This window comes from Rhamphochromis longiceps, linkage group LG17 (genome assembly GCF_057381845.1).
Source record: "Rhamphochromis longiceps isolate RC_006_pf linkage group LG17, R_longiceps_female_GT1.1, whole genome shotgun sequence".
NCBI classification, from domain to species: domain Eukaryota; kingdom Metazoa; phylum Chordata; class Actinopteri; order Cichliformes; family Cichlidae; genus Rhamphochromis; species Rhamphochromis longiceps.
In genome coordinates, this window is record NC_140573.1 from 8,408,053 (window position 1) to 8,922,098 (window position 514,046).

At 40.6% G+C, this 514,046-nt stretch overlaps 13 protein-coding genes across 19 annotated transcripts; 7 read left to right on the top strand and 6 right to left on the bottom strand.

Annotated features, from left to right (window-relative positions):
• The first annotated feature begins 4,031 nt into the window (after positions 1–4,031).
• cfap144 (cilia and flagella associated protein 144) lies at positions 4,032–8,185 on the top strand. 2 transcript variants are annotated; one of them, XM_085386858.1, is made up of 5 exons: positions 4,032–5,657; positions 6,744–6,851; positions 7,200–7,259; positions 7,371–7,474; positions 8,049–8,185. In XM_085386858.1, the coding sequence occupies exons 1-5, from the start codon at positions 5,552–5,554 to the stop codon at positions 8,142–8,144; spliced, it is 474 nt and encodes a 157-aa protein (XP_085242984.1). In that variant the 5' UTR covers positions 4,032–5,551; the 3' UTR covers positions 8,145–8,185. The 2 variants fall into 2 exon arrangements, with proteins under 2 accessions (XP_085242984.1, XP_085242983.1); XM_085386857.1 differs by lacking the exon at positions 4,032–5,657 and having other exon boundaries at positions 5,754–6,851.
• On the bottom strand, positions 7,825–11,402 carry ebna1bp2 (EBNA1 binding protein 2). The gene is made up of 9 exons (XM_085386856.1): positions 11,192–11,402; positions 10,840–10,923; positions 10,483–10,655; positions 9,982–10,105; positions 9,678–9,767; positions 9,491–9,566; positions 9,282–9,372; positions 9,002–9,164; positions 7,825–8,910 (listed from the first exon to the last, which is right to left on the bottom strand). Exons 1-9 carry the CDS (start codon positions 11,285–11,287, stop codon positions 8,863–8,865), a joined length of 945 nt encoding a protein of 314 aa, XP_085242982.1. The 5' UTR covers positions 11,288–11,402; the 3' UTR covers positions 7,825–8,862.
• A 34,180-nt stretch (positions 11,403–45,582) lies between these two features.
• Positions 45,583–58,758, top strand: tmem125a (transmembrane protein 125a). The gene is made up of 3 exons (XM_085386650.1): positions 45,583–45,815; positions 51,941–53,397; positions 56,470–58,758. The coding sequence occupies exon 3, from the start codon at positions 56,931–56,933 to the stop codon at positions 57,627–57,629; it is 699 nt and encodes a 232-aa protein (XP_085242776.1). The 5' UTR covers positions 45,583–45,815; positions 51,941–53,397; positions 56,470–56,930; the 3' UTR covers positions 57,630–58,758.
• Positions 58,759–63,391: 4,633 nt separating this feature from the next.
• On the bottom strand, positions 63,392–102,399 carry ap1m3 (adaptor related protein complex 1 subunit mu 3). Its single transcript, XM_085386861.1, has 12 exons — positions 102,195–102,399; positions 91,539–91,695; positions 90,861–90,928; positions 90,041–90,171; positions 81,049–81,196; positions 79,311–79,437; positions 75,506–75,648; positions 74,423–74,494; positions 73,981–74,139; positions 68,211–68,336; positions 67,575–67,650; positions 63,392–64,934 (listed from the first exon to the last, which is right to left on the bottom strand). The coding sequence occupies exons 1-12, from the start codon at positions 102,234–102,236 to the stop codon at positions 64,912–64,914; spliced, it is 1,272 nt and encodes a 423-aa protein (XP_085242987.1). The 5' UTR covers positions 102,237–102,399; the 3' UTR covers positions 63,392–64,911.
• Positions 102,400–103,217: 818 nt separating this feature from the next.
• On the bottom strand, positions 103,218–112,121 carry lg17h1orf210 (linkage group 17 C1orf210 homolog). The gene is made up of 4 exons (XM_085387487.1): positions 111,975–112,121; positions 106,197–106,732; positions 105,807–105,992; positions 103,218–104,828 (listed from the first exon to the last, which is right to left on the bottom strand). The coding sequence occupies exons 2-4, from the start codon at positions 106,243–106,245 to the stop codon at positions 104,626–104,628; spliced, it is 438 nt and encodes a 145-aa protein (XP_085243613.1). The 5' UTR covers positions 106,246–106,732; positions 111,975–112,121; the 3' UTR covers positions 103,218–104,625.
• Positions 112,122–127,115: 14,994 nt separating this feature from the next.
• tie1 (tyrosine kinase with immunoglobulin-like and EGF-like domains 1) lies at positions 127,116–151,289 on the top strand. Of its 2 annotated transcripts, XM_085386460.1 has the most exons (24): positions 127,116–127,427; positions 128,367–128,663; positions 128,824–128,931; positions 129,028–129,183; positions 129,769–129,900; positions 131,485–131,625; positions 131,758–131,886; positions 132,348–132,493; positions 135,120–135,264; positions 135,346–135,510; positions 136,055–136,195; positions 139,012–139,314; positions 139,728–140,018; positions 140,332–140,528; positions 140,611–140,757; positions 140,844–140,907; positions 141,065–141,175; positions 143,477–143,667; positions 143,917–144,030; positions 144,754–144,824; positions 145,841–145,881; positions 148,681–148,777; positions 148,879–148,978; positions 149,162–151,288. In XM_085386460.1, the coding sequence occupies exons 1-24, from the start codon at positions 127,364–127,366 to the stop codon at positions 149,231–149,233; spliced, it is 3,423 nt and encodes a 1,140-aa protein (XP_085242586.1). In that variant the 5' UTR covers positions 127,116–127,363; the 3' UTR covers positions 149,234–151,288. The 2 variants fall into 2 exon arrangements, with proteins under 2 accessions (XP_085242586.1, XP_085242587.1); XM_085386461.1 differs by lacking the exon at positions 139,012–139,314 and having other exon boundaries at positions 149,162–151,289.
• Positions 151,290–156,093: 4,804 nt separating this feature from the next.
• mpl (MPL proto-oncogene, thrombopoietin receptor) lies at positions 156,094–162,217 on the top strand. The gene is made up of 12 exons (XM_085387395.1): positions 156,094–156,253; positions 156,509–156,626; positions 156,962–157,131; positions 157,593–157,744; positions 158,617–158,752; positions 158,844–158,955; positions 159,187–159,356; positions 159,797–159,939; positions 160,304–160,484; positions 160,720–160,801; positions 160,965–161,052; positions 161,730–162,217. Exons 1-12 carry the CDS (start codon positions 156,160–156,162, stop codon positions 162,186–162,188), a joined length of 1,905 nt encoding a protein of 634 aa, XP_085243521.1. The 5' UTR covers positions 156,094–156,159; the 3' UTR covers positions 162,189–162,217.
• A 4,394-nt stretch (positions 162,218–166,611) lies between these two features.
• ddah1 (dimethylarginine dimethylaminohydrolase 1) lies at positions 166,612–249,210 on the bottom strand. 4 transcript variants are annotated; one of them, XM_085387622.1, is made up of 8 exons: positions 249,059–249,210; positions 247,085–247,197; positions 246,002–246,328; positions 191,800–191,899; positions 184,843–184,916; positions 178,072–178,191; positions 172,604–172,747; positions 166,612–167,470 (listed from the first exon to the last, which is right to left on the bottom strand). In XM_085387622.1, the coding sequence occupies exons 3-8, from the start codon at positions 246,293–246,295 to the stop codon at positions 167,354–167,356; spliced, it is 849 nt and encodes a 282-aa protein (XP_085243748.1). In that variant the 5' UTR covers positions 246,296–246,328; positions 247,085–247,197; positions 249,059–249,210; the 3' UTR covers positions 166,612–167,353. The 4 variants fall into 4 exon arrangements, with proteins under 4 accessions (XP_085243748.1, XP_085243747.1, XP_085243749.1 ...); XM_085387621.1 differs by having other exon boundaries at positions 247,070–247,197; XM_085387623.1 differs by lacking the exons at positions 247,085–247,197; positions 249,059–249,210 and adding an exon at positions 246,465–247,004.
• Positions 249,211–257,245: 8,035 nt separating this feature from the next.
• Positions 257,246–260,214, top strand: ccn1 (cellular communication network factor 1). Its single transcript, XM_085386962.1, has 5 exons — positions 257,246–257,570; positions 257,770–258,004; positions 258,343–258,687; positions 258,799–259,004; positions 259,127–260,214. The coding sequence occupies exons 1-5, from the start codon at positions 257,523–257,525 to the stop codon at positions 259,427–259,429; spliced, it is 1,137 nt and encodes a 378-aa protein (XP_085243088.1). The 5' UTR covers positions 257,246–257,522; the 3' UTR covers positions 259,430–260,214.
• A 12,222-nt stretch (positions 260,215–272,436) lies between these two features.
• Positions 272,437–321,559, bottom strand: znhit6 (zinc finger HIT-type containing 6). Of its 2 annotated transcripts, none has more exons than XM_085387359.1 (10): positions 321,374–321,559; positions 320,885–320,950; positions 318,095–318,201; positions 317,900–317,985; positions 308,194–308,297; positions 289,871–289,939; positions 289,604–289,684; positions 285,294–285,374; positions 275,851–275,975; positions 272,437–273,344 (listed from the first exon to the last, which is right to left on the bottom strand). In XM_085387359.1, exons 1-10 carry the CDS (start codon positions 321,487–321,489, stop codon positions 273,127–273,129), a joined length of 1,053 nt encoding a protein of 350 aa, XP_085243485.1. In that variant the 5' UTR covers positions 321,490–321,559; the 3' UTR covers positions 272,437–273,126. The 2 variants fall into 2 exon arrangements, with proteins under 2 accessions (XP_085243485.1, XP_085243484.1); XM_085387358.1 differs by having other exon boundaries at positions 272,437–273,377.
• A 2,550-nt stretch (positions 321,560–324,109) lies between these two features.
• Positions 324,110–412,328, bottom strand: col24a1 (collagen type XXIV alpha 1). The gene is made up of 60 exons (XM_085387357.1): positions 411,781–412,328; positions 404,699–404,766; positions 397,146–398,524; positions 391,418–391,471; positions 389,200–389,253; positions 384,324–384,377; positions 381,906–381,959; positions 379,100–379,144; positions 378,517–378,570; positions 378,298–378,342; positions 376,885–376,938; positions 376,282–376,326; positions 375,396–375,449; positions 375,061–375,105; positions 366,877–366,930; positions 366,728–366,772; positions 366,325–366,378; positions 366,091–366,144; positions 364,975–365,028; positions 362,444–362,497; positions 362,305–362,358; positions 360,522–360,566; positions 358,677–358,730; positions 358,143–358,187; positions 353,262–353,315; positions 352,236–352,289; positions 350,852–350,905; positions 350,251–350,304; positions 349,084–349,137; positions 348,937–348,981; positions 348,171–348,215; positions 345,377–345,430; positions 344,642–344,695; positions 344,474–344,527; positions 344,256–344,309; positions 342,994–343,047; positions 342,508–342,615; positions 341,993–342,046; positions 341,701–341,808; positions 341,183–341,236; positions 340,607–340,660; positions 340,409–340,465; positions 339,615–339,668; positions 338,962–339,015; positions 338,339–338,392; positions 337,144–337,197; positions 336,349–336,456; positions 334,071–334,178; positions 333,842–333,949; positions 331,547–331,600; positions 331,374–331,436; positions 331,077–331,130; positions 330,851–330,886; positions 329,913–329,948; positions 328,161–328,187; positions 327,284–327,349; positions 327,009–327,177; positions 326,819–326,928; positions 325,625–325,855; positions 324,110–325,265 (listed from the first exon to the last, which is right to left on the bottom strand). Exons 1-60 carry the CDS (start codon positions 411,831–411,833, stop codon positions 325,119–325,121), a joined length of 5,169 nt encoding a protein of 1,722 aa, XP_085243483.1. The 5' UTR covers positions 411,834–412,328; the 3' UTR covers positions 324,110–325,118.
• Positions 412,329–441,862: 29,534 nt separating this feature from the next.
• Positions 441,863–448,198, top strand: lg17h1orf52 (linkage group 17 C1orf52 homolog). Its single transcript, XM_085387215.1, has 3 exons — positions 441,863–442,280; positions 445,621–445,831; positions 446,500–448,198. Exons 1-3 carry the CDS (start codon positions 441,984–441,986, stop codon positions 446,652–446,654), a joined length of 663 nt encoding a protein of 220 aa, XP_085243341.1. The 5' UTR covers positions 441,863–441,983; the 3' UTR covers positions 446,655–448,198.
• A 10,553-nt stretch (positions 448,199–458,751) lies between these two features.
• Positions 458,752–506,346, top strand: syde2 (synapse defective 1, Rho GTPase, homolog 2 (C. elegans)). Its single transcript, XM_085385810.1, has 8 exons — positions 458,752–461,014; positions 469,717–470,018; positions 470,374–470,770; positions 480,907–482,042; positions 487,914–488,040; positions 498,454–498,635; positions 499,315–499,546; positions 503,741–506,346. The coding sequence occupies exons 1-8, from the start codon at positions 458,971–458,973 to the stop codon at positions 504,451–504,453; spliced, it is 5,133 nt and encodes a 1,710-aa protein (XP_085241936.1). The 5' UTR covers positions 458,752–458,970; the 3' UTR covers positions 504,454–506,346.
• The last annotated feature ends 7,700 nt before the right edge of the window (positions 506,347–514,046 follow it).

Here is a 514,046-nt window from a genome sequence, read left to right on the forward strand (position 1 = left end):
GAGCTACAGTTAAGTCTAGCCTAATGTTTACGGCACTAATCTCTGCTGTTGTCTGTCCTACCTGAGAAAGTTTTCTTTTCTAAGACAAAACAGGAGATTACAGACAAGAGCAATGGTGACACAGAGCAACCATCTGATGAGAAGACAGCTTTCCCACGACCATGATGTCTCCAGTTAGCCCCGCACACCTACATGACTATCAAAACAAACTGGAAAGCGCAGGCATGTAAGTGTGTGTTTATCTATGTGGAAGAAAATGAGCTCAGCTATCACCTTTTGTTTCCAGAGCAAGGTGGACAGACAGTCGCAGAGGGGAGGTGAACGTGAGCGTGCTGCTGCGTAAAGGTGCCCCGTGTCTCCAAACATGGCTTGTTTAAAATAGAGAATAAAAATCTATAATCAGATAAGCAAACAACCACAGTCCCACTGCAGGGATGGAAAAAAAGAAAATGAGAGATAAACCTGTGATAAATTATTATCATAGTACGTGAGGAGACAAAGGGGTGACATGAGTGGGATTTTATCTGCTGTTAGATTAGTGTTCTGCTTGACGGGCAGCCACAGATGGAGCAGGCAAGGGGGTCCAAAGGCAAACCACAAAACCACTTTCTCACGATCTTGACTAGACACATTTGTTGAGCTTCTTGTGTCCCCCCCATAAAACTCCTCGGAGCTTTGTTGTAAAAGAAACTTAAATTAACATTTGAATTTTTACAATATCCCTAGGAATTAATCTAAATGTATACCAAACATGCAATGTGCTTATCTTAGCTTTGGCAGGTTACCGCACTCCTTAATCATTCACTCACCACTGGTTATACTGGTGTATTTTCATTGAAAGCAGCTCTTTAAAATTCCATTCTGCTATGTATTTGAGCAACAGAAAATCAATTTCCATTTTTATTAAGTGGTGCTTGATTTAAAAAAAAGAAAGAAAGAAGAAGAAGCACTGATTCCTTTGAATTTCAGTCACAGAAACTCCATACAAAGGTCACCAGCTAGCAGGATGAGGCAAGTGGGGGTGGGAGGGAATACGGGGGGAATTTCATTAAGGTTAAAACCTCAGCAAACACTTCCTCCTCTTGAAAAATATCAGCACCTTTCATTAGCCATCATACATGTTAGAGGGGATTAGATGAAGTGTGACGAGACACAGTGTGTACCTCTCATTTGTTTTATGTTGGAGGGGTGGTTGGGAAAATGGCTGAATAATACATGACATGGTGTTTTTAATTAGCAGGGAGTGGAGGGCACTTGCTAATTAAAATAGAGTCTTATTATGAAAGGTCAGGGGATCGCGTTGGGGCCTGGGAGTTTGTTTAAAAGGAATCAAGTGATCTCCGAGATAAATGCAGGCTCCTGAATGAAGCCAGTCACATTCCAGTTGAAACTGAGTGTCATTCTGTGTGCTTGTCTTATCTTTTTTCACTGTCTGCAAGATCATTTGTAGATCATTTGTAGATCATTTGGGCAAATTAAGCTGAGATTTCCTTCATGAAAGGAGGTTTTGACGGCTTGATCGACGAAGCTCCAACAAAAATATCTCATCGCGTTTGCTGTTACTCTTTGAATATATTTTCAAATTGATGGTGTGGTGTTGTTCAGACCTACTGTCTTCTCATTTTCTCCAAATTGTATTGTTATCTGAACTGCGCACACAGAATAGTTGATGAGCGGACAGAAATGCGCCTCTGCTGTAAACCAGCTAGTAAAGTCACTGTTTGCTTTCCTTCTAAAACAGATGAGGGAGAATAGGCAGCATTCCACTGATGATGAAAAGTCATCTGATACATTATTAATTTTAATATTTAAAACTAAAAAATGGAAATTGTCTCACAAGAAATGAGTCGGCTGAATTCATGGTTTGATGGAAAGCAGTGAACATTAAATTTGAACCCAAAAAGCTGATCCTGTTCCTTCGGTCATAGCGTTGCCTAAAATCATTGTTAGTCAGCGGTGCTGGTTTCTCTCATTATGCAAATGACGAGGTGATGAAACGTTTCTCCCACTGCTGCATCCAGGTGAATAGAATAAACTTTCTGTGATTTTCTTACCTGGATGATCGATCATGCATCGAGAGATAAATTTACTTACTGTTCAAATTTTGTGTAATTTGGAAACTGTATAAAAGATACTGGAGTAAAAATTATGATAAATATCGTTGAGAAAGAGTAACACCTTTAACATTGCTAGTTGCTTACTGTTCATTTCTGTTACCTTGTTTAGATTACTGTTTAAAAGTCTGGGGCAACACATTCAAAAGTTCAAGTCAATCATTATGGAAACTTCTAAAAACAGAGCAGTCAGAATGGTTCATCCTGCAGGATTTAGAGCAGGGGTGGCCAACTCCAGGCCTTGAGGGCCGGTGTCCCTGCAGGTTTTAGATGTGTCCTTGAACCAACACAGCTGATTTAAATGGCTAAATTAGCTCCTCAACATGTCCTGAAGTTCTCCAGAGGCCTGGTAACGAACTAATCATGTGATTCAAGTGTGTTGACCCAAGGTGAGATCTAAACCCTCGAGGCCTGGAATTACCCACCCCTGATTTAGAGTCTGCAATTACATTCTATTTTTTTGAAGTTCGTGCACCTCATAAAATAAAACTGCATATAATATGCTACCAGGAAATCTGCAGAGGATGCTTTTTGACAGAGATGGGGACAGTAACACAGGGGAAAGTTAAACTTCAAGTGTCTTAATTGACAAACAATATAATGTAATATAGATAGTTAATTTCCATTTGTGGAGTAAAACTGTGGAACAGTTTTCCAGCAGGACTACAGCAATTCCATCCATCCATCCATCCATCCATCCATCCATCCATCCATTCTCTTGCACTCTTGCAGTTAGCCAATTCCACTAACTGCAAAAACTAACATTAGAAAGAAAAAAATAACAAATTAAATTATGAATTAGCACAGGAACCTGGACCCATGACTAAACGATGACTGCTAAAAACTACAGTCATTGCCAAAGCAACACAATGATTTAATTTATTATAAAAATAGCACCAAATTTGCTAATAGTCCATTTTATTTACACAGACAGCACATAGACACTGTGACATCAACCAGTGGTTCATGAAGTGCCACTGGTAAACCACCTTGTGTTTAAAGACCAGATGCGGCAGTAAGAGGTGGATCTGACTGAGAATGAAAGAGGAGCATTTCCATGTGCCAGTGTACATGAGGTTGTCATCTCTATATTTTGGCCAAATTAGATGTTCAAAAAAAAGTTAAGAGACAAACATAAAAAAAAAGATAAGAATTTACCTGATAACCATCTGGACGCTGGCAAAAGAATGTTTTAAACGCCACAATTTTAAAATTGTGTTCACGAGGCAGGCTGACAAAGCAGCATGGCAGGATAATACTTTCATCACAGTTCACATCACTTTGTTTCATCATTAATATCTCTTCTAAACCATATTAAAGCCAAACAAAATGATCCCTTCCCGCTGACACTCAGGGACAAAAGAGATTAGATCCACATTCCTAACATGAATTAGTTAACATAAATGGCATAAAATGATTCCTTTCTACCTGCATGCCACACGGGGAGAATGGGAAAGAGTTGTCATATTTGATTAAATCACACACCATCTGTAGTACCTTCCTTTGGCAAGTAGAGTTTGAACAAACTCACAAACTGGCCTTTGACTGTTCTCTGCCTGAGGAGCTCAGTGGCTGCTTTGATGATAACGTGGTCCGACACTGTGACAGGAGCCAGGGAACGAGGCTTGACACCGCAAGCCCTCCCATCCTCCGTTATACATATTGCTCACTCTTCCTCGCGCACGTACACAGAAACCACAGGGGACTTGTCACCCACCCACGCTGAAATCTACCGCCCTGCTGTTCCACATTTTGAGTTATTACCTGTTTCTATTATATCGTTCACACAGTGCCAATAAAGCATGAATCGAGTTATGAGACGGGAACCAAGAGCTGAACATTTCAGCCTTTATTAAGCTGTCTGTTAGTGCAAGAGGAAGCGTCCGCGCACGTACATACACAGAGTTAAAGTTCCCACAATCAACACAGACAGAAACGGGAGAGCATAAAAGCACAGTGATCGCTTCAGAGATGAGCAGATGGGACGGTGTGAAGAGAGAAAGAGCTGGAGGAAGAGGAAGGTGAAGAGGGGAACTCAAATGAAACAGGAAATTAAATAAGATATCCTAATGTGAGGAGACAATTGGTAAGAAGTCATCAGACAACGTAGGCCACAGCAGCCTTGAAAGTTTATCAGTGCCTTCACAGGAATCACACAACCATAAGTACTATTTAATAAATGTGAAAGGGTCGTTATTCATGTGTGAATTGTAACACCACAGAGTGCAGGGACAGTCAAAGGCGGTACAAGGAAATGTGAAAAATGCCACTACACTTTTTTTTGGTTTTTAAACACACTGCGCTTGTCACTGGGTAATTTCTCTTCTTTGTCATTCCAGTTGCATTCTTACAAATTTGTTTCCAGTTAGTGTGACACGCTTAAGGCCAATAAACCTTCACAAACATATTTGTGCAGTCGTCGGCTTGTGCGTGCTCGGCAAAAACGTGTCAACATGTTTGTCTTTGTGTGCGTAACTCAGAAAGTCCTGGTGAGTGAACCGAGCAAAATGCCTGAACAGTCAGCTGTCGCCCCAACAGAACATGTACAAACTAAGATCACACTGTAAACAGGGGTGGCTATATTTTCTCAGTGTGGACATGCAATGTAAGTGATTCACTTTCATGTTTGTCTCGTCACAAAATAGTCCAGTTTGCACTTAGAGGCTTAGAGACCTTTAGTGAGATTTTCTAGAGATTACCTCCTAAAGTTTGGAGGTGTTTGATGGGCATTTTCTTTAAACTATTCCCACAAAACTTCATCGGTTGTCAAGCAACACAGGGTGTAGTGTGGCATTGCAAAACAGAGTGATAGACTGTTATCCTGTTTACATCTGTGGTCAGAAGTTTTTTCTTTGTGTTTTGCCTAGAAGTCCAGCATCCAGGAGTCATGCTGGAGACTGGTGTTTTGTACATGCCATTTAATGACGTTATCAGCTGAGGACCTGTCAGGTGTCAACACTTCCTCCTTGCCCAGGTTTGCCTTCCATTTCCATTCCTAGAGCTAGTATGCAGAATTCTGTAAAGGGAGTAGTACGTTCCTTCTTCAGTTTTCTTGAATTTTATTTAAATCTGGAGCACCAGGGCTGGTGGCAGACACTCAGCTAGCAGATTTTATTTCTACGTTTTCAGTGAAGAATTTCCCATTTGTAGCAAACACAGCCTTGAAGGCCTAATAAATGGGCCGCTGTACGCCTACATTGATTTTCCAGCATTTGTCAATAACCATTTCCAGTATTTGAGATTCAATGAATGCCATTTTCATTCAAAAAAGAGTGTTTTTTTCCCCCCTGTGGAATACAACAATATTTCTAAACTGATGTGTTTTGCTATTCACTCAGAGCTCTTTCTCCACGTTTTGATGGGTGTGTTTGTTACAGGCAAACATTTTCAGCATGGTTTAGTGGTTTGGATGAAATCCAGTGTAAACTGGACTTCCCATGCCCTTGCATCAGAAGAAGGGCATAAGAAGCATCCTGGCTCATAGCCAAAGGATGTGCAGGATTTTGATCAGCCTCCACCTTTCCCGAAGGCATCAAGTCACAGGTATTTTCTGTAACTTTGATGATTAATGATTGATAGTGAAAAAAACTGTTTGTTTTTATTCAATATTTAATATTCAATATTTAATTAAATATTAACCTCTTAAGCCCCAAGCCTAACTGATCAATACATGGCTAAAAGACTCAAATGTGTTGGGGTTCTTATATTTCTTTTAAATGGAAGGTTTTATCTCTTTGCAGTATTCATTAGGAGGATCTATTCAAAAGTGATGTTGAATAGCAATTGCACACTGCAAACGCTAATGATTTAGACTGCATAGAGTTCAGCCTGACAGAATCCAGCCAAAGCAAAGCATCTTAAAAATTTCACATTAAAATGTACTACAAAAGTGAGAAATATTTATTTGAGTAAGCAAATCAGTCTTAAATTGTGAAACCAGAAGTAGGATGATTTCAGCCTAACCCCGGTGTATTCATTGGATTAATTATACTGACCTTCACACATGGTGAGTCTCTATTACACATAATCAGACATAGAAATTTCATTGTTTGCGCAGCCACTAAGTATCCAGGAGGTAAGGGTAGAGGTGAAATGACCTCATCAAACAGACTGACAGAGAATTAACAGGCAACAATACTGGCAAGTTAATTATGTGTAATTAATAACTAATCAATGTCATAATAAATCACTAGTGATTTCTTCTTTGATTTGAATTGGCAGCTTAAAATCAACCAATTCAAAACATTTTCAACTTTTATTTCATATAGTGTTTAACCTGTCAGATGCAAGTGTCATTTCTCTTTGCTGATATCACAGACTGAATTATTGAGGATTTAGAAAAATAATAACAATGAAAAGAAAAGTAGTTAGTTATTTTTTCCTCCAAAATAAAATACATTTGATTACATAAATCGTCTAATATAAACTGTTACTGTTACCATTCCACCATGACCAAATCTGAGAGCATGGCGCCATCGCGTGTTCGAGTCTCGCAACTGCAGCCAGCATGAGGTGGTGTTTACTGTTGCTAGGTAACGCGCATACCTAGTTTAAGGCCAGTGAAAGGCTTTCTGCTGATCCAACCCTAACTGTCGTGTTTTTATTTTTCTCTCAACATGGCAGATAAAGATAAACTGGATTTGGTCCATCGGGACGCGATTCACGCCGAGCGGGTCCGGAAAGAGCAAAGACACCAGAAGCTCCACACGGAGTTCAGCATCAACCCCCACAGGAAATGTAAGTAAGCTAATCTCCCCTCTTGCTCCGTTTCTCCCTCACATCAAAAATATGATAAAAATAAGAACTATCACTTACTCAAAAGTGTGACTGGGCAGGGTTTTTTTTCCTTTTGAATTTCACTGCGATTAGGGGACCAAAATCAGGGCCCTCAGCACTTTAGCAGTGCTTGCAAGAAAGGTTACACTATGATTCAGTGTCCAGCATGCTTATTAGGAAGAGCCAGACACTGAAAAGCACGAGTGCTGTGCATTTCATGGCAGTTTGGTCCTCTTTTGTAGAGCTCTGTATAATTGTTGTACTGTATATCTCCTTTTCTTATGTGTGTGTGTGTATGCTGTGTTACAGTGCATGTACTGCCAGACAAACCCATGTGTAGGAGAACGACAGAAGAGATTCCAGAGGACGGTAAAATTTCCATTGGAATTAAATGCGAGAAATATTCTATCCACCTATTCCGTTTATATAAATTTGTTTTTAAACAAGTTGGTTTTATAATTTGATTTTTTTGGCCTCCAGAGGATTTCATCAAGGCTTTCCGCAAGGCCCACGAAGTTCCTACCAAGAAGTATTCTATGCCACTCACTGAGAGCCAGGAGATAGGATGGATGTCGACTCCACTGGTGAGTAAAACGCTGTTAGTGGATTTTGGAACAAACTGTAGCTTAAATGTGTAAAAAATTAACACTAACAACCCCAACACTACTATGAAGACGTCATGAAACCCCGCTTGTGTAAATTTTGAAGAATCTGCCCCAACCATTCTTTCCCAGTGTTTAGTCTGGTGTGGGATATCAAACTCGAGTAGAAATGGCTGAGACACAGCTGGGATATTTAATGTGTTTAGTTTGATTTAATGTCTGCAGCAAATGGTGCGACACCCAAAAAAAAAATACTTCAGGGAAGAAGCCGTTGTCACAGCCCAATGTAAACGACAATTATTGGTGGAATAACTTGAAAATTGGGAACACCATTGTTATCATGTCCAAACATTCCTCTTTTAATTAGGGAAACACTTATTTTAAATTCCTGGGCTGACAATGATGCCTAGAATAACACAATACAGATATTTGTTTCTCGTTTAATCATGCCATTTTGATATTTGAAAATTGTTTTCCTTTTTTATAAGACAGTAAACACCAGTAGGCTGATGAAATCGTGCATCCGCCTTAACTCTGTTGATTTATTTTCCACCAGGTCCCGGAGTCCCGCCAAGACACCAGATTCAATTTCTTCCGATTTATGACAGACGTCACCAAACACCATGAATTTGGCCAAAGAACACAAAATTAACCCCCCCCCCCCCCCCCCACACACACACACAAAAGAGAGAGAATAGAAACTGAATGCCTACTGAAATGTATTTGTTCATCAAACATGCGGGTGTCAGCACAGAAGCTGACCCTTCTTAGAGAAACACTTGGGGGGAACATTTGCACAGGTCTGTACAAAACACACACGCCCATCACATACTAATCATACTAATGAATGGAAAAGGGCAAAACTGACAGCTGCTCAATATTATAAAATGTCATGTAACATGGGAGAGAATCAACGAGTCAAAAAGCTGAGTGAGAAAAGTAAAACAGAACACACAAACCTTAGGAGAAGAGTGAGTCATTGAGAAGGTGGAGATATGGAGGTGTAATCACAGAGAGTGGATCTAAAACCACCTTAGGGTAGGGACAACTGCAGCCACAGATGCAAATATCAGGGTATCTACAGCAAATAACATTGTCCTTCTCAACCTTAGGAAAGCTCTGTATTTTGGAGCTGTGTGCAGTCCATTCTTGGCTTTACAGGCCCTTTGAATAGCTTCCCCAGCTGTGTGATTGGACTCAGTCCATCTGTGGTTTGAATATGATTAATATGGACCTCCATATCAATCCAGATGCATGTACGAAAGGTATATTGTACCAAAAAGTGTAGAAGAAGAGCTCATAGTCCCTTTAGGCAAATCCTGCCAAAAAGCAGAGTGCAAAGTCCAGTCTGCTGAGCAGCCCGCCAGTCTCTAAGAGCGATTCTTCATCTTCTTGCGCACAGACTTGCCTGGACGTTTCTGGAAGTCAAAGAGAAAGAAATGATTTGTTTTCTTATTTACTCATTTGAATAAAACAGTCAATAGATAAACATGTGTGTGAGAGACTCACATTTTGTTTTCCTCCTTTCCCCTTCTTCCCTCCCTTGCCGTGAGCTATTTTGGCACGGAAACCGGAAACATCGTTGTAGCTTTCCTTGGTGTTCCACTTCTTTCCACTCTTTTTGCCTCCAAAGCCAAACTTCTGGTCCTTGAATTTTCTCTTAGCGCTAGGCCTGTGGGAAAAATAAATAAGTAAGAGTTTCATTGTAAAAATGCCACAAATCTGAAGCGGGACCAAAAAGAAAAAAAGCAATGACTGCTGTGTGCACTGCTGAAAAGTTCAAACTTACCCCTTTTTGTTCACTGCTTTCTTTGAGCCCTGAGAAGATTCTTTATTCATCTTCTGGTCACCTTCCAAGAATTCCAGTTTGTCGGTCATTCCTAGAAAGAGAAGATGTTGTTCCCAGTGCTCAATAAGTGACGTGTCCAAATTGGTGTAGTGACAAAACAATAAAAGAAATAAGGAAATAACGTCCATGCTACACTTGTAAACACCGACCTTTCTGGTATTTCTTTACAGCGGACATCATGGCCTTCTTCTCCTGCTGTCTCTTCTGGATCACTTCTATTTGGACCTGGCAAAAAATTCAAAATTAGAGTCATTCTTTTAGCCATGTACAGTCGAAGTATCATACACATATAACACTTACAGGTGTTAAGAAGAATTTCTGAACTCAGTCACCAACCTTTTTGCCAAACTTCCTTTGCTCGCGCAGTTTCTTGGCCTTTTCTGACCTCTCCATAATCATCTGCTTTGAGATCAGCTTTTTCCTGATCTGAACAGACCAACAAATGAAAAAGTATATGAATTTAGGCCCGACAGAACAAAAGAACTAAACTCAGGTCCTGAACCAGTATGTGCAAAGAAATGTTAATTACTTTACTATATGGGTGAGAACTAATACTTAATTACAGTGATGCTGTTTCAGGTGTTATGGAACATGTAAGGAGAAAAAAAAAAAGCATCATCATATAGGAGACCAGGCTCACCTTCTGCATGTGCTGATCAGATTTGGCCATCTCTGCAAAGTAGTCTTCGGGCCTCTTGGTGGCTATGCTGTGCCTGTTTAGGAGTGGCAGTGCCTCGAGGACTGTAGCCTGAGCTTGACGGTAGCTGTAAATAAACAAAAAACACAAAGTAATTGGAATGGTCTCTTTGTAGCTGTGTTGTATTTTTCCAGCATTTTTTTGTAGGCTATTCTCTAAAACATTCAACACCATATGCATGTTTGTAACTCTTTAGCTGAAAAAAGAAGAAAGAAAGAAAAAAAGACTTATTTGTCTGACTCGTAACCAAACTATATTAGTGTGGTTACAAAATACAAGTATATGTGATGCTTTTTAGCCTATCGTCCAATCTCTCTCCGATTCCTTTTCTTTTTCTCTTACCACCAACCAGTTGCAGCAGATGGCTGCCCCTCCCCAACCCTGGTTCTGTCTTATGAGCAGGCACTATATAAATAAAACTGAGGTGAATTAACGGTCACTTACAAGAACATCTCCCTCTGGAAATCATCATCAGCATCCAGTTCCCCAGCGGCTGGCGCTGAAGCTTTCTCTTCAGCTTGAGAAATGATATTTGCAGCTGGTAGGTTGGTCAGATCCAATCTCTCCACCCAAGGAAGATCTTTACGAAAATCAGCAACACACTGTTTCAACCCCTCCTGTGTGACAACATAGGAGCAATAAAGGTACAACAAGTAACAATATTATTCACTTTACAGGGAATTTCGAGAACTGTTCCATTGCTGCTTTAAAACTATTTCAGTGGTATGGTTGTTTATAGTACGTTGACCATCCCTGTGTAGCATAACTTGCTACTAACAGAAGATGTGAGATGCCACTCACCACATTGTTGGCGAACTTTTTGGGTTTATCCACCAGGACGTTCATCCCAGGCTTCAACAACCCCGCTGCAAAGGCTTCTTGCAGCTGGGCAATGAAATGAAGATAAATAATATTAACTCTGACTTATCTAAACCACCACTTGCTACAGCAAGACTACACGGTCCTAGTAAACGTGAATTTTCCTGCTATCTAAAAAGCTTGATTAGAAAAATAAAGATTCTGATACTGACAATAGTACCAGGTCTCTGTTTGTTTGATTACCTTTATAAACAGCAGGCACAGTGACGTTTAAAACCTTAATACCTAACAGGAATGTGGTTAGCTAACGATGCTAGCATGTTAGGAAACTGACCTCATCGTCCGATAATTCACTGTTTTCCTCCTCTGAATCCTGACCGAGCAGCGCCTCCTCCTCTACGGACGCCATAGTCTTGCTGTCGATAACCATGAGATGACTATATGTGAACTATCAATGTTAAAACGTAAAACAATACGCCTCGGATATACAGTGCTCCTCACATGGACTATAAGGAGCCTTTCACGTGGAGCGGAAGTGACGCCTCTGAACGTCCTACCTATTCAGTTCGCCGGCGGATAAAAGGTGTAAAGAAAATTAGTTCCAACCCGGAAAAAATTCAACGCAAAAAAAGTAAATAAATTAATAAAAAAAATAATACAGAAGTAAATAACGTTTAAGTCACACTATCCGATAACTCAATGTCCGATTCGCTCTTTGAAGAGCGGCGAAAATCACAAGTAAGTTGTATTACAAGTAAGTTTCTGATGCAACTTTTGTCACGTATCATCTTATTTTATTTAAATCTCCGCTTTTCATATAGATAAAAATGTTGTTTTGAATTCCATTCCAGTCTTTAAATTTGATTTAACATATGAAATAAAATGCACTGGGTGGTTTAGAAAACCAATGACTGTATAAAAATCTACGGTCATTGACGAAAACACGTTTCCTAGTGTGTAAGTCTAGTGTGTAATATCAAATAAGTCCTCTTAGAGGAGATGTTGTACACCTGTGCAGACTGGAAAGTACAGTGGATGGGTCGATATGAGAACTTTACAGTCTAACGTCAATTTAGAGATTCTACTTTAAATCGTTTCCTACTGTGTAAAGGAAGACTCAGGATTTTCACTTGCCACCTCATCAAGAAAGAAACTATCGACATTTCTTTCCCATTACTCAATTCCTGAGTCGATTTCTGTCACTTTGACATGGCACGACTGAGAAAAATGTCTGCATTTTGGCCCAGTGTCACTGTCAATGGACATTTTGTCTGTGGGGAAAATCAGGACAGCCCAAAATCTGGTGCTCTGAGTAAAGTTTGTTTCTGCATTCATTAGACATTCAAAAATAAATAAATTCTTTTATTGTTTATTTCTTGGGATGTAGCCTCTATGTATCTTTAACATACATATCTGTGCCTGTGATCCTTTAATCATGCTACCCAAGGAACTTTTTCCTTAAACTCTCCAGTGGACATCACACACATTTTGATCTGTACCCGAGAGAAACCAGTGGATGTGCAGTATGCAAAGGCCATCAGCATTGAAATGTCCAAATCCGAGGAGTACTTCCAATGGGAGTCACAATCATTCACTTTAATGTTAGCAAAGGACAGTTTGTATTCATCTTATGTGGTCACGTAGCAGTTGTAGAGTGAAGGGCTTGCAGTTAGAACCAGAGTGCGTATCTGCTGAATGCTAATGGTGTGCTTTGCCTATGACCATGGAAGTAAGTTGATCTTACTCAAAATGTCACTTGAAAGGGATTCATTTCAAGTGGTCAAGCAAGGACCTCAACCATACCAAGGGCAAGGCGAAGAGCTGACATGCTTTAAAGTGTGCATACTAAAAATAAAACTAAGAGATAATTTACCCTTTCGGGTGGTGAGAAGTAAAACACTCCTAAATGCAATTAATGGTTAGCGGTGTTATGTTTATGCTGCTTCACAGATATGGTTTCCTTTGGAGGATAAGGTAATTGCAAACCTTTATTATAGCCACATAGCAAAGAAACAGATAATCAATAATCACCCAGAAAGTAAAGCAGAATCAGACAGGCATATCTTTGCCTTTTTTCATTGTTTTATGTGGTGTCCAGGTTTCTCAGTGTGAATGTAACTTAAAGAAAAATATAAGACATATCCTTATATTGAAACTCTTTTGTATGGTAATTACCTGGGTGGTTGCTGGTGTCCTAGCTTATGCAATGTGCATCAGAACTGCTAACTGAACAAAGCAGCACATAGCATCTTTGATTTTCGCTTTCATACGCCATTCAAATAACTAAAAAACATCAAAAGATATTGAATCTGGAACTAATGCAGTATTTTAATATTTTGCCTATTTTATCCTAAGTTTTTTTTCTCTTTACATGACACTGCTGCTCTTATCTATGTTACTGAAAGTTAAATTCATTATCTCTTTGAAGGTTGCTTTTGAGATTGACTAATAGTAACATGAACAGCTTTCTTCTTAATAACCGTCTCGCTTTCATGACACCTGGACTTCAAAAGTGATCCAACTTTACAGGCTTACTGATATTACTTTGATTTATCAGGAAAGCTCAGAGTAGTCTTGCAGAAATGTGTTATTTTTAATGAATAACAGTTGTAATAATTAGAACATACAGTCATGGTGAAATGATAGTACACCTTCTGGTAATTCAGTTAATAAAAGGTCATCTGGTCCTTACCCAGTCTTAAAATTAGGTAAATGCAACCTCAGATGGACAACAACACCTGATATATTACACTGAGCTAAAATGCAGAAGAAAACTAAGTATAGCAAATCATTTAATAGCTTGTTGAACTGTAACTTGAAGTTATAATTTCTGGATTAACTATATGTCTCTCACATTGTAACAAAGACATTTAGGCTCACCTGTATTACAAGGCTGCTTCAGTTCATTGAGGTTTGTGGGCATTTATGCACAGCTGGGGTGGCCAACTCCGGGCCTCGAGAGCCGGTGTCCTGCAGGTTTTAGATGTGTCCTTGATCCATCACAGCTGATATAATGGCTAAATTACCTCCTCAACATGTCTTGAAGTTCTCCAGAGGCCTGGTAATGAACTAATCATTTGATTCAGGTGTGTTCACCCAGGGTGATATCTGAAACCTGCAGGACAGTGGCTCTCAAGGCCTGGAGTTGGCCACCCCTGAGCTAGAGCATTTCTATCAGTTTGAGGTCTGGACTTTGGCTGGACCATTGCAACACCTTGGTTCTTTTCTTTTTCAGTAATTCTGTTGTAGATTTGCTGCTGTGTTTGAGATTATTCTTCTGTTGCGTGACCCAAGCTTGAGCTGTCAGACAGATGACCTCACATGTGACTTTAGAATATTTTATTATACAGAGAAGCTTGTGGTTGACTCAATGACTACAAGGTCTCCAGGGCCTGTTGCTGCAAAACAAGCCTAAATCTTCACCCTTCCACCACCGAGGTGTTTGTGCTGATATGCTGTGTTTGGCTTTCTTCTATCCAAACGCCACCTTTTTGGTCTCATCTATCCAAAATACATTGTTTTAGAGGTTTTGTGGTTTGTTCGGACTTTGCAAACCTAAGCAATGCTGCCATGTTCTGTTTAGAGAGACGAGCCATACTTGTGCCGTTTGCTGATTGTTCTACCATGAACTTTAACATTTAAGCTGCTGACTGATGCTTGTAGAGTCTGAGATGTAGACTTTGGCTTTTTTTTTTCAGGTTTTCTGAGCATTGCACACTCTGATCTTGGGATGAATTTGCTGGCACATCCACTCCTGAAAAGATTGGTAGCTGTCATGAATGTGTCATGTTTTCCACTTGTGAATAATCTTTCTCACTGCAGCATGATAGACTTCAAATTGTTTGGAAATGGCCCCATAACCCTTTCCAGATTGATGGGGAGCAACAGTTGCTTCTTTAAGATTGTTGCTGATGTCTTTCCTCCTTGGCACTGTGCTAATTCACCTGAATACTTCAGGTCAGACTGCCAAAGGTTTCAAAGAGGTGGTCACGCTTTCTTATGACTTAAGTGCATTTGATTATCAGCACCTGTCTGCTACTTACTATCTTCATTCCTATGGAAGCAGTACTGGCAGACAGATTGTATTTACTACACTGGAATTTAAAGAGAGTTTACTTTATTTTTCTTACCATGATTGTAGATGTAATAATTAGCAATAGCAAACTGATTTCTATGTACACTGATGATGAAGAATGATCTTTTCATATCACTTTAGCTTATTAATGAGACATTTAGTTTGGTATTAAACCATGCAAATTTTGTTTATTTCACAGCTCAGCAGGTTAGAGGAGTTCCACTATCACTAATACCAGATGGGCAGGATATGAAGTAGACTGGGGACTTCTGTGCTGACAGCCGCTGTTCATTTGAGATGTCATCGGCCTCTTTCAGTGTTTTATCCTCCTAGTCCTCAAAGCACAGACTGTCTGAGCCCCCCTGAGAGTGACATTCGTTCTATTCTGATGGAAATCGATTTCTACGATTTGAACATCACCACCCTTAATTCTTCCATTCTCTGCATGGTCAGAGCCCTGCTCTGAGATATCTTCAAAAGGAGAAAAAAAACCCCATAATTTACATTTCTGTCATTGTAATCGCTTGAGCCAGACAGAAATGTGGTCTATTAAATTCCCATTCTGCTGTCACTCTTCATATCAGGGCAACAGACTGCTTCCTGACACCAGATTGAAAATAAGTTGGATTCACTCTGTCAAGCTCCTCTTTTGGAGTTATTCCTGGCTGCTGGAGGATTGGACAGAAAAAACAATAATACAGTCACGAATGTCTGGGCCTAAGATGGGTGAGTGCTTTAGCTCCTACGGCTCTCAATCAGCCTAAAGAGATTTAGGGATGTGCAAGTAAACAATACTGGATGAATTACTGGGAAAAGTTTTTAGGTCATTTAGTCTTGATCTGTCCTTTCTTGAGTGGATATCCATTCCTTCTCCATCCATCAAAACATCTGTGAGATGACTGCTAAAGAACAGGCCTATACCCATGTATTACTTTAGCCACACAGTAGCCATATTCTGTTGTCTGTCAACCATGAGCAGCTAGCATGTGTGACCTCCAAGGAATGGGCTTACATCTATACTGTTGCCAGTGTTTTCAAGATCAAATATTATTAATACAAAGCTAAATTTGAGGATGATGCCATGGCTTATGTTATGCTTTTTGTTGTGCCATACCCCTAATAAAGAAAACAGCAGCCTGTGGCATTTATGAAGTCTTATTTAGACACTACAGTGATCGCTAATATCAGTGTGTTCATATTTCCAGGCACATGTTCACCAGATGCTTTTGCCCTCGCTTCCTGTGCCCCAGGCATTTTTGACTTTTGGAAGTTACATTCTGATTTGAGGTTACTTTCTCTAAAAATCTCTTTTATATTTATTGTTTGTTGTTGCTCATTTCTCATATTTTCTGTTTGCACTGTCTTCTCACCCTTACCATTTGAGACAAACAGCTCCCTGCCCTGTTGGAAGCTTCTTTCTGTGAAAATTGTGGGTTTTTTGTCAGATGCACCTTTGCCAACTATTTCCAAGATAAGAAAATCTTGAGTTTCTCATAATGCTCTTAGACACTGACCTTAAAATGCCTGGAGATGGTTGGTTGTGTATGGATTGAATTCAAATACCAAAAAGTACTGATTAGACAGATGAGAATTATTTAGTTTTGTGGGTAGTGGGACAAAAATGAAAGTAATTCACAACTACAGTATTGCCATGGTTATAATTCACCCTGAATGGAAGAGGCATGAGTAAAATTTTACATAACAATAATAATCCATGCAATTGTTTTTGATGGATTTCCCTCAAAACCACGAATTTCAAAATCACCTTTATTGAGAATCTGGATCACCATAGTCACCATCAGTCAAGGTTGCTCTTCTGGCCAGGATCAACACTCTGTTTCATGAAGTCGATCTGACAGTTACTGTTACTGGGAACTAAAAGCCAGAAATGTCACTCTAAGGCAAAAATACTGGCTTCATTTTTTTAAGCAACTTTAAGTATTGGCGTTAGCTCTCGAGGCTAATGTATCTTTGATCCCCAACACTATTACACTGCAGTAGGATGTGTTTACTTCATCACATCAGCATTTATTTTGATTGTCATTCTCAGAAATAGCCAACAGCACTTTAGTTCATCTGTTTATTCTCTCATAGTTCATCTACCTCCTTTTGCTCAATCTTTGGTCTGTTGTGGGTTACAAGAACAATACACAGTCGTGTGTAATTGATGCTGCTGCAGGCAGCTGTCCATGTGTTTTGTCTGCAAGGGAGTATAGACCAAAATGTACTAGTGAAGAGGAGGCACACTGTGTGCCAAGCATGAATAAATACATTTTAGCCTGTACTCAATGAACTTTGTAAATTTACAGTTCAAAAGGTCGTGTTGCATCCATCCATTCACTTCTGTATATGGAAGTGAATGGGTGGATCGCATCAGAATGGAGCCTGCCCCAACTGTCATAAGGCAACACCAGGTCAGGGCTGACACAGAGAGACAGACAGACGTTCATATGGGCCACCAAATAACCTAATATGCATGTCTTCAGACTATGAAAGGACGCCAGAGCAATTAAAGAAAAAAACACACAGACAATAGAAGAACATACATCCAGAAAATGCCCCAAACAGTCAGTGGATTCAAACGCAGGACCTTCTTGCTATGAAGCAGCCATGCTAACCACTGCACCACCGTGCCAACCTTTAAGAAAATGTTTCACAGAAATTCTTTATTTGTGTTCTACTTACTAGATTTCTTTTAGGGTTTTCTGTCACATCTCATGTCATCAGTTTATGAGGAAGGCATGATTGCCACCATACAATGTAATTACATGGCGATAATAGAGAGCAGATGTTTCCAGAGGAAATCTTAGTGAGAAAGCTTTTGGCAAACTAGCAAAAAAGGAAAGGAAAAAGGAAAAAAAGAGAGGAAATGGCTAGAATTGGAAATGACGAGGCCAGAAAGCAAGAAATTTCAGAAAGGTCTCCGACCCTGAGTTCCGACCTTGACTTTTGTCTAAAATGCTGACTGCTGACACTGTCCAACCCAGCCATTAAGTCAGCAGACATTTTGCTTCTGACGGAGGAAGCACAAAGTCCATTTGTGCGCATTAGTGGGGCACTGGCTGACAGACACCCATGTGGTCCAAAAAGTAACCACTGGCCAGGTGACAAAGTGCTTTATAATTCAGCCTATACTGTAGATCCTCAGGTGGTCATTAAGTGCCTGCAGAAACCTTGGTCACTAAGTGTTACAGTGAAAGCAAGTAGTCCGTGTTGGGCAGAAAAATCCACTCATGGCTTATACCCTTAAGAGTGAATACTGGTCGCTTCCCAGTGAGTTGTTATATTCCAGCTTTTTCTGGCCCAAGCTCAGTTTGCTGGAGAGAATCAGGCTGAATAACAGGTAAGGATAGGAACGAGACAAATCACTATAACGGGGAAATACAGTAGAGAGAAAAAGCAGTTCATGCATATGTTTATTCACATTATCTAGATGATAATACCCACCCTTCAATGCAGATTCACTGGCAGAATTTGCTTTGTCAAATATCAGTTATGAGGATACATTCAAGATGGAAAATCACTGGTTAAAAAAAAAAGAAAGAAGTAGAAACAGTACATTTTGTACTTTTTTTCCTCTGTTTATACTGTGAAAAATAAAGGCCTTTTTTTTTCCGTTGGTGGTGTTTTATTATAAGGAAGAACAGCTTATAATAACCCAGAGTTCTAGCTTATAGCAGACTGCTGTAAAACAAATGGGAAGGGGAATTTTGATGTGCACAGGTTATCTGTGTCATATCTTCTGTCTTCATTGTGCTCAGGGTTTGTTCGAATATTCTGTATGGTTACAACTGTTTTTGAGAAGGAGCGCTTTGGAAGCGATATACACAGGCTAAAACAAAACTGTCAGAAAACTGACAGTCGTGTTTAAAATTGCTTTATTGTCATGGCATTTTTTAACGGTTCGATACTTTGGTGTCACGGTTCGATATTTTTTCGATACAAAAAAAATGTTCATGCCTTTTTAATTTGTCATTTATTAAAATTATAAATATATATTTTAACTCAAAAGTACAGTTTTTAAATTTAACCCTAACCCTTGTGCGTGTTTTTTATTTTGACAGCGAATGCGCACCTGCGGACCACTTATGTGCAGCCCTGGTTATTTAGCTCGTCATATTGCAGCCACAGAAATTCTTTTGTCCATGAAACCATAAAGCTGCACTTTCTTTTTGCCTTATAGTCTGATTTGTCATAACTTCTCCGTTTTGTGGTAAGCTTTTCTTTGGCTGTCACTTCTTCACCCTGACCTGTCTTATTTGGCTCAGAAGAACTAAAATATATATCTGTCTGTGAAGGTTCTCAGTCATCCAGGTCATCGTAGTCAAATATAAATCCTGCTGCTTTTACACACGCACTCACATAAGCTCAGCGATTCTCTGCGCGATCAACCTCTCACATGTTTAAGCTGCGGGAGATTTCACTTGTCATGTTTGCATAGTAAGCTAACGATTGATAAGACGATGTCAGAGGAATTGGTGCACAAATTATCATCACTCACAGATCAGTGCTGTCGCTCTCTATACACAGTTCGCGCAATTGCAAAGTGAAAACAAAAAAACAAGCGCAAATTCAAACGCGATTTCAATATGTCACATATTGACAGTGGCTCACCGATGCCAATGACATAATTACCCAGCTACATTTCCGAAAGAATGCAAAAGCATTGACATATATTTTTCCTTCCTACAATAGCCCGACGGGCAGGGCAGAGATAGATTTTGGTACCCCGACTGAAAAAATCGCTAGCCCCGGGACGTTGGGCTAGCGATATTGCGAGCCCTGTATCTGATTGAGGAATCACTCATCTTTGGAAAAGAGAGTTTATTACAGAGAAATGGCTCTTTCCAAAATAAAAGCTATACTATACGCTTCTTCTGGGCTATATTCTCAGCAGCATATTAAACAGCTGTCTAAATGACTCGGCTAAAGTTAGTAGCATGCTTGTTGTTTTTGTCTTTGCACTAGGATGATGTCGGCGTAAATGTGCAGTCATATTCGTTGTGTTCTCACTAGTGCTTTCAGGTTAATCTCGTTGAAATGACCTTAACGCCACAACACGGCAAATCTCCATTAACGAGCTACCGCCGATCGCCCCGTGCATGGGGCTAGATGGCCAACACGTTAACGAGCTAACTGCGCTAACACACTAGTTCCCACCCATGTAATTGAGCATTGCATGGCACATCCAACATACTGTTTTACTTTAGTCCATGACTCGCTTACCTTCAGGGTCATACGTCACATGAAAACCAAAATAATTCCAAACGCCAGATCTGAATGAGAGTGGAGGAGGTCCATGTCTCGCTAGCTTGCCCTGCGCTCTTCCTTCTGACGATGCTGTCTGTGTTGAGCGCTCAGTGAATCTGCGTTCGACTACTCCGCCTAGGGTCGAGGCGGAGTAGTCGAACGCAGATTCACTGAGCGCTCAACACAGACAGCATCGTCAGAAGGAAAGTTGATGAAATAAATTACAAATTTTGTATTGTTCGATACATATGCGTACCGAACCGAAAGCACTGTATCGAACGGTTCAATATCGATACGAATATCGTTGCACCCCTAGCCTTCAGTTATGCCTTCTGCAACCTTTACTCGAAAGGACTGACCAAACTAAAAGGTATATGATTACCAGAGACACTGGTTGTTAATTTTTCACCTGGTTGGTCACATTTTTTTTTCTAAATTGCATTTATTTTGGAGAAAAAACAGCAGACATTGGTTCTTTAGTCTTCAATATGTCTTGTGTGGGGTTCTGGGTACATTCTCATTCTGCACACATGGTGTAGTCTTCTGAAGTTGGGTGTGATAAGATCTCTTTTAAATCAATAATGGAAATTTAACAGAAGACAATAGTGATGAAAGCTGACCAACAGCAGTGAGTTGCATGCAGTAGTAGCTCCCAGTGGCCCCTAGTGGTTGAAATACTTATTACATCTCTTGTTGTGAGAGAATTGTGAACTCTCTCACAACTCTCTTATGTGACAAATCACATGCGAACAACCAAGTGGCATAACTGTGTCTTAGCATCTGTTTTTGTTAAGCAGAGTAGACCGGCAACAATTAAAAAAAATATTCGCCTCTTAATAAACAAACAAAATGTTTCTGTTCATAAGCATGCCAAATTCCTAAAATCTTGCATTCTCAGTGGCACTATTGTTTCCTTATTGCATCCACCATACACTAATCCTGTTGCTTTAAATGAGCTATAATATACCCATACAGAGTGAGAAACAGGCTCCACAAGGCTGCATGGTTTGCTTTCATGGGAGTGTTTCACTCTCCATCCAATTAGTGAGCTATTCCCCCACATGGGCAGGTGTTCTACTGCCCATCCGAGCCATTTTATCTATCACTACCTCTCTGTGATTCCCCCCCAACCGTTGCTCCTATCAACGACTTTCTTCTTCTCTAAATGAAGTGAAAATTGCATACTTGCTATTCAGCATCCTGGTGAATCACTGAATCAGGACACACACGGACATGCACACAAAATACATAAATACTGTGTGAAATAACCCACTCTCTCTTCCTGAACTGTGAGCTAGCTCTCCTAGTGTATTCTTCTTGGAATTTGTCACTGCTTCTGTTGTTTCTTTACCATTCCCTGCAGCCAAATATTCTTTGGTAATTCTTTAGCGTCCCTGAATTACAAGACTGGGATGATTGGCCTATTAATCAGTTATGTGATCAGCGATACTACAATCCTCTCCAGTTTTGTTTTTGTATATTAGACAATTATCTTCCTTTGATTGCTTGTGGCCTGAAAAAAGCAGATGCCAATTAAAACGGTCATGAAACACTTAACCAAATGGTTGTAGTCAAAAATGAGTAGAACGTTATCTAGCTGAATACATCAAGTTTCCCAACATTTGTTGTTTTTTATCATCAAAAATTTCAGCCTATTCAAAAGAAATCCTCATACCTGATTTAAGTTTATTTGATATCTGCTCACCCTGGAAAAAGATTCCACAATATAAAACACAAATGAACAAAACGATCAGCGCATTATGAACTCATCATGGACGTGCATCACTGATTTCACTGTCACAGAATCATGGACAGTGAAATTAGTGATGCACGGTGCAATTGATCAGAAGTGGGCCATAGCAGCAGAGCTAGAAACGTGCTGTGTGTGTGTGTGAGGGAGCTGATATTTCACCTTTACTTTGCTAAACCTCTATGCTAAAATGAAGACGTGCAGCAATCAGCCTGATTAAAGGGTTTGTTGTTGTTGCTCTTGCTGTTGTTTGCACCACAGGTAAGACACACCAAACACAGCAATCTCTGAAACCTTGGTGTATTTGTCATGGGGCTATTATGGGTGTGCAAAGAAGCTGAGGTGGCTGCTGAAGTACGGCAATAGAAGTTTAATCACCCCTATTCTGTGTGCTGAGTTTGGGGATTTGATCTGAAGAGGTCTCCTGGTGGACTCTAATCAAACATTTAGAGGGACCTTCCTCCCTTCCTTGTTTGCTTTCCTCTTTCCCTGCCTCCTCCTCCTTCTCTCCCTCATTCTCTCATCACTGCGTTCCTCCTCTGTCGTGACAATTAGAAGCGAATTAGAAGCGAAGAGACAAATTAATCGGGGAGCACCAGGTTGCCAGCTTTCTCTGACGGAGAACATCCACAGAATTTTTAGGGGAAATGCAACGTCAACTTCCATCAGTGCTAAAGGGGCAGGGTGTGTGTGTGTGTGTGTTTGTGTGTGTGTATGTGTGTGTGTGTGAGCAAGAGTATGGAAGCAGCGCGGGGCCCATGCATAATCACCTTATTATATCCCTGTGAATGGAATAGTGAATTGATCTGATTAGAGGTTGGATGAGAAGAGAAGGCAAGAGGAGAGGCCTGGCATGCAGAGCAGCTCGTGCTGAAAGATGGGGAATAAGGAGAGGAGGAAGGGAAGGGAGGAAAAGAGCAGGATAAAGGAGGAGGAGGAAGACAAAACTGCAGAAGGGTGGGAGAAGAGAATGGAGGTTTAAAGATGTAGAGGGTGGAAAAGAAATTAGGGAAATCAGAAACAAAGACAAGAGCGAAAAGGGGTGAGGAGGGAATACTAACACTGAAGCGAATAAAACTGTCTGACCAACAAAAAAAAAATCAAACCAAAGGGCCATTTAACATGCTGAAGCTGTTGACTGAATAACTTGCTCGGCAGATGGTTTTATTAGAAAATTTAGTTTTCATGAACACTTGGGTGCTTCCAGGGTCATCAATGGAGTTTGGCACTCATTGGGAAAGGGCATAAAGAGACAGTTCTTCTGGGGAACGTCTGTAGTTCACCTCGTAGGGCATGCATCCCACATAAACCTAATGAACTGTGCCAAAGCAAGTGCTCTCTGCCTAATTTAGAAATTATATGCACTTAATAACCCCCCCCCCCCCTTTTTTTTTAAGGTTATTTAGCTTTAATGATGGTTCTGAGAGTTAACCCTTGGAAGTCCTTTAAAATACCAACACATTTAACACCAACGACAACAACTTAAGTATAATCAAAATCTATTGTTTCATTATTCATAGGAAGCCACACTGGTCCAAATGCAGCAAAGAAAAATGCTCAAACTACCGCAATGTTTCACAGATAGAAAAAGCCTATGAGCTAGTACTTTAAAGTTTCCTTTGAATACAAAAAACTGTTTCAGTAACCCTCTGGCTTTAGCAAACTGCAGATGGACAGCAGCTTTCTTATTGGAGAGTGGTGGCTTTCTCCCCGCAGCCCTGATATGCATGCCATGTTTTCTCCTGATGGTGGAGTCATGAACATGACTCAGTCACACTCCAGTTAAAATAGGACAGCATCTTTCTTATGACTAGGAAAAATCAGTAGCTTTGTGATTGCACTGGAATTGCATTTCTCACAAGAGGTGCTGCACGAGTGTGCAACACTCGGGTGTTACACAGTCAGATAGATTGAAGAAGGTCTGCAAATAATTGCAGTCTAATTTATAAATGCAGGCAGATTGCCAACACATTGCTGTTAGTCAGAGTCAAGCTGTGCCAGTGAGCGCGACTGGTTTGTGACACATCTCTTTGCAATGCATTCTTGACTCAACAACTGGTTGTATTATAGATATATAAGTAAATAAAGTTTATTTTTGAAGTGCTTTTAAGAGACAAGGAGTCACAAAGTGCTGTACGCATAAAGTTCATATTTATTTTACTCTAGCCATAAAAACATACAATAAGACACAAAATAAATAAATAATAATTCAAAACAAATTCTGAACAGAAAGCCCATTTAAACTTTTTAGCAGCTTTTTAAAAGAATCCACAGAGTCAACTAAACGTAACTCTGGTGTTAGACTCTTCCACAGCCTTGGTGCCACAGACTGAAAGGCTCTGACTAACAAATTCTGAGAGTGTGAACAAAGACAGCCATCAGCAGTGTATTTTGTAGGAAGCATACATTCCAATATCAAAGCGAGATTTTATATAGAAGAGCAGCAAAGGCACTTTGCAGTTAAATTGCTGTCCTGTAGCAACTATGCCACTATTTGTTGAAGAATCGTTGATTTTATTTTCCAAAACTTTGAGGTTTTGACTAGACTCTGAATGTAACCGGTTAATGTGAATTTCTGTCTATTGTGAATGTCTTCATAGAGAGGAGCAGATGGACAAAGGACAGCAGTGGCAATGTTGGCTGATTTATCACCATTAATGACTGTAATGTCACAAACAGATTGCATGTAATTGCCAGTTTGACCACATTCAATTGCAAACTGCTGTTTTATCGCCATCTTGATGCACCAAAGTCGCTTTAAAGGTGGCGACTGACTCTGACATACGGGATCATTTTGGTCATGCCGCATCCTTCAACTGCTCTTCTCCTTACTGTGACTCTAGCCTTAGGCAACTCTTCAGAGATAGTTCCTTACCCACTGAGCATCAACTCTTTTCACTGAAGAACATAGGAATATAATTTGTTTATGCCATGACTGAGTTCTGCAAATATGCGTTATGAAGATTGGGTTTTGATATAGATCACTTCTTTAAATTAAAACACTTACACCTGATTAAGCACCTGATTCTAGGGTCACCTACAAACTTACTGCTAATCCTAGAGGTGCGCGTACGATTTCCCCTGACAGATATGTGCTAAAAGCTCATTTTCCTTTATAAATAAATGACTATGTGCTTAAATGTCATCTTTTTAATTGAGTTCTCTTTCTAGAATTTGTGTGAAAATTGGATGACGACTCGGGTCATATTTCTTAAAAAGAGACTTTGCGTGGTTTGAGTTTGCAGGGTCTAAATCACCAGTGCATCGCTGAAAACTAACAGAAAATTCTTCCGCTAGATCATAACAGAGCCAAAAAAGGGTATTTTCTAATTAAATCTCACTGATGGAGCTGTTTAGCTCTAGATGACCGTGGGCTTGCAAAATTAACTTGCTAACAGCAATGAAATACAGTGCAACTGATAAACTGCAACCAATCAAAGCCCCCCCCCCTTTTTTTTTTTTTGCTGAGGCAGTCAGATGCTGAGACAAATTGTTTTCAGATTGCTGCATTACCATATGGCTTAACTAAATGTAAACACAACCTGTTTCTTACTTGCTCAACACCTTTGCCTGTCCTATTTTTCCTGTAAAAACTTTGGATTCACCACAGAAGGGTGTGCACATACACATGCATACACACACGCTCTCACACACATCCATACAACTCCTCACATCAACCAGTCAGCAAATCTCTGGGAGGCACGGCAGTAGATCATAATTAGAGCCAATCAAAAAGAAGCGTGGAGCCTGTTACTTCCTGCCAGCCAGCCAGTTAGTCCATCTGTCCGTACTCAGGCCTTCTGTGCTCCACTGACTCTTTCACAACAAGCAAACAGATCACTTTCATTTGTGGGGAATGACTTGAACGCATGTCCTGGCACAAGTTTAACACAAGTACATGACATCACACTTAAACACTAATCAGTGGGTGTGTGGGTTTTTCATTTTAATACTGGTTTCTTTTTTTGTATTTTGCACATGTGTGTTTAGAGATCGCTGTAAAATTCCAACAGTGCGAATTATGAAAGTTGCCACTGACATTTTAGTCTTTGTGGTCTTTCATTCCATTTATTCATTTCTTTTTGTTTGTTTTCATTCTCCAAGCGCCTCTTTATCTTTGTCTTTCCTCTTCTCCTTGGCCTCTCGTCTCCATCCTTTCTCCTTCTTTCAGTGTGTTCCTCCCCCTAAATAATTGCCTTGCTCACTGACTCAGTATCCACTCATTTATCTCCCATCTTCCTATCTTCACTGATTACTGCTCTGCAAATCAGGTTTCTTCGTGCCTTCGAGCTTCCCAGCAACTTATTGCTCCATCTGTGTTGTTGTTGTTGTGTGGTCTCCAGCTTATTTGCAAAGTATATTTAAACCCTTCCTGCTGTTTTATGTTCATGTTATTGTTAATATACACACTGTGGTGTTATTATAGAGTAACTAGGTCATGAAAGTCATGTAATTTTTTTTAAAATAAGATTGTATGACAAGATATAAAGAAAGTTTATAGGCTATCTTTTAAGACTCACCTTTATAAATTGTGTACAGAGAGAATTTTTTTTTGGGGGGGGGGGAACAAAACATAACAGCACAAGAAACATTTCAATGTACCATTTTAAAATGAAAGAATTTTCCATATTAATTCTTTAATGCCAGTCCAGCACAGAGTTGTAGGAAAAGTGCAAAAAAGTCTATGGCTGCACATTATGTAGTTGCATACGCCTATTTTCTCTTTCTTTACTCTCTCTTCAAACTGCCAGATGTAGTAGGGCCTGCCCTGCACAGAGAAACAGGATAACGTGACCAAGCATTTAGCAGGATCATAACTGTAAAGTTCACAGAACCGCAAAAGAATATTTACTATAAAAGTATTGCATTTAATCTCAAACCATATTAAATATGGACTGTATATATAACATTGCTGAACAGAGAAAATGTGAGAGCAGTGTTAGTAGATCAGAGTGGAAGTGCAATCAAGTACACCTGTCCTCAGTTAACTCAACGCAAGCACAGCCATTGGCTCACAGCGACTGCAAAACGCACAAACATAAGAGCTCTCTTAAATCTGTTGCAGTTGCAGACTTTTCGTGTCATGATTTATTTAGCTGGCTTGTTCTGCATATTGCTTTCAGCAGTTTACCTTTTGTTATTTTCTCTGGTTCCACTTCAAAACACACTGAAAACAGTGTGGGTGGAAATAAACTTCTTATATATAAACAAGCAAGATTCTGCAGAGATTTGTGATGAGTGGCTAAATCATTATGACTGCTCAGAGTTCATTTAAGTATAATTTTGACATCAACTGACATGTCTTGACAGTGCTGACCGCCAAAGAGATAACCACCAGAAACAGAGTGTGCAGAAATCACAGGCAAATATGACCTAAGTGCAAGGGAAAGTAAACAACAATAAAAGAAGAAAAGAAAAACCCTGGGAGCTATTGCGACTTGGCTTGGCAGCTACACCGTTTGGCCTACAGCCCAAAAACTACCAAGGTTCTGGCCTCCAACTATTTTTTTGTCACTCTCTTTAAGAGTTGTACACACCGTGACCCTTGTTTTTGGTTCATGAGACTCAGAAAGCTCAGAAACACTCCAAACAGCTCTAACATAAGCTGAGGTCTAATTAGCCAGAATACGGAACGCCTGTGTGAGTGTGCCAAACCTTTGAAGTGGCAAGGTTAAATTCATTAACACAACATTTACAGACAAGAATATGCACATTTTATCATCGCAGCTACTTTTACATTTTAGTTAGTTAAGGCAACAACATGGTAATTAAGACTTATAGGGTTATACCTATGAATTGCAAGTAGCACAGTGGTGCTATGGTAAAAGGAGCTACCTTCCGGGAAGGTCTGAGGATTGAACTGCCACTGGCTGGGTGGGGTTCCTCAGAGAGGAGTTTGCATGTTCTTCCTGTGCTTGTGTGGGTTCTCTCTGCCTCGGACCCCAACATGTTAATTGACAATTCTAAATTGGCCATGAGTGTGAATGGTAACCTCGCCCTCTGTCTTAGTCCTGCATTTTGCTGTCTTTCTATTAGAGGCAGGCAGAGCAATCGTATTGATAGTATCAGTATCAACACTGGTATTGATATCGGATTGACCATTGTGCGGTAGGAGCAATATATCGTTTCTGTCCTTGAAGTTCAGTATATAGCTCACCAAACTGTGTTAAATAATTTCTTTTGGAAATGAAAAAACATGCAATATGAAAAATGTCTCAGTCTATTTGTGTTGACTGCCTCGTCTCTTTTATTTATGCCCTACACCACATTTAAATAACACAAGTTCATCCAAAATTTACATAATCAATGAAAAAAATTTACATCCCAGGTCTCCACTTTCAAAATGCATAAAAGCTTAAAGTTGAGTTTTATTGTTTTGAATAATTATTGTGGAAGTAAAAATATGATTTAGTGATCATAAAACGGTCCAGACTTTGCAATTTGATGTTGATTCATCTCATAAGTCATGTCACCTCTACATAAGCTGCCTTTAAAAGTTTAAAGTATCCGTATCGATATTGGTACTGGCCCTTTCTTTACCTGGTATCAGATCGATACATCGATATATCTGTCTATTGTGGAACTGTGGTTTCCAAGCTGAGCAGATGCACAACAGCTCCTCCAAGAGGACTTACTTGACATTACATACTATAAGTAACGGTAATGTGTTTTCATAATGCACACATTAGTCTTTTTTTTTATATGGTAACTCAACTTCCATCTATCTATCTGTGATGCTGTAAACAGATTATCATTGTCATCTAAAAGCACAGTCTTTCAGCAGGTAATGAAGTCTCTAGTGAGTTGTTACTGTTGGACTTGTTCAGTAGTGGATTGTTTGACTCATGAAGTCAGATATACATCTTTGTCACTCTTTCTGTAAAATATTTAAAGAAAAGGTAGAAATAAGAAGATCGAAGATGTGGCTTCCTATGAATAATGAAACAATAAAGATGTTGTATATAAAGTATTCCTTGCTCTTTATTAACTGTCTGAACATGTAAAATAACTTTTTGAAACTATTTGTTTCATCTTCTAAAGGTTGTACTTTTTTCTAAAATTATAGAAATACCTGAATCTGTGTTTATTATTTTCAGGTAAAAGCCAGGCAGGATGGGCATCATCAAATCTTGCTATGCATTCCAAGATTGCTGCTTTCATCACACCAACCCCGAAGCTCAAAATAGCTTGTTTTAGCATAATATCGATTTGTCATGAATGGAAAGAAGCATCTCTCGCTCTCTCTCCCTTTTGCATTTTTAAAATGTCACAAACTACATAAATAAATTATGTCATTTAAGAAATAATTTTGTCTGAGCACTTTTTATATCTGTGGTCTCATTTTACCTGAGATGGAACAGTGTTTTAAGGCTTTGTTGTCAATGGCCACGTTTTCAGAGCCACTTCTAAAGAAGGACAGAGAGGATGGAAACATGGAGGCGGACAAGGTGAAGCTGGCAAAGCAAAAAATCACAGTCCCAAGAGAGAAGAAATAAGACTTGAAAGAAAATTATCACAGAAAAATCTGAGCTTTCATTAAGCATTTGTGACATTAAGTCTCCGAATTCTTTGGAATTACCCATTTACCTAATTAAACGTAAAGCGTAAAATGCACTGACTGACACCTTTTAAAATCCCATGACACTGCTGATGTAACATTATACTCACCGGACACTTTATTAGGTACACGTTGCTAGTACTGTGGTGGACTGCCTTTTTACTTCAGCACTCCTTAATTCTTCATGACATGCATTCACCAAAGCGCCCTCAGAGATTTTGGTCCATGTTCACGTGATAGCATCACACAATTGCTGCAGATTTGTCGATAGGCAAATCACCAATTCCACCACATTCCTGGTGTGCTCTATTGGATCTAGATCTAGTGACTATGGAGTAGAGTGTCTCACTGTTAAATTCAAGAAACCCAGCCACTGGAATATAGGTACACTATAGTCTTAAAGGGATGGACATGGTCAGCATTAATACTTGGGTAGACTGTGGTGTTTAAAAGATGCTCAGTAAGCACAAAGTAGCCCAAAGTGGCCCAATGTTTTTTCCCTAAGATCACTACACAACCATCAGTCTGAACCATTAACACAAGGCAGGACATATCCATGTTTTCATGTTGTTTACACCAAAATCTGACCCTCCCATTTTAATGTCACAGTAGAGCTCGAGACTCACTCATGAAACAAGGCAATATTTTTTCCAGTCTTCTATTGTCCGGTTTTGGTGACACACTGTAAACTGTAGTCTCAGTTTCCTGTTCTTAGCCGACAAAAGTAGCAGCTATGTGTGGTTTTCTGCTAATGTGGTGTATTTAGTACAAGCTTTGACATGTTGTGAATTCAGAGATGTTCTTATGCATCTCTAAATTACAATCTTGGTTGTAATGAGTGGTTGCTTGAGTTACTGTAACCTTCCCATCAGCTTGAAGTAGTCTTGCCATTCTCCTCTGACCTCTGGCATTTTCACCCAGAGAACTTCGAGCTCACTGGAACTGCTCATCAGCAGTTTCTGGAATACAGCCCATCTGCTACCAACAACCATGCCATGTTCCAAGTGACTTCTTTCTTCTTTTTTTCCCATTCTGAAGATCAGTTTGGACTTCAGTAGCTTGTCTTGATCATCTAGATGTTTAAATAACTGAGTTGCTGCCATGTAATCGGCTGATTAGATATTTGCATTAAGAAGTTGAACAGATATACCGAACACGGTGGGAGTGTTTGACTAGATTTTGTTTCACTTCCCTTTACCCAAAGGGTAATGTTATTCAAAAATGTGGGAACTGGTGCCTGATAACATTCTGAATGCACGATTCCATTTTGGAAAAATCATTTCATCATCAATCACATTTGCACACCTTTCTAAACTCTTCACAAAGTTCTCACCTTATTTGTGCTCAATGAGCCTCAGTATCATTCATCACAGTTGGCAAGGTGACTGAGCTGCAGTCTGGGTCAGACTCCTTGTATCTTCAGCTTTGTAAGTCCAAAGTAAAGAGGAATAATTGTTACTACTTAAATTTATTCAAAAGCTTTATCTGGTACACAGTCTAAAAGGACATCTGACTTGAGGGCTTGGTAAGAAAAGAGAGAGAGAGTAAAACACCCTGAAAAGGTTAAAATTGATTCTGGCATCAAGAAGTCCATTTAATCAACCTTTTTAAGCAATGCAAACGGTGTTGTACCGACTGCTTGCTCGATACAGCTCATTAATGTTGTCCCAAAACTTTACCCATTCATCACAGGCTTTGTAGAAGCGATCCTCTGTAACAGAGCTCACTTCTGTCTGCCTTAGCAGTGTGTGTGGCAGTCTGGCATTTGCCCTCTTTGGAAAGAGCAAGTCCATATTTCATCACCACCATGCTACTGTCTAGTCAACAGAAATTTACATCCCATCTGCGATCTCGGTCACTATGCAGTTTCTTTTGTTTGGCTGGAGAGGAGGGGATGGAGGGCGGTCATTGATACGTTTTTGTTAAAGTGTCACAGATGTTGAATGTGAAAACTTTGAGGCTCTCTATCAGAAAACCGATCGCACTGTAAAATAATTTGGACTTTCTGTTTCTATTTTGAACGTGCAGAGGAAGTATGTGTATTTTTGGCATTTTTTGTGTGTGGAAGTGAGAGAGTGTATACATTCACAACTACCTCATGATTAAAGATTTGCTCGTGGAGCAGCTGCTGCTCACATGCTCTGTTGTCAGATTGGTTTGTGGCTCTCTTATAATCCATTTCTGTAGAACAGTTTACACTTCATTTAATCACATCAGTGGATCTGGGCATGCTGAGAGGACCGTTGGTGGGACACAAGTGATATTCATTGTCTTTTATTGGGTACAAGCATTTTATTTCAATGGTGATTCATGATTCCTTAAGCATAGCACCGAATGACAGAAGGATTAATACAGTAGGTGTGACTGTGAGTCATGATGAAAAAAAAAGAGACGTTTTCAAGGTTCGTCTAGAGTACAAAAAGAAGAAAAGGGGTGAAAGAAAACATATTGAATCCCAAGAGAATAACAACAAAGAAACATTAAAGAACACATACACAGATTATTTATTTAAAAAAAGATTTCAGGTGCTTTACTCCCCAGTTTAGGACTGTGTAAATCATTTTTGGTGAATGTTAATGTATTTTTTCCAAGCTCAACAGGAACAAGGCCATTTGCCGTTTAATGTCCTACTGACTGAATGGACTTACTAAATGTTTTATTTCATTGCACTGCAGAGCATGAATTTATTTAATGAACTTTTGATTTTATGGTGAAAGTAGCTTGAACTCCCACCTGTGCCACTTCATTTCATGTAAGCTGGAGACACTATGTTTGACACGGAGTACTGGGTAACTTTAGTCCAAGAGTGTGGTTTCAGTCAAATGCAAATAAATATCTCATCTGAATTTATTGTGGTATTTTTTGTGTTAAAGCAAAACGAAAAATTTCCCTTCCTAAATTTCAACTAAGTGTCCCAGACCTGGTCTATAGTCTGGTGTGCAGCAGAGCTGACGCTTTTAGCTAAACTATAGTGAGGATTCTGTTAACCAAGCAAGATGCTCAACCTCGGCATCATGACCGCAAGAGGTTGGCAAAGTGGATAATCTTGGACATACAGCGCTGTGAAAAAAGTATTTTCCCCCTTCTTGATTTCTAGTTTTTTTGCACAATTAAACCAAATAAATTTTAATATTAAACAGAGTTAACCTGTGTAAATACAAAATGCAGGTTTTTTTTCAACTTATTTGTACCTCCACCATGTTTGACTGTTGATATGATTTCTTTCTGTGAAATGCTGGCTCAGGTTTATGCCAGATGTAGCGAGACTCAAAACTTCTAAAGACTTCAGCTTAAGTCTTTTTGCCAAAAGTCTTGGGGACCATCAAGATGTTTTTTGGAAAATGTGAGATGAGCCTTTTCCTCGTGTTCAGCAGCGTTTTTCTCCTTGGAGCCATTTTTGCCCAGTCTCTTTGATATTGTTGAACTCTGCCTTTAATCGATGTTGTTCTGGATTCTGTTGTTACCTCCTGAATGACTGGGGATTTACTTGGGCACATGTCCAGTTAGATTTAAATAGCTTTTCTTAAAACGTGCATGATGGATTTACCTGGATTGCTTTTGTCTAATATTAACATTTATTTGATGAACTAAAACATACGAGTGTCACAAATGGGAAAAAAAGGAAGAGGATAAATAGTTGTTCACAGGACTGTATAATATGCATACAGCCCAACTCTGGTGGTGCTAGCATTGACCCAAAGAGTCTGTCATCTGGGAAATGTCTTAGTGGATGGCCTCGAGTATGGCTTTCAAAGGAGGGATCTTTTTGACCCAGGTTAGAGCAGCATGAACCTAACTTCACCCCCCAAACAGCCATAATTGACATTCATTTGGTCACAAGTTAAGGAGAAGCCAAAATGAATTTTGAATTGATTCCAGTGTCCTAGGCCTAACATTAACATCCTATTACCAAGACTGCAGTGCTGGCTTAGAGTTAAAACACTTTCCTCTTGGATTTTCAGCCCCAGAAACATAGTAGGTCAAAGATTTTGTCTCAACACTGACTGGAAGTGGCGATCAGTCGAGGACACTGTTGTTTCATTATCTAAAAGTGACCTCTTATCAGACAATTCACTGTTATCATGCACATCTTTTACTGAGGTTTATCACTGTCAGCTCTGATGCTACTCTTAAAACTTTGTGTAGCACATCATTAAACAATTTATGACAAAAATTGTGTTTCCAGTTTACATTCACAGCTAATGCTGTTTTAATCCAAAGTATTTTTGCTGTTTTATTGCCTTTTGAAGTCACCTTGTTCTTAAAAGTCTGAAAGTGGTCATTTACATGCATCTTAAAAGAGTTTTTCAGCCGCACCAATGAAAAATTAATGAATTCTTGGAAAACACTTGTCCAATCATTAGAAAAAGCAAAAACAAACTGTTATTGATCAAAGGGCTCATTTCACTGCTGTTATTGGGCAAGAAAAGTTTCTGTTCCCTCATCATTGGTGATAGTTTGTATCATCTTGCCAACTTGGGTTATCTTTAATTTCAATGGAAATGAGACTCTGGTCCTTATAGATCGAGGATCAGGTGCCTGATCAGTGCTGGATGAGCTTCTCCTCTCATTTGGTATGCTTATGTGTACGTGTGTGTGCGTGCTTTTCAAGTGCTATCTCTGTGCGCTTCAAACTTTCAGGGTTTAGAAAATGAGAGCATTTCCGTGATGGTTAAGATGGTTCAGGGTTAAATTAAAAAAAGTATGTCAAGTACAACTTTTTGGAAATTGTGGAGTTAGTTGAGTATATGTTTGGGTGAATATATAGCCTTTCAGAGCAAGATCGGACAACGTATCATCTGTTATGTTGGAAAAGTTGGGTTGGCACCCACGCGATAAAAGTAAAAATCAATAAAAGAAATCAATAGAAAAGGCTACAAAAAATAAACATTTACACTGGAGAAGATGTGCTTTCTAATGCATGTTTGATGCAAAATGTATTTCATTTGAATATGGAAGCAGCAAGTGTTTATTATTATAAATCCTAGCCTGTGAAAATGAAACATTGTGCTGAGAAGAAAGAAGATCCTGTAAGTAAGAATGTCTAATCCTTATCACTTATTCATTTAGTTCACATTTAACCTGCCAGAAAAATATGCTATTGTTCCAAAGCCTGTTGATCGTGTTAGATTAGAGGATTACATGATGCTGATATTTTTTTATTTGATCTATACTTACTTTTGTTTTCCCATTTGGATACTTCTTTTCATGTGTAGAAAAATTTATTAATTCTTCCAGGAATCTAACATTATAATTGTAACAAACAAAGAATAAAGTGTTTAAATTCAGTGCTGCAACCACAACACAACACATAGAGAGAAAACCCCAGCATGACCTCTTATGAGCTACTACCAAGCAAAAGTGGGAAGGAAAACCTCTCTTTGGAGAGGAAGAAACCTCCTGCATGACCAGATTCAGGCAGGTTGCCACCTGCTGCGATCAGTTGGAAAGAAGGTGAGGGAGACACAACAAAAGACATGCTGTGGAAAAGAGTCAGAGATGAATAATAATGATTAAATCGAAAGTGATGTATAAACACACAGAGAGTGAAAAGAGGTGAGTGAAGAAGAAGACTTGATATGCTGTGAACAGACACGAGCTTTTGCCTTAGTGTTTTTTCCAGGTTGTTGTGTATGTTAAAATGAATTTAAATGCAGATAAAGACAAAGATGTAGCTCTAGATAAAGGTTAGGATAAGGCTGAGGAGAATAATCATTGTTCTGAATACAGATCATTGCATGCATTGATTACGTATACACAAATAATGTGTAGCACTGCAGTTTGCCACTGGCCAAAAACGGAGGAGTGTGTGCAGGTGCATGGGGGTGCACATGTGTGAACACTTGTTAAAGTGACTGTATTCATGAGTGCCGACATTACTTATTACTCCCATATGTCAGCAGCAATATTGCACGTCATCTCCTATTTTCTCCTCTCCACTGGTTCCTTCCCTAACACCTTTCCTCTAATTACAAAAAAGATAAACTAAATTACATTGAGGTTGTAGGACATTTTTGTATCAAATGTCAAGATGAACAACTGTGATTCACATATTCATAATATACAAGCCTAAAGAGTTATTTTCCAGAATGAATGTAGATTTCCTCCCTGTATTTTAGGAATAAATCTGATGTTTTCTTATGGCGGTGTCACCACTATTAACAGATTGCAGTGCATCTGTTCATGAGAACACTCCCCTTTTCCCTCAGGTGGGGCCAGAAGTATAATAAACACAGATGGAGTGTTCCTGCCACAGGGAGCACCTGGAGAGAAACATGGTGGCTCTGAAGAGGAACATGATGAAAAACAAGTTATTGAGACTCACAGAATGTCAACCTCTAGGCAATAAGACTGTGTGCAGGCGACAGTGAGCAGACTCTCTTCCAAGTTCAGTTCTTCTAATTTTCTAAAGTGTGAGGTAGTGCATTTTTATTATCGAAGCATTCGATACACATGGTTGACCTTTAATTATCAGAGCTGTGGACTATAAAGCTGTGGACTACATAGAAAAACTACTGAGCACATTTGAGAGGACTTCTTCGAGACTGATGCATGCTATAAGCAGATTCACACTTCAAGTTCTCACTTTATTCTGTGCCAAACATAGATATTTGATTGATAATATAGCCTATAATATCTATAAAATGAAAGACTTGTTTGAAATGTGGCTTTCTTTACAAAGATTCAGGCAGCTCTGAATAACATTTGAAAGTATTAGGTTCTAAGTAGGCTCTGGGTTGATTTCCCCTCTCTCTCACTCTGGTGAAGAAGACATTGGTTGTGCTTCTGCCTGCTTTTTGCTTTGTCTTATCCATATACGGTATTTAAAGTCTGAACTCGGAGCACCGACTTGTTTCCCATTCGAGTCCAAAGTCCTTATCTCTGTTTCAAACAGAGTTAGTCAGTTACTGCGAAAACAAGGACTCCACTCTTGCTCACCTGCCTGCCCACTCCTCCTCCGCCTCCCTTGGATTACAGCCTGCCCAACTCCTACCCCTCCAATGCCCCAAATCCAAACTTAACAAGCAAGATCTCAGAGTTAAATAGGATGTCTCCTTTGCAAACCTTTATTTCCTGCTGGCCATCTCTAACAGTCTCTCTCCCTCTCTGCAGATCTCACCAGTCATGATTAATTCCTACCCCGTTGACCTCCTGCCACTTTAAACCTGTTGTCGGAAATCTGGGTCTCCTCCTTACAAACCCAACTGCAGTTCAAGCCCCAGTTTTGTTAGACCCACGTGAGCAGTTTCTGACTTTCTTGATTAAGTGTCACTCATCAACATCAACAAATGCACTGTACTATGGAGTCCACAAATTATTACAAGTATTACTGAAGCAACAGCCCAAACCAGTACATCCACCTCTAGTTCAGAAGCTCCTTCACAACCTCACACTTGCCATCTTGCTCCCCGCTCACCTGAGCCATTTGGCAGGGAGTTGGGATGTTGCTAAGATTTCCCGCTTCAGTGTACCTTGTTGTTTAAGCTCTTCCCATATGGTTATCACAAGATTTCACACATTAGTCTGTTAAAGGTTTACACTCTTCAGTTGGCAAAAGCCTCTATAATCACCAACCTCACCGAATCTGTCAGCTATGCCTAATTTAGTTTTTGACCAAGAGAAAGAGTTTGCCTGCTTTTTATTGAATCTTCTGAAAGGTAATAAGAATTCTCAGATTTCTCCTTATTTCGAGTTATGGCTGCCTAAACTGGTTGGGAAGGAAAAAGGCCCTCCCTAAATGATCAGATAAAAGATAAATTGTCATCTTGAGATGAACCAAAGATTTTTATTAATAATAACTGCCTGTGTGACATATTGATCAAAAGAGCTGAAGAGACCCAAACAAACACATCCTGATCTTTCTCTTATTCCAAAGGCGTACCGTGACTTGGGTCCAGTATTCAATAAAGAGAAGGCTCTGTCACTCCCTCCACACCAAACAAATGCACAATAGATCTCGTCTTCTCTCCACTCATCTATATAACCTCTCTCATCCCGAGAGAGAGGTCACGGAGAAGAAAAGATTAACTCGAAGCTGGTATAATTCATCTGTCCTCTTCCCTGGTAGGTGCAGAGTCTGAGACAAGATTCCCAGACCTTCTATTGATTATTAAGGACTAAATCAGATCGCAGTAGAAAACAAGTATTCATTCCTATTAATCACATCCACTTTTGAGCTCACATTGCACCAGAGCTTTCACTAAAGTAGACCTTTGCTACTGCTATTGCTTATAGTCATGTCCAGATCAGGAAAGAGGATGAATGGAAAACTGCACTTTGCATTTCTCTTGTTTAGTTTGAATATCTGGTTCTACCCTTTGGGCTCACTAATGCTACCACTGTCTTTCAGGTCCAGAAAAATGTGCTGTGAGAGACATCCTAAACATTTTTAGACATTTTGATTTTCTAAGACTCCACCAAACACCAAAGACATGTCAGACTTTGCTTCAAGAGACTCTTGGAAACAAACTTGTTTGTGAAGCCTGAAAAATATGAGTTTCACATCAGCTCTGTCATTCCTGGGTCCTAAAAAAGGTGAAGACGGATCCAGAAAAGCTAAAAGCAGTCACTGATTGGCTTGCTCCTCGTGCATCTTGTAAACAGCTGCAATGGTTTCTGAGGTTTACAAATTTCTATCAGTGGTCAATGCTGCAGCCAGATTGCCTCACTGATAAATGTTTCCCTCTTTCACGCCAATTACCTAAATGCCAAACACACTATTTGCTTCACTTTCATAACCTATTGCTCTAGTTCACGAAATGTCAAACCTGATGCTCTGTCCCGATAGTTATCTGCAGGCTCCAAACTGGCCCGAACCCTGCACCCATCCCCCCAGGTGTGCTGTGCTTCTGTGCACTTGCAGGTAATTTGCTTAGTCCACACTGCTAAATTTGCATGCCACCCCAAGGTAAGCTGAATCGTTTCATCGTTAAAATGTTCTTTTTGATGGCCCTCAGTAGACAATGATGGAACAGAATATGTTTTGGCATGCACTGTATGTGCTAGCAATAAAAGTGGCACACAACCACCTGCAGGTCATTTGCAACCACTATCCATTCCACATCGATCGCTGTCTTACATATGACTCTAGCTCCTCTGCTCCCATCTGAAGGACGCACAGCCATTTACAACTTTACCAAAGCTACCCACCGCTTCTTAAACTGCTAAACTGAGCAAGTCATGTGCTCAGGTTACACAGCATCTCTTAAGGCATAGTCTATGTGGCGGGGTGTGGTCTGTGGCTCAGGTGCAGGGGAGGCTGAAGGACAGCTGGCAATAATTGTCTAATCTCGCCTCCCTTATTTCAGTAGCGCACCAGCACCTGGGAAGTGAGGAATGAGAGCTGATGCTGAGTTTGGTGGTAGGACAGCTGGAGCCCTGATCTGGGATGTTATAGTTTGAAAAGATGAATCACTGTAAATAAAGAAACTTGAACTGAGTCATCCTCGTATGTCTGTGTGTGTGCTGGGACCTGTAGTAACTGGCAAGCATGACAGTCTCCAATAGGGTTTCTGTTTATTGCCCAAGTTTAGAAAAGCTTTAGTGAAGCTTTGGGTGATAATGTTTGTTTGACCTCTGGCTGTCACTCGACTCTATTGGACAAATCAAGAACTAAAACTGCTCTCTGCTTTTCTCAAACACTTCCTTGTGGAGGTCTCATTATGATGGATTGAATATGCTCGCCTCTTCTACCAGTTCGCGCCATGACAGGTCACTGACCTGTCCAGGGTGTACCCTTTCTCTCGCTTAACGTAGCTGACATAGACTCCAGCCACCCCGTGAAGTAGCAGTATTTGGAGACCAAGCTCTTCTATGGACTGCTGATGAAAATCTTGCCATCTTGCTAACAGGAAGAGGACCTGGGCCCTGCTAAATGTTGCAAGTCAGAATGTTTGATTGTCCTTCAGAGATATTGTTTTGCTGCCTTTCTTTGCTACTCTCATCCATGAAAAATCACCCAGCCTTCCGTGTTTCACAACTAAAGCCAGTCTCTTCCACTCCCCTGTGCCCTCCAGCTGACGCCTGCCTCCCATCCAGGTCATTGACAAAAAAGGAGTTTTTTCCTTTTTTCTTTCTTGTTCACTCTCTGTCTCTCTCTCTCCCTGTTTTTAGTTGGCGAATGTGAGTTGATCATCTGTGCCTCCACCTATGAATGGAGTTGCCCTGTCCTATAGACTTGCACACATGCACCTGCAGTGCAGTGTCTTAACAGCATATGCTATTTAAAGACCAGATTGTTGTTTCCACAACAGTGGTAACTTTGCTCTTCCTGGTTAGTGCTTGTCCTGGTGTATTTCAGTAGCCTCTCCTGCTTCCCTTCCTTGAGTTCATGATTTGTTTCCACAGTACTTACCTGTTTTCCATCAAGGAGTCTGAAGATCAGAGCTGCCCTCTTACCTCTTATGCACATGGAAGCTAGTCGATCACTGCGGAAACATGGGTTCTTTTGTTGCTCACCTGCCTGCCCACAATCCATCAAACCTCCTCTGCCTCCCTTGGATTCCAGCCTGCCCACCTGCTACCCCTCCAACGCCTCAAACCCTAAACTTAACAAATAAGATCTTAAAGTTGAATACAGCATCTGATTTGCAAACTTCTACTACCAGTTGTCGATCACCATCAGCCCACTAGTTGTGATTAGTTCCTGCCCTGTTGACCTCCTGCCAGTTTCCAATTCAATTCATTCTGTAAATAAATCTTTTAGACCTTTTGTCAGTAATCTGAATCTGCTCCTTAGGTCCAGTTTTTGCAAAGTCATGGCAAAAAGGTTCTTTCTAAACACCGCTGCAGCAATCAAAGGAGAATGTGATAATCAACATAATGTGCCAGGGTGCTGTTGAGTGTGTTTAAAAGAAATGTGACCTTTTTTTGCAATTTAATTTGACTTTGAATAAAATATACTGCTGTGAGACTACATCAGTAACATTTTGTTTCACTCTCACATGCCAGCGTCCCTCTCTGGAGTCATTTGATGGCAGCCACTTTAAATTCAGTCATTGTTGATACTTGGTTTACTTCAGTTTGGGGGGGGGGGGGGGGGGGGGCATAATGCAGCTTGAAAAAAAAAAAACAAGTATCACAAAAACAAACAAGAGCTGCTAATGTAACCAAATGATAGGCTGCTTTTGTTTTTGTCTGTTACCCCCCACTACAGCCCCTTTACCTCCCAGAGTGAGTGTGCTGGTTGGATCAACAGCAACACAGTGCTGTGCTGGGTTGACACATCACCCAGCGCTACTATTTGGAAATGCAAAACAACAGATTTTTAGTTTTTTGAATGTTTAGCTTCAAAATTGTGTTTAGCTTGGCAGACACTTTTTAGCTGGAGCCCGATACACTGAAAGAGTAAATTGTCCCCTTAGACAGAGAACAAAATCTCTTTACTACAGCCAAAGTGAAAGGGAAACTCACACATACACAAACAACATCTTTAGCTGCACCAGAGGTCTGACAGTGTAACCCAAAACAACCTAAAATATTAATACATTTGTGATTTCTTCTGGTGGTGGCAGGGTGGTGCGGTTATTGCCACTGCTGCCTCGTAGCAATGCTATAGCTTAGTTAAACTTTTGACCTTACAGGAACATTATTAAACATCTGGGTAAAGTTCTTTGAAAATCTAATTACAATATTTGTTTTTTGAAAAAGTAACATCTGGGAATGTTCCCATCTAGCTGGATTATTACTGTTATTATTATTATTATTATTATTGTTATAGAATATCTTTTTAAGCGTGGCCATGTCAGTGTGCCAGACTTTAAGCTCTGGAAATACACTGGTTAGAGTGACATGAAAGTGATGAACCCCTCCAGTTCTGGTGAGATTATACCATTTACTCTGACACTATCAAACCAAAATGTAAAAAACTGTATTCATGATAACAGCACAATAACTAAATAAACCTTGTCACATCTAGACTTTGGTTAAAACGTCAAGTGTGATGTTTTAAAACTGACATTCATCTGCAGTTGCCTCACAGGTCCTAGGGGTCAATCCTGGCAGGGCCTTTCTGCGTGGAGATTGTTCTCCCTGTGCCTGCATAGTGCCTTCCTTCTACAGTCCAAAGATATGTTTCTAAGGTTAACTGGCAATTCTATGGCTGTCTCTCTGCTTTAGCCCTGTGATGGACTGGAAATCTGTCCGAGGTGTACCTCACCTCTCACCCTATGAGAGCTGGGATAGGCTCCATATCTCCACCGACCCTGAACTGGATAAGCGACTAATTACATGGATGGATGGCCTATTCTTTAACATGATTTGTGCTTGTGTCATGCACAGACAGCTTGATTTTTTCTAACATTCTAACATATTACACATCAGACATTGAACTAATCCAAAGAATGACATTGCCAAATGGAAAAGGAAACAAATAAAATTGTACTAAACTCTAATATTGCAGCCATAGAGGTAATTCATCACAGGACACCAAGTCTGAACATTAGTGATGGTGACACTACGTTTTCACTTTTATTTTTGTAATGAAATCATTTTACTCTTCTTTTTTGTTTTTATTTCCACAAGAGGCATAAAATGTTTTTTTCTGTATTATCCAATTTATGGGGCATCACTAGGCTACAAACGATATAAATGGATTATAGTTACTCTTGGCAAAGCCCCTCCCCCTCAAAGAAATCACCCAATAATCTCCTTTGTGTCAGAGATGCTATGCTCAATGTGTTATATCACAACGAGGCTATTTATCAGAAGGAACAACTCACTGTGAAGTAGTATGCAAAAAAACAAACAAAAACTTTGTTTGAACAAATTGTTGGCAACACAGTCTGATGTTCAGGTATGTATAATGTACAGATGAAAAGATAATAAGGGTCCTTGGATATAGCTCCACTCCCACGTTCACTCTCTTGCTCTATGGTATCCATCCAACACATCTACTCTAATCAGCTCCTGTATCTTTGGTCTAAAAATAATACTTCTCTCCGTGCACATGAGAGTCTGTGGTAGCACCACAGTACGTGAGTGACTAACTGTGAATGAAGCACTTGATCTAATTTTGGAATGTGGCCCTGAAGAGGATGAAAATATCGAATGCAATGAAGACTGTGCTGCAGGAAGGAAACCTGCAGATGTGTGAATATGATCCAGACTCCAAATGATCAACAGATGAGGAGAGGCACCAGTTTAGTGCAGTGCCGTAAGATGTGATCTACGTGGATGTAGCTCCCAGACGTCCACACAAACAAACCAAACACATGAGTTTTCTGGCTCTGGAAGTTTCTTTTATTAGAAGAATCAAATGATGTTGTGCTTTGAATATAAACTGGAAGTATGGGCAAATGAGTTTTACTTCAAGACACGTGAAAAAGCTGAAGGCCAAAGGTCAAATCTGAATTTGCCTGTCTGGACTTTGGCATAGCCATCTGAAACATTTGAAAATAATAAAAAGTAATAAAATTGGAGCATCGTTCGTCTTTCTTTAAGGATGTTTTAATCTTATTTTTTTTATCCTTTTTTTAAATGCATCTTGAAAGATGCTATAGAAATGTAATGTTACTTACTTTAATTGTTTAGTACTTGTAAATGCACCATATCACCCGTAGTAGTTCTATTTAAGAATGTGAAGCAGGTTTTTGGCTCGAGGTGTAAAACTGTAACCAGAGTGTATTATTCTTGCTTGACTCTGTCATTTCATGGGGCCTTTAAGTGGAATAAATTGTACATGAGAAGGACATGTCACAGTATAATAACACAAATTATTATTTTTTTTTTTTTAAAAACTTTTTTTTTTTTGCATGCCAATAAACTACACAGATCTGGCCTTTTATCTGATCCCAGCTTCCCAGCCTGACCACGCTTTAGCAGATAAGTCGAATCAGTCTTTTTAGTTTCTGTGGGCAGAAACTGTGGTGATGGGGGGTACAGACACATACACATCCATATATGCCAAACACGTTATAAGAATAGGTATGGATTTAAACTTATATAGGCTGGATACATGGAAAACACAACAGAAATTGTTTTTCTAAGAAGACCAACGGAGCCTATCATAGACGCAGTTGCTAAAACAATCTATTAACCCTTGTGTGGTGTTCATATTTTTGTTACTCAGCCAGTGTTCATGGGTCTGGTGGACCCGCTAGAGTTTTGGCTTTCCAAATTAACACTATCAAACAATTTTATGTTAAATTACTCAACAGATGTTTACTTCATCCCAATTACAAGCCATATGAATAGTAAACATTGTTAATTTTTTTCCCCTTTACCTTTGTTAGATCACATTTATGAATTAATGTGCTTCTCGTTTTTTTTTTTTTTTGTTTTTTTTTTTATAAAATGTTATAAAAAAAATAAATCAGTTGTAATCAAGTGGAGTGAGTGGAAAGACACAACACATTTACACGTGAAGCAATATGTTTCACAACTAAATGGGATCAGCTGCTCATCAATGGTGACATTAGGCCCAGGTTTGTAAAACAGGGGGAGGTGGTGCACACACTTATCCCACACTGTCCTGATGGCAGCTAGCTTATCTCACTGCCGTCGAGCTGGTCTGTCGTCTCGGTTATCATAACGGATAATCCTGGGATTCTTTGGATTCCCCTTTGGACCTGAAAACTCCTGCAAGGATAAGAACCCCAAAGTAGGCCTTTGGGGTTCTTAGATGAATTTGGTCCATCTCCTTCCACCTCTCTCCAAAAACACACCTTCCTTCTAGATTACTGCAATCTAGAATAATTTTCTGGATGGAATCTGGGATGAAAAGCTCAAATGAAGACTTGATGTCCTGCACATGAGTAACTGTCAGCCGTGTTGGCCCTGGCTTATCACAGTAACAGCTCTGCAGGATGGCCCATTTCTTGGGCAATAAGACCATTTAATTTCACCAGTTATTGACATCCATATTTCTTCACTTGCTGTCTGGTGGGCTTGTTCTGGTCCTGAGCTGGCTGCAGATGGAGTACTCGTCTTCGTTTTGTTACTAAATGGTGCTCAACCTCATCCTCTTCTTCAAAGTCACTGTCAGACTCTGAATTTTCAGAAATGTGAAATATTCTGAAACCTCTTTGTCAACATCATCATCCGAAGCCTCTCTCTCTTCCAAAATCAATTGGATGGCCCTCGCAGCAGATAATCTTTTGCCATCTTGATCAGTTGTGATAAAGAACCACACTGGCAAAGTCTTATTTATAGTATTATGCCCCTAATTTGCAGGTGGGACAGGGTATGAGAAAATAAAATTTGGATCCCTCAAGAAAGAGGGTAAAATGTGCGGGAATGTAAGAGCAGACGGTGTTGATGGTTGAATTTTCAACAATGTTGCAACTTTGTGCGGAGCAGGAGGGGAAGAAAACACAATCAGCAGCACCAGAAAGGAGGAAGACAGAGTGTGGGAACACAGGACCTACACTTTCAACACTTTTATTAGACCTGGGTCCAGTGGACCCGAACACCTTGTATGTAATGTAAATGCGTGGGGGGAGGTACAGTATGAGGTCATTGAAAATTAGTTCGGATTTATGTTCTTCACAGAAAATAAGCCAAAGCCAATGAATTTCAGGTTGAAAAAATAATTAATTGTTTAATTTTTCTTTTGAGAAAAACTGAAAACGGGTCTCACAGACCCGAACACCATACAAGGGTTAAAGCGCTCAATAGCGCACAAACATCAGCATGATGGAGAGTTCCACAGGAGCAGCAATAGAAATTGCTCAGAAATTTGCTTTCTGTCTCAGAATCAATCACGTTATGTCACTGCTAAGTGATGAATGGCAGAAAAACAACAAGTGCACCGCCTTATAGCCCTAATGTTAATCAGTTAGATTAATATTATATCAATCTGTTAACACTAGCTACAGTTATTGATTAATCTATTGATCAGCAGACTTTTCGCCTCCTTGTGGACTGGAAGGGTTAAACCAATACTACTCTGTAAACCTGACAGCCCTCCACCACAATCACAGTGAATCTTTTATTTATCAGGAGCAGCCGTCCTTCGTTTCATGTGCTGGTTTCCCTCTGGGGACCCACGGCAGTGCGGAGGTCGATTCGCTGACTCTCTGTCCCCTCCCATCGGCGTCCCCTGTCGCCGTGCGCGGCCACACCTGCATTAAACGGGGGAAGTCCGTCCGGCGGAGAGGCAGAGAGACTGTGGGCTTTCACCGAGAGCGAAAGGAGGGGAAGCGCGGCACCCACGGCACATTCATTGCTCTGGACCCTCTCATCCAAAAGACGGCTGAAGGTATGCGGCGACATACGGCTGTGGGACTTTGATGATCTGGACAACGAGCTGGGAATTACTGAAAAGAAATCGAGCGCAGCTACTGCGCGGAGCTGAAGGCAGTCAGTGTGAACAGCTTAGCGCACAGGTAAGAGTGGCTTCTAATAAACAAGCTCCAAACACAGAAGAGTTTCAACTTTTTACCAACAAAGGGCTTTTTTTCTTAAATCCGATTTATTTAAAAACTTACATGCGAGTTTTTGTAACTGCTACATTATTCACGTTCCTTTATTCCCGAATGAACAGCAGTATTATAAAAGGATTATAAAAGAAGGTCACTGTCGATCAGTAATAATAATAGTAATAATAGCGCTCATCTGCGCAGTAGTGCAGGCTGGTGTCACGGACATAGCACCTTTATTTTTAAAAAACAAAATATTTAACAATTTAGTAAGTTGTATACTAAACTGTTAAAGTGTTATCATATAAAGGTCAGTATCCGTGTCTCTTTTTAAAAGTGTTTTTCTCTCTTGGCTTTTGTAAGGACTTAACTAAAAGACTAAATCTATCTATCTATCTATCTATCTATCTATCTATCTATCTATCTATCTATCTATCTATCTATCTATCTATCTATCTATCTATCTATCTATCTATCTATCTATCTATCTATCTATCTATCTATCTATCTATCTATCTATCTATCTATCTACCTTATGATAGATGTAAGCACTACTTCTTAAAGAAATCCATTGTATGTAGATGTAAGGTGCCTGGATATTGGTGTCACTTTTCCCACAATAGTTGCATTGTCATGCTCGTATGCTTTCTGGACTTTCCCGGAAGAATAAATTGTCTATTTTATACTGAGGAAAACAAGGAAGTAAAAGATATTGACATTATGCCATACCCACTAACCTTTGCTCTGGTAGGCTGGTCCACAGTTATCAAACACATAGGGCTTCAGATACGCTGTAGATCATCACTTCATAGGGCTGCTGTCATATACTCAGCTATCAGTTTTGCTGCATTGTGGAAAATCCATAAACCACATAGAAAGGGAGTGTTGTAGCTGTATTCAAGCCTTCGCAATTGCAACAGATCAATAGACTGTCCAGGCATGACCCCTGCTGCTTTGCTCATAACCTCTTGATCTGCTGGTACTAATCTAAAGGCCGAAGATGAATCATGGCAGGGCATCTAAATGAGCCGAGGTTACATGCTGACTGTCAGTCTCTCTACACCGAAAGCACTTTAAGGATCATTTAAGATGAGGTCTAACTCTTAAAAACAAGTCAGGCTGAAAACAACATGTGATAGACCTCGTTAAGAAAGAGCCTGAAGTCAACACAGAGTGCAGGATGAAAGAAGGAGAAAAACAAAGTGAGTCAGTGATTGAGTCTGTGGATAACCGTGCAACACAGGGTGCATTTTTTGTATGTGTTTGTGTGTTGGCTTTGAGACAACACACAAATCAGAGTAGAGTATCAGACAAGAATCTTAAATATCCCCCTTTCTCCACCGTCAGCAGATGCACACAGTCAGGTATGTAGTGTGGCATCGGTAGCAGCTGTAATGACTACATCCACTCCTGTCCCTGGGTATAATACACATCCATCAGTAAGCATAATGAATTCCATAAAGGGGTGAGATGAGGCTAAACTGCCAGACTGTGTTCAGAAAAGGCAATTCTTCCTTTTGTACTTGCATCAAATTGACGATCATAACTTTAAGCTGTTTGCACAAGATTGTTTTTACATCTACACGCATCCATACCGGCAGCTTGTAGAGATAGTGCTTTACCTCTGAACACCACCTCCACTGGAGGGGAGAACAGCGGGCACCACAATCAAGGGCTGAATCACTCGCAAAATGACTGCAGCTGGCTAAAAATATTAGATTTCACCACATCAGAGGATTATTTTGGCAATCTTTGCTGGTAGTTAATGTTAGCTATATAAGCATTCTGCTGTGGTTAGCGAAGGCACTTGCAGTCAAAACAGTGTCACTCGTATCATTCTGAAAAACGTCTGTAACACAAGCTGAATAATGTCAAAAATGCCTCAGCTTAGCCTGCAGAAATACAGTAAGCTTAAAATGACACTGATTTCTAACTTATCAGTGAGAAAATGCTTACTGCACACACAGACATAGCTGAGTGTCAGCATCCTGTATTCCTTACCAGTTTCTCCCGCTGAAACCCTCACATCATGTTGGCAGGATCCACTTTTGTCTCATCAGTGGGAGGTCCCACCTTTTTAAAAGATGAGACTAATAGCATTTCCAAACATGATTCAGGTTTTCACTTACGCAGCTTATAAAAAAAATACCATGTTGTTAGTGCAGTCTACGCTGGAGCTTGCTGGCATTATATATGAATCAATCAATTATTTACTTCTATAACAGACTGAATTGACAAAGAGGCATGTTTAAGTTTGATGAAGCCGCTGTAGATCCACGGGCTGCTTTTCCCTTTGTGATCAGCACTGCAGCTTTAAATCCACTGCTAACATGTTGGTGTTTTAGCACTTGCGTCATTGTTTTTAACTGGTTAACACATTAACATGTGTTTACTATTGCTAGAACGGTGCTATTAAAAAAACCCGACAGTGATGGGAAGGCTATTTGCTTTCCAGGTACTTGCGAGCAGTAGAGACTCCAAGAAGTTACAGATCAAGCCCAAGTACAATTTATGTAATAAAATAAAGAGCCAATGATCTGACAATCTCATAGGAGGAAGTATTTTGCGACAATGGGAAGACAAAGATCCATTTTAACAGGAAGATACCCTCGGGCAGAACCGGGCTCAGAGGAGGGGTAGCCATCTGTTGTGACTGGTAAGGGAGTGAGGGGAAGAGGAGATGAAGGAGAGCATGGGGAGAGATTTTTGAAACTTTATCAATACTCTGGCATGTATCAGTTTTCTTGCTGGCTCTCTGTCTGTGATATATATAAACATTATAGCAAGCTGCTCGCTCTAGTTTCATATTAAGCATATAAAAGTGTGGGGGCATCAGTGTTTTTTCAATCTTATCGATACAATAGTCATTAGAACATCTCACTTAACCGCAGGTGTCCTCCTCATATAGGCACTACAGAGAAAGTTGGGAGCTCATTATAGTTGTTAGGTTTCATCCTCCGGGGAACATAGATGTAAAAAAAAATTCCTGTCACCTAAGACTAAAAATCTGTATTAAAAGTTCAGCCACAACGTGCAGCTGCAGGATGGAGACATCAGTTCAGGTAGTGAGGAAATAGCCAGACACTGAGACAGCCATCTCATTCATTACAATTATCATCACCAGACAGCCAATATCAAATTAAAATATGTTGAAAATCACCTTTAAAACCCACAAGAGGAAAGGGTCAGGGTTAAAATAAACAAAGACAGAAGATGGGGAGGTGGGGGTGAGCCTTTTCCATCGTCAGCGGGAGTGAAGCAGAAGGGGACCAGCATGTTAATTGGTGATTTGATTAGCGTTTTAATATTGCAGCTGTGCATGACAAGGGAAAGCAACCGGCTGGACAGAGGTTCTTCCCTTTTTTCTTTTTCTTTTTTAATCAACACTCCTCCACTTCGGGGACCGAGGGTTATTACACAACTTAGTCATTATGCACGTCATTCAGTTAATTTCCTTCAACTTTCAAAAAAAAAAAGAGAAAGAAAGAAAAAAAATCTGGATTTCTGGAGTCATGGTAAAGGAGCCAGTTTGACAGAAGCAGAAATATTCGAGCCATTTTGAATTGCGCTCAGTGTTTAAAAGCCCCATTTGGCTCCCATCGTACCGGCTGAGTGAGATCCAGAGCCTCTGCTAAGCTGAATTAGACTGGTCTACATTTTTGTCAACAGCAGTGTTTCCAGTGAGAGGAAGAAGTCTATTTAAAAAGAGAGGAACACCATATTCCAGATAACAAATTTGTGCAAATCGAGTTTTGGCTTTGATTGTTAACATGTGTTCGCGTTGGGGATTAACAATACTCAGCAGTTTTACCGAGGCTGATGAATTGGCATATTTTTTAATGTTGGGAATGATGGGATGTGAATACAAGAATGATTGAAGGGAGAATAGCATCAGAATTTCAAGGAGAAAACAATGTAAACACCAAAACAGGGAAAAAGGTCCAGGTAGCTGTGTGCATGACACATGTTTGCATGGGGCTTTGAGTCAAACAGGCTTTTACCTGAATCCAGAGGGACCTCTGTGAGTAATCCCCCCTCCACACCCCATGCACATCTCTGCCTTCACAACATCCCAATACCCGAGCAGACAGAAAAGATAAGAAGTAGCCACACAGAGGAGCACTGGTAGTGAGACAGAGAACGATATGAGAGGCATAGAAAAAAGGGAGGAAACGTGTGTAAAGCTATGGAGATAAGGAAGAGTGTGAAGAAAGCAGATGGGGATGAGTGTGTGTGCTTGGTTGTGGATAAAGTGTCAGGGGGGAAGGTCTTGGCTGGTCGTGCCAGTCAGGGTGATATTGTGTCATAAGCTGAGATATAAAGCCCATTTGGGAAGGAAGAAAATCACCTGAGATGAGGCAGTGGGTAAGGAGGAGAATGAAAATGGGAAGTTTAAAGCATCTAAAAATATTAATATCGCTTACAACTGAAGGTCTGCAGCCACACTAGCTGCTCTGTGAAGCTGCCTAATGCATCAGATTGCAATGTCGACAAATTTTCACGTTAGCCATATTAACGCTAGCTAATTAGCAACAAAGTGCAGGTGGAGCAGTTGGGAATGCCATTAATGTAGAAGGGATTGGCAATTAGCCAAAGTTTCTGACAATAGATGAGGTAAGAAAACAACAACTTATTCATCCCAAAAGTTTGGAAATTACTGCGGTATATCTGCCAAAACATCGGAAACATGTAGCTCAATAGCCCATAAAGGTAGAAGATTATGCTAAAAGAAGAGCCCAGTTAAATGGATTATAAAAAAGTGAAGGAACAACAAGGAACTTAAATCTAAACTGAATTTGGGTATTGTGGTATGAGAGAGCCACAACCTCAAAAGCACAGTCACCATTTTTTTGTCTTTAACCTAAATCACAGACCTCAGGGATCTAGATGTTATGTTTGGTTGTAGTAATTCACTGACATACAGAGTTGTCTGACCATGGAGGGCTCTGAAAGGGCTTACCAAAAGTTTTAACTGAAGCGTAAACTTTAGGGGGAGCCAGTGTAAGGAAGACAAAATCTATATCCCATGGGACCTGGTGCGTGAAAGAGGCATTCCGGATCATTTGTAGGCGATCCAGGGATGATTTGCTCAGGCAGAGGAATAAGGGATAACAAATAATCAAGACAAGAAGCCATGCATAATTATCTCCATTTTACTTTGAGACACAATACATTCAAGATGGACAGAGGGTGGTAAGCATCTGTTTGCTATACATAGCTACCGACCACGTACACGGTCATTTGGATGACCTTTGTGGCAGCTGATGGAGGAATCCAATCGAGAAACATTGTTTTGCAGTAACATATCTGGTATTAAACCACTTTTTCTTTAATCACAACTACTGCAATCCATTCACATTTGTTCTTACCACTTAGATTAATGTCCCTGTCCACCCCAAAGGTCCCGAAGCCAGGTACAGTCGCACGCTGAAGTGTGATTGTAGCAGTTTCTCGCTGCAGCACTCCAGGAATCACATCAAACTACTTCCACTGTGTTCCCTCTGGGCTTAATCACACCTAGAGTAATTAATTAGTAATGGCACAAGATTAAAATTTAAGGCATCGACAGATTCATCATGAATCATCCCAGATGGTACTTGAACCACTTCTCATTTGTTGAGACTTTTCACCCGGGACCAAAAGTTCATCCTGACGGGTGGCGCCGGACAAACTGAAAATGACTGCCTGCAGTAAATTTCATGGTAGTCCATCCACCAGCTATAGAATTAGTTAAATCCAACCCACACTGCCATCTTTAAAACCCCAGTAGCTGAAAACAAACCATTAGTTTCTGAAAAAGAAACGTAGTTCTGGTTGCGGTGTTGCGGGGGTTCATCTGGGTATTCCGTTCCTTGATAATGTGCAAGATTTTAATTAAGCTCGTTAATCAGTTTGACGATCACGCACCGGTTTGTAGACTTGAAGCATCTTTAACATTTGAACACAGTGATTTGCTTGCCGTTAGAGGGATAGAAGCTGAATTTCAGTGGCAGAACAGGAGAGGAATGAACGTGTAAGTGCTTTTAAAGTGAACCATAGGGTTAAAGAACAGTATGTGCAGCTCCTGTAAAAGTCTTTTCTTTTTCTCTTAGGTTTTCCCTTGTGATGCCTGGCAGAGTGAGGACAGTAATACTGACTCTGCCATTGTCTCATCACTGGTTCCGGACACAGCGAGGCTCCCCGAGTGTCTTGCCTGTCCATTGTGACTAGAGAACAGACGAAAGATCCAGCTTGCCTGCATAAAGACCTATTCAGCATCATTCTTCTTTGCCAGCCACCTTTGTTATACCAGGAACAAGAGTGAAGTCTCAGCACTCTCCTTAGCCCCTAGCCTTTCCCTCTGTCCCTTTGCTTCTAACGCCCTTATCCCCAATCCACTTCCCTGAACCCCTTTCCCACTCCCCAGGCCCAGTTTCAGCCCCATTCGCAGTCCCAGATGACTGCTCAGAAACATCCATTACCCTCCCACTCCGCACAAGTCTTCTTTCCTCTCCCTCCAGCCCCCGTGGCGCTTGGCACCGATGCCCATCACATAGACAGATGGAGCCAACCCTGACCCCTCTCTTCGCCCGTGGGGACGCCAAGAGAATCAACGCCTGACTAGAGGAGAAGAGGGTGGGTGCGAGTGTAAAAGGGGGGGGGAGACAGGAAGTACAGCATTGCTTTGTCACCACAGCAACACATCGTCTAATCTCCCATGGACTCCCCTTCAGCCCGTCCTGCCGTCCTCAGATAAAAAATGCACACAGCAGGAAATTCAGCAGCAGGAGCAGAAGGATCTATCTTTTTTCTGACATATTTTCGCTTTGATTATTTGGCACTGATGCCTTGTTCTACATTTTTGCAGTAAGAGGATGTGAAGATTGGAAAAAAAAACTCTAAATATAGTGAACATAATTTAGAGGAAAGCAAATGAACTGCAAATACTGAAGGAAAGGCTGTCTATAGCACAACAAGTTTGGTTTTGAGCCCCAAACTTCCTCTTCCCCTCCAGTCTGTGTACTCCAGAATGAATTCACAGAAGTTGCAACAGCCTGGCAAACAATATTTCAGCTTTTTTTAAACAGCATACAAGCCACTTCCCATTGTGCTGTGCTTACCTGAATAAAGCTGTTTTCTCTTTTTTTCCTCTGACAGTCAAAACGTAATACGCATTGCATTCCAGTCCGAGCTTCCCTGGATGTCAACGCATGCTTTTATCTGCTGTAAGCTACCACGTTCTGCACTGCACCTTTGCCAAGCACTCAAACATCCACTTCATTTTGGGGTTATTGCGCTTTCATTCTCCCACCTGAGTCCCTGCATTTTTCTTTCTTTCTTTGCATTTTTAAAATAAGCAAAATTTTGCCTACTTCACTTTCTTTGGATGCTTTTGCTCTCTTCTATCAAACTCTGCTGACCGGCACTCTGATTAGCATACGATATCCTGACATCCAACTTTAAAAAGAACCCCTCATCAACAGTAAAACGAGGCACTAATGGCCGGTGAAATGAATTCAGCTGGCCAACATAACAGAGGCGGGAATACCGGAGTCCCAAAGCTTCCCAGGTAATTGGAGTGAGGTATACTGTATTTTACTCTAAAGCACAGCTCCTCTTGTGACCTTGTGGGCTGAAAACGTAGCAGAGACGGAGAGAGCGAAAGAGAAAGAGGATGATACTCTGTGTCCGGGGTTTACAATTACAGTGTCTTTGGGATTTTTAATGACTTTAATTAAGTTTTGGTTGCATTAGCAGTACAGAGAATGTTTTTACTGGTAGTGTCAGCCCATTTCAATCATGTCAGTACTTCTGCAGAGCTGAGTGTCCATGACACACTTATTATTCCTGTCACTTAAAAGACAGCCATCTACGGTGGTCTTCAGACACTGTGTCTTCTGATAAATTTAAATAATAATCACTAGAGTAGCTTTCAAATGCCTTTATAAGCTACTTTAGACATCAAGATGTGCTGATTTATAATCAGCACATTTTTGATATGCAAGTACCTGCCACATTCATAGGTCACGACAAGTGCCGGGATTGTCAGTCCAAATGAAGGGATGAAGCAGATTCTCAATAATGCTGCTTGTCAACTCAGCCTCGCTGAGTTTTACAGTCAGCGGCAGTAGTGCATCTGCGGATCTATATTTTATGAATATGCCAAGAGTTGTGGGAGTGTGAATCGACGGCTAAAGGTGTGAAGATTCATCGTTAGACATGGTGCACTGAAGGTTTTAGCGCACGGGTGTAAAACAGTGGGATGAAGATGACTTCGGGCAACAGCAGTGCCGCAAAATCTTTTTGAATTTTCAAGCATGAGGAGATGGCCCTACCTCATTCACAATCTGTGTCAGACTGTATCAAGGTTTCAGACTGACAACCAAAGATTATTTCAAGCTTTTACTAAAGAAAAAAAAGTCAACTTTTGACATTAGTGACTTGAGCAGAGCACAGTGGAAAAACTGAATAATTTGTTTGTGTAAATTATTTGTGCCTCTCTACTTCTTTTCTATTTCTTAAAAGGAGGCCAGCACAGAGTTAGGCAGTGAGTCAAAAAACAGAACATGAAGTAAGATATACTCGCGTCATCGAGGGTTCAGTTTCATCTTGTGTCACGTGCCGGTGCCTCTCGCTCTGTCGCCCTGTTGATCACGCGCTTCATGTTACTAGGAGCTTAACGAAAGAGTATAAATAATGTCTCATAAACGAGTTCAGCAGGAATCAAAGGGATAGTTTCACAGCTTTGGGTGGCGTTGTAGCGTCTTTCTTTTTTTCACCTTAAATCATATGTTTCTTCATCTCAGTGACTGTGCTGTGTTTTTGGCCTCACCTGTCAGTGACACTGAGCTCAAATCAGCTGGGATTAATTAGTGACTCAACATACATGCACAGGTGCACACACAGAGACACACACGTGCACATATGCGAAAACAAATGCAGATACTCAGTGAAACATGCACAGGCTTATCATATGATTAAACGTGATAAGTCACATGTTCTTTTTATAGCATTTCTTTTAACTACTTATCTACAACTGTAAAAAAGCCAACCACACACACACACGCGCGCGCGCACACACATACTGACACAGCACTCCACCAGATACAGGATGTGAAAAGCTTCCAGAACAGCATGTTGCCAATAAACACCCTCCTCCTCGGCTGTAATTACCTCACTCTTCATTTCACACCTTGTGTATGCAACTCATATCTCTCCGTGTCACGGTATAACTGCTCCACCTCGATACAAGGCGGTACCTGTCCATACTGACAAGAAATGTGATCTTGCATGTTTGTTTAGTCTTTTCCAAACAGCGTGTGTGTCTGTGTGTGTGTGTGTGGGGGGATTCAAAGATGCGATTTCAATTTCAATTTGGAACCACGACCGCTGAGGACAAACTGTGACTACTGTCAGCTTCTGTTGGACAGCGTGGGCCTGTGACTTTGATAGAAATAAAGCCGCAGACAGTTTTTTTTTTTTTTGAAAGACAAGCTGTGGAGAGCCATAACCTTGAGGTTGTTTGCTTGCTGTTTGTTTACATAACTGTGTTACGGGTGTGTGAAGAGGTTACAAACTACAGTGTGGACGCTAAATGTGCTGAGGTCAGCAAGAAGGTTAAATAAAGGGTTGGTGGTGATTTGGGGGGTTTACTCCAATTTGTGTTAACAGTGCATGTGAGGAAGGAAAAGAAGATTTACTGGACTCAAGGTAATAGAAAGATTCGTCAAGTGAGGCTGTGTGGGTGTCTGTTTGGAAGGATGAAAAGAACGAAAATTTACATTTGTGGATTAGCTGTTTGATTTTCAGTGTGTGCGTGGATAGGAATTGTTTATTCTATCGACAGCTGATGCTCCTTTTATCCAGCCGCCTCTGTAGTGGCAACTCATTACCATAGTGATAACGAGAGAAAGAAAAGGTTGCCGGTGTCAGCACACCAAGTTTTTTTTACATAGAAACTTTGTGTGTGTATATGTGTGTGTACGTGTCTTTAATTTGTCTGCTTTTTATCCGTTGCTGCAAAATATACACAAACTTAAAATTTTTAAAGAGAAACTTGACACCGAGCTGAATAACACTGTTTGTGCTTGTTGCTTCTCAGGTTTCACACAGTGTCAGAAAATAAAAGAGCAGAAACAAAAAACAAACTTGTTGGTGAATAGGAGGCAAAGAACTTCAATCTCTGGAGCTCAGCATGCAGAGGATTTTTAGCTGGTCTGAAGTTTTTCTTTAACTTATCTTGTACTGATCACATCCTTCAGGGTGTGGAAAACAAAGAGACCCTTAAAAACAAGAAGGAAGAAACAGAAGTAAAGTCTTCGTATATAAGCCTGTGTTTAGCCAGACACTGTTGAACGTGGGTGGTTAGAGCACCTTGAAGCGACTGTTGTTGTGATTTGGTGCTGTGTAGATTCAATTGAATTGAATTGAATTGATCTGAAAGTTAAGCTATTACTCCTCTCCACGTTGTGCTTGGGGAAGAAATGATAGACGAGCACTTCTTATCCATGCATTTCTGTGCTGTGACTTATTGTTTGGTTAGGAATTGAATCTATGTACTAGTTAGTAAGACAGTTATCTAACTAAGTGAGCTGGAGAGGCCACCTACAGCACTGAATGAACTGTATGTCTTGTCTTCCAGGTGACTGCTACCAACTAACACTTTTGCCGATGTGTGGATTCTTTGATTCAGAAACTAACGCATTAAGGATGACTGGGATCTGACTCTGTATCCGGTGTTAACTACAAGAAAAACTACAAGAAATTCCATGAATTTTCAGGAACAATACATCCAAACTAACTTTGTGGAACCTTTGAGTACAAACCATTGTGGATAAAATACAATACACTGATCTCAGTAAAATTTTTTGGAACATTTTTGGGGAATTACATTTAACCTCTTTTTAGATCTGCTAAAAATCGAAAAATTTCTGGATAATTTTGAGCAAATTCCCCCATAAAGCTTCTGGAATCTCTTGCTTGTCCTGATTGACCTGCAGTAACCTTTGGTAGATTTAGGAAGGACCAAAGTAACCTTGTGGATTCTCATTCCCTCGTTGTGGTGGTTGCATCCTTCTTCAGCAGGCTGGGAGTACCACTACAATGCCGGAGCTGGACAACCTTCCCCCCGCAAGGGAAGCCAGGAGTCCTGAACTGGGCCTTAATGGTCCAGCAGACCCAGCACAGATTCAGCACAGCATCCTAGAGGAACAAGTGGAGCTGTGGTGGTTCAGAGATCCTGGGAAGTCTTTCCTCTGCTACTGTGTCGCTGTGATTCTCATCCTGGGTTGCGGACTTGGGGGCGTCGGCCTTCTTTCGACTACCACCAGCGTCTCGAGTGAGTGGCGGCTCGGCACGGGCACAGCTTTGTGCCTGCTAGCCTTGGGAGTCCTGCTCAAACAACTTCTCAGCTCAGCTGTGCAGGACATGAATTGCGTTCGGAGCCGACAGCGGATCGACATGCTAAAGAGCGGCGGTTTATCGGACCTTCTAGTGGTTTTAATTACCGGGCTGTCACTGTTGATTTGTGGAGGGGTTCTACTGCATCTGGCCCTTGCCAACCGTATGCCAAAGCCTGGCCAAGCCCTTAATGACATGTACATTTCTGGAGTGGTTTTGCTGGCTGGAGGTGGAGCTGCAGTTGTGGGTGTTGGGATATACTCTGTAGTGGTGATCCTTCTTGAGAGGACGAGGCACGGACGGCGGTTTGTAGACCGGGTTTTGCACATCTTCACTGTTTCAGGACATATGGACCGTCACGCTCGAAGAGAGACTACCTCCAGTTTGGCTAACCTTATATGAGATGCAACCCCAATAAAGCTTTTTTTTGCCCACTGGCTCAACTAAATTAGAACTGGCTTTATGCCCAGACACAGATTCATACCATGCATGCTTCGGCAGACTGCGTACGAGATAAAATAGTTGAGTGTGTAGTATATTCTTAGTGAACACGTTAGTTATTGGCAGTCAGATCTCTGTGAGTAAGGATGCAAAAATGGAAAATGCCAGAAGAACCGAACACATGGTGATGGTCTGCTTTTTATCTATAGTGGGTAAATGTTACTCCATTCTCACAGGACAAATACTAAACAGCATGGAGAAGACACACAGAACAACAACAAAAAATATTTAAGCCAGTTCTGATAAATTACAAGCACAATTTTTATCCCACAGGAGAAGCAAGCTACAACTGAGTACAGCTAACCTACAGCAGGAGTAAAGTCCATGAATGAACTTTGAGCTATTCCCTGTCTATCAATTCCAAGAACTGTAAGCCTACAACCAAACAAACCCATCTTGTTCTCTAAAAGATGAAGTAATGTTTTTTTGAGTCCTCATTTGGAGGGCGGCACATTCAAATTTATGCATGTGATTTGCATCTGTGATAACTGACCAGGGACCACACATCTGACCACTACCTGCTCACTGAGGCTCTCGTAGTTGCGGATGAGAGTGTCATCTGAATGGATGAAATGGAAATTGAATAAGATGGAATCTGCAAGAAATGGGACAGTATGAACATGAACAAAATCCTATTTATAATTTTTGATTCATATCCCATCCTCATGATCTTCGTGTATATGTGAAAATATTGCCTCTGCAGTTTCTGGGATGATGAATACGAGGGATTCTTTGGGAGTTTTATTGCCTCGGTTTAATAATAATTTAACAAAATTCATGCTGCGGAGGTATAGTGTTTGTGGCAGCCTGTCAAATGTGATTGTTGGAGACTTGTATCACAGCACTTTAGAATGTATGAATAACTTGTGTTTTTTGTGCATCAACACTGTACTGTCTTAATTGTGACTCTCGCGGCGCTTTGTTATCTTAAACCAGTGTTAATCGAGATTTTTGATATCGTCACGGCATCGCATTCCACTGTGTACTGTAAAACATTCATTTAAAATAACGTGGAGGTCATAAAGAACAACCACCAAGCTTTGCAGACTCATTTAGTCTCGCTTTGTTGCATGGATTTCTCTCATTGTCCAGGTGGGCAGCCAGGGTGAGCATTAGAGTTTTGATACCACCAAAAAAAGATAATGCAAATCTTGCTGGATTAAGGCTTAAATAATAGGAGTTAGTCTCCAGTTCTGATTTTGTACCCACTATCTTGTGATGGCATCACATTTGCCACAACAATTTTCAACATGTTGTTCACATTCTCAGCCATGAATAGCCTACTCAGTATTCATTATTTCTTTATTAGATAAAGGATTGGCTCATGGCTGTGCTCAGACTGAGTCTTTATTTGATGTCAGCTACACACTTAAAATTTCATGGCTACATCTTGTGCTGTTGGACAAACCCACGTTCAGCTGCTTTCATGGTAGTTTTATCTACAGCTGGTGATGCAAGGGGCACATTTTACTCTGATGGCACTCTAAGGGAATCTGAAAAACAATAGCCAGTATGCTTTAGAGGAAAGGCAAAAAAAGGGCATCTGGACTTTAAACTTGGAACCAACAGGAAATGCAGAGATCCATAAGGAAAGTTGTGTGTATGAGCTGTGTATGGGAATGCATTTATCCAGTCTATTTAAGGTGTTTCCAACAAGAACAACATGACAGCATGGCAGAACTGGCCTCAAGAAGCAAATACGTTATAAGTAAGGATTATTTCATGAATCAAAATCAATCAGTGCCTCCCACCTAGCCAACTTAGAATCAACATTTTTCTTCAAAGTAAAATCATTTCATTACCTTTGACATAACTATGTGAAATTTTACCTTAAAAATGTGAATATTTTCTGAGTTACAATCCCTCAAAGTACATATTGGATGGTTTTGTGCTTTTTAATTTACAGTTTAAAGTACGGGAGATGATTCTGAAGAAACCACATTTAAGCCTTGTTAAAAATCGCAATAGAATCACCTTTTCAACCACTCCAAGTGACACAATGCGAAGCTAAAATCTTTTTGTTTATCAAAAATGTTTTTTAATAACCAACTCTGAGCATTAATCTCATGGGCTATATTATAGTTTCAGTGACAAAACTAGGCAAATTTAATGTCTATCACATAGAGTAGCAGAAACAAGCATTGGCACACTGGACGTTTTATTTACTTTCTGGCAATCCACTGGTGAAAACTTCAGAAGGTGCCTTTTGGGAAAAACTTCCCATGGGTCACATCACCGTGTGGGATACTTGGCTGGTCAAAATATGCTGTTGAATCCGAAAGCTCTCATTCCAATTCTCCTTTTGGCACTAGGCTCATCTTATAGCCATGATTTCCTTAAAGCTTTAGGTGATCCTGAAAAGATGGTCCAGAATCTTTGGAATGAGGATGCAGAAGATCACCTTGATCACAGATGCTTCTTATGAGAGGTCTTGTTAAGCTGCTGACAGTTTTCTTGTGGGAACCATGGCACGTCTCTTTGCGTTGCCTAACTAAACTTTAGAGAACAACATCCAGTTGGTGTGACACTCGTACTGACCTACTGGCTCATTACTCAGATCATGCATTAATCCAGATTTATTTTTAAATTTACAATAAAACTCATTAAGATACCAAAACTACCACTATTGCACTTCTCTAAATAATACTGAGACTTTACAAAAATACACTTTTAATTTAACCGCGGTGCATAGCTGGAGGTGTCATCTGTAGTCTCGGCACTTTGAATTTATTAGATGTGGGCTATTTCTGGCTCAGATAATAAGCCATAATCATTCCTCACAAAGCTGAGACGAAGAAAAATCAGTGAAATTAAATCCATTGCATCAGCCTGGCCAGTCATAGAATTTCAGTGCATTTGCAATCGTTTAAACTAGGTTGTCGATATGTCTACGTGAGTTTTTCTCTGAATTGGACAACTCCACGCTATGCTGCTGAAAATATAGCTTTGGTATAATTTAATCCTTCTTGTTTCCAGAAATATAAATATATATAAATATATATATAAAAAATATATCGCAAAAGCAATCATGTTTCGTCCTTTTGGAAAAGTTCGTTCGATACTTTTAAGACGCAAGGACAGAATCAGAGTAGAAGATGCAAAAGGTCATTCGTGTTTGCGAAACACTTACAGAAGAACCTAAAAAATGGCCTTGCATTGTGTTTCTGTTGTGTGTGCGTATGTAAGTCAGTAACGCCTCTTATCTGTCCGCACATACGCACAGGCTGCTGCCTTGAGAGAAAAGGGTCACACAGTTAACCATTGTTGGTGTGATGATGGACAGCAAGCTGAAGGCACAATGCACAACACAGTGATCTGTGGGGGCTGGCATAGACCAGCACCACTTTCTTTCAATACACACACACACACACACACACACACTGAGAAAAATAAAATAGCATGGACCCTGCTGGATTTTGACAACACACAGAAATCCTCTGACTTTTACTTACATAAGTTTGCCTTTTGACCTGCAGTGGCCTATACAGTAGAAATGACTGGCTGTGAACCCATGCATGACAGCCAGAAGAGGTGAACAGAGCGAACTGGGAGGCAGTTCTGATACTGAGGAGAGAGGACTGTGTGGGAGGAGAGGATTCAGAGCTTTTCTGTCAAGCTAAACAGAAGAAAGAATACAAAAACTGGACAAATTGTTTCTCTGCTATACACTGGATTTGAAAGACATTCAGACCGCTCTTCTGCTTGGTATCGTGTTGTTAAATTCATCTTAAAAGGATAAAGTGGTCATTCTTGTCCACAAGTTTACACTGCAGTAAAAACACGTTTTTTTCCACTGAAGAATAAAACAAAAAAAAAAAAATCCAAATTCTGATTTACTAAAATATTCAGACCTTGTACTGTGGCCCTCCTAACTTTGTTCAGGTGCATCCTGTTTGCTTAAGACTTTCCCCACATTGCATTTGAATGGAGTTCTCGTTTGATTCCAAAACTAGGCTTCATTTTGAACACAGTATTGCTGAAACGCCAAACAACATCTGTGGGTGAGACGTGAAGATGCATATGGCGGCCCTTCAAATTCTACTCACAATTCTTCTAGCTTAACGCTATGCATTAGCATGTTGCATACATTTATTCCAATGACTACTTAGCTGTCTGTGGTCTAACTAGATAACAATTATCCCTAACCCCAGGCAACCAAAACATGCCAGAAAACAAAAGAACACTTTTTAATCAGAGTACAGCATCGAGTCAGTTAAACCTCTGAGATATTGACCTGGTCAATTAAGTAGCAGAGAGGGTTTTTAATTAGTTTCAGCTGCTTTGGTGTTGATGAAATTAACAACAGGAGGGGCAACAGTGAGACAATCCCCAAATACAAATGGTTTTAGGGGTGGAGGCCACTAATTGTTTTTTTTCCCACTAATTTGGCATTTGGCTAGGGTCTGCGGTAATACTACTGGTAACACAAGGCAATACCAGGGCCCTACAGTGATGCCACAGGTGGTCTAGCTCCTCCAGCATGTTCCATTGCCAGAAGGTTTGCTGTTTCTCCCAGCACAGTCTTAAGAGTATGGAGGAGATTCCAGGAGACAGGCAATTACTCTAGGAGAGCTGGAATGGACTTAACTCATCAGCAGGACTGATATCTGGTCTTTTGTGCAAGGAGGAACAGGACGAGCACTGCCAGAGCTACCAAATGACCTCCAGCAGGTCACAAGTTGTGAATGTCTCTGATCAAACAATCAGACGCAGACTTCATGAGAGTGGCTTTGAGGGGCTGACGTCTGCTAGTTGGCCCTGTGCTCAGTGCCCGGCACCGTGGAGTCCGATTGTCATATGCTGGTGCAGTAGGTCCTGAGTTTCTCCTGGTGCACAACATAGCCTGGCCTCATGGGGCAGTATGTTTGCAGGCACTTCCTGGAAAATGAAAAAACTGATACCAATGACTGGTCCCCACCCTTTGCCTGACCTGAATCCAATAGAACACCTCTAGGACTTTGTTTCCATCCATCCAGTGCCACTAGGTTGCATCCCAGACTGTCCAGGAGCTCAGTGGTGCCCCAGTCGAGACCTGGGAAGATAGCTCTCAGGGCACCAACCATCATCTCATTAGGGGCATCCTCTGGTATTGTCAGAGCTCTACAAAGGGACCTCATGAGTGTCGTTATGAGTTGCTGAAATTAAATTTTGGAAAAATGGACTAGCCTACCGTGTAATTTTTTCACTTTGATTTTCAGGGTGTCTTTGAATTTAGCCCTCTGTAGGCTGATTATTGTCATTTCCATCAAACAATGTTGCATCATTTGAAACAGTACCCAGTCCATATCAGTATAGATATCCAGCATGTTTTTTTCCTACTGAAATCTCATGTATATTCAAAATGCTCCTTTAATTTTTTTGGTCCGTGTAGCAAACTGACATGAAAATGGCATCAATTACCTCATCTAACGTCCCGCAAGAATTTATTAGCATATTTCACAAAATGTCAGACTAATCATTTAAAAGAATTGCACCTTAATGTAGCGCCTTTATGCCGTTAACTCAGAATAATAATGGAGCACTAATCTGAGATCTGTTCACTAATGTGACAGATTGTTGATCTACATTTCAGAGCTGGCAAACATTATTTCACCCACAAATATTAAAATTTGCTTGACCAATGTAGTAAGGAACTATGTGCAAAAATTACAACCAAACAAACAAAACACTGATATCCCATAACAAGATACAAAATGTTTTATTTCCAAATATATCCCTTTGTTCCCTATGGACAAATTGTCCTTGATAAATTAATCAAAACACATAACACAGATCTATTAAAATCGTCACTGGGGTCTCAAACAGGTCTCCACATGAAAAAAGAAAAGGACTGATTGTAATAGTATGTTTTTGTTTTAACAGCAAACATGGTAAAAATGACTCAGGACTCTTCTGTGTTGTTAGCAATGCAGCTGAACTGATGTGGTGAAAAGCGTGCACAGTAGAGGGAGTCGAGAAGAATCCTGGGGGAAAGAATTCTTCACCATTTTGTCAATATTCTCACATTCTGCACACAAACTCTCTTCAGGTTAATTTTACCTTTGTACCCCCTTCTGTTTTCCTTTAAAGTCTCCTTTCCACATGGCAGTGATTAGTGATTACAGTATAAACAACAGATATAAGGATAAAAAAAAAGAAACCCCCAAACCCCCCCCCACCTTTTTCATTCCTTCAGTATGTGCTCAGAGCTGGAAGCTGATTTTGAGCACAAGGACAAGGTTACAGGCCCCATGAGAGTGTGTCGACGGTGTCGCGTTACACTGCCGATGCCTCTGACAATATTGTGCCTTATTAATCATTGATCTGGTTGCTGGTGTTAATTTCAGTGCACTGGAGTTCACAGTGCTAGGGCTGATGAGACGCAGGCATTTTTGGGGGCAATGCCTGCGTCTATTTATAAATAGATGTTTTTATATTTGGTATGGTTCTATTATATCTTAATGTTCTATTATATCTTAACACAGAGGTTCTAGAAAAAAAACATGCTCCGAGAGGACAAAAATCAACCACTGAATATGAAGGACGGGTCATAGGAGTGATTGAGAAAGACGAATGTTAAAGATGCTGACTGGTTTTGTGTTGAAGCTAAGATCCTGCCTGGAACCACATGTAACTTGAGTACTTGGCATTTTTCAATATAGAGAAAAATCACCAGTCTGCAACATTATGGCCCTTAAAGAAATAACAAGTGGTGATAAACAATCACAGCTGCTGTACACTGGGACTACATAATCAGTCAGATTACATAGTACTCAGCAGAAAGCCACTGGACAAGCTGAGCAGCCCAAATTGACCATGTTTCGAAAACTACAATAACATGTTTTTTCCCTTTCTGAAGAAAACTAGAAAAAAATGAGTCCAGAAACTTCACTCTAAATGAGCCCTCCATGTTCATTTAGAGTGAGGCTCAGTTTATTATTTACGCTTTACTGAAGACCGGAGGAATCTGAAATAGAAATTACAGGTCAGAGGTGTTGCACCACACTTTCCCGTCTGAGTCAAGTTAGTTTTAGAGGAAGGGATGACGTCCTGTTGCCATTCAGTGTAAGGGGAAGGAAAAAAAAATTGTCCTCCTGCACTTGTCCTCTGCTGTCCGCTGCAGAGAGAAATCTGGAGAAATGGAGGCGAGACGAAGACAGACAGAGAAAGAAAATATCCATTCATCTAGCAGCGTCTGTGCCCTTTAGTTCGTCCGGAGCTGGTAATCTGCCAAGAGACGTAACAGCAGAGCATTAACGTGCAGCTTGCTTCCCCTCAGTGCTCTTGCACATCACTACCACTTTATAATGGTGCCATTAAATCTCAAAACAAGGTGTACAGAATAATTACGATGCACGTGTGCACCCCCGGAGGTGTCACAAAAAAGATGAAACAGAAGTATGCGAACATCCCATTTGCATATGTTATGCGCTTTTGTTTTGACTCTTTTGAACTTGAACTTAAGGTAAATATCAGTGGCACAGAATACAGAGTGTGTGTTAACTGAACCATGCTCATATATATATATTAAATAAAAAAAACAACAAAAAATCCTGACAACACAGCCTTTGAATAGTTTCCCAGAGTTTGGCACATAATACTTACAAGACGGTGAGTTAAATATCAACAACTCAGTGAAAGAGGTGAGTTTAGGGTGTTTCCAGGGGTCAGGGTGAGCACAGATATGTTGGTAATAGCAGCAAGAAAAAAGGGGGATTAAATATCTGCTTAACTAAAAGTAGATGGTTCATTTACAAAGTAAGAGTGGAGAAAGTAAGACAGGCAGGACCTGAGGAGGGAAGAGGGATATATTGGGTAAAGGATGTTGAAGATGGAGCTGCCCTGAAGGAGGAAGAGGAAGACCACAGAGAAGATTCTCTATGGATGTAGTGAAGGAGGACATGCAGAGGGTTGGTGTGACAGAGGAGGATGCTAGACAGAGGGTGAGACGGGGGCAGATGTGGTTCCACTGAAATAAAGCAGTCCTTTATGATATCAAGAACCGGATCCAGTGACAACCTGGATCAGTGATGTGTCATGTTAAACATCCAGCTAATGTGCATCATCACCTGATCAGTCAGATATTAGTGGTCATCACAAGCAAATGCCTGTTCATCAATCATTAATGAGCCACTAGCTACAGTACACAGCATCAGGGTATTATTTAATCAGTGTGAGAGTGTCTGCCTGTAGTGTCGAGTGAAATGTGATCGCGCCCGTCTCCCTCTGTGTGCTGCTGATGTTAACAGTAAGAGAAAGGGAATAGCCATCTCTCCAAGTCACCCAAACTTCGTCCCCTTTCCTTCTCTAACTTGTTCTCGTCTTTTCTCCTTTCGATCCCTCTCGCTTTCTCTCCTTTGCTTCTCTGCTGATGTTACAGCAAGGTGATCGTAACCTTGGCATTTGCCAAGTTGCCACCCTGGGAGCCTCCTGGCACCCTGTGGTATCATTCAACCTCTGCATCCCCTGACTCATCCCTGACAAAGCCAGGTAATGGATATGATTGATGTAATGCAGTCAGGTTCATTCCTGGGGCAGATAGCAGGTATGAAACTTGAAGATTTCTGGCGGTTGTCCAGCAGAGGTACTGGACTCCCATCTCCATATCATTACCATTTGCTGAAACACTGAAACCCGTGAGCCTGTGTGGAGGACTTTGCTGCAGTCTCATCAATACACTGCAGCTTTAAACTGACCTGTTCAAATGACATGTGTGTGTTTGGGGCGAAGGTGTTGCTTTTTATTTCAACATGCTTTGCAGGTAACATCTCAGGTTAATGGGATGAAACAAGCTCAAAGCTGACAAACACTTCTTGGTCCTTGTCGCCCTTGTTGTCAGCAGCTGACGGATGTGGGTTCATTCCCAGGGCAGCAACTGAATCTCAAGATCCCAGGTGCTAACGTTGCTGCAGAAATTCGGCTGTTTCTGTTCAAAGTTGGACATTAAACACGCTACCTAAGCCTCGAAGAAGCCAGGTTTCTATCCTTGGCAACCTGCATTTTGTCACTCTAAGCCCCTGATGACATGGCTCGTGGTGATAGAGCCAGGTAATAGATATGATAGATGCTATCCAGCTGGGTTCATTCGAGGGACACACACTGAATACTGATGCAGTAAGACCGGTTGTGACTCTGATCTCTCTTGGGAATTTACTCCTCTGTCTTTCTAGGAACACCAACTTGGAATCCAAAAAAAGTTCAAAATATGCACCGTGTAGTCTTCCGACACTTGATGTTAATTGTCATGTTTTATGTGATGGTTTTTTCAAATTAGCTAATCTGTGGATGAGATGAGACACACAGTCCTGATGAAGCAAACTGTGTTTTTTCTTTTTTCCTCTAGCTTATAATGACCTTAAAAAAACGCTTTTCAGTTATCTTTATCTGAAACCTTAACCACCTGAGGTCCATGTTGTCACAGGTCTGCTACCCCCAACTATCTTAATGCTATTATTTGGACAAAGCTAAGAATGAGTATTTTTGAAAATTGTGAATATGTTTTAAATTAGAATAATTATTCTTGCTTCCCTGATTGCCTAGACTTTTGAGAACAATTTCCTAAAAACAAAAATGATTCTCGATATGATGACTACTTTGACTACATTATTACTTAATGAGAGAAATGCAATTTTAAATCCAAGGGCTTTCAAACCACAGATGCAGACATTTGCAGCTCTGTCGTACATGAAAGTTTCATCCTTCAAAAAGTATTTGTAAAATTCTCTTAAACTTCATCAACCGTGCTGCCAAATCAGAGCAGCAGCATTTCCAGTTAAAAAGTGGTCCTAAGTGGCCAATCTGCAGTGTTTGTGTTTGTTTTTAAGGGTGAGTTGTAATGAATTCCACTTCCCTGCGTTATTTTCTCACCTCCACTTTGCGTGATGTAGCGCACCCATGGCAACGCCTGGTAACCACTCTTCTCTATGATCTTTAGGTAGCGCACCTGGGGGAACATTGACATTTTAACTACAGTTATTTCACTCATTCAAACACATTATGAACCCTCATTTTCTTTAGTGGTTTGACATTACAGTTTACTATAAACAGACTGTGCGCTCAGGTAGCTTTCTGTCAGTTCATTTACAGCAGATATAAATGCCTTCTATCTAGCGAAAACCACAGATCTCCACATTTTGATTGTTTTTTCTTCTCACTAACTGAAGAAATAAAAGACATTCTGAAGAACTAAAAAATGTCTCATTTTTAATGGGTTGTAACAAAAGAGAGAAGGTAAAATTGAAACATGTGAACTCTAATGTAGTCAGGTAGAGCTCATTTATAAATGACCTAAATATCAAAGACATTGGAATGTGAAGGTAGTTTTGCTCTATGGTTTAAATTCAACAAGGAGTGAATTGAGACAAAGTGTGTAAGGAGATCGTTGCCATAAACTTAAAAGATGACTTAATAAGTTATCCATTTAATCCAGTAATAATTTTTACTTTACAGAATGCAGCTGTACAAGGAGGCAGTGAAGGCAAACGGTGCGTTGTCATCTCCTACCTGAATCCCAGACACAGTGAAATAGGGTATCTCAAAATTAACTGTGATTGGTCTCTTTGCCTCGAGCTCGTCACTCTCCACGCTGGGCAGCCCAAAGTGTGCTCGCATCACGTACTCCTTACCCCCCTAGACAGCCAAACAGAAAAGAGAAAAGGCCACAGAGCTGTTATTGGGTCTGTTAGGTAAACTCTTAAATTTAGGATGATGCCATTTATAAAGCTCATGTCTCAAGGGGGCGTCCCATTCCAGTTAATACACACAGCCACACGAGGCAACTACCTTATCATATCAAGGTGAATCAGATATAGGTTTTTTTTAGGATTTAGCATATACTATATTAAACACATGCAAGTTTGTTCTCTGGCTCGACTTTCTTGAAGCCTCCTATTCACTTGGTTTATAATATAAACCACATAATATAATATATTTACTGTTGACTTTAACCTGGGTGTTCCTGTTACACCCAAAGTCGACTAGGATTGGTTCCAGCTCCAGCCACCTGAGGACCTTTTTAAATAATAAGCAGCTCAAGCTAACGGTTGGATGGATTGATTTTAGAGTGATGAAGCGACAACTGGAGCATTCTTGTTCATTTGTTAAAAAATAAGAAAAACAAAAAACAAAAACTAATCTATTCTGCTTCACTAGTACTGTGCAAGTGAATTTCTTTTTTTCTGTACAAGTAGCCTGGCAACAAAGGAAAAAAAACAACACAAGTGTCATTACAATTTTGAAACGCTGTTGTATGTGACATCACCTTTGTCCGCCTGAACCCTGCCCACATCGAACCGAAGAGAAGAGCTCAGGCAGAAGCCCAAACACAGAAACACTCTGCTTTAAAATAACTATTCTAACTGTGGCGGAAAATTGTGCATTCATGCAGCAACCCATCTGTCACAGGAAGAAGCTGATTAAGCATAATAATCATTTGGTAATGTCGTTTCTAAACTTCAATAAACCGACAAACCGAAATAACTGCAAACAAAAAAAAAAAGCCTCATTGTTGAACTGATTATGAAACATTTTTTCTTGTCATTATACGGTTGCTATGGGAAACCTTATCAGCTCTGCCCTCGCTTAAGGCTGATAAGAAATATCCAATAAATGATAAATATGTCAAAGATACATATATTCATGCTTATAAAATAGCTGAAGGAAAATTGACTTATAAATGCTGCATAAACATTTCTGGTGTTTATAAAAACAGAGTCAGACGTAGCTGGGTGGAGCTCACAGCTGGTTGACTGTGGATGAGCGCTCTCTATAACCGCTTTCTGTTTGTTTCCTCAATCTAAACCTCGAGACTGGAGAGAATACGTCCTTTTACAGGGTACAAAGGTTGCGAGTGATGGAAAAATCCTCTGCACAGTCCGCAAGTTAGTCAACTATACTTTACAGCTGCAATTGCTAACCCTCCCTGACATATTAGATGTGTAATGAATTACAAAAGGGGATATCAAGACTTGACAGATAAAAGAACCTCAGCTTCAAGCCAGTTAAATTTCCTTTGAGGAGCCTACAGAGCAGAAACTGACACAAACTGAAAACAAAGTGGAAAATAGGGGAGATAAGATGTGATTGTGTCTGGTTTTGTATGCTGGGAGGTTGGCGGTAAAGTGATAAATGGCTGCTGTCTAATATTTGTCACAACACATCTTCATTTCTGACAGATATTCTGTTTCAGGATTATGTAGAAGTGCATCAAGCTGCTGCTGCTCTGCTTTCAAAGCATGACTTGGGAAAAGGGGAGCTTTTATATATATATATATATATATATATATATATAAAAAAAAAAAACACCCAGCACGCCCCTGCGGGCGGTTTATCCTTCAAGCTCGGGTCCTCTACCAGAGGCCTGGGAGCTTGAGGGTCCTGCGCAGTATCTTAGCTGTTCCCAGGACTGCGCTCTTCTGGACAGAGATCTCCGATGTTATTCCCGGGATCTGCTGGAGCCACTCGCCTAGCTTGGGAGTCACCGCACCTAGTGCTCCGATTACCACGGGGACCACCGTTACCTTCACCCTCCACATCCTCTCGAGCTCTTCTCTGAGCCCTTGGTATTTCTCCAGCTTCTCGTGTTCCTTCTTCCTGATATTGCTGTCATTCGGAACCGCTACATCGATCACTACGGCCGTCTTCTTCTGTTTGTCTACCACCACTATGTCCGGTTGGTTAGCCACCACCATTTTGTCCGTCTGTATCTGGAAGTCCCACAGGATCTTAGCTCGGTCATTCTCCACCACCCTTGGGGGCATCTCCCATTTTGACCTCGGGACTTCTAGGTTATACTCGGCACAGATGTTCCTGTACACTATGCCGGCCACTTGGTTATGGCGTTCCATGTATGCCTTGCCTGCTAGCATCTTGCACCCTGCTGTTATGTGCTGGATTGTCTCTGGGGCATCTTTACACAGCCTGCACCTGGGGTCTTGCCTGGTGTGATAGACCCCAGCCTCTATGGATCTTGTACTCAGAGCTTGTTCTTGTGCTGCCATGATTAGTGCCTCTGTGCTGTCTTTCAGTCCAGCTTTGTCCAGCCACTGGTAGGATTTCTGGATATCAGCCACCTCCTCTATCTGCCGGTGGTACATACCGTGCAGGGGCCTGTCCTTCCATGATGGTTCCTCGTCTCCCTCCTCTTTCTTGGGTTTCTGCTGCCTGAGGTATTCACTGAGCACTCGGTCAGTTGGGGCCATCTTCCCAATGTATTCTTGGATGTTCCTTGTCTCATCCTGGACTGTGGTGCTGACACTCACCAGTCCCCGGCCCCCTTCCTTCCGCTTAGCGTACAGCCTCAGGGTGCTGGACTTGGGGTGAAACCCTCCATGCATGGTCAGGAGCTTTCTTGTCTTTATGTCAGTGGCTTCTATCTCCTCCTTTGGCCAGCCTATTACCCCAGCAGGGTACCTGATCACGGGCAGGGCGTATGTGTTGATGGCCCGGATCTTGTTCTTACCATTCAGCTGACTCCTCAGGACTTGCCTGACCCTCTGCAGGTACTTGGTGGTTGCAGCCTTTCTAGCGGCCTCTTCATGGTTCCCATTTGCCTGCGGGATCCCCAGGTACTTGTAACTGTCCTCTATGTCTGCAATGTTGCCTTCTGGTAGTTCAATCCCCTCAGTTCTGACTACCTTCCCTCTCTTTGTTACCATCCGACTACACTTCTCCAGTCCGAACGACATTCCAATGTCATTGCTGTATAGCCTGGTAGTGTGGATCAGTGAATCGATGTCTCGTTCACTCTTGGCATACAGCTTGATGTCATCCATGTACAGGAGGTGGCTGACAACTGCTCCGTTCCGTAGTCGGTATCCGTAGCCAGTCTTGTTAATGATCTCACTGAGGGGGTTCAGGCCTATGCAGAACAGCAGTGGGGACAGAGCATCTCCTTGGTAGATCCCGCACTTGATGGTAACTTGTGCTATGGGCTTGGAGTTGGCCTCTAGTGTTGTACGCCACATCCCCATTGAGTTCCTGATGAAGGCTCTTAGGGTCCCATTGATCTTGTACAATTCTAGGCATTCCAGTATCCAGCTGTGGGGCATTGAGTCATAGGCCTTCTTGTAATCAATCCAGGCAGTGCACAGGTTGGTCAGTCTGGTCTTGCAGTCTCGGCTGATTGTTCTGTCTACCAGTAGCTGGTGTTTTGCACCTCTGGTATTCTTGCCAATTCCTTTCTGTGTCCCGCTCATGTATTGACCCATGTGCCTGTTCATCTTAGCCGATATGATGCCTGACAGGAGCTTCCATGTAGTACTGAGGCAGGTTATTGGTCGGTAGTTGGAGGGGACCGCTCCCTTCTTGGGGTCTTTGGGGATCAGGACCGTCCGACCTTCGGTTAGCCATTCCGGGTGTCTCTCGTTAACTAGCAGCTGGTTCATTTGTGCTGCCAGACGCTCGTGGAGTGCAGTCAGCTTCTTCAGCCAGTAGGCGTGAACCATGTCGGGCCCTGGTGCTGTCCAACTCTTCATACTGGAGACCCTTTCTTGGATATCTGCCACTGTGATGGTTACTGGACCCTGTTCAGGGAGGTCGCTGTGGTCTGCCCTCAGATCCACTAGCCACTGAGCATTGCCGTTATGGGTTGCATCCTTCTCCCATATGCTCTTCCAGTATTGCTCCGTCTCCAGCCTTGGTGGTGCTGTTCTCTTATTGTTCCCTTGCCACTGAGAGTACACCTTTGCTGGTTCTGTGGAGAACAGCTGGTTTATTCTCCTGCCTTCTATCTCTCTGGTGTACCTCCTCAAGCGGCTGGCCAAGGCTGTGAGTCTTTGCTTGGCAGTTTCCAAGGCCTCAGGTATGGACAGCTTGCTGTATTTCTTAGGCACCTTATTTGTCGCACCTTTCTGCAACTCTGTTAGTTGGCTAACCTCCTTCCGTGCTACTTTGATCTTGCCCTCTAGCCTCCTTCTCCATGGAGGGTACTGCCCCTTGTGGCTGTTCAACTTGTAGCCAAGCATCTCACTGATCACTGCTGCCGTATTGTAGATCAGCTTGTTAGTGTCGGTAATCGTGGTTGTAGGTATTGCCCGTAGTGCTGCATTAACATCATCTAGCAGACCTTCTGAGGGTACTTCACGTAATCTTGGTAACCGGCTACGGGGGATCCAGGTTTCAAGCTTGGCCATGATCCTATTTTTCAGGTCAGTTCCTCTCGCACTCAACGATCCTTCTCCTATCGCACTTGGGGCTATGTACCCAATCTCGGGTGGGGGTGATGATATCTCCCCCCTGACCTGGCGTCCTGACTCCTCCTTGCCGTAGCATTTGTGTTGTACCTCGTCAATCTCTAGCTGTGAGAGCAGTCCCTTCTTTCGAATGTTGGAACACTGAGCTACTAGTTGTTTCGCTGTCATTGTGGATGTTGGGTATTGAAGAATCCATAGGTCCCTCATCCTATTCATGTAGCCCCTTCCGCCGGGGTTACTTGCGTAGTAGCATTCCAACAACGCCCTGTTTTCGTCCCTTGCCCACCGATGCCTTCTTGTTCCAGTAGCCCACTTTTCGTCAGGGTGCCCTGGTTCCTCAACACCTGACGCGGACCTTGTTGATCCGGGCGACGTCCGAGCCGGCATGCCTTCATATTTATCTGTCTCGCTCATGTCTGCGGTAGGCTTGCTTAGCATAGGGGGTCTAGCCTTAGGACCCTTACTGGATACAGACGCCCCAGGCAGGAATCGAACTTGCGATCCTCTGTTCCAAAGGCGTGTAGTCTAACCACTACGCTATCCAGCTGCTTTTTTTTATATATATATATATATATATATATATATATATATATATATATATATATATATATATATATATATATATATATATATATATATATATATATATATATATATATATATATATATATATATATATATATATATAGTGGATCCATAGTTGGTCCTGAGCCACTACATTTAAAGCAAAAGCAGAATTTGCGCCATCTGCTGTACGTTTTGAAAAATGGACACGTGTCTAACATAGATCAGAGTATATGAATTATAGTATAAACAGGAAGCACTCTCAGAACGCAAACCTCGGTCAAGGCAGCTCACTCTCTGGGCAGTATTTACTTTTAAGGGACTAATATTTGATTTTGTATGAATAAAAGAATAAATGGAAAACACTTTTCCAAAACAGCTAAAGAATGTCTGTCGTTTTCAGTCTGATTTAATCTATTATTTATTGCTGCTTGTTGAGAAGCGCTATGCCTGTGAGTGTCTGTGAGAAAATATCAGTAATGACAACATGATATATTTTGTTTACAGGCCACACTAACAGGGAAAGATTTGATGTTCCACTGCACCACATTCTTCTCAGGCACCCACTTGGCGCTGCCTGTGCTGGTCTTGAACTTGGGTGAGTCAGCATCACTGGGCACCGGCACCAGAATGGACACGTTGTTGGCAGTGGAGCGGCTCTTAAACTGACTTTTAGCCTGCAGATGATGTCAGAGAACAGAGTTCAAGCGTCATTAAAGATCTTTATAACAAAAAGCACATGCACAAATTCAAATAAGACCTTGCAATTATGCAACAGTGTTGTTACTTTGCATCACCACACTGCGAACAAACAGATGGCAAACAGCAATCCATTGAATGTGTCATAAATTATAGATCAGCTTTAGTGAAGGCACTAATGCACTTTAAACCCAGATCAGCATATGGTGCATTTTGCTCTATGTGTGTGCATTCATATATTTGTGTGTCATTCATCGTTACCTTAACCTTGATCTCCACGCGGCTGTGAGAGAACTTCTCAATCACACTCTCAATCCATATGAGAGGCTTCACCTGTCAGAGATCGGCGAGGGATTCAGAGAGTGGACACAAGGTCAGAAATGCACCGAGCGCACAATCGAGTGCATCGCTGCACACATAACAAGACAAACAGTGCTGTGGCTGTGCTTGCAGAAGGCTGTAAATAACATTCACACATCCAGTCACTTTATCCTGGTTTTCAAAGACTCAGGGGAGTGTTTGTCTTGGTTTTAAAGTCGCATCATGCCATCTCGTAGTAACTGAAATAATTATTTTATCCAGGTTTCCTAACAGTATTTGTTTGTGCAGAAACTATTGGCTGAGCTGCTGAAGACCAACAGAAGTACTTAAACATTTTGAATGAAAGGTGAGGTGCCCTTAGCCACTAGCTACCTGCTAGGCATGACATCAGCTAGTTTGAGTTTTGTTGGTCCTTGGTCCTTTTTAGAGCATCTTAATCAAAGTTAAATGTCAAATAATATGGCCTGATGTGCTGCTAACTGTACTGACATAAAGTTTGTGGTTTGATATTTCTTTACCAATAATCACTATTTATCTGTGTATATGTAATACACCAATACTGTCTCATGGGTGCACCTTGCTAACAAAGCTAAAAAAAAAAAAAAAAAAAAAAAGGTCACTCCAACAAGGCTTAAGGCTTCAACCCCACTGGGTAACATTGTGGAGGCTCCATCTATTTTTTATAAATACAGTCAGCGACTCGGATACAGTAATGTCCATTCAAGTACACTAAAGGAGTGAAAGTTTTACTTCTTTATTGCGATTGACCAAAAAGAGCTGGGTAATGTTATTTTTAAAACTGAGTCTTTTAAAGTGTTGGATGTTAACAACTTTACCAATTTACTATGACTGTGAAGATCAGTTATGAACAGCAAGCTTCACTATAAGTAGATAGCTTAATACAACAAAAATGAACATCAAAGAGTACAAAAACAATAAAATAAAGACACTTTTTGGGTTGTCATGTCATTTGACCTAATGTGAAAAGAATGTGCTCTTTTGATAACGTTTATGTGTCCTCACTGTAGTGTTGAGGCGGTAGGACATGAGCTCGCTCTCGCCGTCAGGGGGGATGAAAGAGATGGTACGGTCGTTCTCAAAGCGTGACAGACGAACACACTGATGAAACTTCACATCCTCCAGCTCCACTGTCTTGCTCTTCTCTCCTGACACAAACACACACACAAAGATTGAGAGCTTTGTACACAGCCTTGGGGAAATCAAGGTCAAGGTAATGATGACTGACCAACATTCACTCCATCTCTCTCTCTCTCAGACAAACACACACTGAAAACAGTGTGTTACCAGCTCACAGTGCCTTCTTCTCATCCTCCACTAAACAATTAGTTTTGCTGCTACACACAAGCACACAGTTTGTATTTAATACCTGCTGCCATCATCCCCCCAAATGAAACTCACTGATTTCTGCAGACATTCAAGCGATATGAATGACTTCTGATATAGTCACACCTGCACTGTACGCACTGCTGTTTTAGTTGTTTATAACAATTTATTTAGTATTTCAAATGTGACAATAATGCCTCCATGTATTCAGATTTTTTTTTTTTTATGTAGCCAATTGCCCCCCAAAATATTAAAGTCACAAAAGCAAAACCATTAAAAAAGAAAATCCCTGAATAGACTCGGCACAAAAACACTCTCAAAGTTAAAGCTGCTACCTAGAGTGAACACACTTGCACTGTTGCAGTAATCAGTTACACTGTAAGGGGAATCTCTTTCATGGCAGCCTCTGATGCCTGCTGGAGAACGCCTGATGCTCACCTCTGCCGTGGTTAATTGAGGGTGCAGAGTGGTGAAAAACTGCTGTAATGACTGTGGGCCTGTGAGCCTTCAGCTAAATCCCCCGTTCAATAGTGAGCTAAGGCTTCACCTGCTCAGAATGCAACCCCGGGACCAGCACTGAGGCCTGTCAGAGGGAATGTGCCTGCCTGTGTGTGGATGTGCGTATTTGTGTATTCTGTGTGTATTCTTCTTCACTGTCCTCCCTCGTGAGTTGGTGTTCGTGCATGTGTTTATGCATGCCCGTTTTGCAGATTTGTGTACTGCGCTTGTTTCTCTATTGATTTTGTGTGTGTCTGTGTGTGTGACATTTTATAATGTGAAAGTGGAGAAAGGTGGATGCCATGGAGAACCCAACACTCCTGGTCAAGAAAAAGCAGGAAACGCTTCCTGTTTGTGTCCTTCTATGCCACTACCATAGACACACACACACATACACACACACACTTGTATGCAGCGTTATCAAGACAAGCAATGAAAGGTCATACAGGATACTGTCTGTCATTCCCTGGACCTCGGGGCCCAAAGAAGAGACAGGTGTGCGTGCACATGCCAGAGGAGGATTGAAGATGCAGCAGTGTCCCCTGTGGTTCACCCTTACGGCCACTCTCAGCATGTCTTTAATGCACAGTAGCAGACAAGAGCAACCTAATCTGTTTTTCTGTCCACTGTCACACAGTGGGGGGAAAAAAGACGTTATAGTGACAACTGATAAATGCCTAAAGCATCTTAATGGTGCTTCGAGTGGCCAAAGGAATATTTAATCGCCTTAAATGTGAAGATTGGTTAGTCTAATGTTTGATGTATATTATTGTAAACAACATACCTCTCCATTTTTGATTGTCAGTTATAAACGTAAGTAATTAAAAGCTGTCACCTTGGGCATTTTTATGAGTCTTTGACATTTTGTGGAGAAACTGATTAACTAAGAAAATGATAAGAGTGCAAACTGATAACAACATAATTGTTAGTTGCACGCAAAGTAGCCTGCAGCTCATAATATGATTATATGGGCTGCTTTGAAAACGTCTGTCATTTTTACCCAATCCACACAGTCTCAAAACCTAAAACTCCACTGACTTTAAACAAGCCATTGAGGCCACTGAGAGAGAATTTTGAATTACTTAGAGAATATGCGAGCAGCTGTGGACATTCAAGGGATAGAAATGATTTTGTTTGCTTGCTTTCAGTCAGTAAATAACACAGGAGTGACTTGTGTTATGGTTATTTCAGCTCCGTGTGGTGACAGTTCTGGACTTCTACCAGCGGAGGGCAGCATTAAATGATTTATACTTCCTCTTTCTTTTTTTGTCTGCATCAAGCTGTGACTAAAAAGTACAAACCAAGCAACTATGATAATCCAATGACTGGGAAATGATATGTAAAATGTAACTGCAGGAGATGAGAGTGCAAAACACTTTTTAATATTTAACAGTGTGTGTGTGTGTGTGTGTGTGTGTGTGTGTGTGTGTGTGTGTGTGTGTGTGTGTGTGTGTGTGTGTGTGTGTGTGTGTGTTTGCATCTGCCAGTGCGTCTGTTTGATCATTATTTCTGATCATTATTTCTGAGGATATGCTATTTCCCAGACTCCTACACACAGCAGGGGGATTGTGGGCTGCATAGGATAGCCGCGGACCCTCACCTTTCATCTGCAGGGCTGTAGCCCGGGGTGAGGATTAACGCAGAGGCAAAGAGGGTAGACAGTGAAGGAGCCTTTCCCCTTCACTAGAAACAGTAGGGGGGGGAAGAAATGAAGGCAAAGCAGAGGAGGAAGAAGAGATGGAAGAGGAGGAGGAGGATGTGCAGTAGGCGAGAAAAGATGTAGCAGTGGGAAACACCGGTGGAAAAATTGGTAGGCAGAGAGGGGGAGGTAGAGGTAGGAAGAGAGTTATGCATGGGATTTAGGCAGAAAGAGGAGCTAAAGCGTGAGGGTGAGTTCAAGGGGAGAGTGAAAAGCCAAAAGCTCAACCAGCACCAAACAAAGTAGAAAGTGTATCAAAAAGCAATAAAGCATTCTACTGATCGTTTAGAGGCTTACTGTCATTTCATCAGTTACAACAAATAGACTGCATACTACACCAATCAGGCAAAACATTATGACTACTGACATATGAAGTGAATAACACAGGTTATCTCTTCATCCTGGCACCTGTTAGTGGGTGGGGTATATTAAAGAGCAAGTAAACATTTTGTCCCCAAATCGATGTGGACAAAAAGCTGGAAAAATGGGCAAGTGTAAGTCTACAGCATGTCCAAAACAACACCTCTTGTGGGCTGTTACTGGTCTGCAGTGGTCAGTATCTATCAAAGAGGTCCAAGGAAGGAACAGTGGTTGACCCACAACAGGGACATAGATGGCCAAGGCTCAGTGATGCATGTGAGGAATGAAGGCTGGCCCGTGTACAACTGTAGCTCAAATTACTGCAAATGTCAATGCTGATTCTAATAGAAAAGTGTTAAGAGTACTCTTGACCACCGATGAAAGCAGGATAGCGCGCCCTGCCTCAAAGCAAAAATGGTTTAGGAATGGTTCAAGGAGTACAACAGCAAGTTTGAGGTGTTGACTTGGCCTCCAAATTCCCCAGATCTCATTCCAGTCAAGCATCTGTGGGGATGTGCTTGAAAAACAAGTCTGATCCACCTTGTAGCTCACAGGACTTAAAGGATGTGTTGCTAACATCTTGGTGGCAGATCCCACAGCACACCTTCAGGGGCTGTTTTGGCAGCAAAAGGGGGAGCAACACAATATTAGGCGTGCATAATGTTATGCCTGATCGGTACATAATAATGTTTAAAAGTTACTGTAAACACATGCAGGTCCAGCTCCAATTAAATTTCCCTCACTGACTTCAAGTGCTACAACCCTTATGTGTGCTGGATGTTGTTTTTAAATGTATAATACTGAGATAAATCCACAGATATACAGGGATTCTGATCCTTTTTCATTCTGTCAGCTGCCTGCACGAGTGTTCAGCTCTGTAATAAAGGCTTCTAGTGACACAAATGGCTGTGGGTGACTGTTACTTACTGCCTGTGAGCTCAAACAGCACTTTGTCATTGAGGCCCAGTCGAAGTTCAGGCATCCCTGACAGGACCACTTTGAGCTTGATGCTACCCACTATTTCACTGCGCAGGACACTGCCACTGGCACTCACCTACAGAGAAGAAAATAAATTTTAACATTAGTTTGTTTAGATTCTGTGAATACATATGCTACACAGTCAAATCTGCCCCTTGCAGCTGTGGAAGTTCAGTCTGATGATTACAATTACAATTTTCTTGAAACAAATACATATTCGTTATTTGAAGAATTACACTTTTCAGATATGTAGTTCCCAGAAGAAGAAAGCAACAAACCAATCGACCTAACCATTCAGAGGATGCACACAGTCTGAGGGACAAAACAGAAAGTCTTTTAGCATGCAGCGTAAGAACTGTAAGTAAAACACTGGTGAGGAAGACTAAAAAAAAAATGTTGGGGTGCTAGTTTCACTCACTGGGTGAGGAGGCAACCATTTACCACATGGCTAAAACCCAGCATCCTGGGTGTGAGTCCAACCCACAGCCCTGTGCTGTGTCTTCTCCTGCTCTACTCCTTACTACTTCAATAAAGCAGAAAATACCTCAAAATGAAAAAAAGAAAGAAATAAAACTCTGTCAACATTAAAAAAAAGTCCCTGTTCACAGAGAAGGAAGCAGTTACTGGTTTTTACACCCCTGTGTAGTGGTTGAACACCTCCACCAAATTAGTTTCCATGACTCATAACTGCAGTTGTAACTTGATTGTCCTTGAGGTGTTGCCTCAAACACGAGGCACATGAGAGAAGATCTGATTCTTTTGTGCATTTGAAGACGCAGCATGTTCACGTATTCAAACGTCTTCTTCTTTTGCTGCAGGAAATCTTAGACCTTAATAAAAATAGAAGTTCTTCTAATTGGGTCATGAAGCCTGACAACATCACATTTGCACACCGTGGTATTACTGTCCATTTAAGCCCGGTGGTGGTGGTGGTGGTGGTGGTGGTGGGGGGGGGGGGGGGGGGGGGGAGGGAATGTAATAACTGTAAAGAAAGGGAAAGTTACAATGTAATGAAATATTTTGGATGATAGCATTTACATACTTTTAGTTAAGAAAAGTGTTTTTCACCAAGTATTTACTGAAATAAAGCAGGTGGGCATTTGAACCTTTCTATTTTCCAGCAGTTAGACCATGAATTAACTAAAAATGCTGTACAATCATCTCACTCACAAGAAACATAGTGTGTGACTTGTCCTGAGGTATTTTGTCTGCTTGATTTACTGAGTAACCTTAGACATAAACTGAGTCATTCAATGAAAACACAACAAAAATATTGCACTGGAACAGAATGGATGATTATTGATGCAGAGACAATTTACTCAGCGATTCAATTCAAGGGAAGATAATTTTAGCAGTAACGCACATCCACTTAGCCTCAAGGAAGCCAAGTCTATTTGAACCGCTTGAGAAAGTCCAGCGATTTTAGACAATGGATTTAAAAAACGGATAATGGTGTTTGAACAATGTACGAACTGATAGTGAAATTAAAATGAGAGTCATGTGTTTTCTATTATGTTAGTTTACTTCCTGTAACTGAATTCAATGGTGAAAATATATATATAAATTCTAATGATAAAGAGCCATATTATGTACATTACATTTGTTTTGATGACACCATGGTCACCGCATGGCTGGAAATGAACATTCTTACTGTACAGCTCTTTATGATGCTGTGATATTGACTCACCAGAAGATTTACTGACTCTATAACATCCATAAACACTTCATTCTTTCTGTACTTGATGCCCTCTGACCGCCAGGACACAGCATTGGTGACGGTGGCAGGAGGTCGCGGTGCCCCGACCTCTAACTTATGGCCCTGCTGTGTAATGTACCTGAAGGAGACAAAGGCAGAGAGAAGCTCAAGTTGTGTTCAAAGTCAGTCTGTAATCCTGCTGAGTAGGACACCTGAAAACCCATGTACATCATTCATCAAGCTAGTTTGAAAACTAATGATCGCAGCCTTCATGAAGGTGTCTGGGAAAGAGGCAGCACTTTCTAATTTTGGAGGAGTACCATGATAAACTGCAGCAGGCTGAAATTATAATTTAATCTCCTCTAAAGACTGACAGCTTCTCAGAGGCCTAAGAACAACAGTGAGATCCTTAACTCAAATATATCTAAATGAAAAATGGCAACAAACAGCGTGTTTATCTAGCAACATGAACCAAATCTCTCTTGAGGAACGTTTCTACGCTTTGCATTAATCGCACCCCACGACTTTAAAAAAATGAGTTACTCAAGCGTGGATAAATTAAAGGAGCTTTGTATTTGTGCTGTACGAAGATTATTCATGAACGTAATTAGAAAACAGATTTACATAAATCAATTGGGGCTGTAGCCACGGATAATAATGCGATACATGCATTTGTTTACATGAGACTAAACAATGACATATTGGCTGGGTAAATACGAAACAACGAATCGAGTATCTACTGGGCCATGAGGAAAGACTGGGACAGCTGATTCAAAGGAACCGAACCTGCAGCGTGTAACGCATCTTGAAGCAAGTTTGTCAGTTTTCTTTGATTTGTTGAGGCTTCTCTGTAGCTTGCAACTGTGTTAGGATGCACTGACAGAAATAATGGAGGTTAGAGGCCTTTTATTGACACAATTTAGGAAAATTCTGATGGACAAAAGATGATCAGTTACTGGCTGAAGTAAAGCCTTTAAAGTTGGATTCATGCTTCTGCTCAGTTATATACACATACTCTGTTTTCAGCTCTAGTTTTAATGCCACCATCCAAGTCTTTAGCTGCTGCTGCATTCTGCAGATAATCAGTCAGCTCTTTGGTACTGAAAGTTAAATTAGAGTCTTAAGACAGAGATCTTGTCTACGGAAATGAGCTACCCTCTGCTTACTAAGACTGGCCAAGCCGAATCAAAACCTCAGATGTGAAACCAAACCAATGTGCTAAAAAACACTAAAAATGCTCAATACTAAGAGAGAATTATGGCACTTGGGTGATATTATTCAGGATACACCGACACAGAAAGCTCCTTTCCCAGTAAACACATACATTTACATAATTTAAGTGGTAGGCTGATGACAAAAATATTTAATGGTGCAACTTCTGAAAAATGTCAACGATGTACATATACTGCTCTAAATTAGGTCTAATATTAACTGTACTAAGAACAAATCAATAAACTCATTATACATTTTAACATGTAACTATTCTGCCTCTACCCGAGAACAGAGCACTGCATTACCTCATCGCTCTTAACCAAGCTGTAAAGCTTTGTTTCACCGGTCCTCTTCGACTCCAGGGATGTATAATGACTCGTCATGAGAATAAGAGGGAGCTGCACTATGATACATCATGTGACCAGGCCTCTTTTACCGAAACACCTGCCCCCCATCACTGTTTACCTCTCAGTGGCCTCATTCCCACTGCAGAGCTGTCTGGATATTTCTGCCTCCCAATTATTTCCCCCCAGAATATGAAGTGTAAACAGTTATTCCAGTTGAAGGGTTATTAATCATTTTTGTATTGTATGTATTTAGATACATACATACAATCGGGGTCTTGTTCGCGAGTGATGGGAGAAGGGAGCCGGAGATCGACAGACGGATTGGGGCTGCAGCTGCAGTAATGCGGACGCTGCACCGGTCCGTCGTGGTCAAGAGGGAGCTGAGTGTAAAAGCGAAGCTCTCAATTTACTGGTCGATCTACGTCCCTACCCTCACCTATGGCCACGAGCTGTGGGTAGTGACCGAAAGAACGAGATCGCGGATACAAGCGGCAGAAATGAGCTTCCTCCGAAGGGTGGCTGGCCTCTCCCTTAGAGATAGGGTTCGGCCATCCAGGAGGGGCTCAGAGTAGAGCAGCTGCTGCTCCACATCGAAAGGAGCCAGCTGAGGTGGTTCGGGCATCTGACAAGGATGCCCCCTGGGCGCCTCCTGGGTGAGGTGTTCCAGGCATGTCCCACCGGGAGGAGGCCCCGGGGCAGACCCAGGACACGCTGGAGAGATTATATCTCTCGGCTGGCCTGGGAACGCCTTGGTATTCCCCCGGACAAGCTGGAGGAGGTGGCTGGGGAGAGGGAGGTCTGGGCCTCTTTGCTTAGGCTGCTGCCCCCGCGACCCGGCCCCGGACAAAGCGGATGAAGATGGATGGATGGCTGTATTTAGATATATGTTAGTGTCTGAGTATATTATTATTCACAATGATTAAATGCTGGTACTTGGCAGGAGAAACTGAAATTAGAGTTCATCGTACTTCGAAAAAGTATCAGCTTAAATTGAATTTAATCAGTTTCTTTGACATTGGCACAAAAAAGACAGACTGACAGTGATCCAAAGTGCACTCTCTGAAGCAGCCGCTTATCTCCACCCTGAGTTCATTACTCTGACACTTTCTCCTCCCCTCTGTCTCCTCCTCCGTTTAGCCGTCTCTCATCTTTTCATTCTCCCACTCAGGCCTTCAAGCTTTCCTTAGATAAAACCACATATCAATGACCTGAATGCTCCAGGTGCATTTCCAAACCTCAAAAATCTCTATTTGCTGAAAATGAGAATCTCTAAAGCAGGTATGCAATGTTTATCAATTCACCTTTCATACTTTTCAGGAATATATTGAATGTAACCTGTATTATTAGTGCCATCTAAGCCACTGATCCAACCACTCAACAGTACTGGGCAGCATGGTGGTGTGGTAGTTAGCGCTGTCCCCCACAGAATAACGCTTACCGGTTTTAATCTCCTGATTGGCTCAGCTTCCTACCATAGTCCAAAGAGATGCATGCTAGGTTGACTGGTGAATTTAAATTGGCTGTGGGTGTGAGCTGTATGAATGCACAGCATCAGTGAAGAGTTAAAAAGAAATGTGACTTCAGTACAATGTTCTATAAGTGCAGGTACATCAAATCGCTGGGCATAATGTGTTACACTGTAACTACTTAAAGTACTAAACACTACTTTAATCTAATGAGTTCATTCTGAAAATCAATCATTTAGTTTAGTTTTGTTTTTGTGATCTTGGGTTTTTTTTCCTAATAAGCAATCCATTTCTGTTAAATATTGTATTATATTAGCCGTTTCATTTTGTTTTCAATAAAACAAATAAAATAAAAATTCCCTAATGTGCTAGCAGTGTTTCTGTCTCTGGCCCTTTCCTCACAGCTGCTTACTAGCAAAGAAGATCCCCTTGACACTGAAAGTATTCACATTGTGTGTATATGGATAATAATACTTCATAGCTCGACTTCAGAGTACTGTCACGTTTGGTAACACAAAAGTGCTCCAACAAGTTGCTTTTGTCACGTATCCCTGTGAAGTAACAGACTAATGCTAATGGCAGTAATCTTGTAAGGAGACGTGTTACTTCTAAAGGCTAACGTATAAAAATACTGTCCAGAAAATTAACTTTTTAAAAAGATGTTCTTCAAGCCTGCAATAAACACTTTTTTCTTAGCATCAAGGAGACAATATTGCTTAAATGTAGTATTTTTTTTATTACACAAAATGCCATCTAAAATATTTCCCCTTTTTTAGCAGACAACACCAAAAAAGGACAAAAATAAACAAAACTTGCTGTGAAGCCTCCAAAACTGAAGGATTTTCTTGGCAGCTCTCTGTGCTAAGTCTTACTATTCTTATTATAAAACTATTTAACTACGATTGTTCTAAACATACTTGTCTGTGAGATTGTGTGATTTCTAACTGTGTGAAATCCTGCTAAACAAAAAGAGTCTTGCTTTCCCTTAAAATCAAAATTTTCTATCTAATCTCATCCACAAAATGTGCCAAATAAACAAGTTTTGGATTGATTGACGGATTGAGGCGGAAGATTTTTCTGTGTTTTCTGCCCTAGTTCCTCCAACCTAGCGGGTCTTGAATGCATGCTGACATGTAGGAAAGTCTGTAAGTGCTGAGAGATGAAAGGCGGCGACAAGTGGGTTTGGGGTTGACGCCGGATTGTTTTGCTGCTTTGCTGTTTGTTCTGTTTTGCCCTGATTCTCCTCAGAAATGCTAATGAAAGGGTCTGGAAGCTGATTTGGCAGCAAACTGATGGATTAGCATAACAATAGCAGTCAAAGGAAACACACACACAGACACGCCTACACGCCGATGAAGATTTCTACGTATGTGCACACATGAACTCACTCACGTGCATGCGCAACCCTCCAGTCACACTTGCATCCACCCACACAGACACACAGTTATACTCTTGCCAGGTAGATAGTGTTAAAATGTAAGAGAAGAGCAGTGTTGGGGGCATGAAAAGGTCAGAGAACTGAAGTAGCCTGCAGACAGAGAGACAGAACGTGTGTGTGTGTGTGTGTGTCAGAGAGAGAGAGAAAGAGAGAGTGTGTGAGAGACAACAACTGTATGGCTCCTTGGGGAAGAGAAGAGCAGGGATTTCTGTCTGAGTGTCTTGAGTGTGTCCAGCTGATGGTGTCATTGTGTGTGAGTGCCAACAGGAGCCTGGTAATTATCAGCAGTACTCAGACGCTCAGACACTCATACGCATGCACGCGCTCGCACACGCGCACACACACACACACACGTAGCCAAAGCCAAACCTCTGTGAAAAAAACCACATTAAATTAAACATCCATCATGTATTACTACACATAAAACATGAAAAAGGTAAACAATACACTATGCAAATGTGAAAGTTTCTGATAAAGCACCCTGTAAATAAAGATGGTGACAAATTGTTACAGCAGCAGCTAATAGCAATAACAAAAAAAAGACAAAGAAATTGTGTGCACAATATATTCACAGCAAAATAAAATAATCAAATAAAATGCACACACTAACAGCCTATGTGCCTGTGGTGCTGTGGGCTTCAGAGTGAATGTTGATCCTTCTCCTGGAAACAAAAGTCTCTCTGTGGAGCCATGAGGAGGGTAAAAGCAAAACAACCCTGTGTACAGCTCAAACACAAAGCACGAGTGGTCCAAAGAATAGCAGTGGCTTCACTTCATTTCACTCAGTGTATAAAGCTGAGCCATTCATTACAATTTTAGTCACCAGTTGTGCTCAGTTGAATGAGAAGAAAAAAAATGGCCTAGAGCACTTCAAACAGAATCATCATTTGCTCTCATTCCCTCTCTCCCGCTAACTTGCACCATGAAATATGAAGCTGTTACCTCGCTGAAAAACTCCTGTTTTGTTCCCTGATGGATGATACAGGTACCACTTGAGTAAATGTGGTTACATTAAAACCAGACAGGAATGCAGCAATTATGGCCTTTGAGAGTTTGTAACTTTCACCTCATCAGCCTGATTAGTGTTCATTTTAAATGCCATACTGTTTCACCGTTTGTCCAATATAAAATCACCAAAGCAATTTCTACAAGCCCTCTTTTACTTCCACTGCACAGAGTGTAAGTTTTGCCACTGGGTGTCTCTCTGAGAAAATATCAAAAGACAGAGTTTGATGGTGTTGCAATGACAAAGGTAATGTATTAAAATTTTATTACTGTCGCGTTTGGCCACTCATGATGTCTTTTTTTCCTTTTTCTTTTAATGAAAGGTTAGCTAATACTTTCAAAATAGTTTAAACACAAATATCAAAGAAATATACCGTACCATGCAAAAATCTTTATTCACCACTCTTTATATTTTACCTCCAAGGAGCTTTCTCTTTTGCAATAGTCCTTCAAGGCTTTCTGAGGGTTTTCAGTTTTCTTTGGACATTGGCTGCTTTTTCACTCATTTTTAGTTCAGACGTGGACATTTTTGGAATGTTTTTTTTTTCTTTTGCACATAACTCAGTTGATGAACCAGTGTTGTATCATAATATTAGAGATGGCATGATACCACTTTTTTATGTCTGATACCGATATCATAAATTTGGATATCTGCCGATACCGATATGAATCCGATATAGTGTATTTTTTAATCAATAAAACAATTTTTTTATAAATATGTTGCTACATTTTGTTCATTCTCAAGTTTTAAAAACCAAAACACTAAAGCTATTCTGTTATACTTGTATGCAAAAAATACACTGCACCCAAAATATTTTATAGTTCAGCAAAACTGATCAATCTAATAAACTTAAAGCTGCACCATCATCCCTATTCTGGTATCTTAAAGAGTACTTAGCAGAAATATTAAACAACCTAACTAATAGGTTTGCCAACTCCCAGCAAAAATATTAACCCCCCCCCCCCCCCCCCCCCCCCCACCCTTCACCTCACAATGCTTAATCGACATAGTCAACTTTAATTTAATGCACGTGTAAAACAAATGCACAGAAATAAATTATTTTTCAAGAATAATTAAATAGATTCAACATCTTTCTACAACAGAATTGCAGACTGCACAGATGGTACCTTCCCATAGGAAAAAGTACTATAGATTACTAGGATGTATATTAGACTTAATAGTTACTATATACAATAATGGATTTCTATACATTTAATCAGATGACCACTTTGGTTGTAAGATTCAGATAATTATTTATTAAAAGTTCATCATTTTAAATGAAATAACAAAGAAAAGTATTTTTTGTGCCTCCCTTTCCCTGTTAATGCCCTACCTGGCCCCCTGGCAAAACTTTGCTAGATCCGCACCTGCACAGTTACCAGCTGTCAGCTACACAGAAAAGGATCCTGGTGTTATTTGTCTCTCAGAAACAGTTCATAGCTTCCCTTCCACTCATTCATGTCACATAACAGGTAAACCTGTTTGTCCATCACTGTTCAGCTGATGATTCAGTAAGGACATCTCCTGGTTTCATATTCATGTTTCCCTCTCACGACATATCCAAACGGATATCATGACCAGCAGCTTTTACAGCCATGGCTCCAGCAAACATCAGCTGATACTAGAAATTAATATTAAATCAAGTCTAACAACAGCTTATCAAGCAGCTGTTCTTTATCCGCTGGTCTCCTCTTTCTGGCGCAAAGTGGGCGATAAACAAACAAGTAAGACGGGACTTGCGACAGAAAAGATCATTGGTCAGTTCCATGATTGAAGTAGCAACAGGGGAGGAAGGGGGAGAGAATGAGAGAAGAATGGCAGCTGTGCAGCAAAGACAGAATAACTCCAGCCTTTTTTCGTGCCTTTTTTTAATTCTAGCTAAAGTACGGGACAAATCGCTTCCTTTTCGCCTCAATATGGAACTCCGATGACCAGTCCAGCTGTGGCTCCATATATATCAGTTGTTATGCTTAAAGTGGAAATACTATGCAAACATTCAGAGATGCACTTACACACTTTACTTCTCTGGGATAGTTTTCTTTGAGATGGAATGCCGCGGTTTGGAAGCACGTAACGCTCCAAATGCTCCACCAGACCACCGACATGTCTCGCAGACAACAGCCGCTCTATCAGGTGACACATACTGCTCCGATGCGCTGAGCTGGGTTACGCCAAGTAGCGCGTTTTGTGAGGTTATTTTGTGATACTTCGGATCGGATTACATTTTTTATTTCTCTCCTATATCCGATCCAGTAATTTAGGTCAGTATCGGATCGATACAGATACATAATATCGGATCGGTCCATCAGACTCCATTTTAAATTTGGTAACACTTTGTTACCAGCAGCCTGTCGCAAAAACACATCATTTGCTCCCATTTCTCCAGTTGAATCTAGAACAGATACCAAAGATAACACAGTTTCCCATATGGAAAAGATATATATAAATCTTATAAAGTTTGTATCTGTCTTGTATGAAACTTGTATGAAAAGCATACAAGAGTGAAAACACATATAAGATCCCTTGAAAAATTATATAATGAAATCATATATGTTTTTACTATTTCTTTTCCATATGGGTTGACAGGCATAAAATGGTATCTTTGCACCAACAAGGTGATTCCCAAAGAACCACGTGCCAAAAACCTGGTATGTCTTGCCATGGTATGCAGCATTACCTCAAAAATGTGAGGAAATTGGATAAGTGGAGGACAAAACAAGAAGTGGCAGGAAAAAAATTAAATAAAAATATCAACACCAGACATGCCATGTCCTTAGGAAATATGAAATTCAGCAAAGACCTGAAACTGGAACTGAGAGATGAACTACTACTGTTCACTATAGCCTCAATGGAAGAGTGGCTGCCAAGAAGCCATTTTTAAGGAAGCGAAACAGGGAATAAAGGCCAATGTATGCCAAATTACTCAAGTACTGGGCTGAAAATCAGCGACAACTGGTCTAATGAAGTGATAATCCAGATGTAAAATTCTTGGTTTAAATTTTTATCGGAATGTACAGAGGAGGACAAGAGATACTACTGTGTCTACAGTTGTCTGTAAAAAACAGTGGAGGCTCTGACATGGTTTGGGAAAGCATTTCAGTCAGTGGTGTTGGAGAGCTTGTCAGATTTTGCCATGCAATGCCATCGGAAGTTTAATTTTCAGCACGAAATTTTCAAAAAAAAGGCAGCCAAAATCTACAGAAGAGTTTGAATGTCCTTCAAGAAGAAATGACTACAAAGCTGCTTAAGAGAGTTCAGGCTGTGTAGAAGAATAAAGGTGGTCATACCAAATATTAACTTTTAAGCTCATTAGAATTGTATAGTATTTTTTGCATTACTAATTGTATTTACTGTATTTCCGTCTATGCTTACATATTTCGATAAAGTGCTGACTCATTATTTATTTGAATCTAAAATGCTTCCCAGTCTGAGGTATTGAGTTTTTACACTTGAACAAACAGACGTGGCGCAATGGTTTGTGGACTGTTGTCAACTTGTGTGACATTTGTCTTACTCTTGTAGGATCTTGCTCTCAGTCGTCTGAGGGAACCCAAAATCCATCACCTCGTCCATCAGTTCGTACACCGTCACAAAGTTGTCGCGAATGCTCTCCTCCTCAAGCTCCTTAAAGTACTCCTTAAATACCTAGAAACAGAAATACAAACAGCTACTATGAAAAATCCTATGCAAGCTGCTGAGCAGTACTTTTTACATTGAGTGCACACATACTGTATGTTATTACTATCCCACAGTAAGATTTTTATTATTATCTTTTCATATATCAGTGCTGAAAAGATATGTATAGGGGAAAAACAAATAGATACGCTTACACTTCATAGTCAACTGGTTAATACTGCAGTTTATTAAGACCTATTCCAATAATTTATACAATGAGCTGGTTACATTTATTCCTCTAGCAAGAAAAGAGCTGTTTGTTTATCTGGCCGTCTGCTAGCAGAATTATGCGAAACAGCTACTAGGCCATATTTCCTGAAATGTGTTGGAAAGGTAGAGGTGGAGATCAAAGAAGGAGTCTATTACAATGTGGTACCACTCCAGGTCACGTTCTTATAAATGTAAGAGTTTGGGAGGGAAGTATTCTGTGAGTGCCATTGTTGTTTTACCGTACATGTCACAAAGTACTTTGCAAGAAATACAACAAAACCCAAACCAAAAACCAAGACTGTCGGTGCAGAAACACCAACTGTTCCTGCATTTCATCAATAGATCAAACCAAATGTATTGCCTACATAGAAAATCAGACGACTTCATAATGCAAATGCAACTTTTCCATCCTTGGAATAAAAAGTATGAACTGTAAACATCACACTCACCTGTACTATTTTATAAAGGAAGGAGTACACGAGAGCAGCATTAGCATTCTTCTTAGTGATTGCCACCACTGAAAAAAAAAACTGTTAAGAAACAAAGTTTTATCTACAAGAGGCAAACGTTTTTTAATCTGTTAGAAGACATGAAGCAGGCATGTTTTATTCTTTACTGGGAGTGATTATGAGACGAATGCAGCATAATTGAAAGTTAACAGAATGTGTGAGACTTTCAAGCAACTAAAAACATGGCCACAGGGTGGTAAAAGAGCTCAGCTGTGTAATGCAGTGCACTGGGAATACTACTAACAACTGGAATATGTTCCTGAATTAATAATGTGTAAGTAAGACTGAGTGTGGAATATTGAAGACAGTGAATAACACATCATAGTGAACCTGTGTTCAATTTTTTAAGTGGAGAAGCTCAGAAGCAACCTGAAACACAGGACTTCATATAGATCTGTCCTGGAAAGATGCAATTAAGGTATATGTATTACATGCTGTAAATGATTGATGGGAGGGCTGTCACTTTGAAGAACTAAAGCAGGAATGTCAGCCAGAATGGAAAACTATACTGTGGTAAAGTGGAGAATTCACATAGATATTTATAGTGTCTGCAGTGAAGGCTTCGTTTTAGCAGGCACCACAGAGCACATCACGCAGCAGTAAACTCTCTTTGGATACAGTAAAGGTTGTTGTGTTTGATCCACATGAAGTGTGCGGAGCCATGGCTGATCAGCGGCGTCATCTCAGCGTCTTCTTCTCTCTTCATCAGAATGGGCATGAACTGGTCGATCACATTTATGTCCATGTTTCCCATGTAGTTACGGCAAATCAGAACCTGGATGAGTAACATAAAGACACACAAGATACAGAGGCAGAGGATGATATTAAAGAGGACTTTGTCATTAAATATTTATAGCTTTTGGCAAAGATACCAAACCTGCACTCAAGCTTAAAGAAGCTACAGAAGCCAGTGGCTGACAAAAACCCTCTAACCTCCTGAATGGGGGTTATATTTATTTTTTTCATCCTCTGTGGAAATGTGCAAAATGTGTTTCCAGCTTGAATTTCTCCTTTGTAGTTTTAATGGACTGATGGGTATCTGATCATGAATGATGAATGACCAACTTTTCAACTTGAAAGAAGAATAAGAGCAGACCTTAGCAAGGGTTGGAAGATTTCCAGGTTTGAAATGATAGCCAAGGCATGCAATGTCCCCAAGTCCTACTAGACATTTATGGTATATTCTCCTCCTTGCTGTCAATTGGCAAAAAATAAATCAATCTTAAAACCAAATTTAAAATAAATTTTCATTAATTCTTAGCCTTTCCCTTATAAAAATTCATTTTATGTCTGAAAGAAACAGTACTAAGATACTAAGTGATAATAAACTAATAAGAATTACTATCAGTTCAGATACCCATTCGCATTGATACCTTTAACCATTTATATGTTTGCAATTACCAGATAGCAACATTAGCCATTTCTTAAGTCATCATTGAGGTTGTGGCTAGTGGATAATGTTAAAAGGTACAGTGTGACAAATTTCTCCACTAGCTGTCCAAGTTCTGTTTTATTACCCCTCCCAATTCAAGTGCATAATCCTGGCTATGGTGGCCACTGTAGGACAAACAACTCTGGCTGCCATTTGTCTGCATTAAGTGTAGGCTGACAATAGTGTCCATGTCCATTTACTCAAGGCTTTAAAACTTTGTGAAAGGAGTCAAATAAGAAGAGATGAGTCAGTGAAAATTAGCACTGCTGTAGGCTCATAGCACTGTTAGCTGCTAATAGCCTAGTGTTAGTGAAACTTTGGTTGAAGTGTATCTAATGTTGTTGGACTCTGTTCCTTAGCAAATAAATGCAAGAGTGAAAAAATTAAAGGGTTTATCGGAGGGATTTTTAGGACACTCAAACCCAACATAAAGCAAAATGTTAGTTTGTAACCAGCTATTGTTGTTTAGCCAATTTACTAATAATAAGCAATTGGTATAATATCAAGAATAGATAGGCATGGTTAAGCACTTTTTTGTGTATTAGAGCCCCAGTTTAGAAAATATGGCTTGAAGTTAGAAGGAAGAGGATACGTTTTTCATCAGATGATCAGTAAAGAAAAGTGCAAAGTCGTGAGAGGCACAGTACTACCTCAAACCACCTATAAATATTATTGTCCTTCTTTTTTTTGGGGGGGGGGTTGCACCACGTTACATTACTTTATATGCCAGACTACTCAAAAACATTGTGATTGATGTTAGATTTGTATTGTACTAATCTTTACCAAAAAAAAAGAAAACCCTATTGATTTTTTGTCATTTTTTCCTTCCTCCTTTATTAAAAAAAGGTGTCAAATATTGAGTATTTTCCTGGGTATCGGTATCAAGTTTTAAATTCTAGTATCACGACAACTCTATTCATCACTATATACCCGCAACACTAATAGCACCTCCATCACTCACAGACACACTTTTAAACAGTGGAAAATGTGCAAACACACATCTAACAGACCTTTCCCAATGTGAACCTTGAGTCCTCCTCTTTGTCAGTGACTCAACAACCATCGAAAAAGAGCTGGAACCGGTTTGTAATAAAAGGCGAGTGTGAGCTTACACACCCACCACAGCTACTAATCTAGTTAAGTGAGTACATGTCTGTGATTGAACTTCTAAAAGTAAAAAATGAAAAAATTATGACTGCACATATTCTGTTTTTTGGGGGGTTTTTTCAGACCACTGTCACAAGAGATCCTGATATATTGACTTTGCTTTAGTTGACTTTATAAGCCAATTTGCTACATCTACACAAGACACAGTGTCTCCTTTGTGAAGAAAAAAAACTCCACTGTGGACACAATGAAAATAAAACACAGCATGAAAAAGAACAATATGTGACTGAACCAAGAAAAAGACCCAGAAACTCTTCTTACTCTGTTGTAAGTCAAGGATTTAAAATGATGACAAAAGTGTGCACGTTCATATCACACAAGTGCAGTTTTAAACTATGTTTGAGAACATTTTTCAGATCTGTTCTATATTACACACTGGGGGGTGGGGTGTAATTGTATCAAGGTCTGTCTTGAGACTTAAGGCTGAATGTTGTAACATCTCCAATCAGCATGCGATGCTAGTCACAGATATGACAAGACTTGCTTCATTCAGCCCAGAGAAAGCACCACACCTCCTAATTTTAATGAAAACATACATACACACGCACACAGACACACACACAGACAAACATAACAAGATGAGTTAGCAGTCTTTCTATTCTCCGGACGCACACGGTGAAGTGAAGAAAGAGATCAAAGCTTGTACGCTTCAGGGATCTAGATGGCAAGCATACACACATGCACGCACACACACACATGCATGCACGCACACAAACACAAAAAGCTTCCCATCTTCTTTAATAGAGGAGCCTCTGTTGCACAAAGGTCACAAAGGGCAGGTGCAACAAAGACAGGAGGAAATAAGAAATAAAAAAAGGACATTCCAGCAAAGTAAAGTAATCTGGGGGAGAAGAAGGATATGAACAGGCCACTGATCAGATTCTATGAGAGGAGAACACACACAGGCAACAGTTCAGAGGTGACCAGACAGAGAGTGAGCTATAGGCAAGTCTATATCAAAAAAGAGCTGCAATATTGAAAGCCCATGGAAGAGTGTCCTTTGAATTGCCAGTTTTAAAAATCACACCTTGATGGAAAAAACACCGGCACACATATGTTCCAGACTTGACTCAACAGCATGTTAACTATGTGGTGGTCATAATCATTTCTGGTTACCGCATCAAAAAGGGGAATAATTAATTACTTAGTCAACAGTGATTTTCCAACAGAAGATACAGACATCTGCTGAGTCCAGCATTTTTGATTTGATAATTCACTTATTTTCTTTGTTTTACATATAACAGTATCAATTTCTAATTGAAAAAAATGAAAAAATAAAGTATAAACAGCCCAATATATAACACTATAACACTTGCCTCCTACTAGGGCTGAACGATTATGGAAAATAATCTAATTGCGATTTTTTGCCCCAATATTGCGATTGCGATGCGATATGCGATTATTTTTTAAGGTCTTTGTCTTCTGTATTATTAAACAAAGACAAGCAATACATCATATAGTATGGCCAATACTATATTACATTAATTTTAAACTGTTCTTTCCTGGAAGACAGACCTCTGTTATGATGACATGAGGTGATGCATGAATTGATGACTGACATTTTTATTTAACTTCTTCAATCACAACAGTATATTTGAACATACACAATAGTTTATTTTTAGCTTACAAACATCTGAGCATAAAGTGCTGACAAGGAACCCTGGTGTAAACATTAAAATGAAAGTCAGTACAATGTGCAGATTGCAGAAATATACATAAAAAAAATCAGTGGCTTTACCACACTCAGTTTTTCGACATCTGTGAACTACTAGACAGTCATTCAATTAAAAAATAATATTAAATAAATAAAACTAATAAATAAAAAATACACACAGCTTACTGATCTCTGCAGTCAGTAACATTACACATAAAGTGCAAACATAATAGCAATTGTATAAACACACACACAAACACGCCTTTAAAGTTTAAAGGCGTGAAATTGGACGGTCTAGTTCTGATTAGCGTCACCGCTGTCTCGGTGGAGTTTAATAAACTCGGCCGTCTGCTTCTTGCTATCTAAAATATAACCAGACACTGGCGTAAATTCTCGACTGTCTCATACTTCTGTTTAATAAGTTTTCTGTTTGACGTTTAGTCAGCTGTGTGAAAACCAAGGAGGAACCCACCCGGGGGATTAATAAAGTTTTATTTTATCTAATCTAATAACTTTAATCTCAGCCAAACCGATTTACTCACGAACAAACAAAACACTGAAAAAAGCCCAACAATAACATTTTTAGGTTGTCTAAGTGACTTATATATTACGTTTAACCCGAGCAGCGAAACTCCGCGGTGATCTGAAAATGATGTGCCGGGAGTTGTGCCGCTCTCGGCCGCATCAGTAACCCTCGAGCTCCCGGCTAGCTGTCGAGCTGGTGGGTAGCAGACGCCTCTGAAAACGTCGAAGCACTTTTGCAAATATGGGATATCTTGATAAACCGAGCAGATATTTGATGTTTACACAACTACTTTCTCGCCTGAAAATATGTTAAAAGTTTATTTTGTGACCCAGAAAGATTAGTATGAGTAATTTTAAAACTTAGTAGCGGCCGCCATTGTTGGAAACTGGAGTTTGGCTGGGCCGCGCTATGAATTCTGGGATATGGTAGTAATTTGGACAGCCTTCGGCGCGTCGCTGTGACGTAATCGGTCTACAAATGCGGCCTCAGGAGGATGCAGCCCATGAATTTGGACATGTCCAGAGTATAATCGCAGCCTTTGCGGTTAGAAAATTGCACTTGATCATGTCGCGATATTATCGCAAATGCGATATATCGTTCAGCCCTACCTCCTACTGCACTTACAATGGCATATAGAACATGTGGACCGCAAAGAAAAGGCCACCAACATCGCTGGCCGTACACAACCAATGTGCACATACTTGACAAGTTGGCTGAAGTTAATTTCTATTTGAGACAATAAATCAATAAAAGACGAAGAAAGTTTATCACTCTTTTCATTTACTGTGATGAGCTGTGACGAGCTTCTTATTGACTGCTTTATCCACCAATTTTCCTCTGTGTAATTATCTCTTTTAGTGCATTGATGTCCACCTTTAAAAAAACAACACAAAAGAAAACCCACCAAATTTGCATCTGAGAGACATTTCACATCATCCGATTATGATGATTCTGAAAATAACTAGTCTGTGGTAACAATAATGGTGCCAATCATAAGAATGACTTGTAAAAACTTTTATATCACCTTTAGGAAACGGAAGTGTCAACATATCACTGCCGTGCCACTATGGTTCAAACGTGTGTCAGTTAAACTCGTATTTCCAGAAAAACAAGCAGTGCTGCACTGTTTTCAGCAGAGAACCAATCAGTTAGCATATTTCATGCCCCAAAGCAAAGCACTGCTACTTAATAATCCAGGTCTCTTTACAACCAAGTGGGAATGTATCCCTTTCAAGTTAACCCGCAGTAGTGTCTGCTTAAAGTTTGGGAAGTTTTGCTGGAATATCAACGTGCATCACAAATATTTTTTATATCTAATTGTTTTAAATGGCATTCAACTGTGACAGAGAGCTAAAAATCTTTATGTAGAACTTAGTTAAATTGTTTCAAAACCAAGAAATGTTGTTTTGTTCAGTGGGAACAAAAGGAAAAAACTAAAAAGGAAATAAGAACAATGGAAGCATAATATAAAAACTGAAGTATAAAATACAGCCAATTAGCCCTATTATAAACTGAATTACATGTGCTGATCCATTCTTTGTTTAATCTACAAGACAAAAGGCAATTCTTGGCGTTATAATTGGCTTTTACCAGCACAACAAAGTATTACATATTAAAACCATCAGTGGTCTTAAAAAATAAATAAATGAAATAAAACATAATCAGCCGGGGAAAATCGCTGTGGGGATTTGATGGGAGTTTGTTACTGGGTCACACAAGCCAATCAATGACTGTTTTCAATGTTTGAAATCAATAGAAAGCACTCACTGCTAACCTCTAAAGAAACATGGCAACAGACACCCCTCGCTGGGCCGTATGACCGGAAGGCAAACAGGAACAAAACAAAAAAAAACAAGAACAGTTTGTGTCACCCATCAACCCTCTTGTAAATTACACTAAGCCCACTAAGTTCAATCTGACTATGAGATAAATTCCTGTACTAAAATAAATTTCTATGTAGAAAATGTTGAATGACGTTTCAAAGCTGCTAGTAGTTAACAGTACACAACTTGTAGCTGAAATAATGAACCATTGAAAAGTACAAAAAGACACCACTGAGTTGGTCCATCAACTGCAACCATTAAATATTGTTAATACTCAAAGGGCCTCGAGAAGGGGGCTTGTTGCAGCTGCAGCATTCTTTGTCCAATAAGACTAAGTCTACAGTGGCAGCTCTATCAAACTCGTACTTCTGCTTAGCTGGTACAGTGTTTACTATATTAATCACAGTTTAGTGTGTCAGCATGCTAATATGATACCCAACACAAGCAGATGATGATGAGAATGTCATTTGTTTTGCATCTAAATAAGTGACTAAATTACAAATGTGATCCAGCTGTAAGTTAGTCCACAAACTGTTACACTGTTAGCAAAATGTGTATTACCCAAGTCATGCACATTCATCCTCTAAGGTCATGGAATGTATCTAAAACAATCTGAAGGTGATCCCTCCAGTAGTCTTTTCTGCCTGCATATTCTCCCTGTGCTTGCATAACCTTTTTCTGGGTACTCTGGCTTCCTCCCATTGTCCAAAGACATCCATGGGTTAGGTTAACAGGCAATTCTAAATTGGCAATAGGTGTGAAAGTGAGTGTGAATAGTTGTCTGTCTCTCTTTGTTATTCCTGCAAAAGACCGGTATCCAAGGTGTGCAGGGTGTAACCTTCCCCAAAATCATTACTCTTAGTGGGTGCGAGTCATAGAGGATGTGATGTATGGATGGATGGACAGATGGATAAATCAACCAGTATGAAAATAATTAAATTGGGATTCATGGTGGACGCAATTAAATTAAACAAATTAAACAATTAAACAAAAAGCTAATCGAAATGAGTCAGTCTTTGCACATTACCATTATGATGTTGATGAATGTGCATTGTCCAACATAATTGAATATATATTACAAAAACTAAGAGCTGTAGCCCCTTGAGCAAATATACTATATGTCTGAAGATGTTAGCCTCCAGCTATTGGAATCTGCCATTACTCATTACAACCCAAAAAGTCAGCTTGAGCATGTTCGCTCATTAAAAATTCTATTGGGAATCACAGAGAACAAATGATGCCATGCTGATTTCAATAGCCTGACATTTAGGTCTACCCAGCAAGTGCAGTCTAGCGCCCATGAGGAGGCACCGAGGGCTTGGGGTAGGTTGGCACACTTGAAAACACAAAAATGCAACAGACTTCTGCAGTAGCAATAGTTCAAAAGGTCTATGGATTTGTACAGTTAAGCAGGTTACCTATGTATCCATAACTGCTTTGGGTTAATGACTACAACCTTAATATTATTTTTTTATCTACAGTGTCACTGGGACTGTTCTCATGCTTTTTTCCATCTCAGATTTGTTTCACAATTTTCTGCTACAACAGAGGACCTCATCTAGTCAGGGCAGAGAGAGGGTGAAGACTGAAGGCAAAGAGATACTACTGATTTGCCTCAGGGCAGAGATAGATGGATAGAACGCAAGAGAGGGAAAGAGAAAACCTTTATTCTGTACGATAAGACATCCAGGCAACGACGGGACTGATCCTTCTCCCTAATGGGTAATGTTGTCAAGCATATAAGGCTTCTTCAACAATTCTTTTTTTTTTGGCCCCACATAAATTAACTCTACAAGCTAATAGAGTCATATGAAGTAGTAAGAAATTGTAGAAATACTTAAAAAAATACAAAAATTAATGAAAACAGCAAGTACTGCGTCATTTATGATCCTCATGACTTTCAGTATCATTTCCACAAACACTGTTTCATTGTCCTAAGAATAAGTTACGGTTAGAGAAAATACATGGTGAAGATAGTCTTATCCTTTTAATGAGTTATTGGGGTCATTTATAATTCCAGCTGTATATTTATATGTAACATTGTGATATTTATAATCCTAAAAATGTTTCCCACTGTGAATGTGTACAGCTTTTCATAGTGTTTTTCCAGGAAATAGGCTGCCGGTGGGGCAAGGATAATGGAAAGGTCTTTTCCAGGCTCATCAACAGACCCTAAAAACAAATATATATATTTATGCAGTAGTTTAACCATTTTTAGCAATATTGCTTTTTCAAAATTATTTTATCATTACTTTCCACTTTAATCACCACATTTTAATGTTTTACACTGGAGCACAGCTATTAGGTCTAGAGTAGCAGGAGCCCTGAAACTAACTCCAATCCTCTTGCAGAAAAATCACTGTAAAACTATAATTACATTAAACCATTTTAGAATAGCTGTCATAGATAAAGGAGAGAGTATATTTACAACAAACACAATAGGAAGTCTATACAACATAATAGGGTCAAAATTTACCACACTCTGTCATTTTAATTCCCTTAGAAATGCACAAGTGCAGATTCATGTAGATGGTGTGGAAATTGAAAGAGTACTTGAACATAAGTTTCTTGGTGTGATTATAGATGATAAATTAAACTGGAAGTCTCATATAAATCATATACATAACAAAATTTCAAGAAGTGTCTCAATCTTGAGTAAAGTAAAACACATTCTGGACCACAAATCACTCCACATTCTCTATTGTTCCCTGATTGCACCGTATTTGAATTACTGTGCAGAGGTTTGGGGCAATACTTACAAATGTTCGCTATCATCAATCTTTATATTACAAAAAAGGGCCATAAGGATAATCCATAAAACTGGTTACAGAGATCATACAAATCCACTATTCTTAAAATCAAAAATTCTAAAATTCACAGATCTGGTTCATTTTCTCACAGCACAAATTATATATAAAGCAATAAATAACCTGCTTCCTGACAATATTCTAAAAATGTTTTCTAAAAGGGAACGGGGATACAATTTGAGGGGGGAATTAAATTTAAAACATCCTCGTATCCGTACAACATTAAAAAGTTTTTGCATCTCTGTGTGTGGAGTGAAGCTGTGGAACAGACTAAGTAAAGATATGAAGCAATGTCCAAGCATGGCGCAGTTTAAAAAGCGGTTTAAGGATATGGTTTTTACAGGGTACAGGGAAAAGGTAGAGATTTGATAGGGTGTTCTTGTCTAATATTTTCATGTGTGTGCGCATGCACGGGTTTGTTGGTATGGGTATATATATATATATATATATATATATATATATAAAATATATATAAAATTGTAGGTTGTGTATCCTTCAGGTGTTAATGGGGTTATTGAAAATGTGTATATGTGCGTATGTGTGTATATACGTAGGTATGGATAGATAGAAACATATATGTGTATATATTAAAAAAAAAAAAAAAAAAATTACACATAACATATAATGTAATTACAAGGAGGTATTTCTGTAGTCTATTGATACTAGATAGTGGAAAAGGGGTGGGATTAAATAAGCTTATGCTTCTTCCTGCTCCTTTTTGAACATGGACGTTATTTGGAGTTGTGGTTGCTCGTTTTCCTTTTGTTTGCTTTGTTCATTTGTCTCTTTTAATTCTATTTTTTTTTATACTTTTTCAACATGTTCAAAATAAAGATTCAATCAATCAATCAATCAATTAATTAATCACTAAAATAGTTTGGTCAGGTGGTAGACCAAGCCTAGCATTATGGTTACAGATACTTGTTACTTGTTTTGTCTAACTAAACTTACACACATGTTAGAACTGAAACACTTAAATCAGGTGTTTCAGTATTCTGGTAAGATGATCAACATAAAAATAAGTATATTTTTTGCAAAAATAATAAATAAACTTGAGACTTGTCTCCTAATGTGAACGTTAGCAGGTTTTCTCAGGCTTTTACGAGAGCAAACCAAAACAGTGATGGGTTTGTAAGCTACCCAAACAAACTAGATCAACTAAAAACATCACATTTTGCTGTGGGTAGTTGCTTTTTATGACATTTATGGTTGAAATTATTAGATTGGACTGATTAAGGTTATGTAATAATAATAATATCAAATAAGTATTCATGAAATACATAAAAGTGACAAATCCTTACTTTTAGGACTGCAGATTTTTTGTAAGGCACCCAGCTAAATTAACTGATGAGTACAAATTTACAAATAAATGACATTTTCACCTTGAGATCACTAACCCTCAAGCATTTCACTTGAGTTTGTCTCTTAAGATGTATTTCTAATGTATGTCATCCTCATGTCCACACACATATCCCCATTATTTTAAACTAACCACTGTACGGTTTATTGCATGGCATGTAAGGGCTGCCCAAGGTAAAGTTTTAGACCTCGAAATAGGACACATCACGTACAATAAAGGCTGCATCGCTGCACAAGAACAAGCCCTCTGTGTATACTGAACATTGGTGAAACGAGTTTGACAAGTTGAGCTTCTCTTCCTGTCTGCTCTGTACGGGTGGTTCAGAGTTAAATTAGCAAAGAGTTTTCGACAAAGAAAAGTGTATGCGGCATGTGATGTACAGCTGCAGATTACGCCAATAAAAATGAAAATATCCTGTGCGACTTTCTTGGCAAACTGACTATCTTGAGGCAGGTGCTGCGTTGATAATGTCAACTTCCTCACCAACAAGTCGCCACAAACTTACCTTTCCCTTCAGGTCCAGGATAAATATCGCTGACGCCGACATCTTCACGGAGAAAAATCCTCGAGAACAAGAAGTAGGCTAAATAATATCTGGGTCTACTGTAAGATATGGGTCACTTGAGTGGAATACGATTCGCTCCCATCATCCTCGTTCCTCCTCTCCTCCACACTGTACAGTCAACGCGTTTCGCTGCAACTCGCTGCTTTTCCGGATCGTAGCATCAAGCTAGCTACTGTCACGGAAATACGACTTCCGGCTATTTTCTTTTTAAATAAATAACTCCAAATACCTTAAGCAAATCATATTTTAATGTTTCTGTTCTTCATAAATAATACATTCAGTGGCACATTACTTTAAAAATATTAATGGTTTCGTTTTTTCTACTCCCACAGCCCACAATAATTTTGCAGGAATAGGCTGCCATCTGATTTACATTACTGTGACATTAAGACGATCTATATCTATAGATTAAACAGCGTAAAAAATAAGTTTAACCTTTTCTGAATGAAAGGAAAAGTGATGATTAATGGGAGTGGTAATATTATTATAAGTATTATTTAGTCATTATTTTTTCTTGATTTTTGGCATGGTAGTGATGGGTGCGTGGGTGGGGGGTTTCTAAGACATGAGACACACCCATCGTAGCAAACAACGTTCAATTATCCATTTATTTTGAAGGCGAGATCGTCTTTTTCCGGTTTCGGTGTCAACTTTACACGCCGTGTTTCCGGGTGCCTCGGCTGACAGCTTCACAGACCTGTCAGCCCCTCTCATCATCGGCGTCGTCTCCTGGGATCCGAAGCGCTGCAGGCCTCTGCTCGAGGCGCACTTTCAGGCGTTATTATGGTTGTTTATAGCATCGTCGCAAAGTTTAAATGGACAGGTGAGTGTAATGATTCCATTCTGTGTCCAGTGAGACAAGCAAAATACACAAATTAATGGTGGAGAAATAGCCCTCAGAAATAACCCCGACAGATTTCAGTTGAAAATACATGACAATGCAGCAAGGGTTTCACTTACAGGTAGATATTTATTGAGGTCTAGCTGACTTTGTGTACACATCTCAGTGCAGTTTCTTAAAAACAGAATTCAAAAGGTTGAAAAGTAACTGCAAGTACTGCTTATGATATATGTGAGCTGCAGTACAATTTAATTTAAAAAAAATGACTGTGGCAGATTAAAAAAAAAAAAAAATAATAATAATAATAATAATAATAATAATAATAATAATAATAATGTACCGTAACAGCACAAATGAATGATATGACTCTTGTAATTTTCTTGTAAGGCAACATCCAAAACCATACAATTATTACAATGAAAGTCAGAAAAAACATTTTAAAAGAAAACGGTGCAAGTGTTGTACAGTACATGGTACTTAAAGTACTCTCACTGAGCAAAGCAATGTATGCTCTTGTTGTCAGTCTTACTTAACTATGGCTATGCGTCGGCATACGATTAATTAATTAATAATCCGTGCTATCAAATCAAATCAAGTAATCAGTTAATCAGCTAAAAAAACTGGCTTAGCTATGTTTCCCACACCAAATGCAGCTTTGCATGAGAGGCGTGAGAGGAAGCTGTACATCTATACTGTGTTACACTAAGGCCTAACAAATTGGGCAGCTTGTCACTAATCAGTCACTGATTCAGCTATGACCTGAGGCCATTAGAGTAAAGGGGGAATAGAACTCAGCACACTCTCAAATATACCAATGAAGAGAAATAAACGGAGTTCTGGAATGGGGGAAAAAATCTTTGAAATGATGCTGAGGTAATTGAGAATTTTGAAAGGACAAGTGATCAAGAAAATCGTATGAAGCTGATATCAGAGACTGGCAAAGAATTATGAAAAAAGCTAACTATCCCTGCTAACAGGAAAAATAGTAGCTTTTGAAGCTGAAGGCGTACTTCCTATTTTTCTTTTTTTTAAACAGGGTATACTTCCTTTTTTTTTACAAAAAAACAAAACAAAAACAAAGGTGTATTTCCCTTTTTAAAAAGGTGTACCTACGTTTTTTTTTAAAGGTATACTTACATTTTGTTTTGTTTTGTTTTGTTTTTTTTAAACAAAATTTACTTATTTTTTTAATGGGAGATTTGTTCAAGTACATTTTCAAAAATCCAGCAGTTTCCATGATATGTGTTTTTAACGCAAGCCTATTCTCATAAGAACATGTTGAAATGTTCTCCCACACTGAGAACTACTGCCATGATAATGCGCTTGACATCAGGATATTCCTTTCCAAGCTCTCCAGAAATAATGGATTTTTTTTTATCTTTATGCATCTAATCAGTTGTTAACCAAGGATCAGTTTTTGAGATAGAAACTATGAAAACCCATGGAAAAGGATCAGATGGAGTGAAACGGATAGCTCACTTCTGGCCCAAATACCAGAACAGTGGTTCAGAAGGTGTGGAGACATCCCTTCTAACCAATGCTAAACTCACTGTCATAAATCTCTTCCTCCGTGTCCTCTTCTATGTTCTCGGCCGCTCTCTCGGCCCTCTGTCTCTCACTTGTCGGGATATAGTTGTCCTCAATGAAGCCGTCGTCATCCTCCTCGCTCACTGGAGGCATACAGTGAGGATGCATTCCACGTCCTCCGTGCATGGTAAACCCCACTTCCAGGCCTGAAAACAATGAGAAAAGAAGAAGAGAGCAAATAAAAAAACCCACAGCCAAGAATCATTAGAAACCAAGTCCGGTAAGTCATTCTGTCCAACCATGTTATCAGCATTTGCAAATATAAAAAGACTCGCCGAGTAAGTCAACAGAGCGCAGACGGCTTTGGATTTGAGGTATCAATTTCTATGAGCTCTTAATTGCTGTATTAGCTCTTAAAGACACAGTTCTTCTAAACAGAAGATCTCCTGCAGCCTAATAAAAGCCTAATAAAAGATTTTCAAAAGATAATTGTGCAGTCTGGTTTTGCTTCAACTGTAAGTCAGCATTTCTCATTTTTGGAAACATTATACAAGCTATTTGCCAGGACATGGCATCCGAAGTACAAAAATTAATTGTTGCCGTGTTGTTATGTGTTCATTGGCTTAGATGATATTTTCATTTCCACTTGGAGGCAGTTCAATGCACTGTGAACACAGCACTGGACACTGATCTCCAGTAGTGTTTTTGTCTTTTTAAACTCAGATATTTAGTCATTGTTGTGCTGCGTTTTGGTCTCCCCCAGCTTCTAAGGACTGCTTCTGTTTTTATCTGCTTTTAATTTCTGACCATCTACAGGAGCTGGTTGTTTATTTTGTCCACAAGCAGCAGGGCCGGAAAACAAAGACAATGAGCTGGAAACCACTGTAGCGCTAACACTAACTGCAGAGGTAGCCTATAATTCCTGTCATTCATCATACACATAATCTTTTGGTCTATTGTTGATTTTAAAAAAAATGCTTTAGGCTGTGACAAAGCACACTATGAGCACAAGTACACTTTTTTCATATTGCTATTTTTCTTGTGTAATGCTTTCTTATCCAATCTGTTGCATGAATTTATAGATGTTAAATGTACTCTGGGCATTGGCTCGGCTTTCGGTTTTGAACATACAAACAAATGTCAGCATGCAGTAATCTCTAAAATTGAATTCATAAAAAGCAAACCTGATGGGTCACAGTGGCTAATAGAATCACTCTCCCTCAGCCGCGTGTGTCTGTAGCTCGCCAGGAAGCGCCGAAACACCTGATATTTAACCATAATGGCAATAATAACAGTGACCAAGATGGCTGCGACGAGGACGGCCACGAAGAACTCCCAGCTGTGACCGGTCTGTTTGGCTGTCAAAGTGTCTGTAAGAGAAGACAAGGAGTCCCATTCCAGTTAATCAGTGTGGTTTTGAGGTGGCACAACTGTGGAAAGAACCCAGATACCCGCATTAAGCTTCAACTATGGGGAACTGTATTTACTGTCTTCTGCCGTTAGAGCAGATGCAGAGACAAATTTCCTGCTGATAAACGTTCTATCTGACATTACTAAAACAACTGAACTCTTACCATTTTTTGCTGCTGTTGGTAAAGCTGTGTCATTTAGTGATGGTTCCATTTAGCTTTGCCTCTTATTTGTACAGCCTCTTCTAGAAAGAGACCTCCACTTTGTAGTTCAGTTTGCTTCTTGATGAATGAGGCTTTCCTCTTGCTTTGCGGCACCATTAACTCAAGCGTGAAACCATGGACTGCAGGCGTGTCAAACACATATGTCACTCTCTTTCGACAAGAGCCAGCAGACCCTTGAACTCCTTTTAATTGAAGCTGGCACTTTTCAGTGGTTTGTGTTATATTGCCTTGATCTAATTAAAGCCACTGTAGGATTCAGAAGTGATGTTGTAGGGCTGGCATCTCCCCAGATGAGGGAGTTAGTTGTCTGTTGACTAGTGAGGAGTTTAACTTTCAGAGCGCCGCTTGGCGGCAAGGTTGAGTGACTGGGGGGGAGGCCTCAGTTCAGTACCAGCTGAATGGTGCTGGTATCGTAATCGGTTTATGCATGCAATGAAATATGAGCTACAGACCTCTTGCTGTAGTTACATATGGATCTGGAGAAAGTAGAAAAGAGAAGAAAAGAAGCATGAATATTTTTATTTTACACACTTTCCTACAAAGGCATCTTACAAAACTGGGGAAAAAAGCTCCTCAGTTATGTAGATTACCAGTAAACGATACCCATGTGCATTGGTGCTTTGAAATCTTTGTGGCATTAAATGCATATTTCATAACTAAGCCACACAAAACGAAACTGAACAATCAAACGGCTTAAATATTTCACTAAGTATCTATGGAGAGTGAGTGTTTCATCATTAAAGGAAGCTCTTTTAAAGGTTCTTTTAAATACTGAAATTATCACTCAGCATGGGCTGTCAGGAAATCAGGAGGATATCATGCACAATAGGAAAAGTGTGTCACAAACAGGAAGTCCCACATACTGTAGAACCCTTCCTTTATGCTACACAAAACACTGGCAAAATGAGTAATCTGTGAGTGTGTGTGTGTGTGAAGGAATCTTAACTTTGCATGTTTAACAGCTTCCTACAAAACTTCAGACTTAATGGGCAAGAAGATCTTACATTTGTTGTTTATTATAGAAAAATTAAAATGGAATTTCATGGAAAATCAGTGCTGAGAGGAAATTCCATCTAATTTGAGCCACATGGGAAAAGTGCAGCATCTTGGGACTTCACTTCCATTTGTGTTGTGTAGCAAAAAGAAATGGGGAACAGCCTGCCTAGTTTGGCTGAAAGCCAGAACTCTCTACTGATGTCTGCAAAGATCACAATTTTTTAAAGCGATAAAACAAATCTTGCTTTTATGAAATGAAACAAACACATTATTAATACACGTGTGATCCTCCCTGACAGAGCCAGAATCGGCGTTTCCACCCACTTTTTCCCCTAAAAATTAGCTAACCAGCTGTCAAATGTATCATCATATTTCCAGAATTGGCAACGCGCACTGGATTATAAACCCCCATGTTCTGCTTACATTCAGGAACTCGCTTGTTCCACTTGTTGTATTTTGTTGACAGTAGCATATCAGCGATGTTCTTAATGCAAATACAAACCTGTCGTCCACAAGAGAACCTTTATGCACAGCTATTTGCAAAGTAGACTCATATTTGCATGCACAGCACTACGGGCTGACCCCCTGTATTTACACTGGAGCTGCAAAAATGCAGTCAAATAAGTTTTGCTCTTGTCCGTGATGTCCATTCTTAACTGTTTTTTACTAGGACCTACAGTATATGTTTATGTTTGTGATCTAGATTTTAGATCATAACATTTTTTATTTTTATTTTTTTTTTTTGGGGGGGGGGGGTTGCTAAAAACCTTTATATTGACTGTAGATAGATTTATAGCTCACTATAAATATAGAAATGTGTCTTAGTTAAATAAAAGAAGCAACACTGTATTGACACTTTACATCACAAGGCAATTGCCCTTTGCCTGTTGGAAGGCAGTCTTGTTTCCACATAATCACTGTGTCTCAGATGGACTACAGTTACTCTCATACAGATTAGAAAAGGTTTGCAAGTATTGCCACCAAATTTATAATTGCAGACAAATTGTCATAACATTCCAGTTGATCTGGGTTGGTTTGCACTGATGAGCACAGCTTGTCTGCGATGCATCTATCTGCACAGCCTGTTCTCACTCCCGACGCGTAATATACCGACGATTTGTCATGTCCGGAAGCGTTCCATGGGAACGGGAAAGGTGATATCGTGGATGAAATCGAATAGAATGACGCTCCTACGGTAACACACGTTCCAGCTGTGCAATTCAGCCCTAACCATGACCACCACCTTAATCATGTTAGATAGTGTTTTCCAAAGCGATTTAAGTAAAATAAGTATACATGTGTAGATTCATTTCAAAAGGTTCTCATGTTTCCTAGTTTTTCTGAACTTGTAATATAGGGACGTGTTGGGTGGCCAAAAGGATAATACACCGACGATTTGTCACCTAGCGTTTAATGTTACACTTTGGGAGTTGTTCTGCAATAGATGCATCGCAACCGCTTGCCAACCTCTTGGATTCTGGGTGTATTCCTATATAAAAACATGGTTGATAAGCACCTATGCTATTTTGTAGTTAAATCGTTGTCTTGCAGGGGCTACCTCTCTTTTTGTGGGCAAGTTAATGTGAATGTGAATTTCTATATTCTTATACAACAACAGATTTGTTATTTTTATCACATTGCCACAGATGAACCACTGTTTCCACTAGTGTGACTGTAGAAAAAGCAGTTAAGTGGCAGTAAAAAAAAATCAACATGTAAACTGTAACTGTTATAACATCTAAATTAATTTTTGCAAACCAAACTGATGCATCTTGGTTTGGTTTGCAAATTGGCTGGACTGATTTATAGACAGCAGTGATGGGAAGTGCTGGAGTAGTCATGAATATTGCAGCCTGATTTTATTCAGAAGGCTGACCCACTGAAATTAGGCCTTAGTGACTGGGTGACCTGCTCCGCCACAGTTCACAGGAAGAGCGCAGAACATTGGTTCCCACAATGTGACAACTATGACTTTGGTTTTTATGACTTTGTTCCTGTACCAGCTTCATAAAAAAAGTTCAAATCAACTATGGTTTATAAAGATGTAAAGACGAATTTACAGTGTCTTTCTTTCCCCCAAAATAGTGGTGGTTGTTTTAAAGGGCGTGCTTAAAGTTTCTTGTTCACTTTCTTGGCTCTGAGGTGATTTTTCACAGCAAGAGAGCTCCAGCTCCTTAGCTGTGGCCATTAGGCGACTTCCCCTTCATCTTCTTAGGCTATTCTCTTCAGCAGTGTTGGCTGTAAACACACCGACAGAGCTGCCTTTATCTCTTCCCGTTCTGTCCTCACACAGGCGTAGCAAAACATACACATCAACCCGGAGCCAAGAATATGTGTGTCAGAGTGTGACTGCGCACTGCCGCAGTACATTTGTTTGTGCTTGTATGCGAAGTTGCATCTGTGAAAAAGCTGCATTTGCGCCTGTGTTTGAATATCACTCTCAAACGCAAGGAGCCAGTTTTTTGCAGCCTTACTTTGTTTCGCCTCTCCAAATTGTGAGTCCAGCGTCAGTTTGTAGACGCTAATGATGGCCAGAGGGCGTGAAATGCTCTCCCTGTCATCAAACTGAATTAAACATCAAAATTATGTTCCGCTCACGGAGTGTGATGAGGCTCCTTTGAAAAGGCTAACTGTAAGCGGTTTGATGCTTTCAAATCTGATTACGCAACAGGAGGTGACACCAAATTATATGGTAAACTTCTTTCAACTTATGTAACAGCGAGCCAGAATCAGACATGAAAAACAGGCTTTTTGATAAGCACTTATCACAAAAATGGATTTACTTTTCAGCTCACACTTTACGCTCTCTGCCTGGCTGAAATAATCACCGATATTTATATTCAAACCACAAGCCGTCCTCTGGGTGACCCTCACCCCAACAATCCACAGTGCAGCGTGCAGGCCTCCCCCTTTGCCTCTTATCCCACTGCCAAGTTTTGTATTTTTGTCTTCCTTTGTAAATGTGTGGAGGAGTCAGGCCATGCTATTGTTTGTCTGTGATGATAGGCACAAGAACTAATTGAGCAGTGGGTTTAAAAACAGCTGGCAGAGACATTGTTTATTAGCCTGATTATTTAACTCACATACTGGAAGTATGAAAGCTACGCCCTGAAAAATGATTAGTGTATTGTGCTGGCGTTGTCTAACTATACCCAAGATCATAATAGCTTAAATGAACTCGCAAATGACATGTTTGGTTTTTGTCTTTTGGTCCTGGAATAATGGCAGTGTCAACAGAGAAGCCTCAGCCACACAAAGAATAAACCCAAGCTTAGGGATGGCTAATTAAAAAGATAATAATCAACCTGCAGCAAGACCAAAAACTACATTATTTGATATTTTAAAGTTACTTTTAACACTTCCTTAATGAAACTCCACACATTTAAAGTGGGAAATTATAGACATGTGCTGTTTAAAAGAGAGAGAGCCGTTAATGGTGTTCTTTTGTTTGGGGTAAAAACAGCAGGTGGAAAACATGTCAGTGAGTATTCAGCAAGGGTCATTCGGACACTATATGAGTAAAAGAGTTCATAAATTGTGTGCCATTTTGCCGTGACTTCATGCGAAATAAGGTAAAGGTTTGAGTAGCTTTAAAATGAGTAGCAACTACAGAGTGGGAGAAAGGGTTTAAAGGTTGTAGTGTTTGACTGTTCTCTTATAGGTTATAATTTTACCCAAACAAATCACTGAGATAAAACGTACCTGCTCCAAAACCTTTACATTCACCTTTGGTTAAAGGTCGGCATCAAACTCCTTAGGATCTTTGAGTTTTTATTATATCGGTTAAAATGTTTTTGCTGTTGTTGGGGTTGTTTTCTTGAGATATGAACTCTTTTAGCTGCTGTCATATGTTAAACATTAAAGTCTTCTTCTTTTTTCCCGTTTACAGTGACAGCTGGGTAAAAGCCACTAGCTAAACCTTAGCTAAAACTAAAGCTAATCCTCACCTGACTTGGCTACAATTTCTGCTGTCTCTCTTTGGCAGAGAACTCGGTGCTGACAAGTCCTACAGCTCACAGTTTACCAAGCCTGTGGTGTTTTATTCGGAGCCCGGGCTCCAATACAAACAGTATTGTAGGAACTACACACAGCAGAAATACTGCTTATTGCTTTTGTACATTTTGAAGGTGGTGCAGATGCACTCATTTTCGATGGTACAATATACTTTGAAATAATAAAGCACAGCAGTGAGCACACAGTTCTGAACCACTGTGTGCTCAGTTTGTAGGGCAGTGCAGGTCATAGAAATGTAAACACGCTTTGATATTGTGTTTTTTCTGTCTATAGAAAGAATGGCCTTCAGCTGCTGCAGCACTAAATGACTCCACTGCAGGAAAAAAAAATATGTTACTGATTTCCACTGTTAATGAAAACCATATTATTTTTTGATATACTTCGGATTTTTCTGGCAATGCGTTCAGGCACGCATTGCCAGTCCTCCTCCTTCAGTCGTAACCAGTCGAGTTGTAAATAAAAGTATGTTACACTTCATGGTTTTGGAACAGCTAAATACTCCTTATTTTATTTATTTATTTATTTAAATTTCTCCCATTGTGATATTTGTTGCACAATATTCAGAACTGAATATTGTGCAACAACTGATGTCTTGAACTGAGATATAATTCCTTGTCTCAGTTCACAACCAAACCAAAACACATATCCCAGTGTGTGGAAGACACTGGCTACCTCTCTCTTCTACAAGCTGTTGATTTAAAGCCTTACCTGGTCACCTGTCAGAGTAGATCTCCGTGGCTCGCACATTTCATGTCGACCTTAGCCACATTTTCTCCTGCCTTCCCTATGAAATGGAGAAATGTTATGCAAAGGTTGAGCGAGGTGTGCTCAGCAGCTGCTTCCGAGAACATCCAGTTAATAGGTAACTTTGTAACTAAGGTACGCTCTCTCTCACTCCCGCCTCCTGCCTCTTTTCTGGCCAATGGCACGGCTGACCTGGATGGAGCCAATGTTGTTGTTTTTGCACTGCCAAACCAGGAAGAGGTAGAATTTGACTTATGAGCTGTATTCATATTTTCTTTATATGTAAATACCCACATACAGGTGCAACTATATGATCTGGTCTAACCTGTTTTTGGTTTTTCTTTCTCAAACACTGGTATCCTGTTGCTGTGGATCATATAATCTTGTTTGTTACGTGCTTTGTGCGTCCCCTCTTCTTGTGTATCGTAACTGTAGTTTAATGCCACCCCTTACTATTTAAAATGCAAACTATTATCCAAGACCTCCTGAGATCAGAAAGGAAATCAGACAAGATAGATTTTTTTGGGTTGACAAGGAGTCATGTTTATGTAAGACGCCGCCCGCTGGAGAGGACAGACCTCTGAAAGGCTCTGAAAGGAAAAGCGAGGTGACCCTGAAAACAATAGGGCCACTTCCTGGCCACTCATCAGTGCACCCTGCATCTTTACATCTCCCTTCCTTACTCTTCCTCTTTCCCTCCCTCCCTCCATATGTTCCAGGACGCTTCAGCTGGATGTCTTGGAGCCGATGACATATATGTAGATAGGTTGGGACACTGAAATGATTGTGTGTGTGTGTGTGTCCACCACCACGTCTAAGGGCTGTTTGATGTCACTTTCAGCCGTGCCTTGCGTAAACAGCATTCCGTGTTTTAGTATATGCTGCAAAGACCTAACCTGTGACTACACTTGTGCATTGTGGGAAAATCAGTGAAGTGCAGTAGCAGCAAAGAGTTAAACTGTGAAAAGGGTGTCTTCCTGTACATGCTGAGTAGACACAATATTTAATGTCACATCTGATGATGAACATGTTCAGTATTTCCTCTCATTTCAACCCTGCTTCGTTCTTTTCTGTTAAATACATCGGTATATTAACCAGCTAACCACTTACTTGATCTGCTGTTTGATGCTGTAGTACACAGTAGGCCTACATAGCATTTTTTTTTCTTTAATTCTACTTTCTGCCACAGTTTGAAACACCAATGATAAGAACTACAGGAAGGACCTGAATCAGCAGAGAATACATAAGACCATAGAAATGAGCTGGAAGATGTTTAAAGATGCTGTAGATGAGCTGCTTCAACAGACTCTGGGAATGAATGACGTTGTTGTTCAGTGTGAGTGACCTCACCCTGAATCGTGACTTTTAACGTTGTTCATTTTGCGTGACGTGCTGTAAAACATCTACTGTATTTAGCATCTACTGGATTTGTCAGTAAGTTTGGCAAGCATGTGTTTTTCTTTAAATCGCTGTCTTTTGGTCTGAGTGCTATTTCAATAAAGTAAAATGTGAACAGAAAAAAAATCAGATAGTAAAATTAAAGGTTTTTTTTTCAGAAACCTTTCAGAAACCAGAGTTTAGTGGTGAACCAGTCATGCAAGTCCAAGGATGAATGCTTCTTCAAAGCATCTACTTTAATCAAGCCCTTACCTAATTCTACCCTGCCTTAAATGTAGTCTTTGTTAAAATAAACATATTAAAGCAGCTTTAAATGTTAGCTTTAGTGGAAGTACTACACTTTTTTGCTAATGAGATCATTTGTTGTAAAGAAATATGCCATCAACAATGTAATTTGAAGTACGATTTTTCTCAAAGCATGCAAAACTTTATGTAAATAATGAATTTGCTAATACATTACTCGTTTCTCCTCTCCTTATTGCAGTTATGTCTGTCAGAACTTCATTTATGTTATGTCTCAACAAATTTAAAACTCATAAAAGGTTCAGGACAACATATTTACATGTGCAGAAGAAAATCAGTTTGTTCAAAAAAGATCCAGATTTTTCATGATAAGATACAAATGTTTTGCTGCTAATGCTTTGAGTCCATCTACAATGTAAACAAGGTTAAGGACATCAGTGGCAGGTCTGGAACTGTTCTCAGACTCTGGATAAGACTGTAGAAGGAGGCCAGGGGCTTTCCCCACTTGTGCTGGCATGGGATGTTTATTCTTTGTCCTCTAAGTGAAGTGTTGGGATCTGAGGTCATGGCCCTTTCTGTAGGGAAGATGGGAAAGCCTTGGTAGGTCCTTAAAGACGAGGGAAATAACAACACGTGCTGAATTGTACATAACAATGGACACTTGGACATGAGGAGGAAGTTATATGTGAGAAACGAACACACCACTGGACATTTAGTGTGCAGAAGAGACAGTCGCACAAAAAAGCATCCAAGTTTTGTCTAGATTGTCTACTCCAATTTAATTTTCTCTAAGTGTATTTTTTTGAAGGCCATGCATACATCTGTATACATTTGTGGGTTTGCATATGTAAGTGTGCTCCACCTAGAAATATGATCATCTGCACAAGGCCGTCTGTACATGTGTTAAAAATCTGTACATTTTATAATTAAACTGTTCTTTTCTTTTTTTAAATTTGTAATTTTAGGGGGTCCTTTATTAGAATGATTGCATATAATCACTGAATTAATATAATTCAGGTGTCTTCTAATGAGTTTCTGCAAAAATAGACCCTTTTGTCCTTCTTTCCTTCATATCCTTCACTCTTCTGTAATGACCCAGTTACAGCGCAGAGGTTGTGAAAGTTTCATCCAGTTTAATCTAATATAAGAGTTTCCTCACTAGCTCTTCTCATTTGTGTGATGTTACATGCCTCGCTGGCACTAGCATACAAAATCAAGAGTGTGTTTGACTTGATCTCCTTCCATATCTTGCAGGTACAGTATTGTATACACCGTTAGAGAAGAAATGGATACTCTCAGTATCACTGTCCCAGCTTCTCTCTTTGATCGTGCTGCAGGGTATTTATTTTCTGCTCTTTTACTCTTCAAGGTGAATGAATACTACTTATCAAATGACCTACTGCATGTAAAAACATAAAGCTGAATACCTGCCAACTTTTAATACATTGAGGTCCATGTTTAATGACCTGAATGTTTCCTCTTTGAGGAAAGTGACTTACCCAAACGCTGTGTTAATCAGTAGGTGCTATCACTTTTCTGTTTGTTTTGGATGTTATGGTTGTGTGAATGTGCAACAGACTTAAACAGCACCCTGACTGATAAACGCACTGCTTAAAAATGGCCCCAGTAGCACAGAAACACACCCTATGTGGAAGTGAAAATATTAGCTGTGTTATAACTCTGTAATGTAGACCTGCTAGTGTTGCAAAATCCATGTAAAAGTCAACTTGTAGTCAATTTTTTTAATAAGCTCCAACTGCATTTTTCTAATCCCTCCGTGAAAGTTATAAGAATATTTATGTGAAAAGTGAGAGTGTGGCAGGATTCAGTTATGGCTCAGCAAGAAATCTGACTTTTAATTATAGACTGAAAGACTCCTTTTTCAGGTTTGCCATGCAGAAAAGCACCCTCTCTGCTAGTATCCACTTTATTTAGGGTGCCCACTTCTTAGGTTTACACTAATATTAAGGTTTGCTGTTGGTTACGTTTAAAATAATGTTACATGGAAACCTTAAAATATTCAATTTAGTTCTGTTTTATTTATGTTATATTAATGCACAACAACACTCAGACACTCATTTGGGGTCATGCTGAATAAAAAATTGAGTCTACTTTGAAAATCTTGGTCGTCCTATATTTCAAGATCTGTGCAATGAAACCGCACACTCATTGGCTAACAAACTGTCAGTCACAAATCAGTAGCCAGTGTGAATGCACCCGCTCTATTCTCTGTCCCTGTTTTTTCACTGCCATGTTGGTGACAGGGGAAATGGTCATGTCAACACTTCAAAACAGCTGTTTACAAACCAAGCTACATCTAGACCCATTTTCTCTAGCAACTAGAGGTTTTCAATGAGCTTTAAATTGTAGGTTACAAGCCCTACAATATTAAACAAACAAAAAATTAGAAAAAAAAATACACCAATCAGATGACCTGATAAAAGCAAACAAGCACTTCCCGAGAAAGGGAAGGAAAAACTCCCTTTTAACAGGAAGGAACCTTTGCCAGTACAAGCCCAGGGGAGGGGAAGCCATATTCCACAAGTGGTTAGGGGTGAGCAGAGAGAAACAGGACTAACGACATGCTGAGGAAGAGAGCTACTATTTTTGAACTAATAATTAAATGCAAAGGGATGTATAAACGCATAGAGTTTAAAAGAGGTGAGTGAAGAGGAAACACTTGTTGCATCATGGGAAGCCCCCAGGAGCCTAGGACGATTGCCGACTAACTAAGGGAGGGTTCAAGGTAACCTGAGCCAGAGCGTACTATAAACATGTCCAATAGGGAGGTTTTAAGCCTGATCTTAAAAGCTCTGCTGTTGGTTCCACAGGAGAGGGACCTTAAAGTTGAAGGCTCTGCATTCCACTTTTAAATATACTAGGAACTGCAATTTAGCCTGCAGTCTGAGAGCAAAGTGCTCTAGTGTAATATAAGAGCTTTACGGTGTGATCGGAGCTGATTTTTTAATCTCTTGTATGTAAGGTGAAGGACTTTAAATTTGATTCTGGATGTAACAAGAAAGGATTGAGGAGAAGATAAAAATAGAAGAAATAGTTTCTGTCTTTCGGGTCCCCGTCAGTACTCTTACCACAGCTTGAGCCTGAAAATAATAAATGCATGAACTGGTTTTCAGCATCAATAATAATAATAATAATAATAATTGGATTTATATAGAGCTTTTCAAGGCACCCAAAGCGCTTTACAATGCCACTATTCATTCACTCTCACATTCACACACTGGTGGAGGCAAGCTACGGTTGTAGCCACAGCTGCCCTGGGGCAGACTGACAGAAGCGAGGCTGCCATGTCGCGCCATCGGCCCCTCTGGCCAACACCATCACTCTGACACGGGATGTTTCTAATTTTGGAGATGTTGTACAAGTGAAAGAAAGCTGTCCTACGTATTTGTTTAATTAAGCCTGTGTTTCTAAGCTAAAAAGAACTAAGACATGAAAAAAGTCATGCCTAGAAATAAAATTAAAACTGTATTTTAATTTTTCAAACTGAATATCCTATGCCTCATTCTCCTCTTCCATCTTAAATATACAGTCTTTTGGTAAGAACAATGCAGTGTAGCATGGCAGACTTTGTGGATGGGGACCTGCTCCCTCAGTAGATATGAATTACTCCTTCCAGGGTACTCCAAATCTTACCTGATCAACCTTGACTTCAAACAGCATCGCCAAACCAGCGAAAAATTGTCTTTAAAAATGGCTTTGCATAGCAAAGTGTTGCATTTCTTGGAGGTTCCTGGTACTTTAAAAATAGTCAGTTTCCTATAATAACAACACTGTGTTAACTTTTGCATGTAATACAACTTAATCCGAGACTTATCACTAACTTCCTCAGTAAATGCAGGGGCATGCATGCTTTGGCACAAGCAGCCATCCAGATCTCACTTGCTGTGTCCCTCCTTCTCACCAGACGCTGGGAACAAGAAACTATGGCCCCCAGACCTGTGTGGCTGAGTGTGCATTTGTGTGTATGTGTGTTTGTCGAACAAGCTATCAAACAGGAGCCGAGACCCGCCACCTCCACCCCCGCCATCACCTCCACAGTCCTTTTCCTGCCTGTAGGGTGATTCCTGCCCCTGCGCTCCCTCCACTTCCTTCACACACATATCAGCCTCCAGCAGCAGTACCTCTTCCTGAATCTGGCTCAAGTTCTCTGGATATTCTCTGGACAAGCAACAACAGCTCATCCATCTCTCTGTGTGTGTGTTTCCATGCCTCCATGCACTCTCTTGCTTTCCCTCTCACTTGCTTTCTCTGCTTGAATTCTCACTTAAAAGGAACGCAGCCTGAGAATATTTTAACACATTATCTTTCATCATGTGTCCCCAGGTGACACATAGTTGACTTCCGGGGCCTCTGCAAATATATTCTCAACATACATATGCATAAAATCTTACACTCCAGCTTAGCACTCTCAGGGTGTTATTTAACTTCCTCAAAACTGCCTATAATATTCCAGAGACACGTTGGCTGTACTCAGTACCACTCCCTTTCCACAGTTTCCTCAATGCCCATGTTCACGTGGGACAGATAGTCTATTTCTGTAATTAGGATTTGTAGCCCTAACTTGTATGATAATACTGATGAAAAACGAGCTCAATATATAGTGATGGCTAGCCAACTAATAAATCACAGAAAAATTAAGCACAACAGCCATTCGGCGAGTGGTTTGAATTTGATCACATTCATACAAAGAATGTGGATTTCAAACAAACCCAATAATATGAATAAAAGGTGATTTCAGTGCTGTAACCTGAACTGGAACCAAAACTGTGACCAAACCACAGAAAGAAGGACAGGAATTTGGGATATAACAAAGGTCTTTTTCTTCTGGGAGTTGTGTTTAAACAAAAAGGGTTCAGGCTCTCAGGATTATATGTGACATTTGCCTTTATAAACACCACAGTAACAGCAAAACCATTTTGCCTGTTCTGGAAAATAATCCCCCCTCCCCAACCCCCTTTTTAGTTATCTGGCTGTGTCTGTTGACTGTCTGAAATCACGTTATCCTCTGTGATCCCATGGTGAACTCAGAACTTTTTTTTTTCACATTATACCTGCAGGTCGACTCCATGCTGTTATGATTAGGGCTTCCTCAGTCTGATCCAGAGGCTTTCCATAACATCATTAATGAGGTGTGTGCCTGTGTGTAAAGTCTATCTACCTGTTCAGGGTCAGAAGGGGCCATAACATCAACATCCATCAACATCCTGACAACATGGAGGGTTTGGTTGGTGTCAAAATGACAGGTCACTGTGCTCTACAGCTGGTGATGGACCCAGATCACTCTTTTCCCATTCGCAGTGCCCCGACCTCACCCCAGCAAGCAGATTGCGAGAATTGGGCTGGTGGTAGGTTGCATACCCTCGATTCTGGACCATGTTTTCTTTTCAGTGGGTCTGATGAATGAGCAGGAAAATAGTCGCAGCTTTTGTAACAGTATTGTAGTAGTACTAGTACTAGTAGCGTGGTGTTGTAGTTTAAAAAATGTTTTATAGTGGTTTTTAAATTACTGACACACATCCTCATGTAAGTGAATAATGCATTACACAAAGATATTTTTTTAACCCGAAATCATAAATATTATCAGGCTTGTTAAAAATTCTTTTCAGAATTTTCTCCAAGCACAAAGTTCAAGATTTGAGTTAAACTGTGTGAAGTCAGCACACTGTAAATGTCACAAAATGATCAACTAGCCTATTGAGCAACATCAGTACTTTTAACAGGACAAATGGGTAAACTTGAGTTACTCATACTTTTATGATGCGCAGTGCTTTGTGAAACATGTAAGGCTTACAGTATCATACTGTCATGAAAAAGGAAACTTTTCATGGGGCTCTATGCGGTCCTGTGAAAACCGAAGTGCACCTAATGATTCAATAGCTTGTACAACCAACTCTAACAGTCATCATTTGCTGTAAGACTTTATCAGTCTCTCGGAGGAATTTTGTCTCACTTTTCTTTACAGCGTTCTTTCATTTCACTGAGGTTTGTAGAGATCCCTCTTATGCACGGCTCTTTAAGGTCCTTCTACACAATCAAGATCTGGACTTTCATTGGACCGTTGCGACACCTTGATTCTTTTGTTTTTCACCCATTCTGTTGTATGATCGTTGTCCTGTTTTGACTATCAGACAATCTCACATTTAACTCTATAACTTTTTGGCATACAGAGGAGTTCATGCTCACCATAATGACCAGTACCCAGGTCCTGGGGATTCGCACTGATATGCTGTGTTTGTCTTTCTTGTGGCCAGACATCTTCACTTTGGTCCAAAGGAAATTGTTGCAGAAGGCTTGTGGCTTGTTGAGATGCATCTTTGCAAACCTACGCCGTGCTGCCATGTTCTTTTTAGAGAGGAGAGGCTTTGTCTTGGCAAGACTTCAAAACAAACTGTGCTTTTCCAGTCTTTTGCTGATTGTGCTGTCATCAGCTTTAACATTAAACATGCTAAATGAAGTCTGTAGAGTCTGAGATGTAGCTCTTGGGTGTTTTGCAATTTCTCTGACCTTGGTAAATTTCCACTCTTGAAAATTTTATTGCATTGTGTTAAAACACACCTGAACCCTCCAGATCAGAAAACTGCCAAATTTCTGCTTCAACAGAGGTACTCACACTTCCTGATGATCGTTTAATTATGTACGTTTTGATTACCTAGCTGCTATTTACCCTCTTAATTCCTATGGAAACTGTAAGGGTGGACTTGGTTTTCAAAGAACTGTGAAAACTTTCTTTCCTACATTTCTGTACATCTTGTAAGTCCTAATCTAAAAACTCTTTTTTAAAAGTTTTATTTTTTTTTATTTTTTTAAGATTTAAATACCAGTTGTGGCATGTTAAGGCTCTTTCTGCCCAGACAAGTTTTATTTGGTGGAAATGGTCAAAAGACAGTCCTGCCAAACCACACTGTTGGTTTTTCATAAATGTGACAGTGTGAACATAACCAATTTTCTTTTTTATGATAGGATGTGATAAATATGACAAACAGCTGTGGAGTGGGCCAGAAACACTGGCAAGAACGTTTTCCCTCCATCAGTGCTGATTGGAAAATGTATTTATATATCCAAATTCATTACATATACAACACAGTCAGCTTTACTTTGTGAGACAAGTGGTAGAAATAGAAACATAAACATGAGAAAACATCATAGAAACACATACAAAATAAGTGTAAGCATGAAATGCTGAAATTGCCACAAATCATATAGTGAGTGCTGCGAGTGCCCTTCAAACATGCCACACACCCCTTCGCCCTGCCAAAATGCGTGCACACACACACACACACACACACACACACACACACACACACACACACACACACACACACACACACACACACACACACACACATAATGCTGCATGCGTACAAAAGGGGACAAGGGACAAAAATACACATTTATACACACAGTGATCTGATAGAATAAGCTTTTAATGTTGTCTAATATTGGGCCTAATGACATGCTACTATTGCCCTCACATTAATTGATATTACACAGACTCTTGAGGACATCTATTTGAAAGAAAATAAGGAGAAGCAGGGACTTGTAATAGCTTTTTAGAAATAAGATAATCATGGCTGGTGCATTACCAGTGATACAGTGATCTTTTATCTGCCACCTGATTAGAAAACACAATGATGCTCACAGTCATACCCACTTGTGTCAAAAGCATTAAGAGGTGAACATTTCTCAGATAGTGAGAAACAATCTGCCAGCTGTCAGTTTACATTTTCTTTCTTTGAAGCTCGAGACACTTACAAATTGGGGTAATAGCATTCTGGTCACATGGTCCACAATCACACAGGAATATCTGGATGGTAACACCATCCCTGCTATCTAAAAGTTAGTCTATGTTATGGCTTGAATTAAACCATCAAGTTAATGTCTGTATAACTCTATTACAATGATAATAAGATTGCTGGTGGAGCCTGAGGAAATGGGAGGCATAGAAAGGAAGTGTTCCTGTCATGGGCAACTTGAAACCTGAATCACGAGGCCCTAAAACCTGCCAGTAACTCACTTTGTATCTTCCTCCCAAAGGAGAAGGTAGTTTTTGTGTGCATGTGTGGTAAAACAGGGGTGAGTGTCTATACGTGCCTGCAAGTGTACATTTAGATCAAATGTAGCCCACTACTACATCTTAGCAACTTTTCCCATCCCATGCTCACCCCATCCACACTGACGTTGTATATTTTTGTACCCTGTCATGTCATTTCCCATCATTCTATGTCTTGAGCCATCTGTTGGCAGTATTTACCCCTTAAGGTTACTTAAGTGGCAGCTTTTCTTTGTGTGAAAGTATACAGTGGAAAGTGACAGGAAAGATGGGAGGGAAAGGGAAACAACATGCGACAAAAGTCGAGATCTCATGTGCTGTGATCTGAACTTCTGTCTTCACATCTTTGCTCCAAGGAGGTGAACAAATCTCTCCAGTCACTTTTTTTTAACAACCAGATTTAACAGCTGCACCTTTCAGATGTGTTCCTGCGAACGCAATAACAGATTTGAGTTTCCGTGCTTCAAGTGTTTGCACCACATGTGTTTCGCTAAAGTCACAAATGGTACCAATTTGCAGCATGTTTTGACTGTACATCAGATCTTCGGTTCAGATACCATTTTTGGATTCATGATTGCTCCTTGATGCAAGTGTTGGAGAAATAAACAAAGACACATATCTGAAAAATGTATGTCAATTTGTGGCTGAGCAGTTGCAGCAACTTTCTGACCCCTGCTGAGTTAAAGTCTGTGCCAAAAAACGAAACAAAAAAATACTTTAGTTTTTCATTTCCAGGTAAAAAAAAATCTCATTGAGATTAAAAATCTCATTTCTTCACATATTAAAGAATTACAAATGTAGTAGTTAATCTGTGGTATTTTTGGATATAGCTTCTTTTTTACTGACTCGATTTTTGGATATAGCTTCTTTTTTTACTGACTCGTACAACAGATTTAAACTAAAAATCTGATCTTTTGAAAGCATGAATTTATGTCAATAATAATAAATCGTCACTTACAACAGGGATGATCCAGGGTCTGAGTCACAGCTTCATGCAAACCATAGTTGACCAAGGTTAATGGTATGATGGGCATGGGTGACATAAAGCATACTCTGCACACACAAGCTATTTTTCCTCACAAGCAGACGTTCATGGGAAAACTGGAAGAATGTTTATTTATTTTCCAGCTTTGTGGCACATGCTTCACTAATACCAGATTGCACTCCCTGGCTGCTTTGTTTGGTACACCTGTTCACCTGCTCCTTACAGCAATCAGCCAATCTCACAGTAGCAACTTTGGCATGTAGAAATGGCCCAGATAACCTGCTGAGGTTCAAACTGAACATCAGAATGGGGAAGAAAGGTCAGTTAATGACTTAGTGTGGCAGGGTTGGTGGTGTTAGATGGGTATGGGTCTGAGGATTTCAGAAACTGATGATCTACCGCAAATTCAAACACAGTTATCTGTAGGATTTACAGATGGTTCAAGAAAGAGAAAATATTCAGTGAGCAGCAGTTTTCTGTGCTAAAATGGTCTGTGGATGCCAGAAGTCTAGAAAGGCTACAATGACTCATTTAAACACATAAAATCAGAATATTCAGAAGAGCGTCTCTGAATACATAACATACTAAACCTCAAAGCAAATGTGCAGCAGCAGCAGAAGAGCGCACTGGTTGCCGCTCCCCTCAACTAAAAACAGGAAACTGAGACTACAGATTGTATGAGCTCACAAAAATAGAACAATTTGAAAAATGTTGTCTGGTTTGAAGAGTCTCAATTTATGTTGCCATATTTGGATGCAAGTGTCAGAATTTGGCATGAAGAACATGAAAGCATGGCTCCGTCCTGCCTTGGATCAGTGCTTTAGGCTGCTGCTGGTGGTGGTGGAGGATATTTTAGTGACACATTTAAGGCCGCATGGTACCAACTGAGCTCTGTGTAAATGCTGCAGTCTGCCTGAATACTGTGTTTGATTGTGTCCATTCCTTCATGAGCACAGAGCACCCACCTTTGGATGCCTGCTTCCAGGAGAATAACACACCATGTCACAAAGCTCAAAGTGTTTTTTGAAGATAACAGAGTTATCAGTGAGTTTGCTTCAATCTGAGTTAATAAAAAGTCAAAAACTAACTGTGACACTCTGTATTAAATTCATATTCATATTCATATTAAATTCAATTTAATTGTCAATTCAGTTTCATTAATTTGTTGGCAAATCTCATCAAGAGCAAGCAATTGGTGACAGTGGGAAAGAAAAAACTCTCTTTTAACAGCAAGAAACCTCCGGCAGAAGCAGGCTCAGGGAGAGGCGGCCATCTTCGGCATCTAGTAGGGGACAATGAGCGAGATGGGACAAAAGACACACTGTGGAAAAAAACCAGGGATTAATAATAACTAACGAATAAATGCAAAAACAAAAGGCGGGTGACAAATCAAATATCCATAAGACACTGTACCACAGTGTCTACGGTGTGTCCACGCTGCATGTGTATGCATTTGTCTTCTCCCTGTTGTGAGTGTGCTGTCATATATGAGTGGACAGCTTCGGCAGGAAGTATTGGAATTGTATTTAGCTCCATTCACCTTTATGATAAATACTCTTTATGCATTCTCTGATCTGTGAAGTGAAGGCTGTATTTATTTATTTTTTAAAGTTGAAAGCTGAACACCTCTCAGTTCCACTGGAGCATGATTGGCTTGCTGCCCATTTTCTCTAAAGTGAGTGTGAAATATAGCTGGGATAATAGTTTGTAAACCTTTCAGGTTGTCAGCACAAAGTGTTGGAAATCCTGCTTTTAAGAAAAAAACTGTTGAGAGATGATCTGTACGAGAGCGTAAACACATTTAAAGCCTACGCTGAAGTAGTGCCGTAGAGTTATCAGCCCCGTGGAGCTCATTATCTTTGGGGAAATTCGACTTGATTCAGTGGAGGTATTTAGATTCTACCAATCATTTTCACACAAATCCCAGAATCACCCTGTTGCTGACAACATATACACAAACACCCTAATCATGCATGATTTACATTACTCTAAACATCCACGATCTTAAGGAATGTTTATCAGAGAGCACAGCTTATGGTAAAATGAAGGTCAGGGGGGTTTGTAACTGCAGTTGGGGAGGAATCAAGGGGGTTGTTTTAGGGGGCCTGAGAGGTGTGAGTGACACTCTTGCTTAGGCTCCCAGGGCCCAGTAGGATCAGTGCGTGTGGAGCCAAGCCAGCTCGCCACACAATGAGGGGAAATGGGAATTTAATACAAACTTTCTCACAAAGTCTCTCAGACCTCCCGCCTCTGTTGCCGGTTTCACTTCCAGACACCCCCAGCCTCGCAATCACCACCTCCTCCACCTCAACTACAACAAGTTGTCAGAAACCTCTAAGAGATGTCGAGTAGCGCGCTGCCATGAATTTACCACTTGACACCATTTTCCCTCCAACTACAATAAATAACGTAAATATTAAAGCTCACGATAACATGAGTTTTAGATACAGCAGTTCAAACATTGCACACTTTTCTTTAATTTTTTTAAGTGATTCACACACAATTACAAGTCGGCACAGTATATATGGTTAAGAAACATCACATTCTCTGTTACTTGCTGCACACAACAGTGCACGAAGACATGCTATTGTTTGTCGCGCTGTTGGTAATATTGTTATTTTGAACCTGGACAGAAGACCCACTGAGCCGTGTCTTTGTCTGGTAGTGTCATTAAGCGAGTGGCTTTGTTGTTCCACAGTTCATAATTACTGTGGAACAACAAAAACTAGAGGATACAATGGCTTGTGTTGGGTGAGCAAAGATGAATGGCTGCAGTTCTGCATGCTTACCATACTGCATTTCCTTCATTTTTATGTACAAACAAACAGTATTCTGTTCACACATGCAGTTGCACTGCATATGCATTCAATAGAGGGTTGATTCACTCCAGTGTTCCATCATAAATGGATATATAAAGCATATCTGTGCACAGATATCAAAACACACACACTGCACACTGAGGCATCTGTGTTGACCTAGCCTTTGGTCTTTTCCCTTCTGGCTTCCTATAGTGGCTCCACCAAGCTGTGTCTGCAATACGGAACTTTTTTATGTCCTTGAACGTCTTCCTTTCTGCACGCCTTCCTCAGTTGTTTCTCTCAACTGCAGTGACATAGTTTGCAAGACTCTGCAAAATAAATATGTGAAGAGTAAACGAATGAAAAAAGGCTCACAAGGGTGTGCACAACTAGTTTAAGGGTACACTTTGTCGCACATTGCTCTACTGTAAACTTTACTGTTTGTCTTCCACAGCAGTAAGAGCCTGTTCACGTGACATTTCACTATCACTGCTCTTCCTTATTCTGAAGCACATGCAGGGGAAATAAGAGGAAATAAGAAGTTCTGATTTCTGTGCAAAACAGGACCATGCCTCCCACAGCCAAGTGTGAACTTCACGGCCTTTTGTTTGCCACAAGGCCCAAATGGAATCACTGTAATGTGTAGCCAAAATAGTTTGAACCTGTGTGTAACCATTTCAACTTTTGATTCCCCCCAACTTGAATCAACACCACATCTCTTTATTCTGGATAGTATTTTGACCATTGGATATCGTTTTATTTATCCATTAAGTATCAACACTTTACAAAGCTTATAAAATTGCAGCCTTTGTTTTGTTTTTTTGGGTAATACAATAGAATGTTCCTTGCAGTCTAAAACAGCCTGTGTGTGCTCCCGAAATTGAAAACAGGAAATCTCAAACAATAAGAAGTTGTGTCAGGTTGTCTGAAGTTGCAAGGGAAAAAAAACACTACACAAGTCCGACAGTTTTTGTGGAGAGAATTAGAAAAGGCGTGTTCAGTTTTTTTCCAAATGGACATAGCAAAGTGAGAGCACTTTTAAAAAGTTGGGATCTGAATAGACACAACAAGCATATTGTTCATCATTTCCTGAGGCTGAATGATTGTGAAGGAAAGAGACTGACTGGCCATAAAAGCTGCAGGGATTGTGCGCTACTCATTGAAGTGAAAGAACAAAGCTGTTGCATTTGGCAAAACGTGATTTTGGCTGCCGAAGTATTTGGTATCTGCGCAAGGGCAGCAATTAGGTACAATGTCCGCATTGGAAGATGTTTGGGAAGTGCAGGGTATAGAAGTCAATATATTTTAATAAAATGCAATCATAACTCCTCAAACAGTGTATATTTTAAAATGCTAAATAGCTGATATTTCATGTTTTTGTTGTTGTTGATGAAACCTAAAAAAGTTTCATCCTAAATCCATCGTGCACAGAACAGCTGTTCTACTTCTAAAACATGATGTTCAGTGTATGCAAAAGCAATTAGACGAGTGCTTAACGTTCAGCATTGTATTGGAACAAAAAGTGACAAAGTTTGAAGTCATATATACACTAATCGTGGATCGGGGAGTTCTGGAGCGCCAGCAGTCCTCCGCTGTCTGGTGACGCTCTTCCTTCCTTTCCCACCCAGAGAAAGCTGAGCTTCACCAAAAGTTACACTCTCTGCTTAGAGTGACAGTAGAGTGAACTCCTAAAACCAGCTGGTTACCGACGAGATTTTACAAACTGAACGGGAGAATTGGAGGCTTCGACGAGTTATGCGTAAAAAAGCGCACCGTCGTGACGCAGCGTCACCGTTTTGGATGCAGAGCTCACCCTGAAAAGAATCACACGCCGGCAGTTGATTTCCAGCTTTCCCCAATGAGGATTACAAATACCAAGATGATTCTGTGGGTGTTTGCGTTGTGCTTCTTTACTTTATCAGGTAAGAGTGAAACTATTTCAAAACCTGTCTGAGTAGCGAGTAGCTTACAGATGGAGCAACATTTTCGAGAAATCTTATATTAACGGTGTGTGTGTGTGGGGGGGGGGGGGGGGGGGGGGGGGGAATGAAAGAACTAACGTCCAAGTTGTACAGAGATAACGCAACCTTCATCCACTTATAGTTTTTAAGCTTTTTTTTTTTTCGATTGCCTGAGAGCGATTGTCAGCACAGCGCGTAGATCTATGTACCCTCAGGGAATAAGGAGCTCATCCATGTTTCCTTCCATTGTTCTGTGGATTTGGGGCTCACATACCAGGGAGAAGGAATGCTGGGCAAACTCATGTTATTGGATTTGGCACTTTTGTTAATGAATCACTTCAAGAGGCGTTTATGTTTGAACCCAAACCCCAATCGGTATTTTCGTTAATCTTCGTTGATCTTCCCCATTTTAACGCAATATGAAAACAAGGCGTTATTAACAGAAAAAAAGAGTTACAATTTTTCCCTTAGATTCAATATTTATTCCATGTGTCTGATAGACGAGTTTTATGAAATTTATGAAACTAACTTGACACAATCATCTTTAATTTAATGCAGAACTTCAAATCTGACACTTGATCAAAACTGGAATGAAACAGTAGTTCCACACTGCTAACGACTGAGAACTTTAACAGCTCCAAGATGACAATGGAGTAATTTAGTAATGTGTACATTTCTAGGGAAAAGCAATACAAATTGAAAAAAATATGTAAAGATGTAGTGTATGTATTTTCTGTCACTGTGTGAATCACTTAACAGCTGATTAAAAATTATGGGTCTCCCCCCTGAAAAGACAACTCTCCATCTCTCTGAATAATTAAATAAGGTTTGTTACACATGATTAAAAAAAACTCACACTGCTGCCTTACATCAGAGAATGACTAATGCTCTGTTTTACAGATGCTGTGATCGACCTGACCATGTTCTCTGCAGCCATGATCAGAACACCCGAGAACTTCTCCATCTCTTGTATCAATGGAGAGCGCAACTCTGCCCAGGCTAAGTTGGACATTAAGAAGGACAACAAAATCCTCATGTTCTCCAGTGTCCCACAATATAAAATGCACAAGTCCGGAAATAAAATGGTTGTGGCCAGAGACTTTAGTCGCCTAGAAAACATTGGCATCTTCTACTGTGAATCTTCTCAGGACTTTCCCCCAGTTGAAAAGATCACAATGATTAACAACCTTGACAACGGTGTGTTTGCACTTCAAAAAACAAGACTTTCTTCAGAGAGATTTATTTTATTGCTTAAATCCATTATGCATGAAATACATGTTTAAATGCAACTACTTTCAAGGGTGTGCCATTAAAAAAACAAAACAAACAATAACAGATTCTTTGTTCCTTACAACAGATTTCGTTCCAAATTCCCTCACACTACTTGCTAATGTAGGTGAGACAGTTCACCTCACTATGCACTTGCTCAACCCCCAAAGGAGAGATGTGACCTGGAAGTACAACGGTGAGTCAACGTATGCAACTCGGTACAGAGGAAGGACATTTTTGTGCAAACGCAGGCTCAAACAATGACATTAATGTTGTCGCTTGTTTCTTGCAGGAAACTACTATTATATGACACACTGGATTGACATGTTCAATGAAACTGTTGAGCTAACGGTGGAGAATGTAAAGCTTGACAATCAAGGTATCTACAGTGCCAGCTACGTTGGAGACACCCCTCTCAACGGTGCCTGGATGAGGCTCATTGTCAGAGGTTTGTTGGGTCTCACACACACAAACACACACAATCAATCGGTGTCAGATTAAATCAAGGGTTTTGTAGCATTTTTTGGCTCAGATGTGCAGCTGAACTCACAAAGAATTACACAAGACATGCTAAGGTTGACTCAGTGCACGTTCTGCTTGACTGATTGAGATGCACAAGATTCCCCAGCTCAAAATCTTTCTATTTATATGGAAGCTTGTGGAAAGTTACTGTTAAATACTAGCCTACCCTAAACTGTGAATTCACTATAGGCTACATCTGCACATCTTATTTGGCAAGGCATGTGCAGCACATATGTTTGTGTCATTTCCTTTATCTCAGTACCCCAAAGAAAAATTACAGCATTAACACTATCCCCACCCTCCACCTGCAGCCGGCTTTTTCTTTTTTGTCTCCACCAGATGCACATTTTACTGTCATTTAGCATGCATTCTGTACTATGTATCCTTTTTTTCATTTAAATAGGTCACATGTGCTTAAAAAACACACAAAAGGCAAAATACATATAAATGCTATCGAAGCTGTTTGAAGTCTCTGTGCTGTTCTAAGTAAAGAATATGTGTTTCTTTGCAGGGTGCCCCAGTCAGAAGTGGGGTCCTAACTGTATCAGAGATTGTCAAGAGTGTCTTAATGGTGGCGTGTGTCATGAAGTGAACGGAGACTGTATCTGCCCTCCAGGATTTATGGGAACACACTGTGAGACAGGTTTGTACTCTACTCAGGCAAACATCTGCATCTGCAGTATTGTATAGGAGAACTTTCTGTTTGTGAATGAGATCAATAAAAAGGGAGATAGAGGAGGATAATACAAAAAGGGTGTGCAAGGTGAAAAAGCAGTGTTAATAAGTCACATGAATTATGTTGACTCACTTACACATTTGGTATAAATATGCACAATCAGAGTCAAAGCCTCGCAGTCTGACTCCTTAACATAAACACTACCAAAAAGAGACAGACAGACTGTGGAGCCTAAGGTTGAAAAATGAATCAGCAAAAACACTGGCAACCGCGTTAGGCTGATCGAGTTAAGCAGCCATTAGAGTGATGGATGTTTTAATGGTGTTTGTATCACTAATCAGCCTCTGTGCAAATGACACTGGTTAACAAAAGATTGTGTATTCTGGAAAGCACCTTGGGTCACGTACTCTCAAATGCACAAATAGCCATAGACTCCATTACTGTCATTATCTGTATGCGGTAGCTATTTTGTGCTACATGTTTTTCTGTATGCACTTTATTGTTAGGGTTATTATATTTAAAAGCACATCTAGCAAGAGGCACATCAGTTTGCTGAAACTATGTAGCATTAGTTCATACTACTTATGCATGAATGAAGTAGATTAGCTTTTAACTAAGCATCTGATTTCATACATCAACCAATCAGAAAAAAAGAACTCACTAAATGTTATATTGTAAACACACACTAAAATGAGTTCACTCATTAACCACTGGTAGAAAACTAGTAGATCATCAAAATATAAACATATAAATCTTTTTTTTACATTTGGAAGGAAAAGGTTGAGCAGAAGGGTTGAGTACGTGAGTTGCGTCCATGAAAAATCCTCTTCCTCATGCTGTGGGATGTCATCCCATTCTTCAACCAGTATTATCTCCAAGTCCCGGTGTGGCTCTGCTCGTCACTCTGGCACTAACAGCACACCCAAGCTGATCTCTCAGCTGTTCAATTGAGGTCAGGAGTGCAGGCGGGTAGCTCCATCCTCTCAACTCACAAGTTCTAGAGTCTCTTATAAAGCCCACTCTGAACGGGTGAGCGCTGTCATCTTGAAGGACAGAGTTTGGTCTGTCCTTCAAGATGGGATGGTCTTCTCTGGCATTGGCAGAGAGGAGTTTTTACAGGGGAGCAGCTCACATACTCAACTCTGCTGCTCAACTCATAAATGCATTTCCTCATAAACGTGGCTCCATTTAAGGTCAAATGAACAGGCTTTTCAACATAATTGAACAAACATAAATTTCCTAACTTGTTCATGATCATTTTTCATTTCTATTTGGTGAAGTTCACCCAGCATTGTCTTGTGTGTTGAGCTCCGTTATAGTTATAGATAGAAAACTACACATGAGGTACACTGAATTTAAATCTGTCACTAGAGATACCTGAAGACAGCATATTCTACAAATTCTGAAGTTCTTGGCAGTACAGTAAAACATTTAATGCAACTGTGAAACCAAGAAAAAAAGAGTTTCAGAGTTTTAAGGCATGATACCGCAAAACATGAGGAATTTAAACAAACAGATTTGTAATTTTTTTCTTTCTCTGATGACTTGCAGCCTGCAGAGAAGGAATGTTTGGTCAAAACTGCCAGGAGACATGTGGTTCCAAGTTGAACTGCAAGGGGCTTCGATTCTGCCTACCAGACCCCTATGGTTGTTCCTGCGCCAGTGGCTGGTTTGGGAGCCACTGTGAGAATGGTATGATACATAATTTAAATAAGATCATGTGTTTTCTTTTTTTTTTATGACATTTTCTTTTAATGGAGTTTCAATAATGACCTTATCGAGTCTCACACTATGAAGTTTTGTTTTCTTCTATTCTGTTGTCAGCCTGCCATAATGGCATGTATGGGCCAGACTGCAAGTTTAGCTGCAAATGCCAGAACGGAGGCGTCTGCAGCCGTTTCAGTGGATGCCAGTGTCCCAGAGGGTGGAGAGGACAGCACTGTGATAGGTCTGGTAGGTATCTTAACAGCTACAGTGATATGCACGTTTTTTTTTCTCACTATTTCAATATTATTTGCATTCTTCTTGAAATATTGTATATAGACCAGCTATGCAACTTAATAAAACTGTTGCACACACCACACACAAACCATAATGAATGATCTAACTGAACAAGTTACTCTTGAATGTGCAACCTTTTTTAATGCCAAGGGTCACACAGCCTTTGTATTGGCACCTGAATTTGTCAAAAGTGTATTTTTCCTATTTCATCACACACAAAAAGTACAACCACTAGGGGATGTGATTTCAAAATTTGACCAACGGGTGTACTTATATAAATGTTTTTACAAGCAGAGTTGCTGCTGTTATGATCTCTTTCTTTACCGTGCTCATTAGTGAAGCATACTTTTTTGTCTTTTTTTGCTGTTCCTTTCTTTTCGTTTCCTGTCCCGTCTCTCTCTCTACATCTTTAGACTGGGCTCCTCAGATTTTGGACTTGGATAGGCATTTGGAGTTGAATCTCAACTCCAAAGCCATGATCCTTTGCTCAGCCACAGGGAACCCCCTGCCCAGTCACAACAGCATTGAGTTGCGAAAGTTGGACAGCACAGTACTTAAGGTAGGAAGACCAGCAGTTGCCAGCAGCACTCCGGCAAGGAAACCTCACAGTAAGCCTGAATACAAGAGTGTTAGTTCAGGCTGAATATCTTGGCAGACCTCCGTGTCGGCCCATATCAGCTAATGGTTCACCTGATATCCTTCTACACATTCATCTAAGTTACTATATGATATTTGCCAAGTTCTTGCTTGAGCTGCTTAATGGCTCAGTCACATTAGGGTAAAAGCAGTACAGCAACCTCTGTTGACCAGGAAAATGATGTGTTTGCTTGGTGATTACAGTGATTTTTTTTTCCATTCAGCAGCTGATTACAAGTAGTTGCAGCAACTAAATAGTCATCCAGTTGGAGGAACCATGCCTCCAAACTATCATGGTTTGAATCAGAGTGACTGCAATCACTGTTGGACAGACTGTTGAACATTTGCAAATAACTGCTGCCTAATTAGTAAACACAGACTGCATGCCAAGACTTTGCAAACCATTTTTTTTGCCTGCAATAGGAGACTCAGCTCAACTAGTTGCTAAATGGTTATATTGTGGCTATATTCCTAAATAAACTGTTCGCAGTTAAATCACTACAGCAACTACGTCACTGTTAGTGGATTCTGATTGGACGAAATGTAAGCAGTTAATGAGAATTTCTGTTTAATATTAATTTCTTCATAAGTGGATGGCAGCAGATTTGCAATAGATGGTAACGTATTTGGGTTTGTTTTTTTTGCTAATTTGTCACAGTTATTTACTGTATAAAGAGCAACCCAAACCCATTTAGTCCCAAAGACTGACTGCAGACCGACTCTGTCTTATCGTGTCATTTTATCACCCCAAATCCACTTTGAAGATAGCAACTGACTGCGGGTGGTCACAGACCTCGATGCAAGGCTTGTGTTGTGGTTAACAACTTTCCTGTAGTGTGACTGTAGCATTAGCTTTCCCACATTTTTTGCACATCTGCAAGCTGCTTTGTAGCCCACCGCAACCTAGGCATCGCCATCTGATGTTACTAATGCCTGCTCTATTCTGGAAAAAGGCATTGAAGTCCCTCAAAAAGTGCCATTCTCCCAAATATGGACTGTGCAAGTGGAAATAATCAGTTCTGATTATACTGAATAAGGAAAGATTTATTCATTTAGGACCAAAATTAACTAAAAATGTAGGCCTGGTTAGCCAGGCTAAGATTAATTAGGGCCGGATAGCTTCAGTGATAGAAAGTGACATAGCTGGCCAGCTATATATTAATTGTATTAGTTTCTTTTTTAACTTGTAGTTCTAAATTGGAAGATTATTGTGATATTGAAATATAAAAATAAAATTATATTATTTTTTTCATCGCTCAAAATAAGCGTCGCACTTGCGGAAGCCGGTATGCTCGCCCAAACGCCGTGCATTTATAGAGACTTTCAACCCCAGATAGGCCAATTATGGATCTTCGGAGCCACCTTATGTCAGCAGCTATTCTCAACCGTGAATTATGTTAAAAACAAACACCGCTCACGCCTCACAGATGACAGCTTACAGTCCTGCGTAAAGATGAAAGTGACTTCGTACAGCCCCGGTCGATTTCCAGACGCTGTGCGCAGAGGTTCAGGAGCAGAAGTCCCATTGTAAACCTATCACGGCAGACCCGACGATGTTTCCATGAACACGCTTTTCAGCATCTCTTTATTGACCACTTTTCACACACGGTTGCTGTACGCATACAGCCGGCTGTAGCTTTTCAGACACATACCAACAACAGACGTTGCACAGGCAGCGAGGCGTGATTGCGGGTGCCACTCAGGTGCGTCCGCCTCCCCTGGAGCGGCTCTGCAGACCACGCCCCGCCACACACATTAACCAGGTAAAATACATATTCAGGCAGAATTTTAGTTCAGCTGGGTGTCTTTCCTTTTGTTATATTTCTTTAAGAGTTCAAAATGTGTTAAATACATAAATAAAATGTAATTTTCTCTGTAGCGCTTCATGGATTTCTTAAGCAACACAACTTTGTTCACACAAAGCATAAAGCTGAAAAACAATATATATATATAGTGTTATCTGCATTTTAGATGTCAAAAAATATTTGCGGTTCCCAGTGTTTTCTTTTGCGTGGAAACCGGGTCCAAATGGCTCTTTGGGTGTTAAAGGTTGCTGCCCCCTGTTCTAGTGTAATCGAGCAAAAAAATTTATGAAGAGTCTTCAAACAAGTCCAACTGTTTCTTTAAATTTGTAAAGTCTCTCTCTAAAAAGTAAAGAAAGTGTAAAATAGAACGAATGAAAGAACTTTTATTTGGGGTTTAAACTTTGTTTTTATGTCAAGCCCGATGAATGCAAGCTCGAGTCATGTTCTGAGGAAGTCAGCAGCACAATGGCCCAACCAGATAAGGCTGTATCACTCCACAGTGCAGCAGTCACCATGTTTTGCCTTTAAGTGATATGTTCAGTTTCTGTGTTATTGTTTCTCCGCTGTTTCCTTGATAATAGACACACACTGTTTAAAAAAAAAGAAAAGGAAAATTTGACCACCAGAATTTTCTCAAAGTGTTGGAAAAAGTCAAAATGATCCCAGCAGTTGGATCTAAAAAAAAATATATATATATATTGCAGCATATTTCATTGCCTCCCTGTGTTACACATGTATTTGCAGGCCTCTCGTACTGTCATGGACTCAAACAGGAGCACTGCTGAATTTGATATCCCTAACCTGAGCGCTGAACAAGAAGGCTTGTGGGAGTGCAGGGTGTCCACCGATGGAGGCCAGGACTCGCGTGAATTCACCCTCACTGTTAAAGGTGAGTGATTTACGACATTTTAAAGTTCTGTACAGACAGGTGAATTTCAAAATAATAAAAAAAGATCCTGCTTCTTTTCAGTGCCCCCGATGCCCATTACTGCTCCCAAATTGCTGGAAAAGAGAAGCAAGCAGCTGCTGGTGATGCCAGTGTACACCTCTGTGGGAGATGGCCCCATCATCTCAATCAGAGTCCTCTATAAGCCTGTGGAGAATAAAAATGAAGACTTGTGGTCCTCCATCATAGGTATACGGGAAAAACATATTCATGTAGTCATGCAGTCAGTCTTTATCAGAAAGAAGAGCAATCACAGATAATTATTTTTTTTACTTTTTCTTTTATTGCATTGCAGCAACAAAAACAAAGATTGCGTAAATCTCCGTTATTTCAACACACTCTCAGTTCAGCCAAAGATATAATGTATTAGCTAAAGCAAGAAGCATGATTAGGACAACAGATTGCACAAATTTAAAATAAAAACTGTTCTCAATGGAAAATCTAAAAAAGTTAAAAAATAACAAATTGTATTTGTTAAAAAAAACACCCCAATCGGGTCTATAAACAAAAGAGATCTTCTCAGAGACTGGACATCGTGTTCCGTTAAGTTTGAGTTCACATCTGTTTTTCCCCCACCTAAAGACAACAAATGTTAAACATATGTGTTGAAGTGTATGTGTGTAATGTTATTTAAAACACTTCAGACACTCTGTGTTTCTGCTTAATAATCCTACTCTAAAAATGAATGAAAACTTTGGCTCACCAGCCTATCCTAAGTCAATTTTCCTTTCAGTTTATAGTGACAAAGAGCCTATCACACTTATGAACCTGGAGCCCTCAACACGCTACTACGTCCGTGTCCAGCTGAGTCGTCCTGGGGAAGGAGGAGAGGGGGACCCGGGGCCGCAAGCCATAATGGAGACCGACTGTCCTGGTGAGACCTGCAGATAAATTTTACAGACCACACAAACTTTGGACATGTGTATATTTATCTGGGAAAAAATATCAATTTTCCTGACCACAGAACTTAAGCGAGCTCAATTATTTTAAGTCTGGTTAGTGTAATAGTGAAGTGTTTTTCCCATGCCTGACTCAAGTTTAGAGCAAATATAGAAAAATGCAAGTGGAATGATTTATGGGTGTTTCTTTTAAAAACAACAACAACAACAACAACAAAAAACGGAATACCATAGAAGGTATTAAAAAGTGTAATTTTTTTATCAGCCTATTAGAAGTCATGACCCCGTTTAAAGCAGTAACAACCTGTATTCAAGAAGCAATAGCAGGTTTATTCCTAAGTGAAGGCTGGGCAGAGGGAGAGAGCATATTAGAAAGAGCAAGTGCAGAAAAAAGAACATGAAAAAGTGTTTTGAAGTGCAGTTAATCGTAGTTCTACTAAGCTTGAGTCTCTTACAATGTCTGAGGTCCGCGTGTGAAATGGATCTAAAATGATCTGTTGATGATAGTTTATGCCTGTCTCTTGCACAAACATAAACTATTGACATTAGTGTAAATTTTGGAAAAGCAACACTAAATAGATTCTCCTGGCTGGACTGAGGACGTTCCATTAATGTTTAAGTCAAAAACTGGAATGGAAAATGAAATAAATAAAACTGTGCATCAACAAATACTGGATTTATCTTAGCCATTTGTCCATTTTATTTTGAAATGTACTGCCATAAAGGGACTTGAAGTCTACCTTTGGGGAAAATATAGCATTCTGAGCTGGTTAATCACAGACAAAAGGACAGAGTAACGAGGTCCATATAACTGAGGGGCGGAAAGCAGACAAACACAGCGCTATTTAAAGCTAGCGCTGTTGTAAACTAACTGCTGCTCACCCCATTTCTGTGAAAACTCAAATTAACATCAAGAAAATCATCCATCAATTAGGATACATGGGTAACACTAAAATATGATCTGCAACTTAATTCAGCTTAATTCCCTTGTGATGGAATGGAATTTAAATTATTTTATTTGAAATTATAATGTAATTATGTTACTTACAAAGCAGGTGCACTAGAATTAGGGGGTTCAAATTCATTTGTAGTGAAAAAATCCAACACAAAACAATATATCCCCGTCTAACTTGTAAGTATGGAGGTAAAGGGCACGGGCCATATTATGGAGGGGGTTAATCTTGCCTTTTTACATCTTTATTTAATATTCATTATATTGGTTGCATGATAGATGTTTTATTATTCAATATTCCCTTTGAATTTACAAATATGATTGTGCATAAACTGTTCTCCTTTTTTAACTTTTCACTGTTGAAACATACATATACATATACACACACACACACACACACACACACACACACACACACACACACACACACACACACACACACACACACACACACACAGCTTTGTTCTGCATGGCACAGATAGATTCTGCATGGCCTACCACTCGGGTAGGTAGCCGTTTTGGTTCAGGGTGCCTCTCACTCTGTACAACTCACCGACCCTGGACCATCACACTTCCTCCTCTAAGTTTGACAGTTGATGCCACACACTGTGGAACCCTCCTTTTGCCTACTTGATAGCACACCAAGATCCTGCGTGATGAACCGAAAATTTTAAATTTCATCCTTCCATCTATCTATTTGCTTCCGCATATCCTTTTCAGGGTTACGGGGGGCCTGGACCCTATCCCAGCTGTCTTAGGGTGAAGGGCAGGGTACACCCTGAACAGGTTGCCAATCTGTCGCAGGGCTAACACATAGACAGAGACAACCAATCGCACTCACATTCACTCCCACATTCACACCTATGGGCAATTTAGTGTTTCTAATTAACCTAACCCCACTAACTGCATGTCTTTGGACTGTGGGAGGAAGCTGGAGTACCCGGAGAGAACCCACGCATACATGGGGAGAACATGCAAACTCTCTGCTGTGAGGCAACAGTGCTAGCCACCATGCTGCCCAAATTTTGATTCATTAGTCCATAATACCTTCTTCCAGTCTTCAATAGTCCAATGGCGGTGCTTCATGGCCCAGACAAGCCTCTTTGTCTTATTCTCACGTCTTAGCAATGGTTTGCTCCTCGTCCTGTCAAACCTGCAGCCTGAAGTCTTCTCTTCACAGTGAAACTGAGACTTGCTTACTACGACCAATATGAAGCTGTGTTTGAAGCTGTTGTCCTGTGAGCTGTCTATCACACAAACTTTTAACTCTCAGAAACTTGTCCTCTGATTCAGTTGTGGCTTTGGGTCTGCCACACCTCTTCCTGTCAGAGTTTCTGCGGAATTAGTAGCACCAGCTTTCAGTGCTTAATCCACCATCATTGCTGCAGAACAGTTTTAAATTGGTATCCCATTTTGTGCTCCCTGAAAAAGGCCTTACAGTATAATTCTGAAATGTACATTATTTTTCAGTTTTGAGTAGCCCTACCTTTTTTAAAAAAAAAAACAAACCTCTGGCATATTCATTGGACTTGAATGACTTGAATTGCAATAAATAAGTGGAAAAATTGGGGTGCTCCTAAACCAGTAGTGTGTATATAATATATTTATAAATTGAACAATAGAACATCCATCCCAACTTATTACCTCCTTATTCTTGTGCACCTCACTCTAAGTATTTGTTGGTAAATATAATATAATCACAATTTAATTTCAAACACAATACATTTGAAGTCCATTTAATTACAGTGAAATGTTTCATATTATATATAAAGTGTTACCAAAAAGTGTACCAATAGATCGTAGTCCCCACAGCTCATCTTGTGTTCTCTGTTGCTGCAGAGCCCACAATTCAACCTGAGATTGACAGCAGCTCGGTGGAAGGCCGCAATGTTACTGTACGTTGGCGATTACCCGGCAGCAAAGCCATTAATGCTGGCAGAGCCACTGGCTTTTTAGTGCAGCTCTTCGGGCCGCCACGTTACAGTGAGAAACTTCAGGAGGTTGACACCCTGCTCAATGTGCTCTCCACCAAGTTCCACAACCTGGAGTATCAACAAGACTACACTGTGGTGGTGCGCCTCATCAACTGTGGCAGCCAGGGCCCGCCCTCCAAACGCTACCATTTCCACATCAACAGCCAGGGTAACTAAAACCTGCTGGTTAGAGAAAAAAAAGCTGCAAAGAAGTTTTAAAATGTAAAGCAGTTCATCATTCACTTCTCGCAGCTTGTGGCACAACATTAAGTGTATTGCAATATATTGCGCCCTATAGGTTTTAGCCTTGGTTTAAACACTCAGCTGTATTTGGAGCTCGCCTTTTACTTAGCAACTCTCTCTCTGCCCAGAAGTTGTGTGTAAATTGAAGGGGGGGAAATAGCAGCTGATAGATGTAAAGCCATAATCTATGCATATGATTCTTTTAAATCCTTAATAGTCAAACGTTCCTCAAGTAACCAGTCTTGAAGTGTCTGGATTAGATTACCTGCTTGATTTCAGAATGTGTGGTAAGAAAGATTATTTTTGATTGATTGTAACAGCTCTGTTTCTGTATCTAAGGTCCATCATCCCCACTCAACGTCAAGGCCGTGCCTCTGTCCATGTCAGCCATTCAGGTGAAGTGGCAGCCCCCTGACGACCCAAATGGAGGTATCATTAAATATATCATAGAGTACCAGCCAGTCGGCCAGGTGAGCCCCCACCCTTGGGTGGACACAGACGATGGGAACAAGACCACCAAAGATGTGACGGCACTCAATGGCAGCACAGTCTACCAATTCAGAGTGAGGGCTTTCTCTAAAGTGCCAGGAGAGTGGAGCAACTATGTTCAGGCAAAGACACAGGGGGATGGTAAGCAGGAAGCTCCTCATAATGATCAAGTCACATAGAAGGTAAAATATAGACGGCAACATGCAAAAGGTTCCAAATGAGACTGTGTTATATTCTTAAGTTTGATATTTTTGATAAATTTTAAGTCTCAAATATGGGACCTCATAATCTTATGTCCAACCTCTTCACTACTGTATTTGGTTGGCTCCTCCAGTTGACCAGACCACCCACACATGGATTCCATGTTTCCAAAATTCCATATTTATCTCCCCCGTATTTAAATCTTCTTTCTCTCCTCTTCTTTTTTTTCACTCTGTCTTTTTCCCAATGCTAGAAAAAGCTTCTCCAACCTTTACCCCTACCACCCTGGATGTGATTGGCCAGCCCACTGACAGTTATCAGCTGTTAATTGCGGTGGTGGGTTCAGTGACTGTCACCTGTGTGACTATACTGTTGGCACTGTTGGCTCTTTTCTTCATCAGGAAGACGCTGCTGAACCGTCGCCGCACGTTTACCTACCAATCTGGATCGGTGAGCATTCATTCTATTCCGGTTGACTTTGCAGCCACTGAGAGAAATTATTTTGCTGACTATACACTGTTTATATCTCCAGGGGGAGGAAACTATTCTGCAGTTTAACTCAGGAACTCTGACCCTGACACGAAGGCCAAAGCCCACGCCAGAGCCCCTCACCTATCCAATCCTTGAGTGGGAGAACATAAAGTTTGAAGATGTCATTGGAGAGGGAAACTTTGGCCAGGTGTTTAGACTTTCTGAACGTTGCAGTGTTCCCTGTGGTTGCCATTCTCTTCGCAACACTTGAGCTAACTGTGGTTTCAATAACAGGTTATCAAAGCCATGATCAAGAAGGACGGCAACAAAATGAGCGCAGCCATCAAGATGCTGAAAGGTATCTGAGCCACACATTTATCATTAAACTGATACAGATATAGTCGTTAGACATAACATTAAGACACCGTACGGCATTCTGATGTGTAATTTTCATTTCAAATACTGCTTTGCTTGCACTTTGCTTAACAATGCCCATCATGTTGTTCTTCCTGCAGAGTTTGCCTCAGAAAATGACCACAGAGACTTTGCAGGAGAGCTGGAGGTCCTGTGTAAACTAGGCCAGCATCCCAATATCATCAACTTAATAGGAGCCTGTGAAAATAGAGGTGAGTGAGCAACATCTAGTGGCTGTAATGAGCATTGACGCACTATTGGCTGTTCGGGAACAGTAATTCACAGGTGAAACAAACTGCTGTTTCAGTGTCACAAGTATACGACTGCCTTACAGTTTAGTGACCAGGTTGTATAAACTGTATACTACAGAAATCTATACATCAACAATCTGATGTTTCCCTAAACAAATCCAGCTGAAACCCAACAACCATACAATATGACTTTCCTCAGCAGATGATGTTTGGTCACTTCTCGTGGAAGCAGATACACCATCTAGTTTGGTTGTTGGTGTGATTTCATCTGTAGAATATATACCAAACTGCGTGATAGATACATTGGTATGTGTCAGAAAACACACCTAGAATCGCTCTAAAGATTCAAATAGCCTAAAGAAGGTTTTCTTTAGAGAAATAGGTAAACAATATGGTGCTAATATACAGCATCTTTATATCTTTATCAAGATTTAAATGTAATCTTATACAAAAGCCTGTGTTCAACAAACTGTACCCTCAGCAGATTCCTTATTCAGCTCATTCCTTCTTAATATGCAGCGCTGTACTTGAACAGGTTAAATTCTTCTTACTTGAGATGCAAACAGATACGCCCGTCCCATCTGACTCTCTGTCATCTGCACCTGGAAAACCCCAGAATGTGTCCAAACGAAATAATCTTCGCCTGCCAGAAGCATTTGCGCTATCACATGTGTTTGATTTGTCCGCGCGCCTAACAACCAAACAGCTGTGGCATGCATTAATGTATTTGTATAAGGTTTCCTTCATGATCCCTACCTCGAAGTATCAGTTTACGCCAGTGTCTTCTAAATTGAATCATTTAATTACTTCTGTTTGATCAAAGACTGGAAGCACATGAGAAGCACCTCTGTGCACCTCTTGTTACAAACAAGTCGACCTTGAAAAAATAAACGCTCGCTTCGAAGTAGCGCTTAGCTCTGCAGACCTTATCTCTTCTTTGTTTACACCCTTGATTAATAATCATGAACATGCATGTGCACACAGATGCAGCACACATACTTGAAAAGATTTAAAGAAAACCTCGAGTGTTTTCTTCATTTAATTTCATGGAAAGAGCAACAGAGGAAGGAGGGGGTGAGCACGAGGGAAAAGAGGTCAGGAGGGAGGAATGTTTCAAGAAAGTGGGGAGAGAGGAGAGCGAGCAAGTAAAAATTTTAACATCAAAGAAGATTTCGACGAATGGTCATCAAGAAAAAGTGCTAATTGGCAGGAAGTATTGCTACCGTCTGTGTAACTGCACTTCCTTTGAAAGGAAAGCTGTAAAGAAAAGTCGCTGGCTAGAAGAGGAAACACAAACTTGACTTTTTGTCAGTTTTGCATTTAATGTCTTTAAGGGAGAGATTATGGTGTCGTTTTCAGCTCTCACCCTATCTCGTCTTACTGAGATCTGGAACAAATTTGCTCTCCTCCTGTACTAGAAAAACAAGGTGTGTCCGGAAGGAATTCACCGCTGAGCTACTGAACACAAGAGGAGGGAATAAATTCAGATGATATTTGATATACTCTTAAAAGTAGAAGATAACGATTGAACGAAAAGGTCACGCCTCTCCACAGAGCTTTCATAGCAGTCTCTCTCTCTCTATTCCAGCTATGTGCTAATACTAACATGACCTCACATTCTTACTGAGCTTGGTTATTCTTCAGGTGATGGGGGTTTTGGAGCAGATGACCTGTCACCGTTCCATATTGAGAAACTCTTCTTTTGCAAGAAACATGGCATGTGCTTGATTAACAGACGCTTTTGTAACTCACAAGTAAAATAATTGTATTATGTTCCAGTTCTTTGACCACTCTGCCCATAAACCCGTTATTCTTTCCTTTCACATATGGTACTTAGTAATTGTGTTGGCACTGTCCCTGGTCCTAGTGAAATCAACATGAAACTCTTCCAACAACTACAAATGCCTGTAGGAACTCTGGCTCTGGCTGGAAGCTGTAATCTATTAGCAAAGCTTCAGCCATCTGGTTGAGTTCTGTGAGGATTTTACAAAAGGTCTGGTGTACATCTGCTGTGTCAAAGACCAAAGAGTTGAAGGTCAAGCCCAGTACAAGCTGTAGCTGGGTCTCTTTCCAGGCAAATCCAAGCGAGTCAGCCAAGGTCAAAGTCATAGTATGTTGTAAAAATAATACAATTTCATTAAAATGGTCTGTCTGAGCCAATAGCAGTTTGCACAGATGGAAGGTAATATGTTTATTAGCAGGTGGCATGGCCTTTTCTTATTGACAGAGATATCAGTCCATCTGTCTCTCTGTCTGCTCCAGGTTATCTGTACATAGCCATAGAATACGCCCCCTATGGTAACCTCCTTGACTTCCTGAGGAAGAGTCGGGTGTTGGAGACGGACCCTGCCTTTGCCAAAGAGCACGGTACTGCTTCCACCCTCACCTCCCAGCAGCTGCTGCAGTTTGCTGTGGATGTTGCGAATGGGATGCATTACCTCAGTGACAAACAGGTAGGAGGAGGAAGGATGAGCAACCTTAGCTGCTGTTTTGTGCCTGTTGGTGATGGTGCTTTTTTATTTCTGAACAAATGATCTTAGATCTGATTAAAGTCTCAGTTTTGCATGAAGTTGTGACCTAAAACTAGATTTTTTTTTTCCAGATTTGTTTACAGGTTCATTTTTAATTTTGCTTAAAATTGTTGTATCTGTATCTTTGTCATGACACCGCTTCCCTCCCCTCCTCTGCTCTCTTGGTCCTAGTTCATCCACAGGGATTTGGCAGCGAGGAATGTTCTTGTTGGGGACAATCTTGTGGCTAAGATAGCAGATTTCGGTCTGTCCCGTGGTGAGGAAGTCTATGTTAAGAAGACAATGGTGAGTGGTGGGGGTTATGTTTTGGTTTAGCCTTGCAGAAAGCACCGGTTGCTTGAGACTAAAACAAAGCAGTGTTAGATGTTGCCCCCCCCCCCCCCCCCTTTTTTTTTTTTCCTTTTATTAGAGTGGATTGCATGTGTTGTTCTCACCTTTCACATGCTGAAAACGGCAGAAGACAAAGGAGCTGTACAGCAAAACATTTATCAGCAGGCTGCTGCAGTCTGTGACTGCATAAAGCCATATCTTTAGGCTGTCAGCGTATCTGTAGATCTGCATTAACTCACATATGGTTAGCTAAAAAGATTATATCAAGCTGATCAAATGAAACAGTCCAAGGGGATAAGAGGTTGTTATTTTTTTTTTTTTTTTATAATTTCAGCTGTTTTTGTTGTTTTTAATGGTATAATACTGTTCAGACAGTCACTAATTTTCACAATAATAGAGCGCCTGCAGAGGGCAGTCATGTTTAGGTTTGTAAACTCCAGCACGTGCAGTGTTTGTAGAGCAGATTACCATCTTACTGTAATGGGCAATAGACTTAATAATGTAATGTGGCACCACTTTATAATACAGTTTAAACCCTATTTTTCTTATTATCATTTCATGCATTCATCTTTTTTATTTAATACTCAAACATAAATGATGTCAGAACAAGATTAAAACATGCCATAACACACCAAAGCTGCAAGATTTGACATGAATCTGTTGTTGCTTCACTTTCAGGGGAGACTGCCGGTACGCTGGATGGCCATTGAGTCCCTGAACTACAGTGTTTATACAACAAAGAGTGATGTGTAAGTTTTTTACATTTTTTTTTTACTAATATGCTGGGATATATTATTCCTCAGAAATGAGAACTATTGGTAAAGTGGTTCACAAACACTTCCTGAAAAACATGGTTTCCGTATTACAATACATAGGTCTTTATAATCATAATTCCTCCCTCTATTTCTTATTTAATATCTTCAGAAACCTTATTTGCTACTACTCCTAGTAAAGTTTTGATTAGACATGCCACAAAGTGCCTCACAACAGAAAACAACAAATCATCCGTCTGTCACTGGTGGAGTGATAATAGTGTGCTGCACAACTGATAAGCACAATCAGGAAGCCCTGGGTACAACTTAGCAGGCAGACAGACATGTTGGCATGTCAACTGGAACCTATTTATACACAGCAGAGAGTGCAGCATGGCCAACGGAAAAGTGTGAATGCTGCTCAGAGGGCCAGAGAGTTGTAAACATTTGTAAGAGACACAATGTGAGACGTCGCGAAACGTGCTGCGGGGAAGAAATCGAACAAAACAAACGGACAGGCTGACGGCACGAACAACACTTGTCTGCTCATATGATCTACCACACTGTTCTGTGACAAATGAAAGCCGTGGTATTTCTCTGAAGAGAAATTTGCTAATCAGATAGCAGGGAAGAGGTTGTTTTTCTGACGCTCGGTTCCCCTTAAGTTTCTGCGTTCATTTTACAAACAATCTTCATTTTAACAATTAAAGAATCAAATATCCTCCTGTTATTCTGTTTGATGTTTGTGGTTGTGTTAAATACTTCCATTTTGAGTAAGAGGTATCTATATTGCTTGTAAAAGCATGATAATCAGAATCTTTCAGAATCTTTTGTCATCTACAATCTGTATATTTTTGCAGCTAGCTGCTTTGCAAGGCACCAGATATAATCAACAAAGATATGATCGACAAAAAGAAACATGAAAATGCTTCCAAGAGCCAGTATTTAAATTGTTTAAGCTTTGTTACAGTTTTACTAAGCTTTGTGTCTTATCTTTGTATCTTCTCTAACAGATGGTCTTTTGGAGTTCTTCTCTGGGAAATTGTAAGCTTAGGTAAGCATACAGCCTCATATAGTGCAGAAACTACACCATTTACTTCTATATTTTTAATACAGATGTCAGAGCCACATTGTGACAGGCTAACAAAAGTTGAATCCCCATAAACTGTTTGTAATGAAGCATCTGCTCTTTCTAGGGTCTATGGGAAAGAAAAAAATAAATGATCTGAATTAAAACCAAATGAAAAACAGGATGACTTACATTTGCATACATGTGTAAACACATATGTGCATGTAAATACGCGTGACGACCAACCACACAGTCAACAATAAAGTTTGCAGTCATAATCAATTGTATTTATACTATAATGTTTATGCTTCCTCTTTGTTACTGTTTAAAAGGCAGTACAAAACCAGTACACTTCCCCTTATAGACCTGCGTCCAGTGGCAGTCCTAGCCTGTTTGGCGCCCTGGGCGAACACTCCCTCTGCCCCCCCCCCCCCCCCCCCCCCCCCCCCACACACACACACACACAAAACATATTAAGGATTGTACATTAACATAAAACTGTTGTACACACACACAAACACATATGAAGAGAGAGAGGGAGAGTATGCATAGTATGCAAACGGCCACCAAACAGCCATCATAATTCGTCATACAATGAGAACTGGACAAATCAACAATTGACAATGACTAATTAATAGTAAAATCTGTAACATAATGTATTGTTTGGAGTTTAGTCTGTTACTGTTGCTATTTTTTACCATTTCTTCTTGGAGCAACTGTAACCCACAAAATTTCCTTAGGGATTAGTAAAGTATTCTGATTGAATCTGATTGATTCTGATGCCCTTACTCCCAACAAATGGGCGACAGAAAACCAATCGGTGCCTATGCCATTCCCAGTATGCGCTGGCTGACGTCGGGGCAGCATGAGTACGAGCATTTATTTTTTATTTTTTTTGCCGATGCCCGGGATGCTGCCCCAGGCAACCGCCCGTGTCGCCCGTATCTAAAACCGCTACTGCCTGCGTCAATGTTATGACTCAGAATTCTTTAGAACTTTCATAATGTGTTTTCATATTCAGGGATTGTCAAAGCTGAGGACCTCTGTCTTCAGGTGATGTTATTTAAGTCACATGTGCAGTTTTACAGCAGCCATTTTTTCAAGAAAACATTTTACGACCTCAATTGCAAAAACGTCGGGACATTGTGTAAAATCTAAATAAAAGCAGAAGGCAGTCATTTTAAATTTTATTTCATCTTTTATTCACAGTAGAATATAGAACAAATATCAACATTTTTAAGCTGTAGCATTTTACTATTTTATTAAATATTAGAACTTGAGTTGAACTACAAAGACATGACTGGAGGAATATTTTATAACTAATTAGTTTAATTAGCAACATGACTGTAACATGACTGGGTGTAAAAAGAAGACCTTACACAGACAGAGTTTCTTAGAAGTAAAGATGTAAAAATCTGTGTCTACAAATTGTTGAACAATTTCAGAATAATGCACTCAGTGTAAAATTGCAAAGACTTTGAACCATGTATAATCTACAGCAGCAGTCCCAACCTTTTTTGCGCCACGGACCGGGTTATGTCTGACAATATTTTCACACACCAGCCTCTAAGGCAGGGGTGTCAAACTCAAATACACAGTGGGCCAAAATTCAAAACTGGAACAAAGTCGCGGGCTGACGTTAATATTTATTGAAAAAAAAAAAATCTTCCTCTAGATATAAGAATGAATCTTTTCTTATGGACTCAAACAAGTTTTGCTGAAAAACTGAATATGGAACAAGCAAAGCTTAATACTAAACAATATATATATTAGCTCTATAATACCAGTAGGCCAGCTCTAATAATAATTTGGTATGGCTTCGCGGGCCAAATATAATTAGGCTGCGGGCCAAATTTGGCCCGCGGGCCAGAGTTTGACACCTATGCTCTAAGGTGTCGCGGATAAATACAACAATATAAAACCAGTACTGGTAACAAAAGAAGACGATTTATTTATAACACACGGGAAAAAACCCAGGGAAACCGAGTTAATGATAAAAACGATAAAAACCAATAAAACCCCTGAAAACCATACATTTCACACCTGAGCCACAACTTTCGCAGCGCGGTACCAAACGACTCACGGGCCGGTACTGGTCCGTGGCCTGGGGGTTGGGGACCGCTGATTTACAGTACATAATAGAGTACATCGACAAAAGCTTCAGGAAATCTGGAGAAATCTCTGTGTACAGTGGACAAGGTCAAAACTCAATGCTGGATGCCTGTGATCTTCAAACATTTTGAAAGGTGTCATTAATTAAAGATGTATACAGGTTTTAGATCAACATATGCTTCATCCAGACAGCATCTTTTTAAAGGTAGACCTTATATATTTCAGCAAGCTAAGCCTAAGCCGCATACTGCAGCTATTACAACAGCACAGAGTTTGGGTGCTGAACTGAGCTGCCGTCAGTCCAGACCTTTAAACGATTCAAAATATTTGGTGCACCGTGACAAGAAAAAAAATGACCAAGAAGACCCAGGACTGTTGAGCAGCTAGAATCATATGTCAGACTAGAATGGGACAACATCCCTCTCCCAAAAGCCAGTAAGCTGCTCTACTCAGTGCACAGACTCTTGTTTAATTAAAGAAGCGGAGATGCTACACAGTGATACATAAATATATCCCTGAAACATTTTTGAAATGTGGTGTTGCCATCAAATTCAAAATGAGACAATATTAAATAAAATACGGGTCTGTGAGAGTGTTTTTAATTGACATTTTACACATCGTCCCACGTTGTCCTATTCAAGTTCTATGACGTTCTGTGTGTATGTGCTTCAGGTGGCACACCGTACTGTGGGATGACATGTGCTGAGCTTTATGAAAAACTGCCACAAGGCTACAGAATGGAGAAGCCCAAAAACTGTGATGATGAGGTGTAAGTAGTCTGTATCTTATAGCTAGTGATTATCAAATTACACAGCCCATTATGGCACTGGGTTTTACCATATTTATCACTGTGTTAATGTTTGTCTCCAGTTATGAGCTAATGAGGCAGTGCTGGAGAGATCGGCCCTATGAGAGACCCCCCTTCTCCCAAATCTCTTTGCAGCTCAACAGGATGCAGGAGGCCAGGAAGGTAAGGCTTCATTTGCATTATGTTGGTAGAAAGGGAAGAATAGAGAAAAACATCCTGTTGTTATTATTTGGGCATAAAAAACAGAACTAGAAATGTGGGCTAAAACAGGGTTTTTGTTGTTGTTGTAGTAAGACACTTCACTTGCATTCACTTTCTTAATCATGAGGTTTAATCTGTTTTCAGGCTTATGTGAACATGGCTCTCTTTGAGAACTTCACCTATGCTGGGATTGATGCCACAGCCGAGGAGGCCTGACTACCAGCCCCCCCAGACCCTCGCAGGCCACAAAGCTCCAAGAGAAAATCACAAGGGAGGCTGCCACGTTACTGCCACCCCCCACCAACTAGGCGTCAAGACAGGAGGACTAGGCGCTCTACTTCAACCACCCAGCTATAGATGGAGGACTGTGAAAGGACACTGTCTGGAAGTACTACAGGTGTAAGGAGAAGAGGCGTACTGCTGGGTCCTTGATGGATAGATGTGTCTGCTACTAACCTTGTGGGAACTATGAACCCCTGTCACAAAAAAAGGAAAGAAGACACAAAGTCTTAGAGAAACATATACAGCATTCCATCTTTTCCTTTTCCAGCAGTTATAATGATGGAAGTTTTTCTCTGAGCACTGATATGGAGCTATGTGACTTGCTGAAACACCACAGGGTCTGTGGGGTGTCCGTGCTGGACTTTTCCCCTCCATTTCTCAAAATGGAGAACATCTTTTCACAGAGAGAAAATAAAAGAAAAAGACAGTGCTGTCAAATAAGACACGACAAGTTCTCAACGCCGCTCAAGTGTCAAGACAATCAATTGTGATGGAAAGATGTCCAATGTAGCACTTAAAAGTAGCTTTACGCTGTCATCTTTGTGCTTTTACTATTTGCCTATCACTGCCATATGGATGTAACTGTATATACTTGCCTCATTTTTAATAGATCAAACTCTCCTATTATAGGAATATAATCAGAGTTATAGACTGATTTAAAAACTATGATGGATTTCGTGTGTTGCATGCAAATTTCCATCGCAAGAGAAATTATTTGGAAGCCTACAAGTAATACAGAGAAGTAACCTTTGTAGTTTTTTTTAACATTATAAAAATGTAACACCGACGATAATCCACTCTGTGAGTATGTACAGTATCTGTTCATTAACTGGTTTCCTTAATAAAGGTTTTATGTGGTGACTGGATTCATCGCCACAAGTAGTTTAATTCCTTTTGTCGTAGTTCAATTTTGTGCAACTGATCTTTTTTTTCAACTTCAGAAAGAGGTGATTATTTTGGTGTGCTGGCCCTTTTAATAGTTAAGATGATGGGAAGAGGCCAGGCTACTGGGGACCAAAGTGAACTCAGGAACACTGGCTGCCTGCACTGAGCTGATCTGTCACTGGGTTTCCTTTACACACCAACCACAAGCACAGAACTGTCAAACATCGTAAAAGCCTGCCAGCTTCCTGACTATGGCACATGTGTAACAAGGGAACAGCAGTGGCCCTAGATTTATTTTTATACCATATTACTCAAAAATCTGACCTTTGAACTTAGGTTGTCTACAGCTACTTCTGTTATCCAATAGTTTGCCTGTGTTGAAAAAAAATTACATATTTACTTGTTAACCAGCTGCAGGTTTCACCTTAAACTGGGTTTTTATAAAAAGGTAACTGAAAAAGAAAGCACGGCAACAGACTTTTTAAAAACATGGGACCTCCCCTGACTTGCTGACAGGCGTATTTTAGATATCTGGTCCATCTAAGCAGTTGTCAATAGAAACAAGCAAAGCTAAGCAGCACAGTTGGCTGTATTAAAGTTATTATTTTCAATTCAATTCAATTGAATTCAAATCACAACAACAGTCACTTCAAGGCGCTTTATATTCTAAGGTAGACCCTACAATAATACATACAGAGAAAAAACCCAACAATCATATGACTTCCTATGAGCAAGGACTTTGGCGACAGTGGGAACAAAAAACTCCCTTTTAACAGGAAGAACCCTCTTACCAGTTGAAATCCAGGATTTAATCTTTAATGGGCAGATATTTTATCATTCTGGGTTGGCTTCTGTTCTGCTACATGATTATGAAGAGAAAAAGCCACGTTTTTATGCCCAGTTTTGGTGGAGAGGAGTGTGGTGTGAGTGCTAATGTTAGCTTAAAACATTTATAGCTACCCAGCCATTTTTTGTACAGTATAAATTAGTCTTCTTTGTTGATTCTTTCCTGTGTCACCAGTGTGCTTGTTAATATTTTGTGATTATGTTGATCGCCTTGAGGCAACTGTTGTTGTGATTTGGTGCTATATAAATAAAACTGAATTGAACTGAATTGAATTGTTGGCCTTCTTGATAGTTAGCAAACATCTTGGTGTTTGGTCAAAATGATAAGGTGCTTATGTCAGGGAAGAAGACTCAACTACCAAGCCAGCTCACCTGAGTTCTCCCACATGCAAGACTCCATCCTGAAACAAACGGTTAACTTATTAAAGGCTTTTCTGTTTCTTTTCCAATTCGGTTTGTGTGATGCTCCACTGAGATGGCTCTTTTTGTTGTACTATATTTCTGAATTTCTTCAAGGATCCATTCGAAAAGGTGCAATAAACTCGGTGGACCTCATTTCACAGCAGCAGGTAGCTGACTTGCACTCGCAAAGTGATGCAAGTCCACATAAGCATGCTTTCCAAACTTTTCCTGGCCAATCTATCCACCACTCTTTAACTGGTTGTGGTAAACCACAATACTGACCCATTTCCATTACTCAAGCTTCCCAAGATTTTGCTGGCAACACCAAGAATTGCAAGAATTCCGAACAACTTGTAAATTGAACCAACAACTAATAGCTAACACCTGTCAGCAGAAAGGATACGCTTTGATTGTGATCTTAAAAATAAAAGTGCTGGACTCACTATTGAGTCACACTAATGTCACACTAACACTAACTCCACATAACCTTTTTCACACACCTCAAATGTATTTATTTATTTACTGTATTGGCCAAGACACCATTTGGCATTGTAGAAAGGACTTCAGCTGTTGCTGACCTATTTTGACCTCATTTTGTACAAATTGCTCTTAGATCCCAGTAAAGCGCAACTGCTTTCTCTTCTGTGGTTTTCCTTAGAGTGAAAGTGGCATATCTAGGTGAAGAGGTACTAGTATTAGTTTTGTTACTTAGCAGTACTTGCTCTTATTGGCCCATTTACAGCTCATCCTACCCTTTGTCCTAGAGGCATAGGGTCCATCATTTACATTGTTTACAACTTGTAACATGTTTTTTGAAGAGCTTAGGATGCTTTAAACAACAAACTAGAAGCTTCTCTTTTCAGCTTCTGCTTACAGTGGCTTGCAAAAATGTGACAAAATGTGGAAAAGTTCAAGGGAGCCGAATACTTTTGCAAGCCACTCTATATGTACATATTTTAAACAGCATTCCTTTCCAATGGAAAAATCTTTGTAGGTATTTCACTGTAATTTTTTTTACAGTAGATTATGTATTTTAGTGTTTTGCCCAACATGCATGAGTTTTTCACTGCACTGTGTCTTAAAATTTGTGGTTGTTATATTGTCATAGTTGTGATGCATATTTTCCTCTTCCTTCCCCTTGTTCCCCTTGCATGTCCTTGTGCAACAAATTTGTCTGATCGGTCATCTGTGACACAGCCAAAAATGGGATGTGTTGCAATTTTCGTTACTAAAGTCAACCATAATTAGAGGACAAACATCTTTCTATCATCTTGTAAAAAAACTTTGTGATTGTGGCTTTTGTGTTGGCCACACTGATCATTTCTTTCAGAAAGATAGTATCCATCATAGCTTTGCAGCATACATTTAAAAAAATGAGTAGGTATATAAGGATTCTTCACCTTCAAGTTTGAAGGCTGTTCAAATGTTTTGGTGCACAAAAGCTTCACCAAGTTTGCTTTCAGTTTGTTCAATATTGTTTTCCTAGATACTTAGAATCCATGTGAAAACAGCCATTAACTAGCTCTCTGGGTTCACCACTAGTCGTTTGCACCAATTAGACGAGACATTATATTGCATCAGTGCAGTCACCTGGCCCGTGCTCAGAAACAGGTCCTTCTGTAATTATAGTCAGTGTCCAGTGGCTACAGGATACCTCATTTGAGCTCCTTAATCATTTGCTCTGAGATATTAGCTTGCTACACTTGGCTATATAAGGTCTCCACAACATTGCCGTTGGTAGACTTGACCATTGTTTAAATGATTACAGTGCTCATGCTTCATATTTGATGCTAGGTTTCTTTCACATTTTGCTTACACTGATTCCTTGTGTTGAATTTATTACTAACATGGAGGATGTCTAAAAGAATTTAAAGCATCTGATGTTACTGTGGCGCTTTCATATACTCTTAGCCCTTAATTCAGTTTTCCTGATTCTTCAGTGTCTGCCTTAAGGTAAACTGACTTGAGGATGACATAAAACTCCAATTTTTAGAAATATGTTTTCTAATAATGTGGATGAGATATCTGGAACTGTATTTCTTTTTTTACATCTTTCTTCTACACATTTTTCAGTTTTGAGTATCTCAAAGGATTATCTCAATGATAAATAAAGTAATTACCTCAGCAAAAGACTGTAACACACCTGGCAAGAAATATATGAGCCTTTCTTCCTTGAGGTGCACACAGACATCAGCAAAAATACTTTTTTTGTTTTCTTCTTCTTTTGTATTTTTATTTATAACTTTACAATGAAGTGTTTACAACTGTAATGGCAGTGTCTGTAAGTGTAACAGGACCTAAAAGTGACGAAGACGACTTAAGAATGCGAAAAGTTAAGCAAGAGCATAATTTATTGTCTTGAGGTTGAATGCAGAGTCGAAAGTATAAAATCCACTGAGTGTAGACAGACTGCTCTGCGGAATAGGGAAGTGGAGACACGTGGGGGAATTGAGACACAGGTGCTGATAATAAAAAGATACCTTCTAAACGCAGACAGGAAACTCTCACTGGAACATGCTACAAAAATAACATGGAGGAATCTAGACAGAAACCTTAAAGCATAATATCAAAAAGCTAAAACTCCTTCCTAGAATAAACAAGCAGTAAAAAAAAAAAAAAAAAAATCTAAACCTTAAACACAGAGAAGAAGAAAAAATAAAAAGCAACCCAAAATTAACTAAGGATTCAAAACTTTCAAAATCACCACAAAAGCCACAGAATACAACACAGTGCCTATTCATTTATAACAGGAAGTCTACAGAAAAATAGTCTTAAATTCTCTCCAGCTGTCAGAACCTGTTATTTCTCAGTCGCTCATACATACCTTAACAATAAACAACAACAACATAAGTTAGCTTTTTTATATTCAGTCAAGCCAACAGAAGTTTAAACTGAGCATCAGAATGAAGGAGAAAGGTGATTTAACTGACTTTGACGTGGTTGTTGGTTCCAGACAGGGTGGTCCGACTATGACAGAAACTGCTGCTCTACAGGGATTTTCATGCATGGCTATGTCTCGGGTTTACAGAGGTTTACTGAGCATCCGTTTTCTGGATGAAAATCCCTTGTTGATGTCAGAGGTCAGAGCAGAAATTTGAAGGAAAAAGGGAGTCAAGCCAGGTACTAACAAAATGCATCACGTGAAGTAGCAGTTGAGTGTAAATGTAAAACCTGTCTTTTCACAATCTGATAAATATCTTGAACAGGATCTCCGTTAGTCTCAGTCGTAGCCTTGGCTTTTGTTCCTGCGCTCTCCAACATACCTTCACACACATAATCCGCATTTCTCAAACACATAAACACATACAAGCTTTTTTTTATAGAGCTAACATGCAAAATTCATGTCAGAGAAAAGATATTTTTAACAGGACATTAAAATATTTCTGCTACTATCTAAATATTGATTAAGTTTACTAATAAACACAACTCCACAGCAAAGCTTTGGTGTTTAGTTGCAGTTCAGACAATCTTTGTGGTAGGTCCTCAGCCTCAGGTGTGTCTAAACAAACAAACAAAAAGCCAGTCCTCTCAGAGATTGGTCAACTTTGGTAGCTGGCAAATCGCATGGCATCAACCATAACCAAACATTACGCAAGGTTAATAGTTTCTTAATAACACAGTCAAGTATGTGGATACCATTAGTGCATCTCAAATTATAGTCTATGATTTTTTTTGTTAAATAATTCAACTGGAAAGGGTAAACTTTCAAATATTCTCTATTCATTACACATAAAATGAAAAAAAAATCCAAACCTTTTTTGTTTTAATTTGGATGATTATGGCTTATAACTAATGAAACTCTGAAAAGCAAGTTAGTTAGACTCAAGGTTTTCATTTCATGGTAGCAGAGATATATCAGACATATCTGTGGTGTGGTCAGCACGCATCAAATGATAAGTTTGCTTTTCTGCTCTCACGTGTTTCATTATTACTGTGTTCTAATGACATAAGGTGAAAATTATTTTCTTTTCTATACACGTCTGTGCAAAACAAACAAACCGCCCCCCAAAAAAAACTTTAATATAGTTTTAAATAAGATCTTTCGGCGCTTTCCAGTTGCAAACATCAGAGGCATCACTATACAATGTATATACTACTATACAATATAATCCATACTTTTTCTTGTGGATAAAGCCAGATTTTTCTTTTTTTTTTATTTCCATCGTGACAAATAATAAAAATTATTTAAACAAAGTTAGCTGGAGGATGAAGTTTAGACGTAAACATGGACTTTTTGAGATGTTTTTGAAGTTCAAAACTGTGCACTGCGCTCTGCAATGCTGCAGTAAGTCAGGAAGCGGTTAATTAGCAAGGTTTTTTTTTTCAGAGGTTAAAACCTCGCTTCTCTGTTCATCAGTAGGAGGAAAACATTGGCAGACTGAATTAATATCTGTTGAAGGTGGTCACCAAAGAATTTGAAGCACCCGAAGAACCTCATTTGTGTTCTTCGGGTTCTTCCTACATTTTCCGAGGTGTCACATTCTCTGCTCACCGCAACCTTTTTGTTTATTTACGTCTAATCAGTCCATCTGCCTCTTCTTGGTGACTACTTCTGCTGTACAGAAAGCTTGCTTCCTGTTTTAAGCACAACCCTTCAATCCTTACCCACCCTTGCCTACTTAAAACCATGCATAGGAAACAGCGTACACACTGTATATACACAAGCCTGCACCGGTGTTAATTTGATGGCCATGGTGGTTTAGAATTTCACAGCGCCTCAATTCAAGATGAATTTCCTCTACAGATTGGGAATATTCCTTAATATTCTGTGGATACAAGCTTTCTTTGTGCCTGGATTACAGTGTAATCTGTCAGAGGAAGGTAGGGCTTGAAGGATGGTTTATTTATCAACACTGGAGTATAAACTGATACTATGTAACCACACACTATTGCCAAAATGTGAAAATGGGAGCAATACAGATACTCAGAGCATGTTTCTTTGTTAGCGGGGCATAAGGCATTAATATGAACTTTGGGCTCCTTGTTAACTTGAATGCAATGCCCACAATGTCTTTTTTTTTTTTTTTTTGTATTTCCAATATTCTTCATTTATTGTGTTTGTCATTTTTGGAGCAGATGTTTTGTTCTTGAAGGATGAGCCTAATCCAAAGTGTTTCTCTCGGACAACATTTGATTTCACCTGCTTCTTCGAGACTGCAGACAACAGGACTTATAATTTGTTCTACTCTATAGAGTATGTTAAACACTGTGAATCTACTGAACTTTCTGTATTATGAAAACTATTAAATACTATTTATGCATTGTGTTTAGACACTTTTTGATACTTCTGGCATGCTACTGATATTTATTTATTATTCTATGTGCACGCTTCTGCTGTATACTGACTACATTTTTAGGAAAGTTCTTAGTTAGTTAGTTTTTTTATTGATTGACCATTTTAATGGTTTATGCACGATAGTCGCCTGTATTGCATTTCTTCTTACCCGCAAGGCAAGATGTTTAAAACTGTTTTATTAGCTCATTAATGAGCAGCCCTGCCTGCTGTTTTTTTCTTTCATCCCAATCAAGCTCTCCAGCGCAGAGGTGTGAATTATCCGTCCAGAGAACAGAGAAGGGAACTTTGCTGCACATCTGCTCTTTACCTGAAGTTATGTGGTTTGTTGACTGCATCCTTACAGTCACTGAATCCTTTACGAACGCCACCATCTACACTCGGACTGTCTTTATGAACAATCATGGTAAGACATCTTGTCTTTTCAAAACTGAATTTTTCATCACATAAAGAGTATTGAAGAAACTTTACTTAGATACTGTATATTACAAAATTTAAAACATTTTCATCTTTTGATAAAGGTGACGAATAGATGCTGAGTGTTATGGGTTAGATCAAAAATAAGTTGCAGTGAACTGGAATTTAGGTTTTGCATCCTTGAATCCTAGTTTAAAGGACGGAAAGGCTTTAGGATGATTTGCAAGGAAGTAACTATGTTGATTAAAAAGAGAGAAGAAAACACAAATAGCATTGCTAACTTATTGTGGGTATCACCAGTTAACTAGAAAGTCAGGGGCCACCTCAACCTTTGCCAAGGCACTAGTCAATTATTCCCACCATCTTCCCACCTATAATCCAATACTGTGTTCTTCCTTCTGTGATGATGTCCCAGCCCCAACTCCTAAACCCGAGTGTTTTTTCTTTTAGTTCTTTTAGATCCACCAGTTAATCTGTCTTTACACCCAAATGGCCAAGTGGGACAGCTGAATCCTTCATGGACTTCAAACATAAAAGACGTACTAGTGAAGTACAGAATTGAGTACTCCTCTGAGGTCCTTTACAAGGAGTTAGATCTAGAGGTACACACAGCTGCTCTCCTTTGTCTTTCAGCTGTTCCCTTTAGGAGTTGCTGCAGCAGATCATCTGTTGTCATCTGACACTACACCCAGCATCCTCTGTCACACCAACGCTCTGCATGTCCTCCTTTCATAAATCTTCTCTGTGGTCTTCCTCTTTTCTTCCTGCCTTGCAGCTCCATCTTAACCTTCAATTGTCCGATACATCCACTGTCCGTCCTCTGCACATGTTCAAACCATCTCAGCCTTGCCTCGCTAACTTTATCTCCAAACGGCTCAACCTAAGCTGTCCCTCTGATGTGCTCATTTCTAATTTTGTCCATTCTGGTCCATTCTTGCTTCTACTGACTTTCATTCCTCTTCTCTCCAGTGCATACCTCCATGTCTCCAGAATCTCTTCCACCCGCTCCATGCTCTTGGTACAGATCATGTTGTCTGCAATCATCATAGTCCACAAAGACTGAGTAGTCTATTGTGTTTTCATCGGTCACCCATTGTGAAGCCTTAGGGTGCTTCACAAAGCAGCTTCCCTTTCTAGACCCTGGGGTTAAGACCATCTTTATAATTCTTCAAGTGTTTACGGCTCAACTGCTGTTCATGACAACTGCATTGGATGTGAATTTTTATACAGCTCCCCAAAGTCTATGAAGGTTTGAAGTTATGCATTTGGTGGTTAGTTGTTATAAAAGTCAGTCTAAAGACTGCCTAAATATAGAATTCCATTTACTGTCAGTTTGCTGATAACCAGTGCCAGAATTACCAAATGATTCCTGAGCTCTGCCTTCTGAGACTGACTCATCTCGTTGTAGCTTATATTTTTGTGGTTACTTTTTTCAAACAAAGCTTTATGATGATGCTTTTGATTTCTACCTAAGAAAGAGGACACACTGGATTCTCTAAAAGAAGGCGAGGAGGTTAAAGTGCAAGTCGCTATTAAACCTGATTCACCTTTTGATGGCCTTTGGAGCAGGTGGTCAGATCCTGCGCGAGCTGTGGTCCCCCAAAGTGCAGGTGCGACCAAGCGAGAATTACAGAGAGAATAAAATGGTACCCATTGAACAGCACCTGGTTGCTCAGTAATGATCTTTTCCATGCTTTTCAGATGACACTGCACTTTTATGCTTCACCTCTGACCTGAAAAATGTCACCTGTCACTGGAATTCGAGCAAATATGATAAAAACAACTTTGGACTTTTTTACCAAATCCTTCACAGGTAACACAAAACACTCATTCATCACTTCATGAATTATTACGCACAGGTCATTTTTCCATCCACCTGTGTTGTGGCACAAAAGCATCCATCCAAGCATCCTTCCATCTTATTGTCACACAGTTTGAGCACTAAAATACTCAAACTAATCCAGAGTTTTGAACGGGTCAATTCAACAGAAATGTATATGAAACTTTTATTTTCTGTGATTTGACTTTGTTACAACTCTTGTAGCAAGACCTCGAGGTGGACGAGTTGGACTGAATGTGTGGCTGATGAGAAAATCATTGACCAGTGTTGTTTCCATGGAGGAGAGTCCAGGGAAGTCAGGGTCAAGCTCACAAACATCTCATGTCCAAAAAGGAGGACTTTCTACACTGGAGCATTTACACTCAGCAACTCCAGTGAGTGGCATTTAATTGTTTTATTTCTATCATTCTTGGTTATTTTGCATGTGCGATCTGTGTTTAAACTAAAATTGTTTTTTTTTGCTTTTTTTTTTAAATCAAGAAGCAGCTCAGAAAAGTCCCCATTATTAACCAACTGTGCCATGAATGACTAACTGCTACTTTAGTTTGTATGCTGAAGTTTTGCTTCTAAGAACATGCTCATACATTTACTCAGATCTTTCAGTCATATAAGTGATTAATATATACAACAGTCCTCTGGTCAGTTGTGAACATGTTCAGACTTGGTTTACCTTTCAATTTGGAGGAAAGGCAGAGGTTTGTTAGCTCTTAAGCTTGCCTGGATGTCTTGAAGGAAACTTTCAGTTAGGTTTGTGGGCTTCCTTTTCACTGATCAAACCTGAGACAAGGTCTTATGAAAGATTTTTTCTTTGCAGTCAAAACATCCCCACCAACTCATCTGAAAAGAATCCTCAAGAAAGATAAGTTTTGCTTGAAATGGGACGCTCCTCTTCCGTCACTGTCAAATTACCTACAGTATGAATTTGACCACCAGCTGAAAGAATATGAAGGATGGAAGGTAAGTAGCTGTGTATGTGTGCACTGTCTTTACTGACATCCAAGGGCCATGTTTGAATTGAATATATCTTCCTTCCTGCCCTTTAGATTCCTTTCAAAACTATTTAGAATTATCATGATGGCACATATTCTGTTTGTGGACCAATGATATTAGGTCTAAGCAGTGTCAAGCAGTGTGAAGGCTGCTTGATCTTTCCAGCAGATGGCGCCAGCGTTGAACTTTTTCAGTTTACGTGCAGCCAGCCCTTTAAATCACATGCATGAGTGCATTTTAAGAGAAATCTCAAAGGTGTTGTCAAAGAATGCAAAGGAAATAACAGACTATAATCATATAATAATGTGATTTGGTTCCCTTTCTGTTTCAGTATTTCCGTCCAGAGATAGTAAAGGGCCCTAAGACAGAAGCATGTGTTGAGGTTCCAGCAGGCAGCCAGTACAGAGTCAGGGTCAGAGCTAAACCCGCTGGGCAAATTTACTCTGGCTTCTGGAGTGACTGGTCCAATGTGTTCACTGGTGAAAACCCCCGTGACTCCCTCAGTTACACAGGTAAGCCTCCAGCAAGATCAAAAATTCAATAAATACAAACTTGACCATAAAGTAAAATAAAAAGTATCACTAGGTAGAGATGAGTAGATTACTCCTTTCTAAGAACTAGAAGCAAGTAGTTTATTTAACTTTTAGTAGTTTGAAATGTTATCTTTAAGTACAATGATGTTCTTTGTTGCTGTAAGGGAACAAACAGATATGATACATTTCAAACTTGGATGCATTGCATTTTCAGGCGTGTTGCTCATCGTGTGTATCCCAGTGTTTATACTGATAACAGCCACCATCAGCACCATCGTGTGTGCCCTGCACATCAGGTAGATTTTATTTTTCTCACAGCTCATTCAAAATTTTAATCACCTATAAGAAAATCCAAACCAAGATGTTCCCTTTCTTTTATAAGGGTTTTTTTTTTTAACTAAATTTTATGACATAAAAAGATTTAAGGACATGTTTCCTCTCTTTTGTGCATTTTTATAGGAAAGTCAAGCAGTATTTTTGGCCACCAATTCCAAACCCTGAGAAAGTCTTGCAAGGCTATCTGACAGAGATCAACACGCAGAAAAGGGTAAGTTATTTAACTGCATTACAGGTACTTTCATCCTTGTTTTCTTGGAAAAATGGACTAGAAACAGATATTATGTGGGATCACAAAACTCCTGCAGGCCCACCCATAGCAAAAAACAGCAACTATTTATTGGAATACTCTGATCTGTATTTTATTTGGTTTTGGAAAATATCTACAGTATGAATTTAGATTAGTTTTGTGACATCTTTGTGGCATGATGATAAGGTTTCACACTCTCGTTGTATAAAAAAGTGCTTGCTTTTAAATGAATTAATATTAATGATACTAATAAATGGTGATCTTTTAACTCATCACAGTATCTAATACAGTAGAAGTCTATACTGACAGTCAAATTCATGGTGGAGAACTAGAGGCGTGTCCCTCGTGATGCTAACCTGATGAACTACCTTCTTGTAGACTTCTCCACTGAAAAGTGCTGCTTCGTCTTTGGGCTGTAACCGTAGATTCCGCTCTGATCACCAGTGTTACACATCAAAGTCAGCAAGGATTTAAATGCATTTTTTACATTTAGATGTCAAAAAATATTTTGATCAAACTAATAGCAGTATGTTTTTTGTTTTTTGTAAGAAAAACAAAAGTTAAGCTTGCTCCAAATGAAAGCACTTTTCAAATGACATTTTTTTTCCTTATTAAAAATAAATCCCTGTACACTATAGGATCATCCTGTTCTAGAAAAGCTGTGCTCCGAGGAAAACACTACATCTGTAGTGGAGATCATGTCTGAAGAAGAGGTTTCCGAGTTTAGGAAGCCGTCAGAAGAATTCGCCGAGCTCCTGTCATCAGAAGGGAGCTTCACCAGCAGCGAACTGGTAGATGGAAGCCCGGGGACAGAAATCTTTCCAGACTACGTGACTCTCAACAAAGACAGTATCTTTCTCTGCTCACCAGCAAACATTTACATACATGAGCATGTGACAGAGAAAGGAAACCATGAGATAGGAGATGAGTACCTTCCCACGTGTTCCTGCTCTGATGGCTCCGTCTGCTTCTCACCTTGCTTATGCAGTGACCTTCTTAACCATTCATATTTGCCTCTGGCAGAGCCTGCAGAAAAATTCAGCTGCAAGGTCACTGCTGCAAGGAGTCCCGGAAACATCTATACTAACTTTCCATAAGAAGAACAAAAAGTGTAGCAAGTGTTTGGTTTTTTTTGTTTGTTTGTTTGTTTGTTTCCATCAGTGCAAATCTTCTGTACAGTAATCTCTGCCCTTTGTACTGTTTGGCTGTAAAAAAAAAAAAAAGGCTACAAAATGAAAACAGAGCTCAGCTATGAATTATTTGAGCCTTAACACATTGTTTGGCCCAAGTAAAGAAGCGATTCCACAAAGTCGTCATCAACGGTCAGCCCTGATATGTAGTCTTTTAGGATCAGATGGTATCAGATTTGGAGTTTAAGTTTTTGGTTGGCAGGATTTTACAGCGACTTTCATCTTACTTTCCATCGTCAAATTGTATATTGTATGCAGGGCTGTCTCTATCTTGTGTGAGAGAAAATGGTGAGACTATGAGTCTGTGACTGCATTCAGTGGTGTGACCAATTAAGAATCATTTCTGAGTCTTGTGCTATACTCAGCCATATGCTCACAGGATCCCTCTGCGACACGTTCCGGCTCATTCACACTGCCGCTGTTTATGGAGCAGAGAGTCTTCCGCAGCTGCTTATATTTCATATAATTTAAAGTTGTTATGTTAACATTTCTTTTGGGGGAGTTTTACACTATTGTGATACAATTTTGTACATCGCAGTAATGGAATGCAACGGAGTTTGCTTTGGACCTTGGTGTAGAAGATGTACATTCTTTCTGTATGCTGTATAAAGCAAATTTCCCCTTAAATGTTACATTGTTGCCAAGTGAAGGTGACACCCGAGTGTTTTTTCCCCTTTCACTGTCCTACCAATGTTGTATAGTGATTGTACGTGTTACTTTTTAGACATTTTTGCAACTTCCTTTCTTTTTTCTTTTTTAAAGAAAGTACAATAATAACTGAAAAAAGTGTTAATTATGCATTACAATGTTGTTTTCATGTTTTGCAGTTTTGACAATAAAATTTAACAAAATTATATTCTTTTTGGATTTTCTGTAGTCACTGAACCATTTAGGCTTTGACTGGTATTACATTTCAAAGCGAAACCCAGGAGATGCTCAACATTTTACATATTTGCCTCTGGCTGGGCCTGCAGGTAAGTTTAACTGCAAGGTCACTGCGGCAAGGAGTATCAGAAACATCTATATCAAGTTCCCCTAAAAAGAAAGAACAAGGTAAGAAGTGTACTTTGTTTCCAGTGGTGGAGATTTCATGTACAGTACAATATGTAAAGTTGGCTGTGAAAAGGATACAAAATGAGGGTTAGGGCTCAGTGGTGACTTATCGGATGATTAAAAGAAGTGTTTCCATAAAATAACAACGATAAATTTTTTCTATTAAGGCTTTTAGAACAAAAACGTTCACGTCAGACTTCATCTTCTTGCTTTTCTTGCCTCCACCTAAATAACAGCTACAGTATCCTACCTTGAGATATCTTATTTTTATTTTTCAAAGCACAAGCAGTCTTTCTGTGTGTTATACTTTTACTGTCAGTAGGTGGTGGTAGAGATCAGCAGGTGGGCTGTTGTCACAGTAAGTCCTTCTCAGACATGTGGGCAGCTACACTACATGACAGAAACTGGGAGAACATTTAGATTTTGGCCGAGTCTTAAGTTTGTATTTTTATCATACATTCACACACACACGATATCCCCGTAAGCAATATTAACTTTGTAGTAATATGAGTAAACTGGTGAGGATGTTTCACTTCAACTCTGTCATAAAAAACAAACAAAAACCAACAGACACATTACAGCTAGATGTTAATTTATTACACAAAATAATTGAAAGGCTCAATGTAAGATGATTCAAATAATTATCACTCACAAATTGTACTTAAGACCTGAGATGAAACATGGGAAATCACAACATCACGACCACTGGTGCGGACGAGGGAACCAACAAGAAAATGAACAAGAATTCTTTAACAAAATCACTGCACTGTTTGGGAACACCGTCTTCAAAAAGCAAGAACTGCATTAAATGTTCATTCAAACATTTATTGAATATTTTGGTGTCACTCGGGGAGGTTGATGATTTTAGATAATGCCAGCTCTTGACACAGTACTAATCAGACAGTGTATGACTGTATCACTCACTGGTTGAGAATCACAAATGGCTCTGCAACTACTGTATGCTATCACCCCGCATCCAGCCAGCCGCCTTCTGTAAAATATACTGCTGTCGCACTTTAATGGCACATCTACAGCGTTCGCCAGACTGTATGATATCATGGCCATAAATTAGCCCACAATCGTCTATGAGGCAATCGCAGAGGGTGGGAGAAAAGCGAGCTATGAGAGGGAGACAGTTGAGAGAAAGAGAGAAAGCTTAAAAGAGTCAGTGTTTACTGGCGTACAAGCCTCTCCTCCCAACAAGAATTCTTTCCATGTTTCATCACTGCCCACTTGCCCATACACAAATGTCTGTGGAGGGAGGTTGACTCACCTCATGATGTCATTTCCTTAACTTTCACTTGCAATCAGGGTGAGAAACGACATGGTTTGAAATCTGATGGGCTTTAACATGCATACGGTGTAACACAGTATACGTGTTTATGTATGCTATGTTGCCATGTTTACAGGCCCTAAAAACGTGAATTCAGCAACAACAGGAATAAGGCCACCGAGGCAGGTCAACCTTTCAGCTCCTACTGGGACGCAACACATGGAAACACAGCAAACAGCTTGTTCTGTATTTGAGTACAAACTCTGACTGCAGTGACATTTGGTCCTACTGGGTTCTGTGAGACAGACAGAGTTTCCCAGCAAGATCTTAGTCAACAGTGGAGTGAAAACTGCCATACAAGGGGGGAAAAAAAGAAGAAAAAATTAGAGTAATTAACGACACTGGCACAGTTAATGATGTGAGAAAACTACACTGCCTTCAGAATCATTCAGCAGGATTGAAGTCATTGATTTTCCAGAGAGGCACTGTAGATTAAAAGAAGCAGAGGTGTTCTGTTCGAGTAAATGAAAGTCTAGGTCAGAGTTTAATAATGAAAACACTAATTTTCCACCTCTGTCGGGTTAGGGTTTCTAAGTCTTTCTTACATGTCTGTCATCCCCTCTTTGTTTATACAATGTTTACATCAACAAAACGTTACAAAACCACTGCAATATAGCATCACTTGACCAGTTACTGCCATAGACTGTATATAAAAGATGGATACAGCTACACATTGGTTTGCAAGGAGCATTTTTGTCATCACCATCTTAATGTTTTGAACCTGGACGAGCAAGAAGTAGATCTGACTAAATAAAACAAAACAAAAAACAAGTAACATTGGACGCTAAAGAATATCCTGCTTCATCTTTACCTTTACGTGTTTTACCCTAAATAGATCATCATTTAAAATCAATTAAAACAATGCCATATTGTTTTAATTGATGCCGATACGACGGCATTGTTTTATCGGACACCAACTGAGACTATAAACTCATCCATGTTTTCTGAAGTCATACAACAAATGCAAAGTAGGATCATTTTCTTATAGACTTCCATACAATCCATGATCTTTTCTTCTTTTTTTAACAAGAGGTGTCGCCCCCTGGTGCCCATTATAAGTAATGCAGGTTTAAGGCACTTCCACACATGCGTAATTTTTTTGTTTTCTTTTTCCACCGGTCTGGGAGGTGACATCCATCTTTATATATAATCTTCAGTCACTGGTAGCTTCTCTATCAGGTGGCTTTAATAAATAACAAGTTATAATGCAAAAAAAAAAAAAAAAAAAAATCACTGTAATCACACCAGAATCTCACATCTTCACAAGGCTTTTCAAGTTTTTTAAGAACTGTATTTTCAGAATAAGAATTATTTTCAGAATAAGAATTCACAATATTTGTTTGAATTAATAAGCAATGTTATGGTTTTGGAAGTTTGTTTTAGCACCACTTGTAAAGGAACAGTACGGTGGCCCTGAGAGGCCAAACGGACTGCAACTTAAGAAAACACCAGAAATAGGAAAAATGACAACGGAAATAGGAAAAAACACAAGGGAAGTGTTTCTGGGGAGACAATAACCTCACGGACCAGTTGCAGGAACCCAAAACATGGTAGGCGTGTTTTATCATGATTCATATAATACTAATGACGGATTTTCAGGCTAATAGTCAGGCTAACACACTTACCTCTCATCTTTTCTTTCCACACAAAACCAATAGATTCTCCACTTCTTTTAAGTGTCTCCCAGTGCAATCTTAGCATATTTTGGTTCCTGCAACTAGTCCGTCGGGTTATTGTCTCCCCAAAAATACACCTCCCTTGTGCTTTTGGAAATCTGTTCTTTGCTATTTCTTTTTTCCTATTTCCGTTGTGTTTTGTGTGCTTTTGAAGCATTTTTCTTATTGCTGGTGTTTTCCTAAGTTGCAGTCCGTTTGGCCTCTCAGGGCCACCATAGAACAGAAGCAATTTGACATACAAGAGGAAAAAAAAGTGTAACTGCAACAATCACATTGAGATTTTATATCACATCGTAGCAGGACTTGCTCCAAAACACAGTTCTTGAAGAATTAGTGCATAATTCATTACATAAGCAAACACACAGAAAAATTAAATCACAGTTAAAAGGGTGACCATAAACAATGCACATCAATTGTATCATTTTTATTTGTACCCAAATGATTTCTGAATTAGCTGAATTATTAATACATCTGAAGTCAAATGTTGGTAAGACCATACTGTACAGAGACAACAGCTGACAGGTCCCACTGGGTTTCACCAGCGCTCTGTTCTGTGTGGTTCAGAGTTGTAAACACTGGACAGTAAGTAAGTGTGGTTCTACTAATGTGGTTCTACCTGCTGTGCAGGTTAAAGGGGAAATTCAACATGGCACATGGTTGACTAATCTGATCTGGGATCAGGTCTTTATCAGATACACTTGTAATTAATGACAACAGCTTGTATACAAGTGAAGCAGCATATGCTATTGGAAAATACAAATGAATTAATAAGGAGAAAATTTGACGAACATATTGTATTTTAAATCAACTGAACTATTCTTTCAAACTTTTAATTTTATTTTAGTGTTTTGGAGTGAAAGGGTAGACAGATTACTCCCTTTGCCCCTCAGCAACATTAAACTTCCCTACACCTCCTCTGTATACCAGGATGGTCAAACCTTGGGATCCATGGTGATTAGTTAAAGGCTCCGCGTGGTTACCATGCACTGAGAGACCCCGAGTGACCCCGCTCAGATGTTTGCCTTCTTGTTGATCAGTACAGAGCAGCATGTTAGGGCTCCATCCACTTTGACCTTCTCCAAGTTGGACATGGGTATCAGCATGTGGTCCTTCAGCTTCTCAAACACCTGCAGGACACACAGACAGGAGCGCAGCTAGGAATTAGCTAATTTTCTCTGTTCATTTCAATTCAGTAGAATTAGAAAAGGCTAAAGAACAATCTAATGTAAAGTAGTTAAGTTGGAAGTGGAACATACGTAACACTTAAGTTTGTTTGCTCAGCTTGTCAACTTGTAATTCTCCGTGATATAAAAACTCTGCAGGGAGACGCAAATTGTGAAGAACAAGCATTCAAGCTTTCCTGGTCTCCCGGCAAAATATAAAAAAAGAAGAAGAAAAGAGAGAGAGAAGGGAGTGAGAACTATGACGACATTCTCAAAAGACCCTTGTAAAGTAGTGTGTCACTGTGTGGACACCTTCCAGAAAAAAACTAGCGTTTTCCTACCACACTTCCAAACCAAGACAGTTTTCTCTATAAACTCTAACTTCAACCCTGCTGTGACTTTCAGTGAGGCCTTATGGCACAGCCAGAGGGACCAACTAAACTAATTTTTATCTCATGATGCAATTTGGCTGATAAAGCCTCTGCTGAACCAGATGCCATGTGTAACCTCACCTCACTGAAGTTCTGTCTAAGTCTTGATTCTTTTCTGGGACATTTTGTGTAACACGGCCAGCAGCACAAATCAGAGCTTTCCTGAAATATTCTCAACATTGGTGCTGACCAGCTATGGACTCCTGTAACAATTATATACTATTTGTTAAAATATGTTAATTCTTATTTATATGTATTAGAATCAAACTGAGAAAACCTGCTTGCCATTTGCTGTTTTTTTAAGGATCCGCAGGGCTTGAAGTGTGGGGAGTGGCCAGTCTGGTCCAAACTGTGCTATTTGTGCCTTTTAGGGCATTTTAATTGAATAAATGAAATAACATGGTCTGAAGCAGCATGCTCGGCCTGTCCAAGAGGTCCTTCAGGTTCAGGTTTGCTTGTTTGTTTTTTTTCTTAGTCTCTTGGGCCCTAATTACACTTATTTCCAATAGAGACCAGTCTGTAACCATCTGCCAACCACATGAGAAAAATTTCTATCTCCCAATTTGTTGGCTGTGAGTTGCTAAAGTATGCTGGTAGTCACTAGATGAAACATACAGTTCTGTGCTAAATACATCCTTCCTGTTGCTTTGGTCGTTAGCAGATTGCCAAGGTTGCTCATGGTTTGCAGGGAAGAGGCAGAGTGGTTTGTAAAGCAACTGCTGTCAAAAAGTGCAGCAAAAGCTGGAAACAGACAGTTCCCCTTCAAAGTAAACATGGTGGCTGCAATGGTGACTCAAAACGTTCACATTGTTGTTCATTTTTGGCTTGTATTGCACTTTTTCAAGCTTTATTACTGTTTGGGTAGCAGTTAGCAAGCATAAAGTCGGCATCTTCCAAGCAAGCTACAACAGCTAGAATCTGCTTGTGACCAAAGTAATCATGAGGAGGTTTTTGGTGCTCTTTGTGAACAATTATCTATCAACTGTCAGCAATCTCCAGCACCCATTCAACAAGTGGTTAGGGAATACAGATTTTTTCCGTGCTATCACTAGTTGCCAAATAGTGGACAACCCATCTCTAGGGCTTTACAATTACGGATTTACTTAGGACTATTTAGCAAGTATCTGCAGTTTATCGAGACAGGTTTTACTTGACAACATTAGCTGATAACTTGGCACTTTAGCCTTTTGATGAAACATTGCTACCCCCATCCCCCAAAACAACAAACAAACAAACAAACAAACAAAGAAGAAACCCACAATATTGTCACAGATAAAATGCTGAAGTAAAGGCTCAGAACCCAGGGAGTGATGATGGTTAGCTCCATCTTTTATATACAGTCTATGGTCTACAGGCATGGCAGCAATGCTTTAAACTAAGCAACATGCTGACAAGTGTCGTCAGTGAATACAACAGACAACTTAGCCTATTGCTAAAGCTAATAATACAGTTTGATCAATGCACTAGAATTGTGGGGAATATGAATGGGTGCACTTATTGGAAACCTGACCCAAAGTTGTAAAGGTAGAAATAAAGACAAAGTCAAATAAAAATAAAATGAAATAAAAGCTTCATGGGGAAAGAGAGTGATAAAGAAATACATTTGAGGTCACTAAAGTTAGAATGATTTTCCCTCTGGAAAACAATCCTGGACTAACCAAGCAGAACTGCCTCTCAAAAACATCTTAAGTTTAGACCATATAATCAGACATAACTCAGGGAAAATTAAGCTTTCACAGTATTCTCCCAACATAACATCACTAAATCCTCTGCTCTTTATAGCACCTCTGAAACCAAAGTCTCTCTTTTTTTGATCATTTCCAGCTGAGTTCTCATTACTTCAGTTGAGATTTATATGCTGGGTCAGGGTGGCATGGTCTCAGCAAAGTAGTAGTTGCTATATTTCACCGGACCTTTTGTCTGCTTAGTTTCGATGTGTCCAAACAGAGCCCTCAACAGCAGCTGCCAGCACTAACCGTTAAAGGTGCCCCATCTCCACCCCCATCCGACCCTACCAATCCTCTCTCATGACCCCCTGCCTTTGTTGATGTGGAACTATTATGTAACTTCACGAGCCAACTAAAAATAGACCGGAGATCAGGCCAGACAGTGTTTAGAATCAGAAAGCAGCAGACATCTTGCAGTGTCTTGGTAATTGTGCTGACAAATCTCTACATCTCACTGAGGGAACAAGCAACAAGTTCCCCTGGGAACTGTACTAGACAGGATAGTCAGTTCAGATAAAACTGCCCTTGCTATATTACGGCTTGTATTATCTCTCGGAGACTGAAAGCATGAATGGAGATTTGAGAAGGTGTGTACTGATATTCATTTTAAAGAACAAGGGTTATGTGCAGAGCTGTAGTAATCACAGAGGGATAAAGTTGATGAGCCATACTATAAAGATATGAGAAAGAGCTGCTGAAGCTGAAGAGTTGTTAAGAAGAGAGGTGATGATCAGTGAGCAGCAGTATGGCTTCATGCTGAGAAAGAGCACTACAGACCCGATGTTTGCTTTGATAGTGTTGATGGAAAAGTACAGAGAAGGAGCTGCACTATGTCTTTGTGTATGTAGAGAAAGCAACCGATAGGGTGCCAAGAAAGGAACTGTGGTACTGCATGAGGAAGTCAGGAGTGACAAAGAAGTATGTGAGGCTGGAAAGGACATTTATAAGGAGAGTGAAACAGTGGTGAGGTGTGTAGTAGTAAGAGTGACAGATGGGTTTAAGGTGGGTGTGGGATTACTTCAGCTCTGCGCTCCTTCATGTTTACATTGGTAATGGACACGTTAGCAGATAAGTTCAGGCAGGAATCTCTGTGGACTGTGACGTTTAGAGACAGCATTGTGATTGTAGTGAGAGCAGAGAGCAGGTGGAAGAGATTCCGGAGAGGTTGAGGTATGCTCTGGAGAGAAGAGGGATGAAAGTCAGTAGAAGCAAGACAAGAGTGAAAGGAAAGGTTTAGAAGATGGTAGTGAGATCTGCTTTGATGGATAGCTTGGAGATTGTGGCGAACCCAAAAAACAGGAGGATGAGATGCTCAGATTTTACTTAGAAGTCAGAGAGGCAAGGATGAGATGGTTTGGACATGTACAGAGGAGGGATAGTGGATACAGTGGACAAAGGGTATTGAAGATAGAGCTGGCAGGCAGGAGGAAAAGAAGAAGACAACAAAGAAGATTCATGGATGCCGTGAAGGAGGATATGCAGAGGGCTGGTGTGGTAGTGAAGGATGCTAGACATTGGGTGAGATGGACGTAAATGATCTGCTGTAGGGAACAGCCAAAAGAAGAAGCAGTAGAAGTTATATCTTGTGCTATTAATATTTTTCCACTCTCTTCAGGCTACAATTTCTAAAAAGACAGTTTTTGGAGCCAAAACTGTGTTCCAGGTCAATTTCTGAAGAATTTGAACCTTTGAAAGGAAACTGGTTCATGGAACTAGCATACATATCTCAAATAGTGCTCCAAATGTTCTGTTAATATGTGCTTTCAAAAAGGGAAGTATGATATGCTCAAGATTTTATTATGTTCAAGTTGAATTCCCTCAGTTAATCTTGTTGACAAAAGTCTTCACTGTGGATTCTAGTCCAAAGACGCATAATTTGGTGAATTTTTCCTTCTAAAAATAGCTGGCGGAGGTTGAGGTTTCAACCACAGAGTACATTTTGAGGTTTGAGTACTGTCTCTGCAGATTGCAGGTTGCCAGGTTCAATCCAGTGAGAATTCTTTTGACTTGTTGTGATGTGGAATGACCCCAAAGCATCTAAATAACAGTTACGGCTCAGCCTGTCCAAACCCCAAAGAGACGGAGGTGAGACAATAATATGTCATTCACGTCAAGCGACTGTAGCAAGTACGTGTAACGGGTGAAAGGCACATCTTGAAAAATAAACAGCATGTAAGTAGGTCACTGCATGTTTCAGAGATATTTGAGAAAGCACGTAGCTGTGTGTATCCGTGTAGTGAAAATGTACACGGCGAGACAGCCGCTGAGCCCACACGGTTTCTCAAAGTTTGTCAAAGACGTTTTATTTGCAATATATTTGATGAATAGAAGTCTAATATTCAAAGGGCAATTAGTCCTGATCTTTCGGGAGAGAAATGTTGGTCTATGAAGTCTGCGACGCTCACCAGCTGGCTGCATATTATGCTGTTTGTGCTGATTGTTGCTGGGCAGCCACAGTGGATTTAACACTTTACATTTGAAACTGGCCAGAGTGAACCAAAACAGTAAAACTGGAAGTCATTGAACCTGTCAATGATATTAAACCAATTGTTACAGCAGCTGATTTGAACAACTTTGCTCAAGTTCTGAGAAAAACAAGACCTCAATGTCTCTGGCTCCTAGCCTGCGGTCTGATGCTCACAAAGGACACTTCTCATCAAACTGCAGGTTCTTTTGTTAAAAAGAAATTACAGCTCTGGCTGCGGTTAGCCTGCATTGGTCCACTAAAACAACCATGTAGCTTTTGTAGGGTTTCTTTCCCCAGTTGTTTTTCTCAGAGGCCTGGACAAGATGAACAACAACAAAGACAAGTGCTCCTTAAATCTAAATCGCTAAACCAATTTGGTTGTTCTGACGGTGGTCCTTCCTGCCAGGATTGTGGATGAATGTGCTTTATCGTCAGTGATACAAAGTTGCTGAATGTGGATGGGGAAAAGCACCTTTGCACTCTCTGGAAACTCCTCTGCTGTGCAGTGTAGAAGCACGTGTCCCTTGCTGGGCAGGTTCATGTAGATGCAGTTGGCGGCGAGGTCGTCGGGTACTGTCAGTTTGTCGTAGCGATGGTCACTCATCTGCTGCATTATCTACGCAATTGGGAGTGAGAAGACATGACAGGAAACAGACTTTGAGGCAAATGCATAAGTGAAAGTCCACATAATGTTCAGAAAGACAGACACAAGCCAGGCCATGAGAGATTTTGATTCAGAAGCGAGGCCTCAATACCAAAAGTCAGCGCCACATCCTTCTGCTGGCCAAACCGCCACAGGGGCCTGGGGGGGAAGGGGGCCGGGTGGGTTAATGGAGAACATAGGAGCAGATAGACATTCTTTCTCAGCAGATGTCATGTTATTTATGTAATCTGAAGGAGCTGAAGGTGGGACCGGCGGTGGGGGCTGAGAAGACGCTCGCGTTGCCAGGTGGAAGTCGGCGGGTGAGGATGTTATGACCAGAGGAGAGGCAGGTGCCTCTTAATGTTTATGAGCAGAACATCTGCAGATGGTTACCTCGGAGACGGGTAAGGGAGGGAAGGTTAGTGGAAAAAAAAAAAAGTCAACATTCAGAAAAAATATTTTGAGAAGGGAGATTTTTCCCCTGAATTAAACATACATACATATACATACATACACACATATATATATACACATACACACACACAAACATATATATACACATACACATATCTATCTATCTATCTATCTATCTATCTCACTAGCTGGGCCCACGTCCTCATTTTAGTTTTGGCAGCGTTTTAGTAGGTAAAGGCGAAAGCTTGGACATGAATTGAGCTGCGGTTTGGGGAAGGCCTCGAAGAGGACTGGCGACAGCTCCTGGACCTGGCAGATCCCCATGTACTAAATAGAAGTGAAGAAGTTAAAGAACTGAAAAGGGGAGGGAGGGGCACGTAAACAAGGATGAACAGCTGGCAGAACTGGCGGAACCTATATAGATGAGAACCGGAAGGAGTGTGTTTGGAGGCGTGGTCCTGCTCCTGAAATTTCGATAATCTCCAATTACATACAGGCCACTGCACTGCATCCAAAAAGTGTGACGTCTGCTTGACGTACATAAAGGTTTAGAGGAGTGACTGTGAGAAAATGCGATGACACACTACTACAAATGTGGGAGAAAAACTGGTGCTTTGTGAGCACAGTGGGCTTTGTGGCTGTAGATGTTTTCATTTCACTTCCCACTGACAGGATCCATTGCACCAGGGAAGACAAAGGCATATATAGAAATTGGAAAAGGTCAATTACTGCAAGACCATTATATAGAAATATACATTACTCTGAACGTTTTATTATGTCCATTGCATTATAAGTCAAATATACTCACACTACTCACAGAAAAAGAAAATCAACCTTTTTCCAGTGTGAATAGTCACCTATTCCTATCCAAACAGCAAATGTGCTGTTCTAAATGCTTTCCTGGGAAAGTATTCAGGACACAGGAAATGCCAGGGTTTCTGGCAGCACCATCATTGTTTGGTCAGGGTAAAGAGAGAAACAAGTGTGCAGTTAGTAAGAGCCAATAGAAAACTTAAGAGATTCATTGTTAAATGGACATGAAATCTCTAGAAGGTGCAGCATGTAAAGCAAACACATTAAGTAACCACTGTTTATATCAACAGAGTTGGTATAAAAAAAGATTTCACTGCGTAATATTATGACTGCTGCATTATAAAAGTACACTAAACTGCCAACAAAGCTACTGTTTTTGTACATCTATCAGCTATAACGAGTTTTTCTATTTACAAATGGTACAAATGGTAAAACATCAGCCACAAATGGCACTCCTGGGCACAGGGCTGCGGGACGAAGCACAGCAGTGTGCGCACATATGTCGGCAGATGCGTAATCAGACATTCCCAGGTCACTCGTGGGAGTGTCATGTGACTGCAACTGCCCTAAATGAAAACACTCAAGTCCATAGGGTGAGGGCCAACACGGTCTGTGACACACGCGAGTATTAAGAGTGAGTAAAATGTCGACTCCACCTAAGATCCCAGTTGTTCCTGCTTTACTCTTCATTTTCTCATTAAATTCAAGGGGAAATATGCGCATAAGGGAAATGACATACAGCAAGATTTCCTCATGTTTCATGTAAAATTTTGATCCATGAAATTCAATTAAATCCTCACCTGACTAATGAAACAGCTGGTTTTCTGTTCACTGCCAGACGCTGCAGCCAATCAATATAGGGGGCAGACCTCTTTTGTGTTTTTCTAAACTTAAAGATTCTTTAATTGAATCAAATCTTAAGCCTAAAGAACTGAAACGTATGGGAAATTATCCTAGATACCTTTACACAATAGTGGCTTTTAACGTCGTCATTCTGGATCTTCACCAAGTGTTAAACTACAGTCAATCGACACAGACTTAATTCGAACAATGGCTGAGGTCCAGCTAATGCACAAGAGTGGTAACTGGGCAGCAAAATGTAGTCATTCAAAAGCTACTCGAACTAAATATTTACTGGATGGTAATAAAATCCCTCTGGGGCAATGACAAACCTGAGCAGTCTAGAAAAACACCAACAATTTCCAGGACCTTATGTGGGAATCAGCAGAATCTTTATCTTGGCACCTGGTGTGAACATTTCTAATGCTCACTTTAGCAATCCTTCCCAGAAACTGCTTAAAACTTATGCAATACAGCTTCCAGATCTGGACAGGAAATGAGACTGAAATTGCTTCCTGTTGATGGACCATAAATGTTTGGTATTACTGGTCTAGTATTTTATTGCTGCAGTGTAATGTTTTCAGTGGAAAAGTACACAGAAAAAGGAAACGCAGGGGGAGGATGCAGGAAATTTCAGATGACATTTATCTAATGTTTAAGGCTGCTGCTATCGGCGTCTACAGCTGATTCAGGGACACAGTGGTATCACAAGAGGAAACCTAGAACATGCTGTGAAGGTCTAGATCAGGGTGTCAAACTTGTTTTACATTATGGGCCACATACAGCCAGAAAAAGAAGTACAGTTCCACTGATATGTCTTGTTTTCGCTACATGATAAGAATAAGAATAAGAAATAATTGTTTAAATTTACAGAAAACGTTCTGTTAGTACACGGCGCAGACTGTCCTGTAATTATTACATTTTTGTTTTTCTTTGTTTTTTCTTACTGAGTAAAAATCTGGGTTTTTTGCTTTGGATTTTTTACTTATTTATTTTGATATGCACATGGGGGAGGAAAAGCTATAAAACCACTTTTTCCAAACCCTGGTGGGCCGATTCTGGATCTTGGGCCTTATGTTTGACACCCCTGGACTAGATAGTAATGCCAAGTTTTATATTTGCTCAAACTAAAATATTGCGACAGCTATCAGGTGGATTGCTGTTCAATGTTGTTCGGACAATCATGGTTCTGAGGTGATATAAAGTCAACTTAGCTCTAGATTTTTATCTATGACTGTTTTACATGGTAACAGTGGTATGGAGTAAGTATGTAGTATGGGAGAAACAGAACAAGAAACAAAGCTTCAATATATAAATAATCCAAATCTGGAACCTACATTCTCCAACACTGGATTTGGCCATCAAAAAAAAAAAAAATCTCCAACAGAACCTTCACCATGCCGTCACCTCATTATCTATAAAATTCAAGCGTGCAAGCATCCTTGAGGTGAAGATCAGACTCTGACCAAGAGAGAGCAATGAGCTCATGAATCAAGCTAGGCTGGGTGAAGGGGCCACTGATGATCTACAGCCTGCCGGGCAGTCTGCTGTAGGAAGGAGGGGGGTAGTGCGAGATTACAGGGAAAGGGTGCTGCAGCCTCTGACACAGGCTGTATTTTGGGATGATGACTTCATGAGAAAAGCTTGACAGTGACAGCAACAGATGGATGATGAAATCCATCCGGTCATTCTGCTAAACACAGATACGCGGTGCGCTCAGCCTTCCTGAGCATAGCCGAAATACAAACTACAGATCGTCGATGCTATTTTGTGATTGCAAATGAGTAATGCGTTACTCAACCCCGTAATAAAAATAAGGGCAGGTCCAAATTTTCTTGAACGCCAGCAAAGCGCAGCTCCCTAAAGACAGAATGAATTAGCTGGGCTCCAACTTTAATTTGCACAAAGTGTCTGCTGCATTCGACAAGGAGCCTCGTCGCCAGAAGAGCTGCATCTACATCCCAAACGAACAGTTTGGATTCATTAAATCTGCATTCATAAGATCTCGTTCTCCCTCACACAAAGAACATTATCTAATTACAAATCCAGGGCTGTTAAAGGCCCTTTAAAACAGGAGCTAATTGCTGCGAGAGAGAGGGTGACGTAAGCCATAATTAGAAAGCGAGCAGTCATTAAGTTTCGCTAGCGGCCACTCTTCGCCCCAGTAGCTAATTACTGGGGTGATCAAACAGGCAGGAATCTTAATGAGCTGGCACTGGATTATAAATTAATTCTATTATGCAATGATGCATAGGTTCCTGGGAACACTTTAGCAATGCAAACATGCTTACAAAACCAACAGGGCCAACCTTGTGCTTCTCTCGAGTACTTCAGCCTTCTTAGGAAGAGCTGCCTGATGTTCTCTGAGATACACTAAACGACTTTTGCTTGATTTACAGTAACTCTGTTTAGTACTGAGCCAGCAGGGGGAGATATCATACTAGAAGGCAAATGAGGAATACTGCCAGAGGGAACCTGTCAAGCCCAAAGGTGTATGTGCTTGCCTGTAAGTCTTCATACTTATGTAATTATATATACACTGCCTGCCTTTGTGTTGTGTAAATACACATTTCGCTGAATTTCTCTTGTTTGTGCCACTGCAAAAGTTCACATGCTAATGTTTGGGAATTTTGGGGGATAATTCCATGGGAGGGATGGGCCGAGATTTATTGCACTCTCGGTGCAAACGAGCGATCCGTCTCTGTCGGGGTGTAAGCCGTCTCCTCTGTTCGGTCTTGGCGGTCCCCGGGTTTCTGTTGTTGGAGCTCGATCGATACAGGAGCCTTTTATGCAGTAATGAGCTCAAGCTGTTTAATGGAAGGACAATACAGTCGTAATTGAAGCTGGAGTGTGAGCGCCAGGGGCAATCCCCGCAGATTAGCTGAGAATATGAATTAATGGGGATGGATTTAGGTGACAGGTGGTTTCAATGTGCCTGGAGTGGGAAGCCGCCAACAAACTGTAAGTAAGGGAGTCTGCTCTGAATCAACACGTGCAATGTCCTGTCTTGTCGCGTTATTCTTTCAGGGTTGTTCATACTAACGGATCAAGCAGAATGTCAACCAAACGATGAAACAAAAAAAAAAAAAGGAAAAAGGATCCACTACTTCAATGTGCGTCAAAGTAAAGAAAAGACTGCCAATACATCAATTCACAGGTTTCCATGACTACAGCTAGGGAGAGCATAGTTACGGTGTACATACATAAACACACATACACAAGCTCCATACTTTGAGGGCTTTCTGTGCTGGTTCACTGGAGCCGATTACAATAAGGCCTGGTCCTCCCATGCTGCAGAAGCTCTTCAGGTGCAGGCCTTCGAGCACAGGCACAGTGGAAACAGCATAGTCCTGTAAAACACAATATCATTACAAACGCTTAATAAGCTCAAATAACATGACTTTCATTTCATGATGATAGGACAGGGTCAGGTAATGCTAATCATTTGGGGCTTGTAGCTTTAAATATTTAACAGGCTTTCTCATCACCTGCTAACAGGTTTCCTCAAGTAGTTCTTTACTGATAAGACAGAGCTTTTTATCTGAATGTAGGTGAACGAACGGTTTTAAACAAATGATACAAAAGCACGTTACTACTCAGCAACAATGCTTCTCCATCCATTAAACTACAGTACAACAATGAGCTAAAACATCATTCATTATAATATAGGGCTATATGTATATGTGTGTGTAAAGTTTTACTGTAGATTGTAAAAGCTCAGCAGTGATCTGTGTGGTATCATGGGGCCTAAAGTGGCATTGAAATAAAGTATTGTACAGCTCAGTAGCGGAAAAAGCAAGATAGTCTGAGAGATGCTGTTGATCTCAGGGCTCATGGGGAGATTACGCAGCACCTTGTAGGAGCCAGTTCTTAAAGGCTTTTTCTGGCTGTGGGACGTCTGCAAACCAAATGTTGCCATTAAAAGTGTTACAAAAACACACGTTACATAAAGGGTACTTAGAAGAACTGGCAGCGATAACAGTTTTATTAACACCTGGATGCTGGTTGGTTTTCACAGAACCCCTGGAACGTTTCAAATGTTAAGTGTCTTACGTAAGAATCGCTTTAAAGATACTGCTAAACATCCTCATTTGTTAAGACTGTGTGGGAGGGTTTGATTGGATTTATAGCGACATCGTGACTGCCATCGCATTTTTCTTTACACGTTTTTAAAACCTGATTGGTGCACAGAAATGCAAAACTCGGCCCTGCCTGCCAGTGACCATAGCTGTTTAAACTAAGGCAGAGAACTTTAGCGTTCATGCAACCACTTCTAATGAGAAAAAGAATCATACAGGCTTCTAAAGCTCCAACCCCAAGGATAAAAAACAATAAAAATAGGATTAAAGAAATCCTATCTGACAGCTATATGGCTTGTTTTTGCAGATGAACAGAACTGTTTTGGAACCTATAGTTTTACATTTACCTTTAGCCTTTAACGGTTGATTTTGGACTAAGAACTCTCATTAAAACATCCGTTGAAAGCCGCCTTCTTTGCAAGGATTAAAGCCTTAAGGCCACGTTGGAGTTGCAGCATATTTAACGGAAATATTGTTTTACCCCTGACTTTGTTTTGTTTTACCCAGCAGAAGGAATCGAGCGATTAAACATTAGATGCAAGGACTCAGGCCTTTATGTGGGAGAGACTTCTTAAGCCGGAGACGGATCCTACTGTGATTCGTAAACCTTGAAGTGAGACCAAGATGCAATTTAAAATCTGACAGGATAAAGAGACTCGAAGCTTATTTTCTAAGACCTTTTGTTCCTGAATACATTTGGATGACCTTATAAATTCAACTTCGCACCTAAGAAAAGAACTTTTCCAACAGACACCCATGTGTTTTCTTAATCACACAATGTGTTTTGAAGGGGTTTTTATAGCGTTCAGCTTCATAAAACTTACAAAGGAAGTGTACATTTTCCATCATTACACCCCATTTTTTCTTTCAACTATATGCTAACAGTTTTCAAGTAAATATTTGTATGGCACCAATAAAACAACACCATAATTCACCCAGTTATTGTGACTTCATCACACGAAAGACCTAAATTACCCCCTTTGCTGATGTCTTCCTAATTTCCAGTGAGAACAACTGAATTGTATAATCTTTTTATCATTCCTTATCCATAAACAGGAAGTTTCTGCGCAAAATTGGAAATGCAAGTCATGCATTCGTCCTTACCAAGATAAATCCTTAAGGGAAGAAAGGCTTGCTTTTCATCTTCACCAGCTGCCATGTTGTTAGCTGAAAACATGACTGACTGAAGAAAAAAGGTAAAGCAAGCTGAGCTGGTCAGCACTTCTTACCCATGGCAGAAAAGAGGCGGTTTAACCTCTATATTACTTCCAAAATAAACGGACCCCATCAATAACACCAATTACTCTGACCTCTGTGCGGACCATAAAGAGATAATCAACATCTGTATGCAGTTGTGGAGTAGGCTACTAAATAACCTGGCAACAAAGTGATCCTTAATTTGAAAATGAAAGGAAAAAACAACAGCGACAGGAGAAATCCATCTGATATAAAACGGAAAGAACAACAATTGACGCTTAAGTGATTTTTCCTACTGTCTTTTGCCAGAGACGCATCATTAAGTCCTGTCTTATCAGAGATAACAGAAAACACAGAGGAATCCATAATGAGGAATTCAAATCAGATACAGATGGGAAGATGGAAGCACTACAGTAAGGCCATTCAGGCTATGGTAATGCGTTCAACTCTTGAACAGTATAACCCACCTCTGAACTTGTGTGTTAGCCAGCTTTTTGGATTTGTCATGACTGTTCAGAGGGAATCCAAAAGTGTTACGAATAGGTCAAGCAGAACATCTTCACTTTAAAAGAACAGCCAGCAGGATAGACAGGTTCAACCTTTGTGACCAACCACTGTGATCCTGTTTGCAGCCTGCATGTCCAAGTCTTCCCTGAAGCTAATCTCTTGGTTTAGCTTGAAATATTGCTTTTATGTTGTATTTTTTTCCCATGGATGTAGTAGTGAAAAGCAAGCCATGGCTAACAAATCTGCATGGAAACTGAGTGAATCTCTAGAAGTCCTCTAAAGGCACCGAGTAGTTTAAAGCAGCATTTTTTGATCTAGGAGTATCTTGACAATGTTGTCTGGCCGTAACTATTTGGCCCTAACAAAGCTGCTTGGGACTCCACTTCTGTCTAAGAGGACAAATGTTTCCTCAGCTATATCTCAGAACACTTTATGCACAACCTGATGGAATAAATGAAAACTAAAGGTTTGGGGGGGGGAAATTTGACTACAACGTAGCCCACAATTAGCACAATCCAATGTTATTTATCTAAAAGCTCAGTAACACAATAATGAATTAAGTATCTAGAATGAAGCACAATTAATGATGATGGCACTATCAATTTACATCAGCATTTTCTAATTAGGATTTATTTATAACAAACAGAAACAACCTCATACCACGTAACACATTACACCCAACAAGTGGTGTTTTTTTCACGTCTTTCTCTGAGAAATTTAATTGGCATAAAGAAATTAATCTCTTATTAAACTTCATCCATCGATTCTCTTCCGCTTATCCAATTTTTAGAGTCACAGCGGGGCTGAAGCCGATCCCAGCTGTCACAGGGCGAGAGGTTGGTACACCCTGGGCAGATCCCTGATCTGTTGCAGTGCAAACACAGAGAGATAGAAAACCATTCGCACTCACATTAACACCTATTGGGCAATTTAGAATCACCAGTTAACCTAACTAGCTGCACGTCTTTGTGCTGCAGGAGGAAGCCGGGAAGTTTCTTTTTACCTGTGATAAAACTTTTGATGGAACTGTGAATGTCCTACAAAAAATGATTGCCCGAAAACTGGGATTACAGTTTTCCAGTAATGTAACACGTAACTGTCCTCAATTTGGACATAGCATCAGCTCTTTGTAAACATCTGGACGGCTAACACAAAGCTAGCGGAATAATGTTAAAGCTGAGTGTATGCAGACCCCAGATACGTCTATATTGTCAGTTGGTAATTATGTGGCAGTGTGATTCAGGCCACTTTGCTGAGAAGCATAAAAATATTGTAAAGGGAAGTGTAAAAAATACTTTCTTCAGAGAGTACTGAGTAATATTTGATACATTGCTTTTTTGAGTAATGACACTGACATGAGAATGCTGAGTATGAGAATAACAGTGTGTCATCACTGCAGTGATGAGTGAATGGAATGATTGAGGTTAATAATGGGACAGGAAGAAAGTGCCTGTGAACTAATTAAGAGGTTTACTCACCCAAATCAGCTTCATTTGTGTCATCAATTACTTTCTTTAATCATTATATACAGAGGTGGCAGAAGTTTGCACCAGCACTCGATTAAAAATGCCTCAAAGGCAGATGAAATCTGGAACTAGGATCAAACTCTTAATTGCTACAGGGACTTTTTACAGCTGCACTAATCAATACTCTCAGAGCGCAGTGGAGCTTAATAATAAAAAGTAGAAAGACCTTTTAAAACTTTATTTTTATTCAGTGTTACACCCTCCGTTATGTATATATTTTGGGATTCAGAACTCATTGAATGCTAATGCTGGCTTACAATAAAAAGGGCTAATGTACCTCCATGTACACTCAGTGGGATGTCCTGAAAGGGTTTTCACATCTCCTAGCAACAACTGGTATTTTTTATGTCCACAAAGTAGCCTCAATGCTGACTGGTACATCGGATGTCCTCAGAGGGATTTGCAAAGTGAATACAGCAAAGGAAGAAGTGAAAGCAGAGATGGAAGACTATATACGATGAAGATATATAATGGCTCAAAAGGAAGGAGTGAGGCAGAGATGGATGGAGAACAAAATGGAATCAGAGAAAAAAAGGGCAGCAGAGCTTAATGAAAAAAAAAAAAAAACCAAGATGGAGTGATGATACTATTACCCTCCTGGCCTAAAGCCTCCATGATTGATATCATATTTATCTCCTCCTTTCTTGTTTGAGATTTATAATTGCTTGCAGAAGGCTTTAAAGAAAAAGATTATTAAAAAGAATGTTTTCATATTGTCAAGTCAAGTCGGCTTTATTGTCATTTCAACCATATACAGCTAGTACACAGTGAAGCGAAACAACGTTCCTCCAGGACCAAGGTGCTACATGCAACATAAATTTACAACATAAATTAACAGAAAACACTAAACTAGCTAACTAAGAGGCCTAGTTAGCTGGCTAGCAGAGACAAGACAGACTGACCTAACATAAATTACAACATAAATTAACAAAAACTAACTAACTATCTAAGGAAGACTTTTTTTTTTGTTAACAGACAGCAGACAACAAAGTGCACGTGCAAATGTGCAAACAAGAGCAACAAAGTGACAGTGTGACAAAAAAAACCACAACGTAACATAATAATAAGGTTTTGTGATGATGAGTTGAGGTAGTGGAGGAACAGTAAACATTCCTTAGTGCAGCAGCAAAAATTAGGAAGTAAAGAAGTTAGTGCAACAAGTCCAGTAATAATACTGTGCAAAAGAGCATTTACAGGTTGGTGTGTACGATGGTTTGGTGGTGTAGGTCAGTGTGTTTGCGCTTGTGTTGATTAGTCAGTCCAGTCTCAATGTTTTGAGGTAGTTGAGTTAAGCTGAGTGATAGTGTGTGTGTGTGTGTGTGTGTGTGTGTGTGTGTGTGTGTGTGTGTGTGTGTGTGTGTGTGTGTGTGTGTGTGTGTGTGTGTTTATCAATCCAGTCCCATTTTGCTGAGGAGACTGATGGCTTGTGGAAAAAAGCTGCTGCACAGTCTGGATGTGTGTGCCCGAATGCTTCGGTACCTTTTTCCAGATGGCAGGAGTGTGAAGAGTGTGTGAGAGGGGTGTGTCCGATCAGCCACATTGCTGGTGGCTTTGCAAATGCAGTGTGTGGTGTAGATGTCCTCAACAGAGGGGAGAGAGACCCCGATGATCTTCTCTGCTGTTCCCACTATCCGCTGTAGGGTCTTGCGGTCCGATATGGCACAGTTCCCAAACCAGACAGTGATGCAGCCGCTCAGGATGCTCTCGATAGTTCCTCTATAGAAGGTGGTCAGGATCGGTGGTGGAAGCCGGGCCTTTCTCAGTCTTCTCAGAAAGAAGAGACGCTGTTGGGTTTTCTTGTGCAGGGAGCTGGTGTTGAGGGACCAGCTGAGGTCCTTCTCCAGGTGGACGCCCAGGAATTTGGTGCTGTCGACGATCTCCACAGAGGAGCTGTTGATGCTCAGCGGTGAGTGGTCGCCTCGTGTCCTCCTAAAGTCAACAACCATCTCTTTTGTCTTGTCAACATTCAGAGACAGGTTGTTGTCTTTACACCAGTCCGTTAGCCTCTGCACTTCCTCTCTGTACGCTGACTCGTCGTTCTTGCTAATGAGACCCACCACGGTCGTGTCATCAGCGAACTTAATGATGTGACTTGAACTGTGTGTTGCTACACAGTCATGAGTCAGCAGTGTGAACAGCAGAGGACTGAGCGCACAGCCTTGTGGGGCCCCAGTGCTCAGTGTGGTGGTGCTGGAGGTGCAGTTCCCGATCCGTACTGACTGAGGCCTTCCGGTCAGGAATATATTTAGGAAATATATTTGAGATACTACTTTTACTTCTTATGTAATGGATCAGTTGTGAACTTTTCCAGTGACAAGCCTTTACTTTTGCTTGAAACAATGGATTGAATTAGAATTGTGACTACAGCTTCCCTCACCTACACAGAACATTTGATGCTTTTCAGCCTATTATCTTTAGGTACAATTCATCCTCAGCCACTTCCCTTCTTTCCCGATCATTTGTAGTTGAACAAATGTTGAGCATTCGGGATCTTAAACATTATTCCTGACACTTTGTTTCAGTCCATGACAAAGACTTTTTAAACAAAAAGAGACTTCTATCTTCTTCAGTGGCCACACGTTACAAGCTAAAGAACCAACAGCAGCACAAACAAACAAGTGTAGCCCACATTCACCAACTTATTTGCATTTCCATGCAAGAATGCAGGCACTACTTTGCTACATAAATTCACCTTAAATGCATCTGCTAAGATCTCTGCTCCTCTCTGATTGGTCCGTTTGGAAAGTCCCACGAAGAACTCTCGACCTGTAGAGAGAATCTTTTAAGTATTTGAACAGAAAACCAGCAATACAGCAAGCATGAGAAGCTACAGTAGCAGAATACTCCAGACAGCACACCGTGTACTTTATGCATGCCTGCGAAGGGGGGCCAACTGTGGTTAGTATGGTGGCACATAGGCAGAAAGCCTTGAATGCCTGGCGAGGTATTGAGCAGCACACTGAGCTAAGGGATGGGCTCCTAATGTTGCTGCTGAGCCTTTACACTATAAGCCATTAGCACATGCCTTGCCAACAGGAAATGTTTCTAGCTCTGCCATGTGAAACCAATTTCAGCTGGAAGGAACAACAGCACAGAGCCAGTGTCTAGAAACCCAATTAACTGTACTGTGCATTTTCCTAGTGGTCTGTGAAGCGGAGAAGATACTGACCCACATTTTAACTCACGACTGTAAGTGAACATACAGAAAATCGAATAAAAGACCACCATGCTCTTGCTTGCACCGTGGTCTTACTGTGCAGAATGGCACATGACGGTTTTGTTTGTCGGTGGGATGTACAGCTAGGTTCACTGAGGCACCGGGTCATCGAGGTCACATGGAGGAATGCCTGTGTGGAGGATCTCAAAGCACAGATGCATATTTACAGACACGCAACTGTCTGCTCACAGAGTATGAACTAGAGGCTACCCTCTGCCATTTCACTACATTTCTAACAAGTAGAGTAGTCCTCATACAACCTAAACACAGCAAATCACCAAGTTCTATGTGTTGTTAGTATGCCTGTGAAGGTTCAAAGTCATCCAGGTCATCATAGTAGAAGATACTGAAGGTCTGGAACTGAAGGACCTTAGAACTGAAGAAGCTTCTCGGATGAGAGGTGAAACATCTTCAAGCAACTTAAAGAAGTCCAGGCACTTTTCTTTCCAAGCTCCTTAGACTATGTGTTGTTAGCTACAGAGTTTCTCCTCATCCCTTAAGATATTTATTCCAACAGTCATGACTTCAAATTTGCATGATATGAGACATTTCATGCTTTCAAAGACTTTGTTTTAAATATAAAGATAAAGGCCTCACTGTCAAATTTGTGTTTGTAATTATTTTAAACACTTTTTAAATACTTAATTGCACCGTATACAAAAATGTAGGTGGCCTTAAAAAGGTAACTTAAACAAAATGGTGAATGGCTGAAAAGCATGTCCAGCATGTAAAAGGCACTATTTGTTTCCAGATGATAGCATTATACTATATTTCTGGAAACAAAAGGATCACATGACTCCTCTTTACCTCTCTCTGTGACACAACAGGTTGGCCTCTGGTCATACACATTAATCTGTAGCAAAACAGCCATTCCTGAACCTCGATGAATTCAAACTACAAACTAAGGACTTGGGTTTCTTTGTGAAGTTTTTTTTTTAACCTGTACAGGTCTAAGTAAAAAAGTAACTTCCTCAAACTGCTCAGTGAACCATTTGACTGCATGACCCCCAGTTATTTAAAATGCAATTCATGAATGAACTGCAAGAGATTAAATATCAGGATGCTGATATTTACAGTGGATGAAATAAGTATTAGATCTCCTGCTGAATTTGTACATTTATAGTCGCAGACTGGAGAAACCAGTTGGCAAGCACAGCATTAAGATGTTTCCACCAGGTGTGCACACATCTCAGAAGAGATTTTGGGCCGCTCGTCTTTACAAAAACTCTCTAAATCTTTTAGGTTTCTTGGCCGCAGCTTGGCAATTTAAAGCTTCAGCTCTCTCCACAGATTTCCAATAGGATTGGGATTCTTTAGATCATATTCACTATTTCTCTTCCCTTAAGTATAGCGGGAGCACGTAGTTTTTCTCTGAATTGTTTAGATGTTCACTCACAAACTTAAGATGAGCCTGTACATGTGCCTCCTTGAGCAGGGGGAGCACTGCAAGATTTCAGTCCATGTGCATAAAAGTGTTTAGATATTGTTAAGGGTTCAAATATTGAGGAGGGATAAAGGAGGAATTCCAAAATAACAACAATGATCCGGCCGGGTGGAGTCAAACGATGATTTTAATGAACACACGCAGCGTGGGGAGATGCACACTGCAAGACACTTCAGATTGCTTTTGATTCATCAGGGTTAACGCCCCCTCATGCGTCACCAGATACAATACATGCATACGTCAAATCAAAACCACAAGGACTTTTAACACAGTTTGAAAAGAACATTGTCTCCGTCTCCACGGCAGGTGCTTCCTGTCCATCTTCTGACTCTCGCTTCTCCAAAACCTCGGGCCATGCTCTGCAACAAACTAGCAATTCTGCACGCACAAAAATGCAGTTGCAAGTAGGGTTGCCAACCGTCCCTTAAAAAACGGAATCGTCCCGTATTTAGAAACAAAAGTACACGTCCCGTATTGAGCTAATAAGGGACGCACTTTGTCCCGTAATACAGTGAGAATCAAAAGTAGTCTATAAATGTTAATGGAATTAACGCTTTGTTTGAAAACATAATTCCCAGCCCCTCTCCTGCTTTGTGACCAATGAGCTGACAGCACACTTATGACAATTCGAGTATGACAATTCAGATTACCGCTCATCTCATTGGTCGAGGAAAGGTCGCTTACGGAGAAAATACCGGAAGACAACAGATGACCACAACAAGAAGCATGGCCAACAGGGAAACAAACGCCGACACTGCGGTGCAAGTCTCGGACGACAGTACACCTAAAGCTGGGCAGACACTGCGATTTTTTTCAGTCACGTTATTCAGCTCCTGCTCAAACTGCACGATTGACTCGCAGGGGTTAGAAGTTGGTAGGTCACGATGCAGGGTTTCACACTATACGACCCGATGCTCTGATGCGACCTGAGTGCTCACACTGTGCCTCCATAAAATGAAGGTTATAACAGAAAATCTGTCGCTCGCTCTCGCTCTCTCTCTCTCTCTCTTTCACTCACACAGACACACCACCACCAACTTTGCTAAATTGCTAATGAAAAACATTGATCAGGCAGCTGTGATTGAGCAGCAGTGTAGATCCAACTATTTTCACGGTTGTTGTGGTCGTGATAATTTTGTGATGCCACATCGAAAAGGCTCGGATGAGCTTTCCAAAGTTCTACAAGTTGTGCCTCCATCGCTGGTGTCCAGATCACACGCTGCACAGCCGTGCTGCTCCGTCTTTTTCACAGACGTTTACGTGTTTGCGCGTGAGCAGTGTGAGCGGCTGTGTCACCACAGCCGCTTCTCGTTACCCCACGTATACTAAACGATGCACGATGAAGGCCAAAATCGGGCCGATCACCAAATCGGTTACACGACTCAAAAATCGTCTCAAAATGGGCCAAAAATCGCACAGTGTAAGCCCAGCATTAGAGCAGCAATGTTTGTTCGCTCAGAGAAAGAAAAAAAGGCTGCAAAAGTACAGGGAGGAATGGGAAAAGGAAAACACCTGGCTGGAAAAGTGCACTATAAAGCGCACTGCACTGTGTGCCAGTGCACTTTTTCCATAGGCATGCTTCTATTGGTGGGCACATGAAGAACATGAGGGGCATGAAAGCTCGGGGAACCCTTTACCAATTTTTTGTCCGCCAGGCCACGGCAGAAGCAGATATGGTATGTAAACATTGGTTTGTTTTTTTTAAACCCTCTGGTTAAGGATATGGGCATGTGCAGTGAATATCAGGGCTATGTGGCCAGAAGTGTGATAATATAATTTATTTTGTGTAATAAACAACTGCAAGGATAGATGATTACAACAAATAGATGACTAATACATAAAAGTAATACATATTTTAATAATGATGATGAGTTATGATGCGTAATCATGGGAACAAGTGGGTTTACAAACAGGAGCAGCTGATTAGCATTAGAAAAGCTGAAATAATACCTCAACTGAAGCCAATTGTACTAAATGCATATGTGCACTGTTACAAGAATATTTTTCGTTCTATTGTTTTCTATTAATTTATATAATTTTAAGTTAAGCAGGACAGAGTTCTTTTAAAGAAAGATTTACTTATATTCTCAAAAGTTAAGCATGACAGGCTTCTGTTTAAGAAAGAGACCTGTTTTACTGTGTTAATGTTGTCATTTTGAGCTAAAAATAAATGGCTAAATGATCATTTGTTTCCCATATGGTCATATCACAAAGAATATGCATCTGCTTAAATCAAATTCAAGTCAAATGGTTAAAAAATAATTTCACACACAAAAAAAAGAGCTACAAAATTCACCACACTGGGAAGGGTGAACTGGGTTGCCCGGCCCTGGCCACGAGGTGTCCCTTATTTATTTTTCAGGGAGTTGGCAACCCTAGTTGCAAGCAAATATATCTGAACTCTCACCTAGAACATAAGCCTACCTACAGTGTGTGCAGGTGTATGTGTGTATGTGTGTGTGTGGCTCGACCTCACACAAACTTTGTCTTATGAGAAGAGAGGCCAATTCTCATGTGCATAATAACCAGTGTTGGGACTAACGCGTTATTAAGTAACGCGTTACAGTAACTACGTTATTATTGTGGTAACGAGCACGGTAACTAGTTATTATGCCAAAATCAGGAACGCGTTACTCGTTACTGGGATTTAGATAGGGTCGTTACTCGTTACTTCGTGTGGTGGCATCGCAGAGCTTCCACAGATTCAGTAACATTAGCAAGTGGTGGAGGCCAGCAGGTGGATGAAGGAAAAGGGAGGCAGAAGGAAAAGAGACCCGAGGCGGCCGCCGGTCCAAGTGTGAACTGAACTTCAGGTAAGAAGTTATGACCTGCAGTCTCTCTGGGTCAGATATAAACCAAGTTTAGGTGGAGTTTATTTTCGTTATTCTGACTTTTTCCGTACTGCGTGCTAGCTAGCATGACGGAGTTTCTATACAGCTGGGTGGGTGCTATGATGTTAATGATGTTGAACTTTATTTTGTTCATAAGTTATTAGAGTTGCCAACCGTCCCGTCTGGTATTCAGAGAAAATATTAAGCGTTTCTTATTGAGGTGAAAAGGAACAGTTTGTCCCGTAATTCAGCTACAATGGAAAAGACACAAAGCTGGAGTTATTCTGTGTCTTTGCTGCACAGCTGCCTCTTCTTCTTTCATTCTCCCCCCTCCCTCTCCCGTTTCTACTTCAATCATGAAAACTGATCAATGATCAGCTGATCGGCTCTCTTGTTTGTTTATCGCTCACTTTGCGCCGAAAGAGGAAACCAGCGGATGTCGCGCTAAACAACAGCAGCACGTTTAAGCTTGATCAGCTGTTGTTAGAATTTATTTAATATTAATTTCTAGTATCAGCTGATGTTTGCTGGAGCCACAGCTGTAAAGCTGCTGGTCATGATATGGTTTGGTTATCTGGTGAGAGGGAAACATGAAGATGAAACCAGATGTCCTTACTGAATCATCAGAGCTGAACAGGTGATGGAGAAACAGGTTTACCTTTTAGGTGACATGAATGAGTTGAAGGGAAGTTATGAACTGTTTCTGAGAGACAAATAACCCCAGGATCCTTTTTTAGGTAGCTGACAGCTGGTAACTGTGCAGGGGCGGGTCTAGCAAAGTGTGGCCAGGGGGGCATGTAGGGCATTAACAGGGAATGGGGGGCACAAAGAAATACTTTTCTTTCTTATTCTCATTTAAAATGTCTAGCTTTTAAAAAATAATTATCTGAATCTTACAACAAACAATTGATAGATTGATGCATATATACCATCAAAACAGTGTACATCACTGTCACAACAGTGTTTATTTTCATTCAAGGGCTTTATGATTTTTCCTATAATGGTGGGCCAGTCTCTAGTCAAAATGCCCGGGACGATTTTCTGTCCCAGTCCAGCCCTGTATGCAGCTCATCTGCAGTCTGGTGTTGCCTACATCTTCCTATTCAGAAGGCAGAATTTCTGAGTTCTGAGTACAATCGAAAGCACCACGACTGCAGTTTTTGTGTTGGATGTATGTGTTGGATGGCGCACATGACTGTGACGTAGGCTAGAATCATGGCAGCAGTCAATGACGGTCCAGGCGTGGGATTTCTCTCGTGGAAATATGCACATTATCTTTTCCTTTCTATTGGTCGGTGGCACAGTGCACTTGTGGCAAGTAAGCAAGCTAGAAGACTGGCAAAGTTATGGAAGAAACACATTAACAAGAGAATTCTGAGTAAAACCAAAGTTACTTTCCCTAGTAACTAGTTACTTTGAAAGTAATGAGTAACTTGAAGTAACTGAGTTACTTTTGAGAGAAGTAACTAGTAATGTAACTAAGTTACTATTTTAAAGTAACTTACCCAATACTGATAATAACCTAACTGAAACTATATCTGTAATATGTTGAATAAATGTTTTAATCAAGAACCTCTACTAAAAGCTTAATCAAAAGATATAAATGAATAAAAGACAATAATGAATAACCTGGTTATTCAAATAGCATCCTCCCAACAGCTCCTCAAAGTAACTCACACTTAGACTCTGCTTTAGTTTCACTTTCACAAACACGCTCTGCAAAAGCTTGCGCTTCTTGTCTACTTTGGCACAGAGCGTACTCAGAGTTAGGCCTTTCTTTTATAATGCAATGTAATCTGCATATAAACATTTAAGATTATAGATTCAATTCAACAGTTTAAAGTGGTTATCACTGCACCTGTAATAAAGGCTAATTGGGTGCCAATATGTTTAAACATCTGAATGCAATAACAATACTGCAGATTGTATTATTAATGCAATGGTAATGATGATGATTATGACCAATAGCAGCAAAATATTTTTCTAATCCCCACAATATATTAATATCTTGGCTGGTTCAGATCTATGAAGTGGTGTTATTGATGTTGTGGGACTCAAAAATAAGAGGGAAGTCTCAGTTTGCTGGTTTGGAATGACCAGACAAAGGTTAATGAATAATCAATAAAATACAGTGATTGAAGAGGCAGAGTGACGTACCCGTAAAAAGGACATCTCCTCCATCCAGTGTCGCATTCTCATCAGTCATTTCCACAATGTTCAGATTTAAATCCTTCAGAGCCCCTTTCATTGCCTCCGTCTGGCAGAAAGACAAGGACACAAACAGAATTAAAGTTAAAACATGTGTGCACATAAAAAAAAACAAACAGAACTGTGATGACTTACAGTAAACTACTTCAGCATTTCCTAATATTATGATATGATCCAGGATCTAAATACTGGTTCACGAGATTGTTTGTAATGAAAAAAAACTTTTATCCCCAACAGATTATGGTGACATTACAGTGAGCCATGAAATGATGTCATTTTGTAAGAAGTGCGTTAAAACTTTTACAAGGCAGAAGTTGTGGAAAAATAGGTACGGTGAATGACCAGCACAAATTTAGCACAAATACTTCCTGCTGTCCTTCTGTTCTGGGTCATCTGTCTTTAATACGCTTAAAAGGAAGGGAATGTAAGGATGGCTGCCACCTGGTGATTATTAGCATATATAATGGAATACATCTCCCTCATGTAATATTACGGGAAATCCACACTTCACCTGTATGTCCCCTCTGCTGAACTCAAAACCTGGGGGAAAGAGCTGGTCTGTTTTTGGCTCAACCTTCAGCTAATCTCCTCTCTTGTCTGACCGCCCAGTGCGATTTTACTGTCCTGTTTTTTGGGGTTCCTGCGGGAGTAGTTTCCAAGGCCAGTCATGTTAGCAGGAGCATCAGTGTTTCCACAGGCCCTATCTCACTATGACCTCAGCCTGGCCACTATAATGCCTTTGCTTCTCTTCAACTGCAGAAGGCCAAAGCATGAGGTCATCCAGGTAGACTGCCATGTGCTTCCAGATAACACTGGGGAGGCCTGCAAATACACAGATTTACCTTCTCACCTGCGCATACATCGGCAGTGGTGCACAAAGGCATCCAAAGCAGGTGTACTGGAATCGCTAGCACCTAGCAGGACATTTGGACAACTAAGTGGCTTTATGGCCCAGTGATTCACAACCCGAATGGCAAACTTCCAATCCACTCACTTTCCAGAAGTAAAACTGTGGAATCCTCCATGTTTCGTCTATATTGCATGTTCATCTCAGTTAACCAGGAGGAACACAGCGTTCTTCCAAGAAACTGGGGTTCACAAATTCATTAGTGGTTTCTTAAAAGCTCTGACAGCAAAAGCGTGCAGTACATAAAGAGCTGTATAGGTAACAGTTAATCCCATTCATTTTTCTTTGTGCGTTGCCAAGCCACACTCTGCTTTCTATTTAATTAGGTTTGTAGATAGGTTATGTGAGAAATAAAAGGTTGAGTCAGGTCCCGAGGAACGATCCAGATGGGTGAGAGACATCTTGTGCTTTTGATGTTTATTCGGTTCATGTGTTATGCTGCCTTTGTGTGTCATGGCGTTGGAGTCTTGGCATGTCCTGGCAAAGTTTTTCCTTGTGCCATCACCAATTCATCACACATAATAAAACTTCAGTCAAATGAGTCAATTCAGACACTGATTGATATGGTTGGAAAAAACCCTGTTAGTGATGCCAGGTCTGCACACGAAAGCTGAAAAGAAGTGACTATTTATATATGTAAGCAGGCATACTTTTTACCTACTGGGCCTCACATACCAGCCAGTGTTTCCTTCTTATATAAGGCATCCCACTACCTCAGTACTCTGGCATTTCCTCTGGAATCACTGGAGATGATGTGACCTGACCCAAAGGGTCCCCAATCACCACATGAACCATAATGGCCCCCATGAAGTGAAAGCATCTGCCCTGTGGGCTGTGCTGTTCTGTGTGTGGCACATGTGGACATAGAAGCTCACATGACTGAATTACATTTCAGTACAAATGGAAAACAAGAATAAAAAGTGGTTTTGTAGAAAAATCTGACTTCAAAAATATAATGAATTAGTAACATGTCACCACAGATATATTCCTACCCAAAGATGGCAGGCTACAGACATGTTTTCCTTTAAATCAGTGGCGTAGGTACAAATGTTTTCTGTATTTGGAGACTTTGGCCAATCACAGATCTTCACAGTCAAGATTAGGGGAGTATTACCAAGTCAAGAAGGGAAACAACTCTATGTAGGAGCAGATTAAAAAGGGGACTGCCGTCTGGGACAATGGGGTTTGAATCGTGAGGTTCTCTGATGGGAGAAGCAGGCTTGCTTACAAGTCCAGAGTGACTTGGGAGATATGGCTTTCAGAATATCTGCAGGTGGAGAGCATCACAGAGCCCACACTACAGATTGGCCCCTGGCAACATAAAAAAAATTGAACAGGTAAAACTGGGATGCTCTGGATTTTAGCCACTAGTTTGGGGCAAAATGCTTATACTTTTGACGAAATGCTTTTCATAACATTCAGATACAAAGAAAAGTGTAGTTAACACTCCAAACATGTTGTTGCAACTCATTTAAATCAATCAATCAATCAATCACTCATATTCTACAAATAATAATAAATATTTCAGGTCCTTTGGATTCAGTCTTGCTTGGGTTAGAAGTACCGTTCTCAAAAGAAGCACTACAGTGACAATAAACACATGCACCTGTTTGTGTGTGTTTGTGTGAACTAGGGCTGCCACGATTAGTCGACTAGTCACGATTACGTCGACTATCAAAATCGTCGACGACTGATTTAATAGTCGACGCGTCGTTTGAAGCTTTGTAAGATCACAAAAGACGCAGGAATAAGTAGCAGGATTTAAGAGTGTAATAACGGACTGAAACAGAAGATGGCAGCACTGCATGTACAAGGATGCCAGCTGCCGTTAAACCCCGAAGAAGAAGAAGTAGCTCCGTCCCAGAATTCATAGCGCAGCCCAGCTCTGTTGTCAACAATGGCGGCAGCTAGTTAGTTTTTATATTACTCTTATTATTCTTTCCGGGTCACAAAATAAACGTTTAACATATTTTCAGGCGAGAATGTAGCTGTGTAAACCTCAAATATCTGCTCAGTTTATCAAGACACCACATATTTTCAAAAGCGCTCCGACGTTTTCGGAGACGTCTGTTACCCACTAGCTCGATAGCTAGCCGGGGGCTAGGTCACTAGCGCCGTGAGAACACCGGACTCCCGGCAAATCGTTTTCAAACCCACTGCCGTCACTTAGCTTAAAATGTTATTGTTTGGCTTTTTTTTAGTATTTTATTTGTTCCTGAGTAAATCGGTTTGGCTGAGATTAAAGTTATAGTTTTTACACAGCTGAATAAACGTCAAGCAGACAGCTGATTATCAGAAGTGTGAGATGCTCGAGAATTTACTCCGGTGTCCTGTTATATTTTAGATAGCAAGGAGTTTATTAAACTTCACCGAAACAATCTGCAAACTTCATTAAACTTTAATAAACTATCATCTTGTCTTTATTTTTAATTAGCACTTAACTTAAACACTTAAAGCTGTAAGCTAATGATAGTTATATAAGAGCAGATGCTGCTGGTGCAATAAGCTGTACGCTGTATGTCCAATGGATGATGATGTGATTAGTCGACTAATCGCAAAAATAATCGGTGACTAGTCGACTATCAAAATAATCGTTTGTGGCAGCCCTAGTGTGAACGTGCATTCATATCTTTGTGGGGACCAAAATCCCGGTCCCCACAATTTGAAGGCATTTTTGAGACTCAAAATGTGGATTTAGCATCAGGGTTACAATTAGGTTATGGTTAGGTTGAGGGTTAGACATTCATTTTTGATGGTTAGAGTTAGGGTAAGGGGCTAGAGGAAGCATTATGTCAGTTAGATGTCCCCACCAGATATGAAATACCTGACATGTGTGTGTTTGTGTGTGTATAGATTTTCTATGAGCTTTGGTATTTCAAAACACCTCTCTGTTGGCAGCGGCAGGAAGTTTTTCTTGGCTCATGTGCGGCCCGCTTTCACATCTCCATCTGTCTTCTGCTTATTGTTGATGGCCGGTTTTGAGGTTCCCTTCAGCCTGTTGTAACAAATTCATTTGCGTAATATATTTGTGTATATAGCTGTGCATAACCAGGAGTATAAAATCCCTTTTTCTGCTCTCATAAAGACTGATAGGAGCAGCGAGGATTCTGTTTTGATATGGTAACCTGCAATTTATGTCTCGAGGCTTTATTTTTATACATCGCAGCTGTATTCTGAGACGTTAGAACTTAAAACACGTGTGGTACACATGATTACATTATACTAAGCGGTTTCTAAATCTTAAATCTCTGTGTCTGCTGTAGGTCTACTGGAACACAGCTAAATTATTCACCTTGTAATTTTGCTTGTGTTTCTTTAGATAGTGGCATGAGGTGTTTCTTTTTGAGATCTTTGAACCTGCTTCACTTTGTCACACAGGTTCTGATTAAGTGATTTCTGGATTCAACAGGTCTGCCAGTAATCAGACCTGAGTGTTTAGTGAAACTGAACCCAGCTTTCCAAAAAACATGGATAATCACAGTTAATTCATGATTTAACAAGAGGGGCAAATACTTTTTCACACAGGACCAGGATGTTCTGGATAACTTTTCTCCCTTAATCAATTAAATCATCATTTAAAAACTGCATTCTGTATTTACTTGGGTTATCCTTGTCTAATATTAAAATGTCTTTGATGACCTAAAACATGCAAGTGTGACAAAATATTAGGAAATCAGGAAGGGGGCAAACACTTTTCACACCACTGTTGTTCAGCGCTTAACTCAGTATGAAGCCCCGCCAAAAAAAGGTTTACTGCCACTGTACACACAGCAAAATCATAATTGATATCTGGTGTGCCATTTCTTGCCACGCTGGCTCTCCCTTTGAGACAGATGTCGATTCGGCTCTGTGACCAGCCGGTTGAAAGGCGTAACAATAATGCCGTCCCCATTCCTTTTCTGTACCTTTCACACAGACCGTCGAGGCAGAATAAAGGTGCAACAGTCCCGCCTTAAACGGGCTCTGTGAAAGGGGCTTCTGTCTCTCACATTCCCTCTATTCTCTTTAAGCCCTCGTGGCAGGGTCAAGAATGCTCCTACAGTGACTTCTCATGCAGAGTGGCCTATTATCTCTCACTGTGAGGGACATCCAATACCCGTCCTGCCTAGGTGCCAACTCGCTTTGCCAGTCCTCCTTCTCCTCTCCCTCCCGCAAACCATCCTGTGTTCCTTATTCTCTCCTCACCCCTTCCCCCTTCCTCCTACTCCCCGTTGCCCACCAGAGTGCTTGGCCAGGCGGCATGCTGTTAGCCAGCACCCTGCTTTGAATGAAAAAGGCCTTTTAAAATTCATTAGAGGCTGAAGGCTCCGAGGCCAGTCGGTCTGCCTGCCACATTCCTGCCGTTCCTGCACAGGACAGGGGAGACGGAGCAGAGAGAACAGCCCTTTATTTGAGGCTTTTTATGGACCAATTCTCCCTTCTCTCGCCCCTGGTACCCGTGGATATCGCATTCTGCTAAAAAGGACCATCAGTCTGATAGAGCGCAGTGCATTTGGAAAGGGAATTGAGTACATAACAATAGCATTCCTGGGGGTCATCCTAGCCTCCCTACACCAGGCAACAGAGTCCCACGCTCCAGTATAATAGGGATACAGCATTCCTGAGAGTCTAACACACAAGGAGGTGGAGTGACAGTCAACTGGTATTGTTTGTCAGTTTATAACGCACATAAAAAAGTTGGCATGTAGTGCCAGGTGGTTTGTGGTTTGGCTACAAACTATTATTTTTCTGATATCTTGGTTTGGATGAATTTGACATAGTTGAAGATTCCGTTAAAACAGTTAAAAATAACATAAATGGAAAAATATTTATCTTCATTCTTCTACCTCTGACTGCTTAGGAGAGGCATAACAAGCACAACACCATGCTAAACACTACACTGGCAATCTTCCAAACTGGCAAAATAATCAGCAAAAACACATACATACACTCAGTTTGTCTCTTGTGGTCAGACAATTTATGATCAATATCAAGCTGTTGTTGCTTGTCTGCGGTTAGTCAAAATCAAAAATGGTGAAGATTATGAAACATGGTGGAAAATGGGTAAAAGAATCCATAAAAAACATAAGTGTTCGATGTGGATCATTTTTCATTAAAGTCCAAAATACAACACTGGTGGAGGATATTCTTGTAGTTTAACTCTGTTTGGGTGACCACAATCTCAGAGAAGATATACAGAGACGATGAAAGTTATTACCCCTCCTACTGAATTTAGAGTTGTCAGAAATTTCACAAATGCTGTTTTTAGAAGAGGAAATGTTTTTCATCAAACTGTTTCTAAATATACCAGTTTTCTTTAGAAAATAACAGAATTAATTAAAAAAAAACAAAAATTACCAGGGTCAATATTATTAGCCCCCTGAAAAACCTTTTAATTGAACCCTAGCAGAAACCACTGCTATGCAATCATATGTTTTAACTTTGTAAAAAAGTTAAAACTGAGGGTTATCTTCGAATTTCCAAAGGTTTGAGCTGCCACGTTAGAAAGCATTATGGCATAATCAAAATAAATCATAGGACGCGTTTCCAATATATATATATAATCACTGGGTGTCTTTCCTTTTGTTATATTTTTTTAAGAGTTCAAAATATGTTAATTACATAAATAAAATGTAATTTTCTCTGTAGCACTTCATGGATTTCACAAGCAATAGACCTTAGTGGTTCACACAAAGCATAAAGGTAAAAAAACAATATATACAGTGTTATCTTCATTTTAGATGTCAAAAAGTATTTGCGGCTCCCAGTGTTTTCTTTTGCGTGGAAATCGCGTCTTAATGGCTCTTTGGGTGTTAAAGGTTGCTGACCCCTGGTCTAGACTGTCATTTTGTTTTCCAACATGACATTGACTCAAAACATATATCACTCCTGGTGAAGAACTACCTCCAGAAACCCAAAGTGAATTGACTGACTTGCACAAAGCCCTGACTTGAATCCCATTTTAAAATCTGAGAACTGAAGACCAAGGTCCATTCCAGTAGACCACCAAACCTAGAGAATGGCTTGGATTGCTTGCTGGAATTGTGACATAACTGACTGTTAGGTTTTGTTTGTTATTAAATAATTTTGTTTCTGTGTGCAAATTAAAATAATGTAAGCATCCAAAATATGTTGCAAAATCCTCGCTCCGTTTAACAGCACTTGGGAAACACTTAAAAAGAATTACATTTTCATAGTTGGAGTTAATAATTCTGACCTCATCAATAGCTGGCATTTTATCAGGTAAACTAAAAACAGGTGCCAGCTGCAAAGTTATCGAGAGTGGACAGTACAGCTAAATCACTGAAAAGTTCCACAGAGCTTAGGGAATCTGCAGACTCAGATGATTACGATGTAATTTAATCCATCAATACAATAGGAGCAGCCTTAACATTTCTCTTGGAACCTGAAAGGATTCATAATAATAAACAACCAGTCTCTAATTCAAATAGCTCAATACAAAAAGTCAATAAAGAAAAATGAGGATTGCTTGCAGTGACATATGAACGCGCGTTTGAACAGGGAGCCTTATGCGTCACAGCTGAAAATTTGGCTGGACATCCGGGACGCAGATGACGATCGTGGCAGATAGCAAATGCCAAACACAGAGAGATGTTCAAAGACAACAGAGCACAAAATGGGACTAATGACTGCCTTTTAGTCCAAACGACTAGACAAAACTGACAAAAGGAGACATACAGAGCATCACAGATGGGTGCATACATGGGAAAATGTGCCCACTCTGATGCTGCAAAAGTGGTCAAATGGCACATTCTTAAAGGAAGCTAACGTTGAGGGCTAACAACAGCATGAAATGACAAAAACTCATTTCTTGTGCAGCCACAAGAAAACAAATCCTCTGTGGCCTGTCTCTGCATTACCTAAACAAATCCTTGATGTATGTTGGAACATACCTGTGGTTAACCAAGCCATGACATCTTCTCTCTTTTTTTGCAACCCACTCTCCTTTAGCTTTAGGATTACATAAATGCTAAAAAAAAAAGTAGGTCAACACAAAGGCTTGCACATTTAACAATAGCAGATCACGAGACCCTTGCCCTACATCCACCACAAGGTTCTGGCAGCCTGCCTTATTAAAAAAGCATCTGCAGCCAAACCTACTCCACTGTCAGATAGCTTTTACTTGGGTCTGCCAAAATGTCAGAGCTCTGAGGAAGAAAGCGACACACTGTAGTCGGGCATGGGCTGAGATTGGTGTAAAAAAGAAAAAGTAAATTGAAAAGGTGGGACCTTAAAGCTAGGCCAACATTACAAAAATCTCTTTCAAAGGGTCAAAACGCAGGGCAATGTGTGTGATTGTTAAACTGGGTGTCTTTAGCTTTTGAAAAGAATATGGTTTCTGTGAAAAATAATTACGCTTGAAGAGCAGAGAAAAGCAATCCTCATAAAATTACACATTATAGTTCAAAACAGCATAATATGGTATAAGGAACCTCTTGATCATAAACTGAGACTTTTCTGCAATTAGCTTTCTATTAATGCTTTAGTGACTGTACATGATACACTGATTATTTTTCAGATTAATAATAATAACTAATAATAAATAAGATGGACTTTTAACACAGTGTCTATTAAAAATAAATACATCCCTTGAATTACCTCTAGTCGACAGAAGATTTAAGGATCTTTTCACCAAGTGAACTGTAAAGCCAATGTGATTACAAAATCTCTTCCACATCCTCAAAGGTTTGTTCAGTGTAACTGATAAGCAGTATAACTAGAAATGACGGGAGATTAAGAAGTACATCCGTTGAATAAAGAATCCCTCTTAGATAACACTCTTAGCCTCTGAAATTATCTGTTATCATGGAACAGGGCCAAGCACATTTGTCTGCAGAAGAGCAAACACATCGATGGGATTAGAAGCCTGTCAAATGTGACGTTAATATGTTGCTCAGGTGAAGTAATACGCTAAAAGGAAATGTTGAGAAACTTCATCCACAAAAAAGGTTTGACTCAATTAGCGTTTTGTGTTGTGACACCTTGCTGGTCACAGTGCAATCTCACAGAGAGACTGAAGCAGAGCTGAGTACTGTAAAAATAAGCAGAAATAAGAGCCCGTTTGACAAGTCCAATGTCTGTCTCAGAGCAAATAAAGCACTCGCTCCAATCTGCTGTCTACCTCTCACTGTGATGGTTCCACAAATACAGGAGAGCTGCAGGCTATTGGAAAGCAGCAGTATGGACGTGGTTGGTTACAAACTTACGTGAGTCTTCACTCTGGGGTAAACCAGAGGGGGCCTTCAGTAAATACATCTTGACTTGGCAACACTCCTCCATGTTTATTGGGTTTGACCCCCACTGATTGGACCTCTACACCCAAACAAGGGAAAAAACCCAATAATCTTTCCCACCTCAGGGGCAAGTACACTTTACCCCTTCCCTAGCTAAAGTGGTCAGTATCTTATCAAAAAAAAATAACAGCACTGAAAACTGAAGGACAAAAGCAGCTACCACAGAGAAGATCAATTACACATTAAAGTCTGAGTGCAGTGATGGCTGACTGGGTTCAGCAGCATGTTCCCCAGCTGAATGGCATACATGAATAAGATCATAAAACTGGCATCAATTAGAAAGAAAAATAAAAGCCAAAATGATAATCAGTTTTTACGGAGTACAATTTGCATTTGCTGATGATCTTTTTATGCATAGTATAGTAATATTAACCTGAAGAGATAAAAATAGATTATTCTATTGGATTTAGGTCAGGCAGGCATGGAGGCCGGTCAGTGGTATCAATTCTTTCATCCTCCAGGAACTGCTTACATACTATCGCCACATGAGGCCAGGGATTATCATGCACCAAGAGGAATCCAGGATCCACTGCACCAGCGTAGGGTCTGACAATGGGTCCAAGGATTTCATCCTGATACCTAATGGCAGTCAGGGTGCTGTGCCTAGCCTGTAGAAGTCTGTGCGTCCCTTAATGACAGACCACCAAACTGGTCAAACCGAATAATGTTAGTTATTCACAGCTTCTCCAGATCCTTTCATGTTTTTCACATGTGCTCAGGGTGAACCTGCTCTGTGGCGGTATTGTAATTATGGCATTGTAAGGGAAATGCCAATCGGACTCCATCATCCAGGGCTGTGAGCCCTCTATAGGATGTTTGGCTCTCAGTTCACTCCCTAATGAAGTCTGTTTCTGATTGTTTGGTCAGAGACATTCACACCAGTAGCCCTCCTGGAGGTCATTCTGTAGGGCTCTGGCACGGCTCATCCTGCCCCGGCTCTTGTACAAAGTAGAATATACTGATCCTGCTGATGGGTTAAGGGGCTTCTTTGGCTCTCTCCAGCTCTCATAGAGTAACGGGCTGGCTCCTGGAAGCTTCTCGATGCTCTTGAAACTGTGCTGGGACATCTGAGTCAGTGACATCTCAAAACACGTGCTCTGCTCCCTGAGACATGAGTTTGCATGAGTTTGATTTTTGTTCTGTGCTATGCAACATTTCATCACCTTTCTGCTCACACACTTAACTATACGCACTGTTACTGGTTTAAGTTCCTCTCTTATATTCCTTTTTATTTAAACACACAATCTTTTATTTGAATTTTGGAGTATATTTGTTGTCTCTGTGTGTCCAGTCTGTGATATTACAAACTCACTACAATCACAATATCATTGGAAATAATGTAAAGGTATCACGGAAGGATCAAGGAAGCAAAACTGTTTCATATCTATAACAGTGTGAATGATCATTATTTTATAGAGTTTAGCAGTTTAGGCTTGAGTTCTCAACAAAAACACACATTTTGCCAGTATTACCCAACCCAGTACAGGTGGGGTTCATGAAGGTTATAAAAACTATTTCCCTGTAGAAGATAAACCACAGACACAAGACCTTTTATTGGAAGGGAATTCTATCCTGACCAAAAGGGACGCCTCTTTGTACAATATCATTGCGTTACCATTGTATTATATTGAGCAGGACAAATACATTACTATCTAAATTTCAAAAGGTTGCAAAATGCAGACAGAAAAACAGAGCAGTATGCTCCTACAACCACCTGGAAAGTATTGCGAGCTGCCTGAACTGACTGGAGTTTGTTAATAAACATTTAAATCAGACAATTATGAAGGACATTCAAAAACAATGAATTGACGTATTATGGTAATATGCGTCAGTAGTCATGTGAAATGGAGGTTTTGTGGAAGTACAGATGGATCAAAAGTTGAGTGGAAATTATAATGCCTGACAAATGTCACCAGAAATCATTTCCCATAACCTGCCAGGCTTTCCGAGCTCTGTGGTATAACCGCAGCTCATTACCCTTAGACAATCAAAACTTGGCATTTGTCTTACATGTACCAAAGATGATTCAGCTGAGATGATTTAGCTGAGATGATTTGAGTAGGAATCACCGTTGAGTTTGTTTTAGTTCCATGGGTTGAGGCTCATGGAAAGCCAAAGTAAAAATACCCAGAGCTCCCACATATTTAAGCTGTTTCAACATTTGCAAGGCCCGTGGTACGCTACAGAACGGAATGTCCGACCAAACACACACACACACACACACACACACACACACACACACACACACACACACACACACACACACACACACACACACACACACACACACACACACACACACACACACACAGTGAAGGTTTGTCTGAATTTATGTGGCCAATGACTTGACCCACCACTGCCTTTTCCAGAAGAGGAAAAATGCATATGGTGCTTTAGGAGTGCACGGCCGCGGACGAGTCAAGAAAAGATGCTTTGGGTGACTCATGTTTAGTTGAAGCTATTGCAAAGGCTTTCCCCTCGCTCTCTTTCCTCCCACACAGGGAGTCCTCTTAGTGTATGGTGCTGGCCGACTGGGAGAGAGGAAACCCGAGCTAAAAGGTCAGGAAAGCCACAGACGCGAGGAGGGAGGATAGAGGCAGTCAGAGAATTTGAAACTCGCTGGACATGAGAATCCTGAGTGACAAGAGTTGGTTCGTTAAAAATCCTTCCTCCACACATTTGCCGATACTGTTAATTTTTGTTCAGGCTATTAATGTTCAGAATATTTGCATGAAAATAAAGCCAAATTTAGCTGCAAACTTATATAACCACAATATTTGGCCACTGTCTGACGCATACTGTCTAGATTGTAAGAAAATCTGTTGATAGCTTTTCATTTCTGCATTCTTTGCATTGTTGAGGTGTTCCAGCGGTTGTTCCTCTTTGCTCCGTCCAGAATACTAAAAAGAGTCTGGAAACACAGTGCGTTCTGCAGAAAGAAAACACCATACACACAGTTACACCCACTTTTTCCAAAGAATGCAATGGATGTGATCCGAAAGGGGAAAAAATTACAGTTTGCCAGGCAAACTATAGACAAACTGCCCATTATAAGGGATTTCCCAAAACAGCCAACAGCATGTGATGTATGGGAGGGGCTGGTATGGAAAACTAGGAAAAGGAGTATGTGTTTTAATCTTAAAAAGGAAAAAAAGACAATATGGGCCAAAAGGTTTCCCATAAATGTTAATGAAGGGCTTTCCCAGAATTTTTTTTTTCCTTCTTTCAGCATGAAACAAGAGGTCAGGTGCTAATGTTAACCAGCAGGGCTGGATCCAGGAAACTGCCTTTCAAGTGTAATAGACCATGTGGAATTAAACATACTGCAGGGATTTAGCAGTTAGGTAGTTAACTTTGCATGCATGATGATGTGCTAAAAGAACAGGACAGGCCTCACCAATAGAGGCACACATGTCTGACGAAAATCAATGCGACCGACTCATTTTTATTTACAAAGCCTTTTGCACAAAGGTAAACTTCTTTCGATTCAATTTATACATTGAAAAAGCACCTAGAGTAAAGACTCTACAATAATAGACAGGACAAAAGACACACTGTGGAAGAGAATCAAAGATAAATAACTAATTTAATAAACAATGGTCTGTGAGAGAGGTGTTATGCTAGCGTATGACACCAAGATTGTTACTAAGTTTGTCTGTTGCCCATCAACAAACATGCTTTATGTAAGGTATGCTGCAGTGCATTTGCAGGTATGTGCAGGTATCTTAGATTGACAGAAATCAATCAAGAATGACTTTTTCTGTTGTCCATAACTGCTTAGCCAGTTACAATTCAGTTTTTGTCATAGTCAATATCGCCTTCAGGATTTATTCAAGCAAACACTATGCAAGTGCAGGCCCAATGTAGTGAAAGCAACTTCAGCTCATCTCTGCTGTCAACAGAAAAGCTCTACATATCAATTCTCTGAAACAGCTGAAGGCTAAATCCAACAAATCATCTGTGTTTTGTGGATTCTGTTGCGTAGCCACAAAATATATGCACAAATATGATCCTGCAGGCTATGAGTCTGCAAAGTTGCACCAGCCTGATGTTTTTTTTTTCCTTTTTTTTTTTTCCCAATTGGCATTGGAAAAAATGTGATGTCTTCATCTCTGTGCATATCAATGTAGGAGTTATTGTACAGCAACTATGCCTAAAGAATAGCAAGGAAATCAAACTGTAACCAAATCAGAGGAAATGCATGGAATGGATACTGACAACCAACCAACGTGGTCAATCACAGGTTATTTCTCATTTAAATAAATAAAATACAAATGTGGTCTCAACTTTGAGCACAGTTTGATCATGTAAGTTTAATATAAGTGTATAACTTTTACTAAAATGATTGATTCTTGTGAACCGTGGACAGACGGACAGATTACAGACACAGTAAGCCAAAAAATGTCAGAAGCAGCGTTTCCTTTTGTTGTGATAACTTTCATATTGAGTTCACAATGAAGTAACAGAAATGAAATGTAGGATCTACTTCCCAGCTAAATGTCATCACAGTGGGAGACTACAGAGACAGCTATACTCATTAAATGTCGAGCACTTCTTTTTAACATTTAAAAACCCCACAAATCCACTTTCAGTCTACAAAGTAGTATAAGTAATGTAACCCGTGTAACAGTGTGTGGTCAGGACAGCTCAGTCTGTTCACCTGAGGTTTCCCAGTTCTGTAGAATCAGGAAACTGTGGAAAGTTAGCTAAAGTCAAATCCTTTTCTTTGTTATTCATTAACAGGTTTTGTGCCAGCTCAGTTTTTATGCACTGTACGTTTGATCTTTGACTCGTCTACTGCTCTCGACTGTGTTTTGATAACTTTGCACATTTGGAATCTGCTTCTAAATAGGACCACAATCAAAAAAGTGAAAGTTGGTGGTTGTTACATTTCAAAGGGTCTAACTTGTAATTTAAACAAAATAATTTTATGTTTCTATAGTGAATGTAATAAATTATGCACAAACTGTATCAAATTTAACAACTTACACTTAAGTGTGTATCCTTTTCAGCCCGTTTGGCCAGTGGCCTTTCTGTGTGGAGTTTGCATGTTCTCGTGTTTGGTGGATGGATGAACAACTACGCAACAACTATGTGAATTTTGTTATAAATCCACTTGATTGAAGGGAAAAAAAAACACACATGACAAGTTTTATGTTAACCAGACTTATTAAAGAAGCTACATATTATAAAAATGAAGATTCTGAACCTTGAATCATGCAAAGCTAGACCGGTAGTCCAAGAATAAAAATGTCGAATCAGAAAACTGATTCTGTTTAAGATTGGCATTATAGAGGCTCTAGCTAATTAAGCTGATACTGTCCATCCATCCATTCGCTTCCGCTTATCCTTTTCAGGGTCACGGGGGGCGCTGGAGCCTATCCCAGCTGTCATAGGGCGAGAGGCGGGGTACACCCTGGACAGGTCGCCAGTCTGTCGCAGGGCCAACACACAGAGACAGACAACCATTCACGCTCACATTCACTCGCACATTCACACCTAGTGACAATTTGGATTTTCCAATTAACCTATCCCCACAAGCTGCATGTCTTTGGACGGTGGGAGGAAGCCGGAGTACCCGGAGGGAACCCACGCAAACACGGGGAGAACATGCAAACTCCACACAGAAAGACCCCGGCCTGATGGTGGAATTGAACTCAGGACCTTCTTGCTGTGCGGCAACAGTGCTAACCACTGTGCCACCGTGCTGCCCCCTAAGCTGATACTGGATAAACAAAATAAAACTGTCCCAGACTTTAGTTGTTGAGTTTAGAGGCCTTTATTCATTTGAAACTAAAAAAATAATCAAAGCAAATCATTTCGATGGAAACTGTCAGCTGACGTTGCACTTACTTTGTGATATTACTCACTTGCCTGCTACCCTGAGAGTGAGTCTGATGTCTAGCTGACCAGTAATCCTGTTATTTCTCCTCACAGACACCACAGTTATTTATCTAACTAGTTAGACCCGAGTCTTTGGCAGCCTCCTTCTGCTTTCCTGTCAGAGATAACAGCCTGCCAGCAGTCAGCCTGACTAGCTATGTCTTTGAAGCACCACATGTAACCCATCTGTGTGTGTGTGTGTCTGTCTAGGAGAGCCACAGCCACTCCCCACCTCACCTTAATACTGCTGAGGCATGGGCTCGAAAGGCCACAGAGATCAACTCTTGCCCCTGGGCCTCAGTGCAAAAACATCACCAGTGCTGCAATGCAATGAAGTGAGACTGACAGTAATGGAAACAGCATACTTTTCAGACACCGCAGGGAATAGCAAACATCTCCATGTCCTGGACAACAGGACATCTCATCCGTCACGATATAAACGGGCAGGTTTCACAATGATTAAATTACATTACACATAATAAACAGTGAAGTCTGAGCATTTTTAAAAGATAACAAAAACATAATAAAAATAACAAACTCATTAGATTGTTTCAAAAGCAACCAGGATATTATGGCATGGTTTATTAGTGTTAGGTTATTACTACACAGTTTACTTGAGACGTACAGACATTCCTCACACTCATTTCCGAATTTTGTGTTGCATATTGATCACCGTGTGATTAAAGGGGATTCAAAATGTCTTAACTTCCCAAAGAGATGTGGAACAAATATATAAATTCTAATCATCTTTTTGCTAATATCACTTTCAGACAATAGACCATTCTGGATTTATTTTGTGTAAACTGCAAATGTGTCTTTTGTGACATCTGTCTGTGTAGTTCTTACTAATATCTGAGATTGCAGTTTCTCTGCCTATGATGGTAGAAAAATTGCCAAGTAAAAATTATTGGTCAGTGGGTGACATATGTTCAACTTTTGATGACATTAGCGTCAGCTGTGCCGACCAGACAGGCCCCCCCAACATGGGTTTAACCTTAGACAGCCACCACAAAGTCACCGATTGGTTTCTATACTTTTCTTGTGTAGCTTTCAGATTCTCTCTCTCTCTTTTTAAGCATGTCTAGATAAGCCCTAAAACATTCGGTTTAATTTATAAAATGCTGTATGTAATGAGACTTGAGACATATGACCATGAACTCACTAAGTCTGTAAATCAAATGAGAAGATGGTTAATTCTCTTATGGATTTTTCAATAATCACAATTCTTTTTGTGACCAGAGGATTTGCAGGTTTAAAGCACTTGCTTTACTTTTTACACCAGAAGGCTACTTCCATCTTTTATAAACAGTTTACCTGTTTAATCACCCGTCCTGACAGGATATGTTCTGCAACACTTCTCTTGTGATTGATTAATAAGCGTCCCCTGGATTTACAGATCCAAGGGACGCTTCCATAACAATAACAGCTGACATAATCATGCAGCATAGGCAGCAAGTTTTTTGCTCAAGTGAATTTACAAGCAGAAATGCCAAATGTTCTCGTTGTCTTGGGTTTAAGCTTCTCAGAAGTTGTGATACATCGCTCTCTCCTATATAATAATATACTACTTTCTTTTTTCTTTTTTTTTGGAGGGGTTGGCATAGCAACACTTTAGATTTGATAGACTAAACAATGAACCGATCACTAAAGAACCCACGTCAGATTTAAAACTACAATGTAAATAAAACAGTGTTGGAAGTGAAGACCTGACATGTGCTACAGCTTGACTGCAGATTAGAGAAGCAGCTTAAAGGTAAAGAAGCGTGTCACTCTCTCCCCCTCCTTCACTCTCCGTTACAGAAGTCGATAGCTCTTCGAGCTCCCCTTCAATCTGATAACATATAGAGCTGCTCGGAAGCTCTTAAACTTCACCATATTTCACATTCTCGGGATTCTGAATGGTGTGACCTCATTGGGTGAGAAGAGCTGGTAGGAAAATAGCCTCGGGCAGATTCTTTGCTTCAACATGGAGACTTAAGCTAACAAAGAATGCATGACTATGTGCAAACTTGACTGAGGTATACTTGCGAGTGAAAACAACACACTTTCCTCCGAGAACGCGTCGTCACTTCTTTGAATACACCAGCTTGTAGGAAATATAATGTCAGTCGATACTTGTTTACATTTTTGTAAACTGGCACTGAGAGAAGCAGCAGCTACTTTCGGCAGCTACCTTATTCACAAGGTCTCGTCAGGAGGGGACGGTCCACATGTTTCACTTGTATTTTTACACCGACTGTTCCTTATGGTGCACCCCCAAAAAGAGATCTGTCTCTACTCTGAGGATTGAACCATGCGCCCTAACAAGCTGCACCTCAACCAGACCCATTTTGGTAGCGATCACCGATCATCTGTATATTCAACCATTCTTCTTGCTGCCAAGAGTTAATTAGGAAGGAATCCAAGCTGCAGTTTTGGACATCTGGCATGTGACATCAACAAGATGAATGGCGTATGGAAAATGCACTGCATTTAAATATTGTGTTTAGAGTCAAGACATTTTACACCGCAAGCTTCATTCACACAGCACTTTTTCTGTCACACTCAACAATGAGACACCGGGATCAGTTTTAGTGTTCAGTATCCTGCCCGTGGCTGCTTTGACATGAGGATTAAAAGAGACGGGATTGAACCCAGATGGAGGTGGTAGGAAGTACAAGTGCATGAATGAGAATAGGAAAGGAAGGAGGATGAGCAGGAGGCAGTGGTAGCTGAGCAGCTCTGATGGCAGGAAAGCAATTTTATGGAGCTCTGCTTTATGGAATCTTTCTGGAATACAGAGCAACCATTAGGTTTACTAATCAAGCCGAGTGTGCGTCCCCGTGCGTGTGTGTCTGTTTGTGTATGCACGTGGTGAGTGAGCTGCATTCCTCTCACTGAAGCAGGTAATTACTAGCTGGTGATAAAAAGAGGAGAAGGGGGCATTGTGGGATAGCTGTGGTGTGAGTCGCCATTTCTACCAGAGCTTATTGAATGGCTGGAGGTGGACATGATTAACTACACAGCTGGAAGCTCAGGTATGCACCGACACACATGCTGACACACATGTGCGCACACAAACCCACACAGGCACATGCTTCTTCCACACAGCGACATGTGTACAAAGTTATGTGAAAGTCGATGTGAAAATGCTTAGAAAATATCTAAGAAAGTATGTATACACAACACGTCACGTCATCTAAAGTGTGCAGCATACACATACACAAGCAAAAACACAATTTGGAATATATATAGTCTTTTACGTAACATGAGCAGCCAGAGGGTCTGAACCACAGGTTCCTGTTAAATTCTCAGTTCTTTTGACCTTTGGGCTGAAGGAAGGACAACACTCGGTGTATAAATGCTCAATCAACAATCATTTTATTCCATACAACACTTTTGAGCGCGGGAGGGTGTCCGCCTGATCTCAAAGTGTCTGAGCGTTTCTCACATTCTTATACCCTCAGCCCCCCTCCAAAGTCATAAAACCTAAACATCCACATTCTTTCTCTCTCTCTCAGTGAGCCCAAGCTATGACCTTGGCTTCCTGTGCAGTATGTTCTGTTCTTTTCTAATCAGACAAATAAAGCCATGATTCTCTGAAAACAATATTTCTTATAACTCAGCAGTATCATAAAACAATATCATCCATTCACAATAAATCAGCAGTCTAATGTAATACAAATCAGTTTAATAAATGTAATAGTTATCACCTTTTTATAAGTCAGGAGAATAATGCAAACTAAAACTACATAATTTCCCAATCTTTAATTAGGGGTATAACGTAGCACAAGATAATAAAATAATCTCACACTCCATACAGGGAAGCAGAGAAAACAAATGCTGCAGGATGTCCTTTCAGCATAATTGATGCATTTCCCAGCCACAAATACCGACGTTAGCCTGGGATGCTGCAAAACAGATTCACAAAAACCCAACCTGTGATTTTACCTTATAAGGGATTGAATGTTTAGTGCTAGGTTGTGTCTATAGTGTATGTCTGGGTGAAAGTGTGCTCCGAGAGCTCGGTTTAAGTTCAGGTGAGAGCATTTCGCACAGCAGGTGAGTCTCTTATCATCTTGAGATGGCGCTGCTGGCTGCTTCAGGGGCGGTTTGGGAAAGCATTAAGAAGATGAACAAAAACAATTCCACGGTTACCACATGGTCTAACACTGTTCCACTGCTCCGGTCTATGCCAGCAACACACACAAACAGGACCGCCTGGTGGTAGGTCTGAAGTGGAACATTGTTGTAATTCTAGCAGCGTCAAACCCAAAGCCTCTTTTCGTCTGCAACTCTTGAAGATTCTGCACCATTACAGTTAATATAGACACAGCTGTCTGCTCCATCCCTGCTTGAGAAAACAGTTTCGCACTCCAAGCATCACAGGAAAAAAAGCTTCTCTGATCATTGTCACAAGCCACCATCGCTTCTGTTTTTTGCAGGGGGATTTTTTTTAAAAGGCTGCCCGGCTAAAATCAGGGGTTCAAACATGCTCAGAATAGTAATTAAATATCACACTCCTCTTTCTAAAAATATATTGTCCATGATTAAGTTTAAATGAAGTGCTGCTACCAATAAAGACATCTGTTAGCGTAGAGGTCTTGACACATACTTTCTCAGTTATAACCTTGCCAGTTCAATTTCTTGTATTCTGGCCTTGGCTGTTTGTCTTGTTGTCTTATCTATAGTCAATTACACAAAGACAGAGCAAACTGCCACAGATTAGCAGTAATTCAATGCTGACAAACTTTAGACAAGGTGACTTCACAAAAAAAAAAAAAAAAAAAAAAACATTGCAAAAAGAAAAAATCTGCATTTTCTTTTTAAGACTGGGACTACTAGAAAATTCAGATGTCATCACTCTTCCTTGCTGTTGCAGAGCAAAGCTAAAGTGAACCTATAGAATGTAGATCTAATTATGGTGGTTCAGACACAGCTGCAGAGCTGAAACTGAATACTGATTAAGCCACCCAAGTGCTTTAATAAACCCAACATATGAACGAGAAACCTAAAGTTCCTTCATTACCACAAACACGCAAGGTCAAAGCATGCACAGAGTACTGCGTTATGGGGCAAGGCCGACAGTTTGACTTTAAACTCACGTGCAGAAAAGACAAACAGCAATTCAGAGAAACAGTGCAAGCTCACACAGCTCCTATAATGACTCAATATACAGTCCAAGTGCCCTATCAACAGCTGCTGAGCTACATACGCAAGTATGCTGACTTCATGCCAATCATAAGAGTAATATCTCACTTTGGAGTCACCGGTCACAGCCAGACATGATGACAAATAGCTTGGTGAGTGCTGAACAAAGACTGTTCATTTAGGGTCCCCAGCTAAGTTTAGCCTCTGCTCAGGGCATGCGGCCATTGGACTAAAAGCACCTCCGTGCACGGTAGCACACATTTGACATACTTTTTCTACCCTCTCACCAGCAGTGACACCACACGTGACTCACAGTGTTTGATTTCAGATGGTTGGAGTGACAGAGGAGAGCGGTGCAACAGCTGACGCAAAGCTGATGCATAGCAGAGCCGCTTCATCAGGGGCGTTTCCGGGATTTTTTTTTTTAGCATAGTTAGCAATATTCAGTCCAAAATATTTAATAAGTATAGAAAACTGGTTTATAAGCCACAATTTCCAAGCTATGCAACCTTGCCTCCTATTGGAGATTTATCATGTGAAAAGTAGGAGTTACAAGTTCTAATTCTTTTTTTAATTAGCTTAAAGTTCACAGGTTGCATATTCAAATTTATTGAAAATAGTTAAAGTAAATGTGCTCATGTGAAATGACACTTTTTGAAATCATATACACGATATTATTGGGATATAATTATATATAGCTTTCATCCAGTAATGTTGGGAATTGTCAGATTAACGGGCGACACACACGCAGGCACGCGCACACACACTACCATCTGTTCCCCTTCTTGACACTCCCCTGAGCTTCATGCAATAAAAAGCACTTTACAGAAAATGTTTAAAGTGTTCATATGTATTAATAATATTTAACTCGTAGACTTTTTCACAACAACAAAATGTTGCTTTCTCCAAACTGAAATTTTTTGTCAAATAAATTTCCAGAATCTCCACACTTCAACTTCTTGGCTGACATGTTGCTACAGCTGTAAATTATGTTTCTGCACCACTGTAAGAGATCACTGCCAACACTTGTATCAACAATCATTGTTTAGGCTGTGAAGTATTTCAGTGGTAGCACTGAAAACAAGCCTCACTCCCATTCTCTGTCCTAACTGTATAGATACCAGATTTGCAGAAAATGACAGGAAATCTGAGGAAAAATGCAACAAACACGTGGACTCCGTCTAGAGGTCCCCGGACAGTGGGACCTTTCGACTGGAACACCTGTCTGTGCTGTTGTATTATCCTCTCCATCTTTAATTTATCATTCCTGTGCAGTTAAGCTCTGAGTTCAGATGGCTGAAATGATGAGTTCAGACCGTGGCTTATCCCTGTGACTAATCACGAGCCTGCTGGTTCAGTTCCACTTATTCCATCATTGTCTCCAAAGACACCAGAAACCCCTGCAGAGTGGCTTGAAGAATCCGCTAGACAGTTGCATAATACAGCAGATTACAATGTGAAACAGAATAACCACATTGCATAAAGTAAACTGACAATTTAACTGTTGGTAGACACAACATGCTTTTTTAAAATTGAATACACATTTAAGGTTTTAAATCTGAATTTGAGTGCTAACAGCAATTGATGACACAGTGAATTCAATGGAAAGTTTCTATGGTGAGATTGTGCAACCTGGAGGCTGTTCTCTATTCACAAAGAACCCTAAATGAACTTCTGCTCTGAGTTAATGGGCCACGCATGACCAGCTCAGTCCTTCTGGTATAAGCACTGGAAACGAAGACCAAATGTTCTCCTGCAAAGAGTTACTATAAGGGAAAAAGATCTGACGTCTATTTGTACATCATAGCAAAACCTTTCCACATCCTCTAAACTTTGTTTTGATTTTTGCCCCAATCTATTTAGGAGCTTTCCCCAACGAAGCCATCAGCCCTAGTCTTGTTATCATTGAATGATGTCATGGGCCTAATCTGAGATGATTACGCAAATGGTGGAGCGAACTGTGTTTTAGCCAAAGGAAAATGTGGATTCCTATGACAAAGTATGGGAAGAGTGACAAGGAATTTGGCTTCACATTAATCTCTTCCTCTTGCTTTGGAAGCTTTGGATGGACACCAAATTGTTCCATTGTAAATGCTCAGCGTTGTTATTGTATTTCTCATAACAAAAGTAGATTCTTTCTAAAGGCATCGGCAAAGAAACAAAAAGAATGAGTCAGACACGATGGAAGGGGTTGCATGCAGAAAGTCATTCTGTGCCAGAACAATCAATGCAAGGCACTCGTGCTCTCTTATGTTCCATTAGTCATTGTCTGAATGGGAATGACAATTGAAGAGGAAGAACGTTGCAGTTTCATTAAAGCAGTTCCTCTTCCATTACACATAAACTTAGGTAAACAAAAAGTGAGCAATGAAATGTGGAATTATATGACAGTCATATAAGTCAGATTTTGCCATTAGGTGTAAAATCACATGTTTTACATTCCTTGTGTTTGGTACACTGCAGCTTGTAGCTGTTCCAGCATCTTGAGTCTTTACTCCTTACCCGTTCCATAAATTGCCAGTCTAGTGTGCGTTAATCCTAACTAATTCTTAATTATTGAAGAGCCACTTGTGGGCCACAGTTGAAGATGAAGTGTAAGCAGCATGTGACATTATTAAATCACCAGAATAATCATACCTCAGTGTCTGCTTTACCTCTTTGGCTCTGAGATAGAAAGTTAAGCAGCTCTTAGTCCAGCTTCAGCTCTATCATGCAAACATGAAGGTAAATTTTCTTAGAAATGTCCGGATGGTCCCTCTAACAAGGCCGTAACGCTAAACTGTTTCTGGTACAGTTAAGTCTCAGAGTCCAAGGTTAAACTTGTGAGACCAACATTTAACAAGAGTTTGAGGTGAGATTGTGTGGATGTGCATGTGTCTTAAAAGGATGGACTAAAACTCTTTAAAAATGAATGATCACTATTTAGTGTAACTTGTGCCACCTTTGACGAGGTATTCCAAGATCACATAGCTTTGTTTTCAGGGATTGCACGATGAAAATGATCAAGGAAACAGTAGGTGTACCCACCATTCATTCCTAATCTATGAGTGTGTACGAGGAGGCCATAGATACAACACTGAGTCATGATCCATTCTAGCACCAGAACCTTACATGGTCAATCTGTCTCTTTATGCATCTCGCAGGAATGCCGGCTTGTGCAGAGCAGGTGAAGGCCAAGAGCTCTGTAACATTCTTGAAGAGACCTTGATGCCACACTGCCATGACAAATCATTCCTACAGGCCTCAGGCATGACTTTTAAAGCATGAGGTAACTGTAGAAATCGGGTTATGGGCGTGGGATCTAAGGGCTTATATATGGTTCAAGCACAGATGATTTAACATAAGCCTATTTGATCTGTGAGGCAAAGACAATACTTTCATTTATTTTAAAGCATACTCAGCGCTCCTCCTAAATGTCTGACACAACTCTGAGCTTCGAATTTACATAAATTTTAAAGTCAAACTGAAATTTATATGCATGCACATTTTGAGCGCTTCTATGGCAGCACTTAGTAGATGAGCTGTGAACTTCTCCAGTGCACACTGACTGGAGCAAGTCATAGTCATTACGACCTGTGAAGATGTTTTTTTTTCCCCTCTACAGTAAAAGGGGATTTTACCACTGATTCATGTGTATTCATTTATTCTTTTCATTCAGTCAGTGGCAGCTCTGGCATACTCACGGCTCTGTGGGTGGCCCACTGAGGGGTCTAGCTAGCATCACCGGCTTCTCTCTTTTGGAACAGCAGCTGTTGATACCAAAAGTCTGTCAAAACTCACAAATCATCAGGTAACAGCCTATGGCAGGGGTGTCCAAATCCAGGCCTCGAGGACATCATTTGATTCAGGTGTGTTGACCCAGGGTGATATCTAAAACCTGCAGGCTGTTGAGGCCTGGAGTTGGTCACCCCTAGCTTATGGGGTTCTCTTAAAAAAGTAAAAACACCTTTTTCCTATTAAAAACAAATCTGTTACAAATACTCATTTCTTATATGAATTTCGCTACACATTGACTTTGAAAACTGTGTAACTGTCAAAGACAGAAGTCTCATAATTTAGCAAAGTTACACATAATCTTTTTGGATTTAGTTATACTAAATAAAATCTGTGCTACAATGTAGCTTGCCATCACCAGTGTGTGAATGTGTGTGTGAATGGGTGAATGACTGGATATGTAAAGCGCTTTGGGGTCCTTAGGGACTAGTAAAGCGCTATACAAATACAGGCCATTTACCATTTACCAATAAGACTGCTATTAGTTTGCATTTGAATGGGCTCCAATTGGCATTTAAATACAGCCTGTTTGTGATAATATGGCAATTAACTGTGAAAATGGTTGCCAGATTGTTACCATACACAGATATTAATATTCAATACTTACATTCAGAGTTCAGCGAGTGTCTCAAAGATTTCAAACAGAAATCTCTCTGAAAATACTGATATAATTACTCCAAGACAGCAATTTAATTGTAAAATAGGACAAACAGTGCTTGGCACCTTTGCTTTTACACAAGAATACAACCAGAACACAAGATGAGCTCATTAGTGCAGACTGACTGTGTTTATAAATGTCTTAGGATGATTGTCGTCGATTATTTGTAGACAGGTTGGCTCTCATCACGTGACCTGAATAATGATCAAGAGAGCTGGTCACCTCAGCTACTTGCAATCAGTTTCCGAATGTGAAAAAAAATTCAATGCAATCACTTGGCAAGCACCAATTTCTCCGACTCACAAGAAGGTTGTCGTCCTATTTTTATTTTAGTCTGACTGACCCATGAGCACTGTTCCAGACATACCCCATCCCTCCACCATGGTAATGGCACTTCCAAATGGCAGTGTCCTTAAAGTACAACGTGTTCTGCCACACCACAAAAACTGTCCAAGAATGGCTCAAGGAACATGACAAAGAGTTTAAGATGTTAACCCCAGATCCCAATGCAAACTCCATATCCAACAACGCCACCCACAAGAAGCAAAGGATCCATTGCCAACATCCACTTGCCAAACACCACAGCACACACACAGAGGTGCTATATCTATGCCCTGATGGGTTTTGGTGACAAAAAAGCTACCAGCATAATATGAGGCAGGTGGTTTTCACGTTGCAGTGGATTTGTGTATCACAGTCACGTTGTTGTAGTAGACAAACTGTGCGGTTTTGCCCACTGTGTCATTATGTCATACAGTTCTTACTTTTACTCTGCACTAAAAGAGTCAAAAGCAATTGAGCCTGAGTCTATAATGTGAAATTGTGCATTTAATTGTAATTTATTATTACTAGACTTTCTCCAGTTTTCCATTTAGTGCGCATATGATTTCTATGAGTGACCTAATGAAATGTCACAGAATGTCACAGAAGACATAAAACAATCTTAAAAAAATAAAAATAAAAAATCAATATCAAAACCGATCAATAGCAAACCTCAGATTGATCTGCCAAGTGTGCTATGAAACAGTAACAGCTAATAACTACCTGAAAAATCATCAGGTTTTTTCCACATGGCAGTCAAACCAAAACAAATACGTTTTTCAAACCAAAGGTGTCATTTTTTTCTTGAATATAATCATATAAAAGCAGACATGCTGTCAGAGGACTGGAATGTGAAATGGAGCACAGTGGGAATGTCTCTCAGCTTCTGGTGTGTGTGGGCGTGTGTGTAACTCCACAGGTCTGGCGCAGGACAGGTGTGCTCCTTGGGACATAACAATCCCCCATTATTGCCCAGCTAGCATTCAATTACCATCATGTACTCAATCAGTTGGATGGTAAACAGGTAGAAGAGAACATCCATCAATAATTCTGTGCGATGATACCCGACTCCTGCCAGCTAAACACACACATACAAAAAAAGACCAACAACACTAAGAGTAGAGTGTATTTTTGGAGGACCATTCTATTTTTCCAGGCATGTTTCTGTCATTATCATTCCTGGAGTAGCTCATGTTTGAAGTCAACGGGCTGTAGAACAGCACAGCGCTCAGTCCGCACCGAGTGGGAAGAGATAATGGGGAAACCAGGTGCTATGATTGGAGCTACTCTAGCGCCAGAGAGTGAGAAAAGAGACGGCGAGAAATAAAGAGCAAGGGGCAGAAGCTGCAACAGTCAGAGCTTTCTGACCCTATTGCTCTGACTGGAATACATCTCTGTCTGATTAGTTTTTTATTTCCACTTTCCCCTGTTATCTGATCGGCTGGTTTCACCTACCATGCACATGATACATCCGCCTGTCGACTTGTGTAGCAATGAAGAGAAGGGAAGCTTAAAAAGAAAAAAGAGATGCAGTCATGCCAAAAGCCTTTTTGCTCCTTTGCTCACACTTGCACTTTGACCTTATCAGCCTTAAAAACATCTTCAATGAGTACAGCAAAAGAACCACCTAAACATGTGCATCATTATGGGTCGTACACACCAAGACAATGATCATTTATTTAGTAAAGGGTCTTCAAAGACCACCCCTACTCTGAAACACGCAAGAATTAGAAAAACTGGCTAAACTCTGTTGGATGTTTACAATATTGCCAGACTGATGCATTGATCAATGTGCAGACTGGAATATCAGCCAGCACCAAAACCATCTGCACTTGACTCTGCTTGGAAAAAATCCACATTTTCACAGCTGAAGAGGTCAAACAAAAGAAAATGTGAAACAATGTTATCAGGTCTTTCCTACATTTTACTAGGTTTTCTTAAGAGCATCTCATCAGGTTTCACCTGCCAGGCATATTTAAGCCATTTTTTGTGAACACACTGTTTAAAAAAAACTTTATACACCACGTTAAATACAATTAGCTGCTCAACTTCTGGTAAGAAGCTACTCAAGCAGTCATGTGAAAGGGAAAAACTAAGCATACCTCATCATTCATCATTCATCAGGTTGTAGTACGACTTTTAATGTTCATTGAGGTTTGTGGGCATTCACTCGTGCACAGCTCTCTTAAGGTCCCACAGCAATTCCACTAAGTTGAGGTCGGAAGCTTGACAGGACATTGCAACAACTTGATTCTTTTCTTTTTCAGCCAGTTGTGGTTGTGGTTCAGATCATTGTCCTGCTCCTTGACCCAATCTAGGCCAAGCTTTAGCTGTTGGATACATGGCCTCACACTTGGCTCCGCAGTACTTTGGTATACAAGGAGTTCATGGTTGACTGTAAGGTCCTATGGCTGAAAAAAAGCCCAAATCATCACGCCTCCACCACCGTGCTTGACAGCTGGCATGAGGTGTGCTGATATGCTGTGCTTGGTGTTCACGAAACGTGGGACTGTCTCCACTTTAATCTTGTCTTGTGGTTTGTTCAGATGCAACTTTAAAAAGCTCCCGTAACCAAAAAATACTTGTTCGAATCATACTGTCATGAACCCTTAATGTGCTGACTGAGGCCTGTAAAGTCTGAGATCTAGCTCTTGGGTATTTTTCCATGTTTATAGAGGTGCTCACAATGGCTTTTAATTGGTTAATCAATTGTATTTCATTGGCAGCACCTGTCTGCTACTAACACTCTTGGTTCCTATGGAAGCACCAAGTGTTTACTTATTTTTCCACAGGCCTGCACAGAATCGTATGGAAACTTTATTTTTGACATGGCCATATATATTTGTATTACTTTCTCTTCAGATGAAATGTAGGGAAATCAACTACCTGCTTTCTCAGTCTGCCTCCCTGCCAGAACTACCATATAACTAATGGATGGATGAGACAAAATTAATTAGGTTAAGTCTGCTCATGTGTAGGTACACAGAAAAGTAAACTAGGAGGAGGATGGGGATATTTTGTCTGCGCTTTGTAGGGAGGAATTGCCTTCAAGGAGATATGGGACTGATGTCATCTTCCTGGAGCCTGGAGAAACAATCAATGCATGAGCAAAGGGGAATCCATTAGGAGAAAAAAAAAAAAAAAAGAGGGGGGTGCAGGGGTGATGACAACATCTCAACCGATGATGAGTTCAGAGGGCAAAGTCATGTTACTTTACTGATGACCTCTACTAAAAACAAGCCAAGAGAAGCACTGTTTACAGTTGATGACTGCGTGCAAAGAATGTGCTTGAATGCGTGTGCATATGACACAAAGCATGTGAGTGAGTTCAAAGCTCAGGTGAGCATTTCAAGGAATGACCTTTAATCTTAGCCAACAGGCAGACCCTCACACATTTACATCCAGCTATTCAGTAACAACAGAGAACAGATTCCTATTTCAATTAAGACCAGGTGATTTAATAATACATTACATAATGCTATGTGACAAGAGTTTAATCACTAGATAAAACAGGCATAATCATTGTCATTAGTTCGGGTCACAATTATTAACAGCTCAGAAAATAAGAGTTTGTAAACAAACTCTGAGTGCTACAACCTCAATCACAAAAAAATGTCACAGCTAGGCGCACAACATCGCTGGTTCTCATTTAGCATTCATGAATGTAAAGCCTTTAGTGACACCAAAGCCATTCAGTTTATACATTTTACTCTCCTTGCTATTCATAGTGGATTTGCGAAGTGAATACTGAGTGACGCGGCAAAGTCACATTGGGGGGCTTTAATTATGCTGCGATGAAAGGAAAGCTGGCACAGCAACTGCTCAGAGGTCTGAAGCAGGAAGAATGAAAGTTCAATGGATGTTTCGTACACCCGCCTAGTTTAATAAGGCAGGCTAATTCAGTGATGCGATATCAGGATTCTAACAAAAATAACATTTTATAGTGAAAAGTGGCAAGACCATTATGTAGCAGGCAACAGAAAGCATTTAGACTTTGTTCAGTTTTTACTTTTGGATGTGTAGACAGTGTCTATTAGGCTCAAGGCAGTCTACATAAAATGTAGCTGAAGTTCATGAAGTATCCAGGACACTGCTTTTGTGATCAATAACCACTCCCAAGGCTCAGACTGTATTGTTATATGTCTATATGTATTAAGAGTTTTGTTCAAGTTCACTTTACTATATGCTGTGGAAAAAAAGCTAACAAAAACACAAGTGCATTCAGAGAGTTGGCAGGAACCAGGTATGAAGGTATTTTTACTGTAATAGTTAAAGATGGCATCACAATTCTGTCAGATACAGGTAAATGCATCTGGTGGGCCACACAGAGAATATTTTTAATGGTCTAAATGTTGCAGAGACCAGCAGAAAAGCCACAGTAAACATCTCCCAACTCCATCATCTGTCAGAAACATTCATGATATACCAGAACTCATACAGAGATGAAAGAAAACTCACACTCTTGTCTTGGGGATAAATCTTAATATGTGAGCCTGAATGTCTCCCAGAGAGCCATCTTCCAGGTTTGACTTAGTAAAGTCAGCATAAAGTATTTGTTCCATAAGTGCAATATCATCATGCCATGGGCTAAATTTCCATCATCATCAAAAAGAAATTTCATCAGAAATACTGCAGCATACGCATGTTAAACATTAAAAGCTCAACATAACCATGTGAAAACAACAACAGACACTTAAGAGTCCAGCTTATTGCTAGTTTACCCTAATGTTCCCACAAGCTACATAAACATGAATTGTTGAAACACTTTTTAAGGCTTCAAAAAAAAGATTTTTAGATTTTTATTTTAATCACGCTATGTTGCATCCAGTTACCCTGTCTTTCGCGGGTCGTCACCCGAGTTGCTCCGTGGTTGCCTGTCAACTACACCAGCATTTACATTATATAATGCAGTCCAACACTGCAGCTGATGATATTACATAGCCAGAGTTAATGAGGCAGATAAATTAGCAGAGGGCCGTGACGCCTCAGGGCAGATCTCTGACAGGAACATATATAGAAGCCACTGATCAGATAAATTGGTATTCAGGTTCATATTGTAACAACACACACACACACGCACACACACACACAAACACACAAACATACATAAGGATGGAAGCAGCAGCTGACCTGATGCTCTTGGTTAATAGGTCAAACAATACTATTCCAGAGCAGTAACGATGAGGAATTGTGCAGTCTGTTATGGCTGGACAGTACATGCAGATTTCAGCCAAGAGGAAACAAAGCGTTCCCTGGTGCATGCTGGGACACATCAACCTGTGTGTGTCTGGAAGGGATGTCTGTGTGTACTGGTTTGTTTTTTCAGTGACTGGAAGAAGCTTTTGAAAGTGTGTGCTGTTCTTTGGACGTTTGTTTTGGAGATTGGTCTCTTATCTGATCGTTTGTGTGTGTCTGTCTGGTTTTGAGCACATTTGTGTATTATTCTGTCTGTGCAAGTGTAGAAGACTCCAGTACCATGTAAAGACGAAGGCTCGCAGTCTTGAGCTCAGCACATTTTTAGTACTTCCCCTGAGACTGCTTATGTCAGGACTGTCTGTGTAGTCTACACCACTGGCTTTCAAAGTCTGACAGTGACAACTTCCCTCAAACAAAATGACACACCTGCATCCTCCAGACACAGCTTTGCATTATTTTAGGTTTGTGTCTATACGGTCACACTGGTTTCACGGGGATAAGCTATGAGAATGTCAGTGTTACAAATATATAAGCACCACATTGATAGGACATTCTTGACTATAGTAAAATTCAAACAATGATAATGCAGCATGAGAACAACTGAAGGGAGTAAGCTTCAAGTTTGAAACTACAGTTCCCACAATCCTAACCTGCAGGCACTAATGCAGCCCATTCATTTTCAGCTCATATTTGCTCACATTTTGGCAAATGGGCATTGCTAAAATAATACCAAGTTCAGTATGAGGAATTCCTGATTGCAAAGTATTTAGACACAACTACTTGGTGATTGTTCTGAGCTAGGTTGCACTATGGGGATAGTTCCATGATTCATGCAACAGTAGGAAGTGTGATAACCTACCCTGGTCTATCCTATCACGTGTTTCAACTTGAATTCAAGCAAACTGTGTGTGCTCTTTTTGTTACTCTTTACAAAAACGCCCCATAAAAAAAATACAGTATCAGCTGAGCTCCATCATGTGGGTGTGTTCAGATATGAGTGAGTTAGTACACTGAGCATTCACATGACAGCACTATGGGTTTTAAAATACTGGAACTGCTTCATTAGCTGCGTGTCACAGCTGGTAAAACTGTTCCAAATCCTAATAAGGAGGGCAAATCAGACCTCAGATGTCTGAGAACATGTAGTCTATATTGTACAGTACATATAGGTCTGAATATAACGTTGTTTCCTTCTATTTGTATGTTGAGCTGCACTCCTCTGTCTGACTGGTGGTTAGAAGACAACTACCGAGGTACTCCTGAGTCATTTTTCTATTTTTGCAGCTGCTACTGCTGAGTGAACCTCTCACGGTGGTTTGTTCTCATTATCTCTGGCAAACAAGACGCAAAACATGACCTTGTGTGCTCCTCTCCATCACATGTTCTTCTCCCTTGAAATCACACTTCACTGCATAGGCTGATAAATGACTTTCAACAACTGTTTGTGAACAGATTTCTCAATGTTCCATCTTAAATAAATCAATTTTGCAGCAGAGCTAAAGTCTGATATTCGGGACTGACTGCAGCAGGTGCCGGCAGCAACTCTCTCTTTTATTACGTATGAAAGTTCAATTTTTGCATGACTACTGTCATGCATCTGCCAATATTATGCAATTATCATGGAATCATCAACCAGACTTTGCTTTAGAATGAAGATTATTTCTGCAGTGTAATTTAAAATGTATTCAACCCGGTGCTATCCATGTGCCTCAACCTTTGCAGCAGAGCATGCTTAAAGGTAAATGGACCAATTACAACCGTGGAAAGGATGGCAGAATCTTCCTAATAGCTCTGCTGTAATGACACACGGCATTGTGATGTCACCAAAACATTACTAGAGCTACTTGGCTATCAATCAGCCCCGCTAGGTCTCCGCTGAGAATTGTGAATGCGCTGATAAAGCGACCCACATGCATAAAAGATCACAACAAACCTAAATTAGTTCTTCTCGAGCTTATTTGCCTTCAGGCTTTTTGAGTAATCACCACCTTTCAAGTCAATCACAAATCCTCCTGCGAGGCTTTTTAACTAGGACAGTGACTGAGTGTGACGTGCCTGTGATATATACCTTTTAACAACAAAGACAGCAGCACATCACTGGAGCAAAATAATGGAACGTGACTGTAAACACTGACTTTTCAGTTCCTCCGTAGGAAATCATTTAATCAACACTTTATGAGCTGTTTGAATAATTCACTGTTTTGAAGTGATTTTTTAAGGACATGGTCAAAAGTAAATTACGTGTTTCTGATTCAGGTGCTTTCAAATGTGAGCAGAGACTGTTCAAGTAAAATGGAAAGACATGATTAACCACTTCAATGTCGACTCCTGGCCTATTTGAGTTTGACCTTATGTCGTCACTTTTTTCCCGTCGTTTGTTTCTGGAGACAGAGTGACCACATTTGGATCAGAGTGGAGTGTGACGTTATCAGCTAGCAAGTGACTTTGGTTGGCAAAAAAGCCTCCATAGACTACATAGAAGTACCATTTAAACATGGGAAACTAGTGCTACTGATGTGGGGGGGAAAGCTTAGAAAAAAAAGGAGGGTGAGCTTTTACTGTTGTGGCCTGGAATAAGTTGCCCCAGGCTGCACTTTTTCTTCCATTAAAAACACCTTTTCTCCAGTCCTTTCAAGATTAATACCAGAGTTAGCTTCTAGTCAGTTTTAAGTTACTTTTTAATCTTTTTTGTTAGACTTTTTATTTATTGTAAATTTAATGTTTTTATTTGTATTCTTCCATGTTTTATTGCTATTTTGTCATGGTCCTGTGTCTGTTGACTCAGGGCTGTTGTATTAATGACTCTTATCTTGTGTTCTGGTTATGTATTCTGTTAAGGTTTTCCTAATTAGATTTTGGTTTTGTGCTCCCTCTCTTTAGTGTCGAGTCATCCCGTCCCATGTGTTTCCTCTGTTCGCTGTCTGCGTATATTTCCTGTTTTACTTTGAAGGTCTGTGTCTCTTGTCTCGTCATGTCAATTAGGATCAGCTGTGCCTCGCTCCTGTTTTGCCATTCCTCATTCCCCTCCATCTGTACTTATAGTGTGTGTTTTCCTGTGCTCGTTGTCGGTTCGTCTGCGTTAGTTGGCGTTTCTCCGCGTCTCTCTGCCCTCATCCAGTGTTTCTCCCTGTTTGTTCTGTGTTTCTCCCTGTATGTTGCATGTTCCAGGTTTATTAGTTTTTCCCAGTTTAGGTTCATTTCTTAGTGCTGTCCTTACCACCCTCGCTTTTGTTTGTGCTTCACCTATTGTAAATAAAACCCTCACTTGCATCAAGCCAGTACCTGCATTTTGGGTCCTTTTCTCCCACATACCACACGACCTCTGCCGCAGCCGTGACATATTTATTTTTGTCTAATATGTGTTTTTAAAGTGCTTTAAGAATAGTTGGACTGGATTGGAATGAATTAGGTTTGGGCAATCTGTTGCTGCAGCACAGAAAACTAAATTATTTGTCAACTTATTTCAATAAAAGTGACCAACAGCACAGAATGAGGGTCCAATTCAGAGACTTGAATTATCTATTTAAAGTGGCCATGACCAGTTACCAGTTAACAGCTGGTTAAAGGTATCAAGACCTTCATGTAATATCGTGTAATATAAAAATTTACAGTAGTCAAGAAACCAAATGCAAAACAGTTTTTGTACAATCTTGTAAAAGTTTTCATTTTTGCTTCTTGAGAATGTGAACATAAGACTTTGACACCTTTGGGTTATGAACTGGTGGTTATCTTTTGGTTTTATCTTGTGGAAATCACTACAAATTTAGAAAAGACACCCTGCCGCACTAGCACACAGGCACTCAATTATTGCTGCTGACCTTTAAAGCTGATACTGGCAATCATGCTTCCTGGAGGGTTAATGTGCTGATCCAGTCGAATAACCAGCTGCTATGAACATCCTCTGCTGGCCAACAGGATTCCAGTTCCCCAGTCTGCCTCCTGACCCTGCAGCCCCTGATCTGTGATCACCTGCCAGGACTGTTTCCAGTAAGGCAGAGACTGGTGTGACTTCTCCCCCACAGTGTCTGGTCTAATGACACAGATAAGATGGCACACACACATAAACACACAAGCAAATACATATGTTTAAGTCTATCCCATCAAAAGTCTGCAAAGGAGAAGAGAATTAGCCAATAGCAAACGTGGGTCTGTACAAGGAGCTGCATGAGGAAAAGTTTCTGTTTGTCAATGATAAACTTACAAGCTCAGTGTGTGTGTGTGTGTGTGTGTGTGTGTGTGTGTGTGTGTGTGTGTGTGTGTGTGTGTGAGACATGCGTGAGGCTTTTTCTTCCCAGTTTTCCGGAAGTCTCCTGGAGCCTCCCACTGCTGTGGGCCCCAGCAGATGACTTCTTATTGTGGGTTTGGAGCCTCAGAGCAATTAGATGAGTTTATGGTAAGCACTAAGAAGCGGAGAACCTTGTCATTCTGTCAGAGCCGATTTCCCCTTCGCGCTAAACACCGACCTCTCCGAGCTGCCAAGGGTGGACGCGGGCCACAGCAGAGATTTAAAAACAACAAAAAAAGGATGTTTTTGAAACCCTGGAGTCAATCAACTTTTACTTCCTGTAGCTGCATTTTGTTGCTAGGTGATTTCAAAAGGCAAAACATGCCTGCTGCTTGCTGAGGGCAGCTGTATTTAATACTTGGTAACAACATTAAGATACAAATTATATGCGCACCAAAATGCACGCATGAATTAAGGAGCATCAGCTGCGGTGAACCACAGCCTGCTGTCATTTTTACTGTGTCTATCATCATATAATCCAAGTATTGTGCAAGGGTGTAGGTCAGGGGTGCTCAATACGTCGATCGCGATCGACCAGTCGATCGCAAAGGTAGTATTGGTAGATCGCATGGCATTAAAAAAAATAGATGCCAGCCTATCATCCATCCCGTCACTTGATTGATACAGGGAAGCCAGTCAGATGACATCAGATTTTTTCTGACGCTTAGGTCGCTGCGCATGCGCAAACAGCGGCGCGAAGTGTAGTAAAACTGACAAGCTAGTCAGCGAGTTAACTCCAATTTTTAGCTCTCGGTTTTTTCTCTTAAACCTGGCCGTCAGCAGCTACTGTCCGGACTATGCATCCCTGGCTGATTCAATTCAGTGCAAGTCATCAGAGTAAACTCAGGTAATGACAAAAAATTTACATAGTTAATTGTGTTGTGAAATATTGGATATTGCGGTTATGCATGTATACATTGTAGATATAAAGAATCCTCAATATATTTATAAATAAGTATATGTTTTGGATTTTTGTAGTGGGTAGATCATTTTGACTTGGTCATTTTATAAGTAGCTCACATGCGGAAAAAGTGTGAGCACCCCTGGTGTAGGTATTCACAGGCTGCACAGGGAGTCTGTATAAACATACAGCAGCTTCAAAAGAACCCAACAGAGGCAATATAGGATCAGATAAAGGTGAGGTATTTGGCCACAGATTGACACAGGAGTGAAATTCGAAAATTCTTTCCACAGGGAAAGTGAAAACATTATACACAATAGGAGCACTAGCATAGCATTCTCTACATGAATGTAAAAGAAAGAAAATGCAGCACCTCCCCATGCAGTCCCCAGAGCATTTCCCAACACTGTTGATGTCTTTTTTCCAAGTGCAGTGCCAACAAAATACTTCATCTGCTCCACCTCAGAGGCCTGTGTATCCTCCTGAGCCTCTCTACGAGATTCACCTCTTTACCAAAGCATTTGCTGGAAAACCAAATAAACACAGTTGCACAATGGAAAGGGGGGGTCTTATGTAACTAACACTGGCCATGCCGTGGCCCAAATGTAACAATTTTCACGGCTCTGAACTTGAACACCTTCTCTTGCACACACAAGCATGCGTACACACACACACACACACACACTGCCCCATAGGAAGCTAACCAGCTATGTAGCGTGTAGTGCTTTTCTTTTCTATCTGCAGGGATTATTGAGAAATAACAGTAGGTGGGCAGACCTATGTGAGCAGAGAGACAGCTAATGCGGATTTTACGTAAAGAACAATGAGGTGCAGACCCATTCACAACAAGCTAATATTCAATATACCAGGGGGTTACTGCTAAACTTTACTGTGCACATAAAATCTCCTTCCAGTCACGTTCATCTTTTCAGCATCTAATAATATGTTTTCTCTTTGGCGGACCCCAGCATAAAGTTATGAGATGAAGTTGTTTACTGACTGCTTTTAAACATTTTTTTTAAACATTTTTAGATCTTGCTTAAGGACCCGTGTGAAATATATTGATGCTGGCTCCAACCCCTACTTAAACTATTCTTGATGTTAATTGGGTGTTTTATGCAGTGACACAATACCTCACATACTTCAGTGCTTGAGACCAGACTGATAAGAGTTTACTTTCTAGAATTAACATAAGAGACTTTAGGAGGAACACCAGTTAAACTCACAACATACAATACTTCATGTTGTATTGTCTTGCACATAACTGTGGCTGTTGTAGTAGGCGATACAATCAGTGTGACTACGCAATCAAGGCTGTGTCATTAACATCCGCCCAGCCTGACAACAGAAAGGGGTCTAAATGTAAAGAGCATTTTATCTGACAGTGTAAGGTTTAATAATTGTAGCAAGAAATAAAAATGTCCTTCATTTTTTAAATATGAAATAAAAAATAAACAAGAATCCATCGTATTCCAAGATTTTCAATTCTACAAGAAAGATTCCCCCGATTTGAGAAGCCGACAATTAGAAAATGTTTGGCAGAAAAATAATTTAATGAGTCAATTATTTGCTAACTGTCTGGATTATTCGACAAATCATTTCAGCAGTGACACAGTTTGGCTGCCGCTGCGAGTGCTGTGTGTGTGAAGGGTAACATAGAAGTAGAGTGTGTTTTCAGTATGATCCTTGGCGTGAGAACTGACTGAAAGCGGACATCACACCACACTGTGACAGCTGAGGGCAGACAGAAGAGGCAACACACATCTCGTCACTCGCCACACCAACCACGCACATACAAATTCTCACCATCATACGCATGTGGTAAATGGACTGGTTCTTATATAGCGCTTTTCTACTCTTTCTGAGCACTCAAAGCTTTATACAACTAATACATTTACACCCATTCACACAAGCACTTTTTTCTGAGTATTAAGTGCTAAGTATCTACCATTCATACACATTCACACTCCGATGAACGCATCAGAGAGCAACATGGGGTTAGTATCTTGCCCAAGGATATTTGGCATGCAGACTGGAGCAGCCTGGGATCGAACCACCAACCTCTGGTTAGTGGCTGACCTGCTCTGCCACATGAGCTACAGCCACACATGTGAATACAAGCATATACAGACAGTTAGGTCCATAATCGTTTGGAAAAAGACGCAATTGAAGTATTTCTGTCTTTCTACACTATCAGGGTGGATTTTAAACATTCATTAAGCGATTACAGTGCAGGATTTCAGCTTTAATTCAAAGCCTTTACCAAAAGTTTGCACTAACTTTTATACGTGCTCTCCAATCGTCAGAGGCTGAAAACTAAATGGACAATTGTTCCCTTGTGACAAATGAAGCAGATATGATATCTGAAGGTGTTTGTATTTTATAGCTTTTCACTGTAATTGACAATATAAGGCCTGAAGAGATGTTAGCACAAGAGACAAACAAAGTAAACATAGCAAAAACTTTAGGAGTGGCCAAATTAACAATCTGGAATGCACCGGCCAGCTCAGCAACACCAAAAGGTCGGCTAGATCACAGAAGACAGCTGAAGTGGATGATGACAGAATTATTTCCATGGTTAAAAAACAGAACTAAAACCATTTAGCCAAGTCAAGAACACTTTTAGAGGAGGTAGGCGCAGTATCTTTGTCAAGGTCAAGAGGCACCCTCATGAATCGAAATACAGACGGTTTACAACTGGGTGTAAACTCTAGGCTAACTAAACTGAGACAGATTTGCTACTAGTATTCATTCGTTTATTTTTAGACTGGGAGGGGGTGTTCACATGTAGGCCTCTGCGTAGCCTTGTGGTATATGGGTTATCTATATAACTCATAGGTGCGCTATAGGAGCACTCTTGCTACTACTTGCTTAACCTAATTTGCACAGATTACACAGATTTCTCACACACAAAGGTGCAGTATGTGAACATGTCCAAAAAAAGGAGAAAGAAACTGCAGCCAGACATTACCACACATTACCAGACGTTAAATCAAGCATCTATGAAAATACATAGTTAAGAACTGTTAATGATTATTTTGGCTGAGAAATCTTCTTCAAGTCTGTGCACTCCTATTTTCAATTACATAAATGCAATATGACATCAGAGGTGTTGGCAGAAACAGTGACTGCGACTGTTTAGTAAACCAGTGAACATGAAGGTGAGTACAGACATGCTTTTAGCCCCGAGCCACAGGACTACGATCAAACTTGTACTCCAGAAATTGAGCTTTACAGAGTACTTCTTTCAAACCTAGGGATGAATGGCATTTTCTAAAGTGGGAAATTTCTATTCTTTAAGACATTTTTTCTGTAGAAAGGTTTGTTAATGAAAACTACATGGTTTGAAAAGGAACTTTGCATCCTTGTTTACCTTACACTGGGACCTGATATGACCCTTCAGTTTATCCATTATCAGAAAAAAAAACAAACTTTTTTCTACTTTTAATTCATTACTTTTCTGATTGGATGCCCCTTGTAAACAAAAGGTTTGAATAAGAATTGGATGGCGCTTCAGTGCCCACATCCACAGACGTGAGCTATGTGTGTATGACCGTATTAGAGATATCTGTTCTCAATTACATGCAAGAGTAAACTTAAACTCTTAAGTGTTTGAAACAGGATGGATGACTTACACATTTGAGGACTTTATTAGAATTTTTGACAATTTAATGTAATGTAATATAAACATCCACTAATGTATCAGTATCTATAGGATAGAAAACACAGATAAATGCAGCATGTATAATAGCAGCACAAAGAATAGATAAAACTCAAACACGCAGTGTGAGAGTTAACAGCCGATCTCACCCATCATGTCCTCTACCCTCCTACCCTCTCCTGACTCACCCGTGTTCGGCAGACACCAGCGTATCACCTCCTCTGTCTGAGAATAAATGCACACGGTATAATCATGTTTACTTGAATAAAGACAAATAATAAGAATTCATGCAGACCACCAAGCAGGAAACAGCATTTACTGTCTGCTTCAGTCACTCTAGCCTTTATACAGCTAGTACATGACCTGGAATGCACTGTGCATATGATTAACTAAAGAAAGAAGCTGAAATTGGAGGTGAACCTATACTCTAATTATCAGCTGAGGCCTTTCCTTTAAGAAACATTTCTGTAATTTAGATTCTTTGCTGTGCTAGCTTTCTGGCCTGAGTATGTAAGAAACGGGACTAGCAGCACCTAGCCACAGTTATTGCGAAGAGCTCAATTCAAAAAGAAAAAGATGCGTGCTACCAGTCTTATTTTTCCAGCATATCTATGTGACATCCTGATATTATGCAGTACTGTGCAGAATCCTTGAACCACACTTCATTTCTATATATTTTGCTAGAGAAACGGGAAAGGCGTATAATGTTGCAGCATTGGCATTGAGCTTGAGATTATTTTCATCTTGAAAAATTAAGTTGTTAATCAGATGGCTAAAGACCTTTGCTGATGTATTTCTCTCCTGACCTCCTCCGCACATATTGGTGATGATTTAAACCAAAATTTCCCAATTTGGATTCAATACTCCACAAGACCTGTTGATTTCCAGTTACGTTCTTGTGTAATTTGGCATTCCTCTGGCTTTACCCTGTTTCTTTTCATTAAAAATGGCTTTCTTGAATAATAGATTTACTGAATGAAGGGCCAGATGCATCTCTTTGCTGGATTTTTATCCATTTATTAAGAACATGACTTTCAGATGCTGTTCATCTGCTGAAGATGCACAAGGTTTTTTCTTTATGTCTGGCACGTCTTCTTTTGTTCTCCACTTGTCCAGATTCTTCAGATTTTTTAAGGACAAATTACACACCATGCCTACTTGACTTTACCTTACAGCTAATAGCTCTTTGGGAATCACAATGCTGGTGCTATAATGTTATTTTATGCCTGTAATACTGTCTTACCTTTGACACGATCCCATGAAATTGGTGTTTATGTTTAAATGATTCATAGGTCAGTGACTTTACAATTTAAAAGGATCCCTTGAAACTGTTCAGATACAAGACTGGACTGAAAATAAGGGGGGTAAAAACAGCCAAAGTCCAAAGAAAAAAAACAACCATATTTTTAAGACCACTTCAAAAATTACACCGATATAGCAGCTTGGAAGCAAAATACAAAGGAATAAGGTGTAACGCAAGACTTTTTGGACGGTACAGTAATGTCGACCAAAAAAGGATCAAACACTCATAGTGAAAGGCCAAAGCAGATTCAGCTAACTGAAGTCCAATGGTAATGCAGATCTACTTTAAGCAAATCGTTTGTGAAATACATAAATTATTACCAATTAATTCTGACACCCTAAACCTCTGTGGCTCTAAGCAGAATTTTGATATTGTCTCATGGTTGGAATGGAATCACGTGAACTCATTGGCTGACAGCATTTCTGCTCAGAAAGCATCCAGTGCATAATGAATGTCATCTTCTTGAATCCTCTAATTAACTGCATCATTAGCTTGGCATCCACTTACTTTAAATTGCTCACACAATTGAGGAGTGTCATGCAATTCCTCTTTTGGGAATAGGAGTGGTGATGGTATCATTCTACTCAGAAACATGACAATAAGGCACAGCAACATGGCCACATATTGTTCAAATGCTGAGATTATCTCATTACATCGGCCAAGATTCACTCGCTGTTAAATTCAATTTCTAGTGTGCCTTGTACGGCGGCACAATTAAAAAGTATTCTGCAAACCGCATTAGTCAGACTAAATAATGGAGACCAAAAAAGTGCTAACTCAGAGAGGGCGGCTCTGGAGGAAAAAGGGCGCCTGAGATATATCACTTTCATCAAAGACCAATGGGTGGGCCTTTCCAAAGAGGCAGAGAGCAGGAGAAGTTCATACAGAGACAGAAGTATTTGTTCCAGGCTGTGATGGATGAACCAAAAATTAAGCGAAGACACGTGAAGCATTCATCATTGACAGAGTGATGATTATCATCAGTTTATGATTAGTGAACATTTCAACAAGTGCAAAGATGCATTCCTGTTCAGTCGTGGATCTTCCATACAAATCTCCAGCAGTAATACATGTAGGGCTGCCACAAACGATTATTTTGATAGTCGACTAGTCACCGATTATTTTTGCGATTAGTCGACTAATCAGATCATCATCCATTGAACGTAAAAGTACAGCTTATTGCACCAGCAGCATCTGCTCTTATATAACTAGCATTAGCTTACAGCTTTAAGTGTTTAAGGTCTGTGCTAACTAAACATAAAGACAAGATGATAGTTAATTGAATTCTAATTAAATGTGCAGATTGTTTCGGTGGAGTTTAATAAACTCAGCCGATTTACTCAGGAACAAATAAAATACTGAAAAAATCCAAACAATAACATTTTTAAGTTATCTAAGTGACTTGTATATGTTTAACCTGAGTAGGGCGGTGGGTTTGAAAACGATCTGCCGGGAGTCCGGTGCTCTCATGGCCCCCGGCTAGCTATCGAGCTAGTGGGTAACAGACGCCTCCGAAAACGTCGGAGCGCTTTTGAAAATATGTGGTGTCTTGATAAACTGAGCAGATATTTGAGGTTTACACAGCTACATTCTCGCCTGAAAATATGTTAAACGTTTATTTTGTGACCCAGAAAGAATAATAAGAGTAATATTAAAACTAACTAGCTGCCGCCATTGTTGACAACTGCGCTGGGCCGCGCTATGAATTCTGGGACACAGTTTCTTCTTCTTCGGGGTTTAACGGCAGCTGGCATCCTTGTACATGCAGTGCTGCCATCTTCTGTTTCAGTCCGTTATTACACTCTTAAATCCTGCTACTTATTCCTGCTTTTGGGATCTTACAAAGCTTCAAATGACGCGTCGACTATTAAATCAGTCGTCGACGATTTTGATAGTCGACGTAATCGTGACTAGTCGACTAATCGTGGCAGCCCTAAATACATGTTTGTTGTGGAAAAAAGAAAAAAGAAAAAAAAAAAAGAAAAAGGACATTTTGCAGACAAGAGACAACAGGAGAGATATGATGACAGGAATGAAGGGGAAACTGGAACGTGCTGCAGAAACAAATGGCTTCATGTTCCCGTCAGAAAGATAATTTTGAAACAATATTGGCTCTGTGATCTGAGAGCTGAGCAGATGTAAAAACATTGTTTTTTTGCCTGGGCAGTGCTCTGGAGGCTTTGCATATTCAACTAAAACGAAGTAGAAAACAGAACTAAACCCAGGACTCAATCCAGCAATGAAGCACAAAATCTACACGACACGACTGCTGTTCACATCAGAGACAAAAGATAAGATGGGGAATATGGCCTTAAATACACGTGTCTGCAGGCGGAGGTGCTTTTCTATGGGTGGAATTGAACACACACATTCATAAGCAGCATATGCAGCTCTGTGTGAGTGCCACCTTTTTGTTTTTGGTCCGCACAAAGAGTAGTTATATTGTTAATTGCTAACAACAGTGTGAAAGGCTTACCTAGTTTAAGCTGCCATCAAGGGCTTGGTTACGCTTAATCTTCTGATGTGACCACAAGCACGTGAAATAAAAGGGTTAATAATTTGTGCCGTGTGTACTTCCAGTGGAATTGACACAGAAGGCCTAAAGTTACAGTAGCACTTGGAAAAATTAAAGTAGTTACAAAATCCTTGAAGTTAAGCTTCAACTTGTGCCTCATTTACTTTTGTTTTTAATTGGTTGAGTTCAATGTTTCATCACTTACTTCACTATTGATGTGGCTCCAGGTTGCCAGGAGCGAGGCACTGTTTCGAACAGAAACCAAGCGCCAAAAGCAAAACAGTTTCGACCATGTTCTATCAACACTATAATGAACCTTGCTTTTACAACACTTACTGATTGTGTGTAGAATTACATTATTTCAGCTCGTATGAGCTCATTGGAAAAAAAAAAAAAGTCTATTTAAGTTAGTAGCCTGATACAGACTTCCTTTAATGTTTTGTCGGTTTAAACTGCCAACTGAGGAAAAAACAGCATCACATCAGCGCCTGGTGATAATTACATGCAGGATATGAGCAGTATTTTGACAGAGTCACACCTGTAAACCCACTGTGGAGACACATTTTTAGCTTTTTGGGGTACTTTGAACGCGCTTTTCATCAACACAGAGTCATCTGTCTGAATGTTAAAATCCAGAAAAAATAAAAGCAGTTAAAGCTTCAGCAAATGATCAGTTATTATAAAGAGACAACAGCAGAAAGTTCTTTACCAGAGAAGGTATAAGCCATACGTTCTAAGCATGCTAGCTGCTTAGCTTTGTGGACAATTTTATTCCGTCGCTCTGTTGACTTATCCACCACTTTGGGTTGGATTGCCTCGAAACTGCAAACTTTCATGGTCCTGAAGGAGTAAATCTTTATAGCAGTGAATATCCACCAATTTTTCTTCAAACACATGGAACAGATTTGTCTGAACACTTGTGGTGGTGACAAAAATCAGTATAGAAACACAATCCTCATATTGACCCTCATTTATTAATAAGTGTGTCAAAAACGCCCCAAAAGTCTGTTTGCATGCCATATCAGGTTTAAGGCATGTGGGCACCAGCAGATTATCTTCTTACCAACATGCACATGTTAGTTATTCTAAATCAATAGGCTCAATCTGCGTACTATGTGCATACAGCCACACCCCCATTTTTCTACATAAGGAAAGAGGTTTACCTGGAGGTAAAGTGGAAAGAGTCGATATGAAGATATAAGAGAGAAGCTTGCACCTTTAAGGCAACAAAGAAGGAGAAAATCTGAATTTAGAAACTTAAATAATAGTGTCCAAAGAGGTAGGCGGGAAAGGGGGAGCTTTCCAAAGTTTTTCCGCTCCAGGCCGACAGTCTGTAACATTCTCATCTGGTTAAACGCAGTCTGTGGACTCCATTCAGCCTGATGGGCAGCACTCTGTGTTAATGCTTATTAGCATGCTAACATAGAGAGCAGTAAACAATTGTTTCACCACTATTGCTGGCTATTCACCCTCAATTTATCACTTTTGTCTTCACATAAAAAAGAAAGGAAGCAAACTAGGGTCAGTAAATCTCCGGCTGTCCTAAAATTATTCAAATAAATATATCAAAACTATAACTAGCATCTCATAGTCACCAAGCAAAAGACTTTGAAGGATTTTAATAGCAGAACAACAAAGTTTAGCATCATATGTTTTTTTTATTAGTTTTACAGGTTAATGACCAGAAAAATGTTCATGCAGAATATCGTGGTGTTTCAGTGAAGATGACCTTTAACCTTTTGCATTTTGAATGTCAGCTCCAGTGCATGAAGTTGTTGTTTAGTGACAGCGGAGGAAACTCGGCATTTAAACACAACTGTCAAATAGCCTGACAGACAAGAGGCTGTAGCCTGGAAGGCTTGAGATATTCCCTTTGTGTCTCTCAGAGTATTTTGTTTTTAAGATTGAGAATAAAAGATACGTGTGAGAGTGAAAAGTCAAACATTGAGAGAGAAAGCAGAGAGAAAGATAATAAAATGAGCATTAATATATTTCAGTTAGCCTTCTGACTTCAGCTTGATTTACTAACTGTAGTAAAATGTGGCAGAGGCAAACATTTTGTCATCAGCAGCTTTTAGTTTATTACGGGATACCAAGATAAATGCTTACTGGCGTTTTCAGTATTAGAGATGCTTGTTGTGTTTCAAAAAAAATAGACATGGTCAAGACGACCCGCTGAAGTTCAAACTAAGTGTCAGAATGGGGAAGAAGGGGGATTTACGTAACTTTGAATGTGGAATGGTTGTTGTGTCAGACAGGCTCATCTAAGTATTTCAAAAAACTGTTGACATGCTGGGATTTTCCTACACAACTAAGTTAAAAAGGCCTCATTGATGCCAGAGATCAGAGGAAAATAGCCAGACAGCTTCAAGCTGATAAGAAGACAAGAGAACCTCAAATAACCACCCACTACAACCAAAGCACACAGAGCATCTCTGAATGGACAGCATGTCAAACCTTAAAGGAGGTGTGCTGCAGCAGCAGAACATCACACGGGGTGTCACCCCTATCAGCTGAGAACACAGAACTTGCACAGGCTCACTAAAATGAGACAATAGATGACTGGAAAAACATAGCCTGGTCTCATGAGTCTCGATTTCAGTGACATTCGGACAACAGGGTCAGAATTCGGCATGACATTTCTTGAACATGCCAAATTGTTCTGTGTATCTAAATGGCCTCCACAGTCTCCATATCTGACTTGGACAGAGCACCTTTGGGATGTGATAGAACAGGAGAGTCACATCATCTCTCAATGTTTCCAGCACCTTTGTAATCGATGCACTGATGAATTAAGACAGTTCAGAAAGCAAAAATGGCAGCTAACCCAATATTAGCAATGTGTAACTAATACATGGTCAGTGAATTCACATCACTTTAACACTTTTTCCATATTAATGCATGCCTCAGAGTACAAATCCCCAAAAGCAAGCATTGCTCCACTTATAAATGGTAAAGTCTTGAAGTACAGGTGCTAAGAGGGATTGTGAGCTTACATATTTACTTTCATTGGCACTCCTGGAATCAAAGGTCAGTGAAACTTCCCTTTAGATGTGGTAAAAACGGCAATGCACCAGCTCAAAGCTTAAAGCAAATATTTCAAATCACAAGAGAAACATTGCTAAGACTGCAAGGGCAAGGACATTTTTAAAGGAAATTTAAATTATTAAATTAGAATGAAAAATTCTTTGCCCACTGAAAAGTGAAAATATGTATCAATCTCCACTTAGTATTACTTTACTCTGAATTTGTAGTCTGGTGGATCCGAGATCAGAAAGTAGACAAAAGTAGAAAAATGTTCAAAAGTAAGGAGAAAACTACACAGCACATCATTTTTCTAAACTAAATGGGCCTTTCTCACATTACCAAAACTTCAAGTGAAAAAAAGGACAACTTTTTTTCTTTACTTATTCTGCACCCTTTCTGACCTCAGCAAGGCTGTCTATGCCTGGCCTACTTCCTATGTCTTCCACTGCTTGGTCTCACATACCAAACCAGACATTCGCACACCCACGGTGACGGCCGAGTGTGACCGGGTCATCCCGCGAGGCTGAGAGGAGTTCCTGTTCACGAGTCTCCCACATCTGTCTCCCAGGCTGCCGCGCTGATGCTGAGTTGGAGGGGTTGCGGTGGGTGAACCTGGGGCTAAAAGTGGGCGTGGTCCAAGATTATTGGGGAGGGTTGTCTAGGCTGTTCACCCACTTCCATCTTTGCACAACCCACATGAGAGGCAAAGCCCCGGCACGTGCTGGCTGACCCATGCAGAAAACTAAAGAGGTGGATCACTTAACGTTCGGTGTGGTTTGATTTGATTTACTACACCTTTACAAATTAACTTATTTTATCTAGTAAAATGTGTGTATTTTCATTTCAAGTCAGCGAGGGAAACATTTATAGCACTTTCTACACATCCTACACAAGTCAGTCAAAAGGAGACTTATAGTTTTTGAGTGGCGAACAAGCTACATTACTAAGTGGGTGATTTAACACAACAGTTAGTCCATTAATATAAATGTAGGCAATTATGTGAGCGAGACTGTACAGCTAATGCTTTGACGGTCTCAAGAATGAATGAGGATGGGAGAAAGCAGCGGCACCAAGATGTTACGAATGAAAGATCCAGACGAGGAAATCAGACAGGCAAACAGCGGGAGGAAGGGCAAGTTAAATGCGGTAGGAATGTTACAGACAGTTGGGGAATGCACGTAGACCCCGTCCCACACGCTGCTGGCGGATTTCAGATGTCTCGCCCTTCTCCGACGTTCGCACTCGGATGTTAAGTCTCCGCAAAGGAAGCCAGTTCAGTTCTGTTAGGGAAGTCGTATAAGAGCAGGGGAGGGCAGCGAGGAATCGGCATCTGCAAAAGGCCGTCTAGTCAAAACAAGGCTCATGTGCTGTCTGGTGTTCGCTTGTGGGGGTAGCTACACGAAGCATGACCGGAAAAGGGGGCCCACGTGGAAGCATAAACTACGTGGACTGAACCTAAATATTACGTCTATAAAAACATGACCTAAATATTGTGTCTGTGGAGCAGGATTTTCCATCCTGTCTCCACACCTGGAGACATCCAAGTCTTGTACACTCAGTTATGACAGATTTTTAGCACTTTTTAAATGATTGCTATTTTCCAGGCAACTTGCAGTCGCCCTTTAAGCCGTGTGCTATTACAAGATACAGTAGGTCTCAAGTAGCACACTCTAAATATTTAGGGGCCACACTTAAAACATCAGTGTCAGAGGAGGAGTTCAGTAATTACCTCACTGAAGCTTTGAATTCTACTTGATAAAACTAAATCCCGCACGCCTGCCTGCTTAGCTGCTGCAAGTTAAGGTCTTTTTTTTTTGCCTGAGCAAAAACATAAAAAGTGAGGGTCGAGGATCAGAGAAGGGATTTTCTTTCTAGGCAATTAAACTCGACTTTGCTGTCAGACTCAGAGGCTGCCAGCACAACCTGATGCTCCAGGTAAGAATACGAAAAAAAAAAAAAAAAAAAAGTCAGCTGTCTGTAGTTACTGGGGCGACAATTATACGGCGCAGTTCAAAAGTTCAGCAGAAATCACTACTGTGAAAACACCTTCTATCCACCAAGGCGTCACTCCCAAGGATTGAAGAGCATCTCCATCCACCCTACGAGAGGAAGCAATCCCAGAGTGAGACGCTTGAAAACCACGAGTCTGCTGAAGCAACACTGTTACGGCTGGCTAATTCTCGAGCAAAAGTTACAACCCAAATTTTATCTACCTTTGGGTTCTCACAGGCAGAAATGCCACATTTCCGTGCTTGTGCCGTAATTATGAAAGTCTGAACAACCTGCTCGCTCGGCAGCAGGCGAAGTGATGAAACGGAGGTTATGGTTCGAGCAGATTAGAGGTTACAGTGTAATTTTAGAACTGTTCTGCCGTGAAATTGCACTTTCATCTCCAGCTTGAAAACAGACAAAAAGCAATATTTAAATCTAAAAAAAAAAGAAAAAGAAAAAACATATCTTGACTCGAAACAACATTTTTACACACAATCCATGTCACATGTTCAACTTTGGCATCTTTGTGGCCAGACAGCAGATCACCAAGGGCAAAGGAACCATTTTTTCTAATGTGCACTAACGGGCTGGACTGAATGTGAAGAGCAGCAGGTTGACTGTGATTACTCTGCTCTGCACTCTGTCACAGAGAATGAACCCAGTTATTCTCTGGAGGAAAACTAATTTTGTTGTGCCATGTCCAACAGCTGCCTGTTTCAGAGGCCAATGCGAGGCTGTGGCCACAGTGAGAGTGGAGACTAAATGATAAGATTCTGTTTGGTAGTGTGGTTTTCTTACAGCAAGGGTCAAATGAAGACATTTTTTATACCCTGACCAACATGTTTGGGATAAATGTAAAAGAAAAAACTGGCAATAATGAGAACGAGCATAAAAATCATAGAAACATTTTTATATTATATTGATCTGGGGAGCCTTTTTTCCTCTTTTTTTTTTTTTTTAGCCTCAGGTCTCATTTGTACTTTTGTGTCCGTGATGCGTCCTGGATCTCCCCAGAGAGTTAAAAGAGCAGTCCACTGTGTGCTACTCAATTCCAGTGGGAACGTCTCACTTGGACAACTCAGGATGTTACAGCAGAACTCCTCATCGACAGTTGGGGGCACGTCTGTAACATGAATGGGAAGTTTAAGGCCGTCATGTCCCTCTCCTTCCAGCTTCTAGCTACTGACTCTTCAGCTGCTGTTCGGTCTGGGTCACAGCACAAAAGTTGGTACACATATACGCTTTCTTTGGTACCCTCAATGAAATCACATATGTGCATACACAAGACAGAACCCCCAAAGAGGAACATTTTGTATCAGGTATTTCTTTTTTTGAACTGTTAAAGAACTTTTCTTATTTCCACATCGACCTGATTTTATTGCCCTTTTGACTTCTCTTTGACCTAATTTTGTTATCACTGTTACTTATCTCTAAGAAACACAAACTCACTCTATCACATTTAGGGATGGGTATTGATAAGATTTTAACGATTCCGATTCCATTTTCGATTCTGTTTAACGATTCGATTCTCTTATCGATTATTTTTTTTTTTAAAAGGAGAACACTAAAGTCGATTAGCTTAGAACTGTGTTTTATATCTTCTCTTTGAACAAGATAGAAATTTAGGAGTAACATGGCCTTACAAACCCAACAGTGAGATCTTAAGAGATCCACAGCCTACGGCTCTTCAATGGGGTGTCACGGGGTCCCCAGGAAAAAAAATGTATATGTAAAATAATAAAATAAATATTCTCCTGTAGCAATAACAAAGTTTAACATAAATTATTCTGGCCTGAAAGGAGACGCTACCGGTAGACTGCAGCGAGAACTGCCAGCATCTGAGCCAGCCAGACTCTGTCTCTCTCATCATGGTTATCTAAATGCAACGCACAGTAATAGCAGGTTTTGTAATAAGGTAAATCACGCTAACATAATGTGCAATGCTAATTGATTAGTTACCTGCAGTATTAACGGGAGAGGACGTGGAAACGCTACCGCTGCTGCTGGGTTGAGCTTCGCTAGTCCGGAGCGGATCAAAAACACGACATTCGTTGAACGCAATCGCGTGTTTTTTGAGCAAATGCTTTTGCATGTTCGTAGTGTTTCCTCCCTTTGATGAAATCTCTACTTTGCAAGTATTGCACGTTGCCCTGTTGTCATCCTTTCTCATAAAGTGTAACCAAACTTTTGAGCGTTTGTGCCGCTCAGGCGCCGTGTTTCCTACTGGGTAAAAGACGCTACTCAACGTGATGACGTCATTCGGGGCGACTGGAATCGATAAGGGAATCGTTTATAAAAGTGGCAAACGATTCCAAGGAATTGAAACAGTGGGAACCGGTTCTCAACAAGAACCGGTTTTCGATACCCATCCCTAATCACATTGAGTGGCTGGCTGGTTTGACTCACACCCTTTACGCAGTCAGTTTCTGCTTTCTGGATGCCGGCCTTTAGTCCCAAAATGCAGGAAAAGCCACGCTTTGCTCCAGCAGCCATCAATCAACCAAATAAAAATAAAAAAATTTTAAACCCACATGATTATTTACACTTTGTTATGCTGTAAATGAGTTATCTGTTGTTTGTTGTCTGTGTTTAAAAAAAAAAAAAAAATGTGAGCCAGCCCAAATATGGAACTGATCACACCTTGTACTTGGGGGACAAACTAGACATATTTCTAACTTGTGACCTTTTTATCCAAAAGTTAACTTCAGTTCAGTTGAATAAGCTTGTACTTTAAAATCCCTTTAAAAATCCTTTGCAAAACTGTCCTCCATGTAAAGATGAACCTGAGCTGCTGCTGAAAGCAGGATCAATAAAGTATTTACGCAAGCGAAAACATGCGAGTTTTGATTGGCACGAGGACGCCAGCAGTTCAAAACCTGCGTCAGAGCTTCTGAAGAGAGGAACAACAACACAATCATGCAGGCTCATCCACAGCACATCTGCAGCACGCTCATTTCTGCTGGATTCACTTGTCATTAAATTATAGGCTGAAATGTGGTCAGTGGGTCACAGGGGTATTTTCCTTTTCCTTATTTATTGTTATTCATTCTTTGCATGCAGAGCACAGCTCAGTGAGACTTCCTGTTGTTGCTGTGCTGTCAGTACTTTGTGTGAGTCCTCAGCTCGCAAGCGGTCAACACCAGTCATGAGCCAAGTGGGCCATGGTGGCATAGGACTTTACATGCAACAGCTCTGGTGAAGCGACAAGAATGATGGTTAAAAAAAAGACTCAATGAATAGCAGAAACAGACAAAAAATTACCAAAAAAAACCTGATAAAAACATCTGTCACAAAGAGAAAGTCATCCTTAATACAAAGCTCTGCTCATGTTTGTCACTGGCCTCGAAAAGCTAACCAATTTGCCGTAATAACACAGCACAAGGTGGCTGTTTGCAATCTGAAAAGGGAAGCTCGCAAGCTGTCAAAGCAAAATCTTATAATTACTACTTTTCTGGGAACAAAATGCATTCAAAGCTGAAAACTGTATTTCAGACGTATGTTCTTGGGGACCTTGAGTAAATATTTTCCATCTCTGTTTTTCGAAAATGTTCGACATTATACGCAAACGGTTTGGCATCCCAGCTCCTCACGGAGTAACTAAAGCCAAAAAAACAGAGCCATTTTCATTATGACGCATAAATGGGTTCATAATAAGCAAGAAATTAAAGGTCATATGACAATCCACAGCTCCTCTTTCAGTGAATTCTGTCAGTTAAGCATTCATACTAATGCTCGGCATTCAGGGGAAAAATAGCTTCGGCTCTTTGTTGGAGTGGTTTATACAGAGCTCCAGGCTGTAGTACCCAATAATGCAATCAATTTAGACAAACATTTCTCCTCATAGAAAAGCTTTTAAGCAAAAGCCTAATGGAAAAGATTCTAGCAATCTTTGAGAAATTACAGAGCTGAACAATTTTAAAATCTACAATGCATTTGATCAAATGCAAAAAAAAGTATCCTGAAAAACAGAGAGGAAAAGTCAGATAACACAAACCAACTTGTTAATCTGCCATGTAGTGACAAGAGGATTGCAATAACATGAGCAAATGAAACTTGATGCAGATCTAATGGACCAGAAACCAATAACCAAGACTAAAATAATAACAACACAGCAAGTGACACCTTTGAATTCCCACATTAATTTCCTCGTGTCATTTCACACGAGCTCTCTAAAGCGCTTGATCAACACACTTTACATTCGGAACAAAGTTTTGCTTTCCCTCGACAATCCAAAGGACGTGTACCCCGGGGGTCCCATTTCACTGCAGGGCAACCTGCATGTGGCGAATAAAGCTTTGATTGATTGATTGGTTATTTCAAAAGAATCAATGATAGAGGCTCGCTTACTTTCTTAATCGCGAGCGGCGACGAGGCTTTTCCTGAAACCTGCACTGAGCCTTCCTTCATACATCTTCAATAAGTAAAAATCAATAAACCCTTGTCTCGTCTGAGCAAATTATCAGCAATAATTGGTAAGGAGAGACATGAATATGTTGTAGTCGAGCTCTGTAAGCATTGACTTTGATAAGAGCGTGAAGAAAACCGGACTGTGTTTGAATGAAAGGCAGGAAAACAAGCTGATGACACATGTTTTGGTGATACGTGTGCAGGAGATACAAGGAGCAGAGCATTTTGTCCATTTTTTAAAACCCTATAGCTGTGTTAAAAACAGAGCATTACACTGGGAACGGTTGTTCAGCTCCATGTATATATAAAGTCCCAAAATGACATTACACAGAAAAGCTTCTCATCTCTGCACGCACACATAAACAAGCAGAAACATTCCTTTATCACTCACTGCCAAGCTGCCACATAACATTAACTGTGGAACAAAAGCTTTTCTGCTCCCTTTAGTGTGGAAAGCCATTTGTTGATTTTTCACAGCGTATCCTACGGCCCACGGGGCTTTAACTCGCACAATCATAATGATGTGTCATTTGCGCTGAAAATTATATCTCATTACGAATATAAGTATCCAGTTCAGCAAAGTCATTTATAATTCCACCCAAGACAGGAGTCATTTACTCATTAGAATCCATCTGTGGCTGTTTTGCAAACATTTATGTTCTTATATCTCAGAAGTTTCCAAAATTTTTTGCTTTTTTCTTTTAATTAATGAAACTTTCCCATGAGCTGAACACAGGCTGGACACCAAACCGCTGCAATTTTGTGTATGAAATCTAGAAGAAAAAAAAAAAATCACATTTAAAGGTTATAAAGTATCACAGTGAAAGTGCGCTGATGGCTTTGGAACATGTTCACACAAATATAATGGGCAGTGCGCTCAACATAAATGAAATGTGGTGGTTGAAGGTAGCAGCGCCGAGCTTTTCAATCAATATCCCCGCCGCCAGTGAGGCCGGGGACCATTAGCACCAGTGAGCCAAGCAAAGTAACTCTGATGTGAAATGACAGGGGCTTTCACAGAAACCATCCTACCATTTCCCTCATTGTCATTCACACACACATAAACACACACACCCTACATTTCAGCCAGCCTCACTAGGCAACCAAGTGCACTCATACTGTTGTCTTGTTTCAGAAAAAATGGATTGATTGATTCATTTCTGTGGAGTCCTAAATTCACCTCCCCCTTGCTCTTCCTCTTGACATCTCATCAGACTCCTAATCAGCCAGAATCTGAGCTACTTGGCTTCTAGGATGCTCTGACATTAATGCTCTCCATACCACAGAAACAATATGATGTTAAAGTTGGCAATACATACTAAAAGTGCATGAACATTCAGCATCTCAGTTCTTTTTAAACTGTCACTTTTTTATATAGTTTTTGTAGTGTGCTATGTTAAAAACAAAAGCAGCATTGTCTTTAATATGGGCGTTGCCTCATATAAGTAATGAGCATAATTCCTGTTTAAAGGCTGGTGCACAGTGCACTGGGTTAATATGTGTTGCCTAGTATACATACAGCTGGTTTCACGTATAGCTTTGAATAGTGCAGCTCTTTTCCAGGCTGTAAAATTCAAAATCTGAATCCAAGCTTGTTTAAGGATGAATTAAATACTACACATCCGATTTTATTTAAGTTAATTAGAAACTGACTCATGCTTACGTTTTCGTTGATGTTATTAACTGGTAAAAATATATGTTTATAACCCACCTACGTGCTGTGACCCTCATCACCCACTTGTATATCTTGATGCCAGTGCATCCAGCTGCTTATTCCTGCAGCTTAATTGCATGCCAAGTGAGCACAGCGGACAAAGGAGGCGGGAGGACGCCTTCCTTTCCACTTTCACATCAAACTTTATTTTCGTCGTACTGAATCATGCTGACACTGCCCTACCTCTCCTCTCCTGCTCTCAGCCCCGGGTCTGGTGATGAGCGCCGTGTCACCGCACACCACGGCCGCGTCCTCCACGAACACGCAGTCCGGGAGCGACTCGTCCGCGGGGAGCTCGACCACCTCCAGCCCGAGCCTCGTCCTCAGGACCTCGACGTAAGCCTCTTGCTCCTTCACCGCCTTGGCCAGGTCCACCTCCGTCTGGCTGCTCCGCAGCGCTTCTTTGGCCAGGGACACAGGGATTCCCCGAACGACGGCGTGGGTGTAATGACCGAAAGCTGCCATCAAACCAGCCATGTTTTGCGTTCCCTTTACTTGGCACGTTCAAATCTGGAGAAAAAAAACACCCTGAGAGACAACTCGGCGAATGAATGCGAGAGAAAAATACTAGAGTCAGCTGACTCGATAATTCCTAGCTTGCTTATTTGTTCCCTGTTAGTTTGTTGGGCTTTTATTCTTTATTTACAGTAGCCTGCTGCACACAGTGTCAGTCAGCCCTGCTCCAGTCTCCAGGCGAGCGACAGCGCTTCGGTGACGCGCACCGACCATCACGTGTAGCCTGAGTCTGTCAGCCCTCAGCCAGGCGCTCAGCCCAGGACCCCATGAGCCTATGGCTCAATCAATTATCCACTGGATCAACAGAGCAAAACCTGATAGTAAAACCCGAGTTAACAGTCTATTCAAATCATTAACAAGGAAAAATACAGGTTCCATATCTCTGTAGGGACAAATCAGAAAACAAAACAAAAAGGGTTTGTTAGATTTTTTTTTTGCCAAGGAAAATGCAAAACACTACCCGGATGTAGCTTTTCAGTTATAGAAGGACATACATTTCCCTTCATATGTGGTTGTAAATAATGCTGTGGACTGTTGGCTGGTCAATTAGAATCAGAATGTCTTTACTGTCTTTGTCACAGGTACAACGAAATTAAAAGTGGTCTGCGATCAGTGCATCATCCATAGAAATATAAAAATATAAATGAATAATAAAATTAATAAATGGAATGCTTAGACCAGGGGTGGGCAATTCCAGGCCCCGAGGGCCGGTGTCCTGCAGGTTTTAGATCTCACCTTGGGTCAACACACCTGAATCACATGATTATCATCATCATCATTGAAGGAAACGGTTTCCAGGGCCTAATCCGTGGATCGACTTCCTTCGAGGCGTGGACGTCTATCAGCAGAGAATGTACCTTCACCTATCAGCAGAGAATGTACCTTAGTCTGTAACACAGTCAAATATATTCTCAAGTAATATTCAAGCATGCCATTCAGCGTGTTAGTACGAGCTCGGGAGCAGCTTGGGAGAACAAGAAAACAGAGACTGCTTCAGATTGTCTTCCCAAATTGACTCAACTTTATTCACAAGTATAACAGTTTATATAGAGGGTAAAATTCATGAGACAGCAGATTATCAGTTTAAACCAGTACAGACCAAGATAAGGCAGCGTCTTCCTGCCCTTGGGTGAAGAAGCATCTTTTGTGTAGTTTATTAGTTCAGCTACAATTGTGATTATCTCAGCGACATATTTTCAAGGCACAAAACAAAGAGTTCTTTCATTAGTGAAATCTGAAACAAACCATTTGGCCTTCAACAGGCGTCTAAAAGATTAAGAAACTAATGTAGCTGAGGGAGTGATCTCTGTGGTATTTCAACCTTGTACCAGCCTGTGATTCTCACACATCAATTCTTGGGTCAAAGAGAAAAATAACTAAAACAAAGGGGCCTTATTGAATGACAGAGTTTTCCTGTATAATGTCACTATAAAACAATATCCAGTAAATGCTACCATGGTACTAAAATACCTAACAATCATCATCAACTTTATTTATAAAGCACTTTAAAACAACCACAGCTGACACAAAGTGCTGTACATTGGAACTGTAAAATAAAATTACATGAGATATAAATAAAAAACAAATAAAAGAAGAGTGAAATCATTCATTAAATAACTACTGCATTAAAAAAAAGAAACTAAGTCTCACTGAGGTTAAAAGCCAAGGAATAAAAGTGGGTTTTAAGACGTGATTTAAAAGTGGACAGTGAAGGGGCCTCTCTAACATGCATGGGCAAATTATTCCATAATTTTGGAGCCACAATAGAGAAGGCCCTGTCCCCTCTGAGCTTCCTCCTGGATCTCGGTACCTCCAGGAGCAGCTGGTCAGCTGACCTGAGAGACCGACAGGGTATGTGGGGATGAAGAAGCTCAGAGAGGTAAGGCGGGGCAAGACTGTGTAGGCATTTAAAAACAAACATAAGAATTTTAAAATTAACTCTAAAAGACACAGGCAGCCAGTGCAGAGAGGCCAGCACGGGGGTTATATGCTCTCTTTTTCGAGTTCCTGTTAGGAGTCGTGCAGCCGCATTTTGAACCAGCTGCAGACGTGAGAGCAATGACTGACTGACCCCCACATAAAGTGAGTTACAGTAGTCCAGGCGGGAAGAAATAAAAGCATGGATCACTGTTTCAAGGTGCTGCCTCGAAAGAAAAGATTTTAGTCTTGCCAGTCGCCTTAAATGATAAAAACTGGACTTCACCACTGCTCTGATTTGGTTGTCCAATTTAAAATCACTGTCCAACTTAAAACCAAGGTCAGTAACAACAGATTTAAAATAGACTTCCAGGGATCCTAAAACAACAGAGGAGGACTCACAGGGACCACTGGGTCCAAACACCAACACTTCTGTTTTCTTTTTATTAAAATTTAAAAAGTTTCGAGCCAACCAAGCTTAGACGAGCCCCCATTTATGTTACGCCCCTAGTCTAGGCGGGTAGGGACGCACATAAGGTTGGAGGAGAGAGAGACAAATCCCCGCCCTGGTTCCCAAGCCAAACATCCAAACCAGTTGTGAGTAAAAAAAGTGATTTTATTTAAGGACAAGAAGCATAGCTCCAGGGTGAGCCCAGGCCAAAATAATAAACAAAACCAACTAAGTCCCACCAGAAAAGACTAACTAAACCCTAAGAAAGAAAAAAGAACAAACAAATGACAGAGCTATCCCTCGCTCCCTGACCAAGAAAACAGGAGAAAACGATTCCAAAAGAAAAGGCAGCTCACCCCTTCCGCTTCAGCCCACGAGTGCCTAAGCTCTCAGCTAATGCACTAGGAGCGGCTTTTACAATTCACACTCCCACAAATACACAAGATAAACACAGGCTGGGAAAACCAGGGTCAGGACTGCGACGGCTGTCAGGCTACTCGCTCGTTCCACACTCTCTCTCTCTCTCTCTCCCTGGAGCTGTCAGAGCGGCTTTTTGAATGTGGTCACCTGTTCCATGGTCCAATCAGCTGCTCACTACTCTTCATTAGGGGAGGGACCTGTAAAGAGTCTTAAACACAGTAAAGAGACACAGAACAAACAGCCCACACAGTGTTCTTATGGCCACAGCCGTAACACCCCCCTTCCCAAAATCAAAGACATCTCCTTTGTAGATGTTTTGGACAGTCATGTTTAAGGGAAAACACGGGATAGGGCATCCGCTAACACATTCTCTGTGCCCTTTTTATGACGGATTTCCAAATTGAAGTCCTGCACCAGGAGGGACCACCTCATCAGCCTTTGGTTCGAGTTCCGCATCCGCATTAGGAATACCAAGGGATTGTGGTCGGTATAAACAATCACAGGCGAGGGACTGCCACCGACATACACCTCGAAATGCTGCAATGCGAACAGCAGAGAGAGGGCCTCTTTCTCAATCGTGCTGTACCCTCGCTGATGGACATTGAATTTCTTTGAGAAATAGCCGATTGGGTGATCCACACCATGATGGTCTTCCTGCAGCAATACGGCACCTGCCCCGTTTGCACTGGCGTCCACTTCCAGTTAGTTCGTTACCAGGCCTCTGGAGAACTTCAGGACATGTTGAGGAGCTAATTTAGCCATTTAAATCAGCTGTGTTGGTTCAAGGACACATCTAAAACCTGCGGGGACACCGGCCCTCGAGGCCTGGAGTTGCCCACCCCTGACTTAGACCATTTTAGCTTGTTGGTGTTCCTGTTAATAACACATTACAGTTATGTGGGGGGACATTTCACAGGATGCAGTCCTGTGAAAAACTATGTCCCATACTTCCAGGGTAATTATGAGGGTAATCAAATTTGATTCGCACTTGATTTGATGACCATCAGCAGAGGTGACTGCCTCTACAAAAGCAGACGTTCTGGCTGCTTGCTAGCTTGGAGCATTCAGGCCAATGCCGCAATTTTCTCGGAAGTGGGTATCCTGGAAAATTCACTTCAAGGTCAGACAGCGCAACGGTCAGAGAAACTGAAAACAAACAAAAATAACAAAACTAAATCCAACAGTCACATCTCAGACTCAGTCAGCATGTGAAATGTTAAAGTTCATTATAGTACAGGAATGGCTCATTTGGACCTGGACACCTTGCAATCACCAAGGTGGCTATGAGCTCCTCTGTATAACAAAGTATTCTAGAGTCAAATGTGAGGCCATCTATGTGACAGCTAAAGTTTGCCTGAAATTGGGTCATTCAAAGGATAATTATCCCAAGAACAGCAGCAAATCTAAAACAGAATGAAAAACAAAAGAATAGAGGTTTTACAGTGTTCAAACATCAACCTGACTGGCAGGACCTTAAGAGAGCTGTCCATAAACATAAACCTCAACGCATAGAAGAAACAGTGTAACAGTGACGTGAGACGCAGAAAACGATTACTCCAAGTTATTACCGTAAAAATTGGTTCTAGGAACTACTGAATTATGGAAATGCTGTCATTGTTCACCACTGTATGTGGTGTTATTTCCTCTGATTATGATCCTCATTGTGGTAAATCGATATTTATATTAAACCTGCAGTAACTACTTTATGACTCCTCTTGGTGGTGCTTATCAAAGGAACAAGCAGAAAGTGAAGGTTAGTTAGTTGCACTGAAAAAGAGCATTTAGCATTTAATTTGGAATTTAAATGTAGGAAGAAATATTAAAAGCACAAAACTTTACTTGACTTTACTTGTCATCAATAAAAAAGCAATAAATAGTTGATCATCATGCCTTGAATGAAGAACAACAAGCGTCTTTACAACACTGATGAGATTGCACTGACAGATTGATAATAAGTATTCCCGCATCTTCACATTTTAGGTGAAACAGCTCCACAGTGTAATGTCAGAAGAGGAGCTGCCAACAAAGTAAGGAATCTCCTTGACCTCAACACTAAGTTTGGTAATGAAAAAATAACTGTATCCCTGAGAAATACATTTCACAAAAGACCTTCACTACAAAAAGAATAGCGTATGGATCTTGATAAAACTGGGAACATAAAGACAGATGAGTAGCAGATATCTATTTGATTCCCACACCATTCCAACTTGGGTCAAAATACATTTCGAAATGAAGGAAACGTGTGCACACCTTCATTCTTGAACTTGATATTCTTGAGACGTGTATCTGCTTTCATCTTGGCAGACTTGAAACAAATACTGCACACATAACTCAAAGGGAAAGACTATAAATATATAAAAAGAGAAGTTTGTTGTATGATATGTAGGGAAAGAAGGATTTGAAAGGAAGCTCACTGTTAAATGTGTATGTATAGAAGGAATGGTGCATGGGTGGAGGTGGGCTGGTGGAGCTGTATTCCCTACGGTGCCATCTAAGGAAGGTTCTGGGCCCGGTGAAGCTGTCTGAATGGATGGAATGTTTCTTCAGACGTCCCAGAAGCACATTCTTCCACTGCGGGACCTGGGTTTGTCTTTTCTTGTTCCAGATTCACTCAATTATCCTCGACTGCTCTAAACATTCCAGTACATTCCAGAAGCCCCGCATTCCTTCTTCTTTTTTCCCCACCCCAGCCAGGATCACCAACCACCACCACACTTGCCCAGCTTTAACACCTGCCCCCACTCAGACTTCTTTTTTTCCCCTTCCCCATCATTCCTGATCGCAGATGGACGTGGCACAAAAGAAAGCCTCTTTTTTTCTCTCTCCAAGCTGAGGAATTTGGCTTACTTTAGACGAAGGAAAGCCCTCATACTTCAGGCACACCTGGCTGGTACAATGTGCAGCTATATAATCAAAATGGTGAAAGCAGACACGGATCTGAAGCGGCACAGCGGGCTGCGGAAGCAGTTATGATTGAACTCATCATAAGATCGTAGATGTCTGAAGTGACATGCATGATTACACAGGTGATCGAAGGATGTTTCACTCTCTGTGCCTAATTACAGAGAGTAATATAAAAAAAATTAAGTAATAGGATAAATTTCATACATAAAAATTGATCATTCTAGAAGAACAGCAATGGATATTCTATTTTACATAGCAGCTATACGAGTTTCCTGTGAATGAAACCTTTTAAACAGCATCAACAAGCCAAGTTTCACTGAAAGAAGAGGATGCAGTAACATTTATCATCATTTACTATAGTTAATCGACCATATACAGGCACTTACACCCACAGTTGAGCGCAATCAGCGTATTCAGGGAATTGGCCTTGAGATAGATAGATAATCCTTCAGGTATAAGTAATTGCTATTACACCAAATGTGTATTAGTTCACAGCCAAACATTGTTCCCAATAAATTTAGCGATGACTTCTACACTGGTGTAGGAAAAGACCCAGACACTCTGTCTGTTTGCACAGAATCTGTTAACGTTATCCGTCATGTTCATTACAATCAGAGCAGGCAGGTTGAGCAAAATCAGACACACCAGTACATTTAATCTCCTCATCGCGCAACAACTCCTGGAATGCACTAAACCTCAGAGAAATGTGGAGCCAAGTATCAAAGAGAATTTTTACCTTGAACTTGTCTTAGCTATAATTAATTTAAGATGAAATGGAAGACATGTTTCCGTGTTATCAGATGTTTTATGTTTTTTGGACAAACAGGAGGTTCCTCTTTTGTCATTTGCTGACAGAGCCAGAAGGTTCTTAGGACTGCTGTGGAAATGGTCCGACTATATTTCAAGATTAGCATGTTCTCTGGCTTTGCTGGTTCACGCAGTAAATAACATTTCAACAGGAAGCAAAGTACGAGTATACAACAACGGGAGGAAAGCAAAGCTGGAGTTACTGTAAGTATTCAAATAGCCACTGGGGAAAAATGTGTGTTTTCACGCAAAACTGATGCGTCGCTGATGACTAAAAAAACAAGAATGCAAAAGACGAAAGATTCCTCCCATCTTTTACCAAACACAGAAATGCATTTGGATGTGCAAAGGAAATGACCTGTTATGGGCAACTACGTGATAATTAGCACCCTCGGTTTACTACATCTTTGTGCAATGTGAAACTACAGCAGATTACAGAATCAGAACATATTTCAGAGCACTAGTAAGCAAACAACAAAAAAGGAAAGCACAATCCAAATTATCATCAGACCCAAAATGAAATTATCTTTCGAAAAATATCCCTGAACAACACCGTAGTGAACACTGTCTGTGCCAATATAACAATGATATAACAGTTAAGCACTTGAGGTCAACCTTCACTAAGCTGATTTCCTTCTTAATGAATCAGGAAGTCTGGTATCACAAAGTTACATCAGAAATTTGTGTGAAAGTGTGATCTCATGTGTTTGTCTTCTTGTGAACTTGTCAGATTTATATTTCTTCAGAACTGGACTCTGCGTTTTAATTGCTTGCTTAATCTAAGCAGCCATTCATATGCGACCAAGCTGTAACTCATCAAATTTCCTGCTTCTCCGTGAGCTGACAGAAGAAGGAAATGTTGCTAGTACAAACTGCATGCTAGTTATGACATCTGTCTTGGCTATAGTACAATGGAATCTGTTGTTTAAACATGTAGATCCTGGTCCATCCGTGTCTTAAACATAAATAAGGAAGCTGAGGGCTGCCACCCGTCTAGACTTCCTGAAGGTCATGCAGTCCTGATGGGTTCTGATAATGGGCTTCCGTCACAGTGAGCCTTGGAATCTCTCAAGCATTGGTCAACGTTGAAACTGCTTAGACTTCCCAGCCAGAGGCTTTGAAGTCGCTCAGATGCAGAGCAGTGACAACAATCCAATCATCGATTCTGTCAAGAAGGAGAGCGAGTCCCTCATCATCACGAAGGTCAAAGGACTGTATTGTGTGCTGTTTGCGTGAGGGGCTCTCCGATGGCTTTAGTGGAAACTATTTGGCAAGGGCAATTACAACAAAAGACGCACATCCAGCTTTTGGAATGTTTCCTAAAATGAACGGGGAATAATGGAATGAATATTGCTGCGTGTTATTCTCCACTGACGTAAAATGAAAACACTGCTTCCCATCATTGTAACACTGGGACGGATGCAAACATGCTGTCATACACACACAGAGGTAGGCATAAAACCATTACAACACTAAAGGACAACTGAGAAGTGGACAATCAAACAAAGCAATAATATAAATGACCATTAAAGGAGTGTTCTCCCACTTCAGTGTTTATTTTTACATACATTTGTGGAATTAAATGCACGATTAAGCTTAAAAAAAAATCAACTTTCCTCATCAAGCCTGCTTAACACACTGTGTCTTTATCCGGCCTAACCATGCTGGACGTGTGTTAGAGGGTCTCAGTGTGGGATATCTACGGTTGTCCTGAGAGGTCAAATGCACTGTAACTTAAGAAAACATCAGGAAATTTAAAAAGAAAATGACCACAAAAGCATACAAAACACAATGAAAACAGAAAAAATACAACAGAAGTTGACAAAAACACAACAGAAGGAGAAAAATAAACAAATTCACAAAAAAGTACAAGTGAAATGTTTCAGTGGAGACAACGTGACCAAACAGCTGTGGGAATAACAAGAAAGGAAAACATGCAAAGGTTTGCCCCTTAAAACGCTTCAAGACTTATTGGATTTGTAACATGTGTTTTAATCACACAACTCATATAATATTGTGCATGTTTGATGTTAGCTACCTACTGTTTGCTTGTCACTTCTGCAGCTGGTCCATCAAATTATCTCCCCAAAATCACTTAGATTGTTTTTTGAGTTTTTTCTGAGCTTTTGCTGCATTTTTCATTGTATTTCTCTTGTTTTCCTAAACTTCACTTGTGTTTTTTTCTATTTCTATTGTGTTTTATTTGAATTCTGTTGCGTTTTGTGCGCTTTTTGCAGCATTTCTTACCATTTGTTTATTCAACTTCCGTTGTGTTTCATTCAAATTCTACTGTGTTGTTTTTTTCTATTTCTATTGTACTTTATTTAACTTCCGTTGTGTTTTTCCGTGATTTTGTAGCTGTTTCTAAATTTTCAGTGCGTTCTGTCAGGGCCACAATAGAAATCTCCCTTTAAAAAATTGTATAACTGCCACAAAAATAGAGACCCATTTTCATAATACAGCGTTGCAATGCACACAGGAACACTACACATGTGCTCACAAAGACACACCCCCTATCCAAAAAGGCTGCACCCACACGTCCATCTCCATTCTGAATACTCACACAGACGTGAGTAAGAGGCTTCACGGACAAGGACTGTTATCACATGAATACGTCCTCCTCTATTTAAAGATGGTTTGACGTTTGGATTCTGGTCAGTCTTTAAATTATAATAATAATAAAAATGGTCATCCACCAGTTATTCCTTACACATCACCATCTAGTGTCTTGAATTGGAATTATAAAAATATGGCCACAAAAATAACAACCACGACAATCAGTCCACGTGGGGAAACCTATAGGCTATTAAAAGATCTTTTAAAAAGTGTCTCTTGCGAGAAAACAAAGAAGAAGACGCTTTACCAAGGGTTATTTATTTTTGTGGCTGGTTTTTTTTTTTTTAGAAGAAATGTATCTGCTATGTTCTATTATCATATAAAGGGGATTTTATTCTGAGGGTAGCCACCAATGTTAGGCTCACTAGAGGAAAATGAAAATCAAAACAGAACAAAAAAAACAAAGGAAGTCCAAACTCACCGGAGAGGCTCTTCAGCCGTCTTGCTCAGTGCTGCTGTCTCACTGTACCGTTATGTAAAGTCTACACATAAGGCTACAGGGAAGAGGGGAGAAGTGAAATGTCCGATCCTTACAAACACAAACTCTTTGCCCTCATGCAAAAAAGAAAAGAAAAAAGAAATCCTGTTTGGAATCTGCCATCCCGTCGTGACAATAACAACGGTTTATATCTCGTCTTTACGCATTTTGCTGCCACCTGGTCAAAGCTATTATAACTCGGAATCATTTCAAAACTCAGGTGGAAGAGACTTATTGAGACTCGTGTTGTTAAAAACTAAGACAAAGACCCAAGTGTTTGTCTCCCCCCACCAAACACCACTAACATCACCGCATCTCTTGCGGAAAATTAGATCACTTCACCTACAGCAGGACCCACTTTCTTTCTTCCCCCCACGAAACATGATGGACACATTGTGTGAGTGTGTAAGGGGGGCAAAACTGCTTCAAAGGATGAAAGGAAAAGGAATTTCCCTGCATGAAGAACATATTTAACAAGCCTTTATGCTGTCAGGAATGCTGGCCAAGGGGGAGAGAAATATGTTAATAATGCAAGCTACTGCCATACCAAATATGGCAATATTGTTACGTCTGAGCTCTGGTGCGCATCTGGTAATGCTTAGCTCCCCTGAATAAAGGCACCGGAGAGCCAGAAATAGACTGTTCAACGTATTTCTGCCTACACCTTTAAGAGAAAAGCTCGTACGGTTATTTTAAACGTGTTCATCGTCTTGTAAAAGTGTATTTAATCAACTGATCTGCGCCTAATTACTGTGTAGGCAAAAGCATGCCTGACACAGTAATCAGCAACAGTCGAACATGTTCAACTGCATAACTGACACTTAAATTGATCCATAATAAAGTTTTGTTCAAACTTCTGATCTGATCTTTAAGTCTTGGGATGCTATTTTGGGGATATTCTGCGACATGGCATTCTTATATGAAGACAAGTGACTCTAAAATTCAACGGCTGACACACACACACACACACACACACACACACACACACACACACACACACACACACACACACACACACACACACACACACACACACACACACACACACACAAAAGTGACAATAAAGCATCTCAAGTTCACCACTTCAGAAAAAAAAACCCAAATGAAGCTGATGTGATAGACGTGAGGGGCGAGCAGAGGAAGAAAATGAAAGGGGGGATAAACAAGAAGGGAAAAATGTGAGACGGAAAAGTGTGTTCAGATGGGATCCAGGGGGGAAAAATCCATTTGGGAAAGAGAGAGAGAAAAAAAAGAGAAAGGTTTAGACAGGGTGGAGCTTAGGTCTTGGATGGAAAATGCGCCGAGAAACATTCCTGGCATAGTTTGGGAACAGTTCAGCAGGCAGGCCAGCGACGACGTCAGCTTCTCACTATAGTATAAAAGTACAGAGGTGGCCGGACCTCAGCAGACTGCAAGCGCTTCACTGAGAGCTTCTTCTACTCTAAAGGAGCCTCTGACGATAGAGACTACCAGCAAAGACATTAAGAGAGACAAACAGCTAAGAGAGGGAATACTTAAGGACTCCTCCGAAGACAGACTTTTCCTTACACCGAGAGCAGGATTCCTTTTGAACGCGCACAAGAAATTTATCCAAGATGCTGGTGCTTACTGTTGTCGTTGCCTTCCTCGGAAGCTTTAACCTGGTGAGTCTCCCTCTCTCACTCTTCACTGAAATATAAAGAGAAACGTTTTGCGGTTTTAATTCCCTACATTTAGTTAGAGAGAGGAGAAGCTGCTCTTTTGAGACTAAGTTTATCTTGTTGTAAGCCATTCTATGTCGCTTGATTTTAAACGTTTCTAAAAGATGGTTTTGTGTTTTTCTTTTCTTTTTTGGTTATACAGGTCCTCTCCTCCTATTCCTCCACCTCCTGCCCCTCCGTGTGTGATTGCCCTCGGGAGATGCCCCAGTGCGCACCCGGCGTGAGTGTCGTCCTGGATGGCTGCGGCTGCTGCAAAGTTTGCGCCAGGCAGCTGAACGAGGACTGTAGTCTGACCGAGCCCTGTGACCACACTAAAGGACTGGAGTGTAACTTTGGGGCCAGTTTTGCTGCTGCTACTACTCGTGGCATCTGCCGAGGTATGTATAAAGATCATCCTCCTCCAGATGTGCATGCCTCATGACTTAGCCTGAAGACTTTTTTTTAATAAGAGGGATTATTATTCAAGAATATGGGAACCTATGTGATTTCAACACTATGGAATGCAGCTAGGAGGAAAGTAGTCTGAACCTCAAAGCACAGGCAGCCCACTGTGGAGGGAAAAAGACTCCTCACAGGCAGCCTGAAGAATTTCACAGTTTAACTGATCCTTATCTGGCAGCCATGTGATGTCTTCAGCAGACTTCTTTGAGCAAAGCAGGAAAGAATAACATTCCTCTCCCTCTGTTTTTTTCCTTTTTCTCCCTGCTTGCTGCAGCCAAGTCAGAGGGCAGACCATGTGAGTACAACAGCAGGATCTACCAGAATGGAGAGAGCTTCCAGCCCAACTGCAAACACCAGTGCACATGCATTGATGGGGCAGTGGGATGCGTACCGCTATGCCCGCAGGAGCTCTCTCTTCCCAACTTGGGCTGTGCCAACCCCAGGCTGGTCAAGGTAGCAGGCCAGTGCTGTGAAGAGTGGGTGTGTGATGACAGCAAGGAGACAGACACCCTAGAGAAGATCTTTGGCAAAGACTCAGTGATGAAGGATTTGGAAGATGATCTCACCAACAGGAATGAGCTCATTTCAATTGTCAAGGGAGGGCTGAAGTCCCTACCAGGTAAGAAAGCAGTCTTTAATTCTGAAGGTTTTTCTTCTGGGTTCAACTGAGATGGTAAAATAAACTGCATTCAGATTCACTAATGTTTTCATTGCTTCTTTTTAATCATAGCATACAGACCACAGCCGGAAGTCCACCACATGTTCGAGAGCCAGAAGTGCATCGTTCAAACCACACCCTGGTCCCAGTGCTCCAAGAGCTGTGGAACTGGCATCTCCACCCGAGTCACCAACAACAACAGTGAATGCAAGCTGGTCAGAGAGTCGAGAATCTGCGAAGTGCGGCCATGCACCCAGTCACCTTACTCCAGTCTGAAGGTAAGCTCGAGCCAGCTAGCTGAACCAATCCAATGGAAGCACGCATGATGCTGAAGGTATGCTACAGCTGGGTCTCAGTGCGCAACTGACAATTGTCGCTCTTGTGCCCATTCTTCTTGCAGAAGGGAAAGAAGTGCAGCAGAACTAAGAGATCGAGCCAGCCGGTGAAGTTCACCTACGCCGGCTGCTCCAGCCTGAAGAAGTACAGACCCAGGTACTGCGGAACCTGCATGGACAGCCGCTGTTGCAGCCCCCACGACACCAGAACCATCCGCGTCAAGTTCCGCTGTGAGGACGGCGAGACCTTCTACAAGAACATCATGATGATTGAGTCCTGCAAGTGCACCTACAACTGTCCCCATGCCAACGAAGCCTCCTATCCCTTCTACCGCCTCTCCAACGACATCCACAAGTTCAGAGACTGATTGGTGAGGAGCAGCCAAAACCCCTCCGCGAGAGAAAGAGATCAGCAGCAGCAGCAGCAGCATCATTGGCAGCCAATGGCAGTCTAGATGAAAGCAGGGGTGTAAATAGACCACCAATCAACTACCAGCTTCTTGTTGTAACGAGATTCCCAAGGAATTGTTGGCTTACATCATGAGGACTTAATGAAGTGCACTGTTTGCTGTGACTCAGCATGCCTAATATGAACTGCTTCGTATTAATTGGAGCATTTGAAGTAGCTTCGTTAAGGAGCAAGATGTAATTAATATTTGTACATTAATCTTAGTCGCTGATATCGATTCACTGTGTATATTTTGATCCCGTACACCAGACATGACCCAGACTGTAGACTTGTGTGTGTATATGTAGATATGCACATGCGCAACTTCAATTAGCATTATCATGTTGTATCTTTGGTTTGTTTTTTTTTTAGAGAAAGAAAAAAAAGACACCAGACGATGAAATGTAAACTCTCGACTTGTTTAACAGGCGCGCGGTTTCATTCCTTCCTGACGTGGGCATTATTGTTCATGTTTTGTGGCAGCTATTGACCTCCCTTCATGAGAAAAAAAGAAAGAAAAAAAAGACAAAGCGAAACATGTCAAAGGATGAATGAATGTTTTTTTTTATTATTATTGTTATTAATATTATTTATCAAAATAAAATAATGTAGCTACTTTATTTGGATATTATGTGTCATACTGGAATAAATTGTAAAATGATTTAATTTTATATGCTACAATAAAACTGATTTATTTATATGAAACACGACGAGCCCAGAGTCGAGTCTGTTCAGACTGCACTGCGGGACGGGACAAACAAACGGCGCACCGGGGATATTTAAGCCCTCTGTTATATCATTCAATAGAGCCAACAGATTCTCAGACAGACACCGAGCGGCTCGTTCTGCTCTTATATAACACAACCTTGGAGGCTTGCTCTCCTGACTTTTTGTGCTTTTGGAATGCCATTCTGCAGCGAGCTAGTTTGCTTTCATTTGATCTGGCTAAGCCACACACTTGACCGATTCTGAGAAGAGGAAAAAAAAAGATTAAGTTCATGAGTAGCAATGAGTATGGGAGTATGCCAAGAATCTTAAGTGCTGCGCTGAATGGGCTGGGATTAGACACCATGCAACAAGGACAATGGAATTATTGTATATCATGAATACATTCCCAGTTACCCTTTTCTTTTTATTTCATTCTTGTTTTCTTTTTTTCACACAGCATTACCAAATTGACTACTCTTTAGCAGCTACCTTTAAAAAGTGAATTAGATGCATTGGCCCCTGCTGGCTCTTAAATTGCAGGGGTCTGCTAAACAGTTGTAAACAGTCAAACAGAGCAGGGAGGACTTAACTCTCCCTTCCAGGTTTTGGTTTAAGAGGCATGAATACTGCTATGAGACAGAAACAAGCAAAGAGCAGGAAACAGGGGTAACACAGTTGGTATTAGAAACTGTGGTTTTCAAGGGCACTAAAACAGTGTTTTGCTACCATCACATTAACGCTTCTCGACTCATATTCTGCTGTTTTATTCTTTAATAGACTCATTCTGTATGATTTAAGCCTCCGATTTAAGTTTTATAACCTTAAGGTTCATGAAATCCATAAAAGTACGGAATGTATGATTGAAGAATAACAACCTGAAAAAAAGAAAAAAACTTGTGCTAGTTCTCACAGGATCTGACGTTTGCACAATGGTAGCCATTTAGAAGCATCGCGCTGAGGAGAACGACAGGGAAGGGTTTTCTTCTTCTTCTTCTTGTTTTTCATCCAGGTAGAGGGAGCGGCTCAGGAATGCAGCAGTGGCTCAGAAAGCAGACATCCTGATGGGTGGCAGATGTTGGAAAATATTTCAGTGCAACATGTTCACTTCAGCTGAGGAAATTTTCCAAATATACACGAACCCTCCCGAGTTCTCGTTTGTGTCCACAGAAGGCATTTTTATCTCCTGGCAAGTAAGGGAAAAAAAACCTGTCTAATCTCACACAATGTGCCACTTCCGCATAACTTTCCCACATAGCTCCTGGAAATAAATCTCAATCGAGTGTATTTAATGAGAGGCCGAGCAGGACACGCCACACACCGCACAGGATGTGCTCACTGAAGTTTTACACATGAAAGGCTTCTGAGGTCTACCTAATCACAAAGATGTGTGACTAAAGGGTCTAAACACTTTCAGGGTGCTTTGTTTTTCTTTTTTCTCACTCTTTCCCTTTCTGCTCCTTCCAAAAAAAGAAAATTTCCCTCCCTGTCTTTCATGGCTGGGACGTTGCAATGCAATCAGACTCATTTGTTTTGATAACTGAATGCAGCACACTTGGTTATGTAATGGCATCTGTTCGTTATGTGAGCAGTGCTTTTGGTCAATGTAGAGACTTACAATTCCTCAGCCTTTACTATGTCAAAAAAGAATTCCTTTTCCAAAAAGAGGGGAGTGTGGGTGAAATAACTGTGGTCTTCAAGCAAACACAGCACAAACCTGTAAAATCTATCGCTCTCTCTCACACAGGCACCCCTGCAATTAAATTGCTCGGTGACTACCTCACTCCCTAAACCAAAAAATAAAGTGTTTATATGACAAAGACATTAGCATTAAAGTCTCATCAAGCAACTACGTAATGCAGTGCAACCAGAAGCTAACAGGACTGAGAGTGGCCATTACAACCCGCTGGATGCTGCTGAGAGCTGATGTCAACTCTTTTACAGCCCTTTGCCCCCTCCATCTACAACCTCAGGTTAATGCTCACTGTTGTAAGCAACCCAGGAGCAAGGAGAAAGAAGGGTTGCATACAGATACTTGTTTCATAACCTACCATCTGCTGGACAAAGGAGGAAACAGCATGCTGTGTGTGATTTCTGTCTAGACTCACACACCTGTTAAGACCTGCACGTTTTAAAGAGTTGTTGCTGTGAAATGTGTGTCTGAAAACTTGCTCAACATCATAGGTATCATTGTAGCGCTGCTATTTTGCATAATACTCTCATGGTAAAAAGAATGATGTAAAAGGCACCCTTTTTCCCCCAGATCCTGACAGGGTGTGGGACCCTTTCACACAACGCAACAGCGGCAGTAAATATCTCCTGACACACCCACCAGATACCCTCTGGCAATTACATAAGAATAAATGATGAGTGGGCTTAAGGGAAAATCCGAGTCAGTTCCCTCCCAGGCTGTTGGATTGTTTGGGATGTCCCAGAGGGACGCTGGCTACTACCGTGATTATTAGCTCTAACAAGCCGCACATTGATGGGAGAGGCAGAGCTTAATTGTTGGGCGTCTCGAGTCTCAGACTAATGGATTTCTGCAATGAATCATCTCCAACTCTGTCAGCTGAGCTAACACTGGCATTTACTCCTCTTTCTATCGTTCGACATGGGCAGGCTAATGAGGTCACACAGTCAGGAGCTGTTTGTCTCCCAACACTGCAAGTTTGACATTAAGGATAAATAGGCTGATGGTACTGAAAGCCCCTCTTATTGGCAGAAACATTCTTTTGTTGATTTTTCAAGAGGGTTTGCCTTTTGCCGCGGTGCCATTGTAAGAAAAAAAAGAAAGAGAAGAATGTGAAAAGTGACTCAGAAAAAAGTCGGCACATTGTTATTGGGTGTTGATCTTCAGCCAGCAGGTGAAATGAAGAGACTACAGATGGAAAGTGTGGCTTCATAGTATGGGGGATTCACAAGCTAGTGTCCTCGCCACCCTTATCCACTTCAGGGTGGCGAGGGACTAGGGGCCATAGGGCAAGAGGTTAGTACACACTGGACCAATCACCAGTCTGTCAGAGGGCTAACAGAGAGACAGACAACCAATCACACTCATGTATGGACAATTTAGAATCACTAGTTAACCTAACCCCACTAACTGCGTGTATTCTGTGCAAGGAAGCTGGAGTACAGTGGGGCAAAAAAGTATTTAGTCAGCCACCGATTGTGCAAGTTCCCCCACCTAAAATGATGACAGAGGTCAGTAATTTGCACCAGAGGTACACTTCAACTGTGAGAGACAGAATGTGAAAAAAAAATCCATGAATCCACATGGTAGGATTTGTAAAGAATTTATTCGTAAATCAGGGTGGAAAATAAGTATTTGGTCAATAACAAAAATACAACTCAATACTTTGTAACATAACCTTTGTTGGCAATAACAGAGGTCAAACGTTTACTATAGGTCTTTACCAGGTTTGCACACACAGTAGCTGGTATTTTGGCCCATTCCTCCATGCAGATCTTCTCGAGAGCAGTGATGTTTTGGGGCTGTCGCCGAGCAACACGGACTTTCAACTCCCGCCACAGATTTTCTATGGGGTTGAGGTCTGGAGACTGGCTAGGCCACTCCAGGACTTTCAAATGCTTCTTACGGAGCCACTCCTTTGTTGCCCGGGCGGTGTGTTTTGGATCATTGTCATGTTGGAAGACCCAGCCTCGTTTCATCTTCAAAGTTCTCACTGATGGAAGGAGGTTTTGGCTCAAAATCTCACGATACATGGCCCCATTCATTCTGTCCTTAACACGGATCAGTCGTCCTGTCCCCTTGGCAGAAAAACAGCCCCATAGCATGATGTTTCCACCCCCATGCTTCACAGTAGGTATGGTGTTCTTGGGATGCAACTCAGTATTCTTCTTCCTCCAAACACGACGAGTTGAGTTTATACCAAAAAGTTCTACTTTGGTTTCATCTGACCACATGACATTCTCCCAATCCTCTGCTGTATCATCCATGTGCTCTCTGGCAAACTTCAGACGGGCCTGGACATGCACTGGCTTCAGCAGCGGAACACGTCTGGCACTGCGGGATTTGATTCCCTGCCGTTGTAGTGTGTTACTGATGGTGACCTTTGTTACTTTGGTCCCAGCTCTCTGCAGGTCATTCACCAGGTCCCCCCGTGTGGTTCTGGGATCTTTGCTCACCGTTCTCATGATCATTTTGACCCCACGGGATGAGATCTTGCGTGGAGCCCCAGATCGAGGGAGATTATCAGTGGTCTTGTATGTCTTCCATTTTCTGATGATTGCTCCCACAGTTGATTTTTTCACACCAAGCTGCTTGCCTATTGTAGATTCACTCTTCCCAGTCTGGTGCAGGTCTACAATACTTTTCCTGGTGTCCTTCGAAAGCTCTTTGGTCTTGGCCATGGCGGAGTTTGGAGTCTGACTGTTTGAGGCTGTGGACAGGTGTCTTTTATACAGATGATGAGTTCAAACAGGTGCCATTCATACAGGTAACGAGTGGGGGACAGAAAAGCTTCTTACAGAAGACGTTACAGGTCTGTGAGAGCCAGAGATTTTCCATGTTTGAGGTGACCAAATACTTATTTTCCACCCTAATTTACGAATAAATTCTTTACAAATCCTACCATGTGAATTCATGGATTTTTTTTTCACATTCTGTCTCTCACAGTTGAAGTGTACCTCTGGTGCAAATTACTGACCTCTGTCATCATTTTAAGTGGGGGAACTTGCACAATCGGTGGCTGACTAAATACTTTTTTGCCCCACTGTACCTGAAAACATCCCACGCAGACACAGGGACAACGTGCAAACCCCACACAGATCAGGTGGTGGATTTGACCCCAGGACGTTCTTGCTTTGTGGCAACAGTCCAAACTGCTGTCCACCAGATTCATGGGAGCGTTGCGTCACTCCCAGCTGTAAAATTTGAGCTAAATCAAACGTGGATGCAATGTGCAGCAAAGAAGAAAAGTAAATGAATCATATTTCAACAGCACTACTTCTACATGTTTTAGAGGTATTTGGTAGATGACTAAATCTCACTAGATTTTGGGATTCTCAAAAGACTATGGTGCCATCATCATCTGTCACATGATTCCTTGTGTTTCTTCTCACTGAAAACACTCGTTACACATGCTGAGGCTCATGCATTTGGGACCCGGTGGTTCTTAGCACAGACGAGTCAAGATACATGATTTGGTTATATGAAATTGTGTGAGCAATCTTTTGGCTGTTCCCTTTGGGGGTCACCAGAGCAGATCATCTGCATCCATCTCATTCTGTTCTCTCAGATCAACCATCTACATGTCATCCGCACAACAGTGGTTGTAGTCGGTAAGTACGGTTAAACCTACATAGTTTTTTGATGTTCATTATCACCTGTAAATCATTATTACATGCTATTCAATGCACCACCTAATTCCTGGGATTATAGTTTAATAAATCTTTTAATATAAAGTCATGGAAATAGAAAATATGACAAGTTATCTAATAATCTTCTGAGAAAAATGATTTTGGGAGACACCTCAAGTCCTTAAAACTTTGTGAAGTGCTCCATCTGTTTAATCTTTAAAAATAGTCAGTGTCTCAGCTGGATGACCAAATATCTTTAGACCACATTGCAGATCGTCATACCAGCTGCAGGCATTTAAACAGAACAATTTCTCAAACAGAAACTGATTAGTGCAGAAAGTTCTTAAAAAAATAGAAATATATTGGACATTATTTCCCAAAAGCAGATGCTATAGACTTTAATGATCCATGCAGATATGCTCCTAATAGACATTAAAAACTTCAATGTGTGAAACATAAGTTCAGAGAAAATCAAGATAATTGAAATCTGCTCCACAATATCTAATGCAATAAAATAAAAATTCTTCTCGGTTAGCATTTAAAAGTGTGCTTTGAACTCTCGAGCAGCATTGGGCTGCAGGGTTTGCTGATGTTGCTGTGGAACACTAAGTGACAAGGCTTAATGCATTTTCCAAGTCTTTTGTTTCCCCCATGCTGGGTAATTGCAGCTCAGTTTCCACCATTGTGAAGGGATAAGGGCTTGAAAGTCTTCAGTCATTATATTGCCACCTACTTTCGCCTGTAAAACCATTTCTGATGTTTTTTCTGCATCTTTTGATCTCTGGAACTGACCACAGCTGTAGCATGGAAAAGTAGCTAATGAATGGTAGCAGTGACTTTAGGCTTCGTGGGCTAAAAAGTTCCTGCATTTCTCTGCTTTTCACAATTGGTAACTGGGTCAACACACAAAAATATTAAAAAAAGAGACACGTATACGCTTACTAAATGCTGTCTTACAACTAGCGCTCTTAATGCCAGCTCTTTCAGATAGAAAACACAGACTTCGAGTAGATTCGAAAAACTCCCATTTGAAAGCTTACAATCCCATTTCATATTGCAGGCAAGGTGGGACTTATAATGACATCCACAGGAACTCTTTCCAACAGAACTCTTTAAACATTCTAACTACCTTGGCTTCTTTACATTCACAGGAGCAAGAGTCTCGCTGAGCTTCATCCTGCTGCGAGAACTCTATATACTCCCACTGAATTCATGACTATAAATGAGGTCTGAAATCTCGATAGGTATTATTAAAATGCCCGCATCACTCCAAATGCCAGTGCTGCACCAGTCTCCATCTTGCCTTTGATGGCTTTTAAAAACTTGAATTCCTTCACATGGAGCAGCATCTCCAACTTAACCACAACAGCCACGACAGCCAAAAGAAGGTTTAACATGCTTGATCAGTAAAGTCAGTCAGCTGCCAACAATCACTTCGTAATTTAGTCTATGACCAGCACAAGTCTTTCAGCAGAGCTTTAGAGTGCCTAAGCAGAGATCTCTTCAAGACTAGCACTCCAATACAAGGTAATCACATAAACTCACCAGCAGGTGCATTAGGTTTAACTGTTTAATTGCTCATTTATGCAAATATCAGCCAATCAAAAGGCATCAAATCAGTGCATTTACACCAGTAGACATACTCAAGATAGCCTGAAGAAATTCAAATCGAGCATGAGAACAGGGAAGAAAGTTTATTTAAATGACTTTGAACGTGGCATGGATGTTGGTGGGCTGGTCTGAGCATTTCAGAACTGCTCATTTCCTGGGATTTTGCCACAGAATCATCTCTAGGGTATATAGAGAAGAGGCAACAGCAATTCAAAATACCACTCATTACATACAAGGTATGCAGAAGAGCATCTCTGTTGAACCTTGAAGCATATGGGCTACAGCAGCAGAAGACCACACTGGCTGCCATTCCTGTCAGCTAAGAAAAGGAAAGGCGCCTGCTGAAAGGCTTTCAGCAGAATAATGCATCCTGTCTTTTTCATCATCACTGTGTCCCATCACATTAAATCAGTGCGCTCATTACAGCCACATTTTGCATGTGATTAAATATAGTCTCAAAAATGGTTTTAATATACATTTGCATTATTATTTCAAGAAGATGTAAATCTGTAAGGCTACATCCCACCAAATGCAGGACTAATGGAAAAATCATAATGCTTGTGCACAGTTCCTACACTGACGTGTAACAGAAAGTACAATCAGAAAGAAACTCAGGATGATTTCACCACGATAACCCAGAACTGATACCAAAAGGATAATAGACATCAAGCATGCTCTGTTAGTTCAGACTGTCAGGTTGACATAAAACAGACAAAGGGAACAAGTGAATGCATGCATACAACTGGGAATGTCTGTGGAGCGAGTCCAGAGACAAGATTTCAGCCTTATTTTTATTTTTTATTCATATTCATGTGAACAGTGTTTCATTGTAATGGAGAGACACAGAATACCAATAAAATATTTAGAAAATAACCCTGTTACATAGAAGTTATACATTGATTTGCATTTGTCTTTTGGTGAAATAAGTATTTTATCCCCAAACAAAATATGACTTAGTAGTTGGTGGAGAAACCCTTGTTGGCACGCGCAGCGAGATGTTTCTTGTATCTGACCACCAGGTTTGCACGCATTTCAGGAGGAATGTTTGGGCCACTCCTCTTTACAGAAACTCTCTGAATACTTTAGGTTTTTTGACTGCTTTTAGCAACTCGAAGCTATAGCTCCCTCCACAGATTCATATGGGACTGAGGTCTTGAGACTGGCTAAACTACTCTATGACCTTAAAGTGCTTCTTCTTTAGACACTCTTTTTTTCTTTGGTGAGATGTTTTGGGTCATTGTCATGCTCAAAGACGCAGCCACAACTCATCTTCAGTGTTCTGCCTAAGTAACATTGAAGGGAAGGAGGTTTTTGTTCAAAATTTTATGGTACATTGTCCCTTCCATTGGCCCGTGAATGCGCGAAAGTCATCCAGTGTCCATATTAGACTATGGGTCTTTGGGTCACGGCAACCTTGTAGTTGTTGCAAGATATCAGTCCATCAGTCCGTGTAGTTTTGGGCTGATCTACCACTTTTCTCATGATCATCCTCACCCCTCACTCGCATGGAGCTCCAGACCAAGGACGACTGATGGTAATTTTACATTTCTTCCAATTCTCTGTAACCGCAGCAGTCATCAACTTCTCATCAAGCTTCCTGCTGATGGACTTGTAGCCCTTTCCAGCCTTATGTCGGCCTATAATCTTTCCCCTGACATCCTTTGACAGCGCTTTGGTTTTGCCCATGTTCGTGAAGAAGTTGGAATGGAAAAAACTGATTCTGTGGACAGGTGTTTTATATATGTTATATGAGTGTCTCAATAGATAACAAGTATCTGTGATTCCAAAAGGTGGATTCTGTTCATCTGAACACAGAATCCTCCTTTTTAAAGAGAGCAAACTTACAAATTCTGCAGGGGGTAAATAATTATTTCCCCACTGTCTTCAGTATTTGTGTCTATTCAGAGGATGCGAGCTTATGTTGGTAAATGCTAAATTTCAGCTTGTTTGGTTGTTTAACTATTAGTGACGTGGCTCTCATATCTTGTCTCCAGTTGCAGGAAGGTTTAGTCTAACATGACAGTATGACAAGAACTATGAATTAATTAGGTGTGGAGTTATGCTATCCTTTTGCTCATGCTACATAAAATGTTACTAGGAGTCACACTTTCAGAACTCTCTCAATGGGAGCCTTCAGGCACAGTGTATCCTTGAAAGTGGCTTAATATGGCTCTGTGCAAAATTACACTAAAGTACTCGCACATAATTCCATCTTACAACATCTCTACATGCTGAAAAGGTACCGTCTGTTGACCAGAGAAAACTTGTAGTATTGCAAAATAAGTGGCTTCAGATTTCCCATTAGCTCTATGAGCTTGATAAAGAACAGACCACAGTAAATTATTACTGTAGGATGATCCAAAATGTCACATAATATATTTGGGGAGAGCAAATGGCCTCGATTAGTTGTACTTCTGTTCACTTGGAACACAAATAAGCTTAAAAGATTTCATTTAAAAATGTGAAGTACGCTTGCAAAACGTAACTCTTAGGATGCACAATGTGCCATGCAAAGATGTGTGACATCTGGCTCTTGAAGCATGACTTTATGCTTCAGTACCTGCCTTAGGTCACCACAGCAGAGCCATATCCCCAGAGCTGGTCTTGTTAAAAGAAAAACAGCTCTGCACGCAGTACAAGTGAGCCTTACCCATCAAATTAAGAAAAAATTAAGTGGGAACCGACTTCAGAAATTTCAAAGGCAATTTAGATAATATAGAGGCATTATTTCCAGTGCCTGTGCTATCCGCAGACTAAAAACAGCCTCAATTTCATTTTAACAGCAAGCAGCAACAAAGGCACAACTTTTGTGTGGTCACATTGAGTAACTTTATTGGGACAGGAAAATTAAGAGAACTGCTAAAATAAAATAGATGGTAATTCAGCACAAGAAGAGCCATGAGAAAAAACAAGAAACAGATGAGCCAGGAGCAGCCACTCTTTAGTACTGTACTGTAGCGGTAGTCTTTGGTACTGCTCAGACAACAGATCTTGAACAATTTCTAAATATTAGATTGTATACTGTACACAGTAGGGAAGAAGCTACAATGCAGCAACAGTGTACGGGGTATGAAGTGATCTAATAAAGCACCACTATTTTTTGGTTGAAGGACAAAACACCCCTACTGGTTGTGTAGGCTTTGTGCGCCAGTCAGTATAAAACACAATTAACGAATCATATCTATTAAACTCAGGCAACTGGTGGGAAAAAAAGACAATCCGACTGTTTCCGATACACGTAGGCAGATTTTTTAAAAAACTTTTAGACAGAGCCAAGAGAGCTGTTAAAAACAGTTTTTTTAGAAAGCATTTTCAGATCTGCAGCAGTAAAATTAAAAGCTGTAAGCCAAAACATTGAACAATGCTTTGGGCTGATAATGTTTACATGGAAAAGTGTTTCTAGATTTATCTGGATATGAGCGTGTGGTTCAAAACGTATGCCCAAATTGGAACACAGATGCTAAAGTTGCACTACTCATTTGAAGCGTTAAGGCACAATCACTTGTGAGATCACCGCCCTTAACTGCAAAAGGGTGGAAAATGCGTCATCACAAGGCAGACATCAAAGGGTAGCCGTCCATCAGGGTTAACGTCCAAAAAAAGGTTAGCAAGGGGTCATAAAAATACATCCATAAACATGGGCCCCACCAATGGGCTGCACGGTTAGTTATTACTGGCACGCTGTTGTGTGGCAATAAACTAACATTAGGTAAGAATACAGAACATGGAGGCACCATATACGTAAGTACATTTACACAGGGAGACACCCTGAGGTGTCAGGAAAAACAAGCATGTCAACATGAATTTTTATTAGTTGATGGAAAAACGAGACTAATGATCTTAGTGAAGCTTGACAGAAAGGAGAGCTGCTGAACTTTAAAGGTGACTGAGGAACAATTTTCTGGTTTCCAGAAGTTTTCACTTAAATGAACAGAGGGAGACACTGCTCAACGAGAGTGAGACGGGCATGAGTTCTTTTCTGCATTTTTTGGTTATTGTTAGTTTAGCTATTAATTAGCTTTGGAGTTTACGATTATATCACATGATCTCTACAAGCACCGTTTCTTTTGTTCAGTAGTTGCGGTCCTTTTATGAGTCATGTTTTGACTGTATCCGAAACGTGACCAAGTGTTGCTAGACACCGGGCTTGATACTCACCTTAAAGAAAAGTTGAGTCACCCCCTATTTCTTTACGTTTTGCTAGGAAAATGGAAGGTGGGTGCACCAAATTATTGAAACATGTGCAAACATGCATGGAAATAAAGTACATAAGGCAACAACAGAGTTTGTACAATTCTACAATTCTAATAATTGTAAAAGTCAATAGTTTGTATGACCACGTTTATTCTTAAAGACAGCCTTAACTCTTTATCAGCTTGTCATTTTTTTAAGCAGTCTTCGGGAATAGTTGTCCAGGCTTCTTGAACGATATTCAAAGCTCCTCTTTGGATGTTGATTTTGTTCCATTTCCTATCAAGACGATTCCACACAGCTTCCCTGATGTTGGGTCCAGGCAGTGGGAGGCCTGTCCATGACTGATGGCATTTTATTGTATTTGTGATCCGAAGGAAAACTTTTTCTGGACTTGCAGTGTGTTTGTCTTGCTGAAAAATTAAGCTACTGCCAAACAGACTTTTTTCAGATGGACCTCCTTTTTTTTCCTTTTCGTTTCGTAAGGACTTTCACATACTGCTAATCTAGTTTTTTTTTTTTTTTTTTTTTTTACATCCCCCACTTCTCCAGTTTCCTGAATTTCTGAACGAGAGCATATAAAATTGGTTCTTTGTGATGTTATCAGTTATGTGGAGACAACATTGGAGAATCCCTTGAGATTTTGGACAAAGTCAGCATTAAGTGGCTCTCTGAGGATAATAAGATACAAGGACTAGACTGAAAATTAGTGAAAAAGCCCAGTGAACTTAATACATTACAAATACATATTCAATACAAGTCATTTCTGGGCTTTTCCTGTTGTCCACCATATGGAAGCAAATTTACATGTTTCCACATATAGAAACTAAATAAATTGCATTGAGCTTTTGTATTTTTGAGTGTCAAGTGCCCCTAGAATTTGAAGATTTAACATTATGCAAATTATTTTATTTTATTTTTTTTTAAAATCACAAACCCTCAAAGAGCTGTCAAACAGCTACATCAGCAAACACAGTGATGGCCTCAGAGTTTTGTTTACAAGATTTTCTATGTTAATAAAAATATATTTTTATCTTTGCAGTATGAGAATTACACATAAAGGGGAAATAAGTATCATGAAAACCAACATTTCCAAACACTGATTTTATTTGACAAAGCAGAAGTCCAGACAAATATAAAAACTGAATTTAAAAACACACAAATCCTAGTACAGATGATGGTTTTTAAAATAAATTCATTTAATAACAAAACAACATTTTTAACAGAATAAGATGTTATTAACACATTTATTTTACTAACATATATATATATATATTGCTTTGAAATTAAAGTAATATCAAAACCCTAAATATTATCAGTGATTCACTTATGAAATCAGTCAGTATAAAAATAAAAACTGAAATGATTCTAAGTACAAATAATAATACATTTCATTAACAGTTATTCTCGCTACTGAAAATGACCTATATACAAATACTGAAAAAGGACTAAAGTAAACTGACAGAAGACTGATGACTTCCTGTGACGTGTGCAGCATCACAGCCTCAGTATCTGGATACTGTCATTCCAATCCCCCGGCTGTCAGCAGCATTAGCTGACTCATTTTCATCTCCACAGGCAGGGATATGAGAATAGCCATCGGCTCTTTAAGAGCCCCCTCCTTAGTCATGCTGACCTCCGCTCTTTCTTCAGTAATCCCCTCATCATTCACTGATCCCTGCTGCTGTCACTGTGTTCATTAATAACAACACTGTCCACCACCGACTTCTACTGCACTTCATCTTTAGTCACTTTCGTGTCATTATTGGGATCTTTGGCATCGTCGCAGCTTTAATCACATGGGATATTTTTATCGTCTTCATCACTACTGTCTGTGATCTCTCCCTCCTCTTGCTCCTCATCTCCTCTCTTTGCCTTTTTCTGTGGTGGGGGTTCCATCTCTTGGGCAGTTCTGCTGATGTTGGTTTCTCCTGTTGTGGGAGATCTTTGTGGCGATGGCGAAACTTGGGTCGCAGTTTCCTTTTCTTGGCCAACCTTGTCATTCTTTGCTGCAAAAGGAGCACAAGCTGATGCAGGTTCAGCTGAAACAATATAATCCCATTTTTATAAGGTGACTGCACACAGTTATTTCCTATAGTAAAACTCTAACAGGTTAAAACATGTACATGAGAGTCATGAGAGAAAAAGAGAAGCATTGGGAACAACTTGTGTTATGTTGAAAGCGATATGCAACGGTAACTACACCCTGGCTAAGTTTCGTGAAACTGGTTCAGTGTTGGATTTGCCAAAATGTGGACGCAAGAAAACTGTCACTAATGAAGACATATCAGTGGCTGTCCTAGCTTCATTCAGCAAGAGCCCACAGCGTAGCACTCGCCGCATGTCACTGGAGAGTGGCATTAGTCGAACATCCCTTCGGCGGATATTAGCTACTCACAAATGGCACCCTTACAAACTCCAGCTGCTGCAGCATCTCAACAAGCATGACCCAGATCGGCGCACAGAATTTGCAGAATGGGCAAAACAAAAATTGGAACAGGACCCTCAGTTCATGCAGAAGATTTTGTTTAGTGATGAGGCAAACTTTTATGTGAATGGTGAAGTTAACAAACAAAACCACCGCTATTGGTCTGACACTAACCCACATTGGATGGATCCCTCCAAGACTGTTGGAACAACAAAAGTGATGGTTTGGTGTGGTATATGGGGTACATCGATAGTGGGTCCATTCTTCATCAATGGAAACCTCAAGGCCACTGGATATTTGAAATTGCTACATGATGATGTGTTTCCCTCTTTATGCACTGAAGCTGGCACGTTCCCTGAGTTTTTCCAGCAAGATGGTGCACCACCACATTATGGGTGCCAGGTCCGAGCATTCCTAGATGAACAGTTTCCTGGAAAGTGGATTGGTCGTCGTGGGCCAGTTGAATGGCCCCAAAGGTCTCCCGATCTGACCCCCTTAGACTTTTATCTTTGGGGTCATCTGAAGGCAATTGTCTATGGTGTGAAGATACAAGATGTGCAGCACCTGAAACTACGGATACTGGATGGCTGTGCTGGCATTTCTCCTGCGGTGTTGCCATCAGTGTGTGAAGAGTGGGAGAAGAGGGTTGCATTGACAGTCCAACACAATGGGCAGCACATTGAACACATCTTATAAGTGGTCAGAAACTTGTAAATAACTCATGAAAGAATAAAGTTATGTTGAAACCAAGCACACCATTGTTTTTCTTGTGACATTACCAATAAGTTTGATGTGTCACATGGCCCTCTTCCTATTGAAAAAACAAACGTTTTATTCAAGATGGCCGACTTCTAAATGGCCACCATGGTCAACACACATCTTGAGGAGTTTGCCCCCTCACATATATTAATGTGCCACAAACAGGGCTTTAATATCACCAACCATTCCCATTTTATCACGGTGTATCCATATAAATGGCCCACCCTGTAGATCTGACACCCAAGAGTGGTATTGCAACATTTCCAGTGAAGTGACGAGTGAGCTCTGCGCGACAGAAACCCAAAGATAACTGACTTTAACCTTTTGGCTACGTTGGGGCTGCAGACAGTACTTTCTAAGACTTCTGTCATATTTCAGGTCTGTTTATAGAACAAAATATAGAATTCAGTTTAAACTGTCTGGCTGCACGGTGCATGCTTGGAGCCTGCCAGACCCCCAACATTACTTCAGCAGATACAGTCGCTGCCACGCTGTCCAATTGCTTGTTATCATTTCCCGTCTAGCTTCACAGTCCATGGCATGTGTAATCATCAGTGTGTTTCTACAGCTAACCTTATAGGAAAACAGCGTGGTACCGAGGCCTTATCACTAAAAACACAGACACGCACACACTCAGACTAAAAATGATCTCATTCGCCATTCGGCTAGTCTGGCTCTGACAGTAACTGTGATACTGTGTTTGTGTGGTCTTTTGTGATCATACCGAAAGTACTGCGATAACCACAGCTGGACCGAACTGTACACATCTCACAGGAACCAAACGGATGAGCGTGCTTTTCGTGACACGCTGTCCTGTTTTGACGCGACTGATGGTTCTCGACACTGAAAACCCAGCAGTAGTGGAAAGTGACGCAGAGGTGAGAAGAAGCACGGACTCATCTCCTGTTTTCTCGTCTATTCTCACTTCACAGCTTATGAGGTCAATCTTCAGCAATAAGCCATGTTTGATCCTCTTTCTGGCCACAATTGCAGTTGAGGTTAAGGTGGTGTAAGTGATGTTGAACAGAGCACGCTCATTTCCTTTTGGGTAGCATGTTGCCATAGTGAAAAATAAGGGAACAAAGTCTTAAAGCCTCAGCTGGAGAAACCAGGACATGATACAATGCTGCTGGAATCGGGGGAGTGGAGAGAGATTGGCGTTTGGGGGCTACATAGTATTTGAACTCATTATATATTCATCCTGTTGTTTAGTTACTAAAAGTTGTTTGGAAATCAGCAGAAAAGCATGCATGCAGGGGAAAATAACAGAAAGTTAGATGAGATGAGAAAAAGGGCTGAGATTAGGGTGGGTGTGTTTGTTTTTTTACCTGGTCCTTTCAGTGGATAGTCCTTCCAGTGATCTTTGAGTACAACATGCAGCTCAGGATATTCAATCAGTGTTTTGTAGCTCAGGTTATCCCTCAGGCTCTTCTCAATGTCCAACTCATGATACCTATTTTAAATCAAATGAAAGCACAAAAGAGACCAAACGAGTGTTTATAACAAAGAGATGTCATGCAAAAATAAAGTCACATCACTACTGTTGGACCTCCTAAACCGGCAACTGCAGCTCTTTATTTCTCTTGTCGCCCGAGGCACAGTGACTGCTGACGCTCATTAAAGGATTGATAGAGATTTGAGTCATGGCTTGGCAGAAAAACGAGATCCTGCTCAGTGCCTGTCTCGTGGAATGGAAACTGACTTTAGTTGAGAGTCGACGACATCTCTCAAGCACAGCTTTCTTACCGCTCCTTTAACTATTTGCACTTGATGACATCAGCCTAGCTTTGTCTTAAAGTAGACCTGTGGCACATTAGAGATGGTCATAAATCACCGATCTGAATAGTTGACTGGATTCTTGGAGACATGAGCTAGCAACACAGAGCCAGCTTAGGTTGCTGTCACCAAAACACAAGACATCACATGTGTACTGTCGAACCGTAACTGACTTAAGCCATTGTTTGTTTTGGAAAAATCACATGAAAATTAGATCCACCCAGGTATCCACCCACTACGCGCACCGATCAAAACACTGCTATAATGTGACATTTACAGGTCATTAATGGAGATTATTACTACTACTACTACTACGCATTATTTTACATATTAACAGCCACAGCACATTTTTTCCTGAAGTAAAACAAAGTGACGTTTCAGATCAAAAGGAGAATCCAGTGTGAAAAGCCACAATATGCAAGAAAGTAGCATACTTACAATGACTGCATCCACTTTGATGTGCACACCAAATATCTACTGTTTCCATGTCATTCATTTTTATGTCTTACTGATAAAGAGATTACTCTTAACGGATGTTTTTTACATTTTTTCTCGGGGGGGGGGGGGGGGGGGGGGGGGGGCTAAATTAAAACATACATGTTGGTAAACAACCATTTAAGAGGGGTAGCTGGCAAACAGAGAGAGTGGCTCCCTGCAGTGTTAAATCCTGGATATTTCTGAAGATCAAGACCGGGTGGCTCAGCCAAGAGCGTGCACACATCTGGTCTCTATATAATGTTCTTGTGAATGAACAGAGGACACACTGATGTTCTCTTCAGGGAGGTTCCCATTGTTTTCCTTCTGCTGCCGAGTCCCATCAGCAAAGAGACAGCTGTGTAAAATGGGAAGGACATAGAGAAACTGCAAATATGACCACTGAATACATACACCAATCAGCCACAACATTAAAACCAACAACAGATGAGTCAAGCAACATTGACCACTCCGTCACACCGCAAATCTCTAGCTGGAAACCTTCGGGCCTGGTATTCATGTGGATTTGAACTCTGGGAAACACACCGAACACCCAAAAGTTGTTGCCTTACCTGGCAGAACAACACAACAAAATAAACTGGAGAAAGTCTTTAGGAACATGACAAAGAGCTCGAGGCATTGCAAGATCACGTGCAAGATTGAGCTGTTTTGGGGATGGACGGCCATCGCAATATGAAACTGGAGGTTTTAAATGGGAACGATCTCTGTACTGTGATGTTGAAAACTATTAGATTAAGATATAAATCTATTGCAAACATACAATTACACAAGTCCAGTTGCACAAGCGTTCTACAGAATAACACTGCTGTTAATTGTTAAGACAATCTTATTGTTTGAACTGATATTGACTCACAGGGTGCGGCTGGCTGCAGAAGGTTTCCGGGATTCCTCCAAAAATTTTTGACCTCAGTTATTTTTCCTCACGCAATGACAATGTCCCCTTTCATTTTTGTTAACTGCTAAAAAGTAGGCACTCAGAAAAGAAAATGTGAATGCAAGTAAAAGTTGCAGCTGTTCCACCACATTGCTGATTTGACCTAAAAATAACCTAAGGAAATGGTATAAAATACAGAAGGCGTCATCAGATCAGACATGGAAACCAAACTATGTTGAAATCACACAACAGATCAGCACAAGCCGAACTCTATCAACTCCACCTCTGATGGTAAATCTCTTATCTTAGAGATGAATGATTTTTCCCCCCAATGGTTTCCCGGAAATACACTGCTAAAAAAAATAGCTCAAAAATAGCACTCAGTAAAAAAAAAAAAAAAATACAGCAAGTACGTTGTATATTTTTAAGACACCTGGTCTCCATATTCCACTTCAAGTGCTCTACAATTTAAACAAATGGGATTCTGTAATTTTAAGGAAGCATTGAATTGACATCATTTAAACATAGACACAAAAATAAGCCTAGAAGTCAGTCACTTTCCAAAATTCAGAAGCACTACACGTTGCCAACAGCTCCACATTTTCTCCTGCACCAAAGGACTCAGCGTGCAGCACCTGTCCTTCCCGTCCTACTTCGGTTCACCTCATCATCATATTTTGTGTCACAATTTAATTGTTTAATTGTTTGTGTTTAACAAGGTTTGTGGCCTTGCCACATTTGTCACACACCGCATCTTGGCTGTTTGTGACTCTGCCTATGATCCTCAACTGAGTGAGTGCGCCCACTGATGCATTTATACAGCCATATTTTGTATATCACTATGACAGGCGGAAGAAGTAGTTCCTAACAATCATTCAGACAATTTCAATAATATAGTTACTTTCCATTGTGTTCCTGTTAATCATGAACTACAAGTTTACCTGAAATCACTAAAATATCGATATTTCAATATGACATTTGATTCTAGAACATACATTTCTGGCACTGCAAGAATCGATACTTCAGTAGCAATTTGCACAACACTACTCTACTTGCATATTCTCACAACATGAGATAGGGAAGTATCGTGCACCAGGAAGAACCCAGGACCCACCGCACCAGCACAGGGTCTGAAAATGGGTCCAAGGATTTCAAGGACAAAAGAGTGGAGATGAGTCCTGTGCTGGGAGACAGCAAATCTTCTGGCAAAGGCACATGTTAATGTGCCATCCTGGAGGATTTGGACTGCCTGTACAACCTCTGTAGGGCCTTGCCTCATGCTAACAATAGTGACATTGACTTTAGCCAAATGCAAAACTAGTGGGGTAAAAAAAAAAAAAGAGAAAGAAGTGAAAAAAAATGTTAGTGACCTCCATCTGTAAAACTAGGATGTGCAAATCAGGCTCTTTCTTTTTGGGCTATAACACCAAAACACAATTTTAAAAAGCTGTTTTAATGGCTTTTTTTGTAATGTTGCTTTGGCATAAAAAAAGACAAACATAATTCATATTTTGCCTACACATTCACATTCATAATTAGATCGTATTTTCAGAGTAATTCTTTGTCAGAACTGCATAAAGTCTTATGGCTGTTAACTCTGACTAATAGCTCTACCTTGATGTCCACATTCAGTACAGGTCAGCCAGTGTCCTAGGCAACCATCCCTGTCCACACTTTATACACTTAATTGCACCTTTATTCCTTAATTTCAGGGTGTAACTCCTCTTAAGCCAGGTTTGGAAAAGTTTGCACTACAGAGGTTCAGTTTAAAAAGTAACACAAAACTGTTTCAGTGCAGACCTTCAAGCACCATGTGTCTGCCCATGTTCTCCCAAACAAAAATTACAGCAAATTTTAACCAAAAGTGACAACTGAAGATAGTCAAACAGTGCTTTTTAACAAACACTATTTCACACTGTGTGTTTGTGTAAAAGCTGAAGTCACTTGAAAGAAGAAAAATGTCATTATTACCTAATGAATACCTTAGAAATGCCTTGCTGTTCAGCAACCAGCAGGAGACCTGAGGTAAGCATCTGCTGTGCAGAAACATACTTGAACGTAGCATTAGGGCAAGCCGAGGGAGAGCAGATAGAAAAGCTCCAGGGGACTAAGGAAAGCACTAGCCACAAATATGTGAGAAAAAGAACAGCTTCAACAGGACAGGAACATCACTGCCTTAAGGCAACAGCACAATACTGGTTAAAAAAACTAAACTAAAAAACCCAGAAAGCAGAAAAATACGGTTCGCTTTGTAAAAAGAGCAGCTCCATTTTAGACATCAAGGATGCATCCCTCTCCGTCTGGCAGACTGAGAGGAAAGGCAGTGGTAAGGGAAAAGAGGAGAGGGCATCCCCAGGATCACATGGGAGGAATGACTAAAAAAAAAATAAACACGAAAAAAAAACAACAACCCCATAAACAAACATCAGAAATGTGTGAATGGTTCCCTTGATGCACATGCTCACCTTTCCAGTAAGAGGATGTGGGCTATACAAGCGCCACTTATTTTAGCACAAGAACTCCTTTATTGGAGGTGGTTGATATTCCAGTAGACAACAAAAAACACGCAGTCATACCTTTTGTGTTAGACGTGGCAAATGACCACTAAGAAGCCATGACTACTTCTATCCATGACTTCTTAACATTAATAACACTGTAAAATTAGGGGTTTTCCACCAAGTCTGCATTATTCAGAAAGTAGAGGCTTATTTGTGGTTGAAATAATCCGACCGGATTTGGAACCTCTTAAACAAGATACAAGCGCAGATAGGGCCTCTCTTCTCATTAAAGTAGAACCTGTTGACACAAGACTGAGATGCAGAACTGTACATAGTTAATAAGATTATTACCCTAAAAAATATAGAATTTTACCCTCTTCTATTCATTTGGATTCATAACTAAAAATTGTACTCTGAATTAACAGACACTTAAAACACTGTTCTGGCAGATACTGAGGAGAGAATGTCAAATAGATTGATTTGTTCATGCTGCTCAGTTACTCATTACTAACGACTACTAAATGTGTATCAGGCCAAACGCTGTTAAAAGTCACGTATAAGACCTTTTGAAAGAAATGATCTTCTGCCAAAAATGACAAAAGTAGTGATTCATTTATGTAAAAACGAAATCTTAACAGGAAATTCCTGTGCTATTATTTCCACCTTGACATGATCACCTCATATGATGTGCCCCGCCCACCTAAACAGAACAGCCTTAGGGGGGAAAAAACAAAAAAATGACTTTTGATACAACGACACTGGATACATTTATGCAAATATGTAATAAAGTAATGTTAAATGGAACATTACAATGTGTTGATGCTGTAACATAACAAGTGCAATTTGAAGCATCATTGTAAAGAAAGAAAGGTTTTAAATGAACAAAGTTACGACGCACACATTAGTCACACTTCTAGAAAGCACAGCTCCATCTCTAATTTGTTCTCTAAAAACGTCCTTTTGAATTTACTTTTATGTTTATAACATCCACCTCAGCTTTAAAGTAAGAAACACGTCAACATGATTATTAAAGCTCTCGGCAAAACTCCACCATCATCTTCTGTGTCACTGCCTTTCATAAAAAGTGTATCAATATTTTATTAAAACTATGATGCTTTATGCTTTCAGATAAAACATACAGGGTGAATTTGATAATGTACCCCGCAACACTCCAGAAGTACTTCAGGAATGGTTTAAAGAATGCAAAAAAGGTTCCCAATTCCCAAGCTTCCACTTTAATAAAGCTCTTGAATCATGTGCTAGAAAACCATGTGCAATCCATACGGACCCTGACTATCGTCTTACAAGGCTTCAAGTATGAGCTGCTGATAAAGGATTCAGAGTCCATGCCTGAGCAAGTCAGAGCTCTGATGGCTGCAGAGCACTGACTTTCCCTTGTTGTTATTATAGATGCTTGTTGCTGTCCCTTCTCTCTGTATTAGGTTTAAATAACATTAAGGTAGGACACGAGTATGAATTTTAGCGTGGTTTATATTAGAGATGGCACGATACCACTTTTTTATGTCCGATACCGATACTGATATCATAAATTTGGATATCTGCCGATACCGATATGAATCCGATATAGTGTTTTTTAATCAACAAAACTGTTTTTTTAAATATCTTGCTGCATTTTGTATAAGTTCATACTCAAGTTTAAAACAACAACTACACTAAAGCTATTCTGTTATACCTGTATGCAAAAAAAAATATTTCATAGTTCAGCAATACTGATCAATCTAATAAACTTACAGTTTTTTTACAGACGCTAGGACACATTTCCCAATACTTAGGTCACTTTTGCAAAACTCTTCACACAATCCTCCTAACTGACCGTCAGCTTGGCAAAGCAGTTCATTTCACATTCAAAATGCACTACAACTACCAAAACACTTCATTCAGGTCTCAAATAACCTCATTCTTCCAGAACACTAGAAAAGGTTGACAGCCGACAAACACACTTTGTCACCCACAAAACAATGACCTAAAAAACACTAACAACATGTAGCATTACAGTGTTTTCTTGTGTAAAACAAGGACACATCTCTGTTTATAATTTCAATATATGTTACTGGAATGAATCAGACATCATGCAGAATTCGTTAATATTTGTTTATGTATTTTTATTTTTTTGCACTAAGTAATCCCAAAATACAAGAATTTGTATACACACCATCCACTGATACACATACAATAGTAATGCTATTCTACTCGGTCTTCTCCATTTGGCCACATCACATCTTATGTCATCTAGGGCAATGCACCTAGGAAAGAATCTTCTGGCATGCCAGAATTGAAGGAGTTGAAAAATTGAAGGAGTAACACCTGTATAGATGTTCATCTACAATGAGAATAAGCTGTGGCTGGTTAAACTGCATTTTTAGATTTAAAATATGTTTCAATAAAATATTGCTGTTGGATTTTGCTGTCTTTTCAAGTTTTGCATTGTGTTATTGTTTTGGCCATAAGTTTAACAGTTTTGAAAACAGTATGTAAGCACATGCAAAATGTCCTGTACGTACAAAGATTTTTGGCAGTTGTTGTGTCTGAGTGAGAAGATGATTCATGAAATTTGAGAGATGTAGTCATTGAATGCATTTTGTGCCAAAACAATGATAACTGGTCCTCAGTTTAGCCCACATAGACTTCTGTTGTGCTCACTGTGTGAGGAGTTTTGCAAACGTGACCTAAGTATTGAGAAATGTGTCCTAGCGTCTGTAAAAAACTGTAAACCTGCACCATCCTCCCTATTCTGGTATTTTAAAGAGTACTTAGCGTAAATATTAAGCAACCTAACTAATAGGGTTCCAACTCCCAGCAACAAAAATAAATAAATAAAAAATGGGGAACCACCCCTCACACTCCACCTCATGATGCTTAATCGACGTAATCAACCTTAATTTGATGCAGTGTGAAAAAAAATGCACAGAAATCAATTATTTTTCAAGAAATATTAAATAGATTCAACATCTTTCTTCAACAAAATTGCAGACTGCACAGATGGTACCTTCCCAAAGGAAAATGTACTATAGCTTACTAGGGTATATATATTATACTTAATAGTTACTATATACAGTAATGGACTTCTATTCATTTTGCATCAAATTAAAACTTTGGGTGTCAGATAATTATTTATTAAAAGCTAGACATTTTAAATGAGAATAAGAAAGAAAAGTATGTCTTTGTGCCCCCTTTTCCCTGTTAATGCCCTATCGGCCCCCTTGGCTAAACTTTGCTAGATCCGCCCCTGCACAGTTACAGCCGTCAGCTACGTAGAAAAAGATCCTCGAGTAGAAAGTAATATTAAATACATTCTAACAACAGCTGATCAAGCTTAAACGTGCTGCTGTTGTTCAGCCGCTGGTTTCCTCTTTCTGGTGCGAAGTGGGCCAAAAGCAAACTAGAGACACGGACTCCCGACAGAAAAGCCGATCAGCTGATCGTTAAGCAGTTTCATGATTGAAGTAGCAGCAAGAAGAAGCAGTCGCTCCATATATCGCTTGTTAAGCTTAACGCAGGAATGCTTTACAAACATTCAGAGATGGACTTACACACTTGCTTTACTTCTCTCGGGATAACTTTGTCGGAGATGAAATGCCGGGTTGCTAGCGAAGCTCCAAATGCTATCCAGACCACCACAGGTCCCGCATGCCACAGCCGCTCTATCACGTGATGCATACTGCTCCGACGTGCTAACGTTCTGAGGCGAGTTACGGCGTGTTGCAAGTTTTGTGAGGTGCTTTCGTGATATTTAATGGATCGGATTACATTTTTTATTTTTCTCCGATATCCGATCCAGTAATTTAGGTCAGTATCGGACCGATACCGATACGTAATATCGGATCGGTCCATCTCTAGTTTATATGTATATAACAAAGTGACTAGTAGACTATACTATACTGTGCTACACTTTATAGAAATTTGTAATGGTTGGAAACTTACTGCCTTTATGAACTTATTGTAATACACTAGCTTGTACAAGGTTCATATTTGTGGCCTCAGAGATGAGAAGAATTTAAAACTATGCATTAAGGATAAAAAGGTAAGGGTCTTGGTAAATCTCTTATCCCTCTATATGCTTTTATAAAATTTAATTTATCTCCTGAGAAGAAGTGTGCAGCTGAACCTGCTGCTGCAAAGCAAAATGATGGTGTGTGTGTGTGAGACAAGAATGAAGGATGGGAAGTTTTATGATGTCTCATCTCAGCCAGGGGGCAAATATAATGAGCACCAAGGATCATCATTCACTTTGTCACTAAGTAGAAACGGAAGGCTGCCAAAGAGCCTAAAAGTAGGCGAGGCAGATGGGTGCTACCATCACCTCTCCCTGACCCGTTCAAAAAATGAATGCACAATTTAAAAAAAAGAAAAAAAAGAAGGCGCATGCAAAACAAAAGGTATGCAAAGTGGAGAGAGCCCAAGTCTAAGAAGCAAATGTCAAATTTTTAAATAACTTAGCTAATTCACAGATGTAAAAAGAAAATTATCACCACATGCAAGCTGTGATCAAAAGATGCTGAGGACTTCTAAAATACTAACAACCACCAGTGCTATCCCATAGCCTTGTCCTACAGTAGTATATACACCTATGGTATCAATATGAAGCTCCTACGTCGTCTTGTTCTCGAGGTATCACTTTCACAAACTTAGCTGTGCGCGCCCGCTCGCTCACCTGGCAGGGTGACAACATTACACCATCAGCCTTTTACGGCTTAGGGGTAAAGATCAAAAACCCCTGACCAGATTTAAATTTGCCCAGTGTGACACTTTAGGTTGTTTTCTCATGGACTGTTTTCAGCATGCCTGCCGTGCCATCACTGTGTTGTTAACTCCCCTCGACATGAGTTTCTGTGATACCAGGTGAATTTCTCCCAGAGATTCTGTCTTGCTTCCCTCAAAAGCAAAGCAGAATACATCTGCATGAATGATATAGGAGGCATAGATGAAGATGCAGGAAAAAAAGATAGTAAAGATAGAAGAGTCTGAATATCTTAGATCAATCAATCAAAAACAACAGAGTGCGCAAGAGAGGTGACGAAGAAAGTAAAGGGCCACAGTGAAGAATCATGGATGTAGAGAGAGGAGATACAGAGGGGGATGCTAGGGATGGAGTGAAAGAGCATCTCACCTGACAGAGTTAGCCTTTCTTCCCTCCACTTTCATGAAGACTTTGACATGATCAAACCGAGCTTGCACATACATCTTCAACCTGAAAAACAAACTCACATTAACACCAAGAACTAAACATATGGCCACAGTGACTAGCTTTAAGGTAGTGACGAAAAGGGTCAAAACACAAAGAGCTCATTGACTGAGCGTGGCACAGCAGTGATCCAAATGTACACTGGTATACTGACTGACATATGTATAGGCTCCCACTGAGGTTCCTATGCAAATTAAATCACTGTATGTACTGTCAACCACAGCACCTGAGCCTGCTGCGAACAGCTAGCCAATGGAACATGCAGAGTTGAAACCTCACTGGCTTGAAACTAGAAAGAGCCTGTGTATAAAAGATTGGCAAAGACTATGTCACGTCTCTATTTAAAGAGCTGTACACCTCTACACAATGCTCTTGATGTGGATTTTGCAGTAAGGCACTGATCGCTGTTATCAGTATAAAGCTTAGGTCAGAGGAGTCAAATCACTGCTCTGTAAGAGGTTCAGATAAGAAATAGTGCAATCTAAGAAGCTGCCCTGTTCAAAGACTACTGTTCAGGATGGGAGAAACAAGAGCTTGGGAAATGGAAAAAAAGAGCAAATGTATGTCAACGTGCGGAGACCCCGACCACATCCTGTGTTACTGAACTGTACTGAGCTGATCGATAACAAAGAGCAGCACAGAAGATTACCTCTTGAAAAACAGCTTCTGTGTGCAGGGAGATAAATTCAACTTATTAAAAGCTGACAATCTATCCACTCTGAGAAACATGAGCATAGCTGTGACAAAGCACAGTAGCAGAAATCACCAGCGTTACAGGCAACCCATCTCATTCACATTCTACAGATAACTTTAATTAGATACAGTAATATTTATGAAACTTCCTGTGGAACGGTGAACTGTAGCTATCAAAATCTTTTATTGAACATGAGCCTCCCAAGGCTTTCAGTTTCATTAAGGTTATGAGGGTTGGTCTTCCTTGGTCTCTTGTGTTCTGGGGGCCTCTGGATGTCTGGAGTCTTGATCTCCTCCATACCTGCTTCATGCCCTGGAGGACGGGGCTGTGGCCCCCCCACACCCTCTAGCAGATCATTACATGAAGGAACCTTTTAAAAAAACAAGCGCGTCCATGCTCACAGGTGTACACACGGGTGATCACACCCACAAACTACACCCTTTTTGGCTCCTACCTCAAAGCACACTGTGTTCTGTTGATCTTATGTGCTGCACAATAATGTTTAATATTTAGTATTTACTGTCATATTCCCATATATCATTGTGATGCTGTTTATTCTATTACTCTTGTTCTCTTCTGCTTGTTTTCTTTTTTCTTTCTCAGCAGGTGACCCAGGTGACTGATATATGCATTTTTTTTTCTTCTTTTTCTTCTTTTTCTGCTCATTCTGTTGGTTTTTGGTTTTTGCCCTTCTCCCCCGTCCCTCTTCTCAGCTGTTTCTCTTTCCCTCTTTCTTTCTCCCCTTCTTCCCCCCAGTAAAGTCTGTCCCATATTCAGTAAGTGAAAATAAAATAAACAATAAAAGGTGAATCAAATGGACCATTATGGCAAGGCTGGGATGGTCAATTTGGTAAAGTAAATCCGTTGGGCATCTTTCTTTGCCTTTAGACAACAATTCTGATGGCAAAAGAGCCAAACGGGACAGGCAAAAAAAAAAAAAAAAAAGAAAAAAAAAAAAAAAGGTTATGAGGGTTTACTACTAGAACTGAACCCTGACTACACAAAAACGTAAAGCTTATATTAACTTTATCATCAGCAGTTTAAATTTGCTATTTAAAACACACTGTGTCTAAGGTTTTCTAAAATTTGAAGAAAGTCATTTTACCACCAGGCTGTCACTGTTGTCAGATGGTTGGAATGGCCCCAATGTTGTTGAGGAGTAAAACATGAACCTCAATTGCACATCAAAATGAAGACAGCGAGAGAGGCACATTCTGCTGCAGTCAGTCTAAATTATCTGGATTGCTGAGCTGACTGAAGTAGCAGGCTCATGTACCTAGGTGATGTTGGTGGTGACCACCGGTTCCCTTTTCATAAGCAGTCTAAAAGGAAATCGATATTCACTCATTACCCAAAGATTTTTAGACTCCATGTGGGACAAAACCTGTAAGCACACCATTTGGTTTTAGTCATCCTCATTTTAGCTCATTGCTAGGATCATTTTTGAGCTCCTTTAGTCAACTTTTAGAAGCTGTCTATGTCCACCAAAACTACAGCCCAATTCTTGTCTTTTTTCTGATCATCAGGACATTTTTAAAAGACTAATATCATTTCCTTTGTTTTCTTTCACCTGGAAATCACAAACAAAAACAGTAATGTGTGTGTGTGTGTGTGTGTGTGTGGTTTTTTTTTTTTAACAGTTAATATAATGGCCCAGAAATAGCAACTTTGTAATGATAGCTCTGCAGTGCAACCAGTTTACATCATCCACCCAGGGTCCATTGTACAAGAAAAGTAATGATAGTTTTTGTAGATCAAAATAGGTATTAAGTATTGTCAGAGTTCAAAAAATAATGAAAATAGTGAAAGCAGTTTTAAAAGCATGATTTATAGCAGGAGAGCTTTTACAGCGTATTAAGACCCACAGTCAAAACCATGGTTCTATTTGAACACAAGACTCTATTGTGCTGTTCTGCTGTAGCTGATTCAGACGCTTAATGTGACAGTTTACGAGACAATTTTGGGCAATGCAAAAATCTTGTATACAATGCATTACAATTTTGAAGCAGGTCAAATTGGATACTTGACATTAAACCATTAAGTATGAATGCCACCATCCACATTTCAACTATAATTACTGTGAATGATTCATTTGGCTTCCTTTTCTCCGCTCTCTTTCTCAACTATGAGAATCTACGAACAAAACACTACTTCAAACTCGCTGCCGACAATAAAAAGTGCTCATTAAAACTTTTCAACAGAAAACAAAGGGCTGAGCAGCAGTCATTATCCCCGAACTTAGAGGTCTTTCAAGCCATACATCAAAGAGGTGTTAACTTCTAGGTCTATTATCACATTGTTATGTTTTCTATTTTTATTCATGGGTTTAAAAAAAAAAAAAACTAAACAAATCGGTGTGAGCTGAATTTCTATTGCTGAATGAAACGGATTAGTTTATGATTTCCAGCTTTGCTGCAAGATAAAGCTGGAGTTTTAGCAGATTTATAAAAATCAGTAACGCTAAACACAAGGGATCACATACCTGAAATTACTCCCAAGATCACAGAAATAGTTTTCACTTTGACGGCAAGTCACTAGTACTATTCCCAAATGAATCAATGCACAGTTGCTGCTTGTCCACACTGCCACAAAGCAAGGACAAAGTTTTATCTAGGAGCACATTCCAAAGCAAGGAAAGGTACTAACAGCTCACGGGAACTAGATTACTCGAATAATTGTCTACTAGGCCGGGCCATTGTAATTCAGTACTGTCAAAGTTGTCCCTTGACAACTGACAGGGAGTACTGACAGGGTCCAGACAGAGAGAGCATATTTCTCCCACACTGGCTTCTCTTAATTGCTCCCCATTAAATCCAGAATCAAATTTAAAATCCTTCTCCTCACATACAAGGTCCTGAACTTGTGGGTATTTAAAAGTAGAACAGAAGAGGCACAGCCTGCAGCCTTCATGCACCTCTTCTGTGGAACCAGCTCCCAGTTTGGCTTTGGGAGATAGACACCCTCTCTACGTTATTCATCTCTGGCTCTCCTGCACAGCGTGTATTTGTCCTGTCTTTCTCCCCCATTATTCCAAACTGGTTGTGACAGATGGCTGCCCCCCCCTCCCCAAGCCTGGCTCTGCTAGACGTTTGTTCCTGTTAAAACAGTTTTTCCTTCCCACTGGCACCAAGTGCTTGCTCAAAGGGTCTGATTGCTGTGGATTTCTCTATATTATTGTAGGGTCTTTACCTTGTTGTAAGGTAAACAACCCTTGGCTGTAAGGTGTGATTGTTGTTGCTATATAAATAAAACTGAATTTAATTATCCTACAGTTTTAAATGTGTACACAATATGTACACATGAACATGTTGGTTTTCCTGTTCTAATGATGAAACTTTAATTACAGACACATTTCTGTGTGGCTCTGTTAGTGTCTCAACCTTCACTTAGAAGTGGTTTCCTTTTACAGACTCAGTTTCTTGAAGCAATGTTTAGAGCTTTTACATCATTTTTCAAATAAATATCTCAGCTTCTAAAAACAAACTGAACCAAAAAAAAAAAACACATGTTCTGTTTTCAAATGTGAGGGGGGAAAGCTCACTTCTGACGTGTGACAGGGTCCGACTCTGTAGGGTGAATATAAGAAGTCAAGATCTGCTTCAAGGTTTGTTTGTCAGACACCCTGCAACAAAAATAGGCATCGTTAATAGAGAGGCAAATGCAAGAGAAAATAAAGGATCAATAATGGTCCCAACTTCAATTCAATATCAACACACTTTGGTTTCAGGGCACACTTAAACGCTAAAGATTTAGAAGAAACTTTTGTGATACACTATTGAAGAAATGTAATTATTACTTGATTACTCACCTCCTCTGAGTGAACTCTGAACTGCTCTGAGGAAATATGAGCTTCAGGTGCCACAGAAACAGTTTTTCTCTAGAAGAGACAGAAATGCACATTTTTATTTGCAGCTCATCAAAAACAGTGTTTTCATATAAGGTTATTGTTATTCTCACTGTACTCAATTCACAGTCAAACACAAATGCCCTTGTTTAATTTCAGAGCACAACATGGACACGGCTCTAATCTGTCCAAGACAATACATCTGGCTGCTTCCAAGATCCTGTCCATCTGTGTGACTGCGTGCAAATGAAAAAACCAAAAAGAAGAAGAAGAAGAAAAAAAAACAGTCACCATGGAAACCGTGACATATACACTCAATACTAGGACACCAGCTGGCCAATATCGCATAATAATCACTTCTTCTGGGGTAATGCTTTGGGCAGTAACTGTGAAATGTGGTCGGGTTTTCTGGGTTGCTGGGTGTGCTCTACAACCAAACAATCATTCCCTAAGCAGCTGCAGTATTCTACTACTGCCGTCAGATAAAGCCAACAAAACCTAATACATCAAACCGTTTGGGAGATAAGAATAACATGATGTATGATGATCTATTCCTTAGTAATCTCTTACAGAATCTTTTGGTGGATTCACAACACTTAATATTCCACATAGCTATTTCGTCAAACTATAGCAGATCATACATCAAGTGATCATCATAAAATAAATATAATGCTGCAGAGGAAGAAAGGACTAGAATAAAACCTAATGGCACAAGCAGCAGCATGCTGTTCTCTCCAGAGTCATGCCACAGAATAGTGAGTGCTAAACCTAACTACAAGGACTTGTGTTAACCAAGACCACAGAGTTTGCCATGAGTAGGGTGGAGCTGAATCATCAAACACTTCTACAGCAAAGCAGAGGACTAAAGCCTTAACAGATCTTAAAAATGAAGATGAAACATTACCCTCAAAAAGTCCCAAAGCATAAATGTAAGGAGAGCAAAGGAGACCTTGTTATTAGGGCTTTGCTACTCACCAAGATTGACTTGGAGCACATCATGGAGGTTTGTTTTTGTTACGAGCACCATCAGTGCACCAGCACGTGCATCAACCTCCTATTGTCTGCCATTCTCATCAACCTGCTCTTTCCTCTGATGTATTCCTACCTGAGTGGCTGCAGAAGGCTCACTCGCAACCGTATAAAGCCAGTGAAGCTACAGCATGGAGGTTGGTAAGTGGTGTCTTGATCCCTCTTATTTACTCCCTCATCTCCATCACCAACAGCATCATCCCTCTGCTGGTTTTACAGTTTCTGTTTATTAATAACAAGTTGAGGTGGGAGTTACTAGCAGCCCTATACAAGTAACTCTAAGCTTAGGGGAGAAGCCAGAATCTGACGGTTTGTAGTCTTATTCCTGTTATTGTTTCTTTTTGCTGGGGCTCCCATCGCCCTTATTTGTATTGTTTGTTATTGTTATTTGTAACTAGCTATATTTTCAATATTGTAGGATTTTATATGTTAGGTTAATTTGAGCCATAGAGGTAGGCACATTAACAGTTTTAATCACCAAACTGCTGGGCTTAGGGGTTGCTCTTGGATGGCAGTGATGACAGGAGCTATTGACAGTGGTTTAAGAGAGGGTTATCTACAAAGCTTATCACTGCTCAGGGATAAATAAAGGCCATCTTACTGCATACTGTCAGGTTATGACCTTTTGGCCAGATTGTCCACTCAATTTCAGAACAACGAAAGCTCAATTTTAAAGCCAAGCCAGAGAGATTAAACCATCTAGAAAAAAGCCAGCATAACAGTGTACTGTCAGTGTAGACAATGGAAGTCATCCAGAAAAACTTATGAAACATCTGCTGATATCTGGTTGAATTCATTGTGTACATCCACAAAAAGCAGTAAACCTCAGCAGCAGAGGTGTGGACTCGAGTCACATGACTTGGACTCGAGTCAGACTCGAGTCATTAATTTTATGACTTTAGACTTGACTTGAAAAAATGTTCTAAGACTTGTGACTTGACTTGGACTTTTACACCAATGACTTGGGACTTGAATTGGACTTGAACCGGTTTACTTGAAAAGACTTGATATTTTACCCCAAATATAAAATTTAACATGCATATTATATGGAGATTGAAAATGTGACGTCATTCACGGGTAGAACCGCAAAGGATTCTGGGAACTCGTGGCAAGCGGTACTATCGCACGCAGGCTTTCAATTAAAATCAGTCACACAGCGATAAAAAGAAACACAAAAATGTCAAGAAGCTGTTGTATTATTAACTGCAATAGCCGGTCACATGACAGCCACGGGAAGCCGACGGGTAAAGAGATCGGTTGTTATCGGATTACGTCGTTGAAGAGAAATTGTTCAAGCCATGTTTCCGAAGTAACAAAGACGCGACGGATGGTCTGGATTGCAGCCATTCAAAGATCAAATATAACGTCCTAGAACACTCCAGCTCACAGGTTAGTCTGCTCCAAGCATTTACACAAAGGTCAGTCTGCTGTTGTAGTTAATGCGTCATTTTTCTTAACATAATTGGTGATATAGGTTACAAGCAAGTCTGGCGCTGAACAGAAATTGTCGCGCTATGCTCCTTTATTTATTGTGCATAAATAGTGAATTGTCCTGACACAATATTGCGTTTCGCTTCTGTTATTATGGTACATTGACAAAAACACATACTTTTATTCACAGGATAAAACAGGTTTTTTGTATCACTAATTGCCCAGTGCGATTACAGCATCCAATATTATTGTCACTGCTACATTTCTGTGATGCTACCAGAAATTATTTCCACTACTAATTAATTACCGTTGAGCTCAAAGGTCCTATTAATAAACGGTTAACGAATGTGTATTTATGAAGACGATTTGTGAGACTGGTAAACTTATGATACGTACGATGGTCTTTCGTTCTACACGGTGCATTTCAAGGTCCTGCACCCATCCGTCGGTAAACTGTACCTGGGCTTGTTGCAGTGACCGGAAGTTACTAAACTTCATGAGTGTATGCGCTCACTCCAAGAACCGTATGATTATAAATATGCATATAAATATGCTACAATGAGATAGCTGACTTCATCTAACTAGCAAATGTTTTCCAGGCTACGTTGGTGATACAGTTTTTTTTAATGTGTATGATATTTTTGTCATGCGATTTTAAAGCTGGTCCTACAACCGCATCCAAGAATAACATGCAGCGTATCTCAGAACTGTCGGTGAAAATTATTCTTGGAGCTAAGTTTAATTGAGCTGCATTTTAAAGAGGTGCAATTTCACAATTTGTGTATATTTTCTAAGTTCACTATTTTGTATGTGTTGAGAAAAACACAGATTTTAAAATTACATGGTCTAATATTTACATTTAGCATAACTGCAACATTATTTTTTCGTTTGTTTTTTTTAAAGACTCGAAAGGACTTGAAATTCAAAGTTTCAGACTTGTGACTTGACTCGGACTTTTACACCAGTGACTTGAGACTCGACTCTGACTTGCCTGACATTACTTGAGACTTGACTTGAGACTTGAGGATAAAGACTTGAGACTTACTTGAGACTTGCAAAACAATGACTTGGTCCCACCTCTGCTCAGCAGCAGCCCAGATGATCACCAGCCTGTACACTAAGAAAATCGACTGAGCCATTACATTATTAATTAAAGAAGTTGATAGAGTACTTCAACTTTTACTGGAGTATTTTTTTTAACAGTAGTATCTGTACTTCTACTCAAGTACAGAATGTCTGTACTTTTGCCACCTTTGTACAAAATAGAATGAATAAGGCATCATCTGCACTCTACTGGGAACAAAGTGTCCAAATATGAGAGCTTGAGCTCACAATGGGTTCACAGCTGAGCAGTTCACTTGCTGAAGACACATAGGTGAGTGACAGATAAAACAGGAGAATATTGTGATTGTGGACTAAACTCTCCATAGGTAAATGAAATTATGTCCTGTGAACAGGATAAATATTTAAATGAAAGTAAAGCGGAACTTTAGCTAGTCTGTCAGTTAAACCCAGAACACAGAATAAATCAGCAGTTTAAATTTGTATTTTCAGAGGTAGGAATGAGGAAAATACAAGTTCACTACATTTTATTTGACCATACTTAAATAGTAACAATGCAACTAGCCTAACAACAAAGTTCTGGTCAAATAAATAAATTAGTAAATTAGTAAATAAACTGTATATTTGGATAAATGTCCAAACCACTGACACGTCCTGCTAACTAAAAATCCAGGCAGTGTTCTGTTGTCGGGTCCACATGGTAGCATTATACCATAGATGGCTTTTTTCTCCCCAATGCAAACAGAAACAGGATAAGGAAAAAAAACAAAAAGACCAAATGTGTGTATTTATACACTGAACAAAAATATAAACGGAACACTTTTGTTTTTGCTCCCATTCCCCATGGGATGGACGTAGAGACCTAAAATTCAATCCAGATACACAATATAACCATCCCTCCCAAACAGTGGTCACAAATCAGTCCAAATGTGTGGTAGTGGGCACATCTGCTATATTGAGATAATCCATCCCACCTCACAGGTGTGCCACATCAGGATGCTGATCTGACATCATGAGTAGTGCACAGGTGTACCTCAGACTGCCCACAACAAAAGGCCACCCTGGAATGTGCAGTTTTTTGCGCTATTGGGGGTCTGGGGACCCAGAACCGGTCAGTATCTGGTGTGACCACCATTTGCCTCATGCAGTGCAACACATCGTCGCATGGAGTCTATCAGATTGTCAATTGTGGCCTGTGGAATGTTGGTCCACTCCACTTCAATGGCTGTGCGAGGTTGTTGGATATTCGTGGGAACTGGTACACGCTGTCATATACGCCGGTCAAGCACATCCCGAACATGCTCAATGGGTGACATGTCCGGTGAGTATGCTGGCCATGCAAGAACTGGGACATTCTCAGCTGCCATCTGCCCTGAACAATGTGAACCATGATTCATCCGTGAAGCGCACACCTCTCCAACGTGCCAGACGCCATCGAATGTGAGCATTTGCCCACACAAGTCTGTTACGGCGACGAGCTGGAGTCAGGTCAAGACCCCGATGAGGACGACGGGCATGCAGTTGAGCGTCCCTGAGATGGTTTCTGACAGTTTGTGCAGAAATTGTTTGGTTGTGCAAACCAATTGTTCCAGCAGCTGTCTGGGTGGCTGGTCTCAGACGATCTTGGAGGTGAACCTGCTGGATGTGGAGGTCCTGGGCTGGTGTGGTTACACGAGGTCTGCGGTTGTGAGGCCGGTTGGATGTGCTGCCATATTCTCTGAAACGCCTGTGGAGACGGCTTATGGTTGAGAAATGAACATTCAATGCACGGGCGACAGATCTGGTTGACATTCCTGCTGTCAGCATGCCAATTGCACGCTCCCTCATTGCTTGTGGCATCTGTGGCATTTTGCTGTGAGACAAAACTGCACATTCCAGGGTGGCCTTTTGTTGTGGGCAGTCTGAGGTACACCTGTGCACTACTCATGATGTCAGATCAGCATCCTGATGTGGCACACCTGTGAGGTGGGATGGATTATCTCAATATAGCAGATGTGCCCACTACCACACATTTGGACTGATTTGTGACCACTGTTTGGGAGGGATGGTTATATTGTGTATCTGGATTGAATTTTAGGTCTCTACGTCCATCCCATGGGGAATGGGAGCAGTAACAAAGGTGTTGCGTTTATATTTTTGTTCAGTGTATGTGCGCACAACACTGAGTAAAAGGTTGAATTTTCACTTGGTTGTAAGGTGTGGGGCAAAGTGAAGGCCCCAGCAGACAGGAAGACAATGGACTGGGCGGTGATTTCCTACTTTGGAAGGCATCTAAGAAATCCACCCAATTTTTCAAAGAAATTTATGTGTTTGCTTAGTTTGGGCCAAGTTTCTTGTTTAGTGCGTCAGACTGACTTGCACAAGTGTCTGTGTGTTTCCATGTGTAAGCAAATGAGGGTGGAGCACCAGGTGTGATGCCATTACTCTGTCATTATGGCAAATGGAAATCATGTCTTTCAATGGAAAAGAGGCTTGCCCAAATATGCAGGCAATTGGGTCAGGCCAGGCCAAAATGCATACCTGTGAAAGGTGCCATCATTATTAATCACACACACAAAAAACAAAAACTGGAAAGAGCTGCATATAAAAGTCAAAATCGATCACGCTACTTAGACCTTTAACAGTTTTTACTGATAGCACTGGAACAAGACTGAGTTTTAACAAGATCCAACAAAGCCTATGATCTAATCTGGGAGTAAAACAGCAAACTCACAATTCAGATTCAACTTACTTTATTCTCACTCTGAAAACTCACCGTCTTGGCAAAAAGTGTCTTTTAAAAAAAAACAAAACCCTGATATGATATTCAACAGTCTGAGTAGCAAAGACGGATATTGCAGCACAATAGCAGATTTAGGCGAGCAAATAATTGGAGGATTTTTTTTCCTTTGCTCACATTAATATTTGTGAACAGACAGTCACTCCAACTAATCACCGAATTGAATCTTTGCCTTGAAGAATACCATAAATACATAATGTGTGTGGAAGGGCTGGGCGATATGGCCTAAAATCCATTTCGCGATATAATTTAAAGCATGTGCGGTAACGATATATATCGCGATATATTCTTTTCTTCTGTATAGCGTATTTTCCACACTATAAGGCACATCTAAAATCCTTTAATTTTCTCAAAAATTCAGAGTGTGCGTATGAATTCTGGTTGTGCTTACTGACCTCGAACTGATTTGGGCGTGCAGAAATCCGTTAAAAAAATGTTTTAGTACTACTTTGGTAAGCTACACTGCTTGATGGATTGTCAGAGCATTACGGCTGCCGTAGTGAGGAGCTTCGCAGAGTAATCTGGGTCCAAAACTCCGTCCATTTCAGGTCCCAAAGTCAAACGAACACAGAGTTAAAAACGGTCTAAATTCTTTCATCTTTAATAAAATTATCAGCGTTGCTGCTTTACCAGGTGTAACAATTAAGTTTAACATCCAGGCTTCCACGAAAACAGAATTTATTAAATTTAACAGAGTTAGAAGTTAACAGGAAGTTAGCTCGCTAGTTTACACCTAAACATTTCATACCATGTTCTGACAGAGATTTTTGAAACTAATTAAAACGTACAGCTCTGCTACCACTTCCAACATAAATGAAGACAGAAAACTAAACAGCAGTGGCGTTTGCAGGGTTACTGAAGTTGGACTACCTGGTATATAATGTTGTGCTACGTGATTGCTAGCAACACAGCTATGTTAGCATAACATTAGCACAGTGAAGCTGAAGGATGAACGCCAACTTTTTTCCACTCGATAAAAGTTAACGTGAGGGATTCTGGTGGTCAGGGACAAATGCAATTGCATAGCAGGATGCTATGCACGGGCCAAACTTCAGTCAGGAGAACAACTGAGATTATTCATCCACAATACGAAGTTAGTTATTAATATACTGCAACAACATGGGAATAGAACAGTTGCGAGAGAATTCAACATTAATGAATCAATGTTACGGAAGAGGAGGAAGCGCAGTTTTTGGCTTTCCCCATATTTCAAAAGTGCTTCATCTCTTTGCTATGACTGTCGACCTCCATAATTTGCAGATGATAATGGTTGTAGCCGCTGCGATGCGCAGCTTGGTGACATCATCAACATGCACTATCGCGATAGAGCGGTATAGTCAAAATCTCCATCGTTGGCCAAATTTATATCGTTTCTATCGTATATCGTTTCTATCACCCACCCCTAGTGTGTGGTGTGTATATAATAATGTGTGGCCTTATAATCACTCTGGGGTTCGTTTGATCCTGTGTTTTTATCTTTCAATTTCTTTTTAAACTTGTTTTTATATGAAAACCCGCTAAGCAGCATAATGAACGAAACAGACAATCCAATAATCAGGTCCACTTTATGCATTAACTGGTGAGGTTTGAAAAGAAAGGTCCTGTTTCACATAACTATAATAGTCCCTATGACTGCAAGCTTACTTTTCAACAGTTTATGTTGTACAAACTAGTATGTTTTAAGCATACTGAACCTTTGCTATTTGAGGTTTGGCTACTGCTTTATACAGAGTCTGAGCAATTGTCCTGATGTGTGGAGGACACTACGAATGAAAGCATGATCGGGGGAGATGGATCAATTCATTAACCAGAGTACACACTGTTGGTTTAGTAAGTGATTGGTGTTGTGTGTGCTATCCACAGCAGTGAGCAGAAACCCTGACTGGTGGTCTGGCAGTCGCAGCAGAAATCCATCTGGCTGGATTAAGGACTGGACCGATCCAACAAAAATGTCACTACACGTGAAACCATGTGTGCTGTGTTTCTGATGGTCAGAGGCAGATGCCAGGATCTGAGTGGCAAGTGGGTGCTAGTAAAATTAGATGACAGGATTGTGGGGACTGTCTATTAAGATACAAAAACTAAAGTCAGAATTCAAAGCGATAGTTGTGTCCGCAACCTCAAAGGGTGGAGCGACAGAGCGGCTGATGGAAAGAAGGCAAAGAAAAGAAAGATTACATGCAGCCGCATCACAAGTGTTCTTATTCGAGTCTCTTACACTCTAGCTGTTTGACACCCTGCACAGGACTAACCTTCCCAAAAAGTCATGAACACAAATATGTTAACACGTACAGGCCAGACTTTGAGTGCGACTTTGGCTTATGTTAATCTTAAATCTGACACAAAGGACAAAATGTGAATCATGCTGTTAGTGTTGCAATAGGCTGCTAGTAAGAAATGCCCAATAAAACAATTTAAAGCTAAATCTTTATCCAGTTGTCTGTTATATATAGACAACGCTGGCTTATCTCTCGAGATAGGTGCCCTTTTTATTTATTTATTTTTGTTGTTTTTTAATGACGTCAGTGTTGCATGGTCTAACAAACAAACGTGCATTGCATGAAAATGGTCAGGTACAAGGATTGAACTGAAAAATGAAACATTTTTAAAGAACTTCAGACAGTCTGGTGACATATTGTTCAAGACTACAATTACAAGAAGGTCTTTGGAATCACAATATAACAAAATGGCAGGTGGCTCAAAACCTTACACAGTGTGTGTGCGTGTGTGTTTGTTAATAGTTTCATTTATAAACAGGAATCATCGCAATAATAACCGAGTTCTTCTGGCAAAGTACAAAACTATGTGAATAACGAGTGAACGCATGTAAAGCTTTTTACCCAATTCCAACATTTTACCCAAATGCAAGTTTTTCATGTCACCTGCATCTATAGCACAATCGAGTTTCTGGTCAATTTGCATTTTGGAATTTTGCCCCTAGTCAAGAGACTGATGTGTGGCCCTCGGATATGCGGCCAACTGTGATGACAGTGTTTGTAACAGTGATGCAGCTTGCCATTCTGATGTAAGGTTTGCCTCGGATGGCGGCAGGCACAGATTCTGCTCTGTATCAAGCCAAGCCAGCCAAAAAGCTGTCGTTTGGAGTCTAAAAAAAAAAAAAACACAGACTAAAGCTGCTGCTGATTGTTTCACTTGAACTTGGAAAGCACAAGTGGTAATGCAAATGAGAGTGAAGTGATGAATAGTCGTCCCCTGCCATGAAATCCTGCTTTAATCCATTTGTGTACTCATTCATCACATGCAACGGCTCACACATCACTTTGGTTTCTGCTAACCTGCGATGAATATCACTGCCACATTACGGCATTTTCAAAATTGCATTAATTGGTCTAATAGAGTTACTAAAATTACAGCCCTTTTCCATACTCTCAGTGTGGCAAACTTCAGCTGCGACATGTTCTGCATGTGAATTTCCACTGCACCTTCACAGCAAGGGATCGGTGATATTTTCCACTGTGCACGGCAAACAAATGCTTTATCCCGCTGAGAGCCAAGTCATCGACGGCATTACTAACCAGAGAGTAAATTTAACCCTAGGCAATCATAATATGTATATTTTGTTTTTTAGTGCTGGCAATCGGGAACAAAGAAAATTATTCTTCAAACTGGGACATTTTTTTTTTCCAAAAACACAAAAATAAAGAGACTGTTTTGCCATTCCCCAAATATAGGGTTAGGGATACCACCAATTGTAAATTAGACCTCTGAGTAGAGCAGGGCGATATGGCCAAAAATATTTATCACGATATATATTTGAAAATTTGCGATAACGATATAACCGACGATATAATTGATGCGAGACAAAATACAACTCCACAACATTACTAGCGCAAAAAGACAACCTTCCATTTATTTTCACTTAAACAAGAAGCTGGTTTTTATGTACATTAAAGCTTTATAAAAATGTAACAGTGCAAATGCAAATTCCTTGCTGAAAGTTTAACCAAAAGGCATTTCCAGTAGAAATGGGCTGACATATCCTGAGCATAACCATGTATAATATCCACTGAAGTTAAAAAGAGGTGCTTTGCAACATTAAACTGCAGTGTGCAGTACGCATTTTTCGGACCATAAGGTGCACGGGATTATAAGGCACATTAAGCGAAACAAAGCAGTCAGATAAATCAAACTTTATTAAACTCATTCTTCTTGCTTCCTCCACTTCTGTACCATTGATTCATTATGGTTGAATTCTCTGGCAGCTGCTCTATTCCCATGTTGCTGCAGTATATTAATGACTAACCTCGTATTGTGGATGGATTATCTCAGTTGTTCTCCTGACTGAAGTTTGGTCCGTTTACAGCATCCTGCCATGCGATTGCATTTGTCTCTAACCATGAAGAACCTTCACGTTAACTTTTATAAGTGGAAAAGTGTTAGTGTTCGTCCTCCAGCTTCACTGTTTATGTTATGCTAACATAGCTGTGTCGCTAGCGATCACGTAGCACATCATTATATACCAGCTAGCCCAACTTCAGTAACCCTACAAACGTCACTGCTGTTTAGTTTCCCGTCTTCATTTATGTTGGAAGTGATAGCAGAGCTGTACGTTTGATTTTTTTCAGAAATCTCTCAGTCAGAACATGCAATATCATGCTTAGGTAACTAGCGAAACTAGCGAGCTAACTTCCGCTAGCTTCCTGCTAACTTCTAACTCCGTTAAATGTAATAACTTTTGTTTTCATGGATGCCTGGAAGTTAAACTTCATAGTTACACCTGGTAAAGCAGCAATGCTGATCGTTTTATTAAAGATGAAAGAATTTAGACAGTTTTTAACTCTAAGTGATGCTGCAGTGTTGTTTGACCTGAAGAATACGGAGTTTAGGACCCAGATTACTCCCAGATTTAAGAGCATCTTAGTCCGACAAATATGACAATAACAACGGCCGCTTGCATGTTCTGCAAAAAAATGTGCTTTGTTGTGTATCTGATGGACAAACACCAAACCAGTTCCACATCACGGAAGTTGCACCATTTTTACAAACCAATTCTGGTTCATCTGTTTCACTCAACAATCGGCCATGTGCGTATGAAAACAAAGGCACTGCGCACGCGCGTTTTACTCCCATTCTATCGCGATATTTCATTTTCCTATCGTTGCCTAACATTATACCGGTATTACCGTGAACGGTATAATATGGCCCAACCCTACCTCTGAGGGATAAAAAACTACCTCCACTATTCATAGTTTACACGTGATGTCACATCATTAGACGAACATCCACCCGCATAGCAAGAAAAAAGTATTTTTGCTGCCTGACAGTTACAGTCAATGTAAAAAGAAAGTACAGTCACTTCAAGCTCGTTTTTTTGTATCAGAATCTAGAAACAATGTCAGGTCTTAAATTACAGAAATACAACCTCAGATGAAATACAAATTGTGACATATAACACTATGTCATTAATTAATTTAAAAAGTCGAAATGCAGAAGTACTGCATGAAAAACTAAGTACACCCTTACTGCTTCCATAAGAATTAAGAGGATAACCAGCATCCAGGTGCATTTTAATCAAATGGACTTGAGTAACCGATCATCAGCAAGTGTGAGCACCTATATAAAAAGCAGTTTGCTGCTCGTGAGCATTCAGGTGTGTGTTCATACTAGGGCTGCCACGATTACGTCGACTAGTCACGATTACGTCGACTATCAAAATCGTCGACGACTAATTTAATAGTAGACGCGTCGTTTGAAGCTTTGTAAGATCCCAAAAGACGCAGGAATAAGTAGTAGGATTTAGTGTAATAACGGACTGAAACAGAAGATGGCAGCACTGCATGTACAAGGATACCAGCTGCCGTTAAACTCCGAAGAAGAAGAAGCTCAGTTTCCAACAATGGCGGTAGCTAGTTAGTTTTAATGTTACTCTTATTATTCTTTCTGGGTCACAAAATAAACGTTTAACATATTTTCAGATGAGAATGTAGCTGTATAAACTTCAAAAATCTGCTCAGTTTATCAAGACACCACATATTTTCAAAAGCGCTCCGACGTTTTCGGAGACGTCTGTTACGTCGTTAGCTAACTGGGGTTACAGGCTCACTAGAGCCGGTGAGAACACCGGACTCCCGGCAGATCGTTTTCAAACCCACTGCTGTCTTTTGCTACTCAGGTTAAACATGATATATAAGTCACTTAGATAACTTAAAAATGTTATTGTTTGGCTTTTTTCAGTATTTTATTTGTTCCTGAGTAAATCGGTTTGGCTGAGATTAAAGTTATAGTTTTTACACAGCTGAATAAACGTCAGGCAGACAACTGATTATCAGAAGTGTGAGATGCTGGAGAATATACTCTGGTGTCCTGTTATATTTTAGATGGCAAGGAGCAGACGGCTGAGTTTATTAAACTTCACCGAAACAATCTGCAAACTTCATTAAAATTTAATAAACTATCATCTTGTCTTTATTTTTAGTTTGCACATACCTTAAACACTTAAAGCTGTAAGCCAATGATAGTTATATAAGAGCAGATGCTGCTGGTGCAATAAGCTGTACGTTTTACGTCCAATGGATGATGATCTGATTAGTCGACTAATCACAAAAATAATCGGTGACTATTCGACTATCAAAATAATCGTTTGTGGCAGCCCTAGTTCATACAATGCCATCAATGATCTTAAAGAATAAATTGTTGCTGCCCATCAATCTGAGAGAGGTCATAAAGTCCACCGTTGTACAGTGAGAAGTATTACGTGTGAAACATTCATCACAGTAAATCCTACCAGGTGCAAATTCACCCCAAGGTCAGACTATACAATGCTCAGAGAAATTCCAGAACACCCAAGTGCTACATCAAAAACAATAAAAACAGGTATGGCTTGTTGGGAGAAAGCCTCTTCAATCTAAAGAGGACTAGATTTTTTTTTATGAACTATTATATATTTTATTTATAACAGGTTTAGTTTTTTCCATTTTAATTAAATAAAAATGCCAGGGAGTTTTTAAATACGATACACCATCGAGCCACCTGACTTAACTGATCACAAAGAGTATAGCACTGCAAACAAACCCTGGCATATCGGGCCAATCATTCTTTGTCCACAGTAACTCAGGTTATCATTGATAGGTCAGTTACACTGGACTTGGTTTATAATTAGATTTAAGTCATATAACCTTTCAAAGTATTGCTGTTCCAGACAACTGACTACTGTGACCCTCACCCTCATGTCCTTCACCTCCCAAACAGCAGCATAATTAACCCACCCAGAACAAAAACAGTCTGTACTTTGGTGCACTTTCATCTTACTAGCTCTGCAACAGCAGGGATGTTTCCCTTGGAAATGTTGGGTGGAGGAATACCAGAGCTGCTTAAAACTATCTTAACAATATCTAAAGTTAAGCTTATAACTCCTCAGGAGCCTGCACACTATTGTCACATAATAACATTTAAATTTTAAAATAAAATCTGTAATTTCCATTTCCTGTCATATGAAGTAAACCCAGCAAGTGCTCCAGCTCAGTCGAGCATTTCGTTTACGTTGCATAGCACGTCACCAGCTGCTCATATCTCCTTCTTGTGTGCCTTTTCTGGTTGTCTTTTCTTTTTGCCATCAAATTACAGCTGTGGATCTGTCTATGGACCTTGTCAAATCATCAGTAGAATAACACTTAGTATTATGTTGTTGCTGTTTTACATTCCCAGAGATAACTTTATAACCATCAATTTAACTTCCAATCATGCTACAGCCACACTGAGGAAAACAGTGGTTGGAGACCATGGCATGACCAAAACTTAAGCAAGTGTGCAATGATGTAATTGCTGCAAGACAGTGACTTAACTGCAAAATAACATAGGCACTTGGCAACTTTTTATTTATATATGATTATAACCAGAATACAACCCATTCAGTTGAGTGACCTATTGCAAAGAGATGAGTCACAGACGAAGGAAAGACGAAGGACTGGTTGTACGAAAAGCAGTAACAGACAAGAAGCACCCAGAGTGCAAACCTCAGCCAAAACAGCTCACTTTCTGGGAATCATTTTCTTTTAAGAGAATAGCATTATTTTTTTTATACATTTGTTTTCTTTGTTCTTTTCATATAAACCATAACAAAAATTGTAATGCAATAAAAACAAGCACAAAGTGCAGGCTTTTATTTTGTAGGAGTAGTTCATAGAGAAGAGCGTGGATATTGATTACTATATAATCTATTAAAAATAATAATAATAATAACCAGCCGGTTCCTTCGCTTTTTTCTTGACAACACTTTCTTTAAAAGGCATAACTAGGGCTGCTCAATTAATCGAATTTTAATCTAAATTACAATCTGGGCTTTCAACGATCATTAAAAATGACTGAGCCGATTATTAGCACCTCCCTCGTACTTTACTCTCATGTTGCTCCGTGTGGCAAATCGAGCGCTCCTCTCCGCGTTTCGAACACTTGTTACAACAATTAAGAGGACCCGAGGGAAGCTCGGAAAGCTAAGCAGAAGTTATTTGGAGAGGAGAGTGACTGCCGTTGGTTGAAAAGAGAGGTAAAAAAAACTTCAGTGGTGTGGAAACATTATGGGTTCGCGGAGTCAGACGTGGATCAATAGTGTGTAAACTTTGCTACAGTGTCATAGCTGCACCACAGAGCAACACTGCAAAGTTCACTAAACATAGAGGTTTACATTTTTCATTTATTTCTTATATTGCAAAAATTTGCACTGTTATCAGTATTTGCACACTATTTTATATTATTTTTGACAATCTTTAAAGTCATTATTCAAAACATTGTTATTGTTAAATAAATAATAAAAATCTCAATTGCAGTGAAAATAATCGTGATTATCATTTTTGCCATAGTCGAGCAGCCCTAGGCATAACACATTTTGGGGTCAACTTGAAAGAAAAGGCAGACCCTAAATGTTAAAGTGAGATCAGAGAATATGAAATTTAAGTTTGATGTTATTTGACCTTGAAGCAGTCATATTTGGATCCCCTCCATTCTCCACATGCCCCTATGTTGTCAGTACAAACAATGGCAGTCAGAAAGAGGAAGTTTTAAAGCTCTATATAGCACTGTTATCACTTTGACCTTCAGATCAATCTATGGACCTTGAAGGAGGAGGTCAGAGGTCAAATGTGACACAGAATTGAAATATTTATACTATACTTTCTATATGTTATTAGAATTCATTCTAAACTTTTTGAGCTATCGTGTTTACAGACACATGAGCTGCCAAAATCAACCTCCTTGGTGAAGATAAAAATGCTAAGTAATTTGAATGGACTTTCTTTAACGCAATTTAAAAAAATTAAACAACACAAGATATGCCAAGCATTCAAAATACCTTTATAGTACATTAACTGAGCCTACAGCACATATGGGATACCACTGCTTTTGTCTACAAAGCTATTATGTTATCTTCTACTGTCAATAAGAAACACTTCATTTTGGATTTCACTGTTCAACACCTGTCAATAACTGGGAGCAAATATAGGACCACTCTCACCCAGAAAGCTGGGTTAATTAAGGCTGATTCTCCCAACCCAATATATGGGAAAGTAATACACAGGGCATGAAAACTGCTGCAGCTCATATTACTAATCATCCCAAGCTATTATAGAAATATTTTCAGTTATTACATGCAATAACTGCTTCTGCAATGTGTTGTCCAGTCCACTCAAGTCATCTGTGAGGAAAATTCTCTGACCTGCCAGGCTGAGACTGTAGAACACATAATTCTATCCTAATACAACTACACCCAATGTTCTGCCAAATGTCAGCTACTATCCTCTAAGGACTGGAGTGAGAGGCAGCCTCAAGTTTTTTCTTTACTGTTCTTGCCTTGTTTTTTAAATTAGTCATTGGGTAAGAGGTGGAAAGAAAGTAGCTGCACAGCCATTATTTTGCATACAAACATGTAATCAAAAAGACACGTGCTCCCAAGCTCACCGCATATACATGTACACTCACACGTACACACACCACCACCAGGCATGAAAACCCTCCAGTCAGCTGTATGCCAGTAATGATCCTTCTCTGGCACTGTGAGTGCGTAGCATGAATATGTCGCTAACCAGCTGCACTCACACTGTTCACACATCTGCTTTTTATATTATGTACTTGGTACATTCTGAAACAAATTCTCTCTCAGCCCTTTGCCATTTATTTATTATATACCTTTACCCCAACCCTTGTGTCTATTTGGTAGCCTGTAAATGGTGCAGTGTTGCGGTTAGTTGAAAAATCTAGTGAGACAGTTGGCTGGTGATTCCTCTACTGATGCTAGGCTAACAGGACGATGAAAATATATCATATCTGTATCCTTCAGATAAAAATTTGTGCAAACAAAAAAAACCCTAAAACATCTGACAACTGTTGAACTGAACACACAGAGTATGAAGCTGGAGTCTGCCACAAGAACCTGACAAAGCTGATGTGATGTGCTCACTTAAATCAGCACCTGCAGAACACCAGACACAGACATGACAGAGCAGTCGACTTTACAGATGGAAAAGAGGGTGGTGAAAGGGAAAGTAACAACATAAAACCAGCTGGAGGGAATGACAAAGGTTTCTTTTAGTGGCAATCCTGATTGGCACCTAATGTTGTCCCTGGGCATTTCAAGACTCGTAAAACTTTAATGTGCAGTTCAATAACAATTTCCCCCCCTCTTCCACTTCTTTATTCTTCCACTGTGGGATTAGAGAGCCAGGGCCAAACCTCAAAGAAATTGCAAAATGAGTGGCACAAGGTTGTCCAGGGAGTTAGAATAGCTGCCAAAAATGACAAGACAACCAGCACATTTGAACAAATTTGACCAAAATAAAAAAAACCAAAAAACTAAATACACGCTATTTCTAAAGAAAACAATAAAACCTTCGTGTCTAAATAACTGCAAGTCTGCAATATTAAATAAGCTGAGACTTTTCTGAAAGTCTCCCTGCATGCCATTTGGTTTTGGTTTTCCACTGTGCAAAGCACATCGTACCTGGCAAAAGAGGTACTGCTTCAGTCGAGATTCTAAACCATGTAAGCCAGAACTAAAAGGCAACATGTAAACACTGCAGGCTGCTGACAGGCCAGAAAGAAGCGACATATGTGCAACATAGGATGTGCAACATGGGACATGAAATTACTCAAACCTTCCAGTTTTTTCCTTTTAGCAGTCTTTTTTTCCTCAGTTCCTTCAGCCTTTACAAGGATTTAAAACCATCCTACCATGCCCCTAAACAGGAATGGGTACTATGTAAATTACTGAGTCGAGTTGAGCCGTGTCATGCAATAGAAGCTGGGCAAGAATGGAAAAAATTAACTGCAAGGTGTCCACCAGCATGGACTATGATGCCACTGATTCTCTGCAACAAGCTGGCATATGTGTCTGGCAAGCTCTAACATCATGGTAATCATCTCAGCTCATGTCCCATTTAGTATATTATAAACTCCTTTATTAACGATTTAAAGACTCTCGTGGGGAATGAATCTTTCATACACATGGTTAGAGATTCAGGATTCATCACCATGCACAAGACTGCCATGAGATAAGCGTGTGAAAAGCCAAGTCTAGATAAAACACTTCACGAGAGTGCCATCCTGTGGTAAAGTAAAACAGCACTAATCAGAAGCTTATTTTGCAGCAGATTAAGCAGGGCTTTACCAGAAAACACTAAAGTGCTGTCTTAGACAGTATGTTCAACAGTGCCTGAATGTCTTTGTAAGGCTTTTCATGGTATTCCCCTGAAAGAACTCTAAACACTTATGTTACCTATTAATATCACATTTGTTTGTGTGTCAGCAAGTTTTATTTTCTCTGGACCCTGTATAGGATGTGTGTGGGAAAATCTTCATCCTGTACATCCTTTATTATGGTCAAGATAATGACAGGGCCTTACTTTACAAAATGAAGAAAGTTACTAACTTACCTTAGATATATTCCAAAATACACTGACATTTAACTCCATCCAACAGAATTCAAAATATAACATTAACAATAATGATATTTTCTGCATTTGAGCAGGTGTATGCTTACTTTGTAAGGAAGAAGGTGGAGTTTTCTCTGCTCTTAGAGAAGGTGATGGGGAGGAATCTCAGGGTGATGTTCATCTTCCTGGCATTAGAGGCCAGTTTCTTAGACTGAAGAACAGAAAAATAAAGATGATATAGTTTCATTGCAAAGTTAAATTAATCGTGTCAATCAGCAATAACTATATCATTAATTTATTGCCATTTTAAGCACAAGTAGCAAAAATTATATGTGGTCTTTTTCAATACATTTACAATTTAGAATACAAAATGTAAAGACAAAATAGTCTTTGCAGCCCCATCAGTAGAACAACCCTGTACAGCAGTGACTCCCAAGCAGGGGTACAAGTTCTCCCGTGGTACTTCTGCAGCCAGGATACATGAAGGATGGGAGATGGGAATATATGCCAAATCTATACCAACAGCTGAAACTGTCAACTAATAAGTGTGGGTAATGGTTGGCTAAATACAATAAATATACAATAGGTAAACATTTATGTTAAACTGGTACCGAAACATAATGTATAAACCATACAAAAGATTCACTACATGCCATGAAATGAATAGCTGTCAAAAAAGTATGAATGGATGGATGAACGACTGAAATGATAAGCTGTAGTTAAAATGGTTAAATAACCAAAACCACACAGCTGAAAGAAGTCAAGATAAACAAACGAGTTCCAAAGCACACACCTGACCCTAACCTGTGAGTGACATCTGTATGAACAAGATTGGGAGCCAGTATTTTCTAGTATCCTGATAATTCCCATTAGTTCTACAGTACTGTGGAAAAGTGTTAAACCATTCCTCATTTCTTTATATTTTGGTTCCAAGAAGCTAGCCCTTTTTTTCCATTTACCGTAATTGTCGGGCTATAAGCCGCTACTTTTTGCACAAGCTTTGAACCCTGCGGCTTTTAGTCAGGTGCGGCTTTTCTATGGATTGTCCATGATTTTTGTGATATCGTAAGACGATTTGTTTTGTTTGTTCTGCTGTTGTACGGCACTACGTTGCCTGGCGGAAGGATCGGGGTTCAAGAGTGGTATGTTGGTCACATGTCCATCCGCCAGGCAACATAGTGCCGTACAAGTAGCGCGAAAAACAAACTTCAAAGTAGCGCTACGCGTTCAGCGGGAGTCGTGGATGACCAGCGGCGATAAACTTGCGAAAAGCAAGTTATGCTCAACACCACCAGTGGATTCTGACAGCGTGGAAAAGTGTGAAAACATCCACGATCACCAACGGATTTCGAAGGGCTGGACTGCTGCATGATGAAGAGGAGGACACCGCCACGGCCCTTCTGAGGGTGTTCGACTCTGACACTGACAACGAGGATTTCTTTGGTTTTGAAAGTGACAACGAAGGAAAGAAGCTGAGAGTGGATGACGAAGCCATCCTGAGCCTGTTCGTTTCCGACACTGGAGAAGAGGACTTTGGTGGTTTTAGTGCGCAGGAAGATGGTGGTGAATGACTGACTTTTCTTCTTGTTACAGCCGTGTCACTGCACCTGAGCCTAAAAGGTAGTCCGAATCTATTTTTCTGGTGTGCTGTAGGTTACTGTTATGTACTACATTTGTTACTCATTTATGAAGCACAGCACATGTGCAAATATGTACCCATAACTTGTTTTTCAAAATATTAATAAAAGGGGTGTGTCTCCAAACAGCCATCTCTTTCCTGACAATTCCCTTTGTGCATATTCTCTTACATATGATAAGTCAACATTGAAACACCTGCGGCTTTTGGTCAGGTGCGGCTAATGTATGTACAAAACAGGATTTTCCCCTGATTTTAGCTTGTGCGGCTAATATTCAGGTGCGCTTTGTAGTCCGGGAAATACGGTAGTCATTTTGTTACTAGTGGTCTGCCACCTAATGATAAAACCTAATGATTTGTTCCCATTTTGCAGTGTAATTAAAAAAAATGCCAAAGAAAACACAGCAAAGCAGGAATAAAAATAATATTTTTGCACCAACAAGGTGATTCCCAAATAACACTTAGATGAAAACTTGGCACATCGTACACTGAGGAAAGTGGAAAACAAACGAAGTAGTGGCAGGACTAAAAAAAGCTATGATAAACTGTCCTGGAGAAATATGAAAAAAATCCAACAAGGGCCTGACAGAGGACCTGAAAGACACATCTGGTCCTTCAGTTGGTCCATCTACTCAGGTCTCATGGGGAGGATGAATCCAAATTTGACATTTTTGGTTCAAATTGTAATTATGTATAGAAGAGGGCAAAGGGAGGAGGGGGTACAACAGTGAGAGTTACAGCCATCTGTAAACGGCAGATGCCCTGGCATGGTTTGAGTATCTTGTCTAAACTGATGGAATTATAAACATAGAAAAATATTTTTAACAACTATGCAATGCCATCTGGAGAGCATCCAATTGTCAATGGCTTCATTTTTTTTCTGCATGACAATGATCCCCAACACATTTGGCAATGCAGTAAAATCATACCTGGATAGAAAATCACAATCTGTCATGGACTGGCCTTCCCCAAGCCAAGACCTCAACAAATATTGAAGTGGCTCATCTTGAAAAGAGAACAGAGAACATCCAAAATGGCCTGTATTTGTATAGCGCTTTACTAGCCCCTAAGGACCCCAAAGCACGTTACACATCCAGTCATTCACCCATTCACACCCACATTCACACACTGGTGATGGCAAGCTACATTGTAGCCACAGCCACCCTGGGGCGCACTGACAGAGCTTTGTCCTTCAAAAAGCCTGGAGAACTAATCATGAAGAAACTATGAGAAAGCCTGTCTAAGAGAATTCAGACTATGTTGAATATTAAAGATTGTCATACGTCTGTGAAGGTTCTCAGTCATACAGGTCATCATAGTTTAAGGAGCTTGGAAAGAAAAGCATCTGGACTTTTTAAAGTTTTCTTGAAGACGTTTCATCCAAGAAGCTTCTTTAGTTCTAAGAGCAATTGGTGGACAGTTCCAGATTTTAAACCCTATGGGAGTGTCCCCAAGAGGGTCATGGACCTCCTATTGATCCTCTACCTAATCACATGACCCAAGGTGTGAAATGAGGTGTGGGTCACAATCAGCCAAGCTATCGGGTGAACCCACCTAGCCCCACCCTGCCACGTGATTTACTGAGGTCATATAGCCCAGGATGTGAGTGGGCATTAAGGCCTCTGGGAAGGGATCTCAAAACTGGATTATAGATGGCAGACAGTTGGAGTCGTAAGCCACCGCCTCTGTTCAAAGATGGTCGTTCACAGTGGATTACGAACCTTCACAGACATGCTCGTTAAAGACTGTCATACCAAATACTGCTTATTAGAATCTCATCTCATATAGAGATCGAAAATGTGACGTCAAAACCGCAAAGGATTGTAGGTACGAGTGGCAAGTGGTACTAGCGCACGCAGGCTTTCACAAGAAAACAGTCACACAGCGATAAAAAGAAACACAAAGAATGGCAAGAAGCTGTTGTATTATTAACTGCAAAAGCTCGTCGCATGATAGCCACGGGAAGCCGACGCGTAACGGTTTTTATCTGATTCTGTCGTGGAAGAGAAATTGTTCCAACCATGTTTCCGAAGTAACAAAGAACTGACGGATGGCCTGGATTGCAGTCATTCGAAGACCAAATATAACGTTCCAGCACACTCCAGCTCACATGTTAGTCCGCTCCAAGCATTTCCACAAATGTAAGTCTTCTGTTGTAGTCATTACATAATTTATCATAACATAATTGTTGATGTAGGTTACAAATAAGTCTTATATTGATTTGAATTCGTTGCGCTATGCTGCTTTGTTCACTGTGGCTTTGCGGGCTAATGTTTGTTGTGTTTTGTAGGAAAACCAGCCTACAAAATGCTGGAATGCGATTCAGACTGGGCACCCTCTATCAACCTGGGTCATACAGAGTTTAAAGCTGCTACCACAGCCAGATTTGATCGGTTAAGAGAGAGAGCGAGATCAAAACAGCCACGAAAAGTCCTGCATATATGTGCCCAAGTGTTGTATTGAAGCAATCATGTGATGAATAACTGTTTTCCAGTATGTTGTTTTGATATGGGTTTTTTTTTTTTTTTTTTCCACAGTTGACTTGTTTTTCACCAAAGCAGCTAATAAAGCACAATGGAATACAATTTTGCCTTTTTCTTGTAAGATTCTATAATAGAATAAAACAATAATGCCAGTTATAAATAAAGACAATAAATTGAATGAATTACGAAACACTTATTTTTATTTCTATTGGATCTGAAAATGTTGTGTAATACTACAACCTGAAAAGACAAATAAATTGCGTTGGCCTGTACAGGAGGTAAAGAAAAAAAAATTTAACAACAGCTGTAAAATGGAATAGTCCAAATCACCAAAGTAAACTGGACCTGAGCTTGTTGCAGGGATCTGAAGATACTAAACATTTTGTGAGTGTATGCACTCACACTTGGGACCATATAGTTATAAATATGTGCGTGATGAAAGCTGTGCAGCACGGTAACATCTTTAGTCCACTCTGTATGCTCGTATGGGTCTAACCCTAGGGCTGCTCGATTATGGCAAAAATGATAATCACGATTATTTTCACTGAAATTGAGATCTCGATTATTTGACGATATTTATTTAACAATAACAATGTATTGAATAATGGCTTTAAAGATTGTCATAAAATAGTGTGCAAATACTGATAACAGTGCAAATGTTTGCAATATAAAAAATAAATGAAAAATGTAAACATCTATGTTTAGTGAACTTTGCAGTGTTGCTCTGTGGTGCAGCTACGACACTGTAGCAGAGTTTACACACTATGTCTACTTGATCCACGTCTGACTCCGCGAACCCATAATGTTTCCACACCACTTAAGTTTTTTTTTTTTTTTTTTTTTTTTTACCTCTTTTCAACCAGCGGCAGTCACTCTCCTCTCCAAATAACTTCTGCTTAGCTTTCCGAGCTTCCGCTTCCCTCGGGTCCCCTTAATCAGTGGTCCCCAACCCCCGGGCCTCGGACCGGTACCGGTCCGCGAGTCGTTTGGTACCGGGCCGTGAGAGTTGAGGCTCAGGTGTGAAATGTATAGTTTTCAGGGTTTTTATCGGTTTTCAGCGTTATTTTGTTATCGTTTTTATCGTTTACTCGGTTTTCCTTGGTCTTTTCACGTGTGTTAGTAATAATGTTTTCGGTACCGGTACTAGTTTTATTTTGTCGTATTTATCTGCGGCACCTTAAAGGCCGGTCAATGAAAATATTGTCGGGCATAAACCGGTCCGTGGCGCAAAAAAGGTTGGGGACCGCTGCTCTTAATTGTTGTGACACGTGTTCGAAATGCAGAGAGGTGCGCTCGATTTGCCACACGGAGCAGCGCGAGAGTAAAGTACGAGGGAGGGGCTAATAATCGGCTCAGTCATTTTTAATGATCGTTGAAAGCCCAGATCGTAATCGTGATTAAAATTCGATTAATTGAGCAGCCCTATCTAACCCTTTCACTCCTTTGATTTTTACCTCGTACTTTTTTTGTCTTTCGTCAAGTCTGTCTTTGTACGGACCTGCCGTGTTCTCCTTCGTTTTGTACACAACCGTTTTTGGGGCAAATAAAATGTAAACATGGTGCTGGAAATGCTAGCGCTTGATGCAGTGTTTTGAATTTGCTGCCACTCGTACCTAAAATGCAACGCGTGAAAGTCACGTGGTCTGTCAATCTCTGTTTTCATAGAGAAATATAAAGCAATGAGGGGTCCCTCGAGGCATTATGAAGATCCCAAAGCAAGTAGAACCAAACAGCTAGTAGACTTTAAGAAATATCTCTGCAACATACATCTAACAAAACAGCTGTCAATGAAACAGGAAATGGTGTTGAAGACAGCCTCTATTCCTAGTAAATAACAGATACGTTGGATCCTAGGCTGACCTTCCAGTTCTGTGAAAAAGTCGTTGGGGCAAGGGGGTATTGTCACGGTACAAATACATCCAATTACCAAACATCTGTTTTACGCCAATAACTACAGCTGTGTGAGTTTCATTAGCAATCAAACCAAAGATGGCCTGAACTCCTACTGCCCTCATCTAAATTTGAAAAGACAAGCATTTCCTTTCTGGCTCCTTTATCACTTCAGATTGGCAGTAAGAGACAGTAAAAAAGATTTATTAAAAAGGTGCGGATATACAGGGCCAGTAACAGATTACCGCACTTGCAATGTTCTGGAGAAAAACCCAAATCCCAGAGCTCATCATGCGCCAAGCCTTTATCTTTCCCTGAGAATAAGCCTCATTATTTTGATTGATCTATAACAGCTGAAGCAGTGACTGCTTCCCATAAAAGAACACAAATTACTTCAAGCTATCAAATGCCACTTGAATTGGGCTGCAGTAAAAGAACAGGTAATAGCTGGTATGAAGTATTACACAAAAGAATGTCAGTGGTTTGAAGAAAAAAAAATGTTTAAATTGCGGAACTGCAGCCACAAATTACACAAGCAAAGCAATAAAAGCACAAAGAGAAAAACACTTATGGGATATTGGATATGTCTGATGTGGATCTGACACTATTATTACTTTAAGATGTATATATCATATCGGTACATTCATCGACCATTTTCTTAGGTACACCTGTTGAACTGCGCATTGACCCAAATATATAATCAGTAAATCAAATCACAAGTACAAGGCAACGAAATGCAGTTTGCATCCATCCAGAAGTGCTCTAGCAATAATATAGATATATCACAGAATATGGGTCTATTATAGGTAGAGCTGGGCGATATGAGATTTTTTCATATCACGATATGTTTTTTTCATTTCAGGCGATAACGATATCTATCACGATATAAGCCAAATAACTATATTTGTAAGATTTAAATGTGCCGTTGCTCACAAGTAAAATGTGAAATAATCAGCAGCTTGTTTTTATTTAAATATTTATTTCCCATAATAAGTTCAACAGGGTAGATGTACTTAAGGAACATGAGACTTTTTCAGATAAATAAAGGCAAATATTGCAAACTACACAAAAGGCAGCCGCTAAAGCGTTTAAGTTTCAAAATAGAACAAACGAAACAGACTAAATTGTCAATTCCACTTAGAAACAAAATATTAATTCTAAAAATAAATCTTAGTTTGTTTTACAGAAGAACAGACAAAACTGACTAACTTTTGTCAATATCAAATAAACTGAGAACTAAAAGGAAATTCTCAATCTCTCCTTGTTGTATAGCTTAGCTTTTCAAACAGTTTTAACAGTTACTTTAGTCTGACAAAAGCCGAATGACGAATTAGCGCTTCCAGTCAGAGACTGAGGCTACGTCCACACGTACACGGGTATTTTTGAAAACGGAGATTTTCCGTTTTCGTTTTAAAAAATAATCCCGTCCACACATAAAGGCAGAAATGAAGGAAAACGCTGCTATGAACATGCCAAAGCAGCAGGTGGCGCTAGATTCCTAACCGTGCAGAAATGTTGGCCAATCAGAAGTCTAGAAGCCTCGGTGGGAAAAAGTAAACAAAGCTGGGGCATAGAAGCAGAACCGAGTCGTATGTGTGGAGGGACAGTAACTGTGTGTATATGTAAGCATTTAAACACTGCAGAGAGTAGAATTAACAGTAACAGTATTGTAGAAATTCATTTCACCGAAACAATAATGTGGCGCACAGTGTGACGCATGCACCAGTTTATTGTATTTCCAGACTTGCTTTCGGCACAATTTACAGTGCACGCTACTCTGCTTTTTGTCAGACTTGAAATAGCCGAAATACCTTCACACTACGGAACTTCTATGGCTCTTCCGTTCGACAATCTCTCCGGCATTGGAACCATCATCTGTTTTCTCTTCGGTCACGCTCGGTTGATTTTTCTAGTCGGCACACTCATTTCCTCCATTACGCGCTGGCTGCTTCCCAAACAAACACACGTGCGGCTTGGCACTTGTGCTGTACGTAACAAGTCACGCGACGTGACGCTGCGGCTGTGATTGGTTCGGCTCTGCGCTACTTAGTTTGGATTGGCTGACCTTTTTTTTTTTTACATTTTTTTTAATTTTTTTTTATTTTAAGAGGACAAGAGCGGCGAGGTCCATCGCGATAGCTTAATTTCTCTATCGAGTAAAAGTTATATCGCGATACATATCGTTATCGTTCTATCGCCCAGCTCTAATTATAGGTATGTTACAATGTACAATGGAGGTTATAAATATGGTTAAAAATATGAAAACTATACAGAAATATGAAATATGAAAACTATACAGATTGTAGATATACAATTGCGAGTATTAATAAACAGTTGTAAAAAATATAATTATTGTATTGTACAGTATGATTGTCTATCCAGCATTTCATCTCAATGATCTCAGTTGAGATCATTGAGATGGATATGGATAAATTATGCAGTAGTTAGTTATATAAAGTGCAAGTGGTTGTAAGTTCAATGGTTCAGTGTTATTATTGTATGTATGAGGGTACAGTTGGCCATTTGTTTGTTTTGTCCAATGTGTGTGTGTTCTGTTATGGGCGATCGTGGCTCAAGAGTTGGCAGTTCGTTTTGTAATCGGAAGGTTGCCGGTTCGAGCCCCGGCTCCGACAGTCTCGGTCGTTGTGTCCTTGGGCAAGACACTTCACCTGTTGCCTACTGGTGGTGGTCAGAGGGCCCGGTGGCATCGGTGTCCGGCAGCCTCGCCTCTGCCAGTGCGCCCCAGGGTTCAGTCCCTGCGTTTAATGTGGGTGCGATGTCAGGAGGCATGGTGATGGTGAGGAATATCAAATGAGGATCTTTACATGTGTGTATTGCTGCTGACCATGTGAATTCCTTTTTGAGCCAAGTGTTCCCTGATGGCTTCTGATGGCTGCTTCCAGTAGCATAATGAGCCATGTCACAAAGCTCAAATTATCTCACGCCAATGTCATGATGATGAGTTCACTGTACTCAAATGACCTCCACAGGTCTCAAATCAATAGAACACCTTTGGGATGTGGTGGAACAGGAGATTCTCATCACAGATGTGCAGCAGCTGCCTAATGCTACAAATTATGAATCAGAGTTGGAGGAATGCTTCCATCACCTTGGTTCAATCTGGTACTAGCAAAGTGTATTTAATAGAGTGTCAACTAAGTGTATGTGCTCCACACTTTTAAAGGGTTTTGGCTTTTCTACAAGGTTTCACCAGGGGTCATAAACAGTTCTCCAACAAACTGTGCTTATCTGTTATTCTCCTCATCAGGTAGCTCCACATGTTTGATTTGGCAGATTTTTGACAACTGTCACACTTCCTTATGAAGGGATTTGGGTCTTCTCCCAGATTTAAAAAAGGGATTTTTTTTTTGCTTGTTAGGTAAATATGTAAACCACTACACTATTGAACCAGTCTATTAGGACAAGATGAATAAAGGTATATGGTTCTAGTAAGCACCATTATTTTAAATAGCACACGTCCTCACCAAAGCAACCCACCCTATTTTAATTTATTATACTAACATTTAAAACTCATATTTAAATCTTTTTTATGTTTGTAACATCATAAAACAAATAAAGGTATACATCTCCCCCAAATATTTTATTACTGGGCTTACTCTGAGGGGCAGAACGAGTTGAATTCAGTGGAAATCTAAGCTAGAATGGGCCACAATTATTAGTGTTTGTTACTAAAAACAATACAAGAATTTATCTGTACTCCATTCTGAATTCATGCTCACATATGCCCAAAATTTTAAAACAAAACAACATTCAACACACTAAATCTATCAACACAGGGCTTACTTTGACAGTGACACGAGGAGCCTGGACGAGGTTGTCTCTGGTGGCACCATCAGCAAATCGGCCAGTATCCTCCAGAAACCTGTAATCTACAGTTGAGACAAAGGGCCAATGGTAATTATGAAAATGAGAAAATAGCACATTTCTATGATAACACACATTAATAGAATGACTTATACCAGCAAAGAGGCTGCTCACCACTGAGAAGTGCCATTTCATCAAATTGTGACAGTGTCACAAATGCTGTTTTATTTCTAACGCCACTGCATCCTGAAACTTCCTTGTGCTTCTTCACACACGGCAAGCTACAAAAGATAAACGGACAGTCATGGTAGGCAGTCATTTCCTTATTCAATTCAATTCAATAAAACTTTATTGATCCCAAAGGTTGACCCCGAAGGAAATTGAGTTTAGGTTGGAATGATTAAGCCAGTTCACAAAAAAGGGCACTGTGTGAAATGTAAATAAAAACAGAATGTAGAATTGTGCTAGTCAATGTAAACCATAAATCCTTGCCTGAAAGGGAGCCAAAGAAAAATGTTAAAAACAAACAAACTGTACTGTTTTTTTGTTTTTTAAAATAACCCAAAGGAACATTGGGTAATACTGCCTGACGCGGGATGTTTGACATTTTTAAATAATACAAGATTAAAGATGATTTTGGTAGTCAACTAACCTGTCAATTTCTCTTTGATCATTCAACGATTATTTCAGTATCTCACCTGCTCAACTCTGTGAATCACCCTGTTGTCTCATCCAACAGCAAATTAAAATAGTGACCCAGGGAACACATGAATTCAACTCAAAAGGACCGTCAGAATAAAAGTAAAATAAATACAAATATTAAGTCCAAAATAAGAAGTTTCCAAAGTTTACAGATAAATCAGTTCATGGATTCACAATTGCAGTGGACATGCTCTGGAGTGAGGCTTGCTCTTATCTTTGAGATGATGTTCCCAGCTGCAGCTGATAACCAGGCTAAACATGCTCTCTGTCATGACTTCAAGTGTTGTTTTTGAAAGATCTTAACCCTTTAAAGCTTGTACCATGAAATAATTGCCAGGAAAATCCTAATTTTTCAAAAGAAAAAAAAAAGGAGTATTTATTTAACCTTCTGACGTTAAAAAATACAATAAAAAAAAATCTTAATTTGTATAAATTAGTTTCGATTTGTATCATATTTGCTACACGTTTGGCATTTGTTTAAAAATATATTGTGCAGTTTATTTGGGGTTTTTTGGGAATTGAACTGATGATGCAGAAGTCTTAAAAGCTCATGTATAAAAGGAGATCTACGAGGCGTTGGGGGGTTAAATATAAAAACTTACACTCCTTCACACCAAACACAAAAACCTTGGGATTTCACCTGAGCATGACTAGGCCAGTTTTCGCACTCTTGCTGAAAGACGGATATCTGGCCCAAGTCATACCAGAGACTGTATTCCTAGAAACTATGTAAAAGGAATGCTGAATGATGCCCAAAACAACAGGCAACAATACGAGAGTGGAAAGCACATTTGTTAGCCCCCGTCAGATAAATCTTAAAGAAATGTTTAGCAATATAATTTTTGTACTATTCAGTATTAGAAGGTGAAGTTGTAAATGCTTTAGCATCGACAGAATTCCAAGAATGGGCAACGGACCATTGAGATTTTGTGAGGCATGCTGTTCTGAGGCATGCTGATGCTGGACATGAATCAAAGGAAAGTTCAGAAAGTAAAAACAAAAACACGGCCATCTGTCAGTCATCGATAATATTTATCTGCACGTAAGGGTAGAAGATGTGGAAGATTGTAATTCTTAGGTTACCGGGTATTTTTTCCTCTGTTTTTTAAATAGCGATGGAAAACAAATGGAAGACAGAATTATGCTATCCCAGTGGAGCTTTAACACTACAAACACAAAATTGTCTGTGATGACATTGTAAATGTTATGTCTCTTTTTTTTCCTGCATGAAATCTTGGACCTAATAAATTAATAAAAAAAGATTGTGCGATGTGATTAAATGAACAGTTAACTTCAAAAATGTTGGAACCATTTTCCATCAGTGCAATGGCCAATCTAGAAGGTAGTCATTTCAGCTTTTTGCCAATGACAAAAAGCTGAAACTACCACAGCACTATTAATTGCTTGGCTGAAAAAATGGGAACCTCTGGTGTTATTGGCTATGGGTCAGACTCTGGCAACTAGTTTACAAAGGACTGCCATACACAACCCGCTAACTCTGTCATGAGTTTCTTTGGACAACTTGTCAAAATGTCTGCTTCTCAACTGCACTACCTTAAGGGAAAAGAGGTAATGACAAAGGTTTCAGAATTGGGGGTCCATTCACAGGTGCAATTTGAAATGAAATGATCACAGCCCAAATACAGTTTAGAGTGTCCACCACATACCTCATTAACCATTGAGGAATAAGTGCCATTTCTATATACAGTCAACAGAGTATGAGAGCTGGAGTTAAAATGTGATTGGACCTCACTTATGAATGCTGTCCAGTACACTCATGCATACAGAAGTACTGTTTATTCTATGACAGTATTTAAAACTTAATTGACATAGATGACTTAAGATGCCAAAATCTGTCCTTTTCCATGGATTATTATTATTCCACAGCACCACACTGTGCTCTCTGATAGGTGAAAGCAAACAATGCAACACCAGTGGGACACTTTACAAGGTGAAAATGTGTTGCAGTTTTAAATTACTTCACAATAAGGTCACTTTCTATTCCACTTAAAATATTTGTATATTAACAAATTTTTAAAAGAGTATCAATAAATCAATAACAGCCACATCCTGGAAGAAGGTCATGAAAGAATAAGAGAATAAACTTCTACATTTTGAATTTATAAAGGTCTAAAGAGGTGAAGTCACCCAGTGGTTTACAAAAGCACAATTAGTCCTAACCACATTATGGATAAGCAGCTTCGTTTTTGTGTGTATTTGCTGCTAAGGCTTTAGCACTTAATCAGAGGATATTCATCTCACCTGCAGGAATGAGTAAGGCAGGCTGGACACCTGTACTTGGCCTCCTCTGATCCGCAAACACCACAACTGCAGGACATACAACACGTCAAACTGTGAGTGTGTTTAACAAGTAACGGTGCTCAACACGCACACATAACCTGTAGTTGAGCCAGAAAATGTTTTGTGTGACAAACTTTAGGAGATATACTTAATATATACTAAAAGGTTAAAGTAAGTGTTAATAAACGAAGAAGAAACAGAGTGAAGAGTTTGGCTGTGGTGGTCTCACTTGAAGCTAACTAATAGCCTGCTAACTTCATAACTGCCTAGCATAAACATATTACGATAAGTAGCATCTGGTATGGGACAGCAGATGTATCTGCTACTCGGTTAACAAATATTAGGATTATGCCGACTCTGAGAAGTGAAGCTGAGCAAACAATCTTTACAGCAAACGCAAAATATTGTCCTAGTTTTGTGGCTGAGCTGCAGTCGGTTTAAATCGCTTACCTGGAAAGAGACATCTTTCTTTTCTTCCCTCTCTCCTCTTCTTCGGTGCTGCTATTTTCGACTTTGTTCTCCGCGGATGACATTATGTGTGCTGTTGGAAGAATTACTGCGCTCATAACGGGAGAATTGTAGTTGCACGCGGACGAAACGACACGCCGGGATCAAAACAAATGCTCTTCCGCCCCGGTGCCAGCACGTGGATACAAGTTCCGGTTGGAAAATGTGCTCATTGGCGCCTCTCGGTGTCTGCGCGTCAGAAATGCATCCCATGATCAGCTCGCCAGCACTGTTTTTGTTGTTGTTGTTTGTTTGTTGTTATTTTTGGTCTCTGTGCCTGCCAGTGTATCCAAGCTTAAAATAGATTGAAAATAGACACGGATAATAGAATATGCAAGAAGTAAGAGCAATAATGGGTCGCTGGGCAGGATAGTAGCTACATCAGACCCTCTCACAAGCTCCAGCACTTATTTGAGTTTCTTTTCTCACGAGATTTCTATGTGTGTTTATATAGGCTGTGTTTATTAAAGGAGTGAGTGATATGAATTAAAGAAGATTTCTTTAAGCTGTGTGTGTGTGAACAAGAGGGTACATGCCCATGCACCATATTCAACATCCCTCAAAAAACTGATCAGCAGTTTAGAAAGAAAAGTGAATTCATCCATCCATCGATCTTCTTAATCACTTCTCTAATTGAGGATCGCAGAGAAGCTGGAGTCTATACTACCTGCACTCCCTGAACTGGTCGTCCTATTGTATGACCAAAACATAAAAACAACCATTCATGCTCACATTTGCTCCTTGATTTAGAATAACCACTTAATCTAACATGCATGTCTTTGGACTGTGGGAGGAAACCACAAGAGGCACAAGAGGAAAATGCAAACTCCACACAGAAGGGCCTCAGTAGGCCACTGCATTCGGACGCTATTACTGTGATTAACCGCTGCATCATTGTGAATTAATTGAATTCGTTTTATAAAATGACAGTGTCACTTTTTAAAGTTAAATAAAGACTTTGAAAACTCATCAGATCTTAACTGGGAAAAAAATCGCGCTGGATATTTATACTGATGTGGACTGGGTAAACGAACGAAAGGATGCTATATCAACTGATACCCCAAAAGGTGAAAAAATGACACAGCAGACTAGTCCATTTTGGGGCGTGCTGAAAACATCAGAGCATGCTCCTAATGGCATGACAGATGGTACCCTGGAGGAGCTTCACTCAGATCTGTACATGACTGCGCTGCTGAACAGCGTGAGAAGCAAACTGACAGAACTTCCAGAGCCGTTCTATTGGATTCAGGTCAGGCAAGCGTGGGGGGGCAGGCAATGATGTTGATTCATTCATCTTCCAGGAACTGCCTGCTTCCTCTCACCACATTGTTGTGCACCAGCAGGAAGCCAGGACTCACTGCACCAGTATAGGATCTGACAATGGCTCCAAGGATTTCATCCTAATATCTAATGGCAGATGTGTCGAGATGCCAGACGATGTTACAGGCAGCCTAACACTCTTTACAGTTTCTCCAGACCCTTTTACGTCTGGCAGATGTGTCCAGGGTAAACCTACTCTCAACTGTAAGAAGCATGAGGTGCCAATTCTGGTTTTCTATGGCAAATGCAATTAGGGCTCTACAGTGTTGGGCAGTGAGCACAGAGCCCACGGCAAGATGTCAGGCCACACGCCACCCTCATGAAATCTGTTTCTGATAATTTGGTCAGACATTCACAGCAGTGGCCTGCTGGAGGTCATTTTGTAGCTCTGGCAGTGCTCATCCTATTCCTTCTTGCACAAAGGAGCAGATACAGGTCCTGCTATTGGGTTAAGGGCCTTCTACAACTATTTCATCTTTCTTAGAGAAACAGTCTGTCTCGTGGAATCTCCTCCTTATCTCTTAAGACTGCTGGGAGACACAGAAAACCTTCTGGCATTGGACATATCGATGTGCCATCCTGGAGTTGAAGTACCTGTGCGAGCTCTGTAGGGTCCAGGTATCACCTCATGTAACCAGCAGTGACACAGACCTTGCCAAATGCAAAACTTGTGAAAAAACAAAAGAGACGACGAGGAAAAGAAAACACCTGTGGCCTCCACTTATAAAAACCATTCCTCTTGTGCAGCTCGTCTTATTGTTGCCCCGCTAGTGTGCCTGTTGTTAATTTCATTAACACCAAAGCAGCTGAAACCCCCTCTGCTACTTACCTGACCAGATTAATATCCCAGATTTGATGCTGATTAAAAAGTGTTCCTTTAATATTTTTTAGCAGTGTATTTTTATGGTTGTAACATTAGGGGGGAAATTTTTTACTTAAGTAACACTGGGTGCAGATCTCAACCTGTTATTGTGCACATCTGAAACTGATAATGAGGTATTACTCCACCACTCTTTATAACAAGTATGTCCTTCATTCAAAAAAAAGGTAACAAAACCACATGTGGATAAAATGTCCCATTTATTTGTTTCTAAAATTATTTTTTATTTACACATTTGCATCCAACTTTGTCCTCCACAAACTTTATATAATTACACTTAATTAATGGTAACATAACTTAAGAGTATGATGACTGTTTTCTGTGTTTTTTGATTTTGTCCTCCCGTAGCTGCATTTGACTTCTGAATGAATTTATAAAGCAGTATGATGAACACACAGTCACAGGTGTGCATGCACGCACACGCACACACACACACACTTCAAACATAAATACTCCTCTAGACCGAGCTGTGGTTGACCAAGTAAGCAAGTTCTCTGAGAGTATAACTTACTGTGGTACAGTAATGTGACCAAAAAAATAATAATACCAAATCTAAAAACAAACCAAAAAAAAAAAACCAGGTTATAAATAAACATTGAAGTATGCTGTCAATATATACACAGGAAACGTTGCAGCACCAATGATAGGTTTCCCCTGAGGAAACTACCACATAGTAGGAAAAGCTATGAAAATATGTTGTGTATCAAAAAATGGTTCATAAATTAGAAGTGACCAAATCAACATAAGCATTCAAACAACATAACAAATTCTGATGTAACCGGTACATACAAAACAAAAGGTAAAAATGACTAATTTGACTATTTTTGAAAGCAGGTAGAGGTAGAGTACCATCTGTCAAGATGTACAGGTCCGACTGGATGGGACCGAAGACAAAAACATAATGAAAAACAATATCAAATATAGCCTCTGATTGGACAATGAAATATTTAAAGCACACACATTTTCCATATGCTATTGCACCTTTAGTTAGACAGTGCCCTCTGCAGAGGCCTGGCATGATCCTTTGGATTCGACCCCTTCCAAGGATGGTGTGTTTGGGAGTTGAAGGGGTGGAACATGAGTGAATGGCAGGTTTGAGTTTTGGGTTTTGGACAGGCTGCTGCAATGTGAGGCCCTACCCCCGTCATCAGGAAGTAAAATGGGTCCATATGCAGTGGCCCAATGCACCTTTTGAGTGAAAACTAAACAAATACTTTACACATTGATTAGATAAATATCAGTATACACTGTCCTCTTTGGCATGGGTGTTCCACAGAGACTGATTTCTCCCAGGTAGAGCTGCCTGCCGTTCGATGTTGGGTTTTTGTTAGTCTCACAGTAAGTCCTGCTGAAGCTCTCCAGCAAATGCAACAAGCTCTCAGGGATACAGTCTGCCTTGCTGTGCCAGCATCTCTTTGGTAGGAAATTTTAAAAATCTGCGGATTTAAGTGGTTTATAAAAGTGGCTTCGATGATAGGGATGTTGGTATCAGAGGAAGCAGACTGGACCGATTTCTACGTTTCGCTGACTGTTGATTTGTGAAGTGGGAAATTCCTCTATGTCTACAATTGGTAGCTGACCACTGTCCTGAGTATGGAAGAGGAATCGTGACTGGTGCCAGCTGCCATCTTGGATCTGGAACAGGACAAATGGGGGAGGGGAGCAGATTCTATTTATTTGTGGTAATGACTTTTAGTAAATACAAAAATATATATATCTTTAGGAAGTTCTTTAAAATTCTGCTGTCACCTATTTAATTACAACCAACAATTTATCACCAGCATAAAGAATATATCAGAGCATATCATCAGGATATCAGTTTACATTTTCAAATCAGTCCCAGCAAGTCATAATTTCACGAGACAGTCCTATTGATATGCAGAATTATGTGCGGGTTTCTGTAAGAATAACCACAGAAAATGCTCATGACTAAATCAAACTGCCCTAACGACGAAAACAAAGGCACATTTTTTTTTTTTTAAACACCACATTACCTTGCACTCATCTTGTAGCACATGTGGTTCAAGTAGTGTGTCTTTCTCAAACATCTGTTTGTTCCAGCCACGAAACCGAAGCCTGGTGTTCTCTTTGTGTCCACTGGAGCTGAAGCTGTCTGCGGTGCTGGAGGGTTGAGAACTCAGGCAGTGAAACGTGATGCTTTGGCTAGCCTCACTGCTCAGTAAATGGAGAAACTTCATCTGGACATTTCCTATGTCAAATACCATCTGTTGGAGAGAGAAAGTGCACAGACGGTGTAGATTGTGAACACTATAGCATCATGTCAAAAGGAAAACAAACCAGTTTAGACTTGGAAAAAGAACTGCTGATGCTCACAAAGCAAGAGATGGATATGCAAAGAGCTGGAGTGAGAAGTATCATCAAGAAACTTGGAGACAGCCACACAGTACAGAACAACCCTGTCAATGGAAGGAAGTGAACATTTTCAAAGAATCTGGAAAGAAAACCAGTGAGAGATGTGTCTAAAGACCCCAGAGCAACTGCCAAGACAGCAGTGAGTTACTTAGCCAAGTCAAGAAGTAGTATTTAAGACAGTAACTAGAACCCTGCACAGGAATGGACTAAGAGGTTGGAGACCAAGAAATACTGCACTTCTTCAGAAGAGACACCTTCAAGCTAGAATGAAGTATGCGAAAGACAACCTGGAGAAAGATTAAGCAGCCTAGAAAGGTGTTCTTTGCTCAGCTGACACAAAACTAGAACTCCTTGGCTAAAGAGAGTACAAGGAAGTACAACCCTCTGTCATAGTTTTATAATTTTGTGAATAATTTTGTTTCAGTGTGCAAAGTAAAATAATATAAGCATAATGCAGTATAGCAAAATAAAACTAACTCTAAATGAATCAAAATGAAACTTTTCTTGTACTGTCAGTGTTAAATACTATGGTCTGAATCAGGGGTTGGCAACTCCAGGCCTTGAGTGCTGGTGTCCTGCAGGTTTTAGATGTGTCCTTGATCCAACACAGCTGATTCAAATGTCTAAATTACCTCCTCAACATGTCCTGAAGTTCTCCAGAAGCCTGGTAATGAACGAATCATTTGATCGAGGTGTGTTGACCCAGGATGATATCTAAAACCTGCAGGATACCAGCACTCAAGGCCTGGAGTCGCCCACCCCTGGTCTAAAGTAAGAGTAAAAGTGTCCTTTTTTCCCCACTCGTTCAGTGTTACCTTATCAGTTGACACTGGATGTAAACAAGTCTGTCCCCCTGCTGTAAAGTTGCAGAACACCTGGAAGGCATCAGACGTACAGCCCAGGTTTGGATCAACCCAGAACCAACCTGAAAAGAGAAGAATATTAATATTAAGACCTGCTACCTGTGCAAAATAGTGTCTTCCATGTATGGGTGAAGACACTCACCGTCTTTTAACTTGTGCTGGCAGTCCAGCAGGTCTTTACAGACACGAGCTGGGTTCTCCTTTGTCCCGAGAGGCTGTTTGATGCTCTCGATCACACTGCTCAAATACTGTAGAGTCTTAAGTACTTCCGTGTTCTGGTCTGGCATGCTCATCTCCATATTCTGGAAACTCTAGTTAAGTACGAGGATGATAACACTGTGAACTCTCAAGTTTTAACCTGACTTCACAAATCTACTAATCCATAACTTCTCTACCCATCCTTATAAAGTGCTTCACCTCAGTCCTCAGGGCATCATTGGAAGCGGATGGACTGTAGACTGCTAAGTCGTCATATAACACCCTCTGTGGATTAAGAATCACCATATTCAGTTCAATGAAAACAATTCAGTGCCTTCATTATTAAACTGAAAGATTTTAATCTGTCAGCTTGCTCATTGATTAAAGTAAATATGGCAGCAGAAAGACATGTCCAGTTTAGTGAGAAAACTTTAACAGCGTCAGTGTACACTTTAATACCACACAAGGGCAGAAAAATAAGTCTTGGATCAATAAACAGCCACATTCTTGATTTTGGCTGCGGGAAAATTAACAAATTCCCCTCAGTATAAACACCACAGCGATCACTGAATGTGTGTACACAAAAAAGGCAGCTGAGTTGTTTTAGGGGGGTTCTTGGAACTGTTTGAACAGGAAAAGGTCATGTAGAGAGCAGAAAGCTGCATGATATCCAGAATCTGGGACAAACAAGAGTAGCCACGCCAGAAAAGGCTTTGTCAGTGCTACTGAAAAAACAATCACAGGGATCTTAGTTATTATTGACATACACCATTTGTTGGCTCATCTAGAGTAAGACAGGAAACAGGTGCTTGTCCTGGTTCGTTCATACCCTGCCACTCAGAAAAAAATGGCTTGTATTACTTATTTTTTACTAAAACGTTTATTTAAGCTTGAAAAAGCACATATCTTAGGTTTCAGGAAAGAAGAAAGAGAGAGATGTAACTCATTTACCCCCCCAACCACAATGAGATATAAATACCTACAGGCTAGGTAATATATATTCAAGAACTGTACATCATTACAACATCTGAATTTTACATTAAAGCAAGACTCCTGCTGTCTAGGCAATCTTGTCTGCATTACACAAAATACTTACTGTTGGACCAGGAGCGCCAGGGGGTCCCTGGGGTGGTAGAAAGAAAAGGACAAAATGAGTAACACACACACAGAAATGATCTCATTGTGGTTGCCATCATTTCACTTTTTGGTTTGTCATGTATGCGCCAATGGACTCTGAAGAAAATGTACACTGCAGGAAAATGGTAGAGTGTACAACCACAGAACTGCCCTAACCCCAGCTCGCCATGTCATTCTCTGAAGTCTTGAGTCACTTCTCACTTCTTTACATTTTGCTTCCAAGGAGACAGATTTGGACTCCAGGCTTTCTGTAAATCTTTCAGAAGTTTTCTTTCGACACTGGCTGCTTGTTCACTTATTTTTAGTCTAGTTCTTGCGCTTGAACATTTTTGGAGGAATGTTTTGTTGACGTTGTTTTTTTGTCTGTTTGTTGAATCATTAAAGCATCAAAGAAGCATCTAGTGTTATGTGTAGACCAATTTTAAATTGTTGCCGTCCCCAAAACACAATTTGTGGTGAAGGTGAAGAAGAAGAAGAAGAAGAAGAAGGTGAAGAAGAAGAAGAAGAATGAAATGAAAACAACGGAATTAGAATCAAAACAATGGAATTTGAATGAAAACAATGGAAGTTTAAAACAAACAGTTAGAATGAAAACAACGGAATTAACATGAAAACGACGGAATTTTAATGAAAACGAGTAGAATTATAATGAAAACAAAAGCATTTGAATGAAAACAATGGAAGTTTAAAACAAACAACAGAATTAGAATGAATAGAACAGTTTGAATGAAAACAACGGAATTTCAATAAAAACAACGGAATTAACATGAAAACAACAGAATTTGAAGAAGAAGATTATTTGAAAGGGTTTCTCCAAGACTCAGGAGGTGAAAAAGAAGGAGTTCAAGAAGAAGGTGAAGAAGAAGGAAAAGTATGGTCAGCATAAAATGTTTCTGCACTTTTGCAACAACATAGTGAGCTATTAACTTAACATAGTATCTGAAACTTATGCCCTTAAGAAACAGGACAAAATCCAACAAAGACCTGACACAGTAAAACAATGGCAACACCAAATTTGAATCTAAATCATTATCAATATGTAGGGGGAGAAAGTCAGGAGAGAGGTACCACAGGGAGCGTCTACAGCAAACTGTAAAACATGGTGGAGGCAGAGATTTTGATCTACCATGCAGTACCATTTGGAAAGCATCTGATTATCAAAAGCTTTTTGACCTTATTCAGCATGGAAATGATCCCAAACATGCTGCCAATGCGGTGTAATCATACCTGGATACACACAATGATGTCAATCACACATGGACTGGTCTCCCCAGAGACCTCAACATTATTGAGGCAGTGTTGGATCATCTCAACAGAGAACAGAAAGAAAGGCAGCCCAACATCCAAAGAAAAGCTTTGGATGTTCTTCAAGAAGCTTTATGAAGTTCAGAGTGTGCTGAAGAATAAAGGTGGTCATACCAAATATTGATTTTCAAACACATTAAAAGCCCACAAACTGAGTTTTTGCCTTTCATACTATATTTCCATGCATGTTTGCACATTTCCATAAATCCTCGCATCTATTTCTTATTTTCTAATAAAATATAAAGGAATGAGAGGTGACTCAAAACATTTGCACTTCTGTATATTTGACCTGTGAAAACTCTCATTCATAATTGTTCATAATCCAAAATAACAGTGAAGTATATACAGTAGTTCTGTGTATACAGTAGGAATCATTCTGTAAAGTGATAGTGTAGTTAGCACTTACTCTGGGTCCAGGGCTTCCCTGTGGTCCCTGAGGCCCCTGAAAGAGTCAGGCACATAGAAAATACGCATTAAAATGGCTAAAATGATTACGATACACATACACTTCTACATAAATAACACACACGACGAAAAATAAAATAGATTAAATAAGTGCAGCCTCACAGTGAACAGAATGGAAGAGATTCGTGATTCATCTTCCTTCGAGCGCCTTGAAGCGACTGTTGTTGTGATTTAGCGCTGTATAAATAAAATTGAATTGGACTGAATTGAACTGAATCCTTCTGAGATGCTCTGTAGAGCGACAGTAGTATCACACACATACTGCCCCCTCTGGTGGACTAGGGACAAAACATTGGTGCAGCTGAACTTCATGATGTCTGTAAGTGGGATCTCAAGTCCTTTATATCCATACCATATTGTGAGCACATTTTAACAGCATCTGAGTAAAGCCTAGGATTAGAGGCCCATTGAGTACAGTGTGTTTGCGTGTGGTAGGGTGAAATGCAGAGGGATTTGCAAAGAACTGACAAACTAACTACCACAACCGAGAAGTGACTGTGTGGATTACACTGCGGCTTTCCCTGCTAACATTTTGTCAAGGCACTTCCTCAGCATTGTTTACACAAGAGGGCCCCACACTGCGCTCCAGGAGAGCGTGCTCATTATGACTCAGCCATAGCCTTAGCCTAAAGTGTCATACAGCACCGACACTTTAAGAAAGCCGTAGAAACAAAACTACCACTACACCCTAGCTCACATTCATGTAACTTTCATCATCTACAGCTCTGTTTTTACACGCACAAACGGCTTTGAGGTGGCCGCTAAGACAACCGAGTGTTTCTCAGTCAGGAATGTTTGACACTTTGGCAGAGTGCAATCATGACATAATAATACAGAAGACTTTCCAGGTTTTGATTAAAGGGTTTGATTTCATCTCACCATTTCACCACCGTTTCCTTTTGGACCCCTTGGCCCCTGCAAAAAAGGATAACATAGCATAAAGACACATACAGCACTGTATTCCAATCTGTATTATCAATTAACTGTCTTTATTGGAAATTAAACAATACATACAGTGAAAGTCTGAATGTCAGAGTGTAATAATTCCTTTTTCTTTGTACAAGTCTTACACACACACATACACAAAATGAGAAAAAAAACCTACAGGTTTTCCCATTGGACCCATTTTTCCTTCAGGGCCTAGAGGTCCAGTGAAGCCCTGGAACAAACAGTGACATTGCTGAAAAAGCAGTAAAAACATCTATAAAGACTTCAAGGTGTACTGCACATGTGTCTACATTCATGTTCTCTTCATAAACACTTTGACAACAGGGAACAAAACAGAAATGTATTTATATTTCTGAAAGTTCTTTCCTGAGTGGGATTTGATTTAAAGCAGTACTTCTGAAGAAAGCACCATTGTGTGCCTACCTGGTCCTATTTCAGTTTCTATTAAACTCACCAAAGTACCCATAGGACCTTTAGGACCAGGGAAACCTCTCAGTCCTAAATCACCAGTTGGCCCCTGTTTCAAGGAAAAAGATATTTGTTATTTCTTATTCTAACCTACTCTCCTGTTATTTTTTATCGTTTTTCTATATGCTCTTAATACATGTTGGCCACTCAGTTGTTTACCTTAGGTCCTGGTAAGCCCTGTAAACCAATCATGCCCAAATCTCCAGTTTCCCCCTATAAAAAACAAAAAACACAATATGCAGAAGATGGCTCTTTTAAAAAAAAATTTCTCTTATGTGATGTAATCGGGGCTGACAGCAAATCTCTCAACAATATCCTCAGTAGAATTACGGAGATTTACTCATAAAGGTGGGTGCCTAAGACAAATAGGTCTTAAGACACATGCAAAACATAAAGCCAACACTTATTATTGACAATAGAAAATAAGTTGTTTATTTCTTTCTTCTCCAATGGAGAAGAAAGGAACTTGATATTTGTTATTTAGTATACTGAACATCCAATAGCAAATCTCTAGCCCAAATTCTGGGCCCCATAAGTCTGAAGGCATTTTTGAGGCACAAAATGTGGTTTTAGTGTCAGGGCTACAGTTAGGTTTAGGCTAAGGGTTAGGCATTTTTGATGGTTAGGGTAACGGTAAGTGGCTAGGGAAAGCATTATGTCAATTAGATGTCCTTACTAAGATATAAAAGGCAAGTGTGTGTGTGTGGAGGTGGGGTTGATTTACTTGATTTTTCACCCAGTTTTAATACCAGACACAACAGGGACACTAGGCGAGCCTTATAAAGACCCTTCTTTTCTATTTCAAAAGAACTGGGGCACACACAGAAGACTTTCTGTCAATCTGCGGCAGTCTCAGTGCACACACTCACATGACCTAGACACACTGTGAGGGGATGGATGTCTGCGTCCTATCCTGTGTCTAAGCACATGCCTTCCAGGGTGGCAGACAGTGTTTGTACAGCCAGTCTTCCACATTCTTTAGACAGCTCCACTTTGAAACCGGTGACTCTGGCCCAGAGACTCTATTGACTAAAATGTGTAAAGGGATCTGACCCAAGGGTCTGAGTCTCCTCTCAGTTTCAGGAGCATCAGTGGAGATAACTATAGGAGGGGAGAGCAAGGGATTAAATGCTGTTTCTTTTTTCTTCTTCGGGGAGTTACATAAGTAAAGCAGAGCACCTCTTTTTCAGGTCCCTGGAGTGTGAGGATCTTACATAACTTGGCCTCACCAAGTGGAATGTTTCCATTCCTAGTCTCGCCCAGATAATTTGTTACTCTACTCAGGTTGGAAAAGTGTCAGGCACACATTGAAACCTCACCAAAGATTGGCTTCATATGTCCCTGAAGCTATATTTAGAGAGGTATTAAAGAATGTATATAAGCTTATAAAGCCATATTTCAACAAGTGCATTCCAGTGGAAAGTAATGTATATACTCTACCGGGTACATGAAAAAAAAAGACATGACAAGTATCTGTGAAAAACACACAGGCTGAAATAAAAACTGTATAAATGTGAAGATTAAAGAGTTACAAAATGCGTCAGGCATAGAATTAAAAAAAAATCTATATTGTATCTTGATTTAATATTATGCGATGGAGCTACTTAATTTGATTTTGTAGCACTGTCTCTAAATGTGAATTCAGCTACCAGCATCCTGGTCCTGGGCCCCAGCATTGTGAGTTAGATGGAGCTTGAAGTTTTGGTTTGTTTAGGGGTTACAGTTCATTTATTTAGCGTATTTTGTTGTATTCCTTGTTCCTGGCTGTTTATTCCTCCCTCTGTGTTTGTCCTCTTGTGTCTAGTATTCTGCATTTAGTTAATTTATGTGTCTGTGCTTCCCATCCGTTATCACACTTCTTGCCTCCCCTGTGCCTCGTTGTGAAGTCTTAGAATTTGATATTCTCGTCTTTTGATTACTTCCTGTCCTGCTTTGATAGTCCCTCGTCTCTTGGTCACTGTGTGTAGTTTTGTTTCCCTTGTCTTGCTTTCCCAAAGGAGTTTCAGCTGTGTTCCCCAGTGTTTCCAGTCTCCCTAATTACCTGCTGCGTGTCTATATATTCTCTGAGCCTCCCTAATGCCTCTCTTATTGTTTGTTTTACCCATGAAACACCAGCAATAAACACTGTTTTAAGTTTAAGTCCTGTCCTGCATCAGAGTCATAATCCTGTCTTCTAAACACTGTCCATGATGAACAGAACTGATCCTCAAACATACAGTTAGAGCCAAATGTTTTGCACACTGAGACTGTTTCTGTGCACCACCGCAGTGGATTTTAAATCAAAAAGTTTTTAAATTAACTGTTAAGGAATTACAGCTGTTTTTATATATAGGCCTAATTGTATGTCAAAACTTTGATAATAAATCACAGAACTACCACACAGTTTAAAACAAACGTTCTCAAGTACTATTAAAGATTGACTTCCATTTTAGGACTTTGCTTGCATGTACTCACAGACAGCCCTTTGGGTCCTGGGTCTCCTTTCTTTCCCTGGTCACCTGCAGCTCCCTTCATGCCTTTGATTCCAGGGCCCCCCCTGTCTCCTGGTAGGCCAGGTTCTCCCTGATCCAATAAAAGGTCAATTAAACAGTTTAGGTGCATGTCACAGTAGCATTTTATCTCACCGGAGATGACTTTCTTTTTCACAAAGAAAATGGGTCTTTATAATGATTAACATTTCCACCTTGTGACCTGGCGGTCCCCTTTCTCCAGAATGTCCAGGAAGTCCAAGTTCTCCCATTGGACCTGGCCGTCCAGCAGGCCCTTCCAGTCCCACTGAGCCCCTCTGACCCTACATACACACAAGAGATGATTGAACAAATCTTTGCCAAGGTTAAAAAGGTACTAAAGTTAGTGTGCTTCCTCAAAAGGCACAACACAAAATCCACAAAACATTATGCCACTGTTTAAAACACTACTCTACAATAGTAAATGACATATATAGTGACACATTTGAGGTCTATCTTATGGGTGCCTCTTCTGTTTAAATGTTGCTATTAAACAAATGACACTCAAACTTCTGACAAAGCAGACAAAACCACAAGCATAGTCCTCTGCAAAAGCTAAACACAAGTGTATAAATGCATGTTGGAAAAATCATTTGGAACTTGAGTGTTAGTGGAGAGGGTTATTTACTGATGGTAAATATTGACATCTACTACAATTAGCTGCTATAGAGTACAATGAACACTATTTCCAGTGTTTCATTATATAAACAAAATTCTAAAATTGTTGTGTTGAAGCAATTTTAGAACACGGGTCCTCGACAGCGTATGTCTAAAGGCTGTCCAGAAAACCTGTTAGTGAGTTGTTTTTTACTTTGTAGACCACAGTGGTTTCCTGCTCCATCAGCAGTGTAGGTGAGGCAGCAGGGAGCCTGAGATTTTAGAATAACACACTCAGTGAGTTGTTGCCTCCCATGTGGCTGACAGTGAAGAGACAGGATACTTTAGGAATTTCGGTGGAATTACACCACCAGTGGTTTACTGGATGAAACCCACAGTATGCAGGTGTGGCAAACCCTTAGATAAACCAAGGTCTGAACAATTTACCCTTCACCTTTCCCCACATACAGGAATGCGGGTAAAAGGGGCTATGTGCCATTTAGAAATCATTTTAACTTCTAATCAAAAGAAAATGACTTGGAAGGTAAACATAAATTTGTTGAATTTGAGCCCGAAAGAGACGGATTTTAACTTTTCAACTAATTTGCACACAAGAGGGTCTGTAAATGTCACGAATGGCAGACCAGATTAAACCTAGATAACAACATCCATGGACATCTGGTACTTGGCATGTGATGCATAATCGGTTCATCATTTTATCATATTAGAAATTAATGTTGTGATTCTTTTTAACATGAGCATGAATTGTTAAGTTATTTCCAAAAATTTCATTTATGATGTCACAGTGAATTCTGTGCCAACTTAGGCACAAAGGGCAAAGACGATAACGACAAAAGGATTTATGAAACCTGACAGTTTTTTCTTGGCAGCTTGAGTGAAAAACTAAAACTGATTCACAGAAAAGCTGAAAATTATTTGAAAGGGTTTCTCCAAGACTCAGAATCAGCCGCTTTTAAGCAGCAGTTTGATTTAAAGACTTGAAGTTAAGGAGTGAAGAATGTCCTTTATCAAGTAAAACAACAACGGCCCTCTACTACAGCAGACCTGAAAATTTGCCTTCTTGTGGAGCTGAAAGTAAAAAGTGATGCAATGTCAAATCATTGCATTACTTTTTACACAGCAATGTAAGACATGTTACTATATTTAAATTAGACAGATATAATTTTAAGGGATTATTCACGTTCTTTCAACACCAGTGCAGTTGGGGATGTTACCAATGGGAAACTGTATAGTTTTAGTTCATCTGAAAAGCATCAATGGCTAAAATTAGCCTCACTAGACTTTCATACAACATTATCTAAATGAAAGCCAGACCAGTAGGACTTGGCTTTCCAACTTGGCTAAAAGGCCTTTTGCACGCATGTAATCCCAGTCCACTTTGGCTGCATATATATTTGGAGAGGCCCAAAATGAAGAGGCCAATCAAATCAAACAAGACATTTAATGATCAGTCCAAGTCTCCAGTCCCACTCATACAATAACAGATGGAAGGAGCTGGAGTAAATCTTTGGTCACTTGCAATTCCATGAGTCCCATTTGTTGATTTTTGTGGTGCTACAGAAAGCACGCCGCAAGTCTCCAGTAAAGGAACTCCCCTGTTGACAGTTTAGCTGTGCAACTACGTCTTTCGACTCCTTCTGCGACCAACATTAACAGTGCTCATGGTAAAAAACATTCAACTGAACTCTGCTTTTTAAATATATTTCATTAATGTGAGACTATTGAATTGCCTAAAATAGTAAGCTAATCAATTACTTAAGGCTACCGTAGTTAGCGTTTGCTATAATGTTAATCCCAACACCAAGGAAACGCTGCTGTCTATATGTCACCGATTACCTGTCGACCTTGTTTTCCTGGGAGTCCTGCTAAGCCAGTTGGTCCCGGGGGGCCATCAGGGCCTGGATAACCCTTCATTCCTGTGAGCCCAGGTAAACCAGTCGGCCCCTGTTAAATGACAGTGTCAGTTTCAGCCAGAGGGGCATTTAAAAATACCATCAATCTTTTCGTAAAACATCACTTTCCGTCAATAATCTCGTGACTATATTTACACCTGTGATTCTTCCTCTGATGCTTAGCCTGAAGCACTGAAGTCCACCATCTGGATCGTTAGAAATTACAGTAAAATATTTATCCTGGTCTTCTCTGTCTTCATATTTGTCAGTTACTTTGTCTTTCAGTTACTTCGTTTTATTTTGAAGGTTGGTTTTCTTGTGTGTCTTGCTCTGGGTTTTGTCTCCTGTCTTTGTTCCTTTCCTGCCTGTTTATTTCCAACTGTGTCTCATTGTCAGTCATCCCTAAGCCTGTATGTCTAGTCTTGTCTTTCTCTTTGTGTAATCATCTGCTCCCAGATGTCCTACTTTTGTCTTTAGTGCCTTCCTCATAGTTTGATTTAGTTTAGTTTTTGCATTTTTATTGCAATCATGTTGGGTTTTGGCTTATCAAGTTTTTTAAATTAAAGCTCACATCTGTTTATTTTCTCAATGATCACTGTTGATCTTGTGATTTTTTTTTTCTTTTAAAGGAATGAGAACCGTGTAGACATATGCAATAATTTGATGATGCAGAAGTAATGTAAAGAGGCGGCTGCTTCTCTTTAGGCCATTCACTTAACTGAGCTAATATGATGCTTACTTCAATGCCGGGAGCTCCAACCAGACCTCTTGCACCTTTCTTTCCAGCCAAACCCTAGAAAAACATAAACATGAAAAATAACATGTGCATTAAAAAGAAAACACAAATGTTTTAGTATATCACTCTCTACACAGTAAAAATGTGATTTTTACTATACTTCACAGAGAAATGTTTCAGATTTTAGTGAAAATCACTGAATACTGTTGCAAGAAATGTCCAGTTCAAAACCTTTATGGATACTTTAAAACCATAACAGCTAAAAACATCAACCCAGTGACAGTGATTTATTCATAGTCCCAGAGAGATATTGTTTAAGAAATGCTTTATCAAAGCTGTTAATCTAAAACAGGCAGTGTTTCCTGGCAGGCTGCTAAGTTCTCAGTGCTTCTAAGCATATGGAAATACAAGTTCCATGTTAAGGTATTGCACAAACTTAATTTGAACTCGAGTTTGGCGAAATCCACTGAAATGGTTGGATAGTATGTGAACTGCTTATATAATCACTCTTCTATACAAGCTGTTTCGCATGTGGTGGCGAGTCAGTCATGTCTGTGACACTTCAAGATTACAAAAGGCCGTATGGAACCTGATCAAGGAGCGTCAAAGCTGTTGCACAGGGAAATCATAGTTATGCATAGTTATGCAATTAGAAAGCCTGTGAAGACTGAGGGCTCTAAAGAACATGAGACTAAGCAAGCAAACCTGTTAGTTCAAGGTAGCACATGTTAGTAAAACGTATCTGCATTTTAAGTATCAAAGAACAAAAAGCAATGAGCCATTAATAAACATCAGATTAAATATTTGAGAAGTTTAATGGTGCATTCAGGGTGTAAGGAAAAGCTGCAGTTCCCTGGTTGCTGTCCAAACTTCATTGCTCCAAGCATCTTTTTTTTCTTCAACCGCCTGCTTTCTATCTCGATGAAGTAAGCAGAATTCTACCACAGCTGAGCTAAAATTATCTAGCGTGACAAGCAGCTTAAACATCTGTAGCAGCATGCTCCTGTGGTGACAGCTAAAAAAATGACAAATTGGGGATTTTGGTTAAATCTGTTTGCATCTGGTTTTGTACATTTTCTACTGTCAGGTGTAAATCAATCATTCCACACAGAGAAGAGACCAAATTTAGTGATTTCCTAAACTATTCACATTATTGAAAAGCTGTATTATGCTGTATGTGAATGGTGTCAAGTCTCACCGGAGCTCCTTTTTCTCCTTTTGGGCCTGGTTCTCCGGGGGAGCCTGGAGATCCCTGTGCGAAGGAAGAATACACTATAAAGTAAGTAGAATATAAACACGCAAAATATTATCAAGCTGTGTAGATCTATATAAAAATGATATGCAATATTATGATTATAAGGAATATCCTTGTTTACCCTACTTCTTAATCGAGTCACTTTTAACACTCCACAGCATATACAGTATATCCCACAGTATAGATCCTAATCTAATAGGCATTTTCCTGTTAGGAGAACAATCACACTCTCAAACTGAATAAAAAGTTTTGATTTAAAGACGTACTTATCTGTCACCCTTTGAAAGAACACATTTAGATATTTCATATATTTATCATCACCACAATATGGCCAGCACACAGTAGAGATATTTAACTGTGGGTAAATGTAAAAAAACAACAGATTAAATAGTGTTGCTACGGCTGTGTGGGTTCTCTGCCATTAGGTCATGGTAGTCTTAAGCTTGAAAATAAAAAGGCAACCAGACTTCTTTAAGTCTTCTTTAGCTCTCATCCACGAGCCTTCTTCAGTCTAAAACTTCGGTTTAGTTCTTTGTAAATTTTTAGGCAGCTGTTTACTGACTTACCGGTGGGCCTTGTGGTCCAGAAGCCCCACGAGGTCCAGGGGTACCGATATAGCCCTGAAACATAATTTTCAGATTTGATAAGTAACTTTTTATTTGTGAATAATACATACACATCATTCTCATGTTCTTTACTAAAGAGGGAGCCCAAAAGCATAATTAATGTCTATACCCAAATGCCTCTTTTCCACCTGCAGTAAAAACTCAGAGGCTCCATAGTATCAAAACTAGGATTTTTTTATATTATCTATAACTGCACCGAATTAAGCTATTTCATCCATTTACTTAACTAACCAGTCTGTCTTTTGTCCTGTCTAAGGAAACTACAGAATAATACAACAAAAACAAATGCATCTAAAAACCAAAATGTTTTATATGTTAACGACAATGAAGATTTTTGAATTTGGAGACGAGTTCACAGACTAGCACAGACCCCCCCAGTTAATACGTTGCCATCACCGTGAACTTGTGCTCAAGTGTGTGTACTTCTTGGGAAAAAGCAACAGATTTTCTCAGCCTTATTGCTCGGATTTTGGTAATCCTCTCCAACATGTGTGGTCTGCTCTTCATGCGAAAGGGGCAGCGTGGAGTATAAACAACAATCAAGCAGACTGAGCGGAGTGCCGTGTGTCTGACGTTTAATGGTTCGTTCCTACCTGATAGCCTTCATCCCCCGACTCTCCACGCTCTCCTCGTTCCCCTGGAGGCCCCTGCGTAGACAATGAATGCACACACATGAATGTGCATACTGCATATACATACATGACTGTCTTTTACCTGCACAGCTTCAGGTGAGCTGGGCACCTACTCAGACTCACTCCCCACATATCAAACACATGAATCTCTCTGAACGTGATTACAGGGTACAATAAAGCAGAGGCTGGCATTGTATTGCTTATACTATACACTGCAATTCTGTGCCAACTTGAAAATTCAATACTACTGACGTGCAGACAGCCAATACCTCCAACTGTTCATGCAGTGTAGCCTCTGTCAGTAGTCATCATGACTATTGCAGGGGAAATGCATCTTAGAGAACACAACTGTTGTATGACTGCATGACTCCGGGGTTTCTAAAGCCGCTTTATGCTGATCCTCCTTTGATATTAGTTTAAGAATGAGTCACTGTGAAATATGCTGAATCCTTGTGGTGACTTAGGTATTAGGAAGAAAACTTTAGCTGTGCCCTGTGTGTGAGGTAGCCGTTTTGTCTCTAACTTCTCAGTCAGTAATTAAGACACAGAAGGTTGATAATCGCTTCATGCACATGACAGATTTAGGATAAGAAACTTTAACATTCATTTTTTATCAATGAGTGCATTTGGTGCTAAAATCAGGAGCTGATCAGGATTAACTTTTACATCCAGTCTCAATCTGGTATTTAAATTGCTTTGGATAAGCAGAGCAAGGAGAGTTCAGAATGGAGAGTTTAAAGGAAAGCAAGACCTACTGGTTCACCTAAGGGCCCTGGCAGTCCTGGGGTCCTGTTGTCCTCGCCTGGGTAACCCTGGGATGTAGCAAACGCAAACATACAATCATAGATGAGTGGATGTAGATTGCAGGCAGATAATTTAGTACTTTAAAGAACTCTGAATAACCTAAGAAATCCAGTTAAGGACATAAGTCACAAATTCAGGTATCAAATTACCTTTTCACCTTTGGGTCCTGGCGGGCCAACGGGCCCAGGCTTTCCAAGGTGCCCCTAAAGAAAAAAAAGAAAACCTGACTATTGTACGTAATGGGGCTGCCACACTTATGCTGGCTTTTAATCAGAACTGTTTTTTAGGGATAAACAAAATTCCATATATTATGTCAGATTCAATCAAGTCTGAAGGACTCTAAAAGCACACATGCACACACAGATTCACAAAAAACATTAGCAACAAGCATTAGGCTCTATTTGTGTAGAATTTGTAAAGATATTTTCTGATATCTAGTGTTTTTGAGGATATCTCAGGCTACCGAGAAAAGCAAAGAAGGATGACTGATGTGTCAGTCATCCTTCTTTCTTCAATAACTGTGAGTAAAGTGTTCTGGCATGAAAATCTCAGGGCACTGTACTCATGGGGTTTTGTGCGTTTCTGAGCATGTGCACATATGGTTGTTAAGTTTTCGTGTGTGTGTGTGTTTATCCCACATGGTTATACAATACACATTCATGTATACACGAGTGAAGACAAAAAGACTGTTTTCATGAAACCAAGTTTAGAAAAGAAAAACTTACTGGGTATCCTGGAAGTCCTGGTTGCCCGTCTATCCCCATGACTCCAGGCTGACCCTGGAAGCAATGCAGAAAATGCGAAATAAGGCCTTGAATCAGTCATGGTGCTTCTGCTTTGCTTTTTAGGTCTTCTCCAGATAAATATATCTTTGGCAGGCTTATAAATCGTTGATCCACAGCTATATCAAAGTAGTCTCAGTGGTTCTACTGAAAGGGGAGCTGAAAAAATGTCTGGCATCCTCCTAGCTTGCCATCTCTTACATCTTCTTGCTTTGGTTTTAACAGTTTGCTTTGGTTTTAAAATTCTGAGTTCGATTGACTTCAGCAGTATAAAGAATTAATTATACACAAGATGTGTCTTTTTCCCCTCTCTAGCCCATTATAGCTAAAGGTTCAGCTGATACAATTCCACAGATTCAATTAATTAACAAACATCATAGACTGCAGGCCACACCTTCAATATAAACTGTGGCTTGCAGTCTTCAACACCTACAGTAGTAGAAGAAGAAATGGGACCTTACAGATGTGCCTCGAGTTCCCCTGGCACCTTTCAGTCCTGGCTCGCCCGGCTGGCCGATGTCTCCCCGAGCGCCAATCTCCCCAGCAAGACCAGGAGGACCCCTCTCTCCCTGTAAAAGATTGTAAATATAATTAAAAGACATAAAAATTAGTATTATTAATAAATCTTGCTGTTTTCGTTTTATTGTAAGCAGGTTACTTTAAAAATAAACTATAAGACTAGATGCCTCAGTGGCTCTCTGTGTTAAATGTGCCCTTTGTGTTAAATGGAACTTGGCTGATCAGGATATTTACTTTCTTTCCGTGCCGTCCTCTGTTTCCTGGGGGACCCACTTTTCCTTCTGGACCCTGTAAAGTGATTGCCAGTAAATTATATTGCTTAAAATACGTTTTAAATTATCCCAGAACAGACTCTGTCATATTCTGGATTCTATCTCACTTTATTGCCCGATGTTCAGATTAAACACTAACCAGCAGATACTGATACACTAGATACACTCTGAATCTGCGTCCTTCCCTCCAGATAACAGTGACCTTCTTGCTCCTTGTCACCCATGGCTAGACTTGGATCTGTATCTCCAAACACCAAGAACCTAAGATCTGCAGCTCTCAGACCATGCTACACATCCAAAATCTCTGACAAGGTAAATTTATCAACCCAGTAGCAAAACGTTTTTATTGAAGAGCAGAGTGACCCCTACTGGGAATCAAAGGTATTATTTACAGAAATGTGTCTCTAGATTTCCCTCATTTACATGAAGTTTGCTGTATTATCTGAAAGTTAAACTTTGGGACCAATATTAACTTACACGGAAGCCCTGTTTCCCAGGCTCTCCAGGTGGCCCCAGGGGTCCAGGATCCCCTTCTGTCCCTTTCTCCCCTGGCTCCCCAAAAGGCCCACGCTCTCCAGGTTCACCCTGGCAATTTGACGTAGAAAGAGGAAAACAGGCACACAAGAAAAGAGTAAAAGTAAAGACAATTCAGCAACAATAGAATAAGCTTTTATTATATTACCACTAGAAAGATGGAAGATTTGGGGCAAACTAACATTACTTTCACCCGCTTCCGTAGATTTTAATATCATACTCAAATCCAGTGTGAAATTAAGTGGATATACTAAGTAATGCAATGAGATTCAATGTACCACTGGGATGACCTATTTTGGAATCCTGAGCTAATCTGCGGATGTTCTAACATTTTGATTTACTATCATAGGGTCAGTCCTGCTAAAATAAATCTTTTGCCTCCCTGGTTCATTTGATCAGAAATAATCAAGAACACACAAGTCAACAAACCTTGGCTCCATCTTTTCCCTGAGGTCCGTCTTCACCAGGGGGACCGGGAGGACCCTTAAAACATAAAAACAGTTTTAAATACATCTGCTGTAAAAAGTTAGAAATCAGCAGTTCCTATTACATCTCAACTCAAGTGCCAAGAAAACTACAATGCATCTATGAATTTTTACTTCAGTTTTAATTGGAGCCGTTTATGAAATAGACATTGATTCTTAGTAACAGGCATGCTGCTTCTGGAAATCCTCGGCAAGTTTAAATAATACTCTGCACAACTTCACATCCCTTGGTAACACAAGATTGTTTAATAATTTGTGTAACCTGTGGTTACGTGTGATAAAAAAAAGCTCCCAGCCCGACCTAATCCAACCTACTGCATGCATGCATCCTCAAATATACTTGCACATCACTTCAATGTGATGAGAACTAGACTTTATCTTGTATTTATAATGTGTTTGTTTAAAACAAAAATACATTAAGGGATAATTATTTTTGCGTAACCAAAAGGCAAAAATCATGCAGCGCTCTCTAAAATGGAAATAGATTCATGAAAAATTCAAATTATGTTGAAATCCACAATATAATCATTTAAACTATAAAACCTAGACCTCATAGAACATCTGCACTGGTAAGATCTCCATGGAAACAACCATACTGCCACATGTCACATATGATCCAGGTTTTTGTTTTCCATCCAAGTATTTGATAGAAAAGGATTGCAGATTTAGCTCGCTTCCTCTCACACATTTTACATAATCAAAATAGTTTTAAGTACATATGAGGAACTTAAAATACATGAAATGATGAAAGGAAGATAGAGACTGGGGCATAAAGTGCGTGCATGTTTGACAGAAGCCGCTTGGCCCCTCTGCTGCTGACAGCTTATATCCAGTACTCATGGGCTGCATCGTGCCATTCTTTGCAATAAGCCTCGACTTAATGAAACACTTATCTAACACACAATGTTTTTGAATGGATCTTGCACAGTTAAGCCCTGTCATGTTAAAAAATCTGCCCACGGACAGCCAGCCATTCAAAGCTCTGCCTAATTCTGTGCACAACACGGGAAGATGAAACTAAAGCAGTCTGTTCCATCTACATATATATATAGTTTATACATCACACAAACACTCTTGTATTTCTACTTTCTTCTGGCAAGCGGATAAAACATCTCTGTCAGAATGAGGGGGGTGAGTAAATATACAACTGGGTTAGGGTTACCCGAACACAGGGAAGGAAGGGATTAGCAAACTGCAGTCACTCACTCTCATTCCCTCCTGCCCCTGCTCCCCTTCAGCTCCTGGAGGCCCAACATCACCCTACAGGGAGACAAACCACAACAAGAAGCTGGCTGGAGGTCAGAACACACTTACATATTTGCATCACCCGCTGTTTCACTTTCAATGAGCGTGCCCATTGATTTGCAAATTAGTGGAGCAGGAAGAAGGCAAAGGTTCAAGAATTATAACAAGACAGTACAAACCTTTTCCCCTGGCTCTCCAATGGCACCTGGTTCTCCCTCTAAGCCTGGTAAACCCTACAATGATGGGAAAGAGAACCATAGGCAATATTTCATTTGTATACATTTGGATAGGATTGTCAAATAATACTCATAATCAATAAAGCATCATGAGCATTTAATGTAAAGTACTTCAGGTCCTTGTTCTCCATCAGGTCCAGCCTCTCCAGCAGGTCCTCTGGGTCCCTGAAAGAAAAAGAACCACCATGGCTAAAGCACACAAACACAATGATTCAGGAATCTCATTAACTTCTACATCAGGAACTTAAAACAAAATAGAACAAAATAGATATAATAAAAAATTCTAGCATGTAATGCCCCAACTTTTAATTATATGTCTAGTCTAGAAAAAGAACTGAGAGATGAGATTGAATGAGTCTGAAATAAAAAGACTGAAGACCAGCCAAACACACAAGATGAGACCTATAACATAAACCGAGCATCTAGCATTACAGAAAGCTCTCACCCTTATAAATATCTGTATCTGACTGTTTGACATTCCTCCTGCCCCTGTGGGGACTGAAGGAGTTCCAGGCAAATTAAGAATTTGAAGACTAAGCCAAAAAGGGAGGCACAAGGTGGGGAGCATTCAGGTGTGGTGAAAGCAGAAGAGGGAAGAAAATAAAGAATATCAAATATATACTCCCTCCCCCGAAATGATTCTCTTTCTGCTAAGATCAGAGCTTCTCGTGTGATTTAAACTGTAACAGCTTCTCCCTCGCGAAACTCGTGCGAGCATCTACGGGCGAGCGCGTTCTCCCCGCTGTCATTACATGTTCTGCTGAAGGTGTTTTTCACAGCATGCGGTTTGTTTGCAGTTTCCTGTAACAACCACATCAATGCAGCAGGAAAAAAGCACATACTTACTGGTTCACCTTGGGCTCCCCTCTCCCCGGTGCTGCCTGGAATACCTGGTTTTCCCTGGAAACATAATCATGAGCTCAGTGGTGATTCACTCAAACATCCTGTGTAGTTAACAGAAGTCATGCACGGCTTCTCGTCATTACCAACACCACCATCATTATCACCACAATTTCCCGTGTGGCCACACACACGCGATGGCTGAGTTTAATATTTCAAGGTTGCCTGACAGCTACAGACACAACACAGAAACTCCAGGATGAGACTCTGTTTGTCGTAGTCCAAACATTGTATAGCCAAGACACTCCAATTATGTGACCAATGGCATTTGTTTTTATGCCTGTGAGCTAAATTTGCAACATCAGAAGTTTTGTGGCTCATGAAGCAGAGCAGGTCATCTGCTAATTTAAAGGTTGGTGGTTTAATCCCTGGCTACTCCAGTCTATGTGCCAAAGTATTCTTGGGCAAGATACTGAACCTTGAGTTACTTCTCGTGCACTTATCGAAGAAAGTATTTAGACACAAAAAAAAGTGTGTATGTGATGAGACATGAGGTATAAAGTGCTTTATACAAACAAGTCAATTTACTATTTAATTCAATAAGGTAAGTCCTTTGGATATTAATTTAGAGCAGCATAGCTGGTTAAAGTCCAATAGTCCCAGTCAAAAGGACATTCAACCGCTAAAAATCATTTACTGGCATTCCTGAATGGAAACATAACTGTAATTTGGCATCTTAATCCAGAAATAATAACATCATTTACCATTTACTATCATTTTGATTAAAGAGCTTGTGCACAATGGTGGTTTAACCACTACAGAAACATAAAAAATGATTTTGTTAATTCCCAGTGCTGTTAATTTAGGGCTTCTGTAGCATTGCTTCCGTCTACTGAAAAGGTTAGACACAAGGGAAAAATATGTTTTCAAACTGTACACGAGGTGAGTGAAATGAACTAAGGGGAGAAGTACAAAAAAGCACAAAAGCCAATGACAATTTTTAAAGTTCACTTACTGTTTAAAAACAAGAGCCAGTTAGAGTAATGGGCTAAAAAAAGAGCGTGGACCACAAAAAGATTTATGAGCAGCAGTCACAACCACTGTCAGCTGCTTTAACTTAACAGAACTGCCTTCGACTGTGAGCTTCATGGGACATGACATCACAGATAGCATCGTTTTCTCGCTATGACTCAATTGGTTCTTTTTTCTCTTTTTTTTTTTTTGCACAGAGAAAATAGGAATTAGAATGAGTTACAAGTTTTGAGAGATATTTTATTGGGCACAAGATGGCGCTAAGACGTCAGAGTTGGAAAAATTGAAACAATGCTGCATCTTTGGCAGCAGCAAGGAAAGGTAGAGAAAGTTCCTTTAAAAGAGTGCAGTAGCAGCAACAGTGGGACAAAAGCTACTGTCAGCAGAAACTCCTCGCTGTGAGGTGAGGATGCAAGCTGTGTTTGGAAAGCACACAGGTTGAAACAAGTCCCAAGTTTGTGCTTGATGTCCCGTCCAAAGGATGGCACGAATGTACTGAACGAGTGTTTCACTGTACCGATGGCTGACTGAGAGAGAGAACGCAGGCCCAGACGCGTCTTTGTAGGTGTTTGTCTGATAAGAATGATTACCAACAATCCCAAAGCGTCAAATGTTCAGCCAAGACATGATTTGTGGGCAAGTAAAGAAGCTCATTTGTCAGTGGTAAATGAAGACAAGCCAAACAACAGCACGAAAAGAAATGAAGGTGATAAACAGCATATATATCTATATCTATCTACATATACACACATACATACATATTAGAGAGAGAGAGTAGCGAGCTAGACAGATAGATATGACTGCTGTGAAGATCATCACTCCATAATTAACCAGCCCACATGGAGCCATTTTTGATTGTGCCACTGATCTCTGCTGTTTACATGCTTTTGCCATCTGTTGATCAGTTATTGCAGCCTTTCGCAATGCATCAAAACTGCAATTCATCATTTGATCAATAATTAATTGTAAAGACCAAAAAAGGGTTGGAAAAAAAAACAAAAAAAACAACAACCTAGGGCTCCTAAAATCTGCCAAAAGTCTGACTGTGGCGTGACCTGCTGCATCTATTTGTTCAAATATCCCACTGAGTATTTACTGTGGTCACAGCTTTTTGATCAAAAACACTGAAGTATAATTGTTCCACTCTGCATGCTTAAAAGTATCCTTGGTGAGATACTGAAGCCTGAGTTGCCCTCCATGCTTTCACTGGAGTGTGAACGTGTGAATGTTAGATATAGCGAGCACTCAGACATAGAAAAAAGTGCTGGAATGAATGGGTGACTGAGCAATGTTATACAAAGCACTTTGAGTGATGAAACAGAGTAGAAAGGTGCATTCCATTTCTCTTAATAAACCCTTATCTAATCTGCAACCACGAACTGGATAAACAGTTAAGAAAATGGATGGCTGTGATTAAATGAAATGAAACAGGTCTGGATGAATGTCTTATTTGGACTTTGAACACTGTAAACGGGCTTAAAGTAGTGAAGATTTACTCCTTATTTCTTAAATATAAAAGAAGGAAATTGTGTTAGCAACTGAGACATAATAATTTTAGTACCGCGCAACGTGCGAAACCTTGAAGTCATGCCAGACGAGCAGCAAGGAGCGCATCATCACATGCTGATGAAGAGCGCAGAGTGTGTATTGTTAGTGCAAATAAAAAGATTCTTCATGATAGCTTTAAAGTACTATTCTACACTGTTGCTTCTCAAAAAAAAAAAAAAAAAAAAGCTTTAAGAGACAAAAGGAAAGAAATATTACTCACAGGCTTCCCAGGAGGGCCTCTCTCTCCTGGATTTCCAGCCTTGCCCTTCAAGAAGAAAAATATACATATGAATGATTAACGTGTATTGAAATACGTTAGGTTAACTCAAATCAAACCCATTACCATGTCTGATGGTGATGCAGTTCCAGCTACTACCGCACAGCAGAAAGACGGATGTTTGACATTGACCGCTCAAACATCGAGTTTTAGGGAATTTCTCCCATATGAAGACAAAAATGTGAGTGTTTTGCAGGAGGAATAAATAAATGTGTTGTTCATTTATCTTCAACTGCATGATGGCGCAAAACAGCCCAAATGTTTACTTTCATCCTGCTACTCTTCAGCTTATTGAGATCAGGTTTCTTTTACTACAGACCGCCAGCAGCACAGGCGAATTACATTTGCGTCTAATCCAATACATTTGCAACTAGACCAAAGCCTCCCTCTGAAGATAAAAACTGCTTAAAGTCTGATGGAGCTTGTGCACCGGGCAAGCCGTTGTTGTTCTTGATGCTGTTTGAAATCAGACGCACTCGTGACCTTTCCACGAAGTGAATGTGCATCTTCAAGAAGGGGGGCGTGCTTGTTGGCTTGTCCGATGAAGCTGGATGACGCATATTTTATGACTTTTTTTATTATTCTTGGCTTCAGACAAATTAAGCTACGTAAATGTACTCAAAGGCCTTCAAGTATATGTAAAACACACAGCATTCCCTGTTTCTCTCTTATACAGATGTGAAAACACGTTGACCTAAAGACTACTTACTATTAAGCTTGGCTCTCCTTTAGGTCCGATCTCCCCCTTTTCACCCTGAAAAACATACCACCGTTTGGAACGAGATTTAGGATAAAGCCTCAGCTAACACACAGGAATTAGTGTCAATTTCCTACTATATCTATACCATGATGTTACCTTGATGCCCTCAGGACCCAGTTCTCCCGGTGGGCCATCTGGACCTCGGGGTCCCTGTGCAAAAACAAGACGAGCCACACCACTGAACATCACTCAACAAAGAAAGAACAGTACGTTGAGCATCTAAGCTCTCACATGCCAACTATGGGTAATGAAACAGCACCACCAGCAAAGTAATTAGTCTGTATTGTTTGTCTGTTTGGGGAGGTGTTCCAGCCTGATGTAGCAGCCTCCCACCCCCACAGAGATTCAGGGGTTTCACAGCATTGTAGCGCCACCATACAGAGACAACGATCTATAACACCGACACCCTCAGCCCCCCTCTTTTTTTTTTGCTCCTGTCCATGCTTTTAGACCTTTCAGCTTATCTCTCCATTGAGTCTTATTTTTATATCTCTTCCTTTGAGGACAAATCTGCTGCTATTTTGCTTGAGCCTCTCGTGTCACTCTGCTCTTTTATCTTCCTTGTAGGATTTATCGTTATATTCTTTTTCCTTTTGTTCACCTCTCCAACCTCAGTCTTGATTTAAACACCATTGAGTCATTTGGAAATTTGGAAAAGCTGCTTATGTGTTAACAATTAAACGATTCTTCGGGGACTTTTCTAAATGTCAAGATACAAAACAAAAGAGTTTGTTTCCAATCAAATAAAAAATCCAATCTTTTTTTTGAGGGCAAACAGATTTCTGTTAATACCACAGGACTGCAGTAATCTTATTAAAAGATAGCAGGACATGCCGTGGCATGTATATCTGCCAAGTTGGTTCAGGATTTAAATTTGCTTCCTCTTTAATTTCTGCTGCTGCAGAATTTAAATTCTTAGAAAATCACAAGCACAGAAACCAGAAACTGTTCTTTTGCCACCTGTAGGTGTTGTTCTTCTCTCTGCCACACGATGTCCCACCAGCATTAAATCACCTCACTGGTTTGACCTTACAATGATGTCTTCTAACACTAGATTCATGGTGCTTGTGAAACAGTTGTAATTGCACCTATAAAGAAGCTTGGGCCATGTGGAACGACATCCACATGTCTTTTAATTGCTTCAAGCTCTGGTTTATGGGAAAGAAGATGTGATGTGAAACAGACAAACCAAAGGTCTGATGAGGGAAGTTTTTTTTAAGGGACTGATGCAGCTTGTGCCCAAATGTTACAGTCTCCTCTTACCCTTCTACCCTTTGGCCCAGCAATGCCTGGACTACCCCTCGGTCCCGGTGGACCCTGTCAGAAAAAAAAACAGTGTGGATATAGAAGTGAAATTAGTGAGAACATAGACCAGGAAATTATAAGAAGAAGGGAAAAAATAAGAATAAAGTTTGAAGGTTTTCATAATATTTGGTGGAGTTATGGTTATAATATTTAGATAAAATAACTATGCATCTTCTAACCACATCATCACTAATGCTGTGAACCTACGGCATGCTGCACAAACAGCTCGGTGGAAATGATCTTCAGCCAGTTAGACGCACTGTTTACTGCTCCACGCTAAATTGTGAGAATGGGGGAAACTGATGTATCAAATAGCCCTCATAAACTTTGGGTGTTTACAAAGATGAGCGTGATCCTTCAGCACAGTTTAAGGGCCCAAGAAAATCTTGCAATTTAGGTATTTACAGACATCCAGCCGAGACACTTGGTACAGAAGATGAGATTCATTAATACACAGGGAGCAAAAAGTACTCAGCAAAGGAAATTGATGACAAAAAATACACATATAGGGAGGTATGCATGAGGTTAAAATCCTGCATGTTTTTGTTGCTCCACTTACAGGTGCACCTTGCATGCCGATGTCCCCTGGGCTCCCTGGCAACCCTGGATAACCCTGACACCAAAAAGAAAGGGGAAAACATGTCACTCTTTATTGATATCATTTTTAAAAAGTAAAAGCGGTAACACGACATAAAATATCCAGGCTTATCTGCACTATGCTTTGGGATCAGCAGCTAATCTGGGGCAGCGGTGAACAGAACTGTGTTTCATATTATGTTGTCTTAGAATGGGCTCCAGGCTGTTCGGTGTTGTGGTTCTCACCCACATTTTACAGTATTTTCCTATAATTATCTATGAGGGAATAACACCCAAAAGTCAAAGAAAGTCACTAAAGACTAGAACACGTTCCAGAAAATGCTAATCCTGCAAATTGTCTTTGAACAGAAACAGAATTTCTGGATAAGATCATTGTAATCTGTGATGATTACACAGCACAAGCCTCTAAACTCAACCTCCACTCCTCGTTAATGTGGCTACATTACACCACCAACTGGTTCACACAAATCACTGCAATCCCTCTCGCAGCTCACAAACATCTCTCTCCTTCTTAGCCAAATGTGCACGCTAGCCTTTTGACTGCCACCAGATTAGTTAGGTCAGGCCTGGGGCCCAAAGCCACAGACATGGAGTCAATCCAAGGCCCCTGGACAGTGTAGGATGTAGGCCAGCTTCTCTTGAAGATTCATGCAGCATTACAGCACATATAAGAAACACTGCTGCACTGGACACTGTTTTTACTCAGTCTCAGTAACCCACAATCAATGGGCACTATGTTTACTCAGTTTATACACAGCTAGGTTAGGTTTTGGCTCTCTTTAGTGTTACAATGAGGTACAAACTGTGAATGACTGTTAGTGGTCTGCTACACTGGTCAGATTCTCCATGCCTGTGGGTAGCTCTAACTAATCCTTCAGTACATTCGATAATATTACCTATCTAGAGATTAGATAGGTGTCTAAAAGAGCTAAAAGATTCTCGTAATCTCCAAGAATATAGTATCTGCACGTTTATTTGCAGCAATACTCTATATTGTGCTGCTGTCAGTATATTACTGCAAATTTACAGTGAAAGGTTTCACTATGCAAACACCTTCAATAACAACACTGTGGAAAGATCTATTTTGCAAACATTTGTACCTTCAGAAGTTGCAACACGGAGTAATCTGGAACTTGGGTCTCTAGAGGGTCTGCCTTCATTTCCAGGAACTAAAACATGTAACATCTGCCAAAGCTTACAGCCAGCATCGCTTAGTGGTTCGAATTTAACTCATCATCTTTAGCCATTAGTTTACTGTTTTAGTCTATTAACCCTTTTACCGTAGGTTTGTGAGCTGTCAGACAAGAAACGGAGAGCTGCAGAATATCCTGAGTGACTGCACTTACCCTGGGCCCCTTCTCTCCGGCTGGACCTGTTGGACCTGGTGGTCCCCGGTCACCCTGGAGGAAAAGGAAGAGTTGATCATTAAACCATGACCTAAAACCTCAACACGCATTCACATACATTTCTACTTAATAAAAGCCATGAAAGTGGAGAGGAGCTTCTTTAAGTGTAGAAGGTAAATGTGACAGTGGTGTACAAATAGCAGATACTAATATATATATTGTCTTTGGCCCTCTGCACAGTATAATAAAAGCCAAAGGTAAGCCCAGCTGATCAGTAAAGCTTCCAAGGGCTTTTTTTAACCTCTGTAACACTTGTTATTCCACCTTGTCTCACACAGGGATCAGACTATTCGTATGGAACTGTTTTGGAAATACTTAGAGCAGTATTAAACAAATATTATCCATATATCTATAATGTGAAAAGAATTTTTAGGCTGTCAGGATACAGCTGGTGATGACAGATTGAACCAGGAGGAGGATTTTTGTGTAAGAGGAGTAGGAGGACAAGCAAGAATCTGACAAGCAGATGGCTTCCCACCACAAGAACATGTTCTGACAAACGGGCCTTCTGGATAGGAAGGAAAAGGGGCTGCAGGTTGAGATAGAGGGAGGGAACAATTTACTGTACAGAGATTAAAAAGGTGTGTAATGCTGTGCACGTTTACTCGGCATAAGCTGAGGTGGAAAAAGAACTTTTAAAAAAGCACTGTGTCAGAAACAATTATATTTTGGGAGTTTCTAACATCCGTAGACAAGCAAATTTGTCTAAAGAGTATTGTAATCAAATGTTCACTTTCATTATAGCTTGACATTCGGCAGAGTGCAGGAGGGTTTAAAGGAAATAGTGGTGATGTGGATTTGACAATATTGTTATGGATGAGGATGTGAGAGTGTTGAGTGTTTATACAAGCACGTGTTCTGGGGCTCGTGGGCCTCAAGCCATGGCCTAATTATATAGGTCTGCCACTGACAGGCAGGCAGCTCATGCTGTCTGACAGCCTAATGACAGAGAAACACACACCTCACCTTTTCACCAGGAACTCCTATCACCCCAGCTATCCCAATCAGGCCTGCTGGACCCTGGAGAGGAGAGGGATAGCGTTAAACAGAAACACATCACGAGAAGTTATATCTGCGCAAAAACCCAATCTTCATTCATCTAAGGGTTACTTCCCGACTAGTCATGACACCTGGAATGTGAGAGGTCATAAATTACAATCTAATGCTTACATAAGCAAAAATGCAGGTGCTGCAAAGATGAAGAGAAACCTGAAGGGGTGAAGATCATTTTTACCATCTCGACTTTCACGAGTTTTTCCTGGAAATAGTGCTTAACTAAAAACACTGAGAGAAACAAAGGAAAAGTAAACACATCAATATGTGCCAGTAACCATGCTATAACAATATTAATTCCAAATCCACTTCACAACCCATGTGGTATTGATACTGGGCCGTTATTCAACAAAGCCAGAACAAATGGCTGCAACCTTGTTGTGACTGCTGAAACTAAACTGTTGTCTGGCAAAAAAGAAAAAAAAAGTAACAAATAACACATTTTTTAATCGCACAATTGCAGTGGCTCACGTACTACGTTCACACTGCACTCAGCGTCAAGAAAAGCTATTTTGCGAATGACTCCTTGTGGGGGAACCACCAGAAAATGTAAGTATGGAAGTTATTAGAAGAGCTTAACCATTTCCAGTTTAGTCATGCTGGGACGGGAGAGTGGGGGGTGGGGGTGCTATAGTTTGAAGCGGTGCCAGCTGCTTCACTGGATAATCTGGAGTAAAATGGCAAAATGTCTCAGTGGCTGATTTGACATTCTGGCAGAAAAGCGCAGTTAAAAAAAAAAGAAAAAAAGTTTGTCCTCGGGTTTCTAAATATGCGAGTATGTAAAGTGAGAATAAACAGGAAGGAACGATGTGAGATGTGCAATTATCACAAATCAGACTGAAGCCTCAGGATTAAGAGTGCATGCATTGCAACACCAGATTTCTGTGTAATAATTCAAACGATTGCCCGACAGCAGAACACGCCGGCCAACCACTAAAGCCATTGTGGTCAGTCTGCTGCTGTGGCTGTTGTGTGGTTCCCATGACTGACACAGTTAACACACTGACACAGACTCTTTGGGAGTGCTGTTCTTACTTTCACCGTACAGACACATATATGTATGCCTCTAAATGTAGAGGAAGGAGAGAGTCCGAGGCTTAGACCAAAGTGGCAGACAAGAAACAGACCATGATGACAGACACTTTTTTTAAAATGTTTTTTCTCCATTTGTCTGGGCCTAACAGGCTAACAGCCTGAAAGTTCGTATTATGACCTTGGGGTGGGGGCTGGGGGGGGTGGGGGGGGGCTTTAAATTGACCTCAAATCTCTTAATTGGGATGTGAAGCAGGATATTGTGGTGCCCTGTATCACTTAACAGAAAGACATGGCTTCAAAAGTTTTTCCATGTGAGGCCTTGACAGGAGAGCTTTAACGGCAATGTTTTTAAGGCCATTTGGTCTCTGAGCCACAGCATTAATAAGACCTTACAGTCAAGGAGGAAATACAGCCAAAGTTAGATTTTAATAAGAAATTCTTTTTAAGAAGGATCTTTAAATGAATGTGAGTACACTCTGAGTCAGTGACACACACGCGCGCACACACACGCACAAAACATAGGTGAAGTTAGTTGTGAAGTGGAGACTGAGATGAAAACAGAACAATCAGCAGATAACCTCAAATCAGCCAAACTATGATCTTAAAAACTCAAAATTAAACTGAGAACAGTTTATGGGAGGCCTTAGAGCATAGATGTCAAACTCATTTTACATGATGGGCCGCATGCAGCCCAATTTAATGTTAGGCAGCCCAGACTCCTTTTTGACTGTGTAAAATAGTCTAACTGCACATGTAAAGTTACAGAAAAAGTTCTGGCCAGAGGTGTGGACTCGAGTCACATGACTTGGACTCGAGTCAGACTCGAGTCATTAATTTTATGACTTTAGACTTGACTTGAAAAAATGTTCTAAGACTTGTGACTTGACTTGGACTTTTACACCAATGACTTGGGACTTGAATTGGACTTGAACCGGTTTACTTGAAAAGACTTGATATTTTACCCCAAATATAAAATTTAACATGCATATTATATAGAGATTGAAAATGTGACGTCATTCACGGGTAGAACCGCAAAGGATTCTGGGAACTCGTGGCAAGCGGTACTAGCGCACGCAGGCTTTCAATTAAAATCAGTTATACAGCGATAAAAAGAAACACAAAAATGTCAAGAAGCTGTTGTATTATTAACTGCAATAGCCGGTCGCATGACAGCCACGGGAAGCCGACGGGTAAAGAGATCGGTTGTTATCGGATTACGTCGTTGAAGAGAAATTGTTCAAGCCATGTTTCCGAAGTAACAAAGATGCGACGGATGGCCTGGATTGCAGCCATTCAAAGATCAAATATAACGTCCCAGAACCCTCCAGCTCACAGGTTAGTCTGCTCCAAGCATTTACACGAAGGTCAGTGTTTTTTAGTAGTTAATACGTCATTTTCATAACATAATTGGTGATATAGGTTACAAGCAAGTCTGGCGCTGAACAGAAATTGTCGCGCTATGCTCCTTTATTTATTGTGCATAAATAGTGAATTGTCCTGACACAATATTGCGTTTCGCTTCTGTTATTATGGTGCATTGACAAAAACACATACTTTTATTCACAGGATAAAACAGGTTTTTTGTATCACTAATTGCCCAGTACGATTACAGCATCCAATATTATTGTCACTGCTACATTTCTGTGATGCTACCAGAAATTATTTCCACTACTAATTAATTACCGTTGAGCTCAAAGGTCCTATTAATAAACGGTTAAGGAATGTGTATTTATGACGACAATTTGTGAGACTGGTAAACTTATGATACGTACGATGGTCTTTCGTTCTACACGGTGCATTTCAAGGTCCTGTACCCATCTGTCGGTAAACTGTACCTGGGCTTGTTGCAGTGACCGGAAGTTACTAAACTTCATGAGTGTATGCACTCACTCCAAGAACCGTATGATTATAAATATGCATATAAATATGCTAAGATGAGATAGCTGACTTCATCTAACTAGCAAATGTTGTCCAGGCTATGTTGGTGATACAGTTTTTTTTAATGTGTATGATATTTTTGTCATGCGATTTTAAAGCCGGTCCTACAACCGCATCCAAGAATAACATGCAGCTTATCTCAGAACTGTCGGTGAAAATTATTCTTGGAGCTAGGTTTAATTGAGCTGCATTTTAAAGAGGTGCAATTTCACAATTTGTGTATATTTTCTAAGTTCACTATTTTGTCATGTGTTGAGAAAAACACAGATTTTAAAATTACATGGTCTAATATTTACATTTAGCATAACTGCAACATTATTTTTTCGTTTTTTTTTTTAAAGACTCGAAAGGACTTGAAATTCAAAGTTTCAGACTTGTGACTTGACTCGGACTTTTACACCAGTGACTTGAGACTCGACTCTGACTTGCCTGACATTACTTGAGACTTGACTTGAGACTTGAGGATAAAGACTTGAGACTTACTTGAGACTTGCAAAACAATGACTTGGTCCCACCTCTGGTTCTGGCAGCTTTTTTATTTAATTTATAGAAAATGTTCTATTTTATTGATTTATTTTACTTTGGATAGAAAGTAATAAAAAAATAAAATAAACCCCCGCATTTCTGCAGTAGATACTAAAAAAACAGGAACTGTAATTTTGTCTGTTACTTCATTACTGTACTATGAATGACTGTGGAGGAGTTCTTTATCAATAGGACAGGCTGTAAAATTTATGAAAATACATTTAAAAGCCTTCCTTCCCATTTTCCAAAGACATCCATCCAGTGGGCCGGATTGGAGTGTTTGCCAGGCCAATTCTGGCTCCCGGGCCTTATGTTTGACACCACTGCCTTAGGGTGATATAGATGCACTCAGTGAAGACAGTTTGACTGAAACCCCTTTGGATCGACTCAGGGCTTGGAAGTTTTCTTTTTTTTAAGCATCTTAGATATCTAATTTATCTGGAAAGTGATGTAATGGCATTCATTAGACCCTCCATATGTTTTAGAGGGTTTTTTTTTCCACTCTGCAGAGCCCCATGGTTCCTGTTTGGCTTCAAAGGCCCTTCTACTCAGTAACTGCTCTCATATGTGCAGTGCTGCAACAAAGTCCAGCAGTCCCACTTGGTTGCCTCCACTATGCACAGAATGCAAATATTAGCATTAAGGGGCCTCTGGGAAAGACCAGCATACTTTGAATGGTCAGAACAGTTGCGTGCGTACGAGAATCTTACAATTATGTCCCGGCATTTCTCTACAGTATCTGTGTCAAGTATAAAACCCAAAGACAGACGCACGAAAGTGTGATTTTTGCAGTTAGTTGATTTCTTTACAACCAGTCCTGACACAGATGTTTTTGGGTAATCGATAAACAGTCCAACATTTCTGTGTTAACAATTTCTCTGTAAGTATGATTCATGCACAACAGCGTGTCAAAAAGGCTTTTACAGGCTTTGAGCCATAAAAAAAATGGACAACACAAATGAGATCACTTCCACAGAGGATATCTGTTCTACTGAGAAGTTCCACCAATTCTGATTTAAAAACAGTACGGTATTTGGATCGCAAGAAGAGAGATCCAAAATTTCTTAGCCTCAAAAGTAGGTCAGTAAAATAGTGATGCATGAGAATGTGTTCCTGTAACCACTTCCACAGTTGCCACAGAGAACAGTTAATTTACTGGAAGCACTTCATCAGTATAAATCTAATAAAAGCTATACCACAGCCCTGCACTCTCTATAAAGGGATCCAATGGAAAACTACTAATCCACAGTACACCGTCTGTTAGCTAATGTCATTAGAGGTGTGAAAGAAACTTACTTGTGGTCCAACTTTTCCAATATTTCCCATGTCCCCTTTCTCTCCCTGCAAGCAGTAAACATCAGACAATGTGCTGGTTAGCTTCCTGTAGTTAAACAGATCACTGATTTGGTTCTCACAGGATATTACAAGTACAAAAAAGATCACACACATAGACCATGGGACTACATGTATGATTGCCATCATGTATGATGATGTTTTTTTGGAGAAAAACAAACTCCAGAATAAACTGCAGCTCTCTCATAATTAAGGGCATGTTTACAGCATTATAAGTCTAGGCAATAAGCACCTCGCAAGGGGAGGAAAGCATGAGACCAATAAAATCTTGATGTACATAATACTAAATTTATTATACCACATTACAGCCAATAAAAAATAAAAGAGTAGGGAAAAAGTCTACAGTTGACTATATTACAATGTAACGCCATTTTTACAACACTTACGATTTTTCAGTGAGATGATGATGTCATGTGGCATTTGAAATTGCCACAAACATGCACTTACGTATACGGTGATTAAGTGATGGGATCTCACCTGTAAACCCTCGGAGCCAGGTTCACCGATGTGGCCTTTCCTTCCAGGTCTCCCCTAAAGGTCGACAGACACATACACGTGAACGTAAGTATAAATGCTGATCGAATGATGGCAAAGCTTATTTTATTCCATCCAGTCGGAGGTGATTCATCCTTATGAACCACCTACAAAAGGCTTAGCATGAGTTACAGTGGAGCAAAAAAGTATTTAGTCAGCCACCGATTGTGCAAGTTCCCCCACATAAAATGATGACAGAGGTCAGTAATTTGCACCAGAGGTACACTTCAACTGTGAGAGACAGAATGTGAAAAAAAAAAAATCCATGAATCCACATGGTAGGATTTGTAAAGAATTTATTCGTAAATCAGGGTGGAAAATAAGTATTTGGTCAATAACAAAAATACAACTCAATACTTTGTAACATAACCTTTGTTGGCAATAACAGAGGTCAAACGTTTACTATAGGTCTTTACCAGGTTTGCACACACAGCAGCTGGTATTTTGGCCCATTCCTCCATGCAGATCTTCTCAAGAGCAGTGATGTTTTGGGGCTGTCGCCGAGCAACACGGACTTTCAACTCCCGCCACAGATTTTCTATGGGGTTGAGGTCTGGAGACTGGCTAGGCCACTCCAGGACTTTCAAATGCTTCTTACGGAGCCACTCCTTTGTTGCCCGGGCGGTGTGTTTTGGATCATTGTCATGTTGGAAGACCCAGCCTCGTTTCATCTTCAAAGTTCTCACTGATGGAAGGAGGTTTTGGCTCAAAATCTCACGATACATGGCCCCATTCATTCTGTCCTTAACAAGGATCAGTCGTCCTGTCCCCTTGGCAGAAAAACAGCCCCATAGCATGATGTTTCCACCCCCATGCTTCACAGTAGGTATGGTGTTCTTGGGATGCAACTCAGTATTCTTCTTCGTCCAAACACGACGAGTTGAGTTTATACCAAAAAGTTCTACTTTGGTTTCATCTGACCACATGACATTCTCCCAATCCTCTGCTGTATCATCCATGTGCTCTCTGGCAAACTTCAGACGGGCCTGGACATGCACTGGCTTCAGCAGCGGAACACGTCTGGCACTGCGGGATTTGATTCCCTGCCGTTGTAGTGTGTTACTGATGGTGACCTTTGTTACTTTGGTCCCAGCTCTCTGCAGGTCATTCACCAGGTCCCCCCGTGTGGTTCTGGGATCTTTGCTCACCGTTCTCATGATCATTTTGACCCCACGGGATGAGATCTTGCGTGGAGCCCCAGATCGAGGGAGATTATCAGTGGTCTTGTATGTCTTCCATTTTCTGATGATTGCTCCCACAGTTGATTTTTTCACACCAAGCTGCTTGCCTATTGTAGATTCACTCTTCCCAGTCTGGTGCAGGTCTACAATACTTTTCCTGGTGTCCTTCGAAAGCTCTTTGGTCTTGGCCATGGCGGAGTTTGGAGTCTGACTGTTTGAGGCTGTGGACAGGTGTCTTTTATACAGATGATGAGTTCAAACAGGTGCCATTCATACAGGTAACGAGTGGGGGACAGAAAAGCTTCTTACAGAAGACGTTACAGGTCTGTGAGAGCCAGAGATTTCCCTTGTTTGAGGTGACCAAATACTTATTTTCCACCCTAATTTACGAATAAATTCTTTACAAATCCTACCATGTGAATTCATGGATTTTTTTTTCACATTCTGTCTCTCACAGTTGAAGTGTACCTCTGGTGCAAATTACTGACCTCTGTCATCATTTTAAGTGGGGGAACTTGCACAATCGGTGGCTGACTAAATACTTTTTTGCCCCACTGTACGTGTGCGGCTGAGTGCAAATTCAGTGTATGAATTTGGGAATTCTTACAGTAGGGCCTGGCCCGCCGGGTGGGCCGAGTGGTCCTTCGTCGCCCTGCAGAAACAAAGTTTGTTCAATCAAAAGTTTCCAAAGGCATGTTTCTGAAAAGCTGTAAATAAAAACGTGTTACACTGATTTGAAAATTGTATAAAGCATTTATGTCTCTTCACAAACAGATGTTAGAACTTATATTTTTATTATATTACATAATACCAGGAAGTTTAGCACACTGATGTATCACTTCTTCTTTTAACAAAATTTAGAAAGCATGTGCAAGGATAACAATTGGAGAGTTTTTTTCCATTCTTAGTGGTAAATGATTTCAGCTCCATGATGGTTCAGGGCTTCTTTTTATTAATTATTAACATTATTATTATCATGATTAATGACTAATAGTCATTTTTTAAGCATAGGTTCAATCAAAAGTGAGCCATCAAACCTTTAAAAAGTGGAAAACCCTTATTAATGATCAAACGTCCCTGTGCAGTGATTTCCACTGTAGCATTGTGCCAGCAACTCTGGGGTCATCTTGTAGCACTGTGTTACTCCTACCCATGTTTTTTTGTTGCATGCAACATTTCCCCTCTGAGCATCCATTATCGCTAACAGATGAAGGCAATTCTGTCTGAATTGGTGATGTCGGCACATTCCCTTGTCTACAGTACAGGAACTCCACAGGGGGCTGTGCTTACTTAATTCCTGTTTACTCTGTACACCTCAGACTTTCAGCAAAACTCCCGGTCATACCACCTACAGAAAATCTGATGATTCTGCAGTTGTCTGATGTCAGCAGGAGAACCACCGCTCACTAGATTTCTTTTTTCTTTCTTACAAACCATAGTGTGTAAAATCCCAGCAGTTTCCGAAATACTTAGACCAGCTCATCTGGCCTTAACCCACTCTTCTCCCTCATTCTGATGCTCAGTTTGAGCTTCAGTGGTTTTTTGTTTTTACTGTGCCTACATTTCTAAAAGCATTGTGTGGCATGCTAATTAGATATTTACTTCAATGAGAGGCTGAACAGGTGTACCTAATAAAGTGTCCATCTTAGTTTCTTACAAGGTCTTGCAAACTGGATATGAAAAGGTTTAAATTTTACTCAAATAAAGAGAAAAAATGTATATATCTTGTTATTTCTCAACATCATTGTTTTGGGTAAAGGGCCTGCATTTGTATAGCGCTTTTCTAGTCCATAGGACCCCAAAGCGCTTTACACTACATTCAGTCATCCACCCATTCACACACACATTCACACACTGGCGATAGCAAGCTACATTGTAGCCACAGCTGCCCTGGGGCGCACTGACAGAGGCGAGGCTGCCGGACACAGGCGCCACCGGGCCCTCTGACCACCACCAGTAACAACCTTTGTCTGCATACTCTGCCGTGTGTGACAGAAGAATACATTAGCCAACTCTACACCGTTGTGTATGGAGGCCAGATCAATATTCCAACATTAAGCACAATAGAAAACTGTGTGTTGCTCTACACTTTCCAGTGGATTCTGTTTCTATTTACAGGGCTGGAAAACATTTCAGCCTTGTTTTCATAAGCACCTGTTGGTGAATCATGACTTCACCTGGTGGAACATGCCCTGAGAGATATAGCAGGGGGAAAAAAACTGAGATCTGAGCTATACCTGTGAAATATGAATAGATGTTAAATGAGAGGGAGTGTGCTAATTCATCTTGCCTGATCAAATGGAAATTCCTCAGTGAGCTATAGTTTCCACTTCTCTTCTCTGAGTGAATTGAGAACCTGGAAAGATAAGTTAGGTGTCAAATTGTCTCACCTGTATTCCTTTAGGCCCTGGCGGACCCTGGGGTCCTCTCTCACCCTGCAAACCCTGAAACACAGGTGAATGTATGACTGGATGAAATTAATGAATGAGTGGATGGATCGAGAGAGTGGAAAAAGAGATGCCGTTGTACCTTTGGACCAGGTGGTCCGTTTGGGCCCGGCGCTCCAATGTCCCCAGGAAACCCCTTGCAAATTCAGGAGAGAACGAATATTGTTATAGAACATTATTATTAAGCCAAATGTTTTGATTCCTCTGCATTAACCTGTATAAGACAGAACTGTATAAAAATAATGATGGATTGCTGCTGAGCTAATGTTCTCCCTCAGGCAAGCCTGCCATGACACAATCACTCATCTCATAAAATGTGCTTGCGAGCTGCAGCCTTTGTGACCTTTGATGACGTAGCAATTCTGGGCAGCTTGACTTTGACATTGTCGATGTGTTTCACATACTGTGCAGTATTAACAAACACTTTAACAGAAGGTGAGATATTCTGCATAACACCTAAAGACAGAGTGCTGGCAGACCATGACAGAGCAGGAAAATTTTAAGGACATATTAACATTGTGGAAATGTAATAGTTTTGACTTAGAAACGCTTGTGGCTAGCAAGATAATGTGCTACATTCAGTTCAGTGCTATGTTGTTGCTAGTGGGAGAGCTAGCATAGCATAGAGAAGATTTTCCAAGTACGTATTCAGGAGTTTTTAATTTAACCACAAACTGTAGTCAGATGAGTTGATGCCTGCGAAAAGCTCCAACAACAATCCCACGCTGCTGCTCTTTCTCTCTAGTAAAACGCTTGTTTTTAAGCTTTTAATGGAACTACTACTAATACAGTTATCACGAAAAACCCCAACAACAACGTTTTAAGCAAAGCAAGTCGATTATTGACTTAAAAAATTAAAGAATGTAAAATAATTACTTGCCTCTTCCATGACAAAAAAACCAATTCAGTCTCTATTTGTCAGAGCATCTATAGCTAATTTTAATAATTCAAATCAACATCAAATTACAATTTTTAGCAATTACAGGGATTATGAATGACAAAGATAATGTTTTCTGAGTATGAATAAATAAACTCAGCCCAAAAAAGGAACAAAAGAATGACAAAACATGCAAATACATGTACCTAATATGAGCGACTTTGCCCACACAGACACACTCAGCAGTATAAGACTCTGTGAAGTCATCCGTTTCTGTTTTAAGATTTATATTAAGCTGTTCATTATCTTCTAAATTGGTAGATAATTTGGTGTGAAAGCAAACGGAATAACAACCATAACAATCCCTTCGAATCTAAGGTGAGCCAGCATTTGCAGTATATGCACCGTGAATGAAAATACTTATTTTACAGCCACATGGATTTAGCTTAAATCCTATATCTGCTACCTGCTACCTTATCCCCCTATGCTGTCTTTGTCTTTGCATTATCATAAGTTTGACTTGGAGCAGCCATAAAAGAAGCACTCTCTTGGCAACGTGTCCATTGCATTACACACTCTATTAGGAAAGTAGCTGTACCTCAATCTGTCTTTACTTTAGTCAGCATACTCCACTGAACCAAAATACAGCAAAAAAAAAAGAAAAAAAGAAATGCTGTCAGATACTACAGTCAATATTTTAAGAAGACAAAAGCTGAAACATTTTACTCTGACCTTCTTATACTTTATACTGGACTGCTGAATACTGGCCTCAGTGAAGATCATGTTTTTAACAGTAGCTGCCTCTGACTCCCCTTTATTTCGTGCAAGCGCAACAAATATTAATAATAATAATTTATTTGTACAATAATTTTCAAAACACAGAGTTACTAAGTGTGTCACAGTTTGAATAAAAGCTAACCATAAGTATACATGTTCCAACATACAGATACATAAATGGGAAAATATGAATGGAAAACTAACCTGTAAAAATAAGAAGTCAGTCGCTCTGATATAAGCAAGAGCCAGTCAATGTAGAGCTTTATATGTTAATAATTTGATGTTAAGGTGGATTCTGAATGTCACTTGGACCCAGCAAACGGAAGCAATAATAGCTGTGATTGGTGAGCGTCAGATAGCAGCAAGGCTGCTAACAAAAGCTATGTTCTGCACCATCTGGAGAGGAGCTTTGGAGGACTGAGAGATGCAAGTGACTGACAGTAATAGGTGGGAGAAAATTAAAGTGTATATTAAAAGCTCCAGATAAAAGAATGAGTCTTTGATTTTTGCAACATTTCTTAAATGAAAGAAACATGACTGGATGAGATTTGAGATGCAAGATGCAAAACTCAGACGTCGTTCAAAGATGTGCAAAGATGCAGATTTCTAACGTTGCTGACTGATCTCCTTAGAGAAACTGTCAAGAACCTGTTTTACCAGGATTGAGATGAACGAAATTTGAATACATCCACTTAGAAATGGCAGAGAAGCATTCACTGAGACGGGAGATGCTGTTAAGGTTTTAGGGCTTAACAGAAATGTACAACTGTGTGCCATCTGTATAGCAATGGTAAGAGATTCCTTTGAAACTATTAAGAAACATGTATAAAGAAAACAAAATTGGTCCAAGATTAAGTGCTGGGGGACTCCACATATGAGGAAATATATTTGTTAATATGCATTGGTAAGTATCTGTCAGAAAATTGTGATGAAAAAATGCACAACCATGTATGCCTTACCTCTGGTCCTGGAGGCCCAGGTGATCCAGTCACACCCATTTCTCCAATTTTACCCTGACGAAAAGAGAAGAAAGACATGAACAATTTGCTCCTCTTGTGTTGTGCGGATATAATCCCGAAATAAGTCACTGACACCACTTTGATGATGTATTCAAATGTTAGATCACCAAGGGGATCCTACAGAGAGTCTAAAGCACTCAGATCATGATTCTGCTTGCTATAACTGTCAGACAGGACAGGGTATAAAAAAAGAAAGTAAAAAGTAAAAAATTAGCCAATAAAGACTAATAATGTTACTTCATATTTGCTAATCTGTGGTTGACAAAAGATTTTCCAAGCAGTTTCTGTCACTCCATTTTAAATGTTTGTTTCTTTGCTTTGATTCACTACAGATAGCCGTTTAACTTGTGCAACTTTCCTGCCATTATGTTAACACACTAATATTACAGACAGCTGGGCACCAGTCTGGGTTTGGTGTGGAATAATCGCTCTAAGCGCTTCAGTAACAGTTCTTAGTAAGTCAAAGATGCAGCAGTTTGCTGAAACCACAACTTATCTCTGATTGGCTGGCAAGAGACAAGAGCTGAAAAAACCCACCTGAAACCAAAGATTGAGCCAAAGGGATTACGTTTACACATGCTAACCTCTTTATTTAGCACTGGCTGTGTTTAATATAATTATCCAGCACTGTAACAGTATACATATGACAGGAAATAGCAAAAACCCTTTAATCATGTAGACTGCTAACTACATGTTAGCTTTTTGTCTTTTCTTTCCTCTTTACACTGGGCTAACAATGTCATTATTCTCATTACGTGACTTGTTTAGATATCATCCTGCAGGGAATTTGTAATGTTTTAACTTAAAAGAGATTAATTTGCTCTAATGGTTGCTTGTGCTGATAAGCAAACCCAGAGCTGTTTAAAGACATTAATTTCACATTTATCTCCTATCACTGAATCTCCCCTCCCAGAAAATCTAAGATAAAGGTAATGTTTTCTGAGTATGACTAAATAAACTGAATCCAAAAAGCATGGCAAAACATCCACGAACATGCAAATACATGTTCCAAGCATGAATAACTTTGCCCACTCAGACACACTCACACAGACATACCGGTGGCCCTGGTTTCCCTCTGGGCCCAGGAAGACCAGGAGCACCAGCAGCACCCTGAAAGACAAACACACACCATTTTTGAGTTGATTTCACAAAGTCTGTGGTTGACTTTTCTTGTTTTTTAATCAATCTCTATGTACCGTAATGGAGCAAACACAGGTAGAACCTATTGGTAACAGCAGATACACACATTGCATGGTCACATGGCGTGCTATGCTTTGTAAGGACGCTTACCTTATCCCCCTGGTACCCCATCTCTCCTGGCTCGCCCCTTTGTCCGGTTTCACCCTAGATTTCATAGTATCAAACAGAGATATAACACAACACTGCACTGCCGCAATAATCTGAAGAAACCACAAACAAAAAAACGGCACACACTATACAGAGGCTGTTTAATGCACCAGCACTATCAAAATTTAGTTTGATAGGTTGAGTTCAATGTCGTGAAAGCAAATGAAGAGTCTGTAAAGAACCACTGGAGCAATATCAGCGTTTAACATGAAAAAATGATTAAACACTAATACATAGGACTGAGTTTGCTGGATGTGTTAGCAAAATGTCACAAGGATCTTATATAGTACGTCCAAGTCACACATTACACACAGATGCACTGCAATAATATAAATATTTAGATCACCTTATCACCTTTCAATCCAGGCAGGCCGGCTCGTCCTGTTGGGCCCTGTCGCAGAGGGAGCGGAACAAAGGGAAGGAAAAGTTTAACATTCAATCACTTAGGATTCTCCTAAGATGTAAAAAAATGGTAGAAGCAAATATCAGGCCCACCTGAGGTCCCACCATACCAGGCAGTCCTCGTGGTCCCTCGGGCCCTGGGTCTCCCTGCGAAGAGAAGGACACAGTGGAATTTATGTATCACAAATAGGGATGGGTACCGGTGTCCGGTTCTGACATAAACGGTAGTAACCAGACCGAAAAGCAGCGCACATTTCGGTGCTTTATTTCGGTGCTTTTTTTTCCTGAGCTGTGATACACTTTAGATTCTAGCCAATCATTTTACGTTTCCGAGGATAGTAGGCGGGGCCAGGTACATACGTTCTGTTAGAGCAGAGCTACAGATTAAAAATGTCCAAGGCGAAGCGGTCAAAAGTCTGGCTGTACTTCACAGCAAAATATGCAAACTCAGCAGCCTGCAACAAGTGCTTTAAGCTGATACTGTGATACTGTCAAAGGAGGTAACACCTCAAATCCGATGAAACACCTGGCGACGCATAGCGTTTTTTTTAAAAGCCCAGAAATGCGCCGTATTTGATAGCTTGCTGCGAGACCTCACACCGAGCACATCTACTGCGGGTGGGTTGCCTGTTATGCAACATCCCCCAAAAACACGAAGAGGAGAGTCCTGGCCCCTAGCCCTGCCAGTGTAGCAGAAATGATGACGGATGATGGTGGCAGCAGCCGTTCTTCTCTGCGTGAGTAGCTAATTTACGTTGAGTAGGCTAACCACGTTATTACATTAATGCATGTAAGGTGAACTAGCAAACATCATCATAGCTACATGCGGCTGTCTTCTTGTTTGATGGCAGATACTCCCTTCACCCTGGCTAAAAAGGCTAAAATGACCAAAGAAAAAGTGGAAAACAGTTAAACATGAGAGGTTTAGGACAAAGTTTGTGTTTTTTTCCATTGTTTAAGCACTGCTTCCAGCCAAGAGTGATACCATATATGCCCCATAGCTGCAGAAAAGGCTAACATTGTTATATTTTTACAAAAAACAGCTGAACATGAGAGGTTTTTGGACCAATTTTGTGTTCTCCATTCTTTAAGCACCGGTTTGAGCACCGTTTGAGCACCGGCACCGTTTCAAAAGTACCGATTTGGCACCGGTATCGGATAAAACCTAAACGATACCCATCCCTAATCACAAATATGTATCACAAATACACACACGTAGTACTTGTAATATGAGTCCATTGTTGTTTGATAGTGAATGGCAGTTTTGCACAAAATATTTCTGATCCATTGTTGACATTGTATTGACATGCAGCACATTCCTGTTTGCCACAACCCTATGAGAAACATAAGCAGTGTTGGCAGAGTATCCAGTTGTTTTGCAGCGGTTTGGGTTGCCAGGCCCCAACAGTCAATCCACTCTAATTGACAGAGGTGAGGGGAGACTGGCCAGAAAGTGTGGCTGGACCAAACAGCAGACAGGCTGCTCAGGTAGCTTTCACCCTGTCTGCAGTAATAGTCAGAAGCACTGATGTGATGACAACAATTTGTATATGCACAAGTATGTGTGAGAGCATACGTGCTATACTATTCCCACAGACACAGCAGTTACAAGTTACTCTGGGTTTTTTCCCCCTCTATGCCTAAAGATAGTGGAAGCAATACCATATTTGCTCGGTAGCAGCAATGTCTGATGCAACCAACAAAAGCATAGTGAATACAGATGGATACAAAACCAAAATAAAATCCAGAATTTTGCACCACTCGTCTGCAGAAAAGGCCTGAGAGCAATAATGTTACTGAAAAACAAACCTAAAAGAATTAAAGAACCAACCACTAAAAACAATCAATGTGTCGGTCTGACCAATATGCACAAAATCAGTAATAAGCAGTACAGAATACTGTCTATGTTGCATCATCAAAGACATGTGGCTTAAACTATAAGTCCATCTGGACCCCTTAAGGTCAGTGTTTGATGCTGAGGCTCCGCTGTGGTATCGCAGGAGGACACACACAAATCACATGCCTTCCATCAAAAGAGGCTTTTAACAGTGGACACATGAAAAATGATGCACTGAAAGAAGGGGGAAAGCACAGATAGAAAATGTTCCCCCATTGCCCCCACCCAAAAACTCCAGAGTCCACTGGCCGAGCTGAAACAACAGGGTACATCAACATCCCACACAGAGCCTTTCCTCAAACTGCTGTCAAGATGAAGCCTGTCTGCCAGGTGGTTAAACGTCATCCAAACCGCTATCTGCTCGCCACGTGGGGAAGACAATTGGTTCGAGGCTCGATCAAATCCAGATTGCTGCATTCCTGTACATCATGTTTCAACACAACCGTTGTAGCCTCAGAAAATCCAATTAGACATAGAAATGTTTCTACACCCAGGACATCATAATCCCATTTAAGCGCGCCACTTCAAATGCCTCCAATTCAGACCCAGACAAGATTTAGTGCATTTTAATTTAGACTTGGCCACAAACAACATGTACCTCTGTTAGCCACACACCAAATCTGATTGGCTACATACCAAAAAAAGGGTTGGGCCTCCTCTGGTAGCTTATGTGCTTATGCCGTTAAAGCGATTAAGTATCTCCTGTAGGTGTAACGTGTAGGTGTCCCTTTTTTCACCACGTAGTTTATGTGTAGACAGCTGTTATTCCTTGCTACTGCAATAAGACATATACCAATAGCTAATTTCACTCTAACTTCAAAGTAACTTCAGAAGAATAGATGAGAAGGTATAAATCTAGAAAGTTAATCTAGTTCCTGACACAGTCACAGTCCAGTATAGCTAAATGACTTTGGTGCAAACTACTGAACTGCAATGCCCATCATTTCCTGTCTGTCTTCAATATCATGATTGCTACCTTCATGGACACATTCACAAGTACTTTGAGTGTAAATAGAGCCATTCCTAAAAAAAAATGCAGGTAGTACAGTGGGGCAAAAAAGTATTTAGTCAGCCACCGATTGTGCAAGTTCCCCCACTTAAAATGATGACAGAGGTCAGTAATTTGCACCAGAGGTACACTTCAACTGTGAGAGACAGAATGTGAAAAAAAAATCCATGAATTCACATGGTAGGATTTGTAAAGAATTTATTCGTAAATCAGGGTGGAAAATAAGTATTTGGTCACCTCAAACAAGGGAAATCTCTGGCTCTCACAGACCTGTAACGTCTTCTGTAAGAAGCTTTTCTGTCCCCCACTCGTTACCTGTATGAATGGCACCTGTTTGAACTCATCATCTGTATAAAAGACACCCGTCCACAGCCTCAAACAGTCAGACTCCAAACTCCGCCATGGCCAAGACCAAAGAGCTTTCGAAGGACACCAGGAAAAGTATTGTAGACCTGCACCAGACTGGGAAGAGTGAATCTACAATAGGCAAGCAGCTTGGTGTGAAAAAATCAACTGTGGGAGCAATCATCAGAAAATGGAAGACATACAAGACCACTGATAATCTCCCTCGATCTGGGGCTCCACGCAAGATCTCATCCCGTGGGGTCAAAATGATCATGAGAACGGTGAGCAAAGATCCCAGAACCACACGGGGGGACCTGGTGAATGACCTGCAGAGAGCTGGGACCAAAGTAACAAAGGTCACCATCAGTAACACACTACAACGGCAGGGAATCAAATCCCGCAGTGCCAGACGTGTTCCGCTGCTGAAGCCAGTGCATGTCCAGGCCCGTCTGAAGTTTGCCAGAGAGCACATGGATGATACAGCAGAGGATTGGGAGAATGTCATGTGGTCAGATGAAACCAAAGTAGAACTTTTTGGTATAAACTCAACTCGTCGTGTTTGGAGGAAGAAGAATACCGAGTTGCATCCCAAGAACACCATACCTACTGTGAAGCATGGGGGTGGAAACATCATGCTATGGGGCTGTTTTTCTGCCAAGAGGACAGGACGACTGATCCGTGTTAAGGACAGAATGAATGGGGCCATGTATCGTGAGATTTTGAGCCAAAACCTCCTTCCATCAGTGAGAACTTTGAAGATGAAACGAGGCTGGGTCTTCCAACATGACAATGATCCAAAACACACCGCCCGGGCAACAAAGGAGTGGCTCCGTAAGAAGCATTTGAAAGTCCTGGAGTGGCCTCGCCAGTCTCCAGACCTCAACCCCATAGAAAATCTGTGGCGGGAGTTGAAAGTCCGTGTTGCTCGGCGACAGCCCCAAAACATCACTGCTCTCGAGAAGATCTGCATGGAGGAATGGGCCAAAATACCAGCTACTGTGTGTGCAAACCTGGTAAAGACCTATAGTAAACGTTTGACCTCTGTTATTGCCAATAAAGGTTATGTTACAAAGTATTGAGTTGTATTTTTGTTATTGACCAAATACTTATTTTCCACCCTGATTTACGAATAAATTCTTTACAAATCCTACCATGTGAATTCATGGATTTTTTTTTCACATTCTGTCTCTCACAGTTGAAGTGTACCTCTGGTGCAAATTACTGACCTCTGTCATCATTTTAGGTGGGGGAACTTGCACAATCGGTGGCTGACTAAATACTTTTTTGCCCCACTGTATATAAAAACAACAACAAAAAACATGGTGGAAGAATTGTAAAGAGAAAAAACAAGGGTATTATTACAACTACTCTGGTCTCCATCTCGCCCTACTGTTTTTCTTTCAGGCTATGAAAAAGTGTCGGGCTGCATCACATTTTGCCGAGTCACACACTGGCAGAGACATCAAGTGCATACCAGAAGGAACACTTGCTGTTTATGTTCTCTCTGCGATTACTCGAGTAAAGGTTCTAACCACGTGCAATAGGCTTTTAAATAAATGAGTGAGCACAACGAGAGCCTCAACGGTGTGACTGACAGTGAGACGTGAAAATGAGTTTTAGATGTCAAATTAAAGTTCTTTGCGAGATTCATACAGCGTCAAAATCACCCAGCTGGAAAGTTGAGTGAATATGATTTATTACATCAAAGGCTGGATTAAAGAGGTGCGGGGATTTGGGCTCTCTAGTATGATTACTCAAAAGTACTTACTGGCCATAACTTGTCTGAGAACTGCATCAGCTTTAATTATTAATAAGTCAGTTACCTTCTCCTTTTTTGCATTTGAGTAAAAGTATATAAATTGCAGAAAACTATCTTATCACTGACTTCATTTGAGTAGTAGCGTTTGACATTGCTCCGGACAACACAACCTGAAAGTGTTAAAGCGTTCACATCGGAGCTTATGATGAACATCACTGAACACAGTGAAGCGCAGTTCGTCAGATACAACTGTGAAGGAACAAAACGTGGTGGCACCTTGATTTCATTTGGTCAGAAATGTAATTTACTGTTTTTCTTTGGTAGGAATTCGTGCAAACTTCAAAAGGTATTTCTTTGTTATTAAATACTGTTGAAAAGCCTGTTTATTTCCCTTATATCTTGCCAAGAAGCATTGTTGGCAACAAAGGAATAATCAACAAAACACAAATTTCCTTACTTTTTGAGCTAATTTTAAATAGGCACAGGAAAGGAAAGGAAAGCCCATTCACACACATACAAGTGTGTAAATCAGTGTCACATCCTTTTCTTTTTACACCAAGTGGTCTGCAGTTTCTGAATGAGACCTGTCATCAGTTAAACACAGCAAGTGCCATGGCTAGCAGAACTGATATAATCAAAAGCAACTATTTATTTTTGCATAGCACATGTAAAATTCTGCATGATATTAGGTTTGGGTTTTTTTTTTTTTTTTAACCAAAACACTTGAAGATGGTGTGTGCATACTTCCTGTCTGGCTGTTTCAGTAGGATGAGTGACTTACAGCCAGTAGCTGAGGTGAATGCTGAGAAATCATTCCTCCAGCTGTGTCTAGCGCCACTCAGTGACCCCTCAAAAATCCCCAATAAATTCAAAGATACGAGGAACACAAACCAGTGTAAACGACACTTGAAAGCACGGGACAGGTGCTGTATACAGTTGGATCAGGGTGGCTGACGTGAACATCTGGAAGTAACTATAGACACACGATACTGCATTCTGCAGTAATGGAAAAAAAGCTTGTTCTCTTTTAGGCCTCTGATGGTCTTTCCTTAATTTAAATGTATTTTAACCTCTTTATTGTAACTCACTTTACCCTTTAACAGCAAACAACAAGCTCAGCTCCAGTACTCTACACTCAACCTGACATTAGACTAAAAAAAAAAAACCAAAAAAACAAAACAAAGCAGGCAGCTATATATTCTCTTTATTCTCTACACCCTGTCTGCATGTGGCAAGTTTCGCTTTCACTAAGGTTTCCAATGTCTGGCTCTCTTTAACATGTAAGCCCATGTTGACTTGTGAATCTCATCACATTCACATCCTATTTATACGAGTCCCTTACTTATGGCCTTACCAGTGGTTAAAGCATGAACATGCATAAACAAAAAGAAACCCACTGACAGTCACCTGGCCTCTACTAAACACAACAAGAGGAGGACGAGACACCAAAGCTGAAAATTTCCTCCACATCAGGCATGAATTAACTTTCTGGATGTAGAAGAGCTCAGAAAAGTAAAACATCCTTCCAAAGATTCCTGGATCCAGATCCTTATCATCTCCAGAAGTTAATCACCTTTTGAATTGGGCCAAGCCCCACCTCTGGTGCACTTTGTATGCAAATATGTCAATACCTCTTTGAGGTAGCGGACAAACAAATAAATCAAATGAACCAATCAGATGACCTCCATAGTTGAGGTAGATTTACAGTGTCTCTGGGTTCTCTGGGTTTCTCTAGCTTTAAAGCTTCAGTCCTGGTTCTGTGAATAATCCTAGTTTGAAATTATTGAGTTCCTATTCCTGATTTCATTGTATTACAGTGGGCCTGTATTGTTGTAGTTTTGAATGGTGTTTTCTTGGGTTTCGGCCTCTGTTTTGAGTTTATCAGAGTGCCTTTTGTTAGATTTGTATTGTTGATTGTCATTTATGCTTAGAAATATTTACTCATATATGCTTAGAAGTGTATATAATCATTGGTGGATTGAAAGGATGTTTCATCCTAAAGTAACAGCTCTGTGTAGCATGAAGGGGGAGTGCGTTCACTCCCTCTACAGAGTGTTCCGGCATAGATTACACACCTCCTAGGAAAGGCCGTATCTTCTCTTGCTGATATATGGTATAGCAAACACACGTATATCTGTTTAAGTATAAGAGCCTTTTGTTCAGATGGACCGCTAGACTCCTGGCACCAGCTTTGGGGAGTCTTCACAGGGTCACATCTGGACCTCACACACACACACACACACACACACACACACACACACACACACACACACACACACACACAGTATTCTTTGTTCACATGTATACCTATGTAAGATGTCATATGTTAATGACCCTATGCATATTCATGTAACCACAATAAAAGGAGTGCTATGGGGAGCCTGGCTGAGAGTCTGACGGAGGCTAGGTGGTGGGACGACACTCGGCCCCAGCCAGATTTCCCTCATGCATGAGTAAACCAGCCTGCTTGTGTCTTGCTTTGCAGTGTAATTATATTGTCTTCAACGTTCCAGCGGATAGGTACAAGCTACAAACCTATCACCTTTATTCCCCTCAGTGGTTTTCTGCTCATTCCTCCCTAAGTCTCTTCTGCCTCTGATTTAGTTAGGGTGAAGTCTTCTTGCTTACATGTTTTTCCTATTTTACTTTGAAAGTCAGCCTTTATTCCCTTGTGTTGCTTTTATTTCCTGTCTTACCTTGTCTAGTTGTCACCTATTGGTAGATATCATCACCTGTGTCCACACCCATCTGTCTTCCCCGGGCACTTCTGAGAGTATTTGTAAACTTGCCTCAAGACGTCCGTTCATTTTCCTTGATGTGCATCTCCGATTTCTCTGTAGGTCCTTTATTTACTTTTTAAACTTTGGGACTTTTTATACCTGCCTAAATAAAGGCATGTTATCTTATTTCATTACATTGTTTTTGTGCCTTGCATTCAGGTCACCTCAGCTCCACATATCTTGACGTACAATGGAAGAGAACAACAGAAAAGACACTACTGCCATCAGGAAAACAAAACCCGTATTAAACGATACAGGGAATCTAACCAAGAATTAGCTTGCGACGTGAAAATTCCTAACTACTGTCAGTCGTGAGGCTCATGAGCCAATCCCAATCTAAGCACTAAGACAAGTGGAATAAGACACAATAGGCCTGAGATAAAACTGACAAAACTGAGCCTTGTGAGTCACAGGTCTAAGAACGGACTCACAAATCTAAATCAAACAAAACATGTTGCTGCTAAAAAAAAAAAAAATACAGACTCACCCTTAGACCAGGAAAGCCACTTATGCCAGCCCCACCAACAGGGCCCTGTGGAGGAACATCATAAGTACGTTTGTCTCACTCTCAAAACAATACAGGAGTAACAAAGCATATTTATGTCATCTGATCATAAAAAACCCTAAAAAACTCTCAGTAAAGCTAGGATTATTCATACGCATATAACTGTACATTTTACAGCTGAGTATTATGAGACACTGTCCACCTGTGCTACCTCTAATGAGACAGCACAAACAGAAGAAGCCAGAGTTCAAGGATGAAGACAGAAGACTGAAGTAAGTATTGGACATACTGAACAAAAAGCGGGCACAAGTTCTCACCTCATTTCCATCTGGACCAGGAGGCCCCCTCTCCCCAGCATCCCCCATGACACCCTACGGGGCAAATACATCCACAATTAATTTAAGAAAGTCGGGACTACCATTTTTAACTTTACCCTCAATCTGCAGAGAGTAGCACCTCCACAGAGGTAAAAGAGTAGTTTTTTTCTTCTGCTTTCTCCATAACGGCTCTGTGCTTTCTGTCGTGCGTGGCATAGCAAACCTTTTTTTAAAAATTGACTTTACATGTAGCATTTAACGTGCAATTTCCCAAAGTAATTATTCAAGATTAACTTCACATGGACATAATGTGCAAAAGCACATTTTTTAATGAGGCAAGATTAGCCGGCGTATTAGCCAGACATCACTGTTCCAAGAAAAAAAAAAAAATTGATAAAACAGTCACTGGGCTTTTTGCCCGCTTGGCAACTTCAATACAGAGAAGCGAAGGCTTGTTTTTAAAACATTAACTTTTCACAGTGTGCGGGCCCAACCTAGACATTCCATCTGTCTCTGAGTGTAACTTTATTCAAGGCCACCCTGGAACAAACTTGCAGACAATATGCCAAGATGCATGTAATTTGCTATATCTTGAACACTGTATTGTATGTATGCATACATGTGTAATAGTCCTCTTTGTTCTTTTCTCTCGATGTCCTATCAAACCCGCCTCCTGCTGCTTTAGCACATTCACAGCAGCAGGATACAAATGTGCCTCTTTTGGATGCTTCTGGGGTCTGTGTGGATATGCAGTACTGCTTTATACTGGCATACTGTATACCTGATGAGCTGGATAGCAGCAGTTTTTACCATCAACGTGATGGGCAAAAGTATAGATTTAGGGAACTGTTAAGTATGGAAAAAACCAAAATGGATTCATTATTACATGTCTTCCTTTGGGGCCAGGTCTTCCAGCAGGTCCAGGTATGCCCTAGAAAAGAAAAACAAGCAGTTAGATTTCTCACGCAAGTTTAGGATTGAAATTGAAATGACTGGAAAGAGAATTAGAGAGGATATGAGCCTAAGCAACCACAGCTCTTCTAATCTCCTCCGCAATCCGTAAAACAAAATAAGCCCATAAAATAAGATGCTTAAATTATCCATTAAAGTCGCACAGGTTCTCAATACAGCCTACTTTAGGTGAGGATTCAACAATGCATTTCATCACATTGAATAAAGTTCTCTTGGCATAAAACAAGCTGATGTGAAAAAGCCACAACAAAACTACAAACACCGGGATTTCTTAGATTTTGACCTCTCAAGAATGAAGCAATGTGTTCAGTAATTACTGACTGCCTAAATGGAAAATATTTTTTTCTGTAGCCTAATGATGGGGGGAAAAGTTTGAATAAACAGAAAATAAATGGAGGTGAAAGATAAGATATTTACAGATTTATTAGAGGTAAATAAAAAAATTGTGATGGGAAATGTGTCATGTTTATAGAGACTTTGACAAATTGCACACTGGAAATGAACAAACATCACTCACTTTCTCCCCTTCCAGCCCGGGTGGGCCAGCATCGCCCGGAGGCCCAATGAAACCCTGAAAATGAGAAAAACATCACAACAAAGTAAAAATTCTGTGCTGCATTAACACAGCACAATGCTTACATTAACTTGTCATTATGAAATAACGACAGCAGAAGAATAGTAGCTTGTCTGGTGCACTGTTCTTGAATGCCTTCAAATGCACTAATAATATTTCAGCAACAGAGCTGCGCATAGTCTTTTATTTTGGAAACTGACTAGATTTCCTTTTCCTGCATCTGACTTTTTGCACTCTGCATCAGATGTGGGTCATGTCCGCTCATCTTGGCTAACATGAATAACTTATTTTGTGCTGATGGCAGCACAGGAAAAACGATTTGCCACTGAAATCAGTTCATAACAATCAGGACGGTCGCAGCTTGAACATCTTTGTCTGGAGTACAGAGCCACCACATGAAAGTGCCTAATTGGGTAAAAATAGATGACACAGTCAGAGGATTTTTTTTATCCTTTTAAAATTTAATTCTGGATTTTAAAAGACATGTGTGGCCCTGATGCATCCTGTGGGAAACATGGGAGAAATAGCTGGTTTCACTGGCCAAACTCTTCTTTGTTCAAGGTAAATGTAGCTCAGGAACAGTCTGAGCACAGATTCCTCATCAGTGTTACAGGTAATTTCAAGGAGTTTTCCAGTGAGTAAAAATGCAAACAGGATCAGTATCTGAGACCAATGATCGATTAAATTTTTGTACCAATAACAAAAAAAACAAAAAACAAATAGGATCTTTAATCTGATTTTAAATCATGAACAGTGTTCTCATATCATAATTGGTCCTGCATTACAAGCTAACATACACCAAAAACAAATCTGTTGGAGCCATAAGAAATTAAAAAGTTGGTTTTAGCCTCATTTTTGCAACCAAACTGTCAAAATACGAGCAAAAAACCCTAAAGCTGCTCAGTATTTGTACTACAATTCAGACTGGCTGCATTCAGGTTTGTATGTCAGTTAGCATACAACGTAATCAGTATTTCCGAGTCATCCTTTTTTTTTTTTTTGCATCCCTTTCCACCCTCTCTCATTGCTCAAACATCTTTCTTTTCAGCACATTGTCTGCCTCTGTGGCTCCTTCTCACCCTGCCAGCTTCGGTCCGACACTGTGATCCTAGCTATCCTGTTTCCTGGGACCGCAACGCTCCTCTTAAGTCCATTCTCTAGCTAGCTCATTTGGCCCCTTCTGATTTCATCTGTTCCTCTTCTACCTACGGTCTTTCTTCTGTTCTCCTATTTTGGGGCATTTCAGTCACTGTGGAGCCAGCCTGAAACTCTGGTCCTAATCCTTTCAGGAAATGAAAGAGTTCAATGTAGTAATACTAAAGGAAAAAAAAATAGCAGAAAACACCTTATACTTACACGAACACCTTTAGGGCCAGGGCTACCTTGTGGCCCGGCTGAGCCCTACAAAGAAAAACAGGGAGACTTTGTTGACTACAAAGCATCTGATGTGCATAGGTCAGCAGAAATTAGTGTACATTATTGTGGCTGTGTTCTCTTAGTAAAGTTCTCGATAGAGCAATAAAGGAATCTGCAAGGATTGATGGAGAAACAATTTTTGTGTGTTTTTCACTGCACCTGCCTGCCAGGGTAACCTGCAGCTCCAGCTTCCCCGGGAAGTCCTGGTATGCCCTAAAGTGACGAGAGAGGAAAAGGGAGAGAGAGAGAATGAACGGTGAATAGGGAGATTAGCGGACGGATAACGTGAAAGGGGAGAAACGCAGACTTCTAGTAGCAGTGCCAGCTAAGGAATAAAACAAGCACTGTTCATTCCCAACAGCTCCGTCTACTAACTGCACCTTTCAGCACCCCTCCAATACACCCCATCCCTCACTATCTCACTCTGGCTTTTACTTCAGCTCATTGTTCACTGTTATGTGACTCATTCTTGTTATTGTCGTTGTTTGAGAAAGTGAAGAGTTTTAAGAGGGATAAAAAGAGCCATAAAAAGAACCAGCTACTATAAGGGACAGCTGAAGGACTACCATAACTGGCTTGTCACACACTCATCTTTGCATTCGTTCATTTGCATGTGTGTACCAACCCAGTTCCTATTTGTATTTTTGTGACAAAGTACTAGCCGGAATCCAGCTACCTTGAATTTAACAATTTTAGTTTTGTTGGGCTGTAACACAAACCATGAACACAAATAACTACTTACTTGTTCTCCTGGTGGTCCAGGTGGACCCAGATAACCTTTAGGACCCTTAAAAAGTAAAATGAAACAAGTACTTTTAGTAAATTTCAACTGAAAAATTGGTAACTAAGAGTAATTAAGCTGCCCTGCTAGCAGCATTAAAAGGCATAAAAACTAAATGCTAAATTAAGAATATGTACGCCGAATGTGAACTATTAGAGAGCAGTCAGTCTAATCAAAATATCATGTTGAGTGTTGAAACAAAGCATGCGGATGAAGTCAGGGGATTACCAGCTTCAGTAGGATTCAACTACTTGGAAACCATGAATCTATGTGTCAGGTTCAAAGAGTTTAACCAACCACCCCACTGGACAGACCCCAAGCAGTGCACTAAACAAGAAGAGCCAACAGTAAAACTAGAAAAAAGAAGGGTAGTTAATCACTTTAATGAAGTAAAGAAAAAAACAGTGGGATGGATTTCCTGTGGGCAGTTTTTGTGTTACTACTTTAAAATTTCCCAAGTCATAGATAATGCTTTCAACTTGGGTCGGTAACCTTATGCACGTCCTGCATGTCCTGTGTAAACATGAGAAATTATGCAGTTTTGTATCAGTGAAAATAATGGTTTGAGCTTCATGTTTCTGTGGGAAAGTCTGTGGGCAGGCACACTTTTTGGGACTGGCCAAAGGACATGTGATGAAACAATATATAACAAAATCTATTACATGTGACATCTCTGTTTGAGAAATTTGCTCTAAACAGTTTTCTTTCAGTTTGTGCCATCTAGTTTTAACAAGTCGGTGTCCCATTTTACATCAGGACAGTTTATAAAAACATCCACAGCACATTTCTGAGTTCTGTGTGGTTTTAAAACAAAGTGATTCAATTAAAACACAAAAAAAAATGTTCATTCTGCAGAAAGTGATTAAAGTGGAAACAGTTTAGTGACTCTGGTCCAAAGCCAGCCCTGGGCTACAGCAAAATCCCACATTTAGTTAAGTAAGCACGTTTTCTTTGTAAGCTAAACAGGATTTATTGTTGAGTAAATCAGAGCTATTCTCCTCTTAAGCGCTTTATTTTTGCTTTTGACGTGATTATCAACAACAGATGTTTACAGCGACAAAACACAAGGTCAGGGCCAGGTCAGTGTCTTTTTCGGGGAAGAAAGAGGGCTTCTTGAACAGTATCAATGTCTCTGTCATGTACTTCCGAGGTTGTGACATATGACCTTCACGCCCAATAAAAGTTCCATGCAGGGCTAAAGAGCGTAGGCCAGTCATTTCCTCTTAAAATACCTGATGGGCCGCAGGGGGTGTGCTGGATGTATTAAGTTTAGCTACTGCAAACACTGATGTGGCCTCTTGGGATTCAAGGTTAAGGCCAACTATGTGGAAACCAGATTCAGAATTTCATCAAGAAGCTACCTGTAGATACAGCCATGTGAGGAGCAGGACCACCTACTATAACAGAATAAATCTATTGAGTTCATGGGGTCATGCCAAGAAAAACTCAAACACAACAGCAGCGATGTGTGGCTTTGAGTAAAACTATAAAGCCTAAAAAGAATTTAAGTCTGTCAGTTGATAATTACGTATCAATGCTTTTGATTTTACCCGTCACTGCATCTATGAAATTCTCTGTTTTAAAGCATGGCATGACAGTGGATGTCTGGTACCCAAGGCAGTACCATATCACCCCATTAGAACACTTCGCTCTCGCACTGCAGGCTTACTTGTTGTTCCTAGAATCCAGCTTCCAGTTTGGATTCGGCAGACAGACACTATCTCTACTTTTAAGATTAGGCTTCAAACTTTCCTTTTTGGTAAAGTATATAGTTAGGGCTGGATCAGGTGACCTTGAATCCTCCCTTAGTTATGCTGCAATAGGTGTAGACTGCTGGGGGATTCCCATGATGCACTGAGCATTTTCTTTTCTGTCATCTTTCTCACTCAACATGTGTTAACAGACCTCTCTGTATTGAATCATACTTGTTATTAATCTCTGTCTCTCTTCCACAGCTTGTCTTTTATCATGTCTTCCTTCTCTCACCCCAACCGGTCGCAGCAGATGGCCCCGCCCCTCCCTGAGCCTGGTTCTGCTGGAGGTTTCTTCCTGTTAAAAGGGAGTTTTTCCTTCCCACTGTCGCCAAAGTGCTTGCTCATAGGGGGTCATATCATTGTTGGGTTTTTTCTCTGAATGTATTATTGTAGGGTCTAACTTACAATATAAAGCACATTGAGGCGACTGTTGCTGTGATTTGGCGCTATATAAATACAACTGAATTGAATTGAAATGGAATGGAATGGAATGGAATATTGACTATGCTATTGATCCCACGGTCCAGGGAAAGGTCGTTTTCCTCTTTCAGATCACCTCTGACCTTAAACCTTAAAAGCCAGGTTTAGCTTTGAGCAAAGCAGCACTACGTCCTAACAGTCAGCTTCAAGCTCTGATTGAGACAGAGAGGAAGAAACAGGATCGACCTCACACGGTAAAGTAAAGATATAGGAGGGGAAAATGAGCAAGAAAAGATGGACTCATATATTTCTTTCTGTTAGTTTATAATGAAAATATAAAGAAACACAGACTGTAGACGGAGAACTGTGGCAAGCAGCGATGACATGGGCCACACTGATTCACCTCAATACAAAGGATTGAAAGGAAACAGTAAATGGTAAAAGTAAGATAAAAGTTGTGCTCCCAGTGATTTTTTTTAAAGAATTATAAAACAACAAAATGACATTATACAGTACATAAACATGTACTTTTTCACAGATTGAAAGTCTTTTATGCTCTCATCTCACAAGCAGTTTTATAGAATAAATGTTACCAGTAAGCCTGGAAATCCATTGGGTCCAGGACGACCTGGAGATCCTCTGTCACCCTGATAAAACAAAGGAAAAAGAAAGCAGTACAACACATGCACAGTCATTATTAAATGCCATAAATGAAATATTGTTTAACTCAATACTAAAGCTTCATAAAAGCATTACACCAATGAATATTTCATGAAAGTGATGCAATATTAGAAAAAGGAAATAGCTTTTCTGGTTAAAATGAGAAATGTGGGCGGCCAGAGCAAGCAAAATAGGCAGTGATTGACCAGTTAGATATAAAATTAGGCATCAGTTAACACCAACGTGAACATGATCGCTCTCCTCACATCTCAGAATAGAGTTCTGGCTCATAAAAAGGATCTTATGTTGCCTGTTCGCGTCCATCCTGTTGTGGCTGTGGCCGGCTAATCCCGCTGTGTGCTACCTCAGCTGCCACTTGTTAAATCTGTTATTTATGTCGCTGTCATGGATGTGACTGAGTCCTGTTGTCAAGAGCTTGGCCATCTTAGAGGGGAGCAGCATTTTTGGTTTAATCCTGTGCTCACTCAGAGAAGACTCAGCTTACACTTGCTTGAGTTCAGTTACGATACTGCACACTTGACTTACACATACACAAAAAGAGGTAGCAGCGCAAAGTAAACAAGGGAATTACACTGTGATTCATCATTTGGACAGCTGAGTTGTTTCTTGCTAAACATTATTAGTAAGGACTGAAACATCTGTTTATTAATTCGCCATCACTTTTACAAGAAAAGCCCACACAGTGAAAATTCAGATTTAATGATATAGAGATCAAAATATTCTTATTTTGATTTTAAAAACCCAAAAAAAACTAAATAAAGGTAAGTTGAGCGTGCATATGAGAAATTAACTTGGCTAACAGATTTTAACCAGCATTTTTTCTAATTAAAACACCCCGATTTTTTATAATCGCAGTGCATGGTAGTGCAGTGACCTTTCTGTGCGTAATTTGAATGTTTTCTTCTCTTCAGGTGCTTCAGTTTTTTCTCATGGTCCAAAGACATGCATGGGTTATGTTAACAGGCAATCCTACACTGACCGTAGGTGTGAATGTGAGTGTGAATGATTGTCTGTGTCTCTGTGTTAGCCTTGTGCTAGCATGGAGACGTCCCATGGTTTCCTCCTGGTCTCATCTAGTGAGAGCATGCAGACAGTTCCTGGCCTCATCTAACCTACATCCAACACAACATCTCTGGGACATTATGTTTTAGTCCATCCAAAGCCGCCATGTTCCACCTCAGACTGTCGGGAACTCAGTGATGCCGTGATGCAGATCAGGGAGGAGATCCCCAGGAAACTATCCATCATGTCATTAGGAGCATGAATACCAGCATCCAAGGCCATACAGACTAATGAGTATCATTATGAATTGATGCAATGAGGTTTCTGCAAAATGGACTAGCCTGTTGCAACATTTCTTCACTTTCATGTTCACCAAACTGTCAAGATGCCCATAGATGGATCTACCCCAGTTCTGCTAACCCTAAATTTGCATCTGGGCAACAAAAAGATTTCCTTGCTATTTCCAAAATGTTTCCTCAGTGTTTTAAATAACTCCCAGCATTCCTTTCTTTTGTTGGCTCAATTTTGAACAGTGTGAAACAACACTCGCAGCTGCACACATCTTTAAGTCTCATGGAGGTACAAGAGTGATAACAGCACTGCACTACAAATGAACTTGTAAGTAATACTGGACGAACCCTACTGAAACTTCACATTAATCTGTTTACCCCAGCGAGGATTTAAAGAGAGCTATGATACTTTGCTATGCGAAGCTCCTTAAACTTGAGGGAAGACGGATATGTTTGGATATTAATCACTTCAAAAAAATGTAGCAGTGCTTCTCAGGAATATCATTACTGTAATCATGTTTGAAGAAGAAAATGAGACAGAAGAGATGATAGACTAAGCAAAGGCCAGCCGTGATGATGTCAGACAAATCAGTGACAATAAAATGACTCAGAAATGCATAAAAAAGGCTTTAAAGTCAATGTAGAATGAATTCATTGGGATAAAGAAAACCATACCCTCAAAGTCATTGTTGCAGTATTTGAAAATGAATTTATGCTGAAAACGCCTCGTAAAATTAAATGAAAAATCTGTTTTTCATCATCATGAATGAAAACTGTTTAGTATTTTGTGACTTGTCACGGGCTTGCTGAATAATCTTTAGTACTCACTCTACTGTATGAACTGTGTCAACATTTTGGGATCATTTCACAACATTGAAAAGAAAAAAAAAAAAGAAAAAAAAAGAATCCCACATCATAAACCAAAAGCTGCCAGTAAGTGAAATGGTGGGGGTGACGACTCGTGAGGTCATGAGACAAACATAGCAAAGAGCAGAGGGACAGAGAGCCGGACACAGAGACCAGTGGCAGATTCCTCACCTTCTCTCCTGGTGGAGCCTGACCTGGAGACAGCCCAGGGTCTCCCTTTGAACCCTAGAACAGAAACAGGGTCACAAGGTCATAATGTCAGGCACTCAGTGCATTTATAATCTATTGCTGACACGCAAATCCAGATATTGCCACACCTCAAAAATAGTATACATAAAGATTCTGATTTTGAGAGGTCCAAAAATAAGTATGCAGAAAAAAAGCATGCATAACATGCAGGCTACAGTGCTTGATTACCTGATTTACACTGTATGTGTATAAAAATGTATGTGAACCCTTAAGATAGCTGTCAGCAAAAGGCTAGGTGGTGGCAACCAGAAAAACAATATTGGGGGTAAAGGAGTGAGTCTGATGCCGAATTTGATGCTCATCTCACATAAAAGACATCTGCAAAGACTTATAACAAAGAATGACTCATTAGATACATTCTGGGAAATTTAGAAGTAATTTTAGATCCTAAAAACTGAAAATCAGCTGAAGGAAGGAAGGAAGGAAGGAGCTGATTACCGCCTTTTTTCATTGGTCTGCATGCAGCATTTTGTATGGTATGAAAAAGCAAAGCATACCAAATTCAAAGCCATCTGGTGTAGGATGACAGTCAGAGGCTTTAACCTTCAGCCGGGGTTCATAAGTAATTTGACATCTTGATTGTTTTATTTATAATCTGCTGTAGCAGTGTAAAGAGGCAATTTTCAAAAACTTACACACATATCTGTGTAATAGACAAGCATCACCTGTGAGTCTTTGATGGGTTTAATGAAGACGAAACATACTGTAGCTCTTAGTCTGTTTTACTTAGTTAGTTGGTTATTAAAGTGAAAGAAACAGTTGACTCCAAACAAGCAGCTGGAGCAAAGCAGGGATTTCCAGAACAGCAATATTGCTCTTTAACAGCCAGAGGTCTCATGCCTTTCCTCCCCAGTATGAAATAGATTTAGGTCAGAACATCTTTTCTGTTGTGATTCAACTAAAAGTAATATTCTCCAGACAGCAGACAGCCTTAAAGATGCAATGCCAGTAGACTGTCACATAATTTTAGCGCCAATACTTAATCTGACATTCCAACTTGCTGTTGTCAACACTAAAGTTTCCTGGTGAGGAATAGTTAGCCGTTCCTGCAAAGCAGGGGGAACAGCAATACAGCACAACATTTTGCACACTGTGAAAAATATTTGGGTTTGGATACTAAGAAAACGAGTGAGTCAAATATATTTTGTGACAGTTTAATAAATGTGTTTTACATGCATGATGAGCTGAACACGCATGACAGACCCTCTTTTTTAGAGACAAATGTACTGAAATGTGGAGGTGAACAGACAGGCATCAAAATGCTTTCAACTATACAAAGGGAATGTTGCTTCATTCTAACGTCACAATTTTCCATTCTTTGCATTATTTATTTTTATGTCATAGATCACATTGAGGAATGTTTCTACAACTGAACTATACCGGAGAGTAAGAGGAGGAACTAAATGTAAAGAAAACTGACTGAATTGAACCTGTTTGATTAGATTGTGTGATTATTCCAATGACTGGAAACCTACAAACATAAACAACCAGAAATCGGTGTCAGGAAGGCCATTCCAGAAACTAATTGGCGATATCTCTATAAAACTGCAGATTTTAAGATCAAACAATTGTACACAAGTAAAACTTCCCAGGGTAGCTCAAGCCCTGCCATGAACTGGAAACTCTTGGAACACCAGTGTCACTGTCCACAGTGAAGTGAGATTTACATCACAATAGACTGAAAGGCGACTGACATCTTCAAGCGTGACTGAAACTTGCTGCTGCCCACATGCAGAAGCTAGATATCTTCCAGAGAAATGTTTTAGGGTCAAATGACACAAACTTTGAGCGATTTGTCCACAGTTGAACGGCCTTCCTACAGCCCTGGTCTCAGCCTTATTAAACATTTGTAGACTGTGCTTAAAAGCAAGTCTGTGCCACAAAACCAACTACTGTAAACAAACTCTACCGAGCCAAGAAACATGGTCAAATATCCAGCCAGGATTATGCCACGAGCTTCTTAATGGCTACAAAAAGCATCTGGTTGATCTGCAACTTGCTAAGGCACATTTAATCCAATAATAATGGGGGTGCCTCTAAATACTTTTTACAGGAAATCCAAAATAAATTCAAACTTTAGCAGCAATTTCTTTTTCCAGACTTTCAAGATTTTGTAGTCATTCCACCCTGGACAAAGAACGGTTAAAAAAATAACAAACAAACACTAAAAGCCCCAAATCACCACAACATTCATTCCCACGATCGTTTTATGTAAACTTTTTACCACAACTGCATAAGTACCTGCCTTTTCTAAATCAGTTTGTGAATTCCCTTCTGTACGCATGATATCTTTATTTTAGCCTTCTCTTTGCATAAGTAACCTGTTTAAATGTGACTGGTATTCATTGTTTGCTAATAATAGACTGATGAGTGCCACATAAATGATGGTTGTGCCACTCATCACAACTTGGTTCAGAAGGAAAAGAAGATCATTTAAACCAGGGGTAGGCAACTCCAGGCCTCGAGTGCCGGTGTCCTGCAGGTTTTAGATGTGTCCATGATCCATCACAGCTTATTTAAAGGGCTAAATGACTCCTCAGCATTTCTGAAGTTCTCCAGAGGCCTGGTAATGAACTAATCATTTGATTCAGGTGTGTTAACCCAGGGTGCGATCTAAAACCTGCAGGACAGCGGCACTCGAGGCCTGGAGTTGCCTACCCCTGATTTAAGCGTTTTGGTAAATCCCATTTTTTACATTTTTCTTATCCGTCTACACTCACTGCAAATAAAGATTACCTGCCTGTGTTTTTAAGCATCATATTTCCATAGTTTTGACTGACACCCAATGAGGCATACAAAGGCTAAGCGAGTGAGAGAAGAGAAATCCTGCCATATCATAAAACCAGTTCCTTCCTGTTTAAAAAACAGTCGGCTGAGCATAAAGTCGATAGCCTGACAGGCTCTTTCAGGTTAAGGGCTTATCTTTATAACATTTCAGATTAGGCTTCAAAAATGTAAGATTGGCTCAGAGTCAGTAACCATATTCCCAGTGTCCTAGAAACAAAACACATTTCAACAAGAGATGTTTTCCAAAACTGAGACAAAGAGGTTCTCAGTCGCTTCCCTGCCTCCGCAAAGGGTTTCAGGGCTGAGAATGACTCACTGACCGGTCACTATGGTATTAGATACTCTTTTATTTTTCCACATGAGTGTGGGAGTAAACGCTGATAGAACAGAAAGCCGGCAGGTGGCCTGCTGTTGCATAATAGCTGATCAGTGGAATTTAGCCAAATCTCAGCGTCTCAGCAAGGTCAGAGGTGATACAGAATAAATCCACCTCTCTGTGCTGTTTCAACAATCAAGGAAGAAAAACAACATTTGGTAGTCTCATAAATAGAATTCTTCTCTCCGTGTACTAACAAAGTGAAGAGGCATTCGCTTGTCGGAAAGTTTGGCAATCAGCAATGAAGAGGGATGGGTAGGACAACCACTCGTGCTTCGCTTGACTCCTGTAGCGGGAGTGTTTGTTGATTGATTGCTTGGTCTTGGCAGCCACTCTGTGGGTAGACAGTAAGGAATACAGCCACCACAAACATGTGCATGGCGCTGCCCACATTCTCGCTCAGCCTTACCGATGTTTCTGGTCCTAAGCTGGGGAAAAAGCTTAGCAGTGACGCTTTCTGTTGGATTTCTTCCCCCTTTTTATATGAAATCAGTGCTATGGTTAATGAGCCAGGACTGGCACAATTATGCCCTGTGGTTAAACCCAAGGTAATAACGATCTAAGCTAAGGGTATCATTTAAACAAACAACCGCCTTTGTCTCCTCCTGGTGCACGGTGTCAATATACAGGCCTGCTATTATCATGCTTGCCTACATCTGGCTGTGTTTAATTCCTCTTGCACACACTCTCTTCTCTTCAGGGAACAGCATGTCAGTCGCTATAATTGATGCCATTTGCTATATAGTAAAAACTTTAACTACAGAAGAGTAAATTTCCATGAGTTTGCAGGATTTCTCAGATAACTAAGCCACTTAGTGACATCACTGCTGATGTGCTTGATTGATTTAATGTTCAAGGACGCAAAGCGCAGACTCTAACAACTGTGTACAACTATCCTTTAAAAACAAACTCTTGACATGCCTCTAACTGAACTAGCCATTATGTCAAGAAACGCTGTGTGTGGCCTTGTCAGGAGAAGACAGCATGAAATCAGGACGCCGCACTGATGAATAGCATGATTAGATCTACTGCCAATAAGAATAAAAAATAAATAAAAATAAAAAATGGCAGGTTGAGTGTATTTATACAGTTTTTTGGTACAACTGTCTTCTCAACGTATTTTATACAATAACCCACATGCACTGATGGTGCATTAAAGCCAATTCCTCGTTTCAGTAGTTTCCTAAAGTACATTTTGAAAAGTCGGCTAAAACAGCAAAATCCGATCACTAAGCTTCCGATTAATTTACACCACACATTATTTCCTTATCCACAGCCACAGCCAATGGATTGAGCACCCCAACTACGAGAGCAGTGACGACATGGTTATCAAAACCCACTAATGTGACGAGTCCTTTTCAAACAAACCAGCACTTAGCCATGGGTTTTCCACTTCTTTACAAAACAAGGTGACTAAAAGCATATGGCTAGATCTTTTTAATGAAAGCGTGTGAAAGCAGAGTATAACTGAACAACATCCCTGGCCTGTGTGTTGGGTTCAGTGGTGCCCCTTGTGGCTGTGAGGAGACGTTCTCCACACCCATAGAGAGTGTACTAGCCAGAACTCTGTGTGGTACTCTTACAGAGTGCTGTTTATACATCCCACTCCTTCTCCTATTGGAGAATACTGCTCACCTTGGGTCCAGGTGGTCCAGGCTGTCCTGGTTTTCCATGTGGACCAGGGGGACCCTGGAACAGACACAGGAGAGAAACGTGAAATTGCTGTGCATTGCTGTCAACAGCTCAATTTGAGATGAGTTCAGAATAGTTACATGTTCCACAGCAATGTAAAATAAAAGTGATGAAACAAGAAAGTTGCACAAAGATATTGCAGTTTCTTCAGAAGTGCACACACCGTTAGATTTAAAATGAACAAATAAATCTATTCTATCACATTCGCCCTCAGTGCAAATCAGTATATCATGGAAGCAAACAGTTATGCAACCACATGTGCTTAAAGCTACTATTAAATCCAGTTCTTTGTACTGTTTAACGGCAAAGAAAGACACGGCTCAAAGTGGTCTAACTCAAAAAATGATCTTTAATTTTACATATTCCGGAATATGGAGACTGAGCAGAGAGACAACATCAACTTCAGTCTGAAAAAGGAGCCGCCAGTCTGATTATTTATATACTTCCTCTACACGTCACGCACACTTTAAGTTTCGATCAAACACTCTACTTAGTTTCACTTTCTGCCTGCAGCTCCTGTGCTCTGCAAAAGCATGCAGTTTCCTGTCAGTACTCTTGGCTCAGACTCTACTCAGAGATGGCCCTTTTAGACTATATTAAAAACAAGTAACAATAAGCACTAACAATATATTTATTTTATGACATTACATGTGCACAGTCAAATGCACACTCGCACATCCACCATAAATGCACTGCATTCCTCCACATCTGTACCCCTGCTGCTTACCAGGCTTTTCTGCACTACAACAAGAGCTAAAAAAAGAAGCTCCAACTTTTCAGTGCTGTGCCTAATGTCTTCTGAATGAAAGTGCATACTGTCAACTAAGGTCCACCTTAAAGAAACGCAACTCAGCAAGACAAAAGCTGCTATGATAATCAGCGCCTCTTCCCCCCAGCACAGCTTTGTTATAGGATACAATATCATCTTTCTGCACAAACACATCTGAGCGCTAATATGACATTAGCACCAGAGCTGCCTCTTGCACTTGCAGGCATGATAGTTCACACTAGTTGACAGCACTGACAACAACATCAGCAATGTCTGTAATTCATTATCCCATGTTGTCATGTCAAGGAGTTCATCTGACGAGGGACGGTTCTGGACCACAAAGTCCATTATCCTGTGCAGAAACAGCAGAGACACAGTTAGAGTGCGCTGCCCTCAGCTTTCCAACACATAATGGTCCAAAGCCTCGTCCTGTTTGGACTTTCGGACTTAGCCTACAGGGTGATAAGTATGCTCTGTACCAGCCATGTGTTTTACAATCCTGTAATAGGAGACATGTTTAACTGAATGCCACCTCTTAGGGTCTACAAGCCTGTCTGTCTTTCTTTAAGGATGCTTTTCATGCTGTTAAAATGCAGACTTAAGTTAAAACCTTCCCTTCAAGTGGAATCAGTCATCTGGCGTAACAGCAATGCCAAAACTGAGGCTCAGGCAAAACAGCACCAAGTCCTATGACATAGTTGTGAACCTTGCTCATCTTTTGCTGCAACTAACATCATGCCATCTGACCTAATGCTTCAACATCTTGGGGAACTATAAACTCCTGTATGTGAGTGTTGCATGTTGCCTTTTTGTCACATCTGAAAAACTGTGGCTAATCTTAGAGAGGAAATCATGTACACATAGGCACATAAGTATATCCACAGAGGGCCACTCGCCTAAATAAACTAACATGGTTTTACCCCATTAATAATCAATGCATTGGCGCTGACACTCGGGAGTCATTGCTTGATGTGGTTAAGAAGCAGGTGCTGAAATCTACAAGTAATCAACTTAATTATGCTAAATGTTTTCTTTAAGTGCAGCTGGTATTTCCATTCCATCAGTTAAATTAGCCATGATGATGCGTCTCCGCATGGTCGAGCAAAGACGGGACTGAAGTTATTCTTATTTATGACTTATTTATACCTTCCGTCCGACACTAAAAATAAAACACGCCTTGTTCTGTTTAAAAGATGCCTCCAGGGCCTGTGGCGTGATTGCGGCGTTGCATCATCAGCCTTAGCAGATGTATACAAAGTAGTCTTGAGATCAGAGTGGATTTAATCACACTAACCACAACACTGTCTGTCAGCACTGCTTTCCCGACGGTCGCAGATGTGGTGGTGACTAGCGGAAAAGCACAAGAGGAGTGATTTTGCAGAGATTACTCACCCGAGAGCCTCTTTTTCCTGGAGGACCAGGTAAACCAGGGGGACCAGGAGGACCCTAAACCAGAAAGAAACCAGAAATGTGGAAAGGAAGGAGACATAGATAGAGACAGGGAAGAGGGGGGAAGACAGTGCATTAATGGCAAGCAATAACATGTAGTTCACTGTTTAGGCATATTTGTGTAGAAGCTGCAAAGTTTAAAGAAAAGAGTCAAATGTTTGCATCTAAAAGCCCAATCAAGAAAGTCCTGATCAAGTAAAGCAAGTTACATTCTCATTATTAGACAGACACCGGTGTTCTCCGACTAGACTATTCCTAATCACCATCCAGTATATGCATAGAGTATACAGGGCTAAACAGCATTGAATTGGCCAAAATGGAAGCAGAACAACAAATCCTGCCTGTGCTTAGAAATCAAGAAGTTAAAGCAGTTAATAGGAAACATAAGCATGTGCATTCAGTTCTACTTTAAGTAACAAATGTAATTAAGGATATGATATTTTATCATTCAAGGTTTTGTTTTGTTAGAAACTTAGTGAGCTCATACAGTCCAAATGTAGAGCCAGCTTTTTCTTTTATTTATTTATTTGTTTGTTCATTTATTTAAAAAAATGTGCTCTTTCAAAATTCTCTTACATCCTGTTTATCAAATGCTTCACATTATAAGCCAAATGTGTGGAAAGGAGTTTTAGAAAATTTAAGTAGAAACCAGAAAATCCAACTTAGGCTGAGGTCTGGGCTTTGACTGGATCATTGAATCACCTTCATTCTTTTTTTCACTTTATGTTGTAGACTTGCTGCTGTGCTTGGCATCATTGTCCTGTTATGACCCAGTCTCAGGCTTTAGCTGTCAAACAGAGTTGACAGTTGACTAGAATACTTTGGCATACAGAGGCCTTCAAGGTCAAATCATTGACTGCAAGGTCCCCAGCATTCACCGTCTCCTCCACCGTGCTGACAGTCCAAAGACTGTCCAAAGGACTTTGTTCCAGGATTCTTCTGGTTTATTCAAACACACCTTTGAGAACCCCAGCTGTGCTGCCATGTTCGTTTTAGAAATAAGAGACTTTGTCTTAAACAAGCTGTACTTGTTCAGTCCTTTTCGATATATACTATAACCATGAGATTTAACATGCTAACTGGCACCTCTGGTGTCTGAGATGTAGCTCTTGGGTTTTTTGCAGTTTCTCTGAGCATTGCAAGGTCTGGCCATGAGGTGAATTTGCTGGAACATGGGGGAAATTGCGGTCTTGTGTAGTCTTGAAAGCTCTAGACCAGCAGACTGCCAAAACCTCTGCTTTTCTGCTAAAGATGCGCACACTTGCTGATAATCGATCAATCGAGCACATTTCATTATTAGCACCTAGCTGCTACCTTCCATCTATGGAAGGAATAGGGTGTACTTAGTTTTTAACAGGGCTGTGTGCCAGACATATGCACTAAATTCACTCTGTTTAGCTGTGTAGAAAGATTTAAAATGTTTTGGGAAAAGGTCAGAGTCACATGTAAGAAATACTTGTACACCATTTCCTTCTCTCCCCCAAAACAATGTTAATATTCCCAAAACTAGATGATAAGACTGTTTACTGTTCAGTGTTTTTAGGGCACTCTGGAGCATCTCTTGTCAGAGAAGTAGATGGGCAGAGAGGGATACATAAATAAAGAAACAGCTGTTTGTTCCTCCAGACTCCCACATACAGAGACATGGAAAGTGTGAGCACACCACCGCCTTCGCCACAACAACAGGGCCTAAAGAAACGGAGGCACTGATCGACTAAAATGACCGTATTCAAAGGCTTCATCTGTGCTGCCAAGATAGGGGTCAAATATTCAACAGTGTCCAGTGAAAAGGTCAATTTTCTTGAAAGTTGAAGGGCAAAATGAATCTTCTTTTGAAGAACTCTTTTTAACTGCTGCACTGCGATAAAGTTGAGTTGATTCACACAAACCAATGTACGTTGTTTACACACAGCAACTTACTTTCAAAGGGGAAGGAGGAAATAAATGAGTGAATTTCACTCCAGTCCTGTATTCTATTTTTTTAATTGGCTGTATTTCAGTGAAAACAATTTTTTATGTGTTTGTTATAGTTTATGCAAGTCTTTTGTTTATACTGCTGTTGGCCAGGACACTCTTTGAGAATCGGATTTTCTTTTATAAGAGTCATTTTTCCTGAATAAATAAAGTTATAATAAATTAATAAATAAAATAAATGAAGATTTGGTGAGATTCCTTTATTCCCGAGACTCGAGTTCTTGTTTTGGGATTGTTTTTTTTTTTAATTTCTAAGAGCTATTTGGGATAAGCTGGACCTGATAAATACAAAAACCAAGCATCAGCTTTGATTTCAACTTTCATATATTTCAATATTAACACATGGAATAGCTAAAAGCAAAAAAAAAAAAAATGTATAAAGAGACATTGGACACAACCAGTGACCTGTTCAGGCCAATCAAACACATGAAAGCAGAACAGTACAACAGCATTTCAGTGTTTTACATTGCAATACCGTATAAGCATAAAGACACCAAATATCAATATCTTACACACGCAACAAATATAAAGTGTACATTTTATCAGACCACCAGATGGTGCTGTTGAGTGCTGTTTTTCTAGAAAGGTCAGCCGGTAATGATCAGCATGTGGGGCCAAGTTAGCAAACCAGAGATGTGGGCAGAAAGAAATTATAAAAGCACGTTGCCTTTTAAACATATACTGTAGGCGCACTGGATTATAAGGCGCATTACGCAAAACAAAACAGTCAGATAAGTCAAATTTTACTCAACTCATTCTTCTTGCTTCCTCCACATCCGCACCATTGTTTCATTAATGTTGAATTCTCTGGCAGCTGCTCTGTTCCCAAGTTGTTGCAGTATATTAATGACTAACCTCGTATTGTGGATGGATTATCTTAGTTGTTCTCCCGACTGAAGTTTGGTCCGTTTACAGCATCCTGCCATGCGATTGCATTTGTCTCTAACCATTGGGAACCTTCATGTTAATTTTTATCGAGTGGAAAAAAGTTAGCGTTCATCCTCCAGCTTCACTGTGTTTATGTTATGCCAACATAGCTGTGTCACTAGCGATCACGTAGCTCATCATTATATACCAGCTAGTCCAACTTCAGTAACCCTACAAACGTCACTGTTGTTTCGTTTTCTGTCTTCATTTATGTCTGAAGTGACAGCAGAGCTGTACGTTAAATATTTTTCACAAATCTCTCAGTCAGAACATGCTATATCATGTTTAGGTGGAAACTAGGAGCTAACTTCCTGCTAACTTCTAACTCTGTTAAGTTTAATAAATTCTGTTTTCATTTCATGACAGAATTTAGACAGTTTTTAACTCTCAGTGATGCCGCAGTGTTCATTTGACTTTGGGACCTGAGTTTGACCCAGGTTACTCCACGAGGCTCCTGACTATGGTAGCCGTAATGCTCCAACAATCCATCAAGCTTCATAGCTTACCAAAGTCATACTAAAACATTTTTTGATAGATTTTTGAGCGCCATGTACCACATAAGACTGGTTTGGGGTCAGTAAGCATAACCAGAATTCATACATAAGGTGTACCGGATTATAAGGCACGCTGTCGATTTTTGAGAAAATTAAAGGATTTTAAGTGCGCCCTATAGTCCGAAGAATACAGTAAAGGTTTTTTGTTGATTTTTTGTTTTTTAGCAAAGCCCGGACCAAAGACGTTCGTATGGAAGTAAAATATTCTGGGAATACTAGAATAAAAAGGTTTATGTCATGCAACATCATCTTAAGGTCATAGGCAAAGGAGTAGCAAAACTGACAGTGATTTAGCTCAGCCAAAGTCCAGCCAACCCCGTGGCCCACTTAACTGAACAAAGCTACATCCTAATTCAGAACGAGCTACAAAAACAATGCAATCCATAGCCTACTCCATGCGCAACTACCCACATCCATACGTGTTGCAGAAAGCAGGGGCCTTTGTTACGTGCTCATGACACCCAACCTCTACAGAGAAGTGAAGTGTAAAGCTGATGAAAGTCCGAGTATAGTAGTCAAGACAACATTAACTTCCGACACATGCTGTGGAGTTCCATGTTACTATATTAGCTCACTGTCTCGAAGAGGACTGGCAATCACAGTCTCATTTTCAAATACCTCTAACAGCAGAGTAGTCCAAACTTGCACAACTCCAACTGAAATAACTGCAAACTCCTAATATTCTCAAAGTGCTTTTATTGTCAGTGAAAAACTTGGTTTCCTTCTGAAACTTCAGAGAACGCTAAAAATGATAATCTCCCATCACTCCTCAGAGCTTGGGCATGACTTTTGCAGTGGGGTCAACCTACTCATAATGTTGTGTCATTAAATTGGGCCAATATTGAAGCAGCGAGTCATTTTAAATTGGGTTTTTTTTTTGTCACTGTGAGTAAAAGAAATCATATACATCATATTATAGACAAAGGGGAAAGTAAGACACGCTTTCTTCTGCTGCTTCTTTGCTTGTTTTGAATTTTCTTAATGAAAAAAAGTGCAAAAATGCTAAAGCACAAATTAAAGGGAGTGCAGGAGGCCACCTGTACTCGTCCAGTTATGTGGCTGAAAAACTGTGAAATACTTCCCTTGAGGAAACAGGCCAGCTTGTCTTCAAGTTCAAACAAAGAGCTAGCCACTGACCTTCAGCTGACCCAGCATTCAAAACATGCCTGCATCTAAGCGGTCAGAGTAGCCAAGACACACAAACTGTCAAAGATAACAGCACCGAAGGACAAACATTGTGGCTAATTAAACATTTTTGCCAAAATACGATCCGCTGGAAAAAGCCCTGTGGCTTAAACTGTGTCATGTTCACAATGCTCGATTATGCCTCGAAAAATGATTTTCCCATAGAACTAAAGTCCATCTTTAATTTTAGTTTCTCTCCAAGAAAAGAGCCTGTCCATGACAGGACACTGGAAGCACATCTCAAGTCATGAGACAATGTTAACCATGTTAGAAGATTCTCCCTTGGGTACGAGAATCATAACATTTGGTTAATGTTTGGTCTCCTGAAAGGAAACAAGGGTAGGAGAGTGCGAAGATGATATGGACAAAATGTGTTTCCCTCCAAACATTATTGAGAAAGAAGTATAGCAGCATGGGAGTGTGATTTTGACAAAATACCGCAGTATAGCTCAATTAGGCTCTGGGACATGTAGATAAATTGAAACAACGATGCTGGATAAGATGTGTCTCTCCCTACAGGTCTGCAGGCGCTGTAAGTACGGAAAGATGAATCCAGGCATTCTGCATCATTATACACTCACATGTTTATACCGAGCACCAAGAATGCCTAACACATCTCACACATGGAAACATAAGCCACACTCATGAACTACAAGTGTGTCCAGAGCCACTAGCTTACATCATGGCCTGGATCAAGTGCTTTTTTTTTCTTCTTCTTTTGTTTTTAAATCCAGGGGTATAGCTCCAGTCCTCCAAAGATTTATCCTCTGACATAAGAGCAAAAATACCTAGCAGTACTTAACAACTTGTAGATACAGGGAAAAAAGCACACTGCTTGGACATGCCATCACCTTTAAATCACTACATTTCACTGCCAAAACATTTTGCATGTCTCCTGAGTGTAATCAAGCCACATTGTGGCTCACTCAGAATTTGACTCTAAAATATACATAGCAGTGCACTGGTTTGCACATCAGTGCTCTCTATAAGCTCTAATTCTCTGCTTGTGATTCACAAATTCAGTCACTTACCGGAGGACCAGGCTCTCCTTTGGGGCCATGTAAACCATCTTGGTAGTCATAGAAGAACTCTGGCTCCTTGTATCCATAATCATACTCTCCCATGTCTACGTCATCATAGCTGCCATCCAAATCATGCTGCTCTGAGGTGTCCACCTGATTCTCCCTGTACAAAGTAGTGCTATTGGCTCTCAGAGGAGTCTCTGGGAAATTTTGGCTTGTGGAGCCAGAGTCCCTAGAGCTTGTGATGGAGTTGTTCCTGAGTTCTTCCTTTAGTTGGCTCTGTCTGACCAGGGAAACAACACCTGTAGTGGCATCCGGACTTGGCTGTTTTCTGGAATTTCTCTCTTCTTCTGTGCTGTTTTCAGAGTGTTCAGTGTCCTCCTGGGGCGTAGTGTCTTTAGCCAACACATTTTTGGTAGTGGTGGTTGTTGTGCTATAGGCAAAACCCAGAGCTGCTTGACTACTTGGCGTAGTTACGGTGGGGCTATAAAGCTGGAGTGATGATGTGGCAGAGTGGGATAATGGTTTCAATGTGGAAATGTTTTCTTGGTCCCCCAGATGAGGTCGTATTGGTGGGCTCAGAGTTGAATGTTGCATGACCAAACGATCTGGGGATAGTTTAATGGCTGCTGTAGATCCGATGGGTGTATTTTGAGTAGCTGCTACTCCAAGAAGAGACTTTGTCAAATGGCTAGAAGGGGGGTCATTCACCACAATATCCGAATCAGAATGTGGGAAATGTAATCGGTAAGTGTCGGCCAGCCGGCACTGTTTTTTAAGATATTTGCAGTAGTGCGCGGCAGCTTGGGCTGAGGGATAGATATCCAGTTGGCAGACTTGACCACTAAATGGTGCCGCCTTGGAGTTCATCCTTCCCAGAGTGAAGACACCCCCAGATTCCCCCAGTGTTTGAGATCTCCCCAGGGTTTGCTCCCACTGTTGCACCCCTCCACAATTCGCATAGAAGGACACTGAACGTGCACGAACCCCAACAGCAAAAGGGTGCAGCCGCCCATCCTGCCAGTTGTAGTTGAAGTAGATGGAGGCTTTCTCTGCAGTATAAACCACCACTCTGCGTGGCAGCAACTGAATGCCAAAACGCAACCGGTCCCTCCCGTCCTTGATACTAAAAAGAAATGCATTGTTTGCTCGCCAGGAGCTTAGGCTAACTATAACGGAGAACTCTTCGCCAAATTCTGAAGGGAATAGATTGGGCACTGGCGCCTCATAGAGGGAGTTTGAGTCGAGCAACACCCCATATCCAGAAAAGGGGCCATCGAAAGGTGAGGGAACATTTGCATAAGTGGGAGGCTGTGAGCTTGTCCTTTCGTAGGTATCGTCTGTGTGGCTTTGAGTTGTAAGCCCCAATCGATAAAGGATATCCACTCCTAAAGGACAGAGACAGAAATATTTATAAGATTAATATGCTGAGAATGAATTGCACAATTTTATGAAAATGTACAAATCGCAAAAATGTTTCAAAACAGTTTTAATACATTCAATTGCAGTTCAGTCAAAGCTGGCGGTCCAACACCAGGTTACATTGACATTTCAACTTAAATTCCTAATAAAAACCTTGTTTATTTCAAGAATTAAAACTGAAACCTGCTGAGAATATATCTCTGATACAAGAAGAGTGGGGAGTTAACTTATTCAGCAGGTACTAAAAGCCTGCATTTTTACTTGCATCGAACTATTTTATCGGTAGGACTTTTGCTGATCTATTGGCATCGGCATTTACAGAGCTTAAAAAAAATGTGTCATGTGACGCTAATAAAAAACTGAATTCACATTTTTATACCCAAATTTTAGCCAGCAGTCTGGACTTAATTGAGCATAACATTCAACCGCTAAAGTTAATTTTTCTGTTCTGGAATACAACTTAATAACTTTCACTTCGCATCCTGATGATTTGGTAACACTTTGCTTTAGTACTTTTTTCTGTTTTTTGTAAAACTGCAAATTTGGAAGTTCATGGATAACAACAATTATATTTTAGCATTAAAAACACATTTTCAAACTTGCAGTAGACAAACCATTACATAAAAACATAAAGGAATTACCAAAACTTTTAATATAGGGCAGCTGTGGCATAACCCTTAAATTGGATGGCGGGCTAAAAGTAAAGAAAAAAAAAAAAAGGATGATGAGTCTTTAACCACGTTATCAGTGCTAATTTAGTGTAATCTGACCACCAGAGGGCACTCTGCAACGTCCCTGTTGGTAGCTGATCTGAGCAGAGTTAGGCAGAGAGTGCACGAATAAAAGTTAACTTAACAAATGTTAATAAAACCTTTTTATGCTTTGTGTGTCAGTACAAAAAGGGAAAAAATGCTATTGGCCAGTATATCGAAAAATCTGATTTATTATATCATCAAATATCGGTATCAGTTTTAAGTCCTATATCAGCCAGCCTCTCTTTTTTATATATTATTCCTTTCAAAACTATTTAAGAATGCAAACCTTGATAGTTCTCTCTTTTAATAATACTGAGAAAAATATTTGCATTCGCATTTACAGATTCACAAATAAAAATGAAATGATGAAAATCTTCTACAGATGCCTAAACATGTTGCTCATGGACAAAAGATTTTAATTCGATGGCATTAAATATGAAATAATTACAAAACTGTTATTTTTTTTGACCAAATAATCAGGCTAAAACACAAGGAGTGACATCAGGAGTGAAAAGAAGGGACTGGAGAAGAAGTGCTTATCACATCATTGGAAGTGTCCCAGCATCCAGAGCCTGCAGCAGCAGAACTAACAGATGCTTTTGGGGTCATTTGATCCAGCCCTAACTAGAGATACTGCCTGTACTGAACCCAAACTGGGACCGGACAAGAGTTATTTTCTTTTTGAAGTTAAATGACTAAGAAAAGTTAGTGAGCCATTAGGGCCATGTAACAATGTCAGCATGATGCCAATGATCCAATCCATGTTTTTCAAGCAACAGAAATGCAGCTGTAGCCCAGATGAGAAGCAGGGGCAAGATAAGCATGTAAGCAGAATACAGGAAACTCCTCCTCCTTTTTGAACTTGCATACAGAGCACATTCTGTCGAGCTTTGCATTCAAAAAACACAGCAAACTGGCGATGATACATGTCAGTACATGATTGTGATTAAAGGATGCTGCACACATAATTCAACTTTAAATATCAACTGAATTGCAAATGATGGCCTCACTTATTTGTGTACATGCAAGAGAAAGCATGGAGGTATCTGTTAGTGCACTGGCAGACGAAGACAGCAGTCACACAGAAGCGTTTGTTCAGTGTTTAGATCTCAGCAACAGTTTGACAAACTACGTTCCACTGAAGAAACGACTCCACCGTATTTGGGAATACCAGCTTGATAGACGGGCCAGTTAATGTAGAATTACTGTGAGTGGAAACAAAAAACAAACTAAACCAGTGTCCACATATTATAGTATTGTCTTCTTAAAGTGTTATAAGCTTTTTTTAGTCTGAAAAAGAGAACTGAAGAGTGGGGTCTGTGCTTGTTGCTACTCGGCATATAGAAAAGGCATCAGAATCAATTTCCTGAGAGAAAAAGTGGGATCAGTACACGCCTGGAGACACAGACATAAAGTGCATCCTTCAGAACATTCTGTATACCCTTAATAACTCCATGCTCTATACGCTTGCTATCGAAAAGACTTCGGTGAAGAGTTAGAAGAGTTAGAAAAATACGAAAATCCTAAACTGAGCATTTGACCTCTAGAGGTGTGAATATGTAGATGCAGGGAAATAATGATCTTTTTAATGTTTGAACTTTGCCCATAATGTTGTAGTCAGGTTAAAAAAAAGTGCACCCTCTTTCAACACTAAGGTTTAAGATATAATAAAAATTTGATAGTTCTTAGCAGGTATTGGAAAAGCAATAAAACATGATATATTACACCACGTTATTATTCATGTAACAAAAACTAAGCCAGCATGCTGAAGTAAGTACACTGCTTCCATAGGAACTGAGAGGGTTAATAGCAGCTAATCAGATGCAATTGATGATCTGAACAGCAACAAGTGTGAGTACCTCTGTGAAAAGCAGATGTTTTGGCACTTTGTAGGTCTTTAGCATTCAGGTGTGTTAACACATTGCCAAGGAGGAACGACATCAGAAATTATCTTAAATGAGCAATAGTCAGTGCACCAGTTTAGCTAAGAGCGTGAGCATCCACATGCTGCATGGCCAGAAAGCAGCAGGTTTGAGTCGGACCGTGGCCCTTTGCCGCATGTCTTCCCCTCTCTCTCTCTTCCTGAGTTCATCTGTATTTATTATCCAATAGAGGCAAATAGCCAAACATTTTAAAAATATATGTCAGTAATTGTTGCTGCGCATCATTCTGGGAAGGGTCTTGAGGTAATTTTCAAACAAATGTGTGGAATCCATCTTCCCAGGAGTGGATAAATACTCCTGGAGGTCAGTCTGTGCAATGCACAGAGAAACTATATAGACCTCGGTTAGTGTGTTAAATTTTACAGTTTATGACAATACAATTAGAAAAAGACTGAAGAAATATGGCTCGCTTGGAATGGTTTCAAGGAGAAAATGTCTTCCCGTTAAAAACCAAAGTTTCATCTGAACAAAACGCAAGACTTCTGGACCAATGTCTTTTGGCCTTAACGCACAGTACCACATTTGGTGTGAACCAAACACAGCATATCAGCACAAACTTGTGTAAGGGTGATGATTTGGGCTCAATTGACCAAAACTAAACAAGAACGTTCAGGAACCTCGATTTCCATGAAGTTCTTGTCTTGTTCTTTTAGTCAACCATGAACTCTAGAGCCCAATGCAGGCCAACTGCCTAACAACCCAATATTGCCTCCCACTATGTTGTGCAACAGAATAAAGGCAGAGCAACAAATCTACTACAGAATGGCTGAAAAAGAAAAAAATCAATGTTATGATGGGACCATAAAAGAGAATAAACAAGGAACTGAAGCAACATTGTAAACAAGGTCGGGCCAACGTTCCTCCACACTGATATGAGACTGAGCTCCTGAATCACAGGGTGCACTTAATTTTTAATTTTGTTTCATATACATGTGCTGTCGTTTATCTCAGCTTGTATTTACCTCATTCTAAGACCTGTTAAGAAGCAGATGAAACCCATTTCTGTCATACTGTTTGGGTGCCAGAGCAGAGGTAAAGAAAAGAAGACTACAGAGATAAAGACAATGTGCTTTCACAGCATTTTTAGTCATGCAGCTCTGATAGGAGGAGTATCTGTCTGCAGAAGATCTGAGCGCTCACTGTGATGTCCTCCACATTCACTGCCTGAGGTAACGTCAGACGAGATCCCAATTAATTGTCTCATACGTTAAGACAAGGTGCTCTTGCGCTGTCTGTTCATTCCTCCTCCCCTCATTATGATGGATTGATTCTACTTGGAGCGGGCCATCACGTATCACCCGTGATACGTGGGGACATGGCGTTGCATGATGGCATAAGGGGAGGGACACTGCAAGAGGCAGTAGACAAGGCACATAAACAGTCTATGTGAGGACTAATCATGAGGTCAGCCTTAGATAAGACAATACTGCAATAGTGGAACAGACCCCAGGATATGACATATTTTTATATTATTGCTTCAGTGCCTAATTCAACAAGACTTTACTCTTTCAAGAAAGTCAGACTCAGGGTGAGAGATGAGATTATAGTTAAAAGATCCCAAATCAATGTAGATCCACTGATAGAGCAGAGCCCAGCAAAAATAACAACTCTATCTATGATCACCTTCTAACTTCAGCTCTTCTCACCTCCAATTCTTCTCATCCTTGTTGCTCTGTTTAAAAATAAAGATGAATATCACTTCACCCCCAACACCTGACCAGGTGAGGCACAGCTGCCAAAACATGCCAAGCTAAGATTTCCTCTTCCCATTGTATGTGCATTTCTGCCATGTACTTTACATTATGGGTGTATTTAGTATTTTCATTGATGGACCATAGAGATGCGAGCACTGAGTCAGAAATGTAGCAGGAGGGGAAAAAACAGAGAGGGAGGAAACAAAGGTACAACGGTTATTTATGCTGCTTTTAAATGCATGCCATGGCCCTGAGAGCAAGAGCGGGCATGTTAAGGAAGAAGGTTAAAAGTGATCAGAAGAGCAGCTAAAGAGGAATTCCTGTGTGCACTTGCTGTTCCTATATGTACTGTATGTGCTCCAAGATAAAAGCAGAAATAGGGTGTGATGTGGTTGAGCTGTATTATGAACAAGGCATCGTAAACATTAGAGGAGTTCTGTAGGAACCGTTCTGAAGGATCCCAGTTAACGAGTTCTTTAGGATCCCTAAAGAGTTTGTGGCATCAGCTGATGTAATTACTGGAAGCATTACAAGAATGAGTAGTTTGATGTGCATTTAAGCCACTTCCAGTGGTTTTATTTCATCTTAGCTTCTAACTTTTCCAGGAAAGATATGCTTACAGTGTAAATGTAAAGATACGCTACTTAAAAACGCATGTAATCCTAGTCTATGTGTTCTGATAGTAACCGTGTTTCTTTTCATTTAAAAATATGTTAATAGGAGAAGAATGACGCCAAAGTTTGCATATGTATATATCGGTTCTCATATATCGGTTTGTATATGGCTCATTTATTGACGATACTTACATTTTTCTGAGTAACAGTTCAATTCAAATTGATTTTATTTATATAGCACCAATTCATCACAACTGTCGCCTCAAGGCTATAGGAAGAAAAATCTTTTTTCTTAACAACTGTGTGTCAGTTTATATATTCTGTATTTATTTCCTGTTTCTGTCATTCTGTCTTGCCTCTGTTCTTTAGCATTTTGGTCCCATTTCTGCAGCTGCTGCTGGACTTCTTCTTTGACTATTATTGTGCAAGCCATAAAAAGATTCAACAACTCTTTATCCAGCTAGTTGCGATCAGGAACTGGGGCTGCTGCACTGAATGGGGGGATCCAGCAATGTCAATTGCTTAGCGAGTGCTAATCACTGCTGATTCTGTGTCTAGCCTACATTGAAATAAAAGTTTATATTTGAGTTGTTGTGTTTTGTTTTGTACTTAATGACTTTAAACTCACAATGCAATATGTAGCATGCTGTCTTGATTTAACATTTTAGTTTTAGGACCAAATATACCCGGCTACCTGCCATCACCAAGTACCAATATGATGTCAGTGTTCTCCCAAGAATTAAAATCTCCACACCATATAACATGGAATTTATTTGAAATCTCAGTCAGGAGGTTTTTATGTCAGGTAACAGGAGGCTAATGTTAAAACAGAGTCACTGACAAGCCATGAATGCAATAAATAGCAGACACCCCACTCACTTAATGTGAATAACCTGGCTCACATCTGATCGGCTTCAATAGGGCCCCTGCAAGTGTTACATAGCATCACTTTTCTGTTATTGATTTGAGTGGGGTACAGACAGGAGCTTTTATACCGTCTATATGACAAATGTCAGTGAGTCACATGTCCTAGTGACCGGGGGGGGGGGGGGGGGGGGATCTAATAAAATGCTTTCATATAATAAAAAAAAAAAATGCTGACTTTTAGTCATGCATAAGTGTTCTGTTGCTTACCTTGAGCTGCGTAATCTTCTCCAGAGAGTGCTGCTGAGCATACTGACAGGAGCAGGAGAAAGTTCCACCTAGATGGACAAAACAAAGATCAGTTTCATGACTAGTTGTTGGGTTTGTCTCTCTGACACTTTTTAAACATACAGTCACATCTTTATTTAATAAAGATACACTAACTGATGCTAACAGCGGAGCATGGCCATTTGTAATTAGCATGGCTGTGAATGCTTATAGTTAAGGTGATCAGGCGACCCTGAACTCTCCCTTAGATATGCTGCAATAGGCCGAGGCTACTGGGGACTTACCATCATACAGAGTGTTTCTTCTTAAGTCACCTCTCTGTGTTTACAGAGCACTTTGCATTTAATCGCTAGTTATTATTAATCTCTGACTCTCTTCCACAGTGCGTCTTCTGCCTTGTCTTCATCCATTCACCCCCAACCGGTCACTGCAGATCGACACCTCTCCCTGAGTCTGGTTCTGTCAGAGGGTTCTTCCTGCTAAGAGGGAGTTTTTCCTTCCCGCTGTCACCAAGTGTTTGCTCATAGCGGGTCACCTAACTTCTGGGGTTTTCTCTGAAGCAAAATGAAGCACCTTAAAGTGAGTGTTGTTGTTGTATGGTACTATATAACTAAAACCGAATTAAACTGAATACTATTATGTTGCAATAGTCTTTAAATTTATAATAAAAGTACACAAAGCAGGACTTTACAGAAGCAATATAGTCAACGCTCAGCTTCCAAACCACCCCAGTATGTGAGCTGCCACAGTTTAAGAAACACTTTACATAATCTGATACTGCTTGGTGAGTTCAAATAATAATTAATGCTATGTAAATAATAAATAACATGCTTGTGATCTAATCATCACTTCAAAAAATGAGAGCTGAAGTTACATTATAATCATTTTGGTTCTGAAAATAGTGTCAGTTTTTTGAGAAAGAAGAGAAGAAGGAGAGAGCAACGAGACAGCAAAAGTGCTACTGGAGAGGTAACAGACAGCCAGATAAGGAGAATAAAATGAGTCCTTGTCAAGTAATTAGCTGATAAGGTCTGCTTTTACATGAATCCTTTCGTTTACACTAAACAATCAAGAGATTCATCAGATAAATGATTCATTCACAAGAAAACATATTCATCCTCTCCTGTGGTAGATGATACTGAGTAGATATCACTAGTCGAAACAAGTAAAAACGAAAGCTGGAGCCCCTTAAAAGACAATGTGACTGCTCCGTTTCAAAAGCCGTTCCACTTTGACATTTTTATGCCTGAAGACGTAGTGAAAAGCGATGAAAAGAATATTTGAGCATCGTGTTTTATCGTTTCCAGACAATGATGGATTTGATCTCCAAGGCACATGGTTAATAACAATTTGATGCTTTTTATGGCAAAGCAAGGACCATAAAGAGGCAAATGCCCCAGCCAACATTCACACAGGAGTTGCTCCTCCCTTTTCATCTTTTTCAAGTTGGATCTCCTCTACCAAAAACCTTAAATATCCTGAAAAGCTAGAAATATGTTCCATTCTATAACAGGCTTATGAAACAGTAAGTTATATATTAATCATACTACATGTTGTCAATTTGCTGCACAAGAGTCACATAACTCCACTCTTGACCCTCACTGACCCCCACCTCTAGATGGCACTCCCCACCAGACAGCTACAGAGGAAGGACAGCAGACAACACAGAACAGCCGGTCCTCAGCATCACTGTAAAACCTTCCTACCCAAAATTGTGCAAAAATGTCGTGCAAATTAGGTAAATTTGTTCACGTTAACTTTAGCTTGTCCAGTAATATTGTCCACTAAAATGCAGATAGGGTGCATATACATTGATGTGTCTAGAAATGTCCAGAACTACAGATCAGGCAGTCGAACATGTGTTATAAAGTCTTAATCTAAGGTAAGGTAACATTTGCTAACACTGTCACCAGTAAAGCTGGGGGGAAAAAGTATAAAAAGTATAAGAAGAAGCAGCTTAAAAAGAAGACAGAAAAGAAGAAGCAGTAACTCCAGTTTTAGTGAAGGTTTGATTTAAAGGCAACGCAAACAAAATACTTCACAGGACATTATCATCAAGGTTTTCTGGAATACGCTCCTTCAGTCATCGATAAAAACAAGAATCCAACTTAAATAAAGCTCCAGCACAATATCACCGTTTGCTTATTTATCCCCTCATGAAGTCATATTCATTCAACATTTTTCACCTGGTCGTCCCGCCTGCATTGGCCCTGCTCCTCGCAGTTTCAGAACCACAGATCTACAGTAAAGCTGGACATTCAAACCAAATCACATCAGCAGCCCTGAAAACAGTAACAGCTGCTTATACAACTTGTTCTGGCAACTGGTGTCATATTTTTCTCTGACACTGACACAGTGTGGTGGCTGTACAAAGTACAAGAGACAGTAGTCCTGCTATTTTAATATGCAGGGCGCCATCAGTCAAAGGTTGCTGTCACACCTTAATCCTGCAGGGACTGACAGCCTCAAGCAGCATGACAGGCGCCTTACAAACAAGTCTTTTTGGTGGCCTGTGAGCATGAGATTAACCCAGTGTGAGTCACTTTCTGACAGAGAGCCCCCACCCCCCACCCCAACTCCCAGACGGGAAGCCATACTTGCCCTGCAGAACTGAGTAATAAAATATAATCAAAAGCAGAAAAGAGGGGGAAGATTAAAAAGACAACAAGGGAAGAACAGAAAAGGAAAGGGCTGCCTTTAAGTAGAGACACCGTGAATGAGTGTGTCACCTGTTCCCCATTGAGAATGTGGTGCGACATTCCACAGCTGGTAACGCAGACGTATTCCCAAAGTCGGAAAAAGTTACAAAAAAACAAGTTGGGGGGGAGACATATGAATACAGTCATTCATCTACTGTGAGAGGATTACAGTGACATTTATAAGGGCAACGAGTAGCTGGTTCTGTTTAGACATTGGCAGCTTTTAAAAGTAGACCAAAGATAGAGGGGAAAAAAACCAAATAAATCACTTAACGTTCCTTTTTAGAGTGTGTGGATCCATGTGACGCTGATTCAGACATTTTTTTTTTGTCCTGCTGTCTGTCCCACAGTCTCTTGTTCGTGGCTATTTAAAGCATCTCTGAGGCTCTGTCACTGAGCACGTTCCGGCTATCGCTTCATCACATTTTTAGAAACAACTGGTGACCATTTCCCCACTTGCTGAACCTTGGTTTGGTGCTTTAACCTTTATTGTGACATGCAAACAGAATGGAAGGGATGTATCCGACTAATAAGAAAAACAGACTACATCCAATCTTTCATCAGAGGTGAATTCCCTTATATGTGACAGTACCGCTACGGCACGTTTCCCCGTCCTAGCAGTTAATGGAAAAGACCCCTGAAAGCAAGACAAAGCTCCCCAAACAGTGCTCTGTTGACGAAGGGAAATACCACTATGTGGGGAGTGGGTGTCATGTCAAGACTATAAATAATCACAACTTAAAGCTCCACTCTGCAATGAATCATTCCAGCAGTACCAGATCTTTCCTTTCTCCCCTTCAAAATTAGCTTGGATCCCTAACAATGGTTCATTCAACTGGGGAGAAGGCTGAGAGTCAAATGGAGAGGCAAAAAGCTCAATTACGCTTGGCAAATAGAAGCAAACCTATTACACTTCTGTTTATAGTCTCATAAGGAACTGGAATCTTTTTTTTTCCTTTTTTTTAACATTCATCATTACTGTCAGTCAGGAGGTGAGCAGCGGCTTTCACGGTTCATTGTTTACACGTCTAATTTACCAAATCAGTAAGTAACAGCGAAGCATGCAAAGCTGTTAATCTACACACACAGCTCTGAAATGAAACTTCTAGAGGATCTCCAAGAAACTGGAAGCACTAAAACTGCTGTTGAGGTGCGTTGGTGTGAAAAATCCAAAAGCTGCTGTGTTTGACTTCGCTTTGGGCAAAAAAGGTGCTCTGAATAGGACAATCTAAACAAACCTGATGAGACTAACCCTGACTCACCCGTCCCACTTTTCATAACCCCTGAAGTTTGCTGAAGCTCTTTTGGCACTCCTTGGAGGAGTCATTATTCAGAAGATTGAGGTTTATAGAGCATGACCTTGGAGCGTTTACCTAACCTCTACTGTTGTGTGACTTAGCTGAGCCCAGTCTAAAAATGCCATGGATGTCATAGCAGATATAACACATAAAATGACGCAGTGCCCCGAGGATCTGTTAAGACCCAGCATCACCCAGCATGTTACAGTATAAACCAGTTGAAATGTTTCCAAATGAGTGCATCACTTTCTTGCAAATCAGGTGTTCTGTTCCTGCATGTTTTGCTTTTCAATCTCAACAAAAAACATTCCTGGACACCATGAAGTCACTGATCTACTGCCAAAGAGTGTTCCCGCTGGCTGGGTTACAGCTTCAGTACCTGTACCCTTATCGTATTAACTTCACTCTGGTATAACTAAGCAGGCTTGTTGTCCTCTCTCCAAATAGCCATCAGCAAAAATGATTAACAAATCAGCAGGTTTCCAGGATTGAACTGTCTAATAGTGGAGCGTTTGCAAAGGCTAGAAATGATAATGATTTCCTAACTGTTCCAAGCCACCAATGATTCCAAGCCATCATGAATCTAAGTGGACTCTTCTATAAGGAGCGTGCCATGTCTCTCCTCTAATGAGCATGGCTAACATTTGTCAGCTCACTCCAATGGTACTCGGAGTCAAGAGGTCACGGCAGACCAGTGTAAAGATTGACTGAGTTCACAAAACAGTGAGCAGACAAAGGCCCGTGAGTAAACTTCCACTGGCTTTTATTTATTTGCCCTTTCCCTGTTGCAGAGAAACCTTCAGATGTTAGGAGGGTTAAATACACTCACTCACACCGACAGGCCAAAATCCCTGCAGCCGGTGATTTGGGGAAGGTGAGTACACTCCAGCACGAAGGTGGAGAGGCTGTGATTGTAGCACAGAATAATTCAAAAAGGGTAACCTGAGCTGTGGGACGTGGAAGTCTTATTAAAGGCATTTATAGTGAGCTCTGCCGATTACCCAGATGAGCCAGGACATTGTTTTTGTAAAGGCTTTCCTGTCAATCTGTCCATTTTCCTAACTTCTTGTGCTTGGTTTGGGACTGGAGCACATCTAAGCTGACACTGGATGAGCGGCAGCATACACCCTGCACAGGTTGCCCGTCTATCACAGGCTGTTAAATTGTTGTGTCTATAAGGGTTCATAAATTATCTCAGATTTGAGCACCACAAATTCGAGTCTGCTTAGCTCCATTGCAGATAAACATAAGTAGCTGCTAAATACCATTAGATGGTGGGAACTTTGGTATTGTTGTTATCCAGTTATATTGAAAGCAAAGTTTGACATTTTCTTGCATAAATACTTATCCTATCATGCAGTCCACTACAACTTATACAGGAAGGCTTTTCTGTAGAAGCATTACCCTATAATGCTTCTACAGAATGTAACATGTACTAGGGTAGCCTCATAGGGAGCTACACAGTTTGTACTTTATGTAGTGACAGTAAAACTTAGTATCCCTCATGCACTCAGAGGCACAGTAGACATGTGGTACACTGAAAAACATAATAACTGGGTAAAACTACAGAACAATTAACGTTTTCAAATGAAAGCACTTCACTTCCTGTATGAATTCTTGCTGATGTTTTTCTGTATTTCTTAACAATGGACTGAAATTTGTACCATTTGCAAAAATGTTCATAAACTTCTGTAAAAAGACAAATAATGTGCTGGCAGAAAAACCCTTTATATTCTCTGCTTTTTTGTCCTTCTGCCTCATTGACCTGACAATAGCAAACTTCTGCTCACATTATCAACCACCTGGAGGTACCAACCTGTGCTGAGGAGTCAGCATGCACTCTCAGCCAGAGTGTATGTGAGTGGTTGTGTTTCTGCAGTGTTATAGTTCTAGCACTGGCAGCAATAGAACAGCAATGCCTGCAACAGTGGGTGATTGTCTGGAGCTCAGGAGCCAGTTAACCACTGATGCATACACACTAACTCTGTCTGTGAATTCAAGGGAGGCCACATTTATCCCCAGTCACCTCAGTTTTCCCCATAAGGCTCTCATATTCACTACCAAGGACAAAAAAAAGGATCTCTTATAGGGTTTCAACTCTACTTTGTTTTACATCAAGCAACCGCTATCAGCAGAGAATAACAGAATGTCTTGTGATCTCAGATTTTGTTTTTAGATCATATCTGGAAGAGATTCATAATAGAGTACAGGCAACTTGGACTCACTTCTGATAGAAGATAATGCTTTTCCTGTGAAGTACTCTTTCTTTCAAGAAGTGCACATTTCTGATGTTCCACAGACCCCAGCTGAATGTAGCAGGACAACAAGACCTGCATGCTAGATGTCAATAATGCACACTCCCATGAGGAATGTTTAGGGTTTAAGGGTGTTCATCTAAAGCCTTAACACGTTTACAGAGATGGACACATTTGCTCCTCTTGGGTCCTTCACATTTGCTTCTGTGCTTCTTCTAATTTATCACTTGCAGAATAAGCATTATTACTTACAAGACAGCCTCATTCATCCCCTTTCTCCATGGTTTACTGTTTATTCTTCAGCTTACTGGAGCTGTGTGAGTGGGTGCCAAATAAAAAGATGATATTGTAGCAGATCCTAGACTGCATGTTCACATGGTGGGATCAAAGCCAACTTCCAAAGCTGAAATGCATGGGTGTATGGAAAAGTACAGGTATCAGATGGGGATGGTAAAGCTTAACAGCAGCAGTCCGTGCACAGCTAGAGTGAAGCTAATATGCAGAACAAACAGGTCAAACGGATCGAGCTGAAGACATCCTAAAAAGAGAAAAACTACAGCAAAGCTCAGTCGTCTCGTGCTTAAACTTTCTAAAATTCTGAATAGTTTGTGCCACGTTTTGGTGCCACAATCGTGCAGCTCAGCTGCTGAAACTTGTTTGGTCAACTGGCGCCCTGTCAGGGAAACACGCCAAAGAACCTGAACAGAAATAAGTCTCCCAGTTGCCATATCAAGCGAAAACCTGTTCCGGAAACAGCTTCAGCGCATAGATAGTCTGACATCTGCAGAGTACTTAACCAAATGACCACTTACGTTGCTGCCGCGGAAACGTGTCCACTCCTTGTCCGTTGAGCTCCTAAATGCATTTGTATGCATTTGTCCAGGCAGCAGAGATCTGGGTGAAAACAGAATCACACTCAAGGGGATACCTGCACATGGGCTAACCTTTGGTAAGAGCCAAAGGAAGCATAAAGCGGACGGAGATAACTGCCACCTCAGAGTTTCCTCATCGTAGCTGCTGCAGTCCTGAGGAGAGGTCTCTCCAAACTCTTTCAAAACCAAAGCCTCAGTTCCTTTGCGCTCTGCGGCGCGCAGTGATCAAGCTACTTCTATCCAAAGTGGAGACGCGCAACAGTTGCATAGGGGGGAGAGAAGGACTTGCAGTGCAGCGAGTCGGTATGCACCAATGTAAACTTGACTGCTCTCAGGGATTCACAGAATTAGCACTCGACTTCTTCTTGGTCTCCAACACAGCAGATTCAGTTCCATGCGTCTTTGCCTCCAGGCGGTGGCTTCTGCTATGTGCCTTGACTTGCACTGATGCGAGGGGAACCCGTACTCAGCCCATCACAACCCCATCCTACCAGCTGGTGGTGTTGGATTTCACCGGTTACTGACTCGTGACATCACGGACGGAGTTTTGGCTTGAGCCCTTCAGTCACTCTTTGAGTGGAGTTTGAGTGCTGCACTACCCTGCACGTTTTCAATATGTTTAGTTATAAAACGTTATAAAATGCACGTAAAAATTGTAAATCATAGACATACGCAAACCAACACAAAAAATAATGACGTAAAACAGAAAACATCAGATGGCATCAGTTCAAAATGTTATGCAATTACTTTACTTGACATATATGACACTGCGTGTAAGCTGAGTTTTAAAAAGAGCTTAATTTTGAAGCGGCTCTAATAGTATCACTAACACTTTACATGGCAGAATAAGTGAGCTTGAGTTAGTTGTAAGTGCACTTGATGCACATTCATAAGGAAATCGTCACAGAAAATGGGATTATTATGGTCGCCTGTTTCTGAACATACATCACACATCCAACATTCAAAGTAGAAAGCCAGTATCAATGAAATAATGATCACAATACTACTAAAACAAATAGCATGCAGTATCTTAAATCCACTAGTTCAATTTAAGTAAGTAACCTTTATCTTTTATACATTGACCATTAAACTGAAATTGGGCATTGGCTGGAAAAGTGAAAATATGCTGTAGCGTGCTCACAGTGTGCTGTATATATAAAGACTTGACTGCCTCCTGACTGTAGCACAGGATTAAACAAATGATGAAAAAAAGAATTTTGATGTAGTCAATAATGCACTCTCATAAAACAAAACAAAACGCTATGATTCAGCGAGAGAGTTAGACTGTTAAATGTGAATGTGGTTTATGAGCTTAGGTAGCATGCCATATAGTCTGAGGGCTTTTGATTTTGCATCTGCTCCTTCTCCCGAGATTTACACAAGCACAGATTTATTAGGTGTATAAACTCCAGCAGTGTTTATAATGACACATTTGCTCTGGCACCAAAAATGCTCCTTTGTTTTGCGGTTTCCCTGTCCTAACGCTGCACAGAGTTCTCCTTGAAAATGACACCGTTTCCTCATCTCAACCATCGATTTTTCCAAACAAACAAGCTCCAACTCACTTCCACCATTTCCCACTCAGACTAACCCAATAACCTTGGACAAGAAGAGCTCTGTCACGACACCCTCCCCGCCACATGCCATGGCATCCTCCTCTAGATGTCTGCATCCTCAGATCAGCCTGGACCGGGATTGAGTCCATATGGTTTGCAGTTTAGGGGCCTGGGAGACACGGAGCTTTTCCTGCCTCTAATTCCAGGTGGAGAACACAGGGTTTTTTAACCTGAAGACAGTTAAACAGCAGTGACAGTGAGCAGTTAGAATGCCCAAACACGGAGCAAGGTAAGAGAGGTCAAAGTGGCATGAAAACTCCAAGAGAGCCCATCAACCAGTGCAAACGACGACTTTCATAAGGATTTTGTGATTCCTGTAAACAAGGTGTCTGAGGCCCTTTGTGCTGCGGATGTGTGCCTGCAGCAGTGAGTCTACTCGCTGTCCCCCTTCTTCATCAAAGACAGTGTGAGGAGGAGGAAGCCCACACGGGATGGAGTCTCTCTCTGGCATTGCTATTACTCAGCATCTTCGGGTAGCGATGCTCTATCCAGATGTTTCACTTCCTCTCAACTTCCAGAGAAAGGTTCAGAGGTGCTGCTTTTCCAAGAAGGTTATGAATCAACGTGTTGAAGAAATAAACTTCATGATAATGTTGTAGCACAGGGCTGCTTGAGCTTGTTGACTGGCAGGAAAAGGTTCAAACTCTGTCACGGGTTGTTAATAAAACCTTGATAAAATCACAGATTTAGAGCCCGCCTTGCTGTGAGCGTCAGCGGTCCTTTAAAATCTTTTATTATAATACCAGAATTATTTACCATAAAATATCTTCACTTGCATGCAGAGCGCTTTGCAGCACACTTTTTAAGATGAATTTCATATTTTTTTCCCCTTTTACATGTGCAGATGTGCAGTAATCAATCCACTGTGTGCTGAGCACCAAAGTGTTAGGCCCGAATGAGTGAGTCAGATTCACACTCGCTTGTCTTTCTCCTGAGGAACGGGCAGATGTAGACGAGCGTACATGGAGACCCCCTGCCCCCACCCTCAAAACAAGTGTTCCTCTCCTACAGTTTAATAACTTATCCAAGGAAATGACCAGTTAGTGTTTAGACCAGTGCTCTCAAACACTTTTCACTTTCTTGGAAGCGCACAAAAGGCCAGGCTGGATCGTCATCACAGCAGTGTGTGGTTACAGACGATGATCAAGTATTAATGCACAGATTGCACGTGTCAATTCAAATGAACTTATTAAAAAATCACAGCTTTTCATGTTTTATTTAAAAAAATACATTTTGCATATGCTGGCAGCATGGTATTTGGAGTCTTTTGGACGCAGCACTGTTGCTGGCACCGCTCCCAGAAGCTGCATGGACTATCCCTACCTGCATGCTCATGTCTTGTCAATGATTTCATTTCCAGAACTTCCCCTTGGAAGGCCAGGATCCAAATCACATATTCTGCTGCTCTGAGAGCGTATTGTCTTTAAGGTTTGAACATTTTATAGTAACACACCAGCTTGGAAACGTGAGGAGCGTGAAAAACCTTCGGCCTCACGAATGATTCTAAGCCCAGAGTCAACCATGGGTGGTTAAAGAGGAAAAATAAGACGGCAAAATCTCTGTGGTTTGGTAGAGCGTAGAGCAAAAACGTAAGCAGCCATTAGGCTCAAAAAAGATGTGCTTTTGAGAGGCCACTGTAAGCACATTCTTCTCAACATAATGATCCAGACACGGTTGGTTAAGTGTGCCTCATTAGGTAAAGGGCTCATCAGTTTGCCATGAATTTAACTGGGAGGAGGGCGACCAGTCTGACAGCAGACTCTACCTGCAGACTGACGAGATGCTAAACTGGCTTCTCTCTCTAATTAGCAGACACGGCCCTGTGTAATTTCTGTCCTGTGTGCGTGTCATCGGCTCGTAGAGCTGTTATTTTGCCGAGCAAGGAGAGTGTGGGCAACAGCTGGGGGAGTGCGTAACAGATGGTGAAATACAGAGCAGTTGATAGTGGAAACAATGTTCCATGTACGAGTGTGCATGTGTGTGTGTGTGAGAGAGAGAGAGATTGTATTCAGTGAGGTGGTTTGTAGTGCTTAAGAGATCACGGGAAAGCAGTGAGAAAGGGGCCAGGGGAGTCCAGGGTGAAGGGGGTGTTTGGGCAGGGAGGAAGTGTAAGAGTGTGCAGGGAAAGTGAAAGTTGGGTTGGGGTCGAGTGGGCTAAAGAAGGAACACACACACACACATATATACACACATACTGCGCAGGGAGGTGCAGCGTCATGTGTAGCTTTTAATTTAGTGGTAAGCTCATGTAGGGACTATAGGCAGATTTTAAGGTGTAAACTCTTGAAACAATGCCTGGCGACTTGATGGTTCGTCTGAACTCTATGTGAAGGGATCATTTTTAATTTACAAAACACTCACGAGGCCTTTAATCATTTATGGAGGGTGCACATACTTTATTCGTGTATTCAATGTAAAGAAAGCGCCAGAAAGTGGTCGTTTCTCATTTCTGATTGTGTGCCAGCATCATGGGTTTGCCTGGGTGCAATTAGTTTTGCAGACGCTGAGCAGAAGTCAACCAAGCCCACAAAAAACAAGCGTGTTTGTCAGCTTTTAAAAACCCCAGGCATTTACATGCAACCATAATCATATATTGCAACGTCATAAATTACTCGAGTTTCAGACAGATGTGAAATAATTTATGGTTTTCCTAACATTGTCAATTAACAGCTCTTAGGAAACCACTGCACTGTCTATGCTTGAATTATGCTTTTATTGCTAAGGAAAAAAAAAATGTCTGAGAACAGGAAGGAAGAAACATGTAAGCTAAATACCTGATGCACTTTAGCGTTTAGCCGCTTTCCTCTGCAGCTCTCAAATCACCTGCTGACCAGTGTCAGCCAAAGGAAGTATGATGGTTTCCCCATCATTCTTGCTGAAGAGAAGAAAGGAGAAATGCATATGCTCCAAATTAAATGAATGTGATGTCTAGAGAAAATCTAAAGGGCCCACTGGATGGGTCCTTAAGCTTGGATTTACACTACGTTACAGCTCGTGTCTTCTTGGACGTCTTGAAGGGCTTTCCCAACTGGATCTTGGCAGTTTATTCCATTTATTATTTGTGGCAGATCTTCTCAATCTTTTTCAGATTGGATGCGAAGTGTCTTTGTGCTTCCATCTGATGATCTGCGGGGTTTAAATCTGGGTTTTCCCTGCTCCATTTAAGGATGATCAGACCAAAAGAGACCTACAAACTATCTTAGATTTGATAGGTAAACCTCGAAGCCCAGGTTTTCGAGATGCTGTCTGTGTTTGGTTCCATTCTTTCCCCATTTGATTCTGACTGGGCTCCCTCTAACTGCTGTGAAGAACCACACCTTTGCATCCTACCATCTCCATGTATTACTGGAGAGGCGGCCTTAGCCAGTCAATGAGCAGTACATGTACGGTGTGTTTTCAGTGAGTGGTCTGCCACATGTGTAGACACCATTTCATATCCACACAAACACAGAGCAGTGCAAAACAAAGACAGATATGTTGAAGACAATGTTACTCCAGTTGAAGATCAATCTCAACAAATATAGTATACTGTGTGTACTTAAATGTCTTAGACAACCTGATCTGACTCTGCCCAGCACAGTTTCTCTCCCCTTTGACGACTATTGTTGTGATTTGGCGCTACATAAGTAAAATTGAATTTTTAAAATTGAATTTCATCACCTTTATTGCTCAGTTTCCAGAGCTCTGTGTGCTCTCAGTTTGGGAAGAGGAGAGGAGCCACCTGAGACAAAGTCTGATTTAGAGGGGGGGCAAGAAAAAAAAGACACCTTGACCTCACTTTCATCTCTGGAGCTGATCCTCTCTCTGGCGTGAATTCTCCAAGGAGCTGGCTGTGGAACAGAGAGTGGCTTTATACTTGCTTACTGCAAAGTTCCTCATGTAAAATCCCATTTAAATTCTCAAGAGGGCTGAAAGGACGGCTTTGAGAGGCATGTTCACGCTTATCTCCAGTGATACTATTAGGCTGCCAGTAATTTAGTCCTGATCATATATATTTTCTGTGTGAAGTGAAGCCAGTGTTGATAATAATCTTTATGCAAGGATGATGTATTGAACAATCGTGGCTCAGAAAGTCAGAGAAATCTTGCTCAGCCTAATGGTTCACCAGTACTGTCATGTGTTATGTGTCCAAATCCTGTTTGGCATTTCATCTATCATCATAATTCATGTGTTTGACATTTAGGGAAATACCTCTATTTGCTTTAATGCCAAGATTTAGATGAAAAGATTAAGTAAAGTATGAAGTTGCTGTGAGCATCCAAACTACGCATAAAGAAGCAGCCCAGCAGGATTACGCACTAAGAGATGCAGTCTTGCGTCTTGAGTCACTCTTCATTACTTTATATTTTGCATCCAATGAGCCAGAATTTCTTTCATTTTTAAAGTGAGTGATAGTTCTCCAGGATTTTTCTTTGGACGATGTCTCATTTCCAGTTTTTTGGACACTGTACCAGACCATTTCCAGAGAAATTGTGTTTTTTTCTGTTCAATTTTTAAGCTAATTAACACTGACCTATGAATCACTGAAGCATAAAAAGCATTTAAATCAGGAGATGGACCGTGTTGTATCTACACATGACAGACAACTAAGCAAAGAACACATTTTAACACACTTTTTTCTATCTTTTGGCACTTTTTTTACTAAAAGCACATGATTTGTTTCCATTTAATTTGTCGAATCCGATAAAAATCCCAAAGAAAAGCACAGTTTGACAGGCATAAAATAGTATTTTTACACCAGCATTGTGATTCCCAAAGTATGTTTGAAGCCGAAAACCTGTCATATCGCTGCACGTGTGCAATGTCTCCTTAAAAAATTTGAGGAAACTGAATACGTGGAGAGTAAAGTAGAAGTGGCAGGCCTAAACAAAACTATAGCATAAAACTACAGCAGATGAACAATTTTTGAAAGCAATGTCTTTAAGAGAGAGGAAAAAAATCCACAGACCTGACACAGGACCTGAGTGATCCATCTGGCCCTCAGGTGGATCCACTGAAACCTCATCACAGCTGGCTGTTAAAAAGCTCTTCTCAATGAAGGCAAACAGGAAGAAAAGGATGAACTGAACTGAAAATCGCTGACAATTGGTTTTAACAATCAGATTAATCCACATTTGAGATCTTTGGTTAAAACTGGGATTTTGGCTTTGCATTTTTGCCAGTGGTGTTGGGGATCCTGTTTAAACTGACTGAATTATGAACACAGCACTGTGATTTTGGTCCACTTGCAATACCATCTGGAAAGCATCTGAGCTTCATTTCAACAGCTTAATTTTTCAGCATGATGATGATCCCAAACACACTGCCAGTGCAGTAAAAGCATACCTGGATGGAAAAATCAAAAACATAAAAATATTACTGAAGCTATGTGGGATCATCTTGACAAAGATCGGAACAAAAGAGACAGCCAGCATCAAAAGAAGAGCTTTGAATGTCCTTCAAGAAGCCTGGAGAACTATTCCTGAAGACTCCTCAAACTAATTATAAGAAAGCATGGCTAAGAGAGACCAGGCTGTGTTAAAGAATAAAGGTGGTCATACCAAATATTAACTTTCTAGCTCATTAGGATGTTTTCCAGTCTAAACAAAGTCCGCTGGCTTTTTGCTGCTGGAGCTTCCAATTTACTGAACAGATAAGAGTGCAGCGTGCATCTTCTCATCTCACTGTTAAAAGTTCATTTTTGTTTTCTCTCTTTTTTATTTTATTTTTTTTTAAACACACCACATGTACTGCTTTGGCTAAGAGAAAGAAAAAAATAAAACATATTCAATGATTCTGGGAAAGCTCACTCAGCTGAGCAGCTTTAGAGTATTGTGAAGTATTTGAAGTCCACTTTACAGACATGGAAATAAATCTTACTGAGATACTTGAAGAGACAGACAGAAGGCGGAGATGCCGCATGTACTGTAGCAGGGATGTTAAACTCATTTTACACTCAAGTGGACGGGTCAGTGAAATCACATGATAAATGTGTAAACTTACAGAAAAACATCTTTTTACATCTATTAATTGGTGTATGGGGGGGGGGGCTTATTAATAGAAGAAGCTGTAAAACCTATAAAAATACAATTAAAAGTTCAATGTCAGTTCTATTCACTCCTTCACATTCTCCAAAGCGGTCCAGTCAGCCAGATTCAAGTCTCTGATGGGCTGGTTCTGGCCCCGGGGCCTTAGGTTTGACACAACTGTGTTAGAGTGAAAACGGGGGACAGCAGATGACCATTGTGGTATTACCAGCCAGGTCAAGCAGTACATTCTCCTGTCTCACAGGCGGAAGTGTCCAACCCAGAAGAGACTTCACACCAGTTCGATGCTGCCTCTCCTGCACTTTAAGAGGTACTGAAATATTTCACATGTCTGCTACGACCACGGGCCTATTTTACCTTTCACGTTAACCCAGCCCTATGGTTTTTAGCAGAAGGTGCTTTGTGAGTCATAAAAATTCAAATTCAAATTTTTTTTTTTTTATTTGTCACGTACACAGTCATACACAGTACGATATGTAGTGAAATGCTTGGACAACTGCTCGTGACCTAAAGAAAACAAAAAAGGAAAAGGCTATGAATAAGAAAGGAAATAAATATGAAAAATTAAAAAGGGTAAATTTAACTAGGAAGGAATAAAATATAAATTAAGGTTAAAAATGAAATAACTGTACAACACAAATTAGAATGAAGGGTAAATTTAACTGGGAAGAATAAGATAAAGATAAATATATAAATTAAAGTTGAAAATAAAATAACTGTACAACAAAATACACAATACACAATATAGAACTATATAAGAATGTATGAAGAAATCTAAATATAAATAAATATATACACAATAACAGCAGCTGTACAAGTATTAACCGGAAATGAAGAATATAGTGACCAGTGTTGTGCAAAACCAAAGTCCAGGAAGTCCAGTGTGTGTGTAAGAACTGTATGTGTGGGTCAGTACTGTGTGGTGGTGTGATTGAGAGACCGTATCGCCTGCGGGAAGAAGCTCCTCCTCAGTCTCTCTGTGTTGGTCTTCAGGGAGCGGAATCGCTTTCCTGACCTCAGCAGAGAGAACAGTCTGTTGTTGGGATGGCTGAGGTCCTTCACGATCTTCCTGGCCTTGGTCCAGCACCGCCTGCTGTAGATTGAGTGCAGGTCAGGGAGCTCGGAGCGGATGGTGCGCTCAGCTGACCGCACAACCCTCTGTAGAGCTCGTCTGTCCTGCATGGTGCTGTTCCCGAACCAGGTTAAGATGTTTCCCGCCAGGATGCTCTCTATGGTGCACGAGTAAAAGTTCCTGAGCACCTTGGAGGGCAGTTGGAAGTCTCTCAAGCGTCTGAGGTGGTAGAGACGCTGTCGGGCCTTTTTCACCACGGTGTTGATGTGACAGGACCATGACAGGTCCTGCGTGATGTGAACTCCGAGGTATTTGAAGCTGTCCACTCTCTCCACTGGGCACTCGTTGATGACGGGGGTCTGGTAGTTCCTCTCCTGCTTAGTGCTGAAGTCCACTATCAGCTCCTTTGTCTTACTGACGTTTAGAAGGAGGTTGTTCCTCTGGCACCAGTTCTCCAGATTCCTAATCTCCTTCAGGTAGGCCGTCTCGTTGTTATCAGAGATCAGGCCCACCACGTCGTCAGCAAACTTGATGATGGTGGTGGAGCTGGTAGTGGCCACACAGTCATATGTGTACAAAGAGTACAGCAGGGGGCTCAGAACACACCCCTGGGGGGCTCCAGTGCTGAGAGTGGTGGAGGCTGAGACATGTCCGCCCATCCTTACTGCCTGTGGTCTGCCAGTTAGGAAGTTGGAGATCCACTGACACATAGATGAGCTGAGTCCCAGATGCTCCAGCTTGGTGGTGAGTGTGGAGGGAATTATGGTGTTAAATGCAGAGCTGTAGTCTATGAAGAGCATTTTAACATAATTCCCCCTTCTAGTGTCCAAGTGAGTGAGTGATGTGTGGAGGAGATGAGAGATGGCATCGTCTGTGGAACGATTTGGACGGTAAGCGAACTGTAGTGGGTCCAGTGTGTCTGGTAGTGAAGAAATGATGAAGTCTCTGACCAGGCGTTCAAAGCACTTCATCACTACTGAGGTGAGGGCTACAGGGCGATAGTCATTGAGAGAAGCAGGGTGGGATTTCTTCGGGACAGGAACAATGATGGACTCTTTGAAGCATGTGGGGATCACCGACTGAGATAAAGAGATGTTGAATATCTCAGTGAACACAGGAGCTAGCTGGTATGCGCAGTCTCTTAGGATACGACCTGGGATGCCGTCTGGTCCTGCTGCTTTCCTGCTTTCATAACACTTGGCACAAAACTCGATTTGGCCAGAGTGGTTGTATAAAAATGAACAGGCCCTCCCTGGCTTTTTGAGTGCTTCCTCTATGACTTCGCAAATTTTCTTTGACTTTAAATTATCCATTCACAATGTGTGTACGAGTTGTTTTTAAGCAAAAACATTTTTCTGTGGAAATACAGTCAACATCTGGTCCCCCATATGGATTTAAATAAATACTGTGGTAAAATACTATCTGGCTCAGGTTTCAATGACAGATCACTCAGAGAAAGATACAAAACAAAACTAGGCAGTGACAGGCTTTATTGCTTTTACACGAGTGTCTTGGTGATTAATGTATCTGTTTCTGTAACTGAGGACCAGCCCGAGGAGAACTTTAGCTCATGCCCTCAGTTTTTGCTCCTTACCTGTGCCGGAAACTGCAGCTATGCAGATCCTCTGTGAGGCCCAAGCGCACTCACTCAAATATTCAAGTGAAAAACAATTAAAAACAGACACACTGTTCATTTCGTGGGAGAGTAAGCACACAAAAACAATGTGTTCTGCTAAAGATTAGAAACAACTGCACAGAAAATTGTTCCCAGTTACAGTGACGGGATGTGTGTGGGGGGGTTACAACATACATTTACTGCTGCAGGAGAAGAAGACCCACTGTGGTCCCTGGTTTCCACAATAACATCCCCAGGGAGGAGAAGAAGTAGACATGAACAAGGAGCAGACCGGAATCAACACTGGAGCCAAAAGTAGGGCAAGGTAGATTAAATATCATACTGTGGAAGTGCTGTTGTGAATATGAAAATGTTCAGATTCAATCTGTTATTTTGTTTTTAGAACAGATAGACACTATAATGGCACTCAGTCATCCAAATTATTGAATTCAGGTGTTGCAATCACGTCCATGGCCACAGGTGTATAAAATCAAGCACCTAGACATGCAGACTGCTACTACAAAGATTAGTGAAAGAATGGGTTGCTCTCAGGAACTTGGTGAATGAAATTTCCTTGCTACCAAATATCCCACAGTGAGCTGTTAGTGGTATTAAAACAAAGTGGAAGTGACTGGGAATGACAGCAAAGCAACCATAAAGTGGTAAGCCATGTGAATTCACAGAGGTGCATCATGCACAGAGGTCACCAACTTTCTCAGGAGTCGCTACAGACCTGCAAACTTCATGTGGCCTTCAGATTAGCTCAAGAACAGTGCGGAGAGCTTTGTGGAATGGGTTTCTGTGGCTGAGCAGCTGCATCCAAGTCAAGCTGCATCACCACCATTACAAGCGTCATATGCAGTAGTGTACAGCAGTGGAGACGTGTTTTCTGAAGTGATGAATCACACTTCTCTGTCTGGCAATCTGATGGACAAGTCTGGGTTTGGTGGTTGCCAGGAGAATGGTACATGTCTGGCTGCATTGTGCCAAGAGTAAAATTTGGTAGAGGTGAGGTTGTTTTTTCAGGAGCTGGGCTTGGCACCTTAGCTCCAGTGAAAAGGAACTCTTAAGAGTAACATACCAAGACTTGTCCAGTCTTGGTATATTTCAGCATTTTGGACAATTTCACGCTCCCAACTTTGTGGAAAGAGTTTGGGGTTCCTTCCTGTTTTAACATGACTGTACACCAGCTTGGTGTGAAAGAACTTGACTGTTATCAACACTGGCTTCAGAGTCCTGACCTCAGACTGTTAGAACACCTTTGGCATGAATTAGATTAGAGACTTAGAACCACGCTTTCTAGTACAACATTGGTGTCTGGCCTCACAAATCTGGAAGAATGGTCAAATATTCCTATAAACACACTCTTAAACCTTGTGGAAAGCAGTACAAGATGAAACTATAGCTGCAAAGGGCGGATGGACATCATATTAAACCCTATGAATTAAGAATGGGAACTCAAGTTCATATGTGTGAAGCAGACGAGCAAATACTTTTCACAATAGTGTATATTCTGCCCCAACTGTATGAAATAAAAGAAGGGAAACCATAACCATAGACTGTACATAAAAGATGGAATGTCAGCATGAGGCGTATTAACTATGTAGGTGCTCTGCATAGTTAATGCAGGACAGTACAAATAGCCAGAAAACAAGCCATGTCATTCATCAAGATGAGTGCATTATAGCTTCAGTCATTTGCAAAGACACTAATAGGGAAGAGAGGGCTAGCTCAGAGACTTGAACTGGCTCAGGGAAGCCTAGGAACCATCCAATTTTTCCAGAAAGTAGTCACACCCCAAGCCATTTCTTCAGTAATAGTCAGCATTTTAACATCTTTAGGAGCCGATTAAATGTTGGTGCTTGCCTCAAGTAGCCATTTAAGGAGTTACAGTTCCAAGCACTTGGTGTTTGCTAAATTATTTTGCTATAAAGCTTGCCCCAGGGAATAATTGACATTGTTTGGCCATTGAGGGGTTTTGCCTTTTCACCAAAGTGAAGAAACACCAGTTTTTATGTGAAGCATCAAAAGTGTGCAATGTAGCTAAAAGGACGTCATCAGAGCAGTAAAGCTGAGGCAAAAACAGTAAGCATACGCTAACACACAACCCCTAAAATGTGATAAAACACATATCTCTCAGTAAATTTCCACTACATCCCAACAGCGCAGGTTGGATCACAAGGTTCCTTATATGTCCAGTCCTATAGCTCAGACATTTCTCCCTGTGTCAACGGTGTCTGTCACCAGTGCAAAAAATAGCTCGTACTTCCTACCCTGTGGGCTCAGTGTCCACTGAGGCAACGCTGTGCCACCTGTCAGCCAGTGTGCAGGTTAAAAAGCCAGGCTCCAGACACAGACGGACAATCAGCACTACCTCATGCGTTTTCTATCAGGGTTACAGCCAGGTTTGGTGTGGCTGCCTCGCAGCATACGACTTCGTGATCATTACCTCATATGTGCATGCTGTCCAGGCTGCCAGACACAGCATTACAAAGACATCAAAGTCTTAGGTCACTTCTTGGATTTAACAGGATGTGAGAATAAGAATTTCCTACAGTGTTAACTGGCTAGAAAGACTCAAATCAAATACTTTTTGAATGGCCATAAATCAGAGACACCAGGGGTTACCTGATCTAGAATGAGGTCTGTGCTTTTGCTGATGGACGAATGAGATAAATGGTTCAAATTCATCTTCTCAGCACTGGATTGATGTGAAGATTTTTGAGGACTTTAGAGAACCCTTGATATTAATCCATTTGTGAAAGACAAACGTGACCACACATATGAAGAGCAATAAATCCCCTGAAAGGACCAACCAATCAATACACTGATCGTGCCAACACACATCGTCTGCTTTGTTGAAAATCACCTCAGTTAGTTTCCAAAAGCTATTACAAAAGCGTCATTAAGCTCCATTGTTAAATTGTGAAATGACGTCATTAGAACACCAGCGCTATTGTTTAAGTCTCACATCCACTGGCCTGCTCCCATGCATGACATTTCACTGGCACACCACATGCTCAATAACACAATAGCACACAGCTAAAATGTTTTCCACTGTTACAGCAAATCATTGAGTCTTGAAATAAGCACGCAACATATATTCAGGACTCTTTTTTCAGCATTTATATGATTGGGAGGATAATGTGGACGTGGGGCCGCATGCCGCAGGCAGGGAAAGCACATCACATAACACTAAAAAATTGTTTGCGGCTATCTGAATTGACTGGAATGATGTTCTGAAATGTTCCCAAATGCCTGTTTCTGAGACTCTTCTGGAAAGCCTTTGAGGCTTAATTAGAGCTTGTAAATAACCATCATACCCAGATGATTTAATACATTCCACACAATTCAAAAGCACTGACAAAAAATGTGAATATATGACTCATTCCACTTGACTGGCATCCCAGTCCTGCATCCCGCCGTGCCTAAAGTCAGCCACAATTGTCCCACTGCCAAAGCGTACTAACATTAGCAGCCTCAACGACTACCGACCAGTTGCTCTAACACCTGTTATAATGAAGTGCTTTGAGAAACTGGTCCGACGTCACATCATGTCCTGCCTGCCACCCACACTCGACCCGCTCCAGTTTGCATACAGAGCTAACAGATCAACTGAAGATGCCATTGCTACAACGCTCCACACCACCATCTCTCACCTGGAAGTGCAGGGCCGTTACGCCAGGCTGCTCTTTGTTGACTTTAGCTCTGCTTTCAATACGATACTCCCGGACAGACTAATAGATAAACTGCTGGAAATTGGACTTCCTTCCACCACCTGCCGCTGGATCAGAGACTTCCTCTCAGACCGTGTACAGAGAGTTAGAGTGGGGCCTCATCTTTCCTCAGCCCTCAGCCTCAACACTGGCTCTCCACAAGGCTGTGTACTGAGTCCCCTACTGTACACTCTGTACACACATGACTGTGTTAGTTCCCACCCAGACAACACAGTCATCAAGTTTGCAGATGATACCACTGTGGTGGGGCTCATCTCAGGGGGAGATGAGACTGCATACAGAGCTGAAGTTCAGAGGCTGTCAGATTGGTGTGCAGATAACAACCTGGACCTCAATACCACCAAAACAAAAGAACTGGTAGTTGACTTCAGAAGGAGGAAGTCCGAGCTGCAGCCTGTCAGCATCAACGGGGAGTGCGTGGAAAGGGTCTCCAGTTTCAAGTTTCTGGGTGTGCACATAGACACAGACCTCCAATGGAGCTCTAACACCTCTGCGGTCTTAAAGAAGGCCCAACAGCGTCTCCACTTTCTGAGAATCCTCAGAAAAATGGACCTGAAGAAGGAGCTGCTGACCGTCTTCTACCGCTGCTCCATTGAAAGTGTGCTGACATATTGCATCGGTGTGTGGTTCTCCAGCTGCACCACAGCACACAGAAAGGCACTCCAGAGGGTCATCAACATGGCCCAAAAAATCATTGGACATCCTCTTCCCTCCCTGAAGGACCTGTACAGCACTCGCTGTCTCAAGAGGGCACGCAGCATCCTACGGGACTGCACACACCCAGGACACCGGGTGTTTAAGCTGCTGCCGTCTGGCAGGAGGTTCAGGCTGCTGAGGTCCCGAACAAATAGACTCAAGGACAGCTTTTACAACAGGGCAATAGCCCTGATCAATGTAAATAGCTGACCTGACTGGATACCTCCCTGGACTTTTTAGGGGGAGGTAACAATGTTTAAAACGATAACAATAATATTTATATTTATAACAAGGTGCAATAATAATTAATGTGCAATAATAACAGTGTGCAATACACATACACTTATTCTTCTTTTTTATACTAAGTTAATATACTGTGTTGTGTTGTTTGTTACGTTGTGATGTGTCATATCGTGTCGTGTTGTGTTATATGTAGTGCCGACGTAGGACAGTTTTTTCCAATTTCATTGTACTACTGTACTATGTATGTATGTATCTTATCTTATCTTATCCCGACACATGGTTGGGATATTCCTGTAGTTGATCCCTGCTCTGTTCTTTTGGCTCAGTAGGACACCTCTACATTTTTTTTCATCTATTTTGGTACATCTGTTCTACTTCTTTGTCTTCCAGAAGGATTTATGATTAAAACAACATTTTTCTGGGAACACATCCTGCTGCAAACCTAACAACAAATAATTGTTTTATCCAAGCAGTCTAGACAGAAGAAGACCCGGGGTCAACCGCGCCATGACTTCCAGACTGTTTTGAACTGACTAGCTCTGTTGGACACTGGACAGCATGGAAACCCAAACACTAACCAGCCAAGCCAGTGGTTGTGTCAAATATGGGCACATTATGTAATCAGATCTATTAAGAGACACTATGAAGGTAGGTTTGGATAGCTTTTTTCCCTGAATGAATGAAATCATGATTTTAAAAACTGCATTTAGGATTTACTCAGGTTATCTTTGTCTAATATTACTAATACTGATGATCTGAAACGTTTAGATGTGACAAGTATGCACACAAACACAATCAGGGAGTCAGTAAATATGTTTTTACAGACAAACCTTTGGTATTTGGAAAAATTAGATTGTACACTGGTTTTGAGGATACAATGACATGAAGTCAGTAAGAAACTTTTTTTTAAAAAAGGGAAGATTTTAAAAAAGCTCTTTTGTTGACCAAGACAGCGAGATACGTTAAGATCTGTGAACCATTTCCCCTAATTGAACAGCCTGTGGCTGCCTCACTATCATCTGTGCCCTCTGTTTTATTGAGGGCCTGCTGCCCTCTTATCTGGAGAACACAGGAAATGAAGGCAGAACGCACTTATACAAAACAACAACGACTAAAAGTTGCAATATTTTTTATTTTGCATCAATTTCCTCTCCGTGTTGAATGCTGCTGAAGGTGTTAAAGATTAAATAACCCTGTTATTATTTTCAGGTACTCTGTCTGCTTGCTCTAAAAAGAGCCATGGACACTTGATCTGCCTCTTTCGCTTTGCTATATCTGTGCATGCCTGTTGTTTTGTTGTTTCCTCATCCTAAAATGGCATGAGTGCCCGGACATATAAGGCAAAGATTTGTGAACGGCATTAAAGCCAAGGCCAAGGAGTGGTTAAAAAAAAGGCAGGAAACTGTTAAGTGTGCCCACTAGGGGAAAAGTAATTAATCTTTTCAGCACCTCGGAGCACTTTTCAGGACTATTTATTAGAGTAAGAAGGAGCGCTCAGCTGCTCAAGCTTTGTTTTTGAATAACAGCACCCCGCTGTACGGAAGCTTTAAGGATTTGTTTTGTGCAGTAACGTGAGTGCTGATCAATGTCTGTTCTTCATGAGAGCAGAGTCTCTGACAGGCTGCTCGTGTTCATCCTGCAAATGTCCAACAGAGGGACTCTGTATATTTCTGAAAGACTAATTTGGGACTGTTTTGGGATTAAAATGCATTGTTAAAAAGATTTGCTTTGGTATTTTGTTGCCTTTGCTTAGAGAGACACAGTGAGCTAATATGGGTCTGGCTGCCTGGAATTTAAAAGTAAACACTCACTGCTGAGTTGGTTTGCACTTATATGCCATGGACCATAATGTACAGAAGAGGATTAGGGGCATAAAAAAGTCAAAATTCTGACTTTACTCCTTCAAAGTTAGAACATTTTTTAATAGAGAAGCAGAGCATCAAAGATTTAGCACTCCGTCAATCTTTCACTAAAAAGCTATCTCATGAGTTTCAAATATTTACTACCTTTAGACTTGAGAGGTGGGACTGAACAGTTTCCAGCTTCATTCTTTGTCGAGGAAAGAGTCAGCAGTTGCAATGGATTCCACAAAAACTAAAATATGTAAAGTGTAGTCCACTGTATGAAGAAGTTTTTAAAAAATAAATTTGTTAAAAGCTGAACACTATGCTGATGCTGTTTTTATCGTTCTAAAGGGGAAACATTTTAAGGAATTAGCATTGTTGTCTCACAGGAAGAAGGTCCAGGTCTCTCACCCTGTGGTGGGGCGTGGCCGGCGGTGCCATGCAGGGAAGGCGGATGCACCTGCACAGCATCTGCAATCATGTCCTGCCGACTTATTGCACTGGGTCCTGTGATTGTTGTTGTTCGTATGTTGGGCTGGCAGCGGGAGAGCTGCAGCTCTGTGTGTCGTGAACAGCAACCGTGAAAGTCTTAATAAAGGATCCAAAGCATGAAAATGCCATCGGGTCTGCCGTGGTCATTCACACACCACATGACAGCTGGGACAGGGTCCAGACTCACCATGAACCTGAACTGGAAATGGACTGTACTTATAAAGCACTTTTTAATCAGTCCGTGTGCTCAAAACACGTTCTATGTGCTGTATTCACCCTTTTACCCATTCCCCTGTATTTATGGGGGGCAAATGAAGTGAATCATTTCTTTAACAGGTTTGATTCATCCAGGAGGCAGTCTTCAACATAGACTAACCCACCCCCACTGCTGCTGTTCCACCTCTGACACCTCAGTCATTTCACACCACCTCCACACACCCTGCTCGCTACTCCCCACCCCCAACCACTGCATCCTGCACAACCAACACACAGCTCCAGCCTGTCTCTCTCAACCATCCAGGTTAGGAGGGAACTGAGGAGCATCAGGGCCAGGAAGGCAGCGGGTTCAGATGGCATCAGCTCAAGGGTTGTCAAGTTCTGTGCAGATCAATTGTATAGCGCGATAGAGCACATCTTCAACCTGAGGCTGAGGAGAGTTCCAAAGACCCTGGAGCGGCTCGTCCTGGCTCAGCTTCAGCCCCTGATGAGCTCATCACTGGACCCACTTCAGTTTGCCTACCAGTGTGGCACTGGAGTGGATGATACTGTCATTCACCTCCTACATCATTCCCTTGCTCACCTGGAGATCGCTGGGAGCACTGTGAGAATGATGTTCTTTGATTTCTCCAGTGCCTTCAACATCATTCTGCCCACATTCCTGAAGGATACGCTGGAGAACTCAGGAGTGGACCATCATCTCACCACATGGATACTGGACTACCTCACTGACCGACCACAGTATGTGAGGACTCAGGGCTGTGTGTCGGACAGGGTCGTCTGCAGTACGGGGGCCCCACAGGCAACGGTTCTGGCTCTGTTCTCCTTCACCATCTACACTGCAGACTTCTCCCACAACTCCACCCAGTGCTTCCTGCAGAAGTTCTCTGATGACTCTGCAATAGTCGGCCTCATCACTGATGGGGACGACAAGGAGTACAGAGGACTGACCCAAGACTTTGTGGACTGGTGCCAGCTGAACTACCTCCAGATCAACACTAGTAAAACCAAGGTGGAAGACTTCTGCAGGCACAAACATCCTCCACTGCAACCACTAAACATCCAAGGTATGGACATTGAGGCTGGTGCCTTGGAGGTCATCAGAACAATAACCTGGACTGGTCTCAGAAGCCCTCTACAGAAAAGGGCAGGCTGTACCTGTTGTGGAGACTCAGGTCTTTTGGAGTGAAGGGCCCACTCCTGAAGACCTTCTATGACTCTGTGGTGGCCTTAACCAATCCTGTATGGTGTGGTCTGCTGGGGTGGTAGCATCTCTGCTGGGGAGTAGAGTATTTAAAAGTAGAATGGGAGGCAGAGCCTTCAGTTCTCAGGCCCCTCTTCTGTGGAACCAGCTTCCAGTTTGGATTCGGGAGACAATAATAATAATAACAAGACATTTGTTATTAATCTCTGGCTCTCTTCCACTGCATGTCCTTCATCCTGTCTTCTTTCTCTCAGCCCAACCAGTTGCAGCAGATGGCCTCTCTGATGTGCAATAGTGCCAAGTGCAATTTTTCCTACCACGACAAAGCATTTTATTCTATTTTATCTTGTCCTATTCTATTGTGTTTTTCTTAATTTTTACTGCTCTTAACTTGTACTTTCTGCAGTGACCAAAACATTTTCCCACATGTGGGACTAATAAAGGCTTATCTTATCTTATCTTATCTTATCTTATCTTATCTTATCAATCTGCCAGGCAACCGTCAGAGAGAAACTCACATGCTTATTTACATGAGTGTGCACTACAAAAACTGGGTGCAATTTTGGTACAACTTAAAACTGGTCTTAACAAAGTCTTTATCACTTTGGAACAATGCATCTTAAAAAATGAAGCTAATGGTAAAAACGTTCTTTCGGTCATATTTATCATATTCCCTCAAACAGTTCAGGTCAACAGGACAGCATCTCCACAGGAGCCCCAGGGTCATACAGACACCTGCTGCCAAAATGAGCAGCCGTGTAACTGACAGGCGTTAACACTCTGGTAACTACACTGCTGAACTGTGTTAAATACGCTGCACTGAATTAGGGTCTGGTGCTGCCCTACAACCCATACCCAACTGCATCAAGGATGATCTACATGACTTGATTAGCACTTCCATCGTCTACCCTCCTGGTCCTCCTTGTCCCCCTCCTCCTCATCTCATTTCACACTAAACAAAGTCGCAGCAGGGTCCGATGGCCAGAGCCCCCTTTCTCTTATTGCCTTGCAGTCAGAGCAACAGGTTGGGTTGATGAACTTGGTTGGAAGGAATCTGTATGCTCCTCCACTTGACTGAGCAGAGCTAATGAGTCAGAAAATCCCACAGCTAGGGCTTTAGGGTTTGACTTGGGCATCAGCAGCAAACAGGTTGCTCAAGCTGAGGAGTGTGGATGAGGAGTGTTAAATAGAGCTCACTTTGCAGACTGTCGAACTCTGCATGGGAGAGTTGAAAAGCTTACGAAGACTTAAAGGGGGAGAAGGTGCAAGAAGAGGAGGAGGAGCGTGTGACTGGATGAAGTGGGGATTACCGCTTTGATCTGTAAACTCTGTCTGTACCAGAGAGGCCGGGGGTTCCTCAGCTCTCAGCCAGGTGCACCCTGTTCATCAAGCTGTAGCCAACCCCCCACCGAGCTGCCCTGAAGGTGTGAAATTTGCTCCGATCCCTTTCTTACATGCCCCATCACACAGGAGACCTACAGCAGGACATCACACGCAAAACACAGTGCAGAAAGCCAGGTCAGTGCCTGACCATCACAAGAGCACAAGATCTGTTGGTTAACAAAACCATATTTTGATATTGATTTGCTTTCTTGCAGACTGTTAGATAACAAGATTGATACTGTCCAATTGACGGTTCAGGGAACCAGCCCGGTTTATCAGTTTCTTCATAGACATCAAACTTGCAGAGAGAGCAGAACATAAACTATTGTTTAAACTGACCTGACTGTCATGTGCAGGCTCATCGCTAGTGATGAGGGCTGGGTCTTCCAGCTATGACCCAGCAGTTCTCAGAGTTTCCAAGTCCAAAGATGGCAAATAACATCAACAGGTCATTTCTTTCCTACATGTATGAGGTTGGGCACCATCAGCCTCTCCCCCTGGGTGAGGTTTCCAAGAGCTTTGCTATAAATATCTTTGCTATATGTTAGCTTTCATTGAGAACATTTAGCAGAAATAAGCTGAACTGTGGCAGGTGCCATCTTGCGATTGTGTGCCAGCATACAGATCATTGAAACTGTGGAATCCTTTGAACTACTGACAAGTAAGATGCTCATGGTATGATTTGAAATTAGGTAAGATTAATATTTGTGTCAGCCAAGTTCATAAGATAAGGTACAACCTGGAGCCCAGCTCATATCAGATATATTGGCTATTATTAGCTATTTACTGATTTATATGTGTTGATATTTATGAAAGACAATAAATGAAAACAATAAAAGTAAAGAAAAGGTGGGAAAACACCCTTCAACCATGTTATGAGTGCTGATGTGGCACAGTTTGTCCACTAGAGGGCAATCTTTAGCTTCTCTTTCACTAAAATGTGTTTAAAACACAATTGCAACAACCAGCTAATCCGAGCAGAGTCATAAATGTATTTTTAAAAAAGGATTCTACAAGTTGTTGTAACAGCAAGACAAGATTATTTTTAAAATGTGCCGTTACCTTATTAAAGCAAGGACTTATAAATATCTACACAAAAAGAATGTTGGTAAAATCAGTTTGCGTGTAAAAAAAGAAAAAATAAAGTGACTAAAGACACAAAGCAAAAAGAAAAAGTAACTAGCCTGACGTATGTTATGTTAAACTTTATTAAAGTTGAGTCTTGCACTGAGAAGAGAGGCTTTAACAATGACAACAGCAAACTTTTAACTTAAATATAACTTAATACTGAATAGCTGGGAAATGCTAACTCTAACCCTTAAAATTTTTAAATTTTAATTTACATTTACATTAATTTACTTTTTTTTATGTACATATTATATATGTTTTTATTTAATTTATTATATGTACTGCATGCACATTATAATATGGTCCAAACTACTGAAGAACAGCAAAGAAATGCATACGTATGCAAATGTAATAATTGCTATTACACTGTAAATATATTTAATTTCTTCAGCTGAAAAGTTCTTTATTGACCATCAAAATGGATTTTGACTGTAAGCACTGTAGACATTTTCAGCAGCAGAACACAAAACTTTTCTTTGTGTTATGTGCTTACTCTTAGATGGGTTTGCTGTCAAAGACAAATACATTTTCATGAATCACATAGACTGGATCGTGTCACTTGGCTCATTGGAGCCAAGCTGGGATGGTTTATGGATTCCAGTTTGTTTCCACATGTACCAAAGTTATCCAGCAACTTCCAGAAGGTATTTATCAGGAGTTAAACTCTTTGCTTTACCTTTAGCTCTTAATGCTATAATTCTGAGAAGCTCTTTTGAAAAGCCTCCAAAATAATACAAAATTGAAGCATATTATGCATCTCCCATTTTGGCTTCTCTTCAGTAGCTCTCTGTAAAATCCCTCTCAGTGTACAGCCAGTCGTTGACTATCAGGCTCCTCTGCTGTGGAAGCAGCTCCTGGTTTGGGTTTGGGGGGCTGACACCAGCTCTCTTTTTTTAAGGACAGGTTTAAAACTTTAACTTTGGATAAAGTTGTAATTGTGTCTATCTCAGGTGATTCATATCTGTCCTGTGATGCACTAAGCACACATTACAGTTGTGTGTCATCAACTTTGCATAGTCTGTTTCTTTGGCAGTGGAGCCACATGTTTCTGATCGATACCATTTCATTCAGTTCCAGTGTATAGCACCAATTCACAAGAAGTCATAAAAAAAAACTTACAAAATTAGAGAGAAACCTCAAACAAATCAGTGCATCAATAACGTTGGTCAATGAGCCGATGGTGGAAGGGAAAACTTTACTTTTAACAGGAAGACACCCCAGATAGAACCAGGCTCAGGGAGGAGCAGCCATCTTCCAAGACCATTTATGGGATTAGAGGAAAAAGAAGAAAAATGAGAGCACAGGGAGACAAAGACAAACACGAACTATACGGAAGAGAAGACACGAGTTAGTGTTGTGCAGTTGTCGCATATAAATGCAGAAAGAACTGAACGAAGGGAACCTGTTCAACACATGGTGGGAGCAGAGTGAGCTGACATCAGCCCGTGTCTGGATAATTCAGGAACACCTATTAGAGGCCTAACTATAAGATTTATGAAAAAGGAAAGTCTGGGGGCAAATCTTAAAAGTAGAGAGAAGACCTGTCTCCTAAATCTAAACTGGGAACTAGTTTCACTGCCTGAAAGCTGACGGCTCTCCAATTCTCCTTATAGAAACTTTCAGAACCACAAGCAGGCCAGCAGTCTGATAGCAAAGTGCCTTGTTGGGATAGTATGATACTATGAGGTGTTTGAGACATGTTATTGGTCCCAACGACACGTCCAGTGTTCATTATTTAACTGTTTCTCACTGCTCGACTGTTCTCTTTCCTCCTAATTCCATCCAGCTGAGGGAAACTTACACAAAAGTCAAAGCCTGTCTGAGGTTTGTTGTGTCTTTTTCCTGTCAAGTCTTTTCAGTGTCACTAAGCTCTCAAGGTGAGAGTATTGTTGCTTTTCTCTCTCTCTCTGTTTTAGTATGTAAAGTGCCCTGAGATGACACATGGTTTGATTTAGCTCTACATAATGCCTCTCGCAGGGGAGACTGCTGCAGTGTTTATGCGCTAGCTGAGTATTCTTGATACCCTGTCCTCTTCTCTCTTGTTTGCAGACAAGACTGGCAGACGGCGCTGAACGGAGCCATTCGAATTAAGCATTTGAAGAGTAAATGTTACTGGCGTCAGCTCAAAGCATTCTTCTGTGACATGTGCAGAACATACAGACAGGGTTAGGCGGGGGGGCTTTTAATGCAGTGGTCAATGTGTTTTGCAGACAGCTTTGAATCTCCCCCACAAAATCATCCCCAAAGACAAAAATAAAAACTCTTGCATGTTTATTTTTGTTCCACCCTAGGCCTTTCCTGGCTGTTACGAGCAGAAAAACTAGGTTTTGACCAGTATTTGTTGACGTGCTAATATATCCATGTCAGTGAAAAATCCCAGGCTATCATTAAGCTTAGTTTTTTAGTAAAATATCTTAACTTAACATCTGGAAAAGGAAACGATTCACTGCAGGGTCATGTTTTCTGTAAAAAAAAAAAAAAATAATTAAATAAAAAAATTGAGGCCACACAACTGGACCAAAATATCCAAATGCGATGCACTGCAGCTTACATGCTGATCCTCTGTAAATGTAAAACTGGAATGAATTGCAAACAACTTTGGGGAACATTTCTCTTATAACAAGAATGCAGCTGAAATGTTGAGATCTACATTTTTCTTCATGGTTTGAAGCAGCTGAACACAGAAACAATGAAGCCCTGTAATCAAAAGCTGACAGTGCGGTTACCTCATAGGTAACATTTATCATTCTGACATCTAACCTAAGCTGTAAAGCAGTGGAAAAAAAACCCAGAACTCACTAATTGTCCCTCGTAAACTTGTGCTTTTGAAAACACCTCACAGTAGAGAAAGTCTGTAGGTCCGCGCATCCCTCTGTGTGTAGGTGTGTGTCTGTGTGTGTGGGCATGTTCTGGAGGTTTTAGGGTTTTAGAGGCGGGAGAGCGGTGAAAATCAAACCATCAGGAAGGACATGAGGTCGAGTGTGCTGTGAGTGTTTAGCCCACAGCCATCCACGCTGCAGGACACTGTAGAACATGTGATGGGGATGATCGACCCCAGCGCCCACCCTCACACGCCTCCAAACTGTCCTTTTGACCCAGATCTCCCACACCTTCTCCCTACGATTTTCTCCCTTCCTTTCTCTTTTATTCCCTCACTTTCCTCCACTCTCTTCGCGTTTAGTTGGATCCTGTTCCGGACCCCATTTACGGGCCCCGCTGCTAACAGAGCTTCGAGTTTATGAAATGAGTAGGAGAATGCCACCTCTCAAGTTTGAAATCTCCACTGACTGTGCAAAGATGTAACCAGAGAAAACACATAATGGTGGAAGGTGTGCGTCGTTGTTTTTTGCTTGGTATGATAAAGAAAAGGCATAAAAGCACAGAGTGAGGCGAGCAGAGAATACACTCAGGATGTTCGAGAAGTAGTCTGTGCATGCAAACTCTTCCAGCGCAAGCACAATCAGAGTTTATAAATTTAGAAAAAACATGTTTTAACAAGAATGTTTGATCTAGACTTCCAACTAAAACAGATGCACCTCTTTTTCTTCTCCCAGGAAAAAATGAGAAAGGAAAAAAAGACCTGTCATGACCCCACATGTTATTTCCACGTCAGCTTTCTTGCAGTTAATTGTATCACGGCTGGATTCAAGTGGAAAGCCAGATTAAGAAGATAAGAGCAGGAGATGATGATAGATATATCTAGTTATGCTCAAAGATAAGGTGAGCATGAATATTTCATTTCTACAGGTCCCACTTTGTCAGATTTGTGCTTTTCCTTTTTGTTGTCTTGCTCTATAGAAGAAAGGTAGAGTTTAAGTTAAAATGCTGTGATTATTTCGTTTGTATTTCAACTGCTGTGTGGCATTTCTTGGAACATGTCAATCACTAGTTTTTTATTATTGCTGTAGAATCTGTTTTCATTAGAAAACACGTTACAGGATCCAAACCTGAGCTTTGCTATTCAGACTGTAATGAAAATAAATCCCAGCACTGTCGTGTACAAAAAAATGACAGGAGTCTAGCGATCTAGCTGCTTCCATAACATAAGTGAGAAGTGATGCTTTTATGTGATACAAAAATAAAACATCCAGGATGTTAAACTCACTTTTCACTGTGAGCCATGGACAGAGCACTTTGATCATGAATGAAATTCTCCTTCCTGTCAGTGTAACGAAGTTTAACTACACATTTAATCCCTGAGATTTTTAATAAAAGAAGTGTAGTTTCAACAGTATGTCTCATTTTTCACATTTTAAAAATGCTGAAATTGGAAGAAATCAATGTGTAAAATTACACAAACACTTCCACAGACGGTCCTATTATTATAACATGGAAACCTTTTGTTTTTCCTGGGAACCCACAGTAAAAAAATCACACATTTCTAAAGTTGATCAAAAAAAAACAAACAAGAACTTTCTGTTATTTAATTGTTTATTAATTGTTTACATTAGTGCTGTATCAGTTGTCTTCATCTCGACTCAACAAATCCTCCTTCCCCATCAGACTCTTGAACAGCTGACCTATTTTAACAGTAATAATCATTTTTGCACATCAGGTCATCTCTCGTATCAAAGCAGCATTTTAAGCTCTTCTGCACATAAATCTGTTTAATACTTTTGTCTCCATTTAATTATTCATGCTATTTGTATTTTATCTAGTTGTACATAATAACCGGCATCTGTGTGTGGACAGCAGGGAAAGAATTTCATTGTACAGAGAAATGCTTTTCTTTGTACACATGACAATAAACGCTTCGAATCTTAAATCTTCATCAGTATGAAAAACCATAAAACTTGTGAGAATGGTAATATCACATCTAACGTTCGCCTTCAGGACATTACAAACTTTAATCTCATAGATTATGGAAAAGTGCATGAAAAGAACTACTCGCTGGTTCTCTGGTAACTTCCACACACACACTCACACAGGTACCATGTGTGCTGTAAACAGGCAGTCATCCTGGCGTGTCTGTTCTTTCCATTGGCCTTTTTAAGGTCACTCCTTCATCCCAGTACACGAACAGAGCTCACAGGTCACCAATGTGTTTAGCTGCACTGACAGTCTGATTAAAATCTTCAAGTTTGATATAAGACAATTTCAAAAGCAGAGCTGAAGGATGACGATGAAAATATTCAAGAGAGTTCCTTTATAATGCTCTACGACCAACTACAAATGAAGCTCTTCAGATGAAAGGAAGCATCTGGCTTTTATGGGCAGATCACCAAACTACTTATTTTTTTCTTCCTCCAGGTGTTGTTTGGTAACATCAACAAGGTGATTGTGGGTTAATTATCCAAAATGAGAACAGGATTTCTACAACTAAGATCCAAAGTATGCTCGCAATTATTAGGCATGCATTCGAGTAGACCAAAACACATGCAGCTGATGCAACAATTCAGAGTCCTGCATAAGAGCTATCTGTTGTGTGGTCAGCTAATGTGGATTAATGAAAGGGGAAAAGTATTAGCTAGCTCAAATTAGCAGGCATCCTGCTATCTGAAAAAAGGAGCAAGAGAGGACATCTGCTAGGTGCTGTCTGAGGAAACCACCTTGGCATAGAAGAGTCTTTGGATACAGTAAAGACGTGAGATATTATGAATGGCTAGATTAAACAGTGCCTTGGAGAGGTGTGGCTTCTCACCTCCATGCGGAATTCCTCACAGCACAGTCAGGCACCCTGTGCAAAAACAAAAAGACGCAGAAGAGTAAGTTACAAAAGCCATAGGAGGGTATCCATCCTGCTGGATTATTCATCATCTCTCTTTCAGAATACCTGCATCCCCAAAGTGCATTCAGTTTTCATGGGAGACCAAAGAATGATGTCATAGGAGAGCAGTACTGGGGTTACTGTGAAAAAACTGTAAACATGTAAGAGGAAACCAGTAAGCATTCACTCGGCAAAAAAACTGACGATGGAAAAATTAATGACTTGTTTTTAAAAAAGTCAAATTCTTAATGTCTCACATCCTGTCTTGTTTAGACAGGATGTGAGACATTCATCTGGAAACAGCTGGATGATCTCTTTTCTTTTCTCTGTTTTGAAGAAAGAGAAACGCTTTTTATTCATGTATTGATTTAGGTTCTTACAGCGCCTCAGAGCAGAGAGACTTGAAAGGAAAAGGCAGTTTGTGGAAGTGTGAGTCCAAAAATATCATCCACAGCCTCACGGACCTGTTTAGGATTTTTAAAGAAGAGTGTGTGAGAAATCCAAGATTTCAGGTCAATCTAAAAGGACTCGGAGGTTCAAACTTTACACAATGTCCTCAGCTGCCAAGCTCTCTCACATTTCCCAAACATCTTTGTGACAGAAAACAAAGAGTTCTGATGTCTTCAAGATTAACGTCATGTATTGGGCAAAAATGGACAAAAAGCCTTATAACTTAGAAATATGACTGTTACAAGCACGGTGTGTATTGGCGACATATTGAAAGTACTATATAAAGATGTAAAATATGTCACATTTGACCTCTGACCTCTACTTCAAGGTCAGTGGATTAATCTGAAGGTCAAAGTGATAGAAATGCTATATAAAGCTGTGTTTCCTTGCACCAATATTTATTTTTACAGTCTAGGGATAGGGGTTGGTATATGGGAATTGTAACGCTACTTTTGACCTCTGACCTCTTCTCTGAGTTCAAATAAGGTCAAACTTTCATAAAATGTCTTCACCTCATTTCACATCTGCCTTTTTTTCAAGTTGACCCAAAATTTTCATGTTGAGCTGGTCCTGGCAGATGTTTGCTCCTTGCTGAGCCTGGTTCTGCCGGAGGTTTCTTTCTTCCCACTGTCACCAAACAGCTTTCTCTGTATTATTTTAAGGTGTTTGCCTTAAAGTATGATATTCATTGGGCTGACTGTTGTTTTTATTTGATGTTAAATTCAATTGAATTGAAATTAATAAGGTTAAGGGTTAAAAAGCTCAAGTTATTAGTGTCCAGTTATTTACTAATCAATAGCTATTATCCATTACCTACTCTATACAATACTGTTCCCAGTGATTGAGCCACCTTGGTGGAGGTTTGGGTTAATATATCTGCTAGATTTATGTTTCCTTGTCTATTTTATGCAGTGTGGCAGGTGTTTGACCTGTACAGAGAGGGGTCATGCCTGGCCCCTTTAAGTCTAGCTGACTTTAGAGCCTGCAAATGCTCTTAACACATCAGAAGAAAGGCCAAGAAGGTCTTAACCTTTTAGGTGGTTGAAGTGTGGGTCAGGAGGTTTGGCTTGATGTAGTGAGCTTGTTATTTATTTTTTTTACATATGTTATTTTTTTTACACACACACACACACACACACACACACACACACACACACACACACACACACACACACACACACATATATATATATATATATTTAAGGCATAAATCTGATCTATCTGACAGCTATATATTGACTAGGAAAAGTCAGAATGCCATGATCAATCTTGTAGTATATATAGTTATTTTAATAGATATCTAGCATTAGAAGGCATGTAGTGGGGGGAAAACTTGGATGTGCACATTTAAGCACATCACACGTTTACTGCATAACTTAACAATGCACAGACGGGTCAGGACCTGACGGTAAATAATGTTTCGTGTTCTACTGCAAACCGTGCAGGTCAGCTGTAACACAGATTTCAGGGGTTTTTTTTTTGAATGCTTGGCAATAAAGCTACCCTCCTCCCGATGGACCGTGTGCTCCACCTGAGCTGTCAGATATATCTATGACATGGACGTTTACTCTGTGAAAAGCGGCAGAATTTAATATTTCCCAGAGAATAAGTGAAGGAGAAAGGTGGAGATGAAATAGAGAGACACAGGGCAACTATCGTATAGGAAAGAATAATAGAGAGAGCAAAAGGACACATTTAGGTGCACGATATGTACTGTAAGAACTGATGAAGATGGTCAGATAGATGGACTTACATGTTCTTGAATTCAGTCTATTTAATCACTTTTGCTCAGTTATAGTTGAATATTGTATGTAAAATTGGTTGTATTTAAACCATTGTGAATGAGTTGTTGGCCTATAATTTATAACACATTTCAATAAAGAACACTGGGGTTAGAATCTGCAGTTTTGACAAATTGACTTTTGCATATCTTTTATATATGCAGGTAAAAACATTTTTATAGTGTCACCTACATTTGAAGTGTCTTTTTCAAGCAAGATGAGACGACAGAATATGCAAGACATTGACACAAGCATTGCATATTTTATAAAGATATCTTAAGTGTCCTAAAATGGACTGACCCTGTAACATAAAGTAGGTATAATAACGTAGAGTCAGAAAGATACTTGCAAAACAGGTAATTTTGTGTATATATCCCTTTGAATATCCTGTTCCTTTTTATATTAATTAAATAAATAAATAATAATAAATAAAGCCAAACAGAAACATCGACATTCACTATTTGGAACACGCTCACTTTCTGGCACTACACCTCAGCTGGAGACCTCCCTTTTTTAAGCGGTACGGAGGCTGCAGTTGTCAAATGTCTCCAGCAGATGGCAGAAATTCTCTGTCAAAAAGAGGAAAATGGAGCTTAAAAAACAGCCCATTAATTGTATTTAATTACATAATAACTGTGGCTGAGTATATTATACAGAAACAATTTTAACATTAAAATAAACTCCAAATACTGAAAGACTTTGACGGAAAGATTTATTTTCTTTTGGTCGAATTGCAAATTACCACCAGCCTGCTAGGAAATGGCTTCACGACAGGCTTTACGACACCATCTACTCGCTTTACAACTGTTTTGGAGGCTCATTCAAAATGGAGTAGATCTTGAAGAAGTTAGGGTCAGCGGATCTAGCTTCATTTTCGCGTGGGTTTTACAGCAGTATCTTGTTCCTCAATAGAGTATTTGTAGCCTCAGAAAAATGACAGAAGAAAAGAAGACGGGCTCTTTGGGGTTCTTCTCGAGCTACGACGATTTGAGCGACAGCAGCAACGACAGCGATTCGGATGACCAGGGGGGAAGCCGAAAGAAGAAAGCGGGGACCGAAGCCGAGGGGAGCGCTCGGTCCTCTCTACCGGGAACCAAGCGAGATGCCGGCGGAGCTCCGTTACCCAAACCCGACGAGCTGTTTCGCTCCGTGTCCAAACCCGCTTTCCTCTATAACCCGCTGAATAAGCAAATAGACTGGGACAGCCTGACGGTCAAAGCCCCGGAGGAGGTACAAATACACGTTGAACTGCGGTTAATATGACCACAACAAGCACGCTCTGATGTGCTAGATGAGTGTAAACACTGTACGAGCCACAATTAGCAGATTATCGGCTTCACCTGTGCTAGCTCAGGCTTCCCAGTAGTGGTCGCTGTTTCTTTGCTTGCTGATGCACACAGTGTAGCTCTATCTGCAGTGGTTGGTTGGAGACGTTATCAGACTTTTGTAACGACATTCATATGTACAGGCTGTACAGAAGTATTGAGCCATATTCATTTCCTCATAATTTACTTCCATAGAGCCTTTCTAAGTGGTCTTCAGCAATAGTTCTTCCAAACAAGGTGTGTCATAAGCAGTGTTGGGTAAGTTACTTTAAAATAGTAACTTAGTTACATTACTAGTTACTTCTCTCAAAAGTAACTCAGTTACTTCAAGTTACTCGTTACTTTCAAAGTAACTAGTTACTAGGGAAAGTAACTTTGGTTTTACTCAGAATTCTCTTGTTAATGTGTTTCTTCCATAACTTTGCCAGTCTTCTAGCTTGCTTACTTGCCACAAGTGCACTGTGCCACCTACCAATAGAAAGGAAAAGATAATGTGCATATTTCCATGAGAGAAATCCCACGCCTGGACCGTCATTGACTGCTGCCATGATTCTAGCCTACGTCACAGCGTCATGCGCGCCTTTTACATCCAACACAAAAACTGGAGTCTTGGTGCTTTCGATTGTACTCAGAACTCGGAAATTCTGCCTTCTGAATAGGAAGATGTAGGTAACACCAGACTGCAGATGAGCTGCATACAGGGCTGGACTGGGACAGAAAATTGGCCCGGGCATTTTGACTAGAGACCGGCCCACCATTATAGGAAAAATCATAAAGCCTTTGAATGAAAATAAACACTGTTGTGACAGTGATGTTCACTGTTTTGATGGTATATATGCATCAATCTATCAATCATTTGTTGTAAGATTCAGATAATTATTTTTTAAAAGCTAGACATTTTAAATGAGAATAAGAAAGAAAAGTATTTCTTTGTGCCCCCCTCTCCCTGTTAATGCCCTACATGCACCCCTGGCAACACTTTGCTAGATCTGCACCTGCACAGTTACCAGCTGTCAGCTGCCTAAAAAAGTATCCTGGGGTTATTTGTCTCTCAGAAACAGTTCATAACTTCCCTTCAACTCATTCATGTCACCTAAAAGGTAAACCTGTTTCTCCATCACCTGTTCAGCTCTGATGATTCAGTAAGGACATCTCCTGGTTTCATCTTCATGTTTCCCTCTCACCAGATAACCAAACCATATCATGACCAGCAGGTTTACAGCTGTGGCTCCAACAAACGTCAGCTGATACTAGAAATTAATATTAAATAAACTCTAACAATAGCTGATCAAGCTTAAACGTGCTGCTGTTGTATACCGCGACATCCGCTGGTTTCCTCTTTCGGCGCAAAGTGGGCGATAAACAAACGAGAGCCGATCAGCTGATCATTGATCAGTTTTCATGATTGAAGCAGAAACGGGAGAGGGAGGGGGGAGAATGAAAGAAGAAGAGGCAGCTGTGCAGCAAAGACACAGAATAACTCCAGCTTTGTGTCTTTTTCATTGTAGCTGAATTACGGGACAAACTGTTCCTTTTCACCTCAAGAAGAAACGCGTAATATTTTCTCTGAATACCAGACGGGACGGTTGGCAACTCTAATAACTTATGAACAAAATAAAGTTCAACATCATTAACATCATAGCACCCACCCAGCTGTATAGAAACTCCGTCATGCTAGCTAGTACGCAGTACGGAAAAAGTCAGAATAACGAAAATAAACTCCACCTAAACTTGGTTCATATCTGACCCAGAGAGACTGCAGGTCATAACTTCTTACCTGAGGTTCAGTTCACACTTGGACCGGCGGCCGCCTCGGGTCTCTTTTCCTTCTGCGTCCCTTTTCCTTCATCCACCTGCTGGCCTCCACCACTTGCTAATGTTACTGAATCTGTGGAAGCTCCGCGATAGCCACCACACGAAGTAACGAGTAACGACCCTATCTAAATCCCAGTAACGAGTAACGCGTTCCTGATTTTGGCATAATAACTAGTTACCGTGCTCGTTACCACAATAATAACGTAGTTACTGTAACGCGTTACTTAATAACGCGTTAGTCCCAACACTGGTCATAAGCGGATGAACCAATCTTGTGTCTACAGTTGGCAAAGAACCGATTTTAAATAGAGTTTTTAGGCACTTTGTTACGATCAGCCTGTTGAAAAACCATATTATTTGTTAATTTCTTCGGATGACCCTATGAAAATGCCAAAGAGTGCACAGGTTGACAGTATAAAATAGTGTCTTTGCACCAATAAGGTGATTACCAAAGAGCTAAAAATGTGATGGCATGGTGTGCAGAGTGTTGTTAAAAACTCCGTGGAAGCTGAGGCCACTCAAATAAGTGGCAAGTCTAACAAAACAAAAAAGAAAGGCATTATCTACAGCTGATGAACTGTATCTGAAAATCGTGTTCTTAACAAGTAGGAAAACAAATCCAGCAAGGGCCTGACACAAGACCTGAGAGAGAAATCTGGCCCTGTAGTTGGTCCATCTACCGTTTGCCAAAGCCTCATCAGAAATGGTCTCGGTGGAAGGGTTGCTGTCCAGAAGCCATTCTTAATGAAGGAAAGGAGGAGAAAAGGTTGAGGTTTGCCAGATTACACAAGAACCGGACTGAAAAACAGGGAGGGATGAAAGACTTGAAAATCTTGGTTTAAATTGGAGGTGGTCAGGAGAGAGGTACAATGGTGACTGTCTACAGTCATTTACAGTCATAACCATTGTGTTTTGATGTGGACTTCAAGAAACTTTAGGCTGGACTTTAGGCTACTTAAAGAATTTAAAAGGAAGCTAAAGTTGTCTAATATTGATGCTTTTCAGCATCATTTTTGACTTGAATGCCGTATTTTCATTTGTGTTTACACATGTTCCAATAAATCGCTGTAAATATTTTGCAACATCTAAAGAATTGAGGTGTAGCTTGAGACTTTTCCACAGTCTTGCACATGTGTGATGTCATTCTGGTGCATGAAAGATGTTTTTCTGTCTTCTCTCTTTGCAAGTGAATGAGGCCAATAGAAACGATGTTAGGAAGACTTTTCATTATAACATAGTGCAGTACAGCAACGCCACAAGCCATAATCTCAGTCTATAAAGTGATTGAGTGATTCACATATTATAATAGTTATATTTCTTGTTTATTTTAAAGAGAGTTTACTGTCTTTAATCTCTTATGGAGACTAGCTATGATCACCTTTGCTGTTTGACTTTCTCTAAACCAATTTTCCACTTTTTTTTCCTTGAAGGCTGCCAGAGAATTTAAGCCATGGAAGACAAATGCCGTGCCCCCGCCTGAAAGTTACACTGCAGAGCCAGAGAAGAAGAAAGGACCTCCCCCTGGAATGGACATGGCTATAAAGTGGTCCAATGTGTACGAGGACAACGGGGAAGACGCACCGCAAGCTTATACAGGCAAAGCTCGTTTTCTACCTGAAGAAGAGCAACCCTCAGACTCTGGTGAGTTTCAGTTTCATTCTCCTCATCACAGCTCTTTTATACCGTTGTGCAATACCCACAGGCTTTAAAATCCCAATAAATTTTGATGTGTATTTAATCCTATGTTATTTGATAATTTGGCAAATTAGCAAGAAAGTATGAACTTGTGATAAGCAAAAGAACTACATGGAAATGAAACAAGGGCAATACAGTAGATACCAGAGGTGAACATTGTGTTAACGTTTTCAATTTGTTGAAAAAGTTGTGTGTGAGGATTTTTGGACTTCTTCAGAGAAGAGCTGGAAGTTGTTAACAAAGATTTATTTGATTTGCTGCCACAAAAATGTGAAATAAATGATACCAAAAACTAAATAAAAGTATCAGATTATAAATGTAAACATCTGTTTCAGGCCAGTCTTTGTGTGTTTAATCAATACCCAAAGATGCGAAGCATAATATCAGCTGCACCATTCCACCTACGTATTTCCATCCAACTATATGTAACAAATGAGTGCAATACAGTAAAATAATGAGGGCGTTTGCTCTGCTTTCTGCTTTGCACCTGCTTGGAAAATGTGGACTTGTTTATTTAAACAATGTGCTGTTGAGAAATAATAATAAAGATTATGTTTTACTCTCCGTCCCTCTACAAAATCCCAAATCCATCCAACTCGTCATCTGCTGATCAGATGAGGAGTCAGAGAAGCCAGGGCTGTCTGCCAAGAAACGGCGAGTGGAGACCTTCCAGCAGAAGGAGAAGAGGAAGAGGGACTTTGGACAAGCCACATCTGACAAGAACTTTGTTGAAGAAGAGAAAAGGATCCTCAGGCAAAAGATTGAGTGAGGACCAAACTTTCTGCACCCAGGAAATTGTCTGCAATGTAAATCTTTTCCATCAGCAGGGAGCATTCACTGCATTAGAGCATGCAATCATAGAGTGTTGTTTTATCTGTATGTACATGTTATAATTTGAAGCAGTAGTTTGTTTTTTCAAGACTGTGAGCACATAAGAATTTTTTAATTTGATTCAGTTTGCAACATTGTTAACAGTGCTTAAATTTATCAGACCAGCTGCCATAAGCACAAGAACATCTGTGAAAAACTTGTTTAAAGCTCAAACTTGTTGTAGTTTTTTAGGTAAATGACAAACTGAATTCACACTTTTATACCCAAGTCTGAGCCGGCACACTGAACTACAATAACAAGTCAGAAATGATCGATCCTGCTACTAGGCCCAAATTATAAACCACTAACACCATTGTTTCTGTTCAGGAGTGCAGGTAAATAACTTTGAGGTGGCATCTTAATCAAAAATAATAATTTACTGGGTTTTTTCTGCTTTTCAGTAAAACAGTTTGAAAATTGCTGGAAAAAATAGTTATGTATTTAACACTAAAAATATAATTCAGAATAAAGATGGATTATCTGTTACAGAAACATAAAATGATTTTGGTAATTCCAATATCTTTCATTTGGGGGAGCTGTGGTATAAGCCTTACTCTGGGTAGTGGTCTAATAAATCTTTTAAGCACTGTATATCATGTAATATCAAAAAACATCATTTGATGGCCCCATTGCAAAGGCTAAAGGCTAACAGCTGTGATTTTGGACTTAATAACAAGCTAAGGGGGTATTTTAAAGGCACAATGATAAAGGATATCACAGCTGTACAAAAGTGATCATTTCCAAACAATTAACGTTGTGAGATTGTGCTTGTTTGACTCTGCTGGACTTCAATTATTCACCAGGATTGTTTTTAGTCATAGCCATTAGGCCTGAAGGCCAAAACATGTTGACCTGTAAGTGTGTTTACTTCCTGTTTTATAAATTTAATTAAGTATAATAACAGTGATGTTTGGCTGTGGTGGTTTACTTGGTCTGTACTTTGTTTTGTGTTGTATACTCACTGCCCATTCACCACCAAAATATGATTGTGTGTTGTTCTTTGAAATCTGAAATTGCACCATTCCCCCGTTGTTCCTGCTTATGGCCACTAGATGTCGCCTTTAGGCTACACTGAAACTCCATCAATGTTTATGGTGAGGTCAGCTGTGTGACTGCATAAATGCTGGCTACTCAAGTTACAATCAGGAGCTGTGTATATATGTTGTGTCTGTCAAAAAGGGAGTGGCAATCTTTGATTTGGAAGTTTGTGTCGTCTCAGTTTTCTTGAGGTGCTTGTTCCATTCAAACTGTTGATTCAGTGTCATGTACCAGGGACTACAACAGGAAATAACCTCCTATATGTTTATTTAGACTACGTCGAGTATTGGAACACGTATTTCTTTGTGGATCTTTTATTTCTTCCAGCAATTCTCTGAATTCAGTGTTACGGTATATTTATAGCTTTCTGGGCAACATAAACCATTGAGGCAATAAAATTGTTTATTGAAAAGAGTCATTTACCTTTTAAGTTGCAAAGTCTGTGTATTTATTGAATAGCTTATTTGTTTATCTTTTAGCCATTAAGTTTTTTAGATTTGTGTTATCAAAGCAACAGACTGTAAAACTCACAATCCATTTTTTAGGTTCCTGTGGCCATTGGAGTAAATATAATGGTTTTCTGAGAATTGGGGAAAAAAGTTTCCACTTTGCAACAGTTTAGTGATCAGAGGAATTCCTGGTCTATCTGTCATCATGGGTTGACATGAAATAGTGGTGAATATGCTTCTGATAAAATTCCAGCCTCCAGGTATGTGCCTGGCCTTGTCTGAAATGTGTACCAGGGCCTGCAGAACAGCAGTGATGAACTGATTTTTATCAGCTGTATTTACGCACAAATAACCCCTCTCTGTACTGACTGAATGAGCAAAGACCAGCGAGGTCATATCCATCAGTGTTTAGGAATTATTCATCTCATTGTCAGTCTGGAAATTTCCCAGGAGATGGATGTTTTGCAATGTGTTGCCTTTAGAAATACAATTCCAGCTTAGTTTTTGTGAGGTTTTTTTGATGCTGTTGAATTGTTTCTGTCTTTGATATGATATCCACAGCATTCTTTGACTTGAGCCTCTTTGTCTTATAGAGATCATTTTACCACAGGAAAGCATTTTTCATCCCGCCAGCAGTCACACATGGCTAACCTTATCCTCTTATCTTTAATGAAAGAGAACATATTAGTGTTATGTTACACACTTTTAACAAAAACAGAATGAATGCAGCAAAACTTCACTTAACATTCTCAATATCTAAATCGCATTTTAAGAATATAACATTTTGTGGTCATTTGAAGGAATAAAACAGTACTAATGTAAAGTTAAATTGCAAGAGATTTCCAGTTACGGCTGTTCCCTGGATCACTCTGCTCATTGAGGAGTGTGTGTCACTCTAACCTTAGATCACTCTTGACACATTTACTGGAAGGTCAAGACCTCATCATGACCACCGAGTATTCAGGGGCCTTTACTAAGCTGGCTCCCAGCAGCTGCTGCTACCTGACTTGTGACATTTTCACACTGTCAGCACAATGTAGCAGCTTGTATGTAAATGTAACCATGGCTGATGTCTGGTGCTGCTGGGAAATTGGGGCCAATGAGAGAAAGAATACACCTAACAGCAGCTAAATGCAACTTCACATGTACAATATATATACCAGGTTCATCATCTTATGATTGGCATGATAGCGCGGTGGTTGCTTTTTCTTTTTTCTTTTCTTTTTTTTTACACAGACACGCAATAAAAGACAACTCAGGCTAACTGATATTGTAGCTGCATGATCTAAAATATTTTATAATAGTTTATCCATAAGTTGTGACTGCTCGTGACAACAGAGGGAAAGTAAATTTCCTTTTAGGAGTTGTAAATGTCTAGAGAAATTTATCGCAATCCTTCCATTACTTGTTGAGATCTTTCACAGTTGACCAAAGCTGTGGACTGACTCACTTTTCCATCCACGGTGTCATGCTGCTATAGTGGCAGACTTTATGGTTTTATTTACACTCTCCACACCATGCTGGTCAACACACTCACCGACGTCCCTAAAAGCTCCACTCATCCCTGGATGTTTTCTAGAGGCAAACAGCTGCTTTTCACACCAACAATCTGGTGTGGCCAATTGTGTCAAACAGATGTTCAGCAGAAGAGAAAATCTCCTAAGACTTGGGAAACAAATACAATTTTCTGCCTTGATCTGAAGTAAAGTCCTGTGCAAAAACCGTGAGCCACCCCTCATTTCTTTATGGGCAAAAACCTGGCCATATCTTGCATGGTCTGCAGTATGTCTTTAAAAAATTAGGAAACTAAAGTGAAGTGAAGTGGAAGACAGAAGAAGAAGCGGTAGGCATTAAGAAAATCTATCTACAGTGCATGAATAGTTTGTCAAAGTCAAGTCCTTAAGAAAGGGGAAAAATCCACCAAACACCTGAGATAGAACCCAACAGATGCAGCAAGGCCCTCCTATTGATTCATCTACTGTTTGCCAAAGACTCTTCAGAATTGGACTCACTTACAGGGTGGCTGTCAACAAGCCATTCTTAGTGAAGGGGAGAAAAGGGCTGAGGTATGCCATCACAAAAGAACTAGAAATCATGGCAACAGGTCTTATGGAGTAATGAATCTTAAATTTTACATTTTGGTTCAAATCACCATCACTGTGTACAGGGGAGGTCAGGATTACTTCTATGAATCACCACCTTACCATAGTGGTGGCATTTGTGTAACAATGTGATCCCAGGTGCTATGTAATTGACTTTCCCCCCCTCGTAGTCTTCCAAGGAGAATTGGTCCTATGTAAGAGTCCAGGCTTTGCTCCACTCTGGCGTAAGGCCTGGGGAGGGAGCACAAGGCAGAGGACCTGATGAATAGTCCTTAGCCCATGGAGCTGGTTGGGCATAATCTGAAGAGGCAACGTGTTTGATCAGGATACATGACAGGCTCAGCATGTCAAAACATGTAGTCAGGGTGCACTGGGAACATCTAGCCTTGGCTCCAGTTCATGAGATTTTCAGCTTCTACCTCCAGCAGACCTTTCTAAGCATTCCAAAGGAGGTTTGGGACACCAAGTCTGAATGGGCCGTCTTCCACACCTTGATTGCTTAGGTGGCTGTGCACAGCTATGGTTAAAGGTTGGTTGGTGCCTGCCATGGTTGTAATCCCCAAACCAGATGATGGAAACTGGAGGTGGACGGAACCATCAAGCTGACAGGTACTACGTACAGCTCTGGCAGTAGCTGAAACAAAAACTCAGGTGTTTGAGGAGTTGGATGAGGCCTCGAAGTGATTCTGTCAAATGGTCAGGTGACTTGGAAGGTGAAAGCAGTGCTCTATTCACACTGTGTACAGTGGGAGTGGTCTCCTGTTGACTTCAGCTGAGGATACAGATGGACGATAGAAGGAATACTTCAAGGATCTTCTCAATCCCATTGATTACCTTCTGTAGAGAAAGCAACAGGAAAGAGGGAGATGACTTGCCCCATCACTGGGAGGGAGGTCACGAAAGCAGTTAAACAATTCCTTGGTGGCAGGGTCTCTGGAGTGGATGAGTGTGGCGGAGGTGTGGTCCCTGGCTCAGCTGTTAGGGAGGGGTGGTGTAGTGAGCTCAAGGGGCAGTGTCAGGGAGGTTGGAGGGACTGGTGCACAGAATTAACTAACGAGGTTTCTCCCTTATAATATAGCGAAGCTGGAGTCCAGAGAGAGGTGTGTGTGCTGGAGTCCAGCTAAAAAGCAGAAGGATTCAGGTGCTGAACCTGAAGAACCAAAAACAGTGTTGTGATCAAATAAAACTGACAAATAAACACAGGACGCTGTGTTGGATTGTGGTCCTTTCCACAATGAGATTCACCCTCAGTTCTTTCAGGCTTTTGTGGGTTTGTCACATGGAGATCTGGAATGGTGCCTCTGGTATGGTAGAATAGGGTGGTGGTTCTTTATATTAGGGAACTAGAGGGTGTCCTCCTCCAGGGAGGGAAGAGATCCAGCCCCAGATAAGCAGCAGATAAAAAAATGGATGGATGCTTGGTTGGTTGAATGAATCAGAGGTGTTGGGGATCAGATTTTGATCCACCATGGAATACCACCTGGAAAGGGTCTGATTGGCAACAGCTTCATTTGTAACCATGACATTGATCCCAAACCCACTGCTAGTGTAGAAAAAGCATACTTGGATAGAAAAACACACAGTGGAACACTATCAGCCATGGATTGGCATCCCCAGAGCTCAGATCAGTGCATTATTGAAGGAATGTGGGATCAGCCTGATAAAGAACAACTCAAAAAGGCGCCCGATATCCAAAGAAGAGATTTATAATGTCATTTAAAATAAAATAAAAAAAGGAAAACTATTCCTGAGGACTAACTAAATAAATTTCAATATTTTGTGGGACAGGTTGCGCTGAAGAATAAGGGTTGCCATACCAATTATTGACTCCTAAGTTTGTTAGAATTGTACAGATGATGTTTCGCCTTATTTCCATGGATGGTTGCCCATTTCCATGAATCCCTGCAACCATTCCTCATTTCCTACAAAAGTATAAAGAAAAGATGTGTGGCTGAAAACCTTTACACAGTAATGTACATTTGGATCACATTAATGATTAATATTAAATTGTTGAAAATATATACTTTTAGAGAAAACTATAAAAGAGCAAAATTACTGCTTTACTCTGATCAGGCTTTATCTGTTATAAACCACGGCGTCTTTTCTCATAGCCTGAGCACGGGGTGGTCAGACTGTAACATAATATTGCAGTTTACAGTAACATTGTGGTGCTGACCACTGATTGCAGCCGAATATTTCCAAAAGATGTTTGAAGCTTGAAAAAAAAAGTTCCATTCCTTTATACCACCAAGAACATCTGTGAAGGTTTTTAGAGAAGAGCAGTGTCATCAGAAAGACAAATAAAGGTTATAGCGGCAGAGTAAAGAAGGACAACAATCTGAAATCTGAAAAACTAAAAGACGTGGGATTCTTTTATGGGTTGAGACTCAAACAAATAAACTGCCACAATACACAAGCAAAGCTGTCATTTAAGTTTATAGACAGATTATTTTTCTGCTACACATTGGATTGACTAAAGAAACTGAAAATATATTTAGCTTTCAAGACACTGAGCACCATCTTAACTCAAGTGTAGAACCTTGGATGAGAGATAATACAGCTTGGATAATATACAGTGATTCTGTGCTGGATCTGACAGAGTGAGCATGACAAGACGGCCGTGAAGCTGTCAGGGACAGGAACGTACTTTCACACTTCTCCGGTGATAGAGAACAGTAGCAGAGATAAGAAGACTGAGCTCTTGTCATGATAAATGTCAGAAGTTGTCTCTTGATAACGACGCGGAGCAGACACCAAAGACAGCCCAGTCTCCCCAGTCTCTCTCTGTTTGTGCGTGTGTGTTTGGGGGGTGCTATCTATGGGTATCCTATCATTTTGGCCATTTGTCCTTAATTCATCCAATCAGACCAAAGACCGTTTTTTTTCTTCATTCATGATTGTGCTTTTTTTCTGTGTGAATATTGTGAAAGTATGTCTAAACACATGTATTAACCACAAAGCGCTGATCTGTTGTGACACTGTGTTCTACTTACATGACAGCAAAACTTTTTGTTTTTACATTCAGTTCAATTTCATTATGTTTATCGTATCTTTAAGGCAGCTTGTGTGTTCACTCTCCTCAATATGTATATATCCAATAGTATTTCAGTCAATATCTCAACTGTTTCAGTCAGGTTAATGTCTGATAAGAACTTATCTATGTTCCAGAGAAAGTATCAGGAGATACTAAAGGCTTATATTTACACCAACCAGTTCACAGATACTGTCCTTTTATTGTAGCGTAATTAATAGTTTATAGTTCATAATGATTGTCCCCAGCTTGATTGCACAGATGCATCACTTCTGTGGATGTTTTCATCATTTCAAGCTTAAAACCAGCTTAATGACTGTCTGGTAACAATGAAGCTCTTAGCTTAGCTTAGCATAAAGACTCAGGAGAGAAGAGGGGACAGTCAACCTGGCTCAGCCCAAAGATTAAAGGGTCTTCTGTTTGATCGTTCTATAAACTAAAGTATATACCAAGCAGTTTAGCATTTCCCAAGTGCGCTTTTTCCCAGCCAAAGAAGTTGAATTATTTATTTGTTTCCACTGCAAAATGACCCTTTTAATTTACTCTTGATTATCTCATAAAAGAGCATCTAATTAGTGTATAAATGGATTTTCCACCCTGACAACAATTAACTTGCGCTTTATGGAACACAAGGTTTTGTTTATCGAACATGATTAAAGCTGCAATATGCCCACAACTTTGACAAGACTGTGCTGCGGATATAATGAAGCACCATAAGAGGTCCTCCTCAGCAGTAAAATAAACTGTAAAGGAATGCTTGTGACAATATTGTGATTCTTTGAAACGTAAAGCTGCAGCGTCTTGGCACTGCAACTCTGACAGGGAGCATCCAGCCTAATTTATACCCTGAGAAAGGCTTCTGTCCAAGGGCATAAATTTAGCTGCGGTGTGCACTGAAAAAAAAAAAAGGGGGAAGGCCCATAAACAGGCTGGGACAGAGAGAGCGAGAGAGAGCCAGAGACACGGAGAGAGGAAACAATGGGCAGCCATCAGGAGGAGAGCCCCAACAGCTGCAAAGCTCCGAATCCCAACACACGCTCGCGTGCATGCGCAAATGTGCGTGCACGTACACACATATATGCACATTCAATCCTTTTATTTTCCTCACTGTGTCGCACACACACACACACACACTTACACATTCACTTTTCTTCCTGGTACGCTCTCTGGCCAGGCCTCCTGAAAAGAGGCCAGCTAAGCAGATGTTCTGCTACTGCCTTCACAATAGGCACAAGTGGAGGCAGAACAGAAAAAGGTCAACAAACGTTCTCCATTCCTCCTGCACCGTCGAGTCAGCGCGCTGAGCAACCCATAACACGTGCTTTATTTTGGGTTCCTTTGAATCTGCTTTAATTCATTGTGTGAAGCAGTGTGGTGGGATAAGGCTCTACATATCTGCAGTGTCATCAAATTGAGTGAAGAAAAAAAAACAATAGTGTGCTTGTCTTTTTTCTGCCCTACTTTCTGGGAAGACTAAATGCTGTCATTTCCTTAACCAGTTGGATGCTGTAGATTTAGAAAATGCTACGGAAACAGCAGGTGCTGTTCATATTTAAGACAGATTTGGTGCTAGAGTAAGTATTTATAACTGTATGGTGGAAATGGCCTTAATTAAATGGCAGTGCCTATGTTTCTGATTATGTCAGAAAATGCAATGCAGTGTATGTTTTTTCACTGTTTGTGAAGACAGGCAGAGCGTTATAGCCCTGTTCATTCCAGACGGTCCCCTATGAGCAAGCACTTGGCAACAGTGGTAAGGAAAAACTCCCTTTTAACAGGAAGAAACCTCAGGAAAACAACACACTGTGGATGAGAGCCAGAGCTTAATAATAACTAATGGTTAAGTGGAGAGCGGGGTATAAACACAAGAAGACAGAGACAAGAAGACACGTATCATATCAGGCATCACTTATTATTATATGGTCATATTATTAGAGGGAGTGCATAGGGGTGGGCAGTGTGACATCCAGACCAGTAGGCAAACCGTTGAGATCCAGTATGATCTATTTATATAATGTTTTCTAGTTAAATCTTTTAAAAGGCTATATCTTCTTAGTCTAATTTGTAAGTTCACAAGTTTTATATTCAATGCACGGGTCACTAGAGGTGAAACAGTAACCAATATTATAGTAATTCACTACTAAATTGAAACAAATCTTTAAAAGTACTGCTAAAACTTTGATATTTCCATCCCTTTTTCTTCTCAGTAAAATCTACTTTTTAAACATTAGCTCATGCCAAATAATGCCGGCTACTTTTCACTATTTTCTGACTCAGTTCAGATCAAATGATGACCCAAATAATCATTAATTAAGTTACTGAGTAACAGATAACCATCTTCTGCATTCCAGTCTCACACTGCTGTGCCTACGGGCAGCCACTGCTGCTGGTACAAAGGAATCAAAAGCACATTTCGAAGAATGCGAGACATTTTAAATATGAAAATTGCACTAATTTGTCACAAAGAAGAGATAGCTCATGCCCTGAAGTGAGCCCACTGAATAACTCCTGCCCTTCTTTAAAGTTCAGAGGTCTGCATCCTTTGCTGTGCTTCTAGCTTCTTATCCCTAACCCCCCCTCATCTGTCTCCTGCTTTCTCTTTAGCTCTCTTTCAAACACAAACACACAATATGCAGCCTGCAGGTTTTGACCTGTAAATAACTGCCCAGACAGGGTCTAGTCAGTCAGTCGGGGAGGCAGGCCGAGGCGTCAGGGCCTACGCGGCTCCTGCAGGGCCATAACAGATGCTTATCATGTTTTAGTGAGGGTAGTGGAGGTGGGTGGAGGGGTGCGTGAAAGTGTGGACGCTGGGGCCCTGCTGATGAATGGCTCTGACAATAAATGCCCTCAATCATGGGTAGACTTTAGAAAACAGAGGTGCAGTGATGCCAAGAGGCTTACAATGGATTCAGATCCAGTCAGTGTGTGTGTGCAGGAGGGGGTATGTGCATGTCTTAAAGGGAGGGGTATATACAGAGCGCTTGTGCACTTATACACCCACTGCAGCTTTTCAGCAGCTCATCCTCTTGCACATTCCAAGTAGAGGCAACAGCAAACAAACGGCTTAAGGTTGAAGTCAAGTATGTTTCATTCCTTTCACTGCTGTTTCGGCTGCTTTTAAGACACGGGTTGTCCCGCGAGCAGGGACAGGGGTTAGATGCGAGGTCAAAGAGGAGAGGATTACAGAAGATACACTTCAGATAAAAGTGTCAGTCCAGTAATCGGCAGTGATTCATCATCAGGCAGGCCAGGCTATTTACGTTGGTATCATTTTGAGGATAAAAAAAGGGATTGTGTGTGTAAAAGTAAAGATAAAGCAATGAAAAGACAAATTCCCCATTACACACGCGATCCTGCTCATTTTTAAAGAGTAACACTGTGTAGCTACCTCATCGCCATCTTCTTAAGCTTAGTGTTTTTCTCTTTTCCCTCTCTCTTCGCAGAGTGTCAAGCACATTTTTCCCATGAGATGAAAGTTGTTGTTTTCCCTGCTGTTTGCTGAAATGCCTTCACAACTACCAGCGAAGGCGGTAATTTGAAGTCCTGGCTCACTGCTCTCCAACTGAATTTAATTCACATTTTGGGGACAAATATGTGTTGAATTTTAGCAGAGAGGCAGGAGCTCCCGAGAGCTGCGCTTCACACCCCATCACCCGCGCCGTGGCTCTGCACGTAAAGCTTAAAACGCTACAATTATACGCATGTATCACCAAAACGGAGAAGTTCTGTGATGTGTGGAGCCATACTCGTGTTTAGATGCAAAGCACATTTGCAGCTTCATCCCAAGGAGTTTGTTTGTTTCACTACATTTAGTTTATGGCAACTCTGACCAAGATTTACAGTTTGTCTGGTTTTTTTAAATTATTGTACTGCATTTTTATCAATGAACATACAGGACTGCATCAGTAATATGTCAGTGGTATACATTTGTATAAAACCATTGTTTTTCCACATAAATGCATTTCCTCACAAGAAAACCTGTAACTGAAACACTGTAAAATCATTTACATGTCATTTAAATCTGTATATTTGTCTGAAAATAGCAAAGGTGAAATATCAAATGTAGATAAATTTCCTCATTCGGTAAAAATAAATGTGAACCACAAGAATGCAATGCCGCCTGAAGGCCCAAAGATCACCAGAGTCCAGTACTGATTTTCTGGCCTTGTCTGTTGCACACAGGATACAAACAATTATAATCTAAAGAACATTATTCTTTGTAGAAACAGTTTTTTGCAGATTGTTGAGGCTCCACTCATCTTTACTTCTGAGAAACTGCCTCTATGAGATGCTCTTTTTATACCCAGTCACTGAACTGTGGACTGTTAATCTAAATAGCTGCAATATGCTCCTCCATTTGTTTCTTTTTAACACCTCTTACTCTCCAGCCTTTGCTACCCCGTCCCAACTTCCCCGTTCGTTGCTGCCATTAACCCTCCTGTTATGTTGCTGGTCAGATTGACCCAGAACAGAAGAGATGTCACATGTCATCTGCATCACTACAGAAAACAAAACAAAAAAAAATCAAAATTATAAAAGAAAATTGTAAAATAATCAATGCCAGTGTTTCTGACACTTTTGGATGAGTAAATTTGCCCCGGGTCAAATTAACCCAGGAGCATAATTGGTGTCCCTGGAAACCAACATAACAGGAGGGTTAAATTGAAAATGACACAATTTTTTCTTAAAGTAGTCTCAGTGCAAATATCCAATGTGTTTTCTATGTTCTACTACTATGTTCTGGAATTTTGCCCAGACTGTCTTGCAATTTGAAAACATAAATCTTTTGTTAATCAAAAACAATTTTCTTTTCTTGCTAAATCCCTTCCCCCAATTTTCTAAAGTAGACGTTGAAAAGACAGGATTTCTTTCTGTTTTTCTATTACTTACTTAAACTCTGAGTTTGAATGTAAGCTCTAAAACTTAATAAAGTATAGTTAAAAGTCCAAAATGTATGCCCTGCTTCACATTATCCAAAGCCATGCAGTGGGACCGGATTGGAGTGTTTGCCGGTGTGGTTGCGAGTGTGTTTCAGAGATAACACAGACAGATAGATAGCTTCACACCTCTGGGCAATTTAGACTCACCAGTGAACCCCTCTTGTGTGTATTTGGATTGGATACTCCATCTGGATAAAACAAAAAACACGCACACACACAAAACCCCACAAAAAAGCATCCATATAACATTCTTCGGATAAATCACGTTCAAGGTAAGCCTCGTCTACTTGAACTTAAAGCTAAGAAAAATGCTTCAAATACTTGAGATGCAAACATGAGGAAAGGGTGAGGTGAGGCGCTAGAGAGAAAGGAAGAGCCAAAGCGTGTGCGTGCGTGTGTGCGTGTGGCAGCAAGCGAGGGGAGGGAGAGAGAGAGAGGCGGTGCAGTTGAGCGAAGTGAGCCTGGAGTGAGTGGGTCGACAGAGCCGAGGTGACAGTGGAGAATGGAGAGGAGCCCGTCCACCCGGCGAGCTTTGACCGCGGCGAGCAAAGGAGAACCCACTCGATCCTTTCCTTTTGGAGCAACTGCGCAAAAAGAAACCGGGAGGAATTAACTAGTGGGGGACGGGGGAGGGGTGGGGGGGCAAAGGAAAGGAATGGCTGATCCTCTGCGGAGGACTTTACTAGCGAAACTCCGGGGGAAGAAATCCAGGAAAGGAGCGACGGTCGGCGGTGGATACGGCTCTTCTGCTGCTGCCGCTGCGGTGAATGGGGGCCGAGAAGGTAAAGAAAAAGTTTTGCAAACGCAGCGAGACTCCGATGAGGCTCGCTCCATAGTCTTGTTCGCAGATCTGGATTGCATGCCAGAGAGAATGAGTACGTACGAGAATTATATTGACGGCGCTGTGGTGCAGACAGACGGGGATATAGCAGTAGCGCAGAGTCGCTCAGCGCAGTTGGCCGGCTCACGTCCCCGAGAGCGAAGCCGCGGGGGCAGGGTTCGGGTTAATGAGGAGCTCCTGGGGGTCCCACTTCAAAGAGACTTGCCGTTTGGGGGGGATGCTTTTTGGGAGGGTGATAGGAGAAAACCGGGGCACAGGTCCGCTGACAGAGTCACCGCGGGTGTTCCACTCCCTGAACCGCATGTGCAGAGAAAACACTGCATTTCGGTCGGAGATTCAATCGGGTTTGGGGACAGTTCAAATCCAGTTTTAAGCAGAACGCAGGTACAGGCGCATGTAGGGGATGGGAGACCATCAGAGGACCAGTTTAAAGGAGCTGATGGTGAGGTTAGAGAGCCCAAAGACAGAGAGTGCTCCCGGCACATGGTAGGGACTGTTTTGGCCGTGCGTGAAAGCAATGCCAACTGGAGTTTTGACAGCAGACCGACTTTGGAGACAAACGCACGAAATTACGCACGCGTGTGCCCAAACCGCATGTTAAAGAACACCGAAGAAAACTCTGTAATCAGAAATATTGAGAGCTACGATCCTGACTATGCCGGGGACGTTAAAGGTGGTCTACTGAGTCCCACTTTTTTCCCCACTGAGTTAGAAATATGCGACGTGAACATGGCATCCCTGTGCGCCACAGAGCCCTCACTCACATACCCTTTAGACAGCGAAGATGACGATTACTACGATAATGAAATTCTGCCCTTCTACGAAACAATCAGACCAATGACTGACGGTGAGAGAGCAGAGACTGTAGAGTTCACCCAGCCTGGTCAGGATAAAGGACAGGCTGGTGATAGTAACAGTGCCCAGGAAACAGACAGGCTTAGGAACCAGCTGAAAGAGGCTTATTACCTTCTTATCAATGCTATGAATGATATCAACATGGATGTCCAGCAGATCGGTGGTGTAACTGAGCAGCAGGCTACCTCATCGTGTAGCAGCCCGTCCAGGGACAGCCTGTGCTCCAGGTTGTCTTTGAAAAACAGGGACAGTGACTCCTGGTCGTCAGGAGAGGACCAAAGCCCTCAGCAGGTGTCAGACACCGACTCACTGCTGCTTTGTCTCACTGGGATTGTAGAGGTAGGACTTAAAGGCAGGCTGAAGAGTAAGAGCATGGCAAACTTGTCTTTCACCAAAAAACCTACTTTGTCACGCTCTACAAGTGATGGAGAGATTAGGTACCAGGACGCCTTCTCAGAGAGTGTTCAGGCTTGTGGAACGCAAAGTGCTGAAATCTGTGATGATCAAGAAGCTGAACCAGGTGAAGGAGGCACAGGAGCGGGTGAGCTGTCTGAATCTCGGGTTTTCTGCAGTGCCGTCAGCAATGAGGAGCTGCTGCAAGATGATGGCGTTGAAGAAGAACGGGACAGGAAGCTGAATGAGAGCAGTGGCTCCATCAACAGCATCACAAGTTCCTCAGACAGCAACACCGAGACGGCAACACATCAGGGTCACGACAACAAGCAGGAGCTGACTGAACTCCAGACACAGGTGGCCAACTCGGCCAACAAAGGTCATGGTGTCACTGTCAACAAGATGCAAGAGTGGATGCACAAAGGCCGCATGCTGTCTTCTGAAATGAAGCAGCGCATTGAAGGCTCATCTTTGCCCCGCGGTGGAGACAAGAGCCATGACCGGTCCTGTCCTCAGGTTAACCCAGGAGGCTGTAAACCGGGGACCCAGACATCCAGCCGAGCGGGTAAATCTGTCAAGGCCAAGTCACAACAGCAGCAGCAGCAGCCAGGTAGGACGGCTACACGGCATGGCCTCAACTCCCGTGGATCCTCTAAAACAGACAACTCTCACCTTCCTTCCTCCCTTCTGATAATTATCATCCTCCTCCACTCATAGTATACTCCTTCTGGTGGCGGTCCATCCCGCACTCCTCCTCTTCTGGATGCAAAGCAAAGGGACGAGACACCTCAGACCTCTTGCTTTCCTTTTTATTTTTTAAGACTCTAATCGGTGGCTGGCTTCTATCCTTCACACTAATTTAGGTGCATTTTAACACCAGATTAATAGCACATCAGGCCGTAGGTCGGATTACTCACAGCGTAGTTCAGTAACAACTAACTCACTCCTGGTAGAGCATTGTTAGTGGTGTTGGTGGTGGGATTTGTGCGTGTGTGTGTGTGTGTGTCTATTGACTGGAATGACATTTGATTATCTGATTATGAACATATCAAATGATTTTCTGATTGTGCTTAGATGACAGAGAAAACATCTGTATCATAAAACAACCGTTACCGAGTGACACGTGTTGTCATCATCCCTCATGCAATCAAATGCCAGATTAATCAGAAAGTGTCTGTGTGGTAAGCTTTTATTGGCATTTAGCAGCACAGGATGTGCTCTATGGATCAAAAACATGCCCATGCCTTTTAATTTCTCCTCTATTTTTTGCCTCCTGTGGTAGTTTCCTATGTTGCGGCGCATGTGTTCCAGCATGCCTGCCTGTGAAATGTGCGTGTGTGTGTCTCTGACAGTGTTTACCATAGTAAGACGATGATGTGCCATGTGTGCAGGGTGGTGTTGACTGTCAGTGTGCCGGACTGCTAGAAATAGTGTGTGATCCGTGAGGCCGCTCCTCTGTCGGCTTAGCATAGCTCCAACTTTACAGCTCTTTCCTCTCTGGTCTTGTAGTTAAAAAATAAAGTCAGAGCTCTTGTAGATGTTAGTTTCCATGCACCCGTTCACCCAAATCTCATATTTTCCCCATTTTGTTCAGCTTTCCCAACTGAACTTTTCCACAGCTGTGGCCAGAGAAATCCAAAAGCAGGAGAGAAGCCACTGCAGTTATTTTCTGTGGTAGTGGTGTGTGTGTGTGTGTGTGTGTGTGTGTGTGTGTGTGTGTGTGTGTGTGTGTGTGTGTGTGTGTGTGTGTGTGTGTGTGTGTGTGTGTGTGTGTGTTTGTTTTAGAGTAAGGGGGGCTGGGCTGTCATCTTGCCTTCCTCCCCAGTCATTTGCTTTGGACAGCTCCATGGTAACTTGCATTTTAAAGAGACCTTGGATTGAATATTTAGAATGCCATTCCTGTTGTTTAACATGTTTGCATTGTGTCACTTAATTCACCACCATGAATGAACAAAATGAAGAGTGATTAAATATTTATTAAGGTCAGCCGTGAGCTTATCTTGCCCTTGTGGGCCTCCACACCATACAAAGACCCATTTAAAAAAACAAAAGAAAGAAAGAAAGAGATGCCAAAGCTGCAAAGTTCCTGTTAAATGCTTTTTTTGGCCTAAAGCTCTTAATTGAATTCATTGGTAATCCTTGGTTCGTGGAATTATTTATGTATTTCTGACTTTCTAAAAATAGACCAGTTCCTCCCCTGTGAGTATTATTTGGAAATTAAACCTCAGCCTAAAATCGTAGCACAAAAATACTGTCTGAATTACACTATAGCTAATTTATTTTTGTCCTGACTTGTCCTTTAATTACTCTTGTAAAAGAAAAGTGTCCATTATTGTGTGTCACTCCTTATGTGTGGGTGTGCGATATTGTGCACACAAGCATGCATTTGCACATCTATGCTGTGAGTGTGCATGTTTGTATTTGCAGTGTGAGGATTTATAGTTTCGTTGTGTTTAGTTGCAGTGGAGCAGCAGGTGTGCCGGCAGGCATTCAGTATCCAGGTGTCATGTTTTGGCCAGAACTGAGCTCAGGAGTGGTGTGTCAGTCAAAGCTGATATTGAGACTGAGCCATAGATAACACAAATAGAGAAGATTCACTCCTGGGAGGCAGACTGTTTATTTTTTTTTACTTCTTTTTAAGCCCTCTGTTCATTTGAGTCAAGTGTTTCTAAGTCCCCGGTCACACGTGTGTGGAAACCAGTCCCCAACTATCTGGCAACCACTTGTTGCAAGGGAAAAATGTGAATTTCCTGACTGGTTTTGAAGGTTGATGGCAGTTTACTTTGAAGGTGACTGTTCTGTTTCCAGTTTGTGTTGTATTTTTTCAACTTTTACTGTAGTTCATAAAGTAAACTGCAAGTGTTGTCTCCCACATAAACTATGGGTGACCATGGCAATATGCTAGCAACCAAAGCAATCATGGTGCAGCAGCCTCTTATCCACCAATTTCTCCTGGATGCAGCCAGTAACCTCCAACACTCACCAACTTGTCATATTTTTCCGAAGCAGAAAAATATAACAAGTTCAAATATGAAGCTGCAATCAGCAGGTAGTTTGCTTAGCTTAGCTTAATGCATTTAGTGAAAACAGCTAGTCTGACTCTCATGTACAAAATCTGCCTACAAGCACCTGTAAATCCCAGTAATCAATGTTATGTAAGGTCTATAAGAGTAGGCTATGAAATATGCTAAGCGATATCTTGTTTTTCATCAGGTTTTCTGATGTGATAATTTAATAAATGCACAGTGTACAGAGTAAACAAATGAACAGATGTAATGTTTTAATCAGTGAGCTTAAGTGATGCTGGTAAGTGAACTGTGGATGGGCAGATTCATGCTAGCTGTTTTCCCTTTGTTCCTGTCCTAAGCTATGCTAACTGCAATGTCATTACCTTTAGCATTAACATGAGACTGTTCACAATAACATTTGAGACCAACATTTCCTTAACTCCAGAACTGTTCTTTAAAAGAATAACGTGTCAAGCATCACATTTAATATGCTGTGAATTAGGTATACTGTTTAGCATTGCTTAACCCGAATTCCTAACTCCAAAGCTTAGATGGGAGTGCAGGTGTAATATAATATTACTCGACTGCTGTCAAGTCATGTCAGAACGATGCGGCGTTTGGTTTCTGCATTATGCCAGAAACCTTGTTACAGAGCTGCTGGGTTTTTGGTTTTTCACAGTGATTTGTCTTGTCTGGTGTCTGTATGTGGACAGATTTATGGAAGATGGTAGCTCTAAAGACAGATCAGGTGATGAAGGAGAAACTTGAGGCATCTGGGTTCATTCCTGGATGATTTTATGAGTTGTGTGAGTCAGATGATGGTATCTGCTGCAGAGGTGGGGCAAACATTAAGATGAGGATGATCACAGCTAAACAATACTAACTACAGTGAAAATTAAAACTAATGACATTTGAAATAAATGCCATTGATCATACTGTTTCAATGCAATGGAAATCCTTGGTCCCTGGCATTCATGGGGAGGATTTTGAAATGTTATGTTAACCTGTACGTTGTTGGGCTACGTTAAAGTCTTTCTACCAGGCACGGTCAGTCCAACTGCAGGTTATCAGCGACATAACAATCTGTTGATTGCCTGTGAAGCACAACAGCAGTCAAACTGAGGTTCATTCAAGGCCAGATAACAGATGATACCATAATATTGACAGAGAATGACTACAGATCTCTGGTAAATGTTGTGGGTTGTTAACTTCTAGCCAGGTTTTCTTTGGGCTAGTAGAAACCTGAAATTAAGACTGAAAATCAATTTTTCTAGAGTGAGCTTGCCAAGAGAAGGGCAGACATTTAACGTGACACGATGTGTCTGAAGTATTTAGGTTGAAGAATGTTAAAGGCTTTTATGTAGAGCACCAACTGATATAGAAGTTTTAACCTGATTCATGATATTTGATGATATTTTCCGTGGTATTTTAAAAATAGGATGTACCAATATGTCAGCTGAGATTTTTTTTCAGAAACACAAACAACGAACAGATTTCCCTAACATCTGTCATGTGTTGTTTTTAATGGTTTACAATCTGCCTGCCTCTGCTTATATCAGAGAACAAGCAACCTCAACAGTCATAACAACGGTGTTTCTAGTGTCATTTCATTACTTTTTAAATATCTATTTATTGGTTGTTATAAATGGTAATAACAAGAGATATCGGCTTGCCAATAAATCAGGCTCTACTTTTATGTAGGGGCCTTTGAAAATGTTCTTCTGTACAAGGGCTTCCTGCTCCTGAAGGTTTGAGAAACCCCAGTTTAAGTGACAGAATGGGGGACCTACACAAAGAGGTAGGTGGTTTTAATGTTGTGGCTGATTGGTGTAGATTGTAATAATTAGGTGGCAGCTTAAGGGCTGAAGAGCTTTCCTGAAAGGCCTTTCGCTTACTTTTAGGGACTTGTCTTAGGATTGCAAGTGTTTCAAGCTTAATTGGGTAATTATCTTACAGCGTCCTTCCTCGGGGGCATTTGATCAGTTTTTCTTTTAAACAGAAGCAATAAGACAGGAAAACAAGCACTACATAGAAAAGATTTTGGATTTCAAGCCAGCATACCGAAGTGGAAGTGGCATTAGGAACAGGCTACGATGCCAGGACACCTCAGCAGGATACAAGTGTTGACATGTGATGCAACCCTGGATGATCTCAGCGCTGCCTGCCTGTAAAAAGAAAAATCTACACCAAGAATCATCATTAGCATATGAATGAAGGTCAGCAGTAATCTATGGCACACCGCAAAAGATTCCCTCTGAAGGAGGCTCTGAAACTGTATTCACAACAAAGTTTTGTCTGTACGGAGGTGAGAACTAGCTGGTGTGTTTTGCACATATCAAAAGAGGAGCCTCTATAAAGAAGGAATTTAGGGAATAAAAGAACAGCCTATGGGAAAGTGGATCAAGCGCTTTGTCTTAGAGAAATGATTCAGCCACTCAGAAGATTTAGGCATGAATATAATTGGGTCTACTGTCAGGCTCATATGGCACAGGTCCACAGCAGCACATCAAGTAAATAAGATTTTTCTTTTTTTCTTAGGAAGGTGCATTCCTTGCAGCACCTCAGACAAACACGACACTCCTTTCAGTGCATGCACCACCTCTCCTTTTCTCTTAATTTCCACCCACAGACATGCACCCGTGTACCATCTGTCACTTTCAGGTCAGAGGTGTGATTTTTTTTTTTGCCTTACAATGAATACATTATCTACACACAATGATGGCAGAGGCAGACAGGCTGTGTTAGCTCTGGTATGGAAATATTTTGCAACTGGGTGCTACTAGAGGAAAAGAGCTGTTTTTCTGGAAGGCTGTCTTGCTTTATGTGGCAATGTAAGTGGGAATGAGTGAAAGGGGCTTATTCACTAATGCTAATTTTCACAAGACAAAAAATCTTTTCCTACCTTACTTTGAATAAACAGACTTTAAACTAAGAATTATTTTCCAGGTCTGTTAATTTGTACTCTGTAACAGAAGGCTGTAAAATGTTGGTGAAAGATGAAGCTGCTGTTTTGTTGTTTCATAATGCGTTATGTAGTAGTATGATGGTTATTTCAGTTGCTTCTAGCACGACTCAAAAAGCAGTTGGTAAGCCTGGCCAAGACTCCTCTAGCGATTAATAACCCATGGCCAGTGGTCACCTTCAGGGTGGTTGTCATAAGGTTTGGTAACATTCTTGCTTCAGGAGGAGAATAACAGCTAACGATGATAGTGTTTTTTTCATAGTTCAGTACAGAGATAAAGGACATTAAGCTCAAGACCCAGTCATCATGAGGAATGGCTTATTTATGGATGCAGTTAACAGTAATAGCCCATTTATCGAGCATGAACATTAAAACAAAAGTAATGGCAAACAAACAGCTAAAAATATAAAGCTTATTTTCTATATAGCAGTAGGTACAAAGTATAGAAACAGCTTAATGCTGCTAACCTTCTCTGTAATTTTGCAGGCAAATTTTGCAGACAAATCTGAGGATATTGTGGTAGAAATGCTAATTCCTAAAATTAGATGCATCCTTGCATCTCTTGTTCCATCAGAAAAACAAAACGCCCAACGTTTTCTGTTCATTTTGATATGTTTTTGACTCATTTGGCACCCTAAGTGTAATCGTGGTATGAAGATTGTCATTCAAGGAAGGCAGACCCACAAGTTCCTTTGTGTGTTTAATATCAAGACTGAATGTTCTGCAGTTCAAATACTGAAATGCTGGTGTAAAAAAGTTGCGAGGAAAAGGCAGGCAAGAGTGACAAGAGTGAAAATGGCTAAAGTCTCACTTATTAAGTCAACGCAGCAGGCTGCTGTTTGCCAGGGCGAGGTGTTACTCATGTGAAGGAGTGTGACAGTGCGAGGAGACAGCAGCCAGGCTGTAAATCTGGAGCTGTGGTCTGGAATGCTGTTCATGTCAGAACTCGCTTCCTCTTCCAGTTATGAAAGACCCCTTAAAGAAGATGGCATGCTGACAAAATCTTTGTGCACAACTGTCTCACCTCTCTGTAGTCTTACGGTACCAGGTTGAGCACACAGTGAGCTGTGCAGCTTTGGATTGGTCGTTATAATCGTTCCTCCATTCTGCCTAAATGTTCCTCCCATCTCATATCATGTCTTTTCCACACCAGTAATCCTTTTCTTGCCTTTCCTACAATCTATGTGTGTATTCCCATTTTTTGAAATTCATCTGGTCAATTTAGAGTTTTTCATGCAAACTAACAATTGTAGCCTTAAGAGGCTGAAGTTTTGAACATCTCGTGGTGCTAAAAAATTCTTTTTGAAGACCACGCCTTTGTAAACTATAGCTTACAGTCGGCGCCTTCATTGTAGTGTACTTTCTAAAAGGTTTCCCCTCATAAATTTCCAAATATAAGTAAAAAGACTTCTTGCAGGCTCAGTTGAAAGCTTAATAAGGAACTGCCATAACATCTGAATATAAACCATAGCAGATTAGTAGAGGCTGGCTGCTTAGGTCTACGCATTAACTCGTGGGGCTCAGTGCATCACCACTAGCTTAGTACACTTTTGTCTTTCTCCAGGCAGTCAGCACAGGCTAAAACGACTAAACTTCAGGCCCTTAAAGAGCCCAAACCAGGCTAACGCAAACATGTTGCTGTTCCAGACACAGTAATAAAAAAACTACAAAAATTTAAAATGTGCTTTACATCCTATAGCAGCGGTCCCCAATCCTTTTTGCACTACGGACCGTCTTTTGTCTGACAATATTTTCACAGACCTGCCTTTAAGGTGTCACGGATAAATACAACAAAATAAAACCAACCGGTACCAAAAAAAACAAAGATTTATTGATTTATACATAACACGGGAAAAAACCCAGGGAAATCGAGTTAATGATAAAAACGATTTAAAAAAATAAAAAATGTTATTTTTATTGTTATTAAAAATAATGTTTTTTTAATAAACCGGTGGCCCGAGAGAGGACCTCCTCTCGTGGCCCGGTACCAAACGTTTTACGGACCAGTACCCGGGGGTTGGGGGCCACTTTTAATTGAAATGAAAGAGAAGAGAGAGCGATGTGATTGGTTTTCTCCAAGTAGTTATTTCTCCCACTTTTTTCTTGGTGAGAGGAACTACATAATTGATGTTTATGGGACAACAATTGCTTTATAATGGCGTAGATCACTGGAAAGGCGGGAGACACTGTTCAGAGATCCTGGTTGACTTCCAGGGAAAAGCAAATGCTGTGTCTTTGTCCTAATGTCAAGTTTGTTAACAATGATAATAATAATAATGAGCATGAAAAACTTTGTTTACTAAGTAGAAGTTATGGCATGTGATTTTAATGTCCTCTCTTAGATGATATTTATACTACAGTCAAGTGTGTATATACTGTTAAAGTCGATTTTGTAAAGTGAAAATGTTCTCAAGTCTATAATTTGCCGGATAGCCTGACATGCATGGAAATGTATTTCCTTGAGGAAAAGAGATGTTGTCATTATAGCATGCGGAGGGGCTCGTCTGCTAGCTGCTGAGGATCAAAACAGTCTTTTACACGAGTTTGCTGTACAAGTTCAAGCAAGACCCTGCCCTCAGCACCTCACTCTCCCTGTCACACACACATGCACACACACATGCGCACAAGTTGTTTTTCTCCGGCTGCATCTGCTAGCAACTTTTGTAAAAATAAAAGCGTGGCATTTGATTTACAGGCAAAGGTGTTTTTTGATTGCTTGGAGAAAACTTTCTTGCAGTAGCTCCTTTGTTCCTTTCTTTGGGCCATCGAGGCACTGAGTCATCTCTCTATTATTTGGCTTTTTTACACTGTGCACATATCACCATCAGCCTCTCCACACGTCCTGTCCTCTTTATTTTCACAGCTGTAACACCAGCAATTATCACATCTTTCAATCTCGTTTTTGAATTCAGAACCCACACGTTCTTGAAGCTCACATGAACTAGGATCCTAAAGATGAGGTTAAAAAAGCTGAGGTGCTGCAGGGGATTGTGGTGGTGTGATTGAAAGTTTGACTTTGGGTGTAAAAGCTATTTAACGATGGTCCGTCCAAAAGTCATAAAGCAGAGAAATCAAATGAGACAAATCAAAGATGTGGCTTCAAAACACAGACGAGAGAGAGAGACGAGATGAAATCTAAAAGCTTATAGTAAAATATCACATTTCCTCACCTGTGGTTTTTTGATACAGATGTTTTCTTCATCTTGTCATGACATGAATAGCCTGAGATCAGTTCCTGTAATTCAATGCAGTTAAGAAATTACTTAAATGATAGTGATCAGGATGAAAATTAGTTGTCTGCTGGCATGGGGCTGTAACTCTCTTCACTCTTGCTTCCCTCAGCTTTCATTGAGAATGTCCAGACCTCCTGTGCTAATAGCCGAGAGGCGGGCAGGACCAACGAGAGTTCATCATGGAGGCCACAGCTCACCACCATCACTGTCTCCAAGAAGCGCAACTGGTTGCAGCAGAGCTCACTTGGGAAGAATCAGTGCACTAAGGATGAGCTTCAGGGAATGCTGGGAGCCGACGAGGAGGGCAGCCAGGGTTTCCATCAGCCACTTCCTTCTCCTAGTCCCTCCCCAGACCATCTGAGGCCCTCAAGGGGAGCACCCCCTAGGCCGGTTCGCTTGCAGCTGCCGCAGGTTAGCCTCGAGGTCTCTCTTTTTAAAAAGATGAGCTATAGATCAAGCAAAAGTTGGCCAGTTAGCTTAGCTAAAAACACAGAAACTGGGGAATACAGCTAGCCTGGCTCTATCCGAATTCATTTAAGGCTACAAACAAAGAAATAGTCCCAAAGATAATGTGTCATCATAAACCCACAAATGATATAATAAGAGAATCTGAGAATCTGAAACTGTGTAGCTAGATGCTTCCAAATTTATTCTAAGTTGAGCTAACTAGATAAATAAGCCTAATTTCCCATTAAGTCTTATACTAATGCAGAAATGCAACCAGCAGTTTTCTGGCAAAGTTTAACAAGAAAATGTGTCGTTTTAGGTCAGCGTTAGTCCGGCAAAAGTGTCTCCTCACCCTCATAGCATGGACCCAGCTGAGGAAAACGATGCAGATGACGAAGGGGAAATTTGGTACAATCCCATACCTGAGGAAGATGAGCAAAACAATTCTGATCAACGCTCCCGAGGGCTGACCGCCCCTCCTCGAGCTGAACCCCAGAGGGGGTCCAGCAAAGGGACTGATTTGGTTCATGGTGGCAAGTCCCTAGATGGATCCGGGTGTGGTGGGCCAGAGGCCCTCGTGGAAAGCCTCGGTGGCGGTTCAGGAGATGCAAGTCAGGGGAATGCTGTGCATTCCACAGAGGTACTACATGCGCACAGGCAGATGCTCGCGTGCAAACCTCAGGAGGAGGGGGGGCCTTCCAGCAGCAGACCCACAGGTAAGGCAGAAAAAAAGACACCCACACCTTCCCACATTCTAACTTCACTTCCTGCTTTTCATCAGCTTCTTTACTCACTTCTTCCCTACCAATTTTCTGTGGTTGATGCTTGAAGGGCAATTACACTCTTTGTCGCTTTGCCAGTTTCTCTCGGCAGATTTTTGCAGTTGTGCACACCTTGAGCACTAATCAAGGTTAGTGTTAACAATCGTACCAGTCAACAGATAAACAGACTTTTTTAAGCTCAACATTTTTCCCAGCTCTGTAAAGGCTCTGCTTACAAATAGAAATTCTTATATCATCTATAAGTGCTGGAGTGTGTAATTTTAAAAAAAGGTGCACTAAGAGAGGCAATCTGAAATTCCTCTCAAAATCCTATTTAAGTTCATTTCATACCAACTGGTCAAGATCACAAATAGGTTAAAGTGATTAAATCATCCAAATTGGCAACTCAAGGTTTTAAAATCTCCAGTTTTCAATTAACATAAGTCAAAAGTTTGTAATAAGGAGCCAGACAAGGAGAGTTTCTTCTTCTTTCTCTTTTGATCGGCGCAGACAGGAGCCACGGCTGTCAAATCTCATCGCTGCACATCAGTGTCCCTCATAAATTAAACTTAGACAGACAGAGGAATTCATTCCTCCTGGCTAATTCATTCCTGAGAGGAAAGAATATCAATTTACTTGTTATTCCAGCTAATACACACACACACACACACACACACACACACACACACACACACACACACACACACACACACACACACACACACACACACACACACACAGTGAACTTTGTATATTATGGCTCATTGAAACACCTCTCCTACAGAAAACAAATTCAAGACCTAAAGATTTATTTGCAGATATAAATGAATCGTAGCCTTCTGTCTTTTTCACTTGCTGCGCTTTTTATTTACTCGTGTTTTTGAAAGTCATTGACAACTCTGCTCTACAGCGACGACATGATGATGACAGCCAGCACACGGCTCCCTGTCTCTTAATAAGCCCCGGTCTGTTTTTTCTAACTTCCGACTTTTTGTTCTCTGTGATCTGGCAACATGGTAGTTTGAACCAATTGGCACATCTTGAGCTGAGCCTATAATTACAACTTTTAACAACGCTTTTCTGTGGCACGCAACAGCCATTTTTTTCTAGCTGTGTGAGCACAAAGACAGGCTAGATGCTTTGGGTTTGGAAATCTAATGCTTCAGCTTTAGCGTTCTCAGCAACAGTTCCACAGCAGGGGTGAAGGTGTCTTAACAAGCTCAGCAGAAACTTTTCCCTCCACGGCTACGCCAGCTTTTTAAGAGTTAAAGTCATGATCACTGAGACGCTGAGCTCTCGGTGAGGGCTAACAAATGTGCTCTTGACAAGGACACAGGCTTTGATTGGCGTATGATAAACTCCTTCATCCTGGCTCTTGCTGACATCACATGTGGCTCAGCAAAACTCTCTGCCCTGAGAGACTTTCCTTGTAGGATTAGGATTAAATCAGAATGAGGCTCAGTGTACCAGCCCAGGAAAAGCACTAATCATGCTGCACTAATTAAATGTAAGCTTCTTTTTTTGGTGCACCTTTCGTTGTCAGACCCATTGTGCCATTTTGCAGCACAGAGGAAACTGGATAAGCAGACGAGTGGACATAAGTGGAGGCCGGACTGCATTGTTCAGTAGATTTTTTTCCAATGTTTGGCAACATGCTACTATTCAAAGACCTGTTCCTCATTTACATCCCGTAATGCAGTTTGGGAGCAGTCAGTAGAAGATGTGCGATACTGTTGGTTTACTCGTTGCCTGAAAATGAGACAAGAGAACAGCAGTGTTGTCCCCCCCCCCCTCCCGCTCCGGAACTGCCTCCCTCTCTGCTGCCTGTTGACTTTGCAATTGATTCCTGTGGGTTCGTCGACGCCATCCCACACTCCGCCGCAAAAAAAAGAGCAACGTGCTCGAGTACGTGTCATCAGAGAGGAAACACTCACTGGCTACTGGTTGATTATTCATTGTGGATGCAGTGGGACTTTTAGTTTAGCTTCACTGTCTTTCTTCATCTTTAGTTAGAAACCTCCTCTACCTTCAGAAATTGCTATGTGCATTAGGGCTGCAGAATGACACCGCACTCCTCCACTTTAAACTGGTAGGCAGTGTTGGGGGATGGTGGGCAGCAAAAAGGGCAACAGCTCTCCTTCAATTCACCCACTGTTCCATTCCTCAAAATAAGCCTAGATAATGACCAAACATTGTTTCCTGGGTGAGTGATGTGCTTCATCACTGACCTCAAAACGCTAAGTGCATTAGTCTGTGTTATAGCACACAATTATCAGTAAGTATCTGCTGAATCTGGAAGAATATTGATTAACATATTACTTACTTTGGCATTTTATAGCTTTGAGGGAAACGCATCGGCACTTTTTTCATGTGGTTGCCGTCGATTGCTTGCAGCCGTTCCCCAATTTTGCAGAGTCGGAAGATTGATTGATTACTCTCAAACCCTTCAGGTCAACTTAGCTGAAAGATTGTGAACAGGCAGAAATGTCTAGCTTTAGAAGTGTTGGTAAGCACATTTCTTTTCTGCTGAACGGAGCCAGTTGAAGTTGCTTTTTGTTACCTGTTTTCAGTGTTTATTATAGATTGTGTGTAAATGTTTGGCATCACCACCATCATGTTGAATATTGGTTTGTGGTCTAGAATTCTGAATCCCAATACTGACCGTTTTGTCTTGCTTATTTCTGGAGTTTACAGAGACTATATTTGGATAAGAGGGTTTACTGTAGCATCAGCTGTTGGTTTCTGAAGAGCGGTTTTGAAGCCTCAGCTTTACCATTGTGACCATTCCCATCACTCCCAGCGTTATTAAAAATGTGGTCTTGGACTCCACATTTTAAAGGGCTAAAACCTCCTCCAACCTAGTTATAGCAATTTGTATGTTACTGTGGCTCTTTATAGGTAATAATATGTTTAACTAAACCTCAGCAAAGACACATGTTTGTTGGTAGTAACATCACTATAACCGCCACCATGAGCCATATCTTTTATCACATCTACTGTATTTGTGTTTAAGTTACCACGTAATGGGTTGGTTGGCCACATTTTCTAAATGTGCCCGTGCCACTTACGATATATTCTTTGATCTAGGATTTACAAAGGTTTTAACTACAAAAAAAAAAAAAATTCAAGAAGAGTGCTGCCCCAGACTTCTTCAGTCCAGCCTCTCTGTCACTCTCAACTTTTTTCATCTTTTCTGTTTTCTGTTTCCAATTCATTGTGAAAATGAGACCGTACAGACACCACTTTATCTGCCGGTTTAGAAATTTGACAGTCCCTTCATTGATTGAGTGTGAATAGGGGCATCTGTTGAATTAATGAAGCCGTGCAGATGTAGATGACTCTTTGCGACCATGGTTTTCTTCTGTTCGGCTGGCTGGTTCTTTTCCCTCTCACCGGATACACTCCAGACTCCTCGTGTGCTGCCTATTGAGTGACTTTTTGTCCATTTCAATGCTCTATTTGTATGGAGAATAATGATTGATGGACTTTGGGGGTGGTGAGCTTGCTGTGTTCCCAATCTGCTGTTCCCTTTAGCGCCTGTTTGGGGAATCTGACTTGGCCAGCACTCAGAATGGGATCAGAGCTATTTCTGGGGGATGTTTTGGTCACACTGGCAGTTGAGTTTGAGAGTTGGCCCTGGTTGCAAGTTACAGAGAGCTCACGCCTCTGAGCTGAAACTGGGAACCTAATCTATGCTGACGATTGCATGGTTGGGTCTGGAGGAAGTCAACAACTTTGTGAGGGCCGCACTTCAAAACCAGAACAGATTCCTTAGCCGGATGTTAGATGTGAAGTTCAGGTCACATAGTTTTCTCATAGCTCTCTCTTTCTGCTCTGTTCTTCATTTCAGCACCAGAGCAGCTGTGGAAAACTTTTCTGGTCTCTGTTTTTAGGGGAGAAAACATTAGTGAAAGCAGAATTTTTATATACTGTAACTAAATATACATAAATTGGAGGTCATAAGTCACACAAAGGTAGTTCATAAAGCTTTACGACTCTTTTCTAACTTGATTAGTTTTCTTCCAACTACAAAAATTCAAAACTTCAAAGAGTCCATCACAATTTTCCAGAGCCTATGTAATGTCTTAATCTTGATAGTTTTTTTCCAAGCACAAGTCTAAACCAAAGCTCATATATTATATTAAAAGTAAAAAATCCTCACAAGGAATAAATTCATTGTATTGCTTCATAATTAATTATCTGACTCCATGAACACAGTGCTGTCCAATAAAATAATTAGGCTCCTTAAACAGGATAGCTAGTTTGAGTGTAGCGTTTGACCTTCTCTCACACTTCAGCTCCTGTTTGTGACCGAATGGGTTGTTTGTGTCAGCAGACGGTGGACGGTAGCTGGTGGCTGTCTTAGGCTTCACCTATGTAAATTTGAGTCACTGTGCTATACCTCTTGACCATCATTTTAATTTTTAAAAACTAGCTGAGTGAAAACCAAGATGTATTATTGGTATAAATTAAGATTAAATCCAGGTACAATTAAAGTCAGCTTTTGAACCACTTACATTATAAAGTAAATTATTTTAAAGCATGTAGGACCTGAACTGCATCAAGTAGCAACTCGCATAACCAATACTGTTAGCAAAATTTAGCGCTTCTTTGTTATTTCAACATTTGTACTGGTGGATATTTGAGTGATATGAAATACAATACTTACTTTTTAAAAGAGAATTCCTAGACCACTTTGCTTGAACCATTGCTATTTTTTTTAAACATTAAAAAAAACCAACAGTTACCAATCTTGGGATCAAGCGGACCATGAAGGATCCACCCAGTGCATCCACCTGGGAAAATAAGGGCCTATTTGTGGGCCACATTCATTGCCTTGCTATGCTGTAAGCAGCTTCCAGATGTGAAGGATGTAGCGCCTGAATCGGGATGCACAGTGTATGACTCAACTATACAGGCTATGCTAACCAAGCTTGCTAGAAGAGGTGGGAGATATAGCATATCGTAATATTTCAAGGACATTTGTGATAATTATATTTATGACAATGTTGAAGAAAAAAACCCACTGAATAATGTTTTATCACTTACCGGAGCTATCGTAAAGCAGCAGTAGCATTAGGGCAAACAAAGTGAGAGCTGTTTTCCATTCTTTTTTATCCAATGAGCTACTATCACTGAAGACTCTGTGTTCTTCTGCTTCTGTCCCAAATGATAATAATTTGTTTGTTCTCTCACGCTTTGTTGGAGGTTATCATGGTGGCTCCCTTCGTAGGTACTAAATCATCATTGTATGCTGGCACGCTGCTTCCAGTCAGTGTGAACTCATTGTGTTCCCATATCATTGATAACCACGGCATTATTGTGGACAGTATGGTACAGCTCTAGTTGCTAGCTTTAGTTGATAACTTAGCATTCTGCCCTCTTTTCCAATAATGGTCACTTCTAGGCTTCCAAAATATGGTGGCTGCCAAAATGCTAACATTGAACTTTCAAAAAAAAACCTCCCACAAGTGAAATGGTGATTTCACGGTGGCTAAGTCCATGAATGAAATTTAATTCTGATGCTAGCAGCGGCATTTTCTCTCATTCTTGCTTTAGCTGTGTTATACGTTGCTATCAAATCACTTGGTCTCTGAGTAACGTTCTTCACTTACCCTATGTGATGAGCATTTGATATTTTTTTACTGCATTTATTATATCTGTGCAGTACATGGTTTTTTTTTATGTCTATTTTTAGATAAAAAAGGAGTTGCATGTCAACAGTTACCACATATCTTCTAGTATGTTTTTCACTCGAGGCAGTGTAGTGAGACCGATGTGGCTGCAGGCTGACTAGAATTAGCAGCCTCTCTGTCATTTGAGTTACAGCTGAGGAAGAAAAGGCCAGCAGCAGTAGGCGAGTGAGGCTAGTGCTTTGGCAGGGGGCCATGTTGTGCTAGCGAGGAGGACTGCATGCTTGGATATATTAGCAGAGGTTTTGTAACCATTGTAATGAAACGGCCCTGCTCCTGCAGCCGCTGAAAGGCCTTCCAACACCGAATGATTTGGAGCCAAGGGGGAGAGGAAGCGGCTTAAAGCTGAGCTTCGGTCACCGGGTAAAGAAACTACAGGACAAGTATGCCATTCACCAGTTTATTTACACTCCCCTTGTTTGTTAGCACAACCTGGTCCTTTTTGTTTCAACAGTTAACACATGCACATTTGGCAGACGTGCTTGTACGGGCACATGCACTCAAGTGAATACCAGCAATTTTACAATCTTGAACTCCAGATTATTGTCTCCCTCCAAGGCTTATCAGAGTATATGCAGAGCAAATAGTCTCTCTCATGTTCACTGTCAGACACACACGGCTAATACACAGTCTCACATTCTTGCTGACCAGGTGCCTGATAATTGTTTAATTGCAAGACACTTCATATTGTCTCGCTATTATTTCCATCTTGGTTATCTTATGTCTGCTGTCAGGTGTATTTGGCAATGAACTGTTTTTCCCTCGCATGCACCCACACCCTACACTCCCTATTCTTACACCTGTCTGGTGCCAGTACTGTGATAAAGCATCGCCATAAATTCCTGAGCTTTGTTAAGAGGTGTCAGTGGCCGAGGGCAGCAGGATCAGGAAAGGCATGTGCTTATGCGTGTTTTTATGAAAGCACTCTTGCTTTGTGTTACAGTAATACGGTGGGTGCATGTCCATGATAAAATGTTGGAGGTTGACACAGTTAGCCAGCTCAGGTGTCCTCCAGAAGAATGCAGACCTTTTGCCCTTTGACCTAAGAACATTGCCCTGGAGGGCTGGGTGTCAAGTCATCGCCCCTGAACCTAAGCTTGTGAGGTGTCACGTTACCCTGCTGGCTGCTGCCACAAGGCCAGAGGCTACAGACACAGCTTTCATGTGTGTGTATGTGCCACAGTCACACAGTGCAAGTGTTATTACCTTTAGGATTAGTGTGTGTTGCCTCGGTCCATGTTGATTATCCAAAGAATGTGACAGCAGCAGAGAACTGATGATTCTCGCTCTAGAAGGTGAAGGCATTTGTTAGTGAGGTAAATGAGCTAATGTAGGTCATAAAACGTGGGTGCTGTGTTTCTACTGTCCTGTGTTTTAATTCAGCAATGATGCAACAGCTGTCCTTACTGCACTGGCACATGTTCAATAATTACTGGGATGACAGTTTGATTAGAAACAAACGTTTTCATTCAAATTCAAAACTCAAGACGTGTGCACGGATGCCGCATAAAAGTGTAGCTAATATCAGCTATCTGTGTTAATAACACAATGCCAATATTTCACTTTTAAAAATCACTGATATTATAAACACTAATCATGATGCTCCTACACAATTATTAAAAATATCCTTGTTTATATAATCTTGCTCAGATATTTCTCATATTAATCTTTTGACGCTGGTGCATTTTGCCTTCAAGCTTAACTTGAACATGTTGAGGCTGCCCAAACTAAGAGATTAGCAGAATCTACAATATTATAATTAATGTAATACCATGTTTGGTTCTAGTAGTACAAGCATTGTCTCGACAGCAACGGTACAGTTACTTTCCTTAATCAGATATATGCTTAGTCTTATATAAAGTGTTGTAAAACAAATAGCCATATGCCTATTTTAGCAAGGATATTGCCTGACATGTGTTGTTTTCCTGTGGCTGTATTGTTACCACTTTAAACAAGAGACAGGATTGTTTTTACTGTAAATTAAGTGACAATTCTCAATGTTTATGTACAGCCTGTATTAAATGCATGTTTACCAAATACAAAAACCCGTGGGTTCAATCCAATACGGGTTCTAGTTGTACTCTATCTGATCCGCACTGTAAATCAGATTATAAGAGAACAAAATAGTTTTTTCACGAGGAATTTCACTTCTAAACTCCTCCCAAAAGCTCTCTGTATACTACCCCTGATGTTTGGTGTATTTGCACTACCAGTGGTCTCCACCCGTTTTTTCCCATCTTAGAGCACCTCTATGTCTATTATAGGCAGGAAGCTGTGACAAGGAAGGCTACTGAGCTGGGCTAAAAGGAGTGTAAACATGGTTTGATGAGGAATGTGAGAGAACAGCCGTGTTCATTTTGTACATTCACCAGTGGGCTTGCCAGCCTTCCAGTCGTCCATCTAGACCTCGGAGTGCCTGGACAAGGGGTGCCTTTGTCCCTCATCTGTCGGCTACACCCTGCCCTGCTCCTGCCCCCCATCTTACCCTTCTCTCCATCCTGTTGCACCTCCTCTGCCTCCCTCTTTTCACCCGTGGGCCCTCACCCCAGAATAGCACAGCGGGTTCCCTCAGAAAAATAGAACTGGTGAAGTTGGCAGGATCAGGCGCTCTTTGCTTCTTCCTCTGTTCACTTTGTCGCTCTCTCCATATTTGTTCTGTCTCTTACATCACTATTTGTTTCCAGAGTTTATTCAGAGAAAGTAATTAGCCAAAACTACATTAGTGGCTTAAACAAGGAGTCTCAACTCAATACAATATAGTGTGAATGGGTTGAATAGCTTCTCAGTGCCAACACTGAGGAGCTATTCACTCGTGTTGCTTAATATCTAGGCCAGATCTAAAAACACTCATCAAAAGACCTTCAAAAAGTAAATTCCTTCTCTGAATCATGTGTTTCAGCTTTAATCTTCCATGACCCATGCAGTGAGGTATCAGCTCTTTAGTTAAAAAAGGCAGGTAAGCCATGGAGGAAATCTTGTTAAAGGAGTGCTGAAAGCAGAAAATAGTTATGTAAGTCAGGTTCAAGCTTCCTGTAGGGCAGACTAGGCAGGATGCTCATAATTTGACATATTCCACTTTAATCACTCAAATCGTAGCTGACTCTGTGTCAGCTCGTTCCGTTTTTTTGCCAGGTAGATTTTTGGGGCTTGGAAGATTACAGTGTGTTTGGCTGTGGGGACCTGAATTCAAACCAATAGAAAGAATATACAAATGGGCTGTTGTCAGTACAAGAAAGTGTTCAAAATTCAAATGAACTATGAATCAGATTCCTGGATCTGAAATGGGTGGCTTGTGTTGTGAGTTCCTAATAGCAGAGCCTGCAGCTAATTCTTTTGGGGTTTTTGTCAGTCATTGGCATTGCTTTCAGATACAGTCAGCTATTTCAACCAAGAAGGCTCAGACAGACCCAGAGGACAGAAAGGAGACAGAGCGACTGATGTTAGTACCAATGACTGGTAGGGAATAACTGTTTAAGTTTATAGCAAGTAAAGAGACCAAAAATGGTAACTGGTAACACATTAGCCTTAACAGCTGTGTCCGTATTGAACTTAAATTCTACTGCAAATTCTCCAAAATAGACCAAAATATTTGAATTATTTGCCATACAAGAAAATCATGATGAAAGCTTAAGTCCTGTAGACTAAACAGTGGTTGTCAGACACTCTATAGACACAGAAATCTTCATGTTCATTTAGACATCAAGGTAGGCGAGAGCTGCCTACAAGGTCAACCCCAAATGGATATCTTCCAGCTTGAATAATGACTGAGTAATTCTACCTCAGCCCTGAAGCAGCTGGTGTCTCCGGAAAGACATTTCCCTGCTTTTCTTTCTTTTGGAAGCGTAATGAGATTCCACTAAAATTTCCATCGTGCTTAGTTGAATTAATACAATATATTGCAAAGAGACCTCAGAAAGATATTAAAATTTTTAATATTACATCCGTTTCAGCAACCCTTTTCATCATAACCGTTAATTATCTTGAACATAGCTTGGGTCTACATATATAGACTGTAGCTGTATTATAAAGTGCTGAAGTGTTTATATGAAGCGTTGCCTCCCATATGTGTCTTTCACTGGATTACTGGGTTTCATGTAAACCTAATCACTTGATGATGTGCTGTGAGGGTGTAGCACTTTCCTGTAAATTATGGTTCACGCCTTTGATTTTAAAGATTTTTTTTCCTGTCTATATCTAAGTAAAATTATCCTGGGGAACCAGTAACCTAAAGAATTTGTGACTGATGGTTACCTGTCTATTTCTTTCAATACTACACAAACTCTGCACTCCCTATTCCTGCACCTGTGTGGTACCAATACAACCTTAATGACTAAATAAACATGAAAATACAAAGAAAGAATAATCACATTTTCTCTTGTCCTGTCATTTCCTTTGTAGATTGTCTTGACCTGCCCAACACCGCCAGCTTTTCACCTCCCTCCAGCCCAAACCCGGCCAAGAAGAGCAGCTCAATCAACTGGTCGTTCCCAGACAAGATCAAGTCCCCACGTACCGTCAGGAAGATCTCCATGAAGATGAAGAAACTCCCAGAGCTAAGCCGTAAGCTCAGCGTCAAGGGGACCCAAAACAACAGCAGCAGCAATGGAAGCAGTCAGCTAGAACCGAGGGCCCATTCTCCAAAAGCAAATGGCAGCGGGTCAGAGGTTGTCTTGCAGACTTCAGGGCCTCCTCGGTTAGCTTCATCTGGGGGTGGGCAGGCTAGCCGTAATGTGATCTCACGCTACCACCTGGATAGCAGTGTGTCCACACAGCACAGCTTTTATAAGAAGAAAAGCAGTGGTAGCTCAAAGTCTGCCAGTAAAGGTGGCTACCTCAGCGATGGTGACTCGCCAGAGCTGGTGGCCAAATCTGGCAAACATGGGTCTGGAGAGGGGAAGGGAGGAAAAGGCAAGGATACAGAAGGAGGAGGTGGAAACTCCAGAATCAACGGCACAGAGCTGGACATTGATGCTTTCCGTCATTACAGCTTCTCAGAGCAGCCCAAGTGCAGCCAGTACATCTCAGGACTGATGAGTCTGCATTTTTATGGAGCAGAGGACCTCAAACCCCCACGTATTGACTCTAGAGATGTCTACTGTGCCATCCAGGTGGACTCGGTTAACAAAGCACGAACCGCTCTCCTCACCTGCCGAACAACCTTTTTAGATATGGACCACACCTTCAACATTGAGCTGGAGAATGCCCAACATCTGAAGCTGGTAGTGTTCAGCTGGGAGCCCACACCCAGACGCAACCGTGTTTGCTGCCATGGCACAGTGGTACTGCCTGCTCTCTTCAGAGTGACACGTTCCCACCAGCTGGCGGTAAAGCTGGAGCCACGTGGAGTTATCTATGTCAAGCTGAGTCTGATGGAGCAGTGGCAGAACTCATTGAACGGTGGTCCAGATGGAGACAGGGAGCCACAGGTGTTTGGTGTGGAGGTGTGGCGAGTGGTGGAGAGGGAAAATTCAGGACTGATGGTACCACTTCTTATAAGCAAATGCATCAATGAAATCGAGAAGAGAGGCTGTCAGGTGAGTGTAATTCTGTTCTCGTTTTCCCCAAATAATTTTTGTCAAAAAAATAAGAATAAAAGTACAATATCTCTGTTTTGAAACATGCTTATATATATATAGTCTAATCCTCTTCTCTAATGAGTCAGATTCATTTTTAAATAAGGCTGGTAATGTCCAATTTTAGAAATAATTTTTAAAATAGGAGGGAAAGAATGGCTGGAGGAATAATTCCACATTCACAGCATCTTTTTAGCTCCATGAAATGAGCACACACCCTGCAGCCATCAGGAAGGCTCAATAACTGGCATGAACTGAATGGACAGAGGAGACGTAGCACACTTAATGATGTCACGGAGTTTCTGGCTTCCTGAGGCAACTGGCTCTTTTATTCAGGGAAAGAGGCTCAGAGTTAAGAGGTTGCTGTAGTCATAGCAGGAGTGACAGAGGAAATGAGAGTTCATGAGGCCTTTGACAGCCAGCATAGAGAGAGCACAAAGAGGAAGAAGCGTTTCTCCTAATTAGAACTGAGACAGCAGCAATAATAACGTCTGACCACTGTTTTTGGCTCATCACTCTAGAGGGGCATGCAAGGGCCAATGGTAGTGCCTTGCTTGCCCCTCTAGAGTGTTCTTGACTGATCTCTCTAGAGGGGCATGCAAGGTTCAATAGGCAAACTTTTGGTGCCTGTGCATTATATTAGACTCTGTCTTCTACCACCTACGGCAGTACAGCAGAAGTAGTAGCAGCAAACCTTCCAATTTATAATAAATTGGAGAAATTTATTCATTTGAGCTCCAGTAAACAGTTTTTTACTCTCCATCTCCAGTAAGCCTGTGGCTTAAAACTTAAGGTTGCATATTAGCAACACGTCTGAAAGCCTGACTGGTGGTTGAATTGCACTGACATTTAAACAGGAAGAGAAATACAGCTCTCAATCACCTACAGCTTCGTTTTAGTCTTCTTTTTTAACTTTTCACTTTCTGTGAGTCAGACAGTGTTAAAGTGCAGTGTTAAATTGGTTTAGGGATATTTGTGCGGTATACACAAATATAAGATGTGAGTCTGATGGTAAGCACTGCCTCATTCACTCTGTAATTCTGTGCTGTGATATCAGTCTCTGCTTCTCCTTCACTCAGTCTGACAGTGTTTGTCGTCTGTCCCTCGCAGCTGTTTTGCTGCCTTTGTTTCTTCACAAAGATGCAGAGCAGCCTTTGTACATGCTATCAGGCTGAGATCAAGTGTAAGGGCTCCTCCAGGCTGCAGGCAGATAGAGTTCACGATGAGGATGACACCAGATCCCAGAGGAATTTGCAGGTTGTGTCACCAAAGCACGTATGGCTAGATGTGTAGCATTGCGCCTTTTCAAATGGCTTCATGGAGACTTTCTCTCAAAGTCTCTTAGAATTGTGTGTCCTCTGGGCTTCTGCGAGATGCTGGTTGTTTGTGAGTGTTTTGAAAAGACTGCAACTCATGCTATGTATGGGAGCACTCAGAGTGCTTTAAAGACAGGGGGATGTGTTTTTAAAAAGAGCTTTTATACATGTCATATATGATGCACACAGATATTGGGACATGTTAGGAGCAGCTATTCAGATGCATGCCTTTATACAGAACAGAAGGGTTTTTTTAAACAGACTTTTCATTTAATCATTGTGACTTCATCTGTCCTTTAAAGGCAGTGCCTTGGAGCTTTCATACATAGATCTTGATTACGTAATTGTTCCATGAAGATTCTTTTCGAAAATGACAGTTTATGTCATCTAGCAGTGATGATATAAGCAACAATCTTACTTATGCTATCTTAACTGGTTATTCAGTTCTTAACTGCTTATTGATTCAGGGTTGTGGAGGCCGATCCCATGAGTGAGAGGCAGAGTGAGACAGATTTTCTGATGCTGTTGTCTGACTTCCATTCTCAATGAATGAATGAATCGACAAGCTCTTTTTTATACTTGACATGACAAGAAAAACCCTTCTACAACTTGAGATGTACCTTTTAAGAGCATTTTTTTTTTTTTTGCTTTAAGTGATTTTATTTTCTCAGTGGATGATGGTAAATTTACACAACAGTCTTTAACTGTGTGCTTCCTTAATACTTCCTTCAATCCACACTCAAGGCCCAGAAGCTGGAAATATTAAGACACTTTGTTTTGACACAAGTGTTGTAATTATTGTGGCTAAGAGACTCAATTATGAGAGCAGCATAAAGTTTACTACTTCATGTTCTCCCTATGCATGGATATTTCTTCTACGGGCATGCCGGCTTCCTCCCATAGCTCAAAGACATGCATGCTTGGAAAATTAATGTTTCTAAAATTTTTAGGTGTAAATGTGGGCGAGTGGTGGTTGTGTGTCTCTCTGTGTTAGCCATGTAACAGACTCGTAATCTGTCTAGGGTGTACACAACAATCTGTGATAGGTGAGACAGGCTCTATCCCTACCATGACCCCGAATTCAACAAGCTGTTGTGAAAGTTTCGATCTTTTTGTGCTTTAATTATTCGTATTACTTAGTATTGATTAATACTATGTCACACACATGAAATGTCAGTAGGTATTTTTCACAATTACGTTTATATTTTATAAACAAAAAAATATTACTGATTGCTGACTGCCTGATAAAATAATTAGCATATTAAGTTTTGCCCATGTCATCTCCCATCATGTGTGTGTCTTTGTATGCAGAGAATACGCCCACATAAATACCCTAAAGTCAATTAAATGCACTTTTCTTTCTGTCCTTTAACTCTTTGTTGTTTAAAATATTAAAGATATTCCTAAACCAAGAAAAAAAGCTTCTGACCCCTCCACATCACCAGACATCATCTTTCCTCTGGATCTCATTTCTACATATAGGGTTGGCTAGTGGTGCCTGTTGTGCTGCCCAGAGGCCACAGTTCTTAAGTCCTTTTTTTGCTAACAGCTGTTCCCCGCCTGCACTCAGCTCTGCCCCAAAGAGAGAGCCTTCGCTTTTTTGTTTTTTTTTTGTTTTTTTCTGAATGGACTTGTTGTTCATTGTGCCCAGTGACTTCTGTTTACTCGCATACAAAGCCAAATCCCTGCCTAATCTGTCCTCCTCACTCCCTCTCGTGTGAGGTTTAGAAAAACGCTGCTGGACTCGACGAGGAGAGTTCACAAATAGCTGCTCTGGAGGGATGGGGGAGACATTATAGCGCTCCTACGCTGGAGCCCGGAAAGGCCGGCGGTGTGTGTGCAAGTGTGTTTTGTGAGGAACCGGACCCAACCCGCCATTCACAGCCCACTGATTTAACACGTTTCCAGGGCAACCACACCAGTTGGTCTGCTATGCCACATACCAGACAGACACATGTAGGAGAAATTATGGTATGTCTGTAGCCGGGCCTAATCCCAGCATAACAAGGAGAGCGCTGGTGCCGAGTTACAAACATCAGATGTCTCAAGTTTCTTTAGGTCACAGTCTGGAGCCTTAGGTAAAGAAACATAAATGCTTTATAGCTTAGTCCTTTCATTTTTAATGCTGAGCTGTCACTTGGGTTTTAGAAGATCTCAGTGTTTATCCATTCATTCATGAGGATGTCAACTCTAAGATCATTTCACTTTGCCAGCTAATTTAGTGTCATGTATTACTGTTAGGTTTCATAAAGAGAAAATGGTCCAGGAAAATGGTCCTCAACATGTTGTCTCCAGAGTGGGAGGTTAATTTTGCTTTTACGATACTGTGTTTAAGTCTTTACTTTTGCAATTGTCAGTTTTGTGGAAATGATTTATTACAGCAGCAGAATATCATGAGAGACTCATCAGGCTCATGACTGTTGCAAATATGTTAGGATAATGTTATGTGGAGTGATGAGTATGCATAGCTCTGGGGTCCACAGGTGCACATATATAGTAGAAGTATAACTTGTGGTGGAATAAAACCTTTTTAAATCTTATTTTTGGTACAAAGTGACCTTTGTTGACTGATAACAATGATTCTGTACATGCAGTGTTTACGTCCTGGTGACCACTAAAGTAAAAGTTTATGAATAGCTTTGTGTTTTCTCAGATAGGGTTTTAGAAGTAACTACCTGGAGGTGTTGCCAAATGGCTCCAAAGAGGTGAGACTTGCATCTTAAAGTGTTTTTGACACAGTCCAGCTCAGGCAGACTGCCTGAACAGGCTTTTCTCCTTTTTCATTCCAGTCTATAAATGATCTAATTGTCTTATTACAGATGAAAAGTTAATAAGGGAGGAAATGCACATTTAGTCCCTTTATTCCACTAAGGGGTTTTGCAGTGACATCCCTCTTCCTCTGGTTTGACTGTCAATACATAGTGCTGGATTGAGCAGAGCTAAGACGCAGTAAGCAGAGGGCCAAACACTGGACAGTTGAATTGAAGCATGAGACATAATAGTGACTTATATTGAATCCTTTAAATTTGGCTAAATGTGGTAAAATAGGATATTGGCCTAAGTCTTCATTAAAAAAAAAAGAAAAAAAGAACAAAAACCAAGAAGACTTACTCTTTCATTGTTAGTTTAAGGCACTTTTGTTTCATTATTTACTCCAAACGTTGTGTGTGCATCAATGAATGGGCTGAATGGAAGGATTTCTAACAGCGATACAAATATTTGGTGATTTAAAAACGAAATATTCTGATATACCAAACAGAATCAAATCAGATCCCTAACTTTTGATATGTGTAGTTATTTATTTAGTCATTTATTTACTCAGATCAGTTTCCTGTGTGTTGCCAAAAATGAAGGTACTCAGAGCTCTCTCTCTCTCGTGAACAAACTATGAAACATTAACACTCCTAAAATTATTGAAGGGTGTTTCTCTTCTTTGCTGTTTAAATTCTTATTTGCTGATGTCGAGATGGCCACCTCTGAATTGATATTCTAGACTTGTAGTTTCTGTAAGTTTGTTTGCATACTCTCTCTATTACAGTTAGATGGTAAAGACCCATTGCTAAAGATTCATTAGCATAATGCTTTCTTTCATTGAGATTTAGGGGTTGTCGTGTTTTCCTCTTAGGATGCTGCAAGCTGGTTTGAGCCCTGGGGCTGTATTTTACCCATTTGTGGTATAGTGGCTAACCATAGCAAACTTTAAATAGATACTGCTGTTGACAACAGAGACTCAGTCTTCTGACTATAAAAGCTGAAACTACAAGCAATAAATGTGCTTTTGCGGTGTTCTGTAAATTCAAGCATTTGACGACTGGGCCTTATTAGCTCATGTTGGCTTTTGTTATCAAATTCTAGACTGATAAAGATAGACACAGAGACAGTTGGCTGACTTTTAAGGTGCTGTCTCCAACCATGTTTCAGAGAGTGCCAGTACTTTAGTGGTCATTCATTTCAGATTTATTTGTCTCGCCTACATTTCTCTCATGGCTTTACTGGATAGCAGCCTCTACACACAAACATGCAATATGTGTTCAGAATAACTGGAAAAGGAGTGAAAGAATTAAACTATGGATACAGTGGATCCAAAATCACAATAATAAAAAGTGCATAAAGATGCTAGTGTAAAGTAACTGAAAGTAGAGGGGAAAAGATAATATAGGGAACGTGTTAAGTTTAAGGTTTTCTGTTAGTCCAGCATTTCTTTGTTACATCAAGTCATCTTCCTGTGTCTTTAAAAAAGTGAGTGCTTATAGTGTTATTAGAAACATATACATTTTTGGTTTTTGGTCAGTTGTTAAATTGAGGCGCCCTTTTCTGGAGATAAAACAGACTGGTGTTTGTGACGTGTGAGTTTTCTGAGAAAGTACTTATGGCTGCCTTCCAGGACATTATCTGAGTGCAGACGTAGAACTTGATCGATGAGGCTGTAAAAATGTCTACGTCGCTGTCAACTGTTTGACTCTCGAGCCATGCGTGTTTATTTGACCTACTTGTGTGTGTGTGTTTATGTTACCAGGTGGTGGGTCTCTACCGTCTGTGTGGTTCGGCAGCAGTAAAGAAGGAGCTGCGTGAGGCGTTTGAGAGAGACAGCCACGCTGTGGAGCTGTGCGAAAACACGTATCCAGACATAAACGTCATTACAGGTAAAATGATCACCAGGAAACAGAGAAGATGCCAACAAGGCATAAGATTACTAAACACACTTAGTTTAATTACAAGGGTGTTATTCAAACCTGACAAAGTTTCCAGAGAGCACTGGTGTGTTTTGGTCTGTTTATCTGTAAATTACCTTCTTACTTATACTTAGCAGGATAGTTACAAAATGAGCAATGTATGCAGTTTCTAATTTAAAAAGAGACTGAACAGGATTTTTGAAAACCAGTTCTTCAGTTTTCACTCACAAAACCCAAGTAAAAATCCACAAGTGACCATATTTGGACAGGAATTTGAAATGCTAAGCTATGAGCTAATGCTTGCTTGCTTAGTTAGCAAGCATTTGTAGCATGAATATGTACATTACAAAGATAGTGCTACCTGCTAATAACCGCTAAATAAATGTTAGTCAAAAATGCAGTTTTACTCAACTTACATGAGTACATTTAGTCCCACAGCAATTATTTGATAGAAAATTACATCAAAAATGTTCCAGAAGGCAACAGATTACTTATAGTAGCTGAGGCAGCTATTAACTACACCTGCTGGTTCAATTCAAAACAGCCACGCCCTTAATAACAATGGCAAAAATACCTTAATACAATTTAAACAGGCAAATTATAGACAAATTCACAACCCTGCATATGTATGGCAAAGCTAAAAATTCACGATAGAGACCAAAACATTTTTTTTTAACAGGACAATGAAAATGTTTATTTCTGCTGTAAAGTTGGGCAATTTAACATTTAATAATTTTCTGTCTGCCTCAAGTGGCCAATAAAGGAATCTCAGTTTTGGCACTACCACAATTTCTTACTTTTCCAATCCCTTGGAAGCTTAATAACTAAATAAAATGCCCACTTTTCTATAACAAGTTGCAGTTAATATTGAGTAAAATAAGGGTGGAGAAATGACTAAGGACTAGGAACAACTAACAATGAAGTTAACAGACAGCTGTTAACTGCTTCTATAGCTGTCATTAAGTAAATACTAACCACAAACCTAAAACTGGCATCTCTAATAGGCATCTCATTTAATCATTTGACATGTACACATGACTCCCAGTAAAACAAGAAAAATACAATTCATGAGAGTTTTTACTCATGGAACAAAACTAACAAAAACAAATGGGGTGTTAATGTAATGGAGTCCAGCTTCAGTATTGATCCACTGCAATACATTTTCCTGAATGTAGCCATGGCGAATAGGTCAGCACCTGTGTATATCTTATAAGAATCTATGTGTGTGTGTATCAAATCCCTGCAACATAAAGATCAGTGTGAGAGGAAGGGCCACACACACACACACACACACACACACACACACACACACACACACACACACACACACACACACACACACACACACACACACACACAAAGTCAAACAAATCAGATCATTGCACGCATTCGGACTGTTCTTTCAGTTTTTGTGCTTTGGACCTTGTAAATCACGTCAAATGTGGGGATTTTTATCTTGTCAAATGCAAAAAAGTCCCCCTGAAGCTGTTTGACTGTCCAACAAGCAGAACTGCAAACCTTACATTTCTAATTTAAACTCCATTCAGATTCCTGTCAGCTGAATTTCTTTTCTGCTCTGTTGCTCCCTTGAAATGAAAAATGGAAACAGTGAGCACATCTCACAAAAAGAAACCCCAAAATCAGCTGTGGCATTGAATTGAGTATTACTTCTAAAAGTGTAGCAGATTTGGGGAGATGGGGAGGGGGCGGCAAAGTTGTAGAAAATGACTTGGTCATGATTTTTTTTTTCTTCCACAAAAGGAGGAAAGGACCATGGAAACCCCTGGGCATTTTAGGGGCTGCTGTTGGTTTTGGGGAGAGGCCCTGTATAGGCGTCGTCCTATCATGCCTGCTTTGATCCACATGCGTTTGCATGGCAGGGCAAAGCACACAGTTAACAGTTGAGCGGGTTAGAAAAAAGGATTGTTGGTTTTTGCTCGCTGCCTAAATTTGCTCTGCCAGGCGAATTGCCATTGCAGATGGGTCTGAGTGAGTGGACGAGGACATAGAGAGAAAAAGAGCTGAAGATGAAGAGGTTTATGGTGTGTGCTTTAAAAAAAGCAGGGATTTCTGGGATATAGTGATCATAAGGTAAGAAAAAATAAAAGAAAGGATAAAAAGCACAGCAGAATAAAAAACACAATAACAGGAGTTTTAAAAGCTGATTGTAGCATTGTTATATTATACACCCTGTTTGATTTCAATAGCCAACATACACGGAATAAAAAAACATATATTTTGCTCTAATTTTAATTCATAGTGGAAGCCTTAAACTAACCTTGGAGTCTTTTGTTATGGAGTCAGACGAGAGGCTAATTAGCGAACAGCTAATGGAGCTAAGAGGGCTGGCGCGTCGCACAGCTAATTTAAAAATGGAGGTAGTGAAAGGGATTATCCAGGGGTCAGAGTTCAATCCTAAGCTTGCAAAACATGCTCCGCGCATGGCGCTCCATTGTTTCAAATCACAGTTCTTTGCTTCACAGTATGTTTCACAAAATGCTCACATTTCATTTCATTTAAAAACAGTGTACACTTTATTAGATACACCTTGCTGCTACTGTTAGTAGTAAAGATTCAACAAGGTGCCGAAAACTTTCCTGATCCATATCGACACGATAGAGTCACACAGTTGCTGCACATCTGTGTTCTCATTCCACCACGTCCCAAAGGTGCCCAAAGTGAGAGAAAGAAACTATCCCCTACCCCATCACACCACCACGACCCTGAACCACTAATACAATGCAGGACTGACAGACTGCTCCATGCTTTTGTGTTGTTTATGCCAAATCGTGGCCCTATGAAGCAAATGTTGTGGCAGAAATTGAGATTCATTGGAGCAGGCAACATTTTCCACTGTTCTGATATCTACTTTTACTGAGTCCATCTAAAGTGTCCTGTTCTTAGCTGACATGGGTAGCATCCTGTGTGGTCCTCTGCTGCTGTAGCCCATCTCTTCAAGGTTCAACGTGCCGTGCGTACAGAGGTGACCTTGGTTGTAACCAGTGGTTATTTAAATTACTCCTGCCTCCCTATCAGTCTGGAAGAAGTCTGGCTATCATCCTCTGGCCTCTGACATCAGCATCTATTTTCAGAACTGCTCCTCACTGGATATTTTCTGGACCGTTCTCTTTAAACTCTACAAAGGCCTCTGAGCACATCCTGATGACATTCTTCTTCTTTCTTCTTGGTATCCCTTTTGTTGAAGAATGAAGGCTTCAATCAGTGGTTTGACATGATAATGGGGGGATCGGTGCCCTCTATGGTAGGCCCATATGGTAGCTTTGCCTGAAGCCCCTGCGAGTGTGCGGTTGTGAGCACCTGAACATTTTTTGCCACACATGTGTTAAATTATGATTAAATCCATCTAATAGAAGATTTTGGTCTCAACGTGGAAACAAAGTCTTGAAAGTCACTTCTCCTCTACTAATGGAACTGGTGTGTCCTCTGCCCTTTTTCATTCGGAGCACTGGCATTGATTTTTAGTCTGTGGTCTTCAATTTCCCTTGCCTGAGTCGACTTTTCCATAGCCTGCTACTCTAAATTGCCCCCAAGCCCCCCAGCACCCCCAACCCTTGCCAGTACTCCAGTGAAGACATGGAAAGTCATTAACAAGTGCCCCCTTTGTTGCCGAACAAACACAGATGGTATTTGGCTCACGCACGGGGGATTAGCTGAACCCTGGGTCGGCCGGGGAGGCAGGCAACCACTTGGTGAAGAGTTTTAGAACGGTGGGGCTGTCAGAATATTTCTTAAACTGCAGGGTGGGATTGAAAACTGGAAGCAGGCGTATTTGTGATGAATCCACGTGTACCGTGTGAGCGTGTGGTTCTAGAGTTAGAGCTGGAGTCTGCTCAGTTTTGGAAAAGTGAAAAAGTTGAAGCAGCAACTGTACATTTTGTGTTACTACATAAGGCAGTACACAAACACAAATCTCCTCTGGCCCCCCTAGTGGCGTGGGGGCGTGCGGGATAGCAGAGAAGGGGGCAGGACGGAGAACAAACCCCCTGTTTGTTCTCCAGGCGAGGCACTGACTGCAGCACTGACAAGAGGAGTGACCTTCCGCTTTGTTTGAACAAGAGGTCAAAGGTAGAGCCATGCCCCAGTGCATTGTGTCCCTTGTAGTGTTTGGTGGCATATTTGGGACACTGAAATAGTCTGAAGTGAGCAAGGAAAAAAAAAATACTTGTATCAGATTACTTTGAGGTGCTTTCAGTTTTTGTTAATGTTTTTCTTTAAGTGTTTGTTTCTGCAGTCTTTATCAGCCAAACATGTAGGTGGAGGTGGGGAAAGTATATGTAGCGCAGTGCAGATAGTGCTGGTGCAGAGCCATACCAGTCCCCCCCACCCGACAGTTGAAATCTGAGTGAAAAAGACACGCAGCGTGCGCCTGCTGTCAGCTTGCTTGTTGTCAGCTTGCTTGTTGTCAGCTTGCTTGCGACCACAGTTCTCATGCATATGTGCATATGTGCATATATGTGAGAGCTGTGTGTGTCTGTTTGCGTGAAAAAGGGCATCAACAGGGGCTAACACACAGAAGTAAACAAAGCACCGAGTCAAAGCAGGCTAATGATTTACTTGAATGGCCCCATTCTCCTCACGTCAGACAAGCCCATGTGCACATGCACGTACACAGTTTTGGCCAGTTGGCTTTTGAACTGGAAAGAGCCTAAATGTGTGTGCTGCTTTCATGTGTTGCATATCAAGAAAAACACGAGTTGTTTCGCTTCATCGGGCAGCGCTAACGTGTAACAGTCCCGCTGTTGTCGGGTCTTCCTTGCAGTGCAGGGAAGGTCAGAGGGCTCTGCATGATTTTCTGTAATAATGGCAGCAAAAAGCAAGCCAGGCGGCGCCTCCCAGCACGTATTATTTGCAGATGCAGAAAAACACAAAACAAACAAATAAAAGCTTTATTTTAGCGAGATAAGGATAAAAATATATTGCTAATTTTTGCTTCCAGACAGTCTGTTTTCGTGTGATCAAACAAGCTGATTGTGGTTATCTTTGTAACATTTTCCATAACGATTGACGAAGGGGGGGGGGGGGGGGGGAATCTTCACACAGCATTTCCGGTTAATCTGCTGCTGAAATCGGCATGCCTAGGGAAGCGTTAAAGAGAGTGAATGTGTCTTTTGTTTATATACCCTGATCAAATTCAGCTCATACCAGATTTTATACTGAACCTATGCTAGCTCACAGGCACAGGGAGGGCGTTTAATTGCAGGGCAGTTTTATGAGGGTTTAAGAGCATGCTTCCCCAGAGCGCTGTTAAAGTCTAACCCTGCTGAGTAGTATCTGTCAATGTTTTGATCTACCTGAGATTGGAGGGCTGAGATAGTAAGTTATTATCCTTGTTTGGGTATGAGCTGTTTGCCTACTAAGCATCTGCTGGCTGTCTCATAAACAGAGTGTTTCCGTATTTCTAATGCCAGGAAGTGTTGAACATTACATGTTCAGAGAAAATACTTATGGCAAGGAACAAACTTAAAAAATGTCTCAGTTTATGTTAAGCTGTCAGAATCATATTTACTGTTTTATTTTTATATTCTATATTTATTATTTTTCTATGAAGAGACACACTGTACAGAATCATAATTAAGTAATAATAATTCCTTAATGTATCATATTCAATATTTTCGGTCAAAGCTAAGTTGCTTCTAGACTTGGCTCTATGAGGCATGTTTGCCACAAATAATTGCTAACATGCTAAAACATACTTCCTATGCATTTATGTATAATGCTAACATGCTAAAATTGTGCCACATTGCACGACACTGTATATAAAAGATAGACATAGCCACAATCACCTGTTGTCGTGGTAGGTTTTTTTATCCCTCATCTGAAACTTTTGAGGAACCAAGGACACTGCACACCAACATGGTAGCAACTCGGCTCTTACAAAGAATACTCTGTTATCAGCAATTTTACTCTAATAAGACTTAAATCTATGGGCTGAGGCCACGACCTCATTAGGAAAGTGTTTACTGAGGTCGTAACCGAAATAAGCCCACTTTGGTTTGTTTTCCCAGCTTGAACATTGGAGTTTAGCATTCGGCTAAGTAAGGGATGGAACTGATTGAGAAGCTGAAGACAGGATTTATTTTACTTTAAATATGCTCAGGCTTTATTTAATATTAAAAACCTTCATTGTGAAAATACTTGAGTTAGAAATCAAGTTAGAAATAATTTTCTCATAGACCTTTGTAAGTTCTGACTTACTTGTTTCAGCCAGAGGAGTAGCCCCCTTGTGGCCATTAAAATGAAAGCAAGTTTATTAATACATTTTTTGAATACATTGCATGGTGACATGTGGATAAAAAAAAGTCAACAGTGACCATTAATGTCTTTATCAAAGTTTTGTTCAGTTGGGGGGTCTGGATCCTGTCCCAGCTGTCTCCAGTAATGGAGACAGACAGGCAACCATTCTCTCTCACGTTCACAACCCTATGTATGTTTTTATACTGTGGGAGGAAGCCATAGCATCTGGAGAAAACCCACACAGACACAGAAACATGTAAACACAGAAAGGCCCCAGAATGGATTCAAACCCTGGACCTTCTTGCTGTAAGGCACCACTGCTAACCACCACACCAAAATCCAGAGATTCTTCTGAAATTTTTAAGAAGTCACAAGTTTCATTATGGTAGCTCAGTCAGTCAGTTTTTTTATTTCTGTGGTAACATACAGAGATAAAAGGAAGCAGTTATTGTCAGCTGTTGGACAGATTTTTATTTTATTTTTTGCCTTTTTGATCACTGATTGGTTTTATTTGTGATGTAAAACAGACAATTTAAAATAGATCAGTGTTGTGTTTATGTTGGTGCTGAGTGCCACTGTGCAGATACTAATCACAATGCTAATCATAGACTTTGTACTGTAACACACTAAACTGACTTTAGATCCTCCCTCCACTCTCTAATCCAATTTATTTGTATATAACTGCAGCAAAGGAAAATAGAAAATGCACGTGTGACAGCACCTGAAACTCTGGTGCTGTTAGCTAATACTGAAACATTAGTTTGTCCACATTATTCTGATGTTCTGACGATGCTGTTTAGAAATAGACTGAAAAGTGGTAATCCTAATGCTCCCTTAAAGAGCAGATTTAGGACTTAGTGGGATTATAAAGTGAGCACGTTAAGTTGGGCCCTCTGTCCTTCTTACTGGCCCTAAGGAAGCTCATTGGATTTACTATGAATCGTACTGTAGTATGCTGTAAATAGAAGACAAGAGGCAAAAAACAAACAAGGTGGACAAGAAAAGCAGTGAAGTACGTGTTCCTTTTTATAGCACTTTAATCAGTTGTGTCACTGCTTTGGAAACAGGCTCGTGGTTGACATAGATACAGTGTCGTCTTATCTGTTGTTCTACCAAGAGCTGCTCCTCTTGCACGCTTTAGAGTCACGGCGTGTTCACTAATTGTGTCACACGTGATTTTTCCTGGATTTATTGTCCTATAATCACGCACATACAGCCACATGTTCAATAATGTGAACAACAACCCCAAGCAGTCAAACTGAACTGTTGCCACAGGGAAATGTTCCTAATGGATAAAATGTCCAAGACATGAACGCAACAGAAAAATCACAATTATTAAAGTTACTTCAGAATTTAAATGTTCCACAAATACCAACGGGTAACACTAAATGTTAAAAGACAGACTTCCACATTGTTATACACTGAGACTACCAAACTTGGAGAGGTCTTGTGAGATCCTGCGACTGGATGTTCTGGTGCTCAGTGTTCTGAAGTGCTGACCAGAGGGCAGCAGATCAAAGAGGTTGTGGCCTAGGTGTGAAAGGTCTGAAATGATTTTTGCAGCTTTTCCAGCCCTTTTTTCCTGCTCTAGAAGAGTACAGGTCCTCGAGGGTCGATCAGGGAGCACCAGTAATCCTCTCAGCAGCCCGGACTATTCTTTGTAGTCGTCTCATTTCTGATTAAGTGGCTAAGCCATATAAAACAGTTAACTGAAGGATGCAACACAGACCCAAATACAGCGCAGCAGAACTAGGACAGCAGCTCCGTTGGGAGGTTGAACTTCCTTAGGACTTTAAATACTGTGCTTCATGTCATACGTCTATGGAACCTGAAGAACCTAACCGTGGTATTTGTCTGAAATTTGAAGTTTGACTTGCATTTCTGATACATCAAACGGAAGCTTGCACAACCTCCTATCTTTATGCAGGCTTGCTTCAATCTTGGATACGTTTGAGCCCAGCAGTGTCATCCACAAACACCAGGAGCTTAACACAGGAATAAGAAGAAGTGCGTTTATTTGTCTAAATGTAGAAGAGGGGAACAAGACCTGTTGTGAAGGTGCTGGATGTGAATTTCTCTAGCTTAGCTAGCTACATCCTGTCTGTTAGAAGGTAAGAGATTCACTGACAGAGGGAGTTTGGAGGTGAGCCAGGAGAAGATGAAGCTATCCAGAAGCAGGAGCCTTGAAAAAGTCCTAAGTGGTCTCTCTTTTGGTCTTTTTGTCATGTCTCCCTCCACTGTCCCCCGACCAGTTGCAGCAACTGGCTGCCCCGCCCCGAGCTTCGTTCTGGTTTCTTCCTGTTAAAAGGGATATTTTCCTTACCACTGTCGCCAAGTGCTTCTCACCTGATTATTGTGGTTATCTCTCTATCATTGTAGGGTCTTTACCTTACAATATAAAGTGCCCGTTGTTTGTGATGTGGCACTACGTAAATAATATCAAATTTGAAAATTGAAAATTGGTTGAGGTGTTTCAGTCTGCACACACTTCCATCTTGACTGTATTTCCCACTTACATGTTTGCTGCTTGGCAAGTTAAAAAGAGTCCAGTAAGGGTTCAGCAATATGCTTGAACTGATTTCTTTGAACCCAATATGTGATGCTCAGCTGAATATGAGGTACGTGAAGAAAAAAGGTAATATATAAGGAAAATATGACCATGCGAAACAGACATGTTTCCACTGCTAATGCTAATTGTAGTAAGCCAACATAAAATAAAGAAAACAAGCAGCACCAAGCCCTTTCTGAGTTTGTCCCAAACAACAACCAAAGAAAAAAACAGTCACTCTCAGACACTACAAGAACTACGCCCGTGATATCAATGCAAATGCACCTCATACAGTAAACAGAAGACAGCAGCATATGAGCAGACACTGACACACAGCCCACAAGCTGATAGGTTTTTGGCCTCAGCTGCATATAAGATTTTTGGTAAACCTGAACGGAGCGAAGACGTTTCCCGATAAGCATGTTAGCACAAGAAGAGCAGGGATCACTGGCAATCGAAGTTGCCAACAACATGGGGAATGAGATCTCGTACTCTGGCTTCAAAAACATGTTGGAACCCAACAGCTGATAAGTCACTGAAAAACAAGGTCGCAGAGCACCAGCAGATGTAGCTGTACGAATATAAGGGTGCACAGCGTGACGGGAACAGCAGGAAACGTTTGCAGCAGTTTGTCAATGAGCAGTGTGGACTTTAGTGTGTATTCAGTGTGTTGCACATCAGAGTCATTGTATTTGTAGCCTCTTTTGCAGACATTTAATCCTGGTTTATAGACAAATGAATGCTTTTGTTGCATTAAAATAAAGGATCAGGAATTTATCAGGCTAAATTATTATTATTAGCTTAGCAGCAAAGATCTTTAAGAAAATAAAAGTATTTGTCTTGGGCGCCAATATAGCTCACCTGTATTTATCTGGTTATCCTTCATCCTTTATTCCGTTTGCACTACTTGGGAAGATAACAAATATTGCTAATTGCACAATATACCCCCCCTTCACCCTCCTGGTCTTCCTTGAAAGCTGATCCAGCTTCATGCACACAACAGAGCAGACACTCACCACAAAGATCTGTCACACGGCCAGGATCCCTTTTTTTTGTTTTAATTCCCGTCTTTGCCCCTCCTCCGTTCTCTTTATTTCTGCCTTTGATGAAAAGACATGCCAGTGATATTTCAGGGGCTTAGGGGACAGACAGCGTGGGTTTCATGTTTTCCCCCAGCTTTTGTCTGAACTTTGAGAGGCTGAAGTCACAGGTGCGAATGCGCCGTCACAGATGCCAGAGCAGACCCCACAACCCCCCGACGCTGCCGAGTCACACCCGACTCAATCTGGCCTCTCGGTAGACGCCACGGGATCACCCCGGAAAACAATGGGACCTGAATCTGCAGCCAAGAGAATGTGGCAGGTTGAGTGCTTTTAAACGAGGAGGAGAAGAAAAGCTTTTTATTTCTCGGTGACAGCGCCTCATTAAGAGGTATCGTTAGCAATTTGTCAGGTATTAAAAGTCGCCTGCGTATTTAACGGCTAGTGTAAGAACATGAAACGGGCTTGTTTGCGTGGATGTTAAACTCACTATCCTGATGCAGTTGAGTTTCTCATGCCCTGCTTTCGCTCTCTCGTCAGGAGTGCTGAAGGACTATCTACGTGAGCTGCCCTACCCTCTGATCAACAAGCAGCTATATGAGGCAGTGTTGGAGTCTATGGCTGCGAGGCCTCTGCGGATGGGAGCGTCTGGGTGTGAGAATGACCAGGCCGACTCTGAACACACCGTCAGCCTGCTGGAAAACCTGCCAGAGGTGGAGAGGGTAAGGACAATTTTAAAAAAAGTGCACATTCTTCTGCACAGGAGTTAAAGGACTGTCACAGAGGTGGCTTTGAAAGGGCATATTGTGGGTAGATAATCATGGTAATAATCATAATGCTACAGATTACCACTGTTCGGCTGATAATTGTGATGTCGTGCAGCCTTGCACCTCAAGCACTGTCATCGTATCCACAGTAGAATGACATAAAAGTGAAAACGAATAGTTGCTGAAACTCTGTATCCGTACGCTATTGGTCCAAGTGAACAGAGTCACCAGATTCATTGAAAGAAGCATGTCAATGCTTTGTGAGAATACAACTACTCTCTTAGTTTTAAAAGTGTAGCATTTGCAGTATTCTGCACTCGGCTCCTTTGCCAACACGCCTTATATTACTGATAATAATATTCCTTCTGGTTTTTTTATAAAACCTTCAGGTTTTTTTAAGATAAACTTACTGCTGCAGATGTGTCTTAAAGCAGTTTTTGGCTTTGCATCTCTACTGCTGCTGCTAGTGGTACAACTGCAACTACTAATCATAATAATAACATGTTTTATTTGTCTGGCTTTTGTGTATCTGTGTGTGTGTGTGTGTGTGTGTGTGTGTGTGTGTGTGTGTGTGTGTGTGTGTGTGTGTGTGTGTGTGTGTGTGTGTGTGTGTGTGTGTGTGTGTCTGGATCAGATGATGCTGCGGAAGCTTCTTGACCACCTGAAGCTGGTGGCATCCTACCAAGAGATGAATAAGATGACGTGCCAGAACCTAGCGGTGTGTTTCGGCCCGGTGCTGCTGAGCCAGCGTCAGGAGGCGTCCTGCCACACCAACCGAGTCTTCATCGACTCTGAGGAGCTGGCCAGCGCGCTACACTTCAAAAAGCACATCGAAGTACTGCACTACCTGCTCCAGCTCTGGCCAGGTGATTGTGACCTTTGTTTGTTTGTTTTCGTCCCGCTTTCTCTAAAGACGTTTTGAGCACATGGCGTGACTTGAAAAAGCAGCACATCTACAGTCAGGTCGTGCGCACACTGGTCTCTCTTGCCTGAGGGTCTTGTACAAATCAGTGCCAGCCCTGCGGTTCAGCTCTACAAAGGGCTGTTAAAGGGACTGGGCTGCTTTGATCCTTGAGGTTTTTCCACCACTGGCACAAGTGCAGCTGATAGCCACAGGCCACCATCTGTCGGCTCCTCAGAGATGAAACCCTCCACAAGTGCTTCATCGTGATGGGTTGAGCCAATCGGAGCCAAGCCAGTAAAGCCTCAGTGTGAACCAAACATTTGGGGCGTGGTCCCCCCCCTCCCCCTCTGTTTTTAGATAAATTAACAATCAAGGACAGTCAGCAGCAGCTTCTCTCAGCACAGGTCATCTGTCTGCCTGCACAGCTGCTCTCTGCCAGCGGCAGCTGTCTGCTTGCGGTGAGATATGGCAAAGTCCATAGATGATCCAGGAGAGGATGGAGAATGATGAGACAAGTGTGTGTGGCGTGATATTTGCATTGGTTATGGGAACTAATCTGATTTTTTTAGCTCGTGGGCTTGATTTTATGAGTTCACCACATTTCTAATAATCAAGTGAGCCATGCAGGGGCTGCTGATGCATTTAAATTCTCGAAGACTCCAAAAAAATCAAAAAATGAGCCCCTGGGCCGGGCGGACAGCTTAGTTGTTTTGTTTTGTTTTGTGGGTTTTACATATGCATGACTACCAATCCGAAACTAATCCAACTCACTATATTTTAAAATTTTTCTGAGTGCAGTGTTATTCTGTGCATTTCCATTGATACAGTTTTGAAAAAGCACATGTTCACCGTCTTTAAAAACCTTTTTCCCAATGGCTCCGACATCCTGTGAGACAGACTTTCCCTCCTGAATGATTATACAATCCTCGGAGCTCCTCCCAAGCAGCCTGCAGCTTTAACCAGATCTGCTGATGTGCGTCTGAAGACGAAGTGACTCTGCGTCTGGTTGAGCCTCTTAACTTTAACTGCATCCTCCACGTTGAACCCATTCTGTGTAAACCACTGAAGCTTAGCACCCTGCTTTACATCACCCAGAGAAGGAGCACAGAGAAAGAAATGTAAGCCAGCGGCTTAATTAGTCAGCATCTGTGAATCCTATGATTGCAGGTAGCAGAGGGGATTACATTTGGAATTTTAAAAATTAAAGCATAAAAACTGTGGTTTTTGTTGGGTTTTTTTGTTTCCCCGCAGTTGCCTTTAATGACTTATAAAGACACTGACAGAGCATTTTAGTCCAGGTTCAAGCCTTCATTTACACCCTCAGCAGTGTTTCCATTCCATCCGCTTCCCCAGTACAGAGTACAGGGCGCCTGGACTGTATAATTAAAGACATTCCTGGCTGAACCTTACCCCTCAGCCCCTGAAGCTTCACCCGTACATTTCGCAATCATTGTGGGATATTTTGAGCTGCCTCTTCACGCCTTTCATACACACATACCAAACCTTCCAAGGCATTGTCGCTCAGGCCTCCACAGCCTGACTGACACTACTTACAGGACGTGTGTGTGTGTGTGTGTGTGTGTGTGTGTGTGTGTGTGTGTGTGCGTGTGTGTGTGTGTGTGTGTGTGTGTGTGTGTGTGTGTGTGTGTGTGTGTGTGTGTGTGTGTGTGTGTGTGTGTGTGTACTGAAGAGGCTGAGGAGGTGATGAGTGTGCATGAAGAAGTTTTTCCAACTGTATGTGTGAGAAGATGTGAGCAGATGGTTAGACAGACAAAGTGACGGCAAGAGGATTCTTTCAGTGTTATCTTTAAAATCCAAAATTAGCTGCATGTTCATTTTCAGTTAATTTGCCCTGCTTCTTTTTTTAATTTATCATTAAAATCAGCTGTGGGTTTATTGTTTTATTTTGTCCATTTCGGTTTTTTATTGTGTTTAGATGTAAAAATACACTCATCCTAGCACAACTAAGTCTAATCTTAATATATTACAACAAGTAAACATTGTGAAGCTGTCCAAGAAAGGAAAAAAAAAATATGATCGTATTCTCGCCTGCTTTCCGTCTTCATTTTCTCTGCTGACAGCTAATAGCTTTAATCATGTCATCAGTGAATCATGTCTGGAATTAAATAACACAGCGCCTCTGAAAGGAAGATAATTTCTGTTTGTTTTAAGGTGATAATTGCTCAAGTCTTTAGCCTCGGGGGAGCTGCGAAGTGTGCAGCTACTCCACGTAAACACTATAGCAGCAACAGCCACTCTGATGAATGAACTGCAGTGAACTTAGTTAAGACAAGTGCAAAAAAATTCTGTTTATCGTCAGCTGGATGAAATAGGCGAACGCGCACAAAGGAAAACAAGTCATTTCAAGGTCATGTCTCAAAATAAAATTTAGCATTTCTTTTTAAATATATAATGTATCTATTGAACATGGACTTACAGCCCTAACTGTGTTTTTGTTCTTTTCCAATATAGTAAGCTAGCGGAGCCAGAAAATGTAGGTACTGAGATAAATGCAGAAAGGTAACCAGACTGTGGTTGTGTTTGGCTGCTCACTTTTCCTTCACCTAGTCCACTTAGAGGAGTCTTTCTTAAGGTTCAAGCTTTAGTTAATTTTTAAGTTTGGTTACTCGATAACAGCACAGGAAGCAACAAAAACACTGTGTGCAGTGGTGTGACTTCAGCATGTTCGTTCACCTAATGATGAACCGATTGTTCTCTATGTTGTCCTCACAGAGGGTCATTCCGCTAAAGTGGGAGTCTTTTAAATAGAAATCAGCTGCACCAAAACAAGGCTTGTGTTTTTTTGTTATGTGTGTTGTTTGTTTGTTTTTAGTTCATTTCAATCACAGAAAATCACATTTTCTCATCCAGCCCTGTCTAGCCACGCTGATAGCATCACATTCCCGTACTGCGAAATCTGATGGATTTTAGTTTATGAAATGCGCACCATTGTATTTTTCCATAAACATGCTGATACTTTAAAAAAAATGCTGCATATACAGACTGTATATAAAAGATCAGCTTGTGCATCTTGGTGTGGTTTTTGGGGGGGGGGGGGTTGTTGTTGTTGTATTTTTAAGCCAGCAAAGTTAATCTGGTCGAGAAGTTCAGACTGTTATGATAGCACTTTGTCACTAACAAGTTGGCTGTGCCCTGAAGCACGCCCTTTATGATCAGTGCTCATGATCATTATGCTGAACTGAAGACTTAAAATAAGCAAAGAGATTACAGTTGATGTAAAAAAAATGCATTTATTTATTTGGAGAAATAAAATGAAAAGTAGAGTCATTTTCAGGAGCTGAAGTATGAATTGGTAGGTGTAGCAGTGCAGTGGGGAAATCATTTGTACTGTAAGCTCCAGTAGATTTGTTTCCAGGCCGTCATCAGCTGACCTGCGCTGTATCTCGCTCTGAGGTTTACTGCTTTTTTGGGGGGGGGGATTCAGTCAGCTGCATTCTACAATATATAAGTGAATAATACGTGAGCCATAAGCTGTGCTTTGCAGCTCTTATAAAGCTAATATACCACTAGAAGTATACAGTCTAAATCAGCGGTCCCCAACCTTTTTTGCACCACGGACCAGTTTAATGTCAGACAATGTTTTCACGGACCGGCCTTTAAGGTGTCGTGGATAAATACAACAAAATAAAATGATACAACCAAGACACAAATATATTGTAAATATAACAATGAACGCGAATTCACTGTGTAAGTGTGTAACTTTATTAGCAGTGTCCTCCTGAAATGTGCCAATAACATTGAGAGTAACATCCTCCTCGCTACCCCTTAATGCCGTCTTGGTCGCTATGGTAACTTGTAAATATTTCTTTCAAAATAAGACCCAGGGAAACCGAGTTAACGATGAAAATCCTGAGAACCATAAGTTGCACACCCGAGCCTCAACTCTCGTGGCCAGTACCAAACGAATCACGGACTGGTACCAGTCCGTGGCTCGGGGGTTGGGGACCGCTGGTCTAAATAACGTAATTATTAAAGAAGAACAACAACCACTTTTCCCTCTGAGGAAAACAAAAGAATGAGAAAATATGACCTTTTCTTATTTTTGTGTTTTTGTAATTTTCATGATTGTTTAATAACCAGCTGGCTTATATTTAACTTTTTCTTTGTTTTTGTTTTTTGTTCTTTCTTCCTGTAGTTGTGGACCCACATGGCCAGTCCTCTTCTCAGCCCCCAGCACCCTCTCTGGTTCCAACTTCCTCTGACCTGCGGACAGCCCCCCCTCTGCGACGGAGAAAAGAGCGGCCTCAGGTGCTGAACCTCACTGGAGCAGAGATGGCGGGGGTTCTGCGACCCAAACCAGGGCGTCTGGACAGCCCCAGCAACCGCTATGCTGGTGACTGGAGTGGCTGTGGTGAGACGTACTTCCCTTCTGAAATGTTGTTACCTTCCAGCAAAGAAGAGGCAGACTATGACGACGTTCCCTCAGAAGACATCGAGGCAACTGAGGAGGTCCAGGAGAAGCAAGAGGAAGCAAAAGACGGCATACAGCTCAAGGTTGATTGTCCTGTGTCTGATACCGCAGATGAAGAGCAACCTCAGAGAAGGGAGGTGGTAAAGGAGGAGGAAACACGGGAGGCGGTGGAGGAGCAGGAGAAGCTAATAGAAAGTGACAGCTCAAACAGTGGACACCCATTAGAGGAGGAGGAGGAAGAACACAAGGTGTGTAACCACATCCTGCCACCTCGGCTACCCAAAGAGCACACTTACCAGGCCTACATGAAGATCCAGGATATCAGTCCTGTATTGAGCAACAGGGTGAACCTGAGGGACCTGCAAGAGAGCATCGACACTCTGATAGGAAACCTGGAGAGAGAGCTCAACAAAAACAAGCTCAACGTGGGATACTAACTCCTAGACACAGATACGCAGACATATCCACCCGCACCCCCATGAAGCTCGATAAGGTTTGTGACAGAATCTCTTTATCTCTGAAGGTGCTTTGGGATACAGCCATGGAGGTCTTGTGACGTCACCATGCCAGCATGGTGCACGGTACTGCTGCTGCAAAATCCTAGAAGATGAGATAAGAAATGTAACAGGGCACTTGTGGCGTTTGTACCATATCCACAAACATTCCGCAATATTCTCCTTTTATTTTGTTGGCTGATTAAACTTTATGTTGTGTGGTTTTGTTTTAGTCCAGTTCTGTGTTCCATGTTGTTATTGTTGCTTCTCTTCTTATTAGAAGAACCCAATTACCCCTCAGGGGTTTAAAAGGTGCCTTAATTGTGTGAAGGTGGTACGTCAAGAGGAAAGTCTACCCTGAAATATAACACATCACCTCCGAGGATCTGGGCCTGTGTAGATAACGCTTGAGAATGGGTTTTCAAGAGCCTTTCTTACAAAAAGAAAAAAAAAAAGCTATAGTGTATTTCAAATTCAGCAGGTACACATCCATTTTCTGAACTCTGGGGCTCTGTAGCAAAATTTGGCCCAGTCTGAATAGAGAACTTGCAAATTTAGTCACTTTCAGACCTACTTTAAACCTTGTATGGTGGTTAATTTAGTAAAACGAACCAAGATCGTTGGAGGAACGTGTACACTTTGTCTTAGGGTGGATTTCCTTTTTAAGGCAGTAAAGAGCTTTTTCTATTGAGGTATAAAACACTAAATGTTATACAACAACAATGCACTAAATAGGCAGGCAGTAGTGTAGATTATCATCATGCAGTAAAAAGTCTGTTCTGAACTAAGGGGAGAAACTGCTGCCACTTAAACCTCTTCTATGTTCAAAGTCACACCTATGCTTACGGCTAAACATACATTTTGAACAGATTTTGATTTTAAGCAGAATTGGTGTTTCATGTAGTGTTGCAGGTTTGGTAAATTCACCTTCTTGCCCAGGATTAGATGAAAAGATTGATACTACCCTCATGTCTGTAAATGAATATAAGCTAGAGTCAGAAAGCAGTTAGCTGCACTAAGCTAGCATAGCTAAGGTTAGTGTAGCTAAGATAGCTATGTTTTTGAGAAAATAGAGTAGCTTGGTTGTAAAAAACATGAATAAATTAAAAAAAAAACATCCTAAAATGTTACAGGTCATAATTAACAAAAATATAGTTTAGCAAAGATGCGAACGTGGTATCAACTTTCTCATCTACCTTGATGCAAGAACATAAAGAAGCTTGTTATTTCTAAGCTGGTTATTTCTAAGTTGTTGGGGGTTTTTTTGTTAAAGAAAAAAAATGAAATAAAATAGTTAATTTAAAAAAACACATGGTCAAAAACAGTGAAATAAACAATGTGAAGCACATCATGTAGATCAGCAGCGGAAATAAAAATGGCGGGCTCATCCAGTTAGTTCAAAATAGCTAGCTGCTTAAAAAGACAAAGGACGTTTTCAGCAATCCAGGGATTCAGAATGATCAGTATTTAACCTATATGTATATGTATATAATTATATAAATGTATTCGGAATATATTATTTTTACAGCTTATATTTCAATGGCGTATTTAAATACTTCTTATGACCTTCTAGTGTTGCCGTGTAGCAATAGTTGCTTCTTTCCCTTAAAGCTACCTGTACACATCTTAATGTGCTGGACTAATGGTACAACTTTAGCTGTAAAATATATGGTACAATCGTGCTCTTGCAGAAAAAAGTGATATTGTTATTTTTGTGATATTGTGTATATATTTGACATTGTTTTATGTCTCTGGTGGACTAAGGCGTGCTAATGATTTTTTGGCGTTTTTTTTTTTTTTTTTAAGGTACTGAACGTTGCATGGTCAAAAGCTTTACTGACATAAGCAAGGCTCTGTCTCATCTGCCTTTGTATATCATATTTATGTGTAAAATAAGATTATTTTGTAACGTATGCGCATTTGTTTGACCCCCGTTCCTTTGTAAGACAGCATTGTCCAAGCTTTTTTCCAAAGGACTTAGAGGCAGGCAGTTTATGAAACGCAGAAACTGGTAACAATTTTTTTTTTCTTTTAAACTCCAGCAACAACTGTAAAATGCTTTTACTAATTGAAATGGTTTAATTGCACTGTTATTGTTATTAGTATATTTGCTAAATCACTTTTGGTTTAATTTTATTTTAGGAGGATTTCTAGCCTAAAATATACAGAATAAGAATAAGTAAAATAGTCTTCAAAATTGTTTCACTTATACATTGAGTTTGTTGTTTGCCCTCCTGCATGGTGTTTTTGCACAGTCCTGCTGCTGCACGGTGAAGCTGGGCTGCTGCTGAGCGGATCTGTTGAAACTGGGTTTCAGCAGGGTTCCTTTCAAACCATCTGTCTGTGCAGGCAACACACAAAGAACCAGGGCCTCATTTATAGAAGCCATTGTGTAGAATCAGCTAAGGATTTTTTTTTTAATGTAAAGATTGTCCTTTAAATCTGACGTGCATTCTTCCTTACAATGACCCAGTTTCCCTAATAGGATCTCAAATTATTACTCAAAGAGTACACAGAGAGCACACATGCTTTTATGGTTTCAACTCAACAATCAAATAGAATGAAAGTAAACTGGGACGCTAATGGCAGAACTCAAGTCTGTTTCAGAGCTAACATGGAGATGCAAGTGCAGCGACGGAGTCATTATCTGACCTCCTTCTCCTTCCACACAACAAACAAACAAAAATCATTTCTGTCTGATCCTCTTTGTCCTTTGGAGGAAAAAGTGCCACATTCAAAGCATCGCTAAACAAAAACAGAGAAGTGCTTTGTATTGATCCTGAGAAATGTATGGTCATAATAAAGTATGTTATTTTACGTTCACATGTGGCTGCTGTTGTCTTTTCCCTCCCTTTCTTCTTGGTGGCTCAAGACTTTTGCACAGTACTGTAGTTTTTAGTTTTTCAGAATAAAAATAATTTAAGAAACAGAAAAAAATACCATCACAAAAATAAACAATTACCTGTGGTTGGCATTGTCAGTGGCACAGAGAGCATCTTGCCTTTCTCACACACAAACGTGGAATTCATTCATAAAAACCTCACAAAACTTTTTTTTTTTTTTTTGCTTTTTAGTGTAAATACATCTGGTAGTCGAGCATGTGGCCTAGCAATCACGTCACAGTTGTTGAAATAACTTGACATTGTGGCCATAATTCCCAAACTGTTTTAAACACTGCTATTGTTTTATAGAAACCCAACAGGAAAAGCTTAAACTTTAGGAGACATTTTTATGTTTTGCAAATTCACCTCTTTGCTGTGGAAGCAGGGTAACCCAGCCTCAGTAGAATACGGATAAATAAGCCGGGGAATTGCCCTTGTTGGCTTGTGGGAATCTCCCAGAAATACTCTGAGCTACAGGGACATTCCCGGGATGCAGCTGCATTTAGCCGTCCAGTAATATTCACTGCTAGTAGACTGCACTTTTACTGCGGCTCCGACACCCGGCATTTCCAGTGACATTCACGAGACGCCTACAAATAGCCTCAAGTTAGAGCGAGCAGTTTACTGAAATAGTTAAATGTCATTTTATTTTGAAATATTTTTCCAAAGCAGCTATAAATTCAAACAGAAAGGCGGAACGTCGCTGACGGGCAGCTCCAGCGTGAGAAGTCTCAGCAGCCGGAGGCCTTTTAGCATCAAATGGTTTTTCAGGCTTCTTTGATGTCACCACTGTAAATATGGTGGGTTTTTTATGGCTGCACTGAACAGGTATGAGAAAGCTTTAGGGTACAGAATGTACACATACCTGTTTGCACGCCCACATCTTCAGTGTCTGTTCTCACTGGGAGTTTTTGTGCAGATGGAGCCAAATATTTCACTGACAGTCTGAAAATGCAAATACTTTTTTACACACTGAAAATAACAATCCCATTGGCTTCAAGGTTTTTTTTGGGTGGGGGTGTTGTGTAGTTCACTCACAAAGCGTAAATGCGAAAGGATCTGCTTTTGTTGAATTCCACATTTTTACTTTACACATCTGGAAAAAAGGTTTTATATTTAGATTCAGGTGCTCGACTCTGATGGCACAAGCGTCTGTTGTAAAAGTACTTTGTCCACATTCAACTTGCTAATCTGTTCCCTCAGTCCCAATAAAAGCAGGAGTGAAATCCCATATGAAGTCAGAGGTAGACATAATAACAGCGAGCCTGTTTGGATAGTCAGGGTCGCCACTTGATATCAGGCAGTCGGAGTGAACTGAACTGAACTTTTGTTCATTTCTAATTCTGGAGAGAAGAGATACGAGTCTTGCTAGGTAAACATCCTTGACAGCCACCTGCATGTGAAACCAGACCTTTTCTCCTCTCCTCCTCATCTGCTCCCTTAATCTCTGCTGACCTTTGAGTCAACATTGTGGCCACAAGTCAACTAGCCGACCACATAACACACAGTCTTTGTTTCAAATTAGACTTTTTTCAGCATTAGCTGTGGTTTTTGGCAAGATTGGACCTTTGAAATCATCCACGCAACCTTTTAAAGTTGTTTGTGATCAGCTGTGGGGGCAGGAGGGGGTGGACAATGACCCTTAATGAAAAAGAAAATAACTCCCAGGCCGCTCCGGCAATAAACTAACATCAGGCCCGTCTCAAGGGGGGTTCTTATTTACATACAATATATAAAAAGACATTCATAAAACCATTTTTAGATTCAAAACATGCTCGAGTTTAACCAGGTTTTCTTTTCATGCACTTGTGCTGAAACTTATAAGTGCATTGTCTGAATAATCATTCAGATAACCTTGAAGACACTTTGTTCAGATCTAATTTGTTGATCAGTTCTTTAAAAAGCAAACCAATAAAATTTCTGCGTCTGACCTTCTTCTACCTTTGTGGATTGTTTAACTGTTGAAAGGCGCTGCAGTGGGTTTAGGGGGCACTGCCCTTTTGATCATGTTTTTTTCTGCAAAACAACTCCTGCCTTTGGATATTTCTTTCCCAAAGTACATTTGTAAATCACCTTTGAAACCACAAGATCATTAGCTGGACCATTTCCAGCAATTTGTAAAGAAAATAAGTGTATTGATGACTACTAATATACAGACTGGCTGGTTCCATAAAAGATTCAATTCAATTCAATTTTATTTATATAGCGCCAAATCACAACAAAAGTCGCCTCAAGGCGCTTCATAGATACAGAGAAAAACCCAACAATCATATGACCCCCTATGAGCAAGCACTTTGGCGACAGTGGGAAGGAAAAACTCCCTTTTAACAGGAAGAAACCTCCGGCAGAACCAGGCTCAGGGAGGGGCGGGGCCATCTGCTGTGACCAGTTGGGGTGAGAGAAGGAAGACAGATGCCTCTGTCTTAGTTAGAATTTTTAGTTAGACTTTGTGCAACTTTTAGACAACTAAAATTATTGAGTGATTATGAATTTCCTACTAGTTTGGCCATCCACCACCTGAAATAAAGTCAACTCCATTGAAGTAAACTTTCTTCTGATTGGCTGCCACTTGCAAACAGAAGGGTTCAACTGCAGGTTGGTGAGCGTGCTGTGCCTGAGATGACCATATTAAGCACATCGCCTTGCAGATTTGCTAATGCTCATTATTTGAAATGCTGGCCGTGGCTAATTTATGCATCCTTGTACTTTATGTATAAGATAATAGGTCTACTTTAAGTATCAATTAAGCTATTATTTTGGTTCCCTGTCATTAAAAAGTGCCCTGGCCACATTTTCCCCCTTTTAGCTGAAAACATATGGCTTCTTGTATGAGTTTGGTTCCTCTGTTTTTGTCACTTTAAGATTATATTTGTTTCTCTCCTCTAAACCTGTTAAAGCGCTGAAAATGAACACAAATATGGTGTATGGCCTGGTCTTCTGATTCAACCACTGAGCTGCTCTCCACACAAGGATTACCACTGTGTACATGTCATTAGGCACCCTTTACAAAGTCACATGTATGTCCATGCCTTTTACATCTGACTCCTTATAAACAAGAGTGAGCTAAAGCTTGGGTAATTGCTGGGAACCTCTATGCAGTGACCCTGGGCACACATTCCATACATGGTGCCCTTCAATAGGAGGACTATTAAACACATTTTACCTCTATGTGTGTGTGTGTGTGTTTTTGGAGGTCTTTTGTTCTCCTGTACTTGGCAGTTCATCTGAGAGACTGAGGGCAGATCTCTTGACGCAGCGCTGACAGATCCGCCTGTTCTGGACCGCGGTTGATGATGAGAGAGAAGACGAGAGGAAAGGAGAGAGAAGATGAAGAGAGAAAGCGAGAGGTGAAAGTGAAGACTGGAGGGAAGGAGAACACAGAGGAAGCGGTGCTTCAGATCCTCCGGGGGCTGGGCCTCACACAACGCAGACCCTCTGCGCTCTCCTCCTTGCCTCTTTGCCTCCTGCACCTCCATAGCTCTGTCACTCAGGACTAGACGATTTCATTTTAATAAGGCTAATCCCTCCTAGAGGTGAGCTGCTCATCACCTCTCTCCCTCCCCGCTCCTCCAGGAGAGAGCGGTCTCCTTTGAGAGTGAGGACAGGATGAGAGTTTGCTCTGCTTGACAGATAGAGAGAAAAAAATGTGAAAGGTGAGACTGAAAAGAGGCCCTGACAGCAGCTGTGCTCGGACTCAGTAAGAAGATTTGGGCCTCACTGGTTTGATAAACTTGCAGGTGGCACACCTTTAATAGTGGTGCATGCTCCGAGCAGCCTTTAACATCACTCTGATATGAAGCAATAACTTTGATCCATGCAGAGGAAGTGGAGTGATACAGTTGCTATCACCTTCCTCCTGTCAGCAGAGCACTCTCCAGCTGTCAGCAGTAAAACTTAGTTCCCCTGCTGCTTGAGGTGATGTCTATAGGGAGGTTATAAGGTCTTTGATGTCTCCTTAATGCTGACCACCTGCCACTATGGCCCCTTGTTGTTGAAATAGTTAGGCATTTTGGGAAAATGCACCTTTTTTTTGCCACAGACATTTTTAAATAAGAAGCTACAGTCAGAAGTCCCTACAAATGTCTAACCTGGTTTGGTCCAGAGATAATAAATGTGAATCCATCATCTATAGGAAAAGTAATCATTATATATTTATGGCATGGGTTAGAAAAAAAATCAGTAGTTCAGCTATAAGGGGCTAACTCTGAGCTTGGTTTATCATTTTGTCCTAAGCTAAGCTAACTAGTTGCATGTTGAGGTTTTGCAGACACGTGACCTCAAATCATGTGACATTAACTTGTCCACCATTTTGGACGTGAGACAATCGTGGCAACAGTCTAGGTCAATGCACAAATACAAGTTCAATTAATTTCTCATCTCACACTTGGCATGAATAGCATTGACATTATTTTACAATTAGCCTAGCTAAAAATCTCCCCAAAACACGTTAGCTTTAGCTCAAGATAGCAAAGTTTCTGCTAGGCTAAGTGCACGTTTGGTTTGCTTTGAGGTCATTAGTAATGACAACATGTCAAAAGAAGACTCAAAGTTTTCAGGCCTTCGTGGTGTTTATTATACATTGACAGACTGACAGTTCATGGAATCATGGAATTGCATCTTAGACAGGGTTATTGCCAAGTCAATGTTAAATGATGGTCTGAAATGACATTTCAGCATGAACAGAAATATTATCAATATTGCCTAACTAAAGTGGCTTTCTTTTAAGTGGTTGAGATGAACGTTTTTGCTGGCAGTCGCAGCAGGTTCAAGAAAAGAGTCAGAATCCCCTTTCAGAGGCTTCCACGGCAGAGCATGAGGAGTTCTTCACAAGAGGACACAAGTAAGGACACATTTAAAGGTCGAAACATTCACCACGACAAAATACAAGCCAAAATTAAACTGCATTTAACAAAATATATTTTAAAAAATGAAGGAATGTGAAAGTAGTTGTTAAAGGATGAGAGGCATTGTAGGTGCCGAAGAGGGCACTAGTCTATCGCAGAACAGTGAGGAGTGGATAACTCAATGACTAATTTTAAAGCATTTGTAAGTGATGTAGTAATCATCCCTGGATCACTTATGGCCCAGATGGTGCTGCAAGGCTTCTCGTCAGGTCCTGTAAAAGGTTCTATGTGACACAGATTATGTTCCGTTTACTCTGGGTTCAGTTCAATACTGACGCTTCAGTTTAAGATTCTGTTGATCACTTTCAGACCTCTTGACGATCAAATGCCTCCCTACATCCAGTAGCTGCAGTACTGAAGTCAGCCAATCAATGATTGTTGGTGATACCTAGGACATGGTTTTGGACAAAAGCAGTGCTTTTTAGTTAATTTTTATTTTTATCCTATTTTACTATTTTAAGCACAATATGTATAAACTCTACTTATATACAACCCATGATAGTATTATTTTCATTATTTTTGCTTAGGCTCTGGTATATAAGTGGATCTTTTTTAGCACTGTCAGAAAGCAAATGTTAGCTGCGTTAGTAGCCATAGTCATGCATAGTTAGCTAAAACACTTTCAGAGTCCACTGTAATACTACAGACAGTGAAAAGGCTTTAGAGCTTGATTTATAGAAATACAGCTGCAACTGTCAGATACACTGCAAAACTTTCTACAATGGTAATGTTTCATGTTAACATGCTAAAATAGTACATCCACTGCTATATTGGGTTAATGTGACCTTTGAATTAAATGCTCCAGTTTCTAGTTTTGTAGCTCATTTAACCTGCTAAGATTAGCCAATCCCAACACAGTGCAGATTTTGGTTATTTCTCAGTATTTTAGTAGCAGACAAAAAGGGGATATCTTCACAAAACATAGTTTCAGTGGACAGACATGCTTATTTTCCCCTCTAGAGTGGTGGACTTAAATGCACTGTACCTTCACCGGCTGAACATTAGCAGGTTAACAGTGTCCTTGTGAATCTTCTGCCACTAGCTTCTCTGTTTAGCTTAAAGTAGAAACAGAACTTAAGACTTATAAGTTTACTGAAAGGTTTATTGGATGACCTACCATCTAATGATCCCATTGATGAAATTGTATTTAAAATATATCTCACACTGGTGTCCCGGATGCTATAATTGAGGCCAAAGACATTTCTCTAATTAGATAAAGCTACGAACAACAATCCTTTTAACAGCTGGAATCGAAAACTGGATTGAATAAATACAATTCTTTTTCTTGAGTGCGTACAGGACATTATAAAACCACACACACACACACACACACACACACACACACACACACACACACACACACACACACACACACACACACACACACACACTCTACATGTTGCTGTAGATAACAGAAGGCACTGGTAGAATGACTAGGATCCAAAGTGTTGAGAGCTTTGAAATTAGAAAATGAAAAGGAGTCAAGAGGGAGCATTCCACAGCACTGCCCTGGTCACCTGATCTCTTATGAGGTCAAGGGTCAACTAATGAAACCTACCACCAGCTTGGCAGAGGCTTTAAAGAGAAACAGCGGCATGGTTTACAGAAAGAAAGCCCAACAGTTTACCTGGGGATACTTTTAGCAATTGCACAGCTGCTTTGAGATTAAACAGAATTCTGATTTGCTTGTATCTCAAGTAGGAGAAATTTTGTTTCAGTCAATTAAATGTTTTCTTTATCTCACAGGCAA

Bases quoted from the DNA above. Each gene is read 5' to 3' on its own strand.
- ddah1 (XM_085387622.1), bottom strand. From the start codon at position 246,295: ATGGCTGGTTTGATGGCAGCTTTCGGTCATTACACCCACGCCGTCGTT. The intron at 184,917-191,799 runs GTACGTCACTCT...TTCTCTCTACAG, and splicing joins AGGAGATGTCCTTTTTACGG to GTCGAGAGTTCTTCGTGGGA. The intron at 167,471-172,603 runs GTGCTTTTCCCC...TGTGTCCTGCAG, and splicing joins AGTTTCCAGAGAGTGCAAAG to GTGTTTGAGAAGCTGAAGGA.
- ccn1 (XM_085386962.1), top strand. From the start codon at position 257,523: ATGCTGGTGCTTACTGTTGTCGTTGCCTTCCTCGGAAGCTTTAACCTG. The intron at 257,571-257,769 runs GTGAGTCTCCCT...TTGGTTATACAG, and splicing joins TCCTCGGAAGCTTTAACCTG to GTCCTCTCCTCCTATTCCTC. The intron at 259,005-259,126 runs GTAAGCTCGAGC...TTCTTCTTGCAG, and splicing joins CACCTTACTCCAGTCTGAAG to AAGGGAAAGAAGTGCAGCAG.
- col24a1 (XM_085387357.1), bottom strand. From the start codon at position 411,833: ATGCATTTAGGAGCTCAACGGACAAGGAGTGGACACGTTTCCGCGGCA. The intron at 366,379-366,727 runs GTGATCTAAATA...TATGAAATCTAG, and splicing joins CTGGATTGAAAGGTGATAAG to GGTGAAACCGGACAAAGGGG. The intron at 353,316-358,142 runs GTAAGTTTCTTT...TCTCCTCTCCAG, and splicing joins TTGGAAAAGTTGGACCACAA to GGTCCAGCAGGCCTGATTGG.
- cfap144 (XM_085386858.1), top strand. From the start codon at position 5,552: ATGCCCTTGCATCAGAAGAAGGGCATAAGAAGCATCCTGGCTCATAGC. The intron at 6,852-7,199 runs GTAAGTAAGCTA...GCTGTGTTACAG, and splicing joins CATCAACCCCCACAGGAAAT to TGCATGTACTGCCAGACAAA. The intron at 7,475-8,048 runs GTGAGTAAAACG...ATTTTCCACCAG, and splicing joins GATGGATGTCGACTCCACTG to GTCCCGGAGTCCCGCCAAGA.
- tmem125a (XM_085386650.1), top strand. From the start codon at position 56,931: ATGCCGGAGCTGGACAACCTTCCCCCCGCAAGGGAAGCCAGGAGTCCT.
- mpl (XM_085387395.1), top strand. From the start codon at position 156,160: ATGAATTTCCTCTACAGATTGGGAATATTCCTTAATATTCTGTGGATA. The intron at 157,132-157,592 runs GTAAGACATCTT...TTTTTCTTTTAG, and splicing joins TGTCTTTATGAACAATCATG to TTCTTTTAGATCCACCAGTT. The intron at 158,753-158,843 runs GTGCGACCAAGC...CATGCTTTTCAG, and splicing joins TGTGGTCCCCCAAAGTGCAG to ATGACACTGCACTTTTATGC.
- znhit6 (XM_085387358.1), bottom strand. From the start codon at position 321,489: ATGAGCGCAGTAATTCTTCCAACAGCACACATAATGTCATCCGCGGAG. The intron at 318,202-320,884 runs GTGAGATGAATA...TATCTTTTGTAG, and splicing joins TGCCTTACTCATTCCTGCAG to CTTGCCGTGTGTGAAGAAGC. The intron at 289,685-289,870 runs GTGAGTAATCAA...TTTTTGTTGCAG, and splicing joins TCAGAGTTCACTCAGAGGAG to GGTGTCTGACAAACAAACCT.
- lg17h1orf52 (XM_085387215.1), top strand. From the start codon at position 441,984: ATGACAGAAGAAAAGAAGACGGGCTCTTTGGGGTTCTTCTCGAGCTAC. The intron at 442,281-445,620 runs GTACAAATACAC...TTTTCCTTGAAG, and splicing joins CGGTCAAAGCCCCGGAGGAG to GCTGCCAGAGAATTTAAGCC. The intron at 445,832-446,499 runs GTGAGTTTCAGT...TCTGCTGATCAG, and splicing joins AGAGCAACCCTCAGACTCTG to ATGAGGAGTCAGAGAAGCCA.
- lg17h1orf210 (XM_085387487.1), bottom strand. From the start codon at position 106,245: ATGGAACCATCACTAAATGACACAGCTTTACCAACAGCAGCAAAAAAT. The intron at 105,993-106,196 runs GTAAGAGTTCAG...CTTCTCTTACAG, and splicing joins ACCAACAGCAGCAAAAAATG to ACACTTTGACAGCCAAACAG. The intron at 104,829-105,806 runs GTTTGCTTTTTA...CATTGTTTTCAG, and splicing joins TAGCCACTGTGACCCATCAG to GCCTGGAAGTGGGGTTTACC.
- syde2 (XM_085385810.1), top strand. From the start codon at position 458,971: ATGGCTGATCCTCTGCGGAGGACTTTACTAGCGAAACTCCGGGGGAAG. The intron at 470,771-480,906 runs GTAAGGCAGAAA...TTTCCTTTGTAG, and splicing joins TTCCAGCAGCAGACCCACAG to ATTGTCTTGACCTGCCCAAC. The intron at 488,041-498,453 runs GTAAAATGATCA...CTCTCTCGTCAG, and splicing joins AGACATAAACGTCATTACAG to GAGTGCTGAAGGACTATCTA.
- tie1 (XM_085386460.1), top strand. From the start codon at position 127,364: ATGAGGATTACAAATACCAAGATGATTCTGTGGGTGTTTGCGTTGTGC. The intron at 131,626-131,757 runs GTATGATACATA...TTCTGTTGTCAG, and splicing joins TGGGAGCCACTGTGAGAATG to CCTGCCATAATGGCATGTAT. The intron at 131,887-132,347 runs GTAGGTATCTTA...CTACATCTTTAG, and splicing joins ACAGCACTGTGATAGGTCTG to ACTGGGCTCCTCAGATTTTG.
- ap1m3 (XM_085386861.1), bottom strand. From the start codon at position 102,236: ATGTCGGCGTCAGCGATATTTATCCTGGACCTGAAGGGAAAG. The intron at 74,140-74,422 runs GTAACGATGAAT...CATCATCTGCAG, and splicing joins GCGTGGAGATCAAGGTTAAG to GCTAAAAGTCAGTTTAAGAG. The intron at 67,651-68,210 runs GTAGGAGATGAC...ATGTTCCCCCAG, and splicing joins TCACTGTGTCTGGGATTCAG to GTGCGCTACCTAAAGATCAT.
- ebna1bp2 (XM_085386856.1), bottom strand. From the start codon at position 11,287: ATGGTTATCGACAGCAAGACTATGGCGTCCGTAGAGGAGGAGGCGCTG. The intron at 10,656-10,839 runs GTGAGTGGCATC...GTTGTCACACAG, and splicing joins AAAAGTTCGCCAACAATGTG to GAGGGGTTGAAACAGTGTGT. The intron at 9,373-9,490 runs GTCGGTGTTTAC...TTCTCTTTCTAG, and splicing joins TGTAAAGAAATACCAGAAAG to GAATGACCGACAAACTGGAA.